Genomic DNA, 449,030 nt, shown 5'->3' with positions numbered 1-449,030 from the left:
CACCTTAAGTTATCGGGAAGGATTTTTTTCCTTGGTACGGATATTGAACTTTCGGTTATGAAAAATAAATTATGAAATTTATTAGTAATATCTAAGTATGGAAATGTACATAAATATTCTGATTTTGAATCATAAAAGCACATGACTGTTTTGTTACATTAAAATTTACAGTCATAATTTCTGAGTTATATATCACGCGACCTAAAACACGATCTGAAAAAACTGTGAGTGATATGTACATATATATTATATTCTCTTCCAACCATAACAGGAAACAAGGAAAATGAACAACATTCATAATTAATTAATAATATAGTATAAAACAAAGTGACTTACCTCTGCCTGTCTCTATGTATGCTTAGATCTTTTAAACTACGCAACTAATTTTGAAATGTTTTTTTTTTTTTGAGATTAGAGTGATTCAAGAGGAAGGTTTTTGTTTACGAGATCTTTAAAGATTTTGTTTACGAGATGTTTGAGAGAGTCTTTAAAAATTTCACGTTAGTAAAAGCCTACCTCTCATTTAACCCACAATAAAAAAAAAATTTGCCTTTAATTTTTACGACACCAATTCCCTCTTTCAAAATGGTTTTAATCAATAGATCATTCAGTTCAATTAAGCAACAGAATCCTTATTCAATAAAGTACCTTAAGCATATTGTGCACTTAATATTGATCAATATTGACCTTTACATCATGAAATTTAATTGAATATTTTCGCAAATATTACAAATTTAAAACACAGGGACATAGCGGTCTAATGATTGAAAAGTGAAGTGTTTTTTTTATTGGTTTTTTTCGAATGGATAGTTCCTGTTGGCCAGAGTGGCCTCTATAGCGTCCCTGGGAGGGTAACATTGTAAGACATTCTGTACTACATACAGGTAGTAACTAGTATGCCATTGCACCCGTACGAAGCCACGGCGGGTCGCTTGTTATTGGCATTCCGAAATGCAACATTAGTAAAATGGCTCCATTATTAAAATGCTATGACAAAGATAGGTGATTAATTAGCTTAATTACTAGGTACTTTTACAAAAAAAAATACTTCTCATTTATTACATCTTAAGAAAAAAGATTAATTTTCTTCGGGTTTAATTGGTATAGGTCGATCCCTTGAAAGTATCTTAACATATCTTGGAAGTTGGAAGGTGATTAGGATGACTACTACTCTTTGTACATGTTGATTTAGTTACATAAATAGAAAAATTGTTTGCGAAAGATTTTCTTTACCTTATTCTTATATCTTTTAGTTGCAATTAATTACGAACATCTTCAACTCAAAATCGGAAATCGTTTCCAATTTGGAATTGATAGAGATTATAAAATATAATTTTTATAATATAATGAATAAATATTATTGGAAAGAATAAACGGCAAATTCATAGAACGACTTTCTGAAAATATCGGTATAGGCAACACTGACTTTTGTCAAATTATTTATATTTTATTGATTTTGTATTCGCCGATAAATTCAGATAGATAAAAATATGTAAATTTTAATTACAGAATAAAGTCGAAATCGAAAACATGTCTATAGCTAGCGCTACTTTCTAAACAGGTAAATAACGAAAATTTTGTGTTAACGTTTACTAGAATTTCTTGTTAGACTAACTCATTATTTATAGAATTAATAGTTTTTATGTTTTTTAATAATTTTAAATCAAATTTTGAATTTAGTAATCTTTCTGTTATAATAATATTTCTGTAGTAGGGGCCAGTGACAGACCGTTTTTGGCCACGTGAGTAGTTTTTTCAAAAAAAAATTCTCAATTATTTTATTTACATTTTTGTTCACAGCTGATTTGTAATAAAATAGACATGGATACTGGTAAAGAAATAAATGTGTATGACCCTGTGTCAGACCATTTATATCCAGCATTATTTCAGTGTTTTACTATTATTATTTGTGGGTGAGTTGTATGAATTTAAATGTTCTGTGTTGTGTATTTATAAAGTATATTTAAAAAAAAGTGTTTTATGATTTCTTTTTTAATTTTAGGTATATAGCTGGACGTCTCAATGTTGTCTCTAAATCAGAGTCCAAAGGTATTGCAACATTTGTTGGTACTTTTGCATTACCATCTCTCATATTCTTATCATTAGCCCGCCTTGACTTTAGCATGGTAAACTGGACGTTTCTGGCTGCAATATTGTTAGCTAAAGGACTTGTATTTGTTGCTGTGGTCATAGTTACATTGTTAGTTTCAAGGCCCATACATTTAGGACAAGCTGGGATATTTGCTATATTTTGTACACAGAGTAATGATTTTGCATTAGGATTTCCTATAAGTAAGTATTCTATGTTACCTATAATTATTTTTTAAAATAATTAAAACTTTTCTTAATAAAAATGTTTATTTTCTAGTTGATGCCATATATGAAAAAACACATCCAGAGTATTCTCTATATTTATATTTAATGGCACCAATATCTCTTGCCATACTTAATCCTCTTGCGTTTATTCTGATGGAGATAGATAAGCAGAGACATAGCCCACAAACAGTTGTTGGTTCTCAATATTTACAAAAACTGAAGATGTTACTACAATTATGTAAAGGAGTCATCTTTAATCCTGTATTGGTCATGACCATTCTTGGTATCGCGGGGAATATTATTTTTCAACATCAACTATCTATTTATATTGAAGGCTTATTAGATGTAAGTTATTTAGATGGTGTTATTAAACTTGTGCCCATTTCAATTATTTTACTTGCTTAATTGATTATAGAATAAATATTTAGATGTATTTTGTGAACATATTATTAGACTGTTGCATGCATTATTTATTAACTATTTGTTTTATTCCATAGGCATAATTTATTTTTTATTTTACAGGTATTTGGACAATCTTTCTCTGCAGCAGCTTTGTTTCTATTGGGACTTCGAATGGTTGGACAAATAACAAGATTAAGGGGACCTGCACTTATACTGCCTTGTGTATTGATAATGGTCAAATTGTAAGTTAAAATAATTATATTTTAAATAGTATTAAATTAATTAAGTAGATTACTCAATGGGCAACTCAATGGTAAGTGGATCACACTGATCGTAATTGTCAATGTGCTATTAACTTTACGAATTAAAGTATAGAGTAACAAAGGCACACTCACACAATACAACCATTATAATTTACCAGCACAAATTAGATTTAACAACCAAAGCTAGATTGTAAAGGTAATGTGGCATGTAGAACATTGTTTTTAAGGCTCTATCATAATAATTACAAAGAAGTGTTTTTCTTTCAAATTGTTTAGGATTATCCTCCCCGTGGTAATGAGAGAATGTGTCAGTACATTAGACGCTGGATCAAACCAGTCTGAAACTCAGTCTTTATCAACATATGCATTCTTATATGGAACAATACCAACTGCACCGGCTGTGTTTGTGTTCTCCAATCTATATCATCTGGAGATTGACTTGGTAAGATTTATTTCTTTAAATGGCTCCATAGACAAGAAATTTTTGTTTCTTATTAATTTATTTTTGAACAAACATTTATTTTTAATATTCTTCTGTTTTAAATCTGATTATTAGTCAAACCATAGAAAATTTTTTTTTTGCATTGATGTGATGTGATGTGAAATTGTTTATGATGTAAATTAATTCTAGGTGTCTTATATTATTAAGTGGATGTGTTATTATTATTGAATTCAGTAATTTTATTAATGTTCCAGATGGCATCATCCATGGTAATCTGCACGTTTTTGTCGGCGCCTATAATCTTCCTTTCCGCAGAAGTTATATCAATTAACCAGGACTATGCAGATCAAATAAAAAAGTTTGGTTTTGAACTATCAATAGTAGCTTTAATAGCAGCCATTTGGGTATTCATGGTCTTTACACTAACCAAGAAATATAAAAGAATACCGCATAGATTGACTTTATGTCTCAACATTTCTCAGGTATACATTTTATCTTTTTAATTTAAACAAAAATGTAAGTGTCATGTTACATATTTAATAATATATTTCAGATATTACTTGCTCTAAGTATGCTCTGGGGTGGCCCTTCGAACAACTACTCACCAACGTGGGAGTCAACAATTCAACAGGCTTTGCAGCTCTTCAGCACATACTCTTGTTTGTTGTGGACATCTATGCTGACTATTGGATTACTAATGCTTGAGGTTAGTCTTGAATCGTTGTTATCGCTAATGATATCTAACATACATTATACGTTAACTTCAATCTTATATATTAATAGCGAAATCCGATTTTTTCCTAGTGATTGTGGGATGATGCTGTACATAGAACGTCGATTTTGGCCTCATTTTGAATAGTTTTAGTCATAGATGTTCAGAAAATTAAAAGGATTCTTGAATGCAATTTATTAAATTGTCGCGAAAAGATTTAATGTTAGGGAGCAGAAAAAAGTTACTTTAAGGCTTTAAGGAAATAATGAAATATGTAAATATAAATAAAGTAAACACAAAGTTCCCTACTAAAGAATAAATCAGGTAGGTATATCGACTAGTCGGCATAAATTATCATATTGACATGATGAAAATTTAATTATCTTAAGCCGTTTCATATAAGCAATAACACATATTTTTTTTAAAATTATGTATATGTAAAAATCAAGGGGCCGATTAGTCCAGTCAACTAATCGGTCTCTTTACAACCGACTAAACGGTTAGTCGACTTAGTCGGTTAGTTTAAATATTTAGTTTTAATATTTACTAAACAAACTAAGTATTTATTTTGTACAAATTATCAAAAATATTTTTGTAGTAAGATTAAATTTGAAATATAATTCAAAACAATGTAATAGAAAATTGTAGCTAGCTGGCTAAACATAACTTACAATAACAATGCAATATTAACCTTGTCAGTTAATATAATTATGGCCATAGACCAATTATATATCATTACTATTTCTCATTCACTACATACGTATTTTACATCGTTTATACATATGTCGTATTTTACCTACATCATTTAATGCAAAAATACCTTCTTATTATTTTCTCGCTGAGTCACTTTTTATTTATTTTTATTTTTTATTTGACATCGAGGTGGGTTAGTCCGAACTAAGATAATGTAACTGAAGACTTTGTCTATGTATGTTGGAACCTTTAAACCATAGGATACCAAGAAAAAATGATAAGTCATTTCTTTAGGAAGTTTATAGGCATAAGACATTACGGTGCGATACACGGACTGGACCAGTAACGTTCTACTCGGTTGAAACGACGAGCTGATTTAGCTAACTTGTTTACTTGTGTGTTATATAATTCTAAATAATAGTTACATATATCGTCTAAAAATCAACCTTAACTCCTTAGCTATTTTAATTTCTATCATTTCATAGTAGGACAAAATAATTACATTTAGCTATAAAAGGGACTCGACATAGTGATTAGTACAAATTATTATAATTTTATAAGAATAGGCTATTTGACTGGTTTTTAAAATTCATTTTATATTATTTAGTACAGGTTAAGGAACCCAATAAAAGTAGATTTTTTTTATTTCTAGTACATATTTGCCGAAAAATATCATATTCAAAATTCCATATTTAAATAACGCTACTTGGACAATATGGCGCTGCAATGGGGTCGGTGACGTCACTTAGCTGTATTTTAATCTGTGGTACATATAGTAGAAAAGCAAGGTTTACAACAAAAGACTTCATCATAAGCCCGGCCAATCAGGAGCGTTTTGTGTCACGTGACAAACGTTTGAAAAAAATCATTTTTATTTATTGATTTTTGAATAAATTACGTATTATTTTTAACTTTCGTTAGTAACCATTTTTAAATTTATAATATATACTGATTACAATAATTCACAATTTATTTTTCGCATTGTCAATTAGCCTTTTATAATTGAATTCCAAATTTTATTTTTTATTTTTTATTACGCTGGAAAAACGCTTTACGCGCTTCCCCCACGTGATGGAAAGTGGGGGGTGTGTGGGACTCCCCGGAGCCCTGAACGCCGAGTGCGCCCAAGCACACCGGGTTTACCCACTAAAAAACCAGCGGTACCCTCTCCCGTCTTTCAGCGGACGCCACGGGATCGCTTACGCATGCTACCGTGACATTTGAATTCCAACTTAAGATGACGCGATAAAAATCATAGTGAGAGGGCCTACCCTGTAGTACCCCCCCCCCCCCGTACCGAAGTGGCAGTGACATGTAGCGTGTGGCGCAGACTCGCGGGCCGTGCTTCGCCTACCCAGTAGTAACCCCCCCCCCCCCCCCCCGTACCGAAGTGGCAGTGACATGTGTGCGTGGCGCAGACTCGCGGGCCGTGCTTCGTGGTGACGCTGTGGCCGGTGCTTGTGTTCGTGGCGTGGGGCGCGCCCGCCGTCATGGTGGGCGTGCTGCTGCTCGCCACGCGCGCTGACGTCAGCTCCGACGCGGCCGACGCCATCCGGCTCTGCGTGCTTTTCTTCTGTATCACTCGTGAGTTATTTTTCTAGCACACACATATATATCTTCTATTAACTACAAATTTTACAGTGGTGATGGATAAATCGCAATGTAGACTTGTCCACTACGCAGGATATATTATTGTGTACAAGTGTATGCGCAAGTCGAGTCGAGATGGCCCAGTGGTTAGAACGCGTGCATCTCAACCGATAATTGCGGGTTCAAACCCAGGCAAGGCATTTATAATTCATCTCGTGCTCAGCGGTGAAGGAAAACATCGTGAGGAAACCTGCATGTGACAAATTTCATAGAAATTCTGCCACATGTGTATTCCACCAACCCGCATTGGAACAGCGTAGTGGAATATGTTCCAAGACTTCTCCTCAGAGGGAGAGGAGGCCTTTAACCCAGCAGTGGGAATTTACAGGCTGTTGTTGTTTGTTTTTGTTGTATGCGCAAACATAGGTTAACTCTAAACCCACAGTAAAGTGTGCTCGAACTAACGAACGAGCACACTTTACGTGTGCTTAACGTATTTTCTGTGACACGGGAGTGTACACACTTCCAACTTCGAGATTGTGGACTGTTGATGAAAAAAGACTGTTTAAAAGACTGTTTCAAGCATATTAATTAGTTTTTCTTTAATGTCGTTATTTAAAAGTAGGTTTAGTACCAAGCACGTCTCTTCTATTGGTAAACGTGGAAGCGGTGGCTATGGGTCAGAATGTTTCTACTACAGCTCCTGATTCCTCATAAATTGCTCTTAAATTTTGAGGAAGCGATAGCGGAAGAGAATTTTAAATTTTTATTTATGAGGATGCGGTATCGGTTGAGGAACCCAAAATATTGCGGAACTTTCGCATTATGAGGAAGCGGAAGAGGAATCCTCACCAACTCTATACTAATAGCATTTCAAATGTATAGTGACGACGGGCTGCCTCATCCTGTACGCGCGGTTCCGGCGGCGCGGTTCGCTCGAGTCGCCTTCCGTGCTCGACGAGTCGTCCAGCCTCGTGGAGAACCCAGAACCCACATCGCAGACACAATCGCTGTCTAACTTTGGTAACTACGATACTATCAATAGTTATTGTGACTTTCTTGATTGATTTCACAAGTACAAGTTATCTTGCTCGATACTGATAATAAAGGAAAATAATGTTTTTAGGTATAGTAAGACACAAATTAGATGTAGCATCGGAAAATGCAATGGAATGAAAATGGCCGATTAGTGCCGATTTACACGACCAATAGAAATAGCTCCCTATCGCGCCATTCGACGCTATTCGTCGCTATAGATTCACACGTCAGAGAAAGCAAGTGCATGTACATCGACGCGTCAAATTGACGAATATATTGGGTCATATGATATTACAAGTTATTACGTTTGTTCAAAGATCATATTCGCGTGAGAAATAAATATTGATAATTTGGGATAGCGTACTTAATTCGGATGTGATCGGTTTTACGAATTTTGCCGATGCGACATCTAAGTTGTGTCGTACTATAATTATGTAGATTTATTTTAGGCAGTATGACTGAAATATATAGATAATAATAAGTATGATATGAAAGTGAGCAGAATCGAACAGTAACTACTAATGATGATATATAAAATACATTAGTAAAAAAGGCGTATTACTTGATACAAGATTTTGTAGATGATAAAAAAGCGTGGAATTAATACCTGTTGACTTCCACGCAGGATATATTAATTTAAATAATTGTATTAACTAACATGACTTTGTATTTTTTTAAATGTTAAAAAAGAGTAACTACTGAGTTTCTTGCCGGTTTTTCTCGGTAGAATTTATTATCCGAACCGGTGGTAGCTTCACTTAATTGTTAATTGACGATTCAAAAGTGCTTGTAAAAGCCCACTTGAATAAAGTTTATTTTGATTTTAATTTTAATTTAACATTCAAAATTACTTCCGATCGTTTTACTTGTTAAACTAGCTTAAAAAAAAAGATCTATTATGAAATGAGAGTAAAAACTACAAATTGTGAAATTTAACGGTATAAAATTGCATTTCAATTTGATATCTATAATATATAAACAAAATATAATATTATAAATATCGCCTCAGTATTCTTTATATGTAAATATAGTATATGTTTTTGTTTCATTGCACCAGAAGGAATGGAGGATCCGGGTAAGTTCGTTTGATGTGGAGTTATATAAACGACACCATATAGTCGCATGCAAGTCACCTTTGTATGTAACATACCTGGCACAATTTCATTGACCATTTTAGACTCCATTTCACTTTTTTAATCAACTCGAGCATTATTTAATAATTCCTATAGAGGTAAACATTTATTCGTAGTAGTAACAATAACCTACACTAGCAATAGTATAGCAAAGATATCATTTCTCAGGAATTCTTCATAGTCTCATATAAAATATTCATTAAAATAATGTTAGTGTTCTTAATTTTGGTTTAGTTTACATATAAGGTAACACTCATACTTCACAGTGCCGGATTTAGGGGAGGGTAACTGGGGCAATTACCTTCGGTCTTGTGAAAACAAGAGAGGAGACTCTGCAATATTTATAATTGGGGAGATATCTAGCAGATAAAGTGAAATTGTATGTCAAATGACTGTTTTACTGATACTAAGAGTAAAAATATTATTATCGAAGTTTATTGACAGAAATGAAACTGATAAAATTAATTCGTGAGGCTTCTATTCTTTTGTGACCTCTTGAGGTCACAAAAGAATAGAAGCCTCACGAATTTAAATCCGGCTCTGATGCAATTCGAGGAAATCTAAACAGCGCGAAAGATCGCTAATAATTTATTTTCTATTAGTCACATGTAATGGATGGGTGTCCAATTGCTCACTGATGCTACAATTGTTCATTGATGGTGTAATAAAAAAAAATTAAAAAAAAATACCTTGCTATGCCCATTTTCATATTATTATAGATGGTTTAGATATGGTATTAGAAGACAGTGTCAAAAGGTATTAATTTGTACAGGTTGTTACGGAACCATAACGGCAACACCGTCGCCGAACAAGAATTGTTGCTCTGACGATCCTAACTGCAACAATGGTCTCTCTGCAAGCAACACCAATGACATTGAAGATATGGGCCACAACGAAAGGTCAGCAAACATAGCTTTTTTTTAATCCTTCCGATCACCTTCTTTACATAGTATAAAACAAAGTCACTTTTTCTGTCCCTATGTCCCTTTGTACGCTTTAATCTTTAAAATTACGCAACGGATTTTGATGCGGTTTTTTTTTAATGGATAGAGTGATTTAAAGAGAATGATTTTGTATATATAATACACGGAAAATATAGTTGAGATACGCTGATACTTTTAAAAGTTTCTAATGTGATGACGTGAATACGTGAACAATAAGATAAACACTGATCATTTAAGAAGTTTGCAATGTTATGTCGTTAATAAACAAATTCTGTAGTATATTTAGTATGAGTATTGCACCCGTGCGAAGCCGGGGCGGGTTGCTAGTAATAGTATAAGTTAGAAATTCAAATATTGAATATCCACAATTTGAATAAAACTAATTATAACGGATGAATCGCGTATATTAATTATTTTTAAACATCCCGACGTTTCGAGCACTTTGCAGTGTTCGTGGTCACGGGTAGACTAAGATGACATTTGTCTATTTGAAGAACAAAGGAAATATTATTAACAACTACCGCCAACGATTTCTCAACGGTATTAGAAATATTATTAACAACGGTAGTTGTATAATTAGTTTTATTTAAATGTGTAATAATCGCGAAAATTTAAGACAACATTATCCACAATTTGAGTTTGAGTTACTCAAATATATTATTTCAATCTCCAGAGATTGCGCTTGTCCCCCATCCCGGAAGCTCAAATGCAATACGAACGCTCCTTGTCCTTACTTGAACGAGCTTGACCAAGCCGCCAGTGAGTTGGGCCTCCTGCCACCGGAACAGACCCGAGGACGCGGAGGGCAACTCCTCAAACATACCGTGCTCATCATATCTTACAGTCTCATGATGTTTCTGGTAATTTTATTTTTATACAGTAAACGATTTACATTATCATCTTATATTAAAAAAGTAAAGTAAAGTAACAGCCTGTAAATTTCCCACTGCTGAGATAAAGGCCTCCTCTTCCATTAAGGAGAGTGATTGGAACATATTCCATCACGCTGTTCCAATGCGGGTTGGTGGAATGCACATGTGAATTTCGATGAAATTTGATACATGCAGGTTTCCTCACGATGTTCTCCTTCACCGCCGAGCACGAGATGAATTATAAACACAATTAAGCACATATATATAGTGGTGCTTGCCTGGGTTTGAACCTTCTAATATAAGAGAGCTGAGATGGCCCAGTGGTTAGAACGCGTGCATCTTAACCGATGATTGCGGGTTCTTATATTAGAAGTATCCAAATTATAATATGAATTGTTTGCAGGGATTGACCTTGACGGCCTGGAAGATGATGCGTAAAGATCAATCAGGAGTATTTATAGAGATCGAGTTCCTGGACACGGCCGCTAGCAATGGGCAGGCTTTAATCATGTTTATATTATTTGGACTTGACCCTGAAGAAATTTTCATACCTGTTATACGATACATTAAAGGAAAATGGTAAGTATAATAACGTTAACAAACGTCGATTTTCATATAAAAAAATTATAAACGTTATTAATTTATTTAATGCTTAATTTAACACGATTTTTTTTTTAATTAAAGGCATGGAGCAGATACATTGGTGTTGCCAGCAATTGATGACCTTAAGTTCGAAACTAAACACGTTTGTGACCAGTTCATCACGCATCACCTTGACCGTTGTAAAGAAGCAATTGCAAAAGACACTAGGTAATTACAAGCTTACAGCAGTCAGTTTTCACGCCCACATCTCTTTACAGATATAAAATTATGTATACAACAATAGCCTGTAAATTCCCACTGCTGGGCTAAAGGCCTCCTCTCCCTTTGAGGAGAAGGTTTTGGAACATATTCCACCACGCTGTTCCAATGCGGGTTGGTGGAATGCACATGTGACAGAATTTCGATGAAATTTGACACATGCAGGTTTCCTCACGATGTTTTCCTTCACCGCTGAGCACGAGATGAATTATAAAGACAAATTAAGCACATGAATCAGCGGTGCTTGCCTGGGTTTGATTTGTGCAGATGCACGCGTTCTAACCACTGGGCCATCTCGACTCAAAATCATATATATAAATAATATATGTTAATTTCAATGTATACACCATGTATAGTACGATACAACTTAGATGTCGCATCGGCAAAATTCGTAAATCCGATCACATCCGAATTGAGTACGCGATACCAAATTATCAATATTTATTTCTCATGCGAATATGATCTTTGCATAAACGTAATAACTTGTAATATCACATGACCTAATATATTCGTCAATTTGACGCGTCGATTTACATTCACTTGATTTCTCTGACGCATGAATCTATAGCGACGAGTAGCGTCGAATGGCGCGATAGGGAGCTATTTCTATTGGTCGTGTAAATCGGCGGTAATCGGTTTTATTTTCATTCCATTGCATTTTCCGATGCTACATCTAATTTGTGTCGTACTATACCACTCCAATATAAATACTGTTTTATGTGTAGATGGCGCATGCGCACGTATCGCAACGTGTTCCGCGGGTCGAGTTTGGTGCGCTGGCTGATCCAGTGCGGGCTGGCCAACGACGAGCACGAGGCCGTCACGTACGCACGACATTTACTCGACGGCCGACTCATCGCTCACGTCAACAACGCGCACCACTTCACCAACTCAACTCTCCTCTACACTTTCAAGTAGTGCCCGGACCGATATAGGTTGTATCAACTTTCTTCGCTATTTAAAAAAAAATATATATACAAAATAGCAATCAATATAAAAATTTTATACTTTTTATTTTATATCTGTTTAATTACGTTTGCTCCATATCACTCGTTAATTTATTATCACATCACAAGTATTTCTTTTTAATTAATTATTGTATTCAATAAATAATTGTAAAACAAAATACTGCTGCAATTACCTTTAATTTTATAGTTTCTATGCAAACACTCAATACATATTTCGTATCTAATAGGATACTATTTTATCTTTTATTATTAGAAGTATCTAAAAAAATGTATCTTTTTCCTCTTCAGTATTAATGCTGCCTCTAAGTATAGTTATATGATAATCGGGCAAAAAACTCGAAGTGAAAGTAAAAAAAAGTCGATTGCAAAGAGACGGATAATGAAAATCTAAGGAAGGATTTTTTTTTAAATCTCAACGATTTTTAAGATTGCTGTAGGTTCGACTCATGTTTGGGAAATCACAAATGGCAATTGACTAATGGACTCACATTAATGATACAGACAAAATTCCTACAAATAGAAGTTGATTAAAAAAAAAACCTTAGAATTAACATTTCTTATATTGCAAAGCTGTCCTAGAATTTTTGCAAAGATTTAATTTGTACGATTATCGTAAGACATACATGATATAGTTATGATCTGATAGCAAATAATTATTTAAATAGAGATAAGACTACTAAAAATAAATTAAAACAAGTCACAATTTCAGTTTTAATTATGTTATAGTGAAACTAATAGTTTGACAGCCTGTTATATATAGCGGGTTAGATACTCATAGTAATCTTAAAACATATTAAATAAGTTATAAGTAAACAAACATGCTACATTAAACATAACTTTTGTGTACTTATTATCTGTTGGCTCTATCGGTTCATTTCTATCATCCAGCAATCCAATATCTATTTTTACATACATTTTCATATACAAATTCTCATGTATTCCATTTTGAGTGTACTTTCAAAGCTATTTTTAATGGGTGTAGTATGGAGTGCAATCTTTATTAAAATTATATTGGCAAGATCAAATATTTTTTTTAATCAATTTATTAATCAATCTAAATACTACAATAAGTATATCATTTTAAAAAAAACAAAAGCAGGTACTATTATATAATAAAAAATATCTCATTAAAATATACCTTATCAAAATATTTAAGTATGTATACTGAGAGAATAATAAAAATTCCTTCTGCGGAAGAATACAATGTAACAGTTTTTATTTTACTTCATGATACTAACCATTATGTAATTGTAGTACCTTTAGCTAGTTTGATTCCATATTTTAAGTAAAAAGTAAAATCAATAAGTTTTCCAGTAGTTATATTATATATTAGTTTAGTATTTGAGTGATTTTTTTCTTTTCGATAGTAATATAGTTCATTTAATATTAGAAATTTGCTCTCTAATACATATAGTTATTAGAAATGCAAAAAATATAGTGTCATATTTTTCTAGATGTATATTAAAATAGCACAATCATCTAAATTTTGTATGATTTTTCAGTAACAAAATTTATAATTATTTTTTGTATTAAAATAATACAAATAAAAAATCTATCTTCGCAATGTATTAGTGAATTAGTTCATAAGCAATAAATGCTTAATTAAATTGACTTTGTTGTGTCTTAAATGTTTAAGATACATTTTTTTTAAATAATTTATGTTATAAATGTAATACATGTATAACCGTTTTAGGTGCTTTATGATAGTTTTTTAGGTTATTTACAATTATAAAAAAAACTTATAAAATATTTTTTCATGGTTATGTATTTTAATGATCAAAAAACTGATCTCAATGTTTTTAAAATACTCTATTATACTTCTTTTGTCTATTCTCATTATATATATGAACTTAAAGGATTATAATTTCTATTTTGCTAAATTACATGGTTTTGTTACTCAATGTGATATAAAGGCTGTTGCTTTGTATGAATATGTATACATTTGTTTCGTCTAAAATAAAGAAAAAATAATGTATTTGCTTTAGATGTAGTATATTATTGCATAAATATATGAAAGTATATTTTATCATTATTATATTATATTGTATTATGAAAGGAAAATATATTAATGTTGCAAATCTGATAAAATGTTTTATTAAAAATTCCTACAACATTTATTTATTGTGTATCCTTTTTTATAAGCATATATTCTGAAACAGAATAAAAGTTATTGTAATATAAATAAAATGTAAACATGTACATAAAACTTAAGAGGGGTATAATTTGTAAATACATATTAACACCTGCCTGCCACCATTGGTCAAGTTGTTTGCTTGTAAGGTCTGAAATTCGGAAGGGTTCAAACTTAGATTCCAGATAATGTTTTATGATAATACTTAGTAGCAGATCTAAAAATGTAAAACCAATGTATTCAGCTGAGTATTCTTTAGGGGCAACTGGCTAGCCTTTCCGGTCATGTCAGATTTGGCATTGCATCTGATTAAGAGGGGAGAGAGAATATTGAAGTCTAGATAATTTTAATAATGTGTTTACAGCTATCAGGTGCTCAATGGTGAATGTATTATTAAGGCTGATGGTTGCAACATAGGGCTATTTAATTAAATAAAAAGATTGATTATTTATAAATTTATCACAATCTATTCATCATTATCTATTTCATCATTTTCATCAACATCGGCATCTTGTTCAGGTGTTTCCCACCATGTTAATAAGCCTAGGCCAGGTTCATTAATTCCACCTAAAAGTCTATATGGAGCAATTGATTGTACTGGGCATTCACCCCCAGGTGGACCACTTGGCAAACTTTCTTCAAACATTTCACTTGTGACTCGAAATCTTATTGATTCACCTGTAAATGAAATATTTATATGTTTATAAATTTTATATCTGCATTATTTTAAATATCAATTAAATGAATTACCTGAATCCATAAATAAATCATGTTTTTCACCATCTTCTTTAGGATACTCCCACACCCAAGCTTGATCGGTTTCATCAAATCTAGATGGATGTTGAAGGGCATTTACTGGTATTAAAATATCATCAAAAAAACCCATAGTAACTGAAAACAAAATTTACGGTATGTTACAATTTATACATTATATAGGTGAACTACTTATAATTTTTTTTAGTCATAAAAACATTTTTTTTTAAATAGATTTATATTGACTTACCATGAACTCCTTCTCTACTGCAACTTCTAATTTTTCCTATAAGAATTTCTTCCACTAATGGCCTAAATACTATATATCTAAACTTAACTTCAGTATGTGATGAACCATCACCGGGAAAAATATATGAATGTCCAATATTTGTAATATCAAATAATGCTATGCATAAACCTACATTTAAAACTACCTAAAACATGAAAAATAATTTGTATTATTTTGATAAAAATATCCCTTTCTGCGCGTATTCCATCTTGATGTTCAGTGTAGGTTTTTGTATAATAAACATGTATCTTAATGAATTTAAAATCATGATTGATAATGAAGATACATGTTTGCAGGATTCTGCACGAAAAAAAGAGATTAAAAATATTTATGTATGTTCTATAGTTTAATTTTCATTACTACCTACGGGGCTACGACTATTTGAAATGTGTTTATAGTCCATAATTTTATTCAAGGCAATTGAAAAGTTTACAGCATGAACTTTATAATGTAAAAAATTAGGTTATTTCCGAATTAACTACCTTGTTCGCTAGTTTCCTATTCAATAACGTTGTAATTGATTCAGTTAGGCTTTGGTGAAAATTTTCAGGCGTAACTCGTATAACATCTTTCATTTCAGATAAAACAAACATTTTTAATTAATACATTTAAAATAAATACTTTCAAAATAAAAACATTGGCGCTTTTGCTATAATCTAGATAATAAATAAAATCTACTTACTCTGTGGTTACGGCACAGGATAAAAATAATAAAATACTATAGACTATTAAGATAACGACCTTCTCCATAACTTTTATTAATAAAAATAATGTCTTAAGTTATAGTAATAAGTAAAAATATTTATATAATAATAAGATTTATATGTATAATACATGCATAAAATTGTGGAGAAAGACTAATGATTTTGAGGATTGCATACACTGGCCGAACCCTGTGAGATAGATTAAAATAATGTATTAAAATACTAGCTGTAACCCGTGTACATTACGTGTTTGTACGTTTAGAATATGTAAACACTTCTTATCCGTATAATGAAAGGCTATTTTGTAAGTGTTGATCAACAGCATAAAATATAAGTTTTATACGTTTATTTCTAAAAATCTTCAAATTTCGATTGAATACTTTCATACAACCTTTCATCCCAAAAATAAAGTAACCTTTGTCATTTCTCAGGCTCTAGACAACTTGTCCAGTAGTTTGGGCGTGAAAGCGAGACAGGCAATCCGTATCCAATTATGTACTTTAGTCCTTAAATATTTTGTGCATTTAATATGTAGTCAATACAACACAATATGGTCCTAAACTAAATGAAAAAGCGTTAACGTGTGAAAGTTTTATTTAAACGGTTTGTAGTATATATTTAGTACCAACACTTCACTCGTGCAAAGCCGTGGCGGTTTGCTAGACATATATATAGACTACCTTAACTCGTTATGGCTTACTTTTCGAACTAGTCACTTGCCTAGTGTATATTCTTAATAATAATTTTAGTATAATTGAGATACAAAATCCTATACAATTGATAATTTTAGAATAATTTTGTTCATCAAATTCAGGATATTAATATCTTTCTGAGTACTCACTTATCATTTTTATGTTATCTATGGTCATTGTTTTCTTTATGGTCCTACTATCGAGTGTTTAAAATGTTATTATTTTATTTTGATTAAATAAAAAAATTATATTTCTTCTTGTCTCCTGATATTTGTTGTTGTGCTCTATGTTCCTATTACAAAGCTTTGGTATAATTATCATTACATGTTTATATTAATGTAAAGTAATCATAACAAGTTACTGTGAAATAATTTATTTTTCTGTTTTTTAAGGAAGTAATGTCAGGTAGTGTATATTGTTTTGATAAAAATCTATGAATATTTTTGGCAGATATTTGATTCTATGGGATGAAGGCGATAGGCCTGGCGAAGTTCTGCTTTTATTCATAGAAATCATAGTAGTACCAAAGATATTAAAGCCGTCATTTGCATGACTCCATTCAACTAAGTATACCTTTCTTAAAAGTGTTCTGAAAAGTCGAAATCATCAATATCTAGAGTTGTAATCTAAATCTACTATCATAGATTTATGCTAACTTACCACCACCCTTTAATTTAAATTATAAATTTGATAAATAAACACTCATATTGTAAAGTATTTATATTTTGGCAGAAAGTCCAAGATCCTACATCCTACATTCTGAACTAGTGGTAGCATCACTTAATATAGTTTTTAAATGAAGATTCAAAAGTGCTTGTATAAGCCCACTTGAATAATAAATATTTTGATTTTGAAATGATTTTTATTTACAAATATCAATGATAGATTAGTTATGAATACATTAATATGAAAATATCCTTTATTTCATATTTATAGATTTATATGTTAGAAATGGCACTGTTCTTTTATTGGTAATTTATTATATCCTAACAGGAAGAAGAGATAGATCAAGATCTCCTATTAGAGGAGATAATAGTGGACGTAGAAGAGATATTAAAAATGGTGATCAAAGTAAAAATTCTGAGAATATGCCTAATGTAATTAATCCAATGATGATGCCGAATATTTATCCTCAAGGTACAATATCAGTTATTTGACATTTTCTTTTAAACTCATTTTAATAATCATATATTATATCCCTAGTTTATTTTTATATAATTTAAGGAAATATGATGATGGGTGGAATGTTTAACATGATGATGCCTAATGCTATGATGGGTGGAGGTATGATGACATCTCCTGGAATGGATATGATGCAAGGACCTGGAATGGAGATGATGTCTCAAGCTACTATGGATATGTCAACAATTGGACCGCAGCCTTTACCACCGGCTCCCCCACCATTAGAGATGGGAATGATAGGAGGTGTTATGGTGGACCCTGCTATGATGGGAATGTTTCCTCCCAATATTGGGAGTGAAGTGGCACATGATAAAAAAGAAGTTATTTTAAAACATTGTAAATTGATTCCTCCTGATCCTGGCACTCAGCAACCACCTCGTAGAGCTAGACCTCCAGGTTGCCGAACAATCTTTGTAGGAGGCTTACCTGATAAAATAAGGGAAAGTACAGTAAGAGAGATATTTGAACGCTATGGAAGGATTCAAATACTGAGATTGTCAAAAAAAAACTTTTGTCACATACGTTTTGACAGAGAGAGTTGTGTGGATGCTGCAATGGTTATTTCAGGTTATAGAATAAAGCTTTTGAACAAAGATAAAGATGACATTGAAGAAGATGAAGACTCTCATGCTACAAATGGTTGGCTCCACGTTGACTATGCATTGGTAAGAATAATTTGTACATCTAGAAATTTATTGAGTAGTATGTTTTATTAAATATAAATACGAAAACTATTCAAATACAAAAAATCTTTCCTCTGCTATAGAATAGAAAATAATTTTTTACTTTAATTAATAGAGTAGAGATGATCAAAATGAATATGAAAGACGACAACGTCAAGCTCTTCGTGTTCAACAACAACAAATACAACAGCTAACAGCACAACATGAGGCTATAGCAAGTAGAAACATGAACTATCGTCGCTCACCATCACCTGTCAGAATACAACCATTCTCTAATGCCGCTGTTGTTCAATTAGCTGAAAAAATCAAGAATGAAGAACATTTTCCAAGCACATTGCCGGTAGGTCATATAGATTTTCAATTGAGAATTTAAATTTTAAATATAAATGATAACTTATTCATTGTTATTTTATTACAGACATTAATTTCCTGGCTTGAACGGGGAGAATGTTCGAAAAAAAATTCTAATCAGTTTTACTCAATGATTCAAGCTACTAATTCACACATTCGAAGGCTATTTAACGAAAAAATGCAATCTGAGGAAGAGTTACAGGAATGCAGGGAGAGGGTGAAAACACACATACAGGGCATTATAGAACAACGTAAGTACATCTTTGCATTACCTGTAAGGTTCTAGTCACGCATTCACCTTGTAGGTGAATGATCACTTGGTCACTCTCTTATCTCTCTCTAAAACGAAAGCATCCCTTAGAAATTTTCTCTGTATTAATATAATCTCTAAGGTAAGATGTTGACTGCGACACAGTAATACGTAAGTCTAATTTTTTTTAATACATTGCCCTTTTATTTTGACTTATAATAAATCATTCTATTGCTAAGCTTTTCTCATATATTCTACTCTATATCGTCACAATTATTTTTTTTTAACAATCTAATAACACTAGTTTGGAGACGTTATTGATAATTGTTAAATAGATATTAATGTGTATAACTTAAAATGAAATTGTTGCAATTTCTCCTAAATTTCTTTTGGTTAAGTCAAATAAACATGATTAAATTACACTACCTAAAAAAGAATGGATTCCTCATAGAGAAAAAGTAATTTTATTTTGGTCTACACTTGACTTCAACTATTCAATCGTCAATAAGCTGCGAGCGACAACAGGATATGGTCCAATATATTTTCTCTCGGTACTTAGAGGATTTGTGTGTAAGTTAAAATGCATTGACAAACTATGTTTTTCTTCTTCAATATAAAACCAAAGAAATAATTCTTAATGAGAATAAAAACATATTTGTCATAGCATTACAGTGTTTGGGTACCTCTGTGTGTTGCACACTACTCGGCTCGATGCGAGGCTCGACGCCCGGCGGTCCACCAGTAATACGTGCCATCCGTGACTAGGTAGATATGCGATGTTGAGGGTCACGAGGCTGGGCGGTCACGATAGTACTACGGTATGTTTCTCGAGCGGCCTGTCTCTATCCTCTAAACGTAATCTCTGTGAACCTCAGTCGAACAGGTGGCGAAAGTGTTTAGTGCGGCAACCCACCAGCGTGTGTGGGACCACTTTACTAAACCCCAGCGGAAGAACATCGAAACTTGGCAGAAAATGACACAGGTAATTGTGACCTGATTGATAACCACATTAATAATGCGCAATGTGTTCGATTAAAGGCATCGTCGCCTCCATTCGAATACTCGAATTATTATTAAATATACTGGTATATATATCTCTCTACGTTTACGTGTCTCGCCGAAGGAAGACGCTATCAAGTCACAAAAGTTATGCTTCTTTCTTCTGATATCAGCTAATTATTGTACTTGTATGTAACTAAGGTAAAGGTTTGAAAGTAACAAATTGTGGGGGTTGTGCTCGACGTCGAAAAATTATCGTTCACAATACTTTTTTGTATACAAAATTTGGAAGACAGCAGTTACAGGTAAATCTTTATAAAGGAGGTGTTATAAAACTTGAATATTAATATTTCTCTATTTATTTAACATAATATATTTATAATTAAATATATTGTATCAAGTAAGACACTTAATTTGTATTTACTAATAATTTCTTGCAATTTATCATTACTACGTAATATAACCCATTGACTTTCGACACTGAAGGAAATATTATAATAATTTATAAAGCAATTCTTTTTAGGAATTTAATACTCTGAAAGAAGAATTTAACGAGAAATTTGTGGGAGATGACTCGGATTTCAATGGATTTAATAACAGAGTTATGAACTTTGATAACAATAATGAAGAAATACAAGAACTGAAGGTAGGTAATATTTCACTCGTTGATGAGTCAAAGCCAACAAATAGTATTTTTCTTCAATCTGCTTAGGAGCAGCGCGGTGCTCCAAATCTTCTATAAAGGGGCTTTAGTCCAGCCATGGGAAATTTACAGACTATTCCTGTATTTTTTTAATTTTTTTATGATATAGGTTGGCGGACGAGCATATCGGCCACCTGATGGTAAGTGGTCACCATCGCCCATAGACAATGACGCTGTAAAAAATATTAACTATTCCTTACATCGTTAATGTGCCACCAACCTTGGGAACTAAGATGTTATGTCTCTTGTAAATTGTCCCTGTATTTTGTTTTTCTTTCACTTGCGACGAATTTATTCTTTGTAATCAAGTGAAAATATTGTGATAATGAACCATGTACGTAAATGTATAAATGTTTTAATGTAAATATCTCTTACCTATTTCATGAACGTTCAGCGTGAGAATGAAAGTCTTCGATTTCAACTTGAAGCGTACAAAAACGAAGTCGATGTAATAAAAGCTGATGCACAAAAGGAAATGGAGAAATTTAAAGCTCAATTTATAGCGCGGCAAGCTTTACAAGGAGCCATGGACAAAACTGTAAGTTTTTTGACGTAATTCGAAATAACCTTGTCATTCAAGTTATTGGAAATTAATAAAATAACATAGAAATAAAAATTATAAAATAAGGAATAAAGTTAAGAACCTAGATAGTTAAATATACATTACACATATATAAAGACCACATTGACTGAAAAATTAATAAATATGTGTACATATATATTTTCTTGCAATAATGGATATTGGTTAAATATGACTTTAAGAATGTTAAATTTATTAGAATGTTTATATAAACATTTATATAAAGAGGTTATTTAATAGAGTCGAGATGGCCCAGTGGTTAGAACGCGTGCATCTTAACCGCTGATTACGGGTTCAAACCCAGGCAAGCACCGCTGATTCATGTGCTTAATTTGTGTTTATAATTCATCTCGTGCTCAGCGGTGAAGGAAAACATCGTGAGGAAACCTGCACGTGACAAATTTCATAGAAATTCTGCCACATGTGAATTCCACCAACCCGCATTGGAACAGCGTGGTGGAATATGTTCCAAACCTTCTCCTCAAGGGGAGAGGAGGCTTTTAGCCCAGCAGTGGGAATTTACAGGCTGTTGTTATTTAATATAATTTTGTTTTTCTCAGCCGCCGTTACCTTCGCCCGTAAATAAACCACCGCCACCACCGCCCTTACCAGAAGAACTTGACTCCAAAGTTCATTTGAAAGAAGATGTCGAGGTCCAGTGCGGTGAAGCGAAGTTGATTGGTGTTATGTCCGCATTTTTGCAGGTATTATTTAGTCCTGTGGAGTATTTCTTACTTTGTACATATATTGTTATATATGCTTAATGACGGCAAGCATGACCCTTCGCTTACGATGTCCACAGATGGTGTTGTAAAAAGTAGAACTAATTTTAATATTTCGAATGTAAAGCTTTGATATATTTTTTATTATATTGTAAGGATCAGAAGTGGTTAAAGATAAAAAAAAATAAGATAAGAAATATGACAAACACTCTGTATTTCTATTTCTTACAATTTATTTAAGGAAACAAAATATCAATCAACACTCTAACAAAAACACACAGCAATTCGCAAAGGACTCACGTGACCATCCGACCTCTCGGACTGTCGACAAGAAAATGTTCCCACAAACATCTGTTATCGCTCTTTTATACGGTTTGGGTAGCAGCAAAAAATTGTTTGCCCGATTTTAAAGAAGCTTAGCTTATAATATATATTTCATATTGTGTTTCGTATGAGCTCCATCGCGACCTAAATAGAGAGCTGAGAGAGATGAGCTGAGGCAGCAGATGCACATGTGAAAGCGATGACCTTGGCTTCTAATACTAGTGTAGAAGACTATAAAAACTTCATCGTGTTATTTCTTCGAAACTTGTAAAAATATGTATCATCCATATATTATAGATTATATCTTAATTATAATAAAAATATAATTATAATTATATAATATATATAACTTCATATTATTTTAATTACGTAAGTATATTCGCATGCGCAACATCTCTCGCGTTGACGCGTAACTGCAAACTAGACAAGAAGTCGCGCAGAATGTAAGTTCCCGTTGCGGAGTGTGCCAAGATCCTATAGATAATAATTGCAGCGGGCGAAAATCAGAGACATCAGAGACAGATATATGGCGAAAAAAAAAAATAGTCCTTTGCAGTGGTATGGCGGCCATTAGGAACTCTCGGAAAAGTATGGCAAGGTGATTTTCGTGAATGGCTACTCGACGATGATTATCTGTGCAAAAATTAGCCTGGTACAAATGGTTGAATTGTTTTATTAAAATTAACGTATTCGCGTCGGTATGGCGGGCTGTAAGCCACACCCGAGAAGTATGGCATTACGCTACCGCCTACTTTTTTTTTTCGACACTCGTTATTTTTTAGACGCGGTCCATTAAATCCCATGCGATTGTGCCGCCGGTGCGAGCGCTATGACCATCATTTTCCTTTTTGCCTTAACGTAATTAGACCCCTGAAGAATCGCCATACTTGTACAAATGACCAAATGTTTTGTCATTATCATCTCCCGGTCTAATAGGCCCAACGTGTAGTGGAGCCATAAGTTTTATTAAAAGGGTATAGTACAAATTAGATGTAGCATCGGAAAATGCAATGGAATGAAAATAAAACCGATTAGTGCCGATTTACACAACCTAAAGAAATAGCTCCCTATCGCGCCATTCTACGCTATTCGTCGCTGTAGATTCACACGTCAGAGAAACCAAGTGCATGTACATCGACGCGTCAAATTGACGAATATATTGGGTCATATGATATTACAAGTTATTACGTTTGTGCAAAGATCATATTCGCGTGAGAAATAAATATTGATAATTTGGGATAGCGTACTTAATTCGGATGTGATCGGTTTTATGAATTTTGCCGTAGCGACATCTAAGTTGTGTCGTACTATACGTCGTGGGAAAGCCACAGTTAATAACTAAAAAGGTGAATTCAAATAAATAGTAGACATTCAGTGACGAGTAATTTGTTTCAGGTGCACCCACAAGGGGCCAGTCTCGACTACGTCGTGTCGTACGTCCGTGCGTTGTTCCCGAGCGTCTCGCAGACGACCATTCATCACGTCCTTCAAAAACACGACGAAGTGTTCGAGAGAACTACGAGTGGCGTCGGAGCTAATATCGAAAACAGATGGACGTTTGTTGCCTTCAATAAGACAATTTCAAAATAATCATAAAAGGAAAACACTATGTATCATTATGTTAGTGTTTATTATTATGAAGTGTAAAAATCAAATAAATGGTTTTGATCTTTAACATTAAGATGAGATTTATGTACCGTTTTGAAGCTACTCGGTGAGATGTTTTTTCAGGCACCTAAGTTACTAAGGTATAAGTTTGTGAAATTTATATTCTTTATTATGTAAAAACATTATAATAAAATTGGTAAAACGTTTCTTGAACTTTTGTTTTTGTCAAGTCATTTCTAAATCAGTTTTTTTCAGTTAACTACACAGTCCAGTCAAATTACGAAATAAATAAACAAGAGCGAACACAGTTTGGGGATTTTGAGGATCGATAGGTGTATTCTGAGCATGAATTCCAATTTGAGGGGTTTGTTTTGAGGTCAGCTCCAGGTCATTTCGATGGAAATGCGTTTAATTCGATATCTCGAGAATGATGATGATGATGAGACGAATGATGTTAGAAAAATAATTGTAGAGACCTTTCTTCTTTCAAATTAAATTTTACTAACTTTTTTATCTAAAACATTTTAATTTTGTAATAAGTTGAAAAATATTAATGTTTTATAAAAAAATATCAATGAGTATAAAATAGCTGTTTTTTTATGGCGGTGCTTTTGACATATTTGCAAACATAATTTATGTCAATAATGATAATTTTGCTTTCCTCAATTTCTTGGGCTTTTTTGTTGTTAGCCTTTATTAATGTTACCCCCTACGCAATCCCCCGGTCGTGTCGTTGCCCCACCGGGCGTCAGGCGGGCAGTGCGTGTTGGCGCGCGTGCAGGTCGGCGACGGCGAGGCGGTAGTCGGCCTCTGCGTCGCGCAGGTCGGCGTCGCGGCGCGCGGCGTCGTCGGGCGCGTGCGCGGCGCCGTCGCGCTCCTGACGCATCTTGAGACGCAATTCGCGCATCCGCGCCTCCAGGATTCGTTCGCGCTTGTTTTCGCGCTCCAAAATCTGACAGATTTTAATAATCGTGTTTTCATTTAAGAAGGGTTGCGTCGATTATATTATTTATTGTATTTTGACGTAATAAGACGGTAATATAAATTTTTAAACTCAAAAGTAAAACAGCAGATTTTCTTGATACATTGATCTTTTTGATACAATGATCTTTTAATTGGGGCCGTTTTTATTCGGAGGCTATCCACATAATTATGTATCTGATGAAACGTAAGATTATAATTCGTATCTTGAGGCGCAGCTCTCGCATCCGCGCCTCCAGGATTCGTTCGCGCTTGTTTTCGCGCTCCAAGATCTGACAGATTTTAGTAATCGTGTTTGCATTTCGGAAGGGTTGCGTTGATTATATTATTTATTGTATTTTGACGTAATAAGACGGTTGTAAATTTGTAAACTCAAAAGTAAAACAGCAGATTTTCCTGATACATTGATCTTTAAATTGCCGGGCCGTTTTTATTCGGTGGCTATCCACATAATTATGTATCTGATGAAATGTAAGTTGATAATTCAAATATTTATTTCGAAATAAACAGTTTCTTGAGTAAGCGTAAAGAAAATTATAAAAATCTCATTCGCTAAGTATTGCTTTAATAGTGACACAGTACTATGTTTGTAGTATGAAACTGGAATACTTGTCGCCATCGTTGTTTGGCAATCTATTTTTATTGGCATTTTTATGGGGTCATAAATTTGCTACAAATTCCATTCTAATAGAAGTTATTGAATTGCAGTTAATTTTAAATTAAAATAATTTAATGAATATAAACTCACATGGGTCAGAAGTTGTTTGTCGTTTTTATCCGCAGTGCCCAGGTTTTGTGACAGCTCTGCTAGGTAGATGGTCCCTTTGCTACTGCCGCAAGCTACCAAGAGTCCCTTACAAGCATTACGGAAATAAAAATAAAATCGAATTTTATAAACATTAGGGTTAATCTAAATGTGTAATTTTTTTATGGGTTAGGTTGGCGGACGAGCATATGGGCCACTGATGGTAAGTGGTCACCATCACCCATACACAACGACGCTGTAAGAAATATTAACTATTCCTTATCATCAATGCGCCACTAACCTTGGGAATTAAGATGTTATGTCCCTTGTGCCTGTAGTAAATAAAATAAAAGTATTTAAAAAAAATTAATGATAGGTAGGTACCCCTTCATGTGGTCGAAGGCGCAGTAGTGGTTCATCGCACAGCTGTGCAGTAACAATCGGCGCACTTCGCCTTCTCAGCAGATCCCAACAGGACAGGCACCCGTCCCATTGTGTCACGAGCAATAGTGAAAATCTGAAATAAAGCGTATCATTTTTTATTGAAGTTAAAACTGATCTCAAAGTGTACAGATGATGCTTAGTTAAACAATTGACGACCTCCGTGGTCGAGTGGTGTGTACACCGGTTTTCATGGGTACGCCACTCCGAAGTCCCGGGTTCGATTCCCGGCCGAGTCGATGTAGATTATCATTAGTTTTCTATGTTGTCTTGGGTCTGGGTGTTTGTGGTACCGTCGTTACTTCTGATTTTCCATAACACAAGTGCTTTAGCTACTTACATTGGGATCAGAGTAACGTATGTGATGTTGTCTCATATTTATTTAAAAAAAAATGCCATGTCTTCTTCCTTTAAAAAAAGTAATCAGTGTTTGACCAAACAGTTGCTAAATAAACTTCATAAGTTCGATAACGATTAAAAAGACAAGTTATATTGCCTTATAGGGTTCCAAGCCCCGTCCGTGAGCTTAGTTCGGTGTGGATAAGTCCAAAGTATTGAAGATTCTCTGCAATCCTCGCTCCACACACGAGCTGTCCAGTCGCCGACTGTTAAGAAGTTCTTCAAAAATGTTGGATTTCTTTGTAAAGAGTACACTGGTCCTAAATGTGCTTCGTACTAAAAATAGAACAATACTTATTTAAAAATTTACTAAAGGTTTTTTGATTTACACGAATAAAAAGTTATTTACTTTCGGCTATTGATACCTTAGAGGGCAGTTTTTCCAAGGGTGTTTTTCCTTTGCGGTTACCCCCTATCACTAGTCCAGTTTCCGTTCCAATCATGAATCTGAATAATATAAGATTATAAGCTTAAAATTTATGATTTTTTAACTTCAGCCTAATTTAAAGTCGTATTTTACCTCGTTGGAATAGTTGGTTCATACTCAAGTGCGGAAATGCCCAAAGCGTTTTCGACACATTGTGTATCGTTATTCGTTCTAACAGCATCTATGATCATTGAGTCAGTTGGTTCATTCATATTTCTTATGTCCCACCTGTAACATAACTGCACCGTCAGAAAACATGTAGTTTAGTTATCTTTCTCACTTATTGATTTTTTGACATCTTTATCTGTTTATTATAAAATAATAATATATACAACCATTTAACAACTCCGTCAGGTGAAGCTGAAAAAAATTCTGCACCAGTTTTCGAATTAATGAAAAGAACGTTTCGCGCAAGATCTCTATGAGCAACGTGTGGTGGGCAAAGGGCTATTGCTTCGCTGCCCTTTCTCATATCCCAGCAGCCAACCTGACAACATTAATTAATTATTCAATATATATATTGGGTTGTCTAAAATATATCTTTAGAATTAATTATCAAACACTGCTTAAACATACTTGACCGTTCATCAAACCTCCTACAAGAATATGTTGATCGCGAGGATTGTATTGTAAGTCCAACAGCGGTTGTGGCGGTGTTATAACTAACTCTGGTGCGTTGGCATTTTCTAGGAATTATTTAAATGAGATGTAATTAAGTTATTTAAAAATAGTTTAATTTAAAATACTTTGGTATAGTTTTATTTTACCTATGTCCCAAATGTATGAAAATTGAATACTTCTGGCACATCTCATGAAATTAACATCCGCATGTGCTGACGCTAACCGGGCACCGTCTGCCTGCCATGAGAGGGAACGAATTGGTCGTCTAGCAGAACCAGGCTCTCGGTACACGTTAACGGTGTGACAGCTGCTTCGCTCCACCGGCGGTATAGAAGACAGCTCGGAGTAATATATTTGATACATATCTACAGCGTTGTTTTGTAATATATTATGTTCCATACTCTAAAATATTTAGAAAAATATTCCTTTAATGGACCAATCTGTAAATATTCCAATTAGGTATTGTACGATATTTACGTGTCCTAGATGCATGACAGCGTGTATGTAGGCATCGTCTTTTTCAATTTTCCTTCGATATCTTTGGGCAGCTTCAGGGTCGTTGGTGTTTATATCCTTGGGCCAGCCGCCTTCTACGTGATTTACACCTGAACTTGTATATTCGGCTCTAAAGATACAAACACTGTTTTATAATATATAATATACTAGTTGTCACCCGCGGCTTCACACGAATTTTAGGGTGTTGGTTATCATGTGTTAGACAAAAAAAAAGCCTGTCTTTTCTTGGAGTTCAAGTTTGCTTCATATCAAATTTAATGATATTCATTTCAGTTATTTGGTCGTAAAAGAGCAACAATCAGACAGACAGACAGTTACATTCACATTTATAATATTAATATAGATAAATGCGATTATAATTTTAACTCTTTCGAGAATCGACTATTCGAGGTGAGAATTTTAGAAATATAAGACTTACCTCACAGAGTTAACCCAATGTTCCGACATAGTGCCAGTGTTCTGTATGCTTACATTAACAGGATTCCGAAGAATGTAGTTTTTATACATAGCTGGATTAGGAGGAATATTAACATTCAACTCTGTATCATGATCGCTAAAAAGAGTCTGTCTTCCAAAATGTTTTCTCCGTTTCGTGTATTCGTATGTGAAATCAGTCTTATCCGATTTTTCCATTGCTTACCGATGATTTGCTAACAATATTTCCTATAAGTACCATGAGCTAAGGACTCCCATGGAAAGGTTTGATCGATAAACGAAAACTATGACGATCATTTCAGAAGGCACAGTGTTACTAGGCGTTCGTTATTAAGGTTTTGAATGTTTAGAAACTATTCGATATTGCATAAGATAGATATATATTTAATAGGAATTTATTTGTTTATCGATTAGGTAAATAAAGGAATAAAAAAGTTATGTTATGAATTGTTTTATTAAAGAAAAAAATAATTAATCGAATCGATGAAAAATTCAGTACAAAGGTATTGGATCGGCCGGTGACGCTTTCCGAAGGGTCAATATGACGAGACGCGGCGGAGTCACCGCGACTTTGGCGCTGCATTGCTCCAAGAGGAACATCCAACGAATAGCCCCTCTCTCTTCTGTTGGCATTGCCTTTAACTGTTCTACCTACATTTTAACAAACGCATTTGAAAGATTAAACGAACCATTCGTTCATATAATCTAACAATTGAACACAAAAGATAAAAATCTTAAATAAGAACACCAATATACTTTTGAAAAAATTCAATATGGCAAATCTGAATAATATATATTTTTTATTAAATCTGTTTTCTTACAGAGTACCCGAATGTGTCTTCCAAAACTTTAACAGGCAATCGTGCATTAAGCTCGCCCGTGTGGTCTGCGAAGCGAACTCTCAATTCCTCTAAAATTCCCTCTCTGTTGAATTTTTTTATTATTTGTCATTTTATAAATATGTAACACATAATTCGATGAATTTTATTTTACTGATTTCACTGTAAAAGTTTTTCAATGAGACAAAGTTAATTACGTGTTTACAAGTTCATCCAAATCGACATGTGTCAGCAGTGCATGTAGTGCAGCGCAGAATGGAACTCCAGACTTAACGCGATCCTGTATTTGTGACACGGAGGCGGTACACGCACGTTCACCGCTCCAAGCTGCCCAGGTTGCGGCTTCTCCGCCATCTTGGATGATTGAATCGAATTATAGGATTTATTTTATAAATACATCAGTAATATCTGCGAAGATTAGTTCCTTAAAACGGTAGACCCTATATATGATGTCAATTATTTCAACGATCATAAATATAGATATCTATTTTCGATTAGATTTTACCGTTTTTTAAACGCGTAGGTAAAAAATGCTTTAATGCTATTAAGGATAAGGAATACAACACAGGTAGATCCAATGTTGCATGGTGTTATTTTGTATTATTTGTCAGTTTTTGGACAAAAAGCTTATATTTAAGAAGCTGAAATAGACAAGTGGCATGAATAAAAGAATATTACCTGAATATTCCAAATATATACGTCAAAACTGGTCGGTATTTTTTTCTAAGCAGAGCCATAGTGAGGTGGATTACCCATAAGACTACTATAAGTTATGGGAAATTTGTGTAAAATTGTGTAATCCTAGTATGTGTGTCAAGCAAGATTAGGGCCCTTAACATTGAAGTATTTAACCAGTTTTGATTATATCTGTGTTATTCCTAATTTTTCTAATATGAGAGGAAAACTTATGTACCTATTGGTTGGTGATATATTTTTTCACCTCTAACTTTGTGATCTAGTGTCACTCCTCAAAAGGGAACACAATACCAAGTGAAGCGGTACGCCGGAACAATATCTAATGAGTGGGTGGTACTTACTCAGACGGGCTTGCACGAAACCACCAATTAAAGTATCCAGTGGCGGATTTAGAGGGGCGGCAAATTTAGCCCAAATATGTCTAACAGAAATTAAAAAGAAACTTTTATAATCTTACTAATAACGGGAAAAAGCCGATGTAATGAGGACTATAGAACACTAATAATAAATGTATGCAAAAAAAAATAGGAGCGGCAGATTTGTCAATCCGGCACTGTGTGTATCGTAAGCCTTTAATGTAATTGGCTCTCTTAGAGAGTGGTCATTATCATATAGTACAACAACAATAACATTAACAGCCTGTAAATTCCCACTGCTGGGCTAAAGGCCTCCTCTCCCTTTGAGGAGAAGGTTTCGAACATATTCCACCACGCTGTTCCAATGCGGGTTGGTGGAATACACATGTGACAGAATTTCTATGAAATTTGACACATGCAGGTTTCCTCACGATGTTTTCCTTCACCGCTGAGCACGAGATGAATTATAAAGACAAATTAAGCACATGAATCAGCGGTGCTTGCCGGGGTTTGAACCCGCAATCATCGGTTAAGATGCGCGCGTTCTTACCACTGGGCCATCTCGACTCTGTAGTCGTACATCACATATAGTAATTTGAAACAATAGGTGTGATCTACAGTGGTTTAGCAGTAGTGGCGAGACTGACTGCGCACGTGCAGGCGCAGCGCCTCGGCCTCGGGCGCGTGCGGCTGGTGCGTGAGCACGCTGCGCGCGCCCGCCTGCACGCGCACGCCGCGCGCGCGCCACGACACGCGCGCGTCCGACACGAACAGCACGCTCTCCCCCGCGCGCCACGCCTCCGCCCTGCACAACCCCCCGTTACCGACCCGCCAAGTGTCACACGCGGCTTGATTTGTTATGTTTATTTCATGACTATTGTCGTACGACTTTATAAGATGATTGTATAGTACGACACAACTTAGATGTCGCATCGGCAAAATTCGTAAAAACCGATCACATCCGAATTGAGTACGCTATCCCAAATTATCAATATTTATTTCTCATGCGAATATGATCTTTGCACAAATGTAATAACTTGTAATATCATATGACCGAATATAATCGTCAATTGGACGCGTCGATTTACATGCACTTGTTTTCTCTGACGCATGAATCTATAGCGACGAATAGCGTCGAATGGCGCGATTGGGAGCTATTCCTATTGGTTGTGTAAATCGGCAGTAATCGGTTTTATTTTCATTCCATTGCATTTTCCGATGCTACATCTAATTTGTGTCGTACTATACAATTGTGTTACATTCTGAATTTAAGTCATTAAGTCAAACTATTAGTTAGTTTTAGGTATATTTGTGAGAATCAATTCGGTATCATCGACAATTCAAATGATAACTTGACAAACCGAGTTAATTTAGCTGTCAACAACCTCTTGGTCTAAGTAGTTGACAACGGCAAAAATGGTAGTAGATTCGATGTTAGCTCTTAGAAATATATTTACGACAGCCTATTGTTTGTTTAGTAGTTGCCAGTAGTAGCTGATACGGCATATTGTATTATTGTTATGTACATATATTATAGTATAATAATTTCTACCTTTGAATGGTATCAATATCAAAAACATCAAGAATAAGCGATGCGGGTGTCGTGTTGTCAATAATTTCAATAGATCGCACTGACATTTCTGCACCTACAACATTCAATTCCAATGTTGGCAATAAAGTTTTTGGAAATTAACGTTGCTTATGTAAAGCTAATTTAATTTACCTGTTTTAGTTTTAATCGCCTTAACAGGTTTTACAGATTTAACCACCACAAGTAAATCTACGTACACGTCACCTTTTTGTTCTGCAATAATAAAATTTGAAATTTAGCAGTCAAATAGAATGTACTTTTTAAAATTAAAAAGAAAAAGTAAAGAGTAAAATTTTACCCTGGAATTTAACAATTTCTGAAAGACCGCAATATCCAGCGCTCGGTTTTGTGGGAATATGCAAAAGCGGTAAGTACATTCCGATTGTGTCTCCATCAAATATGCTTACTTCAGATTGGCCTTCATTGAGGGAGAGATAAAAAGGAGAACTCACCTTAAAATATCAAGTGTATATGTAAGTTAGTTGAGCCTCGCTCGAGACTCGTAGTAGTAATCGTTAAATAACGATTTGAAATAATTATATATTTTTTTTTATGCAGGTACTCTACAAATACATTTTTTACCCTTGTTCGTCAATTTCATGAAACATTAACACATTAAAACATAAGCAATAAATATACGAACCTGAGGTCGATATGTTTCATTATTTCCATTTTTAACACAAATCTTGGGAGACGATATTTCAACTAAAATTAAGAATATCAAGTTAGATAAAAAAAATTGATAAAACTATACAAACAACGAATAAGATTAATTATATTATTACCGACGTCACCAACAAGAAATCTCTCGTAAAAAGTTCTAACAAAATATTCAGATCCCCATACGTCTACATTAATTGTATCGATATCAGAATCCCTTAGTGTAAAAGACATAACCCCTCGTGTTTCACCATTTTTTTTCTTAGAACCTATTGTGCGCGGACTATTTTTAGCTATTATAATACCAACTATTAAAGCATTTTTAATATTAATATTTAAATTATTAAGGCACACTTTTTGGACACCTGCCATGTTTTAAATTTCCCGCCAAATAAATAAAAAGTAGCGTAAAGCGTTTGGTTTGTTCTTTGTCACAGAGTATTATTAATAATATATAATCGATAATAATAAAACGATAAATCGTCTTTAATTGAAATTAACACTTAATTTTACGATATGTTTATCTTCATCGAACAGAAAAAATGCATGGCGCAATTTTTGGGACGGTCGATAGATTGTTCGACCTAATATGAAGAAGAAACAGAAAATTTCCCTTTTATATACTCCTGAATACATTTTAGTTTTACAAAACACATTGGATTTAAACATAATTATTTTACAGAATAATTAATATTACGTAAGAAAGATTATATCTTTTTATTATTTTTATCTTACTAGATTCTAATGAAATTGAAATTCTTTGAGTAATGAGATTAATTAAGCATTTTTATTGTTGATCGATTGGTACAGCGGGATCCTTTTTATTATTAACATAAACGTTGTGCAAGCCCGCCTGGGTAGGTACCACCCACTCATCAGATATTCTACCGCCAAACAACAGTACGCAGTATTGTTGTGTTCCGATTTGAAGGGTGAGTGAGCCCCAGTGTAACTATAGGCACAAGGGACATATCATCTTAGTTCCCAAGGTTGGTGGCACATTGTTTCCATCAGGTGGCCCATATACTCATCCGCCAACCGCTACCATAAAAAAAAATAATAATTTGGTGCGTAATGGTTTAGTAAAAAGGCCGCAGTAGCTGCAGTGGCCGTAATTATAGTGGTTCATCAATACGTTTATTATTTATTAACATAAGAATTAACAACATTAAATGCTTAAATATATATATACAAATATGAACTAAAACTAGTTACTGTATAAATCTTGACCGCGTGGAATGGTGGCAAGAATGCTAGCAGCATTTCCCCGTTGAATCGCAATTCCGATCCTTTGGGCAAAAAACGAACCAGCCCTCCTGTCACCAGTGGAGGCAATGAGGCGAGGTGTTATACTTTTGATGAAGCTTTTTGCACCACTACTCCAAGGGCCAAGCGTTTCGACAGCAAATGGAACAAAAAAGTAATTAGATATAATACACGAATATTTAGTTCTTTTTTTGGCTTCAGCTTTTTCCGCAGCGGCACCGGCTCTTAACATTGTTTCTCGAATATGAGATGGCGCCAGTGTGTCAACACATGTAGCGTCGCACACAATGGCCCGACCTCGTTCCCAGGGAACCGATGTTAATCCATCAGGTCTCTTACCATCATCACGACTAATTCCAAGAGGCTCAGTAAGAGCAGGATACAATACAATACGATTAAGTTTTATTCTATGCAGTGTTATGGCAACTGACAGTGCCTACTTGACATGACACTGACAATCGTTTGAGTTTAAATTCGGCGGCAATGACAAAGTAAAGTAATGCTAATGTGTTTTGATTTGGAAATTAAGTTAATTCTTTAAAGCATTAAACATATATTTGAGTTCCTTGTGTATTTTGAATTAAAATATATTTTAAATAATATTCAATATGTTGTTTAAAGTTGACTCTAAACCATCTGCAGATACAAAGAATGAAAATAATGAATTTGAAATACTCGATGCTGAAAGACGCACTGTAAATTATGCAGATTGTTCTAAACGATTTTATCAGGTATCTCGAGATTTTTCTCAACAATACGCCCACATATATTCAGCAAGATTAAATACCTTTAGAAATATATTGATTCCAATAGTAAAAAAGAGATGGTCTGACAAGTACAAAATATTAAAGTTGTGTGAATTACGCGATAAAGGCACAACATGCATCATAATGGGAACACTTTTCAAATTACAAGAATTAAAGCCGAGTATTTTGAGAGAGCTATCAGATCAGCTTGAAATATTACCTCAACCAGCAAAGTTTGTATTACATTATATCTAAATACTTTCAGCAATCTAATGTTGTGCTTATTTTATAACGTAATATTTTTTGTTTTACCAATGCAGAACTCACTTTGTCCACGATACAGATACTTTAGTATTAGAAGATGAACTCCAAAGAATAAAACTGTCTGGTGATTGTATTGATGTTAACAGAGTAGTAACAGGTGTTGTCACTGCACTACTGGGTAATAACAATCATTTTGCAAAAATAATAACATAAATATATGGCATTATACTTCATTCATCATTGCAATTTACAGGAAGTGAAGATGAAGATGGAATTTTTACAGTTAGAGATGTATGCTGGGCTGGCAGTTGCATACAAAAACCATTGCCAAAGTTAAATGATGATAGGTGGAGTATCTAATAATATTTACTCTAAGACTAAAATTTAGGGAGAGACTAAACTTAAGACTTAACTCTAGAAATTAAAGGATGATTTTGAAATAAGATATTTCATGAAAATATCATTATATTAAATAAACCATAACTGCACACAATACTATTAAATAATTCCTAATTTGTGCTTTAAGAAAGTTGTGTTTTTAATGCTTATAATCTGACAATGGGATTTTTCTTTTATTTGAGATATGTCAATCGTACTTTAATTAATGAATTGTAATAATAATATTATTATAATAATAATTTTGGTGTACATAAGTAATAAAGGAAAGAAGTGATACCTTTTTATTTTTAGGTACATAGTTTTTATGTCAGGTCTGAATCTTGCATCAAAAACTGGAAATCATTTGTTTTCATTAAACTTGTTATTGGAATGGCTATTTGGGTTTTGTGGCACATCAGAATATCAGGAGGAGATTTCTAAAGTCGTTAGAGTTGTAATAGCAGGTAATTATGCATAATATTTTTATTTCCAATAATTATATCCTTTATCAATTTTTGAGAGGTTCTCAAAAGAGGTTGCTTGGAGCTATTAACAAGCCTACTTCACATGCTTCATAGTTTACATATTCTATTTTTGTATCATTTCTATGGTAAGTGCAAACATGAATAATAATTATAATTGACCGTTTTATTTATGATTATCACCTATACTAGTGCAATAAATGTGAAACTAACTCTGCTTATAAGAAAATTCGTTTATTTTGTATACAGGTGGGATATATGCAAACCAATCAAATGAATCAACACTTAATGAATCGGATGTTATAGCTGCCTCTGAAGTGGTTGATTCTTTTGCTGCTGCTCTCAGTGCTGTTGTTCCTTTGGATCTAATGCCCGGTTGTAAGGATCCTGCTGGGATTATGTTACCTCAAAAACCATTTCACTATTGTAAGTTGTACATCCTGGACAAGTACAATAAAAATATTTATTTCAGATAAAAAAATATTTTAAAGGTGACATAAGCTATGCTTTGCCATGACTGACGTGGTCGAAGTGCAGATTTCCTCTTTTAGTTATATAAAATATAACAATAAATATATCTATTTTATTTCTTTTCTTAAAACATTTCTAATTTTTGAAAATTTAATCTTTCAGGTTTATTTCCAAAAGCAGTAGAATATAAATCATTTAATCGTGTTTCTAATCCTTATGAGTGTGATATTGGAGGTAAGTTTAACATTTTTTATAAAATAATTACAAATACATATATCTTAAATCATATTGCAAATAATCAATAACTATCCTGAATATAAATTGTATATTAAAAAATATATTATTAAGATTTTGTTTGTGTTGTTCTAATTTTCTACTAACATTTTTTTTTTCAGGGTTTGTATGCTTAGGAACATCTGGCGAGCCTGTAAGAGATGTGATGCGGTACAGCAAGCTTGACAAACCTTTGGATGTCATGAAGAAAACATTGGAGTGGCGTCATATAGCTCCAACATGTCCAGACACAGTTCCTTGCACCCCATGCTTGGACACTGACCCTTTTACTATTTACAATTGTCCTGCAATATATTTTAATGGAAATTGTGATGAATTCTCAACTGAACTCTTTACAGGTACTTATAGTAATATGTATGTATGGTAAATTATGCATATTATTTTATTTATGATTTCTATGTCAGCTTAATAATCCCAAAATTTTTGTTCAGCTTAACAATAAACAGTTTTTATAACAAAGTTCTAGTACCAAGCACAAGTGACACAATTAGCTGGGGATAAAAATAGGAATATTTGCCTTAAAAAAGTCAAATCTACACAAATAAAACCCATAAGTATTTATTTATGTGATATATTATATATTACATGTATGTAAAATTGCATATGAACATGTGTAATGTTTATCATAGGTTTATTTATTCTATCTTGGTAAATTAGATTGGTGACATTGAGTTACAGTTAAATAATAATTATTTTGTTTTAGGAGATGACCAACAATCAGTCAGATTGGTTTGTATTCCTAACTTTTGTGAAACGAAAACAGTAGCTTTAGTTAATTTAAAGAATTTGGAATGTTACAGTATGGTATTTGACTAAAAAATAATGAAGAAAAGGAGTTGGAATGTTATATAATATATGTAAAATAAATAAAACTATTTGGCATGTGATTATGGTAGTTTTTTTTGTATATATATATATTTCTTATTTTTTATTATTATTTTAGTATTCTGATTTAATTAGGTTTTTATCGCGTATTGTACATTCTAAACTATGTAATGTACCTAATATTCACTCGCTCGTAAGCAATGAGATTTTAAGTTGGAATTGGCGATAAAAAATATTCTCACAAGCACCTCAAGCGTAAAATTTGTGAAGTTGTCTAAGAACGACACTTTAACAGTTTTCGATGCAAGTTACGTCACGGAAAAATTATTTATTAAATGTAAATTAGATTTATCTGGTTTCTTTCTGAATGATGAAAATACTCTAATTCGAACAACATTGTGTACATTCCCAATGTAAGCAGCTATAGCACTCGTGTTATGGTACCACAAACACCCAGAACCAAGACAACATAGAAAACTAATAAACTTTTTCTACCACGACTCGGCCGGGAATCGAACTCAGGACCTCAGAGTGGCGTACCCTTGAAAACCGGTGTACACACTACTCGACCACGGAGGTCGTCAAAAGCAGTCTCCCATTTTTCCTCCATTCTTTTGTAAGCAAATGAAAATTTAATCTCCGAATCTTCTTGCTACATTGAGAAACGCAACATTTCGAATTTCTACATTTATTCTCAACAGGTCACTATGTGTAATCGTGATTCATCTGATTATGTCAAAATTTTCATCTCTTCTTTATACCAAAATGTGTCGATTTTAAACAACTTTTAAATTTCGCTACCGAGGACGCGCGGTTAATCTTTGCATAGCCAATATGCAAGCATGTCCACTTCACTTTATTTTAATTATAAAAGGTTATTAGAAGAGCCTGACATAGGCTCGGCTCAGTTCAGGTGTTTGTACTCAGCGAATTAAAGATAATTATTACATAATTATTAAATGAATTAATTATGAAAGTGTAAAATTTATCAAAGTGAAAGTGGGAATTTAAATCCTCATCCCACCTCTATATCTGAAGAAGCCTTTCCTATTTGTACCTTCGCCTACTTCTCTAATAAAATCAGCTGTCAATTGTGTTCGTAGATTGTCGTTGCTGTCATTTTTGTCTATTACTCATCATGATTCACAAGTAGAAAGACGTGTTATTTGTTTTCTTTTGTGCGATAAATTCCACCAAGATGGGTTTCTAGTTTCTTAAACGTTTTGCACACCTGCGTGTGCCTTCACAAGTTAATAAAAATGCTGTAAGTATTCAATAAGTCACATTATATAATTTTATACTGTCCTATCAGATACTTGTAAATGCTATAGCGTCGCTATTACGCCATGAATGTAGCTTTCACATGAAACTTGAGTCATGCATGTAATATGACTCGTCACGTTATTGTAGCTGCAGATAGGCATCTGAGTAGATTACAAATGATCTTTAACCGCAATAAATATGAAAATAAGAAAATAAAAAATCTGTCATTGAAATAGTGTTAAATTTAATCAACAAAAAGCTTAACAATAATTATTTACTTATGTATACAATCATTCAATAAGTATATAATGTTTTATTTTAAAATAAGAAATATCACCATATGGTGCATGCTATTTCACAATATCAATTTTACATTTTGTAATATAGTATTATTTTAAATATTTCGTTGCTCAACACTGGAGACTTATCATATTAAGAAATAGTTGATTGCGAAAGCTAAGTACAGCCTTGTAAGACTTGAAATACCTGAGCGGTGCCTGTTATATTGACAATTATAACCTTTCTAATTCAAAGATGCTGGTAGCTATATAATACTATTTCAGAATTATTGTTCTTTACATTGTCGGTTTAATGTTATGTGTTAATTTTCTTATATTAATATTTTATTATATTTTTAATCGTCTATAGATATTATTTTTAATATAAGTAAAAAATTAATAGCAATATATTAAAGGAATGATTTATATATTAAACTTAATTATTATACAAAACCATAAGAGTGATTTAACACACCTGAGAAGTTCATTTTTGTAGAAAAATAATATTTCTATGAGTATTTTAATTTAATTGTCAAGACATAGGAAAATAACTGGAGTAATCTTTAGTTATAGTAATTGTTATTGAACATCCTGTTCGTCAATTTGCTCATGGGTTTTGTACTCGGTTATTTGCGTTGATCAATCATAGTCATTCGTAGTTAATTGCATGTCATTGTTTCCTATATATGACTTTGCTACACTCACAGTGAAGCAAAGTAAAGAAATTTATAATAATTATTATGTTGTCTTTAATTCGGTACTATCTCCTCAAGAGTTGATTTAGAGCCTTCTATTGTTTTTTCATATTTTTAATAATTAATAATCTAGAGTTGTTACAGTATCTAAAGATAAAACATATCTTATTCGTTTATTTGTTCAATACAAACAACAAGTACATCAACAATTACAATTTAATGTTAAAGTAAACTATAAAAAATTAAAATTTCCACAGCTTATTAACACATAATTAAGCAATCACTTCAAGGAAATAAAATGTATAAAACATATTTAAAAAGAACTCAATGTAAAAGAAGTTAAAGCTTGCAAAGAATTGTCAGCGTAAAAAAGTTTAAACATTCCACTGTCTGTAATTTAAACTTTCTATTTAGAATCAGTTGCACCCTAGGTTTCTGTTCTTAATTGGTATATTAAATAGCAATTGACTCATGTCCAATGCAGGTGTTTGAAATATATTTTACTACCTCAATGCAATTTTATTTATAATTTTGATTATATTTACAGTATAACAAAGGTATGATGACATCATCATATTAAAAAATAATATTAAAATAAAATATTACCTTTATTTTTTGTAACAATTAATTTTCTATATTTACAAATTTTTGACCCCAAGAAAAAATAGCATATTGATAAAAATATATATGTATTTTTAATATTTAATCACATATTTTATTTATACTTAACTATAGTTATGATAATATGTATGTACCACCTACAAGGTTAACATTTAATATGAATTTGAAATTTTGACATAATACAAGTTTCTAGGTAAATGTAAAATGTTTGCTTTGAAATTACACTACACTTAAGATAAAATATTAATGTTTACATTAAATATTGAATTATACTTATGTAACTGCTAAGTCTACAAAATTATATCTAATTAACAGTTACATGAAAGATAGTAATTAATTAAGACTGCATATTGATTGTATGTGAGTATTTTTTTTTTGAAAGTCATTGTTTATTGTTGGAATTGATTAAGTGCTTTAATCTATCTTAATGTTATTTAAATAAATAGAAGCTGGACTTCAATTTACTTATTAAGTCTGAAGTATAATAATGAATAAAAAATTAAATATAATGTTGTCTTAAATTTTCGCGATTATTACACATTTAAATAAAACTAATTATAACGGATGAATCGCGTATATTAATTATTTTTAAACATCCCGACGTTTCGAGCACTTTTGCTACAATCGTAAAATATTAAATAAAGACTCCTGTTTGCTATTTTTTAAATCTATACTATTTTTATAAAATTGAATATATTATGAAATTTGATTTGTTAATTATTGTTTTCCTTATTTATTCAATTAAATAACGGTTAGATTAAATTTAATATTAACTATTTACAACAATAGACAAAAGTCCCATAGATCAGAATTTCAATTTGTACGTACAGACGGTCTAAGTTCTTACATTTGGCAAGTGTGAGATGAGCTTTCTAGCAGTAAAAAATGTTTTGTATTGATTATGTTTATTGCTAAATATTTTTTTATTTTGTTAATGTATGAAATGTATTAATTTTCAGTGCCAAAATGGCGTCTTCAACGGACATCTCTGTCCCTCGACCAATATCAATATCATCAAAGGACCTCGACCAAAACAACCGGTCTTTACTTAATTTTGTGGTAAGTGACTTATAATATTTTTGTTATTAAAAAAAATTAGAAGGAATATATTGATTAGGTCTGGGCAGGAAGACTAGTATTTATAAACACATGCACATAGGCAATTAGTCCATCGTAAAATATAAGATTTTTACTTAAATGTCTCAAAGATATAAGACATCCGTATAAATTTGAATATTGCTCTATAAATACCCTCGATGGTCTAATGAACAGTACACAAGGATGTTAAGTGAAGTTCACGGGTTTAAGTTTCTGGTAAGCACAACAGAATTTTTATTTTAGTATTTTTTCATCCCTTGATCTCGTAGGTGATAGGAAATGTCGTCAGGAAATTTGCATGTGGTGGAGAAACTGTCACATGTATCAGGCAATGTTAAGTATAGCCATGTGGTGCAATTATTGAAATGAGTTTCAAGATTTCTCCTCAAGAAATTTGCCTGTTGCTCCTCTGTTGCCATATTAAAAAAAATTACTAAGGAACGCTTGTGTGCAAAAGGTTACTATACAATTAATGAGTTTATGGTCGATACCACACCTTGGCAATGAAACGATCGCCTCCTGGCTATTTCATCTCATATTAAATTGTTTATATAATATATGAGACAAATAAAAAAAAAAAAACCCTCTAACTTCGCCGGTTCTTCTCAGGTCAGGGTATTTTCTTTTCCGAACCGGTGGTAGTGTTTCAATTGACCATCAATAAGAAAGTGTAATGCTTCTATATTGAATAAAGTTATTTGAGTTTGAGTTTAGAAAGAGGAAAAAAAGATAGGAGAAATCTTGAGGCCATAACTTAACAGTCCGTCAATAGTTAATAAATTGATTTATGTATGACCGAAGCGTAATGTTTTTATTGATGAATGTTACAGAACAACGTCGACTCGCCTGTCAACAATGAGTGCGAGCCAATGGAACTGGTCGCTGGCTTCGGCCGACGGCCTTTTAACTGAAAATGAATGCTCTATGCTGCTCGAAGTTGATCTTTTTGACACCGATGGAGGTAATTCATAGTTTGAAATGTTTTTATAATCCTATATAAAAATATTTAATTTTTTTCTTTACATCAAAGTACCGAAATTGTTTGCCATTGCCATAGCTGAACTTACAAAACTCGACTATACATATATTTACATATATTTTTTAATGGAAATTGGTCTAAAATAGCTTAGGTGAAGTACTGGATAAAAAATGTACATTTTACTGTATATTGAAATTACTAACTTTTACAAGCGGTAGGTACTATTACCACTGTCAAATTGTTAAGCTTGTGCTTAGTTTGCGTTAATATTACATAACGTGTTGGTGATTGGCGGTTACTGAGAATGCTTGCACGTTTCACTACTCGTTTGTTCAGCAAAACATACTTGGTGTAAAAAGTATCTCATGAAGGGGACAACATGGCACTTTCCGAGGCTCGAGAGTAGTACTCTACTTTTTAACACAAACAGTTACTGAGAAATTCTTAATATTATAAAAAAATATTTTTTTTATTGCGCGATCGCAATTGAAAGCAAGAATCACAGTGTACTGCCCTATAAAATTAGCCATTAAAACAAAATTGAAACGTTAGAACTCAAATTGAATTTTATGTAACGAAATACTTTGTTTAACAAGACTTTAACAACATAATATAATTGTGTCACGTGCCTACTTAACCTCAATGATGTGCAAATATCGCTACAATTTTTCCAATAGAATTTAATAAGTGCTTTATAGAGCAGTAATTGTCACAATTTAAATGCGCGTCTTTTATTACGATTGTTTTTACTATTGATCGTGAATCGTAAAAGTAATAAATACTTGATTCTAATAACCATACTCATTCGATAAAAACGTTGTAAATCGCTCTGCGCAAACAATAATTTTACAAAACTTTCCTGTTAATTAGTCACTTAGTCCTTGTTAATCAAACTAACTAATTTCATTGTCCCATCAATGTATTATATTGTTGGGTATTAATAATAAGCGATGCAGTTAAAGGCATTAAGCATTCATGGGTGCCTTACACCATGATGAAAGTAGATTAGTACAGTCAAATAAATGAAATAGAAATAAACTTTGTACAAGTAAACACTCACAAGCACAACTCAAAAATATACAACGCCTACATACGTACTATTCACTATATGCTTTGCATCAATACCTTATTATTTATGTTTTAGTTCGAAATGTAGACCGTGTAATTGCTACCAGTCAAAATATCTTATAATATATTGTTCTTGTTTAAATCTGCGGTGTAATTACCGGCAAAAGGAAAATAGTACCCTGTATTAATGTGTTTCGGTTCTCAATGCTACTGGCGAAAATAACATTATAGATATATAATATACGTACATATAAATCATAAATTTATATAAATGTAAAATAAGATATGTAAAAAAGGATTGTATATATATATTCATAGTATGTATAGATTCGTAATGAGGTCTTCGGTTATTGATATTATTTTTAATGCACTCGACATCATAAGTCATCAAACGTCGCACAAAAAGCGCATTCATGTAACTTTAAGAAATAGGTTATCTATTTTATGGTTCTTGATTATTACTGATGTTACAATACATGATGTTTATAAAAATATCAAGAATCATTTAATAAGAACTGATTCTGTTAGAATCTTTACATAGTATAAAACAAAGTCGCTTACCGCTGTCTGCCCCAATGTATGCTTATATCTTTAAAATTACGCAACTGATTTTGATGCGGCTTTTTTAATAGATAGAGTGATTGGAGAGGAAGGTTTTTTTTATATAATACAGTAAAGACACATTGATAATTTTAGAAGTGTCTGATGTGATGTAAATTAACACATCTTTTGTAGTATATTTAGTATTTTGTAATATATTCATTATTTTACCCGTGCGTAGCTGGGCCGGGTCGCTAATAACATTATAAAGTGTCGATATGAATTCTTATTAGATTTCTTTCTTACTGCCTTGCCGGTGTTGTGTAGCTAAAAGGCTGTAAATACTTGGGTCCTGGTGTAAAACCATTTGTCGGAAATTGAGAGCAGCTTGGACTCGAAATTGTCATTGGTATATTCTCTTGCCTCTATCTCCGAACTGTCTCCAGCCGTGTTGTATTGGCTATCCCGTTTGGTAAGGGGTTGTCCATTAATCACGTGAGGCTTGAAAGGGGGGGGAGGGGTTTGATAAAAATCACGAAAATAACACAAGGGCCTCCCCCTTGTGTTATTTTCGTGATTGTATTGTGATTGATTGGAGGTGTAGTAAGATATCTCGTGTATTTATTTTTTCGTCTAATGCGCGATTTTTAAAAAAATGTGGTCCTTAATTTCAGAACAAAATAAGATTATAGTTTATATCTGTATTTAAATTAAGATAATATTCAGAAAATTTTAAGATTCGTTGTAGGTACTAAAAATACACGTGGTGTTGAGAAGGGGGAGGGTGGGTGGTCTTAAACTTCACTACGTATCACCAATGGGGGAGGGGGGGTTAAAAATGCTAAAAAAAGATCACGTGATTAATGGACAACCCCTAACGATAATGAGGGGAATACAGAGGGCATACGATAAGTGCAAGCATTTGAATACATCTCTAATGTTCTAGAACACTGCTGAATGGCCGCTGTGGCGGTAATATTTTTTATATTTAAGCTGTTTCTCATTTAAAATGGCGAAAGGTCCATTTTTTCATCGAGTAACTTAATATACCTAATCATATGTTCAGTTAATTGAAAATAAAACTAATTATCAAAACCGACCAATTAATAAAATGTAGATATAGTTAACATCAACTTTCATGATGAAAATTTTGCATAAATAGAGGCGAACTTTTTTTATTTTGGTAAAAATTGGTATTATAATTGTATCCAGTTATAGATATAGGGTACACTTACTGCATATCCGTATCTAATGTATAAATATTATTATTAAAAACATCAAAAATTTTCGTTCTTTACGTTCTATAAAAAATGTTCCATAATTATATTCTCATAAAAAGTTTTTGACAAGTAATGTACACATAATAAAAGTTTAAAGATTAACAAACCAACGGTTTAATACTCATCGGAAGTTGGACGTGTACATAGTAAGTGGTTTGGTATCAATTTTATTTTCAAAATTCGTACTTCAAAATTCCATTTCTTGCCCGATCAAATTGGAGAAAAAAAGAAAGAAAAATAATTGTATAAATATTCCATGGGGTTTGATAATAGCTCTGATATTTATGCAATACTTTATTATACACGTGTTGTTTCCGTTTAACAGTATGTTTATCTCCTTCCGTCATATCTAAATATCATTTAATTAGTGATATCACTGATTTAAACTGATGATATAATAAGCTAAATAAATATATAAAGCTAGATAAATGTAAATAAACCACTCATTTTTATTTTTGTAGTATAATAACATCAGGCTATTGGATCAAAGCTACGTGATAAATTCTATAAATATATTTGTAGTTTTCGCTACTGTTATAATATATTAAAACTAGTAGTCAGCAGCGGCTTCGCTCGCGTTAAAAGATTGTTGGTTGTCATATTTGAGGCAAAAAAGTAGTCTATGTCCTTTCTTGAAGTATCTTATATATTTAGATAAATATATTTTGGTGGATAAAATAAGGGATCATAGTAGTTACAATCTTTAATTTGAGTTCATTCAGTCCAAAGTTTAGGAAGGCTTATAAGAGTTTACCAAAGAACTTTCTTAGTGGAAGCCTACGTCATAGCATCTAACTGCATGCCGAATTTCAGCCCGATTGGTCCAGTGGTTTGGGCTGTGCGTTGATAGATCACTATGTCAGTCAGTCAGTCAGTCAGCCAGTCAGGCAGTCAGCCAGTCAGGCAGTCAGCCAGTCAGGCAGTCAGCCAGTCAGGCAGTCAGCCAGTCAGCTACCTTAGAGTAATTAGGATTAATTATATATTGGAATAATTTCTACCTAATTAGTTAATCGAACATTCGCAAGGTATGTTTCGTTTCCTCACAAAGAAAACTGGTAATGTACAGTAATAATAAGACGACGAAATTATTGAAATATTAATGAATTTTTTTACAAACTTAGTAATCACCAACCGTTTCAGTGGAAACGTAACTTAACGCTAAAGTAGTTTGTATGTGAATAGTGAACATAATCTATTTATTTAAGGTTAAAGGTTGAAATCTTATGACGCACATCCATTGTACGATCGTTTTTGAACGAATTTTACATTTCTAAGGCTGACACATATGTTGTTCTGTGTTATCGACATAAGTGATTTATTGAGAAATATACTTTTTTATGTGTAGGTCGTTTTTTAATAAATTCACGATATAATCGACGCGACAGTGAAAGTTTATTCAATAACACGTAGATATTTTTATTTATTTATTTTTTGTCATGGGGTTTACATCTTATATATAAGTAGTCGAATATAAAACAATTCAGTAACTTTTATTACTTAGTTTTTCAAGCAATTATTTTAAAGTATTGAAGAGCTTTTTAGTGTTATCATTATAGTTAAAAATTGAAAATAAGAATATAAAAAAGAATATTTTAATATGCAAAGCTTACATTTATGTGTACCTCTAATTTTGAATACCTAACGTTTACTATCAAATATCAACTAGTGTGCAAACTCTAGTTATTATTAAATTAATTAACAATGTCAACTCCAGCACTTGACCTAATATTTGAGTTGCGTTAAATTTTATTGACCGAATTATTCATATATTTATTATTTATATGCGACAATTAAAGTATTTAAGTCGTTTTAAAATTAAACTATTATAAATTAACTAATTATGTTGACTTTTGCATTTATATCACTCAAAAATAAATCTAGAAGGCCGAATAGTAATGTGTGTAATAACTTGTTTATGTTCCGTCCGATACCATAACGAAATCCCTTTCTCATTAAGAATGTGAAATAAAGGTTAGATTAATAAGCAGGCCATGGTTCTATGATAATTATATTAATTTTGTTCAATGAATGAAAACAAAACTTATTGTTTTCACTATATTATCTCATAGTGCATTAGTATTTAATTTGTATTTGCTTATTTAATTAAAGAATACATATATTGGTAGGCATTAAAATAAATTTAGATAATATATCGTCACACATATTTCGTTAAAAAGTTTAAACAGTTGAATAGAACATTCATTAAAGTGAAATAATAGCCCGTTAATTCTTCATAGGATGGCTTCATCTTGCATGTGCGTTTTGGAGCTTAGTCCAAAATCGAAATACAAAGTATTTAAGTGTCCACTTGATCCTTCTTAATCGTATAATAAGCACACTTATTTCGGCACAACTAAAAGCCATTAAACCAAGAATTGAATTGAAGCACACTTATTATACGTTTAAGTATAGTCATGTTAAGTCAACTGTACTACGATGTCACAATTTGACTTTAAACTATTCTTTTGTAGCGTTTTGTGTTCTTTTATTGAGCAACTCATTTCGTGCGGGAACCATATCGATTTTTAAAGTATATTTAATAAATTTTTAATAAAAATATATGATAATTGTACGATATTTTTATAAATAATCACTGATCCTATAGCTTGTTGTGTGTATAAATAAATGATGTAATTTTATGCTGATTTGGGGTCATACTTAAAAGCCGATGTAAAAATATGATTTTATAAATAGCTTGTTTTTAAAATAACGTTAACATATCGTGAATGACCGCCACAAAATAATTTCATGCCTCTTTCTGAAACCCCAACAGTAGTTCTGTTATAATATAAATATAAAGGGCAAGCCTTTTCAATTTTATTTTTTAATCTAAGATAATAAAAATATCTCGAATATTTCTAAATTGAGAATCAATAAAGATTCCTTCTTTTTTTAGCGTTGCTTATTCGCATTTTAATCTTAATTTAGTATCGTCATCTGGTAAATAAATTATTTTTTATTTCACAATTATTCATGTGGAGAAAAGTGTGAAGTTATTTTGAGGCACATGTTAGGTCTTGTAAGAAAAAGCTTGAAAAGAAATAAAAATAAACATAAAATAATTTTTAATATAATAATAAATAAAATTAAACTAACTTTAGACCAAACATGACATCCAAAAAACACGTAACAATAAAATTTTCCAGGTAAAGCATTAATGTTTGTATATTTAATAATAAAGATTGTATTGTATGAAGCTGTACGACACTATCTTACATGTGACATAAATTAATGACACGGCTACTTTTAAAATTCTATAAATAGATTCAGCAAACCGAAATTTTCAGATACAATTTTACAGTCGTAAGGTATCGTTAAGTTATTATTAGGGAATTAATATTTAGTGAAAAAATTCGTTTAGCAGTTCGATTTTCTGAAACATTTCGAAAACATTTCTTTAATAAACATACTTTTTGTGAAAAAATAAATCCATAGTATATGTAGTTCTTTAAAGTGTCATGTACATAGCTCAGAATTTTATACTTTTTTATTTATATTAAAAACGAAAACGTTTATTCATTTTACATCTGAAGATATGTGTTCTACGTAACCGGCGTTCTATTTTAAACGAATATCATATCTTAATTGTTTTATTATTCCTCGTGTGACCGACGCTTAGCCCCCCACAGATTCACCTCATGTACAGATAGCTGCGGGTCAATAATTGACATGTTATCCTATTAATGTATCTGTATATTTATTAAACGCATTTTATATGCTGAAGTTATATAATAAACTAATTAACCGTGAGTGTGCCCCCCGCTGTGGTAATTATGATGTTATGTAACACGTGCATAAGAATAAGGTTAGAACGCGTGCATCTTAACCGATGATTGCGGGTTCGAACCCAGGCAAGCACCGCTGATTCATGTGCTTAATTTGTCTTTATAATTTATCTCGTGCTCAGCGGTGAAGGAAAACATCGTAAGGAAACCTGCATGTGACAAATTTCATAGAAATTCTGCCACATGTGTATTCCACCAACCCGCATTGGAACAGCGTGGTGGAATATGTTTCAAACCTTCTCCTCAAAGGGAGAGGAGCCCATTAACCCAGCAGTGGGAATTTACAGGCTGTTGTTGTTGTTGTTTATAACACGCGCAAGTGCATTCAATACTCCTTTGCGCAGCCCTTAAACCGAAATAGCAATACGAAGTGTTACAGTAGACTAATCGATTATTGGCTGCTAACATGCCAACTGCTTGTAAATATTCTAGTAGTTTTAGGAGAATGAGTAAAAGAAGATTTATTTTGAAGTAATAGTTAGAGATTGTAGTACTAATGTATACTTTGATTTAAATTTCTTTGCCGTTGGAATGAACTATTACTAGTAGTCGCCCGCGGCTTCACTTGCGTTTTATGGTATTGGTTGTAATGTGTTAGGCCAAAAAACTAGCCTATGTCTTTTCGAGTTCAAGTTTGCTTCATACCAAGTTTCATCAAATTCGGTTCAACAGTTTGGCCGTGAAAGAGCGACAGATAGACAGACAGACCAGAGTTACTTTTATATTTATAGTATTAATATAGATATTTGTATTATAATTATATTGGAAGAAATAAAAATATTGCTCTACATACTCTAAAATGGGCGTAAAATGCACAGTCAAGTCAGTAAATTAATATTTTGAAATTAATTATAATGATTAAGCATTTTATGATATCGTTTACCTTGCTATGACGGAGACTTAAATATTGTATATAATTTTTATAAAGAAAATAAAAATCTAATTATTTTTTTAAATGTATCTAAAAATGAATCATATTTGACAAAAATGTTCCATTAAAACGATAAATTTCCATTATCATTATCAGTCGAGTCTTTGTTTAATTTAAGTGTTCTTATGTAGTTGCCATGCTAGAAGCGTGGGTGTGTCTTGATAATCATTTACAGGTCGTGTGATTGGTCCAATATTGTTTATATTAAAGAAAGTGACGTCACGAACAGTTCAAAAACATATTTGTTTTTAGCAAGTTAACCCTGTGCATGTTTTTAATGGAATATCTCGGAGTTTACTGTTTTCCTTTATTTATCTTGTTTCCAATGAAAAGCGTCCCGATATACGTAGTCATGTTTGTTCAATCGCTTACATTCATGACATGAATCAAAAATAAATCTTAATGCTTTAAATAAAGTTTCGAAATTTTGTGAAATTATATACTTTATTTTTAGGACGGCATAAAATGACTAGAAAAAAAAATAAACAAATTAAAATATTCAACCACTCTTAAAATTTCGAAAATTACAAAAGCGTGTGTAGTTAATTTAAATCCATGGCGATTTTACAATTTTTTTGAAAATTGTTTTTCAGAAAACTATTTGTATGTTTAGATTCAACGAATTATTTAAATTGCGGACTTCAAATATTAAACACAAAAAAATATATATTTTCAAGAAATATATCGTATTAATATTTTAATGTATCTTATTTTTCATAAGAACAATGAAAACGGGCTGAACTGCGATCCAGTATAGATGTTTTTATAACAGAAGTTATTGTGACATTATCAAATAAGATTTAAAGCATCACGACATCTGGGCGTTTCTTTGACGTAATATCGTGTGACAGATACCGTTCATATATATATATTGACGTCTTCGGCCCCTCTTCGTATTTTGTACATTACTTATCTAAGCTCCTTACCTTGAAGCCTCTTCCATTTATTAACGCGAATTCTACATCATTCTCGTTACAATTCGTATCAGTATAACAAGACTTGTTCGTTCGTTTCGATTTAATTTCAAAATGTGTTGTTACAAATGTAACGGAATGTGTGAACTGTGTAGAGAATTTCAATTATCGCTTATTCAAAGTAAGAATCGTTCAAATTATGAATATTTGTGTATTAAACGAATTAATTGTGTATTTGAAAAAGTTTAACCAAAATAAAATAAATCTTCGCGATACAGATACAAGTTTAGCTGCTTCGATTTTTTTAATAACGAATACATAAGTTTCTATGCAAATTATTTAGCATATTATTTATTTATAATTTTTTTAATTCAACAGATCTACTAAAGAATTTTCCGGGCGCTGCACCGAAGATCGAATCTGGCAAATTGCTTCAAGATGACATATCAAACACAATGTACCCGCCATCCCCGCCAGAGATCAAGCCCAGCCGAGCTGAGCTTGCGACTGATCTTCTGCAGCAGCTGGAAAATCAATGCAAACAAGGTAATTTAATTTAAAAAAAAAATCAATTCGATACTGTAGATTTCTTATCTAGAAATTATGAATAATGTTTTGATACAAAATGGACCTTAACCTAAGGTGGATTAGTATTGAGTTATTATAAACATATTTGCTTGTTTAGATTGAAGATTGCCAATGTGTTTACATTTGTTTTATACCGGTACTTCTCTGTAAATATATATACATTGCAAATAAAGATTCATAAGTGCTTGTAAGAAGCCTTCTTAAAGAAAACAATATCATCAAATCAATATCACGGTTTTAAAATAAATAAAATAAATTATGCACTATCGCTCATCTCAAATAATTCCTTATTCTCATCTAGGTATTAGTACTGGCTTTTTGGTAGACTGTTATAACTTTTAAATATAAATTTATTTGAAGGTGAGGGTATAAAAATAGGAGATATTCCTACAAGTAATTCGAATACTGCTTCACCTAACTGTTTAAAGATTAAACACAGTAGCCATCTTCTTTTCTTGTTTAAATGACTTTATTCCGATATTAATGTATTCCATGTATCGCATATGATTAAATATGATGATTATTAAAATAACATAATATATAACACTTATAAAAAAAGAAAACTTGAATTTTATAAATAGGTATCGTCCTTAACCTAGAAGTTATAAATATCTTTTGTCTCTTATATTAACATTTCTTTTTTCTATTTATAACCGCGTCAATATTTATATTTTTTTTAAATATGAATAAAACTTCATATAATAACGTTATAATATAGTTATAACGTTATTATGTGTTTAAAATACTTAAATAATTCTTGTTCGAATGTTCATACGGTAACAATCTGTCTCATGTTATACATTTTTGGAAAATGCACGTTAATTTTTTATTATTACGAGGTCTTGCAATTTAATTTTATTGCCAGTCGGAAAAAAACTAACAAATGTAACAGAGCAGGAATGCGCTTTGGATATGAATACTTTGATTATGAATTTGCTTTCGACACAAATTATTATAAATGTAATTGGTATAAAATATCTATAGGATTTCTGCATGTACCCTAAATATTTATTGAAAAGGGAAATTCGTAACTTGCTCGTTTCCATAAATATAATTATTATTTTATTATTCTAAATAATTTCTGGCTGTCGTTTGCACACGTATAACGCGGAAACCTCTCGATAAAATTTAACGAATCTCGTTACGATGATAACCTATTTCCTGGGTCAACGTAAAGTATAATTTTTATCATGATATATGAGAGGGTATTTAAGGGATATTCAGAAACTGTACCTTTATAAATACTTGAATAGTTGGTTTCTGAATAAATAATATTTTTTTATTACTTAACTAACCAATCACTTTATTTTTTCGTGTATATCATTATTACGTATATAAAGATTCATTCATGTATTAATTATTAGATACTAGTTTTCGCCCTCGGCTTGGCTCGCGTTTCAGGGTGTTGGTTGTCATGTGTTAGGCAAAAAAGTAGCCCATGTACTTTCCCGGAGTTCAGGTTTGCTTCATATCGAATTTCATCAAATTCGGTTCAGCGGTTTGGTCGTCCGAAAGTGACAGATAGACAGACCGACAGATGGAGTAAGATTGGAATAAATTACCCTTTAGACTTATAAGTTTTCAATTCTTGCTTGGTAAATGATACGAAATTGAATACGTTTTTTTTATTGTAAATAATAAGTTAGGTAGCAGAAATCTTCTGAAACAAAATGTTTCTTTAAGTAGAGAAGTAAGTAAAGTCAAAAAGGTTTTTGGATTCGTTTATATCTGATTAATTTGGTCGAATTTTAACATATCGTCGTTTCTGTGCTCTAACACTTTCAAGTTGATCGGGTACGGAAAAATAATGTAACATATGTAATACATGTAAAATATTCATATATTTTTTTAACTTTTATGTTTAAATAATCCTATTAGTCTATATCAATATTAGAATTTATTTGGCACACTATATAAACTCCAATCGAAATTAATAACATATAAATATTAAGCTCTTTTTGTAAACTAAAATCGCAATAAAACAGTGTTTTGAAATACCGTTTAGAACTATTTTTTCGTGTGAAGCTATGTAGCTATGTAGCTTAATAGCTTTTGAAGTATCAAAAATAATCCATTGTACCTTTGTACCGGTTTTTAGCTCTGATTCATTTTTAAGCATTTTTACAAAAAATAATATATTTAAACACAATCATTTAAGATTGATCACTACATACAGTTAAATTATTAAATAATATCGATATAATGTACGTATTATATAATTATCTGCATAGATTAAAAGGACACACCCCTGATCTTCTTTGAGAGAGTCATGTGCGCTTAGCGTGATTCGTTTTCTTTATCTGTCGTCTGTGGCTGTTAATTAATAACTACAGATTGGAATATTGGTGTGATAATTTTGTTATAAGTTACTTAACGATTTAATAAAAATAACCTCTCTGGGTAAAATCTACTTACATTATTTAATATTCAATGTATTTTTACTTCAAATAATTACAACAGTAAAAAAAAATATTAGTAAACGAGTTATTTTAAAAAAGGCATTCCTAATTTTACACAATTTATTTACTTTTGTATTTGCAAATTAAGGGATGTCCGCACTTGTGTTATAATAAGATTAATAACTATTCTAAAGCCTCGACTCTCCATTAGTTATAATAAAGCTTCAGTTCGTGATATTTTTTGCGATATAAGATATAATAGAATAACGCCATGTATTCTATTCGTCCTTATTTAGTGTTCATTTATATTAATAAACATGTAACAAATATTTTCTAAATATTATTTTGGAAATTTTCAAATTCTCAGGACTTGTGTCAAGACGTTGAGACGTTCCGGAACTTCGAGACATTATGAATAATGATGATGAAGTTTTCGTTTTGGAAAATTTATCATCGTTACAACATGATAACATTAAATATAAAATAAAAACTGTCTCACCGAAATCTTAGTTTGAAAATAATAATTAAGAATGTATGTTTTGATAATAAGAATTCTAAATTATTGAAAAAAAAAAACAGTAAAGTACAATAACCGATATATGTAATAAATAGTCCTTGTTAATTATTCTCATTTTCACAAAATCTTGTGAAATATAAAAATTGGTACTGGGTTTGGTGCCCCTTACTTCAAATTACGTAGCAGAAGTAGTGTGAAGACTATTTTCAAAGAGTCAAAAGAAGGTGTGTTCATTTATTGTGTACATATATATTCTAAAATGACGTCGTGAACTGTAACTATTATATCTGGAAAAAGTCCGGGGACTTCAAAACCCACTTCATTTTTGATTATTCTTACCATCACTAAGACTATATTTAAAGAAGCGCAAGCCTTTTGAAAATTTAATTTGAAAACGTAAACTTTTTAAATGTAATTATTTATTATCTATTTATTAGATTTTAATCTTTTTTTTTCAATTAAAAAATGTAGTATTATGCTCTATATTTCTATTAAATAAAAATTGACGTAAAATCTATTTTTCGCATTGCCCATTTGACACTCAGATATAGACTTATTAGGGATCTTTGAGTTGAATAAAGCAATAACATAAAAAGCTTTCCCTTTGACGTTAATAATGTTTAAGGTTAATTAAAACTTTTTCGTGTGTTATGCAATCGAATGCTGTAATAAGATTCAGAAAACACCAATAGCTTTCTGTAAATTCTACCATGCATGGAATATATCACGGCCTCCGTGGTCGAGTGGTGTGTATATCGCTTTTTATGGCTACGCCACTCCGAGGTCCCGGGTTCGATTCCCGGTCGAGTCGGTGTAGATTATCATTAGTTTTTTATGTTTTCTTAGGTCTGGGTAGTACCGTCGTTACTTCTGATTTTTCATAACACAAGTGCTTCAGCTTCTTACATTGGGATCAGAATAATGTATGTGATGTTGTCCCATATTTATTATTTATTTATTGATATGTAAATCATTATTTTAATCCCTATCTGATTCTACTCTACGTATTGAATGTATTTTATGATTGAAGCTAATCCTTTTTAAATTATAGAAATGTTAAATGGTACTTAGATATATTTCAAATTGCCCTAATTAGGTCAATTTAATCATCGCGTAAAAATAAGACAATATTTTTAAAAAAATAAAAGAAATCATTATATCTACGATATAAAATGTGTCAGAAAGAATGCGATTGCAGTAAAGTTGTTGCATGTGCTGTAGTATGAGTTCAATTATGTATTCAGTGGTTATGGCCGAGACAAGGAGGGGAAAGGCGCGCCGTTTCGGCGTTGACATTGTATGCGCGCGCGCACTCAGTTTTAGCGTGTCTCGCGCCGCGTCTGCAGGTCTACTATACCCGTGACAATAAATTCAATTCGAGAAGAACATTACGGGCGCTCGCGCTCGGCTCGCGACCTATGCCTGCCAACGTCCATGCGCCTTCTGGACGCCGTTAGAATGAAGTACCACTATCGCTGCATTTGGAATAAGGAGATAGTGTTCAATTCACAAAAACTTGTTAAAAGACGTTAGGTTTACGTGCCCGATTATTGATTTTCAACGACGACTATAGCTCGCATCACGAGGATTCCAGTTTCTGCAATTCCACTGCCCATTTAATCGTATAGAAGTAACTAGCGTATTATAGCAGTAAGAAAAATTATAGAGGACAATTATTTGTTAATATTGGACTTCGTAATGGCACTTGCAGATCTGTATGCTGGTACGTGCTTTGAGCTATTTCAAATGTGTCAATATGAGATGGTTTGTTTTGATTATGTTGTGTTTTTGTAGGTTGGGATTGAGATCTGGTTTCAAGGTCTTTACGCTCTAATACCTGCCGTGTTTTTACTTGAGATACAGCTACTGCTTGTAAAATTATTAAATACTTATACTCATTTCGTCAATGTTTCTCGTTCTTTATATCTATTCATAGCATGGATTGACATTTCTGGCATTGAGCATAACAACTTAATAAAAGCGTGTCGTATTCGGAAGCATTGTTTATTTATATTATAAAGTTGTTCGATTGACTATGGGGTTTGTGTGAAAGATTGTATTCAAATGGCTATTCGAATGCAACAAAAAAAATATCGCTTATATTTATATATATATTCACAATCGATTAAGGAAAATTTTGATATTATTATGAATAATACATATTATAATTTGCAATATGTGTCGCAGATTGAATGCGCATAACTTGAAGTTATTTAGCATTGCATTAAGCAGGCTGTTGTTTATGACGCGTAATTTACCTCATTGAATTCACGTGGCGCTAGTGCTACAAGGCGCTGAGGTATGAGGTATAAGCATGGTCAATTGTTTAATTATTTCTTTTACGGAGGTTTGTTATGTGTGCGAACAATTAATACGTGGAACGAAACCTTTCCACGCTTGTGCCACGACCAACTGATAAACCAGTTCGCTCCCAAGGCGACCTCGTTCGTCGTTCGCCCAATAATTAAAGCGACTTATTGGCTACTTGTTTTCATTCCTACGCATTGATATAGATTATGACCTGTTAGCGAAGGCGTGTTGTTATTGCTATGATATGCTTAAGTAATTTATGATTTACTTTTGTGTTTATTCCGTGATAAATATGTAACGTTCGTGCATGTTTATCAAGCATATGCATATATTTTAATTTGTTGTTGGCCTTTATTAAATGATCATTTATCTTATTTACATATTTTATAGGAATTCCATTTATTAGGATGATAGTACAACAAATATATATATATCGATACCATACTTAAGTCATGAAAAAAGTTCCTATATTAAACAGTAGTTCCAAGACTAGGTTATATATTTTGATAACTTTAATTGGTATATAAAATAAAATTGTTTAAAGTACGTGGTAAAAGGAAATTATTTTTGGCGTCGCAGAATAAAATTTATCTAGCATTATAAAGCTAGGGGCACATCGGTGAACTTTGTTGATTGCGAGAGTTTATCAGAGGGTCAGCGGTTGACGCGCCTCTCGTTGCCTATCTGTGTCGCTAGCTGTACATGATCGTTGAAAATGTAATAAATCTACGAGAACAATACGACTTTCGTATTGTTTATTAAATACAAATTTTATTGTGCGTTAATTGTACATTCGTTTGTGATATAAAATGTATAGAACATTCGATCGATAGAATAAGGTTATTTCGATGACTCAAATTATTCTTTGAACTCTTACAATGCATCCATATCTATCGACCTCAAGTATCGCCGTAAAAAAGAATCAGATTCTTGCGCTCAGACATCTTCTCAATTACTTTCAATTGATCATAGTGTGTACGAGTCTGTCAACTGTATTAATAAAAATACCCTGTCGATCGTTAAACAAATAGTTGTACAGTTTATCAGATAAATTACGAATCTACTACGCTTGAAATGTCACAAGGAAAAATCATTACTCGGTACCGCATATTTTAATAGTGGACTTTACTTGTTATGAGATAACTAACTGAATTAAATAGTTAATATTATCTAAAACGGGTTCCTACATTAGAGTAATAGGAATATCGTTGTTCTCAGATATTATTGCTTGAAATTATTTGTGTTTTATAATTTTTTACGACCTCTAAATTATTGATAAAGAGAATGCAATTCAACTATTCGAGGAACAATGAACGTTTGACCTTAAAATAATTTAATACAGCATAGTTAAATAATGATTTTATTTTTATTTTATATAAAAATAAGTGCATAGTAACTTCTAACAAAGGAAAAGTTTAAACGTTAACATTGAATCACGAATCACGCTGTTTATGGGGTAACAAAATAATAAGGTTACGGTAATCTTGAAATTATCATAATTGAAGGATTGAATAATTATTGCCAATGAGAAATGTTTCGATTACAGTGAAGCAATTGATTATTTATGGTATTCGCGATAGCTGACTGCGTGCAACATGAGATCCTGTTTATTTAATTTCGAGAGCTTACTTGACACTCGCTAAATACGCAAGGTACTTAGTAGTCAGCCTTAGTAGTCAATGACTTAACATTATAATATTTACAAAGAGTTATGATAGTTTGTAATTGTTAAATTTACTAACAAAGATAATTTAATTAGAGATAATTAAAAATAATTTTGATACAAATAACTTCCAGTGTGTCAACATTCACTGTCTACATGTTTACACTCGAGCCTGTTGTAATATTTTGAAGTATGCAATCTGAATATAGAATGACGTTTAAGAATTAAGTTTATGTATTTAAGCATTATGATACTGTGAGTTGGCACTTGTGTGCTGATATTTCATTGTATGTTATATTGTATAGCAGATGTATTCGTAGATATTTTAATTATTCAGAGTCAACTAGACTTATAAAGGTTATGATCAGTTTTGTCGTTAATCATGTACTTATATTCGTAATAAGGAATTTTTTTTCTAAAAATGCAACACTATTCATAACACATGTTGTCAATGAAAATTTACATTCGATACAAAATATTGTTTATTATGTTTGTATTATAGACGTTTGTCGGTGGGCGTTATTAATTATTATTATCGTTTTAATTGCAGAAAACATATTTTCAAACTGGTTGGAAGAAAAAGTGGAGCTTCCCATCTTCGAGAACATCTCCCAAGTGCCCGAGCGTGTAGAGGTACCGCAAGTAGCGCTGCCCCTACCCACGTACGCGCCACAGACGGTACCGCAGCCGACCGAGGAGCTACTGCGAGAGTTCGAAACGGTATACGGCGCCGTCGAGTTGACCCATCTTACACCGCCGCAGAGCCCGCCCGGCCCCGCCACTCAACTCCTGCTTAGCTACGCGCAGCAAGCACAGTGCGCCTCCATCGCGCCCGCCCTGCACCCCGCTCCGGTGGTGCCGGAGCAGTGGCCCGTCTCCCCCGCGCCGGTTGTGCTGTCGGAATACGACTGCGACTCCCAGCTCGAGGAGCTAGTTCGCCACCGCGCCGCTCAGCTAGCGTCCCCGCAGCCGTCCGCTCGCAGCGCGTCTACCTCGCCCCGCTCCTCCCCGCGCTCGTCGCCGCCGTCGTCGCCGCGCTCGTCCTCCACCGACGAGGAGTGGTGCGCGTCTCGCCCCAAGCCGTACTCGCGTAACGTCGACGATCGCCGTTCGCGCAAGAAGGAGCAGAACAAGAACGCAGCCACACGCTACCGCCAGAAGAAGAAGGCGGAAGTCGAAGTGTTGCTCAACGAGGAACAGGCGCTGCGCAATCGCCACGTCGACCTCGGAGAGAAGTGTTCGGACCTGCAGCGAGAGATTCGGTATCTCAAGGGGCTCATGCGCGATCTGTTCAAGGCGAAGGGTCTCATAAAATAAAGTTTTGCTCTACGAATCAAGTGAAAAAAATACACGCACCGCGCGATTCAACCGTGGTGTATTGAATTATATTCAAACAGAAGTTAAGGAGTTTATAAAATTTCGATGATATATCTACATTTAATTTCTAGTTAAGCTAGATAAGTTGTATCGTTTGCATCTTACACCTAACGTCGAGCAGCATAAGTCACACATGTAATTTCGTCGAGGGCAACATCTCAGCAATGTAACATCTAATAACATCATAAGAGGCGCTGTCTTCTCATCATTCATTTTCTTAAATATAGAGGATAGGTTGCATTCATTGTTATGAAATATGAACGTTTAAATTGTTTGGAATAACAGCAGCACGTAATTACATTTGATTTTGTACAGTTTATATTTTATTCAAAAACATGAACATGAAGTATTGTACATAGAAATTTTAGAAACATCTCTGTTCTATTTTCATACAATATAAGGAATGCGACGGCGGAGCTTGTTGTTTTATTTAATCTTTTTTGTGTATTAATTTTACTAATATTTAAATGAGTCCAGCGATATTTATAACATTGTCCTTAAAGCGTTACGAGTGTGTTTATTGTGTAAGACATGAAACTTTGTTACAAACTCGTTTACTTTCTCTACATTACTGATATATTTACCAGATTTTATGAGCAAGGAGATTATTGCTACAATATTTGGATTTGATTGCATTTATTGTGTTAAAATAATAATTATTACAACTGGTGTTTTTAAGTATTGGCTAACTTTGCATACATTTTATTATATAGGTATAAGTAAATATTAATATTATCTAACTCGAATATTACACAAAAAATAAATAAACAAAATTAATTACTGATCGGCTCTGGATAAAGTTAAAACAAATAATACCCCATGGGGCTCTGCCATGAATAAGTGACGTAAACAATGTAACCATACTAATTTTAACAACGCATTAAAGACATTTTTATTACTACACTATTGAATATTTTGAATTTAACAGACAACAATCGATTAATTGTAGTCAATATATTATTAACATAAATTAAAACATAAGGAACATAATTTTTTTAAAATATTGAACGTTGAAATTAAAGCTATTGGAGCTAGGCTATTCTTTATACAAATAATAAATCAGATTTATACATAAATAAACAAGACCTTACGAGTACATATTACTTTATTTTTATACTTAACAGAACAACTCAGGGTGAACACTTCCATAATCATCTAGATTTCGCAAGGACTTGAAGGTAATTGAAAGAAAAGCGATTATTGTGCGTCACGGTTTTGGAATGACTGGATCGACAGCGTGTTTGTTGTCACTACTTCTGAACGACGCCATGCAAGCAAGGAATTGGCCTGCAACTCTCTTGCGTTTCATTTGAAAGTGAAATGCAATTCATTTTGGCGGAGTGTAATCAAGCTTTATTCTCTCATAAAACGCTTAGTAAAAATTATTAAATGGGTCTATGTTTAAATCACATTGTCTGTGATTAGTTACGGAATGCCAGGCCAATCTTTGTATTAATTAATATGATTAGTAGTTAAACAAGACTTCTAGTTAGACATTGACGATTCCAATAATCTTTAGCATGTGGATATACATTTGTTTTAAAAAATGCTTTAGACGCAATTAAGTCACACAAATGTTACTGTAGTGCTTATTATTTTACATCTTTATCATATTACATACTGTCTTCTCATGCTAAACGTGCTAGAGTACGTCAAGGCTCCATCCTGACCTACGCAACAGCGCCTTTACACGGACAGCATATCAAAATAGAGATCGAGTTGTAAATAGTGTTTGACAATAACGGCTTGTAAACAATATCATCACCAAGCTACTATAATTATCGAAGCAAAGTAAGTATCATAGACAAAACAAATCAGTTTTATATTAATCGTTTACATAACAGTTCCTTCTCAGAATTTTACATAAGCATAATTATAATAGGCTATTTGACAATGTTAAAAATAAATTGTGAATTATTGTAATCAGTGTATAGTATGAGTATAAAAATGGCTACTTACTAACGAAAGTTGAAAATAATACTTAATTTATTCAAAAATCCATAAATAAAATTGCATTTTTTCAAACGTTTATCACGTGACGCAAAACGCTCCTGATTGGCCACGCTTATGATAAAGTCACTTTCTTGTAAACTTTGCTTTTCTACTATATGTACCACAGTTTATAATACAGGAAAGTGACGTCACCGACCCCATTGCAGGGCAATATTATCCAAGTAGCGTTTTTGCGCGCTATTTAAATATGGAATTTTTAATATGATATTTTTCGGCAAATATGTACTAGAAATAAAAAAACACAACTTTTACTGGGTTCCTTAACTTCTACTAAATAATATAAAATGGATTTTGAAAACCAGTCCAATAGCCTATTACATTATTATAATAATACATTTACATTTCAAGAGGGGCCAGGATGTTACCGTGGGTTTTGTGCTGGAAAACTACGTTCTCATTGAATGAACCTATTTCTCAAGGCATTTATAATTTTCTACACGTTGATACGTTGAATATTGCAATGGTAACAATACCTTGAAATGTGGCCTTTAACAAGTGACGTCATCGTTCAATATAAAATAGGTGACGACGCCGGTTTCTAAGTTTATTGTTACAAGATATTGTTTACTAAAGAAAAAAACAAACTGTGTTAAATTTATGAAGCAGATAAGTCAAGATTGTCAGGACAAAATCTTAAGCGGGAAAATTCCAAATCGCCGTCACAGTATTATGTCATATGGCATAATCCTTTTTGGGTAACGCTGCAGATATTGAATTTGTCTTTATTTTATAAAAGAGAGCAATCCGATCTATTTAAAATCTTGGAGCTAGAGACTCTCTTCGGGATGTTTTTAACAAAGTAGGAATACACACTGTTGCGTCACAGTATATTTACAACAATATTATGTATATTCACAGTGGCATTGATCACTTTGATAAAAATCAGTGATAATCATTGTATGTGCACTAGAAGCAAGGATAAGTTTATAACGCCAATTTTACGACTTGGCAAAGCATTAAATCCTTCTTGGGGCAAGGTATCCGTTTCTATAATAAAATTCCACAGACATTTTTAACTATGCTGTTTCGTAAATTCAAATCGTTTAAAAAAATACATTAGTAAAACAGGCTTATTATTCGATACGAGATTTTATAGATGATAAAAATGCGTGGTGTTGGTACCTGTTAACTTCCAAGCAGGATATATTAATTTAAATAATTTTATTTAACTAACATGACTTTGTACTTTTTAAATGTTGAAAAAGTATTTTAAGTAACTACTGAGTATCTTGTCGGTATCTTCTCGGTAGAATCTACTTTCCGAACCGGTGGTAGCTTCACTTAATTGTAAAATGACGATTCAAAAGTGCTTGTAAAAGCCTACTTGAATAAAATTTATTTTGATTTTTGATATAATCTATTCCTTCGCATTCTCTTAAAACAAATGAAGTACAGTAGCGCGAGTCGCTTTGTTTCCGTCAGCGAAACATGATCTGCTGTAGGATATGTCTATAACCTCAAAATACACAAGAAGAGATTTTGTAGTCTGAGGCCAAAAGTATTTTTACTTTATTATAGTTAAACTTGAAGTATTATAGTTGTTATAGCTGAAATTTGCATCGATAAGTCACACTTAGATCCATTTTTCTTAATTTTATTAACTTTGTGAAATAAATATGCATATTATATATTTAACATCTTGCGAAGTGCATTTTCTTTAATAATAAATTGCACACGTGCGAAGTCGCAAGGACGCTCGCCTGTATACTAAAACCTACTATAATTTCTAAAGGGACGTTATTTCTGGGCATAATTTTGAAACACGCTGTAATATGAGATGAACTGTTACAATGAAGGTTGTCGTTAACTCTTCCACGGTGTTGTATGGCAGAGTAAGTGGGATTGGTTACCACACTGACTACTAAGGGCGGCATAATCTTCATTATCGTGGGACACCACGGGATCACTTACGAATACTGCCTTTAATATATTGACAAGTTGAGGTTCGACCCTCGAGTCCAAATTATATTTTTCTGTGAAGGGAAAAAAGATGCGCATATTGTGGTCTTCTTTCGAGTCTTTTTCGACTGAGCGGATGGTCCCTGGAGGTTGGCGCTGAGGCCTCAAACGGCACATTTCATCAGATAAATGTATACTGTTGCTTTATAGCGTCACTTTGGGAATTTTCCTTTAGCGAATATTGTAAAACACCAAGAAATACAATTATTTAATAATATGTTTATAATATATGAAAAATTATGTAACGCAACAACTTACGTATAACAATACTACTTACAATTTCATCCCAATAATACACAATAATATATAGGTTGGTATTATACACCTACTATTATGTATTATTAACTACCTAATTATATATACATACTTATAAACTATATTTAATTAAATAAAAACTGACACACCCGAGAAATTCAAGCCGTTTGTTTTAGGTAAGGTTGTGTATGTTCGAAATATAGTGTAGAGTAGAGATAAGGTGTGGAAATTTCTTCGAAGCCCGATTGATTACTTACCAACAAAACATAATTAAAATCTATTGAAATTAATATGTAAGTCATCATTACCATCATAAAATATTATGATTGGTTAGTATGCATCATTCTTTCTTAAGGCGTGAAGCCAGGGACAAAGTTCTCAGCGTCTTTGGAATCCGACGCCCGAATGTTATGAATGTATTAAGTTCCCTAAGTCGGCGCGAAGGAATTTTCATGGATACCACGAGTGCTTTCAAGGCCACGATGAGACAGTGCATAAATTCCGTTCCACATATAAAAATGAAAGAAGGAATGCGTACTATTTGTTTTCAAAATATTTGAGAATTCGATGAAAACTGCTAAGACTTTTGAAGAACTTTTATATAAACCAATTGTTTATGTAATTAAATTATAAAAATCTTGCATTATAGTATGCATTTCATTGCATATTTGAATAACTACATGTTTATAAAGCAATTAAAATAGAGTTTTGTCTTATTTTCAGTTATTGTTCGCAATAGTCGTTTATTAGGTTTAACGGTTTTAAGTGCTTGTCAAGGATAAAGATCCTGGTACTCAATCACTCGACAAATTATAATTATTGGATGGGTTTTTAGTTGATTGGTGCCTATTACGACCATTACTTTTAAATGAGATTGGTAAAAATAATTTTGGTTTACTTTTTCTATCGATAGTAAATATCATCCCTGAAATTACTTATATTAATTCAGATCGATAAAATACGTTTTAGTGTTTTATTTAAACAAATAATTAACAACTTTCATAACGATTGTTCCACTTACTACTTATGTACATATCACATTAGCTGAAAAGTCCCGGGCCTGATAAACAAAAAGGTTTTTTTTTTTTGTTTCAAATTAGTTATATTTATCAACGTAATTTTCACCAAGAAGAACACATTCATTCCAGCCGCTCTTACATTTCGATATCACTTTTGTAAAACGAATTATCTTTTGCCTCAAAATAGACCTCAGTTTTAGCGATAACCTCTTCTTTGGAGCGAATTTTCTTATCAGCAAGCATTTTTTTTAGGTCTAAGAATAGCCAGTAGTCCCTGGGATCTAAATCTGGCGAATATGGTGGATGTGAAAGCAATTCGATGTTTAATTGATGTAGTTTTGCCATTGTTTTGATTGACTTGTGACATTTTTTCTTCGCCATATGTGGACGATTCTTTGTAATTACGGCCCTCAGAGGCTCCAGTGATGCTATTTAATATTTAGTATTGATGTTTTTTCCATACTCAAGATAGTCGATAAATATTATACTGTGCACATCTTCCCAGTCGATTGTTGTGATTTCGGGTGTTTTGGACGAAGTTCACCAGTTGCTATCCACTCATATGACGATCGTTGTGATTCCAGACTGAAGTGATGGAATCGTGTTTTGTCTATTGTCATATTTAAAAAAAAAAGGTTTTTTACGTTTACACATGGCCAAGAACTGCTCAGAATCATCAGCACATTCTTGTTTTTGATCAACAGTGAGCAAACGCGGCACCCATTTTGAACATAGCTTTCTCATAACCAAATGCTCATGCAACATAAAGCCAACACGTTCGTGTGATATCTTTACGTTGTCAGCTAACTCATCCAACTTCATTTTTCGATCATTCAAAACGATTATATGGATTTTTTTTGACGTTTTCTGTGTTAACGCCTTATTTGGACGTCCACTAGGTTTTGCATAATTGGTGGCTCTGAAACCACGTTTGGAGTCAGCAAACCAACGTTTTATTACTGTTTCTGATGGAGCAAAGTCTCTATAACACTTTTCAAGCCCTTTATTTGCCTGAACAATAGGTTTTCCCATAAAGAAGCAGCATCAAATTAAAACATGAAATTATTTACAATCCATTGCTTTGAAATTAACAAAAGTAACGTTACTCTTCGAAAATAACTCACAAACTAATGAATAGAATGTCATGAAATTTTAACAGCTATCTTGTTAAGGTTCATACTACCTGAAAAAGATGTGAATACAAAAACAACTAGCGCTATATATGTGTTAGGTTACGCCCCGGACTTTTCAGCCCATGTAATATATCTCTTTGGTGTCGCACTATCTTGGCGCCTTAGTCCATACCCTTGACCCTTAGAATATCACGTCTCTATGAAGTTATCTAGAAATAAACTCTCATAAGATGTTTATAACTTTTTTTTATAATTTATAATTCTTTATTCGTTTAAAGTCATTGGCAATTTGGCGACACTCGCTTGATTGACGCCTACAGCGTCTGCTTCCCTAGGGTCAGTCTGACTGAAGTTATCAAAATAAGTTATAGAATAATAGTCATAACTTAATATATAAAATTCCTTAATATTTTTCGTTTACAAATAAATCTCTCTATATTAACATCAGAAGGCAAAAACTCCTTAATATTGTCCAGACGAAATAATGAATAATCTGTCGAAATTAAAATAATTAAGAAAACAATTATCTTTGCTAATGCTGTATATTACCCTCTTACGTTTTTGTTTTTTTTTTTAATTTTCTGATAAAACTCGCACGCTACCTGTTTTATGTGAACGTTGATAATAGGTATATTTGAAAACGGTTCACGCAAGTGTTAATAAAATCGATTAATCGATGCGTGGACGCACGGAATGATGATGAAGATTTATACGAAATAGATTTAGTCGGCACAGCGGTCTGTTTCAAAGGAAATTAGCGAAGTGCACAAGACGTGCATAATAGAGTGCATAAGTGATTGCGCAATCCATAATGTACTCTCTATTCTCTGACTCTCATAATCCGATGAGACGGAAAATCCGACACGACCGGAAAGAGCTCAGACGCAAAACAAACGGCTTTAGTACGATCTGACGTACGAGAATGTAACAGTGTTCCTCCCCTTGGGCTTCTGAGAACTTCGGTTCAGAACCTCAGATTCCTCTATAAGCTAGGTACTAGACCGATGTGGTATTAACAGGTAAGAATGCGAATGAAGGGTTTAAATTTTTCCGTAACTTTGTTGATTCTAAGAATTTCTTTAATAGTGTGCATTTTAAATGTTTTCGCCTTAAGGCGAGAAACCATGTTTAATTTTTTCAACCGACTTCCAAAAGGAGGGGGTTATCAATTCGTCTGTATTTTTTTTTTTTTTTTTTTTTATGTTTGTTACCTCATAACTTTTCACTGGGTGGACCGATTATGATAATTTTTTTTTTGTTTGAAAGGTAGTGCTTCCCGTGGGGTCCCATTTTTTTTATTTTTTTTTCCGATGATGGTATCCATGTGAAAACGACATAAGTCTTAAATTTGCATTATGTATATGCGCGACAAATAGGTGAATAACTGAAAATCACGTTAACCAATTTTGATAACTATTTTTTTATTATAAAATATATACTTCCAGGGTAATTTGGTGAAAGTTTGGTAAGGTTCTGAGCACAGGATCCATGACAAAGTAACGGAACGGAAGGGAACGGAACAATTCTGAGGAGCACGTTAGCGATACTCAGTCGAATCTTTTATTTATAGGTTATTTGGATATTTGAGTCACCTTCCGTAATGTGGTTATGTTTATGTAATTATCATTGTCAAATATTATAATCAACTAGCTACCCAACCCGGCTTCGCACGGGTGCAATACTGATACTAAATATACTACAGAATTTGTTTATTTACGACATCACATCGCAAACTTCTAAAATTATCAGTGTTTCTTTACTATATTGTTCATGTATTATATACACAAAACTTCCCCTTGAATCACACTATCTTTAAAAAAAACCGTATCAAAATCCGTAGCGTAGATTTAAAGATATAGGGACAGAGAAAGCGACTTTATTTTATACTATGTAGTGATGGAACTCCTATACGGCTCGCAGTTAGGGTGCGATATGGGGCAGAATTTCTTACTATCTTTAATCAAATTTTGTGTATGTGATGTGATGTCATATGATGTACGAAATATAGTTGGTCTTTTTCAAAGTTTTTTTGCTGAGTTCGATTACAGCTCTTTCGAGGGATCCTTGTAGTTTACGCCGCGTGACGTATTAAATCCGCATTTTCGAAAGTCTATTTTTGCTTTATTCGCAAGTTTCCTTTGAAATTGTCCTCGAAGTAGTTTCTGACTCATATAAATGGAACGCTTAATCTATCTATATTAAAAAAAAATAGTTAGTCAACATCAGCTTCACTTAAAATCAAAAAATAAATAAAAATTTTAACAGAAAGAAAAACCGACTTCAAACAAAACACTATTTTAAAACAAATGAATATGCACGAAAAAGTAATAGAAATAATTTTGTATTCAACATATTTTTTAGAGTCTTCCTAAGTTAAATGAAATGAAAAATATTAGACTACTTAAAAGTCGATTAACGATTATATCATGTAGTTATAATTATTGTTATATTTGGAGTCGGTGTCAGCCAATAAAACCCTACAGTATATCTATCAAAAAACAATACGAGAATACTTTAACAAATATGTTTTTTACAAATTACTTTTTACACAATAATATACTGAATCAATCAAGGGGCTCGTATCGCTTCTTTTTTTTGATTGTTGGGGCAAGGGCACCGCGGCTGACACCGGCTCCAAATATACCAATAACTATAACTACATTATATAATCGTTAATCGACTTTTAAGTAGTCTAATATTTTTCATTTCATTTAACTTAGGAAGACTCTAAAAAATATGTTGAATACACAATTATTTCTATTACTTTTTCGTGCATATTCATTTGTTTTAAAATAGTGTTTTGTTTGAAGTCGGTTTTTCTTTTTGTTAAAATTTTTATTTATGTACCTTTTCGTAAATGTGACTATTCGAAGAATGTTCTTACGTACAAGCTAATAACATACATTTAACGAATAAGCTATATTTAACTCAAAAATGATGAATTTTAAATTAGTCTACGTCATATTACTTTTTTTTTGCTCTAATTGTTTTACTTGCTTTTTATGCTTTCTGTTTTTGTTTTAAATTTTATTGTAAGTAATTTTAGTCATTTGTTTGCATTATTTAAAGTGGAAACTTTATTAATTTTTTTTTATATTTTGTACTTTGTATTGTATTTCTTTTTAAACTTATATTTGTGTTTTACTATTAAGTGTAATTGTAGTTATTTGTTTTACAAATAGATATATAAATAATTCAATTGCAAATTGACTAACTAACCCTTTATTTTAAAAATCCATCCCTATATCCAATTACTGTATTAATTTCCTTTTTTTACGATTTTATGTCAATTTTCCTAATATTTTTTGACACAATTGATGGATGGCATATATAAAATATCTACACCTTAATATTACGAAAAAGGTAATTTTATCAATGTTGAGATGAAAATAGACCGTGATTTATTTAACATTGTATTGAGTTATGTTACCTATTAGGCTCTGGTTCATTCTATATAGTATATGTGCCTTCTATTATAAGTATTCGTGTTCCTTTATTTGTGTTTAAAATATTTTCGAACTTCATCATGAAAAAGTGTAGTGTACTATTGAGAATATAAGGTCTCTTATAATATTGTTGCTATTGCTGTTTTGTAAGCCGATTATAACGTAACAACTTGAAGTATTACCATAATTTAGAAGTTATATTTAAAAATCCAATCTGCGATAGCTATCGGTAAGTAATTGGCGTGTGGCCACCTGCATGATCGATGCGATTTGCTTCAAGTGAAGACGTGTTCCTGGCTTAATTCTGCGGATTATCGCGATATGCCGAGTACGTACGCGGTTGACATCGCTCATCTATTGATTAGTGTGCTGTCAAACTAAGTATGACTGATATATTCATAATTCGCATATATAACAGGAACATTAATGCAATTATTTCTTGAATTTCACAACTTTGGATATTTTAATATAAGCTTATATTTATTATAAGACATATTAAATTTTATTAAATTGATATTTCATTTTCTAGATAAATGGTATAATAATAGATATAATAGTAGTTATATCAGATATTAAAAAAAAACTTTAATATTTGTAGATTATTATAATGGATACAGAAAAGTCTGTGAATGCATATCTATACTTAATAAATATATGGTAGCGTTTTTGTGTTTTCCGAAGTGGGAAAAATAAACGGTTTGGGTTACATTTGTTTGTTATTATTACTGTTCTGATTATACTAAACGAATTGAGAATTGTACGTTACAAAAAAATTAGAGAACAAAATATTAGGACAATTTTTTTATAGATATTACAAGAATAAAATCTGAACGAACCCTTAAAACAAAGCTGTGAGAAATTCGGTATTGCAATTTTGCTTCTAATATAGGTATGTGTAGGTATGACACAGATAACTAGCTTAATTAGCCATTCAATTAAGCGGATAGCTATTTTACTAAATGGCGCCATTCAACCAGCTTCCTGAATGGCATTCCCCAATACATCTTTCGTTCATAGAGTAAGGTAATTTGCTTTAGATCCTCCTAAAAATAGATATATACATACATAAAAGAAATCAGAAATGATAATTTTTTTTAAGCAATTAATTATGTTTTTAATTTATTATTAGTTTATTATTAAAGCAAAGCTGTTCATTCAACTAGTTGCAGACAACTAGTTGAATGAACATGGTACATATATGATAGTTTTTTATGTACTATTTTTTTAAGAAAATTTATATGTATTAAAACCTTTATGGTTTATTACATGTGCGTATCGGGTCTTAGATATTTAATAATATCAAATTACTTATTATACTTATTTATATATACATTTTAAATTTAATATACATTATTACTAACGCTAGATTTGATTTTTTTCTAGATTTAAAGGAGCGATGATGTGTAAGTGTTATTATTTATTTATTAACGTAACCGAAAATAGATATAAAAGATTACCACATCAAAGATAATAAGTACACAGAATATTAGATCGACTTTTCTAGAAGGGATACTAATCTTAGCAATTTCCTAATTGAAAGTAGGTTGCAAGAGCAAAGCTGGATTTATTTACGACTGTATCAAGAATACTGTGCTTGAGTGGTGTTAACATAAATTTATATATCGGATTAATAAACGAGTTAATTGTAATTGAGACTAATATGTTAATACAGTTGATTGTAAGTATTTTTACTTTATAATATTAATATATCGGGTTTTTTAACACTATTCATGATTTTGTTTCTATCAAAGTGACGACCTCCGCGGTCAAGTAGTGTCTACGCCGGTTTTCATAGGCACGCCATTCCGAGGTATCGGGTTCAATTTCCGGCCGAGCCGATGTATAAAAAAGTTCATTAGTTTTCAATGTTTTAGTAGGTCTACGTGATTTTGGTACCATCGTTAACTCGTTACTTCTGATTTTCCATAACACAAGTGCTTCAGCTACTGGTGTTATGGATCAGTGGTATCAGAGTAATGCATATATGATTTTGTCCAATATTTATTTATTTATTATTTAATGTAGTCTCATTGACATAATTACAGAATTTTATTAGAAACTTTTGTTTTGAAAATTTATATAGTTTTTGTTTTCAACTAACTGCGGGTACACATGAAGCCAAGTAATTAAGTTGGATAACTCAGTAATTCTGCCACATTAATCGAACATTCAAGTTTCCATCTAATAGCTTTAGAAGTTCTAAGTTAAGTGAAATTTGAGTATTCTAGATTTACATATTAAAAATCATTGCTTAATTTCTTTATGTGACAATATAAAACATAAAAGATTACGATTAGAAGTACGTAATATAGTAAATTAATAATATACTTCTATGTTACTTTTTAGATCCTCTGACAAGCCTCTTAATTATAGTGATATCCTTGCAACTTATGTCCTACTTATTTATAAGTCAAGGTTGTCGTCGCGCAAAATATCTTGTGAATGAGGCATTTTATCATAATTATTTCATATTCCGTTTTATTTAAGTTTGCGTGAGATTTAGTTTTACTTGTATTCTGTATACGTCTATATAAAAGTAATTATGATATTTATAAAGGTTAATTATTGATCTAAAAATGACTAGTTATAATATGTTTTACTTTAACTGATTGATGTTTATTTTAAACGACTCAGCTGCTTTCCAAGCCAGAGACTTGACTTATTAATTTAATGTAATATCCTAACTAACCTTTAACCTTTTCAGTTTATTTTAAAAATAAACATGATTTTGTGAATGAATCCTGTATTTGATTTGTATTCAACGAATACAATAATGAATTGTATATAAAAGAATCTAGCACAGTACGCTGACGGAAACGAGACAATGGTGTTAAGGATACAGTTTCTAGGATTCGTATTATTCTTTAAATTATCCTTGAATTACAATACCTCATTTATTAGGATTAAGTAGTTTTTTTTAAATCGGAAGGTAGTATTTGATATGTACCTTGTCTAGGTGAGTAAGGACGCTGCAAAGTGAAAGATCCGTGATATTGGTGAGCGGATGCGGGGTGAGGTTCCCGGGGCGGGTACGGTGGAAGGCGCGCGGTGGAGGCGGTGGAACGGGATGGGGAGGTAGGTAGTCCAGGGTAAGCGTGCAGGGGCGCAGGGCGGCGGGTAGCACGTAACAAGTGAAGCGGCCCTGGGAGCAACAGTCTGCCACAGCCCGGCCACGCGGGCTCACACGCTACTACAAGTGTTGCATCCCGATCTGGACCGTGCACCTCGCGTAAGTAATTCTTATTGTCTAACGGTATCTCGGTAAACGAGATATAAACGCGCGGTTAATGTCGCACGCCCACGCCTACGTCCAGCGTAGAACCCCGTAGCGCTCCGTAGCAAACCGTAGCTCACCGTTACGGTCGCCGTTAGCGTTGGCTTGAAGGATGTCTATCACTACAGCGATATACCTGTTGAATGTGTATTGCGTTGTGAGATAATGTATTTCTCATTCGTATACCTTTAATGTTAAATGTGTAAATATATCAATTGTGTATTCAACACTTATCTTCATTTATTAACAATGAATTCTCTTATTGTCTAGTAAGTATGAAATTATATTTTAAACTTTGTCTGTAATGAAATAAAAATATTTTTTTCTGTACCCTGTAATTGTGAAAGTGTACGATAATATATTCGATATTTATGACATACTATTAAATTGAGAGTAAATGGTAAATTTCAAGGAATATAATATAATATCTATCATCTACGTAGGTGAAAGATAAGGTCAAAGCTGTTACAGACTTAACACATTTCTATAATCCGTTCAATAGGTTAAGTTTTGGGAACTTGAATTACTAAACTGCGTGACCCATAAACCAACAAGAAGCGTATGTGATAAAGTACGTCTCGAAAGTAATATACCAAAATTTTAGGCATATAAACCTACAACATACATATATAATATGTATCTAAATCATAGGCACATATATATACATTAGACTTGCAGCTCAGATATTCGTCTTCGATGATCAAAGCTGATCTTAATCTTGTTCAATATTAAGAGAAAAAAGGTTAACACAATATTGAGATATTTTGTATAATTTATGATTTTATACAAATTTGAATATTAAATTTGAAAATATTATCATCCTCATCTCGACTGTTAAGCTGAAATTACAAATTGCGATCATTTTAATCCCGACAGCTTTGAAAGTCTGAAAAGTGATTGGATGGCGATGGCTTAGCGTAGTATTCCACCGAATATACAATACAGATACGTACTACGTAGAGTATTACAGCATTTGAGTATTACATATGTATCGAAAAAGTGCGATTCGAATATATTTTGCAAGCGACTGCTGTAAATACTTTCATGTTAATATCATATTTGATCGAAACGCTGTCATCACGAAGGAAAATATTTATTAATAAAAAAATGTCTAACGTGCTATATATTTAGTGGATGTACAAGTTTCGTTGTGTCCCAGATTAAAACCCGATGCTTGCTATTTCTTTTGTCTCTGATTTTGTACATTTATTCCTACGAGTCAATGAATAGATAACATTTATCAGATTTCACTGATTTATGAACCCATTTAAACCTTAAATTGCTCAACAAATGTTTGATGTGAAGATATTTTATTGTTTGATTATTATATTGTTCGTATCGTTGTTTAAAGTGTTTTTATAAAACGTTACGTCGCGCATTAAATTCGTTGGGTTAAAATATAATATTTTAATGACCTTTATAAACAGTTTTGATTAATTATAATATTTCTTTTTCTATAGTAACAACAATTAACTTTTTCAAGTTTTGTATCATACAATGAAGATGTTAAGACGAAACTTTTTAATTAGAAAGATAAACCGTCTCGAAGTAGCTTTGTTGATAGTTCGCGAAGAAATCCCGATGCACCTTTGCAAGTCTTAGCTTGCTGTAATGAAATTTTCGTGAGACAAATTCAACCAAAAATATGTTACGTAAATTTCTGAGCAATAAAAATCGTAATATTCAAATCAATATAACGTTTTAAAAGCCATTTTCACGTTCCTAATAACTAGCAATTTTTATAACAATAGCTTTTCATTACTAATAATTACGAAAGTTTGCACTGACTTTCATGATAATTATTGCTATAATGAACACAATAAAAAATTAAGTGCATGTTGGGCTGTCAATTACGTGTTAATTAAAATATATCGTAATATGTTAATTACATACTATCTTCTCACTTTTTGTAAATAACTTTAACGTAATAAACACATTACTAGTATATGCTATCCTATGGGATAGAGCACGAAGTTTTTTCATATTTTCATCGAAGATCACGAGTTCAGGCCTGGACAGGCACCGCTGATATTTTATATATCTATTATATTATATGTAATACGAAGGTGGATTGGCAAATGGACTATCAGTTACTTGTCACCACTGCTCCTACACTTGCCACTGTAAGAAATATTTTAGTATTTCTTCACCAATGCATTAAGCCCTTCAAACTCCAAAACAATAATACTAAGTGTCATTTAGTGGTAGCACTTATTCTTGTGTCGGATGTTATGTGATGGAATTCGCTCCTTTTCAAAGGAAGAGGGAGATTTTATAGAGCAAATTATAAATGTCGCATATATTTATTGGCTTTAACTGTCCTACTAATATGAAACTCAGGGTTTTCTCAACTTAATAAATTTATAAGAAGTGGGTTATTTGATTCAAAAGATTCGATTCTAGTTAGTGTACGATTCTGTATATATATTTTTTTATTTAAATGTGGTATATATATATATAATAGGTATATACACATACATTGAATTTTAGGATTAAATTTTATGTTTAAATGAAAACCGAAAAGTACACGTTTGAGAATTTTAAAAATATTATGAGTTTTTTATTTCATATTTTGTCAACGGCGTAGATGTTTTCATTAAAAAAAAAGCTTTCGTCGGTCGCACTTCTACAGTCCTAGACTTCTAAAAGATTTGCTAAAGCAGAAATAGTTGAAAAGAATTTTCTAAGAGTTTTATATTCGTCATATAAACATATTTAAGGAACCAAAGCAGCCAAAATTGCATGCTTAGAATTGCATTCGAAAAAACCATATATTTAATTTTAAGTTTCGTGTCTTTGAGAAAAGATTTATGTACATTAAAGTAGGCTAGCATAGTTTTCTCTTCACTCACGAAGGCGAGATCCCCTAGGTTAAATTATCATCGTGCATTAGTATGACAGATGCTCGTACTTAAAATATGTCTGAGCTTGTGTGTAATGATTAACATAAGAACAAATACATCAAAAAAACTTTGATGGTGTAGCTTTTTGCATGTACTTCTGGTTAGGTACCAGGTTGTCTTTGGGTGCGGGTGACCATTTACCATCAGGTTACCCATTTGTTTATCTGCCTACCTATTTGATAAAAGGAAGGGGGGGGGGTTGCACTATCGTGAGTCAATAGATCTATAGCGTTAAGGGAATCATTATCGTCCTATAAACTTACGTTAGACCTTAAAAAACGTAATCGTCTAATTTAAAACTTTACAATCTGCTTCCATATTGAAACTTTTGAAAGTCGAGGGCCATGCTGGTAATGTTCAAATGAAACTACTTTAAAGAGATAAGGTAAAGTGGTTTGTGATATTCCAGCCAATAAAGTGAGCTTATCGTTAAGGACTCAAAGCATAATTTTTTTTCTATTCTAATAGACTGAAATGGTCATCGCTTTCAACAATCTTTAACTTTTATTTAAGTTACCGAATAAGCAGAATTATGCCAGTTTTTTTTTCTTATCCTAATTTAGAACGTGGTGAAAAGTTATATGGACGTGTTATGAATTTTTGTCCAGAAATACTAATGTAGCTCACGTTTCACGTATGAGAAAGTTGGATTACAAAATAGATTTAGATGAAATTCGAGACGGTTCCATCGTTCAGTTCTTGTTCAGTTTAATCTGCTCATATCAAGCGAACGTGTTTCCGCTATCAAGAACATTGTTGCACTACTAACATTTTGTACAGATTTGTTACAATAACATGTGTTACATAATTGTGTACAAATGTATTGTATAAATTTAAAAATACTCAATAAAATACTGTATTATTTTTTATTTACCACTACTTTTGCATTAGTATATTAGTAAAGTAAGTAACAGCCTATACATTTCCCACTGCTGAGATAAGGCCTCCTCTTCCATTAAGAGAGAGAGGGTTTGGAACATATTCTACCACGCTGTTCCAATGCGGGTTGGTGGAATGCACATGTGGCAGAATTTCGATGAAATTGGACACATGCCGGTTTCCTCACGATGTTTTCGATGAATTACGAGATGAATTATAAACACAAATTAAGAACATATATATAGTGATGGTTGCCTGGGTTTGAACCCGCAATCGTCGGTTAACTGGGCCATCTCAGCTTTACTTTTGCATTGATGCCTTTAAATTATTGTTAAAGACACACACGCACATACAAGTTTTGAATAAAAACTTGAAATTGGAAATCATTAATTACAAAATTTTATCGTTTTAGAACTACCAAGGTTATGAAGTAGGATTATATTGCATATAATTTGAGATAGAGTTATAAGGGATCCTGTAAAAACTATAAACGACAAATAATTTAAAATGTTATAGACATGACGAACCCTATATGTACTTTACAAACAAAGTAAGTGGTGACCATTGATTACTTTATATAGAAATTGTCTTTGATAGAAAATATTAAGTATTACTTTCTCTGTCGATGTGGCCCTTCTACGAAAACCAAGCTTAAGCTCCTTGTGTCGAACCGAAACTCAGAGCCCTAAGGCATTATTGTTTTAATAACCTATCCACTAGATCCATCCCACCCGTGGAATTGAATCTTACTTATTTTTCAAATACAACTTTTATTTAAATAAATTATAATATAGAATATGATTCAAACTGTCACGCTTAGCATTACGAGTATGAATAAACGCTTATGACAATGATTAGATTTCCCACTCAAATGTCACAAAGGCTACCTCACATTTATCGCATTTATAGTTAAAAGCGAATCGTTAAAGTTTTGCAGCTTTCAACGATAATTTTTTATATACCTAATTATTTTATAAAAAATTACACTCTTGATTTTTTTCTTGGTTTAGGTATTTGAAATGTAGATTAAATGCAGATATCCCATTAAATCCTGCCATGTCATTTAAGCGTTTTTAAATGTTGAATATCTCAGTTAATCTTATGTTCTACGAAGAAGAATAGCGTATGAAAAATCGCTAATTTCGAAAGAATTTATAAGATTTATGCGTATTTGGTAACTCGCATTAGATAGCGATTAGGTAGGAAAGCATGTACTAATGCTTCCCCATTCGAATAGCATTCTTAAATACAAAACCTCTTTAATATATTTTTCATTTTGTTTTCATTACATTATTTTACTTTAATGATTAATACGAGATGTCGGCATATCAAAACACTTTTTACCATAGTATCTTTTTTCAATTAAGGTATATTGTTATTCCTGAATCTCATAAAATAATATAATCACTTCCAAGGTACTTACAAAGGGCAAGTTATCTGTATTTAGAATTTCAAACAGAATATCTTTATTCGAGTCTGTTCAATGGTCCGTCTCGCAGTGGAGACTTCGCCCGAGACTTTGTTACACGGAATCCTTATTTATTCCGATGAGATCTGTTAAGACACCTAATTGAGAAAATCAAATGCAAAACAGAATAGAAAGTTAACGGTTATGAATAATTTGATTTAAAATTGAAAATTCCGTTTAATACGTCAAATTTCTTCAGAAAACTTTGCTTTTTGCAACGATATTTTCCTTTTATATTTGAAGAACTTGTAAGTATATTACTAACTAGTGTTGCACTTAGACTTTGCTCTATTTATGAAAGTGTTTAAGACTATACTATTTTCATAATCGTTTCTATAATTGCTTGTTATTTTTTAACATTTATACAAAGCCCTTATCGAAAGTCTCGACAGTTTTTTCAAATGATTGCAAAAAAATATTCATATTGATATGATATTCATATCCTGAACATAAAATATATTATATAAACTAAATATGTAGATAAAGTTCTTGAATTTGAAAGTTATTGTGATGCGAAATGTATTAATCGGATTAGTAGATTCTCAGCGAATTTCGAAACAACGAAGAAACAAACAATTTCTGTTATAAGTATATAAGTGCGCTGCATACAGTTTATCATTTCATAGCGTTGATTTTCTATTTGTGGAACAAAGAAGTATTTTCTTCGAGTCTTATTCAATAGCAGAGGGTTTTTTCATTCTTTGTCTTTGACAATAATTTAAAACTTCTCCTGAGTTTTTATGAAAAGTATTTAAGATGTATTTTGGTGTGATTATTAAGTTATTACAATAGGCATAAGAATAAATCTAGGATTGCAGTCCATATTTATTTAAGGTTTTATGTGATTTTGGTCATTAATAATTCGGTTATTAAGGACAGCTTAAAAAACATTCGTAATTCAAAAATAAAAAAAGTGGATATTGACATCGTTTAATGTTTATTGGCTATCGTATAATGTCATTTTCTAATGTAAAAAAACGTTTGAGGAGGAGCAGCAAAAGAGCAATCACAATAATTGCTCTGATCGACACGCCTCACGCCGCCGTTCTGTCTACGCCCGAACCGGTCACGATGATCAGACGATTTTTATCGCTCCCGTTCAAGTGCCTTTCATTTATAATACCTGTACTTTTCTATATCGACGTGTATCAATCGATATCCAATAATATTTAGACTTTCGTTTCCTATTAAAATGAAGAATAATTTCTAATTTGTTTTTATAAATAATGCTTATAAGATTATAGCTTAAGAATTAATACAGACGGAATATATTTATAGGCAGCTTGATTATATCATTACGACTTTAATGGACGTTCGTTAATCCCGACTCGTTAGTAATTAAGACTGGCAAAAGAGATACACCAAATCTAAGCGGAATAACACCTTAATTGTACCCGTGCGAGCGACTGTTGGGGTGGCTCTATATTACGTTTATATAGATTACTTCCCAATCTCTTATACGGTTTGCTTTTGATAAGAAAATTAATAACGTTAAAAGATTATGATATAAAAATAGATTGTACATAACGATATAATTTCACTATCTAGTGTGAATGTATCACATAATTTTACCGTATAAAACATGTCACTTGTAAAATGTTAGTTCAAAGGTGTCAATAGCCTGTTTATTCTATATGAAACCTTTCTGGGTCAGTAAAACCTTTAGACGTCATAACAATTGTTTAGCTATTTTCTCTTGTCTGTCCCTGGAAGTGATAATTTCTATAAATGTAAACAATGTATGAGGATTATTTGTTAATAAAAATAACTTAAGTCCGGCATATTCGCAATGCCTCTATAAATCATTGCGATACGATTCGCGAGCCGTCTAACGTACTTTGATGTTATATTGCCAGAAACCTTAGTCTAATGACCACAACAGCTGTACACAAGTATTAAATTAATCAACTTAATTGTTAGGGAACACTAGCACAAAAAATATTAATTTATATGTAATATATTTTCTGAGCATAATTATTATCATAGTAATTAAAAATTGGGACGGTACATATATTCAAAATTGACGATAATGAATTCACAGCCACTGCTTTCTAATACGCGTGGTATTGCCTAATTTGAATTCTTATTTAGACCGAGGGACTTTGCATTATCTCTCGTGTTATGCAAAATTTCTTTTACAGAAGGTTTAAGAGCCTTTGGAAGTTTACGACGTTCATTTTTATATTATCGTCATCATCATTATTTCTATAATGATGTCCACGACCGGTACATATTTAATCTGTTATTCAGAGAGAGAGAATATTTAAGGTTTTTTTAAAAATCATTCACAAAAGCAATGTGTAACACTTCTCAGTAATTCTTTGTAAGCTTTGCTTTTGTTGATATAGAGATCGTATAAATATTTGAGATAAGATACTTTTTATACTTGTCATGTACTTTGAAATCCTTTTCCTTGCTATAAAAAGGGCTTTATCAGTGTAGGGTCAGCAAAGTGTATGCAAATGAGAAAGGGGTTCCACGATAGAAATAAAGAGATATAAGCATCTTGGGTAGGGCCATAACAGTTAGGCAATGCCTACCTTTGCCGTAAATCTTATGATACAATTACTATTGAATTTACGATTCACTCGGATACATGTATGCGAAAATTATACATAGTAGATACTTTTATCATACGTCTAAGTGTTATATTGTTTTAAATTGACAGAGCTTTTTATATAAAAATGAATTTACAACTTTTATTTGATAATTTTACAACGAATCTTATTAAATTGATCACTTTTTTTCTGATTTGAAATAATCGATCAAATAATATTACAATAACTATTTCACCAATTTTATGGCCGTATATTTAGATATTTAAAACATAACAATTATAACGTGACCCTGAATCGTCTTAGCATAGAGTACAGGGAGTGTAGTATCAAAACGTAGTATAAAATAACTAGGTATATAATATCAAATATTACGTACATGTAATGTCCAGAATGCGTTGTAATACAGTTTTGTTATAGTACGCTCTGCTACTGTATTAGAAACCTACAAACGATGCCAGCCACAATTTTACGAATATTTAAGTCTCAACGAACGTTGCGCAAACGCATGTATAATAATGAGCTAATTTAACGAAATGTTGTTTTATAAAATTATATCAAAAAATTTAAACGATTACACTGCGGCATTAAAAACCGTCAGTGCTGAACTCATTCGTTAGTTATCGATTAAAAAACAGAAAAATATCTACATAGAACTTTTTAGAGTACATACCCAAATATAGGCTTAGAAATATCTATTTAGCTGTGACTGTAAACCAACTTTTATTTTAATTAATTTGTTGTAATAATTTAATCCTTTCGCAAGTTTCAAAGTCATGTATTTTATTCATAAAAGAGCTTTTGTCGGTTTTAAATAAATATATTTTAATTCTAAAAGAGAACACACTTCGATGTATCGTTCACTCATTTGGTTATTACAGTTTCGCGAATAGACTGTACAGGCTACGGAGGCTGTATGAGAAGGTCGAAGAGTATTCAAACTCCTATTAAAGTACTTTGTGTTCCATTTTTGTAAATTTCATAGTATGTTAATTAACAAGCTAACGTCAAAGTCAAAGGGTCTCATTTGCTAATTAGTTGATTTTTGCGTTAGCACGTAACTTTCAATTCATTCGGGTCTATTCCAGTACAAAATAATTATTCAACATTATTCTTGTCCCATCCTCAGCATAATGAAATCTACTTTAAATGATAAGAAATAATGAGGTTAAATTCTCTTTAAAATTACGAAGATAACGTCATTATACTCCATTTTGTACAGAACTTTTTAGATCTAATCTTGGATTAAATAAAATAAAGATGTAATCTCTGATTCATGACTTTTTTAAAATGAAATTGCATTTTAAAAGAGAGTTTTTATTAGTCATTACATTATCGTCATCTATCATATACTGCCATTGTTTGGTAGCTTGTCTTTTTTCGTGTTATTTGTGTAACGTTACATTTAAAGTCGAATTAGTTTATACATAGTTCTGTTGCAGTCCGCATTTATTGATTGAATGTATGTGAAATTGCACTTAGTTAATTACTCATATAAATCACGATCGCATACGTTTTGTGTAGATTTTGATTGAAATCAAAAAAAAAAATTAGTATTTTTTCATTTTACGAACTTTTTGAAATATACTTTTTGGGGCTGTTATTCCTCTATAATTTATATATAAGGTGTGGTTAAATATATTCTCTTATTCTTTAAATTAGTTAATGAATATTGTACATTTTTGATACGAATTAATTAATTGATGGATTGGATTCGATTTAAAATAAATGTAAAATAAATTAAAATTTCATACAATATTCTATATCAATTGATATAAGAATTTAAAAAAAGTACTAGATAATCTCACTTGTACAGTGTACAAATAACTATGAAATGATATTTTGTGAAACCGGTAAAAAGTACCTGTAAAAAGCTCATTAAACTTTTCCGTTTGGACTCGTTACCGCTAAAACATATGCATGTATTTCACCAGCTATGTTTAAGAAACCAAATAACTCTCATTTCATTTTATTTTACCTTTGCCCATTACTTTACCTACTTGAATTTAATATTTCTTTCTTGTTCTGAGTTGGTGAAAATAAATTATTGAGTAATATAACGGAATATATTTTTTTATAAATAAAAGGAGGGTTTACGAAAAATAAACAATAGTTAAAACGTAACAGAACTAATAAACAAAAATAAAATATTTTTAAACTTGTGCTTAATTAAAAAATAAAAGGTTTTTTTAAATTAATGATTCCTTAAAAAATGTTTCAATTTGGTTGATTTTATAATCATCACTTTTTAGATTGTTAACTGAAAATAAAATAAAATATCATAGAAAATTACCATGTTTAAAAATTCATTTGGTAATATCGTCGGAGACCGAGAAATGAAGTCGTCATGCTCGACCGCAATACAATGTTAGTTTAGGGATATACGTCGTCGAAATACAAAAGCCAAATACGGATGAAAAAGAGGAAAATATATTTCGAAAAACAATTTACAAAATCAATTTGAGTTCGTATCGTGCAACTACGATTATTTGTTTACATTCTGGTTATAAAATACGAACGAGAATATTTGCCTGTGAGAATTGTATGCCCATTTGTTGCATATATGTAATATTGCCGCGGCGTCAGTACCGACTATCGATTTATGAAACATATATGTATATGTGAGCATTGGGCGTATCGCGAGCGGTGTGGCAATAACAGTGAAAGCTGGCGGCATGTAATTACCTAAATGTCGCTTTTGACTACGTGTATTGTGACCGGCGACCAAGATAACATCTTCGCCCATTGATTTGTGACAAGCGTTTGTTTTCAGTTTCATATGAAAATGAATGTTTGTAACATATATAGATACGGAGCCCGCAATTTGTTATATTCAAACTGAATGCAATGAACTCGTAATCATTTCGTTTTATGTAACTCTATGGATTTAACTTTGTGTTTGGAATAACAGAAAATAGATATAAAAAAGCAAGAGATTTTTTTATGTTATTATCATAGTCAGTTATAACAAAACATATTGTGAGAAAAACCTTGTGCATGGATGTGGACGGATACAGAGGAAGAGGACGACCAAGGAAACGATGGATGGATTGTGTGAAAGAGGATATGGTTAGAAAGAATGCTACTAGTGAGATGACGTCTGACAGAGAAGTATGGAAGGAGAAGACATGCTGCGCCGACCACAAATAATATTGGGATAAGGGCAGGAGGATCCTGATCATAGTCGATTATGTTAGGCACAAAACCGTTTGTCACTTTACAACCGACTTATTCAAAGGGAACTGAAAAACTTGTAGAAACGAGACAAATGTATTTTCCAGATATCCATTTCAGTTGTTTCTCCCGTTCGAGTTTTATATTTTTTTTATTTCAAGTAAAGTATTATAAAGAGGTACAATTTGTTTATTTTTAAATAGAGAGAACTCCGAAGCTGATGATCCAATTCTAAACTTTTTTTTCCGGTGTAACGCCGTATTATTCCTAAGTCCTTTTCAGAGTGAGAATCGTAGTTGTACTTATCTATATTCTTATATATATCTTAATTAATAAATTGCACACGTGCGAAGGCGGGTAGGGTCGCTAGTTGTGTATAATTTAGCACTTTGCTTGTGACTTTCTTTGTTATGACCGAGGGTCACCTTTATAAACACGTATTATTTATGTATATAATTTTGGAATAAGGTCAATAGATTGTTGGATTTCGGCTAAAAATAATGACGCTTCGGCTTATAACCTTATAATATTATAATAAAAATAATTAAATAATTAACCTTAATTCTATGGGTTGACTTGCTAATATAAGAGCGGCATCATTAGACGGAATACGTGAGGGGAATCCCGATAACAGTCTATATTAAAATACTGCTCTCATTTAATTTTAATTTCCTAATATGTAAAATAGCACCTATGAAATATTCTACAATACCTTTACTAATTATAATTATTTAATATATGTATTTTAAAAATATAACATATTAATTGGACTCATTTCGTGTGACGTTTATCTCCTTAAAACAGTAAAAATACGTCACCAAACAGATTAAATATCTTTGGCTTCACTATCATTTTTATCAGCTGTCAGACGAATCAGGGCGCTGAACAATGTAACGCCCACTGAATTTGGCTCAAGTTACTTTTCTTTGTAACATCTGCAAGTATTTTATGTCCCTAACGTTTTAACACCTGTTTTTTTACCGAATATAAGACTTTTTTTACATTGTACTTATATAAACAAAGATGTATAATTTTATATTTTTGTAAAGAAGATTTTAAAATAGTTTTTATATTTTCAGGAAATCTTCACTACAACAGCTTTCATAAAAGGTATGTTTTCAAGTTAAGTAACTTTTTTGTCATAGACGTAATATATTCCTATCAATTTCTTTTCTCGATATATTACCCGAGATTATGAGTACACGGGATGAAGTATCTCGTAAGCCATCCATCTTGCAGCTCATCAGACTTGGGGTGGCGTTCTAAGGGATAAAAGGGTCTCGGTATATACGTGAGGCATTATAATATTAACTTATCAGCAAGCTTTATTTCTTTCACCTGTGTCAATTTTGCCGAATTCTAACCAACCATTTATATTCATATTAGCGAAGTATACTTTCTGCTTCGTTATCTCTTTTGGACTTTATTTTTTAAATGTATATTTCAATTTATCTTCTTTTTTTGAACGAGAATTATATAACTATGATAATATGTTTTTGGGATTGCGTCAAATATTTCATGTGAGTTTTATCGAAAGCAAATCACTAGTTCCATTAGAAATTTCTTTTGGGTTTGCTGTAAAAGATTTTTCCCCGAATTGAGAGAATTTTTGATCGTTGCAAGTTTACCAATGGACGAGTATGTATAGAGTCGAGAGCTGGAAGCGTTTTAGGGAATTGTTTGAATGCTCTGCAAACATTAATATCTCCTGCGGTTCAGACCGGGCAAGATGAAATTATTAAAGAGCGGAATGAGGACGCATTGCATCGAGTGCATGCAATACAGATATTTCTATGTGAATAATGAAAGACAATAAAAGTATGTATATTCTTTAGTTTTCTACATAAACTCAATAGCTTTTTGTTATCTTTCAAAGTTATACTATTAATTACGAGCGTTAACTATTCTCTCATAGTTAAATAAGTTTCCCAGCTTTAAAGAGACACAAAGAATATGAATTCTTGCATTCGAGACGAGGCTGCACGTACCCATTCGCTTTAATATCAAAGTAGCGTGATTTTCACAGAATGAACAAAGAAAAACAGTTAAGCAAAGAGAGAAAACGGCTGAAATGTGACCCATTTCTTACCATCGATTGTCGCTACTTCTCTTAGACGGACATTTAATCTATACAATCTGGTCTTAAAGCCGAAACTTGAGCCATTCTTCCTTAATTTATGTCTGTGTGGTCTTACGAGGAAAGACATTAAGGGTGAACGTGTCAGGTACCGTTATATTTTATTGAATTTTGTTTTGTTTTCAGTAGATGTTTATATTTATACTTGAATAACCGAGATACTCTAATAAAGTAAATTAAATTAAGAAGTAAAGTTTAAAATGTGAATGTCAATACCGAAATATTTTTTTAATTATTAAGTTTCAAACATTTGTATGAAAACTCTTATATTATAATTGCTAATATCACGTGATAATCGGTAACAAAATTATCAGCATAATGTCAGGATATTGACCGATAGGCAATCAAAGTCGTCTTTTTATGGTTTTCTGTTGTCATTATGTGTTATCAAAAAAATAATAAGCTTTTCTTTAAGTTTCAAAATATATAAAAAAATTGTATTATATGTATTATTGTTAAAATAAAAAATGTGTATATGTTCGCATTACAGTAGTTTCGTATGTAATACAACAATTCAATTGAATATGACATTGGTAAACAATGTTTAATGTGTCTTTGACCTAAGGAGCAAGAAATACATGACTGTTTCTTTGTATTTACAATATAATTGCTACAAATACTGTTTTTAAATGTTTGTTTAATTTAGTATTAAATTTAATGACGTAAAGAGCAATTTTATTGAAATCAGTGTTTGTTTCGAAATTTGAGAAAAACATTATCGTGTCAAACTCATTCTACTGCTTAATCAATGAAATCCTTTTTTTAAATACAATTTTAAGCCGTTAGTAAGCTCAATAAATGAGGGAAAAAGGAGTTGAAATGTTATGCTTTTACCTTTTTGTTTATCTTAGACGATTCTATGTCATATGTATAAATTATTAGGAATTGTAGATGACACAAATTAAAAATAAAATAAAAGAAATCGGTTGAAAAATAAAGGAGACAAAGGAGTTGCAATCGTTTACCTTCACCTATTCATATATAAATCAATCATATTGATGGTGTCACTGACAATTAATTATTGTTTAGTATTAACAATAATTAATGTTTTATTTATTGTTTATTTTGTATAAATAAATCAGCCTGAAAATTAAATTATTTCCGAAACTTTAAAGGTAATTGTCTTATATGTTAGTCTTACATTCAATATTAAATATTTGTGTGTCTAAAGAACCAAATCCTTGCAAAGAGATGGAAAAGAAATGTGGTTCTGTGACTGGCAAAATTGCTTTTAAGAAATTTATATTAGAAGCGTTTCGTTCATCAAATCCCATTAAAACTTTTTCCATTAAATATCTTATTTTAGTAAAAATGCTTTCATCTATTAAACTTTGAACGGTATACGATTTTGGCCTAATTACTAAATAAATAGCTTGATACTTTTGATCGGTTTTCTAATCGTTTGACTTAATCGCTAAATTAATAATACAAACTATTTGTTGTGTTTGTTTCTTAATATAACTTAATGTTTATGGTAAATAAATCAACATTGTAACTGTCTGTAATATTTAACAATTATCAAATTTTATTAATTATTTTTAAAATACACGCGTTATAAATTGCAAAATCTTCAATAAATATGTTTTATAAAGTACACCGAAAATACAAAAACTTAAATTTCTTAAATTTGCTAAAAATAATTTCAAGTAATTTATATCAGTTTGTCAAACACCTTGATGGTTGTATTTTAAAAATAAAACCTTAAAACCTAAAAATAAGATGAGAACTACTTGTGACATTATAAGTTCAGTGACAGGCAGAATGAATCCCTTAATATAAAAGAGCATATTATATGTGAAGTTTTAGATTGCAACGAATCCGAAGAGCATTATTTAATATTTTTCGGTTACAATGATTAACAACGTAATTGTCGATTTGGCTCTTTATTTATCTGTCATCTTTAATTAATGTGTAGAATTTGTTACTTTTCTAGATCTATTGAAATAATGTAAATAAGTTAAAGTAATTTCATGATTTAATTCGAGTAACGAAATTGACCCCAACAACTGTAGATCCACCTCAATTTTTCAGTGTTTTGTAAAATATATGAAAAAAATCATGATTAGACAGCTGTTATTATATTTTTACTCGAACTTGCTATTACATTCTCAATAGTTCAGTTTTACTAAGGGTGAGACTTTTACTACTGATTACGAGCTACATATCTCACGAAGGGATGGAAAAACAACTAAATATTTTGTAGTTTTGTGACTTATCGAAGCTTTCGACAGTGTTAGGCGTGCTATACTTTTAGTAAAACTTAAATGTAAATAATATGGAATTAGAGGTCGCATTAAAAACATTTCCTCCTATCTTTATGAAAGAGTTTTGAAGGATTTTAGTAAAGGGGAAAATCAATTAGTACTATGGCACGAATGGGTGTACCGCAGGGTTCAATTTTAGGCCCTCTGCTGTTTTTAATACATGTAAAAGATTTACCTTATTTTATTAAGAAAATATTTAGCATTTGCAGGTGATAAAACTCACAAGTTTTAAACTTGCTAGAGGGATAAACAGCTATGATGCTGTATACAGTACTCTGTAACAGGTTTTTGGTTGGTTTTATATAAATAATGTTAATATATTAAAAAAAAATTAATTCCTGCTAAATTTCAAGCTAAATTCTTCTGCGGTTATTTTTAAAAATTGTAGACTTGAATTAGTAGAGCCCCCAGTCTTTATATAGATTATCTCTTGATTGTAAATTTCATTGGGCCACATATCATATTATTTAATGTTTTTATGGGTTAAGCCGCAGATACTGAATTTGCATTTATTTAACTTATTAATTATAGGGCATTATGTAAAGAATTAAAAGGAATAGATGCGTAAATGCCTGTTTTAAATATATTTATGGTCATATAATGTTTATACGAGAGTATAGTTCCATAAGAGGACTGATTGAACAATCATTGTAAATGCTAACATTATTGTAAATCTAGTTATTTGCAAAGTGCAACTATACAAGCCCTTTGTTTTTCGTTTGATGCTGCTTTCTGAAACTGTGGTAAAATTGAAATAATGATTCAAATATCCTTCATAAAGTTTACTTGAATTGAATATACATTTGGAAAATAATTAAGACATAATATAGTTATTTATAAAGTAATATGAAGTAGTAAAATTATTTTGCTATGCATTATGAATAAGTAAAATATAAATATTAACAGTGTATACAATGTCAAAATATAAAAATAAAGTTAAATATATGTATAGCTTTTATAAAATACGTATAGGAAAACCTTTTCCTTTATGTGTCAGAAGACATAAAGATTTATTCTATCTACACGAGAGTAAATCAGATAGAAGTAGAACACAACAAAAGCCTGACAAGCTCGATAAGCCAACTAACTTTGTTAAATGTGTGCTAGATATATATCATATATAATCACCATGTTTCTGAGTAAAACCATACACACGACATTATAGTACGGATACCTCCATTACTGTACATGGCGCAAATATTGTAGGTTTATGAATGAATTTTATAACACAAGTAAAATATTATAGTATATGATATAGTAATATACTATAAAATGTATAATTTGTTGAATTTTCGCATTGCATTTTTGCTGCGCTGCACTTAGACGTCCGAAGGGAACTACTTTATCGACCAAGATAAAATGTATACACGGTTTATAATAGAAAGTTGTTATTTAATATGTTCTTAAGAAATAAAATAATTTATTTAAATGCAAGTTTGGAGAAACAAGTTATAACAATTCGATCAGAAATCTAAATAGTTTAGTTTGCAAAGCGAATCAGCTTTTCTATAGCACAGTGAACTTTGTATTTGTGTGCGTGTACAGTAGTAGAGTACGGAACGAGTTGGGCTTGTGTTCATCGTGTTCGCTGACATGGCTAAACCAGATTTGCAATGCTTTTTGATAACTTAACTAAACAATTGTTCACTGAACCCTTTATGCTTTCATATGCTCCTAGTACAATTGAGTTTAATTCGTGATGATGAAAAAACATATATTTATATATTATATTGACCGACGGTTCGAGAGAGTTTGTTTTGGTCTCTAGCTGACGGCTCCTCGTGATGTATAACGAATCAAGGTATTAAGATAAGGTAAGGTAGGTTAAGATAATTATCTATACAACCTTGATCCCTGGGTTCATACTTTAAATACGATGGAACTTTTATGTCAACTATGATCTGGGAAATTTAATTGTCAACGATTTGGGACCGTTAATATTTTAATTTAAAATTGATTCTTCGAACAATATTCCTGCGGTCTAATTTAATTACTTGTAGTGTGTTCGCAGCTGTATGTTATATGAATATAATATGTAAAATTGTTAGCTAGAAAAGTATAATTACATTTATATCGAGCTCTACGGAACTACTAGCAATAGTGTAGAATTATAACTTCTGTAATTAATAATGCTCCACAGGAAATTACATACACCGTCTAAATACAATTATTATCAAATTGAAAGCTAAATTGGTGTGGTGGTATACAACGCGTCATACCACAATTCGTTGCTAAACCTCAATTCAAACACTCGTAAATATAACACTGATTGGCTCGTATATCGAAATGCCGTGCGCTCTACGGCAATGCTAAAACCACAATTTTGCTGAACACTGCTGAAAAATAGCAAGATATATTGAATCAAATATGATATGTTTTTTTATTGTAAACTCTATATTGGCTTTACAATAAATATCTATATAAACCGTTTTGATGTTTATGGAAAAAATAATGAAGATCTGGAAGGAAAAAGTAACGGTGCTGAGTGCGAAACAGGGAAAAAATGCGTTAAGAGCGTGTCAGAGTAAGCTATCGCAATCATACGTCCTACAAGTGGCGGCTCATGTTAAGTGGAGGGCCTAAAAGGGAAAAATTTCCTCAAACTACATCTAGAAATTATATATATGTTAGAAAACTTAATTTATCAATAGAATTTTATTATAAAATCGTAATACTTGCATAATTAAGAATATGCTTCATAAAATATTTTAGCAATATTTACCTACCGTATTTTTTTTAACCCTTATTCCAGCGAAATTTGTTTCCACGTGTTTCATATATCGGGCTAAGTGTATACGAACAATTAGAATTTTAATTGTTTTATTTACACCCATATCATTAATATTCTCAAGTTATATATTTTACCGTTTTTACTATTTATGTACAGAATAGGCGATCCTCTGCTATGGGTAAATGATGAAAAGATATAATATTATTAAAAAAAAGTAGAATAAACTTTTTCTTTTTACTTTTTTACACAGCTGCGATGTATATTGTATCGAGTAAAAGGCTTTCAGCTAATTTCGTGCGCTTACAAAACGTATAGGTATACTCTTTTCACTTTTATATTCGCAAATTTAATCTCACACAAGTATAAGAATATTTGCGATTTTTTTACATTATATACCTACTACCTATCCTATATATTCCTATCTTGCACATAATATTACCTTCTTTAGCTATTCACTTCCTTGGTATCTGATTTTTCTCATCCTATCTTAGTTTTAGCTTTTTATAAGCTTCACATACCAGGACCATCAAAAATTCTTCTATTCTAAAAATACATGCCGCTTTTCGATGAAACAGAAGCGCAAATCCTTCTAAATTCAAAAATAATTTTAAATGTCACTGAAAAAAAATTGTATTAGAAATATATATGTAACATCTTCACAAGTAGGAACCGCGGTTTTACCTGTGTTCTGCCTTTAGATTGAGCTTTTTGTCGTAGTCTTATACATTTATCAAGCAATGTTTTAAATTAGGCCAGGGAGATCCTTAGAATAACGCGATAAAAAATATACGAGTGTGGTAACAACTGTTCCGCTTTACTTTACTTTATAAACATAGATAAATAATATATTTATAATAGATATTTCGTATACTGACATATTATAATCCATAGACAATTTATATCTATATGTTTCTTTATTAAAACTGTTTGTTTATTTGTTTTCTACGTCTTTTTTTACAAAAACTTCAAAAGTTGTCTGCGAGAAATGGTTGAAAGCAATGAGACTGCCTTTGCACACTCATTGTATCTGCGCTAATTCTACTGTTTGTAATATACTCACATGAAAGTTGTGTACACATGAGGCTTTTTAATGCTAGTCTATTTGAATTGTGTTAAACGTTGAAAACATTTCGTCATTTTATATTTTTCGCGTTTGTTTTTACATAATTTGAATAATATTTATAAATGTGCGGCGACTGTGAACAGGTTTATTGTTTTAAGTTTCAACAAACCTTTGCACTAAAATGATACAAACAACAAGTAATATTAATACACAAGGCAAATTACTTTTTAATGATCACCGTGGAAGGTTTTAGCAATTATAGTAAAACTTTGTTTTATAAACTATTTTACTGTTTAACGACATAAGCGAGCATTTTTTATCGGGATATAAAAATTTAGCTTTATATTATTTCATTAGAATAACTTTATTACTAAAGCTTGTTTTTAAAAAAATAAATATATCTAGCTTTAAATAAACATTTCCAACGGTTTGAAGAATATTACCAAATCATACAAATAACAGAGTCTCTCCCTCTTGAATATACTGATTGGACCACTTACTATTATAACTCATATCATTATATACAGCAGAATATCATATGAAACATGTAGGTTTCCTCCCAATGTGTAACTGTGCCGACGAACATGAGATGCATTATAAGCACTTAAATCTTAGTGATGGCCGGCCCGTAATTGGATAATCCAAATTAATACGTCACATAACAACATTATGAATATGATAATTATAATATATACGCTGATTTCTGTGTCCATTAGGAACGTTTGATGAACTTATCACCCTGAAATTGAATGTGCTTGTTTTAGACTCATAAAATATTTATGCCATGGGTTATGAATCTAAATAGAAAATAGCTTCTAGAACATCTCAAGAATTTCGAATACTATAATAATTTATATGAAAGCGTATTAATAATATGAGGAGTTCGAAAAGTTCAACAAAATATTAAAATACGTATTCGAATTTGTGGAAAGAAAAGTGATAGAAATGACCTTTTTAATTTCGCATTATATGAATTAGAATTACAACGACAATGTATTTATAGTAACAGTAAGATTACGTAGACGAAGGGCCTCGACCATACATCTTAAAAATTCGAGTTGCATATTGTGACGATTCAAAAGACGACAACAAAATCAAGAAGGCGCTGTGTTAAGTGTTAACTATATTGTTGTAGGTCTACAAAGTTACGAGTGTTGGCCTATAGGTATATCAATCACCGAACTCATTCGGTAAACAACAATACATTGTTGTCACTAAGAAACAATATAAATGATTGTTCTCTGTCAGTCAAATAAGTGATAAGTGGAGTAAATAGTATTTGGACAAGTTCAGGGATATAGCATATTAGATCCCGAGGTTAAAAGAGCATAGACAGAATATAAATTTTTTGCACATATTACGTTACTAATTTCTGTGATCATCGTAGACAACGACTTATTATGCAAACGTTATCTATGTAACTATCGGGTTGTAGTCCGTCGTCTAGTATCAAATGTAAGTAACACCTGTTAATGTTCGATTCGAGTCGAATACTCCTCCAATGCGGAATGGTAGATACGAACGTTACTTCCACCGACCATGAAATGAATCATACAACACCACAAGCACATGGAAGTCAGTGGGTCATTTGTCCGGTTTTGAACCCACAATTTTCGTTCAAGATCCAGGTGCACTAACTAATGGTCTACATCTCTACTCGATTCTGTAGACAACAACATTTTATTTCAACTGTGATTATACAATATTTTCAGTATATTGCAATTACTAAATGCCATAAAAGTGCTTTAATTACTATTAAATGTCTCTGAAAAACTAACATGCTTCAACATTAATGAAAAAGAAATTTTAAGAAAATGTAATAATAGAAACTCTTTTTAGTCCCAATCCCAAGGGAGTATGATAAGATAATAAGACAACTAATTAACGGTTTAATTCTATTTAATGAGTTTTGTATAATTACTCAAATGTTGACTAAAAGTTTTGAAAAATAAATCCTTTAGTTCAGTAAATTAAAAGTAACACTCCGTTAATGTCGTACTTTGGACTGAGATCTACTATTAGAAAGAAGTATTCGAAGTTTAATCCGTCATTCTGCTCAATGAGCAACGAAGGAAATGCTGAGAAGTTGGAATATCTCAGACTTATATTAAAACTTTCCTTTTTTCTTTAAAATTGTTTGTACAACTTCTATGATCCGAACTTACGTTATAATAATAGATCTTAATATTAACCTTAATATTAAAATATACGTTTAACGTTATTTAGTCATATATATAAATTTGTTATAGTAAGAAATATTAGAATTATATCTTGTGTGTATGCGGTCCAACATCTTAATGGTATATCATTACTTTTTTAATTTATAGCTAGGAAACTGTCTAAAATGATCCAAATATGACTAAGCACGTGTCACCTTCATTAAAATATGATGCTTTACTGACCCCACCGTCTAATTTTTCATACGTATATAAAGCTCAAACGTGAACGGACCGTCTACAAAAATGTTAAAATAATTAAGTTATTTTTGCCCACTCCACATCTCCCTAGAATCCCTGAAAATTTATTGAGTTTTCGCTGCCTCGTGTTTATTTTGCTATGAAATCGTACAAAGAGAAAAAGTATAGAAATTCTACTCTGGCTCATTCGCTTTGTTTATAAATCTCTTCTTATTAAATTTTTTATGTTTCCTTTGTTGTAACAAAAAGAATCGTTCCCTGTTACGATCATTTGGTTTATTAGTTATGAATTATGATCATTCAGTACAAAAAAAGCTTAACATCCGTTAATTTGTGTTTGCTTTATCATTGTATAATTTGTAGACTTATAACTGGAGACAAAACCATTCGAACTAAATACCGTATTGGCGTGCTGGGGAAAACATATTTTTATACGTTATTTCAAAAGAGTAAATGAAAGACTCACAACATTAAGCTGCGAAAAAAGCTGAAGCCAAAAAAAGAACTAAATATTCGTGTATTATATCTAATTACTTTTTTATTCCATTTGCTGTCGAAACGCTTGGCCCTTGGAGTAGTGGTGCAAAAAGCTTCATCAAAAGTATAACACCTCGCCTCATTGCCTCCACTGGTGACAGGAGGGCTGGTTCGTTTTTTGCCCAGAGGATCGGAATTGCGATTCAACGGGGAAATGCTGCTAGCATTCTTGTCACCATTCCACGCGGTCAAGATTTATACAGTTTAATGTTGTCAATTCTTATGTTAATAAATAATTTATTAGTGTACATACCCCAAACTATTGGTGTTTTAAACCTGTTAATTAAATAACAACTGTGCAATAAAAAAAGATCGTATTCTGCAAAGAAACGTTTAAAGATATTTCGTACTTGAAATTGCTGTGTAACGAAGCACCAATAAAATAAGTCACGTTGTGTTTAAAAACTGTAAAACTCGGTGAGAGCGAGCATAATTGCACGTAGCACATACGTATGTAAAAAATACGGATGTGGTTAAAAGCTTTCAGGTAACATTTTGGTGGCTTACATTGAAGGTAACGAGCGAGCGGCAGCGCCGGCTGCGTCGTATTTCTGTTGTCGTCAAATTGCATGCGGTTTGAGGTAGACGCGCATATCGGTCATAAAACTCGGTCATGGTCGTATCTTTGAATATTATATGCACCCATTACTCGGTCACTGTCATCCTTGTTAATTTTTTAAAAATGTTTTTAAGTGATGGTGAACCACGCGCATTTACATCCGTTTTTTTTCGAGGAACTGTATAAGCATATATATGATGGAATATAATATATAATGTATAATTGTATAGAATGTGTATTATTATACAGGATATATGAGCTGAGATGGCCCAGTGGTTAGAACGTGTGCATCCTAACCGATGATTGCGGGTTCAAACCCAGGTTAGCACCACTTATATGTGCTGTGTAATTTGTGTTTATAATTCATCTCGTGCTCGGTGGTGAAGGAAAACATCGTGAGGAAACCAGCATGTGTCTAATTTCTTCGAAATTCTGCCACATGTGTATTCCACCAACCTGCATTGAAACAGCGTGGTGGAATATGTTCCAAACCCTCTCCATAATGGAAGAGGCCTTATCCCAGCAGTGGGAAATTTACAGGCTGTTTCTTTACTTTACTTTACTATACAGGATATATTATGTATTATTGATTTTGTATTTTTTTTATCTTCTAAATAGTCTTCTTATAATAATATGACAACATACTTTGATAAAGGTAAAAATGATAAAATCTGTACGTTTAAAAAAATTACGATCGATATGAGCAAACAAAGCAACCGAAATTAAATATTCAAAAGGAAGTTAGTCTAAATGTGGGGGTTGTGAGTGCCCGCCATTACTGTTTCGTTCTGCGGGAGACGAGATGCTCCTTACGAGAATCATCTTTTATTTAGAGGGAGTTTCATTTCATTGCTCTTTTACTAACAAGGCTTAAAAGTATTATATTGCGCACTAATTAGTTTCTCTATGTTACGAACATATTTTTATAATCACGTTTCCATTTTCACACTGAAAATGAAATTTATGTGTAATGGTGTTGCCGTATTATTTAGAGCCGCAGCATAGTTCGAGAAGTTCAGGCATTGTTTTTGACAAATTTAAAATAAACAAAGTTTTATTTGTTCGAATTGCTTGCACAAGGCAATTCTATTCAGAAGCCAACATTTAAATACCGTTTGAAACAAATGCGCTCCGAAATGCAATGCAAATTAAATTTTCTAGATATCTGTGCTAGTCGGGCATGTTGTTGAGACCGTGTTCCGGCTTACAAATAGATTATTAAGTCGTAGACTCGTATTTATAGGCATGCAGGATCAACAGTTTAAGTGCTATCGACCATATCCGAAGAATAAAGATTTACTTAGCTTGTGTGCTGCTTACAAACAAACCGCTTTACGAGAAAAAACCACTTACTAAACTAAGAAACAATATAATATTGTACGTGTATTTAGTGTAGCAGATAAAACTTGTGTTGGTAGTAGTTTCATACATGCGAGCTATCTTTCGCGTTAATTTATTATTAAATCATCTACTATTAAGTGATTTTAATCAGAAACATTTTATTTCCAATACCTATTTATTCATTGGAGACCACAAAATTAATGAACACATTTTTATGTAATGAAAATAAAGTACATCTCACTTCACACATGGATGAATCGTTTTAAGTATTCGCGCCGATGCGGCTTTTTACAGATTACGCAAATTGCCTCGTTTTATACGAGTACTTACGAAGAGGCAAAGGTTCATCACCCGCTGAGCACTCATTCGGGGCGATATAAAACACATGCCACATAGAGTTGTTAGCTTTGCGACATATGATGCTCAACAGCTTAAGCATAAGTTATGTGTTACTTCAAATAAGTTAAACGATTTTACTTCAACTAAGTAAAATCGTTACAAAAACTTCAAATAAGTTATGTGCTATAAAGATTAATGGAGAAAACAAAAAAAAATAGTAATGATTTGTTACTGCTTGACTTGTTACTGCCGACTTTAGATATTGTCACTGTAAGAAATCTTAAACATCCCTTATAGCTCGAATGTGCCACCAACTGTGGGAATAGATGTCCATGTAAAAGTAGTTGCTCTGACTCAGTCAAGCTTTAAACCAGAACACAACAGTGCAAATTTATAAAGTGAATACTTGGTACTACTACCCTATAAATATCACACATCTTGGATTCGCCGGTGATGTTGTAGTTATCGCTGAAACCTTAGATAGCCTCGGCACAATGCACGATGATTTCAACTGACTCTCAACAAATGGGTCTTAAATTTAACACGGACGGAATGAAAATTATGGCGAATGTTATATCCACTCGAGTAATGCTTGCAGACTCTGCATTTGAAGCTGCAGACGATTATATTTGCCTAGGACAGACAGTGTTTGGATAGGTGCAACTTTGAGATAGATAAACCACCCAATCTTACTCGGCTGCGCAGCGTTTGCGAAGTATAGTGTAGTGAGTATTATCATTGTTGGATATGGAGCAGAGGTGTTGCTGCATACTAAGCGCCTGAGAAGACGGCTCTAAAGTCTGACAAAGAGCAATCGAGAGGGCTACGCTCGTGGTTACTTTACGAGACAGAATCAGAAATGACAAAATCGACCATTGTAGAGTTCCTTGGGATAACTAGCCATCACTAACCCAGAGGGGCTTGTCACTGAGAAATAGCTTCGATAAAATAAATACAATTGTACAACTTAACTTTATACACATAAAGTGTATTTATTTGTGTTTATTTGATGTGCCGTTGAAATAAAAAAGAAGTTATTCGACCAATTTGAGTTTTAAACAATTCTAATATTTTATACCTAGAAAACAGAATTTTTAATTTGTTCACGTTTTACTCAAAGAAATAAGAATGCTTTATTATGTTTCACAACCTCTAAAGTTTTAAATAAACAGCTTCTTTAATAAATTATTTTAAAGAAACGAGATAATAAAAAGGCGACTGGTAAAATTTTTATGTATACTTTGGTTGTTTGTATTATGTTGTCAAAATGTTTTTAGAGCATTATAGTTTTGAATAAATATTATTAAAGCATCGTTTTTAAATTCAGTTTATCAGAACAAGTAGTAGTCAAGCAGGTGAAGAATTTTAAATGTTTGGCAAATTTTTATTTTTTAACCCATTTTTTATGAGATATTTTCAGTCATTTGATATACATTATACTATTGATCATATTCAAACATATCATCATAAAAATATCTTATGTACCATATTCTATACTACATGGTATTGCCTGCTTTGTTGATCAAGTAACTAGCTTATAATGACATATAAAAAGTTATATTGTATTTTTTTTGTTGAGCGTATCAAAAATAACCGAGTAGGGGTTTTGTAGCAAACGTAGTAATGATTTCCAATTAGCAATATTTCAATAAGCACGTAGAACCCGTAACATGTAATCATAGTAAGGCTCAATACTTTGAAAAAAGGCTAATCAATTTAAATAATTAATTGTTAGTAATAAATATTTCAAAGAGTTATTTTTTACGCAGACGTAAAAATACAGTAGATAAAAGTTAAGCTCACCTGAAAGAAAGTGATCACATATGCAACACCGGGGAGCATGTAGGTGCGTTGCCGGCCTTTAAGTATGAGTATTGTTTAATGCCTTAAAATAAAATGTATTTTCCAAATCAAATCAAAATAAACTTTATTCAAGTATGCTTTTACAAGCAATTTTGAATCGTCATTTAACAATTAAGTGAAGCTACCACCGGTTCGAAAAGTAGATAGAACCGGCAAGAAACACAGTAGTTACTCTTTTTCAACATTTAAAAAATACAAAGTCATGTTAGTTTAATATAATTATTTAAATTGTCTGGCAGAAATCGCTACTTAGCGATAAGACCGCCTTTTTGTACATTTTAATTTATTATTTTTGTTCCATGTAAAGTTTATTGTTTGTGGTGTACAATAAAGTATATTCTATCTATCTATTCGAAATTAATATATCCCGCTTGGAAGTCAACAGGTATGAACTCCACGCTTTTTTATCATCTATAAAATCTTGTTTCGAATAATATGCCTTTTTTACCAATGTATTTTGTACAAACGATTTCAATTTACGAAACGGCAAAGTTAAAAATGTCTGCGGAATTTTATTATAGAAACGGATACCTTGCCCCAAGAAGGATTTATTGACTTTGCGGAGTCGGAACCATGGCGTATATAAGCTTATCCTTACTCCTAGTGCTCATACAATGATTATCACTGATTTTATCAAAGTGATCAATGTTACTGAGAATATACATAATATTGTTGTAAATATACTGTGATGCAACAGTGAGTATTCTATTGTTAAAAACATCCCGCAGAGAGTCTCTAGCTCCTAGATTATAAATAGAACGGATTTATACTATACTACTATATAGTATAATATAGTAATAACTATTTTATATATTTAATTAGTTAAATGAATCTTCCGATTGGTTTGCAAAATAATTAGTACTCTGATACTTATTGCCTTTAATTAACCATGGAAAATGTAATGTCCATTGGAGAGCTCACAGTTTATTTTAAGCGAATTGAGGGCGTGATCTTTTTACGTAATTTTGCCATTAACCTTATACATTTATATTGAAAGTAAATACACGGTTTCAAATATTTTGACATAGTTTAGTCAGGAAATATATTTCAAATTCATCAGTAGTTTTAACTATATACAAAGTCAATTACAAAATAATTATATGGAACGTTTGCGTGAATGCCAATCTCTCGAGGGAGATAGTCAAAATAATTTCGTATTTTCATTTCATAAATTGCATTAAGCTGTATAAAAGTACGGTTTTGTGATGACATTTCGAATACAAAATATTATTCGGTTAAAATTAAATTTTACCACAGACAAGTGATATTTTTATAGATAAGTGTGTTACACAATAGCACAGTGTGCGTTATTTTTCGATGAGGGCACATTTACACTAAGTTAAACGACAGCAAAGATTCGAAGTCAACTGTATAAATAATATGTTCTGCTACACTTTCCCGATTTCAAATAGTATCCTGTATTATTCTTTTCTGATAATGTTTATTCGAACGTAGTTATATTGTGCCGTTTACAAAAGAGTGAACTGACAGAGATCATCGTGTATGGAAAAGCCTTATTTATCCATTTTTTTGTTTGTTTTTTGAAATATTATTTAATCTTTTAATACTTTTAAGATTTTGATAACAATTTTGGCATTTACTTATTCTCAAACATTGTTCATATATTTTATCGTGTTTTAAATAAATATATCATGTTTAGCTAAATTCGTTCCAACAAGATGTACTATATCTAGTTTTTTTTTAATAAACATATTTTCACTCATAATTTACACCGTTACAGGTTTGTATAGATAATGTTATAAATATATTGATTGAAGTATCTAATTACTAAAATAAACGTTCTTTTTATTTAAAATATTTATTGTAAAAAATACTTATTATTATTTATAATCAAAAATATATTTAAACCGCACCAAATGTATATGAGGAAGCAAGTTCAAATAAGTTTTATAAAAATACCAACCTACGACGAGGGTTAAAAAGGTAAGGGTGATATGTGAGTGGATCACGGTAGCATATGCAAGCGATCCCGTGATGTCCTCTGAAGAGATGAAGTAGTATTAGTGGGCATTCCGGTCTTCTAGGACGAACCAGATATTCTAGGCATCAGCGAATCCAACTTAATCGTCGCTTCATTTGGGAAAAACGCAGAACGCGGACGTCGAATAAAAAACAGGCTAATAAATTTGGTGATTTGTTGATTGTAACTATTTTGTGCTAATTTAAGTGCGAAATAAGTCACGTTGTCATAATACAACTGTGATCAAGTCAACAAAGTCAACAACAGCCTGTAAATTCCCACTGCTGGGCTAAAGGCCTCCTCTCCCTTTGAGGAGAAGGTTTGGAACATATTCCACCACGCTGTTCCAATGCGGGTTGGTGGAATACACATGTGGCAGAATTTCTATGAAATTTGTCACATGCAGGTTTCCTCACGATGTTTTCCTTCACCGCTGAGCACGAGATGAATTATAAAGACAAATCAAGCACATGAATCAGCGGTGCCTGCCTGGGTTTGAACCCGCAATCATCGATTAAGATGAACGCGTTCTAACCACTGGGCCATCTCGACAACTGTGATGCTCATATTATATTAATAAAATTAATTTAAATTAATTTTTTTTTTTCAAAATCTAAATATCCGTGTTTTATGTCAAATTACTTTCTTGTCATAATTGCTGTCGAAACACTAGGCCCTTGGAGTATTGGCGCGAAAAGCTTGATCAAACATCAAAAGTATAACACCTCGCCTTATTGCCTTCACTGATGATAGGAGGGCTGGTTCGTTTCTAGCCCAGAGGAACGTAATTGCGAATCCACTCGCATTTTTGTTACCATTCTACGCGGTCAAGATTTATATAGTAACTATATTTATTTAATATTAATAAATATTTAAGTACCTAAAATTATTAATTCTTATGTTTAATTAGTGTATTATATGAACTAAATAAAAAATAAAAAAACGATTCATCCACATGTTAATGTGTGTGTCACACAACAATTGACATTAAATTAAGTTTGATAAAGTGACACACAATTATAATATGGCGCTTTGATAATAACCCTGCGACGTATGTAATTAAAGTGATTGGTCTGTGATGTTAAAATTACCATTGGGTCGGTCTCATGACGCGCTCTGTTTCTGCTCATTACGTATTTATGAATTAAATTGCTTTAAATATTTTCGTTACCTTAAATTATTTAGTGATTATTTTTCTGTAATTTAGATGTTATCTTGACATTGTTTATTCATATGGATCGTATTAAATCAATATTTTAAGGTAATATGAATGCGATGCCTACAATTACTAAATACAGCTTTCAATAGGCATTAATTCATAACTAATATTTATGTATTCTATCGATCCATTTAGACAAAACAAGAATCTAGCTCACTTGTTATTGATCGAGAAAAAATGTCAAGCATTAGATATGCTAAATAAAAAAGACCGTATTCAGCTGTTTGATGTCGTGCTATTTATAAAGAGCTCCTGTGTTTCAAATTCGGCGAAGTTCCTAATTATTCATTGTTATATATTGTTATTTCATTTATGTTTCTACATGTTTTTGATTTAAATAATAGATGTTTGTTGTAAGTTCCACTGCGGTGTTAATAAATTATTCACACTTTCAAAAGCTAAAGTGAAATATTTCTGTAAGGCAAATTGCATAGAATATATACTCAAAATATAGTAAAGACTACAACAACATCTTACCAATTTTGTTAATCGAATTACAATATTTTGCATCATTTCATAACCCGTGGTAGTTTAAATATGGAATCAATATATTTACCAACTCTGTAGTGAGTATTTGACATATCCTACATTAAATTATTAAGACGAATCTGATATCCTACAAAATACATGTAGTCATGGAATTGCAAGTACGTTAAAAATATTTCGAACGTATTTATATTATATACTGTAAAAGCACTTTAAAAATATTTGTATCACATTTAAATATTTCCGAAGTACTTCATTTATATTAGGCTACGTTTTGAACCTTAACCTTAATTTTTAATAGAGTCGTCTCTCAATCGTGAAGTTAGAGCTATTGATCCGCTTAAAGCGTTATTTTGTCCAGCTCGTCAAGATAGATAAACACGTACAGTTATTGATTTATTCAGGATCACACAAAAGAAAAGGGACGTTGTAACCCTTTGATACAAAACTTTGTATGCCTTAGAAACTTGACACTTGTCATGCGACTGATGTCGGTGTATCTATACTTATATTATAAATGCGTACGTAAATCTGTCTGGTAGCTCTTCAAACTTAAGCTGCTCAACCGATTTAGTTGAAATTTGGTATGAAAATGGCACAAGACTCTATTTTTAAATACCAAGTTATTCTAAACCCTTCATAATTATGAAATATAACTTAAAATTATTTCTACTAACAGTCGGTATTAATGGCACGCATTCCGTTAATTCCACTTCATTATGCAACTCAGTTCAGAAGAATGCAAAGCCCGGTTTTGTGTAGGCCAGTCAGGGAGGTTACTACCCACTCATAAATTTCTACCACAAAACATGAACACTCTAATGTTGGAAAATTGGTCGGAGTGCAATTACGTCTATCCGAACTATTAACTTATCCTTTAAGGGACTTAAAAGGAATAATTGCATATGCTTATCCGTAGTCCTTATTTATAAACACACATACAGATTTGAGAACCTAAGGTGTAAAGATTTGTAAACATTAGAATGTAGTCTATTTTCAAATTTACTTGAGTGAAGTCGCGACCGGTTTTGGTAGTCAACTTATAAATATTAAGTTATTTATTTACATAAATCAACCTGTCTCAGGTATTTTTATTCCTCTTTACTTATTTATATTTAAACATGACCTTTACTGTTTCTTGTTAAAACGCCAACTTATAACAAGTGGTTTATTATCTGTGTTTATATAACATAACTTAACGATCGCTCCAAAAATGTATATTTCATTCGCTATACCACTATACTAACTAATTTTAGCGGAGAGTGGCCAAATGTGGATATTATGATGCATGCGATTATGGATCACGCTCGTTATTCGCTGGGATGGCAATCCGACACGACTGAAAAAACAATTCAGGTGCTGATTCTACGTCCTTACTTGCTTAACGGCACTATGAACACCAATTCCTCCGGGATGCCGCTGAGTTTTTTTTTTATGTTGGCTCGACCCGTGGCTTGTACCTATCTTCGTTAAACCCGTAGCCTTAATACAATAAAAAATATAACGTTATTACTCTTGTTCCGACTACTTAGGGTTAGTAATTATTTTGTGGGGCAATACGCTTTTACAAGATACTAGAAAACCCATTTATTTTTCTATTTTAAGTAACAAAAAAAGTCTAGGAGTATTGGTGTGCTAAAAGTTATTATAAAACGTCTTTACAGATGAGAGCACGCATTGAGAATTAAATGCTGTTTCAAAAAGAAATAATTTATCATTGTTATATTACTTAAAAAAAATCTGAGTTTCTTTCGCCGGTTCTTTTTAGATTTATGATGTTTTTTCGGAAACGGTAGTTGAATTTTGTCAATCAATAAGAAAGTGTAAGTGTTGAGCCGAGATGGCCCGGTGGTTAGAACGCGTGCATGGTTGCGACCGATGGTTGCGGGTACAAACCCAGGCAAGCACCACTATATGTGCTTAATTTGTGTTTATAATTCTTCTCGTGCTCGGCGGTGAAGGAAAACATCGTGTGTAACATGTGCATTCCACCAACCCGCATTGGAACAGCGTGATGGAATATGTTCCAAATCCACCCCTTAATGCAATAGAAATTTACAGACTGTTACTATACTTTACTTACTATAAGAAAGTGTAATGCATAACCTTTAAGATCTTTGATCTTCAGTCAAGATTGTCTATCTATTGTCACTTTATCCACCAGTGCACGTGTCGCGGGAAATCAGTGATTGAATTGAATTGATTGAATGAATAACATCGGCATTGCGAAGTTTTTGTTTCGGATCAACGGTTATTATGTATCCAACATTTATTACGGTAAACGTTGCGCATCCCAAGGGACAAACAAAATCTGTTATTCCGTATCGATTTATCCATTGTCCATTCAAACTAAGTCGCGTGCAATGAATAAAATATATACAAAAAAGATAGCGCTCGATTGATCAAGGTAATAAAAGTTATTTGTCGTTCTAATGCTTCAACGTATAAAGGTGAGGTTTATTTTTTTTATGTTCTAAATATAAAATATTATCGGTATTTATTTGTTAGTATTTAAGTAATATTTCAAACAATTCAGATTCAGATGATAATTCTCAAAGATTGTCTCAAATGTATTTGTTTATTAATTAATATGTTGTATTTTATAACAAACGTAAATGTATAAGTATATATTATATTAATCAAACGAGGCTTATTTTTGTGAAATCTTTCTTTACAGACAAGACAACGTATTATCAACGACATAGTCATTGAAATACTGGCCACGTACCAAGTTAGGTTTTCGGTTTAAAGAAACTCTCAGTAGGAAATACCGAATTTGAAGAGCGATGAAAGATCATAACAACTCGGTACTAAGCGATTACGTTCCCTTTGAGGGGATCACTCGATATTATTTTTATAGGGAGCGTTGTTACGACGGTTTATTGTTGCATATATATATTGTATTGTATTTATTACCATTTAAAAATTATGTGTTTTATGATATTTGTACATATTTTAATTAAAAAGGCCTTTTAATATATATATGTTTATTTTTACAACTAGGTGAACCTGACAAAATATATTTTGAATTAAAAATGTTAAGAATATATACATTTAAACCTTACTAAATACTTTACGAAAAGATGTGAAAGGTCTTATCATCACAGTCAATGTATAATTACACAATAGTATATAGTAGTAATACATGAAAAAAATGTGACTTAGGGTCTGGGTTAACTATAAGGTTGATTGAGATCGGTATGTCATTACTTTTACTGAAGAAGTTTTTATAGGAATTGTCTTCTCATCCCACGGGCGTGGTCAAATTACACACGCACGTGTGTTATATTTGCGAACCGTAAATTTATATATGTAGACGGAGCACTTTATTTTGTGTTTAAAACTGGATTTTGAGTTTATTATCAGATAAGTTAAAAATGTCTACTAAAATTGTATTGATTTATTTAAATATATTTGTTTAATACCAATAATTAATAAAAATAACAAATCATATTTCATAGCTGCAGGGAATTGACTATAAGTAGAAGCATAATAAGATTGTAAGCTGTTTATCTATACATATTAGTATAGACAATGGAGAATGTATCGTAAGAGAGTATTCAATGTAAAGACGTTATCTATTATTTTATATTGACGAGTACGATATTCATTGTTGAATTGATAGAAAATATGCTCGTGGGACTTCATAACATAATATTATCGAAGGTTGTTTGGTTATGGCGAGCAAAACATAAGGCATTTTTTATTGAAATAGTATACTTTCTTACATACATCTAATTTTAAAAATATTATATGATCGTGTACTTTCAAATTCAAAAGCACACATGAGCCATGTGCATATAAAAACCTTAAACAAATTTTATTTAACAAATATTAACTTCACTCCTAAGGCATAAAAATCTGATTATGAATTATGCAGGAAATAAAACAAAAGAAGTGCTATAGATTCTGGGAAATACAAATAGACCGGTACTGCTCGTGGAATTTTCGAGTAAATAATGTAACAGGCTGAACAGATTTGTATACGTGTGACACCTCGTAGTTACTCTATACCGCTGTCCCACTCTTTTAACCTCTGTTTGTCAAAGTTTTCTTTTTTCTGGTTGATATATCTAGACAAGCTTTAATATATGTTTTTTATAAAAAGGAGTAGAAATTATAAATTAAATTTTAAAAACGTGTTAATCCATGTTTTCTTAAGATTCTCAACATATGGCAGATTGTGATAACTTCCAAATAAAAATATAGGATGTACAATTTATATTAATATAGTAATATCCAGACAAACACTACGCTTAAATACACTACGCTATGTTTAAATTACAAAGTCACAGTTCTAATATTTGCTACATACCTAAAAATCAATGTCTTACAGAGGTGAAACGGGTTGATTCGAATTTCGTAGACGGCAGTATGAACGAGGAATTTTGTAGACTATTAAGATATTTTGCATCGTTGTCTTTGGGTAAGTCAGTTACTTTAAAAGTTAAATCGTACGAGTATTTTTATTGACTAAAAACTTTAGTATGTTTATTATTTGCAACGTATGATTAAGTTCATCCTTGTAATTAAAATAATATAATCAAAAGAAATGATAATAATATTAAAAGTTTTATTAAATGATAACATTTCTCAACAAATCCTGATTTATTCAATGAAGCGTTTGATCTCATTGAAAGGCAAATTAATTTTCAGCTCCCATTAATATATTTGCTAATTCTACTTAAAGAAGTAACTCTGAATATTTTAATTAAATTGTCACAACTAAATATAAACATTATTAAAATATATGTAAACGAAACTTAATATAAAAATGTACATTAAACGGTAATAAAGAATCTTTGGAAAGTTTACGAAAGTTTTAGGTGAAGTAAATAAAATGTAAATCAGTAACTCTTATGCTTGAATTGGTTGAGTTTAGAGAGTTGTTCAATTTTAACTACTCGGAGAGGCGGCTTTGTTCCGCCGTCGGATTCTTGCCTTTTTATAGCTCTGTAATTCCCCAGGCGGCTTTACGACAGCCAAATCGCAACATCCCTGTCATTTAAGCATAAAAATAAAGCAACGTAGCCTGTTGCGTTTCATATAAAAATGGTAAGAATATTTCGTTCTTCGAGTAAATTTTTATTTTATTCAACATTTATGGGCAGAAATTATAAGAAGCAATGGAATTGGAGCAATTTTCACACACACAGTATGAATCTTAAATATTTAATCGTTTATTATATAGTAATTTTGATAACTTGTCACCAGTGCGTGAGTAATCTGTATCAATAAGGTCAATAAGCTTTAAATGTTACTGCTTTATACTATATGCTAAAAAATATATAAAATAACCTCGCGTATTTAAGATTAACTTATAATCTAGAAAGTATCCATAAGTAAACTTAAAATTAAAGTTAAAATATTTCCTTAATATTACCACAGCGCTCGCGGCGGAGAACAAACGGATCCCTAAGCGAGGAGGCTTGGGCGTTGCCGACGGCGTCTCGAGCATACATTAATTAGTCGTCTCTTCAAACTACAATAATAATATTTTTTAAAGCTATACATGTTCTTCTAATGAACACTTATACACCAAACTTGATAACTTTTAACTTTGAGAATTTAACAAATAATTACAAGCAAGGATCTTATAAATTCATAATTACCCTAAAGCACTCCGAATAAGTTTTCCAATACTTTTAGAACTTCGTCTTATTTAACTCCGCGATAAAAATAATCTTCCCTGCAAGATACATCAATCTTTAAGACTAATGATGATAATAATTTATTGTCCTTCAATCCCTGTTCGTATTCATCATTGTCAGGTGAGCGTCCTGGCAACATTTATAATGATTTCACCTTCTAATTTTAAAATCAATTTGCCTAAGTTAATATTTTATCGAAAACATAATCTCTGAGTACCGCTAACGAAAAAGGTTGTATCAGAATATTATTTGTATTGTCCATGAGATTATTACAATGTAATTATATACATCTGCAGATGATAGGGACTTTCTTTCCCAGATCCCCTTCTGAGACGCCTATAGCAAAGACAAATGACTTCTATCTACCATAACAATTACAAATTTCTTTGTGAAAGAGGAACCATTGACACAATATTTATCAGACAGAAGTCATTAAGTTGTCAATGAAGATAAATTTGAGCGAACTTCTACTTGTAACTGTTTCAAGTTTTCTTGGTAACAAATATAAATAATAAAGTAGGTATCTACGAATATAATTCAACAACAACAACAGCCTGTAAATTCCCACTGCTGGGCTAAAGGCCTCCCTCTTCCTTTGAGGGGAAGGTTTGGAACATATTCCACCACGCTGTTCCATTGCGGGTTGGTGGAATACACATGTGGCAGAATTTCTATGAAATTTGTCACATGCAGGTTTCCTCACGATGTTTTCCTTCACCGCTGAGCACGAGATGAATTATAAAGACAAATTAAGCACATGAATTAGCGGTGCTTGCCTGGGTTTGAACCCGCAATCATCGGTTAAGATGCACGCGTTCTAACCATTGGGCCATCTCGACTCATAATATAATTCATTAGTAAAAAATAATTTCTCACTTTCATAAAGTAAAATCATTTACAGTCCTCGTAATAAGGGTAAGCTATCATTGCGCGTTTTGATTCTAACTTGTTGAGTTTTTATATTTTACGATTTAGATCTAATTCGTGTTTAACATTTGCTTTGTACGGTTTGTTTAATCTTAGTTACCCACACAGACGACCAGTTTTCGAAATAACAAGTTACTATTTATGTAACGTATAGTATGAACACTATTTAGATATATTTCAACTATGTAAATAACTGCTTCATTGGTTTCGTTTGCGTACGTATAAGACAAAGTCTTACGTTTAAATCTATCATTACTTTCATTATCATATTATCCTGATAAGAAATTGTCAGTAGCGAGAAGATAAGAAATTTACGGTGGTAAATTCCCGAGTCTTGGCAAGCACGTAAAGCCGTTAACTCCTTAGCCTGATCTATCTCAAATAGTGCCGTGTCATCCCATAATATATATGAAAATGAAAGGATAGTTACCGTCTTCTTGCACATTCTTGTACTAGTAAAAAAATCAGAAGCGTAAGTTAAGTTTTAAGATAGGCCTCTACGGCATTTTTTTAAATTAAGTGTCTTGTAAATAAGTAGGAAAATGAGCTTATATTACAAAATGCCTTATTCCTTCGGGTTTGCCCGCATGGCGGTAATTGTGGCTCCGATGCGGTTTGGTTTCAAACATCATTTATCATATCATATGATGATGATATCTTATCATGATGATATGATATTTATCATATCATATCATCATGATAAGATAATATTTGCCATCCGCATGCAAACAATCGGTTTGCTTAGCTCCTGCATGATCATTGATCACACCTGACGCAACCAGCCGGGTAATGGCAAGGGGACCGAGAGACTAAACCATATGACCGGAAAGAATATTTTGATTGCGTTGCCAGTAGAGAGAATCAAAATCTTGATTATTTTGCACGGAATTTGTGAATCGTCAAATGCCATTTTATTGCAGTTATTACTAGAAGTGAGAATACAACATCATATAATTATGTAGAGGTTATAGTACGACATAACTTATATGTAGCATCGGCAAAATTCGAAAAAAAACCAATCAAATCCGAATTTAGTACGTTATCTCAAATTATCAATATTTATTTCTTACGTGAATATGATCTTTACACAAACGTAATAACTTGTAATATCATATGACCTAATATATTCGTCAATTTGACACGTCGACATGGTTGAATTGACACGAGAATCTATAGCAACGAAAAGCGTGGAATAGCGCGATAGGGAGCTTTTGCGAGCGAGCTTTTTCTATTGGTTGTATAAATCGGCAGTAATCGGTTTCATTGCATTTTCCGATGCTACGTCTAAGTTGTGTCGTACTATACAATGTTATTGTGAGCTTATTTCATATACACAAACAATTTCTTTAATATAGGTACATATTTTTAATTTGTAATTAGATATGTAATGAACTAGTACTGATGTTCTAACTTAATATAAATTATATATTATCAGGCTACCAGGCGCACAGGCGGGATTTTAGACCTATTTTCACAATTTATTTTAGGGCTTCAAATAAATCTGTTAGTGATGGTTACGCCGACAAAGGGTCACACATAACTACAGAATATTGTCACGGAATGGTTATAAAATAGCGCAATTTGGCACATATTTCTATTTGTCCAATTTCCAAATATTACAAAAATGTAACGTAAATATACGGACTATTTATTGTTATAGTTTGAGTATAATATTAAGTAGTACTCGTAGTTCTATACGACTATTTTATGTATTATTTTGTTTGTTTTCTTGAGCTGTATAAACGAAAGTAAATGAGTTTTTTTTTAGTTTCGTATAGAAAAACGAGCAAATGGGTTATGTTATGGCTTCCTTGTCCAATAGTAACCATAGGTATATTAGAAATGTAAATACATCTTTTATCGTTCACAACCGCGTACTGCGGGATATTAGGTGATGTAAATCGTACGTATACTCGTATTCTTTGTGCTACAATTTAACTAACTCGCTCAAAATTCAAACCTGTAGTTGGCAGTAGAATAACTGATAAGGGGATGGAATCCATCTGTGCCCAAAAATATACTTTTATCATACCAAGACGTAAGATAAAAATATGAATTGAAATTTTGATTAGAAAGTGTTTATTATTACTAATTAATCAACATCTGTTTTATTTATTTATTTACATCAGCTTTACGAAGTAGAAGTAAATATATGTATAAAGAATTTAAAACTTAAGTATAGCTTTAATATGGTATATGCCTATTTGATATAAAGGATGCTTCGTAATTGATGCTCATCCCGTATTCAGGGGTCAAAAAGGCTCGCATAAGTGCCTGTGTTTGTAAACTTAGTGCGGCCCTCATCCCTTTCATAAATAAAATTGCTGACGTTCTAATTAATTGCTTAATTTTTTTTCTATTTATTCAATATACACGAGGTACTCATTGATTTTAAGAAAAAACGTTTACTTAACTAGTATTGATGTAAAATAATAATTATCATCATTAAAAATTATAAAAAAAATCGCTTACCGCTGTCTATCCCTATGTATGTATCTTAGATCTTTAAAATTACACAACATTGTGGGATTCGTCAAAATCTTTTTGTATATAATACGTAGAAAATATAGTAAACATACAATTTTAGAAGTTTTTAATGTGATGTCGTAAATAAACAAATTCTGTAGTATATTTAGTATCAGCATTGCATCCGTGCGAAGCCAGAGTGGGTTACTAGTTATTAAATATTTGAATAAAATATGTACATATGAATTACGTACGTACGTTTCGGTAAATTTTTCTACTTTTACTTCCAATTGAATTTTAAGTGATAACATATTAACCTCAGTATCAAAACAAAAAAAAAAAAGAATATCTGTAGACAAATCGAGATGGAAAATGACAAAAAGTGTGTGAAATTATACTATAAGATAGTCTCAGTATTTTTTTATGCTGAGAGGAAGCGACGCGTATAAAAAAAACGATCGGAAAGTAATTTAGGTTAATGATTTGACAGTTTTACGCGTTTTCCGGCTTGTAATTCGATACGTGTACCGGCGCTTTATTAACATGGTTAGTGCGGTTTTTATTACTAATAGCCCTTTACAATTAACGTTTCATACGCTTAAATATAAATAAAAAGAGACTCGCAACGAATAAAATAGCTTTAAAGACTTCAATACGAATGTTTGTTAATTAAAGTGACGTTGTATTTATGCGTTTATAAAATGTTTTCTTCGTTGCGAACGTGTTCGGAAGTACTTGACTAGATTAAATGTATGTTGTGCTACTGCTGGTGGTATAATTTAATTAACTGCTTTTTCAGGATATAATTTAAACAACAGCAAATGTATAAACCGACAGATTTACTATCGAGGAAGATAATGCGTCTAATCTGTTTATACGTATATTAAACACCCTTCCATGATTTCAAACGGTTAAGGCCCCAACCATGTGTACGTATGTAGTAGTATAGACGGATACATGTTCGTCAAGAATTACCGTTGGAGAATAATACAACCGCTGCTATGGGAGATCCGTACCGTGTGTGAAGTGCTTTTGTCAGAATACTTCTAGGGAGAGACTAATATCACGTCCACACTAGCATATCACCATGATGTTTGATTCGGGATTTGACACCTCTAGACCTGCCTAATAAGTTGGACACTAGATTAAAAACCCAGTATAAAAAAAGACATATGTATTACTATCAAAATAGTGGATGCAATTATAAGACAATTCGTCCGTGTTCTTATTCAAACTAATATAACTTTAAGTTTTAGCGTAATAAATGAACCCATTTTTTTAATATAAAACATTTATTTAAGTTGCAATTTGTCAATGATTAATTATGCAATTAATCATGATATGATATTAATTTTGTGTTTATTATCTCATAGTTAAATTCATATTAGACTAAATTAAACTTCATAGCGGTTATTTGCGTCTTCCTTCCTACCTACCTCCCTACTTTTGCTGCATTAATTTGTAATTTTCCTGCTACTACATAAATTTGCAATCGGATTTGGTTATGTTATACTGTCGCTAATATTTAAAACAAGCGTGCTGACTACAGCCATGTATCAAAACATATAATAATTATATCTTGAAACACAGATATATAAAACTAAAGAAATAATCTTACAAAGAAATCTAGGGCCTTTATATTAATTTTATGTGATAAGTTCGCCTTGTTATATGACGAATGAAGAGCCTTAACGCCTTAACTGATTCTACGAAGTGGTGTCGGCGTAGATGCGTTAGACGTGTCGTTGACAACTCTACAAATATGACGTAGAGAATTAAAATCAAAACTGACTTTGTTTTTAAATATAAAAAGTAGAAATTTTGAGATCTTTGTATAAGGATTCTATTGAGATTACCAAAAGATTACTCTTATGTATTTAAGCAAATATATCGTAATTTAGGTTGTATGACGTTTGTGTAAAACGGTGATTTATTCTTGTCTGTTTTCATTTTTCAAATGTCTAATTAAAAAAAAAAAAAACAAAAAATGACAGACCGCAGTTTATGTTTTATCAGATACATAAAGTTTATAAGTACGTACTTGGATTACATTACAGAAATATTATGTATTTCATTAGAGTACTTTATATTATACATTTAATAGTAACCCGGGATCTTTAAAGGGTCTCACTGGGCTTCCATGTAAACTCTGCACTGGCGTCCTTTTTGACGTTAGTGCCTTTATAATGTAGATATCAAATTACAGATAACTCCCTCCCGAGTTACACTGGTTATAAATTCATTATTTCTGTAAAACAACTTTATTTTATTGCCCAATCCCATATAAATGTACATATTTCTTACACTTTACAAATATAGTTTATTACATGAAAATTTTCTTAATTTCTCAATTAACTAAAAATCTAAATTTTCCATTCTTAACTTAAGTGTTAGTATGGTATATTTATGAAACCCATAATAACTTTAACTGCATTAGTAAGTTGCGTAGATTTTAAAGCAAATAAATAATTATAATTATTTTCCTTATTACGATCGATATAATAATATTGATAGTGTAAAGTGATAAATGGTTTACGATATGGTATATGTTATAATATTGTATACATGATAGGAACGGTGAAGTGAGACGGAAGTAACCGGCAAACAACTGCAGAGTAAAAGTACAATCTTTACTGTAATCAGCTGGGCAAATAGAAAGTTTTAAACGTCACTTCACTTCTTATATAGTTTTAGAATGTATTTTAAAACTTCACTTTAAAATAAAGAGATGTTAGATTTTGCTTCGATAATGTAACAATAAATACGACATAACAAATGATGTGTACAAATAATTATCATCAATATAAGTTAATATAGTAATGTTTGTAAAGTAACATATTTGAATGAAGCGTTAATATAACTACAAATTTTAGTTATAAAGATTTTTACTTTTGTTGCAACTATTAATATTTCCTATTCCTTCTGTTTTGCTTTTGTAGAATAGGCAAAATAGGAAATTCAAGAATGTATACCGTACGATTTGTTTCAACAGCCTGAAAGAACGGTTACAATGCAAAAACAAGTAAAACAATTCCGGCTCTAAAATTGAGCGCGGAATATTTCATAGGCAGTTTACCTGCCTGTCGGTGCTCGAGCTCGAGAACTCGGATGCGGACAGGCACAGAAGTGGCGACGTCAGACGTTACTGTTCATTTTGTAACGCGCTAAATTATGTTATTACTTGAGGCGTGACCGCTACGACTTGTGCTATTCAAAGCTCGCCACTCTCTAAACATTTGCCTTGTAATTTTAGCCTGTTTGATATTTGATTTTAATTAGTTTTCATCGCATGTTCTGTTTGCTAGCACACATTGTATTTTCAAATGATTAGTTAGTTTTACTGTTTACTACTTTATCTGTATTCTGTTGTTGCGCTATGAATAAGTAAATACCATTTTCGATTTACGTTTTGTGTAATTTAGATATCGAATTTTGTTGTAATTTTAAATAATTAGTATTGTATTATACGTTACCTAAAATCATAAAGCGTTAATTTGAATAGCAAGATTGAACGATAAAAAATTTAATAAATCAAAATATGCTGTTAAGCTTCAATTTCTATAAGCGGGCAAATTGAAATTAGCTAGCTGTGTAAATAGTATGTATTGATCTATTAACTGACGAAGGCGCGCCCCTAAATGCTAAATTATTATCGACGTTGAATAACATAAGTGATTCTCGCGCTGACAAGATTTATTTGAGATGGCTAATAATTAAATGGGGATATAAAAATTCAAATTAGTTTATACGCCAATAATTTAAGAAGGAACGGCTCTCCTTCGTGAGAGAAAAGACCTTTACACATGTATTGGTGGTATAGCTTCCTATATCAACTTCTAGATATGTACCACCTCTCATCAAATATTCTGCATACAAGCAAGCAATACTTACTAATTGTTGTTCTGGTTTTAACGATGAATAAGCCAGTGTAATTACAGGTGGAAGCAACTTTGTCTTTCCCAAGTTTGTTGGCACATTTGTTATGGAAGAAATGGTTAAAACTTAATGGCAGTGGTGAATACTTATCTTGCATTGACTCATTCGAACGTTCATCATATAAATATATCATGAGTAATGTACATTAAACAAGTTTAATTAATACTTTGCTTGCTTCGAGTTTTGTAATTAAGATTATGAGTACACGAGCATACACTTTGTAACAATTGTACATCAGAAAAGTAAATACCACAATGTGTAATTCTTTTTATAAGTTACAAACTCAGGCGTTTCATCTTCCAGTTTCGTTATTTTTTATATTTAGTTATTATTTTTGTGTGCTGTATTTATTAAGTAAATTTCTTGACAAGAGTGTATTTCATTTATATAGAGATAGACTTTCATTCTAGGTAAACTAGTAACATAGTGATGTCTAAATTGTAGGCTCGAACCCCGAGGAGTATTGCCGGGTACGAGTGGATTGAGGATTGGATCGCCCATTTTACATTGATTTTATTTCCATTGATTCATTTCAATTTAGAATACGTAGAAATGCACTGCAATGTCACGTATTCGCTTTGAATTCGATAATGAAAATGATGTGTAGGCAGCTATTCAAAAATTTACAAAGCCTAAACAGCCTTGCATATTGTGATTCATTATCGATGAATTTAAAATATAACTGATTTTACGTTTAACAAAGTTTTCGAGGTATGCTTCAAATCCTTCCCATTAATCTCTATTAATATAATAATTTCTACGAAAATACTCTGTATTCTTCTCAAGTCTTAACCACTCAACTGATTACAATGAAATTTATCATAAAGGTGATTCCATATAAACTATTTTTACTCACGGTCAAAAGTTTGATGTTGACGGACTTTTGGGGAATAGGTAGTATAAATTAAAGGTTCTACCAAACAACGGTACTTCAACAAAACTGTCACTATTCCACGAAGTATATTACTGAACGGTAAAACAAATTTAATTACGTAGCCATCATATTTCTAATTTTGTCGGAACTTATGGTAATATTCAAACAACGTCAAAACAATGGCAACTAAAAGTGTACGCAAACATTGTGGGTATCCTACTGAAATTTATAACGCGTATCAACCTGAAACTGACGCAATCCTGTCTTCAGGCGATAAGCATTCTCCAGTGTTCCTTTGAGTGAATGTCACTTCCAGGTCTTCTTGAGATTGTAGCCTAAAATTTGTTCTTGTGATTATTAATTTAAATTTATATAACATAAATATTAATATGAATATTATAGAATGTTACCCACAATATGTCCCATTTGGTTTTATGCGAGCTAGATCTGTCGCAATGTTCTAAAAAAATCTATTGTGTGAAAGGAAATTTCAATGGGCTTTTGAATGGCAGGAAATATAAAAATAATATATGTATCGCTATTATTTTTTTAATACCGCGTCACATTTTTTCTCAATTTCCCTGTAAAATTTAAAATATGGACAGTAAAAACATTTCTCATAGTCGTATCATAAAATATAATATTAAGGTTGCAGAAAGTTATATTTACGAGAGAGAACCTACAAGTGCATTAAAGCTGTCAACATTATATTGAAATTTTAAGCCAGTTACTTGTTCTAAAATAGTGCATTTTCATAGTAATTTAAAAGCAACGAACTAGCGCAAAAAATGCAATTTAAATGCACTAAAGTTTCAAATTAAATCACAGCACTTTTGACATGTTATACATTTTTATTAGCTGCTTTTTAGCGAGAGAATAAAAAAATGATCTTCATTCATTTTGTAATTCTATATTACTTACAATTTCTGCTTTATAATATCGTATAATACTTGTATTCTTATGATATGTACATTTTAATTATTTGGAATGTATATATATAAATAGCTACATATTCTCATTTTATTTCAATAAACGATCTGTCTGTTTACTGGCATTACTATTGTGTATTACAACTGGCTGACAGCGTTTATTTAGTGAGCCTGTCATTTTGGAGGCTTTATTTATAGGTCGCGTCACAAATTTCGGTCCAGACGCTTTTATGCACTGAATATAGCGATAGCGACCTGAAATAGGTTTCGTATCGATTCTCTGGGTTGAAAACACTACATAGTCATAGGATGTAAATAAAATTCGTTTTAGATATTTCTATTGAACTTAATCTTTTATGAAATACACGCGTATGAAAAATAGCCAGGAATGTAAATTACTTTTTTTAACATCAAGTTTTATCGATGTGACCTCAAATCAGCTTGGATTTTTTAATTCTAACAAAAAGAAACAAAACCAACCGTCATCTTGAGTTCAATTCAAAGTAACTAAAATGTACTAATAAATGTACACCTGATGATTAATATTACCAAGGTATATTTGATATGTTAGTTATGTTTCCCGTATTGATTAGAACACGTATGAGATTGCAGAAAATTATAACAAATGGAGAAGATATTTAACATATAAGAACTTTGTTAATTACATTTAATAAATGTTTTGATTTAGACCGCTTTAAAATGTGCTGGTTGTTTATATCACTTTAAGTATTTTTTTTTTAAATTATGGGCCACCTGATGGTAAGTGGTCACCATCACCCATAGACAATGTCGCTGTAAGAAATATTAACTATCCTTACATCGTCAATGTGCCACCAACCTTGGGAACTAAGATGTTATGTCCCTTGTGCCTGTAGGATATTGTAATATCACGAAAACTCTAATACAAAAATCGATGTCATCAAAATCGATACAGCATTTAATTTAACATGTGACATTGCGAAAGATAAAACGTAATTACAATATTTAAAAACAAAACATTCAATACGCCTAGTAATTAAATATTGATTCGATTATGCTTTCGACATTCGCTATTATGCATAGCATATTGATTATACCATAATATTATTACTTTCTGAGTGAGTATTCACTCGTATTAAAACTGTTTTCACGTTCATAATTTTATGTGAAGAACCTACTTTTTAACATTGCACTTTGCTTACAAGTATAATTAATTCAAGTAGTCATTTTATAAGTGTCATTATTTTTATTAGGTTATATGCACGCGTGTGACTCAGCTATTATTGCATTATTTAGTTTTGTTAAATACAATTTGTGTATTTGTATTTTATCACGTGTTCTATGGTGACGAAGAGGAGTGGTTGAGTTGGCTGTGAGTGTGTCTTCCCGGAGAGGTTTCGAGTGTCTGCCACTTATCTCTCTCTTTGTAGATAATTTGAACCACTAACTTCTGAAGGTTATTTGTTATTTCGTAAAATGTTACGATATTTTATTAAATAAAACTCACTTTTGATACGAAATACTCGCAATTACTGTTGTTAAATAGTTTTTATCATCATTATCATCAATCATAAACTTTAAAATGTGAAGTTTTAGTACCTACACAGTCAAAGTTTATATTCGTTATATTCGTAATGAAATTTATAAAAAAATGCAATTTATTTATATATATATATATATATATCACCCGTACCAATGTAGATAATGTAGTCATTATCAAAAATTATTAAAGGAAAAAAAGCTTTACGTTTTTAAATTTGTGAAATAATAACATATGTATGTCAAGCAACGAAGATTGATATGTGAATGATAAATTAAAATTTCAGTGAGTTTTATATTCCATTTGTTATTTCAAAATAATCCCGAGAATTACCTTTAAAAAATCAATAAAAATAAATATTTAGACGAACCGTAGAGCGCAAACAATCCATAATTTATATCAAAATATGCGGTGGTATACTGAATGTGTACATATTATTTTATACGTTACTTTGCAAAGCAAAATTTTACTGACTCAAACTAAAATATATTTTTTTTTTTAAAAAAAAAGATAAAAGCATGCAGAATACCATAAAACTCACGTCGATATGCCGTTTCTTACTAGGTTAAGAAGAAAATGGCGAAGATGCAAAATCAGAGTGTTGAACAAAGCCAAATGGTTTGAATGTGAAAATGGCAAATGATTTCAGCCATCTCAAAGGGTTCAGAGCCGTTCTCCTGAGACCCGTTACTTTCATTTAAACATTATACGAGATTCCATATTATACATAATCAATATTCGTCGCACCATTATAGCGCTCTAGAGTATTCGAGATGCTATTTCCTGTCGAGAGAGTAGAATTTTCCTCATACCTATTAAAGTGTTACCGTTCGTTTTATAATAATACGGCCTTAAAATGGAAATGTGTTTGCGATAACAATTAATTCCAATCTTTTAGAACGGCTATTATTTTCTATCTAATATGTCTTTATAATAGAATGGCGTATTATACATTTTTATTATTTGAAAGAAGGATGTGTCAGTTTTTAGTTATATAAAAATATTCAGCCACAAAAACCTCGAAGCCATTGTTTCGACCCACCGAAGACTAAAAAGCTATAATTACTGCGCTTTTGTATAGTGTTTTAAAACTGCGCTTTGTAAAGATCTTCCGTCCAGTTTTTAGAGAACCATACACACGGACTTACTCATGCGAGCAATGCTAGATACAAGTACTGCACGACGTAGGTGTTATATAAGAGTTGTTGCTGGGAAAGAGATTGATTTCTATTTTCACTATTTTCAGAAAACGTTTATCAATAGTACGAATCCTTGGAATGAAGCAAACCTACGCAGTCTAAATATTGCCTTCACACAACTAATAATGTCAGATGTCCTATTTAAAAAGTTAGATAAATATCTATCTGGAATTATTGGAATAAATTTTATTTGATTGTAGGATTTTGTGCTATTCAATCCATTTGCGTAACACCTTAATTCTACTGCCGAACTGTATCGTAAATTATTGGACTTTCAGATTGAAATGAGCCAGTGCAGTAACAGCAAGCGATATAATGTTTTAAATTCCATGGTTGGAACTATAACGGTGAAATTTAAATATTTCTTTCAGTGGAATTCTGTAGTTCAAGACGTAGACCTCTTACTATTAGGTTAATGTATAATTAGCACCACTAGCATATAATTATATCTAAATAACTTATTTCTATTTTCTTTTCTATAAAGAGTTTGCGTCAATATAACATCTTACACTATAATTATTTTCTATTAAAGCTGCTTTGTGCTACCTTTCGCGTGGATGGGGCGAATTCCTAGTATAATATTAAAAACCGTTTGTACCTAAATTATTATCAATACTTACAGTAATAGGACATTTATATTTGTGATAGATTACATAACATGTATCTTTCAATTATATTCGAGTTTATTGTGACGAAGTAGTGAGCGGCCCGGTTGCACGGGGTGAGTTTGACTATACAAAGATAAGATGTACGCTAGATTCTTTATCGTTTATTTAACGATTTGTTATTTGTCTATATAATATGTCATTATCGAAAGACGTGAATAAAACTTCATTCTATGCTAATTCCTTTATTGTTCAGGATGTTCGTATGTGGGATTATCTTCCTGTTGAAGTAAGACGTGTACAACCGCTTGTTTCATTTAAAATCATCTTAAAACGAAGTTGAATTTTGTTGTTGTACTTATATTTCGCGAGAATTTAATTTAATTTAATTTATAAATTATATAAAGTTATATACACACATACGTGTATGCATGTTAGATATCAAGTACTGTACGTTAAATATATTATTAGTTCACGGTAAAATATTTATATATCTTATCTCAGCAATGTACACCCCTACATTACTTTAGCTCTTTTTCTTTCCTCTATCTTAAGATTGCCTGGCGGAGATCGCTATTTTACCGATAAGGCCGCCTCTTGAGCATCTTTCTAGAACGTGACTAATGTATATGTTTATTGGTGTACAAAAAAGAGTGTTTTGATTGGATTGACTCATATATAGAGTGTGTGACTCACAGACTCCAATTTGAATAGTTTAACCGTTTAATTTTTGGAAACGGTGTTACTTCTAAAATGTTCTTCTAAATGTTATAGACACAAAAACTATTTTTATCTATATTCAATGCATAAGGCAACGTATTTTTCCTAATGTGGATATCTATACTAGGATTACTAATTTGTATGAATGTAACTGAAATTGTAGACACATGCTATTGTGGACTAATTTCTATAGACCAATTCAAGACTTACGATCTATAAGTACAGTACATTAATATATCTCCTAAAGTTTTGCTATCGTTTGCAATGACAGCGTACAAAAGAGTTTGGAATGAAACACTATGATACAAAATATTCACCATATATTATATATAAACCTTCTCAGTTCAGTCAAAATTGCATAAAATTTTTAGAAGAGATTATATAATTTCGAATGTTTGGTCTAAATGAATTAAAGCACGTCGTGGGTATGTGCGTATCGTGAAAATAACTGTATATAAATTTAAATAGTCACAAATTACAATATGTTAATTTTTATGGATAGGTGTCGCATAAAAAGTTACGAAATACAGATTTCCGATTAAGAGAAAAATTGTTTATCACGACGCTGATCATATTGTACTATCTCTTTATAAGATAAAAATATCCCGACTTTAAACCCGAATGTAGTCAAGCGAATGCCCAACGAAGTTAACTTTAAGTTAACTGTATCAGTAGAGTGCGGGCAGAGTGATTGGTTGACCATATCGATGGGCCTACATTCTAACGTTTTTTTAAAGGAAAGTGTGTAATGCAATCTTACTTTAAACATTCAATACCTAAAGCCTAGGCCTTTTTATAAAAAGTACCAACCATTATGGAAATAATCATTTTATAATAATTTTATTACTTCAAATATGTGAAAGGAGTTTTGATTTTATTATCAAATATCGTTTAATCGTAATTACTGAAGACGACAAATCTAGGGAGATAGAAATACAGCAATGACTAATTTCTGCATCGGTTTTAATATCTGGGAAATTTCTTAGAATGTAATAAGTTGTTGGTGAAAAGGATCATCCTTTTGATATGCATTCCACTTACAATTTTCTTACGACTGCTTCAGTTTTAATTAAAATTATTTTATTAAAGTAGCTTGAAATTTGAGTTTCCTCAGCATTAATTTTTATTCCTTATGCCAACTGGAGTAAATAAAGTGAAATATTATATGATTAATATTTACTTGTACGGCTTGAGGCTAATTTGAAAAGTTAATAATATATTTTTTAATTTAACAGATGTGTTTCCATTATCTATTCCAATTATTCGTGAAATTCAAATATGCTCTTAGGGGCGTAGTCATGCGTCTCATTGAGCTTTTAAAGATAATTATTTCTCTCTCTCATTAAACATTTTCATTTTTCTTTTAACATTCATTAAAATTATTATTGATTTCATAATCAATAATAATTTAATAAAACCTGATAAGATTATGAGGCCTGAATTTTAAATTATTCGTAATTTTAAGTAAAGTTTTAAAACATTACAATGTGATTGTCTTCATCATTGTGGCTTGACGGTACTGAAGCCTAAGTCAACATGCAATTAACGCGATAAAGATATTTCGAACCCTACAAAGGTTGATAAACAAACCCAGCCGTAAATAAAATTAATAACGGTACATTTATAACGTGAACCTCGGTGCGTTTTAACTTTCACTAAATCACTAAAAAGGGATGACATTTAAATCTTTAGATGGCAATACATCATTCCATCAAAATGGTTATCTCATAGCTGGTTCTATTAGAGGGAGGTTTAAATGTAAATGACTTCATTAAATAAAGGCCTTTACAACTCCTGTCTCTAAAATCGAGCAAGTCTGTCTGCTGAAATTGACTGTTTATCGTTCGGCGAAACGTTACACAAAGACTTCATTTAACAACAATTTTAAAGTGCCCTACGAGCAAGTATAATAAAATAAAGAGCAAAGCAAGAAAATAAAATCGTTGTTTTTACGCCATTACGTTCAACATCGATCGTTCGTACGACTGTAACGCTATTAACATATTAAAGCGGTGGCTTTCCACCTATAAAACGGCTTTTGAGAGGAGTATTTCGGAATAATATTACGGACGAGATAAAATATCTTGTTTGAAAATATTGTTTATCAAATTAATTGTAGAATAATTAAAAAAGTTATCTTCTCGCATTCAAACGGAGTTGGATCAGAGATGAACAACGGAAATGAAAGCAATGGTACTCTAACACTCTATCGGCAGGCAGAAAATTGCTAATCTCCACAGCCAATGAACATGTACACGTTCACTTAAGAGAGTCAAGTTATAAAGGAAATCGTATTAATATACCTACATAACGATTTCATCTAAATAAGCTTTAAAAATTAAAAGCATATCAATTTACAAATCTAATATAACAGGATAGGATTAAATTGGTACTGGTAGTACAGATGATGTATGAAACTGTGTGATTACACATAGCCTTAAACATAGTGACTTCAATGATGCATCGATTATTATAGTATTGTAGAATTTCATTCATATTTTAGGGAGTGATTCAACTACAAAATTTGTTACAAATTACATACGATAAAATAGCGAATCCACTCGAGCCAAATTCGATTCCTCACAAAAAATAAACCTCAACTGAATCGTAACTGGAAACCAATTCCATTAATATATAACCGTTACGATACGTTTCCAGTTATATTCCGATCTAGCTTCAACCGAACCGCAACTGAATCGTAGTGTTAGTAGAATAGGTAAGCGGCTAAATGGCTACGATTACCTTTCGATTCGATTGCGATTTAGTGACATATTGTTAGTAAAATTGGTTCTCCCCGTCTTTATTCATGTGGATTTTGTAGCTTTTTGATAAAATTTTTGCTGAGTGTAATAAACTATACATATTTGTTGTTACACGCGGCGTTACTCACGTAGATTGTGAATACATTTACAAATTAACTTAAAATGTGACGTTAAGATTTACCAATCAATAATAAAAATACAAGGAGGTCTTTCCTCTTTGTTTCGAAAAAGTAACATATATCCTTTCTCGTACTCTAGACTATTTGTATACCAAATTTCATATAAATCGGTCCAATAGTAACTTATTTTAACTTAAATAACTTATTTTCACATTCATTATATTAGTGTGGATTCAACTGTAGACGTTACGGTAACGTTCTCATCTTAACACCAGTCATCTCGTACACGAGTGCTATAGAAATTCATAGAATGAAGCTCGGAATTTTATTTATTAATAGAATGAGCCGTGACCTTTGCTCTCCAAAGGAATATTAATATATTGCACGTGTATATTTTAAGGCACGTAGGTAGTTGCGCTTGCAACTCACGTGATATTTTTCTACAATTTATTTCAACAACTAGTATATTTTCATCATTTATATGTTTACGATAGTTGTTGAGAACTAATTTAAAATTGTTATGCCCCCGAGAAGTATAAATCCGAACTGATCAAATAGTTCTGCATGACGAATGACTTACTTTGACAAGTTAAACTAATAAAAGTTATGGAAACTCGGAGCACAGATAAAATAGCAGGAGGATATGTTACTTGTTACCTTTTTATGTGTAGTTAGATTAGCAAATCTCTCCGCTTCGTAATATAACAAAGGTTTTTATGAATTAAGTTCTTGCGTACGGTAATGTCCACACAGGGGGCAGTCTTTGCTCTAAACCCTATCAAGCAATTTGCATTTTATTTTCTACTAATCCTAACAATGGGAAAACATTGTTGTTGGTTTGTTCTTCATTTAGGCCAAGTGGATGAAGTGAATGAATGCGTAATGAATTGAATACTTTTTAGTTGAGAAAGGAGATCACGGATAAAATCAAGTAGTTAGAAATTCATTTACAGGAATTGTTTTATTGAAAAATATCTAATAGTAATTTTATAGCGGAAATCCACTATTTGTACTTTTCTCTGGGTCATATTAATTATGATTTGAGGACAATAGAGCTATAAAATTAGTATTTTTTACTAATTCCCTGAAGAATTTAAAACAAAATTTTGCAATTGAAATTGCTCACCATTTTCAGCATGTTCATTAATCGCTAATTTAAAATAGACTTTATGTATTTATCGGTATCAGAGACTGAAAAAAGCAATCTTTTTTTTCTGTTACGCGAAGCTGATCCTTAATATGACCCAATTAGTCTACAAAATAGATATAAAACCCCTCCTACCGATCGAAATTCTTAGCAGGGTTCGCTTAAGCTGGCTAAATCTTAATCTGATTTGTATCCCCATTTGAATTATCCTTACATGAACTAAACAATTAACCCTAATGATTTCATATATATATAATGGTCATAATATAAAATCTTTCATAATTTTCACTTGTTATATTTTTTATCTGTAATTTTTCTTCCAAATGTTCTCTATTTATCTATCATCTATAACTATTATAATAAAATTGGTAATAAATCGTGCTTAGCGTTGTGTTTATATAAATATTATTTATAGTGTGTCAAATTGATAGCTAATAATCACACCCAAATCATGTTTTTCCTCAACGTTTGTTTGAAGAACACGAAAATAGCAAATTGTCTGTGAGATAAGAATTTAAATCAAAGCCAACATTTTCAGCTCCAGCTAATAACGATAAACGAGCAACCATTTGTTTGCATTATTATAATCATAGAAATAACAAGACAAAACGTTGTAGAAATACTAATCGTTTTATCATTTCCAAGATGACAAATGCACACTTAAAATCTCGCGCCATTATACGGAGTGCAAAAAACAAAAGGTGTGTGCAGACAAAGCGATGGGCGGTTCACTGGTGTAAAATAAAATGGCGAATAAATAGGATTTCTCTCGATATTAAAGTGAACTGAGCAACGCGAAAAGAATAATTTCCGGGCATCAATGACACCAACCCGGGGTCGTAAATTACAAGGGAAAGTCCGCAGTTCATGACGAGACAAAATCGAGACCGTAGCGTGATGTTACGATGTGTCTCACCAGTGACGCTCTGTTTTACTCAACATATAAATTAGCCCATTACGCAAGTGACTTCTTCCTTCCCCGGTGTTCTTTGTTAAGGGTGAAAGTACAACTTTTGCCCATTTTACCCACATCATAAATTTGAAGTTACCCTCTTTTATTTCTTTTTCAAAAACACATGTCAAATTCATCCATCCATCCTTTATTTGATAAATTGTATGGGAAATTAAGAACATCTTTAATACAAAAAATATTTTTGTTTAGTTGTGGTTTGTGTTGCTTTTAGTTTTGTTGTGGTCGTTTCACTGTAAATTGAGTAATTAATTGGGCGCGATAAAATATTTTGAGTTAATAATATTATATTTGTTGACACTCAAAAGTCATAATGATCAGTAAAAAACATGAAATTTTAATAAATATATAACGGAGCAGCATGTCCGAGCGCGTTTTTAAAAAACATGACGTCAGCATAGCTGACGTCACGAGTGTCAGAGTTTCGATCTTTAACCATCTTCGGTGGTATGAAATAAAACTCAGGAAATAATCATCTCTGATTTATTCCAATATGAGACGGTCCGATCGCTCCGACGGCTCGACCAAGTCTGTCGAAACCGGCAGTCGCTTGACCTTTTATAACAAAAATAGGTGGGTAGACTTATTCACTCAAAATAACAGTTGTTTACAAACATTAAATTTTTCAGAGTAATTTAACATTTCAAAATTCACTAAAAATTATTCATTTAACAATGAAACAGTTTTAAGTTATTAAAATAATCATTTCTGGACACGTGTTTTTCTTAAATTCGTGGTTCCGCGCCGACACGGCCATTCTGACAGGCGGTGCGCGCTCTGCACCTGCCTAAGTTGTGCGATTGGAAATCTGCGAATCAAAAAACATTTTTGAAGCAGGTATCTGTAAGCAACACATCATGTTGACCTTTGATAATTGTTTTGTAAAACAGTACACAAAGAAATCTCTCATGCACCTTTATTATAATAAATATGGGCAGATTTTACGCATACTATGCTCATAACTGTGTCATAATAACTGTTAAAGGTTCTCGTAGATCTGTAGTGTATACATGTCTATACCACGGTCCACAAGGTCTCCCTACGGTATCTCATGGTTCTCTGTGGATACATCAAGGATCCGTGGGTAGCTCGAGGGTAACACGTGGTTAGCTTAGAGGTATCACTCTCCAGACTATGGTATATACATGGCTACTAAAGGTTCTCGTAGATCTGTGGTGTATACATGTCTAACCACGGTCCACAAGGTCTCCCTACGGTATCTCATGGTTCTCTGTGGATACATCAAGGATCCGTGGGTAGCTCGAGGGTAACACGTGGTTAGCTCAGAGGTATCACTCTCCAGACTATGGTATATACATGGCTACTAAAGGTTCTCGTAGATCTGTGGTGTATACATGTCTAACCACGGTCCACAAGGTCTCCCTACGGTATCTCATGGTTCTCTGTGGATACATCAAGGATCCGCGGGTAGCTCGAGGGTAACACGTGGTTAGCTCAGAGGTATCACTCTCCAGACTATGGTATATACATGGCTACTAAAGGTTCTCGTAGATCTGTGGTGTATACATGTCTAACCACGGTCCACAAGGTCTCCCTACGGTATCTCATGGTTCTCTGTGGATACATCAAGGATCCGTGGGTAGCTCGAGGGTAACACGTGGTTAGCTTAGAGGTATCACTCTCCAGACTATGGTATATACATGGCTACTAAAGGTTCTCGTAGATCTGTGGTGTATACATGTCTAACCACGGTCCACAAGGTCTCCCTACGGTATCTCATGGTTCTCTGTGGATACATCAAGGATCCGTGGGTAGCTCGAGGGTAACACGTGGTTAGCTCAGAGGTATCACTCTCCAGACTATGGTATATACATGGCTACTAAAGGTTCTCGTAGATCTGTGGTGTATACATGTCTAACCACGGTCCACAAGGTCTCCCTACGGTATCTCATGGTTCTCTGTGGATACATCAAGGATCCGCGGGTAGCTCAAGGGTAACACGTGGTTAGCTCAGAGGTATCACTCTCCAGATTACGGTATATAAATGGCTACCACGGCTCCACAACGCCTCCCAACGGTATCTCATGGTTCACTTTTGGATACATCAAGGATCCGTGAGTAGTACGAGGGTAACACGTGGTTAGCTCAGAGGTATCACTCTCAAACCAGAGTGTACGTGTGTAGTTATGGTTGCATGAGGAATCTCAATGGTAATTAATATTCAAAATTTATTTTTTTTTCTTTTTTGTTATTGCTCTTTTTTATTTCTTTAGATTTTAAGAGGTAAGATAAGTAAATTTTGCCTCACAGTTTTATGCGATGATTAGTTCTCGTCGATGCTGACCACTCGCACTGACTGACCAGCTCGTGATATGGACGACAACTCCCACTGTCACGGCCATTCTGCGGGACGGTGCGCGCTCTGCACCAGTCGCATTTCTTGGTCGCCCGGCTGCGGTGCACGACGAAGCTGATCACGAGCGCCCTCTGCCGACCACCTTCTCCACTGTCGTTATTCTTATGAAACCTGCAAATCTCGAAAGACACAATTAATTAATCACATCAAGTAATGGTGGTTACGTGGACTCTTTATTAATGTCGATCAGTTTTAAGAGGTTCAGGTGGTATGCAATGTTTTCTTTGTGTAAAAAGTGGGTGGTGCAACTCCATATACTAGATGCACTGTTCGGTCTCGCAGTTCTTCCTTTTTATTAACTCGTTTTTGAGGGTAGTAATAATTCTTTCCACTTGGCCATTTGCTCGGCTGGTTCCTGACGTGTTGTTTATCTTAGTGTGTCTCATTTCCCCATGATATCCATGATCTCCGTGATCCACATGTTCACTTGTTGATTTTTCAATTAAGATGTTCCACACATATGAACAGCATGGCAAATGAGGATGCCCTTGAAGTGTATTGTTCTTAATTGTTGACGTCCTCAAGTGTTGACGAACTGGGTACTCCCGCACTAGTCGGCCTTGGAGCTGATGAATGATTTATTGGATTCGTGGTTTGCGGTCCTCCCACATAGATGGGCCTCATTACACCGGGCAGTAACTGTGCAGTGCTTAGAGATCTTCGTATCACTTCGCAATATGGTTATGTCTTGTAGCGATCCTTATGTGACAGGTGAAACCGAAGCTGATGAGGACGTAGCAGAGATCGGAGTTTGTTCCAATCCCACTTCTGATAACGGAGGAGGCATGTCCGAGCGCGTTTTTAAAAAACATGACATCAGCATAGCTGACGTCACGAGTGTCAGAGTTTCGATCTTTAACCATCTTCGGTGGTATGAAATAAAACTCAGGAAATAATCATCTCTGATTTATTCCAATATGAGACGGTCCGATCGCTCCGACGGCTCGACCAAGTCTGTCGAAACCGGCAGTCGCTTGACCTTTTATAACAAAAATAGGTGGGTAGACTTATTCACTCAAAATAACAGTTGTTTACAAACATTAAATTTTTCAGAGTAATTTAACATTTCAAAATTCACTAAAAATTATTCATTTAACAATGAAACAGTTTTAAATTATTAAAATAATCATTTCTGGACACGTGTTTTTCTTAAATTCGTGGTTCCGCGCCGACATATATTAATTTTTTTTTAATTTTTCAGTGGACACTAATGATCATTTTAGTAATAAAATAAAAAATTATAATCAAATATTCATATTTGATTATAATTTTTTAAATGCTCTATTTTATATCTTCATTTTTTATCTACTGTAACAAATAGCCTTCCCTTTAGAATTTATGAAATAAATCTAAACTAATATTTATCTTATACCTCGAATATCTACAAAATATACAATATGTATACTCAAAATATTATTTGTAATGTAAGTAGGCACTTCAACTCTGTATTTACTATTGCTACTGTTTCATGGTAAATTTTACCCTCAACTGAAACTTCCAACATAAATAGCGATCTAACTGTAGGATGAAAATCTTAATTTATCGTTGCATTATGTAAAAATTTATACTCTACTGCCGTATGTATGAGCGAGAGCTCGTACATTTTTAAAACTTTAAAGGCGTTTAACTATAAAGCAAATACTCATGTTAATAAATAGGATATTATGCAAATGTATACCGAAAGAAAAACATTATTAAAATATTTCTGATATTTTAATTAATAATTTTAAATTTTGTATTGAATTTTACGTCTATTTGAACGACTAGTCGTACAAGCAATACTAATAACTTCACTCGAATAGATTCCAACATGAAATTAAACATGGAATATCAACTCGACGCTTGTGTATCTGTTGCGCTTATGCATATAAAATATTGATTGGTAGCGCCCTCGCCCGCTATCAAAATAAAATACGCTCGCTTTAAAAATATTTGTTAACCGGTTACTGTTTCATACTGTATTGACATTATAAAGAGCATCCGTTGTAGAAATATTGTTGGAAGAAAATGCAGACAAGAACGAACTTACAGTAAATTATAAATACATTACAGATAAATAATCATAATTCCGTGTATACTATAAATAAATATTAGACAACAACACGCACATTATTCTGATCGCAATGTAAATAGATAAAGTACTTTTGTTATGGAAAATCAGAATTAACGACGGTACTACAAACACCCAGACCCAAGAAAACATAGAAAACTAATGAGCTTTTTTAGTATAAAATTTCTTTCGTTTATATAATATTTAGCCGTATAAACCATATATTATGCTGTTAATAAAGAATGGTTAAATTTGAAGTGTCTTATAATATAGGTAGCTATTTAAAGCAAAGCCAATTTAAATGACGTCATGTCGTGTATTAATTAATATGTTATTATTTGTCTCGAAGGCGCCTTATTACGCGTGTATCGAAAGGATTAGGGATGACAAGTGGGCTGTCGGAGGGTTACAAGTATGTTACAAGTTAATTAAACAGGATCTGTCAAGCAATAATCCCACCAGATGCGGCTCTCTCGCCTACCAATCTACGTGTTTCCTTTTATTAATCTGTTGACTATGTTATGATTTTTGAATCGGAAAATGACGAACCATTTTTATTTTATCAAGAAACGTTTCGTTTTGCTTGTAAATAGTAAAATGACTTATGATTCATAAGCTACCATTAGCTTGATACTCGCGGATCAAAAGGCTACGAATAACAAAAATGGTTTCAGCACAGATTATACATAAAACAAAAGGCCGAGCGCGCTGAACATTATAATGAAGCAACGAAACCAAATAAAAAATCAAAAGAAAATGCAATTTCCCGGTAGTACGAAATGACGCGTCTTTACACCAATAAGTAATTAAAATTACAACTATTTTAATAATTACATATTGATGTATTTACAAATAGTTAATTACTACACATATCTACTACTGGGAATTTCCATTCGCTATTGATTTCATATTAGCTTTTGTTGCTTTGCCATAATGTTATGAGCGCTCCATCTTCTATTACTTTTTATTTTACTTTACTCCATCTTGTTTACTTTTTATTTTATAAATATTCAAGGTTTCAAAAAAAAAATGATTATCGTCAATTTGACCAATTACTCCTTCTAAAAACGAATATATTTTATATAGTAAACAGAGTTAACGCTGGTTCTGAAAGTACACTTTAAATATAAAAAGTATTGTCAATATAAATAATTCAGAGATTCAGTTTGTACTAACGCTAACACTACTATTGTAGCGTACGCTACCTGCATTTTCGTAATGCTGAAATCAAGAAACAGTATTTTTATTAAAAAATCGTTATAATTAGAAGTATGTTATAAAATGTTATTATTTTTTTACTTTATCTTTTTACTAGTAGGCGGATGGACAAATGCCTCATTTGATGGTATGTGGTCACCTTCCCTTGTATTGTATTGGCAGTGTGCCGATAACCTTAAGGGCTAAAATGTTGTGCCTCTTGTTCCTGCAGCTACACTGGCTCGATCATCTTTCGAACCGGATCGCAACAACAACACAATTGCTGTTCAGCGGGTGGAATATGTGATACCGCCCTACTGCCAGTAATATTATTGTCTTTACACATAACCATATATGTATGTATATATCTTATACATAAAATTATACATTTATATATTCTAAATACAAAAGGATAGGTGCTTTGTTTCAAAAGTTTTCTCTTCGGGAGTCCACAAAATTAGCTCACACACTTTAAAATTATATAAGTAGATATTATTTCGTAATCTTCAAACCTCTTGTACAGAACTCTATTACTATATCTACTAACGAAATATTATAAATTACTTGTAAGGTAAAAAAAAGTATAACTAACGCCATTGTGAAAATAATCTTCCTTAGAATACTAAACAATTATTTATGATCGTTAACTTTCCTATTAATTCGGAGATTTTTTATATTGAACAAAAAATGTAAATCGGCATATTTACTCTCAGTAGTAGAATCAGCTCATTGAGGATAAAAGGTGTCTTAATCGTATTGTTTTTCAACGTAACAATATTAAAATACTAACAAATCACTACAAAAACAAAACCAATGGTAGATTTATTCTCTAACATATAAAATGAAATGAAGCGTGAGATTAAAAATTTATATACTAAAAAGTAAAATCATTTTTCTTTCCATAAATATTATACTAAAGATAAACAATTTCTGAATATCTTATAAGTAAAAGTATAAAGTGACATTCAAGTCAATAACTTAACTCACAAACTTTAAAATGATATAAATAAATTATTTAAGTCCTTTGCCTAGACTTTCAACAATTTAAGCATAAAGTTGTACAAACCCAGTGTCGCTTTATAAAGTTGGAAACTTATACATCCTTGCGTCATACAAACCGAATGGATGATAGAAGTTTCTGCTACATTTAGCCGCTATCTTGGGCTCATTGGAGTTTGTCATGTTGAGAGGTAATTTATTCGAACTGTGCTTTGGAATATATGTATACCCTATGTTACTATTACCATAAGATTGACTCAACATGTAATATTTACGCCAATACAAATTGAGAATTTTAACTATCAAAAGAACTTTGTATTATGTAGATCTAGAACTTTGATGATATAAAAAACTTTGTTCAAATATTTATTTTTTCTTAATATACTAATACATGTACGTATTTCTAAAATTCCACGACAAAAATAAAAGAATTTGATATTAGACCATATTTGTAATTGCCATCCAATTATAAAATAAAAATGAATATAGCATTTATCTTTTTTATATTTTAACATGAATTTCAAAATTTAAATAGACTACTGGTTTTATGTAAAAAGGTATTTTTTTATCTTGTCCCATGGTACCGTCATGTCGTATGTCTAAAGGCTCTACTGTTTATTATAATTGTTTAAGCATGCCATATTATAAAAAATTGTATGTTCTTTTACAACGAAATACACATTATCTCCTTATTGCTTACTAAAAAAGGGTATAATGTAAAAAATAATCATCCACATTTTCGTCATGTGATGCCTCCACCTACGCTCCTAATCAAAGCTGGGAGCTACGTTATTGTACGCTGTTATCGTATTCCAGGCACAGTTGGCAATAATAGCCAGTTTGCAAAAACCGATAACATTATCTTGTTATTTATCGCTTATTAGTACGTGTGGTCAAATTCGAATCAAGTCTATGAAACTATTGTTCTCTTATTTGTTACAAAAACGTAAATACAAATTTTAATGAAAAGTTATCACTACAACAGTCATTTTGCATTGTACAAATACGTATGCCATATAAGTATTAGTAATAGTGGCTAGTGTTATATATTAAATTCTACTAAGAATTCCAAAATAAAAATATTAAAAAAGTATAAAATGAACAAATTATGGTTTATTTTATTACTTGTTCTTTAATTTTGTTGTTTTAACGTTGAACCTCTTGGGCCCGCCTGAGTCGAAAGATAAACAAGATGAAGTAAAAATCACAGAAGCAGATTCATCTCTAATCAGGTCACGACACTGATTCGTTTATGTCAAAAGTGAATTTCTTTGGGGTAACGATACAAATATTGAATCTATTTTCATTATATAAAAGAGAGCTGTCCGGTATATTTATGGCGTTGGAGCTCGAAACTCCTTACAGATGCGTCGCAACATATTTTCAAAAATACTAGCTGAAATTTATAAAAGTTTATCTGTAGCAAACAGATCGTCACCCATAATTTTACTAGCTCGAGGGGAGAATGCAAAAAAGAAAAATCTTTTTTTAATTCACCGGGACTCACACTATCTCCATTCCAAATCATTACATTGTATAAAACAAACTTACTGCTGTCTGTCCCTATGTATATTTAAAATTACACAACGGACTATGATGCGTTTTTTAACAGGTTGAGTGATTCGAGACGACGGGTTTTTGTATGTAATGTTTATGTTTTTGTATGTATGTAAATTTAGTAAAGAAACAAGATTTTTTTATAATAATATCATAATATAGAATAAGGCAAAGTTGCTTTCGTATTTATAACATATATTTATACTCTTAGTGACTTTGATAGAACCCGTGATTATTATTATTGTGTAAACACAAGTAAAGTTAACTTATAAGGCCAAGCAGTTTCTATAATAAAACTTCGCAGATATGATTAATTTGCCAATTCTCAAATTCAAATCGTTTGTTAATAATATTAATAAATAAAGCATATACATACATGATAACACAAGATAATATACATGACAAAAAAGCATGAAATTAGCACTTCTTGTCTTTCAGTCAGGTTATATCTAATTTTTTTAGTTTTTGATGATGAGTGATTTATATAAATGATGAATGATTTATATAAATCCCATTGTCTTTTATTAGTGGTTGGATCTAGAAGATTCATTCCAATCTACTAGTGTCTACTGGAAATTAACGATTCGAAAATATTTGAAAAGCTTATTCGAATAATATTTATATTAGATGTCAATTGATTTTATTTGAACAAAAAGAATAATATAAAAATCGCTGGGAGCCACTCCTATGGCATTTTTGAAGCAGTCAAAACCCAACAGTCTTTAGGGCCAAACCGTTGGTCCTCTCGTTTAAAACCGAACACCAACAGAAGTGGTGAATTTTTTCATAGAACTCCCTTGATCCCGTTTTATATGATGCTATATGAAGGCTTATATCGCAGGTTTTGCCAACGACTATGTTCACCCCGGAATCGTGCAGACAACGTCAGCTAGGTATACATTTTATGCTTATGTACCACCGACGACCACCAACCAGTAAATCGCTCAGTACTCAGGAATACCGTCAGACCCTGTTCGAATGATTTTTATAAGGATTTAGATTAGTTTTCACGGGATAATAAATGAAATATTTGCTTTTTAAATGTACCTACAGGTACTATATTATTACAGTCAACACTTAATGTTATCGTAATTCTTAAGAAACAGTATCGATCATTTTATTGATTACTTTGTATACGACGCCCATTATTACGACGGAATTCTAATCTAAAATCTAAAGATATAAGACCTTTTTTACATAATCATAACTGTACCAAAAATTAACTTGGAAAACCGTACCTTATAAAAGCTTATATCCCATATCGATAAATGTACATTAAAAATATCACGCCTCCAAGAACAATATTGTAAAATTTTAAAGTTAACAACAAGTTTCGACCGGTTGCTCGATTTTATTTCGCGGGTTACCTATGGGAATAACGCATATGAACGATTTTTTTTCTTTCAGAGCAAGTTTAATGTGAATTAAAAACAGATTTATTTTAAAGTTGTGAAAATATTTGCTTTTTAATTTTTTATTAATAAATCTTATGTTTCAAAGTTATGTAGAGAGCTCTTGTAATAAATAATTTATTTAATTTTTTATTTATTTAAGGTTCGTCAAATTACAAATTAAATGGGTTGATACGTTACAATTATAATAAAGCTATGTAAATATTAATAATTTGTAACTTTGTGTAGACTAACACCACATGCATATACATTTAAGTGAGAAAGAAGCTAATATAAATTCAATCTAAAGAGTGATAAAATCTATACATTACATATTTGCAATAAGACCTTACTACGTTTTGTATTTTATACCATGTTAAACCGCGAATATAAAAATGTTTTGGCGCAACAGAAACAGACTCACGCTAAACGATCCTTTGTTATGGAAAACAACTGTGTACTCAACTCTACATTTAACATGACGTATTTCAGTTTGTAATGTTCGCTTTGATGCTTCCTAAAATGCTCATTAAATTGAACATGGCTGACGTGGTTAGTTGTTTTTTACATAACAAAATTCAAATGACTCATCGCGTTCAACATAACGCGTAAAGAATTTTAATTTTCAATTTCAAATAAAAAAATAGCAATAAAATTATACATCAATGTAATCGTATATATTGTAAAATTACAATACTTTTAATGTTATAAAGATAGTCGTGTCATACAGAGAAAATACGTTTGAAGAAGTATTCGGAGCCTAATATAATCAATCTGGACGTTCCACTAATGAGACCCTTTTTCTTTAAAAGCACAAATATATTTTTTATTACATGTAAATACGGTTCACAGGGTTTATTTGATTTTACCACAAGTTCTATGAAATAAATACCTCTAATTTATAAACTATATCCACTTCACGATCAATTGTTTTCAATAGGTTTTATATCAGGTAAATTCAATTACGTTAACCTTTACAGTAATATGCGCTTCATGGCACGTACGCAACGTACAGATTTGTGGGTAATGCGGCTAGAATAATCACATGAGTGATAGTTCAGGTGAGCAAGTAATGAAATGACATTCTTGGACGTATCGATCGCACACAAATAGCTCAAGCCCCTGGCTACTCGCTGTGTTTTACGAAGTTACCTTGCTTTTACATCAAAAAGTATATAGGGAGTTTAATACTTTCAAACTCAGTACAGTAAGGTGATGTTAGCGGTAGGAAGAGGTTATCTTAACTTCTTCGAACTACATGAAACATTGTCTACTTTTCTACTATGAACTGAAAAGAAAGCAAAAGTTAATTTTAGCGGAATCTACATAGATTTCAGTCTTTCTTATTTTGAATAGTCGGTTTAAAGCAAATGTAAAATAGTTATATTTTTAGAAAAGGATCTTAAAGTCCTGAAACTTATAGTAAGCAAACTGCTTTAATTAGTCGTGCTGGATTCATATGTTTCTTTTTTCGATACTTGTCGTTTTGCTTTTAATTATTTTTGCTGTCACTAGCAAGTAATTAATTATTAAGAAATGCTATTTTTCAGATAAAATTAAGTAAACAATTCGTTTTTTGAGTATGCCTTACATAATATACAATACATAACTGCTAATGTATGACAAGTTAGAATGATTTGTTTAGTGGAGTGAAGTCAACCAGACGATTTTCAAATTTATTTAAATAAAGCAATTAATCGTTTAACATTTAAATACACACAGATAGGTATTTCACTATATTGTATGAAAACGACTAAACTACAGGTACAATATATACCTCTGGCAATTATGTTAACCAATTTATTTTATTCGATTAAATTGTCGTTGAAATTATACGCAGACATACTTAAAAGTAATAAGCCGCAAAAGCTCAGTCATATTTGACTCGAAATATACATGACACGAAAAAGTGTTTCATATTATAACCGCTTGGAACGCTACTAGTAAGGATTAGTAAATTGTAGGAGACCATATTATTTTTATTTCAAATAAAAATAATGTGGTACATCTCATAACTAAGTTTTTCAATATTTTTTATTTCACAAATTGTATTTATGAGTTGAAGTGCTGAGTAATAATAATTATTTACAACAACCGCCACGAGTAATGCGTCAGTCAGATACTTACATTATAAATATATTATCATCAATTTATATATAATTTTTTGCCTATACTTGGTACCTACAACAGTGTCCACCAAATATTTATTTTTAAATTAGACATCAACCAGCGTCGATCATATAACCGGGCGGGGCCTCAGCGACGAGAGAAAGGGCGGCGCTGTTGTCGCGCATGCGCCGAACTTCAGATATTCCGATATTGAGATTCTAGCGCGTCCATAGACAATTTTTTGTAATCTGGCATTAATATTCTGCATTTTGTTTGTAGGTTATGTTTTAGTCGTCAATTGTCAAAATTAATTTCCAGTGTTTTTCGTGAAATTATTTGGATATGGTGAAGTTTTAATTAAATACCTTTGGTTTTCTTGGTATTAACCATTTGTGATTGTCGATTTTAATATACGCAAATACTGCTGTTTCACCATAATGACTATGTATATAATTTCGATTATTACGGGTTGACATTGAGATGAGATGTGAATACAAAAGTCGATGCGCACTTTTTACTTGAATTACCATTTTCAAGTACATACTTTACAATTATTTTCGATATAGTGATACATGTAACTTTAAAGAAATACAGTATACATAAAAAATATCAAAATGACGATGAGTCAATTATCCGTATTGAAACTTTACAACACAGTGGTGGACGATGTGATAGCTGGTGTGCGGGATTGCTTTCTCGATGACGGTGTAGATGAACAGGTTTTGCAAGAGTTAAAACAGTTATGGAAAACAAAGTTAACGGCCAGTGGTGCTATGGACCCTCCGCAACCCGAAGCACCCGTAATGCCGCCACCACCGGCACTACAAAACTTCCAGAAAGCCAATGGCAGTAATGTTATACCAAAAAGGGCTCCAGATATGGCATCTCAAAGTTCAAGCCAACATTCTGGAGTTGAACATGGTGGTGCACCATCGTCTAATATACCCGGTGCTCACCCTCACCATGTTCTTGATCCTAACAATAAAGTTCCAGTGCAATTAACATTACCAGCTCAACCAGGCGTACCTGGATCACAACCACGTTCTTTTACCATACAAATTCCAGCATCTGCTCTTAATGGAAATAAACTACATCAAGTCCTTACAGGTCCTATTATTAATGCAACAATAAGTTTGCCGCAGCCTCTAGCTGCCACTCTCTTACAACAACATATCAATTCAGCTTTAGCCGGCCAACAAAATGAATTTGATGGTGGTGGAGGCGGCAGGAGCGGTGCTGCTCCATTCTCATTAGATGGTGCGTTAGATTCATCCGATGATGACGGCTCAAATGTTGGAGATGGATCAGAAGATGGTGGTGGTGATGATGATGAAGATGAAGAGTCAGCAGAGGAGCGAGCTGAAGAGGAAGAAGAGGAAAGAGATGAAAGTGGAGGTGCAGAAGAGGAGCCGCTAAATTCTGGTGATGACGTTTCGGATGAAGAACCCGGTGATATGTTCGACACGGAGAATGTTGTTGTATGCCAATATGACAAGATAACTCGTAGTCGCAATAAATGGAAATTCTATCTCAAAGATGGAATAATGAATTTATCTGGTAAAGATTATGTTTTTCAAAAAGCTAATGGTGATGCGGAATGGTGAATGTATCCATGTATGTTTGACAAGTGCTTAAAATGTTTGTGTGATTCGTCCTGGTTGTTGTTAAAAGGAAACAAAAAGACATTGACAAAGTGGTATCTCAAATGTATGGTCAAATTTTAAATAATGTAACCTATTATTGTATATTCATATAATAAGTTACACCTAGAAAAATATCAATAAAAGTGATAGATTTATTTCAATTATAATTTACAGCATTTTGGTACATATTAAATAGAAAAAAAATTAGCTCATTGTATAGTATAAAATTTATAAAAAGCGATACTTTTATAACTACGAGAAGGTACAGTGACTGTGAGGAATATATGTATTGGGTGTGATTTTACTAGGTTAGCTTCACTATATCATATTATATGTATTATGGTAACGATTATAAAAATTAACATTAGTTAAACCAAAAATAATGATAAAATAAAAGCATGAAAGTGCCAAACAAATTCTTACTTTTATATAATTTTTCAGCCTCACTGTTTAAATGAAATAGAATGTGCTAGTGTGAGTGAAGCTAAAATGGTTATATAATGTCAACCCAGCTCCAACTACAATACATCAGATATTAACAGAACCTAAAATTCATTTGACTCATTTAAACAGATTGTGAAATCATATGTTGTTCAATATTCATCCTTCTATCTTTTACTTTTCCTGTTGTTTTTTTTTTGTTCTCATACGAATTAATTAATCTTATTATACCCTTAATCATTCAAAAATATATAATAATCTTAATTGTCTAATGAATGTTGATGTTAATTTTGGAAGTGAATTGTGTAATAGTATAAGTAAGAAAATAATTTCAGTTTATATTATCATCCGTAGACCTTTCTACCCTTAAGAGCACAAATTTTGTTTAATTTCTTGGTTATTTCCTTTTTACACTGTCACTAATTTAATATTGTGATATGAATATTAGTAATTCTTATGTAAATTTTAATTAGAACGCTGCCAATTTTTGTAAGCCAGTAATCGGATTTCTTACCTTGCCTGGTTTACAGCAATTATTAAGTTACTGTTCAAATAATGTAACATTCTTAGGATAATGGTCCCTTATGTGATGAAGTTTGATAAGAATGGTAATAATAATAAAATATGTTGCATTATTCTGTTTATTTATTTCCTTAACCTGCACTTAAACATGTGTGTGTGAGAAAGGTTATACGAATAAATTGTCTTAACTTTGCTCTTCATTTTAGTTTCATATAATACACTGATTTAAATTGATAGGTGAAAGATGATAAGTGTTTTAAAATAATTTAGTCTCATATTAAAAAATGAATACATTACAGTACTTTTGATGAAACAACAATGCTATTTTATATAATGAACTGTTACGCCTGTTTATGCTATGGGTGACCTTAAAACATTTTTTACACCATAGTTCATAGTACGAATTCGATACCAACATTTTACAGAAAATAATTAATGTTCCTTAAAGAATTGCTTACAACTTAACTAAGTTATTAATTCTATATTTATAGATATGCTGAAATTACAGATACCTAGGTTTTATAAATATTTTAATTCCTATAATTTATTTATGTTGTCCTTATTACCTACCAACGCCAGAGTTAGTCTGGGTAATCTAACCACCAATTACGGTAATAGAATACATTCATCATCATTATGGTTTTACTTTTGCTATATATATAAGGCCATCATAGACGAGCAGAAGGCTCACCTGATGGAAAGTGATCACCACTGCCCATGGACATCTGCAACACCGGGGAGCTTGCAGGTGCGTTGCCGGCCTTTAAGGAACGCTCTTTTTTTGAAGGGTCCCAAATCGTATCGGTTCGGAAAAACCGCCGGCGCAAGCTGGTTCCACAGCGTGGTTGTGCGAAGTAGAAAAGTCTTAAAAATCGCGCTGTTGTCTTTGTTGTTTAGTCGCACGTTGACGGTACTTATAATAAGTGCTTATCTACATTTTATTATAATGATTGAATGTAATGGATAGGACACTCATGTGTGCTACTCAAGTGAGACAGCACCACTTATAGATAACAGATGTCAAATCACCTAGATTTCCACCTATTGGTGTACTTTAATTTTAAATTTAAATGTAAATGTATTTACCGAATATAAGAAGAATTACTAAAATGAGTTCACAATCAGCCAGGATATAAATTAGCAAGTACACACAAAAAAGCTAAATTAATAATCTTTTCTTAAATATTATAACAAAAAGTAAAAGTAAGTATTATGAGATAATATTAGTATAAAATTTATTTATATTACTGCTATTATTGACATAAAATAATTTCCGAACCATATCCAATTGATCGTATTATTCTCATAAAAAGTATTTTCTTTCTCGGCTTAATACTTTTATCACATTCTTACTGCTAATTACATTATGAGCGGTTACGGAAACTCGATTTTAGTGCGACATTTTTTACCGACGTCGGTAAACTCTGGAAAACAGTGTACCCGCCAGGGACGGAAAACTGTCAAGTTCTGGAGTAAATTAGTGATTTTCATGCGATAAAAAATGCGATGGAAATTCTCCTAAGTTATTGCCTAAGAACATTGCCCAGTCTAATATACCCAGTAGTAATAGCATCTTTAAAACTTTTTTCTTAAATTTATGCCTTAGGGTTCCCTGAGATCTTATTTCACGGCTTTAAATAGAATTGGCGTTCGTTATATGTTTATTTAAGATAATCATTTGTTTGACACTAGTAATATATAAGTAAAGTAAATAGTTTGTATAAACCTTATTTGTAGGATGTTATTGTTTTATGTCATAAACAGGCGCTGACGTATAATAATAAGCAAACTACTACTTTTTTAGAATAAAAACTTTATTTAGCTGAATGATTAAATTAATATTAATATTATTTATCTTAAATATAAAACATTTTGACGACCTCCATGGTCGAGTGATGTGTACACCGGTTTTCATGGGTACGCCACTCTGAGGTTCCGGGTTCGATTCCCGGCCGAGTCGATATAGATTACCATTAGTTTTCTATGTTGTCTTGGGTCTGGGTGTTTGTGGTACCGTCGTTACTTCTGATTTCCATAACACAAGTGCTTCAGCTACTTACATTGGGATCAGAGTAATGTATGTGATGTTGTAAAATAAAATAAAAAAAACAGTCAGATAAAATAAATAACGTAGACCTATCTTAATAACACGAGCTGTAGTAAGTAATATAGAAGTTGTATGCCTACCGATTGGTACGTATACAACAGTAGTGTTTGGCTTTATTTAAAAAAAAAGAAAAAGACTATTATAATGCACAACGGAAATGCAATAATTTATTACTATATTATAATATTAAATTATTGAGTTGGCTATAATATCTACCTAAGTAATAATATTTTAAAATTACTGTCTGACATGCAAAGCACAGCATAAACTAGGTTTAATTGCTCTGAAATTGCTTTGAAAAAAAGTCGAGTGCCTACTAAGAATTTACCTAATCACCGATGATTTTTTTAAATTGGGGTGAAAGTTTGTGTGGAAGTTTGTTTCTGATATTATTATAAATATGGAAATCTGTGCTTCGGCTTCTGCTTATGAGTAGAATACCTACAGTTGTTACAGCGATTTTGGAAATTATCCGCAGAAGGTTTAAGAATTGGGAATGAAAGAAAGTTCGCTATTTCAAATAAAACATTGATTATTATAATTTTGGTTTTGTATAATTGTTATACCTTAAAGTTAAAATAAAATAATTTGGTCAATTTATCATCATTTATAGTATCATCCAAAAAATCGGAATTCCGAAAAAAAATGTTATCTGACACCGCTAAAGTGTTACTCATATAGCCATGTCCTTATCGAAATTCGAAATTACATAATATCCATAACACCCCTGGTAGATATCGTCCATATGAGATAATTTACCGCCTAACTTAGGATTGTTGTGTTCCGGTTTGAAGGATAAGAAAGCCAGTGTAATTACAGGCACGAGGGATAGTTAGGTTGATGGCGCATTAACCCTGTAAGGGATGGCTAATACTTCTTACAGCCAATGTCTATGGGCGGTTTAAGATGTCTTACAATTATTTACACGTTCAATTATTTTAAAATAAAACAAAATTTAGAAATTACAGAGGAAAATTAGAGGCGAATGTTCGTTTGTAAGATCGCCATTTCTCAATGTTATATAATAAACAAAACAGATATATATAAAATCAAGTTTTAGGCTTGTGTTGCGTAAGTCAAATGCCATATATACAGTTCTAAGTGTTTTTATTTTATTTCTGTTAAAGTAAAATAAATTAATGCAACATTTATAAAAATGATTACTTAAAAAGGTTGAACGTGAGAGATTCTCCTGTGTCATGGGATTGTCTAAGACTGTTGTGGCTTACTTCTTGACCGAAATGAACCGAATAATTATTAACGTCAATATAATCAATTGTTATCAAAAGGAACTTTTAAATATATGTAGGCTTTACAAGTTCTGGCGGGTATGTTTTCAATTTTCAGAAGAAACAGGCTAATTGAGAGGCCATTTTTTTTAATCAGTAGTCCATTTTTTTGCAGCGGCTGTAATACTGTTTTTACTGCCATGACCGAGGTAATACGGTCAATGGTGATTTCATATTAGTAAAAAACTTAAATACATAAAATAACCGCCACCATAATTAAAAAATATGTATTAAGCATTATTAATATTGATGACAATTATATAATTATCATTTATTTTTATCACTAAAATTTTATTGTATACAGGAAAGAATTGATGTGTCTCAGTTAAGTATACGAATGTTACTTCATATTAAAATAATAATATTATGCTATCAGTCTATAGGTGTACTAGTATTTCTTTTTAAGGATTTTGTGGATTTAGTAACTGGAGAAACTTAAATGTTTCCGAATTATTTTTGTTAAATTAAAGGGTTAAAAAAAACGTAAATAGGTAATAGAAATCGATAATATTCTCAAAAGTAAGATTGAAAACTAAAGTAGAAAGAAATTTTTTTGAATTTCACAATGGTGTTGAACTGTCTATCTGTCTGATGGTGTCTGCCCCAGAATTTCTCGCATTGAATAAATTATATCTAATTCCACTAATTTCTACGGTTATTCTACTCTTAGAACAACCTAGAGACATTTTTTATTTAATCTACTTAGTTCTTCTTTACACAACGCACAAACACACACACAAATCACTTACCTAAACAGTTTATAATAATGTTTGTGTGAATATGGCACCTAGTCCTTTGAATCACAGATAGTCATAAGTGGACACGACATTCTGCCTAATTGTATATAAGTAAACCACAATACAATATAACAAATTCATATACACAAGTCGACGACGCATCTCTCTTGGAGAATATTCAAACGTAATACTGTGTAGGTACGAAACCCTGGAACTTATTGTCGAAACGTACTAACTTACTCAATTATAAGTCACAAAACTTGGAAATGTTAGTTTGTGCTCTAACCTAGATCTTGGAAGACTTAATTAATAGGTTGTCTTCATTTGTGACTTAATTTTTTAGATCAAAGCTGATTTTAGTAAATAAATAATATAAAATAATGTATAATAGTTGTGCTTGCGACTGCGTTCGAATAAACATAAGGTTTTTTAATGTGCCCATCGCTTAGGTCTTTTGCTTAGTTCACTGGCTTATTCATCTTTAAAACCAACAATACTGTGTACACAACAATACTAGGTATTGCTGTTTGTAGATAGCATATATGACAAGTCAGTAGTACCTTCTCAGGTGGATTTGTACAGTGTTCTACCGGCTACCACCGAGTATGAACGGGATCGGTTACAGTTTCATCATACCAAAAATATGCTAATTTATATATTGTGACAGTTGGTAAATATTTCACAGCTAAATAAAGAAGTCTCATATTGAGAAGCTGGATCAAATAATAATAATAACGGGATTTAAAATTACGAAACCTGTAAACGCTACCAATTTACATATTATTTTTAACGTTTCGTAGTCAAGAGCGAAATCGTTATAGTTTCTCCCGAGTCAGCTTTAGCTTTGTATTTCTCTCTGTGTACTAGAAACGTCTATTTGTCGATATAGTCTTATAAACCCTTCTTGTTTTACTTTAAACTAAAAAATCAAACTTTGAAGGAGGCTTTGTAACTATTTACAATATTAAATGAACTATAAAGTATATATAAAATAAAACACTAATGTGGAATCATCATATTGAAAGAAACTGACTATAACAATGATATTCTAATAAACAGATATGTTATAACCATACTAAACAACAGAAAAAAGTGTGCCGCGCCGGGGACCGTTTATTTTACATTTACATAAAAACAATAAGTAAAAGTGATAACTTGATGTTTTAATTACGCAAAACGTATTACTACGTAATTATGATGTATTATAACGTATTGCTACGTAAAACGACTAAAGGCAAACGTCCCAATTGGCACGTTTTCTAGTCTTCACTTTTTGCGTGTTAATAACATATCTGTTTACTAGAACATCATTGGACTATAAATAACGTGGGTAGGTATTATTTTTAAACAAGTTAATGACATTCATTAATCTATACTAATATTATAAATGCAACTCTGTCAGTCTTTCTCGCTCACAAACCAAAACGACTGGATCGATTTAAATAAAATTTGGTACACAAATAGAACTTGAGAAAGGACATAGGCTAACTAAGAGGTAAAATACCTCTTTGCGTGTTAGTCATCAAAGTAATATTTTAAGTTAATTTGTAAATATATTCACATGCTACGCGAACAAAGCCGCAGGTAGTTATATATAGCAGCTAGTTATACATAAACAGATTTACAAGATTATCTTGCATCATTAATTAGGTATATATTTTTTCTATTAATTATATTTTTTTATTTTCTGTTACTGTATCACAATAAAATTATTATTAATGTAAATATATATTATATTGTAGGAGAAATATTAGCGCCAGGTACTTCTCTTTAAATACACATCTTTGTTCTAGAGGTAAGCTATTATTACAAGAACTTGGGAATAACTCATTTGTGTAGAATAAAGCTTCTATGTCTGTAACGTTGCCTTAAAGTAATGCAGCCAACATCAATAGTATGATAACGAAATTATTTGTGTAAGGTACCGTTGATGATTCTGTGATAACATTTAAAACACTGGTAGTATAATTATTATTTTCCAGACACTTAAAGTTATATATTAGTTGATATCGGCACAGGTGTCTTCTGAGATTCAATAAATATTCCTGACGAATTCCATCGGAGCCTACCTTCTTCTTCAGGTCATCAGCTTACTTGGATGGAAAGTTTCGACTTTAATTCTCTCAGGCATCATTGACTGCTACTTGAAAAGGTGTACATAGCGCATACTCTTTCAACACAGTTTTATTTGGCAAAGCTTATTAGTGGAAGCATCCTCCTTACAAAATGACCTCACCAACCAGCATACTTCAAACTGTAATATATAACACTTTTCCCACAACACAATGAGGGGTTGTTGTTAATTGCCCTTTCAGGGAAGTGAGCCGATGTCCTAACTTGGCACTAAAAAGTGGAACGCACTACGTGCACGAGCGCACAATACAAGTTTCGAGCGAAAGCAGCAACTAAAGGATCCTTTAGATATCCTTTAGCTGGCCTCTACAGTTACTGTACAGTTATTTAGTGAGTACCTGTGTTAGCCTAAATTAGAAAGTACTACCTATACATCCTGTGATCAAGGTAAGGACGATTCAGCTCCACTGTTGCCAGCCCACCGGTAAGAGATCCCAGTTAATCCTTAAATGAACCTTAGGTTCAGGGTTCATTTAACAAAAGCCCTTCTGAGCCTTGTTAGTAAAAAGGCAACTTTCTTTTTACGTAAATTAACTAAGTAGTAAAAATAAAAACATTAAATTCCTTTTATCTATACATATCATAAAATTGGAGTGTCTGTTTGTAATATTAAAATAGATCTTTTTACTCAATGCATATGTATGTATGTATACACGGTACATATACGAAAATAACATTTTTTACAATTTTGTCTGTCTTGTCTGCTAATCTCTGGAACGGCTAGACCGATTATAACTGATATAATAAGGAGTAACTTAGGCTACAATCATATTTTTTTTTTGTTAAACGCTCACAAGATCGCGCGCACAGTTACGTATATATTATTTTTAATTTTTCAAAATACTGTAATAAGATTTTAATCATAAAAAGTTTATAGTATATGATTATAAAACGTAGTATAAATTAGATATTGTAAAACATATTATGATCCTCATGTTTATAGAAAAATAACATATTGGTGAAAAACGTATAATTTTTCAATGTTACAATATTCCTTATTGCTGTTTAGAGACAACTAGGTACGACGAGCAAATATTCAATCAAGATCATACGCATTCATGTTCAGAACGTATTGCTCTGCATATTGAATATCATGGAGCTCGTATAATGAACAGATCATGTTGGCCAGATATTATCAACAAGTTTGCAGGAAACCTCAACACATATAACGATAATGCTGTACATTGTACGAACAAACACAGGCCCAGTTTATACATGCTGTTGCATCGCAATAAATGTTTTTATTATTATTTTATACGATAACATTTATTATAAAAAGACTTTTTGTATTGCGGGTGCAAGAGTGGGATACAAAAGGCCACTTGAAGGTATTAAAGTCTGTTTGCTGAACCTCGCCGGTCCAATTACCCGCACTAATCCCGCGCAGCCGAGCATCCGCGAGATAACCATTCGTAATCGACTTACCCGCGCTATTTAATATCGTGCTCAATGTCTCGGAAAAATGTTTTAATTTGCTTTCTGTTTGCGGCCCCTTATAAAATGCTAAATCAATAACAATTAGAGACGGAAAGATACTAACTATATTAACAAAACACTACCTTATATGTTTGTTCAAAACTCATGACTAAGGTTTAAGTGAAATCAGATAAGAATAAGTGTTTAATATGCGTAAAAGCCATACAATTTTTTAATTTGTTTTTATTTAATTTAATTCAAGCTATCAAGTCAATAGAAAGCTAAATTTCTATTAACATTTTTCGAAGCAATGAACGAAATTACTCGAGCCTCTCCACGCCGGAAATATCGAAATGAATATAAAATTTCTTAAATGGCTATGCATAGCAATTAGGCTGTTGCCATAGTAAGTAGCTCGTAGGCATCGACTGGTGAAATAGGCTATTGATTAAACGATGCCATCTCCCACCCCGGACAGGAACGCGAATCAATTCGGATGACACACTTTACCGAGATATTCGTCGAAGCGAATTTACCTGCGCAAGTTTAGCTGACATGTCTAAAGCTAGCGATTTATTCGGAGACTTTTCAATTCGCTATGTTTGTGGAAACGGCTTACGGCCTTCACGGTATAAGCGAGTAAATAGATGTCGGGAAACCTATTCCCAGCGCTCGCACTCATTCAATTCAAACGCTTTTATAAAGTGTGAGCAATTATAGCGTAACCTACATTTTTATGGTTATGTTTTTTTAAGCACAAATGATGTTCTCAATAGTACTAGAGTATCTATGGTGTATGGTTCCGACGACAATTCCTCAGTCTGATATGTTCGCATAAATTGAACCTACAAACATACTTTTTCCAAACTTACCTTTGGTTACATGTTTTACTTTATTTATTTTTAATAAGGATGTATTATTTTATGTATGTAGTTATATTCTGATTTATCTCATTTAATTATGTAATTATTTCTGAACATAATACATAAATAATAAGCCTCCCAGCCTCATCTCTTAAGTAGAACTTTTGAAGTCTATTCCACCAAGCCACCAATATGGTGTATTTAAAAATAAACCAAATTGCTTGTTGATGCTACTAAACCAGAAACCATACTAACAACAATAAAACTAAAAAGGTTCTACTCAATCTGATGAATTTGAATTCAAAGAATACAAACATACCTTTATTTCTAATATAATCATTATTTTTAAGTTATATTTTATTTTAAAAAGTTAAAAAAAACCTATCTGATTTACTGGCAAAGACAAGTAAAACTAAAATCTTATCAGGTATATACGACTCCAAAAGAGGGAAACAAGTAAATGTCATGCGACATATTACTTTCATATAGGTACGTGTATTATCATCACAAAAAATATGATTCTACACGAAACAAATGAAATACTATGATGAATTACCGTATAAAAATGAGATAAGCCGCGTGGTACGATGTTCTTATTTATTCCCATAGGTTTTAGTGTAATATATTTGATGATCTGTTTATTGAATTAGGAATCGTCCCAACACTACATTGTGTACAATTTAGATAACAATTGGAATATAACATGTTTTTAGAGCCCATATTCCGTTAGTAACTCGAATATGTACCTTAAAGACCAACAAGTACAAGAGGAATTTCATATTTGTAATTATAATACATCTCGTTCTAAGCAGTGAATGGAAACATTGTGAGGAAACCTACATGTGATGGATAACTTAATCCATCAAATGTAGGTTTCCTCACAATCTGCCACATGTGTATCCACGAACCTGCATTGAAATCGCAGTGGTGTAAGTAGGTTACAATCATTTTCTTCAAGAAATCGTAAGTTAAGCAGTAAGACATGTATACTCCTTACTTTATATAGTTTTTAAATATAGTTACTTCATTTTTATTAAAACAATATCGCAAAGTATTTAAAAATATGTATAATCCTTACTCGTTTTATTTTTTGTTACATTCAAATACACAGTATGAAGCTATAAAATCTTACATTAATATAAAGAGATCAAAGTACGGGCTACTTTTATCCAGAAAGCTTTTTGCGACATGCAATTTGATATTATCTTATCGTACAAAAGACCCAGTTATAAAAATGTACATTTAATCTATCTTTATTAAGCAGCCAACCCGTATCTGATCTCCCTATTTCACAATTTTTAAGCTTTGTATAGGTTAAAGGTGAGGTCTACGAGTTGAACGGAAGAACAGTAGATCAATATTAATTTACATTCCTACCACAGATTCTCTTGATTGACTTCGTTGAATGTCATCAATTGTTATATGACGGGTTAATTGTGATATTGTTTTACTCTAGCTTCAAATTTATTTCGATTCCCTAAAAAAACGTACAATAAAACGACAATTAAACCAAATAATTAAGCTGTCAAGTTTTTAAGAAGGATAACGGATATCATAAAATACAAAAATACATAGAGAGGTTCTGCAACTTTAACTACAGTAGGTATAAACAGCAAAAAAGAAGGAAACAATGTTTAGATTTTGGCAAAATTGTTCCGAATGTTTTCACGTTAAAATTAATTTTTAATCGACAGAACTTATCAAACCCGTGATTCTGGATAAGGGAGCGCACACCTCTAGGTCAAAGCTAGAACAAGCCACAATAAAAGCAACATGTATAATTTTACCTTTACAGCGCTTTCGTTAGTAAATTATATCGTGGACTGTACAAAGTAGGACCTGTTGAATGCGTAGGTTCTGTTCATTCGCGCTCCGCTCCCCAGCCCGAGCGGCCGGGACTCGCCTCACAAATTGATCGTTCGTTTCCACCGGCACATATCTGTCTTCTGAGACTATTGTAAGAGATTTAATTTCAGCAAATCAAGGCGTGTCTTTATGAGGCTTTATTTAATGATTCATAAGCTAATATTTTTAACATGTCTCTTTGTTTCAGGTTTTCGGAATGGTGAAGTGTCAAAAACAAGTGTACTAAAATGTCCTGTTTTAGTGGTAGCGTATTAATTCCCGATTAAGTGAAGTGATCAAGTTTTTTTTTTATATTTTGGGGTGATTATGTGACTGGAAGTGAACGATACACCGCCACCATGCTGCCCACAAACGTTATGTCCTTCATGAAGAAGGTAAGTTCTAATCATAGAACTACATATTTAGATTCTATCAAGATGGATATTAAAAATCTATTTGTTTTTCTTGTAGATCTATAATTATTTTATTTGCTTCAAAACTTCACTATTCGTAAACCATTTCCTACTTTTGACCTTTACGTATACATGAAAAGGTTTTTAAAGCAATCGTTTGTTTTAATAACTGTACATATTTTTTTATAAAAAAAATGTTATTTTACACTTGAAAAAATAGTTTTATATACATCATGTTTAGTTTTTGTTTGGAATTTAAGTTAATGTTAAAGTAGAGTTCATTATCAATATACCGATTATTGAATACATCTATGTATTGTGATATTATATAAAAAAACTATACTGTATTTTGTGAATCAAATTTGTATAATCTAAAAGATGATGTGACAGAAATAGGACAAAGACCTGGTGGAATTATGGCAACAATTTACAACCACACGCGATGCTAGACTAGTTATACTAATAAGTCACTTATAATATGAAAGATTTTACAAACGAAATGGCAAATATTCGGGATTTCTTGTTAAATTTTTACCTTTTCTTTTAGAAGTGTGTAGCGTAGATCCGGGTTTATTATTAAATATCATTTAGCCTTTTGTATAGTAAGCAACTGTTTTAAAATAAAACATATTCTGATTTTGATTCTTAAGGGTACTCTTGTCTATCCTGTATTTATGTACGATATATGGTCGTCGTTTAAATAACAACTATTTATTTGGACGATTGATAAAACGAAGTTCACGTTTACCTGTTTTATAAAAAATATGCTTGCAAAGTACAATGAAGTCAAAATCGATAACGATTTTAATTTTTTTTTTTATATAGGAACAAAATTTTATATTGCTGGTCAAGCAATCAATATAAAAATTAATCTCAACTTTATGAAATTGTAACAATGCTGAATATAGATTTCTCAGCTATAAGCCATGTTATACTTATTTTATATCAACTATTCGACCTTACGTTCTTAAACTTTTATTCACCTGGAAAATTGCTGTACGGTAATGATCTTAATGTAGCAAAAATTAGCGTAAAATCGAAGAGATGACGAGGTTCCCAGCTTTAACGTAGCCTTGGTAATGAGATAATAAGTAGATCACGGAGGTAAAAATAATTGCTTAAAACCGAACATGTTGCTCCGATATAATATTTCAATATTTACTCAATTTAAATTCAAATTGTCGATCTTTGTCATTTAAATGGTTACATAATTCTTGGGTGACTACTTCACTGGACTATTAGTTTCTTGGTTTACATTCGTAATAAATGAAGAGCCGAGATGGCCCAGTAGTTAGAACGCGTGCATCTTGACCGATGACTGCGAGTTCAAACCCAGGCAACTTAATATTCATGTGCTTGTGTTTATGATTCATCTCGTACTGAAGCATCACGTTGTGAGGAAACCTGCATGTGTCTGATTTCATCAAAATTCCGCCATATGTGTAGTCCACCAACCCGCATTGGAACAGCGTGATGGATATTTTCCAAAGCTTCTCAAAGGGAGAGGAGACCTTAGCCCCGCAGTGGGAAATTTACAGCCTTTTTTTTGTTGAAGATAAGAACAAACTAAAAACAGCAAGTTTCAAATTTGAATTAAATATTTAAAGGAAACGTAAAACGCGTCTCATTAGGACGTCGTTTCCTCGATTCTAAGGAGGGAAATTTCGAGCTAGTTTATGCATCGTTGATTTTTATAAAGATCAAGAAAAACAACAAGTACGTAATTCGATATCAAAGCGGGATTTTCGTAACTTTTTCTCTCTACTTCGTATTTTATCTTTTTCAAATAAGATGAAAAATAAAACGTTACTGAGTGGACTACATATTTTTTATTGCAGGGTTAACTGGAAACTTAATTTTCTAATTATAAATCCTATAGAGACACATGATTATAATTCGTAAAACTTTTAATAGTTTTAACAAACACTTCTTACATTTATTAACATCAACAAATAGATAATAAGTAAGGAATAATTTGTGTAATCATTAAAGCACCTTATAATTAACTTGCTAACATTTTAAAATACCTTTTAATATACGTATATGTCTATATATTTGGAAATACATCCGATAGCAGGACTGCCTTTAACGTAATGTTTTATCGTTTGCAAAGCACGTAATGCGGGGGCTGATAAAAACTTATATCGTTTTTGTCGACGCTTCATCCCCGAACGCGGCTGTTGTTTTATTTGTGGATTTTCCGCATTAACATAACGCCGTGTAAAGTAGGTATGCATGCATCATCATTGGGGATTATGATTCCACTTTTTGGCTTTTAAAATTTATCGAGCCTAAAGGATGTTTTCTCCGATATCAGTTTAATCGGGATCATTACATTTTAAATGAGACTTTTATAACATTTATATATCTGATAAGAAAGCGGTGAGATGTGCTCTTGTTTATTACGTCGTTGACTGTTGAAGAGTTTAATTTATCTGGACCCGATCCAGATACAGAAGAAATAGTCTTTAACACAAAAATACAATGTCATCGGAACTGAACTAATATGTAAAATCTCAACTCCATTTTGTTCAAATTCAACATTCAAGATTTCATCTTAACAAACAAACATTGCATGTTAAGCAAAAGCATTTAAGAAAGTGTAAAAAAATAAAATATAATTTATCATCATTTATTTAATCTTATAAAGAATGAGCTGTTTCCTGCGACTCCATCATTCAATGTTTTTTCCCGTCTCTTAATTCATACTCCATTTTTATCCAGGTTCCAGGATATTGCTGTGTCAATACAATCGGTTTATGGATTTAGTCGTAATATTAATATTTGTCCGATAAAACATACCACGTTCATAAATGATATTTATTATAAATTGTTTGTAACGTAAATACGACTTTATTAGGACCTCGCTATTATTTTATTATTTGTATAGAAGTTAAACGTTAGCGAATTCAGCGAAGACAATTTGTAGAACATAAATGGAAATGAAGATATTAAATTCTTCAGCGGAAAGACGGAAAGTCAAGAATTCAGACTCTTGTTTTAGTTATTTTCACCATATTTGCCTTTCGTGCTCTGAATGATGCACGCTTATTTTATTTTAATAAGAGCATTTAAGTACTAAAATCGTATCTTCAGTAGATTTGCAAAATATTATATTCGTATTACAAAATTTATAAAAAAAAAATAGTTTTTAATACTTGTCTGAGTAATAAAATGGAATGAAATGTAAAATGAATGTATTATAAGAGATTGATTGAAATCCTGGTTGACATTTGTCATTCCACTAGTTTTGTATTGGTAAAGAATATTAAAGCTTTCATTACTATTTAACTTTGCTTTTATTTTTCACAAAATACAAATATTTAAAACGTTACTATTAAATGTTACTTTATATTGATCTAAGGTTAAGGATATTCATTTTTTTATTTTGATGAATGACTCAATTAAGAAAAGCATTCACAAATTAATAGTCATAATTGATTTAACTGAAACAAACAAAAACTGAATCAGTTAAATTAAATACTTTTTGGCATACCAGAAGAACAGCTACGATTATATTACGAATAAACTGAATGCCTAGACAAAATATATACTTATGTGTATCAATTCATATATTTGATAAGATAAAATTTATTTTAAAGTATGAGATCGTAAATAATCTTAATGCCTCGAAGTCAGAGCGGAACACTAGTGGTTTTAAAAACATTTACAACGTTCGCTTATCGGGTTGCGAGGGAAACATGCTAGCTGCTAGCGCTTCCTGCGATCGTTAACGCTCCGCCGAGTGGAAACGTCGATCTCTTCTTCACGTTTTGTCTACATGTTCATATTATAGTATATGTACATTCAATTAAATATAAAATTATGTAACGTTCATCTAATCATGATAAATAACATTGACAACAATTTTGTATAATTTTTAGAATTTGTTTAAGTAGATATTTTTATTCCATTGTTAAAAAAGTTATTTCTTTATAAAAGACAAACGAACAAACATAGAGTATGTTTATAATTAAAGATTAATTGAACATATTTATGAGTGAATTCCTAGTACCTATAATTTTATGGTTGTTTTAAATAAGTAAAGTTAAACTCCAAAGTCATAAATATTTTTTTCACCTAATCGTCATTCACTGGAAAAATGTTAAAGAATATTAAAAATAAAGTATAGACAATAGTTGTTATTTAACGTTCTGCTTAGCGTGTATTGTTTTCATTATACTTTTTTGTGTTATAAGTCGAAAATATATATGACAAATAACAATCAACTAAAATAAATTTCAAGCTATGCTGCATCGATTATATTTTTCTGATTTTCGATGATTGCAATGATCTACCCCATGAACATTCGATCATATTGAACCCTTTTTTATGAAATTCAGAATACCACTAATTGAAAGCTAAGCTAAGCTAAGTACCACAGCAGCACGACTCTTAGTGTCTGTTATAGTACAATACAATTCTGTCTGATAATAATGTCTGCTTGCTAACTACTGATAAAGTTTATGATAGTTATCTACGCGTGACGAAAATATAAATTATGAATGGTTTCATTAGTTATCTTATGACCAATATATACGTCATTGTACGTAGTATAATTTAACAAGGCTATAAAATGTCATGCAAACATAGTTAAATATCTAAAACAGTTACACTCAACAAAGATTACCAAATTAATAAAGCTGTATTTCGCTCTTAACGTTTAACTTAATATTTGTTAACACTTGTGGGTTTTAATAAAATAAAACACAATCTATCACTTAACACACTCTCAATTTTATATACTAGTGCAGCGTTACGTTGTACAGGTATTTTATAAAAAGCAGAATGGCGTCCCTTTCTCACTATAAAATATTGTCGGAAGTCAGTTCACGAACTAGTAAGGTTAAATTACAGTTAATTTAATAACATGACGAATAACGAAATTATAAATATTACATTATACAAAAAATAAAGTATAGATAAATAAATCAGGATATAATATATTATTGAGAGTTGTTATTATATGTCACAATAGCTGGGCCTATGTTCCACTTGTTAACTAATGCATCTTTCGAAATATGTGTTGGACCGCAAAATAACCACAAACTGTGATCAGACACAGTTGTAGCACTCACGTAGGCATATTCGTAGACAGTGGATTGAATTAAATTAATAACTTTATCTAAGTAATTTACCAACTTAATTTATTTTACTGTGCTTGAAAAGAAACATTCTTTTGCTAAATATTTCATAATTCTGATGTTAGATTCATAAGTATGACACATTATTTAAGAAATAGTCTGCACTTTTAAAAGCTATCTGCTACGTGCAAAAAGGCGGGTGCGACAAACTTAGAAAAACTCTCACAATGGACGGAGCTTTGAAAAAACATTGTACTTTATTTAAAAAGATTGTCATGATATTCTGTAGCAGTCCGTACGGCAATACTGTTGTCATAATGTTCGAGATCTCAAGAGCTTATTCTCTTGAAATTATCAATTTCAGCCAGTCTTATCTAAATTTTGATAAATTTGATTTTACACAAAAAGGTTGATTAAAAAAAAACGCACTAAAATTTCTTTATTAAATAGACTAGATATAGAGTATGAACACTTCAGCAAATTAAAATTTTTATAGTTAGATTGCCCATTCTCTCCGGTTGAAAAAATATTCGATCATTTGTCTGGAACTTACCGTCGGCGCCGACGTTGCTTAAGTAGAACAACGTGTTTATGACTACATTGTTTAGATTACCAGTATGAATAGTTTTATAGACTTTTATATTCGTGCATTTTTATCTAGTAACGAAATTAATTACTTTTTACATTGAAAATATTAACATTAAGTCCTTTAATGTATGCAATATGAATTAAAAATAGTTACTGTATAAATCTTGAACACGTGGAACGGTGGCATGAATTCTAGCAGTATTTCCCCGGTGAATCGTAATTCCGTTCCTCTGCGCAAATAACGAACCGTAGCTCCTGTCACCAATAAGGCTTTTTCTACTATATTTTTACATTTCCTCAACCTAATTTAAATGTTTATTTCTTTATTATCAAAAACTGCACAACCTTTTATTTTTATCATTTGATGGTAGGACTTGCAAGCCCGTATGGACCACCCAGCCCAGTATGGCCCAGTGGTTAGAACGCGTGCATCTTAACCGATGATTGCGGGTTCAAACCCAGGCAAGTACAAATTTAATAGAAATTGTTCCACATGTGTATTCCACCAACCCGCATTGGAACAGCTTGGTGGAATATGTTCCAAACCTTCTCCTCAAAAGGAGAGGAGGCCTTTAGCCCAGCAGTGGGAATTTACAGGCTGTTGTTGTTGTTGTTGTTATGGACCACCACACGGCAGGTATTTTACCGTCTAAAATCATCAACGTATATTAGTAATGTTGTGTTTCGATTTTTATGGCGAGTGAGCCAGACTAAACTACAGGTTCAGGGGACACAACGTCTTAGTTTCTAAGGTTGGTGACTTTTTTGCGAGGACACTTACCACCAGGTCCTATTTGCCCATCAGCCTACCCATATCAAATAAAAAATCTCACCCATATACTGACATTATGTCAAAGGGAATACTAGGAAAAGATCGATATCAGCGATAATGCCGTTTATGCACGCTATTGTTAATCCTGTGCTTTGATGATTTATGTATTTGCGTGGACTGCAGCATATGAATAACTCAATAAATAAATGGCTACCATTTTCATTTTAAAAGCTAAACATCAATATTACTAAAATTCATGAAAATTAAATTTTATGTCTAAAAGAGTTATTAAACATTTTATTTTTATATTTACCACTCATTCCTCCAAAGCATCAAAGCAGTGTAACTTGCACAAAAATACTCTTTTTATAACAGAGAATTATAATAAATATCGTCAAAGCATTATCTGTAATAAAAATTCATCTTCGTTCTGCATTTTAGAGGAATATTTTCTTTAATTCAAACGGAACAATAAATGAGAAAAATGTCTTTTGCGTTTGTATTTTAATATCGCTGACACTTTGTAACAAATCTTGACTGAACTTAAAAGAAGTTTTACATGAATATATATACCCTAACTTCTTTTAAATTTTATATGAATGTCACCATGAATTTTACGTTACATTTTATGATACACCGTTAAAGAGAGTAAATTATTATTATTTAATGAAATGCGTTGAATCCATCGACATAAAATTATGCATATTGGTTTAATAGGCTTTAATTTGATCTTACAAAAAAAGTCTCTTAATTTATTACTATAGATGTTATATTCATGTTTTATTAATATTAAAAATAAAAAGGTTTTGCACTCGAAGACTTACTAATATTTACATCTAGAACCTATTTAGAACTCAATTAAGTGCAAAGCTTGTGCTTCTGAAGTAAATAGTTCAATACAACTATTTACGAGTACTTCTCCAGGTGCCCGTAACCAATGCTCTATAGAGGCTTATCATCTCGATTTTATTTGTTGTAAAGATACAAGTATAAATACATCAAGTACATTCTGTGTTATATTCTACCAATCGGCATCAGCAAAAGTTCAAGGTCTAAACGAGAAATGACAAATGAAGTTTTATCAGACCTAAGTTTTTTCTTTCAAAAATATATTTATTTCGGTCGAATTCTGTAAGAGAGAGTTATAACAAATGGAAATTTCACGAAGTATAATCATGAAAATTTAAATTTAATTTAACATTTCTTACGACAAACAAAGCAATTTATAATACAAACGCGAAGTTTGTTTGACGATTTCTAAGGCTGAAGTTTTTTTAACTTTAAATAAAATGGATTATACTTTTAAAACAAAGAAATGATAAGTTTTTAATTTTCAATCTAAAGTCTTTGCAAATTAAGACGAAAAAATATAATACTATCACCATACGAAATGCAAATGAATAATTAAATATAGTAATATAATTAGCACGCGTGGTTTTAATATGAAACCACCACCACGGTATGAAAAGATGATAGCAGAATTTTAAAAAAGGGCGTCTGTCGACCCCAATAAAACTTAGGACTGGTGCCGGAGAGACACTTAAGACACTTGATGGACTATGGCAGTTTGTACAGTAACAGGATGACACTTACGTTATTTTACAGATATGAATTATGGATTTTTTTTTCAATAAATCATTATTTTTAGATTAAATTAATCGCATCCATAAAAATGCATTCGTATAACTATTCTTCAAATAATTACAAGCCATTATGTTATAAGTCAAGACTAAGAAAGACATCGATTTTATGGTATAATAATTTTTGTTAACTTACAAAATTTATTTTGGATAGTAAAGTAAAGTAAAAAAATTCTTTACTTTACTTACTTTACAATTAAATTTCCATAATTTGGTCAAAATAGTATTTCCTATCATAGCAGTTATTTACCGAAATATTCCATAGTAATTGGTAAAAGATATAAGACCAGCACAAAGGACAAGGTAATAAGACTTACTCGGTGAAAGCAAGTAAATTAACTTCCAGTTTCCGTAATACGGATCAAAATCTAATTAATGATTTACAAATCTGCCTAAGTGCTAAACGCTCATTGGACGCCTATTGCGTCATCGACAGCCTCGACGAATGGCCATTCAAATCAATAAATCTGACTTTGATCACGTCCTCCCCAATGAGGTTACCTTAACACAAGGCATTAGACATTCTTCTTTGAAGAGCTGCAGCAGGACAAATCCTTTTATTTAGCAGTCCAACACGGCTCACGGCAGGGATGTCACTTCTAAAAATAGAATAATGCCAAAAGAAAACCAAAATTCGTGAAACTAAGTCTCTTGCCAACTTCCTATAGCAAAAATAAAAGAGTGACAGGAATATCCCACATCTCCATCATTGAATAGCACACCAGCTACCATTTCGCCTCATTTTATCTACCGCTCAGATGGGTTTTGTATACTGCTAAAGCAAGTGGAGACCAACGATGCACGCAAAAGGCCCGGTTTATCTTCCCTTTTTTGTATCAATGAAGGAAAGTGCGACATTAATGTCTATTCAGGAAAATAACTAATATTAACTCAGTATCAATGGTTGTTCCAATTTATTAAAATAGAAATCGTCGCTTATTTATGTACCTTATACCACTGAATACAAAATCCATTTACATACATACAACGTGTTATATGGTAATCGTACATCAGATAAGGCAAGGAAAAATTACATCAAAATTTTTAATCTGTTCCGGAAGGCAAATAGGTACTTTTACAAAAGGTAAAAAAGTCGTGTGAGACATTATATTATTTTCGAGATGGTAAAACATGAAAGAGAAGATTAAGTAAGATTCAAGCGGTTTGTGAAAAAATATAATGAAAGAAATTGTTTCTCAACGTGTCGCAATATTGAAAGCAATATATTTTACATTGAGATATAATTATTCTCTTTTGAATTTCTGTTAATAACTTTCCATAACGGTTTGGTCATTATATAAAATTTAATTAAACCTTGAGCTTCGGTCCTTTATTTTATTTGACTTCTTTCATAAAGAGAACCATATTGAAATGAAATAAATAATATTCATTTATAATTCATCATTTCATTTACCTTATCATCATTGATATAGCATTGAATGAAGTGCATATTATTTTTTAATTCGCAAATTTTGGCCATATTAACGAGTGTGCGCACAAAGGTGCACTTTTTATTCGACGACTTTTATATTTCCGATGGGACGGTAATCAGACACGACTGGAAATAGTTCCCAACATCAGAGGCTATTAACACTTCCCGTTAAAGGCTATTGGGGCTACTGCTGAGAAATTCTTGAATGAAAAACCGAAAAACTTTTAATCGATCCAAACCGCACTTTTAATGTAATATTTCGAATGTGTTTGAACTTAGCAGGTCATGGTCCAAAATATCGTAATTTATTATGAGTTCTATTGATATGCAAAGAAAAGTTTTACGGTTCCTGAGAGTTTTTGAAATTAGGTATAGCATATGATCTGCTGGCTCTAAAACACAAAAACGAGTCTCGATATCTATGTTACAGATCTGATACCAATCTGTGAGAAACAAGAGAGCTTTAGCGATAATTATAATTTTAACTCGTTTTTTAAAATTTTTCACATGTACATTGTTATATGAGTATTTATTATGTTAATTATAATTTGAAAATATAAATACAAAAACGGTTTCTAAAATAAGGTTTTGAATTTTTCTTTGAGTGTATGTAGCTGTAAATTTCTTCAAGACACAAAAGTATCCTATATATTAGCACGTTTATAGTTTTTTCGAGAGTCAATCAAAAGCGTCAATAATGAACTCTTTTTCTTTGACCTTTCAGAAATACTGAATAGCAATACTCAATGACGCATCTCGATGAGTTGGTTATAAAAGACAAAGTGACGGCTAGAAGTTCAACTCTTAAAATAGTTCAAGTGTACACATCTATACGATCAAAGTGTCCTAAGAGTGATGTCGTATAATAGCAACTTCAGCTATAACGAGCAATTGCAAAACGGGGTCATTAAATAAGGCTCAAGTACAAAGTACCAATATTGAACAAGTCATACATAAAATCTATTCAATGAATGGCATCACAACAAGAGAAAGCTGTAATACCATAAACTTGTACTACGGATCTTAAGTGTCTTAAGTTTCTAAGTTAAGTAAGAATGAGTTTTATTACAGGAACTTTGTAGATGACTTAGCTGGGCATATCGTGGACCATCAAGATAAACGTTCCGTTCCATTCGAGTGATGAAACATCGTAGATATTAAATAGACTTAGTTAGAAGAAGGCAAATATAAACTAATAAATAAATTAATAATAACAGTCTGTAAATTTCTCAGCGCTGACAAAGGACTCCTCTCCCTTTGAGGAGAATCTTAGGAGCATATTCCACCACGCTGCTCCAATTCTGGTTGGTGGATGAATGTGGCACATGTGGCAGAATTTCCTTGTAATTAGACACATACAGGTTTCCTAACATTGTTTTCATTCACCGCATGAAAGAGTTCATAATTTTATCTCATATGTTTGTCAACAGATTTTTCTGTTTTTTTTTTTTTGTTTTGTAGGAATATACATTCGCTTGGTGTTACGGCTTTATACAAGCCCGACTAAGTAGGTAACACCATTAATAATTTATTATATTGGTTCATTTACTCTTCAAATTGAAACACAACAATATTTAATACTGTTTACCATACTAACTAATTACTGGGTACTCAGGCTGATTGTTACAAAGTTTTACTGCCGAGAAAAAAATATACTGATTCATATTATAAAAGTTTCGCTAGAGAATCCATATGAAAACAAAATAAAATTTAATTTTCTTTACATTTGCAAATAAACATTAACAGTACATTCATGCACACGCCATTACCATAACAATGTTAAACGTATACATACGTAATACAGTCGAGCACGCGTATTGTATCCGAGCCGGGTTTTCTACAAACACTTGTTTTTCATTCAAAAATAACTAATTTAATGTATTTAAGACATTACTAAAATTGTAAAATGCTCATAAGTAGATCTGCAACAATATTACCTGCTTACAATCATAGTTTCAATTTTCTGATCCAAAAAAAAACCAGATTTTGGCTCAGAAAATGAAACTGGCTGAATAGCACTTGTAAAAAAGTAAAGTAAAAGCCTGTAAATTACCCACTAAGGCCTCCTCTTCCATTATGGAGACGATTTGGAAGATATTCCACCAATGCGGGTCTGCTCCAATGCGGGTTAGTGGAATGCACATGTGGCAGAATTTCGATGAATTTAGACACATGCAGGTTTCCTCACGAAGTTTTCCTTCGCCGCCGAGCCCGAGATGAATTATAAGCACAAATTAAGCACATCATTATTCTGTGGTGCCTCACTAATTTGTACATTAATAATAATAATACGATTATTTTTTTATGGTACATTTTTATTTTTGTCATATAATATTATTGTAAATGTGATAGCTTAGTATCTAACATAGATGACGGAAATTTTAATCGATAATTCCGAGTTCAAACCAAGGAGCGCTGACTTTTCATGTGCATTATTTGTTTTTATTATTCAACTCGTTGTACAGTATATATAACTGTGGGAAAACCTGCAAGCGGTGAATAATAGACTGGCACATTTACTCACCAAACCATAGGAATGACGTGGTGGAGTTATCTCCGAACCTTTCCTCAAAACGAAAAATAAGTTTTAAACCAGCAGTATACTTTACTTTTCATTGTTTATCAATTGACAAAATCCGAAAACACCGCATAAATACGCTCTCTTAACGAGAGCATAAATGTAAATTTATGCGGAGTTGTCTAATCAACGCCTGAATTTACTGAACAAATTCATCAATGTACGGTTAATCCAGACCTGTCAACTCCCCTAAGGCCGGCCATTTCGATGTTAAAGGGTAATTTAATCGTAAAAGAGTAAAATCGCAACGAATTAACCTCTCCTGTATTGAATAAATTTAGATTATTCGTGTTTAGATACCTGGCCCTAAAATCAATCATGGGTAAATATAATTTGAATTTATATGATATATAACATTTTTTTAATTATTTTTAAAATTTATTGTAGATACAATGTAAACATCATTCATAATATAACATTTGCTTATCTAAGTCTATTTCAAAATAATTGAATTTATATTTTGCAATTTATTTATTTTTTTGTCATTGGCTTTTGTGAAATGTATACTTCATATTTTCATTTAATAAATATTTACTATATAACATAATTGTATAAATGCATGAGGCAGTATCCCCTACGTTATTGCAATACATTGGCGTGTCGCTACAAGTGTAGGGACTTGTTTTCGATAAAATCAAACTATTCACATACTATTAACCCAGCTTCGCAAGACGTTTTTTTAATTTTTTAATAAAGACAATTTTATTACTTAAGTGTATTTAATACCCAAAGTACTCACTCAGCCATAGTAATTTTTTTATCAGTGAATAAAAACTTAAAATTAAATTCGTTCGTTCCAAAGAATTTTTTTGTACGTAGACTTTATAATATTTGGTTTTCTGGTTGGTTTGTTAGTTTGTTGCATAAAAAGTAACCTGTCTTCCCTTGAAGTTTAACTTTACTTCATAGCATTTTTTTCATACTTCTCATATCGGTATACTAGAACATTTTACATTACATCTTTACACTATGTCTTTTATTATTTTGATATATAAACTACATTATTGTAAAGTTACATTAAAATTCATTCAGTAATATTTGTGTGAAAGAGTAACAAACATCCATACAGTCTCACAGACTTTCAGATTTATGTATTATAAATAGCAGGATAAGAGGCGATAAAACTTCCGGTCATAGCGCGAACACTTTAAGATTTGTCATGATTTATTTTGTATCCATAAGTTAATAGGATTCTTTTTGCACATTTGTCGTAAGGACGTATTTACGCTTTTAACCTTCATTAAAACGTGCTAAGATGAGCTTACTTTGAGAATTTGAAGGTAGAATATAAATGTTTAATAGACCCTGAGTACTACAATATCGCAGAAACGTCTTTGTTAAGGATTCCGTGTAAGATAATATCATTTTTTATCTTGAAGTTTAAATGAATGCTTTATATTATACAAACTTCAAAGATTATGTTTAAATATTTGGATTCTTTTATAATATGAAGTCAAATTTGTTTGTTTGTATCTATCTCCAGAAAACAGTGACGCAATTTTTTTCCACTGGTTAAGAACGCTACATTATTTCTAATTGCTTTAGGGTTTTAAAAATATATTTACATCAAATTATTTTCTTTATTAATAAATTGCACCCGTTCCAAACCACCCAGTCGGGGCCACCCAAATCGGGGCGGGTCAGTAGTATAAAATTTTAATATAAAAATTTAATTTAAAACACCAACGGGTGTTTTTTTAAAAACTGAAATTATGTAATATGAAAAAAAAACAAGTGAACGTACTGTACCAATGATAGCTTAAGGTCACAGGCACCTACAATGAAAATCATTTACTTTTATATTTATCCTTATTTTTAGTCGAGTGACCCAAAAGAACGACCTATATCCACTTATTGTTATCATACTTAAAGATTTATGCAATTATGAATAAGTGCATTAATTATTATTTAATATATAAACGTTGCAACAACTTGTACGATAGCGTGAACCCACTGACGAGTAAAAGTATTCCCAAAGAGGATTTGTTTAGGCGAGGTTGTCGTTATTCTTTCCATACTGCTTTACACTGCGCAGACTCGGACTAAAATGAATAAGGTCTGGTGAATAATAGGTAGATAGGAATACTCGTCAGATTTTCTACCGCCAACAGCAATACTTAGTATTTTTATACTCCATTTCGGTGAGTGGCCAGTGTCACTACAGGCACAAGGGACATAGCATCTCAGCTGCCAAGCTTAGTTGCGTATTGGCGATATTTGGAATGGTTAATTACAGTGCCCATTTGCCCAGGCGGTGTTCACTCATCATCAGGTGTTATTAAAAATGTAGTTATATACATCATGTTTCTGAACCAACCGTGCAGCCATTTTATTATAGACGACAACTAAATATTAACAACAGCACTCGATTTCACGAACAGAAATATTTCATAACTTGTAACAGGTTTTCATACTGTTAACTCTTTATTACTGTTTTTTTAGCGGGAATGAACAAATTAATATAGGCAGAACTATCTACTATATTACTAAATCTGTAGGTTTCGAAAAAAAAAAATTTGACGCTGATATGACTGTAAAGAATATTACTTGAGAGATGACGTCAGATAGGGAAGTATAGAAGAAGAAGACATGCTGCGCCGACCCCAAGTAAATTGGGATAAGGGCAGGAGGATGATATATATTATGTAGGGCTTGATTTCTTCCCGATTGCCGAAAGTTATATACATTATATAAAAAGCGTTGTTGGTCATATTTAAATTATCGGGTTGAAATACAGACAAATATAGAAAAATATTATCATATTTATCTCGGTGTGCTTTTTTCTTTACTTGGGGTAAAATACTTTAAAATCACTTTTATTTTCAGACATTTATAATTCCAGGAAAATTTAAGTTACGTTTTGGAACGATCAAGCTTTATAAGATTGAGCATTTATGTGTATTGGAAAAAGAACCCAATAAACTGAGTTGGTACATGAAATGTTTTATAACTATTTGTTAAAACCACAATTTATTTTACGCCATCTACTGTGTACGCATCAAAGTAAAAACCCCTGAATAAATTTTAATGAAATTGCCACGGCTCAGTGAGAGATTATATCCTATGTGATTACATATAACAGCTTACATATCCCATAAAACGAAAATGTTCGTGAATACCAATCCAATAAAATTTAAATCAAATTAAATCTGTATATTACTTTTTGAATAGTTACAGCCCTAATTTATTAAAAAGCAACGAATAAATTTGTTCTCAATTAACATAAGCTTTTGTCGTTTTGTCACTAAAACGTTCGTGAAAGACACGTTCAAAGCCCGTAAGAAGGGAGAAAGAAACTTCTTCCATGCTTTCCACTATATTTGACTTTACATATTATATTAATTTAGGCCTTTTATAACTAACTGGAATTAAATGTAATCTAATCAATCGCAGTAAAAGAAAAACACAAAGGCACAGATAATACTTAAGGATAAAGAAAAATGCAAATTATTTAAAATATTTACAATATAATATTTAAAGTTCGTTTTAATTAATGTATTTTTATATATTTATTAATATTATAGGCAAGTTATCTAACTTGCTTAGCCCGCGCATTACACTGTCTTTATGATTAACTCTAAATATAAATAATTAATACTAAGTACATTAGGGACTACATTATCAATCTTATACTCAATTATTGTACTTATATATTATCAATTCAGAAGAATCTAAAAATGATATTTCATTTTTAATAAAAATATAAAACTTAGGCATTAATAACCAACGCGAATAATACTGATGGTTTTTAATTTTAAACTAATGAACGGTTGGCTTAATTCAGCTTTTCGGTATATTTCTGTGAAGTCAATTCTATCGTAGAACTACTGAGGTTTAAATTTTATAGTCTTCAGGACAATAAAGATAATCTTGCTCAGAATAATGGTTGGGTGGAGCTGCGAAACAGAAATATATAGCGTGTTTACTTACATTAAATAATTCTATCTTTTTTTTGAACAGCGTTGAGATTAAAATTCAAGGTTTTATTTCAATGAACAAATTTCGAGGCTGAACTCATTATGTAAGTTCCGCTTTTGGTAATTTTCACTACATATATAGATAATACAATAAAGTATATTTACATTCATATTACATGAATAATTCTTACCACAATGACAATAACAATACGATGACATACCAGAGAAACATAATTCTACTTGTCACTACAGCCTCGTTAGTCCAACGACTAGGCTATAAGGCTGATCCCGAGATTGTGGCAAATCAAGCCATTATCAACAGACCCATATCAGCCAGTATACCGAGGCAAGGAACTATCTAGATAAGCAAGTAAAATTACTTTAACTTCTCGATTTGTATTCGTCATACAATAGGCTATTTGACAATGCGAAAAATAAATTGTGTATTATTGTAATCGGTGTATATTATGAGTTTAAAAATGGTTATTTACTAACGAAACTTGAAAATAATACTTAATTTATTCAAAAATCAATAAACAATGCATTTTTTCAAACGTTCGTCACGTGACACAAAACGCTCCTGATTGGCCAGGCTTATGATGAAGTCATTTTCTTGTAAACCTTGCTTCTTCTACTATATGTACCACAGATTAAAATACAGCAAAGTGACGTCACCAACCCCATTGCAGCGCCATATTGTCCAAGTAGCGTTTTCGCGCGTTATTTAAATATGGAATTTTTAATATGATATTTTTCGGCAAATATGTACTAGAAATAAAAAAATCAACTTTTACTGGGTTCCTTAACCTCTACTAAATAATATAAAATGGATTTAAAATCAGTCAAATGGCCTATTGTAGAAGTAAAAGATGATATTGACATTATGAAGTACCAAGCGTATTATTTATATTATATCTAGTATATTTATATTATTACTAGTTACTTGTGTATAAATAATATATGAAAAAGAGCGGTATGTTTTAAGAGGGCATATTGTTTTATTAGTTATGACGAAAGAAAATTATATCATTTTAAAGGCTCCGTTTTAAAGAAACGAACCAAGTTCAGTTCCTCAACCATTTGGAAGGTATAGCCCAATTATTAGATCTGTCTAATATAAACGATGTCATAAGGTCTTACAAAATGACTTATGAATAAATAGGTCTTTAATAATGTTTTACTGGCTATATAGATTTTTGTTCCTTTTTCGTTTGTGTGTCAAACGAGTTTACTTGTAAACTAGAATGGTCTAGAATAAGTCAGTACGATAATAAAATCCTTTGACATCGTTACATTTTGTTTGCTTTTTTCTACATAAATCTATCACCAATTGGTATCTTAAAGACTTGACTCAGCAAGGCTAGACAGTACTTTACTAGCTCCGTGGAATTGCTTGGACTAATCTTGAGTGCAAAATTTCACCATCGGACACGCATATACATATATGTATACACGGTACATATACCAAAATATTATAAATAATTTTTGTAATAAATTTTGACTGTCTGTCTGTCTGTTTATTCCGGCTTATCTCTAGAACGGCTGGATAGATTTTAACGGGACTTTCACTGGCAGATAACTGATAAGTATAATAAGGAGTAACTTAGGTTACAATTATATTTGTTTGTTTAATTCAAACGCGTGCAATGTCGCAGGTGCAGCTAGTCTTAAATAAAGAACTAATTTAAAATAATACTTATATATTTTTTAATATTATAATAATATATTCTATTTAAAAAAATACTACTTTAAACTAAATAATTTTGTTTATAAATATAGTACCTAATATCATTCTATATTGCAATGAGTTTTTTAATATAAAAACATTATTAAATACATTTTTGGTTTAAAAAATAACAAACACCTTCGTGGTAGAATGTTTCATTTCGAAAGTGAACGGAGTGTTATAATATTATTCCTGAATGTAATATCGTGTCTGCTCTACTTTAAAGACAACCAACACATAATTATCGTCATCATAATGTTTCAGTGATTCATTTGATAAATATTAGATTTTTGCTAATAATCAAGACAAAAAACTATTATTTAAAAAAATATGAATACACAAAAGTGAATACAATCCTGAGAAAAAGAGATACAAATAAAAACATATTATATCATCATACATACGAGCGTAGACTATATTAAAACATTTTTGTAAAATGACAGATTTCAAGGAGATTTAGGAAAATGCGTTACTATTTTAATTGATTTCTTCGACCGTCAGATAATTCTTAAACATAGCTATGGGAAGAGGTCGCTATCAAAGTTTTGGAACACTGACGGTTGGAAAAAAGACAATAGGGAATACTCGCTACCGGTGGACTTGTTGATATTTAATAGTCTGCCTTAAACAAAGAACGGTTGAAATAAAAACGGATTTATTTATTGTTCAGAGACCGACGAAGCCCACTGTGATAATAAAAAAGGACAATGAACCTGTGAACAATAATTCACAGATGGTAGCATCGGCTATCTACGAAAAAAATAATATTTATATTATAACATATTTTTTGATAATATAAATACGAATAACTATTTTATAGACATATAACTGCAAACACTAATTAGACCGGCTTCTACGTCTATTTTAAGAGAAATATAAGGTTTTATTTTTGTCATCGTATACACGAGGATGTGGATTAAGATCTCGATCAATATATAGTATGTGCTCCGAATGCGATCAAATTATACGTTCGGCCCCGTAGCCACACAGATGAGAGGCTCAGCGGATATACTTTCCGCTCAGCCCCACTATAAACATTTTTACTTTATAACTCGAACGTGCCTGTCAATAAGGACTTTTATGTAATATTGTAATGTTATTTCTTATTCGTTTGAATTCAGTTCTAAGCTAAAAGTTATTTATTTGGTATAATTTCACAATATAATATGTTTAGCGCTTTTGTTATGTTCTACATTTTAGTTTTTACTATCGTGCCAATAGACTGTCTATCTACGTGTTATGCGTGTTTTACCCATACGTGATTACTAAAATTATTTGAAATTAAAAAGCCGAGATGGCCATTAGTTAGAACGTGCATCTTAACCGATGATTGCGGGTTCAAACCCAGATAAACTGATTATACAGCGAATATTTATGTTTCAGTCATTAATTTGTGTTTATAATCATCTCGTGCTCAGCGATGAAGGAAAACATCCTGAGGATGTATCGGGCATGTGTCTAATTTCATGGAAATTCTGCAACATGTGTATTCCACCAACCCGCGTTGAAACAGCCTGGTGGAATATGTTCCAAACCTTCTCTTCAAGGGGAGAGGAGACCTTACAGACTGTTGTTGTTGTTGCTTTGAATAAAATCAAATTAAAATTTTCAAAAGTTGCTGTTGATACTTGTTTCCTACTTATAACTCGTAACGCTGATAAATAATAATGTTGATATAATATAACAATAAAAATCAATCAATGCACTGTTTGAATTATCTGAACAACGAGGCGGAGCGATACATCAGTCTACATCACGATTTTAATGGTAGCTTGATATTTAGGGGCGGAGCTATGGCGGATCACGCGTGGGTGTGCTTACGTAACATTGATATGTTATTATTATTCAACATTTTAACTTTTTTCACATATATTTTTTATTTACACCTTCTTATCTATCTATTTATAAACTAGTTCTATTTATAAAGTTGTAAATGACATAATAACATCAAAAATAACTCACTGACATTTATTTAGTTTCTATAAAGAAAAGTGATCGCTGAAAATGGTTATCTATCACTTTAATTAGTGGAGCTATAGATAGCTCAATGATAAACAATAATTATGCATGTGTAATATATATAATTATGCACATAATTATAGTATAATGACACATAATTATGGTACGTTTGTTCAGGAACTCATCGTTAATATTTTATATGGAAATTAAACCACAGAGTCAATCCATGCAGTAAAATTATAACATTTTTATTTTAGTTTTTATTTTCTCCGGAACATTATATTATCAATTAAGCTTTAAAACCTACTAATACGTTAAGCAAAAAAATTTAATAAATATTAGAAAACTATTTTAACAATTACCTTTGCAATAACTGTTTTTTCGGTTTATTACAATTCAGTATATCATGTTTTTTTAACTGACGATGTTTTGCATATTCACAATAACATGGATATTTTATAAAGAAAAAGATACCGTGACAATCACGAAGAAGAAAAAACTAATAACAGCTAGTTTCCGACTTTGCAAAGTTAATAGGTTTATCCTACTTGGGGCACGATATTCGTTTCTATAGTAAGATTCCAAAGCTATTTTTAACTTGGCCTACTAAAAAAATTTGAAGATCGCATAAAAAATTATTTATACGCTATATGTATGATTCAAAACAAAATTATCGTAATTTAAAAAAAAATGTGGACTTGTATGGATTTCTAGACAGGATATCACTAAAAAAAAGTAACAGCCCTTAAAATTCCCACTGCTGGGTTAAAGCCTCCTGTCCTATTATATGTAAAAGGTTTGGAAAATATTCCACCACGCTGTTCCAATGCGGGTTGGTGGAGTGCACATGTGGCAGAATTTCTATGAAATTAGACACATGTGCATTCCAGGTTTCCTCATGATGTTTTCTTTCACAGCCGAGCACGAGATGAATTATAAGCACAAATTAAGCACATATATATGCTTAGCTGTGCTTGCCTGGTTTGAACCCGAAATCATCGATGAAGGTGCACGCGTTCCAACCACTGGGCCATCTCAGCTGTCAGGATAAATCTACTTCCCGAACAGTTGGCGGCTTTATATTTAATTGAACATTATAACACAATGAATTAAATGTGCTTTTATGAGCCTTATAAAGATTATTCTGTCTTTAATTTTTTTTATACCTGCATATGTCTAGTTAGTTTGTTTCGACAATAAATATCTGACAGATAATCCAAGTTACAAAGGTATCTTATTAATCTTAATCAAATAAGTGTTCATGCGTGTGTACCTACGTTGGATTATGGTTGTTTGATTACATTCCAACATAGGTTCGATATGATTAATTCGTGAAAAAAGCTTAACATATTTCATTTGTCACATACAAAGATAGCGGAATAGTAGGTATATATGGTCCTTTCGTACACTTTCTGTATGGAGATTATTTAAACATACAAACTTACATTTCCTTTAGTGCTCCCATAAATAAATATGAAATTTCGACAAAATATAGTTAACGATTGTCTTCGTATAGAGTATTTCAGTACATGACTTGTGTCGAAATGCTGAACATTCGAAACGAATAAAGTTCACATAAATAAAAATCTATTTGGTTCAGTAGAAATGTCACTGTCTTTTCGCGTTAAAGCGATTTAAACTTGTAAATAAAGCCAGGAGTACTTAATCATTTGCTCGTGTTCGATTCTTCCATCGAATCGGCAAAATCCATACGGCTCGGCATTGTCACGGAAAGCACTTGTAAAAACGTGAAATAAAACTGTAGTAAATCATTTGTTTTTGTTTCTATTTGTATGCACTTATTTACAACGAAATAGTGAAATTACAAATAATTTATAGGTATTCTACTTAGTATACTGTAACATTTACCAACAACTGCGGTGGTTTTTTTTTTTTCAATTAATAAATTAAGCAATCAATATTATGTATGCTTCGCACGTGAAAGTATTAAAATGATCTGTTTTAAAAAAATGAATGTCCTGGATATCAAACAATCCAAAAGACTGTCATCAACACATGATGTAAATGGCCATAACCAGTTTTTTTTTTAATTCTATCAAGACTTGTGTCTCATCAACAGAAGGACTCTAAGACATATTAGAAAGAACATAGCACGTATTTTGTAAGATTTAAAATACTCCCATTCAAACATAACAAAGCTGGTATTCAAATAACCTTATACAATAATTGATTTAAATAATTCTGCAACGTGAGCAAATGATATAGAAATTCATAAAATACTCAGATCGTTAGTTTCGAAGCGCTCAAAGTTTGTAACATTGATTCCATTGGCTCATTGTGTTCCAATTCACTCTTAAGTATTTGTCGATGCTTTCAGTTTAAACTATTTGAAATTGTTATTGATGAACCATCCCTTTTAGTTTCCAATAAAAATTTTAATTGCTCTATTATGTAAAATTTTATAATATTGTTACTTTCTTACGGTACCTATTTTTAGACAATTAAGTCATTATTCTATTTTATTCGAAATTCGACTATGCGAGATTCTTGCCGTTTCTTCGCGCTAGAAGTTGTTTTCCGAAACGGTGGTAATATTTAAGTATTGACGATTTAAAAACGCTTCATTGTGAAGTTTACTTGAATGAAATTGTTTTTTTTTTTTTTTTGACGTTTAGGAAAATTACATAAAATATTTTTAATCAATCAATTTTAAGCAATACCCATCCAGTTCTTGTTATTTGTCTATAATTTTTTCGTTATGTGCTTTAGTTACTTTTTTTCAGACAGATTTGTTACGTTTATAATTCAATTTTTAATAAAAACAAGTAAAGATAACATAAGACCTTTGATTACTGTTTACAAACATAACAGTTTATAATTATGTTTTACATGAAATACAAACATAATCTCCCTCTAAAAACATTTTTGGTTTATCTGTAGACAAATTGAATCTTATTATAGTTGTCAATGGAGGATGAGGGCGTGAAAAGAGGATTAAAGTGGATTTGAAGGGAAATGCGGTCCGCGCCAGATTTAGATTTATCCGTCTGTAGTTGCGACCGACCGCTCCAACTGCCTTAATGTGATTTCGGAAGGGTAACTTCGCGAGATGAAACGCCTCGCGAAACAGTAAATCACTAAAATTAGTTTTCCTCCGTTTTTCCGCTCGTTGTTCGTAAGCTCGCGACCGCAACGTTTTTTCTGCCGAACCTAGTGCATAAAATTCAACTTTGTTCGAGCATTATATAAAGATTTATGTAAATTGCGATATTTTACAGAGAATCCTTACGAAGTTTGTGCGATAAGTTTCTGGTTGTTGCCAAATATTTTTTGTTTCTTTAAATTACAGAGTTTTAGAAATTACGCAAACAAACAATGAACAAAATATATCTCAGCTTAAAACTTGAAACAAAGTTTTTATTTCTACATCAATTTATTTTTTAACTTCGTAAAACACAAATATAATCCCTTCCTCTAGTTGAAAATTTTATATAATGTCTTATTTGAAAATAAATATTATCAAAAAATTATAAACAATACCTACTTATAACGTTCGAGCATATTAAATCCCCATTGTCGACCAAGTAACTTAGTTAAGTGTAGTGAAGAATATTTCGAAAAATATTTTGAGATGATTACTCCATAACAATAGCAAACTATTTGACATTTCCAATAATGTATCGCTCATCGACTTTTCCTTACCTTCAGTTATATATATTATTGTGAATATACAATATATGCAATAAGAATGATATTTCGTCTATTCATTTAACGGTAAATATAAAACAATCTAGCTTCTATATCTGCCTTTCACACACTATATATTGAAATGATCCAACAGAAATAAAAACGAGCAGTGATGTGTGTCGGTGACGTGTAATTACATTCTTTTGTTGTCCTTCGTCCACTTCTATCGAACAAAAGGCATTTGAACTCATAGCGTAGTTAGCCTCTTTGTGAGTCATATACGTTAAGACGATTTATTTTATTTATATTGATATTTGATTTAATTATTAAAATATCAACACTTTAACCTGTTGCACACTATTTACTTGTAAATATTTTAAAATTTCAAATTTAAGGACGGTAACAAAGAGTCGAGATGGCCCAGTGGTTAGAATGCGTGCATCTTAACCGATGATTGCGGGTTCAAACCCAGGCAAGCGCCGCTGATTTATGTGCTTAATTTGTCTTTATAATTCATCTCGTGCTCGGCGGTAAAGGAAAACATCGTGAGGAAACCTGCATGTGACAAATGTCATAGAAGTTCTACTACATGTGTATACCACCAACCCGCATTGAAACAGCGTGGTGGAATATTTTCCAAAACTTCTCCTCAAAGGGAGAGGAGGCCTTTAGCCCAGTAGTGGGAATTTACAGGCTGTTGTTTTAGAATAACGTTTTTTAATTGGTTATTAATATTAAATTATATAAGGTAAAATATTGTGAATACCTAGTATTTTGTTTTGATACTTTGTCTGAGATAATTCTGTTTCAATGAATCGCACAAACACCAAAAATAAGATTTTTATTCTTATTAATAGAATTTCTAATGTTCTTTGCAAAAAAAAATCCACAGTAATATAACATACATTTTCCTTTTGGAATTAGCCGATGTCGCGTATAACATATCGTACAAAAACAGGGTCGAACCTAAATAGCCGAAACAGGGTCATTATTCTTAAGTATACTTAATGAGCTTTTGATTATTAATCTCATCATCAGTAAAACACAAATGTAGCCTTAACTTCACATAGTGGGATGTTACTTATAACATTTATTTTCGTCAATTGTCAAGTTAAGCACCGTTTGAGTTTTATATGCAAACGACACATTGCAATTTTAGTTAATAAATAAATCCATACAGTTCATTATAAGCGTAAAATTTGTTGGAGGGTGTGTGCGTCAATTTATTGATCGCTAGAACATGTCTACAATTTGTAAACTTGCATGTTTACACTTCGTAACAAGCTGAATATTTGTTTAAAAAATAATTAGGAGTTGTAATGTAAATAGAAGGTTTAGGGCAACAAGTGGGTCATCCAGGGACAGGCGTGCCCTCACCTTGCCCCGCGGCCCTTGCCTCACCCTTCGCACCGCGGGTCATGATCACCGATTGTTCGTGACCTACTTTATCTCAAAAATCTGTGATATATGCTAATACGCGAAAAAAACAATAGTAGTCAATCAGAAATGGAGATTTCTACCGTACATCAACAGATATCTATTGATTTCAGTATGAGATTAGATTTTGTGACAAGATTTTTTAATTTCTATTTGTAAATTTTCTATTATTTTTTCTTTTTTGGAGCTATATTATCGACGCGTGGTTTTTTTGTAATTGGTATTATACCAAAAAAAATTGCACAGGACTTACTTACTTACTTACTTTTAGTCCATCTTTTATCATTTTTGGTGAATTAATGTCCAATTATTCTTTTTATTTGTATTCTTTAATTAATTAATATCAACTTTATGTAGACACAATTGTACAATATCAAAAGGTTTATAGAAATTGATAAAAGAGCCGGTAAACGTTTTGTCTAACCTATACAACGTATTAAAAATATATATATCTGATAAGACTAGTCATTAGCCCTAGGGTTTACCTCAAACTCTTTTCTCTTTTTAGTGGTTATGTTCCCTAACTTATTTTCATGCCCACTTTAGTGTTACATATCATATATATATAAAAATATAAAAATCCATTTTTAAATAAAATATAAAAAATATGTCTGTTTAATTCCAATTTTAAAGTCAATCTTTCACTCGTTCAGTTCAATATTATAACGACTTTTTTTTAGAAATCAAGCGTGGCCTTATTCTACATCCAGGATCAACTCCACTCAAAGAAACTCCTCAACAATTAATAGCTGAGACAAAAAAAATCATGTACACATTTAATTGTGATCGCTCTTTGTAAATTACACCATTCCTACCTACTGTAACTAGGCTCTGCTTCCAACAATAGGAAAGACATGGAGTTTTGAACACGAGTTCAATTATTATAGCCCCTACATCAAATCTGGCATAACTTAGGTAGTGGACCTTAGCTTAACACTATGATTTGTGTAATTTGGCAATATGAGAATCAACATGTTTAGGATTGTTGCCAACTGAATTGCGCAAGCCTTGCCGAGCACATGTACTTTTACTGTTAAACAAACCTTTGTCTAATTAGCTTTAGCTGGTGGCAGAGCTCATATAATTAGGGCTAAGTTATTCGAAGGTTTATTTATTAAATAACTAGACTCTGGTAATATTCGAGTCTAAACTAGACTCTAGTAAATTAACGAGCCAACGAATTACAACAATAGTGCATTAATTAAAGTAAACAAACTTAGAAATGTAATAATAAATAATTCATCAATTATTTAATAGTATTTTTATTGTCGTATGTCTATTAATTAATTTTAATAGACTATTATTTATGCGACTATAAAATTGAAGGTATAATGTGACAAAGTTCTAGGTTAATTTAATATTTTAATTTGTTTATTTTTTTTTTAAATGAATTATATATCAAATATTGTTAAATTTACATAAATCAATATTTAACTACTGCAGCAACCTCAAACAATTTAGAATTAATTTTGATAAAACGTTTATATAATTAATTTAGATAAATAACCTTACAAATATACAAATGATAAACAACAGTAATTTTTGTTATATAACATATATTAAATGTAATTTAAACTAATTTGAACTTACCTAATAACTTATGTGCTGTCCAACTTAGGTTAGCTTTGAAATGTGATATTAAATCCGATTAGCGCGCCTGCGCGAGTGCTTCAGTCTCACGATGAATTTTGACGTGATTGTGGATGTTCTAAATGGGCGCCTAGTCGAGCACCTCGTGTAATGCTTGTAAGGAGAACATTAATCTGTTGCTAAGACGTACGAGAATTCTGTAACTCAGATGTTAAAGCAACGTAAACCAAGAATTTCAATCACAAAACAATTTATCTTCAGCATCAAATCTACCAGTTATCTATTAGTATAAACTATTGAAATTAAACAACTGTGTATGTTTTTATTATTCAAATGTAATTCCCATGAATACAGTTTTTATTTTAAAATATCGTTCTATTTAAGAATCTCCTCAACAAAAACAATAGCCGGTAAATTTCAAGGTGAAATACACATGTGATAGAATTTCTATGAAATTAGACACATGCAAGTTTCCTCACGATTCTTCCTTCATCGCCGAGCACGAGATGAATTATAAACACAAATTAAGCACATGAATATTCAGTGGTCTCCTGGGCTTGTAAATTTCCCAGTGCTGGGCAAAGGGCTCCTCTTTCTTCGAGGAGACGGTTACTAGCTCAATGCGGCTTGGTGGATAACAAATGAATTATAAACTCAAATTAAACAACTTAAAATTTAGTGGTGCTTACCTGGATTTTAACCCGCTATCATCCGTTATAATGCACGCGTTCTCACCACTGGGCCTCTCGGCTCCCTAGAATCTAGTACACAGCATAAATATTTTAATAAAATTAATGATTGTTCTCTCTTATTAAGGCAACTTCTAGAAAACTATTTTTAACAAGTTGCAAAGATCCTTTGCATCAGGGAACGGTAACATAATTGCAACTGTAAACTTCGTTATCAATTTAACCTCAGGCAAAGCGCCCGAGACACGGACGTGGCTGCTTTACTCGCAAAATTCAATAATAACAGAATGGAGAGCTCTCGAGGTCAGTCGCGTCCCAGCTATCCCACACATACTCTCCAGGGGAGCCTGCGGCATTTGGCATACAACTGATCCAATATTCATGAATATCTATTGTGTCGATATATCACCAAAGCTTATACAATTACTTTAAAACAATTATCCACCTTTACATTTTATCGATCGATACAGTCGCTGTATTTCAATCCACTCACAGCTCCAATTAAAACTTCCACGAAATGTGACCTGGGCGCTTGTTTTATGATGCTATCAAATGAGTCTCGTCTCTGACGTTGTAAAAGGTACCGAACGAACTTTTCAAGTTGGTCGGACCCTCGCCTGTTTTCCGTACTGTAACGATTGCCTTGATGTTAAAGCCTTCCTTCCTTTGGCTCTCTAGCCACGTGCCCGCTTTACAACGTCCGCCCTGGCGCTTTATACGAGCTTATATATTGTTCCTTTCATCGGCGTTTCGTTTGACAAAACACCCAAAAAAATTGTGTAAACCTAAAATGAATTTAAAATGTTTTAGTTTAATTAAGCAATGTTTGCTTAATGTTAATATAGGAGTAAAAACGAGCCTTAATTTGTTATTTGATAAACTAGATACTAATTAAGTAAAAACAACGTAATAGCCTCTATATATCCGATTATTTCCCTCATTTGAGCTAAGGTCTCCTCAGTGTAATACATTAGTAATTGCCCGAGATTTTAATAATCTTCGACAAGATCTCAATGTTTTGGTACATTTTGTGTATTTAAAAAAATACATTTATTTTTTATCGTTCATGATATCTAATTAAAGGCTCGACTTTGTATATTATTTGTATACGTCATATATTTAATTTAAGTCGTGAGTATTTTTTAAAACCACTGATGAACAGTTCAACCTATTGCTACCAATAACTGTCACAAACAATGGCCAATAATTGTATTTATTACTCTTGATACTAATTATTTTATTGCAAACTATATATAAGTGATAAAGTTTGGAAAACTGTTAAAAAACTGTCAATATATCTTTGGGAAAAGAAATGAATGAAAAGAAATTAAATCTTAAAAACATAAAGATATAATTTTCTTAGACGACGTCGAAAGCGTAAAATTTTCTTGTGATAAATAAGTCAAATAAGTAGACTTTATAACTTATAATTATCAAAAGGTATCATAACAATAGTCACTCTCTTATAATGAACTGATATGTTTTCGTATTAAAATGAATATTTAATAAATCGTTTTTATTTTTATTAACATGCAAGACAAATATTAAAATCCACAAAATACGCAAAATTAGAGGAAGATGAGTTGCTTTCCAGAGAAAACCAATAAAAACTCACGACAGAATTCGGAGACGACAATATTGATTTCTCCTCGCTTCATGTATTCCGTTCTCCATCTGTTGCTCTCCATGAAATTTACGACAGTATTACTGGCTCGTTATTTTTGTATGAGGAGTTTTATCGCTGTACACCGTCACTACCTCCGACATAAGTTTTAAATGTGTCCTTTATTATAATGGTTTTAATCATTTGATTTTTAATGGATTTGACTTCATTGTTGTCGTATATAAATTGAATTGAATTATTTATTGTTGATTAAATGACAAGGTAAACCAAACATAAATGTATCAAGAAAATGTACACATTTATTCAATTATAACCTCTATTGATAGTTATTATGGCACTATTGGATTTTTTTCATAGAAACTGAGTTTGCCAAAATTCGTATGTTTATTTGAAATCATTTTAGTTGTTCTATAGTAGTTCATACATTGTTCACTACGAGTATGAATAAATAATATCTGCATTGTTATATTTTCTTTTTCAGATGGTGGCAACGGAAGATACGGTGCCGGGTCAAATAGAGTCACCCGGTACTTTCGGCAAACTGCGACAGACATTATCGTCTTCACTCCTTACGGCACAAGATAAAGGTAGGTTATGTATGAACACTATCAAATATATACACTCTATAAACTAGCCTGCAGACTTTAATTTAAGTAAATATAGAAGCTATATAAACTAACAACTAAACTGAAAACTATTTTAACAAAACCACATATTTTGTTAAGAATTATCAAAATTTAGGAACTAAATAATGTAGTATAATATTAAAATATATAACATTATAAATAAACATAACTTTAATTAAATAATTAACAAAGTATTACGTGGTGTAATACTTTATTTTCGTTAATTAAAATAATAACTGTATACCTTGGGTGAACAGGCAGTGGATTAATTACAATTTATAAGTGTCGGAGTTATGATGTAGAGTCAGTTTTCAAGTTATCTAGAAGCGTTAATAGCAGCCAAGTTCATTAGTTAATAATTTAAACGGAGTTGACATGTACTCAGTTTATAGGAGGAGAGCTAGCATCCACTTTGACTGAAGTAAAAGTTATAAAGCTAATAAGTTTGTATAGATCTTTTTATTTATTCTTAGTCAGATGAGAATATTTTACGCAAGAATTATTAATTCGATTGATATGGACCTGAATATAGTCAGACAAGCGTCCTAAGACGAATCAACCGTTGAAGGCATGCCCAAACGTATGATTAAGGTCGATAGAATGATTTAATAGAATCAAAAATGAAAAAACCTTTTGTGAGCGTGCATTTAACCTGACCACTTTTAGGTGTGTGATGTAAAAAGATTGATCTTTTATTTCACTTAACTTTACTGAATAGCAGCACTGGTGTTGAAAATCAGTAATATTTGCACTGCACACATCTTAGACACCAGCCGCGCTAACATTTCTCGTGTCTGGAATCTAGTTTTCATCAACCATATTTTCAGGCTAGAAATATAGTCAATTTTTGGTCAAAGTCAATCCCAAAATTTACATTTACTGTGCTTTCACAGTAAATGTAAATTTACTGTGAAAGCACCTCTTTAGGTGCAATTTTTCATATAATTTGTCACTTCGATATTTCGAGCGTCGTTCAGTTCGCTCGCGATTTGGAAGGTAAAATAATATGTCTAAAAAGCCTGGTGTGCTCAGCAAGGCGAAATGTGGAGTACTGCTTTCATCTCTGAGCGAAACCCTTGTAAACTTTCAATAATAGAACCTATTCATATTCATTCGTAAAGGTACTTGCATTCTAATATTGCAGATATTCATGGGCGGTGGTAGTCACTTTTCATCAGGTGATCCCCTTGCCAATATTGTAGTCAATAAACGACATATATAAAGAAACGACACATATACGTTCACTATCACTTACCATCTGGTTGGCTACTCGCCAGACCGTATAGCTATTATTAATAAAATAGTGACTAGTAGTATTTTTAAAACAATTTCTCGATCTGTGTATTTTCTAAGCGAATGCCGCCAAAATTATAGCAGATACTTATAAACTTTGATAGGTTGTCTACATTTTTTGTCGATTTTAAAATATTTACAGAAAAGTTCACACATGACTTTTTCGACAAAGAAGACGTTATGGATAAATATTTTTTCTAATTAATAGATTGAAAACAAATCTTGAAAACTTTTCTATTTAATTGTCGTAAATTATCACTAATTATAAAAATATTTTTAACAGTACTTGATTTGAAATAAAATGACGTTAGTACTTAAAATTCTGGACCGTATAAAAGAGAAAAATTATGTTTTAGTCTCTTTTTTAAATAATATTTTATGTTGCAATAAAAAAGCAACGTAAAAGATAATTTACAATAAAAATGTAATTTGTCTAAATAACCATTTAGATCTAAATAAGAATAAAAACTAAGAAACTTAAATGGAACGCGGAAATACACGCCTGAATACATGTTTCAAGTGTCACAAGCTTTATAGTCCGAGAGGCGAGATACAAGGCATTGCAAGCACTTTCTCAAAGTAGGTAGATTTCTTGATTTTATATCACTTTCGTTTCCTGAAATAAGTTGCCGTCAGTGAGACAGTTTCGTTAGCGTTTAGTGCACCCGTATTAAAATGGTTTACAAGAAGTGAGTAGGAATACAGTAAAGTAAAAGTAAAAAGTAAAGTAACAGCCTGTAAATTTCCCACTGCTGAGATAAGGCCTCCTCTTCCATTAAGGAGAGGGTTTGGAACATATTCCACCACGCTGTTCCAATGCGGGTTGGTGGAATGCACATGTGGCAGAATTTCTATGAAATTAGACACATGCAGGTTTCCTCACGAGGTTTTCCTTAACCGCCGAGCACGAGATGAATTATAAACACAAATTAAGCACATATATATAGTGGTGCTTGCCTGGGTTTGAACCCGCAGTCATCGGTTAAGATGCACGCGTTCTAACTACAGGCAGAAACAAAAAACGACTTTATTTACAAATAGATTATTTATTATGATTATTGTTTTTTTACTATCATTATTTTGAACATCATTCAAATTATTCAATTGAGCTGAATAAATATTGTATGTTGTAACAAGCGACCCGCCCCGGCTTCGCACGGGTGCAAAGCTATGTCTAAGATTTTAAGAAAGAAATATACAAAAACCTTCCTCTTGAATCATTCTATCTATAAAAAAAACCGCATCAAAATTAATTGCGTAACTTTAAAGATATAACAAAGGGACAGACACCGCATGCCATTTTGTTTTATACTATGTAAAGAAGATGTCGTATGCGAAAAAATAATATTTGTTTACACTATGTATAATTTCAAATGTTCTATTATATATATTTTTTATATAGAAATCATAAATCTGATACTAAATTGAACACTTGTAGTTTAAATACATCTCGAGATCTTAACAACTTTACTGTTCCTGTCGAATTAACGAAACAAAAGTTATACAATGAAAGCTAATTAGAGAAATTGATGTTAAACGTTTAACGAACTGGTAAAATGGCGATTCAAGAGTTCTTGTAAGATGCCTACTTGCATAAAACATGTTTAATGTTGACCAAACTTAATATAAAATATTATTAATGTATAAGTTAATAAGTTCACTTTTGTAATAATAACTACTTAAGATTTACTAACTTACCATGCCTCCGCCTACTATTACTTATTTGTAATTCTAGGCTATAGCCTAGAATTACACTTTAATATTCTATACCCATATCATTTGCCTAATTTGAGTCAACAATTAATTCTGTAGTTTGACACAACAATTACTATACTATGATAACATATACTCTACTAATAAAATATATTACGTTAGCTGAATTTATAAAAGTGGTGGGCCGAACTTGGTTACGGTTAATGGGAAGAGTACCGCAGGGCTACCATGATTGACCCATGCACAAAAATAAGTCTGCAGGAGGAGAAGACCCAAAATTGGGTAAAATCTGGCTGCATATGATGCTAACGACACGAAATTTCTATATAATCAATATTTTTTTTGTATTTCTTCGATAAAGTTAGTTTATTCGTATTTTTATTTAACACAATATTTGCTTAATGCCTATCCCCTTCCTATCAATGGAATAATATAATAGACATAAAATTAACCGCACAGCAGTAATATTCGACAGCGAAACATAATTACGATTGCCGTAATAAAATGATATACGACTATATAAACAGGCACGTGTCATAAAAGTGATTAGGTTAGGGAATTCGTCAAATATTTTTTGTTGCTTAAGGATTTAAAGTTTTATTTACTTTCTCCTTTTCAAAACCGAGTCATTATGTGGCTCCGGTAAGTTACTCTAATATTTTTATCTTTATATATTGCTCAGTTTTGCTTATTTTTATTATGTTTGTATATTAGGTATGACAAATTGCCATCGATCTTTTTATTTATTAAGAGAGAAAGGTTGGAATAAAATATTAAATTTAATAAAATTAACTTCGATGTTCTTGTAACATTTTGAAATGGTACGACTGTTTAGTTCTATTTTCCTGTAGGCATCCGGTTGCTTGTGACCTTTAGCCTCAATTTGTGTAACTAGTGGTAAACGCGCCTCGCCTAATTCCATTTAAACTTAGATCGGAATTTTTTATTTCACGTTATTGAACTATTGTCTCCAAAATTTTTAACCAAAAGAAGGTGTGTTTGTTATTTAATTAATTTTTCACGTGGAGCTCTTAATTAAACCAGTACATATAAATTACACTTCTTTATTATTATCTTTAACTACTGTTAGAAAAAAAATTGTTTATGATTTGTTGTGCTGTCAATTTTTATTCTTCTTGACTTTCTTATAGCAGAGACTCTCGTCTTAACTAATATATTTGGTAATAAAGCAAAAAAAGTTACATTTAAGTAAGTACAAACGTAGTAATTGTAGAGAACAAAACGATTCAACGAGAACTAATAAATATCCATCCAAATCTACTTTTAGTATGCCCAAGAGCATTCTTAGCCGCTGCTCAGAAGAAAATCAATATTCCGACCTCAGTCCCACCGGGCCGAGTAATGCGTCTTAGCATTATCTCCTCAGCCTACAATAACTACTTCTGTCTGAGGTTCATGTTTGAATTTCGGTAATTCCTAAAGATCTACAATCTATCAATTTATATATAAGATTCTGTAATAGTTTGGTCTCGTTTGGTTTGGTTTTTAAGAATTTGCAGTAAAATACTTAATCTCTTACTTACTTCTCAATATTACATCTAATTGGACTTATCTATTTATCACATGTTTATCGTTTCCATATTCTAAGGAACTTTTTTTTAAAATAGATTTATAAATAAAATAATGGTTATTAGGTATATTCACCCCTTAATATAAACCTTTGCAAGAATTATTTGAAAGCAGACCACTTGAATAAAAATATATGAGTATCTTTCAAAACTTATTGTCAAATACGAGCTCCAAGAACTTCGCTCCGAAGACATCAAGCATTCGCGACCTCAGTACTGTTCACAAAACATGATTTAAACAATTGGCAGATATGTACTACTTTACTTTAATAACAATGTGCGGGTTTATTTAATCATAATTTCGAATTAAGTATCATTTATATAAATTTGTAATTTCTTTCTATATTATATTCTTCTAAATTAATATATATATATATATATATATATATATATATATATATATATATATATATATATAATACCCAGCTAGTAGTTAGCTTGAGGTATCAAGATGAAGTGTAACATATAATTATACATATATTGTTGATATCATAGCGTTCTAGCAAATAAAACTAATGTTAGGGCGCTATTGTGACCAATACTGGCAAAGATAAAAAATAATTGCTTCAAAAACTTAGAGGAAATTTGAATTACATTTATTTTTAATAAGTGATAGCAACAGATCTAAATCTAAGATTTTAAATTAATGTTGTATTAAAAATGTCAATTAAGGTTATTTGACGATATTTTTCCGCTAATGAATAGAAACACAATACTTTATTCATAATTATTACATCGGATACTCAATCACTGAATCGTTTATGTAAACTGTCTACCTTTACTGAGATGGCCCAGTGGTTAGAACGCGTGCATCTTAACTGATGATTGCGGGTTCAAACCCAGGCAAACCACTATATATATGTGCTTAATTTGTATTTATAATGAATAACGGTGAAAGAAAACATCGTGAGGAAACCGGCATGTGTCTAATTTCATCGAAATTCTGCCACATGTGCATTCCACTAACCGACATTGGAACAGCGTGGTGGAATATGTTCCAAACCCTCTCCTTAATGGAAGAGGAGGCCTTATCCCAGCAGTGGGAAAATTTACAGGCTGTTACTTTAGTTTGGTGTTTATTCCACAAAACTGGTCCATTGTGGGTTTGTGAACACAAATGCCTCAAAGTTATCTCACGATATTTCCTTCGTCATGGAGTACGAGACAAATTTTAAACATAAATATACCTACACATGCAAATTTAGTGATGCTTGTCTGGGTTTGAATCCAGAACCATCGGTTAATATATACGCTTTCTACTGGGCCATCTCGGCTCTTTGCCTTTTATAATCTAATATCTTATAATAATTTGTCTTGAACATTAGTGAAAATAACTTATTTAATAACTTATAGCTTATTTCATAGTAACAAAGCTCGGGCCTCGGACGGTCGTGACGGAGAGCCCAGCGGAGCCTGCGCCCGCGCCGCCGCCTGTCCAGCCGACACCGACCGTCACACCCCCGACCAAGACTGAACGGTATTTCCGTATCAAACTTATTTTACTTCGTGTCTTTGTTTATTATACACAATATTGTAAAACTCATATAAATATATATAAATATTCCCAAAAATAATTTCCTAATATTAGGGTTTTAACTTTTTTAGTGAGGCAGGAAAAGCGCCATCACGTGCAGGCGCTTGCCGCGTCTGCCTTAAAGCGCTAAAACCAGGTGAAGTATTTCATATATGCAATGGCTGTCAACATCGAGTGTGCGAAGACTGTTCGTCATATTCTAAACCAGCCAGCGATGAAGAGTCGGTAATAATAAATACATATATTTAAATAAAAATAATTTCTAAGTTAGCTAATATAATTTATTTATGTAATATAATATTTCCCCTGTAATATTGGCAGAGTTCATGGCGGTGTTCTGTTTGCCGTCGCAAAGCTGGTCCGAGACTACCACCTGCGGCACAGGATAGCACAGATTCGCTTCTCGACGTTCCCGTGCTCGAAGCTTTGCAACGACGTCATTCCGAAGCAAGACTCGGCAGCGGCGGATCGAGCACCGCACTGGCACCGCCTCGCTCGCCTGAATTACGTCGACATTCTGACGTGTCGCCCGCATCCTTAAAGGAACTAGAAAAGGTAATATTTGTTTATTCTCCATTCTCCATGAAAGCAAATTATTTACACATTAATACCCCCGTAAATTACCTTTGATAAGATAATGACGAGACAGTACACTTACCAATTTATAACCACGCTGCCATTGCGGCAGTTAAAGGGCGGCGGCAGCACGACCCCGAACGTGGAGTCACGGCGGCCGAGCACTGCCACTCCCGCGCGACGCCGCTCTGTGCGAGCGCCCACGCCACGCCAACGGTCAGTTGATGAGGACAAGAACGCACCCGCCTCCGCGCTTGTCGCACCACCACCCATGTCGAGGAGGTATTGTGACAATAATTGACACTTAGTTTCATCATCATCACCATTAGAACTATGTTGTTCTCGATAAAATCGAAGTCGTATTTTAAAAAGTGTACATTTTATTAAAAATAGTTCGATTATTTTACTTACAGTATAGAAATTTCATGTCTATACATTTTGCTTATTCAATTCTAACAATGTGTAACATGAATTAGTTAGAAGTCGAACTGATAACCTCTTTTTTTAGAAGTCTGTAAAAAATTTACTTTAACTCTCAGATGTCAAATTAAATACAGAAATACAAGAGAAAATAGACATGTCGTAAGTATTGTTCTAGTATTAGGTATATAATAAGTAATAACAATAGGAAAAAAATATATACTGACCTTAGGGCTCTTGATAGCATTCATAGTCATTAGTAAACTAAGTTGTAAAACATTTTTATAAATCTGCTATCAGGGCATCTGCAGTAGATGTGGTAGCTGGTGCAGGATCACGGCGAAGTTCTTATCGTCCTGAAGTAGATACAGCTGACTCACCGCCACAAATAAGCGGTTTAAGCGTTGATGAAGACCGACCAATCAGACGACGAGGCAGTCAACTGTACGTAAATTTGATCACACACATTGATGTTAATTATGTTTCAAAAACAATCAAAATTGGAGCAAATCGTAAGAGATCGATTTTAATAATTATGATAACCTTGATAAGGACATTTGTAAAGATCTAAATGACGAATTACACCGGGTCAATAATTTTCAGCCCGGACATTGCCGCATTGCAACAGAGAACCGGTGCGCTTAATGCTATGGCAGCTTTAACTTCTCGTGGTTCCGATGCGTCTGAAGCAGCCAGCGCCGCAACCATTGCAGCAGCGGCGGCAGCAGCTGCAGCAGCTGCAAGACAAATGTCAGTCGATGCAGAAGCTATTAAAATTGTTATTCACGACGTCGACGACCGATCACCGAGACGAGTCTCATTGCGACGAGATCCAAACGACAAAGGACATCGATGTAAGTTCCAGAAAAATGAAGTTAATGTATATAAATATATGATATGATTTCCATCACTTTTGTATTTCTTGTACATCTATTTATTTACAGCGAGGGGCTTTGGAATGCGAGTTGTCGGAGGAAAGCCTGACGCAAGCGGACGACGAGAAGCAGTCATCGTATGGACCGTACCGGGTGGCCCAGCCGATGCCGCAGGACTACAACAGGGCGATAAGGCAAATTATACAAAAAACTACGAAACCTCGTATTATGATCGAAGATATATTTAATTTTTGCTCTTAATAACATATTTGAAACTTTTCTTGATTAATTTGATCTTTTCCTACAATAATTTAGCCTATATTAATTGTAAGCTTAATTTGATGGTCTGCATAATACTCTGTATGCACCAACGGATTAGGTATTGGAGTGGGGTGGTGTTCCGTTAACGGAGCGCAGTTTTGAGGAAGTTTGTGCGGTGCTGGAGCGCAGTGGCGACAGTGTGGAATTGTTGGTGGAGCCCGCTCCGCAGCTCGATGAGCCTCCCGCTCCGCCCTCCCTCACGTCACACCATCATCACGCTCTATACGGTACAGTACAACTACTACTCGTCAGGAGTACTTAACAAAAAACTAAATTTTGTTTGTTATATTGAAAAAATAAAAAAAAAAATAAAAATTTCATATTTTTTTTGTTTCTTATATCTTGTTATCGTAAAAAACGTCAAACTTTTGAGGTTAATAGTCTTCACATTAAATAAGATTTAAATGTAAAGTCCCATATTCAATTAATAATTACGTTACAATCTGATGTGCATTACGAGTAAAACATTTGTTCTATAATACTAAATTTGGTTGGTTGCAGAACCAGATACGGACAAATCGCCGTCATCACCGACGCGAAGGAAATTGCCGAAAACCCCGGTATAATATCTATCTAGGCATATAGGCTTTAATTGTAACAGTTTGTGTTGTGAATCTATGAGACAATGGAAAACTCTCGTTCCTTCATAAATCTGGTAGAGACTGTCACTCGGTGCCTCAGCTTCTTGGATCGCTCACTGACTATCACACTTCTCTTTCTCAATGTATATTTGATTGTTGGATCATAATTTACACAAAAAATAACAAAAAATGTTAAGATGATATTCTTTATATATGAAGCCTACTTTTATAATCCAAAAATCAAAATGATTTTTCAATTCAGTTAGTTATTGGGATTGGATATATTTGTGTGTATAAGTAAATAATATATGATGTTGTTACTTTGGTCATTTAAGCCGTGACGAGAAAAGAGACCATATATAGTGTCTACCGAATTTCGTAACCGGGCAGGTCATTTTTGTACTATATATAACACTGTTCCGGTTATACACTGCAAATTTTGTAATTGCCCAAAATTCGGATAAAAGCGCGGGGGTTAGTCTCCTTTGATCTGCTGTGATACTGTAGAACTAATCACTCGAACATCTTCCAAGTTAGACTAGTTATAAGAGATTAGAATTTCTATATGGATATAGGAGTACTTTACCTTTGTTAATATTTTACTAAGTAGGAAAAAGATTACCCTGTATAATCAATCAATTGAATATATTTACCTAACTATATTTTAATTTATTTGTTGTCTATATTCGTTATACGTTATCGTTTATATGGTGTTACCCTAAGTGAAGTGTATGAAAAAATGCTACATACTTATTTTCAGATTTTTATTTTTTCTATCACCCGACCAATTTCATAATTTCATCAACGACGCTGACTGGAGTAGTAGGGAATAATCGGCCAATGACATTCCGAAATGTTCAGTAAGTTTAGATAAACGCTGAGTTTTAGTGCTCGATGATAGCATAGGAGTCATTCCGATATCGAACTTCTATATCTATAAGTATATAATATATGAATATCGTGGATGACTAGTTCTAACAACGAAAATATAACAAGTAGTGCAGCTAGAACCATGGACGCTTATAGCTTGAAATATAAAATAGACATTAACAATCAAAATTTTTTAACGCGATGACTAAAAATTTACAATGATTGCCACATATTTGAAGAAAAAGACAAAAAAAAATTGCAAGCATGTGTCGAGGATAAGACAAAAGTGCATCGGGAATAGAAGATGTTATAATAGAGTACAGCGTGAGGCACACAAGAAGGTGAGCGAAGTTGCGACGGGACAATGTTGACATCGAACCGCAGTCGACGCCGCAAATCCCGTTTGTACCGTGTCATGTCTTGCGAATCGAGTATCTGTTACCGAGTTTTGTTGTTGAATTAGTGTAGTGTAATGCCGCACAGTGTCACGAGACGTTTGCAACGACTAGTCTCGTAGGAGCTTCGAGTCGTGCCAGCGCGGTACAGCAACTGCCGGACCGCAAACACCTTGAGCGACAGGCGCGCACCGACGCTTTGATTCGTGATGATTACTGAACACACGATGTACATAGCTGCTGTGCCCTTTGTAGTTGAATGTTCAACATCGTACATATCTATTGAGAAATGCATGACACTGCAATGGGATATGTGCATTGATCCAGTTCAGAGCACTTACAAATTTGCAAATGCAGCGTTTACGTGTTACCAAATTTTTATAAAACTATTGTTTTAAGCATTTGAAAAGAAAAATGTTTATGATATGTTAATTAATACTCGTACATGAAATTTTATCATACTTAAAAAATAACATGAAGTTTTCTCTACCTTACTCCAAATTAAGTTTAAATTAAAAACACAATCACACTTTAGAACTTAGATGCGCTAAATTATGCGTAGGAGTAGTAAAAATAATTACTAACAATTTTAAGTTTTGCTCCGATACATTATTTAAATAATATAGAAGTATCTTTAGCTACATAATTTAAAAAAAACGTAAAGAATAACTCAACATACGGTCAAGATGTTATTTAAGTTAGTTCCAAAAACGAATATACCGCAGCTTGTCAATTCAAAACTAGCATGATAAAGCTTTCTGCATGGCGTATGAGAGCGTCAAAATTTATTAATTACTTCATTGTATGAATAGATATGCCTCAGCCCGACGCATGTTACTTTAATGAAATATTTTGCAAGTGAAATGAATATAATGCAAGGAAACCATCCACATTAATCGTTACGTGAATGCATAACTACTATTGCACAGATCGAATGGGTCTTTAAGGTTCATAACTTTATAATGAATATTGAAACAATAGCTAACGGTTGCTGCATGTTACCATGAAATATTACGCATTCCCTACAATATTCCAACTTAATTAGAATTTGGATACCAATTTTTAAATGGACCAAGGACTCAATCCCTTTTCCCCATTGATAAACTGTCCAAAAAAAACAGTTTGATAATAGCTTTATTTTTATTAGAAAACAAAATACAATGTGTCTGATTTAAAAAAATATATTGATTATACAATATTTATGTAAATTTGCAGTAAATCAGTCCATATTGTATTTTGTAGTAAAAGGAAACCAAAATACTATAGATATTTTTACGTAATTAGGAACAAGACCGCGCAGAACGCGCCCGCGAGCGTCCACCGGCACGTGCACAGTTACAAGTTTGGTTCGAGAATGAAATACGAAAACTCGTCGTAGTTCTCATCGCGGCCGATGATCTGCCCCCTCGAGACCACACCTTGGGTTATGGTGATGAACCTGAAGCGTTCGCAAGGATCCGCCTTTTGCCATCTCTGTAAGTATTGGTCCTTAATTACATTTACTTACAAGTATATAGGTATATGCCTCGAACATTTAAACATAAAATATGGCCCACTTATGTATGAACGCTTGAATAAAATTCAACATAATTCATCTATATATCGTAATGTCATGTAAAGTCAATAGATAATATGGAACAAATAGTTTAAAAATATATTCGGTTATCTTAGAAATGTCTCCTTTACTTTCAAGCAATGATTTAAAAAAATCAGTTTTTTAGTGTAGATGGAATTATGTCTCGTAACCTTCTAAATTTATTTATTTTGTTATATTTTAGCGAGAGTTGCCCACCGGTGGAGACAGACCCCGCATCCGCATCGTGCACTCCAGTCTGGAACGCAACGCTTGGCTTCGGCGGCCTCACTGCAGATCTATTAGCAGGCCGCGCACTTGAACTGACTCTTTGGGACGCTTGCCCGGGCATCGACCCTGTTCTAATTGGCGAATGTACAGTACGTACATATATCACTAATTACCATTTTCAAAAGAAATATAAAGATTTTGTTGATTCAAGATTTAATACCATATTAATATTTAATTTATTAAAGTATTGAATAAATTCTTGGAAATTAATCTCCATGTATAATAAAACGAAGATGCTTTTCGCCGTTTGTACGGTTTGACCTTTTAAGCTAAGCAACAGATTTTAATGCACTTTAATACATAGAATACAATCTATAGATTACAATATAATGTTTTTTTTCTTCGTCTATCAAATGAAAACTTCGTAACATATCGGTATGAAACTATTATCTATACTAACTAATCATCGCAAAATCATCCACAGTTGATTGTGTGTCAATTAATTTGAATTCCGTTATCTTTATGTACATAAATATACTAAATAATGTCTAATCATAGCAATTTATGTTTAGATGGAACTGGAAAAAGCATTTGCAGATGAACGTGCAGTATGGTGGACGCTCGAAGAACGCGGCACCCGGTCGGCTAACGCCTCGCCGCGTGGCTCACTCACAGGTGCACGTGCGTTACGCCGAGGAGATTTTGCTTCTCAACGTTCCGTTTCAGGTTTTTTTACTATTTTTGGTTGCATCGTCGGTTTATAATTATGTGAAAAATATAAAAATAGATAATAAATTACGAAAGCTGATTGTATATGTGTAAATCTCATTGTCTTAAGGTCTTAATATTTGATAGTTCACCGGAAAGCCAGACTATCTTGTATTACTAAAATTCGTATATTCTAGTGTAATTAGTAATTACTAGACTACGAGACAATAACTTAATAATAAAAACAATAAAAGCAATATTAAAACAGCTGTTTAAATATTGCTACTTTCTAAATAGGTTTATAAATATATTGACAATATTTATTTCCTTTTCTTTAACATATTACCAGATGATGTGGACTCAATCGGCGAGTGCGCGTCTCTACTTCATCCGGACCATGCCTGGGTGGCGGGTTCTCGTCGTGGATCTTCACAATCAGAGACATTGGAAGTGGAAGTTTATCAACTCGGAAAAGACTTTTCACGATCGCTACCCGGATCGAGGCGCTCCTCTTTTCAACAACAAGATAAAGGTTTACTTGAAACTAGATAACAGCTAGCTTTAGTTAACCGTATTTTAAACATTTTTGTGGATTTATTCCGAATAAAAGCAATATGATAAATTATCCTTACTTTATATATTAATAAAGTAATAGTATCGGTACTCACGTCAATTGACCACACAGACGGTGGCGGTGAGCCCCCGGTGTGCTCCCGACGCAGCGAACGGCGTCGCTCGTCGTGCGTGCGGCGCGACCCCGACGACATCCTGCGCTCCCTGCGCGCTGTCAAGGGCGAACTCGGGCGCACGCTCTCGTTGTCCGGCTCCACCGCCAGGCGTAAGTTTTGACATGTTCAGATGTCGCTCGTCTTTATTGTCTTAATGATATTACTATTTTGTGATCTTGTTGATAACTCATTTTATATTAACTTAATTACCATTAAAATAAGATTTTTTATCTTATTTGCTTAATATGAGGCTATTGAAACAAATACTCGCACTTCCTCTGCTAGGGCATAATCACAACTTGCAAACAGTTTAAGGGACATTATTATTTTTATTAGAATAATTTCAATTATCTGTCAAGAAAATTAATGATAATATCTCAGTCGTCTCGAGTTCCAGAAACGGCTCTCAGCTATATCGCGTTGTTATAAAACTATTGGGTGTATTCGCAAATATAACAACCATGTCCTCAAGCGTCAGCTTCAAAATTTACAATAATATTCCATTAAGACATATCAAATTTATGACTTGAAGTTATTTGATGTTGCTATATTAGCGCTATCTTAGCGCTTGCTTATTAGTTTCCAAGTGTGATAAAATATGTATATATCGTTGTTAATAGTTTACTTAATACGTAATTAAGTGTGAATTACTAATTATTTTAATTAATAAAAGTGTTCAAGGAGCTATAAAACAAAAAGAAATATTATTTTAGCTATGCTTCTTTAGAAACGAGAAACTGCGACTATTTATTCAATAAGCTTGCATACAGATATTATTAAGATTAATCAATAACTACAATTTCTTCTTTAAATTGCATAAAATGTGACAAATATAACTACTTTTAAATACTAAATAAGATTATTAAATATTTCTTAACATTGTATTTGCAGTATTTAGGTGTGCATCTGATTCCTCCTTAAACTTAATTTAATTTTATATACTTTACTTTTAAAGAATTTTACATCTATAATTTAATTTATTTTATTATAATTCAATTCCTAAATAAACAACCTAAATTTAATTTGAAAATCTATACTTTCGGATGGTATTCCCAATCAACGCCCCGATCCGCTTAAGGTTAACACTACCACTAACCGCTATCAGCTGTATACACTTGTCCCAACCGCCCCACTCCCTCCACCTATAGAATATACGAACATTGAGAGTACTGACATGTACCCTGTTATGCTTGTTTGGTCAGCAGCGACGGACCGTTAGCACCTCGGTAAGCGACTACCGTGCCCGCGACCGCGCGTGCTTCCCTGCAGGGTTTGTCCGCGCGGTGTCGGTGTACACGATCCCTTGTGACGTCCGACGGCCGACCGTGCCCCAATCTGTTTCTATCTGTTGTGCCACCACCGAACGCTCCCAAGGATTTTACCCCGTACATATGGTGACGCATATGCACGACACGATACTTGGTTCGATCGGTTTCGGCCTAGAACCAGAATGGGGTTCCGCGACCAAGTAGTAGCATGGGTCATACATAGCTTGCGCGACGGCCGCGCGCTCGCACCGTTGAATGTGGCTGCGCCCGACGCTTCTCATTACTTCACTGTGTCTGTACTGTTCTGTCCTGACGCATGCCCGGCCGCGGGCAATCACGCTAACTTCATCTGTTTCTGTGTACCGTCTATTCGGCTGCCCGTCTACGTTCATTTCGATGGCATTGTTTCGACTAGGAATTTTGGACTTCATTACCTTTGCGAATGTCATTCATTGTTACGAAGCGCATTCTATTAGACTTCTTGTATATATAATCTTAATCATAGGTCATAGATATAACAATGTTTGTTAAGTACGTACGTAATTTAACATCCCTACTAGGGAACTAGAGCACTCGCAAACGGGCGAATACGCTCCCGTACGTAGTCACCGCTGTAGGTCGCGGTTGCGCATGTCGTAGCGCACTCACCGGCGGTGGCATGCCAATAGTAATTTTACGGATACATTAATAACTTTATACCTTACAACTAATGGCTGTTCATGACACGGAATGCTTATATCATACAACGATTTCAAAATCGCTTCCAGCAACTATTAGAAACTCGAAACACTCTTGGCTGCACACGTTATAACGCTTCTTCTTTCATTTCTGTGTTTAGGATAGGAACCGTTTGAAAAGCTATGTACTTTGAAAAACCTGTAAACATCGGCACGATGCTGTTTGACGTGCTTAATCTGTGTATTGTTATTTTAATGTTTGATTGAATGGTTTATTCTGATTTCGTTATTGTTACCTTGACGTTCATGTGTCGAAAAGATAGATCGATACGACGATTTCGACACAGTCGCACGGACGCGCGATGTAGACGAGCTCGTAAACAGATGGTGGGTAGTACGTGTTGTGGGTGCGCAGGAACAGCGACGGGGCGCAAGGGCAGCATGTGGGCGGCGGTTCCAGCGGCAGCAGCCTGCGATGCCGTGGCGGACGACGACGAAGTTCCTCTGGGACCGGGACAACTGCCGCCACGCAACGCGCATTTGCCGCCGCTACATGCTGAGATTAACCTCAGCATTATCATGATCAAGGGACAGCTAGAGCTCGAGGTGAATCTCTTTGACTCTAGACGATATATTTATCTGAATATTAACTTTAGTTTTAAATGTTAAGCAAAAATGTTAATTTTCCATCAATAGGTGTCTCATGCGCGTCGGGTATACGGAGTTAACGGTGAGGTACCGGATTCGTATGTCAAATGCTACCTTCGCGACGGCGAGAAATGGCTGCATAAACGCAAAACACGAGTCATACGACGCACCACCGAGCCACACTTCAAGCAAACACTAAAATATCAGGTACATAGATTACTATTATTCTTGTAAAGGTCACTTATTAAGTCTATCTTTTTATATATTCGATCCAAAAATATTCCTTTACAGGCGAGCGAATCTCTTGGACGCACACTAGTAGTGATGCTTTGGCAACGCTGTGGAGGTTTCGAGCACAACCTTGCCCTCGGTGGCGCCGAGATCTGCCTCGATAAACTAACGTTGCCGCAACGCACATACGGCTGGTACCCGCTGTTCCCGGCCACGTCGCTAGCTGCCGACGAGTCGCCCGACTGATCCCGCGAGCCGTCGCCGGAGCGCCGCGATGATAACTAGCGCCTCCACGACGGCTCCACTCTACTTGTCCCTTGTAATGATATCGACACATGTACAGGCCAATGTTGCTGCCCTATGCTACCTAACGAGACGGCTACGATTTTAACTCAATTTGAGTTCGAATAAAGCACTAGGCCCGACTCGTACCGTGCTGTGACGAATGTCACTTATCCTAATTTAAATGTCAAATAAATTGGTAGGGAACACCTTCATGTTTGATTTTGTGTCATGGAGTTACAATTCAGTTCCATTTAGAGAGGATACCAAATTTAAAAGGATCATTATGATACTTTTAAGCATGTTTATCCATTCCATTTATTCATTAAAATATAATTGTAAAATTTTATAGATAAATGAAAAAGAGCTTATATAATGTAAACTCGCTTTCATTTCAAAAAAATATTTGTAGAAATTCAAAATTACTATTTAACTGGTATTTTAGATCTCATGTAACCTTTCAAATGACACCGAAATCACTACATGAATTTGTATTAGTAAGTCATTGCAGTGATTTTGATAATCACTACAACTTGTGTAGGTACGGTAGGTACCTCTCATTAGAATTTGTATAAATGTAAACAAAAACATTTGACTATAACTTTAGATTTTTTTCTTTTAATAAATGTAAAGTTTCCCAAAAAAATAGTATTTGATACAAAAATATATTTTTCTATACGTCTTACCTTTTCTGGATTTGTTTACTGTTTGTACACATTGTAATGATAATTGGTTTCATAATAATTGATCTATTAGTTATATTAAATATGTAGAATCTAATTATTTGAGTGTAAAATGTGTAGGTTTTTATTTCAAGTTTTATATATATCAACCCTAGTTTATATGTATATTTTTTCGAAAATTTTTGGTTGATATTTTAACAAATTTAGTGTAAGCATATACTAATAGTATTCATTCCTAATCATATTGTGTCGCTTTATCTAAATTAGTGTATCTACTGACTTTCCAGTGTTATGAAATCATTCTAAAAATATCTATGGTGATTAGAATATCTATCTATCGTAATATTGTGGTACTAACTACTTTGTATGTCATCTTAAACCCCAACTTTGACACTTTGCCTTATACAATTTATAGAATTCTTAAGTGATCTTAGTGTATAAGCGCGTCTAGGTACTATTCTTCCAAGGTTGTGCTTTAGTGAATTTCCCCTACATGACTTATCTATAGACATCGTCATTTCATCGTATCAAAATAACGATATCTTATAGTACTGTAAATATTGTTGTTTTTCAAAATTTTCTACGCACAACTATCTCGTGATAATATAAATCAATATTTTTAAAATCGATTGAAACGACTAAGTACGACTATCTAATAGTACTTATATTCCATTTCAATAGAATGAGTTCAAAATTTTAACAAAATGGAGTCTACGAAAGTTATAAATTTTATTGTAATGTCATGTATTTGAACTATTTTAAGTAATAAATAAGTTAATATTTATCGACGTATAAATAATAATGTTGGTTTTTATGTTTCGTTTAAATCTACACAACATATTAAAATTTCTGTAAGTTATTTACAATCTCTATTGAGATGGATTGTATGTTTCAGCGTCTTCTAAATAATATGTCTAGGCTATAAACAATTATGTCTAGGATATACTAATAAACAAATAATAATGTTTAAGGAAAATTAATCTTCTTATCTCGTTTCACAAGGTTTTATAATATTTACAGTTGCCTGAAGCAATCTCTGATTAAGTTAAAACAAGTACTAGTGACTACTCAAATCGGAATTATTAAAACGAATAACCTGCTTCTCGCATATGTCCATTTCATTAAAGTTCCTGGTTGAATTCGTTCGAAATAATATATTACTGAGTAGTAAATTTATATTTCGTGTTCTTTACAAAATACGGAAAATAATGAAACATATGCATTTCTTACCTAGGATGTAATTCCTCAATCAAAAGCTAACCCTGGACTGTCTACGAATACTGATAGCTTTATTATTTTAATACAAGTAAGGGTTTCAGGCATATGTATGTATATCGATTCTTTACGCTTAAAATCTCGTAATAACATGAAGCTATGAATGTAATATTATAAATTATGTGAGCATCTTAATATTTATAAATTTAATTATATTAGTAAATATTATATGTATAAAACATAGTAGGAGTAGCCGAGATATATGTAGGCATACTCCGCATCAATCTGCCACTGGCCTAGCTTATTTAATATTCATGAGGAGGAAAATATTTTTATTGGTGTTAGATACAATTTACATATCGTCGGAATTTACTATATCTCGTTAAAATCTGTGTTCTTCCAAACTGTTGTAGCTTAGTGGCTCACTTGACAATATAATATTTCTTGATTGATAGAGATACCTTTAAAATTGCATTTTCTTGCGTATAAACTTGCATATCCCTTACTAGAATGACAGAATATGCCTTAAGATACTCACAATAAACATATTATTATAACACATAATCACATACTACGTAAGACGTTTTTGAGTGCGCTCTTAGATACCTGCTTATATTTATGATAAATAAGTATTTATGTGAAATTAACGATATTTTTAAGCTCCATCGTGATCGTACAATTCCTAAGAGAGAGAGACATATTTAGTATCCTAATATCTATATATGTAAAATTTTATATTTCCTTATTCACTATAGACGAGACTATCACGCGGTAAATATATTTTTACAATATAATTTTATATTCAGTTAAATAAAACTGTGAAAATAAATTTATACATAATATGGATAAAATCTAAGTATTTAATATGAAATATTACATATATTCTGACAGAACGTTGATTACGATCAACTAATTTACGCTTACTATTTCAATATGTTAGTGTGTATGAAAGACGATATTCTTCGTAAGAAATAAATAAACATGTATTTACTAATGTTGTTATGTGCCTAAAGACCTATATCATCCGTTCCCATCACGAAGCATCTCCGCGTGACACACAACTGATCACGACGTATCGCGGCCCATCGAAGCCTCTATGAAAAATGAATGTGATATGGTATCGGATATCAACAAGAACTACGTTTTCAATCTTAATACTTGACTTCTATAAATCTACATTAGTGTTATATCGTTTCTTAATAGATACAAAGCGATTCTTCGAATATTCCGTTTTCGCAATGTTTTCGCAGTAGAGTATTCAAACTCGGTATAATCACCACATTTTTTTCGATTGGATAAAATATACTTTAAATTAACATAAACGAATATACATCCATAATATCAAGCACGTAGTGTTCATTGCGAAAACGGATTTAATACAAATATTATAGTATGTAACAAATATAAGTGTCAAAATATATTATTAAAATAAATGTGATAACAAAGAGTTTATTATAGCAGTATAAACACTACCACTTGTTTTTTTATTTTATATTTTATCCCACTCTATCTATTTATATAGCTTAATAATGCTCCGAAATAAAATGTACCAAATACGTCCTCATAATTTACCTTCTAGTTTAATAGCAAAATTAAAAGAAATAATAATTTAAGTTAAATATAAATAACAAAAATATGAACAAAATAGTAAGCCTTTCCTCAGTGCTTATTTGCGCTTTTTAAGACAAGTCAAAATAAACTAAAATTTTACTGAGTAAATCACTATACTTATGGTCTAATACATAATAAAACCCGTCTCGAAGTTGTAAATCTGTATTAGCTAAATAGCAAACGTCAGCTAGTCAAAATCGGCCGGTTTTTTATAATTTTTATCGAAAAACGAATTTTATCGAAAATCTAATTTAACGAGGTTTCACACCTCCGATTACTTATTATGGATAAGACCGTTATTCTTAATTATATCTGAAGTTTTTGGAAGAGTACTCCGATTGACATAATATGTTAAAAAAAGTAAAGTAAAGTAACAGCCTGTAAATTTCCCACTGCTGGGATAAGGCCTCCTCTTCTATTAAGGAGAGGGTTTGGAACACATTCCACCACGCTGTTCCAATGCAGGTTGGTGGAATGGACATGTGGCAAAATTTCGATGAAATTAGACACGTGCAGGTTTCACGATGTTTTCCTTCACCGCCAAGCACGAGATGAATTATAAACACAAATTAAGCACATATATATAGTGGTGCTTGCCTGGGTTTGAGCCCGTATTTTTTTCGAGTTCGAAATTTTTGAAAGAAATGCTTTTGCTTGTTTTAAAAATAATTCAAAGAAAAGCAAGTGTAACGCAGTGTAACCAAGACAAAATTTATCAGTTTTCGACATTGTGCTTTCTAAAGTAATGTAGTTTTTTAAATTTATTTACATAGGTATCTATTGTTTTTTACATTCAATGTAGAAGTAGAAATTCAGCTAATGCAAACTTCAGTATCCAAAAATACTTTTGTTTGATTTAAAGATTGGGTTAGTTTATCCTTTACCATAGCGGTCACACGCTAAATATAATATTTCATAAATGTCGATATTCATACTGGTTTTGTCTACGCACCATGTACTTACAGGGCACTATAAATTTCAAATTATTATCAATCTAAATCTTGTCATGGATCAAAACAACAGAAAAACCTCCGTTTACATAATATACATTTAGCATACAGAAGTGAAATAGAATAAAGAAAAACACGAGAATATAAATTACTTAAAACAATTTACTTACTAACAAAAATGGTTTCCTTCGAATTTATCTCAATATAAATAAAGCATCGATTCATACATATTTTATTAAAGTACTTACTCAGTTGAACTTACAATCCAAAAATATTCACAAATAACACTTAACAAATTACACGTCGCGCCAACATTGAGCCCAAAAAGAAAGAGTAATAACGGCTTGATACAGTTTCGCGCGCTTTTGTTTTTATTTTTTTTTATTTTATACTTTCTAGCCAGTTGTATAGTTAAAGGAAGCTCCTTAATATACATATTTAATTAATATGTATTTAATTTTTATTATATCTGACAAAAGAGCAACAAGTTTAAGACAAATAAAAAGAAAAAAAGACAAAACATACAAACTTGCATTTTTTATTAATATTGATGAGTAAAACGCATGTGTTGGAAAAAGAAAATATTTATTATGTTTAGTTTTAATAGCTAAAACTAAGAAATTAAAAATGGAGAAGATGGCGGTATGAACAAAAAATGTCATCAGAGCTTACGTGTAGAAATAACTGTTTTGTAAGTACATAACCCTACATTGTATTTTTGGTTCAACTACATTTTTTCATTTACAATCAAGAATAAACAATCTACGATCTGGTTTCAATTTTTTATATTTTGCAATTAAATAAAATACTTATATTTTTAAATAGTTTTCCTGGTCTTGACGTTATTTAGTTAACAACTAAAAATGTTCTACGACTTAATCGATTAAATTAAAACATGTATTGTTAATAAGAACTTTTGATATTTCTAAATTAAAATATTAAATATATGAACTACCTTACAATATTTATTAATCTTACTTCCTTTTTTTATGTGATTAATGGGCAAATGGGCCACCTGAAGGTAAATACATCACACCAATGAAGCATTAAACTTAGGCGTTGAGATGTGTCTCTCGTGCAGTTACAATGGCTCCCTTGCCTTTGAAATCAGAACACTACACCAAGTATTGCTGTATGGCGGTAGATATAAATGACGAATAAATAGTTCCAAATTATAAATATTATCTATTATATGAAAACAATTAGTTTTAGCTCGACATGTGCAAGATGTGAAAGAAATTAAATATGAAGATGCTATGATCCACACCATGTTTAATTACTAGAAACGTAAATCTCGCTAGTAAAAAGTGACAGCGTCCGCCACAGATAGTTCCTTTTTTGGCCATGACGCGCGCTGCGATCGTTTCGTGGTTCCCCCACCTTATACTTTGCACCCATAGTGTGAATTTATAACTTTGGTCGGATAGCAAGCTACACGTGCGCGGCATCGGGCGGCCCGCAGCACAGCGCCAGCGCGCGCAGCACGGCCGCGGCCGCGCCCGCGTCGCGCGCCGCCGCCCGCACGCGCGCCCAGCCCTCGCGGTTGGCGCAGCGACCTGCCGACACACCCCGCTCACTGTACACGCCCGGGATACGCTGCCCGCTGTGCTTGTGACCACTCAACATCGGCTTATATATTCAGTAATCGACATTTTGGTGGTAATATTAAAAATTCAAGAGTGGAGATGGCCCAGTGGTTAGAACGCGTGCATCTTAACCGATGATTGCGGGTTCAAACCCAGGCAAGCACCGCTGATTCATGTGCTTAATTTGTCTTTATAATTCATCTCGTGCTCAGCGGTGAAGGAAAACATCGTGAGGAAACCTGCATGTGACAAATTTCATAGAAATTCAGCCACATGTGAATTCCACCAACCCGCATTGGAACAGCGTGGTGGAATATGTTCCAAACCTTCTTCTCAAAGGGAGAGGAGGCCTTTAGCCCAGCAGTGGGAATTTACAGGCTGTTGTTGTTTTGTTGTTTGTTGTATTAAAAATTCTAATGACAACCATTGCGATACTTGCTAGGCCAAGCGCGCACCTCAGAACCACCGAGTGAAATTCAATTGAACGTACCATTAGTGAAGGTGACCAGTCGTGTCGACAGCGGGTATCCCGTGAGGACGCAGCACGGCTCGTCATCCGCCACGTACGAGCTGTACTTGCCGCGACCATCCGTGGGAAGCGTCTAAATATAACACCGATAACTTCGTATGAGGCTAGACGACAAGGTTGCTGAAGTGTGAATTGAGCAGTATAATAATACAAGACCATATATTTTGGAACATGTTCCAAGTAATTTAAATTAAACTTTAAGACAATAGAGGTAGTCTCTGGCACCAATAGTATAGTTACCATAGAAGCCAATAAAAAGAAAAGGAAAATAACTAATAATAAAATTGTAAACCTGGTGCACCAAAATATTCAAGGAATGTTAGGGAAGGACCTAGATATTGAATTATTTTTGACCTGTAATGATATTGATATTTTGTGCTTAACTGAACATTGGCTTCTGAATTATCAGGTCATGTTTAACTTTAGTGGGCACCAGATGGCTAGTTTGTTCAGTAGGAATAAAGCTATTCGCGGTGGCTCTTTAATACTAATGAGTAAACACTTTAAATTTAAGGAACGTAAAGATATTGTGAGCCTTTCTATTGAGCAAACTATAGAAATAGCCTGTGCAGAGCTTGAGCGTGTCATTGTTGTATGCGTATACAGGCCCCCTAGTGGATTATATGAATTGTTTGAAAATGTATTGGAAAATGTTTTATCAAAATTATCTGCATGTAATAAAGAAATTATTGTTTGTGGAGATTTTAATATAAATTTACTGCATAATACAACCACAAGTATTAGATTCAGATCATTGTTAAATTCATATAATCTGGTAAATCTGTTCTTAGAACCAACTAGAATAACAGATTCCACAGCAACTTGCATAGACAATATATTTGCAACCCATATTCCACAAAATAAAATGATTATTAATAAACTAAATTCAGATCACTGTGGACAACAGGCTTTATTTAATTTTCATATTAAAAAAATAAGCAATTGCGAAAAAATAATGTTTGTTCCTTTGACCAGAAGTCGTATTGAGAAGTTTAGAAGTAATATTATGGCCAATCTCCTTCACCTAACTCTTAGTGATAATGCCAACGTTTTGTATAATAACCTATTTAAATTAGAAACAATTTTAATGCAATATTCACTTCTAAAACAGTTAATACAAAAAACTTTTGAAATTCAATGATTGGGCTACTATTGGAATTCATAAAAGTAGGCAACGAATGTACGAGCTTTATAATGAAAGAACGTACAATCATAGTGCCACTTTTGCCAACTATGTAAGTAAAAGTGTGCTTTTTGGCTAAGTCTTTAACTATAAAAAATAGAATTAAGAATGCACATAACAAAATAAAAATGACTTGGAAAATTATTAATAGTGAAACTGGTAGAAGTGGTAATCGGAGCTCCGAATTAAACTTAAATTATAATAATAAAGTCATAAATAGTGAACGGGAAGTTGCTTCAGTTTTTGAACAATTTTTTGCTGACATACCAGTTTCTACAACTAAGTTACTTATTTCTTCTCCAGCTGTTGCCGAATCATTGATGAAAGAAAATGTACGAGAATGCAAATCAAAATTTAATTTTACCCCTGTAAACACCAATATCATAATTTGTGCATTTAAATCATTAGACATTAAGAAATCTGCTGACCTATGGGGTATTTCTGTAAAGGTGATAAACTCAATTATTGATGTGATTGCACCTTATCTTGCAATAATATTCAATGATTGTGTTCAACGTGGTATATTTCCTGACCTGATGAAACATAGTAAAGTCATTCCAATATTTAAATCTGGTAGCTCTTCAAATCCTAATAACTATAGGCCTATCTCAATATTACCTACCCTCAGCAAAATATTTGAAAAATTATTTTAAATCAATTATTAGCATATTTCAATAGACACAATCTGCTTCACAGAAAACAATTTGGATTCATGAAGGGTCGCTCGACTACCGACGCGGGTATCGAACTTATAAAAAATATCTATGAGGCCTGGGAGGGGTCGCAGGATGCCTTAAGGATTTTTGCGACTTATCCAAAGCCTTTGATTGTGTTCTGCATGAAACTCTGGTCAGGAAACTATATCACTATTGAATTAGAGAATGTGCACTCGACCTTCTGACTTCCTATCTTAACAATAGAATTCAGAGGGTTGACGTTAAAGGGACAAGGTCTCCTGGGGTCTCAGTTGGTATGGGGGTCCCACAAGGATCAATTCTTGGACCTTTTCTATTCCTCATATACATAAATGACTTGCCCTTTCTTGTTGGGAACAAACATGATATAGTATTGTTTGCTGATGATACCTCTTTGGTTTTTAAAATTAATAGGAAACAGGTTCAGTATGACGATGTAAACAATGCTATGTCCGATATAGTACATTGGTTTAGCGTAAATAATCTTAGACTGAATAATAAAAAAACTAAAATTGTAAAATTTAGCACACCAAATGTGCAAAATGTAAAACCCGATGTACTTATCAATGGGGGATCGATGGATCCAGTTGAAACAACTGAATTTCTTGGACTTACTCTTGATGCCAAGTTACAGTGGCTCCCATATAAACGGACTGGCGGGTAGACTGAGTTCAGCGACAATTGCGGTCAAAAAAATTAGATTATTTACTGATGTTGATACGGCTCGACTAGTATATTTTAGTTACTTTCACAGTATAATGTCCTACGGTATTATGCTTTGGGGTAACACAGCCGCTATCCAAACTATATTTGTACTGCAGAAGAGGGCTATTCGCGCAATCTATAACCTAGGAGCCAAGGAATCATTAAGGTATAGATTTAAAGAAATTAAGATATTGACTGTTGCTTCTCAATACATATTTTGTAATGTTTTGTATGTACGGAAAAATATTAATGTTTTTATGAGAAAATGTGATTCTCATAACATTGGCACAAGGAACAAACACAATCTTGTTACTCCTGTTACTCGACTGCATAGAGTCAGTAGCTCTTTTGTGGGGCAATGTATACGCTTCTACAACAGGATCCCAGAAAGCGTTCAAAATGCTTCTGTTGCCAAATTAAAAAAAATTGTTAAGGAACGCTTGTGTGCAAAAGGTTACTATACAATTAGCGAGTTTATGTTTGATAGCACACCTTGGGAATGAAACGATCGCCTCCTGGCTATTTCTAATCATATACTACTATGTATCTTATTAATTTGACAAAAAAAAATAACAAAAAAAAGATCCGCTGAGTTTCTTTCGCCGGTTCTTCTCAGGTCAGGGTGTTCCTTTTTCCGAACCGGTGGTAGTGTTTATTTGAAAATCAATAAGTAAGTGTAATGCTTTCTATATTGAATAAAGGAATTTGAGTTTGAGTTTGAGTTTGAGCCGAGAATGCATATAATAATGTAGCAGAAGACAGTGGAGTTGCCATATATAGGAATACAAGATGAACAAATTATACTTGAATACATAAGAACAAATGTGTATTACGTACATAAACATAAAGCTGTGAGCGTACAACAGCAGTCATTCTTCGTCATACCAGAGAGAAAGGCAAGAGTGGATGCGTTCCAACAGATATATTATCAGGGGCTTACCTGATCCACCTGCTGGTCCATGGACACGGCGAGAAGCCAGTCGCGCAACGCAGACAGCTCGGCGCCGCGCACGCACGCGCTCTCCAACAACAGCGGCGTGCGCGACCAGTCCGTGCACTCTGCGCACACGCACGCTGTTACTCGCACCACACCCGCATCCTCCCGACTGACCCTCATACTCAATAACCGTTTCGTTGCCTTATAACTCAGGGGTATATCAAGCTTTTAGCCAAGGTTCGAAATATTCTTCTGGCATTCAGTCTAATATTTTGAGGTATAGTACGACACATATTAGATGTAGCATCGGAAAATGCAATGGAATGAAAATAAAACCGATTACTGCCGATTTACACAACCAATAGAAATAGCTCCCTATCGTGCCATTCGACGCTATTCGTCGCTATAGATTCTTGCGTCAGAGAAAGCAAGTGCATGTAAATCGTCGCGTCAAATTGACTAATATATTAGGTCATATGATATTACAAGTTATTACGTTTGTGCAAAGATCATATTCGTGTGAGAAAATAAATATTGATAATTTGGGATAGCGTACTCAATTCGTGTGTGAGTGATGTGGTTTTACGAATTTTGCCGATGCGACATCTAAGTTGTGTCGTACTATACTTGTGTACTTTTCATAAAGCGTGATTGCTAACTTCAATAACAAAAACTTACTTTGATGTTTCCATGTTCAAAGTAAGTCAAATGCTACTCATTATGCTGTCTTACATATATTGTCGGACTCATACCTTAGGGAGTTTTAGTCAACGATCGATTATAGAATAATATTGAAAACAAATTTTATTAAAAGATGAAAGATAGCAAATTTTCATTACATATAGGTCAACTCGGGCAATTGAAATCGCTTTGACATTAGTAACTAATTAATTTAAATCGGCTAATAGAATCTAACACTCAATCTCGTATGGATCGATACTTTACCAAAATCCGCGTAGTCGATGAGATGCGCGGAGTCGTCATCAGCCGCCTCCACGAGATCGAGGCAGTGGTTAAGCATCACGAAAGCCTCTCGGGCGCCGTCCTCTTCCGAGCGGACCGTCGAGCCGCACAAGTAATAGGCTGGGTTGACAATTTAGAACCTCATTTTTTTACATTTCGTAACTAGCCATTAAACAACATTAAACGAGTATACTTACTTTAACTCTATGATAATAACAAAGCTATTAATTCAATCAACAACTAGCCTACTAACTAGTGACCTAATCACACGTAATTGATAATAAATCAAACCGTTTCCCTTGTATTCATGCGTGCTGTAGGCAAAAGTTTAATTAAGCAGTATAACTCACCAACATCAGCGACTATGATATCCGTATAGCGCGGTAATGCTCGAGCAACTTTGGATGCAATTTGAGGCACGTGTAAACCCATCAGCAGTATGAGAGCCTGTTGAAACGACATTATGACTGACTGACTGACTGAATCATCATTTTAATCGCGATCAAGACGAACTGTGTTCAGTAACATATAGAAGATACACTCCATCTCTTAGGGCGTAGAGTCTATTAATACGCTCGATTGAGTTAACAGTCTATATGGTTAAGCGTCTACTTCCTTAAATTTGTCATATTTCGTAAATGCAAGATTTGAAAGGACTTAATCGTCGTTCGTTTTAATAAAAAGAAAAGTATTACCGTCGTTTATAACTGTTATACCTTTGGAAACGTTTACTTAGATTGGTGTTTTTCGTTTCGTCAATTTGAACGCATTTGAATAAATTTCATCTATAAGAATGTTGTAATCTTCCCCAATCCATCGCCAATTACACAAAGTAAATAGCAAAGTACTGTTTGAATACATTTGTTGACCGATTTCAGCCACACAGGAAAAACATTACAGTTAGTTAAAAGCTGACCTGTAACGATCTATCATCAGCTCCAGCGGCAACCATCACCGCTACGGCGTCATTCATAGCAGCGAATGCCTTCGGAGCTGTTGACATCCTGACGAGGATCTCGCTACAGACAGCCTTAGCTAACGGAGCATCTGCACTGGACACGGTGACGTCATCAGTAAGATACTGACGCAGGGTATCGATTACTTGAGACAACACCTCCGGTACCTCTTCGCTTTCTATGTCGATACCTTCCGTACGCTGCAAAATATGAAAAGTTTAACTACTCAAGCACTAAACTTGATACGTGATCTTCGAAATACGGTTGCAGCATGAACAAGGGAGAAATATTTTAGCTAATCCAACATTAAAAAAATTAATACATACAACATAAAAATAATATAAAAATTTGCTTCTAAAACATATGGGCACACAGATAGACCGGGAGATGATAATGACAAAATATTTGGTCATTTGTACCAGTATGTCGGTTCTTCAGGGGTCTAATTACGTAAAGGCAAAAAGTTAAAATTAACGTATTCGCGTCGGTATGGCGGGCTGTAAGCCACACCCGAGAAGTATAGCATTACGCTGCCGCCTACTTCTTTTTTTCGACTATCTGAAAACACAAGCATTGTTGTGGAACAAATCGTTCGACACTCGTTATTTTTCTTACGCATTCGATTATTGCCCACGCGATTGGGCCGCGTGTGCGAGCGCTATGACCATCATTTTCCTTTTTGCCTTTACGTAATTAGACCCCTGAAAAACCGCCATACTGGTACAAATGACCAAATATTTTGTCATTATCATCTCCCGGTCTAAGAGTATAGCTTGTAATCTTTTCTTTTAACGATAGGTAACATACTGAATGTGTCTTAAACAGGTTGGCAGCGTATCGCAACGCATAGTGGGGAGCCTTCGACCCCGCGTGTGCTAGGCATCGCTGCCAATGGCCCGCACGCGCCAACTTTTCTAATGCTGAAGATTCGACATCAGCTTCTTCCATCACTGCCTCGTGTTTGAGTTCTTCTTCTTCATAATCTGCTGATGCACCTTTAGCGCAGAACATTATAATCAACACTTAGGTATTACAAATTTACATGATTCACTTGTAAGCAGATGACTGAAGTTACCCGCTGGTGTATCATCATCGACGCCTTCGAGCAAAGCCACTCGAAGTTGCTCGCCGACATCACTCTGTCCGATTGCAGCAAATCTGTAGTATATTCAATACGTAAATCTAATCCGAAAACTCTACCTATAGCCAAAGATACATGAAAAGTCAAAAATAATAAATTCTTCTTGGTGGTAGGGCTTTGTGCAAGCCCGTCTGGGTAGGTACCACCCACTCATCAGTTATTCTACCGCCAAATAACAGTACTCAGTATTGTTGTGTTCCGGTCTGAAGGGTGAGTGAGCCAGTGTAACTACAGGCACAAGGGACATAACATCTTGGTTCCCAAGGTTGGTGGCGCATTGATGATGTAAGGAATAGTTAATATTTCTTACAGCGTCATTGTCTATGGGTGATGGTGACCACTTACCATCAGGTGGCCCATATGCTCGTCCGCCAACCTATACCATAAAAAAAAAAAAAAATTTAAAGGGACATACGCGTCGGCCAACATGCGGGCCGCGTCCCGGCGCGGAGCACCACGCAGGCGGTCGCGCGCCAGCCGCGCCGCCCGCAACGCCGCGCGCTCTGCCAGCCGCAGCGCGCCGCCCGCCGCGCCCGCCGCGCTCGCGCTCAGCAGCAGCTCCACCGCCTCCCACCACTCACCCCTGGAAACATACCCGACTGCTAGCTTATCTACAGCTCTCAATGTGAGTATCTGCCGACGGCCTGCGCTCTCACCTGTCGGCGTGGTGGGCGGCGCGCTGCAGCAGCGGCGGCACAGCTGACGGCACGGGCTCGGCACTGTCCGGCAAATACTCGCGAGACACTCGTCCCGCTTCCTCCCACAGCTCTGTACACATCCGCTTTTAAATTAGCCACGCAAATTCAATAAGGTACCAGTGGAACTGATCTTCCATATGTAACGGTATAAAAACCACATTATGGCTGACCGAGATCTTTGTAGTGCTGGACAACTTCCCTCGGTCTGTTGGCGCGAATCATCAAAGCCTCGAACTGCACGAGGTCACCTCTCTCGGCAGCCGCTCGAGCCCCCTCCACTAAAACTTCTTCTACCTGTCATGTCAAATCACCTACTGTTTATAATCGACAATAAACGGAGATCTTGATATAATAATATTTAAGAGTCCATTCTACTCGTTTTCCTTTATTGCGACTTCTAACAAGACTTACCATCTGCGGCGCGTGTTGTTCGGCCAAAGCTAACGCCCGTTGGTGATGCGCTTTCGAAAGCCACATGCGTACTGCGTCTTCAGCGGCAGCAGCCCTAAGGAATGCCGCTTCAGCTTCTTCTGGCTTTTCTTCAGCTAGAGCTGCAGCCTCGTGTCTGGCTACTTCGCGTTTTGTGATTCCACCTCCTAGATCGCTCAATTCCATTGCAATATCCCATCTGTATAAATACAATTGAATTATTATTAAAACAAAATACATACAGATACTCGTATATATAAATATTCACATAGATGGTAACTTTTTAGTAGAGCAATCTAGAGCAATCGTATATGACTTTACAAAAACATACAGTATATATTCTAACTTCTACTAAATAGTAGAAAATATATAATAAAATTAAAAAAAAACATGGGGTTCTGTGTGTAATGGGTAAAGTAAATTTATAATACGTTTAGAAAATAAGCACACATAATAATTATTTAAGGTCGGCTATTGCTTGTAACTTTGTATCGATAATTGTGAACAACTTCTCTGGGACGCGTGTTTAGTTTTCCACGCCAGAGATCAATCTATCAAAAAATATGTAACTGTCACATATCTTCAAAACATTACTCAATAGGAAAATGTAATATCATAAAACATATTTTAGCCACAAAACTTCCATTGTCATACTGACTAACAAAGTCGACTACAAAAACCTAAAACGTATGTAATAAATGTAAGTGTTATTCTTGGTGGTAGGGCTTTGTGCAAGCCCATCTGGGTAGGTACCAACCACTCATCAGTTATTCTACCGCCAAATAACAGTACTCAGTATTGTTGTGTTCCGGTTTGAAGGGTGAGTGAGCCACTGTAACTGCAGGCACAAGGGACATAACAACTTAGTTCCCAAGGTTGATGGCACATTGACGATGTAAGGAATAGTTAATATTTCTTACAGTGTCATTATCTATGGGTGATGGTGACCACTTACCATCAGGTGGCCCATCTGCTCGTTCACCAACCAATACCATAAAAAAAAAAAAAAAAAAATGTGTGTGCTTGTAGCTCGCCTGTGCGCCTGCAGCGCCCAGCGCGCGCCCAGCGCCGCCAGCCCGCGCGCGGCCAGCAGGCGCGCGGCGGCGGCGGGCGCCAGCGTGGCGGCCCACTGCAGCGACACCTGCTGCTGCACGCCGCTCGGCGCGTGCGCGCGCGCCACCCGCTCCGCGCTCTCCCACTGCCCGCTCGAGCGGTACATCTGGATGGCGCTCTTCCAGTCGCCTGCGCCCACGGTTAATTATTCTCCGAAAAACGGGAGAAGGGTCGATATCATCATTTCTATTTGCGTTACAGAGTACAAGTTCAATGAATTACTTGTACACTTAGTTACTATAGTTTGTTCGCGTTAAGAATGCAGTGAGTTGTCATTGTTTACCGACTTTGCTCCGCCCCCTGACCAATCAAATCTTTTTTAACAGCAGGGTGAAGGTGTATGCATATTTGTGTTAAAATTCCAACAAATTATATTTGTTTTAAAGTCTAAGTATAATGAATTTAAAAATACACATTAAAATAAAAAATCGAATCGGGGTATTAATCAAAAAAATTCTTAACACTATATACAATCGTTTGCGAATCTTGCCATCGCGATGTAGAAATTTACATATTTTGACATAACGTCATCTTGTAGCTATAGGTTACATTAATTATTACGTGTACAGCTTGAATAAATTAAATATAAATTTATAAATAAACAAAACTTAAATTATAAAAATAAAAATATCAGTTAATAATTAATTAAATGTGAACTTTGTAATTTGAAAAGATTTGATTGGTCAAAGGGGGCGGAGTCAGGCCGGTAAAGAATGACAACTCACTGCATTCTTAACGCGAACAGACTATAGACTGCGACCGACCGGCCTGCACGTAGTAGTTCTCGGCGGCTCGCAGGTCGCCGGCGGCGTGCAGCGCCTGCGCCACGTGGCGGCGCGTGGCCTCCAGCAGCGCGGCGCGGTGGGCGCCCACCAAGCGCAGCATGGCCTCGTATTGCGATGCTTCCTATTTACATTATTTGGGGAAAATTTTCATATAGTAGTAAGTTTTCAAGTTATCATCTTTCGATTAATATATCTATAGTACGACACAAATTAGATGTAGCATCGGAAAACGCAATGGAATGAAAATAAAACCGATTACTGCCGAGTTACACAACCAATAGAAAAAGCGCCCTATCGCGCCATTCGATGCTATTCGTCGCTATAGATTCACGCGTCAGAGAAAGCAAGTGCGTGTAAATCGACGTGTCAAACTGACGAATATATTAGTTCATGTGATATTACAAGTTATTACGTTTGTGCAAAGATCATATTCGCATGAGAAATAAATATTGATAATTTGGCGTAGCTTACTAAATTCGGATGTGATCGGTTATACGAATTTTGCCGATGCGACATCTAAGTTGTGTCGTACTATACGTGTCTCTCACCTTATACATGGATATAGCTTCGTCCGGATCTCCGAGCCCGATGTAAATCTGCTCCGCTCTCCTCAGCTGTCCCTCTTGACGAGATTTATCCGCCAGTGGTATGAATATATCCTTAGTTTCCTCTTCGGTCAAATGTGCAGCTGCCAAGCGTAGTCCATCCGCTATTTTACCCGCTGCGTTGTACGCGCGCACGCAGCGTTCCGCCATGCCGCACGATGTTAGCACACGTTCGGCAGTTTCCCATTCCTGATAATAATAAATATAAAAATTACTCCATGTTTGTTAATATGATATTTTATGTTACTATGATTGGACTTCATAAGAGGCCATCTGATTAGGTGCCACCAAATCATCAGATTTTCCAGCACCAAACAGTAATAGTGAAATATTGCTGACCCAATGTCATGATCATGATTGATGATACGATGTAAGGGATTGTTAATATTTCTTATAAGGCAAGTCTAGGAGCAGTGATCACCACTTAACAGCAGCCCTCTTGCCCGCGTACCAATATTATTAAAAAAAAAATACATGATTTCAGTAATTACTTCATAGCACTTGCAGTGCTTTTTCAGAATTATTATCCAAAAAAAATCTTATAGCTTTAAATAAAAATAACTTACTTGTGTAGATATAAAGTGGTTTCCGAGTTGCTCGCATTGCTCTCGTATAGCGTCTTTATCATCAATAACCTTCAAAATGAAAAAAAATATATATATATATATATATATATATTTCGTAATATTTAGTAGATGATTTACAGTGGGACAGTTTAATTTACATTCACCTGCACGATCTGCAACGCCTTCCTGTAATGATGTGCTTTGATCGCTGCTGTTAGTGCGTCTACCGTGTGTCCAGCTTCAATTAGATGAGGGACAGCAGCACCCGCCTGTCTAGAGGCCACTAACCATGCACCCCATTCTCCTTCTAAGCGAGTCACTTCACCGGGGTACGCCTACAAATTTGACATCAGATTTATATGCAATGTCAACCAAATTCACCGAACGCTTACACTATCCTACAATAATTTATTTATTACTTCTGATTTCCATAACACAAGTGCTTCAGCTACTTACATTGGGATCAGAGTAATGTTTGTGATGTTGTCTCATATTGTCTCATATAAACCCTGACTTATCTATTTCGATTGCTAATTGCTCAGCTATAATATGCACTACTACCAATTACTTGACTAATATATCTTTATTTATAATGCTAATGATATCCACTGTAACACGGCTTCCAAAGTTTCGATAACACCAAAACGCCATTTTGTCGCAAATACATAATGAATATAATAGATTATGCAAATTCTCGATCAATGAAAATAAAATTTAATTTAATGTAAAAAAATGTTTATATGGTTTTTTCCTATTGTGGTTGGAATAGATGTAGGCCGAGCATAGTGTGGGCTTCATCAAAAAATTATACTTACCTCACGTGCAAGCTGAACCGCCCTGCCATAATTATTGCCCTTCGCGTAGTACTCGACGGCTGTCCCGGCATCGCCCATGCGCTCCGATATCTCGCCGGCCACTTCCCACCACTCCTCCTATAATAACATTATACAATCGGAGCTCAGCTAGACGAATCAGAAACCCATCGATCTCTAGAATCTAACCAAAATATAAATCTTTTAGATATCGGTGTTTTCCAAAGTATCCTAGCAGAACCAACGACATTATCGGCTAAATATATTTATGATATAGTTTTGGCACACATGCAGCCTCTCTAAAAGATAAATTAAGATTATTTTATCAACAGTCATGTAATTTTAACATAAGAATTAATCTTTATGAACATAAGAATTAACAACATTAAATGCTTAAATATATATATATACAAATATGAACTAAAACTAGTTACTGTATAAATCTTGACCGCGTGGAATGTATGAAGTTGTATTTACATTGTTGTGTTGATAAGACAAATTGTAAGAGAACAATGGGACTGACATATTTTTTATAAATAAAAGTCCCTTACTTAAATAAAGAATAAAAAAAAAAAAAAGCCATCGATCTCGCGTCCGACCTGCACGAGGCGGTCGAGAACAGCGTGCAGCAACTCGTCGTCGTGCAGCAGCGCGGGGTGCTGCAGCAGCGCGGCCGCGGCGCGCCGGGCGCGCCCGCCTCGCAGCCACAGCCGCACCGCGCCCGCCGTGTCGCCGCGGGCCGCCAGCGCCGCGCCCGCCTCGCCGTAGCGCCCTGTGTGTCCATCACATTTAAATCTCTCGAACTACGAAACTAGAGTCCAATAGGCCAATAATTTAAACTCTTACCGGTGGAAGTCAAGTAATCCATGTACTGTTGTTTCAGAGTTTTAGCGGTGTCTCTGTCGGTCTTCTCCGCGAGTGCGACGGCGTCGGTCCAGCGATTGAACTGCTTGTACATACTGATAGCCAGTTCGGGCCGGTTGGCTCTTTTTACGTAACATTCCTCTGCGGTCGCTAAATCACCGGCAAATATAGCGAGACGAGCCCTGACTATTGGACTATTAAAACCTGTAATTAATTTAATGATACAATTATTTCTATGTATACGACAACTTTGTATAATCAAATTAAACGAATATAACAAATACCTGTTGTTACGTCTCCTTCTCCTTCGGCGACTGCTAATTCTACGGTCTTGTCTAAATAGTAGGTTCGAGCTTCATCACCAACTTCTCTATAGCACTTAGCAGCCAACTGTGTATCCGATAATTTAATAACACAATAATTTAAGTGCAGAATTTCTAAATAATAATATTAAATCTAAAAACGAGGTTTCGTACTTGTACATTTTCATTCTTTAGAGCCTGCTCCGCGAGCTGACGCCACAACGGCGCTATATCCGCTGCCCCACCCACACTATCTAGATACTGCGCACAACCCTCGAGATCTCCATTTCGAAGTGCTGTGTCTAAGAAATTAAGTAAAAAAACCATAATTTTACTGTTATATCAACATAAAAAATGCCATACATGTATACTATTTAATTGCCAGATGTTCATTCAGAAATGTATTTAGCAACAAGAAGGGCATTAAGATACAAATATGGTATTTAAATAGACATTTTCTGAGTTACAAAGGTTCATAACACACGCAAAATTACAGTAAATCCTTACGAACATTACTTGGCAGAATTTAATATATTAAAGCGATACTTTTGACCTTGAATACTTTCTTTAGTTATTTAAAAATGGCAGGACTGCTATCAAATCGGCCAATTAATTTAAAAATGTTGTTCCAAGATTCTTGAAAAGCATAATAGTGATTGTAACGACAGAAATGCATTTACAAAATATTTATATGGAATTTGTACTTAAAAAGAGATCTCAAAATTTATTCGACCTGCGAACTAACCAAATGATTTAGAATAGTAACCAAACTGTAATACTTTAAAAGCCTCATTATTATTAGATCTGTCTAATATAAACGATGTCATAAGGTCTTACAAAATGACTTATGAATAAATAGGTCTTTAATAATGTTTTACTGGCTATATAGATTTTTGTTCCTTTTTCGTTTGTGTGTCAAACGAGTTTACTTGTAAACTAGAATGGTCTAGAATAAGTCAGTACGATAATAAAATCCTTTGACATCGTTACATTTTGTTTGCTTTTTTCTACATAAATCTATCAGGTTATGGGCCCAGGACGCAGAAATTAGAAGAAAAATTAATTATAACTTCTTCGTATGAATGCGGAAAAAATGTCTGGAAATAATTCACAAATGCAAAGCATCGAAAAACTCAAAGGAATTGAAAATTATTCAACATGGAAGTTTTGTATGAAGATGATACTAATCCATGAAGACCTCTGGGACACTATCGATGACGAGCATAAAGAAAAAGCACGTAGCGATGCAGATATTAAAAAATCGCAGAAGGCACTAGCGAGAATATGTTTGTCTGTTCACACGAGTGCATTTCCCCACGTCAGGAACGCAAAGGATGCACGTGAGGCGTGGAACAACCTGAGCAAAGCCTATGAAGATAAAGGGCTGTGCCGAAGACTAGGTCTATTAAGAACGTTGTTCAGTACTAAGTTGTCGGAGTACAATAGCATGGAAAGCTACCTTGGTCGACTGCAGGAACTATCTCAGCAATTGCATGACATCGATTCATCTCTGGATGATGAATTCTTGGCCGTCATCATGCTCAGTGGATTACCAAGTAATTATGATTCACTCATTATGGCACTTGAAAATTCAAATTTAAAGTTGTCGAGTGATATGGTCAAAGGTAAATTATTGCAAGAATATGACCGCAGGAATAATACTGAAGGTACCATTGCTTTCGCAACAACCAGAAAAGCACCAAAATGCTTTAAATGCAATAAGACGGGACATTTTATTAAGGACTGCCCTAAGAATTTTAATAAGAAGCCAAAAAAAAACAAGAAGTCTAATAAGGATCAACCATCAGTGGCTCTCTTGACGGCATTCTCCGTCGGCATCAAGCGTAATGTTTGGTATGTGGACAGCGGTGCATCACACCATATGTGTAATAACCGAAAACTTTTTTGTGATTTTAAAGAAGAAAATACATCACAAGTTAGTGTTGCAAATGGTGATAAATTATCGACAGCAGGACAAGGCAATGTTTGTGTCAAATTGCAAGACTGTACGAGAACCATTAGAGACGTTTATTATGTGCCTAATCTTTTAGGAAACTTACTTTCTGTTAGTTGTTTAGTAAATAAAGGTTATACTGTAACATTTAGTAATGATAAATGTATTGTATCTAATAAAGATAAAGTTTTAGCTACTGCCACTCTTAGGAATGGTGTATATTAACTTAATACCATTGATCAGCCTTTGTGTGGGGGGGTAGTTAATAACAATTTTATTTCTTACAGTACAGTTAACAAAGATTTACAGTCTAGTGAGGAGACTGTAACGATTTCTTCATCAAGCTCAAAAGGTAAAGTAGAAGAGGAGTCGCAGGAAATATGGCATCGTCGACTTGGCCACTTGAACTCCAGGAGTATGACACTGATGAAGAAAGGTATGGTCACAGGTATTAAATATAATTCAAATGTTTTTAATCCTTGTGTGGCATGTATCGAAGGGAAGCAAACCCGTGCTCCTTTTCCTAAAAAGTCATATACCCGAGCTACACAATTATTAGGACTGGTACACACAGACTTATGTGGACCAATGCCAACGAAGTCTATTGGTGGTGCAAAATATTTTCTAACATTTATAGATGATTTTAGTAGAAAAACATTTGTTTATTTTTTGAAAAATAAAGATGAAGTTTTTGAACACTTTAAGAATTTTAAAGTTTCTGTGGAAAATGAAACTAACCACAAAATTAAAATTCTTCGCAGTGACAATGGTGGTGAATTTGTTAATTCTAAATTACAGGCTTATCTGAAAGAATGGGGCATCAAGCATCACACAACGGTTCCATATTCTCCACAGCAAAATGTTGTGGCAGAAAGAGCGAACAGGACCATTGTTGAGAAAGTCAGATGTATGCCAAGGGATGCCGGCCTGGATAACAAATTCTGGGCGGAAGCTGTAAATACCGCCGTATATCTCAAAAATCGGACACCAACTAAGGCTTTAATTGGAAAAGTACCTGAAGAAAAATGGAAGAATAAAAAGGTAGATGTAAGTCATTTACGTATTTTTGGTTGTATTGCGTATGCTGTTACCCCGAATAGAAACAAACTTGATTCGAAATCAAAGCAGCATATTTTTGTTGGGTACTGTGAGGATACCAAAGGTTATCGACTGTTAGATCCAGATAGATCATATAAGTGTGTCAAAGCAAGAGATGTAATTTTCTTGGAAAATAAATTTCACAATAATAAATCACATGATGATAATTTTAACTCTGAGTTAATTGAGTTTCCTCAAAATGATGTGATTCCTGTTCGTATTTTGCATGATCCAGAATCAACCCTGGATGGTGACAAGTACTCATACCAAGGCGAACGGCCTGAGCCAAGCCAGTCTGAACCATCCACCATAAGACCACAGTTTTCTAATGACCGAAACGGCCGGTAGCAATTACAGTGAATGATTCAGATAGTGAGATAGACACCACTATAGAATGGAATAGTTCTGCGGATCCTACAAACGTTCCAGGAAGCTCAACACTGGATGAGATAACATCAAATTCATCAGAATATGAAGATCTCGATGAGGCTGAAATATCTGTTCTGTTAGTTAAAAATTTGTGCAATGATGATAATGAACCAGAAACAGTTCAGGAAGCTTTGGCAGGAAACGAAGCAGCTGAGTGGACTAAAGCTATGTCAGATGAGTATAAATCATTTAATCACAACAAATGTTGGACTTTAATTGAGAACCCAAAGAACCAGAAACCAATTAAGTGCAAATGGGTTTTTAAAAAGAAAAGAGGCCTGAATGGTGAACTTTTGAGTTACAAAGCACGGCTCGTAGCAAAAGGTTATTCACAGAAGTATGGAATCGACTATACGGAGACTTTTTCGCCGGTGGTAAGACACTCAACTATTAGGACTCTACTCGCTATTGCTGCTGAATTTTACCTGGACATTGATCATCTTGACGTTAAAACTGCATTTTTGAATGGAGATCTAAATGAAACTGTGTTTATGGAACAACCACAAGGTTTCATAGAAAAAGGTAAGGAAGATTTTGTGTATAAATTAAATAAAGCTATTTATGGATTAAAACAAGCTTCCAAAATGTGGTATGAGAAGATAAATGAAGTACTGTTACAGAAAATGTACTTCAAAAGGATATCTTCAGAACCATGTGTATTTTACAAGAAAACTAAAAGTGATAATAATTGCACTGTATGTCGATGACATTTTATTGTTTTCTAGCAATTCAACTTTAAAGGATAAAGTGAAACGTGAACTTATGGATACATTTGAAATGAAGGATCTTGGACCTGCGCACCATATCCTTGGGATGAGAGTAATTAAAAGTATGAATAAAATTACGCTCGATCAAGTGGGATACATAAAAAGAATATTAGATAAGTTCAAAATGACGGATTGCAAACCAGCTAAAACTCCACTACAAAAAGGAATCAAATTACCAAAATGTGATAATAAAAGTGAAAATTCTCATTACAGAAATTTGCTTGGCTGTCTCATGTACATAGCAGTGTGCACCCGACCAGATATCGCTCATGCAGTGAGTATGGTCAGTCAATTCAATGAGTGTCACGCTGAAACTCACTGGAAAGCTTTGAAGCGCGTTCTTCGCTATCTTAAAGGTACGATGAACTATAGGTTAGTCTTTCAGAAGAGTGGTTTAGATGTAATTGGTCATGTAGATGCTGATTGGGGTGGGAATGAACTTGATCGTAGATCTTTCACTGGTTTTATTTTTAAGCTTGGTAATTCATTGATTTCTTGGGAAAGTCGAAAACAAAAGACTGTTGCTCTTTCCAGCACTGAGGCTGAATACATGGCAATATCTGACAGTTGTAAAGAGGCACTTTTTATAATAGGTTTTCTTCGTGAGTTGTTGGATATTAAATGTAAAGTAATATTATACAATGATAATCAATCTGCGCAAAAATTAACTTCTAATTGTATGTATCATAGTAGAACTAAACACATTGATATAAGGCATCATTTTATTCGAGATAACATTAAGAAAAACCTTGTTAATGTTAAGTATTTGCCAACAGACTTGATGATTGCTGATTTGTTGACAAAACCTCTGACAAAAGAGAAACATGATCAGTTTGTGAAAGGTTTATGTTTACATAACTATGTTGAAGCTAGTTAATACATGTTTAGGTCTTTGTTTTATGTTTTTTTTTGTTGATATTGTATTTAAGTTTTATAATACATGTATGTTGATTATAACTGTAACTGATAGGTAACTATTTATAGTTAGTTCTTATGAAATCGGTTTAAGGAGTAGTATTAGATCTGTCTAATATAAACGATGTCATAAGGTCTTACAAAATGACTTATGAATAAATAGGTCTTTAATAATGTTTTACTGGCTATATAGATTTTTGTTCCTTTTTCGTTTGTGTGTCAAACGAGTTTACTTGTAAACTAGAATGGTCTAGAATAAGTCAGTACGATAATAAAATCCTTTGACATCGTTACATTTTGTTTGCTTTTTTCTACATAAATCTATCAATTATCAATACGAAATCTACCCGTACCTTAGATTACAGACGAGACAACATATTATACTGCAACTGTATAATGGGACATTCAAGGAAAACAAAATCATAGCGAAAGAGGGTCAGGATCCCAGAAAGCGTTCAAAATGCCTGTTGCCAAATTTAAGAAAATTATTAAGGAACGCTTGTGTGCAAAAGGTTACTATACAATTAATGAGTTTATGATCGATAGCACACCTTGGGAATGAAACGATCGCCTCCTGGCTATTTCATCTCATATTAAATTGTTTAAATAATATATGAGACAAGTAAAACAAAAAAAAAAAAAACCCGCTGAGTTTCTTTCGCCGGTTCTTCTCAGGTCAGGGTATTTTCTTTTCCGAACCGGTGGTAGTGTTTCAATTGACCATCAACAAGAAAGTGTAATGCTTCTATCTACACTAATATTATAAAGAGGAAACCTTTGTTTGTTTGGTTGTAATGAATAGGCTCAAAAACTACTGGACCGATTTTAAAAATTCTTTCACCATTCGAAAGCTAAATTAATCCCGCATAACATAGGCTAAATTTTATTTTGCAAAAAAAATAGGGTTCCGTAAGATATTTTGGGTTTTTCGGACAAAAAAGGAAAAAATCTACCAAAAAAGTAGATTTTTTGCGTATGATGCCTAAACTATAAAAGATACAACTATAAAATGTTCTAACTCCGGTCCTTAGAGGGCATAATGGCCTCCGACCCTAAGAACCTCATTAGATTCGTGGCTGATGTTGGTCTGGCTGAGGTGTTGTGATCACGAATTTGAGGTTTATCACAATAGATCCAAGCGCCGGTTGTAGTATTTCTTCAAATGTAACCGTGCCTCAGCAGTAGAAGTATATTAGAAGACTGATTATGAACCGTTATATACGCGGGCGAAGCCGCGGGCGACCGCTAGTATTGAAAAAAGTTATTTGAGTTTGAGTTTGAGTTTGGTCAATATAAAGCACCCCGCACGCGACACGTACTGAACTCGAGGCGGTGCGCGTCGAGCGCGAGGCGCGCGCCGCCCTGCAGCAGCACGGCGCGCGCCTGCACGCGCTCGGCGCCGGCGCCGCACTCCGCCATCTCCACGCTCTGAGGCTCCCACGCGCTGTACCTGCACGGCCCACACGTCAGCTGCGACCGACTCGCTCGCCCTCCCATCACCTTCACTACTACTGCCATACCAAATGAGTAGATGCGTCGGTGTTTGCGCCACGACGGCATCGCTGTTTTCTATCCACTGGACGAAACTCACGCCACTCGCAATGATTTCCTAAAAATCAAAATCAAAATCAAAGTATACTTTATTCAAGTGGGCTTTTACAAGCACTTTTGAATCGTCATTTAACAATTAAGTGAAGCTACCACCGGTTCGGAAAGTAGATTCTACCGAGAAGAACCGGCAAGAAACTCAGTAGTTACTCTTTTTCAACATTTAAAAAAATACAGTCATGTTAGTTAATTTTTAAGTTAATACAATTATTAAATTAATATATCCTGCCTGGAAGTCAACAGGTATTAATTCCACGCTTTTTTATCATCTACAAAATCTTGTATCGAATAATACGCCTTTTTCACCAATGTATTTTTTATAAACTATTTGAATTTACGAGACGGCAAAGTTAAAAATGTCTGTGGAATTTTATTATAGAAATGGATACCTTGCCCCAAGAAAGATTTATTGACTTTGCGGAGTCGGAAACTTGGCGTTATAAGCTTATCCTTACTTCTAGTGCATATACAATGATTATCACTGATTTTATCAAAGTTATCAATGTTACTGTAAATATATATGATATTGTTGTAAATATATTGCGACGCAACAGTGAGTATTCCTACTCTGTTAAAAACATCCCGAAGAGAGTCTCTCTTTTGTAAAATAAAGACAGATTCAATGTCTGCAGCGTTACCCCAAATAAATTGTACTTAGTTTAGTCACGAAGAGTTAAAAGCTACTACGGACTACGGTGCATGCTCTGACTTAAAATTCGTCAATGCTGGTGTTCCACAAGGCGTTCTATCACCCACTCTGTTTCTTCTGCATATCAATGATTTGTTGCAAATCGGGAACATTCATTGCTATGCAGACGACAATACAGTTGACACCTTATACACCGGCCGAGCTAATATTTCTCGGGAAAACGTCGAAGAGAACCGGAACAAACTTGTGTCTGAAATCGAGTCTTCGTTAAACGAAGTCTCGAATTGGGGCCGGCTAAATCTAGTCCATTTCAACCCCAAAAAGACGCAAGTTTACGCGTTAACCGCTAAAAAAACACCATTTGTCGTATCTCCACGATTTGAGGACATTCCGCTTATAGCCGCTACAGGTAGTATCGGAATATTTGGCGTTGATATTTCGACCCTCGTTCAGTTCCGCGGTCAATTGGAAAGCAAAGCCAAATTGGCTTCAAAAAAGCTGGGCGTGCTCAGCAAGGCGAGACAGTATTTCACGTCGGCCCATCGCCTAAAACTTTACAAGGCGCAAATCCGGCCTCACATGGAGTACTGCTCTCACCTCTGGGCGGGTGCTCCCCAGTACCAGCTCCTTCCATTTGACCGCATCCAACGTAGAGCGGCTCGAGTTATCGACGATCAAGCCCTTTCCGATCTCCTTGATCCTTTGGCTTTGCGTAGAGATGTCGGATCACTCTGCATCTTCTACCGAATTTTTCACGGGGAATGTTCCGAGGAATTGTTCGGATTAATCCCGGCTGCTGAATTTCACCTTCGGACATCTCGCCAAAATTCTAAGTTTCACCCGCACCACCTTGATGTCTGAAAATCCACAACAGCGCCACTTTTTGGAACCAGCTTTCGCCGGCGGTTTTTCCGAACCGATACGACATGGGAACCTTCAAGAAAAGAGCGTACTCCTTTTTGAAAGGCCGGCAACGCACCTGCAAGCCCCTTGGTGTTGCAGATGTCCATGGGCGGTGGTAGTCACTTTCCATCAGGTGAGCCTCCTGCTCGTTTGCCACCTATGCCATAAAAAAAAAAATACTAATATAAGAAATGATATCCATACCTTCTCGCCGGTGTCCAGCCGTAGCAGTGCAAGTCGTCTCCTCGTGTCTCGGAGGAGTAATAAATGGCCACTCTCATTCAGCTCGAGCCAGTCGACGCGAGCTTCGTGCCACCACTGACCTAGCTGTACTCCTAAAACAACAACAACAAAAACTAGTTTCTCATGAGATTGTCAAAAACAGACAAAAAGCTTGTATCGGTATACACATATTCTAATGCGAATATAAGTTAAAAGTGACCTGTAACAAGATCGACGACAGCTATCGTCTGTCGGTCGAGAAGATAAGCGAGATGTTTGCGATCGCGGCCTTCTTCTTTCTGTCCTTCGTTGATGCGAACACTCAAAACATGGGGATTCACCCGTTCGGTGCGCACCTGTCCAACCACTAATGTCAGTATATCAAATAACAAAACATTCAACTATATCATGCTACATTTTAACAAAATTACGATAAAGATAAAACTCATAAAGCCCGATTCTTACCAACTCAATAGTTAGTAAGATCAGAAAAAGTAAAGTAACAGCCTGTAAATTTCCCACTGCTGAGATAAGGCCTTCTCTTCCATTAAGGAGAGGGTTTGGAATATATTCCACCACGCTGTTCCAATGCGGGTTGGTGGAATGCACATGTGGCAGAATTTCGATGAAATTAGACACATGCAGGTTTCCTCACGATGTTTTCCTTCACCGCCGAGCACGAGATGAATTATAAACACAATTAAGCACATATATATAGTGGTGCTTGCCTGGGTTTGAACCCGCAATCATCGGTTAAGATGCACTAGTTCTAACCACTGGGCCATCTCAGCTCCTGTAAGATCAGAAGGGAATTTCGATTCTGATGAGATATGTTTTTTTTTTTTTTTTTAATATAAATTCAGAACTCTTCTGTAAGATCAGAAGAGTTCTGAATTTATATTAAAAAACATATCCCAAAATTCCTTACACGTCGATATAACATACGGATAAGGCATTATACGAGATGAATATTAAAAACCATACCCCGAAATTCCTTAAACGTCGATATAACATACGGATAAGGCATTATACGAGATGAATATTAAAAAACATATCCCGAAATTCCTTACACGTCGATATAACATACGAATAAGGCATTATACGAGATGAATATTAAAAACCATATCCCGAAATTCCTTAAACGTCGATATAACACACGGATAAGGCATTATACGAGATGAATATTAAAAACCATATCCCGAAATTCCTTACACGTCGATATAACATAGGGATAAGGCACTATACGAGTAAGTGTGGTCACCGTGTGCAACACGCGGTCGAGCCCGTACTCCAGCACGCTGAGCTCGCCGGCGCGCTGCAGCAGGCACGCGCCGCCCACCGCCGCGTACACGCGCTCGCCCGCGCCGCTCCACGGGACCTGACGCCGTGATAGTTTGCGTGCCACTCATCTGCCTTAAAACTCCCACTAATATTTGGAACTACATTCATAAGCTGTGGCGTAGTGATTTTATATCAAGTTTTCTTTAAGCTGGTCACATCCTAACGAGCATATGCATGTACCCACGATAAAACAAATTAGTCTTATGAGAAACAACACAACACACAGCAACAGGCTGTAAATTCCCACTGCTGGGATAAAGGCCTCCTCTCCCTACGAGGAGAAGGTTTGGAACATATTCCACCACGCTGTTCCAATGCGGGTTGGTGGAAGTGCGACTCATCAGCCTTAAAAGTCCCACTGATATTTGGAACTACATTTATAAGCTGTGGCGTAGTGATTTTATATCAAGTTTTCTATAATCTAACCTTTTTTAACCAATTTTTTTTTTTTCTTTAATTTAACCGTTTTCATGAGTACGCCACTCTGAGGTCCCGGGTTCGATTCCCGGCCGAGTTGATGTAGATTACCATTAATTTTCTATGTTGTCTTGGGTCTGGGTTTTTGTGGTACCGTCTTTACTTCTGATTTCCATAACACAAGTGCTTCAGCTACTTACATTGGGATCAGAGTAATGTATGTGATGTTGTCTCATATTTATAAAAAAAAAAATCTGGTCACATCCTAACGAGCATATGCACCCACGATAAGACAAATTAGACTTATGAGAAAACTCAACTGTATTTGACCTTATATTTTTTTCCACCCAAAAAGGAGATCCCTGTCAGTTTAAGCAATGGTAATAAAATTGTGACTCATGGAAATAAAAAATAAACTAACCTCACTGGTCAAACCCCGTGCTATATCGCAAAGTATCAAACTGCAGCTCGTCCGGCATACTGCGTACCAGTCATTACCTACACACATGAAACATTAAAAAAAGTATTATTATCATAAGCAGTTTTAATTAAAAACTGATAATAATACAACTATAAATTACCGATGAATCGCACGTTAAATATATCCGGAGCTAGCTTAGTGGTAACTGTGAGTGGTTGCGAGTCGTTGGCGAGTCGCGTGAGAAGCAGCTGTCGCGGGCTCACGTGCCGTACTTCCACCGTGTCGCGCCACACCCAGCGTCTGCGTGCAACAGACATAACAATCGACCCAAAATACTTTCAAATATTCTACAAGTTTTATAGAATATTTGCGGCAACACAACTGTATATCTCATTGGTGGTAAATACTTTCGATAAATACAGGGGTCCTAGAGAAGCACTGAGATACCACCAATTTATATTACAACATAAACAGATGAAATCCCATCAAAGCCTCATTGTCCGATTAATGTAAAACCAAAACTAAGTCTTATACGATGTCTATTTATTAATAAGCACATTTATTCGTTATTTTACTATGATCGTTTTAACGGTATACTGTGATCCATGACAAAATTGTTTTTTTTTTTTTTAATTATTTTTGCTAAAATAAGACATCAAAAGTTACTTGAGAACAGCTTCGAACTGCAGAACGGCGCCGGTCTGCGACGCCACGGCCAGCTTTGTGCCGTCGCCGCTCCACGCCAGCGCGCGCGCCGCGTACAGGTTGGGGATCGGCAGCGCGGACACCTCGAGCGCTCCGGACTCCTTCACCTCGCCTACGAGGCAGCCGTCGAACACGCCGAACGCTATCGTCTACGATCATAAGACAAGATACTTACAACTACTTCGGGTCTAATTCTGAGTAAAGTAAAAAAAAATATTATAACATTTTAATTAAATTTTTTTACGCAGTAATTAAAATATTTTAACTATAAAAAACTTTAAAATGACAATTCCTTTACTTTTTTCTCTGACGTACAGATATATTGTATCAGCCAAAGCACTATTACCGTTTGTTTATTACATACGACCATAATAATTCCTACTCACCTGACCCGAAGGACTGAGCGTAGCCGAAATGATGTCACGTCTGTCAGGCGGCAAGGAAGGCTCCAGATTACGTACAAGAGCCCCACGCTGAGCTTCGTACACCGATATACGACCGTCGCAAGAACCCACTATCATCTAAATATGACAGTCATATGAATTAGCAATAAAACTCAATGCTAAGTAACAGCATTTATGTAAATGTCCGACTGCTGATGGCTGCATTTGAAGGGAAGTTTACGAATACTAATATTTAAAGGTAACATTATCCACACATTTCTAATGCTTAGTACTATATACCTGCTACTTTACGTCTACGTAGCTTAATCAGATAGGAAAAACCGATATTAGATGCTTTTTCTCCAACCATACATCCATCCTCTTAACACCCATTAAAAACGATCTTATGTTTTTACTTTTTACAGTCAGCTAAAAAAATATGAATAACCTTGTGTATTTGGCGATATTTAAACCACATATAATATAAAACCGAATCTCGATAAAACAAATACCACAAAGGCCACGACAGTGTATAACCCCACAATGTCTGCAACCATATCTTATATGTATAGATAGTTATATTATAGATAATTTACGATATGATGATATGGACCTTCTTCGATACTTCTCGTTAGACATTTTTCCATCTGGGCAATATATTGTATATTGACCTATGTTTTATTATAATATTTGAAATTTCTCCAATATAATCTATGTCCCCACGATAGAGGTCTCCTAGTGTGGGGTCCAAGGATAATCAAAAATTTTAAAATTGCTAAAACCAAAATGCACTTAAACCAATGGAAAACATTGTAATCGTTTAAGCTAAGTTTAAGAAGATTAATATTGTGCCATATGTTCTAATCTATTATGTAAGCATTGTGTCTTTTTCAATAAAGTTTATTATTATTATGTCACTAACGTAAGGCGGCAGCAACACGAGTGCGGTGGGCGGGAGAGCGTATCGCAGCAGCAGACGGCCGTTGAGGTACAGCGTGCCGTCCACGTGGCCGGACGCCAGCGCCGCCTCGCCGCCGCCGCGCGCCAGCGACACGCAGCACGCGCCCGCCGACCACAAACTCGAGCTCTTGTTGCTCTTGCAATCTAACGATCTATTGCACACCTACACTATTAACTAGCTACCCTAATAAACCTAATGTTACAATAACGGTCTAGGTAGAAAGTTACTATTAAAGGACACATTAATATTCATAGCTAGAAACTTTCCTTTGGTTTCTTCCTTGCTTTCCTTTCCTTCATATTAGCTTGATACTAAATTTTATCAAATTCAGTTTCTTTTACGTTTTTCCCGTGAAATAACCACAGATCTAAGAGTAACTCTGTTACTTTCGAATTAATAGTATATTAATATATGTAATGGAATATGGTAATGACAGCTGTAACTACTGTTGATTTCACATTTAGTAAATAATTATTTATCACCTGATTTTTCCGTCGCTTGTTCCAGTATAGAAGCCATTTTCGGCGGGCAGCAGACGCAACGGCGCGCCTGTTAGAGGAAACTTGTTGCATATCACCTTCTTACCGCTCCAATCAGCGCCCACTCGGTACACAAATACCATGTTATCGCTTTGTGCTACGCCAAGCAATTCCGAATTTTCACTAAATGCCAAACCTTAAAACAAAATATATATCAGACTAAACACAAACTTTATTTGAATGTTTTTCTTTATTAAACATCTCTTTTAGCATTTTTCCAAGCTATTTTGCATCGAACGTATAAAAAATATAAAAGCCCGAAAACTTAGCCCGGCTCGGTGAAAGCCGTCCCTCCGCTTAAAAAGGATTAGAGTGTATACCACCATGATGTCTGAATGCGGATTGGTAGACACGTGGCACAATTTTATCGGACACATATAGGTTTCATCGCGATGTTTTACTTCACTGCCGAAAACTATATGAAATATACACGCAAATCAAACATATGAGCGCTTAATTAAATTTGACCCGTGGAAATTGAATACCCCGCTTAACATCCACGTGTCCATAAAAAATCCTGTATTTAAAAAATATACAGATTTATTCAAAAATATATTCTTCCCTACAAACAATTTTTCTGTAAATGTAAAAGAAAGGTGGATAATATCTAAATTCAAATTGACAAATAATAAAAAATGCTCTTATTATTTATTAAAACAAATATTAAGGTAAAATAACAAACTTGTTATAACGTAAGACTTCTTGCCCGCAGATGGATCAGACGGTTTGGTACTAAACTTATCGCGGCGCACACCATCACGATCAAATAGCAGCACAATTCTCTCAGCAGTCGCTACAGCTAACTTTACATTATTCGGTGACCAGCATATATCAGCTACAGGACTGTCGCTATCCTGTTCGTTTGACAAATATTGAAATATTTTAAGTAGATATAGACATTTAAATTACTAGAAATGAATACAACTTTATGCATGTTTTGCGTCTTAAAATAATGTGTAAGATAATAACTCATATTTCTTTCTTATACTCTCTACCTGGCCTTCCAGTATAGTCTTCAAATATTTTAGACGCATAATTAGTTATTGCAATTACTTAAAACTTTTATTGGAAGGATTTTTTTCTAGTATTATTTCGTAATTAAATTGAAAGAAAGGGTTACTAGGCAACGCGACTAACCAACAATCAAATTTAACCGCTTCCACTTTATTCTTTAATCTGTGGTAAATATAAATTTATGTGACGTGACGATTTGAAATGATATTTTATAGAGACACAGAACTTACTAACCGATATACTTAATAACCGATGGTGACAATTTTTTTTATACGTTATTATACTTTCAGACTTTGGGCAGAAGGGCAATTGTAAAAATATGTAGTTTCAATAAATAAATTATTTTAACATTTATATACATATCATAATATTACATGGACATCTTAAATATAATTATAATTATATTGAAAAGTAGTAGTATTATTTGAAATGTAAAAAGTATTTAATTCACATTAACAAGTAACATATAAAACGTAAATAATATTAGTTTTAATAATATAATTTGTCCTTTGCAGCTATACTCTATGGATTTGGATAATTTTGACATAGACTAAATATGTACTAGCACATTTGAACGCATGTTATAGTTTACATTCTGTAGAGTCTGTGGCATAAGTCTTTCTTTCAAGTGTTTCGTGTTTGTAAAGACGTTGTAAGGTTAGAAAAATTTGAAATCCATTAAAATCTATCCATATAAATAAAATTTATATAATATATTTTCACAAATACGTTTCTTATATAGTGTAGTGTTGGTGTTAACTTATATTTCAAATATTATATTACTTATAATCAATATAAATTTAACATAAAGTTTTATCGCGGCATCACAAACAACAAGTCACACTTCTAAAGAATTCCTCGTCTTTCAGGACGTCATGCCTTTCGAACGCTACGTAGAACCAGGGCGTGTTGCCCTGGTAGCCGACGGACCCCTTAAAGGAAAGTTGGTGAGTGTTGTGGATGTCATTGATCAAACACGAGCACTCGTCGATGGTCCCGGCAGCGGTGTTCCACGACAGCAAATTCGTCTCAATCAACTGCACCTTACAAAGTTCCGCCTTAGCTATCCATTCACAGCACCAACACGTGTTGTAAGGAAAGCTTGGACAGATGCTAAGCTTAATGAAAAATGGGCTGAAAGCCAATGGTCTAAGAATCTGGCGAATAAAGAGAAACGCGCTGAAATGACTGATTACGACAGGTTTAAGTTAACATCAGCCAGAGTCAAGAGAAACCGAGCCAGGACAGCAGTGTTCAAGAGCCTTAAAGTTAAAGCTGCGCGAGGAGGCAAATTTGGAAAGAAGAAAATTCCCAAAACACCAGCCAAGAAACAACGCACGAAGAAGGCGCCCGCAGCCAAACCAGCGAAGAAGTAATTCTTGTTTTGTGTCTGAAACAAAAGTGTAATTTATAGGACAAATCAAATAAAGGATTACTTTAAGCTAAATTTGATCTATTGTTAAATATTCCCATATATAATACCTTTACTTTGACCTAAGGTGAGTTCTGTAGCTATTTTAGAGCAAAGTAATTTTTCTTTATTTAATTTGTTTTATTTTTCAGGTAATTACATGAAGTCTAGACGCTGGCAATTTGAAGGTTAGTTTGTTATATTTTTAATTTTTTTTTATTTCATTTGTAAATGATGAACAATATTAATAGTCTCGTTCGTATGAACTTTTATGATTTCAAACATACCAAATAAACTGATAAATTATTTCATTTTTTAGAATTTCTCTGAAAGTTTCATTTTACTTAATAAAAATTTTTTTTTATTACAGGAACTTCATACACACATCTTAACTACATGTGATCATGTAAGTTTTCTTCATTTTATTAATAACAAAGCCATACGGTATTAGCCAAATGCATAAGTACAGTTCCAAGAATATGATGAATAATAATGTCTCGTTCGTATGATCTTAATGATTTCATTTTTACCGATAACCTGAACATTAATTATGAAATATAAAAGTCTTGTTTACTAGACCCGTCTATTAAATTATAATAATTATTTTTTAGATGCAATCCATGGAATCATCATGACTAAGCTGAAGATATTAATATGTAAGTTCAATTTTATTTAAACTATTTAAAGAGATAATTTTCAAATATTTTTTTCATTGAATGAAATCAATAGATATTAAATGACATTACCCTACCAAAGCCGATGTGTATTCAGACAAAAACTGATACGCTTGACTCTGGATAGGAACAGTAAAATGCTCTCCGAGTAAGATCTTCAGTTTCAATAGCTGTATATCCAAGGGTTGAGTGCAACATCCTAATTTGCTAAAAAAATCACTTAGACTTATTTACTTCAGTTCTATTTGTAACTTAACTTTATATTCTTATTGCAGATTTATATTGAAACATGAGGCATGTTGGATATATACCAAATAATAATGATACACTCAAAGAAGAAATATTGGTAAGTTTCTTGATTATAAAGTTTACCTTTATAAACAATAATCACTAAAATTTAAATGATGAGTATCTTAGTTATCCCTGTCTCACATAGCCATGGGGAAAATTTGGTATGGTAACAACTGAATTAAAAATATTTTAAAAAAACTACTATTCAATCAAAATACCTTGTTTTAATATAATTACTTTTGTTTCAGTTTTTTTTTTTCAAAAAGAAAAACTCAAAGAAACATTTCTTTCAACAGAAAATGTCCATCTTAGCTTATCATTGAGGCATTAAATCATTCGAAATAAGCATGAAACAAAACTTACATAGTAGTAATGAAATAATGTGTACTGAGCAGTCCAAAAGACTGCATCACTGTAAAAAAAGAACCCTTAAGAACTGGTAAGATTATTATAATTATACTTCTTGCTAATTCAATTATAAAGATGTTATCCTCTTACCCATATATCTATAGTACTAATATGTAGAAAACTTGGGTTAATTATATTTTTTTATTATAATTGATCTGGAAATAACATGACAAATTTCCTGTTATATGTAAGAAATATAACAAGACTAATAAAAATAATGATGAATAAATGTATCGCCCCTGTCTGAAGTCTGATGATTGATCAGAACTGAATTGATATATGATATGTAAATTTGTTAATTAGAATTAAAAAGCACTATTTAGAATCTATTACTTTGTTTTCAGATATGTCATCATATACTAAGCTGAATTTATACATGATAAAATATAATTGTATAAACAAAATATAACAACAACAAATTTAAAGGTAAGATTAATTATTTATTAAAATGTTATGTATCAATTAGTGTGCAATAAAATTGTGCCAATTTAAATATAAATTCTTTAACAATAAATTAATCTTGTAGGTATAACATAGAAGTGAAAGTACTATTGTTTTTTATTAAATGAATTGAACTCTTATTACCCTACCAAAGCCGATGTGTGTACAGATTAAAACTGACATGCTTGACTCTGGATAGGAACATTATAACACTCTGAGTAGGATTTTTGGTTTAACCTAAACTAAACATCCAAGGGATTGACTGTGACAAATAAAAAAAATAGTTGTAATTGTGAATAATTTTTTTCGTAATACATTATAAAAGCAACATTGTTTTTACCTTTTCAGATAATCATGGATGGATTATACAAATATTTAGAAAAATAAAACTATGCAAGGTAAAATACTTTTTTTCTACTTTGCCTAAAATAAAAATTCAATGAATAGAATAACAAATTATTTTTCACAGCAGTAATATGTAATTTTATGAGTTGCTTATAGAATGTCTGGTATTATAAAGTACCCTTATTTCATGATGACTTTTGTATCGCCCCTATCTGATCAACTGATGATTGATTTTTTCTGATTCTTTTAAATCTACTCATATACCTACTACAAATACAAAATTCTGGATTTACAATATTAAAATTTGTTTACAGAAAACAGGAGTTATTGGCTGATAATACATATATGGAAAATCTTGGACTGAATATAATAAAAAAACTAGAGAATAGAATTAATATCATCAAATGATACATGTAAGTATTTTTGAATACTGTCTTCAGTAAAAAATACATTTGTACAAAATTTTGTAAATCATAATTTTTTTTTATTATAAGTATGTAAGATAATATGATGATTATTATATCGCCCCAGTCTGAATGAATGTGTTGATCGATTTCTCTGATTATATTTAATCAAAAAATTTCGATCATATTGTATGCTGTTTATACTTTATATCCATTCCTTTATTGTTTCAGAATTATGACAATTCAGAGTAATAACAACCCTCTTCCTCTGCCATGTAAGTATATTTAATGTCATTTATCAGTCTTACAATTATATTTAATATTAATTATTAGTATAAAGTAACATAGAATTTATGCTATAAATAATCCTAAATGATGGTAATACAAGCATATATCAGAATATTTTTGATGATAGAATATCTTACTGATTCACTATTCAGTAATAGAAAAAGATATATTTATTTAGAACATCTTGTTATTATTCTGTCTCTTTTTTAGGTTTGAAGGAAAATTATTTTGACAAGAAAATCAAAATTGTTGTTGTTATGCGTTATTAATGAGGTAAATTGTTCTTTTATTTACTATATCATATATAATCTTTTTTACAATTTCACTAAATGTAAATCATTTAAATTACCATAACTTACTGTATGTGTATTAATTTATAACTCTCTGGTATTCTGTTTGCTTACTAACCTAACTGGTACAAAACAAACAATCTTTGAAATTTTATGATGAATTATCGTTATCCCTGTCTCACTTAATCATGGGGAAAATATGGTATGGTAACAACTGAAAAAAATTTAATACTGGAAAATAATAATTATCTTTATTGCCAGAGACATTCATGTATCATTGCTTTATTACAGATTCTTAGAGTACGCTATTATCAAGATAAAAATGAGTATAGGTGAGTTACCTTTAACTGAATAGCTTTTTTGTGTTTTATATTTGCAACATATATGATATGTTTGTCTTGTCATATATAACTTAAAATTTTCTCTTTGTACATTCTATGTTAGTAATGGCTTACTTCTGGAATTTAATATAATAATATTCATTAAAAATAAAATATATTGCATGATGACTTTTGTATCGCCCCTATCTGATCAACTGATGATTGATTTGTTCTGAACTCTAAAATAATGTTTCATATTATTTGACATATTGTTACCAAACATAGTGGACATTAGTTTTGTTTTTTTCAGGTTACGAGTTTATTTTTCCACATATCAATGTAAGTATTATGTATATTTATTTGTTTTTTTTTTACTTTAAAATAAATTTGACTTCTTTTTTTTTTAATAAAAATAATATTTAAATAAATATGATGATTTTTATATCGCCCCAGTCTGAATTAATATGTTGAGCGATTATTCTGATATTGAAAATAACAAACGCATGAAAATTATAAGTTATTTTTTGCTTATGAAATATTTCTCTTGTTTCAGAAATGTTTCACAAATATTGATTGATGAAAAACCTTCCATTTCATGTAAGTATTACGGGCTTATTTAAATTACTTTTAAATTTACATTAGTACCTAAATTTATACTTAATAATTATTGTTACAGCCATATTAAGTATATTATAAATTAAGTTACTAATTTAAGTATTAACTTGATGGTCCCTGTTATTTTTTTCACCTATTATAAAGGCCCTTTACATTTACTATAAAGTTCTCTTTTATATTGTATTTTATAAAACATTTTTTATTTATACCATATGTGGCGGTCATTCTTTTTATTTAAATAATCATTTTAAATATATTTTATGATGAAATACTAAGTTATCCCTGTCTCACTCAATCATGGGGAAAATATGGTATGGTAACTTCTGAACAACTTATAAATGAAAAGTAAAGCTTCTACAGTTAGTGGATAATCTAACAAAGATTTCTTTTTTCATCAGATGTCATCACTGATTGCAGACTATGTAATACAGACAATTAAAAATATGTAAGTAAATTTAAAAATATTTAGATGTTGCCATATGTATATAAACACAACTGGAAAAAAATATTTTTTAATATCTACCATATGTAGCACCCAATTCTTGAATTTCCCAGATAAATTGCCACTTAAAATTAAACAAAAGATAAACAGCTTTTTAATATACCGTTACATTGATTTTATCAAGAAGCAAAATCATTAACTGATTGTCATTTTATAAAATTTAGATTAGAAAAAAATAAGTTAATTCGGAAAAAAAATGTCTGAAGTGACATAATCGTTCATCCATTTAAATAAATTAAAGAAAGTAAAAAATGATATAAATGTTTCCAGTATTGTAGTATTTCAATATGATGATTTTATTTTGACAAGCATATATCTAGATTTTTTTGAAGATTTTTTTATTCTGATTATATTTAAAAATAAATTAAAATATTTATCATTTTACTCTGGATAACTGTGATGTATTTTATTTGCAGAAAAGTAAAGTGGTCCATTATAAAAATTTGAAATTCAGAAAAATCTTACTGGAGATGAAGGAAAAGAAGATCAAACAAAACTTTTCGAATAATTGCATTTGTTATTTGTTGAAAGCCTTCAATTTTTTTTGTTAATTTAATTAACATTATCATATATTTTATTAAATAAAAATGAAACATTATATTTTGTATTATTTACCTTCAATGTTTCTTAGTTTATAGAATATAAATACTACTAAGAGGACCCAGGAAAAATATTTCGTAATTAAATTTCATATTAAACATTTTGTTTATGTAGGTATGTAGTAGAAATAAATTTTCAAAAATATAAAATCTTTTGCTATCATTACCAAACTGATAAAATATAATTCTGGATTCTCAATTCTGCTTACTTTTAAATTCAACGAAAGCCAATACAGGAAAAAGGAAATTATTGTTGTGTACCTCTCAGGAATAATTATAACAATAATAGTAAACCAATATCTCCATAAGAGAGATACTGTAATTATCACTCCACCGCATCCGGAATTTTGATAAGTCGTATCGCATTCGACTATTACAAGCGCACCATTTCATATTTAGAGAAGTGGCGACAAATTAAACCTCTTAGCCTAGTATAATGCATTATATCATTGTTACGGAGTTTGAAACCCCTAGTGAAACTTCGTGTAGAATAAAGGTAAATTAGCACTAAGTATTCCAAAATTTTAAAATATGTTATTGATAATTAAAATTGTATTCCTGAACTTATCGAAATATGTATTTATAGGGATTACTTTCACCAGATGCTAAGAATTTAGAAACTTACTTGTTGGGTTGTCATATAAATTGCAGTAATATGGAAGGCTTCTTTGAAGCGGACATTTCAGGTGACAAAGTCTTACAGATTTTAGGCGGATCCAGTTTCAAGTACGTATATTAATGCTGTATACTAAAATAAGAGGACAGATCGTGTGCACGAAAAATTATAGTGAAGCAATAAAAGTGAATACCTGTTTTTGTAAAAATATCAAGTGTTGTTACTTATTATTGTCGTTTATATTGTTTTATTATGTACGCCCTACGGAGAATATAAATTTGCTTTTGTTGCTTTACTATAATTATGATCTTCCGAGCACTCTATTTTCCTTTGTTATAATCGAGAGGCAACATTATACCAATCTATACCAAAAATCATTTAAAAATAAAATGATCTATATATTTCTAATAAAAAGAGATATTATGAGCATTATAAGTAAATTAGCGCAACTAAAAACCATTAAATTCAGAATTAGGTTTAACTAAAATAAATAAATCGAAGATCTGTGTGGTTTGTCTGACATTTTAAAACGCTGAATCCAAAATGTACCTTTTTAGTTTTTAAAGTTGATAAGGCTATTTTTAAAACATAACAAGTAACAACTACTATCTATGTCTATTTGTTATTTCGAGGATCAGCATCAAATCGGAAAAATAACAAATCTATTTATTTGGAACAGTAGATTAGACGAGTACTTCAAGGTAACGTTAAATCACTAAAATAAAGTTAAAACAAGAAATAAATGCAACCATACATGTGTAAATTATAAATTTATATCGTGTAATTTGTATTGTACTTATAATACAAACTAACCCAATAAAACTGGGGGCATAGATTTTATCAAATATCTAAAATGCGTTATATTCAGAAAATTATAGTAAATGGAAGCTGCAAATTAAAAATCCAAAATGAAATGACAAATCTGTTTATTTTTTAGTGATCAGAGATGATTTCTGAAAACTTAGAATTAAATAGAGAAAAATTTATGTATGTATGTCTTTTATATCGGTGTTTTAAAATAATATTATTACTAGTTACAGGGTCATCAGTCAATCAATGGCTATTGAAAATACTGCAATTGGAGGGAGAACCGTAAAAATTCAAAGATTGGTTTGGACGATGGGTAAATGAAGGTTAACAAACATGTTCTGTTAAATCATATTTATTCAATAAAATAATATCTATAAAAAATATTTAATTTCCGTTTTCGAGTGTCAATTCGCTTTGACAGTCACTTGGTACCCTATCTGTAAATAGTTCTGGAATCTAAACAAAATTTTACAATTATATTTATCATTTCTATTAATTCTGAAAAAAAAGTAATTATTTTCTTTGTTTCAAATACCTGGGGAGTATAAGCCTCTACTCTGTCTAGCAGAGAATCGGAATAGCCTGGAGTATAATATCTGAAAATATTTATAATTTTTATTACATAAACTTCTTAACACATCGGTTCGTTACAATAAAATATAATTTTAAATATGCTTAATTCAAAGTGTAATACCGAACGATTTCTTCAGGAAAACAGCTGTTAATTATATTTATATACTCTTTAAGAGAGGTACCAGGAACAGTATCAATTTCTTGAACTCTTTTCAAGGCTCCCGTTGTAACGAATAGTCTTCGGGCTCGTGCATCATTAGGGAGTATCTAGATTAAAAAACAGAGTAGGTTAAATACAAAACGAAAACTAGGCTGTATAACTTAAGACTGTCGTCCATTTTGTTGGGAAAAAAAAGTAAAGTCAAATGTCAAAAATATTATTTATTAATTTTTATTTTGAAAGCATGTTAAAGATAAATACAGATTTTTAAATAAAATGGCAGGAAGAGGCAGAGGTAATGGGAAATCATTAACACATGAACAGTTACAAGCTCTTGGTATCACTCGGGCAGATAATGCACCACAAATTCTAGCACCACCGCCTTTATTTCCAAAGTTAGAAGTAAAACCGCTTCCTTTAAACTGTGATGCGGCGACGGATTACATGGTTATTGTAAAGGATCAATTCATTGAATATTTGCATGAATCACCTGCGTATGTTAAAGCAAATACACGAACTGATGGTATAGAACGATATTCCGACAAATACAAACTTCTCGCTTTAGATGCAAAAAAAGGTAGAGTTTTAGATTGTGTTTGGGCTAACATGCCGCCCGAGTTAAGGCCACACGGTGGACGAGCTCGCACTATTACCCGAAAACGAAAACTAGACGATCCTATTGAAATAGCAAAAAGATTACAAACATTGGAGAAAAAAGAATCTCAGGAAGACACTGGCATGGAAACAAATGAAAATGAAGATGAAGTAAAAAAAGAAGATGAAGATAATGAAGAGCTGCTGGATGAACAAGAACAGGAAGAGGAAATAGATGATGGAACAGACTATGCAAATAACTATTTTGATAATGGAGAAGATTATGAAGATGAAGATGATGCTCTTGATGATGGACCAGTGTACTAACTTAAAGTAGTTATTTTTTTATTCATCTGTGATAATAAAGGAAATATATTATTAAAATCTTTCTAAGCATTTATAACCTAAAGTATTTTATAATTTAAAAAAAGTGATTACTACCTTAGCATATTGAGCCAACACATATTTTAGTACACAGGCAGGTGCTGCATGAAGTAGTGGTTCTAAGGCTGGCCGATGTAAACAACATTGAAGAGATTGTTTGAGAGCACATAAAGTACGTGCTTTTACCTCCCCTGATGACTTTGGATTTGTATATAACTACAAATAAACTTATTATAAATTTACTTAATTCTTTTAATGGGTATCTCAGAACTTACTTTAGTCTAGTATTAGAATGATTATATGTAATGCATTTTAAAAATTAACTCACTTGTAACAATCTTGGTAGGGCATTAGCTACAGCAATGGCAAGGCTGTGTTGCGGGGAATGTTTTGCAATGTGACCAAGAGTCCATGCAGCAGCACACAAATCAGCGTCTTCTCCATTGTTTTGCAAAATTTCCACTAATATAACCACTGCCTTAAAAAAGTTACAATTCAACTCAATAAAACAAATGACTTCAGCAATAATAGGAAATTATAAAAATTCCTAATAAAATTATTTAGTATGAAATGAAATATTATACAATTTAATGTCTTATACCTTGGCTTCAATAACAGCCATTGCTAATTGATCAGATTGACCAGCTATATAACCGAGGGCCATGCAGGCGGGTACTCGTGTACCTCCTGTGCTTTCTGATAATAACTCCACCAGGGGACCACAACCGCCAGTGTTAACCACCAATTGTGCTAACTACATGAAAAATATAAGAATTAATATTTATAAGATTTTTTTTTGGTTGATGATTTATTCTCTCTTTGAAACTGAGGGGTAATATTCATTATTGTTATGCATGAATTTTGACGACCTCCGTCGTCGAGTAGTGCGTACAGCGGTTTACATGGGTACGCTACTCCGAGATCCCGGGTTCGATTCTTGGCCGAGTCGATGTAGAGAAAGTTCATTAGTTTTCTATGTTATCTTGGGTCTAGGTGTTTGTGGTACCATCGATACTTCTGATTTCCATAACACAAGTGCATTAGGTACTCACATTGGGACCAGAGTAAGGTATGTAATGTTGTCTAATATTTATTTATTTATACATATGTAATTATTTTATTTATGAATTTAATTACTTATCCTATTTGAATTTACGTGCGAGGACATCAAAAAGTTAGGTCGTGCAATCTCACGTCAACGGAATGTTTGACTATGTCGCGCAGCAAGCAAGCAGCAGCGCGACGCACGGGCGCTGTGTCGTGTCCAGCGTGCAGCAGCGCGGGCGGCAGCGCTCCACCCGCCACCACTGCCTCCCCCAGGGCCGCCCGCGCACCCGCAACTGCACCCAATGCGCAAAGTGTGCTGCGCTGTATGGGAAAATAATTAATTATTACACTTATCATTTCTTTATTCTAGTATAGTATATAAGTATAAAAATATCATCATGTAAATACAAAAGTACGAAGACCGTGATGCTACGATAAATCAGGAGTAATAGGAGTATGCAGTGGCGGATTTACCAATAGGCTAAGTAGGCTGGAGCCTAGGGCGGCAAATTTAGAATATTTTTTTATCTTATAGAAATAAAAAAAAAATTATATGTATACACATTACGTCCGTAATTCATATATTTGTCACTACATAGCGGGTTGCAAAAACAATCTAGTAAGTGACAGAAATATCACCTAGATCACATTCAACGGCAAAAGCCGATGTAATAAGAACGAAAGAATCCAAATCATAAAGTTGCAATTTCAGAAAAATAATTATTAATCAGACTACGACGTAGGTAGGGGTGGCAAAAACTGAATGCCTATTAGCGGCTTTGTATATCCGCCACTGGGAGTATGATTTATAAAACATGAATGTAACAAACACATGGTTATAAATATCACATATTGCAAATATCGATTCTAACATTGTAACTCAATCAACCTATTTTTTACTCAGTCAGACCACGTCAAACTTCAGTGCTTACGGTCTATACATTTTTTTTACTTTTTTTAGATTGATTATACATAGGTGTTGTATACCTTCGCGATGACTTTAATAAAGATGACTTTCATGTAGGTATAGTGCGTTGCAGTGAGATGGGCAAATGGATAAGATTGTACTGATCTTGTCACAATATTCAAAACGCCGTGACGTTCTGGGTCTGGATTATGATAATCGCGCTTCAGGTATTTCAAGGAAATTCGTGGAAGGTAATCCTTCCATATGTCGCATCCCTAATCGATCTGGAGTTTATTTTGGGGGAAAAAAGACGATCGGGCTTGCTCGGAAGACTCGATCTCGATGCCCTCGTGGAACCCATTCTCTAAAATAGAAGCTGAAGTACGTTTACCTTTGATTTTGCTTAAATCATGATGTGGTAACAACACAGACAAACAGTTACTTCCTTATCATATAAGTAATAATTTAAAGAAAGTACCCAGCTTTAAGAGATCAGGTGATCAGATTTTTGAATTGATAAAAATATGTATCGATATAAAAATATTTACGACCAATTGAACACTAAGTACCTACTCCTAATCATTAATTACGAATTTATGAGTCTCTAATTTGTTTTTACTCGTGACTTGATAGTCATTTCATTAATTATCGTATGAGTATGATTACAAATTTTATGTGTTCTATTAATGGTTAAAAAATGTACAGCTTCGTAACCTTTAATTTAGAATCTTGATTTTCTAATCCACGTACTAAGTGACAAATTGCACCTGCATCTACAACGGCTTCTGGTTTATGTTGTGCCAAATCTACTAAAGCACCAGCGACAATCTAAAAAGGAGAAGTAGTTTTAATTTTATCTTTGACGGGTATAGACTCTAGAACAATTTTCACAGTTTAGAGAAAGTTGATATAAAAATAAAAACATTTATGCTTTACAATATGTAACGAATTGCAACAATATTATAATTTTTAAACCTGTTTTAAACTCATTTCGGGTTCTTGAAATGCTAACACTAATAATGGCAACGTTCCAGCATCTACAACCAATCCTGCCAGATGTTCGTTGTGCTTTCCTATGTATCCCAAAGCCCAAGCCGCATTTTCTTTAACCTACATCAAAATATAGTAAGTAAAACGTTCTCCATCTTACAAAGTACCTACGGAAATAATCAATTACAACATACTTATAAAATTGGTAAGTAGTAATAGAAGAAGAAAACAAACGGTTTAATCTTTAAAAGTATAAAGTAAATATATCTGAAAAGTGTAATAGAAGACAACATTGTCGGGGAGATGTGTTGCTCCAAAAATCTATCCATAATTTTTGTAACGGAATAATAAGGTGAAAGTAAAAAGTAAAATTATGTAAATGTCCCATTACTGGGCTAAAGGCTCATCTCCCTTTGAGGTGAAGGTTTGGAGCTTATTCCTCCACTTTGGTCTTGTGTGGGTTGGTGAATATGCGTGCGGCAGAATTTTGTTGGAATTAGATATTTTCCTCATTTTTTTTCCTACACCACCAAGAACAAGATGAATTATAAATTTGAATTCAAAAATGGTTTATATATTTTACATTATATTATACCTACATGAGTTTCAATCCACAGTCATTGGTTAAGATATGAGATCTAACCACGTAGCCATCTAAAAATAAAATTACCTGCGTATCGAAATCTTCTAAGCACGAGACTATGTGCTCTAAGGCACCTAGTCTTACAACAGTTGAAGCTAAGTCCTCATTATGCCTGTAATATAAAATTAAAAGTTATCTAATTATATGAAATGCAAAAGAAAGAATTACGCTTTTCTTTAATGTCTTACTTAGCAATGGCCCTTATTAAGTACAGCGCTGATCGTTTGTAATAAACCTGTTCATGAAAAATAACATACTGTTACATGAATTTAAGTACATAAAACTAAATGAAATTAATAGTTCAATTTTATTTGTGTGTGATTTTGTATTTTTTTTAATCATAACAGTTTAAAGAAATGAAGATATAACTAATTTTTTTATAACTTTTGATTTTTTCGAGTAATGCTTCCATAATTTCTTTTATTTACTTAAATAATTAAAAACACTAAATACATTAGCTCTTAAAAGCTAAAAGATTAAAAGTAATATCGAAAAAGTGTAGGTACGTTAAATTTGTTTAAGTTTTCTATTGTTATAGTGAGCATGCCACTACTAAGTAATTGTTGCGCTACGCTCTCGTCGTGTTCAGCGAGTCGCGCCGCTGCCATTACCGCACATTGCCGCACTGTGCTGCAGCCGTCAGAGAGCAAAGGACGTAGCAAATCTAAAATTTTATCGTTTTTATTTCAATATATATCAACAAAGTTTAAAATAATTCGACCTAATTCAGGACTTAAAAATCTTTTTTTTAATCATTAGCATTAAAATTCTAGACAATTACCTACTCTATAGATTTCTCTAGAGGATCAATATACTTGACAGTCGAATTATGTAGGTAATTTTTTAAAGGAGTTAATGGATGAGTTCTAGGAGAGGTGGTAGTAATATATAATCGTAATACCTATATAATACACGAAGTAAATTTATGCATATACTATTTTAAACCTCTCCTACAGTTTTGAGAAATGTTTTATTTAGTTTTTGTATATATTAAGTCCATATATTTGCATAAGGCTATTGAGTTGATTGATTAATTTTATTTGAATTTACCTAATACTCCCGCGCTTTCCAGACACTTTACATTTGTTGCTCTAGTCGCCAAATCAGCCATTGTCTGCACAAAGACTAGCCGAGCTTTCTGATATGTTTCAAACACTGAATTAAAAAAAAATCGTTTTATTTTAAAATAGTTCCAATCCAGACAAGCAGCAGTTTACTGATAATTGACTAATGTTTTTAAAAGGTATTTTGTTATGTGGAAAATAACCATCATAAGGAAACCTGCATAATATGCAAGTTACATACTGATACTCGTATACACAAACCCGCATTGTAGTATAGTGGTAGATTACACGGTAAACCTAACTACGAGAACACAGCTGTAATGATGATCTAGGTACTTTTTTTTAAATTCTAATATTAATACTAAATTAATCTATTCGGAATTTCTACGATTTTTACCTAATTGAATATTCCGAGGGCTGCTCATAGAGTGACTCATGATTGCCAAACCTGTTTTTTTGATATAATTAAAACTATTATTTACTATTTGCAATGTTTTTAAGATGCGGATTTAGCTTTTGCTATTTATATTATGATTTATGACGTTTGAGTCTGTCATTTTTTTCAACATAAACAAGGAGGATAATATATTGATTCGTATGCTTGAACCTACATTCGTACCACTTGGAGCCTAAATGTAAATCATCTCATTTCAATATAACTGTACAAGTTAGATCTATTTATAGATTTAAATGAAATATTTGTTAATATTAATCCCTCCATCTTTCCCAGCCTTTTTATTGTTTACCTATTGTGTTTGTTCAAACAAGCAATTGGTAAAGACTATTGAAAAATATGTGAGTAATATATAATTTTATTTTTTTATTATATATCTAAGTCAATAATGGAAATGGAACTTACATCAATACATTTTTATGCAAAATTTATGAATCTATATATTTTATGCACAATTGCATAACGTAGGTAATCCCCGCATAAATAATGCAATTAGTTTGGCTCAGACAGTAGGTATGCCATGAACGCAATGTAATATTTTTATTTCAGTAGTCTATCGGTAACTTGTAAGTCGTAACTCGGTAGTGCGCACTGCGCGGGCGCAAGTCGAGCAAGCAGTCAAGCACCCGTGAAGGCCATGTGACGTTCGACATCACGTCGCCCTCCACACACGCAGGCTGAGATACCTGGACCGCACACATTGAAACCCATTGTGAACCACGTCGCGCGTCGCCGCTGCTTACCTGGCAAAGTTCACTCACACACGAGTACACAACTTGTCGCGACCACGGTCGCCGTTCTCGACCGCTCACATACTTATTCATTTTAATAAAATAATTAAATCTTAACTGTAGTTACAATGCACTTTGATCCTCGTCATTAAAGATTTTATTGAAATTCAAAAAATTTATATCAAGCTGGATGCAGCCGATGTGTAGTGTGACTATAAAATCTATCTAATAAATAAAATATGCCGTATATCATGGTAATGGGGAGCCTGAGCGCGCCGCATCTATCGAAAGATGAAGGAGCAACTGTGTACGGCCTGAAAAGCGAAGAAAGAGCTGCGCTTGTGAGGGTGGGTTCTTTTCATTTTTCGGATTATTTTTTTGGCTAATCAGAAACGTAAGTTTTTTCAAGAAAAAATGTTATTAATTTTTAATACTAAATTAAACAAAATATGATATGTAATTGTTTTTAATACTATTGTAGATGTTAAAAAATATTGTTTTTATTTTAAATTATGTGAAAATGGTTATAGTAGGTAAATAACATAATAATATAATCAAAGAAAGATTTTTTTTATTTGGTAGGTATTAAGTATGAAAATAACGAAACTGAAAATGAATAATTATTATTGAACACGATTCATATAGATAGTATTTTTAGTTTATATTTTATAGCACTTTGCCCACATACTCAAGAGCTTGTAAAACAGAATTAAACAATAACAATGTAATTCCTTTGGAAATTAAAAGCATTCAATGTTTAAAGAAATTCTCATACAATGAGATGCCTAACAGCTGAAATCTGAACGACTGCTTCATTGTTATCGCTACCAACAACTTACAACATGAAGTTTTATAAATTAAATTAAGATATTTGAGTAGGTACCTATTAAACGTGACGTAATTTTTGAATGGTGTTGTTAATCTTAAAATGATTTTGTTTTATAACATTCAATTAGTTAAGTCGTCACATATTAACTGTTAATCTAAGATAATTTATTGTTATTTAAAAAAAAATCGTGATTTTATTAAATTAATATGACATTCAAATAACATTCACTGTAATTGTTTTTTTAGCAATCGAAGTGAGCAGTTTTTATATGAGGTGTTTGAAAACCTGTACATGTATGTGTACTTAAATGTATTTTTTGTCACGTAGTTATAATTAGATGTATCGATTACTTATAAAATGTTATAATGTAGTCTTGAACGATTTCTTATTTTTATTTTTGATATCTAATGATGGTTTGCGGAAATGTACCAACCAACACAACTTCTGTAGTATAATATAGGTACACTATGTTATACATATTATTTTAAAGTATTTTCCTAATACTTTCTTTATTTCCTTACTTTGTCTCGTTTAAATGCTAAAAAACTTTTATTCGTGTCTTAAGGAGTCATTTCTGCACAACACGGCCCGATTTTCCGATGACGGGTAAACAGGATAGTTTATTGATTATTTTGTTTCAGGAAATGAACTCATCTTTCGGTATGGTAGTTTCAACGTCATCCGATCAAGAAAGAACCGTTCGCGTAACCCAGAAGGGTCTAACACTCGTGCTCGTCAACCGAATCCATGGTCTACTGGGTTACGATGTAGTATCACATGCCATGGCGATGACCAATGCGAACCGAGAACTTATATCATTCACCATGTACAAGAAATCAAGTGGAAACTCTCACAGTCAATCTCATGGCCAGACTCATAGCCACGGCCATACTAGCTCTCATAAAAGTCATTCACACAGCAGCGTGGTCACGCTTTGATTTTATTTACTCCACATGATGACGTGCCTACTTCACCTGATGATGCTGACTCTATCACGTGGCGTAGGATCAACGAATAGAGTCAGCCTTACTTTATCTCGTTGAGAGTCGAAAAAAATACTACGATGTAAATAAATAATTGTGATATAACGGTTATTTATATAACATGTATGTACGTGTATAAATGTTATAAATAGGTATATTAAAATAAAAAAGTTGTCATGAACGTAAACATTTTATTTGAAATTCACATATAAAAATGCATAAACAATACAAAACATACTTATATCAGTCTTAACATACAGTTTGGAATTTATCGATTATACATGATTCGCCATCGCATCACGTTTTATATTGTTATTATTGTAGCGAACTAAATATTATGGAAAACGATTTTCTTTCTATATATAAGATCATTCTCATGAAACAATAACTAAAATTGTTTAATCTCTGCCTATAGTTATCTCGTACATAATATATTACTCTTTATAAATTGCATTTGCCTCGCACTATATAAAGCAGCATAATCTATAAAATTTAATTAATATATTAGCTATATTACTATATGACTACAAGATAAATGTGACTTTATTTCTTGTTTATATTTTTAAAGCAAATATGCAACTGTGTTTTTTTTTTTGCAAAAGCGGATATAATCTGGATATATCATATACATCACTACTTGTGTCCTTAGATCCACTTTGCTTATTAATAATTTATTGGTCTTTGAAGCTACATTTGTTTAATTAATCCACAACAGCTCCCACACTGAGAGACATTAACGGTTATTGAAGGCGCTCAAATACGATCGCATAAGTAAAGACACAAAAAACTTAGCCTTACTTTTTTGAGACTATTTTTTATTGCACTGCTATAATAAAGTAACTATTAAGAAGAATTAATTGTAGTTATTGTTAATATAACTTTATGTATAACCACTATTGCACTTATTCACTCATTTAATTTGATTTCAAAAATACCGACGAAAATTTCGCCGAAATTCAAAACGAAAAATTAAATTAGTATTAGACTCTATACTATGGAACGCTTTAAGTAACTGGTAAATGTCTCCGAGTCGAGATGGCCCAGTGGTCAGAACGCGTGCATCTTAACCGATGATTGCGGGTTTAAACCCAGGCAAGCACCGCTGATTCATGTGCTTAATTCGTCTTTATAATTCATCTCGTGCTCAGCGGTGAAGGAAAACATCGTGAGGAAACCTGCATGTGACAAATTTCATAGAAATTCTGGCACATGTGTATTCCACCAACGCATTGGAACAGCGCGGTGGAATATGTTCCAAACCTTCTCCTCATAGGGAGAGGAAACCTTTAGCCCAGCAGTGGGAATTTACAGGCTGTTGTTGTTAAATGTCTCCGATTGTGGCACTCGGTACTACCACATCGCAACCAATATTTTTAATGACATGGGTGTGACATGGTTGTAAACCTATCATTTATATATTACAAATCGTTCAATTTTGATCTCTTTCAAATTTATGCCGCTGTTCCGCTAATTTCTTCAGAGCAGCTGCATACTGCCTCTGCACATCCATCAGTCTGGAATACTCGGCATGTAAAGCCATCTTCTGTTCTTTTTCCGATTTAAATTTCAGCTCAACTTTCCTAACCGTCTGATTTACCCAATCAACGATAGACTCGAATTGCGTCATAAACTCTTCACGTTTTCTCGCTGATGACATAACACTAAAAAATATTTAAACCATTTAAACCATATTTACACCATTTAAAATTACTTAAATTTTTTACCTTTTTTTACCATTTAAACATATTTTGCTACACACATACATTACATAGATTATACAGGAAAAAAAATTAAATTTAAAGAACACAGTGTAGGTTGCAAGGAGTTCATCTCAGTATAAGCTGTGCTAATGCACAGCACTGATTTACAGATGGCCCCTGACTATTGGGTAAACATAAACACATGCGCGCACACGAAAATAAATAAATGAAATTTTATTATTTAACGTTATTAAAATTATATAGTAGTGCCTTGTTACATATACTAATATTTATTAGGTCAATGCAATATAAAAAATAGGTTTCATGTACAACATAACTATAAATAGGTAAATAATTCTTGTGTTTTTCAAGCTAGAATAATAAGCCAGTCTTGAAAATCCGTTTGCAATGATTTGAAAGGAATATTCACAGTATCAATCAATTTAAATTACATCTTAGATTAAAAAACAGTAATTAAACATAAATTATCAATTGTTTAAAAAAAAACACAACACAAAAATGCGGAAAGTTAGTTTTTGTTAGCACGATATGCTAAGGTGTAACTTACATACGGAATATAAAATACAAAAAAAAAACAAACAAGACAACTGAACAGCGTGGGTGAATAGCGTCAATAACAAAAGAAAACACGCGAGGTTACCGCAAAATCTTAATGCAACATCTGAATATTGCTGCAAATGTTATAATTACGACTATAAACAATGAATATTAGCAAATTCCGGCCGCTGAGAGAATACGTCGAAATACGAATGACTAGTGATGCACTACAAAAATAAACAGCTAACTATCGACGTAAATATAAAACAGCATATTTATATTTAAAAAAAATGTTTTCCTTTATATAATCACATGAAAAACTGCGCAAGTAAACTTAAATGTCGAGAACCAATCTAAAGCCCGGGTAAATAATTATATATGTATATATAGGATGCTGGGGAAATAATTTTAATTGAACGTTAAATAAGTTCCATAATTATTCAAGACCTAGACCAATTATATCACGTTAAACCAATGTCAAGTTATTTATTTTTGTTTATTCTTTCTATTGTTGGAATAGGCAAGTTACAAATCATAAGTAGTTTTTAATTTTCGATCATTATCGGAGGCACATTAAATACTATTGATAAATATTTTTGTCATCGTTATATGGAACTAAAAACAAGTATATTTTTAGTTTTGTTAGTTCATAAATTTAACAAATAAATATTTACTTACTCATCATAATTGTCTAAAATAGAATTAAGCAAACTCAATTCTTTGGATGTGTAAAGTTTAACTTCGTACAGTGTATTATAAAATACGTAATACTGTTTGGTTTCCTTGTGTTTTGATGAAACTGAAACAGAAATAACAGTGGTGAATTTATTTAAAATGTTTAGGTAGGCTGGCAAACGACCTAACTGCTGGCAAGTAATCATACCACCGATAAACATTGCTTACAAAATATTTAAGGATTTCTTTCATTAGCAAGGCGCCATCGACCTCGAGAACTAAGATATTATGTCGCTCATGCCTGTAGTAACATTAGCTCATAGACCAATTAAATTACAACAAAATATTACTAACTATTGTATTGTTGGTGGTAGAAGTGATATATTATTCACCATACTTAGTTTGTTACAACAAAAAAATATTGCTACAAGAATTAAAACAAAATATTTCATCATTCTCTTGTTGGTTTGGTCTGTAAATAAAGCTAGGTTTATAATTGAACCACCAATTGGAAAAAGGGAATAAATCCAAAAAATAGGAATGGAGATAATAAAAAAAAACTTTATAACTTTTTGCTTTCAACTTATAAGACATCAATGATTATTAAGAAAATATCAATCCTGATTTATTCACCGACAGACCTGCCTTAAATGTATAATAATATTTAGCCCTACGTCTAACGAATGTAAGAGTGTATAATAGTGAATATGTCGAAAAGTGACGTTTATTCCCTTCTTCCAATTGGTAGTTCAATTGAAACAAATTGCTTTTTGCTGTATCAGTAGACAATTAAAAATTTCTGATGTTTTACTTCTAGTATACAGTAAGTACAAGTTTTTACTTTTAGTCTTGTATTACTCGAAAAGTAGATGAAATTGTAATATATTACCCTGATTATATAGTTCAACAAATCTCTTCTCATACTGCAGCAATTCTGCAGTTCCAGGTACTTCATCGATAGCTGTAGAATACCTCAATACTTGTCTATTCAGGTGACCAAGTTCTACTCTTACACTACTAATGTAATCTTTTAATTTCTTCTCACGTTCTTGAAACTCTTTCAACTCAGTTGGAGATAGCGGCTTTTCTTCTATTTCTTTATTTGGTTCTTGTGCTAGTCTAAAACAGATATATATCATTTAATATTTATAGATAAGAGAGTCTTATTTGGGTACAAATATAAAATATATTTTATATTTCATAAAAACTTTTAGCTAGTGGTGTGGCATTATGCAAGGCCACAAGTGACAAAAGGTGGCTACTTGAATACCACATAGCACTCTTTACACATGGTATCTACCATCAAAAAGCAATACTTAGTATTAATTATTGTGTTCCTCTTCCAATAGAAATTAGAATTCCACACAGTTGCAAAAATAAATTATCATATAGCACTCTATGAGAGGTTATACCTCAAAGCATCTTCAAGTTTCTTATGCTCCTTTTCCCTATGTTGAATTAATTGAATCAACTCATTTCTCTCCTTTGCCAGATCTTTTAATGATTTGTAAAATTCCTTAACAGCTTTGTCACTAAAAATAATAAAATATACCATAATTTGTATGACATAACAATAAACAATTTCCATATTTTCAAGTTATAATTTCAACTAACATTATTTACTTAAGAAAACAATTTTATTTTCTTAAGTAATTAATGTTAGTTGAAATAATTGTTAACAAATGTGCATTAATGATAATATTTTAGGTTGCAAAATTAATTAATTAAACCTGGCATGAAGTTGGTGTATACAATTACTTTAAGATAACATGTCAAATACATTGAATAGTTGTTAAAGTTACTATATTTCGAATAATGAGTATAAAAGTTGCCTTTATTTACCTATAGTCATCAGTTTTCATCAGTTTTTTGGTTATTACATTCAATTTGTTTATTAAATCAGCATGTTTATTTTTTGCTTCTTCCATTCTTGTTTCATGATCTTTCCTCACCACTTCTATATCTTTTTCCATAGTATCTATTATTTTAGTCAACTTATCTATATCTTCAGAATATTTAGTTTTTTCTCTCGCCTCCAATTCTTTTGGAACATCACCTGAGAGCTCAGAATGCAGTACAGCATAATGAACTTTTGTATTAGTGGTATCCTCATTATTTTCCCCATCATTTAAATATCTTTCCATCTATAAAATATATATGTGGAATACAATATCAATTACATCAATTAATATTACATAGAATGCATAAATATTTATATGAATACTTACTTCTGTGGTTACTTCTGATGGATCAGCAAGTGTTTTTTCATAGTCATACTAAAAGAAAAAAATCATACACATAATTTTATGATTATACTTTATTAATTTACATTGTTTGTAAATTTGTTGCGAGATGAAATTATATCCAAAAAAATATTACCAGGAAATCAAGTCCCTCATCTCGTTTAGGCTCATCTTGATTGTTGGAGACAAGCATCAACATGCGCTGATCATATTCAGAGAGAACAGAATTTACTTGCTCTATTTCATTTGCAGGTAGTGCTCCTTTTCTTTTCCTTACTCTACATGGTTTGTATAGATTCTAAAAAAATATATATATAAAGAAAAAAATTATCTTCTGTCAAGTAAAATATTAAAATAAGGCAATTGAAGTTTTTAATTTTATATACCTGAATAGCTATAAGGTTTCGTAACAGCTTCTCATTTTGAAGAAAGTGAGCACGATCTGCTTCAAATATATGATCTTTTTCATACTGAGATACTGCAAATTTACGCAATTCATCCTCTTTGGCTTCTCTAAATTCGCTTGAGTATTTAATTAGCCACTGTACCAATGGGTAAATATTAATAAAATCAAGACCTTGTATTTGATGAGGTTCAATAATATAAGGGCACTTCAAACTTGGCAGCACCTTTACAATTTTTTCTGTTAAAGCTCTAAAAAGAATTTTATAACAATAACATGAACTATAGAAATAAAAAATTGACAATTTCTTTTTTTTTAAGATTAATTAATAATTTTATCTATCCTTAAACAAAGAAACAAATGAAAGAGTAGTAAAATAGACCTGATTACTAATTCAGATCAAAATTCATTTTCTTTTGTGCAAATTATCAGAAGTATTAAAAAGTAGAATAAGCAACATACATTTTCTTTCCTATAGTGAGATTCTCTTCAAATAATAAACTGATATCCACATCAATGTCACAAAGTTCAATACACCAAGTTAAGCCTCCAACAATTTTATCAAATGCTGATAAACCTTGAAGCTGGGCTCTATAATATCCTGCAGCAACAAGAGCATCTGATATTTCATGCCATTTTACAAGTTGCTCTGCATCTTCACGTACTTCTACCTAAATAGTTACAAATTATAAAAAATTGTACAAACTAGCCTATGAGCAATAAATGTGATGACAATAGTTACCTCTTTGCCTTCTTGATCTACTCCACTGTAAATGTTCATCAAAGGCTTACTCCGAGTAAATATGTTTTTCTGTTTATGAGCCATATTTGGAGATAATAAATATACTTAAGTAATATTAGGGCTAATAAGTGTTTATGGAAAATTAGTCTCTTCCGAATAAGTCGGCGTATAGGCGAAGTACGTTCTTATAGAACAACAATTTCAAATGCTATAAGTTGTGTAAAAGGAGTTTAAAAAGAGAACAGGATTTACTTAGCTTACAATACTGAATTCTCATAGCTATAAATTTATGAGCAACATATTTAATAATAAATTATCTATTTCATTCAAAATTCAAACTGACAATGTCATTTGTCATTTGTCAATTTCTGTGCCATCTTGGTTTGGTTATGGTTAAAGGTTAGGAGAAGTATCTCATAATTATAGTCATTCCAGGTGGGTGTTTATCGAAAACTAAAATTTATTAATCAACATGTAGACATAACTTTTAGTATTACATAAATTGTTTGAATGGTGCAACTACAGCTTGTCAGAATTACCTAAAGGCTGAAAATTATTGTTAATTAAAATTTATAAATACTTTGACTGACTAATAATTTGAATAGCTTATTTTGATGATGACTAACTTCCGTTTTACTTTAACAAATATTAGCGCATAAATTAAAATGAATCCCTAACTCCAGCTAAAATACATTTTAAGGAACAGTTTACGGACATAGACACTTTCCCTTAGCTCTTCACTCAAACTCTTGTATACAGGCCCTTTTTATTGTTGAATAATTTTTATCATTGATGGCAAGCACTAAGCGTTAGATAGATATTTGGATTTTTTGTAAATACTTCTAGAGGGCCTGGCCTGGCCGGTTTTAGCAATGACTAGTGGTCAAAACCGTATTACATGTTCACTATGGCCAAATCTCGTAAACAGTTGATTTAGTTAAATTTATTACTTTCATTGATTTCCCTCTGCTAAATTGTTTAACATATTTTTGTAAAACATATCTTTGATCGCAAAATAAAACACAGGAAAGGATTAGCTATATAGTCGATTTTATGGGGAACAATTAATTTTAAAATTATAAGATTTGATAGAAATAAAAAATTCTTGAAATTGCATTTTTAATATCTCCGTTTATGTTATCAAAGTCCATTTCATTTATATTGGTTAATAAGAAAGAACATTTGTATATCGTTAAGCTGAACATTTGTATAACATTGACCAAACAAACACTAGAAGTATATATATTAAAAATATATAAAATGATCTCAATTACTACGAGACTATCTGACACATACAACAAACCTTAAATTTCAAAAATCGATATTTTTTTTATAAATTGACATCACTAACATACAAGTCAAAAACATAGAGGATAGAGTATTATATTAATATCTTTGGATTAGAAGGAAAAACCAAAAGACGAGAACGATAAATATATTTATTTAATATTTTCGTTGAAATTTGAATATTAAAATAATAAGAAAAAAGAACTGAGCAACAATAACGAGAGAGAAAAATAAATTCCACGTTAAAACTCAAAGAAATATTCACAAAGTGACCATGAATAAGTTACCAAGAGTTTTTTGCTGTAAGTTTCACCATTATTTTAATATTATCACATTTTTATATTTGTAATGCTGCTAATACAATCTATTAACAGTTTTATAAATATAATTCATGCCGATTTATACAGTCACATTTTCACATCTTATCGATTCAAAAAATATTTTAATGTTTGTGTGTTTGTCTGTCTTCTTTTATGCGCCTCATGTAAATTATAGAATCTATAGATTTTAAGGTTGATTTACAGTACCAGAATCAAACATTAAAAATTACACTTTAAGTGTTGGGCAAGAGCATTTTATATTATTAATAATAAACTTTGTTTAATAACCACACACATGTTGACGTTATTATTTGTTTCCATGTAAGAATTAGAATGATGAAACTTTATGCTTCAATAACTGCTCAGTTTGACTCTACTGAAAACATGGAAATATATAGTATATTCCTGTGGATAAGTTAAGATTGTACATCCAAACAAGTATTAATATTAAATGAATATTTTTCCAAAAAAAAATAGTATTACAATTTAGAAAATTAATTTCAGAGATCATAAAGTTCGGACATACAAGCTTACTTTCCACATCTTTCATCATGGAACAAAGTGTTGTGGATTTAATATCTTCATGCCTGGATTCTGGCAATTATAAGGAGGCTCTTAGTGCATCCACGGATGAGAAATATGCTAAAGATTTGAACGACAATTGCTGGGATTTAATAACAGCAGTAATAGGGAAGATTGAGGATGACACATTGATTTTAAAACCATCACTGTATGGCACTTGTGAAACATTGCTAGCCAATATAGTTAAACAATGCTCTCCTGAAGAAGCCTTGTTTGAATTTATTGAACAAATACAAGTGGCAAAAAATGATGCTCAGTTTGCTATTGTATTAGATCCTGTTCAACAACTTCTGATAAAATTATCCACCAAAAGATTCAGAAGTTTGGAATTTACATTGGATTCAATGAGCACATATATATCATCTATCCCTTTACCAGAGCACCAACTCGAAGGAAAGGAACGACTTTTAATGGATTCTGATGTGAATGTCAGGAGAATCATAAAGATTTATTCCCTCTTACCACCTTTTTATAATCCATTAATAAAAGAAATAACTTTAGCTAATGCAAATAATATGACTAAAGACATCTTAGCTGCATTTCTAATAAGTCTGCTTGGAAAACCTTTAATATATGTAGATTTGGATCCTGATTGTAATGCTAACAGTGAAGCTAGGACATGCAGTAGTTCTATTATTCAAGATATTTGTATTTTAGTTAAAAATGTAAATAAGTTTTTAGACTATGTAGAATTCCACCATAAACAAAGTCTTAAGCCTAAATCGAGAAATATTCTTACTGACAATGAAGAAAAATTATCACCCTATGATTATAAGGAGAAAATTAACATGACCACACTATCTGGACTATTTTATGGAATTTATTCTGGTCATTTTGAAGTGCCTGGGTATGCAGTTCCTGCTGTGTATAGTATTAGTTACGTTGTACATACAAATTTGTTTTGTGTTGTTCATCTTCTAAGTTTTGCTGAATATGGTCCCGTAGCCAAAGGTATGAGTTTGTGTACAAAACTACTTAATCAATATCCAATTAATACCTCACACTCTGTACTTAAAAATGCAATTCACTACAGCTTATGCCAAAGCTTAGTGAATATTGCTATATATTCAAGTTATGAGATGCTACGCAAGGAAGCTGTCAAACTCATAAGTAACCATATAAATAAATTTGAATACAAAGGACGATGTATGCTTATTAAATACATATTAAATAATGCTAATCATTCAGGAATGATAGGCTATGCAATAACATTATATAAAAATTCTATTGAAGATGCTTTTAAAGAGTCTGAATTACCAGATTGCTTTACTGGACCACAACTTTTGGGTATGATAAAAAAGATGTGTTATTTACCTCATGGTGCTGAATCTGATTTGGTAGAGTTAGCGGATCAGATCATAACAGCATTAAACTTTTTAAGATATCTAGCATTAAAAGATAATTTGAACAAAACTGGAATAAGAGAATGCTTCACAATCATTGAAGATGACTATTTAAAAAATCTCAGAACTGCATTGAATATGTCTAGAGCTCATTATGAAGTGAAATTAATGGATATTAATAATTCAAAAGGCTTGCCAGAGGAACAAGTTGATATCTCAATCAATGTTGGTGGGAACATGTTGGATAAAATACCCACAGAAAGTAAAAAACAAATAATACATTCTGCATTGAATGCTTTCCATTTAATAGAAGGATTGGTAGCAAGATTATCAGAGTGTATTATAATTAATAAAAGTCAATAATTAACCACTGTGTGTAAAATACTTGTAACCTAATAAAACTTTTTGAATACTAAAAAAAGTGTTTACTTAATTTTTTTACCTTAAGTTTAACTATGTATTATATTATACTATTTATTTATTAAATGAATATGTGGTAGTATTGTAAAAAAATATATTTTGTTAACAGCTCTAAGGATAAATCATAGACTTTTCACGCCTCTTACAACTATTTCATTTAGTAATGCACAAAAAACATTAAGACACTATTGCCAGGGGCAAACCAATAAAGAAATGATTTTGACACCAAAATCAACTGAGCAAGATGACCATCAATATGAGGAGGACATAAAAAAAAGCATTTTGGTAAAAGCTTTAGATTTTGTGCTGAAAACAGGATGGTCCATTGAATCTTTAGCCCATGGAGCTGAAGCTGTAGGGTATCCTGGAGTAGCCCATGGATTATTTCCTAATGGAGGAGGAGATCTGGTTCATTATTTTAATATTACATGTAATGAAAAACTTGTTGAGCAAATGAAAAGTGTGAGTATGTTAAATATCAATAAGTACTGAAATTAATTTCTAGAAATCATTTCTCAATCTTCTCAAATAATGTCAATTTTATAGTGGCCTAAAGAAGAGTTACAAGAATCAAAAGTTCCAGCACAATTAATAGAAAATGCTATAATGACAAGGCTACTAATGATTGAACCTTACAAGTAAGTGACAAGTTTCTAAATAGCTCAAGAAATTGTCAGATAATCTAAGTTATTTGGAATTATACTTTAATTCTCGCTTAAATTTCAGGAGTACCTGGCCAAAAGCAATGGCTATCCAAACCCTACCAAATAATGTACCCAATTGTTTAGCTACTCTTCTTTCACTTGTTGATGATATTTGTTATCATACAGGTGACCGGAGTGTTGATGTAAGTTCCATAGAATATTTTAAAAATATATTAAAGATTTGTATAAAATAATCAGTGTGGGAAAATTTTCAGTTCAATTGGTACATTCGTCGAGTTGGTTTGGCTGGTATTTACAAGGCTTCTGAACTGTTTTATTTAACTGACAACAGCCAAAGTAACAGTGGCACAAGAAGTTTTGTTAAATCAAGAATAAGGGATGCTGAATTAATTCAAATAGCTCTTAATGTGAATCCAGTTGCTGTTGCACCACAAACTTTAACAGCAGCTTTTGTAACGGTAACAAAATAATGAAAAATTAATTTTATTTATATTATATAGCAAAGATTTTAGTTTTTACAAAAAATAAACAATTAATGAAAATAGAGAAATAAGTAAAAGATATTAATATAAAGATATATGTATATTTTAATTTTTGAGTTTTTATGAAGTGTGGTCTAATAATGCATTTATTTTATTTTCAGGCAAAAAATATGTTAGGTATGAATACATTGAAATAGTTGTACAGCTTGAAGATATATCTCAAAAAATTGTAGTATTATTTTTTTAAATAAATTACTAGTTTTATTCCATTTTTATCTTTTCTTTTATTCAATTATTTTCACATAATTTCAAATAGATGAATTAAAAAATACAAACCAATGATTTACAGTAATTATTGATTTTAATTATTGATTTTATTAAAATAAACTTTTTGTATAAAATTTATTAACATTTTACATTGTCATAAAAGATATGTATTGTGTAAATATATGATTAAAATATGTTTAGTGCATTGAAAGATTAAGGCACTATTTATATATTTAATATATGCTATCTATAAAGGAGCTATGTAGTCACTGCCAAGGGAAACATAAGATATTAAATTCGAAGGAAGTGGTAATTTGTTCCATAAGTCTTCTGATACAGTTTGCCTTATAACAAATCTGCAGATCTTTTGTAATGAGTCTAACTTTGCAAACCTGTAATAAAATTGCATTGAGTATATTATCTTTTAGTTATATAATTTTTTTAAATAAAATATGATACATACCTATTTAATGGTCTTGCTAACTTAACTGGCATTGCAAATAAATTTGACTTAACATCTACGGTTGCACAATGTTCTGATATCCTGTTTGCTGGCACAAATGTTTCATTATTCAATGAAAAAAGTCCATCTGCATGTCTAAGCCTAGCATGGAGAGTACGTCCAACACAACGGAATGAAACACACAGTATGTGTCTTGAGTCATAGGAATCTCGTACTAAGAAAACATTATCATGTTGGCCAGCGAGAAGCTCCTCTGCCTCACTAGATGTTATGCCACCCCAATACCAACCATGCCTGAGAAGAAAAATATGTATGAGCTGTTTGAATTGTACATTTACAATAAAAATGAATAATTTAAAGAACTAATAAACAGAAGAAATATGTATTGATATACATGTTTTACAGTGTCAATAGCTTTTGTATTACTTCTGGATCTAAATTTTTGTTTTGACCTAAATTAATTTGTTAGAATGGGACTCTGAAGCTTACTTGGAAAGTTGACAGTATATGGCGCAACTTTCGACTGATAAATGTTGATGATGCCCCCTCAAAACAGAATGACCATCTGAATGTTGACATTTCATGTGAATACTTTCTAATTCTTCGTTTCTAATTTCATTTTTAGTAGTCACTATCTGCTTTTCTGTAGAGTAACTATCCGCTCCTTTGCTAAAATTACACATATATTCACCACCACTATTTTTATTCCCAAAGTATCGTTGTAACGATCGGACGCTTCCAGTAATGAAGAGTTTATTTTTCCAGAATTTTACAAACTTATTAGTATTAACAGGAGGTTTTCGTTCAGGTAAAAACACCGTGTTTACCATGTCTGTGTTATTGTAGTCCCTTTTGCTATCAATAGTTCTTTGTAAATGTTTACATTCCAGTGGTTTCAACCATTTTCGTAAACAACCAGTAGCTAGCCATTTACGTCGATTGCAGTGTGTACACCTTTCATAGTTTTTATTCATTTCTAGCAAATTTTCTTAAACAAAACGATGTGTTTGTTTTATTATATAAAAACAATATTTAGAACTTACTACATTTAACAAGTCAAAAGCAAGAACTTTTTTTATAATACACAGTCACAGAGTATGTTATGAATAAAGAAATAACAGAAGGAAAAGGAATACAAAATTAATACAGATAAAAAGAGATTTACAATTATACATAAAATATTCACAAAAATAAAAATTAAATTTAAAAGCACTTTTTGCTATAAAAATATAGAAAGGTATAATATTTATATTATTTAATCAATATAAGGCGTGTATTTATTTAATAGCTAGGTCCTTTTGCAATATTCCAAATATTGTCCTTATAAAACGAAAAAGTTACTTTACAATACGATAATAACCCAATGAGAAATTTTCATGTTATTATTATTTGGTCTTAGGTTTCTGTTAGGAAAAGTAATTAGTGGTATTATATTTAAGCATCTAATTAATTTTCTGTTCTACATTATATGTCTAATTAATACATAACTCGATTTCAGAAAGTATAATAATTTCTTTGTTGTAATTTAGAATTAACTTACCTTTATACAGAAGTACATTATATAAAAAACTATTGTTTTTATATATAAGTTGGTTCTTAGATTACATTTAGTGTTTTGAATTTTTATGCTTCATCTGTGGTTAGAAGTTTAGCTGAAGTGTATGCTGATTGGTGTTGTGAATTTAAGTCGATAATAAATTCTTCAATTTATTCGATTGAAATGTATTTTTCTTATATAATTTTTTTAAATAATTTTTACTAACATTTACTTTTAACTATTGTAAGTTATGAATCAAGTATGGGTGTAGTGAGTTATAATAAAAATAAATCTAGTTAAAGTGATGACATTAAAAAAAATTGTAAAAATGTCAACAAAATCTCAAATATCTACAGAATTAAGCGGTATGTGAAATTTAAAGTTCTAAAATTGTGATTTTTATCACTTAAAGTACTGCTTAGCCACACACAATAAATATCTACATATTAAATAATTGATTTTTTTTCTAGAGAGTATCAGCAATGTATTAGGGAAAAATGCCAAAATTCTCTATAAATCACTTATTCGGATGGAATCAAGAGGTGATAAAGTAGATAACCGTGTTTTGGTGAGTCATTTGACCTATATGATAATTTTTTAAATATTTGACCCATATAATTAAAACTTATATTCAAAAATCACGAATTAAATTAAATGAAAAATTAGGCTAAGAAAATAGACTATTCACCATTTTTTTTTTTTAATTAGAGTTATTTATTACAATCGTATCAATTAACATAAAATCTTAGAATAAAATATACCCAAATTATCATTAATCAAAGATGATAAAAGTTGATAATCTAAACCACTGTAACTGATCAATTTTCTGGACAATAGCATGAGTCACTTAGGTGTGTCTTGCAGTCTATGTATAGGCTGTTTATATGTGTGGTCCCTATGGAGCTTACACCCACAGTGAACAATCAGTGGTTAAATTGAGATAACAATAGTAATCTGTAATACTGCACTGACTACTAATCTATGAATGCTATGTATGTGTTTATGTAATAATATCACCATCACATAGACACCAATTGTTAGACATTCATGGTGAAAAAATAATCTTAATTAAATCTATTAAAACATTATTGTACCATGGTCCTATATTTTTTTTTCTATTATTGGAAATGATCCATAATTTAGTACACGATAAAATATATGTAGTAGAGATAAACCGGATCTTTTTGCCTTAAATTTGTTTTGTACTTATTGTTTTAATATGTTTTAGGTTGTTACTGCATTCAGGGTTTTTATAACAACAACAAAAGTGCCAACAAGGGTGAGTGTATCATAAAACTTTAATGGTAATATTTCTCAATAAATAATATTTATTTTTAAAATAATAACATTATCAATTATTATGCTTTTTTGGCTTTCAAATATTAACAGGAAGATTATAATAATAAATAATTTATTAATGCACTGATTCAATCAATTTATACCAGTGTTACTCGGGCTCAATTTTAAGCTATTGCTTAATACAAAAATTCACATACATTCATAAACCATGATAGTATCACACTTTTTGCAGGCAATTGTGTAAAACCAAATAACTCTGTAGACATATTTTATACATATCTACATTCTCATGTAATTGGTACGTTTGCTCTAGTAGATGTTCATTTATGTAGACATTCATTTGTGAAAAAATACAAAATCAGACACAAACACAATGATGTTCCTATTAATATAGTTCCTATAAATACAAAATCAGACACAAACACAATGATGTTCCTATTAATATAAAAAAATCTACCATATTTTTATATACATTTAAGCAAACAATATTCTTGAAACTGAATAAAAATAAAAAACTACCTATATGAAAAAGTCTCGGAGATTTATAAAGAATTATGATTATTGAATTTACTTTTATAAAATAGTTATCTGTAATATGTCATATGCATCATTGTTTATTTACTAAACATAATACAAAGACATATTATATAACAAAACATTTTTCTAATCTCCTTATTGTATCTTGTGTGGTATAAACATAATAATGCCGTCATGAATAAACAAAACTTGTTTATATTTTGATAATTTTACTTCTTCCAGATTGACAATGGATTTCACTTGATGGAAATAGAAGCTTTAGAGAGTAAGAAGGCGAATCATTTGTCGATAACGCTAATCCACGAGCACAAACCAGTGTCGATCCTAATAGGTAAGCCACAGATTGACCATTGTTTGCTAATTTCGACCTTGACACGGAATAATGAATCATTATTTAATTTTTTATTTCTAACTTGTAATTATAGGGAAAAGCCAAACAGTCAACATACAATGATGATTTTTATAACAGAAATAAATGTCTCTGTTAAATTCTAAAATATTATTTAATAATTATTAAATGGTTAGTGTTTGTGTCAAAATAATATTTCATTAGATTTTTATTTTTGAGATTTTTAAGATTCTTGATTAAATGTACGTACTTTATGCTAATACGATATTATAAAAGTAGGTTATCGTATGTACGATATAAGAAATGAAAACTAATGAACGTAATGAAATACTTGAGTAATAACAACGTGTCTTGACTTTCAGGCGAGGAGGGGACTTCCGAAGGCGTTATTAATGCTATTCACGCGCTGATTGCGGCATTCGATGACTTATTTCCTAATGTAGCTATGGAGGACATTGTTACAAAGGTTTGCCTAACACCTTATTATATATTCAATTTGTGTTTATTTTTAATTGTAAGCCGTAAATAACTGGAGTGTTTTTTTTTATTAGCTTAATTAGTTCGTTAACGTCGCTTCCAGTGTGGATATTTTAATTAACCAGTGTTCGTGTCTGGTCATAATTTTTTTTATTAGTGCATATATTAATTTGTATGCTTCGAACATTTGTATTTCTACTCGTATATCCTGATGCTAACTTGGGATAATTATGTACATATATATAAACCCTATGTTCATGGGTTTTGTCAATTTTATTAAAATATAAGTGCAAACATTATACACTATTACACACGGTCTATGACGTAACGTAATTGTTAACTTCAACAAAAAACTATAGTGACATAAAAATCTTAAGTAGTAACGACAGTCTTATTGTAGAATATTCAAAAATTTTCTCGTGAAAAACACATTCGTAGTAAATATCGAAATATCGAGCTCCACTAAATAAAAATAAAAAACATAGTAAATGTCCCGTACTGAATACCTGTAATGATAAAATAACCATTTTAATTTAAACTCTGTAATATCCAAATTCGACAAAGTTGCTTACGAAGATATGAAAATTCCATTCCAGTCAATGTATTTACTCTATAATAAGCTTATTCCGTTACTGAAACAGTTATTCATCTACGTCATGACTTGGAACGTTGTTCAAATAATTATATCAAAATCAAAAACAAAATAAACTTTATTCAAGTGGGCTTTTACAAGCACGTTTGTATTGTCATTTAATAATTAAGTGAAGCTACCACCGGTTCGGAAAGTAGATTCTACCGAGATTTATAGAGATAGAGAGTTTAAAAAATACAATCATATTAGCTAAATACAATTATATATGTATGCCTGCCTGGATGTCAACAGGTATTAATTCCAAGCTTTTTTATCATCTACAAAATCTTGTATCGAATAATATGCCTTTTTACCTTTTTTATAAACGAATTGAATTTACGAAACGACAGAGTTTTATAGAAATGCATATGCATTTATTGTACGTATAAACTTTCCTCTTGAATCACTCTATCTATCAATGAAAACCGCATTAAAATCCATTGCGTAGTTCGAAAGATTCAAGGATACAGACGGCGGGGAGCGACTTTGTTTTGTATAGATGCAAAAGAAGGTTCAATTTAACTTATTGCTCGTTTATCAAATAAATTCATATTTGTAAAATAAACAATTTGTTTAATTCCACTTACAAAATATTTTATAGTGTAGTGGAATTGAATAAGGATAATTAACATTGCTTTTGCTTTTAAGTAATAATATAATTTGTTTCGCTAATCAGTACGTGTTGCAACAGCTTTTGTAATGTGCTACCCGCAAATTTGTAACGTGGATTGATTATGAATTTCGTCAGAAAAATTGTATTAAAAAAAAAATTATTGTGTCGCACGACGCTAGCCTTTATCAAGCATTCTAACATTCTTGTGATTTTCCTCAACTCGGATTCATTTTTAATAACGATAAACAATGTATATATTTTTATCTATTAATGAAATAGTATATATGTATATTTTTATGTTACTGTAAGAGTTATAAACCTTAAGATGAAATCGTTTCTATGTATTTACACACAGTGAACCTTCTACCCAATAGCCTCCAACTTTCGAATATGAACAGATATCACTCATCTCAAACCCAAAATAATTTATAAATAATAATTCTGACTTTACGATATATCCAGAACCTTCAAAAATGTTAATAAATCAGTAACTATATATAGTATTTCAATAGAGCATTATTCATTCGCAAATTGAAGAATAATGTAAGTTTCTTTGTATATTCTAACAAAGTAGTGTTCTGTCAAAGTCATAGACATAGAGGTCCCATTATATTAATATGCCACTTGCCTCGACTAGGTTAAAGACGGCTCTTGTTATGAAGGATATGGAATTCATACTCCAATATTTTCCATAGTCCATTCCACACAACAAAACTAGTCAAATTAGCAATTATATCCGACGGTATACTAATTATAAATCGTAAATGCGAAAGTTATTCTTTTACGATCGAAATTGAAGCTTGGTATGAAACAAGCTTAGAGAAAGAACACTGCGGATTAACCCCTAAAACGAGATCGAACATGAGGATCTATGATATAAAACTAAATATGTAATCACTAGCTATACCCACGACTTCGCGCGTTGAATTTAACAAAATAATTAATGTAGCCCAAGTTACTCCATATTACATTACTTATCTGTCAGTGAAAGTCCCTTCAAAATCGGTCCAGATGTTCTAGAGATTAGCCGAAACAAACAGAGAGACGATGCATTTACCAAAAAGTGTTTATTATAATTTAACAAACAGGCACTCCAATTAAATTACATGTATAGGGTATATGGATTTCATAGCTACGTTGACTCATGTGATCAAAGATATGGAAAGAATGTTGTCCGTTTATCTTCTATCTAAAAATTGTGCTGTATTGTTTTAATAATAATTAATTAGATGTTCAAGTAAATTTATAATTTCAGGTAAATTTACTATTTCCACTGCAACCAGTAAGCGGTACTAGAAAACATTCCACGTGTGGTGATTTTTCGAATCAATATGCTGCCATGTGCGATCTCTGTCAGACCCCTTTCAGGTAAATCCATCGAAAATTCTAGAAATTTTTATATATTCATAATTCATGCAATGATAATTTTTTTTTGTGTTATTACAGAGCCGAGGTTGCTTGGGACATCGATACGATATACTTAGCGCATGATATTAGAATGCTTCATTTAAAAGATTTTGACCATTTGGATCAAAGGTAAATTATCATTTAATTTGAATTGTTTCTTTCTATATCATTTTTAAATTAACTAACCTAACTTACAAAAAAAAGTGTTTTTTATAATTTATTTGTATATAGTTATGTAATGAAGTAGCGATATAATACATTAATGTTGTAAACGATTTTAAAGGTGTTTACTGTTTATGGCAGAAATATATATATATATTTTTTAAACTACTTTGTATATCTTCGTAGTTGTTTATCCCAGTAGCTTTATTAAGTACATAAAAAAAAATGTCATATATGTATAAATCATTACTTTCTCACTACACAAGAGTAGATAAGATAAATAATATAATTATTTCTAAATCGGTAAGAGATAAAGTTAACTAATCAATAGTTGCTGCTTGGAATATATCATATACAATTTAGTATTATATATATTATTATAACATGGATAGATGTATTAAATTTGTTTTTTTTTAAAGTGCTGTAATATCGAATTGGGGCACAATCCTGTAATGATATGATATAAACTGTTTTAGGAAGCAATTCACCTGTATCTCGCTTGTGTAAAATTTTAAATGAGCACAGTGCTGTTTTAGACCCTTTTGGAGACTCATCAAACAAGTTTCACAAAAAAATATTGTCAAAATTGTCTGCTAACTAACTTATTCTGGTTATATTTGTATGTTATTATTTTGCTATTATTTTAATTATTGTCATTTTTAATTAACCTTGATTTACTAACAATTAATTATTTGTAAGTCTGTCATCTCCAACTGTATCTCTGCAAGTGGTATTCACCTTAATAGGTAATGCATTTAGTTTTAAGTTGTATTAAAATTGTATACCTTTGTATGTGTTGATGTACTTACCACTGGTGAATCTTAAATAAATAAATAAATATACAGTGTGGCAATAAATAAATAAATAAATAAACTTTGATGTCGAACGTAACAGGGACCTGATCCCGCTGGTGATGGCGCTGCAGCACAACACGTGGTTCGAGGGCGTGTGCGGCGACGGCGTGCGCGTGGGCGGCGAGGCGTGGGAGGCGGTCGCGCGGCTGCTGCGCGCCGCCGCGCCGCCGCCGCGGCAGCTCAGCTGGCGCGCCGCCGCGCTGCGCCACGACCACGCCGCGCGCCTCGGACACGCGCTGGCGCGCGCGCGCCACCCGCCCGCCATGCACACCGTCGACCTCTCGCAGAACCACATCGAGGACAAGGGTGAGCGCGCCGCCGGACCCGACCTCTTGCTCTTTTAACCTTTCAAAATCAAAATCAAAATAAACTTTATTCAAGTAGGCTTTTATAAGCACTTTTGAATCGTCATTTTACAATTAAGTGAAGCTACCATCGGTTCGGAAACTTTACTATACGGGGATGTTTAGTAAAACGAACATGTTTATCATACCTTAAACCGGAATATTTATTTAGTAGTAACATTAACATTTTCTGTTCCACCAACATATAGCCACGGGTAATGTCACGCTTTGTAGACCGCACTAGCAGTGTTGTAAGCTTTATCTCAAACGATTTCATTTAAAAAATCTTTGCTGAATAAAATTACAAATCATAAAAGGGAACGAACTCAAAACACCACTATTACAAAGAATACAAGAATATTGTAATGTTGTCTTAAATTTTCGCGATTATTACACATTTAAATAAAACTAATTATAACGGATGAATCGCGTATATTAATTATTTTATCATTATTTATAATTATTTTATCATTAATTATTAGTCACGGGTAGACAGTCTACCCGTGACCACGAACACTGCAAACGTCGGGATGTTTAAAAATAATTAATATACGCGATTCATCCGTTATAATTAGTTTTATTTAAACAAGTATTTTGTTTTGTTCGCAGGAGCCATCAGCATGCTCACGGGACTAGGGAACAACCCGGACGGACTGCGTTACATCGCGCTGTCGCAGTGCGGCCTGACCGGCAAGACGGTGTCGCACCTGGCGGCAATGCTCAACGACAGCCCTTGCCACCTCTCGACGCTGTCGCACTTGGACCTCTCACACAACAACCTCAAGGACGACGTTCACGTGAGTGTTTACTGAGGAAATCCGTCTCGTTGTGGACGCAAACTGTGATAATGATCTTGATGAATGAATGAATGAATGATCTTTGAATTTTTTTTTTTTTTTTATGGTATAGGTTAGCGGACGAGCATATGGGCCACTTGATGGTAAGTGGTCACCATCGCCCATAGACATTAACGCTGTAAGAATTATTAACTATTCCTTACATCGTCAATGTGCCACCAACCTTGGGAACTAAGATGTTATATCCCTTGTGCCTGTAGTTACACTGGCTCACTCACCCTTCAGACCGGAACACAACAATACTGAGTACTGTTGTTTGGCGGTAGAATAACTGATGAGTGGGTGGTACCTACCCAGACGGGCTTGCACAAAGCCCTACCACCAAGATAATATCGCAATAATTATTGAAAATCTTCAATAATTCTCTTTCTTTGTTTCAGAATTTATATAATTTTTTAGCTCAACCTAACGTATTAAAACATTTAAATCTGATAAACACGGAAACGACTTTGGAAAATGTAAGTAATCTTTATGAAATTAGTATTTTTAAATTTTCACTTACCAAGCGCTACATACAGTATTAAACTATAGTCTGCATTATATAATTTGTATATAAATATAGAGAGCTATAGTTTGTTCGCGTTAAGAATGCAGTGAGTTGTCATTGTTTACCGGCTTTACTCCGCCCCCTGACCAATCAAATCTTTTTTAACAGCAGGGTGAAGGTGTATGCATATTTGTGTTAAAATTCCAACAAATTATATTTGTTATAAAGACTAATATAATGAATTTAAAAAATACACATTAAAATAAAAAGTCGAATCGGGGTGTGTAATCAACCAAAATCCTAAACACTATATACAATCGTTTGCGAATCTTGCCATCGCGATGTAGAAATTTACATATTTTGACATAACGTCATCTAGTAGCTATAGGTTACATTAATTATTACGTGTACAGCTTGAATAAAGTAAATATAAATATATCAATAAACAAATTTTAAATTATAAAAATCAGTTAATAATTAATTAAATGTGAACTTGACTTTGTAATTTGAAAAGATTTGATTGGTCAAAGGGGGCGGAGTCAGTCCGGTAAACAATGACAACTCACTGCATTCTTAACGCGAACAGACTATAGTCATATTTGAGCGAAGGATATTGCTGATTGACAAAATGGTCCTTATATAGTTTATGAACATTTAAAACTAATTTGAATTGTTGATATGGCGGCACAACAATCATCCAAATTGTTACAGTGATCGGATGAGACCGATTATTTTCGAGTTAAATTATATTTTGAACATGTTACAAATTATTTTTATATGGAGGAGCCGGAAAGATTGTTTGGTTTGGGGTCATCCAGCTAGGATTATCGTTTATTTATTTTTCCATTATTTTATACTATTTTATTACATCATCTTCTTGACAGCTGCATTCTTTGTTTTTCAAACACGACAAACAGCGATTAATCTCACTAGCCATCTAGAATCAAATATCAAAACGAACCATAATATATGTTATATGTTGCCACAGAAAATGTCTAAGAAATGTATGAGTTTTATGGTTTTTGCGGTGGGACAGTTTTGGTAGGTTTTAAATCTAGGGTAGACGAATATGGAAACTGTCAATTACTTTTTATGAAAGCTGATGAATTTATCCGTCACTCAACAGTGACTTCACATCTAAGCAGTTAATGATATACGAGTAACGAAAAATCTATGTAAATAAAACAAGATTATAAAGTCTGCATATATGTGTGAGACGTCTAACGGTAGATAAATAAATAATAAATAAATATGAGACAACATCACATACATTACTCTGATCCCAATGTGAGTAGCTAAAGCACTTGTGTTATGGAAAAATTGTGAATGTGGTGTGAGTGGCCGCCCGCCGAGCCTGTGCGGGGCCAATCTGGGTTCTTCCACCTTGGCCTAGGCCAGGGTTGGGTACGGGCCTCGAGGCGAACCTCCTTACCCGGGCGTATCCTCTACGGTAGTGTGTGGCTACCGTGTCCTTGATTTTTGACCCAAAGGGTCAGGGTCCATTATTCGCGGGGCGGCGGTGCGCATCCGCAGTACAGTCGTGTCCGATCAGATGTGGGGCGCGCTGCTGCGCGGCTGCGCGGCGCGGCTGGCGACGCTGCTGCTGGCCCGCAACCCGTGGTCGGCGGCGCGGCGCCCGCGCGACCCGCCGCCCTCCTTCCGCCAGTTCTTCACGGCCTGCCTCGCGCTCACGGACCTCGACTTCTCGTATTGCAAGATGCCCCCGGACGCGCTCAAGTACGTGCCGATACACACTTTCGTATGTATAGTTTGTACACTTCATATGTCTTCAATTGATGGAGACATCCCGTTTGCATACTTATCTCCAGAACGAGGGAAAAATATAACTACTGTGGGTAGTTACGATTAATTCTACGTCGTATCAATATTCTATATCAGATTAGTGGCGAGTGTTTCAACAACAACAACGACAGCCTGTAAATTCCCACTGCTGGGCTAAAGGCCTCCTCTCCATTTGAGGAGAAGGTTTGGAACAAATTCCACCACGCTGTTCCAATGCGGGTTGGTGGAATACACATGTGGCAGAATTTCTATGAAATTTGTCACATGCAGGTTTCCTCACGATGTTTTCCTTCACCGCTGAGCACGAGATGAATTATAAAGACAAATTAAGCACACGAATCCGCGGTGCTTGCCTGGGTTTGAACCCGCAATCATCGGTTAAGATGCACGCGTTCTAACCACTGGGCGAGTGTTTAGCTCGTATTCATTAAAAAAAAAAAAAAAAGGAGGAATTAATCTGTGCAAACATTGCTTTGGTGGTCGCCGTGGGAGCGCTAACTCAGTACTCGCGTGGCAGGAGCCTGCTGCTGGGACTGGCGTGCAACGAGAGCGCGGCGGGCGTGAAGCTAAACCTGGCGGGCGTGCTGTCGTCATCGCAGGCGGCGCACGTGCTCGAGTCGTGCGTGCACGGCGTGCGCTGCCTGCAGGCGCTCGACCTGTCCGACAACAGTGAGCGCAATCAATATTAATGCCAAATGACTATTGTCCACGTCGCGCGTCGTCGTATACTTATAGTACGCGCGTCGTCGTATACTTATAGTACGCGCGTCGTCGTATACTTATAGTACGCGCGTCGTCGTATACTTATAGTACGCGCGTCGTCGTATACTTATAGTACGCGCGTCGTCGTATACTTATAGTACGCGCGTCGTCGTATACTTATAGTACGCGCGTCGTCGTATACTTATAGTACGCGCGTCGTCGTATACTTATAGTACGCGCGTCGTCGTATACTTATAGTACGCGCGTCGTCGTATACTTATAGTACGCGCGTCGTCGTATACTTATAGTACGCGCGTCGTCGTATACTTATAGTACGCGCGTCGTCGTATACTTATAGTACGCGCGTCGTCGTATACTTATAGTACGCGCGTCGTCGTATACTTATAGTACGCGCGTCGTCGTATACTTATAGTACGCGCGTCGTCGTATACTTATAGTACGCGCGTCGTCGTATACTTATAGTACGCGCGTCGTCGTATACTTATAGTACGCGCGTCGTCGTATACTTATAGTACGCGCGTCGTCGTATACTTATAGTACGCGCGTCGTCGTATACTTATAGTACGCGCGTCGTCGTATACTTATAGTACGCGCGTCGTCGTATACTTATAGTACGCGCGTCGTCGTATACTTATAGTACGCGCGTCGTCGTATACTTATAGTACGACACAAATTAGATGCAGCATCGGAAAATGCAATGAAAATAAAACCGATTACTGCCGATTTACACAACCAATAGAAATAGCTCCCAATCGCGCCATTCGACGCTATTCGTCGCTATAGATTCACTCGTCAGAAAAAACAAGTGCATGTTAATCGACGCGTCAAATTGAAGAATATATTCGGTCATATGATATTACAAGTTATTACATTTGTGCAAAGATCATATTCGCATAAGAAATAAATATTGATAATTTGGGATAGCGTATAGTACGACACAAATTAGATGTAGCATCGGAAAATGCAATGGAATGAAAATAAAACCGATTACTGCCGATTTACACAAACAATAGAAATAGCTCCCAATCGCGCCATTCGACGCTATTCGTCGCTATAGATTCACGCGTCAGAGAAAACAAGTGCATGTAAATCGACGCGTCAAATTGACGAATATATTAGGTCATATGATATTACAAGTTATTGCATTTGTGCAAAGATCATATTCGCATAAGAAATAAATATTGATAGTTTGGGATAGCGTACTAAATTCGGATGTGATCGGTTTTTACGAATTTTGCCGATGCGACATCTAAGTTGTGTCGTACAAGCTTTTTATTCATCGGATCTAATTTTCTTGTTATATTCATATGTTTCTATTGATATAAAATATTTTATTATGCATACATTTGAATATGAACAGATGCCACCCGCGTTTGTTCATATTAAAATGCATATTATTGTAGCCTCGTAAATATATTAAATAAATGTGAAACTTGCGTTATTTTACATCTGCTAATACTCTTGATTTATGAACAGGCATGGAATTCGAATTATCTGGAATAGTGAGGGCGATCGGAAAGAATCATTCAATCACACAATTATCTTTAAGCAAATTGACTGGAAAAAGGTCGTATGCGCCACCGTTAATTCAGGTAAAGTAATGTTATCAATTAAAAACAATATATTAATTAAGGAAATAGTGATTTAACTTATTCTGCTTCCAGGGTTTAGTTCACGTGCTACAAGAACCTGATACAGCTTTGACGACATTAGATCTTAGCGATTGTAAGCTTAAGGTAAAATTTATTGTTTTTTTTTTTACTTTTAACTTTAGCTGAGTAATTTATTAGACATATATTTTTTTAATTTATTTTAGTTTAATAATGTATTGCTTTTCTTTACCACAGAGTGATTTGTACGGTCTCCTGAACGCGTTGGGCGGCGCGCGGCGCCTGCGCACGTTAGACGTGGGCGGCAACCTCGCGGGCGACGCCGGCGCGCGCCTATTGGCCAAGGCGCTGCAGTGCAACTGCACGCTGCACACCCTGTACATAGACAGGAACGCGTTCAGCTTGCAAGGTCGGACCTCACGTACTGCTGTTTAAGTCAAAGAATAAATATAAAGTATAAGAATAAATCTTATGACCTCTTGTCATAGAATGAAACAGAGAATCGCCTTAGACGACGGATTATTTCATTTTTGTAGTATCATTAGTATCGTAGTATATTCCAATCGGGATTCCTTGCAATAATAACAATAATGAACGAGCGCTGCGCGCAGGTCTGACGGACATCGCGACGGCGCTGCGGCGCTCGGTGAGCGTGCGGCGCGTGGAGTTCCCCGGCTGCGACGCGGCGGCGGGCGGCCGCGGCGCCTCCGAGCGCGTGGCCACGCTGTGGCGCGACCTGCACGAGAGGTGCGCCCCCCCGCGCCCCCCGCGCACCCCGCGCCCCGCGCAGCCGCCCCCCCTAACGCACGCGCGCTTGCAGGCTGGCGAGCAACGGCGCGGCGGGGCAGAGCGGGCGCGTGCGCGCGCTGGCGCTGGAGCGCGCGTGGGCGGGCGGCGAGGCGGCGGCGGCGCTGGCTGCGCAGGCGGCGGCCGCGCTGCCGCCCCCCCCGCTGCCCGCCGCCACCGAGCGCGCCGCCGCCGCCGCGCACCATCTGCTGCACCAGTACCTGCAGGTCGGCGACGATACGGACGCTTGTTTGTTTAAACCCCGTGCTGTCCTCAGTACAGAGATATAGTATGACACAAATTAGATGTAGCATCGGAAAATGCAATGGAATGAAAATAAAACCGATTGCTGCCGATTTTCACAACCAATAGAAATAGCTCCCTATCGCACCATTCGACGCTATTCGTCGCTATAGATTCACGCGTCAGAGGAAGCAAGTGCATGTAAATCGACGCGTCAAATTGACGAATATATTAGGTCATATGATATTATACGTTATTACGTTTGTGTAAAGATCATATTCGCATGACAAATAAATATTGATAATTTAGGATAGCGTACTCAATTCGGATGTGATCGGTTTTACGAATTTTGCCGATGCGACATCTAAGTTGTGTCGTACTATACGTTATTCTATATATCTATTTATTATTGACATAAAAGTACAATCGGTGTGGTTTTAAGACAGTTTACTTTTCTTAAATTTAATTTTCTTGAATATAAACTTTTCCAGAGATGTAGCGAAGTTTTTGCCGCCATGGGTGGCAACGGTGGCGGCAGTGAGCTCGTGACCTTGCAAGCCGTGCGCGATGCCATGGCGCCCTGCAATAACACTCTACAGGACTTGCTCAAGTAATGTGTTATTAAATATTTATGATTTATTAAGTAGATATAATCACAAAATTGAATACTTTCAGTCAAACCTAAAGGAATTGTTGAATATATCAAATATTTCATTACTTTCTCATAATCAGGATTGCCTCAACTTGTTTACTAAGGAGTTTACATGTAAGGGCGCGTTCTAATAACATACAATCAACGTTTACTAACACTCAATGCGTCTACCGTGCAGCGAAGCGGTCGAGAGGCTGGCGTTGTCAGCGTGCGAGAGTGTGGAGGGCGCGGAGAGCGACCGCGGCCCGGTCATCGACCCCGAGATGCCCGACCTGCTGTCGCCCATCTCGCACTCCGGGGTGAGACTCGTCATAATAAACCTGATCCATTACATTCACTTTTCATTGCTTACATAATACATGGAAAACCTTACTTCATCATTGACCACACTATACTTGACTTACCTTCATAATATTCAACTTTTCTAACGCTTTCTTTAATTTTCATGCCATCACAGAAGTTGGATTATTTAAATTTGGTAAGACTGATGTAATCATCTATGTAACAAAATATTTTTTAAAGTTTAAGACCTTACTATTTATTGACGTCAATAATAAATAAATAAATAAATAAATAAATATGAGACAACATCACATACATTACTCTGATCCCAATGTAAGTAGCTGAAGCACTTGTGTTATGGAAATTAGAAGTAACGACGGTACCACAAACACCCAGACCCAAGACAACATAGAAAATTAATGGTAATCTACATCGACTCGGCCGGGAATCGAACCCGGGACCTCAGAGTGGCGTACCGATGAAAACCGGTGTACACACCACTCGACCATGGAGGTCGTCTCCATGGTCATAATAATAGTCAAATGACTAACGTTGAAGCGTCATTGAATCCGTGAGCACTGAGCGTGCGCCCCGCAGGCGACGCCGCTGGGCTGCCGGCGCCGCGAGCGCGGACGCCGCGTGCGTCCCAAGTCCGTGGCCGAGCAGCAGCAGTGCAGCAGCAACGAGATGCTGTCGCTGCCGCCGCTGCACGCCGAGGCAGCCGACGCGCTCGCCGACCTGCCGGCGCACACGCTGCGACACCTCGTCAAAGGTCTCACCATAGTGTTGCCAGTTGTGTATAGTAAGACACAAATTAGATGTAGCATCGGAAAATGCAATGGAATGAAATTAAAACCGATTACTGCCGATTTACACAACCAATAGAAATATCTCCCTATCGCGCCATTTGACGCTATTCGTCGCTATAGATTGAAGCGTCAGAGAAAGCAAGTGCATGTAAAACGACGCGTCAAATTGACGAATATATTAGGCCATATGAAATTACAAGTTATTACGTTTGTGCAAAGATCATATTCGCGTGAGAAATAAATATTAATAATTTGGGATAGCGTACTTAATTCGGATGTGATCGGTTTTACGAATTTTGCCGATGCGACATCTAAGTTGTGTCGTACTATACATGACGAGAAATGATCAAACTCCCAGTTCATACTCGCTCCTTTTAAAATATTTTATTAACATTTTTACAGGTCGACCAAGAAGAGCAAAAACTAGAGCGCCGACGCGACCCGTCACCGATCAATCGCAAGATATAGATGAGGGTACTATATCTTACTAATTAAACTCTAGTAGGCGTTACAATGACATTGAATACAGCGTAAATGCTATGATATGATATCCACCCAAGCTTAGTTACATTTCGTTCCGCCAATTCATTTTGTAACATTAGTGTACAACAACAACAACAGCCTAAAAATTCCCACTGCTGGGCTAAAAGCCTCCTCTCCCTTTGAGGAGAAGGTTTGGAACATATTCCACCACCTGTTCCAATGCGGGTTGGTGGAATACACATGTGACAGAATTTCTATGAAATTTGTCACATGCAGGTTTCCTCACGATGTTTTCCCTCACCGCTGAGCACGAGATGAATTATAAAGACAAATTAAGCACACGAATCAGCGGTGCTTGCCTGGGTTTGAACCCGCAATCATCGGTTAAGATGCACGCGTTCGAACCACTGGGCCATCTCGAGTCTATTAGTGTACACGTTAACAATATACGGAGACGGGAGACGTGTGAGTGTAGCGCGGTGCGGTCGCAGGGCTGGACGAGTTCTGGCGCGCGTGCCGCACGCCGCCGGGCAGCGAGGAGGCGTCGTCGCTGTCGGCGCGCACGCCGCTCACGTCGCGCTCGCTGCACTCGCTGTCGTCGCTGGCGTCCGCGTCGCCCGCCTCGCCCGCCTCGCCCTCGCCGCTGCGCCACTCGCCCACGCTGCGCCGCGACGACACCATGTACGTGTACCCTACCCCCTACTGAAATGGCTTGGGAGATTGTCTACTATTCATCGTTTCAATGAATTAAGTTACAAAAAATATTTACAGGTATAGCGTAACATCTGGCGAAAGTACACCGGTTCTCTTGGAATGTGGTAAGTTTTATATTTAGTCATGACCGAACACATTTTTAAATTAGCTATTAATAGTTACTGATTAATTAATTACTATGTTTTTTTAATTTAATAGAGGTGTCTCGATGCAAATCTTCGGACAACGTGGGCGTTAAGGCGGCACCCACCACGCCACCGCCATCGCGTTCGTCCGATAATGTCAACACAATGGGTAAAATTTTAAAAGAAATAAACGATATTGTCTGTCTTGTGTGGAATTATGGCAAGTGTTCGTCCAACACAACCCGAAGTGTGCTGTTGACACGGCTTATGTAATATTGTTTGACGCCTACGAGTGTACTGAACCTGATGTAGTTCATACTAGCACATGGGCTTTGACGCTTTGTTTTTAATAGGCCTTGTTATGTATATATGGCCTTATTATATTATTTAACATACATATATTTCATAAACAGCTTTAAATTTCAGTACATTTAAAATGAAACCACTGTAGATAGACAAAAAACTGATGCACTATGGATTTGATCCACACAAGTACTTGCTCTAGATTAGTCTATGAAGCAATATATATTTATTAAAAGTTAGTTTATATATATCAAAAAAGGGTGCATCATGAAGATTATCAATTTTGAAAAACTTTGTTATGAGTATATTATTCAATACAATAATACATTTTTTTCTTATTTTACACCATTTTCTCACATTAAATACACCGGTAAGAAACAACGAAGGAGCAAGGCTTGGTCTACGTACAATTTTTACGTTACTATCAATTTAGAATAACACCTGGCACTGCAATATGTATTATTTTCAAGAGGAATAAAAACAAATCTGCGTATCGGTGATAACGGGAGGGTTGATGTGAGCATAATCGAATCCGCTTGGCTAAACGTGTGTGTGACGCAGCCACGGACGTACCCGTGTATAGTACGACACAACTTAGATGTCGCATCGGCAAAATTCGTAAAATCGATCACATCCGAATTGAGTACGCTATCCCAAATTATCAATATTTATTTCTCATGCGAATATGATCTTTGCACAAACGTAATAACTTCTAATATCATATGACCTAATATATTCGTCAATTAAACACGTAGATTCACATGCACTTGCTTTCTCTGACGGGAGAATCTATAGCGACGAATAGCGTCGAATGGCGCGATAGGGAGGCTATTTCTATTGGTTGTGTAAATCGGCAGTAATCGGTTTTATTTAAATTCTATTTCATTTTCCGATGCTACATCTAATTTGTGTCGTACTTTACGGGCTATCGGGCGGCAGACGCCGGCGGCCGCACCATCGCATGTGCGCATGCGCCATATCTCCTCGCTCCGATGCGAGGTTAGAGCGTAGAGCGGCCGGCGTCTGCTCCCGGCGTGGTTAACGTGTGCGTTGGTGTCAGGCAACGGCTGCGCGCGCGGCGGCGGCAAGGCGCGGCCGTGGTCGGTGGCGGGCGGCAACGCCGACAGCGCCGCGCTCTGCACCACAGGTACCGCACCCGCACCGCACCCGCACCGCACACGCACCGCACCCGCACTGACCCGTTCACTTCATGAACTGTACCAAATCGCACTCACTTGTGTGGAGATGACGTCGAATTTCTGATTCGTTTTTGTGAGTGAATAACCATAAACTCGGCCGCGTCTGGCGCGATGGTTAAATTTAATAATAATATTGTGTTAAAAGGCTCAACAAAATGTTCGCATGGCAGTTCCTTGTCGCTTGGAATATTGATTGTTCGATTGACATGTTGTTTGTAGTTCGTTATGAAAATAATAATTGATACCGGATGTAATATGTACAATGTATTGAGAGTAATTAAAGTTTTCTCCGAGACTAAAATTTGAGAATTCGTTTTGTTGAGCTAACGTTGTGGTGGTGGTCGACAGAGGGCGTGGAGGCGTGCGTGGGCGGCAGCATCGTGGGCATCACCCCCGGCGCCGCACTAACCAGTAACATTACACACGCTATCCCTTACTAGCTAGCGCAGCCGCAGGCAGTGTCGTCCGCTTGTAGGTACGCTTGCCGCTTTCCATGTTCACTGTCTTATGTGTTTATCGTATACGATATACCGCTCCTGAAGTAAACCTGGACGGGTAAGGATCTTAGGGTTTTAAAAACTATTTTTTTTTTTATCATATGTCACTTATTTTTTGCCTTTCTGAATAAAAGCAATTCTAAGTTCGATTTTCTTTCGCGCTTACAAATAAATGCTGTGTAGTTAACATTATGCCTCTATGTGAAACAAGGACAAGGAGACATGATAAAAAAAAAACTTTGCTGAAGCATTTAACTCGCGATGCTCGGGCTGGATTGTGTTAACAAAATAACAGGTTATTATAGCTAAGCAAAGCACAACTGTAACCATTTACTTTAAAACTAACATATTAACTTAATTATACCTAATGAATGCATGATCTGTCTCATTTGATAATGTCTGTTACACCTGAGAACAGTGGCGTTACATGAGTACCATCCCTGAATAAAACACGAAGTAGATTGCTGTTATTTGCATATAATAAGGACAATCTTAGCTTATGCAACAAACTATGAATATAAATACACACATACAAGTTACAACTACAAATAGACAATTTTAATTATCAATGAGGCACTAGCACGTCGTTCAAGGGATGCAATACAAAAACCAATGTACGCCACTGTACAAAGCATGCTACAAAAATTGTGTAGTGAATATTTTAGTGAATTTATTATCTTTAGGAATTTTTACCGTACTCACGAGGGTTTCCTCAAGTAAATATGAATTTTGCAAAAGCAAGATATAAAACTTGCAAACTAAAACAAAACTATTATAATTCTAAACGAATTCTGTCAAATACCCAGTTGTCTTGTCTTGTCACGACATCGTATCGACTAAGGGAGTAGGTACTATTTATTTATTTTATCCTAGAAATGGGTACAATTTATTTTATATAGGTGTAAATAATTAATTCTCATTATGGCATGGTAATTTATAAGATTGGATTTTTTTTTCATTATTACTTTTTATTTTTTTAGAGAAACTGAATTAAACATTTTACTGACATTTTTTAAAGTGTATACTTAACAATTTTCAGGTTCAATGATGCGTGATCATCCTTTAACTCCTGGTAATTTTTCATAATATATTTAATAATATAAAAGTTAAAATAAATTAAGTAGTAAAGTTCAAATATGCATATGCAGCAGAAGATCTGTGAGTCTGAATGTTTTAGGTTTGAATTGAAAAGAGGGACCAAACATTTTTTCAACGAACCAATCGATCAACGTGTTTTTGTATTGAGATAGTTTATGGGCTGTAGTTACATAGTTTAATTAACTAAAATTTTTCTTTAAAGTCTCAGTAAAATTTATGTTAAAATGTTAAAAACTTACTAAACTGACTTTTCAGAATTAGCTTGGATAAAAAAAATGATTTCATTTGTGAATGCTCATAAGCCAATTATTATACATATAATATACATATAATAAAATTGGAGTGTCTGTTTGTAATATTAAAATAGCTCTTTTTTTACTCAATTCATATACGCGGTACATATACCAAGATATATTTTTTTACAATTTTTGCCTGTCTGTCCGTCTATCTGTTTGTTCCGGCTAATCTCTGGAATGGCTGGACCGATTTGACGGGACTTTCACTGGCAGATAACTAAAATAATAAGGAGTAACTTAAATTCGAAAGCGTGCAAGGTCGCGGGCACAGCTAGTCGGAAATAAACTAATCAAAATATATAACATTTGGTTACAGAGGGCACAGAGGCCTGAACGAAGCACAAGTAAGTGTGATGAAGCTATCGTGATAAGCTGAGCAGGGTTAACAATGAATCGGACTTTATCTCTCATGCTCACTATTGTGCCAGTTAGAAGTTAGGCTCTAGTTACTCATTCTTAGTCAAGATGACAACATACGCTGTGTACGAAGACACCGTTTCGTTCTTTCAATACTGAATGTTTTATAGTATTTAATTCTGCTAATAATTAATAGTTGATACGGCATAATAATTCCAAGTAAACGCTAGGTAAGGTATTCGAACCCTATAATCGTTTTTTATTAACTGTGATGAGTTAGTATTATTTAGTAGCATATTATATATAATATTTTATCGCCTATGTTATATTCTCACTGCTTGTATTGAGCACACCATGTGATTATTTTAGTCTCGCAATCTTCGAGGGAAGTTATTATGGCCATTTTCCTTCGAATTATCTAGAACATTTATTTTAAGGCAGATTATTATTGTTGTCATATCTTTTAAGTTATTCTTATGCATTTACACGCATGATTAAGTCCTTATTTATCCTTATATTATAAATCCTACACATCTAATAAATACATGGATTATAAAGTATAAGTAATTGATACAAAATTTGCATATATTCGAGAGGCTTGTTTTCAGCGTTTTTTCACGTTACTCGTGCCGGTTCGAGTGCCATATACCGTTGTTTGATTGTATTTTCATTGGCTGCGTGATGAGGAAAAACTTCGTTGCCGATAAATAACTAATTGGTCTTACTAGTCATATAAATAAAAGGCCTAAAGATTACGCACAACATGTTTTACAAATATTATATTGTAAGAATTACGAATATTTCTGTTAAAAAATTTAATGATGATATCTTCCAATTTTTACATTCCTTTTTGTGTACAGATTAAGGCTCGACTATCTCTAAAATTGATCAAGTGTGATTTTTTAAATAAAGTTCAAATGCGAGATAAATTTTAGACTACTGCAATTGCATTGTAAGGTTCAATTTTACGATACATTAGTAAGTGTAGAGAACTCGCCCCATAACTTTTAAGTGTTCACTAGAGTAATTATAAAATCAATTATTATTCATTTATCTTTTGAAAATAAGGCTGTATTTTATTGAATTTTCATGTACGTAAATTACTGATCGAAATTAGATGTATGATATTATACTATTATTAAATTATTTCATAGTATTTTTATATTCATTCCAATTATTCAGTTTTGTGTAGTTTTTTGGTACCAGACTGATTTTAGGTACTTTTATTTTATGGTGCAATTTATGTCTAGAGCGTTGTGATAATCTGTTTTAAATTACAATATAATATTATACAACATGACTTTGTTTTATTTCATCCTTCCTTTACATATAGAAGGAAAACAACCCCATAGTGGAATATGCCTGATTTAAAATTATAAGAAAAAAATGTGGTAAAACCACCATTTCATTAGTATATTGTAAGTTTTATACTCTCTCTGATAGGCGACAGCAACTCATTGTCTGGTTGAATTGTTGTGTATAAATCGACTGTACGGCATGTAGCAGTTCTCAGACTTAATTCTTTAATAAGGTATTTGCCAATGCGAATCATGAAGTGTTAATTATTGTATTTAGTAGGTATATATTATGAGTTTAAAAATGAATATGCACTAAAAAGTAATAAAAATAATTGCGTATTAAACATATTTTTTGGAGTCCTCTTAAGTAAAATGAAATGAAAAATATATGACTGCTTAAAAGTCGATTTACGATTATATATTGTAGATATAAAATGGATTATAAAAAACAGTCAAATAGCGAGTTTAATAATGGATCCTTCTTGGGGCAAGGTATCCGTTTCTATAATAAAATTCCGCAGAAATTTTTAACTTTGCCGTTTAGTAAATTCAAATCGTTTGTTAAAAATAAATTGGTAGAAAAAGCATACTATTCGATACAAGATTTTGTAGATGATAAAAAAGCGTGGAGTTAATACCTGTTGACTTCCAAGCAGGATACATTAATTGAAATAATTGTATTTAATTAACATGACGTTGTATTTTTTAAATGTTAAAAAAGAGTAACTACTGAGTTTCTTGCCGGTTTTTCTCGGTAGAATCTACTTTCCAAACCGGTGGTAGTTTCACTTAATTGTAAAATGACGATTCAAAAGTGCTTATAAAAGCCTACTTGATTAAAGTTTATTTTGATTTTGAATAAGTTAAACATCTTAGCTCCGAGGCCATAGTTAAATGTTCGTATGTACGACACGTACAAAAATATTTTATGGCTAACTACAAAATTAAGACTCTTTATATTAGGAACTGTATGTATGGTTTGTTTAAAATTCAAATTGTTGATTCAAAGTTGCCTATTTTGTACAAGAAGATACATATAATTTCATAATAGTCTTGTTTAAAATTGTAACTCTTAAATAATTATTTCTGATCTCGATAATTATTTAAGACAAACCCGTGAAACCTGTTTAAATAAAAGTCAATATTCGACACATTCATGTATTTAACAAAAAATATTTACAGTAATTGTGTTCTATATGAACAATCAAAAATTCGTTTTTAACTAGAAAACGAAAATCACATTTCCATAGTAGATAAAAATATATAATTCAAACATTTTATCCGCATAGTGTATCATAAAATAAATCCTGCAAAATTGTTTCACTTTGACAAACTACTTGGTACTTTTAATTACTATGAAACTTTTAAGGTTTCAAAACGTACCGCTTTTTTATTTCATGATTACAATTGCATAGCAATTTGAAGCATCAAAAAATTAACATGGATTTAATTATAACAAAATGCATTGTCGTATAAAATCAAAGTTGGTGGCATACGCAACATTCAAATTTCAAGGAATAAAATATTTAACATATATATATAAATAAAGTTAAAATTATTTTTATAATTAAATTACCAAAATCTGAATGATTCTCTGAATTAATAGGAAACTATTTTTATAACTATTTTAATATAAAAATAAAACTTATTTATTACTTTCCTATATTCTATTTCGAAGATTACGACTAAACATAATTTATGAAAATGTGTGAAGAATCTGAAATTTTTTTTAAAGGATAATGTTACCTAACTATCAGAGTATCTAGCTTAATATATGTAGGTATGTGTATTCAATGGTATGGCTGACACAAGTGTGAATTGTGAAATGCTTATCTTGATTTACAAGTTATGCCGTGTTAATATAAAATCGTATGGCAATCGTATTTGTAAAATATTGTATTTGAACATGATTTTAAATAATAATTTAGGAGATTAAATTAACACATCGTAGTTTGCAGAAAAAAACCAATACAAATATATCTTTGGTGATTATATAAGGATATTCATTTTTGAAAATTAAATTATTTAATTCCATATTCAATGCTGTTTATGGTACAAATGTCATGTCACTATAAATAGTGTATTATTTGAAAGTGTTAAAATAAATAAAGGTTACAAATAATGTATATTTTCTATGATAAACACACATTCGGACTAAAAATTTCAAACGAAAATTTCAATTTGTCAGCCATGCCATAAAACAGAAATCATGTTTAGTTTTAGATGAACCGTGATACATAATTATTAAATACTATTAACATATACCTAGGTATTGATTCAAAAGTATATAACAACTCAGTTCCCAGTCAACTAAGGACATATTTAATATACATGTGTACAAGTGAGCAATTTTTTTGACGCTTATCAAATGTTCAATATTCTGATGCAGTTTAAATACTTTATTTTATAAGGGCTTAAAATATATTCAGACCAACATTGAAGTAACATGTGCATACACTATATCATTAGTTGTCACAAGGACACAAATTGAAATACAATTTTAAAAGTAACTAAGATATCACACAATACTATTTAGGTTTAAAATTTAAATAAACAATTAGAAAAATGCTTTTAGAACACAGTATGAATTTAATTATTGAAAGTTTTATTACATATATACATATAACAGAATTGTAAATAATAAAATATTTTTGGGACATTTGCATCACAACAGTGATAAAAATCTATCGGTCTGTGTCTGAATCATACTGAAACAATTGAATGAGCTTTTTGGTCTTCTGGATAAATGTATACTTCTTAAATTAGTAATTGATGAACTTCTTTTTTATTGCCTAAATTTGCATTTCATGTAAAGTACATAAAGTCCCAATTAAAAATCTTTTAATGTGTCTTTTTATTAAAGAACTTGAATAAAGAATATTTTCAAATTCAAACATTTATGTGGAGATTATCAATATCCTTCAGTCATATTTTATGACACATCCAATTCTGTAAAATAATTATTTTGAAATGTGAAACAGACCCAATGATTTGTTTAGATAATTTGGGAACCTCTTTAGTTGTGTGTTTATTAAAATATGACAATTTCTTACAAATAACAAAAGCCTAATAATAAAAGATTTAAACCAAAGTCATGGTCTGTTAATTTGTAAAATGTGTATCTTTACACAAATTCACATTTTACAAATAAATTTCTTGATCTGTTAAGGAACATTTAGTTTTGCCATTAAATAATATTTCAGACTTAAATGCGACCTGTCTTTCTTAAACTAGCTAAATATATAAAAAAATCTTAGAAAGTATCTTAAAATTAGAGATCACATTATCCACAAGTTATTTTTTAATATTGAATAAAAGAGTAGTTTAATTATGTATATTGTGTTGACGCATTATTTACAATGAATTTTATGATTAGGTAGGGCCTCAAATGTATTTTTTTAAATGTAGTCCCATCTAGATATGATCGTTTATTTTGGTGCCTCACATTCGCCTTGACAATCAAGACACTACTGTCGGTATTCTGTTGCATGTCTGTGGTTTTTGTGATATCCTTATTCAGTTTTGTAGTTAAAAAGTCACTTATCATTTAATTGTAGCCTAACTAGTGATGACACTCACTCTTATTTGCTATGCACTTTCCGAGTCAATAAAGAAATATTTTCACAAGAAATACGCTTAACATTTAACACATTAGCGCACACACCTGTGTTCAAAAACCATTAGTGGAGTTCAGCTGTATGCTGATTAATGAACTTCCTGGAGTCATTTATCGCACGCATCAGGCATTCGGCGGCACCTCTTTCTTTGGTTCTTCCATATTGCTTATATTCTTTACATCGTCTTTTGTGTCTTCAGCTAAAAATAAGAAACCAAATGAATAAACTTTTCATAGTACTAAGTAAATATGTTAATCTAAATACACAACCGATTTTAAAGACTTAATATATTTTGTAGGTTTGTTTACTTCTTAATAGTGATGTGCCGGATATCCGTATCCGTATCCGTATCCGCGGATATTCGAGGCAGAAGAAAGATCCGTATCCGTATCCGAATCCGTTACTTTTTGGCGGATCTATCTGGCGGATCTATTTACCTTATTAATTTTAAATTTATAGATAATATATTCTTTGAGGCGAAGGGTAAGGCGTACTAGCGACGCCAGTTGCTGAGATTGTGACGGTCCACAATTACTAAAAAAAGATTCGGTTTAGTAGCTAACAATTTCCAGCAAGTGGCGTCGATAGTGCGCCTTACCCTTCGCCTTTAAAAGGCCATTAGGTAGAAATAAAAAACTATTAAATTCAATACGGATATTTTTTTATTTCTTAAAATCAAATATTTGGCTCCTTTATGTTGCAATCTTTGGCGTAGTTATCATATTTATCATTTATCATTAGTTATCATACCAATAGTATATAACTTCAAGGTTCTAAATAAACTAGCTTTTTAATGAGATCAGTAGTATAAAAAGTTATGAGATCACTTTTAACTAACAATAAAAAAAACTTAGATCTTCGTAATATTTTAAATTCGAATTAAATAATTATAATCAACAAAACTAGTACTGCGTGACACATACAGTGTTAATGTTAGATTAAAATCACAATGACAATTAATGAAACTTAAAAAAAATTATCAGTCATAATTGAAATTAAGTAATGGTATATTATATATCAGTAATTTGGCAGCTTTGTCCCCCAAAAGTCTGTTACGATGAGGATTATAAACAATTCCTGCTGCACTGAAAAATTGCTCACTTGGAATACTTGTTGCAGGTGATGATAAATATGTACGAGCAATGTGACTAAGACCTCCAAACTTTTTAGTGTTAATTTCCCAATACTTTAGTTGGTCTTGATCTCTTGGTAATCTCTTTTCTGACATATATTCGATGAGCAAATTAGCTTTCGTATCTGATATATGATTTTCAGATTGCTCGTCGTCATCATCACTATCTAACATATTAGCAAAAGACTCTTCGAGGCTCGTGCAATGTTCTTTTCTAACAGTAATTGATTTATCACTGATTGCGTAAAAAAGTTAAGATCCGTATCCGTATCCGTATCCGCGGATCTTGACAACAAATATCCGTATTCAGATCCGTATCCGCGGATCTACATTTTATACGATCCGGCACATCACTACTTCTTAATAACACACAGTGCATTAGTAAGATAATCTTAAGTCATGTTTAACCCAATTTTTAGTTTAGTTTATGAGTTGAGGCACAATCATAAATGGCATAATATAGTATGACAGTAAAGTCATGTAGTGTCCAGCAAAGTAGATTAGATAGTAGCAACAGCAGATTAGATAGGAGTAGAGAGGCGATTGACAGGACCGAGGCTAGAGTAGACTAGAGCTAGACTAGGTAGTGCAGTGAAGGAGAGGTCTTACCTTTGGCGTCGTCCTTGGCGGGCGTGGCGTCCTTGTCGAGGCGCGGGCGCTTCCGCTGCGGCGCGCGGTACGAGCGGTTGTCGCGCCGGCCTTCGCCCTCGTCCTCGGAGTCCGACAGCTCGCCGTCGCCGGTTATACGTTTGTCCTGAACACAACGACACATTCGTTGTATTTAGTGGGCGTTGATAATGTTTTTACCATATTAAGATAAAAACTATAATAATTTACAAATCATAAAAATATATAAAATCTCAATCAAACAAATCAAAAGTATCTATATGTAAGATTTTTGGATCAAATTAGAGATATTTGGTTTTAAATCTAAAATAATGTGAAGCATAAAATTCTCAAAAGTTAAAACTTAAACCCTCCTAAAAATTGTGAAGAGAATTATTATCTAGTTTTTATTTATTAAATTGGATATAACTTCTTCTTAAAAAAAAAGAAAGCGTAAACTACATTTGTAGATGATATAGTTTGGTTTCTGTTAATTCCTAATAAATACTTGCTATGTCAACAAATTACTGTATCTTAATAACTTTTGTAAAAATAATATGATGGATACCTTTTCACTTTGGGGAAGTCTTTCATCTTTGTCAACCTTATCTTCATCTTCAGACTCATCATTTACAGCATCTTCTGGAATGGCTTGTACCTACAAATATACATTTCTCATAATCATTCTTTGACTAAAGAACTTTGCTAAGTAATTACAACATACACTGTTGTAATTATTAGAAATCATTAAAAAAATACATATTTGTAGTAAGCAAAATATTTATGTACCTGTACTCCTGGTGCATGTGGTAACATCCGTAAATTTTCAAACAGTCTATTCTTAATTTTTTCTAAATATTCAGGCGTGTTTTGATTAGACATGTTACTTGGAGATATGTGTAGTTTGAAATCAGGTCCGAAATATTCGAAATAGTCATTGTAAGGCAATTCATTTGCTATTTCTACTCCAAGTGCAACTGAAGTCTCATACGTCCAACAGCGGGAAACATTGCGGATTGTATATCTAAAATAATGTTATTATATGCCTTAGTTACAGAATTGAACACATCATCAATTTATCATTACATAAAAAATATATATACATACCCTCCGCCACCAACAAGTAAGAATGGAAGTCCAAATCTCTTCACCAACTCTACACATCGTCCATGTCCACGAACAGTCAGATTGAAGCAACCCAATCGGTCACCTAATTCAAACATAAAGTATATTAAGAAATATTCTAAATTAAAACGATTTTTCACTTATACATAATTATCACTGTTATACATAATTAGTCTTTAGTATATTAATATATGAAACAAAATCACATACATTATTCTGATCCCAATGTAAGTAGCTAAAGCACTTGTGTTTTGGAAAATCAGAAGTAACAAAGGTACCACAAACACCCAAACCCAAGATAACATAGAAAACTAATGATAATCTACATTAACTCGGCCGGGAATCGAACCCGAGACCTCAGAGTGGCGTACCCATGAAAACCGGTGTACACACCACTCGACCACGGAGGTTGTCACTTGGAGTGGAAATAGCTGTTGGGCTATGTTCAATGTGCTATCTTTTTTTTAAATTGAAAGTACTTGAAATTAAGCAGAAAAATTACCTGTTAGTGAATCTGCTCCACACTGCAACACTACTGCACTGGGCTGGAAAGTTTCCATGACCTTAGATATTATGGGCACGAAGATAGACTCATATGAATCATCGTCCATTCCATCCCGTAATGGTATGTTCACTGCATAGTATTTTCCTTTGCCAGCCCCAATATCTCGTAGATCACCTTAAAACATTCATAGTTTAGGAAACATATTAATATAAACACGCCTTATTTTATAGTATTTTTACCCAAAATAAAATAAAATAGTAAGTTCTATCTTTTATGTATATAGAAAATTTACTATTAAATGTTTTTCTTATACATATGATACAATTTTTTGTAAATTTTTTCCATACAAAATTTGACTCAAATAATTATTTATCCTAACTGGATTTTTGTAAATAAGAGTACAATTATTATTTCTTCAAATATTAATGTATTTAAATGTTTACAATGAAAATTTAGTTAAATAAAAAAAATCTGTATTATAATTACCTGTCCCTGGGAAATATTCTCCATACTTGTGAAAAGATACTGTCATAACTCTGTCTGTAGTGTAGAATGCCTCCTCCACACCATCACCATGGTGCACATCAATATCAATATATAAAACTCTTTGGTGGTATTTCAGTAGTTCCAAAATTCCAAGAACAATGTCATTTACATAACAGAATCCTGATGCTTCTGATTTCTTAGCATGATGCAGTCCACCACCCCAATTGATGCATATTTCTGAAGCCTGCAATGTATTTTATGTAAAATAAACAATATAATCACTTGATTTATAAAGCTCGCCATAAATATTTATTATAGTCTTACCTGTTTATTTAATTTAACTGCAGCTGCTACCGAACCACCAGCTGAGAGCTGACAGAATTCATATAACCCATCAAACACTGGACAGTCTTCACCGACATTAACTAAAAAAGTTAAAATTGGCTATTATTTGAAACATAAACTTTTTCCTAACTTATAACTATTAAAAGAATGTCTTTTAAAGGTTCCTAAAAGAGTTATGCATTGAAGAATTTTATTAACAGATTAGTTTGTTTTTATATTATTGGTGAAGTTTATATGAAAAATATACTTACATCTTTGCATTTGTTTATTATATTCAGACATGTTGTCTGGTCTGATCGATCTAAGAAACCGAATATAATCATCTGAGTGGAACTTGGTCATTTCGTCAGCTGTGGCCTTATGTGGTCTCTAAAAATTAAAAAATATTTAATATAAAAAGTTTTAATATTTGTCTTGTGATATTAAAAGTTTATTTGATTCATAATTGATATTTGATTAAATATTACTATATTTAATAATATTTTAAAACAGTAATTCTGGTTTGTTTATATATTTCTTCAAAGTGAATTCTATTAGTGTTTCGTCAATATTTAACACAAATCAGGTGAAGATATGAGATTAATGGAAGTAAATTATTTTAGCGTTATAATAACTATTATTTGTTCGATAGTAAAATATATTTATAATCATTTATCATTACACTTACATATATTTCCATCTTCCTGTAAAGTCCATAATTTAAAAGTAAATTGTGAGTCATACGTATACGATGAGGTTTCATGGGATGGCCTTGTCCATAATAATAGTTTCCGATGTCACCTAAAATTACAATTCATTCATAATTTCAAAAACTTATTCACTTACCAATTTCAACTTCTTAAGAAAGTATTACTCAGTTCTTTTTAAAGCTTGACATATTGTAGTCTGTACTATATACAGTAAAATGAGAATAAATTAATATCCACCAATAGCGTTGCAGATTGAAGTACAGACGCTTCGAAATGATGCAAAGCACACCCTCATAAAATTGTTAAGACGAACATGTCACAAAATGGCATACAAATTTATGGAGATATTCATCGAATATAGTTATTAATGTAAGATAACCAAGCTATACGTCAGAAAACTACTTATTAAGGCAAAAGTATATCGTAAATCGATATATTGGCGCGTAACAAACTTTGTAATACTTACTATCATAGTAATAGCACACTCTTTTTTTACTATGTGGTTGCATAGCCATTGCGTTAATTTTAACAAATTATTTATAAAATATTCACTAAATTATGTTATTCTTTAATTTACACTATAAAATAAAACATGAAATAAGAACTTGAGATGCAAGCATTTACTTTCTTTGACTTGATCCACTAACTTCAGCAATCAAACAGTTCATTCAAGTTCATTCGTATCTCTCTCGTTCAAAGCGGGTGAGCGATATAAGTGTTGTGGGGGTAAAACAGATTATAAAAGTACAGACATTGATGTGAGGCAATTGACGTGTCAAGAAATTAAACAGTGTGATAAAAAATGTAATGACATAGTTAAGTTCTAAATCATTCCGACTGCGTCTTACTCGAAACTTTTTAAATGTAGAAGTATAAATCTTATCCCTCTCTCTCTCTATTTCCAATCATATATTTCTGTTTAGATTTTTCATTTTTCTGTCAACTATCACTGTCTATGAGTGAGAATTTGGAGTAAACCAATTGAAATGTAGGCTCGAAGACGTAATTTAGTGATGCCGGTGAAAAACTGTTTAGACCGTCGACATAAGACAGACAGACAGCACTGTGGTTTTCCGTTGCAACACTTTATTTTTAATTTCTATAAGTTGAAAGCCAAAGCGTAATATTGTACTAGTAATAACACAATTTTTGAAAGTCATTTTCTTAGATTATTGTTTAGGGTATATTTTTTAACATGGGTATTTAATTGAACTGAAATAAATCAAAAAACCCTTCTCCTAGCGTTTGAGCTCCTCCGGTTTCCTGTTACACACTTCTGTCCTATTTCACAAAGTAAATCCAACAGATTGTAAGAAAGCGAGAGAAAATGTTACATATAACAACAAAATCTTTGCTTATATTATTTAAGCAAACATTTATTCCAGATATTAGTTGTACTTGATTGCATTAATATTGATTTAAATTATGTATAGTGATAATTTATTCGGAATGTACATATTTATAGAATATTTAATATAATTTTATGTTTTGTTATATTTAAAACAAGTATCTAATTGTAATTTTTTCTGTGATTATATCTTATCTAATATAGTACATAATCTAAATAATGAGCGACAAATAAAATAAAATTAATAATTTGTATTTATTAAATTGAAATTTGTTTATGTATGTAAAGATGATAAATAAAAAGGAACTTAGTACTTATTTTTTAAAATACATACTTTACACTGTGATAATGAATCATTATTCAAACCATAAATTTACAAAGAATGAACTAAAGTTTCGTTCACTCGTTTCAACTTTCAATCATTCACTCCTCATATTTCAGACATTTCAGTGTTAACGCCATTTTATCTCTCTTGCTTAAGCAGTGGTCAAGGTGAGACGTGCGCTCTAGTGACTGTGTTATTAATAAGTCTTCTTTTACTTAATTCAAATACATGTGTTTTTTTGTTTAAAATTAAATAATTATATCAAACAGTTTGTAAAAATAATTAAATTCTATCTCATTTATAAAACGTCATCACCATCTTTACAGAGACCCTGCTAAAAATCTACCAATATCGAGATCATCCTGCAGACATCAATAAAAAAACAAAATGTAAGTATTAAAATATGTATTATACTCCCGCTTAAGACACGTATTTTTTATATTAATCAAATGTTCTTTAAAATTTAACATATCAGATTCGCCGCTACGGTATTGATTTTTAATCAATACCACGTTACCTGCCCTTTCCTTTTGAAACGTTTCACAATTATCCTTTTTTTTGGCGTAATTTTAGTTCGTTTATGGAGCAAATTATGCCAACATCTTTATTTTAATAATTCAACAGTCAAAAATTTAGTTTCACCTTTCCTGTTTCCTATTCACCGCCATTTTGTAATAGCATGAGGTGTGTCGTGACATCTCTCTTTGAGTAACTTATACCTGGACAAGGAATAGTAATGATTAATTTGTCTTAATGTTCAGTCCCCCTTCGATGAGGTGGACAGAACACATGTTTTGCGTATGATGAAATAATTTTTTATCTTAAATTTGGTAACTAATGAAGCAATTGAAAGAAACTCAACGCGCATGTCAGAACTGTAAATTAATCAATACTACCGCGTGCTCTACTTTAGGTCGGACAGCGGTTTCAATTACAAGACGAGATCCGCCATTACGATTTGATAATTTAAAATTTTCTATGAATGATGTTCTGTAGGTACATGCTTTATTGTTGTTTATTTTTCTAATGTAAAAGTATGTATGTAAAGTGCCTACAAATGTTCTAATGCCTAGGCTAGGGCGTACTCCCCATTAAGGAGGAGCTTATTTTACCACTGCTCTATTGTGAGATGCGAGGTTAAAAATAAAGTAGTATTTAATTAAAGTTAGCTACGTGGCTTTCCTTACTAGGATTTTGTTTACCGCCGTTTGATAAATTTTCAACACTAATTATGCACATGAAAATTCAGTGGTGATAGGCTTTGATTCCCCTAGGAGCGGTTAAGATGTTGTACACGTTCTAACCACGATGCCATATGGCCTCGTTGTTTCTCATTAAGAGATAAATTATACTTAGCTTTTTCTATTCTTTCAGGTCTAGCAACTGGAACAATAGCCGTGGTGAAAACGGTGGTTCCAAATTTGGAGGAAACAAATTTGGTAGCAACAACACATCGAGATTTGGGAATGGTGGCTCCAAATTTGGAGGTGGTGGAGGGAAATTTGGCGGTGGTGGAGGTGGCTACGGTGGTGGCAAGAAAGAATTTTCGGGCGGTCAGAACATGAGGCGTCCAAATTGGGATTCTTTGTCTCTGCAACCATTCAACAAAGATTTTTACAATCCACCTCCATCAGTTCTTAATAGATCACCATATGAAGTAGAAGAATACAGAAATGAACATGAGGTTACTGTTAGTGGAGCTGAGGTTCCAAACCCTATTCAGCATTTTGAAGAGGGAAATTTCCCCGATTATGTCATGTCATCTATCAAAGGGATGGGTTACAAAGATCCAACACCAATCCAAGCACAGGGCTGGCCAATTGCTATGTCGGGAAAAAATTTGGTTGGTATTGCACAAACTGGATCGGGTAAAACGTTAGCCTATATTTTACCTGCCATTGTGCACATAAATAACCAGCCTCCTGTCAGACGAGGTGATGGTCCCATTGCTCTTGTGCTAGCACCCACTAGAGAACTTGCACAACAGATTCAGCAAGTAGCCACTGACTTTGGCAATGCAGCCTATGTTCGTAATACTTGCATATTTGGAGGTGCTCCTAAACGTGAACAAGCGCGTGATTTGGAAAGGGGAGTGGAAATTGTTATTGCCACTCCTGGACGGTTAATTGACTTCTTGGAAAAAGGCACAACTAATTTACAGCGGTGCACATATTTAGTTCTGGATGAAGCTGACCGTATGTTGGACATGGGTTTTGAACCCCAAATAAGAAAAATAATTGAACAAATTCGCCCAGACAGACAAACTTTAATGTGGTCTGCAACATGGCCCAAAGAAGTTAGAAAATTGGCAGAGGATTACCTTGGTGACTATGTACAAATCAATGTTGGTTCAATGCAGCTGTCTGCTAACCATAACATCCTACAAATTGTAGATGTTTGCCAAGAACATGAGAAAGAAAACAAGTATGTATTATTGAATTATAAATTGTTGTATTTATTTTTATATGTGATGAATTTGAATTTAAAATGAAACAAACTTTGATTAAAATAAAGTATTATCCTCTAAGAAGATCTGAATACTCGGATCTTAATGTCATAACATGTTTTATGATTTCTATCTCTAAACTTTCATTTTGATTGCAGATTAAATGTGTTGCTTCAAGAAATAGGACAAAACCAAGATCCTGGAGCAAAAACTATAATTTTTGTTGAAACCAAAAGGAAAGTAGAAAATATAACAAGAAATATTAGACGATATGGATGGCCTGCTGTTTGCATGCACGGGGACAAAACACAACAAGAAAGAGATGACGTCTTATATCAATTCAAGCAAGGACGTGCTAGTATACTAGTTGCAACTGATGTTGCAGCCAGAGGATTAGGTATGTTTGAATATAAAAGATTAAAAAATTTAAGTTATATTGGATTTTCATATTGACTTATGAGACATTATGTTAAACAACGTAACTTAAATAAAATGTAATTTGTTTTATACTTTCAGAGGCACTGGCGGAAAGTTATTGTGTTCTGTTTGACTATTACAAAATATTGAACAAGTTACTGCACTGGATTCGTTGATATGATCTAGTCTGATGCAGTGGTATTTTTTTTTTGGAGAATGCAATAACTCGTCATAAATGGTGCCTCAATGTGCCTTTCACTACAACTGGACCCGCGGCCGGAAAGCTGGAAAGTATGTCCGTGATTTCGGATACACTTGAAAGTTGTTGAAAACCTGGTGATGCACTACGAAATGTTGAACAATTGCTAATAGAAAGATAGAATTAGAAGTGCATTGTTGAAAAACTTGACCACAAGTTGAACTGATCGGCAAAAGGTCAAGGGTTTTCTGTTTCGGCCAAATTGGAGTTTTCAAGAGGGCAATGAAAATTATATCATACTACTTAAAATGTCAACGCCCTTAACGAGACTCCTGGGTTCTGAGTGAGAGGCAAAATTAGATTTGATACAAATGTGTAACTCATTCATGTAAGTAATACGGCTGTGAGTTACCTAACATATTTGTTTTCAAGAATTCAAATAACTGATTTATTGAAGATTCTTGTAAATAATTATTCTAAAACTTCTATGATCTATAAATAATTTCTAACAAGAATATTCTTAAAAATTTATTTATCCTTTATCTAGATGTGGATGGAATTAAATTTGTTATAAACTTCGACTACCCTAATTCATCGGAGGACTACATTCACCGAATTGGCAGAACGGGACGATCAAAATCAAAAGGAACATCATATGCCTTTTTCACACCTTCAAATTCTCGTCAAGCTAAGGACCTAGTTTCTGTACTCCAAGAGGCAAATCAGGTTTGTAGTAATGATTCATTGTTTTAACCTATTTATTTTCCTCATACCTTTGGCATGGGTACGCCTATCAATGACGTGACATGAATGCAAGTATGAGGTACATAAAAACAGCTACATGCCTTCGGTGTTCACATACAATTTTATCTGAATCCCATCCTCAGATGCTGTAACATTGTTATTTTAAATAATAAACTAATCTTTTACAACACTATTTTTATCGTAATTTATACAATATACATTTTGTTATTATAGATCATTAGCCCTCAACTGCAAACTATGGCTGACCGCTGTGGAGGTGGAGGCGGAGGATGGAATAGAAATAGATTTGGAGGTGGCCGTGGAGGCGGTGGCTCATTTAAAAGAGGATCAAACTTCGGCAGGGGCAATGGACATGGCAGCAGTGGTCATAAAAGATTTAATGAATATTAATTTAATAACTAGCTATTATTTAAAGTAGTGATTTTAAGCAAATCCTCATAGGAATAAAACTTAAGTGTGTGAATGTTGTATCTAGAATAAAGTCTAGACTGGTGTAAAAGCAAAATGACTACAATAATTTTACTTCTTGAATTTAAATTTTATTTATTTAGTTTTCCGAAATTAACAGGTCAAAATCATATGAATGAACTTAATTATTTAATTTAATTTTTACTGTGATATTTAGTGAGGATTAGCTGAAGTGTTATTAAGTTATTTGTCTCATCACCTGTCAAAAATATCTATAAGCAATTCTACAGCTGTTGCAGATGTCTGCCCCAAATAAGATTCATTCCAATTCAGTTATCTGGTAATAAAAAAATTAATAAATTAAAATGACTTTCATTTATAACTGTTTATTGTTTGAAATTATACTATTTTACGCCTATCTATTTTATTGAAGAAATTAGTCAAATTAGAAAAATAACTGGCCGTGTTGCAGAGCTATCGACAGTTTACATCGAAAACTAATTTTGAGAGCTATCGATAACTCCGTGAGCAATACTGTTGTCAGCGACAATAGTATTGATACTTACTTTCGTTAATGTTTCATGAATAACACTGATTTACGATTGAATATTGTTATTTCTTTGAAACCTGTCTTTAGACATCAACTGTCTTGTGTAATATAAATTTTATTCTACAAGAAGATACACAACTTTTAAAAATACTTTTTTCATAAATTAAAGAAATACTAAATTCATTATTTCTCTTATTATTCTTTACTGGCGCAAATTTATTATGGGGGCACGTCAGTGCCCCAGCCAAGTCTCGAGCAAAACTGGCACGGCCGTACCATCTTGGAGCGATTCGCGGCTGTTTCGCCTCCCCTATATCTTTGAAGTGGACGAAGCTAGGCGTTTAGGTATTCGGTGAATAATAGTAGGCATTAGAACAAGCTTAAGTTCAAAATTACATGCCTAGTTTAGGAGTGACGGTCGATCAAAGTTACACCATTTTTTCACTCACTGTCTCGGACCGACTGACCGATCATCCAAAATCTAAGGTACTTCTAGCAGAATTAGAAACTTCAAATTTTGCACCAAGATAGGTTTAGCCACATATAAAGGAAAAATTATAAAAACATTAAAAAATAATATACCAAAGAAAACAATTTTATATTTGCGGTTTGGCAAGAACATTGTGTATGGATTCTGACTGCATTATTAACTTTGTTCGTTGTTTAAGTATTCAATTGGATGAATACATACATAGAATAGAAAAGAATAATATAAATGTGATAAAAAGACTAAAATTAATACATAAATTTTATAATTCATTAAATTAATAAAGCTAAACCTCCATGCATCGTCAAGCATACGTGGCCCTTTTAAGAGTGACTTGTTTGGGTGGATTACATTTAATAAACGTGAAGTTTAGTAGTATCAAAGCTCAGGAGACAGCAGTAGCTAAATATAATCGACTTCGAAATATGTATCGCCCAAACTTGTCTTCCTTAGAAGTAACAAAGCCTCAGAGAAGAAACAAAAGAGAAAGAGATAGAATATGGGTTCTAAGCGAAGCAGAAGCCGAAGTCCAAGAAATTATGAGGTCATCTAAAAAAAAAGAAATACACTTACAAACAATAAATGAGATCCCACCAGAAACATTAAATGTAAAAAAATGCCAAGTCTCTCGATGCAGTCTTTCCATCGTAAAAAGTTTTGCGATCTCGTAGAAAGAAAATTGATTTTGTGATACTAATGTTTACGCATGCGGTGTGTGTAACTTTCAACTCCCAACTATTGATAATATAATTATAATTACTAACTATGAAATAATATACATTCTGATTCTAATAATATCAATATTACACGCGCGTTGGTCCTAGCGATGAGTTTAACAAATACTATCGAAAAATTACTGGCTATCGATAGCACACAACATCAATGGTATCGATGGTTTTGGTTTAAACTAAATAATCGTTTTTGCAATAACTAGAATCAGTTGTATAGCTCATGATAGTTATATAGTTAGTTGAAATTTTCAAACATCAAAGGTTGTATTTTAACATGTTTTTGCTTGAAATTGATATTTTTAACTGGTAGAGGCTTGAAATGTACAATGAATATTTAGTTATATACTAATTTTAAGGCTCCTGTATAATACACGTGATTTTTCGTTTTAATTTTTTTTATTATATAACTTAATCAGCTTATTTTTATACAAATATCTTTTTTGTTGCATAAAAATAAGGTTTTAGCTAAAGTTATTTTTCACGCAAGCATCGTAAAATTATTTGGTCAATTTTACAATATTACATATTTAATTAAAGATATAAAAATGAATTGTTTAAAAATAAATATTGTCTTTAAAAATAATAAAGAAATCATAGATTTAAGTTATAATTTCATCTTTTGTATAACTTTACTAGTCGTCTGATACTTGACATTTGACAATTGATAGCGGAAAAAGTGGTAGTGTCAAACTGTCAAGATCTTGTAAGAAAATAAAGAAATGCGGTCACTAACTTGAATTCAGAGGGATAAATTGTTTTCATGGTATAATACTAATGTAATTTATGTCCAATATTATTAATCTATCATGGCTCTTAATGTTTTAAAAAGTTTTTTAATACGCAATGATTTCGTCAAAGTGTAAGTATTATAATTATTATGTCATGTATCTACTTATATAGAAAAAAATACATTTGAGGTTATATTTAAACATGGTTTGTATTTTTTTTGTAGATTCCTCAAAGATGGTAAAAAGGTTTTGCAAAGCAGAGCATATTCAATTGGAATAAGCACTAACTGTAAAGATAAACCAAATTATATAGTTTTACGAAACAATGTAGCAAGAGACTGGCAGTTAACTAGGTTTTCAGTAAGAAATCAATTGTATTCTACACAAACAGCACAACAAAGTGATAGTGAATATTGTAGTGAAAATAATATTACTGTTATCGGAGACGACATACCTAGCCCAATAAGAGACATAGACACAAGCAATCTTCCAGATTATATAAAAAATTTTTTGAAAGAGCAGGACTTTACAAAGCCAACAGTAATTCAATCTCAGGGATGGCCTATTGCAATATCTGGTAAAAATTTTGTTGGTATTGCTCAGACAGGTACTGGGAAAACATTGGCATATTTATTGCCTGCAGTAATTCAGTTAAAAGAAAATAAAGGGCGAAAAGGAAGAGGACCAAGGGTGCTAGTTTTAGCGCCTACAAGAGAATTAGCAAGGCAGATTGAAGAAGTTGCTAAGGATTTTCAAAAATTGTTAAATATACGGTGCTTATGTATATATGGTGGTGTCAGTAGAACAGGTCAAGCTGAACAGTTAAAGGCAGGAGTTGATATATTGATAGCCACACCTGGTAGATTAAATGATTTTATTAATAGTAAAGTCACAAACTTGAGTCGCTGTACCTATGTTGTGTTGGATGAAGCTGACAGAATGTTGGATATGGGCTTTGAACCTCAGATCCGTGAGGCTTTGGAAGAAGTACCATATGACAGACAAATTTTAATGTTTTCCGCTACATGGCCAAAGGAAGTACAGTATTTGGCAAAGGATTATTTAGGAGAGTTTGTTCAGGTCAATGTTGGTTCCACAGAATTGTCAGCAAATCACAACATTCAACAACATATCCATGTATGTGAGCAAGAAGAAAAGATGAGCAAGTAAGTACAGTTAATCAATAAATAAAAACAAATAAACCACCATTTAACAATTTTAATAATATGTGTATAAATCTAAGTAAGTTTTGTTGTTATTTTATTGTATAATATATATATTTTTTAAATATGTATAGTAAAAATGTAAAATTTTAAACACTTCATAATAACCTGACTCAAATTAATTGTTGTGGTAATATTCATAACACAACTTAAAATTTTTGTTTACATCATTTACAGGTTTAAATCAATTATGCATGATATATCCGGACAAGGCTTTGGGAAACTGCTAGTGTTTACCAATACAAAGAAATTTGTTGACAGTTTGTCTCTTATGTTAAGAAGGAATGGTTGGCCAGCTGCAGGTATACATGGTGATAAGACACAGTTGCAAAGGGATAGTGTTATTAACAAATTTAGAAGTGGTAAAACGAATATACTTGTTGCTACTGATGTGGCAGCTAGAGGATTAGGTAAGCCTTTGAATGTTTTAAGCTTGATTGATTAACAATGAATTGTGCCTTGTGTTGTTAAGAAAGTCTGCCTTCAATCATTAAATATTTACAAACTCTTATCAGTAATATATTTTGTGTAAATTTATTTTATATCCATGGTATCTCTGTTTTTAAAACATTATTAAGATTTTTTGTTATTTTTAGATGTGGAGGGGGTAACACATGTGATCAATTATGATTACCCGAATACTTCAGAAGATTATATACATAGGATTGGACGAACTGGTCGCTTACAGAATACTGGTATTGCTCACACAATCCTTACCAGTGAAAATGCAAGACAGGCTAAAAGTTTAATTGCGGTTTTGAAAGAAGCAAATCAGGTTAGTAGATACATATGTATCAAATTGAATATATATTCATGTAGGCTACATTTTCATTAACATTAATCATTTATTATCCACAAGAATGAATTAAAAATAGTTACTGCAGAAATCTTCACCACATAGAATGGTGGCAAGAATGCTAGCAGTATTTCCATGTTGAATTGAATTCTGATCCTCTGGTCGAAAAACTAAACAGTTTATAATTTTTATGTTAATAAATATACTGTTAAACAGTTGATAATTTTAATTAAGTTTGAAATTAATTGTATCATAACATGAAATTGCTTGAAGGCTAAATATATTGTCACTAGTGTTCATACTATGTTAGCTCAGGTGAGTGATGGATAGTTGAAACATGAATTTATATTACTAAAACTTTCATTTCTAATGCTTTTTTATTATATTTCACAGGAAGTTCCAGAGGTCTTACATCAGTTAGCCAAAGAAAATGTGAAAACCAAATATCAGCACTCCAGATACACTCCAAACAAGTACAACTCAAATACCAATAGAAAATGGAATAAATTTCGTAGCAATAAAATGTATTAGATACTTTGGTATCAGTTATTTGTTAAGTGTGTTCGATTATGTATCAAAAACGGAAAAAATAAAGTGTAATTTTTGAATAGTTATGCATTGTGTTAGAAGTAAAGAACGTAGACCACAGAATAACTGTTTTTTTTTCTACTTTAATACTTCTCCTTTTCAACCGACTTCAAAAAGGAGGAGGTTATCAATTCGTCTGTATTTTTTTCTTCTTCCTAGTTCCTTCCTACAAATCCTATAAATTCCCATTAGTCTACCACTAGAAAAATAATAAGATGTTGAATAGGCAATGTAAACTATTTCTTATTTTTTAATAATTTCAAACTTACCTTTGATACTATAATGGTTATGTATAGTTAATATTTATTATAGGCATTTGAAAGTAAATTTTATTTATTAAATAGTAATGTTTATATCGTTTAATTAATATTGATTAATTTATGTCACTATCTGAATAGCTTAGCTTAATTGTAAAATGACTATTCAAAAGTGCTTATAAAAGCCTACTTGAATAAAGTTCATTTTGATTTTGATTGATTTTATAGAAACACTAAGGTGTTTTAAAAAATCACATTGTAACAACTTTTGGAAAAGACAATACATTAAATGAATAATGAAACGTTAATAAGTTTTTAATCAATAATTTTCATTAAGATAGGTTTTGGATTCAAAGCATAAGTATAATTCCAAATTGTTTATTAGACAAATTTATTTTTACATAATTTACCTGCCATTATCTATCTACCTTATTGTGTCTATTGTTATGCTACGTTATATTTATTATGCTTTGACAACTATAGTTTATGCTTTAAACATACATAAAATAATTTTAATAATTGTTTTACAAGAGTGAAATTGTTTTTACTATATAAGACCTAAGTATAATTTTGTTTTGTACATCGAAGAAATTTTGTATACTCTTTGGGTATTTCCATGGTAACATAATGACATGAAGCGTTTATTATTGCTGCTTGGTACATACCAAACAGATATTAATAATTTTAGTGAAATAACTTTAAATGTAATGAGTTCGTATAAAAGCTAAGAAATGGCGTTATTGCCTGATTTAGATATTAAATCTTTGCTTAATGTTGTAGAGGAAAATTTCGAGCGAATTGGCTTGGTTTGTACACGTAATTTACTTATTCACAGTAGAGCTATATTAATTGAATTAGAAGACGATACTTGTTAAATTATTATGTACATTAATTAAATTTGCATAGAAGTTAGTTTATTTATTTTATGTACTGATTTTATCTTGCTCTGAAATATTAATAATTTCCTATTTACTATTCATATATTAATCAATGAAGAGACGCTTTTTGTGCTCTTTAATTAAAAATATAGCTAAAGCATGTACCTACATAAAATTCATACCATAAGATTAAGTTTTCGTATAAAATACATGACAGAAAACATCTGTTGAAGGGTATGCTTGTATAAATGTATGTAAATAAATCACACTAAAAGTGAAAAAAATTTTAAATCACTATTCTTAAGTTCTTTCTCCATGAATATGAAATTAATGAATTCAAGTAAATTAATTAACTTAATAAATATAGAACTTGGGATTAAATAAAAGCTAAGGTATTTAAATGAATTAAATCTTTCAGAAAACCTTTGCTATTCGTATGATTTATATCGGAGAGCATGGTCTGCCAAAAGATCAGTTAATAAAAAATTTCGAAGCAACAATAAACGACGTCAATGCGGGTTATTGGGATATTAAATTGTGTGGTTTGCTTATGGTTTATGACAGTTATTTTATACATATAATTGAGGTATTTATATTTGTTTTTTTTTCATCGTAGTAACAAAATCTTTTTATTCGTGAAGTGTTTATTTTAAGGGATCTGAGGATACTGTTCATAGACATCTAAGATTTTTATTTGAACGAGAAGTGAAATTGGCACAGCTGAGCACTCAAGACGATGACGCTTCATCTTCAGCGGTAGAAGAAGGGAAGGAAGGTCTTACTGTTATTCTAGGAGAAGAAAAGGTCGCACATGAAATTAAAATGTTCAAGCGTCTGAAAATGCTGACTGTATATCATTGCATACAAACAGTTTAGTATTTTTTTGTGATTATTTACTATTATTTATTGTGATGCGACTTGACCAGTTCATACTATATAAAGCATTTTAAATCTATATTAATATTATAAAAACCTGTCGGTCTGTCTGTCGTCTCTTTAACGAAAAAAAACCGCTGAATTGAATTTGATGAAATTTGGTATGAAGCAAACTTGAAGTCCAAGAAAGGATAGGATACTTTTTTCCCTGACATAAGACAACCAACACTCTAAAACACGAGCGACTACTAATATAAAATATAGGCGCTATTGCCTTAAGAACGCGGTCATTACAATAGCCTTTAACGTTGACCATCGACTATTAGATCGTTATAGTCGATTTCGGCTACAACCCGAATCATTTTTAAGTTTAGTGACATACAGAATTGCATTTTTAGCTTATGTTTGAAGACTGGCGAGCCTTGACCGCGCGGCCACCGTCTCTCATTGGCACGCTGGATATTCATGGTTCCATGTCTGAGCACATGGAACAATTGCGAATTTGTCTCGATAAAATTAAAAGAATTTGTGCATATGCGAAAGCTGATGAAGATGTGAGTATGGTACCCTAGTGTTGACATTTTTGTAATCTTTGAATGATAAACTATCAAAACATCTACATAAGCTTATAAGACTTAATAATATTTTGTGTATGCATTTTATGAATACGATTTGAAATGATAACAAATATTGTGGTTCTAATCCGCAGTTGTCATTCGAGGGGTTAAGCGCAGTGGACCCTAAAATGGAAGCGTTACCTGAAGTGGCTTTATTGGACTATCTCCTACAATCACGATTCATTTTAGATCTTCGACATGTTGTACATTTGCATCGACGTGTTGACGACTACGCTTTCTACTTCGGTAATTATATTTAATGAACTTGGTAATCGCAGTAATTAAATCAAATTCCTAACATTCTTACTTAAATTACAACGACATTGTATCGTTGCATTTTTTTATTAAAGAGGTAATTTAACAAAGGTTAATGCTAATTTTAAATGGTTTTTGTTATAGAGAACGTATGGCCTCTTCCTACTCACTTCACACCTCGTCTTCTTTACAAATTGAAGGTAGACGATTCATTTGTGGAGCCTCTTCCAGTAATGCCTTGGGAGATGGTAAAAAAAGAGGTCGATGAAGAAGAAAAAGAAGAACGGCAAAGTGGCAGTTCTTCAAGCGATTAATACTAAGTTTACAAATACCCTAATGTGTATTGTTAAACATAATTTTTTTTTCATTACGTATCATATCTAGTCATTTTTGTAATAAACATAATTGATCTATAAATACATGTGTTTTTATTAAGGTTTTTAAAACATAACAAAATTTAAAAGTTATCAAGTACACGGAGTGTTTGACAGTATCAGGGAATCACGTTGCTAAGAATTATGCATATTATTTCGATGTCGCTATAGTAACCATGATATGCTGTGAGATCAATTGAAGAAGTAACTAGGTTGTTCTAGCTATATCATGGAAAAAAAAGTAGCAAAAAAAGTTCTCAAAAACGCCTTTAGCGGAATAAAATTACCTCCAATCACTAAATGTTATAAAAGTGATGTAAAAACAATTTTAGATGTGGATCCTCAATATTTTTCACTAGTGGAAGGAAGACCAATCAGGACCAACAAATCTCTTAATAAATATAAACAAGATATTAGAAACATAGCTTTGAAACGAACCCTTCACGGATTCCTTACGGACGAAATTTTGAGAATCAACAGAGAAATTGAAACAGAAAGAAAAATATACAACACAGCGTCACAGCATTTTGAAGAATATCAGCACAGTTTCGATAAATTTTTAGCAGATGATAATAATAAAACGATCGTAATCATGAAAACATCAGATAATTTATCTAAAGAGTTATCTAATGAAACGGAGGAGCACAAAAAAGCAAATTTCGAATTGGCAACCATTAAGTCGAAACTACAATATATCAATGAAACTTTACAGATATTGTTGTCTTTTCAATGTTTTCTACACAAAGCTGCGCCGATTTTGTGGCAAGAAAAATATAATATTAATTTAAATTTGGAACAATTGGAAATTCTTAGTATGGATTCAGATATTTTTGTTGAAATTAACATCAATTTAATAAGGGAACGTTTAAATAAATTACCACCTTCAAGACTGTATTTTAATACCCCTGATCAGTTGTTAGTCGTTTTTGATTTACTTGAAAAACAAAATTTAAATTATCTATTAGTAACCGAGGAGTTAAATATAGAGAAAAACAAGTTTTTGAAATCTCTGGCATTTTTGAAGAACTTACTTGGAAATGAGTTGGAATACATTAAAGCAAAGGTACATTATATACTATATTACGTAAAGTTTAAATTTACAAATCCAATGTCAAAACTAAATATTTATTTTATTTTTTAGATGAGAAAAATCGAAGAATTAATTGTTTGGAACAAACATAGGGAAATCGAATTGAAAGAGATATTTTTTCAAATACTAGAGGATAAAATGCAGTATTTGGTATCATCAGAGACAGTTTTACAAATTTTTAATTACGTAGAATTTGCATATGAGCAAGTAATAGCATCAAATGATGCAAATCTAAGTTCTTTAGATATGACAGTAGCACTTGAAGAAGAATATAATAATTTGATGCTAGATTTGTCAGCCTTTGATTTAGATGTTATTAAAGCTATAGAAAAAGAAACGTATCAAAACGAAGCGAAAGAAACAAAACAAGCAAAAATTGCAAGTAAATTACTAAAAGATGTCGATAAGTTAAACAAGCGGCTGAAATCCTCCTACGAACCATCAAGGAAAAAAGTTTACGAGTAAAATTAATCATTTTTTTGTATAATGTGTTTGTTTACTTGATTTCTTAATATAAGCCACAGAAAAAAGGTTTGCAGAATAATTTCTTCTTATTTTCTTTTTGTGACATATGACAGTGACAAAAAAAGCTATTGTAGACATTTTGTTTATTCTGAAGTTTGTGAAGAATTTTAATAATTTATATAATTTTAGATTGTAATTATTCATACCTAAAATGTCGTGCTTAAAAGAAAAGCCTAAGCCAATGGTTCCACTTAAAACTTTGGACATAATATTCCGACGACGTTACGTGCCAAATACTCAGCACTATTTTGCAAATAGAAAACATGCTGTAAAAGAAGAAAAGGTAGTCATGAAATCTAGACCATTTCGAATACCAAGATCTGAAAAATTACTATCATATATTAAATACAGTGATCGTAAAGAAAAATTAATTAGCAAGAACAGATTGTCCCAACCGTTACATTTAAAAGATAATCTTAGAATAGCCGCTACAAGAGATATTTCAGAAAGACTTTTTGTGGAAGAGCCCCTTGATGATGTAAGAGCAGTTGTTGAAATTCACCCGGAGTTTTATACAGTTATTGAAGGACGACCATTACGAAGTTTTGATGATATAAAAGTTTATGTGAATAATATAAGAAATTATGCCATGAATCGTCAGCAAATCGGGTACAGGCGTGATCTTATTATGAAAATAGAACAAAATATAGTTGATGAATCGAAAGAATATGATGATATCGTAATAAAACTGAAACAGCATATAAAAGATTTTCAAAGATTCTTAACAGAAGATTATAAAATATCCTGTGCTAAAGTTTCACGAGCAGAGAAAGTCTATGCTGAATTGGTGGCGAAAAATTCTGAATTTTTAGGTTATGTATCAAAATTAACAATTTTGAACAATATTTTATTCAAACTTGATGCAATACGCAGTATTTTAAAAATTTATAGAAGTTATTTAATATTCGTAGCGCCGTTATCATGGCGACAAATCTATGACGAGAATTTAAAACATAAATTACAATCAATACAGTTTGATACTGGAGAGTTTGTAACTGATAACGATTTAGTTGAAACTATGGATATCGACAGAATGGTGGAGTTAGCAAAACAAGAATTAAAAAATCCATATCCTCCACACATATATTTTAAACGTCCACAGCAAATGATTTATTTATTTCGGACAATGGAATTGCAAAGTAGAGAATATTTAATACATCTTTCAAAAACTGATATACCTCATAGGCAGCTACAAGATCGTATACGGCAATTGAAAAAAACAACCAAACAAGAGCTTGATTATTTTCAATACTACATTGATAGTATAAAAAATGAAATAACTCGAGAAACTTACAATGAAAGTCATTTACAAGAAAAGTTTTTTAGAATTTTAAACACAAATTTTTACGATAGCATAGCCAGTCCCAGCACACTTAAATTGAAAATTTGTATTGAGTATGTATACGAACAAATTTTCGGCAAGTGTGAGGAAGGTCATCAAAATCTGCAAGACCCTATGAAAATTCTAGAAGTCATGTATGAAGATTACAATTTGCGTCTTGATTCTTTAGACTTTAAAATAGTTAATCAAGCTCAACAGGATTTCTTCACACAGGATCTAAAAACAATGAAAAATGCATATGCAGCTCAACGCGAACTCAGAGCGTTCCGTGAAATGACAACTGCGATGAATAAAGCTTTTTTGCCTCCTTCAAAATATAAAAGACCGACCTTTTCTAAGTTTTTAGATAAAAAAAGTCGGATGGCTTTGGTAATTGCCGAAAAACGAAAGTCACAGCTCATGAGTGGTGAACGTGTACGGCCTAAACAAATGAAAATTACTCCGGAAGAGCAAGATGGGTTGATAATGTTCACAGAATGGTGCGAAGGTACGAATCCATCACCATATTTAGCAGAATATTATAAATATGTTAAGCCTGCTTTTGAGTGGGTACCACGAAAATCCGTCCTGCCTTGATTGCCTTATTTGCAATCGTTTTCAATGTTAAATACAATAGATTTATGTTTTGCTTTTTACCAACAAAATAATTTAAATTTAATTAAATGTATCTTGAGCTGAATCGATAAATTGTCTTCATTAAAAAAATCAGTCGCTGAAATGTTTTTTTTTGTTAATCTAGTTGGTTTTGCAATTTGATCAATTTCAAAACACTAATATTGATTTAAATATTTCAAATATTTAGACATACAAAAATGCTTAACGGTACTAAATCAAAGACGATGTCTTCAAATAAATATTCAGAAAAATGTAAAAAGGAGTTGCTGTTGAAAAAAGTAAATAAAAAAAATAAAAGAGAATTATCAGACGTTTCATTGCAAAACTCCGCCGTGCCCCACGACAAAACCACACGACTAACTAATTTAAGGAAGGTTGAAAATATTTTACCTTTGAAATTATATTCGAAGAAGCAAGACAGAGATCGATTTAAACAACAATTAAAAATAAATATTGATAAAAAATATAAAATTATCAGCTTAGATTTAAAAAAACGTCTGTACGTAGAAAATCCCCTTAATGATATATTTGCCGTTACTGACATTGATGAAGATTTTTACAGGCGTGTGGATGGTCGTCCATTACGGCTACATATTCCAATCTTTAAGTCGCTTAAAGAGTCCATAAATAAACTACTACATATTAAAGAAGAAATAGGGGTGAAATCGGATAATATTTTAAACATTGACACAAATTACCGCAATGAAATGTATATATTTGATTCTGCCGTAAGAAGTCTAAAAATACAAATCAAATATTTTGATACGTTTATATCTGAAGATTATCAAAAGTCTATGACTTTCTTGACCAAGTGGGATAAATTAAGAAGTCAAGTCGATTTACAGGTAAAAGAATTACAAAATGTAGCTTTGGAAAAATTTACTATAATATCGAAACTTATTGGTTTGGAATATAGATATGGTCTCCAACAAAAATATGGTAGGTTTTTGTATTATTTGTCACCATCGAGTTGGCGTTTAAGTAATAGAGATTTTGCAAGATCATGTGAGATTGAAGCCAAAGGTTTCGACTTTGATAATTCCAATGAGGAAGATACTTTTATAGTGATATTTGAAAGAATGCGTAAAATTTGTTACGGTAAACCCATTAAACCAGCAATTTATTTTACTCAACCGAAGGATCTAATGGATGTTTTCGATACAATGGAAAAACAACAGCTTCACTATTATACGCATGTTCATCATCTAGCACCATATACGAAAATATTGAGGAATGGAATAAAATCATTAAAAGAAGTTATTTTTCAAGAGTCTGCGTTAGTTAAAGGTTCCATAAACCGATTTGATAAATTTCTACTATTTTCCGAGCAGCGATGTGCTCAACTAGAAGCAAAGTTTTTCAAAATTTTATATGGTTTATTTTACGAATCTGTTGCTTCTCTTGATGTTATAAAATTAACATTACATTTGCAATTCTGTTATGAGAGAGTGCTTCAAGAAAAACCTTTAAACGTGAACCTAAAAACACTGGCAAAGAATTTAGAATATGTTTATATGGACTATTCTAAAAAATTGGATTCCATAAGTAATGACGCTGTTAGGCGTGCTATGAAAAACTGTATGCATACGGAGCAGTTGAAAGTTAAGAGGTCTAATAATGCTGCTATAGAACTACGCTTATTTTACAGATTAGAAAAACAGTTACTTCGCTCACATGGAATCGTTACTGATAACACATACACACCGGTACACAAACACGAACCGAAGGATAAAAAAAAATTGAATAATAAAAACGTAAAAGAACTCAAAAAGAAATCTTTATCGGAGGCTGAGGTAGAATACTTAAAACTTTTTACAGATTGGACCGAAAATGAAGATCCTGCAATTTATTTGCTAAACTTAAACGACAATACTAATGACGGTGATATTGATGATAATATTGATAATAAATAATAATAATACGTTCTTACATATTACTCAATAAAAAACAAAGATATTGAAAACAGACTTTATTACGGGGATTCAATAAAAATAACATTTATGTATCACCATAAAACACAATACAATTACAATAGCATTAATGTTTTTTATAAAACAAATATAATAACAAAAAGTAGTCTATCTACTCATATAAATGTTTGGTTTCTTGGTATTGACGAATAACTACTTGGAATTTACATATTTACAGGGTGAGTAACATAAATTCTGGTAAAAGCTTATTTAATTCAATACATTGGTTATATTATACTAGTTATACAATTACGAGTAAGTAAATAAATAAATACCTAATTAATTTATCGCTATCAGTAAACATTCAATTGATAGCATTTAGTGTACTTTATTCCGTGATGTCTTGTCTGAATTTCTTTCGTTCGTTTTGTTTAAAGTATCAAGAAGTGTTTTGCTGCTTAATCTAATAGGTCTTGATTTATAATGTGATGTTTAAGGTACAGAAATGTCGATAGCCGTAAATGCAATCCTAAAATATATTTACAAGGTATTTATGTACAAGAATGCAATAGTAAGAATGAAAATGGTGACGAGAGTAAGGAGACACGTTACCTAAGTCTACAGTGGGCCAGTCATCAAGAAGATTATAAATTATGTGGCTGTAATTCAGACGGTTAAAATGTTTTTATGGACAAAGTACATTCAGATTCTTAAAGACGAAAATTACCTTTGGTATTTAGTATTAAATAGTTTAGTAAACATATAGTATTATAGTGGCCTTGAAAGAAAATTTTAATATTGGTTAATGAAATATGCCAATAAAAGGAAAAAGAGTTCGTTTTTCTTAATTAGTTGTGATTTTAACTATTTTTATAGCAAAAACAATCGACGTTTATTATTTAATGTATATAAGCTACAAAACTTGGTGCTACTACGGCAAAAAAATCCTTTTAAAATTGAGTTCGCGTTTTTATTATTAATCGTCTAGTTATTCTCAAAAGAAAATATCTAGCGGTTAAACAAATTTTATCAAAATATTCTTTCACCTCAAAATTATCAATAAAATTTGAGCAACACTGATGGAATATCTTCATAAGACGTTATAATCTATAGTAAAACAATATTTGGTGTTCATTGAGGATATTATTAGAATATCCATAGCATGAGCATTATTTAACACTTCTACTCCTATTGACTATTTTATAAGTCAAACAAAGATAACCATTTATCTGACTCTTTTTTTCTGTAACTTGGCCAGTTTTCTTCTTTTGAGTATCATCTCGTATAATGCTTCAAGACCCTCATGAAGACCCTCGCCAGTAATAGCGCAAGCCGGTTGGACGTGCCAAGAGTGCGCATCGCGTGAGCCGTGTGGTGATGATACAAGCTCGTGTAATCCTAGTAGCTTTTCTAATTCACGAGGTTCCTTCGCTCCTGGCAAATCCTGTTTGTTTGCTAGAACGAGTATGGGAACTCCTGCATTGTCTGGTGATTTGGCTGTACGTATGAGTTCCATTTTAGCTTCTTCCATTCTCTCAATGTCAACGGAGTCTAAAACAAATATAATGCCATCCGTGCAGCGTGTGTATGATTTCCATAGCGGCCGGAGCTTTTCCTGTCCACCCACATCCCATACGAGGAAATTAACACCTTTAGATTTTCCGATTGTGCCTTTAACCTTCTCACAGTTGAAACCTATAGTCGGGACGGTGTTAAGATACTGGTCGAATTTGAGCCTGTAGAGCGCTGTAGTTTTGCCGGCAGAGTCGAGGCCCAGCATAACAACATGGAGCGTGCCCTGCGTGGAAGGCAGCGCGTCGAGCAGGCTCGAGTTCTTGCCCATATTTGCACCCATAATGTTTGCGACGCGACGACTATCTGACAATCTCGTCTGGCCGCAGCATCGTGAATATAGGTGACACCTGAAAAGGAGATGGAAAAAAGATATAAATTCATTGCTACACAACAGTTCAGTTACTCAATAGGTACCTAATATGCATTTGAATAACTTTATGATTTTTTTTTAAATTTTATTTCGTTATATATACTTAGACGTGTTTAGTGTAAATATTATTAAAATACAATAGTTAATTTTCATTCAATGACGACGTATGCTATTATACTTTAAAGAGTGAAAGTAAATCAACCAACCATATATATTATTTGTTAAAGTAAAAGTACATAAATTAAACACGATTTGCACAAACATAAATAAAACTAATTACGTTTGACCTTGAGCGTTCCGTATAATACATTTATGTACTCACTATATTTGGCAATATATAAAACCAAATTATTTTTCCAATTCGACATTTTCTAATTATTATCAAAGCTATTCTAAGATCAAAACAGTTGCATTGTAAATTCGTGGTTGAGAGAAATTTGGTAACTAAGTTACGTCGTTCCCTGGTGTTGCTTAACGAGTTTTAAATTATTCGAGTTGTGGTGTATTGTTCCATGGGTTTTAACTTATGTGGATTACTTTAAAATAAATTACACTTGTTTCATTTAAATGGTGTTTAAAGATAAACGATACGAGTCGTTAACATTAACTCTAACGTAAAGGCCGAATTACTACTCTTCTCTTAACTTCAATGCTTTAGAGGGTAGAGATGTGGCAAAATTTGATCTGATACATACAATCAAAAGTTTCCATTTCCTGTTGTGCTATGAAATAAACACGAATTAAGCCCATGACCAGTCGTGATTACGCATATTTAAAATCGTGATCTTTAGTCAAGATTCACGAGTTTGAAAAACTTATTCTTTTGTAATTTATTGGTCACTTTGTTAAACCAATGTGAAAAAAGATTGTCTATAGAACAATGGAATTGAATGATTCCTTCGACGCAGACAGGTGAATGATATGAGAATTCAATAACGGTAAGAAATGGTAACGGATCGAGAGTGTAGACGAGACAAGATGTCGCCCCGACGCCCTTTAGTGCTTCGTACTACTTTCTCTAGCGATTGATAAAAGCCACAGACGGAGGTTCGATTGAGATTGAAATCCAATTCATGCGTTGACATTTCGAAGACGAAAGCGGCCACACCGCTGCTAATTTTTAGACAAAATGTTAAAAGTTGCACTGATGATATTGTATGAAATCGTATCTTATTGGTTCTTCATGATCGAAGAACGTAATTCGATGTTTTTTGCACAAATTGTGCCGGAGGTCTGATGTAATAACTGAACATGTTATTTTTGACAATACCGGTCAACGACCGGCGGGATTGCACGGTAATTTATTTTATACCTGACGCGTGGTTTAATGAGTCTAATGATATCATTTTGTCGAGGGTTCACATCTATCTATATTGCATATTATGTAAATGAAATATCTGATTTTTGGGTTGAGTATGATTTATAGTGTCCCTGTTGACTGGGTAATAATTTGTCATAGAATTTTACGGATTATCGTTTGAACATCGAATCGGTGAGAGTACATTAATACGAGAAAAAATAGAAACATTGGAAATACACGAGATGATATTTTTTTACTACATTTGTGCGAGTTATTTGTATAGCATTATGCTGTCACAAAAAAGTACTATCATGAAATAAAACTAGTTTAACGGATTTAAATCGCGTATATTAGGGTAGTAGGTACGCGATTTAAATCCGTTGAAACTAGTTTTATTTCAATGTGTAATAATCGCGAAAATCTAAGACAATATTACTATCATGAACTTATAGTTTGAATTAAAGAAAGTTGACGGACTTGATAAATTGTCTTTGCTAAATGTCATAACTTATACCTATAGGTACTAATCTGTTACGTACACTGTACAGTACTGCTTGCGCAATAAATGGTTCGATTCAAGCGATATAATACAACGTATATAAAAATAAACTGGCTTTATCTGCCCCTGATGGAGTTAATGTTTTTTTCTAAGAAAAGAAAAAACTTTACATTACAAAAGAAACAGTGTATTGCTTTTTACGATGTACCCCTAAAAACATCCTTGCGAACTGATCTTTTCGTAACGATCTTAGGTTGAGGATAAAGAAAATGTCACTTAATACATATTTTCGAAGTCAAATGCCATGTTTTTAGGTTAAGGAAACGTTTCTGTTTATAATTAGATTAGTTAAGCGTAAGATTTAGTTGCAATACAATATTGCATTAAATATTCAAATTGCATGAAATGTTTTTTTAATGTATAACTCTCCAATAAAAGATAATATACTGAATATATATTCTTACAATTATGCTACGTAAGTTGAGTGACCTATTAAGAAAAAATAATAATTTAAAAACGGTTTTAAAAAACCATAGAAAGTAAACAAATAAATGAACATAACAGTTTAAAATCAATTTAAAATGTATGAAGGCACAAAGAATAAGCACTTTTGATTAACATTTATCACGTAAGATTCACTAGTAAAAATTCAAATTAAAGTATATAAGCACCAGCTTGTAACATATATTTTATCGAAATGGGATTCCATATAAAATAATATCTTTACATTTGATAATTATTACACCGTTAGTCATGTACATCTATTTAATGTACTGACATGAGATTTCAAATGATTTTACCGTTTAACGATTTACGGTAAAATATTGAGTTCTTTTAAATAATATGATTCGTATCACTGATAAACTAAAGCAGTTTTCATATCACAATTTCTATTAATTCGAGGTCATAATGAATCGCAAATGGGATCACTCTTGGGGCCTTCGACCTGTCTATCTTGAAAAACTTGTATCGCAACTTTTGTTTTTATTTGACCGACATAATATATTTCTTTTCTCGGCCATTTGTTATTGTTGTACGAGTATATTGACAGGAAATCTGATTAATGTTTAGTACGTTGATATGCATTATCGTAGCTTGCTCCTTAGCTCAATTACCTCCTTAATTGAGTCACTAAGTGAACTTATTATTATATTATACAGTTATTTATAACACTGTTCGAATGTAATGATAAACATAAACTGAAATTGAAAATAAAAGCACTGGAATATCAAAATAAACTTAGTTAAAATAATAGAAATATTGATTATCTTTTTAATCTAAATGGTATGTGATAACCGACCATAGAAATCGACGTTGTAAGAACTATTAACTATTTCTGACATTGCGAATACGCCACCAAGTTGGCGACTAAGATGTTATGTCAATGTGCCTGTAGTAACTAGTAACTAGTCAGCCACCTTTTAAGCTGGATCAGTACAATATGTCTTGCTGTTTAGCGGTAGAATATGTATGGTATAGTGCCTACCCAGACTGTCATGCACAATAATAGCTTTTTATTAAACGTGCTTATAGTCAAGGCTTAATATTTGTTTAACTGTTGTTCTTTGTAATACATATGTAGATACAATCAGTAATGTATCTACGATGCAAAATCAAACAATACCGCTTTTCAAATTAACTTTTTTCTTTATCTTTGCCAGTTTACTGGTTTCATATTAATTTATCTAACGTTTATGAGTAAAGATCGAGTTGCTATATCATCGCCGGGGTCATGGGGTCGGGAGAAAGCCCGGTATGCTGAGACGGTGGCCCTTTACTTTCACTGTTTTCCTTTGGGCTTGCACAAGTGGAGTTATGATTATCGTCACATTTAATTACCACGATTAACTGATATTTTGTTTGATAGTGTTGCTATATGTATTTACTCACATAAAATAATTCAAATTCAATTTTTTTTATCTAAGACATTATTATACATCTTTGTAAGTTCCATTACAAAAAACGGGAGTTTTTAATGGCTCTGTGTTAAAATCTGTGTTGTTAGCACGTAAATACGGACATTAACATATACTTAATTATATATGTTAATTTTTTTTTAAATGTATTTACGATAATCGCTTTTAAATATCGTGAACACAAAACCTTCGATATTTTTTAAAATTACACGTATGGTAACAAAATTTACAGTATTTTTTATATAATAACATATTATTAATGTTGACCAAAATCTTTACGGTAGTTTTATATACTTAACCTTATTTAATTATTGCTATAAGATTCGCTTCGTTTTTTAATATACCGATGCTGTTAAGGACGATACAGTAGCGCGAATTAAGCAAGCTCGTATCTCGGTTAATTTAAGCGATTATTCAGCCGCATTCTTGACCCAGGTTCAGTATATTTGCATGTTAATATTTCACATAAATATATTTATCGAACGGGAGAAAGTTAACCTGATCAAAATAAAAAGAAAGTAATTTAGTGTCATTTATTGTTTTTAGCAAGAAAGCGGTTGTACCGTTAGGTTTTATTGGTTGCTTGATTTAAAATTAAAAATAATTTGAACTTATAGTTCGAATGTTACTTTCATCTGATTAGGAATGTTTGGATGCATATTTTATTCCATAAAGTGTTTGTTCGATGTTTAGAAAGATATCTAGACGCACTCTGTCCCATCACACGTTGATTTCAAAATATTTGAATGCGAAAATACTATACGGTCTCACAGACCTGTAATAGGTGGTTATGGGTTATTAATTATTCAAGAGAAATTCATTTTTGTTACGTCTATTTTAGTTCGATATTGATAATGTAAACAATTTTATTCGTCTTAAATAAAATTGATTGCAATATCGTAATTCGTTGGCAAATGGCTCCAATAAATCAGATGAAACAACAAATCTTAGAGTAAACAATTTATCTGAGCATCAGAGTTGAGTAAGAGAATCAGTAAAAACAAATGAATTAAGATATTGGAGTCAACATTTCTGCTAGTGCCGGTTTATTTACAGTATAACTGCAATTTCATCTGTGACGAATCGCGTGTCTTACACTTGATAATGCATCGTTTGTAACGTTTGTCTACGGATCATTAATAGTTTGTGCAGTTATGTTCCGCTAGTCCGGCTCGGAATGCGAATCGTCGTTCATATGCGACGCGTGGACGACCCGCGAATGACCCAGCCCCACTTAGACAGCCGGTAACCCACTAATCAACCGTACCCACTTCCGCTTGCATTTGTACGTTTCCCATTGAATACTCCTCTAAGGAGGATCTTCTCGTGTATTTATTAAGTGCTTTATCGTTTTTATGAACATAAAATTCTAGGTTCTTTTTTCAATTTTTTTCTAAAATTAATTTATGACAATGATTCAGTAACATCAACTAAGTAAAATATATTACCATAAAGCATAATTATTGTATGTGTCACTTTACTGTCGTAATCCAATCGAATGGACATACAACAACAACAACAGCCTGTAAATTCCCACTGCTGGGCTAAAGGCCTCCTCTCCCTTTGAGGAGAAGGTTTGGAACATATTCCACCACGCTGTCCCAATGCGGGTTGGTGGAATACACATGTGGCAGAATTTCTATGAAATTTGTCACATGCAGGTTTCCTCACGATGTTTTCCTTCACCGCTGAGCACGAGATGAATTATAAAGACAAATTAAGCACATGAATCAGCGGTGCTTGCCTGGGTTCAAACCCGCAATCATCCGTTAAGATGCACGCGTTCTAACCACTGGGTCATCTCGACTCTGAATGGACATAACACGTGCTATTCGAGGCACGGGTCATTAAACAGAACCAACTTTCTAACTCTAAGCTGAGAATTTCTTCACAGATAAACCTACGAAGAAGCTATCCACTAGCCTAATGAGTTTCATAAAAAACGAGAAGTATAGGTCGATGTCCTTAAATTTTAATTAAAATGCTCGTTGAATCAGTTCCAAATAGAACGTCTGCCTTTTACCGAGTTTAAAATAATCAGCGTATTACAAATGTAATTAAATTCAATTACGAGGAAGCACTCGAATCGGATCATCGAGCGAAGAGTAAATTCGGTCAATGCATATCAAATCGAGACCACCGTTAAATGCATGCAGACCGTCGGCCGGCGCATGCATAACGGAGCGGTCTAAAATTGTTTTAAGTGGAGATTTGTGTGTGCTATACACGTATATCGCGAGTGAGATATGCTATTACCCTGCTATTAAAGCGTCTATAATAGGAGCAGCTCGATATCATATTTTATATTCATACAGTATTGTATACTATTACACTCCTAAGTTAAATTTTGAAAACTATTTTGTGATATCGGAAAATAACTTTGTTTTGAATATTAAAACGCGATTAACTATTTGATCTGTGTCTGTGCTATGTATACGCGTGTTTTTGAATGGACTACCATTAGATATTTTCGAGCCGAGATGGCCCAGTGGTTAGAGCGTGTGTATCTTAACCGATGATTTCAGGTTCAAACCCAGACAAGCACGACTTATATGTGCTTATAATTCATATCGTGCTCGGCGGTGAAGGAACACATCGTGAGGAAAGCTGCATGTGTCTAATTTCATCGAAATTCTGCCACATATGCATTCCACCAACCCGCATTGGAATAGCGTGGTGGAATATGGTCCAAACCCTCTCCTTAATGGGAGAGGAGGCCTTAGCCCAGCTGTGGGTAATTTACGGGTTGTTACTTTGTTTTTTTTTTACTTTAGATATTTTTTGTTACTTAAATATGTTATATTTTTTTATGATAAATCACTTTCATAAATTTTAGTATCTACACTTTAGAATTAACTTAAAAAAAATTAACTAAAAAATAACTTCAACTTACGTGATATAAATTAATTAAATCTGCAGATCAAGGAACAACGCGTAAATCTGGAACAAAAAATACATGAATTAATATACTTACATATTTTTATCTATTAATAAATAAGATGTAAATATAAGTTTATATTACGAGGTGAAGAGATTTTGTTTGAAAAAATTTAATCAACTCAAGGAAAATCTTGAATGATTGCGGATGTCCTCATCCGGTTTTATGCATATCTAACGAAGATGAGGATTTCCATTTTCCTGTTCTTCAAACACTACAAGTAAGCACCGAGTGGCATAAATAATGTACGGATGTATTTCAGAGATACGTAACATTATACATAAGGTTCTCATGATACCTTTTTTTTTAAATTACTCGTAAATTTTAGTAACGATGTAACGTTATAACGCCAAATAATTTTATATGCGAGATAAAGATAATATTAGGTAGTTTTCGTGTAACGTAATGCATGTACTCTCCCCTAACCCTTTTTCAAAAAATATATAAGTATATAAGGCGGTAAAGGGTAATTACGCACTTGTAATACCTTAGGCACTTGTGCATGTTAAAGAACATCTTTTTAGTCAAGAGCTTCAAATAATAAAAAACTGCCAATTAGTCGCTTTGGTTAGATATGAATGTAAAGCATTTCGTCTTTTAAGAGTAATTTACCTTTATATTGAGTTAATAATGACTTTGAGACAAATTTATTACGATGGATGGGTTGAATTGAACTCACTTTATTCAAATCAAGAGCCCGCATTATTTCTGTGCCTTGTTCAATCAAGAGAAGGGTTCGAAAGCTCTTTATATTTTACAGATAAATTGATATCAAAATTATAAAAAAAAAATCCTAATAATTTCTTTACTAAACTCTAATCAAGAGTATTGATGTACCAGAGAGTTCTAATGTACATACGTTTTAAACTGATTTTTACGACAGCAGAGAAACGCGTAAAGTATTACATCATTTTTGTTAAAACATGAAAATACTCTTTGTAATACACGGAAAAGAAAGTTTATCGAATAAACGCGAATGAAGTCGTAGTGGAAATGCCATTTTGAGTTAACATAAAGATGTGATATACGCTCAGTTATCACAATACGCGATGAAATCGTGAAGTGATGCAAACATCGTTATAAAGTGCTCTGTGTCTCGCGTGAGAAACATTTAAATATTGTTAAGATAAATGGAGACATTGTACCTCGTGAGATTATTTTTATACGTGCAGTAACTTACTTACGTAATTAAAGTAATACGGCTGTTGTAAAATACATGTACACAATTTTCCGTCAAAACAAACAATCAAGTAATCGATTACTTTATGGAATCTTACTAAGATTCTATAGAGTATTCTAATATTATCTTAGACTTAAATTTTAAATTAGGTAAATATTCTATAGTGTTTGTTGTCTGCTCGTCAAATGTGTAGTAGTAGCCTATATCCTTCCATGGGGTTCAAGCTTGCTTCATACATTTTTTTTTATAAATTCTTTCAGTGGTTTGGCCGTGAAAGAGACAATCAGATAGACTTTTTATGCTTTATTACACCAGCAATTAATACTACGTTATACATAAGGATTAACACTTAAATGCAACAAGCAGCCTTATGGCTAAAACAGCTAAGTCTTCCTGGCAACCTTTCGGCAGAGGGCTGATTGTAAAACAAATTTGGGAAGTAGTATTTGTATAGTTAAATAATAGATAATATTAATCTAATTAAGACAATATTCAACATTATGTGATGTAATTTTTGCAATATACATCTGTAATAGTAAAAAAAATCTGAAAATGTAAATTTAATTGTATACAATATATAGCGTACGTTACGTTAAAGACGTCAGCTTACTAAAATTCAGATGGTTAATGCATATGTAAATCTGTGAATAAAAAAACCGAGGTCCATATTACATTATGCTACAATAAGCGTTATTTATGAGGCAGTTATGAAGCTCTGCTAAGTCGAACGAGCCTTTTAGTGTGTTAACTATTGCGTAAGTAATTTCGTACACGTGTGAGACGCTCTGTGATGCTGAGGCCGTGGGGTCCTATCTTGTTCTTTCTCGACGTTTATTTACATGGCGTAACACTTGGTCACGGATACAGGGTTAGATATTACATTGCCTTCACGTGGCATTTCCAATGTAACAGTGTTTATGTAAACAATCGTGTACTTCAAACGGTTACGGTCTTGCAAAGGTTAATATTATTCAATTAATTATGACAACTGTAAATGTTTCGTAATAATTTCCGACAGAGGCATTTGAATACGAAATAAATTTTCTACTAATTAACTCAAAAGTTGATTATATTTTTGCTTGAGTTTACAAAATGTTATGACTTAATCTGTATAATTATATATAAAGTGTTTATTATCCAACTATAACGAGTCTGTTGCGTTATTGTTAAGCGAAATAAAATAATACTTCATACTAATGATATATCATGATATATATCACCGCGATTTTTTAGTCCAATACGTTGATTTCATAATAACTGGTAATAAATTATTGTTGTTACTATGTATGAGCGTATTATTTTTTTGAGCATTTTTTAAATTAATTGCTATTGTAATAAAGTTTTATGTAGATTTTTTTAAGTTATTTATTACTTTATGTGTTTAATATATATTTTGCTCTGAATGAACTTTTCCTATTCTTAAAAGTTAAACAATTAGTTTTAAGTTGTACACGACATTACTTTATACAATTCTTGAAAGCATCGCCCGATTCGCTTTGAGAGACCTCTGTATGGGAAGTAACCGTTTTGTATCATTTGTCGGAGGTGTTTAAGTATTGTATGCTAATTTATGTCTTTATGGTTATAATGGACGTGGGAGACACAATGAGCCGTTGTCATATCTTATTATCAGCATCTTCAATATTACTTAAGGCTTCTTATTTGTATAAGATCAGATTAAAATTATCCTATCCCTCGTGGGATAACACGCTGGTACGACGGCAGTTGATCGCCTAACAGTGATGCCTCGTTATAATATATTTCCATGGTAAGTGATGTAATTACAGATGTTTTTATTTTTCTTTCACTGTAGTTCTCAGCTCAATATAAGGGTTGGTTTATATCACTGGCACGACTATATCATGGCCAAAATTACCGGTTGTTGAGAAAATCTGATTCGTAATCGAAAATTGTTGGTCTAAGCACAGACAATCACAGAGCACCGTTTAATTTTCATGTTCTTTATTTTGTCGACTTGTAATAGAAAACATTGTGAGGAAATCTGCACAGTAAGGATGAAAATCTGCCAAATGTGCTTCCACCAACTCGGATTAGCGCAGTGGAACTACCTATCCTCTACAGAAAAAGAAGTCCACCAGTGTGATATATACGAGTTACTACTTTACAGTATCTATAGATTAAGTTTATTCGTGATAATCGTATGTTAAATGAGCGTATTCGTTTGTTTTTCTAAAACAAAATAACAAAAAATAGACGTTCCCAACTTAATTTCTAAGTAAAGACACTTTATCTTGAAAGAGTTCTCATGATTGGCTAATAAACGTAACTTAAGTTCACATCGCCCAGCAATTTGGTCTCAAATTGTTATTATGACACTTATGATTCGGTTCTCATATTTATGTTCATTGAACTCGGATCGTGGTTAATCTAAGGCGTGACTTCTAGCGTCGTGATGATACATGTTCCGTTTTTCTTTACACTACAGAACACTTTAATGGAATATAACTGTTTTTTAAGCAAATATTTTTAGACACATTGCAGTGGCAACCACAAAGAATATAAAGAGTTTATTTAATAAACCGTTGGAAATTATAAGTTTAAAATAATGCCTAGAAAAAACAGTTTTCAAAGAGCTAACTGTAACTGTTAAAGTTTTCCCCTCTTATTAAAATATGGACGGTAAAATTTATTCTAGTAATAATTACATAATATAAAACGAATATGTTCCAAAACCCTCTCCTTAATGGAAGAGGAGGCCTTATCTCAGCAGTGGGAAATTTACAGGCTGTTACTTTACTTTACTTTACTTTAATATAAAACGAAGTCGCAGGAGTCTGATGCGATTTTTTTAATAGACAGAATATTTCGAAAGAAAGGTTTTTGTATATAACACATGGATAATATAGTAAAGTAACAATAAAATCAGTGGTATATTTAGTATCAGCATTGCGCCCTTACGAAGCAGGGACCAGTTTAAAATGAAATAAATCGCTCTTAAATTAAAAAAAAAAAAATCGTTAAAGCCATCAACGTCGAATCATACTATTCCATAGTTCCATAGTGTGATTCGACGTTGATGGCTCCTTTACTTTCTGACTCTAACTCTCGTTAAATTCCTATGAGAACATCCTTAACTATATACTATTCAATAAAAAAAAACATTAAAATCGGTTCTTAATCGGCAAAGCTATTAAGAACACTCAGTTCACAGACACACGCGGAATTGGTGACCTCTTTCTCTTTGAAGTTGGTCTAAAGATAGTTATATAAAGTGCGTGTTTATTTCAAAAGTAGGTAATATAGGGTATACATTAATAAGCATCCATCAGTGACAGCCTATTTGTAACAAGATGAAATTGCTAGGAAAATATACAAGGAGATCGTTACCTACTTTCACTGAAAGTAAGTCAGTTTTATGAAGTATTAAATAAGCTATAATCATGCTAAAGAGAATTTTGTTTATGTAAGTTTGGATTGTGAACTGTTATCAAAATATATATAAACTTGTATAAAGTTGATAAAGAATATTTGGCTTTGTGTGTGTCGGTTTTGGCGTTGAATTTGGACATGTTTGGATGACTTATTATTTATTATATATACATTATATTACAGCCGATCCCAAGGTTCCGAAGCGAAGCACCATGCCTAGAGAGCCAGTAGTTAGCAAGCTACACTCTTGTGCCTTGGAAAGTACTTGAAATCGACTGTAGTTTGTTTCCTTCTCTGGCTATTATTGCACAAAATCACACAATAATATATCCTATCTAGCGGCAATAGGGCTGGAGGAACAGCCGTGGAGTATGAAGAGGACGATTAGGAAATCTTAATTATATGCGTATTTAAAAATGACATAGAAACAAGATAGTATTTATGATGAGCAATGTTTCACGACACGTTTAGGTTGGCACGGACGAGCATATGGGCCAACGGATGGAAAGTGGTCACCATCACCCATAGACAATGACGCAGTAAGAAATATTAACTATTCCTTCCATCGTCAATGTACCACCAACCTTGGGAACTAAGATGATATGTCCCTTGTGCCTGTAGTTACACTGGCTCACTCACCCTTCAAACCGGAACACAACAATACTGCGTACTGTTGTTTGGCGGTAGAGTGTCTGATGAGTGGGTGGTAACTACCCAGGCGGGCTTGCACAAAGCTCTACCACCAAGTGAAAAACTTTATGTGTATTAATTCTCATGGATTAGACAAAAAATAGAATATTTATATAATGTAACAATTGACGCATATTCCCTGAACATACTCGTAGCGTTTTGTCATTTCTCTGAAACTAAATGCGTTTTATCCATGACCTACATAGAATGTTGATAAGTGTAAGCGACCGTGATGTTCCCAAACAAGTTAGACAGCGATGTCACAGTTCGGTACTGGAGACCGGATTGGGGCCGACGAAACCGTGGTGCGTCAATTTCATTAATTTAATTTCTAACTCGCTTTCCTTTTTGTCAGCATCCGTTTGATCGCTGGAATGAATGTTGGAAACGAATTGTGGTGACAGATGATTCGTTACAAGGTCAAAAGAAAATAACAAATTAATTACAAATCTATTCGTTAAATACGCTGGTAATTGAGTAGTTATAGTCTACTTAGATTCCGAATAACTGAGATCACGTTCTTGTCCATATGGCAATATACATATTTGATATGTTTATAGCTGGGACCATCTCAAAATTTTGACTATAAACAATACGTGAATTTGCAATAATATAATATAAATATGAGTATGTATAAGCGAGTGTGTAATGTGTATGTGTGAGTGTAGATGAATGTTTGTATAATTAATTATTATAAGTGTGTGTAATTTTGTGGTTGTTTGTTTAAATAGATTAATTTTGGTTCTGTATTTGAGTTCACTTTAGTCTTTGTCACAAAGTAACAGAGATGTTTCTATTCCTAGCAAGGCTGAGTTGTCGCCGAGTCCTTCGTGTACTAAATTTATTACAATTATTCAATTATCTGTGTGACTGTATATATTGGTTGAATTTGACTACTAGCTTGTCCTTTAAAGTCTTTCAGTTCCAATCATTGAAATATTAGTAAAAAAAGTAAAGTACCACCCCGTACATATCCCAATGTCGGGCTAAGGCCTCCTATTAAGGAGAGGGTTTGGAACATATTCCACCACGCTCTTCCAATACGGGTTTGGTGGCAGAATTTCTATAATAAGTAGTGTAAGTAAATAAGTAATTTATAAACAGCTAAATACATAAGTTTGTGCTGGATATCACACTCAATATGGGTTATTTGTCTAGACTAATGTTAACGACTTAATTTTACCAAGTCCCCAAACATTTTACAACCTACTGACCTATACGTTTTAATTAAATGTAATTAGTAATGTCTATTCACAGGACACTGGCCTCTAATGAGATTATTGAACTGCCCATGCAATAAGACTGCGTTTTACGTTACTAAGTATCAAAGTTTATTTTTATTATAAGCGTTCAGATAAAAAATAAATATAATAAACAGAAAAAATACTAAATCATATGTTATACATTATTTTCCATATATTTAGATATTGCACATTAAACTGTTATATTTGTAGGGTATAGGTATATCATATTTTTGAAATCACTGTAACTAAAAACTTGAGATAAAATTATAATACTTTAGTTGTAGAAAAGAAAATGAAGGGATGTCTTGTCATTGATTTAAAATATGGTTTTATTATTTTACAATAATCATTATTTTTGAAATGTTTTACTAAAATAATCAGGTCAATTGAAAACGTGTTGATATGTTTACTGTTACAACATCAATATCAAAGTCGCAACTCCCTGGCGAATTTAATACTGATGTTGTATTCGCTTTAATAATTCTAGCCTACACTGTATTTATTTATTTACAAACAAGAAGCCGAGTGGATTGTGATTCCTGAATCTGAACCCATGATCTCTAGTTCCAATTCGGGTAAGCATAAGATTTATGTGTTTGATGAGTCGGGTGAAATTTTACAACATATGTTACCTACCATCATCCATGCTTTGAGCATTATCCTAAATATGAAAGGAGGTTTTGTATTGGAAACCGAAAGCTCAAAAGCATCATCGCCTGTTTTTGCCCAATTAAATGCATTTTCTTTTATTGAAGCAAATTTATCAAGTTTTACCGATTATATATCCACATTATATTTAGAATCCATCAATATCTAACTCGTATTACTGGTTATAAATATTTAAGTATAAAAAGAAACTTATGGGTTTACTTACGGTCGTAGGTATTAAAGCTCGGTCTCACACAGCCGTGAATGTAACAAATTGTATTGTTTTCACGTCGAATGATGTCAGTGTTAATTACTAAATTATAGCTACATGTATAGCAATCGAGTATTTCAAAGACCTTGGCTACGCATTGCATTGAGATAAAAGTATAAGGTCTTATGTTATTTCAATACAGGTTTTATATCAGTTAAAATCGTTAGAAAAAATGATTGTGTTTATAATCAGTCAAAGTAAAATTCTTATTGAATAACAAGTGTCTAACATTGAAACTTAGTAGGAACTTAGAAAACGTTTAAGCTATTAGAAAATGTTATAGCTATTAGAAAATGCTTTAGCTATTAGGAAATGTTTTAGCTATTAGAAATTGTTTAAGCTATGAGAAAAGGTCATAAAAATGTTTTATGAGTCGTTACAGACACACTGCAATTACCTACAAGTTAAAATGGGATGTCAACAAATACAGTTTAAGTCGTCATAATTTTATTGTATTTATTATTGAGTTTCTATAAAGAAAATATTTGTCGATCGCGGCTTCATACGGGTTCTAGGGATCGCTAGGCATAAAAATGCTTGGAGATGCATTTGTCAGGCCCTAGGTGTATACAAACTTACGCTAGTTCAAATAAATATTTATATAGTAATGGATAAGGGTATATTTGTTTGAGACTAATATACTTCGACGCATTTTGTCCGATAATATGTCTTTTTTAGTAGGGAATATGATTTATTATCCATGTTGTCGTAACTCATCATTTTCCAGAAAGTATTGGACCACATCAATTTATATACTATTCAACAGATAATCATGTCAATATATATACACAGATAGGACATCTGTCATACTTATACATATTACTAATATGTTAATATACTTACGTTACTAACTACTCTACTCCACGAAATCTACTAGGATTAAAAAATGGTTTGATGTGCAACGGGCGGACTTATGGTTAATTAGCCATCTCTTCCAGGCAACCCAATCTGAGAGATTTTTAAAAACGCAATCTACTTAGGTGGTACGGGTATAAACTTACATACCTAAATATTTTCACAGCAATACTGTTACTAATAAATACGTTAAGATACTAATTGTTATAGCAGAAGGCTATTAGTTCAGGTCATCTAAATTATTGTTTTAGTAATAAGGTGTAACCGATACTTTTAAATACAGACTTTGAATTAGAATTGCTTGTTCTTTTGAAGGACGTTTATATATTATTTAATTTTAATAATATAACTTTTTTTTTCTTTAATTATACGTTTAAATAATACATACTCGTGTAAACCAAAGATTGATAGAAGTTGAGATCTGTCTGACGGCTGTCAGAATAAGGATAAAAATGTAAATAAATTAGTTAGTTGTTTAGTAATAAAAAATACAACATGCAAATTAAATCTTGTTCTCAAGTTTTACTTAATCAAAGACGTAGTTTCAACAAGTTTCAACAAGTTTAAATGTAACTTTGATAAATATTCAAGGGCCATTAAATTATTGACCTTAGTGTTGAAATATAAATAAATTTTGTAAATTTAACTGTGAGGTAACATCATTTTCATTATCATAAATTAAGCTGTATTGTAAATGTTAATCACTAATTCAAAGTAATGAGTCTCCCGTAAGGCTGGTTCGGCTTTTAAGAATATCAATGTAATTGTTGAATATAAAACAGCGAACTTTCCGCTTCGTTTCTCTTATTTGATTTTTGGTAACTTATTCAATTACAAATTTGTAACAACTTCTAATTAGTTCATATTGTGCTTCGTTGGTTTTGTCAGCGTTACCTATTAATTTTGTTTTGAAATTGGAATTTTTATTATCTATGTTGGCTATATTTTTATTGTGTAGTTTTTGTAATACGTAACTCGTTAAAAGTTTTTTTGACTATTGAGGTGACTTATCATATCTCTCCGTACTGAGTAATTTTATGCTGACATATATATGTAGTTACAATAATGTTAACTTATCTAATAAGTTTTGTCTACTTACTATTACGTGATATGCCTAAACCACCGGATTAAATCAGAAAGAAAAGTAGAACAAAAAGCTAACAATCTTATCTGCGAATCAGATTCGTGTTTAAACTTGGAACAGTAATTAGAATAAATGAGAAATACAGATACAAGTAACTTTGTTGATTAAGATAAAACCAGTGTGAAATCGAGGTAAAACTTGATATATTTTCTCGAGACGATTCAGCAGGCGGCAGCTCGAGTGTGGTTTTAAGGGCCGGAACCGACATGCTACGTCCATTTGCATTTTTCGGCCGTTAATATTAACTTTACATGCGGACAAAGCCTCGTGAAATGCTGAAACAATTTCTTACAATTTTGCATTTGCATTTAAATTACATTTAAATTTTTCGAATGTTTAACTTAGATTTGAATAATTTGGAAATATGACTATTATATGCATTATAAGAATTGTATTTGTTTTTATTAAGAGCATTAAAATTCGCCGGAAAGATAGATGTTAGACGTCTCAGAGTCGTTAAGTGAATGTCTTTACATAAAACTTTTATATTTTAGCAAGACACTTTGCACAAACCTGCTATCATTGCTGAGACAAACTGGTCCCTTATAGCGTGTAGCGGTAATCTAACTTCACTGCATCTGCCTTCAGCTAAAACCATTCAGAAGACGTTGACCGCATATCATTTTCAAGTCAGCTTAGATACACCACCCATACAAGTTAAGGCGCTATATTGTAGACATTTGATTATTATAAAGAGCAAACGACATAGTAATTATCCAGTTATTCGTCTTTTTTTAATTTAACTTTATTTGTAATTATAATTAAAAATATATCTTTTCAAGACCAATATTTTTCTCATTACAAGAACGACTAACGTTGGCCGTCAAAATTGCCAAGTATGCGATAGAGTTATTAACGTCACGTCACGGTTCAACTGTTTTGTATGAGAGTATCATTCGTACAACAGATTAATTCAAATGCTATTGAAAGCTGAACATTCACTGGATAGAGGCCCTTTTATTGCGTTTATGCTGCTTTTATGAATAGATTTAGCATCCAATTACGAAAAAAACGTTTTTCTTTTATTTTGCGACGTGCTTATAGCGATATCAAGTATTTTTAACAGGTATAAAAAACGGAAACAGTTTATTTAAAAAGAAAAGGTTACACTGAATCACAAAATTATCTGGTAATGAAATTTAATCAGGATGTATCATTTCCTCCATTATTTTTTGTTACGGTAAAGGTTGATACAAGGTCGATGCTGAAGAACGTTTGCAAATTGGATAATGCTTAATTGATTTTGTATTCAATTAAAAAAGGTGTTTATTTAATTACGAGCTGGTTCCAAGTATTTTTTAATGATTTTTTCATTAAGTATTTTTTAAGTGTAAACGGTTATTTCATTGGAGTAATTAAATAACAAGATAAACGAGTAGCTGGTCTACTTAACATTATTGGTAGAATTTGGGAATACTATGTAATTAAAAAAAAAAGTTCTAATTTCAATAACTTTAAATGAATATTATTTGGCGTTTAAGGTTATGGATGTTTGACTTTAATTACAACATTGTGTGTCAATTTTACGGTAAAAATACATGGCTCAATTCAACAATATGTTTGTAAGACTATACACTTAAAATACAAAAAAACGTTGTAAAGTTCAATAACCTACTGAATAACCATGTATTAAAAGGTGAAAACGAACAATTCTTCAATGATAATATACGTTTGGAATAAAACCACCCCAACCTCATATATACAAAAGAGATATTTTTTAAAAAATATAATATAATAACCTTACATAACTGATAAGAGGATGAATCATATAAAATAAATAAGTGCAAAAGAAATTATAAGAGGAGAAACTTTAATGAAGATTAATTTGAGGTGTGAGATTTTTTTCCAAACCGGACACAGTTTTGACCATAACTGTAACATACCTACATGAAAGTTTTTGATTATGATAAAACAGTAACATTAGATGAGCAGTGTCTCACAGATTTTTTATAAATACATCGTTATGGTATGTACAACTACATATTATATATACGTATGTTGGTCTTGTAACAGGATTACATTACTGATATTAGTTGCACATATTCAATTACAGTTCAACCTGAGTAATCTAGTACTCAGAAGGTTGGTGTAGGGTTTGCGTTCTCGAATTCATATGAAAATCTCGAATTCAGCTATCGAATAACCGTATAAGGGATCGTAAATTTATACTTTATCTTATACTAGCTAAACCTTTGGCTTTACTCGTGAAATTTAAAAAAAAATTACCTATAGCACACATATCCCTATTTTAAGAAGGGCGAATTAAATAAAGTAGCCAATTGTTTCGTACTCATACAATCACAAAATCACATTTCATCTTAATCGGTTAAACATAGTTAAAACAGACAGAGTTACTTTCGTTTATATAACATTTGTAATAAGAATTACAAAAATATAAATACTTATTCTGCACTTAAAATTTGAACAAATAATAAATAATCCGTTAATAGTTCAATGTAAATAATGAATTATTTAAAAATACAATATTGAGAAGGTTAACAGCTATTAGAAAATGTTTAAGCACTAAAAAAACTTAATAAAATGTTTTACGGGTCACTTACTGCAATTACCTACAAGTTAAAATGGAAATGTCATCAAATATAGTTTACGTCATCATATGTTTATTAGAGTTTCTGTAGAGAAAATATTTGTAATGTATTTGGAAAGTATACTATTAATAACTAACGGTTGCCGCTAGAGTTTTAGGTATCATTAGGGTAAAAAATAGGAGTTCAGTGATTTGGCCCTGAAAGACACACACACTCACACACACACACACACACTCACACACACACACACACACACACACACACACACATACATACACACACGCACGCACGCACGCACGAACGCAGCACGCACACACGCACGCACGCACGCACTATGTATTGTATGATATCATTTCTATTGCACTCCTTGTTCTAAGGAGAAAACAGGTGTTCCGATTTCGATTAGAAAATATCACTATCTATGAACGTGTAATCTTGTTTGGAAATGACCCTTAGTTAACGAACAGGTTACAGTTTGCGGCCAGCGACTCGAGAAATTGCATTCAGATTTCAGCTAATCTAATATTTACATATAATACTACTTTTCATTGAATAAGTAGGTTTTTTTGTTTTTTTTTTTTCTAACGAACATTTTGTACGATCATTATTTGAACAATCAAGTTAACGTATTTATTAAAAACATATATTTTCCAATACTACCACACTGTTAGGAAGTTAAAGAACTATAACAACCTACAGATTTCAATTTAAATTTTTAAAAACATTCATAATCCCTTTAAATTTTTATTTTAGACGCATTCAAAGTTGATGCCGAATATGAGTTCGTTAGTGTATATTCTTATTATTTCACAAGTCTAAACCACCCGCTAAATGGCTGCCAAAATGATTATCCAACGATTGTCAGGGCTTTGCGAAACGAATTCACCTTCAAATCAATTGCTCTCGGGATTGTACAAAAAGTATTACAGAGTCAAGGTCCGATATAACGGCTGTGCGGTAATACTGTTTGATCTGGCTGTACAGGTGTGCTCAATGTACCTTGAAGACGGCTCCAGTCATTAAAATACTCATTACGGATATTACTACTACGGTAAGATCGAATTTAGTACAAAAGCAATATCTATTTCTTTCCATTGTGTGGAATCGCGTGTCCCGTTTAAATGTTTATTTTTAGCTTTAAAATCGATACTTAAATATTCTACGTCACTATTTATTTGTTTCATTATTTTCATATTAATTTAATGGTGACGAAATAATACAATTCAAGAATGCATTTCGTATATTGATATGATATGTTTAGTCGATAGTGTTTTTCTAGTTAGAAATCACGTATTGTTGGCATATGGTTCTCAAATAAGCAATGAATAATAAAAACGTATTGGTAGTTGATTGATAGCCTCGTTTGCATATAAGCGCGTTATCAGTAACACTTAAAACTACACGTTTATTCCTCCACTCATAATAACTAAGATAACCTTGCATCATGACTTATTCTATCATTTCCGACATTATGCACGTTCAAAACACATCGTATTATTTACCTATGTATTGCTATTTATAGCGTGATAAATAATAAACTAAATGTACATTATGTTCATTATAACGAAGTAATTATAAACAACTAATTTACGATTATAGACGTAGGTTATATAAAAATGTGGTTTGACGTTACGATATATTTAACGAATAAAATAAAAAAATTAAAGACGAAAAGCGCAATGATTTATGTAATATAAAATAAAGCAGATTCGAATTTGTACGCTTGCGGTATTTGTTCTCTCCATGTCTAACTAGATCTACGCTGACAAATCAGTGTGACAATCAGTTGAAGCGTTTGCCATACCTGTATTATTGTGAAACAAAAAATACTTTGTTATTATTATATTTATATAATATTTTTTTTATTATTATTAACTATCATTACGGCGTATGTAATAGTATCTGAGCGCTCGTCTGAAAATCGTTTAAAGGTTAAATTTAATTAACACCTATGTCAAAATAATAGAATATTATAATATTTCAAAATATCAGTTATAATATACATATGTAGATATCTAAAGATTAAAAGCTATGATGATTAATGTCCTAAAATCATTGCCATTCAAGTAGTCGAAATCTCTTCTTTATTATGAAAATCAAATGATTGATACAATTATTAGTTTATAACTAATTCTTTGTAATACAGTTTTATACGTAACAGTTTGCTGATAATCTCAGGGTCTGGCTTTTGATTCGATTTTCGTGATTGAATTGGATGTTTTCCAAAGAGGGTTTCGAAGTAAAACATTTGATATCTACGAAAGCCTTTCTTCAAAAAAATCTTTGAATGTCTATAAGAAGGATTTTGAAAGAGAAAATAAATAAGTACAAGAAAAAATAACGTAGGTATGTATGAATACGTTTGTAACAATGTAAATGAAACGATTCAGAGATAAACTAAGACATTTATGCTTTCTACCGTTCTACGTAAATAGAAAGTTTACGAGCGTGTTATCGACATTGGGTTATCAAAACATATTATTGAACGTCGTTGGTTATTTTCCTTTCTATGTTATTGCGATCAGTTCCGGATTAGGGACAAGTGATAGAGGAATATAAGCTAGCAATTTTCCTATTGCGCGGCAAAGGTCTTGGGGCGATGGTTCAAGGTTTATTTAAAGAGTGAGGAGGAACACGTGAGGAGAACTTCATCCAAGATATGCACAGTTCCTCACGATATTGTCTGTCATTGCCGAGAATGAGTTTAGCTTACTCGGTACGAAACTGTGTTTCTTTGGATGTTCTAGGTGCTAGTATAAATACATATATAAATTTCCCACTGCAGGGCTAAGGCCTCCTCTCCCTTTGAGGAGAAGGTTTTGGAACATATTCCACCATGCTGTTCCAATGTGAAATGGTGGACTACACATGTGGTAGAATTTCGATGAAATTAGACACATCCTCACGAACATCGTGAGGACATCGTGAGAACAATTCTTCACCGGGCAGCACGAGATGAATTATAAATACAAATTAAACACATTAATATTTGCACTTTCTTGGGTTTGAACCCACAATCGTCGTTAAGCTGCACGCGTTCTAACCACTGGACCATCTCGGCTCATGACAATAAACAATTCCTCGAACACTTGTATTTTCTTTAAGTAAAATGAAATTTCTCGATAGAACGTACAGAAATCAATCAAGAGATGGTCTGAAATCCAGGTCACGCGTCGCAGATATTTCCATGTAATAAACTGGGATTAACAAATGTCTCTCGCTGACTTCGGTAAAGTAAATTATTATTTGTAAGAAACCTAAATTACTCTGTTCTCATATAGTAGCTTTAGATCAGAGCAGTCGAATAAAATACAAATGATTTGCCTTCAACGGAAGGTTTTTAGCAGCATTGGTAAATAAAGTGTATTATTTTGTATAATCTGTAATACGAACTTAAATGAAAATAAAAGAATAAATGTTGACTCTTCTTTCGCTTCTGACGGCATGTATATCTTTGTTTGTTGAAAAATGTCGATTCAAAAGCACTTATAACAAGCCTCCTTATATAAAGTATCTTTGTTTTGATAATGAACAAAGTCTACTTCCTCCATTTTCTCATACTGTTAAATTCTATGAAAACATCTACAATTTTTCGAAGTCCTTGTACATGTCAAGAAAGAAAAATGTAAAAAGGAACCTTTCCATTCCATTATACTCTATAACTTGGTTATTTTTTTAGTAGGAAAGAAAATTCTAATTCTGTTTCAAAAACAACACTCAATAACAGCCTTTAATCCTGTTACTTAAGTGCTATTACTGTATATCTCTTGGTTTCGGTTGGGGAGGTCGTTTTGTCTTGTTGAATAATTAAAAATTAATGCTGTGACGTACTACCGTTTTACCGTGACAATGATTACAGCTAGGCCGACCCGGGTTCAATAAAACGAGTTTCCTTAAAGATTGTTTCTTTACAAGGGTAGACATAGACTACTTATAATAATTCAATTATAATTCACGTTTTATTATTATTGATGTGATTGGAATAGAGGTCGTTGAACTTTATTAACAGGAAAGGCTTATCTCTCCGTATTAAAAGATTAATATAAATATGTTGTGTACGAATTTGGAGATTAAACGTAGCTTTATACTAATTAAATGTATGCATATATTTATTCAGTTACTGCAGAAATCAAGTCAGTTATGTCTAGTTAAATATTATCTTAGCCTAAATCCTCCGTAATGATATAATTCTATCAAGATGTACTCTGAAATGTTATCGGCCACTTCATAGTCGTTTTCCTACTAATAAATTAATTAGTAAAATGTAATAAGAAATACGAAAAAGTGTCTGCGTTATTGCAATAAGAATAAAAGCGTTCTCTTTATTAAAATAGGACCTTATTCCATTGAGTCGGATGTCTAACCTACCAATCCGAGAAGTTAAGAAGAGTATTTTTTTTGTTAAGAGTATTTTGCGCTACCAGCACGTAGTGTATCACCCCATTGGTGATAAAGAATTAGACTACCATGTCAGGCATTTCCAAGCATAGTTGAAGTCAGGCTGTAAACTCTGCCGTACTGTCGATTTTATCATTTCTATCATAGGCAGAAAATTCGACGAAGAGTTCGATCAACAGTTTAAAAAAAAAAACTTGACGCAAGAACAGAGTAATTTGTTATTGACTCAACGCGATATTTGAAACCAGGTCACAGGGCACTTGATCATCGAGACTGTAATAAGCCAAGCCTGCAATATAAGAAACATGTTATATAGATTACTAACGACGCACCCGGCTTTGCACGGGTGCAATACTGATACTAAATACACTACATAATGTGTTTATTTAAGAAACCACATAAGAAACTTCTATACAAAACCTTCCTTTCGAATCACTCTATCTATTAAAAAAACCGCATCATAATCCGTTGCGTAATTTTAAAGATATAAGCATACATAGGGTCATACAGCGGTAACTTGTTTGACTTTGTTGTTGTGCGACTTTGTTTTGTATTATTTAATGAAGCAGATTGATCGTGGTAAAGTTTATATTAGTTAATTCTATTTTCGTTACGTTCCATCAATCACAAAGATGGCACTGTGAGTGTCCCTCTAGGTCGTTCTCATTTCTGTCCCCTAATATCCGACCTATTTATTTGCCCAACACTAAGCGAGCAACAAGCTAATGAGGGATATAATGTACTACTAAGCCAACTTTATTGCGCAAATGACGCAGTCAAGCATCCCCCTTTTGTTTTATAGTGAGATATTATAGATAGGTAATATTGTATTAATAAAAAGGTAGGATAATATTAATTTAATGTTTCATAATATGAGAGCCAGGCAATCACCACTAAATATTCATGTAATTAATTTATATTTATAATCGTGTTCGGCGGTGAAGGAAAACATCGTGAGGAAACCTGCATGTGACTAATTTCAACGAAATTCTGCTACACGTGTATCCAACGAGCCGCATTGGGGCAACGTGGTGAAAATGCTCCAAACCTTCTCTTAAAAGCAAGAGAAGGTTTTAGCCCTGCAGTGGGAAATTTATAGGCTGTTAATGTTTGTATGTATCATGATACTTTTTAAAAGTAAAGGACGTACATCTTTTGTCTTGTTATATCGTTTCTAGAAGTCTTCATTGTATTGACTAAGGGAAATATGTTAACTAAAGTCATAACTACTATATTAAAGGTTATGGATTACCTTTTGTCACGCTAATCAACACTCAATGTCATATATGGTCAAACCAAACTCGAGAACATGTTACAACAGAGTTTGGTATGTTGAGACTTATTATTTTTATACGAACAAAACATTTATCAAGTAGTATGATAATGCGGGCTTTAAATAACGTCGGAAGAATTATTGTTATAGCTTGGATGACTTCATGTTTTTCTTAGTTATTTCAGTCTCTTACCAGGCGTTTTGATTGCTGTTTGTCTGATGAATGTTTTCAAAGTAATTCTTTTATATAAAAAAAAACATTGATTTTTCAAATAAAACATTAAGAAATTATAACTAAATATCTATTATTTTTCATGAATATATATATCAAATAAAACGCCCTTGTGAATAACTTTTTAATTAAAGATCCTAACTCATATTGTTCTCAATCTAAAAACAAATAACGATAAAATACTTAACGGCCATAATAAACTTCCTACCGTCTGCTTCTCGGAACAATAAAATTTGTTTAAACCCATTATATTCACGGCATGGAACTTATACTTCGATATTAACTTTTGTTAAAGATACAAATTTACATTTCCTTATTTTCGTGGACATTAATTAAATTTAATTATCATTTGATTGATTTGTGGAACATCAATCGCTTATATCTGAGTGTTTTTAAATATGTGTTTTAAATATTACATATTAAAGCAAATTCATATTATTTATCATTTATATGTAATTATTAATAATTATCATAAACATCTATAACAAAGGAACATAAAAGTGTTGTTTTTAAAATAACAAAGATTTTAATTTTCAATGTAAGATTATCTACAAATGTTATGGTTCTTAAGCCGCGTAATATCAGCTTTTGTTAAATTATGTGCCGTCTCTAAGAGTGACTAAATATCAAAATAATGACTCAGATCCTTTTAGATGTTTAGTAAAAGCCGAAGTCAACAGTTTTTTACGTTGATGTTTGTAATGGCTTTCTTACTTTTTTTGTCTTTAAAATCGTGGGTGTTATGGCCGTTTATAATGTTATACAATCGATTTACGATTGTTTAAAAACGTCCGTGATATACAGCATTGAAATATAAAAATAAGGTATTGAATATTCATTAAGAACACTAAATAAAATACTACATTTTGGTAGCACATACAGTTCAATTTAATTATTAGCCTTTAAGTATTGTGTTTTTAATGGCAATTCGAATCCCACATACATTTTGCCAACGTTTGACTGCAACTGAATTTATTGACAGCACTAACTAATCTTGAAATTGAACATTGGACCTTGGGATTAGATTTAAGTAAATTAAAAAATACTTGTTACACAAATAAAGAGCATGTGGAATGGTGAGTGTGTGAGAAAGCAGGTATTATAATAATTAAATTGATATTTTTATATTTCTTTGAAAATACATCATATTAGAATAGTACAAGGCGAGTATGGTAAAAGTTCCACACTTCATAAAGAGACTCGAATGTCTCGAGATCGTCGCTGGCCCACTTCCCCATTGTTTACATACAGTCTGCGGTATTTCAAGCGTGTATCTAGTCCTTTTGTCTCAGGATTCCATTGTCTATTCTGCATATTATGAAACTATGCCCACGTTGACGGATGAATGGAGAATGACGAATACTTCAAAACAGCGCGGATTGTTATAGACTTTGAAGTGTATCCGACTGTCTTTTTAAACTACATCTGGTTTAGACGTCAGTTATGTTATCAAACACAAAAATTTGGGAATAATTTTACACTTATATACTTAATATTATATTAATAATTTTACACTATTATCATTAACATAGCATACTTTTAATGGTATGTTAACGATAATAGAATATATGAATCATTATAATTATCTTTATTAATATTCGACCTAATTAGTTTTAATTATCAATTCTGTGCTACTTATCAGATAAATGTTATGAATGCGAAAGCGGTTCTGGTTATTCGTTTGTTATCTCATCACGACTAAACCACTGAACTCCTTATAATTAATTTTAATACATATATCCTATATTAATTAGTTTGGAGGTTGTGTGAAGAGGACAAGGGCATATAAATTACGGAATCTAAAGATGAAGTCGCGGGAATCAGCTAGTATATAATAAAATTTAATGTAGATTTTATATCCATGTGACAGGACTTAACGGTTTTGAAACGGAACGTCTTCTTGGACGTGACAGGAAGAGCGACTGTTTAAGGCCAGCACACCATCGGTTATATCACATAATTATGTCGGCAGGATGACAACATGCCCAAATTGTAACTATATAATAAGGCTTTATATGCCATCTCATTAACGAAGACAACGATAAAATAATTTATACCTACATATACGGAACGCCTGTACGTCTGTAGCCAAAATTGGCATGGAAGATTACTGATTATTCAGTACAATAAGATACTAGATGTTTACTTATAAGTCAAAGCATCAAAAATTTATGAAAAAGTTTATTAAGGTTTTTTTATCGTACATGCTGGCGACGTCAGTATGACGTAGAAGAACACGTGACATCCGAAGTGTCATAGTTGATGGAATATCGAAAAGAGATATTGAGATATATATAATGGGTAAAGTAAAGTAAAGTAACAGCCTGTAAATTTCCCACTCCTGGGATAAGGCTTCCTCTTCCATTAAGTAGAGGGTTTGGAACATACTCCACCACGCTGTTCCAATGCGGGTTGGTGGAATGCACATTTGGCAGAATTTCGATGAAATTAGACACATGCAGGTTTCCTCACGATGTTTTCACCGCTTCACCGCCGAGCACAAGGTTAATTATAAACACAAATTAAGCATATATATGAAGTGGTGCTTGTCTGGGTTTGAACCCGCAATCATCGGTTAAGATACACGTGTTCTAACCACTGGGCCATCTCAGTCTAATAGGTACGACTACTTATATTTCGAATATCATCATGTGTAATAACGAGTTGACGCCTTAATCCTCGTTATATAAAAGCATCAATTGATTATAAATAATATAGATGATTCATATTAAGTTCAACAAATATTGCATCTATTTATTGATCTATCTCCGCATATTCCCACAGTCACAGCTGCACCCTGCGAGGGGGTGTATGTTCCCACACATGTGCTTCAAATCTGTGCATTGGACCATTTTGTATCCGGATGCGCAAACAGCTTATGGGAGGAAGCACCTTGCACTACTGATGTTTCCTGGTATATTTGATTCACTTTGCAAATATCGAATATGTTTTTTACATTTTTTTTTTTCGTATAGACATTTAAATATTACTAAAATGTTATCGGATTATCGTTCCACTATACATATGTATGTATACAAGGAGATCGAATTCATGATAAGATTTGTTGGATTGAATATATTAATATACTTAAATTTAAAAAAAAATAGTGATATTAAATGGATTTGTTCATCTAATATGAACATTGTATATCCAGTACTTTATATTGAAATTTTAGTATAATTATTACCTTTGACTATGTTGGGTATATAATAAATGGCAAATATTCTTACCATTTAAGGAAAGTGCAGGTGATGTTTTTATTCCTAACAAAACTGTTTCCTCTTACTTCACAGTCGATTGAAATCTTTAATAGGGCAACGGAGTAATTTCTCACATAGATTTGTTTAATTATAATAGAATTATTTATTGGAATATTATACTTTCACACGCTTTTCAGCATTAAATGGGTTATGTAATTTTGTTCACAATTCTAGAAAATTAAATAAGGAATCATTGTAATTAAAATTATTAAAAACCAATTGGTAATATCGTAATTGTTGGCAACCATTCAAATGCTTACCTAGATATTCCTCCAGCCGTTAAAGTCTGAAAAATAAAAATAATTATTATTAATATTTGCTATAAAAAATTTTACCTATAAGTCGAAAAATATTATAAAAAACGTGGGAACAGTGATTGTTTTGTTCAATATACTTCATTTAAGTCAATAACAAAGGGGCGTATGAGACCGCAAGATGTTCAGTCACATACATACAGATTGTACGGAAACCAATTCGATTAATCTCAATTTATCCCTTTGTTAAGGCATTTCAAAGCCGTGGGTGGAATAATAATGTAGCCATCGAATGAAATAATCTCTTGAATAATGAATGTTAGAACGAAATGCGATTGTGTCACTACAATGGAGTCGTCTTCAGATTCGAAAATGTTTCCTCCACTAGCTAATAAATCAATATCCCTAATATTTGCAATTACTATAAACGCTTTAATAAAAGTTCATTGTTAACGAAATATTTCAAATAATTTGTTCACACCTTCTCTTAATAAAAATGCAAAGCGTAAGGTAATTCCAATTTGATTTATATTTACAAAACGAAAACAATATCGAATTCATACAATATATATTTTATGTCAGATATTTGAATGCATTGTTGAATTATTATTTCTGCTCACCTATAAAAAAGATAAGTCATATCATATTATATCTATGTTCTGTTGACGTTTTTTGATTTTATTTAAATAAATTTAGTGCCAAAAATATATATAATTTGTAAGATATTTTTTTATGATTTTCCTGTTGGTTAAGTATTAAAATTGCCATTGGGAATCATGAAATAACCCAAAATTTTCTGTGTCAATGAGCATATACGATTCGTTTTTGATACATAGTTTCATCATTTAAATGGAACACGCCCGTACATTTGTTAGTAGAGGTATTTTACACGTCAATACAACAAATACATACATAAATACTTTTCATTTTATCCAGGTTAATGTGATGTGTGGTTTTTAATAAATTAATATTAAAATATGTATGGTACGATTAAAATATTATAACTCGTTCATTTATAAATGTAATTATCAAATAAACATGCGTTTTGAAATATGAACTACAATGTTATCTGATAATTTAATAACGTCGTAATAATAGAATTGATTATATTGTACATTGATAACTGTGTTGCATTGCAGCATGTTTAGATAATATTATGATATTTAGTAACAAATATGACATGATAGTAAGCCCAAAGGTCGTCAACCAAGACGTAATTATCTAATAGACACTTTCTTCCTGAACATATGTTTATATTCTCAGAATTACATGAACACAATAATTACTTCAATATTATTTGAACATTTTTTTGTATGTTTTTTTTCATTTCTAATTATAAATATTTAGTAGATACACTAATATAAGATTTATAAGAAACTATTTTTAGTTGTGGCTTATTTCTGGATGTTCGTATATTATATTTTAGAACTTTAAGACAGAAGAGGAATCATATATATTTATAATTGATTATTTTCAATCAAATATATTGGCTTACCCTAATAATTTATTGTTATTGGAAATACGTAAAAGTTTTCCTTTCGCATCACAAAAACTCCGATGACGTAAGTTAGCGAGAGTTCCATGGAAGATATTGAAGTTTATTAGTTAATAAAACTGTTTTGAGCCTTAATACGTAGGCTGTAAAGATAAAAGTGCATTAGAGCCAGCTAATAGATACTATTCAGTGACGTCGCTTCGATCGAAACTGCGTCCCGAGATTACTAAAGCGGTAGAGGAACTTTGAGATTCAGTTTTGAATTTCCAATGAAATACTATTTTTAGTAAAAAGATCAATACTTCGAAGCAATAAAGCCGTGCATTCTTCAGCTTGGATTTCGGCAATGAATAAACCATCATTACGAAGTGAAATTTCGATCAAAGGTGTCATACAACAATAGCCTGTAAATTCCCACGGCTGGGCTAAAGGCCTCCTCTCCCTTTGAGGAGAAGGTTTGGTACATATTCCACCACGCTGTTCCAATGCGGGTTGGTGGAATACACATGTGGCAGAATTTTTATGAAATTTGTCACATGCAGGTTTCCTCACGATGTTTTTGACAAATTAAGCACATGAATCAGCGGTGCTTGCTTGGGTTTGAACCCGCAATCATCGGTTAAGATGCACGCGTTCTAACCACTGGGCCATCTCAGCTCAAAGGTGTCATATTTCATGTGAATGTGTTTTTAATTTTGTTGCTAATTTGTTGGATGTTTCATTTGGTTCCGAGCAGATCTAATTGAAATTATTTTCAAATAACTATTACATTATTTTCAGTTTGTTGGTAACGTTATGATTTTTTCACGCGTTAAATGGATTCTCATAATGTTTTCTCACGTGAAATGTAACCGAAAATACGATGATATGCTTGATTAAATATGGGTTCAATGTCAGAGACCGGGTCAAACGTCATTAGTGCTGTATGTTGATTTTGTAGTGGATTTACATAAACATATAGTTTTCCGATGACGTAATATAATTGTATTTCGTTTGTACAACTACGAAAACGCGGGTAATCTTTTTTTGTGATGCAGATTTTTGAAAACCCCTTGGGAACTGACTGTCCTCGCATAAATTGTTCTTAGTCGCGTGGATCGCTATATGAGTCGTTCCAATAAAAGGTAAGATTTTTTTTTGAATGATGAAAGCGTTCAAGTTTTATACGTAGTTGACAGTGTTACATTGGGAATGTATCTCGAGTCATGGAACTGTAAAGAAATTTGTAGTGCGTCTGGTTAGTTAATTTATGCTTCGATTGTCGATTATCGATAGTCCTTGAGAATAGCTGACGTGGCTTAAATTCGACCAGCAAATATCTCTGGAAGAGATAAGGTACCTTCGTTTAAACACCATAGCCGAAGTTCTTAGCGTTTACAGTGAAGCTTTTGAAGTAAAACGTCTTATGTTACATTAAAAAAAAAGTAAAGTAACAGCCTGTACATTTCCCACTGCTGAGATAATATAAGATAATTTCTCCTCTTCCGTTAAAGAGCGGGTTTGAAACATATTCCACCACGCTTTTCCAATGCGGGTTGGTGGAATGCATATGTGGCAAAATTTCGATGAAATTCGACACATGCAGGTTTCCTCACAATTTTTCTTTCACCGCTGAGCACAAGATGAGATAAACACAAATTAAGCACATATATATAGTGGTGCTTGCCTGGGTTTGAACCCACAATCATCGGTTAAGATGCACGCTTTCTAACCACTGGGCCATCTCAGCTCTTTGTTGTTACATTACATGTAAAAAATTGCACGGATATTAAACGCTAGTACGCAATCACATTTCTATATGTTATGTTTAAAAAGTTTGTGATGCAACATATAGTTTCACTTATATCACATATAGTCAGTTGCACGCGAACTTTACATGTAGAATTAAATACTTTATTATATGTACTAGTTAACAATAAAAAAAAATCTTTACAAATGGCATTTACGACTACAATGTATTTATCTATGATAAATGTGAATATAGAAAGTTTTATAAATATGAATGAGATTTATAATAATTATAATACAAATCGATAATAAACAATACATTGTGTCATAGTTTCCAATTACAAATTATATATTGGAAAACAATCAATATATTTGCAGCAGACGGCTATCACAGTCGTCGTTTCACTTACATGTTATATAGTATGTGCTATTTTGTTTCTACATCGGCATCGTTACTGATCGAATTTCTGCCTCGGTTGAAGAGAAAATAGATCTTTGTAGAGGGTCGTTTCGTATCAAAGGATGTTTGTACATTGTAGGCCCTTATATCAATATGCAAAGCGTTTAAAATTACACTCAAAAATATTACTTGTTTTATATTATGTGCCTAACAATGTAACACTTGACCAATTGCAAAATTATTGGGGTTGATTATTGGATCTCAGTTTGAGGTGATAACAAATATACGTAATTAACATCTATCGTATACATGAAATTATTTTAGTATATATCAGTTTGAGACTAATTATTTATTATTATTATTACTATTTCATGAAAGTTTTTACACTCTGCATGTATTGTAACTCACATTAGATGCTTTTACACGTCAAGTTCTATTAACAATATTCTTATATATAAACATAAACAAAACAATGCTTGGTAGGTTCTGTTAGTACAGTGTAATATGCAAAACTATTCAACTAAAGGTATTTTTGTTTGTCAGAATTTATTAGTACAGCTGTAGACTTTTTTGCGTTATGTAGCCCATTTATTGAGAAACGTATAACGACGAAGACTATATAATACAACCCTAAGACCCACGGGGGTGAAGTAACACTTAACGCGGGTGAAACCGTGGCGAGTTGCATATTATAGAATAATAAAAAAACGCTTATATATATGACCAATAAAGATGGTAATATAGAAACATAAACATATTAAAAAATAAAAGCTATTAACTTTGTATAATTATAGAATCAAAAGAAACTACCAGTGGGTTTAACTTTAGATTTATGACCGTAACTGGCTGCGCTATAAATGTAGTAACCCTTTGAGGATCGAGGCAGACATTTAAGATAAAACGAGATCAGTCAGACACCAATGTCACGGTAACAGCTTGCAAATGGGAGATTTGGAGCTTATTTGATCACGTTGCGTCGAAACACATCGGAAAGATTTTCATCGCACACATATAGATTCCATTTCAGATCATTCACGTTACACATGAGATAATATTATTAAAAAAAATTAAGTATATTAAACATCACTTATTCAGGGAATCATGTTTCAATACTTGGGGGTTAAGGTAATAATAAAGTTAATGTTAGTAAATCAGTGCTTTGTAACTTAAAATCTTTTAAATTTATTTGTATCTTGAAATATTAAAAAGTTATTCATAACAGAAGCAGAATCTGATTTACATTGTTTATGCTAAATTTTTCGTAAATAATGATTTTTGAATACTTTATATAACTTGAGCAGACATTAAGGAGTAGTTATTTAAATAATATTTTACTTAGTTTATTGTACTTAGTCGCTTATTAGTAGGTACAATAGAAACACATTATACAAATAAGATAATATGTTATATTTTAATAAACATACAGGTATAATAAATCACTTTGTTAAACAAAGCAAGGATGATGAAACTGAATCAACATTAATTTTATTTAATGAATAATAATCGAAAGATGAAGTTTTTTAAAATACATATGTATAATTTGATTATATTTACTAAATATATCCATAAATAAAAAACTACAGTAATATAACTTTCAATAATACAATTAAGGGCTACATATTTATGATCAAGTTAAATTGACGTAAGTACAATCGCAAGCGTCTATCTTCATTCTACTATTTATTATGTCATTGCCCTTTACAGTCAAGAATAATAACATCTGTGCCCTATCGGGACAAATAAGAGCCAGAAAAAATAGAATAATAACCCTAAACATTATCAACGATATTATTATTAAACTATTAAAAGCTATGTCTGTAGATTAAAGGCACATAGTACTATATTTATCAAAACCCTTTATAAAAACAGAAGGTTATTATTCTTTCCTTTTATGGACTAGTCTAGCCCCTCCTAGCTAGACTAGGTCTATCTCGGTTCGTGTACGAATATTTTGTTAAAGCTTCGTATGGGAAGTCGTTTTATGTAGAAGTGATAGCAGTTGACTTCGCGCCAAACAGCCACAGTCATGGAAGAATACGCGGATAAAGAAAAGCTTGATAAGAAAAATGGCGGCTCATTGTGCTTGTACCGTTTATACTACGGTTTAATGATAACGTTTTATTTCTATATTATAGTCTTAGAGGCGAGCTTTGCGCAAGCTCGTGTGAATGAATAATAATCAATAAATGATTTATAATACCGCGAAAAAGGAATAATAATATGTATTCATAATATATATATGCGTTAATGAAACTTGTTATGAAGATAGTTGGGCAGAGGCTACTTTTTTAAGGTTGCTTACGCTTCGAGGGGGTAAATTTGGGGCGTCGGTTTGTGAGTTGCGGCTAAAGGCTTAGATCAGAGCGAGTGAGCAAAGAAAGTTTGGTTTGATGGATGGATGTCACTCAATACCGGAACGGGTAAACGAATTTTAATGAGATTTGTAACAGAGATAGATTGTAGCCTAAAATAGCACATATATTGCTTATCATCCCGGTAATATATACCTACTTAAAATCTGGTCTTGCCACCGACCCCCATCCCGCTCATATCTCATGCGCGGGTGTCCATGGCCAGATTAGAGATCACGAGTATTGTGGAGTTATTCTTTATTAGTCTATTTCCCAATTATTTCCTTTTTCAAATAGAATACGCTGAAACTAAGACTGTGAAATACATGCGTCTTCCGTGAACCCGACTCTATGGCTTAGGCTAAGTGTAATGAAAATTGTCACGATACCTATTTTGAGCGTTGTTTCGAGTGTGTTTATCTATAAATCTAAATACCTAATAGTAATAATTTCTGAACATAAAAAGGGATACTTTTTCTATATTGAGGGGGGACGAAGACATTAACTTTATATAAATGTTGTCATATCTCGTAGGGTCAATAAAGCAATTTATCACTTATGTAAGGTTAGTTAGTATAGAGCTGTATTTATTACATAACATAAATTGTATGGTAGTACATCTCAAATAAATTAACTGTTCCAAACAATTTCACTTTTTTTAATTGATGTTTTTGATCTTATGGCTCGACCTTATACAGTGCTGATAAGCAGCTTAATAACGTAGGCATTTATCATTAGTAGGTTATTCATACTTTCAACATGTAACAGTAAATAATAATAATAATGAGCAGATACTCCTAAAGATTATTACTATTTGTTATTTCTTCATTCAGTTGACAAGGCAATAAGATCGAAGAAAGATCAAGCGAAAGAAGTAAATACTTAACATGTTTATAGCTAAATTAACAACTTACTGACACTAAACTCTAGTAAGAATTAAATGATAGAAACTCTTTTACTTGACTAGGGATTTGAAACACCGAGGTTTGCAGCCGTATAAGCTAGCCAATATACAACAACACAAAATAGTGTTTTATATATTAGTATGAAATACATTGGTTAATCCAGCTCGATAAAATTCTAGATTTGTAATCCAATTAGTATCATAATATAGTAATACAAAAACAGAACACAGTAAAAACAGTTCTTCCATAAATCCTTCCACATAATTGCGTTAGTCAATGGCGGTTTAACAATGAAACATTCATAAGGGTGCAGTCAATGGAACACGTTGGACAAAGAGAACTCTCATCGCTGATTTAAAAGGGTGGATGACAAAAAGTGCCAACAAACTGTGGTACCGCTGCAATTTACACCATTGACTCAAACATAGTACAGAAACTAGGGCCTCAATAGAACTCGTTTTAATTTATTTTTATATAGCAACACTGCATTTATTTTTTCTAAATTAAATGTATTTTAAATTTTAATTAAACTTTTAATTACAATAATTTTTGAATTGGTAACATTTCAACTCTACTACTGATTCAAAGCACTGGCAACTTGCTACAAAATCTTGTCAAATAATGAGGTTTCGTATTACTTTTTTTATCTAACTGATCTAACCTTGCTAAATGTTTGGTTTGACGAATGATACATCAAACATTAATTCAATAAAAACAATAGAAATCTACATACAAGACTAGGGTAACAAAATTGTGAATAATAACAATTATTCACAATATTACTACAAAAAATTAATGACAAAGTACCTATGTATTTATTTATAATATAATCGAAAAGTAAGATAAAAATATGTATGGCCTTACATGATTAGCATATGAAGTTTTGCGTAACACAACTACGTATAGTTTTATCTCGATATCAAATGTCTGCAATAAATCATGATAAGATAAGCTCCACTTTTTATCTCCGTAAAATGTAATATGAAACACAGCATCAACTAACATCAGAAGCAAGAAATCAATTTTCCACAAAAATATGTTTTTGTAATGAATTCTGACATTTATGAATATTTTAAACATACAAAAGAAAAGTAGAATAATAAAATGAATTAGAACTTTGTGAAAATGTGTTTACATTAATAAAGAAAGGAAAGATAGGGTTATTAATAGTATACTTTTTCATTTCAATGATATTGTATTAATTTATAATGAACGACGAAACTTTTCAAAAATCATATCAATGTAATCTAGCTACACAATGCTTTGTCTCATTTTTTCCAATGTTGTGTTTCAGATGTCAGAAAGAGAGATATGAGCGTTAAAATATTGGCTTCAATCAGTACACGCGCATTTATAGGTAGCCGCATCATTATCTGTGATGGTGTCTGACGGCCTGGTTCTTGCATGACAGTCGCACGTGCCGAGCTTCCGGTCGACCGATCATTGTGAAGAGTCCGGAAGCGATACAATCTACTTATACGCTCATATACATACAGGAAAAAAGGGGATCTATATGGAGTACGTTTACATTACATCGTGACGATATCATTTTTAAAACGATATTAAAAAATAAAGTTTCTTAATTAAACAAAGTTTTTTCAGGTTATGTGTGTTTTAAGTATTTTGAGGATTTTATTAAAATAATAAATATTTTTAAAACTTCAAATGAAATGAAAACAGGCTCCAACATTCATTTAAATATTTATCTGTTTGCAATTTAGCAAAAATATGTCGTAATGTTAGTGCAGTTGGGGTGATTTTACTGTAAAATTATAAAAGTCATCTGAGGGATTCGTTAGTAGTGTAGTGCTCGCTCATGTAACTAATGAGATCGGTATTGCGTAGATGTGCGAATTGCTAGCAGGTTGTACTCTTTGAAATTGCATTAAGTTTTTATGTTTTTTTAGGTAAAGTTAATTTAAAAAAAAACTTTCTCTCTTTGGCATACGATGTTAGAGCTGCCATATTGAGATTGTCGAAACGAATCACATTTCATTTAAAGTTACTTAAAAATCAGTATATTAATTAAAATGAATAGATTACATACACACATGAAATTTTGAATTTACAATTATACAATATAGCGATATACTCGCAGGTACGAAGCTGTGCATAATATAGTACAAATTGAAACTTTATATATATTGTGTTAAGGTACATATTGTTGCTGACAATGAGCCTTAATAAGTCAAGTATAAAATATTTAAGCTAAACGTATATCAAATATATAACACAAAGGGGCTAATTTAATATCGTTTACAATATTTAACGGAATAATTCTTAAAAACTGGAAATATATTTAAAATATTTTTGAATTATGTACGAGTAGTACGACACAACTTAGATGTAGCATCGGCAAATTCAATGAAACCGATTACTGCCGATTTATACAACCAATAGAAATAGCTCCCTATTTCGCCATTCGACGCTATTCATCGCTATCGATTCTCGCGTCAGTTCAATTCGAAAAAGCAAGCGCATGTAAATCGACGCGTTAAATTGACGAATATATTAAGTCATATGATATTACAAGTCATTACGTTTGTGTAAAGATCATATTCATATAAGAAATAAATATTGATAATTTGGGATAGCGTACTTAATTCGGATGTGACGAATTTTGCCGATGCTACAACTATATTGTGTCATATATATTACCCCTTTGCATATATATTCAATTATTTGTAAGTAAAGTCAATAGTCGTAGGAAATTCTCCTAAAATGGGTTAATAAATTATAGGCTTATAGTCTAATGCTAATCTTGATTTTCGCCACTGTATTCATTACTTGATTTGCAATAACATATCAGTAAATGAAAATCGTATGAGATTAGCGAATACACGTTACTTCACAGCTATTGTTTAAACACAATACTAATATATATACGTATGTAATGTTTATGTACGGCTGTATCACAGTTTTATAAGCATTGTATCATTTTCGTAGTTTTTGCTTTTGTTTGTATTCACAAAAGGGATATTAGATATCGTTTTAACAATCAGAGCGTTGCAATTCAAACTGTTTTACGTTTATTTTTAAGCGAGTATCATTTATCTTTATCTTGATTTATGTGAAATGTTACAGATTTGAATGGCAAGATTAAAGATTTGTTATCAATCAAGGCCTATTTGATGTGGACCACACGTTCGTCAATAATAATTTTACCAGTAACTTAAATACTATTGCTGTATTGTTTCAATATGTGAGTAACCCAGTGTCGTTACACAAGGGATACGAGTTCTTAGATTCAGCTCTTAACAGTGTTTGTCTATGGAGCACAATCTAAAACTCATAAGACGATCTGATCCATTTGCCTTCAAAACACTATAAATAAATGAATTATTAAATTCTCATAAGAATTATTAGCCCTAGTTTTAGGGCTCCTGTTGGTCTGTCTGGGTTATTCCTTCTTCCGAGATGTAAGAATAGAGCGTAAAGAGCGTAAAAGACATATCTTAGACATCACGCCTGACATTACTTTGCCAAACGATAGGCAGTATTTTTTTGTTTTGGTATGTAAAATAAAAAAGCTCATCTGTGTGGCTTGTCATATAAAATATAAAAGGGTTTTTATTTTACTACCTTTCGCTTCTGTAAAGGTAATGATACTTCGCTGAAACAAGATTCTGAATTACGAATAAAAAAAATACGTAGAACAATACGCTGAAAAACACATTGATATTTGTTATTAAGACAACTAACGCAATATTCGAAAAATCTCATTTCGTGGAACCTCAAGTACTTAAGTTTATATTGAGCATTAAAGATCCTTTCCTTCGCCTACAGTAATTGCTTTTAAACCAGATTAGCAGCCAGCGAGATTTTAGTACATATAACCTGTCTACAGGGGAAAGAAAATATATACTCGTATATTTACCGAGCCTAAAACTTTATACTCATTAAGGTTTTAAGAGGTTAAACTTTTGCAGTATATTCAAACATAAGTGTTCAAAAAAAACATGACGAATCGATTTTTATCGAATGATTGCAATCGTGACCATTATACATAGTCGAAAGTGCATAAGTTTTTACAATAGTTATTGTAATATCACATATCATATGAATTTCATGTTCTCTGTAAAGAAATATGATGTTACGAAGACGTACTGAATACGTACGGATGATCATAAAATATTTAAGACAAAAATGCTTTTGTGAATAGCTGCTTAGGATACATTACACTGACGAAATGTAAGCAATATTAATGTAATGTAAAAATTATGTAAACAAAATTGCGGTGCGGTAGCGATGCGGTTTTTATTCATAAGCATAAGCCTGCGGTCCGGCGCCGGTATGGCTGCGGTGCCGCGTACAAGAAGCCTAAATAAACATTATACAAATACATCATTCATTCATTGTATGCATGAGTCAATAAACTATTACAAAATTATACACAAAGATTTATCTTAACTTGTATGAATGAAATCACACTAAGATTTATGTCTCAAGTTTTTCTTATCGTTATATATTATAAATCTTTGTAACAACTTAAGTAACTATTATTAAAATTTTTCATTAGATTAAATTTGTAAGACTTTAAAACACTAAAAATAATTATCAGTTTACTATAACATGTACGTTCGGTAATGAATAAAGTTTTTTTATACACAATATAACGCAAAAAGTATGTGTATTTAATATAAGAACGGAAACGGTATAAACCTAGAAAATCAATAAACATTGACATCAGAGGGTTGAATTCGAAAGTAGGTCATGGCGGGATGAAACTGTACGCCTGTTGCCTGCTACGTAGGATTAAAGGAAATGTTTGGATTAGCGGTAGGTGAGTGCGGTTGTTTGTGATGTGTATCCGATTGGTTGTTTCAGCGAGCTATTTTATCTATCTTTTAGCTATTTTATTACAACGTTATTGTTCTTATTCTACTAAAACAACAATAAAACCGCCCTTTTCTCATTATCGTAGTTATATAAATAATTGTATATGACTAGCAAGCTTACAAAGAATGTATCTTATTGATGATTGCAAAACCATACAATTGTACACCTACTTATTTTTCCTTGTATTGAAAACAACAATTAAACCACGAATACGACACAAATAATAAACATTGAATCAACATTCAGGGTTGCTTAGGTAACAAACGCAGTATATACATTTTTATAAGCATTGTTATAATATACTGTGTACAATGAAACATGTATATAAACCAATTCTCATACAAATATGTAATATGTATCTAATTTAACTTTAAAAAAGCGTTATCCTTTTACGAAGTTCCTTGACTTGGTTTTTCTGTGGACTTTATATATATTACTTATCAATATTTAAAAAAAATCGTTAACAAGCCAGCAACAACGTGTATAGCCTGTTGATTTCCTAATGATGGGCTAAAGCCTCCTCTACTTTTGAGGAAAAGGTTTGGAGCATATGTCACCACGCTGCTCCAAAGCGGGTTTGTGGATTTACATGTAGCAGGTTACCTCCCGATGTTTTTCCTTCTCCGTCGAGCAGGAGATGAATTATAAACACAGATTAAACACGTGAAAATTCAATGGTGCTCGCCTTGGTTAACATATCGTAAATGCTTACAAAAGAAAAGATACATCGCACTAACAATGTTTGTGGAAACTTGAGAAAGAATTAAGTAACACAAATATTTGCACTGCCTTTCGAATTTTCTCAAACTGGTTTCGAAGTCAAATGCGGTCAAAGCAATAAATTGTATGTCGTCTTCATACGAAAATAACTTTTATTTCTGTTTATGGTGATTACCTTCTGGTAAAAGAATTCCTTGTTTCCGCGCGAGTCGATTCTTTTATTATTTTATACATTTATCTCAAAGCAATGTTAAGGTTCTAAACAAATACGGTGTTATATCAGACATACTTCAGGAAATAATAAGAGACGTCACTTATGACGTCTGATGGATTTGTAATTACGCTCAGATTTATGACAGAAGTATAGGTTCATAAACGATCTATATTAATATTATAAACGTGAAGATACTCTGTCTGTTTTTCGCTCTTTCACGACAAAACCAATAAACCGAATTTGATGAAATTTGGTGTAAAGCAAACTTGAACTCTAAGAAAGGATATACATAGGTTACTTCATTTGCCTGAACAACCAATACCCTAAAACGCGAGTAACGGGCGACTACTGGTATATACATAAATATTCTTGAAAGTAACTTTTTTTTAGTTGTATTTATAACGATGCTGACCAATGACTTAAGCCAATTGTATCACCGTAAATAACAAATATTTGTATACAATAATCATATAAACTTTTTATAAGATAAGTGTGACTAGAAGTGTGTAATCACAGCAAAAGAGTTACGATGATTGAAGCCGACTTATCCATGACTAATTACACTTCACACGTGCCAACTATCTGATACGAACGTAACGATTATGCTGAGAGTCTATCTTCAAGGAACGCAGCGTAATCTCACGCTATTACGCGATTCCATGGCAAAATAAGAGTGCCGTTTCGAAGTCAAAAGTAATAAATCTTTTATATTAACATCGCAATTTAACATCTATGCACGTTTAATTTAAGTTACTTTTAAAGTAACACGAAGCTATGAGGAAGCGCAATAACTGTTAAGCCCTTTTATTACTAGAGTATATAATTGAATGCATTGGTACGTACAAACAACCTTCCGTAATATTTGTTTATGTACGTATATAGTGTTTTTAATTTTAATTTGTAATTCTGTAATTTCGTGACTTAAATAATGATATTTTTACTTTCCGTCGTTAGTATATGTAATGCTCTTACGGTTTTAATAATGAGACGTCATATCTTCATAAAACGTTAGAATTCTTGGCGGGTTGCCGTAAGCAATGTTGTCAGATCCGCCCATATACCGCTGTCGTCAAACGTCTTATGATCTTGGCGATATAATGTAAATTCCTCAAAGGCCAGTCATTCATGTTTCTGTCTTAAAATTCTTACTGGCGATAGGCTAAGGACGTCTGCGGTCGCGTCTTAGTGGGTTTGACGCTATAAATATCTACCCTCGTCGATCCCGATTTGAACAAGCTCAATGTCAATATTTTAATTCCCTAAAATATTTCCACAGAACGTACGCACATAAAGGTTCTTTTCAATGTGGCGTGTATTTATATGCTCGGGCATACTCGTTTCATGTTCGACTTTTCATCTTTTTATTTTTGACGTACTTGAATTATTTTTGCAATAATTTGTAAACCTCTCACTAATCTCTATAAAATCAATGATGTTTATACTCGTAGCACAATACATTATTAGAAACTACAACAGGCGTTTTATGTTAAATCAAAATAATCTTTGAAAGTCTTACAATGTCTTACCTACAATTGGTGTTGCAAGTGTAAAGTTCTTGTATTTTATATGTATATATCAGGGAGTAAGTGTATATATTTACAATAGAAATAACGTAAAATGTCGCACAATTAAAGTACAGGCTTAAAAAAAGTACTTTAGCATAAAGAAATGACGTAACACACAATGGTAAGGACGGTAGTACGAAATCCGTTGCTGCTACTCGAACACGTTCAACGCACTTCAACCTCCTAACTCGGTCGTTTAAGACAATGCCAGGAGGAAAGCTTTCATATTTTTAGATCGATAACCTCTTGTTTCTAAGCGAGCCGTTGACACATGAATGAGTGGAGCGTGGCGTCGGTTTCCCTCATGAATTCCATTATCGGCTTTTCACTAAGCTATTGTGTTGTAGATAAAAAAATCGTATTAAATGAAAAATATGTTATCCTGTTTTTACTTCGAAAAAAATATGCTAAAAGGAACCTAAGTGGGTTCGCAAACAAGCTTATGTAAAATAAATTGGAACGATGTAAAATGTTTTAAATTTAAATTAATAAGCAAGCGCAAATAAGGCGTCGACATTTACATAGCAGGAGATTTCAGCAACGGGTTGGATTTAATTTTGGAAGATGAAATTTATATGAAAATGTAACTATTCTCAGGTATTTCCACCCACTTGAGAAAGTAACGTAAGCGGCTACAATTGGAATGTTAATGGTCTAAGCAATTATATTGGGTATGTCTCCTTCAAGATAGAGTACAACTATGGAATTTTTCTTGGTCACGACACATATGACGCATAAGAAATTTTTTGTGTGCCCTTTTTACATAAGACAAATAATTTTGACAATTGTATTAGGTTAGTTTGAAAGTGATCGCATGTGTTAACCGCATTGCGTGCAATTTAATCCTTTGCAATACTCGTAAATACGTTATTTAACGAGCATTCGTGAATGGAAGTACATAATAGAGTCTGGTCTCGTCGACCACATGAGTGTGGACGTGACTCTAAGAGTATGCAACTGAATGTTAATTAATTTTACGATTACCAGCGAACGTTACATCGACCTTTTGAGTTTTCGTGCAAAATAAACATAATAATAGACGTCGTGTTGCATGGCATCGTTGTAAATATAAATAAAATTTTAACAAAAAGAAAAACCGACTTCAAACAAAACACTATTTTAAAACAAATGAATATGCACGAAAAAGTAATAAAAATAATTGCGTATTCAACATATTTTTTAGAGTCTTCCTAAGTTAAATGAAATAAAAAATATTAGACTACTTAAAAGTCGATTAACGATTATATAATGTAGTTATAGTTATTGGTATATTTGGAGCCGGTGTCAGCCACGGTGCCCTTGCCCCAACAATCAAAAGAAAGAAGCGATACGAGCCCCTTGATTGATTCAGTATATTATTGTGTAAAAGGTAATTTGTAAAAAACATATTTGTTAAAGTATTCTCGTATTGTTTTTTGATAGATATACTGTAGGGTTTTATTGGCTGACACCGACTCCAAATATAACAATAATTATAACTACATTATATAATCGTTAATCGACTTTTAAGTAGTCTAATATTTTTTATTTCATTTAACTTAGGAAGACTCTAAAAAATATGTTGAATACGCAATTATTTTTATTACTTTTTCGTGCATATTCATTTGTTTTAAAATAGTGTTTTGTTTGAAGTCGGTTTTTCTTTTTGTTAAAATTTTATTTATTTTTTGATTTTAAGTGAAGCTGATGTTGACTAATTTTTTTTAATATGAATAGATTAAGCGTTCCGTTTATATGAGTCAGAAACTACTTCGAGGACAATTTCAAAGGAAACTTGCGAATAAAGCAAAAATAGACTTTCGAAAATGCGGATTTAATACGTCACGCGGCGTGAACTACAAGGATCCCTCGAAAGAGCTGTAATCGAACTAAGAAAAAAACTTTGAAAAAGACCAACTATATTTCATACATCATATGACATCACATCACATACACAAAATTTGATTAAAGATAGTAAGAAATTCTGCCCCATATCGCACCCTAACTGCGAGCCGTATAGGAGTTCCATCACTACATAGTATAAAACAAAGTCGCTTTCTCTGTCCCTATATCTTTAAATCTACGCAACGGATTTTGATGCGGTTTTTTTTAAAAGATAGTGTGATTCAAGGGGAAGGTTTGTGTATATAATACATGAACAATATAGTAAAGAAACACTGATAATTTTAGAAGTTTGCGATATGATGTCGTATATAAACAAATTCTGTAGTTTATTTAGTATCAGTATTGCACCCGTGCGAAGCCGGGGTGGGTAGCTAGTTGATTATAATATTCCACTATGATAATTACATAAACATAACCACATTACGGAAGGTGACTCAAATATCCAAATAACCTATAAATAAAAGATTCGACCGAGTATCGCTAACGTGCTCCTCAGAATTGTTCCGTTCCCTTCCGTTCCGTCACTTTGTCATGGATCCTGTGCTCAGAACCTTACCAAACATTCACCAAATTACCCTTGAAGTATATATTTTATAATAAAAAAAGAATTATCAAAATTGGTTAACGTGATTTTCAGTTATTCACCTATTTGTCGCGCATATACATAACGCAAATTTAAGACTTATGTCGTTTTCACATGGATACCATCATCGGAAAAAAAAATAAAAAAAATGGGACCCCACGGGAAGCACTACCTTTCAAACAAAAAAAAAAATATCAAAATCGGTCCAACATAAAAAAAAAACAAACATACATAAAAAAAAAAAATAAAAAAAAATACAGACGAATTGATAACCTCCTCCTTTTGGAAGTCGGTTGAAAAGAGGAGGCTATTATATTTTAATATGTTTCAATAACAAATAATTGGTGTATTGTAGCATGAATAAAACATTGGTTTCCAAATTCAAATTGTATACGAATTAATATTAAGTTATTTTTGGTATTTCTTACTTTACTTTTAATCACACGGTATTATTTATATTTCTTCTCAAACCCACGTCTATGCGAGTGAACTCTCCAACGACAGTTAACTTTTATTAATTACACGTCTTTCCCATAGCAACGTGACTGACACTCTAATTAGTCAGGAAAGGCGACTTAATATGGACATCTGTTCATTTATTTCGTCCTGTCCATTAGTTTGATCAATGTCTGCATACATAAGATATCACAAAAGTAACACCATCGAACCAGTTGACATTTAGATTAGCTGCTACTAGACTTAGTTAGTAGCTCCTGTAAATCAATGTTTTATACATCATCTTGCAACACTTTACATACAATTACGGTACATATTTATACTTTACGATATACCGAAGTGAATATAGATTATTGATACTGGCAAACTGAGTAAATGGTACATCAAATCGAGCAATCAAGTTGTTGCGAACTTTACGTTCTGTTTCTTGTCCTCTTTAGATTCGAGACAGCTAAGCTATTATTAATTTTAATTTAATTGTATTTGATGAAATGGCAATTTTTAAGAGACTTGTTAACTGGGTTACCTGGTACTTTTTTTCTTAGAAACGATCAAATGAATGTGACCGACAACGTTAAAGTAAGTGCTTTCGTAGGATAATAAATAATGATTATGTGAGGAAACGTAGGTTTAAGACCCTTCCTTGATAAATTTTATTAGTTTCCAATAGCATAAATGGTTCAATATACTTGGTCGTCCTACAATCTGTCTATCGAGATGGTTATATAATACAGATTATAAATGTAATAGAACTCCGAGAAAAGAAAAATAAGAACGGATGTGTATGAAGTAAAGGCAGTGAATAGAAAGTTGTAAATTGAAAAAAATTATCGTCTTATTTTTTGAAATGTTTCACAAGATAATATAGACAACTTACATAAGTCGTTTTGTTAAAAGGTATTATCTGATAAGTCGAAGCGAATACAGATATATTTGCAGTAGAAATTGTCATACCGCTCGCGGGAAATCATTTAACGTTCCTAAAGGCATACTTTACGACTGAAATAAAGATGATTTTATATCCTTTTTCCTTCCCAATTGTTACGTTCTACATAAAATCGAACTGAGAATGGATGAAGAAATATATCGACACACACAAATACATTATCAACATAATATTAAAACCTTCGTAAAAACCTGATGCTGTAGTTTCTTGTAGAATTACATCGCATGCTCAATTATTTTAAAAATTTTCTTATAAATAGGCAAATACAAAACAATACTCTAACTAACCTGACTGACATTTGTTTTCTGAGTATATCTTTCTAAGAAATGAAAGAACATCAATTGACGATATTCTTTTTTTATTTGGAAAATAATGTTCGAAATATGGTTATATATGTTTCTCTTAAAATGTCAATAATGATTATGGTTGAATTTCGAACATCTCGAATAAAGCACAGACGATATATAAAGCAAGAGACTTCGTAATTGAATTATGTACTAAATAAGTAAAATGGGATTGTAACAACAAATAAAATCTTAGGCTTAAGAGGATATCAAATATTTATAAGCATGCATTGTAATGGGTATCCTGTCTGTCCCCTTTGTTTGTCCTTTGTTCTGCGCTTTCACGTTGACTCGTCGATTCATACGTATATATTATTCGCTTTTTAAATTGCTGAAAATATTCATTGATTCAAATAGTTTAAAAAAGGAAGCTTTTTAATGTGACCTTTTGACAAAATTTGGCGCCGTTCAGTCGAATTTATTACGAAGGCCAAATTGACAAGGGCTCTCGAATATCAAAGGCTACTATCGAATTTAATTTTAGGCGAAATTTCAATTTTCATGAAAATTCAATTAACACGATGATTGGTAGTGAAATGAATAATATTAGCATAAGATATTGTCAACAAGTGTGATTTTTCTAAACTATAATGTTTACAATTATTTCAAATAATTATTTTTTCATTAGTAATCTAATCTTTCTATCTGCTATATTAAATCTATAATATAATAAATGTGGAAATCTGCCTGTCTTGTCCTGTCCCTTTTTAAGACCAAACCGCTGAACCGAATTTGATGAGATTTGGTATGAAGCAAACTTGAACTTCATGAAATGACAGGTTACTTTTATTGCCTAACATACGACAAAAACGCCCTAAAATGCGAGCGAAGCCGAGAGCGACTACGAGCATGTAATAAATATACAGCTAACATAAGATTGTAGGTTAAGCGGTTTGGCCCGACCGTCGACATTGATCGGTCAGTTAGGACCTTTTAGTATTGCGATTAGTTAAACCAAAGTATGTTTACGCGCATAGGAGGTAAGTTATAACCTACTGACACCAAAAGTACTCTTAGTCGGCTTAAGCTAGCGGGGCTCTTGTATTTAGTAGGTTTATACAAAAGATTATTTCGGTCACCTGTACATATAAAAACATGTGCCGGCTTCTTACGTATAAAATTAATGTTGGTAAATCAATAGATCGATTATTATTATTCGGACGATTAATATGACAGATTTTTAAATTATATATATTATATTGCTGTAAGTCATCAAACTTTCTGCTTCTCAAACTCTTGCGTCTTCTGGGTTTTACTGTGTGTAGATATTTAGATGAAAACGGAGTCATGGTAATATTTAATAAACCCGCCATTTGATGGATGGATGGAATACAACTTTACATTTGTCATCTCGAATAAGAGAACGATTTCTGGAGTTCGCTATATATAGGGAACTGGTTGTTGTCTGCGGCTTTGCTTGCGTTTTAGCGATTGGTTATCAGATGTTTGGTATAAAATGTAACCTATACGAGCTTGCTAAACAAATTTCACTATTTCAGCAAATTAGGTTTAATTGATTCGCTTTAAAAGCGTGAACATATTAGCATAGACAAATTGAGGATAACCTATTATTATTTTGTGATTAAGATGAATGAATGTGTCTTTGAAATATATTTTTAAATAAATTTTAAATTCCGCCTACCGCTGTGCCCGATACGTGACCAATTGAACTAATACTGGTAACTGCTTTATTGTATTGCGGCAAATTTACAGTTGCCTGATAACTGTGTCAAACTAAATTAACTTTGCTTCTTTTAAATTATGTAAATCCATATGGTATAACGTTGTGCACAAATTCAGTATTGCATGATTATTTGATGATAATTGTATTAAGGATTTTACTTAATACAAAATTTTCAGTTGCGTAATAACTATGTCAAACTAAACGAACAAGAGTACTTGCTTTGATATGAACTCGTCTTCCGATACGATTCACGCCATTCCATTGGACATATTGTCTATTTTAATTATAACAGTAATATTTTTTTGTATATTTGAAAACTAAAACGTAACATGTCCACTGCAAACTTTTGTAACTAATGTCTTTATTAAAGCGATAGTATATGAACTTATAGTGTAGATTTTTCTGCAATATTGCGTTTCTAAACACAACCCTAAATATAATATAAAACATTAATAACTGTGTAAGAAATCTTCATAGAATAATGCTGATGTCACTCGCAAAAGTAGCTTATATCAAGACGACGCAATTTGCTAGTACATATATCCAAAAATAAACTTTTGACATTGGTGGCAAGCAAATTTTGTAAAACTAATTGATTTTGTCATGAAATATAATATAACAGATTTTTCAAATAAAATATTCGAAATATAATATAACAATACAAAAATAAAATTATTTAGTATAGAAAAATGAGGATCCAAAGTGTTCTCACAAGTGCGCAAGAAATGTATGTACTGTGACATTGTTTTCTCTCTAATTCCAATGTGTCGTAGAAGCCATCAAATATTTTAGTTGTTTACGTCTTAAAATATAACATTTTGTGCTATGAGATAATCCTAGAACGTACAATACGTACAAATTTTATTTACGTACCTTGATTACATTTATCGAATACATAGTAAATAATATTAAATTTAATAATATTCTTTCTTATATCATGATGAATAGTTTTAATAAAACGTGTATTATTATTTACTTCAGTTATTATGTAACAGTTGTGTTGTGAATACGTATGCAAGTTCGTTCGTTCGTAAATATTCGCTCATCATGTATTAAGTTTCCGTTTCGTTGCTGTTTGTTGATTAGTGAATTTTAATTTAATAAGTAACTCAATCGCCCACACAGGGTTGCTGGTGTACATTAAATATTTTATACGAGTATATATATATAAATTCAGTGACTACAAACGTATATAAATTTTATATGATTCAGGGACTGGCTATGAATACAAATTAGCTTTGTTAAATTGGTATTTGGTTTATTTATTTAGGATTACATCAATTCATTTAAACATCATGATTTTTGTTTTTTTTTTTTTTAATATTGATTGAATGCCACAATATAACGAAAGTATCCTCTATCGATTAGATTAAATTAAAAATGTTATTAAATATTGCATTATACTGCTTAATGCAACAAATGCCCTTCGGCCAGTTACGAAAGAGTTTTTTTTTACTTTATTGGCTACTGGTTGAGATGGAAGAATATTTTTTATCAGTTCTAAATCCGTTAGAAGCAAATATTTAAAATATTTTATATAGCCAGTAACAATATTTGAACCAAAAATAAATTGGCTATCACTATGCTAGATGTAAACTATAATAGTACAGAGGTTGGAGGTTTGACTCACCATCATGTAAAAATATATATAATCTATTGAAGCGACATTACAAGTAGCTCTTATTATTGCTGGCATAAGAAAGAAGCGTGGGTTACTGCGTAGGAACACGGCCTAATTATATAAGTAATTTTTCATCCGGTTACTCTTTAGAGGGTCACTTTACGTGTTATCATTTAATTGACGTTCCATTTATAAATATATCATTTACTATTATTTCTTGAAAATAGAAAAAGCTTTTTAAAATATTATATCGTATGAATATTGAATACATATGCTCGTATTAAATATAAATATTGATAAAATTGAATTGAAACTCAGTTCACGTAAATGAGTCAAACCTAATCCTAACATTTAGATGGTGATGCTGTCTGGAAAAAAAAAACATGCAGGTACATAAAAAGCAACGTGGACAAAAACCTCTGTGGATTTGATTATTTAGCGAAAAAACCAAAGTCAGAAAGTCAAATGTCAGAATGGATGTGTTTCATTCACAAACAACGTATAGAAATCATGAACTCGATCTCTTGAATCTTCACTTCAATGAAATAGATAGTTCTCTTTCAATGTTTTCTCATGAAAGGTTGTCTGTGAGGGATAGCTTAAAGCGATAAGAGCTTATTCCTTGGCGTACAATTTTTGTACACTTTTTTCTGTTATTTGAAGATTACATCTGATGTTGTTTACGTATTAGAAATAAATGTATGAATAAAATATGTCACTCATGTATATTTTAATATTGCCGTATTCTTATTGTACTCTCCCAAAATTGTAGTATTTTCATCGTCGTTGTAAATTGCGTACTGATTGACGACGATCATCAGAATGTACGAGATAAACATACAAATGAACGTACATATGTTACCTCATTTTAAATACCTCAATTGAGGATTATAGGTTACACGAATTACTTCTTTGACAGTCAAATTCGAAAGTCATAGAAATCAAATGCTTGGTAAGTCCTATATTGTGTATCATCAAATAGTTAAACCAAAATGATTTAAATCCTCACTTAATTTAACCCCAAAATAAGACATTAATAAAATATGTTAAGTTTTTACAGTGTTATTGTGTTTACTTAAGATAAAAAATGTTAGATTTCAAATCCGTTATAGTAACAGTTAAACAAAACTACTTGACTTACATAAACATATAATCGAGTATGAAAATAACACAGAACAAAGACATAATACTGTTAAACTGGAGTTTATATATATAAGTTACGTAAAAATATATACTAAAAATATAAATAATTATAACAGCGTCATCGTTTTAAATGGTGTGACATACGCTTAGTGATAATACAGAATTATTAGAATTCCGGAAAGCTCTATAATATATGAACAAAAAAAAAGATTAATTATTTCAATGACCTTGATTTAAGTAAGTGTTTATCATCAGGTAAACCTTGAAGATCGAACCAGAAGTGTGAAGAGCGCTTTAAATGTTTGCATCATATAATTTTATAAATAACGAATTCAGAGTAAATTAGACTAAGGTCACAGATATCATTATTCAACATCGTAAACGAGCACCGCCATGCGGTTATGTTATTTTGAGTAACTAAGAATTATACGGCCTTTATGAACTTGCTGGGATATAGTTAGAAACAGATTTTTCTCTTTCTATCGTTTGACATTCGTAACAAGAAGACACATATATATTCACTAGAAGATAGAAAATATTTATAATACCGATTAATTAAAAAGAAATACCTTTGGTTGGCCATTTAAAATGTGTAATTTTCGTTTCTTTTTTTAAATTAATTTTGTTGTAATGCTCGCGAGCGCGACCACAGTGAAGATTGTTAGCCGGAACATAGGTAATTAAAAATGTCAATAATAATAAAAAAAAACGTTAATGATACATTAAGGTTTGTTTAAATTTATTACCGCTTAGGTTATAATAATAATTAAGGTAAGGGATAATGGACATCGTTGATGAATCATGGGTTTATTTGGAATTTCCGACCACAATGCATTCCTTGGGACCAAACTCAAAATTGGGATGATTCAAGAATAACATACCTTTTGTTAGCACGAAAGGTCGTATGTTAAAGGTTATTAATAAAAAAAGATAATTAAGATTAATTCGTTGTGTCTTATTTATAAGTATAATATTTACACATATTTCCTTTTGTTTCCATGATAATGAACGTATTTTAACGTGACTAATGTAGAATTAAATTTTAATATTGACTGTACATTTTTAAATACATGTGCATACAGATTTAAGACGATATTTTTAACAATTATTATGTATAGATGATAATGTTAAATAATACATACATTAATCTTTCAAAATGTCAAATCATTAAAATACTAAAAAGTCAAAGAATCGTACAGCTGTTCGTTAACAACAAGTAATAAAATATGTATTTATACGGAATAGATGACACATCGTTTTTATTATTACTCAAACAAGATACATTTAGTCGACATAAAGGAAATCTTTAAACGAAGCACGAAACTTCAAATATAATTAAGCTCGTTCAATACATTGTATAATATTAATGTGTTTATATAATACAGTTTCACTACAATGTGTTTGTTAAATCAGACAATCATCTGATGTTTCTTGTAAACAAATCATCCGTATGCATACTTCTTATAACGATGTCTATAAAGACTTATATAAAATTAGCTGTGCGGATTGTTCAGCGGTGTTTAGTTGATATGCTTTATCACTTTCTACCATGGTAGAATTGACATTGAAAAGAAGAAGAAACAGTATAGTTTAACTAAACCCCAATTTAACAAAATTTATAGGTAAAACCGTGACTGTAAAATTTCCAATCACATAATCTCCAAGCTAGAACTATTCTGAAACAATAAATTCAAAACTTAGGTAATATCCTATAGAAATGGCTGATATTGTTAATATTTATTGTAGTCCCAACAAGGGATGTCGAAACTCTTTATCTGAAGCAAATACTATGAAGTAGTTTAAATTAAACAATGACGCAACATTTAATGGAATATTAAGAAAATCGATGACTTAATAGAAATAAAATTTGTAAGTCATTCTAAACTTTCACACAAGTCGGAAGAGGATATTGATACGTTACCGTTTCTTCAAGTTTCCAGTCATTGTAGAAAGCAAGCATCGACTATAAAGACAATAGAATAACGTCGAGGTTACTGTTGTGACTGACTTGTATGAAAGTGTAGCGAGTGAATTAACAGGCTGCTTCATGAGAGCTATAATTGTACATCGCATAATCAATTGCTTATTCGATCGCACTTTCCTTTCACATAACTACCATTAAAATGTACAGATACATACATTGTACAGATAATAATAAGATACTTTGTAATACTGGTAAGACGACATTACATTTTTGAAGTTGTCCTGTGTGTTCCCGTCTTAGAATTGAGGCTCCTTATTATTTAAATCAACATCACAAAATCAACCTATAAAAACAGTGACACAGTCTCTCAGAGTCTAAAAAACCCAAGTAAATTTAATTTTGGGAATCGACAAATATCAGCGTTACTAAAACATTTCGCCTCTTTAGGTCCAGGCCTAAGCCTAAACGTTGGCAGTATTCTGTGATCGATATAGTTAGGGTCAAGGATAAACTTTTGAATAAAAGACTGGGATATATTCGTTCTTTTTTTGCGTGATTTTTAAATCTTGAATCTGCAGTGAATGCGTACGGCCAGGTGATGAAACTGGTTGTTCCCTCCTCTTTGCGGTCAGGTGTGTTTAGCAACTGCGCTTCCAGATTTCTTACACAAAGCATTGTGGAGTAAGGACATTTCAATAGACGAGAAATAAATCTCACAACATTTAGGGTGGGTATTCATAAAAATAAATTTTAGCACAATTCACACTGGGTCTATATTTAACGGATTATTATTGCACACAAATAACTGATCGTTTCTGAGTAACGAGAAAAGTCAATATTATTTTTAAAGCAGCTTATTATAAGTAGTACATTTGAATAGCCATGTTATAGTATAAAAATATATTTAAACCTACCATATAATTAACTCGATAGTCCATTCCGTAAATTTACATAGGTAGGTAAATATGTCAATTTAATACAATTATTTACATCAATAATTATTTCACATGAAGAAATATTATACACGAACAAACAAACTTTACGCTTTTATTATCGATTGATTAATGCGACTAATTAATTTAATTAACTTTTATTAAACGTAGCTCACTTTATTAGACAGTTATGCCACAACCTTAACCTTTTAGATTTCTACCTGCAATACGTTCGGACAACAATGCATTGTTCGAGTTATATATTCAAGAGCTTTCCTTCCATGCTTTGATAAAACTACATTGAATATACACAATTTTAATAAGTGCAGAATTCGTTTTTTATTAATAATAGTAGGTTTTGTGCCAGACCGTTTGGTTAGATATTATCGACTATATTTAGCATTGTTGTGTTCCGGTTTAAATGGTAAGCCAGTGTAAAAACAAGCAGGGATACAAACATCAGTCCCTAAGATTGGAGTATTGACGATGTTATAGATGGTTATTAGGTATTTCTTATATGGAGGTGGTATTTTACCATAATTGACGCCTTTGATATATTCTATTTTGAATAAAATACATTAAATCAAAACGAGTTTATTTTAATCTTTACAAATGTATAAAATAAATCAATAACAATCTTTTAGTTAAACATAAAAATACTTTAATTAATTACGCCGTTTATAAATAATACTCAAAATCTTATGAATTTTAACGTTAACTCATGATGATGTAGACTTTAATTAGTGTTTGAAATGCGCCATATTTAATTAATTATATAAAATCTTACAATCGACTGTGAGTTGATACGTTAAAAAATGTAATAATATAAATTATTTAAAGAGTAGGTGATTAATTTAAATATTATTAAAGTCGGTATACTTGACTTGTATATTTTAATATACAAAGTAAAATTTATCGCAATAAACTAAGCATCGGAATTACGATTAACATTGATGTTTAGTTAAATTAATAAATATTGTAAACAAATTATCAAACAGTAATAATCATGTCAGTCAAGGAATCTAATGTAGCATAGAACCTTTGGGTTTCGATTATTATTACTATTCGACATAATATTACGTAAACATACAAGTTTCGTCGTATTGAAATATTCAAGTTAAATCCGGTTTGGATTGTGGTTGAAGGGATTATCAGCTATTGATTACTCGCAAGTTCCCATTATACGATGTTCAACTATTTGTCATAGGGGTCGTTACGACCGTCAGACAGTTTTGAGGGCAATTAATTTTACTTGTACGTCTCTCAGTGGTTTTAAGAACTTAAATTGTATCGTTCATTTTATATTCGTTAATGATTAGTAATCCATGTACACGTGCTACTTTGTTTCGTAATAATATGTTTATCTCTCTCACACACAGTTTGAATAAAACAATTGTTGTTCTAAAATGATGTAATTTTTTTTTTCTAGTAAAATTGACTGATACGATACACCTTTTTTACATATTTTTTCTCATAACGCGTTAGAGCTATATCATTAGCATTTGGTCATTCGAATAAACATATTTTTTGTACAATATGATGATGTATTCTTGATTTTTTTATCTGTATATACAAGGTCATTGTAAAAGAGGTCACGTAAAGTTGACCTGGAAAAGAAAATTGAGGAAAACATCATGGAAGTGGAGGGAAATGTCGGGCTTGCAGTTTGTAGTGGGCGGATGATGTTATTTTTGTATCTTCTTGTTGAAAAGCTAGTACTTTAAAACTGTCGCATTAAATGAAACCTCATTATGAAAGCAATTTTTTTTTTCGTAATGGAAGGATAGTAATTAATTTTAAAATACGCCACTATTATTCTTCTTGTATTAAGGCAAAAACTTCTTTGTGAAATCAGCAGTAGCGGACATAATTAAAATCTGTTTGAAATGATATATTTATTACATTGCTTCTAAGTATATTTTCTGCGGTGACTTATATACTCATGTTTATTTTTAGGCAGTATTGCATTATGTTTATAACAAGTATATTGTTGATTTAAAAACATTAGCTGTCACTATATGATTCGAATCCTTTTGTTTACTTACCGTAACGGGACGACAGTTTCCAGTGATCCCGGTTGGACCAATCAATATTCAACCGTGTTATAAACCGCACGGCAAGAGCTCTTCGCAGCTCGGAGTTGGGCATCCACTTGGTTATTGATTTGCATGCTATTATTAACAGCAAAGATCACTGCACATTTACGGTTCAACAACAAAACACAAACTGTCCTATATGAATGGGACGATCAGAGTTTCACTTGTCAATAAGCCACCGTGTACTTATCCGTGTAGATAAGGACCTTTATTGTCGTTGCACAAATCAGCACTATCAAACAAATAATGCAGGCTTCGTATTAAACTCAAATATCGTATTGATTACATTCGGATGGAATAAAACAATGGTGTACACAGCCAAAACAATACAATGTAGCGAGGCGTGCACCGCACGTGCCGCCTCGCCCGCGGACACCTCCGTACTGAACGCTCGCGGGCGGGAGACGGGAGACGAGCGGCGAGTGCGGCGGACCGAGTTGAGTAAAGATTGCCGTTCGGGTGCATTCGCAAGCAACCCGATGATTTTGGCCGTCCGAGCAAGGTAACCACTATGGTTTTATTTTTAAGTCGTTGCATGTCAATGCACTGAATATATACCTGGAATGGACTTCATATGAAACCATGCATAAATATTGCAACACAATTTATAAATGTACGAGATTAGTAAGCATAATAATACGATGTCAGTAAGAAGTATCGTTTTTTAAAGTTAAGGCCAATATTTAACGACATGAATTTACAAGAAACAAAAAACTTTTACAAACTACAAAAAAAATCATCTCAAAATAATTGTAGCCATTATAGTACTATTTATTAATAAAATTGTATATTGTATAGACACAAAAATCCCCTTTGTTATTTGGTCAAAACAAATCAGTAGCAGTAAGTTGTGGTATTTCTGACTTTATCTTTGCTGTCTCGCCTTGCTGACGTCTTTCCTATCTATAATGGCGACGGATGTTACAATCGGTTTCTTTGTAGAAATGTTTAAATGGACCTAAAAAAACATTGAATTGTTTTAATGTCATGTGTTATGTGAGTTTTCTTGGTATTTGCTATTTTTATTGTACATAGTTTACGTTTGATGTGTAAAGCGTCTATATTGATAATTTCCTATCATTTTTTAATATTTAACGTGGTATTAGAGACAAATATAAGCGCTCCTTTGTATATTTTCTCTCGCAATTTCTGCTCACAAATTTGTTTTCCTGACGTCAGTTGAGGTCAATGTGTCTACACATGATGTCTACCCCATGATCCGTTCGTCCCAGGTTCTCAGGAAACCAAATTAAATGAATCAAAAGTATCTCTTGCCAAGGTCATGACTTCCAGAGAGCTCAATAAGAACAGAAATTCCGGTGCTTGCTAGAGTACCATTAAGATAACCGTGGTGGAATAGTGCCAGGGTTTTTAGATTTATTGTAATGAGAAAACTGTGACAGCTAAAGGTGACCCACCATTGGAGAGCGTGCAAGTGACGAGGCTCAGTAGTTGGTAGAGCTAAAAAACAGCACGTTTCTTTTTCTTGTATAAATTTTTGTATTTACGAAACGTTAGAAAGACTTTCTGCTAATGTTATTATTGGTAAAAACCACATTCTAAATCATTTGTAGGTGCACGATTGTTAAACTTGGAAAAAAAAAAATTTCAAAAATTCGTACAGCCGAATTTTAAAGTATATTTAGTTCGTAGATAGAAAAGTGAAATAAAACCAAGTCAAATGATTTATCCATTGGTTTCACTAATTAAAATATTTTACATGGGTTATTATTTCTGACATATCAGACATAAACGAGCTGCTACTTTTATGAAAAATCAAATAACGAGTTAATTATAACGCGGCCTTATAATTATAAAATATGTTATAACAAACTTTACTGTATAAATTATTTCTCTTGACGCCATTAAAAATATTTATGACTCCATCCAGAAGACGAAACGAGGCTCATTCAATGTTTGCCCAAGGCCAAAATAGATGTAAAGTTTATTCATTTGGTTAAACCAAGAAAACATTCCTAAGTGCCAATGACGTTGATGTATTATTCTTTAAAAGCAACGCACACACTTGCAGAGACAATCTCAAGACAAACTTGATCATCAATCTTACAAGAAAACCAGGAAGTAAAATGGATACTTTCGAAGTGGTAGGTATTAGTAGTTTTAGCATGCACGAGACAAGGACATAGGACACAGATCCTTCTTTGTGACAATGAGATATCCTTATCTTCAATGGGATAATTCGTAATCTAATAGATGTAAGTATTGTGTAATAGTGATTACGAAGTAATATGTATTAAGAACTACATGGATTATCTGCTGACAATCTTTTGTAATATTTTGTCTTATGATTGTTAAACTAATTGTCGATTCCATGAGGATGAGAACTGGTGTTTTTCTTAAATATGAAGAGCGTTTCACAATAAATAACGTCAGTAGAAGTGGAATAATTATCAGTAATAATCATATTATCATCATAATAACTCATTAACTAGTAAAACTTATATCAACTACAGGTATAGATATATTATAGACATTCTCAGATATGACATCCTCGTGTGACGATAGTCTGCCTTCAGTTGTACAAGAATCTATGTTACGAACAATACTATACTTAGGACATTTTTTAAAAATAAGACTGTAGTTTCTCTACCAATAACACATTTTTGACGCAAGTGAGTAAGTTTCCTTATAGGATTCAATGTAAGAGTAATGTTTACATTATGGGGTAATGCTCATCATCATATTGTTTACAGGAATTATCTTTATTAACATAAGAATTAACAACATTAAATGCTTAAATATATATATATATATACAAATATGAACTAAAACTACTTACTGTATAAATCCTGACCGCGTGGAATGGTGGCAAGAATGCTAGCAGCATTTCCCCGTTGAATCGCAATTCCGATCCTCTGGGCAAAAAACGAACCAGCCCTCCTGTCACCAGTGGAGGCAATGAGGCGAGGTGTTATACTTTTGATGAAGCTTTTTGCACCACTACTCCAAGGGCCAAGCGTTTCGACAGCAAATGGAACAAAAAAAGTATTTAGATATAATACACGAATATTTAGTTATTTTTTTGGCTTCAGCTTTCTCCGCAGCGGCACCGGCTCTTAACATTGTTTCTCGGATATGAGATGGGGCCAACGTGTCAACACATGTAGCGTCCCACACAAGGGCCCGACCTCGTTCCCAGGGAACCAATGTTAATCCATCGGGTCTCTTACCATCATCACGACTAATTCCACGACGCTCAGTAAGAGCAGGAACGTCGATGGTGGCAAGAGCCCTTTTTATTATGTCATTAAGAGAACCGTGGCGGAAAAGCCTACCTGAACTCCTTGGGCAAGAGAGACCATGTAAACCGAAAGAGTCTACCTCCTTTCCACACGGGCATCTGTGTTCAGAACACAGAGGTGTTCTCAGCCGGAGACCAATCGATATGCGAAAACATTCATTATCTAAAAGTGTCACAAGATTTTTAGAGGGTAATGAATTCAACCAGTGGCTAGACTCTTTAGATGATAAAGCTAGAAGCCTGGCACGGTCTTGAGCACTTGTTAAATTTTGTGTCAAACTGTGTAGTGTAGCGTGAACCAATGAAGAATCCCAAAGTTTTTGTTTTGTAACTTCCTTAGGGATATCATCATTAGGGTACTTTACCTTCCAGGTCTCTATCGCCTCAGTAACATTCATGATTTTTACAGATTTTGATTTTAAAATTTCTGAACAAAGGTCTGAAATGCTATGTACAGAAGAGAGAAAGGCCGGGAGGGCAATACTTGATATTTTTCTCACGCCGATGCCACCAAAACGAATGGGAAGTGTAGCTTGAGTCCAAGAATATTCATCAAGAGATAAATTTAGAATTTTTTCTAAAGCTTTTTTAAGGGTGGCATCGATTTGATTGGTAAGACTAGGATATTTCCAGATTGGGCTCGCACGTAGAATATACATTAATTTTGAAACAAAAAGGCAATGTTTTAAGATTGTATAAGCTATATGAGAATTTAAAATGCCCAGTCTGTCAAAATTGTCCGAAAATATTTAAATTTTTTCGTTAAGAATAGGCTCTATGCCCTCATCAAATAGTGGTGCACTAAGGAGGCAAAGTGTATCTTTATGAAGAATTTTTATGTTAGGTGCAATTTTATTAAATTTATCTATTGCCAAACTAATATTTTTGTGAGTTAAATTGTCAGTGGAAAAAATTGCACATTTTGAAAAATTCAATTTAAGACCAATTTTATCAAATTGTTCTTTAATTTTAATTAAATCTTCAATAACGTCATCTACTTTACCTCCTATAGTTCCATCATCAACCGACTTCCAAAAGGAGGAGGTTTTCAATTTCTCTTTATTTTTTTTTTTTTTTTTTTTTTTTTTTTTATGTTTGTTACCTCATAACTTTTCACTGGGTGGACCGATTTTGATAATTTTTTTTTTGTTTGAAAGGTAGTGCTTCCCGTGGGGTCCCATTTTTTTTTATTTTTTTATCCGATGATGGTATCCATGTGAAAACGACATAAGTCTTAAATTTGCATTATGTATATGCGCGACAAATAGGTGAATAACTGAAAATCAAGTTAACCAATTTTGATAATTCTTTTTTTATTATAAAATATATACTTCAAGGGTAATTTGGTGAAAGTTTGGTAAGGTTCTGAGCACAGGATCCATGACAAAGTAACGGAACGGAAGGGAACGGAACAATTCTGAGGAGCACGTTAGCGATACTCGGTCGAATCTTTTATTTATAGGTTATTTGGATATTTGAGTCACCTTCCGTAATGTGGTTACGTTTATGTAATTATCATAGTCGAATATTATAATCAGTTGATTATAATATTCGACTATCGAGCCGGGGTGGGTAGCTAGTTAGCTACCCACCCCGGCTTCGCACGGGTGCAATACTGATACAAAATATACTACAGAATTTGTTTATATACGACATCACATCGCAAACTTCTAAAATTATCAGTGTTTCTTTACTATATTGTTTATGTATTATATACACAAACCTTCCCCTTGAATCACACTATCTTTTAAAAAAACCGCATCAAAATCCGTTGCGTAGATTTAAAGATATAGGGACAGAGAAAGCGACTTTGTTTTATACTATGTAGTGATGGAACTCTTATACGGCTCGCAGTTAGGGTGCGATATGGGGCAGAATTTCTTACTATCTTTAATCAAATTTTGTGTATGTGATGTGATGTCATATGATGTACGAAATATAGTTGGCCTTTTTCAAAGTTTTTTTGCTGAGTTCGATTACAGCTCTTTCGAGGGATCCTTGTAGTTTACGCCGCGTGACGTATTAAATCCGCATTTTCGAAAGTCTATTTTTGCTTTATTCGCAAGTTTCCTTTGAAATTGTCCTCGAAGTAGTTTCTGACTCATATAAATGGAACGCTTAATCTATCCATATTAAAAAAAAATTGTTAGTCAACATCAGCTTCACTTAATATCAAAAAATAAATAAAATTTTAACAAAAAGAAAAACCGACTTCAAACAAAACACTAATTTAAAACAAATGAATATGCACAAAAAAGTAATAAATATAATTGCGTATTCAACATATTTTTTAGAGTCTTCCTAAGTTAAATGAAATGAAAAATATTAGACTACTTAAAAGTCGATTAACGATTATATCATGTAGTTATAATTATTGTTATATTTGGAGTCGGTGTCAGCCAATAAAACCCTACAGTATATCTATCAAAAAACAATACGAGAATACTTTAACAAATATGTTTTTTACAAATTACCTTTTACACAATTATATACTGGATGAATCAAGGGGCTCGTATCGCTTCTTTCTTTTGATTGTTGGGGCAAGGGCACCGTGGCTGACACCGGCTCCAAATATACCAATAACTATAACTACATGATATAATCGTTAATCGACTTTTAAGTAGTCTAATATTTTTCATTTCATTTAACTTAGGAAGACTCTAAAAAATATGTTGAATACGCAATTATTTTTATTACTTTTTTGTGCATATTCATTTGTTTTAAATTAGTGTTTTGTTTGAAGTCGGTTTTTCTTTTTGTTAAAATTTTATTTATCTAGATACCAAACGTTTAATTCAGATTTTAAATTCGAACTGCAACTATGAATACCTAAGCTAAAAAGAGCAGGACCCAATGGATCTCCTTGCTGAACGCCTACATTAGAATGAATTCTATCTTCACCAAAAAATAATTTGGAAGGTAAACTATAACATTGCCAAACGTATGTGTAAATTTCAGGCAGATTAGAGAAGACTTCGTTAAGCAAGGTTCCTTTATCTAAGGAGTTAAAAGCATTCTTTACATCAACTTTCAGAAGTACCTCGGCCTCGTTTCCTTTTAGAAAGGTACGAGTAGAGTATATTGCTGCTTCACAACCACCTCTGCTTCCAAAACCGAGTTGAATTGGTTGAAATTTGGTTTTTAGGGTGGAGACTATGTGCCTACATGCTAATTTAGATGCCAAACGGCGAAAAGTGGACCCGATTGCTATTGGACGGATACTTCCGTCTTTTTTATTAAAGGCACAAAGTCTTGCACCATAAAGATGTGGTAAAAAGGATGATGATGCAAAGATTAGTTATGTCACTTAATAGGGCCCTGCCAGCGTCACCGGCCGAGGCACTCACAAGATCTTTAAGATGTTGTGGAGTGATACCATCAATGCCACTAGCAGACCCGCTAGATAATGACATAATGGCGGCATAGGTATCTTCATCCTTAACCTGTAAAAAATTATTCTGTGTAGGCGGGGGCGGAAGCATAATTGTAAAGGATGCTTTTCTTGCAAGGATTCTAACGTTATATCATTAAAAGGTGCGATGGTATCGCTAGAAAAAAGAATGCGAGCTGCATTCTTAAAATCTCCATCCATTGCTTTATTCTCAACATTTTTCTTTAAATCAAATTTTTGAGGTCGTGATAAGTATTTTGGAATTGAAATTTGGTTATCAAATGAACTATTTTGTTTTAATTTGGTCGATAAGGATCATTTTTGGCTTTATCGACAGAAAAAATTTAAAAGAAAACGTAAAAAGATTTTGCCATGCCGAATTACTATTAGAAAGACAATTTTGAAGTACAATGGATAAAGATCTAGCTAGAGATATTCTCGCTCCCCTAGGGATTCTTTTTATTAAAGGTATATTTTTGTGATATTTTGTTAATAGATTTTATAATAATTTTATAATTGTTTACGTATTTTTTTATTATAACTTAATTTAAATTTGGAATGGGTAATTATATTTTTATGCTTTGGAGAATTGTAGCATATGAAGTATTTAGTGTTATATTTCCACGTCCACGGGGCTCAATTTTAGGTCCTTTTCTATTTTTTGTATCTATCAATGAGCTACCTTTCTACGTTAAAAGTATTTGTGATGCATTTTGCTAAGGATGCTTCTCTAAGTTTTAAAGTGCTAGAAATGCGAAGGTTATTTTGCAAATGTCATGTGCGATTATACAGATAAGAGATCTTAACGTAACCGATGCTATAGTGTTTTTAGGACATGTGTGGACAGATCTAAAACCCACAGGTATTGAAACTACAAAATAGGAATATTTACAATTTTCCGCTTAGTCAATAAATTCGTCCATGGGCATATAGTATTTTCTTTAAAAAAAATCCGCTCATGCTAATATTGTCAATTCAATTGAATCTTTTGTATAAAAACATAGTGATCAGGGCGTATTATTTACAACAAGATTATAAAGATGTTAAAAAGGAGTTTGTGTTTATTGACTTGCAGCCAGAATATTTTTTTAAGTAATTGATTGAAATTGAATCGGTTGATAAGAGTAACTAAGACTCTTGATGGTTCTACTCAGTCATGTCATAATGTATAAAACCTTCGGTGTACATTTAATATTGTAAAATAATGAACAACAAGTCCTTTTTTTTCAAAATCCTACTTTCTTGAGGTATATTTGAGAGTAATAAATCTTATAAATATAGTTGAAATTAATTTTCTTAAAAGTTATTGCAGAGCAAATGTTTTATTAATAACTTTCACGATTTCTGATAGAAAAAATAACTTTCACGTTCCCGTTAGGGATGGAACAATATCGTAGTTACAAAACTCCCCTTAAAAGTTATTTTTGTTATATCGATATCTTTTTCAAGTTACAGACGAGGGTGTAACTAAATCGCTAAATCATTGGGTTTCTTTATCGATGAAACCAAGGGCGAAGCCCCATTACATTTGCCTTATATATATATTATATTATGACAGTACGTGTGTTCTCTGAGTACAAAAAGTCAAAAGTATAAAAAAAAAAGTTAAATAATCAAATCTAGGTCTCCACCACATGATATTTTTTAGGGTTTATACTGATTATATAACCTCCTATATTAATCTCTATTAAGAGGTGCTAGGGATCTTTACATATAAATAAATAATAAATATAATACTAGTGCTCGAATACCAGAGTTAGAAAACTTTAGTAAGTTCTTCTCTAATAGGAAGGTATAACTTTTAACGATGTCACACTTAATACTTCAGAAGGTTTTTTCTTTTTCATGATTTTTATAAATGTACATTTTGATTAATCGTAATAATTATATATAAATTAATTTAACTATTTGGTTGCATTAAGCCTTGCTAGCCGAAATACAGGCCAAAGCCTATTGATTTTGGAACAATGAAAAATGGTAACAAATTTTTTCACTGTCAATGTTCATCATCATTATTAACCTTGGGATAGAACATTTCGTGTGTCCCTTATGCCCGTAATTCCCCTAGCTCCATCAAATTTCATCGTTTATTTATTGATATTCTTTCTTTCTTTGTTCCTATATAAAGTCTTTCTAGTTTTCTTTTAAAGCAATAATATTTTTATGACCTGTATGAACAAATCTAGCGACACCAGTACTATTTCAGATGTTATATAAGATTTCATTATTATATTTGCTAGAACTTTGATACTAAAAGTCCAAGTAGCATATAGTTTTTTATCTTTACATTGTATAAATCAAAGTCGCTTACCACAGTCTGTCCCTATGAATGCTTATTTATTAAATTAAATTACACAGCGGATTTTAATGCGTTTTTTTATTAGGTAGATTGATTCAAGAGGTAGGCACATGCACCATATAGTAAAAAATGACTGAAAAAATGTAAATATTGTAATATATATATTCTGTAGTATATTTAGTATCAGCATTGTAACCGTGCGAAGCCGGGGTAGTTCGCTAGTTTTTATATAAGACCTAAGAATCGGCGTCGGCTATCACAAACGACGCGAGCTCGGATTTACAATAAATTCACGTCCTTACTCTTCTAGTCGCAAGCGATTGTTCTATCTGTTTCGTAATAAGTATCGGTCGAGATAAACGACTCGGGATCTGCCTGTGTGGTCCTTTTTTGTAATTAAGCCTCACAAATCTTGGGTTTATTAGATCTAATGTGAGCCCTACCCAAGCGACGTTTCGCCTTAAAATATAGGGATTATTAAAGGGATTATTAAAATAAATGTCTGTTGTCGTGATTATAATGTGTAGTTTTATATTCCTTGATTTGGTATTTACTTGGTTTATTGGGTGAGATAAATTTGTTGATAAGGCACGTTACTTTTTTTCAAGAGCTCAATTTATGTAAACAATATAAATAGTAAATATTAATATATAATATTTCAAAACAGGGATCGAGTGTTAAATAAAATTTTCCAATATACTGTAATTTTGCTAGATGAAGTGGAAGATAGGAAAAGAAAGGAGCTGTCAAATAAATTGTACATTTTTCAAAATATACTAAATTTTGAAATTTTTCATAATATTAAACGGTTATGGAAATTAAAGTGAGAAAAATAATACATTTCAACATTTCAAATTTGTTGTTTTTTTTAAATAGATTGCTATGGTAACATTGTTTCTGTCATTGAGTCATTACGTTCCCTACAACGCTTGGTATTCTTTGTGTATCATGTGTACGTACGTATTGTTCCTAATTAGATACAGACACGCATGGTAGTAGGGACTCGAAGGGATACAATCGTAGTTGTTTATTAATCATACAGGAAGTGAGAGAACAGTAAACCAACGACTTCCCTTTTGTAAAATAGATGTGTAAACTGTAGACGTGTCGTACATATTTCAGGCCCCTTTTTTGGATTTATATTTATTAGCGGTATTATATATACATTACGTAATGCACCGATTTAAGACAAATATAATAAAATAGTTTTCAGACGCGTGTAAGGGCGTTAGTGGGTGGGGGGTGTCATGTTAGGTTTTAGCTACCCTATGTTCTTTTCTGTGACAACGTAAACGAAAAAAATCTACAATGATCGGTTTAGTATTAAGACGTAATAAACAAACTAACTTTAATTTAAAGTTTACTAGTTGTCGTCCGCGGCTTTGCTTGCGTTTTAAGGGTTGACCATGAGGTGTTGAGCGTTAAACTTCAGTACACAATTGGTATAAAATTTTATATTGAGATCATTTGGGACTACATACGGATACACGCATACACTTACATAATAGGATTAATAAATTTGGTGCGGACTGCTTTATGGGTATCCTAGATATTGACAGACGAGTAAGTCGTAAAAAGGAACTTTGTCCGTAGACACGGTGCCACCGTAATATATAAAAAAAAACTTCTTTCAGATCCTATTTCTACCAACTAAGGGATATGTCATGTTGTAGAATTTGTCTGTAATTTTACTGGCTTAATCAGCATACAAACCGGAAGACAACAATACTATTTACTGTTGTTTTGTAGAAGAATAACTGGTCTGTGGGTTGTACACACCCAGACGGCCCTGCACAATACCTACCACCGGTAAGTATATATAAATTGTAACTCCATTACACGCGATCGTCATTATTCATGATACATTGTCTACATAATATCTCATTAATTTTGTTGTGTAAAACCTATAAATAACAAAATATTGTAACCGAATAGTTAACATGTTGCAACTAAAACTAACTGGCACTCATTTAAAATTTATATGAAGAGGTTACTTATAACCATTAAATAATTTGAGATAAAAACCTCTTTGGATGCGTAACAATCGTCCCGTTTTTAATTACTAAATGGTATCTCGGAATATTTAATTGTAATCTGTCCTAAAGATTATCACGGACGAAGAGCTTGATTTGACAGTAGGCCTATTACATAAAATAAGGCAGTTATTTTAAAAACACTGACAGACATATCAATTTTAATTCTTTGTATGTATTGAAACATAGTTATAATCTGCAATACCGTCACGATAAATTAACTCCGTATAACAATCGCACATTTGAAATTTACTTTTTCAATTGCATACATTTCATACTAACTGTCAAATATTTTGTAAACTATGTGTTACGTAAATAGCGTTGCGTAAATGGATTAATAAAAACAACGATTTCACATAAACTCAGCATTGCCCAGATTTTGAATAAGATACTCGATTTAATTGCGATACTGCCTTTTTTGTGTTAATATTTTATTCTTTGTAACAGTGCTTTTATCGCGAGCCTGTAAAACTCTACAGTAGTACTTTGGAACCTGGAAAACGTTTCAGATACATAATGAACTTTATATTCAAGGCTATAAGTTTGCTTAGAAAGCCGCTTTCTGACCCTTTGTTTTGATAATAGTAGCTATAGTAACACGAATCGAATCTCAAATGCGATGTAACACGGCCTTTAATTATTATTAAAGTGTTTGGCTTCTTGCCTTATAGGTGGAGGTTTTAGGTGTATTTTTAGGATTGTATTTAATAGCCACGTGTAACACTTGGCTCGGGAATCATTAATGACACATATTCAAATTTAATGTTGAAATAGTTTTCGTTGCTCAAGATTGTTTACTGCTATAACTGAAATGTGTGTAATATGTAAATTATTACCACAGTTTGTGTATGTATTTTGGTAGTTGTGTGCATTAAATGTACGTTTTGTTTTGTAAAAGTTAATTTTAATGAACTGTGAAAAAGTTTTGTTATATTTCACTTTTAATTTAATATCTACAATACTTTCTGGCAAAAAGTAACTTTAATATTTCATCGTATTTATGAATTATAATCACGTAATTATGTGGATATAATTTATTTATTACGCATACAAGTGTCACGAAAGCGTGGACATTAACAAACAATTCAGACAAAAAGGGAGGAGGATAGAAGACACGTAAGATAGTTTACTGAAAAAAAAACAACAACAAATTAATTTATTTTGTAAAAAATGTACGTTTATAAACATTCACTTATTTATTAATTTCTTAACTATAATATTAATAACTATATTACAGATGTTGTTTTTAATTATTTTTATTTCATTCAGTCAAAAACAATCCCATGGGCAGATATGTATATTTTAATTTAAAATATTTTGATTATTGACATGTCTCTATAGACCATTAAAACTGACGCTTCGAAAAACATTTAACAACAATAGTTGGTCGCTAAATACACGCACACTAGTAAGTCTGAAGTTTGGCGAGTCAAGTGTAGTTATCACGCACACACAGATAATAAAATTGTCTAATTTTTTAGTTTTATGTATTGACTCTAATAAGGTATGCATGTAAATTATCGAAGATAATTTTATGATTTAAAATATTTTTAAAATGTCAGTTGTCTTCTATTCTAAATTTGAAATATATAGCGCAATATATTTATACATCAATAAGATACTTTGTATTAAATTTCATTTGTAGTCAAAGGTATTGTATATGTGTAATATCAAGGATGGGTAATTTTAAGACATTAAGGGCATAAACTTACATCCCGTTGTAGCGTGAGTTCAGTTAATTAGAGTGACATGAATAAATCTCAATAACGTAGTGTGACTACAGCGTCACGAATAAAAAACATAAACATGTCACAGTTTTGAAAGATTATTAATGATATATGAATTAATATTAAAATAATAGAAAGTTTCCATTCTTTGAGGATGCATTGAGATTAACTTTTTACGGCTGCAGGTTACAAGTAAAAAGACGCTATATTTTAACAAATATATAATTCTACTGTACTACTGTACTAATTCTATGTGTGTTTGTTACAGAATACCTATTAAACTTCTAGACCGATTTTGATGATTTATTGTAAGATGATGATGATTTTTTTTCATGTCTTTAAGTGACTCTGGATGGCTTAGATTAAATACGACTGGGGTCCTTAACAACAAGAATAAACATTCTTTTTTCACCGGTACGATTCGGAAGGGCAGCTAGTTATTGTATAAAAAATTAGGTATTAGGTGCTTATAAATTGTATTTAAATTATTTGTTTAAAAAAAGTGTGTAAATTGTATTTAATGATCATATGGCATTATAAAACAACTATTCGTGGTATCATCGCTGTATCCTATTTGAACAATATATTTACAGAAAAATATCAACGAAAAATATCCCACCGTATAACCGAGTAATAACCATGTTCGTAATAGGGTTTCATTTATATTTATTTGTGAATTCAATAATTAAAAGAGTGACAATAAAAACAAATCTTTTTATAAAAATCTGTATTATTAATAATAAAATGATCTAGGCAAGATTTGTGAGTAAAGATGGCATCCCTGATTTTTAACTAGGTTAAATTAATTATTCCGGTATTTCCGCTACGTCATGGTCACTCTACGACAGCGATCGCGGCGGGTGGCCCTCGCTCTCGCTGTCCTCCATGATACCTCTCAGTAGTACCAACCTTATAATTGGAATATAGATACTGGGTTCGATATTTGAAAATATTTCTTAGTTTTCTCATTACAAACAACACGAAACTCTGATTTATTGTAAGCCTTGGATTTGATTATAAGTCCTGATTAATGTAAGCCGTCCTATTCCGATTAAACACACTTATTAGAGGAATTAACGACTTATAAGAGGGTTTATTTGTTTTGTTTGTTAGTATTTTTCGGCTTCACGCAAAAACATCACGATCGCGATGTATTTTAATTTAGGCAATATTAAGGGTTCGGGCAAGTGATTATTGTTTCGTTCTAGAAGTGGTAGCAAAATAATAATTTCAGTTAAAATACATCTATTTTAATGTATTCGATATAAAAACTTTTTTAAACATTATTTGAGTTTCGAAGCTTTAATGGAAATCTTTTATTTATTATCTTCAACTGTTGCTGTATTATATATTTCAGTTATTATTATAACTTTGTGTATTAGAGATAATTCTTTAGATATTGTCAGAATATTGTTGAGTCACAAGATATTTACAAGAATAGTATGTATAGGGACAAGATGGCCCAGTGGTTAGAACGCGTGCATCTTAACCGATGATTTCGGGTTGAACCCAGGCAAGCACCGCTGATTCATGTGCTTAATTTGTCTTTATAATTCATCTCGTGCTCAGCGGTGAAGGAAAACATCGCGAGGAAACCTGCATGTGACAATTTTTCATAGAAATTCTGCCACATGTGTATTCCACCAACCCGCATTGGAACAGCGTGGTGGAATATGTTCCAAACCTTCTCCTCAAAGGGAGAGGAGGCCTTTAGCCCAGCAGTGGGAATTTACAGGCTGTTGTTGTTGTTGTTTGTTGTTGTTGTATGTATATTATCAACTGTACTACTTATTTTCATAGAAATTGTGTCAATATTACAGCTAGACAAATAAAGGTTGGCTAGCCATCTTAATTTGAAATAAAAAATCAGTCATTGAACAAAATAAACTCAACATGCTTAGGTTAGGTTTTATAATAAATACTAATTAATTCTTGAGTAATAGGAATTCAATATTAGTAAATTCTGAGTAAACAATAAACAAGTCTGAAAAACAAATAATTTATATAAAAAATTATAAACCGAAAAATTAAATATGTCGATATTATTTTTTTAATAATAATAAATTTATAACTACAATTACTACGATAGATTATTTTTAATAGACAATTACTAATCGTCTAAATTGTTATACTAAGTTATAGTGGATTTTGCTAGACACCAAACCATCATGAGGCAAGCTATTCCGTAACAAAATTTCCAAGAAAAGGTAGACAAAAAGCACTGTACTCGATGTTGGCATGTAGAATATACAAGATATCATTCTAAACAGCTTTTTTGCACATAAGAGTAACATAATACCTTGCCGGTACTTCCCAGCAATCGGTATTAGCAATCTTCAATTATTTTATCTGTTAATTTAATCTACATTCAGTAGTACTTGTATAAAGTCACTAAAACGAAAGTAAATTTGGATTTTAATTTGTAATTTCGATTCTTTCGTGGACGTCACTATATATTTTTTTATATACAACTTCGGTTTATTCAAATTAGAATGTTGTTTCTAAAATCAATCAATTATTTTTAATTGCAGGTCAGTTTCGATCATGTTCAAAGTTATGTTTAATCGATATCAATATCATACCATAACCGTAAACTTATAATTATAAATTTGATATTAAGTATAATGTATTATGATTGAGCACTATTTCTCGGTACCGAAAACTTTATCAATTAAAAGGATTTTGTTGAACAAAATCCCATCTGTAATAATTATTACAACTATCAATCATTCAGTAAAAGGGTGTTATTGCGCGAACGTATATTATATTTTATATATATAGTCGCAGATAATAAAGTTTTGGGATTATCCTATTTTCTTTTCATGGAGCTATTATTTGGTTATATTTACTTGGTGGTAGGGCTTTGTGCAAGCCCGTCTGGGTAGGTACCACCCACTCATCAGTTATTCTACCGCCAAATAACAGCGCTCAGTATTGGTGTGTTCGGGTTTGAAGGGTGAGTGAGGAGAAAGGACATAACATCTTAGTTCCCAAGGTGGCACATTGACGATGTAAGGAATATTTCTTACAGCGTCATTGTCTATGGGTGATGGTGACCACTTACCATCAGGTGTCCCATATTCTCGTCCGCCAACTTATATCATACAAAAAACCCTAGATATTTGATTATTTTAGTGTTTTTGCTAGTGTATGGAATGTAATGGGTTGGGATTTTATTTATAAAAATTCTAGACGCGCGTAACGCGCTAAAGCGCGTTCTGTCTTAGACTGTGATAGTCAGTACTTGCGTTAAGTCAGTCAAACGTAAGGCTTTCCTTCATCTGTTATAAATTAAAATATATCTCTTGAATATTATTTGGTTAAATAATCTTTATAAATCGTTAAGAGTTCTTGAGAATAGAAAAAAATTATAGGCATCAAATAATTTTAAAAATAAAAAACTAGTGAAATGTTTATAATTTACTTATATCATGTGGCATGGTTTTGTATAAGACCGCCTGGGTTGTTACCGTCCACTCCATATTCAACACTCCAACAGAAATACTTATTTGTTGTGTTCCAGTCAAAAGACTGTGAACCAGTGTAACTACTTATAGGCACAAAAGACAACATCTTACTTTCTGAGTTTGGCGGCTCATTGTCGATATGATATATATTATTTATTAGAGCGCTATCTGAAGTCCAATAACTGGCTGGTGACGCACTTGTTCGCCAAATAAAAAAAATTATTATATCAAGTTAAATGTAATTCCCTTCCCAATTCGTCTACACAAGATTTTAAAAATAATTAATACAGATAAATGTTGATTAAATAGATTTGTTAAATAATTATTAAAAAAAGAGTTCCCAACGCCTATTAAAGAGAGAACTATTTGTATTCGGATTAAATATTTGTCTTTATAATTCTAATAATATCTGTGTTCAGTACCTAACGTTAAGCCAGACAAGGTCACAGACAGTCAATACCCTCTAATGTAATAAATAAACTATTTAAAAATGGTTCATTGAACAAATAAATTAAAAGTTTTTCAGTAGCACATACTCAATACATTTTCTCATTTAGAGCACTTAAGTAATGTTTATAGTGAATTTCATCAACAAGAGTTCAACGCTTTCGATTGCAAAAAAAAAACAAAATGTACAAAAATAACGCAGGCGTATTCTATTTAGCACGTGATCAACATAACCGTAGTTATAATTACTAATTAAAGGGGAAAACGCGACACTTCGTGTTTATGCAACAGATTTTTATAAATTTGGATATGTAGGACTGGTTTTGTTTGCATTTAATTTCATTCTAGATGGACCACGTCTGTTCGCACGTTTTGCATTTGTTTTTGTTTTTTTATTTATACAGACAGCGCCGCTCTCTACCCTGCCAGTAACTTTTTTCTGCTCTCTAATATTAAATCTTTGTAATCACAACTATTTAGTGAATTCCAATCAATAAACCTCTTCTTTTTTCTGCACATCTATGCTAGAGCTCTTCAAAATAAGACCATAAGCAATTTTCTATATGCAGCTATCGTCTCAAAATGACGGGGACAATAACCAGCTTATGCTATTAATATATAAGATTTACACTAATGCTAATTTCTTATATAGGGAGATTGCTCCAAAGTTGTTTTCAGAACTTTATTACCTAACAAAACTTCCTTAACAATGTTGAACTTAGGATTTTAGCATAAAATGTTATCGCTCCACTTAATGTAGGTCACATTTGGTATTCAAATCCATGGAAACGCGATGTTCGGCAACAAACTAATTTCATACATAAGAACAATAATATGTCATACCTTATGTAAGCATATATCACATTATGTGAGTTTTATACTATTAAAAATTTCGTTTTCAAACCAAAATAAGATTTTATTAAAATAATACGTATTTGTACATTTAGTCAATCATCATCTTAATTATCCAATCGTAGAATTCATTGCGATATCTACGAGTTACTAAAAGGTCTTTAAAACTCTATATTGCAAGAATAATATGCACGAATAAAGAAATACGTACCTACATAAATTCTTCATAGTATTTCTAAAACTTTTTATTAATATTAAAAGTAGTATTAATAGTAAAATAAATCGATTTAATTAAATGTAGATAATACAATAGGAATTGAAATAGTTTGTTCCAATTAGGAGGTAGCATACAGCTGGAAAATTCCTGTCTAACGAATCTTGTCTCCGTAAGTGGATATGTAAACTATATAAGTGGAAATTATTCCATTACGAGAATAACGTGCAATTATTTTAATCATCACACCGATTGCGATGTAAAATATCTGTTTGTTATTATTAGTATTTAACTCTTTGTGTTAAATATATAAATTTAGTAAACACTTAATAATTTGTATCGTATAAAAAGGAAATAAAAGATTTTTTTCAATCAAATAAAATAGTTGATTCATTAAAACTTTATTGTCATAATATACTAGACAATTGCATTTTCGTTTATTGATAAGCTATGGAATAAATGTCGTTTGCTCTTTTAATGACACTTTGAATGTTACCTATATCAGTTGTTAGTTTGAAGTGTTCAGTGATAAGTTATTGGTGTAACTATTTGATTACATTAATAAATATTGTTTATAAACAGATATAAAAACATGTTTGGATGATTCTCGAACTTTAAAATTGGCTATCTTCATACGTTTTATCAGCCCCACTTCAACTTCTTAGAACTTTCCATTTCCTTGATTTAAAATTTTCATCCTTAATTTCACATCTTTAGGTGATACCTACTCATATTTCTAACATCGGATGTGTAACATTAGGAATTTCCATCCAACATTATTCTCTATTTAAGGAGACGTATTTTAAAAGTCTTCTATAAGTGATCACCTAAGTTCTATAAGGAATTCATGTGCAAAGTTTCATCCTGTTTACACACACACTCCGGTTTAGATTAGGCATTTTAGAATTTTATGAAGTGGACTATAATTCTACGAATATATTTTCTATATACATGTGTACATAGAAAATATATTATATTTCGTCTATTTATTCTTAGTATTGTTTAATTTACTTCCTACGATTTGGTTTTTGCTCAGATATGAGCTGAGAAATGATTTGAGAAATGACCGATTAAATTCAAATAGTCGAGTGATAAAATATTTTAAATAAATCGGCATATGCGACAGAGGTCTTTTTTGATTCAATAAGCTATGTAAGTTATAGTTATAGTTCCTTCCAATATCATCATCATGATTCAAAAATTAATATTATTTTCGTTCGTTAAAAATAGTTGATTAATCACGTGTATATGGAGCAGGATATCAAAAAATATTGAAGTCCATAAACACGTAGTAGGCGTTTCACAAGAAATCAAAACAAGAAAAGCAATTAATCACTTTTGGTGACGTTTTACATACTTGATATTCCAAACTTGGTACTCGAAAGCTGTATGGTAGACTCGTTTAACTTGCCTTAACCGAAAACCATATATAAATACTTAGAACAGACAAACGTAAAAATGATATGTGAGCGATGACTCAATGGTATATAATTTTTAGACCATCTGTATGGGTACAATCTTCTCACGATTTATTCTATTGTCAAATAGATATATTTGTCTTGTGTATACTTTGAATACCCTTAACGGAAGAGGAGGCCTTATCCCAGCAGTGGGGAATTTACAGACTGTTACTCAACTTTACTATACTTTGAAGATTGAGTAAGCAAAGATTGGGTAATTTCGTGCATAAGAGGCATAATGCATAACTAAGACTGTGATAGCAAGGTGGTGTCGCGTAGGTGTTGTAAGAAATTATTAATATTTTCTATTTATGCGTGATAAAAATGTTTATGTCTTTAATACGTGTCCAATATTCTAACGTGCAAAACAAGTCGATGACAAAACAGCTTATACCACTTCTGATATAATATTTGTTCAATGTTGGAGTTAAGCTATACTTGGTACTATGTTTTTTTTTTAATTCGCCGACTCATAAATAGAGCACTCTCCATATTGAGTAAAACGTAACGATAAACGACACCTACATACGAGCATATGTTATGACGAATAACTATTGTGTAGTCGATTTATGATATATATTAAATAGGAGTATTATTATTAGTAGCACTACTAGTTAATTAGTCTTAGTGCAGGTCCGTATGTGTAGGTAGCCACTCATTTCTCATCACTCATCAAATATTTCAGCGTAAGGCAGCGATATTTGGTATTGTTATGTTTCGGTTTGAAGGGTGAGTGAGCCACTTCACTAAAGCAATAACATTTCAATTTCTGGCTTAGTAGGTTATTGGTGCTTTGTTTATGTAAGAAATTGTAAATAATTCATACGGTGAGTCACCACTAACCATTAGATAGACTATTTGTCCGTCCGCCTAGTTATTCTTAGAATGGTCACAAGTTTAACAACGATATTCTTCCAAATTCATTTAATAACACTATTTTAACATTTATTTTATCCACTAATCCGTGTATATCCAAATCTGCCTTATAATTCTAAATATTTTAAAAATAATTCGATTTATAACAAAACGCTGCAGCCGCGTTGGATTTCTTGACATTCTTTTTCTTACCGACCAGTATCAGATATTCGGCCAGTATTAAAAAAAACTTAGTGAAAAATAAAAACATTACATTACAAATTTACAACATATTCTAGAAATAGTCGGTTGACATATTACTAATTAAATTATTGTAATAAATTATAGTTATACAATGACTCTAACACTATGCAAATAAACACTTTTTTTTCAGAAAATTTTAAGAATTAGACCTTAATTAGGACGAATATATAATAATATACCCCTATATTGAAAAAGGTTGCATAGAGCTTTTAAACTCACAATTGGATTCTCGAAGTCGGACACTAGTGTACCCGTCTTTAAAAAATAAAAAAATAAATCGTCTCAATGTTGTTTTTATAATAATCCGATATCAGTGTATACATTTATTCAGGTTATAAAAAGTTTTCCAGGCTTAATAAACTGTATCTCCATATTAAAACGAAGAACGAAGAGCGGGTAGTTACAGCCGGCTTGTACAAAATAAAAACAGAATAATTAACAATTAATGCCAACTACTACCATATGTTGTAGCCCGTATGTGTATTTTTCCAAGAGATTGTATAAAATCTTTTTGTTTAAACTTTTTTTAAAAATCTTATTAATTAACTTTATTTATTGTAAATTTGCCTTTACATATATTTTCGATCTGCAATTTTTGGGTATAAAATTTGGTGCAATATTTAAAAAAAAATTGTCAACAGAATATAAAATATTATCACTTCTGTCGAGTCGAGTCTATCGAGTCTGCTTAATTAACGAATATTGATCCTTTGTGAATATTTAATAAATAAATCAACATTTTGTTTTATGCAAAATAAATACTACAATTTATTACTGAAAATTATTACCTTTATAAGTTTATTTGCAGTTTTAAAAACATGTATTTCTTGTGATGAATTACGATAAAAAGTTACTTATCCTTCGAAACGTTAAAGTCTTATCCATGAATTCCAAAAAGTATTTACACCAAAGTATTAAACAATAGTAATTAAAAAGTGTTTAAATAAAACTAATTATAACGGATGAATCGCGTATATTAATTATTTTTAAACATCCCGACGTTTCGAGCACTTTGCACTTTACTTTGTGAACATGCTCTGGATAAATCTAACCATTTTATCCGATTTGATAAACCACAGATCCTCGCTAGAGAACACAGATTAATTCCTAGAATGATACGCGAGGCTATTGAAATTCAAAAACATCCGAACTTCAATAGAGAAGATGGTTGGAGACTTTCTAACACCTGGGATCCACTTATTAAAAATTTAAAATCCCAAATCCAACAGACTGCAAGACCTAAAGATACAGTTAGTGCCTTCTGCGTGCAACCGGAACGTTACTCAAGATATCAATTGAGAAATCGTTGGCGGTAGTTGTTAATAATATTTCCTTTGTTCTTCAAATAGACAAATGTCATCTTAGTCTACCCGTGACCACGAACACTGCAAAGTGCTCGAAACGTCGGGATGTTTAAAAATAATTAATATACGCGATTCATCCGTTATAATTAGTTTTATTTAAATGTGTAATAATCGCGAAAATTTAAGACAACAATTAAAAAGTGTCCATTGTCTTTATAAAAGTATTTATGTTATTTTATCTACAGAATATACGCATTAACGTGATTAGAAAGCAATAAATGGGAAGTGTATCGTTAAAAGTCAATCGTCGTTTAACAGATAAAGCTGTAATTAGTTCTCTTAATTGCTCCTCTCAGATAGAGTTCAATGTGATCGTTTCGAATTTGTCTCGCTTTAACATCGATTGCACTCATTTACAAAACAACGATATGGTCAGTACTATTTTATATTATTTACTAGCTGGTACCCGCGGTTTTGCTCGCGTAGAATTTAAAAACATGCCTTAGTGGGTAGTAGAGTCATGACATGATATGATATTTTATAAGTGTCATCAACAGCCTAAAATATAAGTTTTATGCTTCTTGTTCTAAAATTTCTTCTTTACAATAATTTTTCTTTCGAATTTTTTAGCCTATGTCCTTTCTCAGGCTCTACACTATTTGAGTGCATTTCATTTAAATCGATCCAGTAGTTTAAGGCGTGAAAGCGAGCCAGACAGACAGACAGACAGAGTTACTTTCCTATTTATAATATTAGTATGGATTTATCGTTAATGTGATTGAAATTAGCGACATATTTTTGAACAATAAATGGAATGTGAAAAATAACAATATTTATATTGATAACAAAATACTACTTTATTTCATGTTTTTTATAATGTTCTCTTATTCAATTTTGCAAACGTTTATGATCTTGTTTTACATAATACTAGTGAACGCCCGCGGCTTCGCTCCCGTTTTGAGGGTTGGTTATTAGGCTTCAGATATAAAATGTGCTTGTCTTTCCCTGGAGGTTATGAAACTCGGTTAAGTGGTTTGGCTTTGAATGAGTTTATACAGATATACAGATAGACCAACGGAGAGCCAAGTTACTATTGTATTAATGATGTAAGTAGATGTACAATTGTATCATAACTGATGAATTACTCTATATTTGTATAAAATAAAATCTTTTACAACATTACATTATTAAAAGTTTATTTAATTTACATACGAATGCTCGTTTACTGAGCAGACGATATAAAAAAAAAACAATGTAAAAAAATATTTCAAAAAACCATTCTTATAAATCGAAGTACGATACTTTGGTCCATATTTAAATGAGGTGTTAATTTTTTAAATTGAAATAAGCATCAATCGGTGTTAATTGTTTTTGTAGTAATTAAACATTGTATGTTTACACTGTAAGCATTTGAGATATTTGACTAAAAGTAGGGTAAATTAATAATTCAGACGGCCAGCGCCGCTTCAACTTGTTTGAACTTCATTCGTTAAATCAAATTTGATGACGAGAAACTTTACGAAATTCTGGAATTAACAAATAAATGAGTTGTCTGTATAAAACTTAAGTTCCGGAGGAAATTCTACTAACAAATCGTAATTCGTAACCGTTATATATTAGTAGAATGGTCCGCTAGTTGCGCTTTAGATGAGGCTTATTTTCAACCGACTTCAAAAAAGGTTATCAATTCGTAAAATAGTCTCGTATTGTTTTTTGATAGATATACTGTAGGTTTTTCGTGGCTGACACCGACTCCAAATATAGCAATAATTATAACTATATTATACTTATAATCGTAAATCGACTTTTAAGTAGTCTAATATTTTTCATTTCATTTTACTAAGGAGGACTCTAAAAAATATGTTGAATACGCAATTATTTTTATTACTTTTTAGTGCATATTCATTTGTTTTAAAATAGTGTTTTGTTTGAAGTCGCTTTTTCTTATTGTTAAAATTTTTTTATGAGGTATGGTTGAATTTCCATCTGAATTAAAGTGTATAGTTACTATTAAATATTAGTAGAATTTAATTATGTTAAGGCGACCACTTGTAATCGTTCCTTTAGTTTTTTTCTTTTAAAATTAATAACATATCAATAATACCACGTTTTTATTGAATAAGATAGCAATGTTAGTTTCCATATGCAGAGCCCTATCGAAGAATAAGTAGCGACAAACAAACACTTTGATTTACCTATTCATCTCATTTGCTTTAACACTCTTCATGCTGTACACTGCAAATAGTTATTGATGAATACAAATATCTTTATGTATATATTTTATTCAATGAAACCTATCTAAATTATACTTTCAAAGTTCCGATAAAGAGTCGTTGTCATAAAAAAACGGCATTTTTTCATTAATCAATAATGAAGTAATCATTTAATGTTCATACCATGGTGATGTAATCTTCTTTACTCCTCTTATGTTTAGGGTTTAATTATTATACCACGACTAGAAAAATGTATTGAAATCATTTTCTAGTCACGTTGACTTCTGCCTATTAATTTAAAGAGTATTTCACATATGGAAATAGCATTCAATAATAAACAAAATTGCGTGTTACATCCTGACTCATTCAACCATTGAAGTCCATTCGCGTAGTTGGACAGGAAACAGGAACGAATGTCTGATCGGTAGCCTTTATTAAAATATTTAAAAATATAAATATCGGTTCAGCTAAAATACCAAACCTCGAACGTTCATACAATATTTTGAATACTAAATTGCTTATAAATTATCCAAATTGAATATTTTATGTAAAGGCTTTTCATTTTGGCTAATTTTCTTTTTAATAGCATCAGTTTTATGTGTGTGGTTGGTTCACAGATGGTGCAACGCTTCTTTAATAGAAGCAGTGTGTATTTATGTTACTAGCTCCTTGGTTAAATTGATGAAGTCCTACTACTAAACATACCTAATAATATAAATATCATGGTGCAGATTATTGACTTATTTATAGCCGGTTAGCTTAATTACATACATAACTGTTTATATACAGCTTATTTTAACTAAAGGAATAATTAAGCCAATTGAAATACTTTGTCATTGAATTGACGCACCATTAGTGCTACCGATTTTGAATAATTAATCTCTGATATTGAAGAATGTTAATTTAATATCGGAACATGGGACATACAATTAAAAGGGATATGAGTTTAGTCGAATACTATTGCACTATATGTAGAGATCAACAGAGCAAGGAAAATGTAAATCCAAGATTTGTTTATCTTTATTTTTCCTTCAATTGGAATAGGCTTAAGATGCTTATCTTTGTAAAATAGATAGTACACTTATCTTTGGTGATATCGATGTCATAAAATGGTTAATGTATATTACATTGGTGCTCTAACTTGATATACGTTATATTTACCCGACTATGCGCAATAAAAATGCCATAGATATTTCAAAGCGAGGCACGCCTGTGTTTTATTGTGTGTACCTTCATATTGGTTCGAGTTATTGCCTATACAGACATAGCATATTTCAATTATTTCGATCTAAGAATGATTGAATATTAAGTTAATTTATTTGCATACATTTAGTAAAAAAATAAACAAGACGTTGGTCGAATGCGTTCGTGTGTTAATAGCTATATTAACTATTCAAATGATGTTAAAATATTTTCTAATTCAATACGTTTTTACTCAATAATAGGCTATTTGACAATGAAATGTTTGGCAATTGAAAAATAAATTGTGAATTATTTTAATCAGTGTATATTATGAGTTTAAAAATGGTTATTTACTTACGAAACTTGAAAATAATACTTAATTTATTCAAAAATCCATAAAAAAATGCATTTTTTCAAACGTTTGTCACGTGACACAAAACGCTCCTGATTGGCCGGGCTTATGATGACGTCACTTTCTTGTAAACTTTGCTTTTCATATATATGTATATATATGAAAACATACAAACATATATGTACAACAGATTAAAATACAGGAAAGTGACGTCACCGACCACATTGCACCGCCATATTGTCCGAGTAGCGTTTTTGCGCGTTATTTAAATATGGAATTTTTAATATGATATTTTTCGGCAAATATGTACTAGAAATAAAAAACACAACTTTTACTAGGTTCTTTAACTTCTACTAAATAATATAAAATGGATTTTAAAAACTAGTCAAATAGCCTATTGTTTTTAAATTCTGTTAAATAATGCAAACATTTTCTAAATCGGCAATTATTTAACACTAGTTGTCGCCCACGGCTTTGATGACTTTTTAAAACGGAGTACGTTTGCCTTTAAGTGTATATTGAATTTGTAAAACGTTTGTGAGTGAATATTTTAATCAACATGAATATAACGAGGCTTTTCTGTAAATAAATAAAATTTCGAATCGTGTTCAGAGGGCAATATTAGAAAACCGAGCTGTCAGTAGTCATTTAGAGATTCACTTGATCCAATATAAACGTTATGAGAATTGAGTTTCTTCTGAGAATAACTAATTGATCACGCTTAATTATAATGAACTTATAATATACTTGCTGAGCCCGCGACTTCGTACGCATTTGAATTTAACAATGAAGTTATTGTTGTAGTCTAAGTTACTCCTTATTACATCAGCTACCTGCCAATAAAAGTCCCGAAAAAATCGGTCTACCCGTTCAAGAGACTAGGCGGAACAAACAGACAGATAGACAAAAATATAACCAGCCGTTCCAGACATTAGCCAGAACAAACAAATCCGACAGAAAGACAAAAATTGTAAGTAATTAATTTTCATTTATGCATTTAGTAAAAAGCGGTTATTATAATTTAACACATAGACATTCCAATTTCATTGTATGTTTGGAAGTCAATTAGAGAAAATAAAAATAGATTCTGAAGATTGTAAAAAAAATGTCTAAAAAACGTAAATTCAATTAGAATTTTTTTTTCGTATAATCTATTTTGTGTCTTTAATGACATTACCCCTAACTACTTTTATATAAGCGTGGTGGTCCATACAATGCGTGAATCTTTACAGATTCTTGCGGGTTAAAGTTTGAGCAATGAAAACCACTGCATTTCCACGTGCTTAATTTGTGTTAATAACCCGTTTCGTGGTAGGCGATGAAGGAAAACACCGTCAGGACACCTGCATGTGTCTAAAGATATTCTTTGTTCTCGCTCGCAGCTGCACTCGCGTTTCAGAGTTTGATCATCAGGTGTTCGATACAAATCTTGTTTCGTACCAAATTCCAAAGTCAGTTCAGTGGTTTGGCCGTAGAGGATCAGCAGACAGACATTAGAGTTACTTTTGCTATAATGTTGGTAATTGTGCCTGATGCTAAACGGCACCATTCACCACCGCCATAATCATTTCTTAAATCACAATTGCTAGTTGATAAAGAAAAAAATTGCGGGATAGCATTATTTATTTATTTATTTATTAACACCAACAAGACATACATTAACAAAAGCGAGTAAAACATAATTAAACAACTAATATTAAAATCTAAATGTTGTATTAATTATAGGTGTTACACACATTTCAAAGCAAAATAGACACAACATGCAGGTAAAATTACAAATGAAAAGAAACAAAATTTGGAAAGAAAATCATCAACATAAACATTTAAATAATAAATAAATAATATATCGTAACAAATTAGATAAAATTGAACATATTTATAAATTTGTACTTTAATATCATTAAGAAATATTAAAATAAAGAATTACAATGTCCAATTAAATAATTTTTTTATTGTATATGTATTATGTTAATAATTTGTAATTGGATTTTATTAACGTATATATATAATATAATAAAACAAACACCATAGTATTTTCCCTAGTTACCTGTATACAAATAATTTAACAATCTATTATTGGGCGAGTGTTAGTTAATGTAGCGTGTATTTCACGGTGAACACACACGGTATGTTTAAAGTATTTAAGTCTAAAAATACTTGGGCAATTGTTATCCTGTGGCTTTGAACTTATTTAAGTGGCAACGACGTCGAATTACTGGTCCGTCTAGACATATTGTGATTTAAATTAATATCTCCTCCGAGATACGACTTTGTTGTGAAAATTGTAATCATTAACTTGAGAATCGTAAAGAATTTCGTAATAAAGTTAGTAAGGTCACTTACAGTTTGTTATTTACATTACGTAACAAATATTCTTTTTTGTAACATTTTCTGTTGCAAATTGTAATCATTATTTTTTTTGTGCTCAAGTCAAGAAAGCTTCCCTTTCTAAAACAGCTTAAGTGATACAATTTATACATACATTTTTAGACATTTGTTCTTTAAACATACGGAACAGGTAAATGAATTCAAACGGTTCTTTGATTTTCTTATGGTATGCTATCCTTGTATATTCTTCCTGCGAGTTTGATTCTTATGACCCTTAGTGACTTGTAAGCGTGCCTTGCATACTGAAATGCAATCAAGATCAACGAAATTGTGTCTTAATTCAAAGACTATAAAGACTACTTTTCCTGTAAAAAAACGCCATACAAAGTGTTTTATGTAAAACAGGTGAAAAGGAGGATGCCATGTAAACGTTGCGTTGAAAATCACCTCGCTTGTGTTTGAGCTTTATTACAGGCCGTATCAAGGACCACGCTGAAAGCATTCATACTTTTACAAATTGTATGACGGTACACATGTACGTTCGTTGTTTGTTATGTAAGAGTTCAAATAGTGAACTGTATGCGAGTATACAACCAAAGCCTTATTCATTTTAATTATATCATAGTATTTGGTACGATGTGGTCACTGCAAATATGGGTACGTCGAATGTAATACGGATCATAACCTAGAATATATCTAAATAATAAGAACAGTTATATAATTAGAATTGTTCATTTATTTAGTAGTAGTGGGTCTGCTGCGAAACATTTTTTTTTATGTTGTAGGTTGGCGGGCGAGCGTATGGGCCACCTGATGGTAAGTGGTCACTATCACCCATAGACAATGACGCTGTCAGAAATATTACATTAAATATACTATTCCTTACATTGTCAATGTGCCACCAACCTTGGGAACTAAGATGTTACGTCCCTTGTGCCTGTAGTTATTGCGTTTATTCAAAAGTTTTATTTTGTATGACAGGTTTTGTTTTGGTTCCATTTCATTGTAAACTGCAACTTGCAAGTCACTTAAATATATTTGGCCGCAAAATGATGAAATCTAAACAATTGGAATTTTTAATGTCAAATAGATATACCTACATATACATTTGAGTTAGAATTGGAGTTTGTTGATTACAATTCACTTAAATTTTTTGAACCTTTCTCATTTTTATATACAGCTGTAATACCGCTCTTTAACCGGTCTGTAACTGTTTAACGTACTCTAAAATTAATTATTTGTTAAATTGTAACAATCTAGTAAATTGCAATCAAGAATACTCTTTTATTTTCAGCACGTTTACGACTGGAGTTCTTCGAAATGAGACCATAACAGACTTTCTATGAGCAACTATCGTCCCATAACCACTGGGACAAAAGTTATCTTATCTAAGCTTTATATCATATAGGTATAAACATTTAAGACGAACGTTTTTTTTAATTTTATAACTGTGGCAGTTAAACTATCAATGAATTCTGCGATTGGAACATGTATATATCAATATTATTAAAGAATTGAAACGCTTAGCGAATCCATAAGCATACATAATGTATTTCAATTGCTTACCTTGCCTTTGGATTCAATCGTTACAACTTCACTTATGCTAATAAAAAGAAACGGTCAATTGTTTTGGACTCGTTCTGATTATAATATTACGAAAGAAAATATACGTTGAATATAATGAAAATATTACACTAAAACATTGTATCCTTTTTTGTCGCCTAATCTGTTATAAGTAGAAGGTCCGGAGAAAATAGGCTGAGATATAAAGACTAGCAAACGTGAGAGTGATCGGATAAGGGTATCTTTTTTACCAAACAATAGAAAATAATCACTACATATTATAAAAGAAAGTCCTCCGGCCGCGTCTGTCTGTCTGTATGTTCGCGATGAAACTACTGAACGGAATTCCATGCGGTTTTCACTAATAGATACAGGGATTCATGAGGAAGGTTCAGCTTTATAATTTTTCAAGGTTTTTCTGGAAAAGTACAAGCCGCCAGTGAGTTTTCATTTCAATACTAAATATATTTCAATATGTTTAATAAAACGACAGAAATATATAAATAAAAATAAAAAAATATTCTGTCCGAAGCCGGGACGGGCCGCGCGATTATAAATACGAGTACGTTTCTCTTCTAGTCTTTGATATTAACAACAAGTTTTTGAGATTGACTAAGTCTTCTTGTAAAGATTTCTAAAGTAGTCGACTGCGTAGTAGTGAAGCACTATTACGTATGCAATCTGAACACAATTACTGTATTATCGAAGTATTGCGCAGTGCTGTCTATTGTCATCTAAGCGTTGCCATCTCGTTGTAGTGGTCGTCTGTCTGGTTTCTATGGGAACGAGTACATTTTCTATGAATAGCTTGTGCGAAAGTAAACGAAACCTAAGTTGGCCAAGGGCAGATTATGTAAGACATAAGGTTTGATGTTGATATATTAAAAATACTATTTATATAAACGGGTGTTTTTTTCATTCATAATTTACGTTATTACTTACAAACGATACATTTTTAATGAGGACATTTAATATGAATAAATAGCAGTCTCATCTTAAATTGTATGTATGATACACGAATAAAATGATATTGTTACTAAGGTTTTTTAATATATAATAAGTATACAATTCAAAAACGTTCATAATCTCGTCGAATAAAAATATGACTTGAGTCATACATATTGTTGTGTTTTTAATTTTGAGTCTAGCGCCATCTTTGAATACATTACCAAGTACTCGTGGTTCTTGGGAAGATCTCTACCATTACTAAGTTCTGAGAGATTCAATAAGATGGTGTATTTGTAAACAACGTTTGCAAATGAAGTACAGCGCCATCTAGTGTTTGATATATGAACTACTAGCAACTGAAGTGACAGCTACAAGAGTTAAGTGACTTTTCACACAAGTTACATTTTAATTTTGAGAATTGTAATATAGATGTCACTTGTAATGATTTAAACATTCTTATATAGTTGGCAGTTATGCTTGAAAATTAAATATTTTTTATATTTATCAAAAATAATCCAATTCTATACCAATATTATAAGTGCGAAATTAACCGCGCAACTTAAATCATAATTAAATAAAGTCGATTCATATGAAATTTGGTATGAGGATAGATTAAGTCCAAAGACAGGACATGGCTACTTTTTAAACAAAGTGGGGGTTGACGGCTTGAGTCCTATAGGTATAGTTTGGTAAATGACGCGTAAAACCGCAGATTCAGTCACTATAGAACTAAGCAAGTTTATTTTCATATCTTTTATTAAACTTAACGTTCCATATGGAAATTCTTTATAGTTAAATGAAAGGATTTTATTAAGTCTTCATCGTCATGAATAGGAAATCATTCCTACAATCTTCGCACAATTTGACTAGATCTGGATCCAGTCAACCATTCCATCGGTCCAACCAACCATCGGTCTTTGAGTATTGGCTAGCCTCATACCCAGGTATGAGGCTAGCCAATACACAAAGACCGATGCAATAATATATTTTATTTAACACACACAAACTGTCACAAGAATGAGTATCTACGTAGTTGGTCCCAAAGTTCTGTCACTGGCACATTATTTTCCAATTTCGAAGACGATTTAGAAAAAGTTTAATTGCATTCCATTTTTGAATGTTTGTCAATTATTAAAAAACAAAAAGTTATCATTTGCCGCGATTTTTCACGATGGAGTGGACCGTGAAAGAAAACCGAATAGCAGTTTTAGCGTTGCACCGCTGTGGGCACTCGCCGAATACCATTTTCAAGTTGCTCAAAAATTTAAAAATATCGCTTAGGTTTGTGTACCGTACTATAAATAGGTACAATGAAGTTTCAAGTGTTGAGGATAAGAAAAGAACTGGCCGGCCACGCTCCGCAAGGACACCAGCAGTGATCAAAGCAATCAAGGCACGCATACGAAGGAATCCTGTCCGAAAACAGAAGCTGATGGCATTGCAGATGGGGGTCAGTAGAAAAACTATCAAAAAGGTGTTAAACGAAGACCTTAAGTTGCGAGCTTACAAAAAAAGAGTGGACACCTACTTAATGCTCGTCTAAAAGCAATAAGACTCAAAAGATCCCGGGTGTTGTTGAAACGGTACGCGAAAAATCGACATCGTGATATACTCTTTACGGACGAAAAAATTTTCGATATAGAAGAAAAGTACAATAAACAGAATGATAGAGTGTATGCTGGGAGCTCTGAAGAAGCAGCAAAAAGAGTTCCGCGGGTGCAACATGGGCATCATCCATCTTCAGTGATGGTCTGGTTAGGAGTCTCCTACTACGGACCAACTGAGGTTCATTTTTGCGAAAAGGGGTCAAAACCAGTGCAAAAGCGTACCAAGAGACGGTTTTGGATCAGCATGTCAAAGACCTGCCCAACACGTTATTTTCAGGACATCACTTTGTGTTCCGGCAAGATTCTGCACCTGCACATAAAGCCAAGACCACTCAAGCCTGGTTCGAGCGTCAAAACATCGACTTCATAAGACATGAAGATTGGCCTTCCTCCAGTCCGGACCTTAATCCCCTGGACTATAAAATTTGGCAAGTCTTAGAGAGGAAGGTGTGTGCTAAGCCCCATAAAAATTTGGACAATCTAAAGTCAGCTATAATAAAAGTAGTCGCTGAAATAGACATGAATATGGTGCGTGCTGCGATAGACGACTGGCCGCGGCGACTAAAGGCCTGTATTAAAAATAAGGGCGATCATTTTGAATAATTTTAAGATAATATAATTCCTTATTAAATGTTCTTTCATATAATATATAATTTATAAAAAACGGATTGGTACTTTTCTTTTTATCACTATTTTCATATATGACAGAACTTTGGGACCGACTACGTATACTGACTGAATAAAACATTATAATAAAATGAAATAAGTTTTTTTATAATCTCGTCATCATCCCGTACGACGTAAAAATCGATGTGACGGCACAGGTAGCTTGATCGTAAGTCAATGTTCTACAAAATATTATACATATATGTATGTGTAGGCGGACTGACGAACGGGGCGCCTGATTGTAATTGTCACCACCGACTATAGACATTGGTTCTTTGAATTTATTATCATTCTTTATATCACTTATCCCCGTGTCCTTTGTGTCTGACGTTACCTTTTCAAATCAGAACTCAACAATACTATATATTGCTGTTTTGCTGTAGAATTTTATAGATGATAAAAAAGCGTGGAGTTAATACCTGTTGACTTCCAAGCAGGATATTTTAATTTAAATATTTGTATTAACTAATATGACTTTATATTTATTACTGAGTTTTTTGCCGGTTCTTCTCGGTAGAATCTACTTTTCGAACCGGTGGTAGCTTCACTTAATTGTAAAATGACGATTCAAAAGTGCTCGTAAAAGCCTACTTGAATTAAGTTAATTTTGATTTTGAATGTATGTGAGACACGGGCTTGCACAAAGTTCTACTGCAATATAAGTTATATACCTACAAACTGTCAAATTTTAATTCTTCACGTAACAATCATTAAATAGAATTCTCATTGGTGTCATTATAAACATGTATCAGCTTGAATCATTACGTTTGTGTATAAAATGATTTGTTTTTTGTAAATTGTCATTCGTCGAAAACGGAACACTATCATTAATTATCCGTCCTCATTAATCGTATTCGTTATAATCTCTTAGTAAATGAAAGGAAAATAAGGCCTGTGCCATTTAATTCCATGTAATGGCATTTTAAAATGCTAATTAAAATAAAGCTAAGAAAAAACTTCAAGGTAGCGAAAAACTGGCGCACGGAAAAAGACTCAGATAGAATAAAGATATAACGAAGATAGATAGATAAAAATGAGGATGTATTTTTTTCGAAATTATGCAGACGGTTCTTTTTGTGTGAAGTATAAATCAGTTCTTAATTTATACGAAAAACTATCGTGATTATAATGTTATAATATTCCGGTGTTATTTTTTTACGTAACAATTTTTAATAAAATATGCTCAGAGTGAAATGGTCGTGTAAATTTGCCCAGCTTTTAAAGTGTTGACTGAGTCTGTAACAATATTATTACATCATCGCCGCTCAGTATTTTGTTATCCAAAGTGTGGAGAAGGCTAAGTATAACGTAATATTATAAATCTAAAGTATGGAGTTGAAATGGCTCGATGAGAGAAAACGTTAACTAAAGATCGCTGATTTAAATCTCGGCATACGGAGGAAATAAGTGTTCTCAATTCTGTATCACGAATTCGACGAACACATCGTGACGAAAAGTACATGTATTGAATGAAATCCTGCTACGTCATCTCAACCCGCACTGGAGCAAGGTAGTCAGATACAATCGTCACCCATCGTTATTTACACAGCTGAGGCACACATTGGGGCGTTACTTTATTTGTGACGTAAGAAATTGCGAGCGATATCATCATTACATACTATAAAACAAAGTCGCTCACCGCTGTATGACCCTTTATGTTTAGATCTATTAAATTACACAACGGATTTTGATGCGGTTTTTAATAGATATATTGATTCAAGAGGAACGTTTATATGTATAATTCATGCACAACATAGTACAGAAACACTGACAGTTTTATGTGTGAAGCCGGGGCGGGTCGCCAGTTTATTTTATTACTATAAATTTGAAGTACGAAATAATTTACAACGTGTAAAATTGTACAGCTGTCAACGACTTGATGTTTATAACAATAATACTGAGGTATAACGAAAAAAAAACTTTTAAGATTTAAAACAAACATCTTAAGTAATAAGAGCAATATTATTTCCTTGAATTTTAATATTATAAGAAATAATTGCAGAGTGCTTTAAGCCGATATTATAAATATCCTGACAGATATGTGCTACAAATACAATTTCAAAGATTCCAGCAAGCTGTCTGCAATTTTCCAGCGCATGGGCTGAGATAAAAGCTTTCCCGTGTCATAACTCCTGCGTAGTGCAAACGTATATTATGAAATATTGAATTGAAAATAAGTTTTCTTCTTGGTTATGAGGCCGCTATCATATGTTACACGATTCTAAGTGGGACACATTGGTGTTTTTTGTAAACTTTTTAAACTTATGTTAACGTACTTCATTTTTAGTACAAGAAGATGACGAAATAATCGAATATTTCAGCATTTTTATTTATTTAAAGGGCAGGCTGAATCTTTGATTGGTCGATTGGATCTAATGATAAGTAGTCACAGGCTCTTAAACAGTTTACCAATGTAAAAGAAAGAGATAACAATACTTTTAATCTTCTATAATCTTAAAGGTTGTGTACAATACACATACAACAACAACAATGTCAGCCTGTAACTTTCCCACTGCTGGTTTAAGGCCTCCTGTCACTTTAAGGAGAAAGTTCGGAACATATTACACTACACTGTTCTAATGCGTGTTGGTGAAATACACACGTGGTAGGAATTCTTTGAAATTAAACACAAGCATGTTTCCTCACGATGTTTTCCTTCACCACCGAGCACGAGATGAATTATAAAGACAAATTAAGCACACGAATATTCAGTGGTGTCTGCCTGGGTTTGAACCAGCGATCATCGGTTAAGATGCACTCGTTCTAACCACTGGACTATCTCTGCCAATACAAAATTTAATTATTCATTATCTCCTGCTGGTGGAATGCGCATAATAATCTTGAACGAATCTAATTTTTCATTAGTAGAAGATTATATTTTCTTCGTTTAAAATGTCCTGAACTAGTTACCTCAATTTAAAATGTCGAACGGCAGATAAAAAACGCAAATCCTCACTGTGTCACTGCTAACCGTAACGAAGGTAATCTATTTTACGTTTTAACGAGCACGTTTATTTAGAATTTCCAATGATTTTTTTTTAAGAATTGAAAATCTCTCATTAAGTTACAGTGTATTTTAGATTTTTATTTTGGATTCTATAAAGAAATCTCTTTCCTATTGATTGATCCGGTAAATTTTTAACCACTTTTATGTACACATATAGGTGTACACATATATTTATATTCTTGTCTGAAGGGTGATTGAGCCAGTGTGTTGGCACAAGAAAGATTACATCTTAATTCCCTAGGACCTAGGTAATTAAGATGAGAGTGCATATTAACCGATGATCTCAGGTTAAAAATCAGGCAGACACCACTAAATATTCATATGCTTAATTTGTGTTTATAATTCAACTCGTGCTCGCTGATGAAGGGAAACATCGTGAGGAAACCAGCATGTGTCTAATTTCAAAGAATTCCTACCAAGTGTGTATGTAACATGTAACATCTTAATTCCCTAGGACCTAGAAAATTAAGATGTTATAGGGAAGAACAACAAAGCACTATTGACCTAGGGCCTAGGTCAATAGTGCATTGTTGTTGTGAGGAATAAGGTTAATATTTATTACAACGCCGATATCTATAGGCAGCGTATTTGCCCATCCTTGCTGCGTATGCTTTTTGCCAGGGATTTATTTATTGGTGCACTCCTTCACCTCATAAACGGATTGAATGTGAATTGAATTTATGCTCTTTCCGAGAAGTAGGTGCTTACAGGAATATAGCAATGTAACCCCAGTAGTTCGTAGCCTTTGAGCAATAAATACGCTCTTTTTTTGAGGATTTCTAAGTAACGTCCATTCTGAAACCCGCTGATAAAATCACTGCGTTTCTACGAGGCAGAAACATATAGAATATGTTTTTGTTACGTGCATGTAAAAATTATAACAAACATTGTAAAGAATTAGATATATTTAACTTAAAAAATAGCCAATTTAAATTTAGTCGTCATGTTATTAAACTATGACTACTTCACTTGCATTTTGTGCTTTGAAACTTGATAGATTTATGTTTATTTTATATTTGGTTTTTTATTATTAGGTTTAATTATATTTGTTTGTTTTCCAAATAAATAAATAGAAAAGACTGTAGCTGTTTAGTACTGGGGAACTTCCGTGCGGCGATTCGGGTAGTCAACTCCATCAATCCAGACGGGTTTTTGGGAACTTTGTAAAGTTTTAGGCGATGACCCTATATGGTGGTAGGGCTTTGTGCAAGCCCGTCTGGGTAGGTACCACCCACTCATTAGTTATTCTACCGCCAAACAACAGTACTCAGTATTGTTGTGTTCTGGTTTGAAGGGTGAGTGAGCCAGTGTAAATACAGGCACAAGGGACATAGCATCATAGTTCCCAAGGTTGGTGGCACATTGACGATGTAAGGAACAGTTAATATTTCTTACAGCGTCATTGGTCACCATCACCCTGTGGGTGATGGTTACCACTTACCATCAGGTGGCCCATATGCTCGTCCACCAACCTATACCATAAAAAAAATATGGAAATTGAATCGAAAATTTAATGTCGACATATCGACGAAACGTCTACTGATCCAATACTGGCTGTGATAATCAGGGGAGTGTTCTTTAACCGATTGGGTATTAAACATGGTAAATTTTAGCGTTAAACTTGTAAACCGGATATTAAAAATTAGAATAATATACAACAGTTATAATTCATGAGCTGAGTGTCTATCTACTTATCTGAAGCGAAGCCAGGGCACGTCACAAGCTTCTAATATATACCAGTCCGAACTGAAAATTCTATTGGCTGAAATAATTATTAAAGCAAACCAATGTTTAGCAAATTAAATTATTTGGTTGTAACTGTAGAAGCGTACATTAACTTTCTGTTTTCCGCGCGTAATCGTATGAATACGCCATTAATCTGCTTTTGGGTTGATGATGTGGATAGTAATCCATTTTAAATCGCATTTCATCGAGTGGGAAGCCGGCGGGTTTAATACGAGTGATCGAGCTTTTTGTGTACATGCATTTGATGTACTTAATTATATAAGCCGATTGTGTTGTAAATTATATCTAAAGCCAGACAAAAATTTTCAATATAAAAAATATAAAACAGTTTTAACGAATTTAAATGTTGAAATAATAACTCCAAATATAGATATGTAAAATGATATTGACGAATGTATTAGGTTATATATAAATTAATAAAAGTAAACGCTTGTGTATATTTGTTATATCTTTATTCAAAACGTTTCCACTACTGGATAAATGTCATTCTCCTTTTGACGAGAACGTGGGGAGCTTATTCAAGCACAGTGCTCTGATGCGGGCTGGTGGATACACACGTGACGCCTCATACGATATGTGAAAGTTATCTTACTTTATTTTCCTTCAGTAGCACGAGATAAATACAAATGAACATTCAGTGTTGCCAGGGCTAGAACCCGTAATATCGGCCATCAGGCTAGTAGACATATTTTTACTACAATTGTTTACACGAGAAAAATAATCTTGATTCGATGAACGAGAACTCGCAGGCTATACATAGGTACAATTATATATATTCTCTGTATAATTAATTATATTTAATACTGTTATCCCAAAGCTGAACCGAAGGCTTTGTATAGTCCATTGTTCTATCTTATGGCAGTTAGTTTGATATGTATGTATAAGAATAATTAATATAATATTAAGTTATTTAAACAACGCATGATTCAAAAAAATACTTCACGAATAGATAGTGATTCATTGTGATATCGGGATCTTAATTATAAAATGATTGTAATTAGCCTGCAAAATCTTAAAACCTTCAGATACTTATATAAATGTTATAATTAAATGCAGTCAATTTTAATAATCAAATCAATTACAATTAACTGTCCCTTATCAATTTTGAATTTTGCATCTAATTCCATAATTATATTTCAAAATAATATAAACGATTTGCATCGGGATCATAAATATGACCTTACAATTTTAAAAGTCGGTTCATCTCAGAACTGATTAATTGAAATTTTCAGCACCGTTTTAATAAAGATACTTATGAAAGTAAAAAGTAATTAAAGTTTTGGAACAAAAAAAAATGGGTCAGTGCAATTCGTTACTTGGTATTCGGACATAAATCTTCGGACAGTTAACGTCAATTATTCAACGAGCATAGTGTTGTTTTTTGAATTTACGAGATGTTATTCTCTCGCTTCGGGCAAAGAGTATGTAAATGTATCGAACAAAATGTAAATGACCTGCGGGCTGCGGCCATCCGGCGGAGTCTGAAACTGGAACGCCACCGCTGTGAAATTATTGTATTCTTTCATCTCTCGTGTGACCGCTTCAGGGTAAGGATATGATTGGGGTCACGCTAGTAGATATTACTTTGATCGTATTGTAATTTAGGAAAGTTCTTTTAAATTCCTTTAAAGTGATGTGTATTGCTTGGTAGAGAATATAAAAATAAATTATGTCAAATATCCTAAGAAAAGTTTATTAATCCGTAATTAAGGGAAGGTGTCATTTTTTGTTTTAAGTAGGTAGGATTTTCTATATTTAAAAATTAGCATTGAATCAGAGTGCCTGCATTTCCATACCTGTGTTGCATATGTCGTATTACACTACAATAAGGCTTAATATTCATATTTACTTTACTTAACTTCTATTTTTGGTAAAAAAAGCTGTAAGCATAACATACCATAACGTGGCCTCCGAATTTTTTCAAATGTAATATGTTAATTATATATATTTATTACTTTAACTATCTTATTAATAACTAAGCAGAATTTGAAAGGAAAAAATACTAATTGATATTTGTTTTGTAAGATATGAAATTCTAAGGGTTGACTTTGAGGAAATAATATATAATACTAATAGAAACACAAGTAACCTACTCAATTTATCCTGGAATATGATTATAGCTTAAGCTATATTAATATGTTAATCTGATATACTCGTATTTAAAGTATTACAAATGTGCCGTTTCAGTGAATATAATTTAATTGTAAAATACAGTCAAAAATCAAAATACAATTATAATACACATACAAAATGGAAAGGATTAAGAAATTAAACCAGTTAACAGTTAATTGGAAACAAAGAGACTAAAATTCAGTAGATTTAATACGTTTCAAGCCATTGTACGTACTCATAAAATTCATAGGAGAGATTAGACTAAAGAATTATCGCGCACACATGGAGATACATAATAAATTTCGTATGAGATTAGAACGAATTATGTTAAGATAGTAATGGAATAAATATGATAATTATAGAATTACTTCGTAGTAGGGCTTCGTGCATGCAAAGCTGGGTAGGCAGCGCCCACTCAACAATTATTCCTATCCTATATAGCAATACTAAGAATTGTTTTGTGCTCGTTTGAAAGGGAAGTGAGCTAGTGTAACTACAGGCACGAATAACACACTATTAGTTCCAAAGAGTATTATGGCACATTTTCGATGAACATCTATGGTAATAAACATTTTCCAAAAAAAATTAAACAGTTAAAAAAATAATAACTTAAAGTTATTTTTTTTTGTGAAAGTTGTGAAACGCGCTACTAAAGTTAAAAGCCAATTTTTGCTTCTTAGATTGGTCTTTTGTTAGCTCTTACCCCTTTATTTATTTCAAAAAAACATTTCATTTCGGAGTTTATTTATATATTTATTAATATATTATAGTTTACAAACTAAAATATATTAATTTTAATTGAACGTTTATAAGCTTAATCGTGAACTAAACTAGTTTATGGTCACTACAGCTTAGCTCTAATTTCAAATTCAAATAACTGTTTAGTTTAGTGCTGTAATTTAATAAGTTATCATTTCACGACGAGTTAAATTTGAATTTAGGACCATTTCAAGTTTACACCTAACAAAAGACACAAGGACAAATTTACACGACTATTGCTTGCATTGGAGAATACGTTACGCTTAATATAACAAATTACTTATGTTGACATCTGTAAAATGTAAGTATAGTAATAAAGTTTATTAAAAAAAAAGTAAAGTAACAGTCTGTAAATTTCCCACTGCTGGGATAAGGCCTCCTCTTCCATTAAGGAACATATTCCACCACGATGTTCCAATGCGGGTTGGTAGAATGCACATGTGGCAGAATTTCGATGAAATTAGCCACATGCAGGTTTCCTCACGATGTTTTGGATTTGAACCCTCGATTTAAACCCGCAATCATCGGTTAAGATGCGAGCGTTCTAACCACTGGGCCATCTCAGCGAGCTGAGCTGAGAAAGTTTTTTATAATATTGAGATGTTATGTTTTAGATATAAACGAAAACAGATTAAAAATTGTCATCGTAATAATTAGGTTTAAATAAAATTTAAAAGTTCAATTAGGTAGAAGTATTCGTTATTTTAAAATAAAATTTTAACAAAAAGAAAAACCGACTTCAAACAAAACACTATTTTAAAACAAATGAATATGCACGATAAAGTAATAAAAATAATTGCGTATTCAACATATTTTTTAGAGTCTTCCTAAGTTAAATGAAATGAAAAATATTAGACTACTTAAAAGTCGATTAACGATTATATCATGTAGTTATAGTTATTGGTATATTTGGAGCCGGTGTCAGCCACGGTGCCCTTGCCCCAACAATCAAAAGAAAGAAGCGATACGAGCCCCTTGATTGATCCAGTATATTATTGTGTAAAAGGTAATTTGTAAAAAACATATTTGTTAAAGTATTCTCGTATTGTTTTTTGATAGATATACTGTAGGGTTTTATTGGCTGACACCGACTCCAAATATAACAATAATTATAACTACATGATATAATCGTTAATCGACTTTTAAGTAGTCTAATATTTTTCATTTCATTTAACTTAGGAAGACTCTAAAAAATATGTTGAATACGCAATTATTTTTATTACTTTATCGTGCATATTCATTTGTTTTAAAATAGTGTTTTGTTTGAAGTCGGTTTTTCTTTTTGTTAAAATTTTATTTATTTTTTTATTTTAAGTGAAGCTGATGTTGATTAACTAATTTTTTTTAATATGGATAGATTAAGCGTTCCGTTTATATGAGTCAGAAACTACTTCGAGGACAATTTCAAAGGAAACTTGCGAATAAAGCAAAAATAGACTTTCGAAAATGCGGATTTAATACGTCACGCGGCGTAAACTACAAGGATCCCTCGAAAGAGCTGTAATCGAACTCAGCAAAAAAACTTTGAAAAAGACCAACTATATTTCGTACATCATATGACATCACATCACATACACAAAATTTGATTAAAGATAGTAAGAAATTCTACCCCATATCGCACCCTAACTGCGAGCCGTATAGGAGTTCCATCACTACATAGTATAAAACAAAGTCGCTTTCTCTGTCCCTATATCTTTAAATCTACGCAACGGATTTTGATGCGTTTTTTTTTAAAAGATAGTGTGATTTAAGGGGAAGGTTTGTGTATATAATACATGAACAATATAGTAAAGAAACACTGATAATTTTAGAAGTTTGCGATGTGATGTCATATATAAACAAATTCTGTAGTATCAGTATTGCACCCGTGCGAAGCCGGGGTGGGTAGCTAGTTGATTATAATATTCGACTATGATAATTACATAAACATAACCACATTACGGAAGGTGACTCAAATATCCAAATAACCTATAAATAAAAGATTCGACTGAGTATCGCTAACGTGCTCCTCAGAATTGTTCCGTTCCCTTCCGTTCCGTTACTTTGTCATGGATCCTGTGCTCATAACCTTACCAAACTTTCACCAAATTACCCTTGTAGTATATATTTTATAATAAAAAAAGAATTATCAAAATTGGTTAACGTGATTTTCAGTTATTCACCTATTTGTCGCGCATATACATAATGCAAATTTAAGACTTATGTCGTTTTCACATGGATACCATCATCGGAAAAAAAAATAAAAAAATGGGACCCCACGGGAAGCACTACCTTTCAAACAAAAAAAAAATTATCAAAATCTGTCCACCCAGTGAAAAGTTATGAGGTAACAAACATAAAAAAAAAAAAAAAAATACAGACGAATTGATAACCTCCTCCTTTTGGAAGTCGGTTGAAAATTAAGATTCAATAAACATTTACGGACTTTTTAAAGATTGAAAGAATTATCGAACTCACTGTTCTTGTTTTTTAATCAAGTTCTATTCTTATTTACAGTTAACAGATATATCGTATTTGCTATTATTGGTTCGAGTTTTTACGGCCGAAAATTATGTTTTTGCTAACCCTTTGAATCCGCGATACACGAGAGACTTCGCTTGTAGGTATTTCACCAATCCACACGCCAATTTTAGTTTTTTAAATTACATAGGTCCCTATCATTTATCTATAAGATGTATTAAGAATATGATATTCATTAGACGATTCATAAATTTTAGACTTACAAGTCTGTAGTACATTAATTTAATGCTCTTATCGTCAGTTACACTTTTTCAATTTCTCATAAGCTTAACGCTTTTTTGAGTACTCCATATATAACTATGAAAAAATATTTTTAGTTACATCAACAAAAATAGCAGAAAGGATTACCTACTTTTAATGATGAGAACTTTATCAAAGTCGGTGTCTTAATTACACATGAAGCGCAAATATAGACAAAAGAGCGAAATCCGTAAACTAATAGTATAATTGTGTAATAATATAACTAGGCTTACAATTTTAATATTTCATATTCATATTTATTTAACTTCTACTTTTGGTGTAAAAAAGCTATAACATAACATAACGTGACCTCCGATCTTTTTCAAATGTAATATGTCTCTTAATTACACATTAAGCGAAAATATAGACGGAAGTCTATCTTACGTTACGTATTCTGTTTATTAAGTAATAAACGTCATAAACATGTTCGCAAATACGCCAATGGGGTCGTGTATTTGTGTCGCACTGCTTGCTAGTTTTGTAACCATGTTTGATTCCGTCATGTTCATTAGTCCTAGCGGAATAGCCGAGAGCAGAAACATCCACAATAGGTCCATAGTGTGGACGTTTCGTATTCTGAAAATATATCAGTTATATTTTTGCTTCTATCAATGTTATCGATTTTGTTGGATTTTGCTCAATAAAAATCGGTTAGAACCATTACGTAAGAATTTCCGAAAAATTCTACATATTGTATTGAGTATGACTGCTTCCTGTAAAGGAAAGTAATATAAACCTGGCGAATAGTGAGTAAGGAAGGACTCCAGTTTATATGAGATTGACAAATTAGTATACATAGCAATTTATTCCATAAAAGTTAAGGATGTGTAGTAATGAGTATGAGCTAATGCCTAATGGCAAAATGTTATCTATAAGGCATATTATCTAATTTTTACTATCATGTAATACAATGTCCGGTATGTTAAAATGCACAGTCTTATCAGTAATTGCAGTTCTATCCCAATACAACTTAAATTCACGTGATTCGTGGACGATGTTTGATTTGTATTTATAAGTAGCTGTGCCCGCGACCTTGTACGCGTTTGTATGTAACAAAAAAAAAATATTGTGGCCTAAATTACTCCTTATTATATCAGCTTTCTAAGTTAAGTTAAGTTCAGCAGCCAGTTAAGTCCCGTCAAAATCAGTCCAGCCATTCTAGATTAGCTGGAACAAACAGACATACAGACAGACAAAAACTGTAAATAATGTTATTTCGGTACATGTACCATGTATATATATACATATATACATACATATGCATTGAGTAAAAAGGGACTATTTTAATATTAAAATCAGACACTCCAATTTTATTATATGTATAGATAAGCAGTTTTGTCAGTAACATGTATGCGAACAATGGCAGTTATTTGATCGTGTCTATGCTTACAATCTATATGCGTTATTGAACTAGTTATTATAATTAGTAAGTTCGTTTGTCAAATGTCGAGAGTCGAGATGGCCCAGTGGTTAGAACGCGTGCATCTTAATCGATGATTGCGGGTTCAAACCCAGGCAAGCACCGCTGATTCATGTGCTTAATTTGTCTTTAAAATTTATCTCGTGCTCAGCGGTGAAGGAAAACATCGTGAGGAAACCTGCATGTGACAAATTTCATAGAAATTCTGCCACATGTATATTGCACCAACCCGCATTGGAACAGCGTGGTGGAATATGTTCCAATCCTTCTCCTCGAAGGGAGAGGAGGCCTTTAGTCCAGCAGTGGGAATTTACAGGCTGTTGTTGTTGTTGTTTGTCAAATGCTTGTAAATCAATTCCTAGATTATATGGGTATCGTGTAGTTCATTGAGACAATGAATAGTGTATACAATAGTCCACGTGTATGTGTCCTAATGTTTCATTGCGTTTAAATTAATAATGTCAATGAGACGAGATGGCCCAGTGGTTAGAACACGTGCATTTTAGCTGATGATTGCGAGTTCATTAGTTAATTTGTGTTTGCTATTCATCTCGTGCTCAGCTGTGAAGGAAAACTTCGTAAGGAAACCTGTCTTATTTCATTGAAATTCTGCCACATGTGCATTCTGCCAACCTGCATTGGAACAGCTGCATTGGAATATGTTCCAAACCCTATCCTTAATGGAAGAGGAGGCCTTAGCCCAGCAGTGGGAAACAGGCTGTTACTTTGCTTTATTTTACTTCACAATGTATTCAATTATAGTTCCGTTTAAACAAAAAAAATAACGTAGAGATGAATAAGATATTAAGGTTAAGATTTTTAAAGGAAATTGATTGAAGTCTGCTTATTTATTACAATATATTTTTTTAACAAAAATTAACACATGAAAATACAACAACAATGATAGTTGATTTCCATTTCGAACGATACACTTTTAATATCTATACAGGATTTTTTCAATTAATTCATGTTGAACATAATATATTTTATTATTTGTAGTACTAAACCCTTTGATGTGTTCGAAATACTTTTGCTTAAACTATTTTCCAGTTCAATATCGATATATTGCGGCCTGTTTTAAATAGAGATATATCTACAGTTATGCTATATCTATTCACCCAAAGTAATTCCGCAAATGCGGATACGTTTAATCGGACTCCTTCCACAGGCATCCCGAGCATTTAATCTCCGTCTCCCTATCGACTTCACAGCCTCAGTCTGCATTGAAACTTCATGCGGCCGACTGCGGCAAAATCGAAATAAAACTACGAAGCAAACCAACCGTTAGAAAATCCCGCGTAGAACTTTTCACTAACTGCTGTTGGGGAATTTTTATTCTGACCCGAATACGTATGAATCGGTACATGTACCCTTTATTAGTAAAATGTAAAATTTAATAGCTGCACGAACGATTTCTGTAACGCCTTGAGGTTGAATGTGCTTTCGGAAAAAATATATTTTTTAAAAATAAATTTACCCTATAGTTTAAACGATTTATTTGCATAGGAATATTTTTTATACAATAATAACTGGGTTCATCGTAATTGCTTTATATACCAGCCAACCATAAGAGGTAGATAGGTAGATAGATGATACAGTAGTAGTAGTATTAGGAGGTGAGGACAGTGAAAAAAATTATATATGTCACAAACATAAATATTTCTTGGGAATTTAATGGGTATAGGTAAAGTAAAGACAATTAACGTAACTAACGACCTTCTTATATCTATGTATCGTTGTGAAAGGTAAAAAAGAAGAATATGTTATGATAAATTATTATTTCTATCTTAAAGCATTTTAGTCTTAAAGTGTTTATCCAAAACATATTGAATATAATTTGTAAAGGTTTTATAGAATAAGTTTTAGAGCTGTAGTTAGTGAAGATGAGTTAATAGTGTTAATAATACATAGGATTTTTGTAGTTTTTTATAAACTTACTTGTTACATAAATCAGGTAAGCTAGAGTTTATTATATTATACATAATTGTATGTATAAACCACTACGAAAACGAATGTACGTCGGTAAACAAACAAAGAAAAAAAAACACAAACGTTTTACTCAAAGGGTCAAATAAATTTAATTGATGTCTAGACCAATGGTAAATCACTCAAAAGTTCAATTATTTAAAACGCTTTATTGGATCGGTATATTAGCTCATAATACATATGTCTAGTATTTTACAAAATACATAATGAAATGCGGAGTCTGTATAATACGTTTAATGTTATCATTTGTGATTCAATACTCGAAATAATGTTAATACAAACAAATTATGCATTAATGAATTCCAATGGAATATTTCGGGTTCAAGCACTCTACATACTGATATTATAACTGAGATAAACTGCTTCTCTGTTGCTCTTTCATGGTTACACCGAATTTAATGAAATTTGATAATTGTCTACACTAAATCCTTAGTAACTGTCTGAAGAGTTATGAGGAAAGTCGAAGACGACAGCAAGTATCAAAATGAATAAAAATGTCACTTAATTTAAATTAAATAATATAATAATTAAATAATATAATGAGTCGAGATGGCCCAATGGTTAGAACGCGTGCATCTTAACCGATGATTGCGGGTTCAAACCCAGGCAAGCACCGCTGATTCATGTGCTTAATTTGTCTTTATAATTCATGTCGTGCTCAGCGGTGAAGGAAAACATCGTGAGGAAACCTGCATGTGACAAATTTCATAGAAATTCTGCCACATGTGTATTCCACCAACCCGCATTGGAACAGCGTGGTGGAATATGTTCCAAACCTTCTCCTCAAAGGGAGAGGAGGCCTTTAGCCCAGCAGTGGGAATTTACAGGCTGTTGTTGTAGTTGTTGTTGTTGTAATAAGGAAACCTTCCATGAATTTTTTGGTTCACTATTTTTGTCTATGTAGATAATTTGGACGTAGTAAATTAACTATAAGAGTTAATTGTATATCAGTTTGTTCATCGTTTAACAGAAACAATTATACTTAAATTTGCTGTATTCTGGCAGAACTGGATTGTCCAGTTGAATAATAGGCAATAGGAAACTAACATTTATGACAGCATGGTTGATTGATCAGTGTCATAAATTAATGAATACTTGAAATAGACAAAATTAGAATTGAGAAAAGTAGATTTCATTAAATTGAACTAATATAATCCTTATAGGTTCATACTAAGTTCCATTAAATAAAGGTTAATTTAGAAAAAAAAAATCTTTAAGGAAAGTTGCTGCACTATTTTAGTGTGTGGTTTCAGTAGGATAATAAATTCAACTCGAACAGACTAGCTTTTACAATTTGTTATAGCAAAAAACGGTTAATAATAAAAAAGAAAATTTACTTGTAATGTATCGCTACTACTATAAAATGGTATTTTAACGCTTTCCTAATTAGAATAAACGTAAATAACAACAGGTAACAAAGGTCGCTTGATTGCACGTCTCATTTGCATATTTCATTGACCGAAAATTGAATTTTCATCGTATTCCATCACCTCGTCCGGGAGATTATTTTATAGTTATTTCGATTTTTTTGAGAAATTTTTCAATAATGTGAAGTAAAAACTGAATATTTGTTAGCAACATAAATTAAAACTAATAAGATGGTTTTACTTTCCTCTAGTATTATCACATACGAATTCAGTTCGAAATTCATTCTAATTGTTTCCTTAAATAAAGTTTATTTTCATTTAACCTCATGAGATATTCTTTATGCTATTGTTTTATCATCGGATTAGATGGAATTGGCTTGAAGTCAGGATTATCTTTTATTTTCAACATATGATATGGACTCAAATACTGACAATTTATAAATTTTATAATTATATATATTGTGCATAGATTGTGTAATGTGTTCGATTTTACGTTTGATTTTCACATATTTATTAAAAAATATATTGCTAAGACATAAATAGGAATTCAGTTAAGCTTGGATAATATCATATATATTTATTTTTTATTTTTATGGTATAGGTTGGCGGACGAGCATATGGGCCACCTGAGGTCACCAACCTTGGGAACTAAGATGTTATGACCCTTGTGTATGTAGTTACACTGGTTCACTCACCCTTCAAACCGTAACACAACAATACTGAGTACTGTTATTTGGCGGTAGACTAACTGATGAGTGGGTGGTACCTACCCAGACGGGCTCGCATAAAGCCCTACCACCAAGTTGATATTCAATGATATTAAATAGTTTTCAATATTATGTTTTGTTGTTTCCAAATTAACAAAAGATAACTTTGTAATTAAATCGAAAATATGTTTATTATATGCTGAAACTATAAAACGTTAAGATAACACTAGTATCTAATCATTTCTTACATTTGTTTTATTAAGACAAGGGTTTTTATTTTCGTTTTCTCGCCCTTAAAATGCCCATACAGTATTTCTTATAATAATAATACTATAAGGCACTGTTAAGATTACTAAAATAATATTTATCTATGTACAAAAAAAATCGAAAGAAAGTACAGTTATTATAAGTTGTCATCCTAAAATATCTATCTTTACTAGGGAAATATATTTAGTACAGAATGTTTTCGTATACAACCTTCACAGCTTTTTTTGTCATTGGACAATACAAACGGCTATGTTCCTGCATTTTAAATCTTAGATAATCTAATATTTCTCCTAAAATACTCTTATCTTTAACAAAAAATGTATCAAAATTTTTATCGTAATCGTAGTTTTAAAGCACTAGCTAATATATGTACAGCGATAAACAGCCAACGGTAAGTGACTTTGTTTTATACTATGTAGTAATTTATATTTCAGGATAATACATAAATAGAAATTGATATAATATTTATATCACTTTCTATTTATTCAAGCAAGTCTACAGGGTAGCTACTACCCTCATCATATATTTTAACGCCAAATACCATATTTGGCCTCATTAGCCAGATCAACATAAAGCACATGGGACATAACATCTTAGTTTTCAAGGTCGCTTTGAAGTAAGGGGTGGTTTAAACAACCCAACCTTATACATACTATGGAGTATGGAGATTAAAATGTTGCTTTGTATAAAGATAGCAACTATTATAAAAAGTAAAAAGTTATGAAAGCTAGTTAGGTATGCATTTTTTTAGTTGATATAAAATTGATATTATTAGCTATCGCTAATTGTTACGGGTCGTTGCTCTCATTATATTTATCGCGTGGTATAATCACTGGGAAATACAACTGGAATCAACAGATAACGAGTGAAATATATTTATCACGGAAAATTAATTTTATTTGTACTTCTTTTCTGAATTGTATTCATGATGCATGAGTACAAACATTTAATATTATAAACCTAAATCAATTTAAAACACTTAGTTCTCCGTAATTACTTTTATTCCTTTTTTATATATTTTTTAAGTTGTAGAGGATACCGCCATTCCATAAAATTTCTGGTAAACGCTTGTTAAAATATGGATTATTAATTAAAATTAGTTAATTGGCGGATATGTCGATGAGCACGATACTGATTGAACTGAAGTCTAGGGTTATATGACGTTATAAAAAAAATACTGGTTTCAAGTGAAGTCGGTGCCGGAGGCTAGTGTTATTGGGAAAACGTCTTAACGCGTCTTCATTTATATCAGGACTTCGATATCAAAATGAAATATCGATTACAGCTCATGATATATTGAATTGTTTCAAAAATAATTTAATGAACAAAATTACTCAAAGCATCGTAAAACTTTCCCAATAAATATTTCAGAAAACTTTTTCAATTTAGTTCTGATCAATATTACTCTGTTGTGATGTTATTTGCAAAAGAATACAGATTTGTATGATGGAATATCTTCAGCTGTTAGATAAAATAATGATATTCTTAAAGTTATTTATAAGACATGGTAAGGATAACCTCAATGATACAATACAGCAACATACCTTTCTTCTCCAATTAAATTAAAGCACTGCGAAGGTAGTTTTAGTAGTAGATTATTCCATCCATCCATACGCCTTGGCTCAAAATCTCATAAAACTTGAATCTAATATGAGAAATCTTTGTGCTTGTCTAATTACAGGTAAAAGAAACATATCATCTTAGCTTGTTTGCTGATGGCACATTGTATTGTAGGTTCAGTAACGAACAAGAAATATTTTCTATTGAGACTAGTTTTTATATCGAAAAATGATTCAGAAGTTGTGATAAAAAAGTATCTGTAACAACATTTAGAGAATACGGGCATTCTTTTATTTAATTTGCCAACCCGGTAGTACATAAATTTCATAAAATTATAGTGCCTCAACACAAGTTTGGCGCGGTCGGATTGTGTTAGTAATACTCGTAGAACAGTACATTCGCAGGATTCCGGACGTGACATTAATAAAGACAATAAAAGTGTGATCGAGGTAACACACATAGATAAAGATAATTCATCTATCTATTTATAGATTGGAGTGTCTGTTTGTCATATTAAAATAACCGATTTTTACTAAATGCATTTGTACGTTGACGACCTTCATGGTCGAGTGGTGTGTACACCGGTTTTCATGGGTACGCCACTCCGAGATCGCGGGTTCGATTCCCGGCCGAGTCGATGTATATTACCATTATTTTTCTATGTTGTCTTGGGTCTGGGTGTTTGTGGTACCGTCGTTACTTCTGATTTCCATAACACAAGTGCTTCAGCTACTTACATTGGGATCAGAGTAATGTATGTGATGTTGTCTTATATTTATTATTTATTTATTATTATTTATAGTATACATGGTACATATACCAAAATAACATTTTGTACAATTTTTGTCTGCCTGTCCCTCTGTTTGTTGCGGCTAATCTCTAGAATGATGGAACCAATTTTGACGGGACTATCACTGGTAGATAGCTTATATAAACAGAAGTAACTTAGGCTACTTTTATTTTAGATTTATAAAGAAAACTTTCATTTCGAATCAATGCGTACGAAGTCGCGGACTCAGCTAATTTTATATATATATTCATAGGTCGAGGCAGTCAGCTCGTGACTACGACTGAAATGGTCATTAAACGCCAAAGTTTGAAGTGAACAGTTATAATCAACTATTATAATGAAAGCATAGAACGAAGTAATAAAACATGTATCCGCTGATGTTTATCAAAAGTAGATTTTACCGCAAAACGTCCCAGTTTCAACTTGTCTTTTGTTGTGTGACAAACGGTCAAATAAGTTTCTATGATACGGGTTTCATTTGAACGAACGAGTTGGATATAACGAGTTTCATATTAGTTTTTATGTTTTATTTATTGAAAATGTTATCTTGTGATTCATTATCCGACCCACGGCAAAATACAATTTGATAATATATAAACTAATCCTTTAATAGAGACCTTTACCCATCGGGGGATCTAGGAACTCTTTATTTTATACTTAATATTAAATAAACGGGTTACTTCCACTTTTGTTATAATAATTAAAATATACCAGCTAAAATGGTCCAGTGGCATCTTAATAGATGATTGCAATGGATTTTTTATATACAGTAAAGGTTATTATGCTTGGTAATAACATGAGGTATTCTACGTTGCATGAATATCTGCTACATATATATCTCATTCTCTCTCTCTCTCTCTCTCTTAAACATTTACTCACTCTATTAGAAAGAAAACATAAAGACAATAAGTCAAGTATTTAGTGATTACGACCTGGCCTTAGATATTTTAGATAATATTAGTCATCGGAAACCACTCAATAAGAAACGTAGATATACAAGGCATCTTTTAAATAAAAAAATGGGCGTCTCTCTACGCTCGAGCTTACGAGATATCTTAGTGTGTGTGAGGGTAAGGACAGCAAAAAAATACAAATTAGATATGTTTATTTTATTACAACGGCTATAATTTAAAATAACGTCAAGTAAGGGAATATACCTATATTGTTGTTCATCGTTACAATACGCAAATACTCTTTCCTTGCAATAGAACAAGCAGATAACTCAGTATGAAAAGTGATTACTTAAATAATATAGATTTTTCAGTACAAGCAATAATAAATGCACCTCCAAGTCCGATTGGCTTGAAAGCCTTCAAACTTTCTAAAGATGTTTCCTTATAAATTTAGTTGGAGCTTATCAGGGACGCTGAAATTTTCGTTAAAATTCTCTTCGGAAATCCGACTCGATACCAACCTTCGCTCCGAATCGAGTTAATGGTTTTGAGTGGAAGGTATTATGTGGCTTTATAGAGATAAATTAAAAACATTAATTTACTTTAGACTGCAGGTTTTCGCTTTATTTTCTATTAATTCTTAGCCAACTTGTAAGGAGATTATACAGAAAACTATTTTCAGATCAATGTTCATGTTTGTAGGTCTAGAATATTCATTACATCTTAGTTTTTTTCTTATAATTGTATTTTGTGTGACATAGCTGTTTTTTTTTGAAAAAAAAATTTAAGATATTTTCCATATATTCTGTCCCGAACGAACTTACGAACGCGTCTGTACTTACTTGCGTACTTTTTTGTTCTTACAAGAAGGTGTTATTTTGTTGGAAATATTATCATATATTTTATATTATAATATAATATGCTTAAAATGCCTGTACATTAAACTAAATTTCTAAACAAATCGTTTACTGTACAGGCCATAAGGTTATGGAATGCCCTTCCAGTAAACATTAAAAAGGCTCCATCTATCTCAGTTTTTAAAAGAGCCGTTAAAAAGTATTACCTAAATAATACCTACATATATATAGGAAGTATAAGTATTAGTGTGTAACTATTTGTATGTAAGTTTATGACTGCACCGCCTACGCCGATGGTTTTGAAATCTCCCTTTGATTGGGTTGTCTGGAAGAGATGGCTAAAAAGCCATAAGTCCGCCCGTTGTACAACACTTTGAATGTACTTCTTTTGTTTTGTTTCTTATAAAATTCTTTTTTTTGCATTTTATTAATTTTATATTACTTTCTTTTTTTTTTGTTAGGAATAATTCATTCATTCATAATACACGTAACAAAAATTATCGTTTATCACATTGATACAACATTTGAATTAAATGTATAATATTTGCAAATCAAATAGAGACTTTAAGTGAACAGAATTAAGCAGAAGGAAGGCTAAAAATAGTAAATACACAGCGACGGGTTCAGGTTCCGGTTTCTAAGACGATTAAGTCTGTATCGCCTTAACTATCACTAAGTAAGTGTTATCTCTCTGCCTTATACGCGATGCAAAGCATTAATTAATTCAGTAAGCTTTCGGGGCCCAACGCTTCTTTGAATAAAATTTGAGTAGGTATTTTCTTGCAGACAGAGTCCAATCAATTAGTTTAATTTTGATATTATCGTATTCGATTTTTAAATAAAATTGTCTAATTAAAAGAGCCCGAATATTTTTAGACCTTCATATGCATAAAATACTAAAAACAACATATTCGTATGGATCTGCATGCGCTGTAAAGTTGAAAACATATGTATGTGCGTAGTAATAAAGTCCATATAAAAGCTAAAATCAATGTTTACAAAAGATAAAAACAAACAAAATGCATCGATTTCTAATTACGATTCCTGATTGTACGTTTCATTTCCGACTAAGTTACTTGATTATATTCACCAATTGATATTATGATGAAACTGATTTGATATTATGTTTATCACATTAGGATAACATATCAACATAATCATATTCTTTAGTGTATGTATTTTTTTATGGTATAGGTTGGCGGACGAGCATATGGGCCACCTGATGGTAAGTGGTCACCATCATCCATAGACAATGACGCTGTAAGACATATAAACTATTCCTTACATCGTCAATTTGTCACCAACCTTGGAAGCTAAGATGTTATGTCCCTTGAGCCTGTTGTTATACTGGCTCACTCACACTTCAAACCGGAACACAACAATACTGAGTACTGTTATTTGGCGGTAGACTAACTGATGAGCGGGTGGTACCTACCCAGACGGGCTTGCACAAAGCTCTACCACCAAGTAATTTTGTTTTGTAATCATTTACAAGGCGAATACGAGTTAGGATTTTGCGTAACAAATATTATTAGGTCTTCATTTTACTTTACTCACGCTAACTATCCGATGACGAACATACGTATAGTACACGACACAAATTAGATGTAGCATCGGAAAATGTAATGGAATGAAAATAAAACCGGTTACAGCCGATTTACACAACCAATAGAAATAGCTCCCTATTGCGCCATTCGACGCTATTCGTCGCTATAAATTCACGCGTCGGAGAAAGCAAGTGCATGTAAATCGACGTGTCAAATTGACGAATATATTAGGTCATATGATATGATAAGTTATTACGTTTGTGCATAGATCATATTCGCATGACAAAAAAATATTGATGATTTGGGATAGCGTAATCAATTCGGATGTGATCGGTTTTACGAATTTTGCCGATGCGACATCTAAGTTGTGTCGTACTATACGTCATTCTATGTTTCACTCTCTAAAAGAGAAGTTTTGAGAACAGACTTTGAATACTTTTTCAAGCTCATTAGCATAAAGAAAAATACCACTTTTCATATTTCTAAAATAAGAATGAAGAATCCAATATAATCATCCTCATTTGAAGCGCTAGGTTATATAAAATTATTTTCTTTGGTATCAATTCATTTTATTGTGAGATAAATAAAACAAGGATATAAATAACTATCTATTAAAATTAATGCCCCACCATTTCGTTAAATTTAGCCAAAGTTGCATTTCATTCTACTTATCTATTTTAATATTTTTATAATAATTAAATATATATCTCCAACATTCTATTTAATTGCGCTATTAAAAACAACTCGACGATAGTTAGAGTCCACTTTAGATAACAATATGTTACAGCATTTTTAAATTTTGCAGAGTTAGCTTCGGTGGTAGTTTATTTTTTTGATAGCTATCTCTTTTATCTCGTTATTTACATAAACGCTAAAACACCGCTTTGCTCGTTAGGAACTAGTTGCTGGGAATCGTTCTTCATTTACATGACATATAGTTATTGATAAATGCAAAAACACCTTCATTCTATTAAAAAAATGTAATTGGAATATGTTTTCAATCATTGTTCTGAAACTAACATAAATGTTGGGCAGGAAAATGCAAAGAAAAAGTACTCCAATGCATAACAAGAAGTAATCAATCATTACAGAGAAAAGATGGCGCAAGTGGATTTGCAAGTACTAAATTTTGACATATTGCCTACAATTTATCACGCTTCGAATCTAAAAATCTTGTGATAAAATCTGTACGCGTCTCAAGTAAAGACTATATGTCTTATATCTGTCAGCCTTCAGCGAAGCACTGTGGATTAACCTAAAGCCTTTAGTATAAAAGGTAGAAAGCCTACCATAGCCTAAACATTAAAAAAATGTATGTCGATAAAACCTACTCATTACGTAACGATGATAATACGCCTTGAACAATTTACATAAATTTACAGCTTATACATATATTAAAATTCAACACACGGTTATTTTCAAAACACTGCTGTACTTTATTATTACGTGGTATTGCCGAAATCATAATCAATGTACTCGGGTAAAGGTAAACAACAACACAATATGTATACTTATTTGCTTGATTAAAAGATCACTTTGCTGATGAACATTAGAAGAAGCAACATTAGAGCACTATAAAGAAAAATTATAATTCACAACACGATCAGCCCTCTTTATTAACTGTGTTGGGCAACTCAAACTCAATTTGGCGCTGAAGGGATTACGAGGGTGCTACGTGTTTCAGCTATTGTTGTAGCGAAGAAAATATCGTCGTATTAAGATTGCCGCTAAAATGGAGCACGTAACCGAGTGTATCTATTAATTCTGTGAGAAAATGAAGAGAGCTATGAGAAATGTGGAATGATCTGTGTGCCGAAAATATATTTGTGGTTTCGATGTATATTTGAGCCAAATGGGGACTGCGAAGTGGTTATAAATCGTGAAAAGATTAAAATTTATTAAAAGAAAAATTGTTTTTATTTTTTGTTACAATTCAAAATCAGTCAAAGGACATTTAGAAATAATGTGATGGACTTTTTTTATAACACTGCTTTTTGTGGTACACTTTAGTTTGGTTCGTTTGCTACAATATATGCTTCATAATATTGAAGTATTTTTGACATACCAAAATTCGTCACCAAACAATTTCGTTATCAACCACCTAAATCAAGAAAAAGATGAAGACTATCTGAAAGCTGGACACACGAAAATATATTCAGAATTGTTTACCACTATTTTACTAATTAAAAATACATCTTATACATTAATAAGGATTTTTTCCCAGAGTTTGTGGGACGATCGCTCCACATACATAATCAATAATATAATAAGACGTAACCGTAGATGTGTAGAAAAATAAGAACGAAATTGTTGAGAGTGGAAAAAGATACTGGCCGGTAAGAGAGCGGTATTACTTGTATAAAAAAGTGAACACGTAAACAATATTAAAGTATTGTGGTATACATATGATATAAAAAAAACATTTAAAAGAGGTTTCATTATTTTGGCGCCAAATATAGATAAGTGACTTGCAGTTTACAATATGAACTCAAAACAAAATCTGTCATAAGTTTCGGAATTCCCGAAAAACTTTTGAATTAGCGAGAAATCTACGAGTATTCTATTTACTGTAGAGTTACTAAACTAGTTTTCTCAATAATTAATCTATCTCGAAAATATTTGATCAAACCTGACTTTTAAGTTCTGAGATTACCGCATTTACTAAATAGATCACCTTCCCAATATAAGTTAGATAAAGTTAGGTAACATACACCTTACTCGTTAACCATATTTATAATTATATTGCTGAAATAAAACATTACTGAAATAAAAATATATATTGTGATTTAATGATAAGATTATCACGATAGGTATTTAATATCACGTGAATTAATATCAATTTTATAAAATGTTCGATAAATATTATTTTAACTATTCGATATTTATATTTGATTTTGGACTATAAAAATATTTGCTCAGTAATTTTTTATTTGCGGAAAATTCTTTCGCCAATATTTCAATAAATAAACGCGAATATTAAATTATTCATGGGATTTATAGCTTGCCATTATTTTAAGTTTTACGACGTACGTTAAAATAAGTCGTCTACCAACTTTAGAAATAAACTAAATAAATAAGGAAACTAAAAATAAACACGACACTACAACTGAGTTGACAAAATATTAATGTATTAATTCAGTTTGTTTTTGGTGTTGGAAAAATTAGATGTGTTATAGGAGGTATCTGAATCTCAACACGAACAGATCCTTTTGCCGGCCACCAAGATTATCTTAGTACTGTCTTGGCTATCTTGAAATAGGATTTAATTGTTTATTTTTTGCGTTTTTAGTTGGCTGTCCTTTTTGATACGAAAATTATGTTTATAAAAAGTTTTGTTGCTTGTTTTACGTTCTTAAATTAAAATAGAATATATTTTTTACTAACCATTGATTGTTATCGCTAATTTACTTGAATCCAAATCGAGTAATAAAGTTATTTTAATTCTATAAATTGGAGTATATTCTCTTAGATATTTTTTTCGGAAAAAACGGCTGTTATAACGAATTGATAATAACATAATATTTTATTTAGTAATTTCAATAATTTATAAAATTCCTCAAATTCCGTTCGAAGTCTATGATTGTAGTGAAATAATACTTTTATTTTTTTGGAAGCGTGCCATTGCTGGATTTATTTAATATTTTTAAAGTTATTAATTTCGATATATTTACCATATTTTTTATTTTTGTTCGAGACAAGTCTCGTGAACAAGGCATTTAGATAATGTCGAAATATCGAGCTCCAACACTAATAAAAATCATGCTAATAAATATCCCGAAATTAATAAATTTAATAATAAAAATAAACATGTTAATTTAAAATATTTCATATTTAATATTTATTTTTAAATTAGTTACTGGTATCACTTCGTGTCGTTAGTTTTTGGAAGAGGTAATGAAAACAAAGATTTTAAAAAGATTACAATATAAATATCGAAATAATATAGAGCATAACAGATATTATTTTGATTGTATTGGCTGCACTGCATATTCTTTGAAATGTATGATGTAGGTATACATGTTTTGATTCATGTTTATTTTATTTTATTTTGATTTGATTTTGATTTGATTATTGATCATTACTTGGTGGTAGGGCTTTGTGCAAGCCCGTCTGGGTAGGTACCACCCACTCATCAGTTATTCTACCGCCAAATAACAGTACTCAATATTGTTGTGTTCCGGTTTGAAGGGTGAGTGAGCCAGTGTAACTACAGGCACAAGGGACATAACATCTTAGTTCCCAAGGTTGGTGGCCCATTGACGATGTAAGGTAATATATCTTACAGTGTCATTGTCTATGGGTGATGGTGACCACTTTCCATCAGGTGGCCCATATGCTCGTCCGCCAACCTATAACATAAAAAAAAAATACAGCGACAATAATTACACTGTAAAGCAAGCACGAGTAGTAAAGGTTAACTTATAACACCGAGTTTCCGACTTTGTAAAGTTAATTTATCTTTCTTGCAAACGAATAGTTTCTTGTAAAAAGATTTCGTAAATATATTTAACTTTAATAAATAAAACAAAAAGAAAATGACATTAACTAATACTAACATTATGATGTTGAAGAATTTCTTTTTTTTGGTTCGTTGATCGCGCTAATTTAGGGACTACTGTTGCAACTTGAAAAATGATTTCAGTGCAAGATAGCCCATTGTGGAGTACAAATTTGTTGATTTCCATACAGGACGTTTTATATAGGTATATAGAGGTGGTCACATCCATATAGACATTGGCGTTGTAAGAAATAATAGCCATTCCTTACATCACACCAATGTGCTACCAATCTTGGACCGAGTCGTTATGTCCCTTGTGCCTGTAGTTACATTGGCTCACCCTTCAAACCAGACCACAAATAGGTACTTAGTATTGTTGGTTGGCGATAGAAATCTAGTGAGTGATACTTACCCAGACGGGTTAAACAAAGCATTACCCCCAAATGATAATTCTTCTTAATTATGTTTCTTCTCTGTAATTTACTTACAACTACTACTACTTACTATGATTGTACTGTTTATATTATTAATATTTTTGGAAATGAAACAAAACTGAGTGAATCGCAATATATGTGTTGTAATTATATGAAAGCACTTCACCGACTCCATGCGTCCGAAGTGTGAAATAATAATTAAAATGAATAGAAATTTCAAAGTATGTTATCTATAACAGAATACGACTGGAAAGTTGTGGTAGACGCAATAAGACCGGTTGAAAGTTGAATTGCTAACAACTAAAACTTTACGGAAAAACTTAACTGAAATGAAGTTTCTTTGCGAATTTCGCTACGTAAGACTTCATTAGGTTTATTATTCATTGGCTGTTGCTGTGGATTAACTTGTGTTACGTTTGGATTACGTATGCGTGTTTGCCACATTGGTTTTTGTTGCTCTTTGGTATCGCTGCGTAAATTTAAATAAAACTAATTATAACGGATGAATCGCGTATATTAATTATTTTTAAACATCCCGACGTTTCGAACACTTTGCAGTGTTCGTGGTCACGGGTAGACTGTTAGTTTTATTTAAATGTGTAATAATCGCGAAAATTTAAGACAACATTATCGCTGCGTAAAGTTAAATAAACCATAGGCTTCCTCAATGAAGTGTCAAACGAATAAACTTTCCAGTTACATACAATATGGTAGTTGCTTGGAGTTTCACGGAAGTTAAATGTTGCTGGCTCAGCTTGAGTGAATTATATTGATGTTATATACTTTTTTTAAGGAATGGTCCATGACATTTTTTAAATCATACTTATACCATCAACTTATCCAATAATATAGATTGCTAGTAGTCGCCCGCGTATTCGTGCGCCTTTTAGGGTGTAGGTTGTTATGTGTTAGGCAAAAAAAGTAGCCCGTCCTTTCTTAGAGTTCAAGTCCACTTCATATCAAATGTCATCAAATTTGGATCAGCGGTTTGGTCGTGAAACAGCGACAGACAGACAGACAGATTTACTTTCACATTTATAATATTAATATAGATTATTTAACTTATTTTCCAAGCAGTGGAACTCCTTGAACGTACATTTAGCCCCTGTGGGAACCATATTATTATGGGTCCGTACTCACTAAATAAATTGATAGAATTCTTGGCCACGGGTCGTTACGATATAACGCATCCTTGACCCCCTGCTGTGATCAACTTGTAGCTCGGCGAAACTCTACTTAGGGGTTGAAAAAGTTAACTTCGCCGTCCCCGCACCTCGTTAGGCAACAGGAAGCTATTCTCTCTGCCGTTCTCCTCAGCTTATACAACCTGCATCGACGCATCTTAAACAAAGCGGTAATGCTTTTTATATCATACCTTATTATATTTTATAAAATATAATAATGTTTAAGAGTTCATTAAGTTGACTTAACTGCAAGATCGGTAAAGGCGTGGCGATTTTAACAATATGTATCGCGTTTCTTGATAGAAAAGAGATATTTGTTCTTAGAAATATACTATTTCTTAAGATGATATTTATCTCCACAACTCTTCACATCCATACATATTTTTTTATAAAATAAAGGTACTCCTCCTATTATATCATTATTTTTTATTACATTGAGTAGATTCCCTATAAGCGATTTATTCGGAGTAGGTGGATGGATACTTACGAGATTTTACGTCACATTTTATATATCATATAAAATTAACAATTCTAAATTGCTTGTAATATAACATAAGCAAGGGACATAGTACCATAAATTCCTCTGTCAGCAACGAATGGACGATGTATGAAGATGTATGTATGATGTGATTTTTATTTCTTGCGTACATATAGGTAGTCCATACTGATGGGGTGATATTTATTCGACTGCTTTTCTTAAAGAAAATAGGAACAAATAGTTGCTTCAGTGAGCCTTTGTTTTTAAGTTACATAACAGTATTTCTTTAAGATTCATATTCTAAGCCTGGCTTAAAACTGTAATTGTTTAATGTAACAGTTTAAGTTACTTGTTATGCGGTAATTGTTTGTAGAGATTGTTGTAGACGAACGTTTTTATTTGTAGAATTCTCTTATAAAGTAGGTCATTTGCAAAAACACTCTCCTTGAACCAACAAGAGATATTTCCCGTGATAAATAAAGTAAAGTGAAGTAATAACTTGAAATTGTCCCACTCCTCTTGTTTCTGAGGAGAAGTTTACGAACTTTTTACACAATGCTGGTAAATTGGGTTTGGGATACACTTGTGCTAGTTGTGCAGCTTACTGTTATACTTCAGCAAGCGGACACTTGAATTACAATCAAAATAAGTATATAAAAATTATGTGGTGTTTGCCCAGGTTTGAACTCGGACAGGTTTGCTATTTTCTAAAATACTAGATATATCGCATTTTCTCACTACACATTTTCGTCTTATTTTTGTTTATATTAACTAATTTCATCGATTAATTTCATATTTTTTTCACTTTTTTACTTTTAAATTTTTCTATAATAATTTCGCTAAAGTCCTATCCGTAGTAGTATTAAATATTTTCATATAAAAATTTTGTTCCATTTTGACCGCTCTTTTTTCGTGAATCCTACTCGGAACCACCCCCAGATCATCGCCCCGTACTAGCTTGACGTGTCTCCCTTTCGAGACGATTCGGGAGGCACTCCGATACCATGGGGTGCCGACCTATCTGAGGAGGCTGCTGGAGGCGTACCTCCAGGACAGGAAGGTCCTGTGGGCGGGGGTCGATGGGAGGTTGGTCCGGCTTCGGGTAGGTTGCGGCGTTCCACAGGGGTCGGTCCTCGGCCCAATTCTGTGGAACGTCGGTTTCGACTGGCTCCGGCGAGCTCCTATCCTACCCGGGATGGGGGTGTTGTGGCGATCCGCCCTGGGAGCTCCAGGCAGAAGTGCTTGCGGAGGTGTACCGGTTCCGGGTTGAGGCGAGGAACCGCGGTGACCGTCCAGGGTCGGCGGGGGGACTTACCGGGCACGGATGCTTCCGTAAGTACCTGCACGGAATAGCGCGGCGGGAGGTGACACCCTGAGTGAGTGTGCCGCGTGGGGGCCCCAGAGGCACTCCTTGGCGGCGTCTATGGGATAGGAGACCTCTTGCTATCGAGCATCGTCATCGAAATGCTCGGCAGCGAGACGTGTTGGTCGGAAATGCGCTCCTTCTGCGTAAGCGTGATGTCGCAGAAGGAAGAAAGACGGAACTCGCAACCTTCAGTTTCTCTTGTTCTAGCCATCTTATCTCTTTCTTCTTCTCCAAACTTCTCCGATTGTATAAACTTAATTTGATAATATTTAGATATATCTCTTAGAACAACAAAAATTAGATATCTCTTTTCAATTTTTCATATAAATCTTTTGTTTTAGTTTTTTATAAGCATGGAAATATTTTGGTGCTCACGTCGCATTCCACTCATACACGCACGTATTATCTTAGTTCTTAAATTAATTATCGTTATATTTACAATTATTTTATTCCACTAATGAGAAGAGTACTACGGGATAAATAAAAATTTTAACAAAAAGAAAAACCGACTTCAAACAAAACACTATTTTAAAACAAAGGAATATGTACGAAAAAGTAATAAAAACAATTGCGTATTCAACATATTTTTTAGAGTCTTCCTAAGTTAAATGAAATGAAAAATATTAGACTACTTAAAAGTCGATTTACGATTATATAATGTAGTTATTGGTTATAGGATAGTTATTGGTATATTTGGAGCCGGTGTCAGCCACGGTGCCCTTGCACCAACAATCAAAAGATAGAAGCGATACGAGCCCCTTGATTGATCCAGTATATTATTGTATAAAAGGTAATTTGTAAAAAACATATTGTTAAAGTATTCTCGTATTGTTTTTTGATAGATACTGTAGGGTTTTATTGGCTGACACCGACTCCAAATATAACAATAATTATAACTACATGATATAATCGTTAATCCACTTTTAAGTAGTCTAATATTTTTCATTTCATTTAACTTATCAAAATCGGTCCACCCAGTGAAAAGTTATGAAGTAACATAAAAAAAAAGAAAAAAAAAATACAGACGAATTGATAACCTGCTCCTTTTGGAAGTCGGTTGAAAAAGGTTTACAACATTTTATATTCACTTTCATATTATAATTGAAAGAAGTATATGCATAAAAATGTAAACATGAAAAAAAAAATATATAATTAGCCGATAAAGATGTGAACGACCACCGGGACTAAGAAAGTCGTGGTTGAAATTTGAAATTTTGCTGGCTGGGACAATTCAACCGCTTAAATAACGAGAGGAACCATCTGTGAAAACGGGTAATCCCAATATTATAGCAACATAATTATGCGCAAAACATTATATTATTAATGATAGAGCTGCTACACCATAGTAGGCTGGGACTTATACCTGGCTGGTTATTTTTTTCGCGCAGATCTAATTTGCGATTCGAAGAAAAATTGCAGCGAGCATTTATGATATTTTTTCAAGTAGTTCTAATTTTAAATTAGTATTACATTTAAAAAGATTCTGTTTCTAGTGTATTATTAAATAAGTTTTCTTCATTTATTATAAATAAATATTACAAAGCATTATATTTCTGTTTGGTAATAGAATAACTGACAAGTGAGTGGCAGATGTCTTAAAACGAAAATGTTCTTTAAATTTTATAAAAGCATTATTATTAAGTCCGTGAAAACAAGATATGGCGTTATACTAAATACTATTATTTTAAATACCTATATATATTTAAATTTATAGTAATGTTTATTTCGTGTTGATTGATTATTTTATTTTACTAGTAGTCGCCCGTAACTTTGCTCGTAATCGCGTTTTAGGGCGTCAAATTCGGATCAGCGGTTTGATCGTGAAAGAGTGACAGACAATTACTATATATACATTTATAATATTAATATAATCAACTGTAATACAATGAATTCGATTTTCTATTGCTACTGTTACTATATTAACTCTCTATTTAGATAAAGTAATACAAAAGTTCGTAAGGTTATCGTGAAATAATTATTTTCTTGTATACAAATAAGTTAAAATGTTTTCACTTGATTTTATCATATTAATAAAACTGTGCCTTTTACCTTAAGTCCATAAATACAATCTGAATGCGACACACGCTGGATCCGTGCCATGTTGATTTAAAAATTAGGTAGCAGGGAAGCAGAACGCGACAGGCGTTTGGTCCAGCTCCAAGAGTTGCCTCGCTTTGTGACAGTTCGCTGATAAAGCCAGCCTAGCTGACAATGACGTTTATGAAGCAAAACGGAAATAGTGTATATGTCAGTAGTGATTGTTGTTAAAGTCGGAGTTATGAGTGTGTTAGTTATATAATAATTTAGTTAGTGAATTTTGTTTATTCACCATTGAGTTTAAGACAAAGAAGGTTTTACTAAGTTATGGACTAGTAAATTATATAATACGAGACAGGGTATATTATGTTCTATTTCATAAACAGTACCCAGGAGATGCTTATGAAGTTAAGGCTAGTGTAGATAATAGGTCTCACGGCGCAGACCCGCAATGATTCACGAGGCCTTGCCGTTTATTAGAATTGCCGAAGGATTATATTAGACATAATTCATGGTTTTGTCTGAGCTATATTTATTCGTAACAAAACTCTAATATCATTTTGTAAGTTTAGGTCGAATAAAAATAATGTCTTCATTTAACGTTCTTGTTAAACTGTGTAATAGGTGTTGTGTTAGACGTTCGATACTCCACAATCTAAAAATTGACTTACAAGTTCACGGAAATAAAAACATTGTATTAATACAGATGTATTAATACAAGGACATTTTCACACAATGGTACAATGGGTCAAATTAATCCAGCGTAGGAAAACAAGCAAGCCCGTTAATTACATGCTAACGAAGTTTATTCGGTGCCCAGTGCATAATTGGATTTATGCACTGAATAAATTAGTGGTCCACTGTCTACATGTGCGAGTTTTGTCAATAGCTTTGCAATTTTGTACTGATCTATCTGTCTGTTGAATGTTGATGTCATTTGTGTGATAAAGCTGTGACGTAGGTCCTTTTTAATTGTTCAATAAACAATGCTTTGGTGACGTATTGACTGTACATTTAAAGTCGTACAAAATTATACAATGTGCGAATAAAAACATCAGATTTATTTTAGTACGGACAACAAACTAATTATTCAATTTATATTGAATGAGTAAGTTACATTAATTATCTAATGAGATTAATTTGAGCTTCTGTTGACGTTGTTCAATTTATGTATGTGAATAAAGTATTAATTAAAACACGATGTTATGTTTATATCGAATAAATATTCGAATGAAAACTGATTGTTATTCGTATTTTTTTTCTAACTATATACATTGGTACGCATTTTGGTTAGAACGAGTTATACAATTGTATGATTATTTGTACATTTTATCCTTATATATAGCTCAATGATTAAGGTTTGTTTTGGACGAAGATATAGTTATCATAAAATAAATTATTAAAATTTGTAAAATATACATTTCATAAGCTTAGATTACTTCTTACATATGCCATATAGATGATCCATCAGTTAAGTTACAGTTAAAACTTTTTAAATTCAAACATTTAATAGGACATAAGTCTCTATGTTCTGAGCTCGGCCTAATTGATTTTGTATATATATATGTACATATATTAACATTGCACAAGATACGAAATGAATTCTTACAGAACAGCAGTGCCGGAAAATCTGGTAACTAATTGACACCTTATCGCAATCGGATCCAAATGTAATCTTTGCCATTTAGCCGTTCTTTTCGGAATTCTTGAATTATAGATCGTTACCTTTGTAAATAAGTAGAATTGACCCTCCTTTAACACCTAAAGACTTCAGGCTGCTATTGTTCTTTTCTGCGGTTTAAACCAAATAACTGAAGTTATTAATTTCGGGATATTTACCATGATTTTTATTTTTATTCGGCGAAGCTAGATCAACATCTACCCGCAAACTTCAGTCTCGTGAACAAGACATTCGTAGATAATGTCGAAATATCGAGCTCCACCGAATAAAAATAAAAAACATGGTAAATATGCCGAAATTAATAACTTTAGTAATAAAAATAACCATGTTAATTTAAAATCCTAAACCAAATCACCTGTTTTTTGGGGCTTCGACTTTGGGCCTTCAGGTCAGCAGACTTATAAGCTAGCTAGAGGACGAGACAGCTAAAGTTATAATCAGTAGTGTAATGGATATCGATCATTCTAACATGCGTTTCAGTTGAACAATCAAAATCGGCACAGAACACATGCAATCGTAAATCGCGTTACTCACCGAACAGATAGGTCACAGTGATATAGGATCGTCCGTCAATAGTTAGCTGTTCCACATCTCGATCATCAATCAAACCGCCTTATCCCGTCCAGTTCGATTCCATACATTTATCTAGGAATGAGAGATATTGATGTGAAATCTGCATTTTGCTCTTACGTTGCATTTTATGGATTGATATGCACAGTCATTCTGCTATTACAAATGATAATAATTTAAATTTAAGTTCGCAACAATGTTTTAATAAAAACTAGAGCACGGATGCAGTACTGATACTAAATATACGTACTACATAAAGATCTATACAGGATAAAAATGGTTATTAAAGTGTACAATACTGAAGTTCATATCCCGTATCGATTACAGTAATTAATTACGGGATATTTACTATGTTTTTTATTTTATCCGTTGGAGCTCGATATTTCGAAATTATCTACGAATGTCTTGTTCACGAGAATATTATATATCTCGTATGGTTTGCAATATAAGCACAAAAATGTGTTTATTTACGACATCACTTCAGAAGTCTCTAAAATTATCAGTGTTTACTATATTGTACATATATGGACCTTCTTGTCAAATCAATCATCTATTAAAACAAACTGCATCAAAATCTGTTTCGTAATTTTAATAATCTAAGCATACATAGTGACAGACTGCGGTAAGCGATTTGTTTTATACTATGTAATGATTATCTCAAGTCGCTTTCATTTTAAGAAGCACTCATGACGTTATAGCATATAATGGTGGACTTTTGGTAACATAAAGATTATTTGCAAATAATTGTTTAGATTTTCGTCAACTTGTTGAAAAACAGGGCCAGTAATTAAATCGGGGCTCAATTTTCAATCCAGAATTAAGGGCTTTCAACAACCGTTAAGTAATCCCCAATAAATTTCACATAATTTTAATTGATCCAAATTACTTCGGGCTTACAATATTAGTAGACCCGTGATTATGATCACTAATGAGATTTCGAAAGGTAACAATGTAAAATGTTCACAAAATAATAAACTACTTAACTGTATACATATATAATCTCTCATTTTAAATTAAATTTACTCTTGGATCTTCAACATTGAACCGTAAAATGAATTTATATTGCACTCATGATGCGATCAATTTTGTACTGCAAAAATTGTTTATATTTCGTAGAAATGTGAGAAATCATCAAAATGGTCCAATAAATTTTACCGTTAATCAAGTGTGTAATTTGAAAATAATGTAACTGCGAAAAATTATTTCATTGAGTATTTTTTTTTAATAAATTCAGATTAGTAATAGTTTCTTACTCGATGCCGTTTAATTATAATACCTTAATTAAGACCAAATATTTTTGTTCTATTCCATAAATTATGATCCATGGACTATTGAACAGTGAAAACTTAAGTTATCCTTAAGTTTTAGTAGAATTTTACATTTTTTCTCGTATTAACGCTTTATTTATGGTTTTAACGCGTGACATACCCGCTGTTACCTTACATAAGTCATAACAGTATATACATATACGTATGTGTAGACACTAAGTCTATTTAGCTATAATATTCAATTTGTTATTGGTACTTAAACACACATACCCGTTCGAACATTCAATTGAATTGCTCTAGCCATTACAGGAATTTTAATTAATCTGTTCAGTAATTTTACTCGGAAGAGTTAGATTTACATGAAATCATATTTTTAATTGCATATAATATATTTTACAATTCGAACTGATTTTGTTTATTTTAAATTATATTTTCTATTATTGTATGTTTCTGAGCTGAGATGGCTAATTGGTTAGAATGAACGTGAATCTTAACCGATGATTGCGAGTTAAAACCGAAGCAAGCACAACTATATATATAATTATATATATATGTGCTTAATTTGTGTTCATAATTCATCTCGTGCTCGGCGGTGAAGGAAAACATCGCGAGGAAACCTGCATGGGTCTAATTTTATCGAAATTCTGCTACATGTAAATTCCAGCAACCCGCATTGGAACAGCGTGGTGAGATATATTCCAAACCCTGTCCTTAAAGGAAGAGGAGGCCTTATCCCAGCAGTGGAAAATTCACAGACTGTTATTTTACTACTTACTGTATGTTTCTACCTCTTAGATGATTGATTTATGTTCAAATTATTTTGCCCTTTTTAGCTAAGTTGGACGAAAACTTTTCAAGGGCTAATTTTACCTTTTATTTAGAGTTACATACTCGTTAACTATACACAAGAGGCACACGGAGTCGTAGGTACGAAGCCGAGATCAGTTGCTGCATGAAAGAACGACAAAATTAACTCACGGTTAAAATATTACTAAAAATAAGATTGAGTCTTATTTAAAGTGATTTTATTTAAATGAATAGTTTAACAATAAAAACAAGGTCTTAGAAAATTGCATGTTGCTCTTAAAGCTATTACTATCATTCGTTCTTTACATTCATATTCAGTCAATGGTTCTCATACATTCGCATGTCTTACTGTTAATGGAACAGTTATATTGTTAGCAGAATTCAAAGTGGCAACAATCGAGAAATGCTTAACTAAATTAATTAACGTTTCACATCAAACGAGATATTACAGCTACTTTGTGGTTTAACAATTATAAATTATCTTTGCAAGTGATACAATGATTATATAAATAATTAAATATTATGTGATATGATGTTCAATCCTATGCACAATACGTATCCTGACAGTATAGGTTGGCGGACACGCATATGGACCACCTGATGGAAAGTGGTAACCATCACCCATAGACAATGAAGCTGTAAGAAATATTAACTACTCCTTACATCGTCAATGTGCCATCAACTTTGGGAACTAAGTAATATGTCCCTTGTGCCTGTTGTTACACTGGCTCACTCACCCTTCAAACCGGAACACAACAATACTGAGTACTGTTATTTGGCGGTAGAATAACTGATGAGTGGGTGGTACCAGATGGGCTTGCACAAAGCCCTACCACCAAGAAAAATGATGGTTTCGGAAGAATGGTTTATTATTATTGAAAAGAAGTATTTAACAAATTTAATTTATTTTTATTTTTGAAGCTCAATAAAAACTTTTTGTTGAAAAAAAAAAAAACGTTTATGGAGAAAATACACATGGAACGTAAAATGGTCCATATTATAGTTTAAAAATATATATATTCACAGAATAGTGAGGGCTGTGCGCCAGGCGTTAACATTTTTAATGTGATTTATTTCAGGAGCGTCATGGATCCGTACTCATTAGAGTCGCACATGCATTCCCATGGAAAATAAAATATTAAACGGTCTTGTCGCAGTTATTTTTATTCCAGAGCGAAATAAATTCCTAAACCGTGAAACTTTAACGTTTGAGGCGGCAACATTTATTTTTTAATAAATACAATTTTACCCATAATATTACTAAGTATGAATACGTTAATAATTATGTCTATTTATTTGATACCCAACAATGACTATACCACTTAGTCGATTGTAGGATCTTGAAAAGAGAAATTAATATAAATGCACGTTTAAAAGGATACGTAAAATGACATAGGGTCCCCCCTCAAAACATCCCCTTCTCCACTAAACTAGGAGGTGTATTAATTAGATGACAATAATTGTATTTAAATTCAATACAAATGTGTTGAAAAAGTCCTAAAATAAGTAATCATCAATATTATTATCATTACATAGTATAAAACAAAGTTGCTTACCATTGTCTGTCCGTATGTATGCTTAGATCGATTAAAATTACGCAACGGATTTTAATGCTTTCTTTTTAATGATAGAGTTATTCGAGAGGAAGGTTTCTGTATATAATACACGGACCATAGATAATACATATATGACATGGACAATATAGTAAAAAAAAAAACAAGAAAAAAATTGCAGTATATTCAGAATCAGCATTGCACCCGTGCAAAGCCGGGGCGGGTCGCTAGTTTAATATAATTTCAAGCTGATAAAAATAAATTTTCTTAAAACTTCACAAATGACACATCTAACCCTACTGGATTCACACGGAAAGCGGTTAATGCAGCTCTTTTTGAAAGGGTCGAACAAAAATGCTTGAATGTTTTTAACCTTCGCCCGCGATGCGTTAATGATGTTTACTCTCCCTAAAAGCCTCCCATACACTTTGAATGACGCTCCATCGAGCGTATATTGCGCAAGATGAAAAAAGGATTCTGTTATAAAAATCGGATAAGATCTAAAATCATGAGATGAATACGAGTATGTACTTATTGAGTATCGTGTCACGAGTACAAATATATCGTTGAATGTCCTTAAAATTTGTTTATACTGGAATATTTGATCCCGGGATTTATAAAAACATTTTTGCTTAATATTAGAACATTACACTATTTGAATCTGAATTTTTATGTTCGATTCTCTTCAATTCTATTTTTAAATATTACATGACGATGAAGAAGCTTTATTTTATTTTTTTCGCTGTGTTTTAGTTTGACAGTAAGTTTAACGTATTCGAGTATAAAATGAATAGTTTCAGTATTTAATCATACTCTTTGATATTTAGACTTCGATTGGAAATTAGCTTATTTATTTAGCCTTTTATTTAAAAGACCATTTCTAGATTATATTTTGTTATATAAAGTAAATTATATTTATTTTATAGTAAAGTATTTTTTGTCTCAGTTAAATGCTTAAAATAGATTGTAGCTTTCTTTTCAACTTCAAATTCAATAGCTGATTTAATTAAAACATATAATAGTTACCATCTTCCTTGGATGCTCTATCAATGATATTTAATTACTTTAGTGTATACACATCTTTTGTTTTGAAAGCCAAAATGATTTAATTAATAAAATAAAAATTAAGATAACTTAATAATCATTCATCCGTTTATAATTAACATTTATATTTGTAAAATCGATGTCGACTTTAATGTATTTTAATTAATAATTATTATTTTGTATTATTTATTACCTATAATAATATTGTAGTTGTGAAAGTAAGTGTGTCTGTCTCTTCACGCTTAAAGCGCTGAATCGACTTTGATGATATGATGTGTGGATATAGTTTGTGGTATAGAGGGAAGGGCTACTTTTTTAATCTATCCCTTGAGGGCGTAAAGTAGGGGCGACGGTTGGTGTGCTATAGGTAAAGTTTTATAAATAGAGCTCGGTTAAAACCGCAGGTTCTGCATGTTATTAATAAATTAATAATTTCATATTAATAATTTAATTATAATATTATGAAGTTGTTGAATCTGTTTGAACTTAACAGACATTGAAATACATATCAGAAAAGACTGGCATATAATAAGTGTTGTCCTTTTTTATTGCAATAGTATTAATACTCACTACTTTGTTGTGTTTCGTCACTAGCTGGCGCTGTAGCACATGAATTTCAATACCGTTCAACCGATCGATTGTAGGTACATACATACATATATCGATTGGCTATGACGATGTGTATACAACTATACAATAGATGACGTCTCTCGGGTTTTGTTAATGTAACAAATGCTTTTAATTGTAATAGTAGAATTATAATGATAATCCCTATTTCGTTTAGAAAGTCATTATAGTACTATTCTTTTTCACCATTAAATATATGTGGTTATAATCACCATTGTTACACTAGTGAATGAAACTACGAAGTAAAATTATATATTAAAACATTTTCTTTTGTAACGAATTCTTCCAGGATAGTTCAGATACGAGAGGTACCTACAATGTGAACAATAGTAGCAATAATGGCACTGCTCATTTTCCAGTGCGCTGCTGCTGAATAGTGGCGACTTGCTAACTAGCAGTGATTACAACCGCCTTGACGCTGTCTGAGAACATGTTTCTACACTATGTAAATTAAAACAGTGTAATTAACAAAATAGACAAAATTGTACATGGTTCTATCTCCATTTTTTAATGTATAATTGTAGTACTGTGTCATTATAATACAGAAAGAACTTATGTATGTTAGATAAGAGTAGGGATATAATTCAAACCTTTATTATATTGATCGACTAATGTATTTTATAATCATTTCATTAAAAATAAGTTTATATACTTATGATAAATTATATATAATGTAATATATTCATGCCAAATTAATATATTTTTTAGTATATTCTAGTTTATATAACATTTCTAGAAATTATCATTATGTAGACAAGACTAGTCTTATTTAGTCATCAAACATATCAATGTTGACATATCTATGGCTAATTATATAAATGTGTTCAAATTAACAAATAAATACTTTTTAGTTAAAATCTTAATTTTTTAAATTTAGTTATTTAAGTATATGAAATGTCACAAGATGTATAAGTATTAGTATTTTCATTGCAGTTACGGAAACCTTAATAACAATTACCCAAGGGGTCAGGATAGATACTGTGATTTTACATCGCTAGGTAGCCCGTAATATACATTATATTGAAATGATTGCTTGTTGTTGGAGTTACATACATAAAGATGTACACTTTTTTTTTTTTTTTTATTACGCTGGAAAAACGCTTTACGCGCTTCCCCCACGTGATGGAAAGTGGGGGGGTGTGTGGGACTCCACGGAGCCCTGAACGCCGAGTGCGCCCAAGCACACCGGGTTTACCCACTAAAAAACCAGCGGTACCCTCTCCGTCTTTCGGCGGACGCCACGGGATCGCTTACGCATGCTACCGTGACTAAAGATGTACACATAATGTATACATGTCTTGGGTCAATTTGTAGAATTACTTTTATATCTGGAAATAAAATCACAAGACACTTAAAAATTGCGTGGATTAAAGGGCTTATCACTTTTATTTTTCTTATTATTTTTTCCATTAATACTTAATATATCCTATTTTATGTAAAGTAATTAGTGTATATCGATCTTTTTCTTTAAAGATAACTATTTATTAATTTATTATGTTAAAAAAACATAGTTGATTAAATTTTTGTAGCCGTTCCAAATATCTTACATTTTGTCTTTTCGTAGCGAAATATCTGAATATGATGATGGTTGTAACCTATCCAAAATGGCCTGTACCAAGTATGTATAAATAGAGTTATAAAACAACATGTGAAATTGAGAAATGGCAATGACATATATAGATGAATTTACAATTAACAAATACATATGTATACACATTATTAATAACATAATGTATAAATATATTAGAAGGAAATCGTTAAAACATACGACCTTTCCTTTCGTTTTATCGTTTCTTTGATCATAAGGCAACGTTTGATTACATAGGCAAACATACAAAGTACACAATATAGAGGTAAACAGAATATATTAAATTCAACATTAGAATCGTGTCGTGTTTGTTTTAGGGACACATCAAATCTCCGCGACCTTTTATTATTAAGTTAGTTCGGTCATGCAACTCCGCTTTTGATCTGGACGGCTTTAGGAATTAACATAAGTTACGTTTTGATTTATTATTTATGTACTATGTGTTATTTAAATTTTATGTAAATGACTTTTAACATTGGAATAGTATTAAAAATATTTTTTTTTTATAAATATTATTTTCTGGACTTATATATAAGAACTCATTGATTAATCACGAAATCTTAAAAAATACAAACTTCAAGTTTGGCATGTAGGTTTCTTATGAAGTGTAAACATCCGCTAAGAAAGAATTTTTCAAAAATCCAAACCTAAAGGGTTAAATACGGGGGTAAGCGGGGGTTAAAGTTTATGTTTTATAAATTTTACGCTGTAATAGCCGCAGTTTCAGTATGGTATAAATATATATATTAGTATAAATATAATTATTACTAATGCAATTGTTATACTTTGTATGCATAAAAACTGATCGAAAGGAATAGGAGTTTATAGAGAAGAATTACGGAGGTTAATTTATAATAGGTTTTAACTAAATTAATACACGAATAAAAATAACGACGAAATAAGCACTCACAGTTGCATAAAACACTGACCTATTTTAGCCAAATTTTTCGAGTGCTATACAGCCAGCTAAAAATAAAAGAAAAAAATACCAAACCATTTTAAGTTAACCAGCTGAACTAACTTTAACATTTAGACTTTGATTATTTATATACCTAAATAGACTGACAAAATTGGAAATGTCGCGAAAAATTTGTTGCCAGTATGTACACGCACACTCTTGCGTTTCGCCGTGTTGAGCGCAGCTGTCACGCACACCAAGGTAAAAAACGTTAAAAGTTAACGTTACAATAACAGCCCCGAAATTTCTCACTGCTAAGGCCTCCTCTACCTTTGAGGAGAAGGTTTGGAACATATTCCACCACGCCGTTCCAGGGCGAGTCGGTGGAATACACATGTGGCTAAATTTCGATGAAATTACGAGTAGACATATACAGGTTTGCTTACGATGTTTTCCTTCACCGCCGAGCACGAGATGAATTATAAACACAAATTAAGCACATATAAGTGGTGCTTGCCTGGGATTGATCCCGCAATCATCAGTTAAGATGCACGCGTTTTAACTGATGATATTATACATATATCTATCTATTACTTACTTATATTTATCTACTTATTTATTTTAGTGTTGTTTTAAAGTTACAGTTTTACAAATAATTTATTTATCTAAAAAATTAAATTGAGACTGAATCTCCACTGTCGATCCTTCAGTCCCCATCGTGTCTTCTCCATCGCGCGTGATATCGGCGAAATAATTTGTGCCCTCCGGGCATAAAAAAAGCCTCACAGAAGAAAAAAAGGTTGGCGTTCCTTTTAGTTATTTCGTAGAACTCTTTCAAAATATAAATATAAGTAATATAAGCATTAAGATTTATTTTTTATCAGTAACTTTTACAGTTACTTTGTTTTCATCCCCTTGATTCCTATCTACTGTTTCAAGCACATTAACGTTTAGCTTAACTGGTATTGTCTTTTCTCTTGATTGCGAGTACATTCAGTTTGCAAGTCATACTTTAATTATATCAACGACGCAAGGATGTATTTTTTATTTCACTTTATTATAGCACTCATATGCGTAACTATAACATTTCAATTCAATCAGAAAAAAAGCTATTAGTAAAATAGTATCCGAATAAAAATTGTACGCATTTGTAAAATGAAAATATTTTGTTACGAGTTAGTTGTGTAGCCAATTAACAATGGCTGACTTTTACTTTAGTATCCTCAATTATTTATTCGTTTGTAGATTTATTACACGTTATCGTGATTAACTGATTGGATGATCTAGTGGTTTGGTTATAAATTTGCCAATCGAAAAGTCCTGCTGTCAATTCTAGACCAGGTAATTTTTAACGTAGTTAGGTTATAAATATCTGGTAAGTAATTTTCAGGATCTATCCTACTTCTGTATTTTACGGGGCTTACGGGACTTACGTCCCGTTGAAAATACAGTATAGTTATATGTAGCTAGTAAAACCACCTAGTCGTGATTTAATCAACCAAATGCATACAAACAAAACTTTTATACATTTTCATCGTAATCCGGCTAACAGAGTTTATTCACCTCAATCAAATATATAAAAGTAACAACCTGTTAATGAAAAGCTGGGCTAAGACTTCCTTTTTCTTTGAGGAGCTTGGAACTGTGGCCGTGGATCCCTAAAATGGTTCCACTTAAAGCATCCTTATATATTAAAACTCATGTCTTTGATGTATTGCGAAGAGAATAATGAGAATTAACTTTTCTGGTAACATATTACTACGATTATAAGGTAGGTTTAATCGAATGTAACTAATAATTTTCAATTTGTAGTTCCTATTGTACTACACTAATAGTATCGCTAGTAAGAGGTAATAGGGATGGATTTATTCATTTACACTTTTAATAATAATATGTTCATAGTTATCATATTAATAGTTGTTATAAAGTTGCTAATTTTATTATAATTTAAGTCAGTAAAAGTAGGCATGTCAGATAAAATTCGTATCTGAATACGAAATGATATCATAATTTCGCATGTGAATTTATCGTGACGTTATTATGGTGCAGAAAAACGCCCTCATTTTATATCTGTAACGCGAAAACCGCATAATTTTATCTCGTTTATTTCGTTTAAAATGGAAATGTTCTTGTTTTGTTATTAATTAAGAGAATATTTTCCATATTTAAAATTTTTCAACCTATTTTACGTTTTGTCCATTGACAAAAGTTTATCATTTGTATTCCATGTTCTTAATTATGTTGGGTTTATGTCATTTGCATTTATTAAATATTAGTGTAAATTCACAGGCTATAAATAAGGAACAAGAGAGGATAAACTTGTGTAAGAAGGTTTTATATGCAAAACATAAAGATAATTCAAAGTTTATGTCTTACTATAAAATTAGACGTACTTAATATTAATGTAAAGTAAGGAACTGTTCTGCTTATGAAGATGTGTGAACCAGACTCGTTTGAAATGAATAGGTAATGTTTTACTGTAGTATAAAATTACCAACAATGTGATAAAATACCAAATGTTAAATACAAACAATATCAAGTTGGACGCAAATGAATAAAAAGCATTCAATCGATCAGATTCACGTTAAAATTCAATTTAATGTTTTATACGAATTTTATGCTGATTTTTTTTCTTATGTTCATTTCGCTTAGATTGTTTTAACCATTGCACATCACAACAGCCCACTTTATCCAATTAAATACTTTTTAAAAAGAATAATAGTAATGTCCCATTGAAAGGAATCACAAATCTTCCTACTAATAATACCATTCTATTAACCTTAAAGCTTTTGCTTTTACTTGAGACGACAATAGTACAAGGGAATTGGATCGAACCTGCTATTTTAAGTCGCTAGACGATCCTTAAACTTTGGCGCCATTGTCGTTAGATTTTTCAATTAAATGGAGTTTATCCAAACAGTAAATTTTACATAACTATATCAAAAATTATGCCGGGTCTAGTCTGAAAGTGATTTTTAAGTCACGCTAGTATTATCCGAAAGATTAACGTGTTGATTTCTTTCTTTGAGATAAATATAAATCTTGGCAAGTTTTCCAGGCAGGTATAAAGGAATGAAAATAGTATCGAGGTATAACATAAAGTCAAGGAATATAATGCGATTTATTCTCTGGTTAATGTTAGGACTTATTAGTACTTAGACCGTATTGATTGCTAACGATTTAGCTGTGACGTACAATGTAGCTTATCAATCTAGCATTAAGCAAATTCTAAATCCTTACCTTAGGGTCTATAGAAATGTGATGGGCTATTAATTCAAAATAGACAGGTTACCTCTACTCTTAAGATTAAAAGGCATTGTTAGTTTGTTTAGTTGACCTTCATTTCTATTTGTTCGTCTCATCATCTATGATGATTGTGCTTAATCTGTGTTTATAACGCATCGCGTGCTCGGCGGTGAAGGAAAACATCGTGAGGAAATCTGAATGTGTTTAATTTCATCCAAATTCTGCCACGTGTGTATTCCACCAACCCGCATTGGAACAGATGGGTACAATATGTTCCAAACACTCTCCTTAATGGGCGTGGCCTAAGCCAAGCAGTGGGAAATTTACAGGCTGTTACTTTATCATCTATGAATTCCGCTAATGAACGTGTGAGTATAAAACATAGAGAAGCAATTCTTTAGATCAGTTTTATATCCAATTGGTTGGAAGCCAAATTAAGTCACGACACATTATTTTAAAATATCCTAGGGTGCTTTTGTCTATCGATAAAAAAATCTTTGTTCTTTAAGTTTATTTTGATGTTGTGGTTTCTTATCACATTGCTTGCATCCCTGCCTTCCACAAAACCATTGTGCAATAAAGACAACTTTTCTTTAACGCGATATTACAAACAACTGCATCGAACACTGGCTGTAGTTCTAGATATTTTATTTACTCAGTACAATGTTACATTACGTGTAACTTTCCTTTGTCTCAAAGTTTTCCCAACGTCCGCTTATATCTATGTATACACTGTTTTATATTATACAAGACACATTTTTGCATGTGACAACTTCAAGACTGTCAGCGCATCTGATCTAAATAAATAAATAGAACAGTATCGGAAGTAGTATTCCGGATAATAATAAAAAAATTATTATTATGTTTATTATCAAAGACCAATTATAAAGTCATGAGTCAATTCAAACGCAAAGCGCACTAAATCGCGCACTATTTGTTTAATATGCTCCTTGTTTCAGTGCTGAATAAAATATATAAGATAAGTCATAAGAAAGCCAAGTTGAGTAATGTTATTATATGTTATTCATCTATATATATTGATTAATAATTATGCCTAATAACATACATATTGTTACTAAAGATACATATTATGCAATAAATAAAATCATAAAAATTTCCACATAATATTCATTAAAATTCATATAATAACATTGTATCTCTACTTTGCGATTTGACCAAATCTGTTCTGTAGAGAATATCCGTAATAAATTATGATAAGTATATGAACTCTGGAAAATAAAAAAAATTGCTCTTAATTTTATAATTATTTATCGATTTTACTTAGTAGATTGTTTTAGAACTTCATAGCAGTATGTTGAAAACGCATCTGTGTTATGATCGTCGATAAGTCTATACATATCTACGGACTGTTTCCATGAGCTATATTATTGTCACGTGCTTGTCTAATTTTGTTATATATCTAATGAGAGATGGGATTCCAGAACTAAACGATGTTCTTCTAGGTAATCAAATGAAATATGTAGATTAGGGCTATTTCAAAAAGAACCACTGTAATCACTAATAACGATTTTTGAACAGTGCTAGTTTGCTTGTTCTGATAACTATCGGTGAGTCGAAATGGTTTAGTGGCAGTGAAAAATGAATTTGAAGTTTACGGGGACAAATACATATGTACAAACAGTGCAAAATTTGGATATAATTAATAAAAAAATAAATATTTAAGCAGGAATTGAAAGCGTTTAATAATAATTCGTAATATAATTTTGAAAGTTAACACATTCTACACGCGACACAGGATTTGAG

The 449,030-nt window shown here is 32.4% G+C and overlaps 25 protein-coding genes, 1 long non-coding RNA gene and 3 other non-coding genes across 38 annotated transcripts; 20 read left to right on the top strand and 9 right to left on the bottom strand.

Annotated features, from left to right (window-relative positions):
- Positions 1-1,411: 1,411 nt before the first annotated feature.
- Positions 1,412-12,818, top strand: LOC124536207 (integral membrane protein GPR155). Of its 3 annotated transcripts, none has more exons than XM_047112694.1 (16): positions 1,412-1,561; positions 1,801-1,913; positions 2,003-2,292; positions 2,369-2,661; positions 2,839-2,960; positions 3,258-3,423; positions 3,678-3,905; positions 3,977-4,129; positions 6,247-6,412; positions 7,304-7,441; positions 8,517-8,531; positions 9,362-9,488; positions 10,207-10,393; positions 10,809-10,984; positions 11,090-11,215; positions 11,992-12,818. In XM_047112694.1, the coding sequence occupies exons 2-16, from the start codon at positions 1,822-1,824 to the stop codon at positions 12,182-12,184; spliced, it is 2,472 nt and encodes an 823-aa protein (XP_046968650.1). In that variant the 5' UTR covers positions 1,412-1,561; positions 1,801-1,821; the 3' UTR covers positions 12,185-12,818. The 3 variants fall into 3 exon arrangements, with proteins under 3 accessions (XP_046968650.1, XP_046968648.1, XP_046968651.1); XM_047112692.1 differs by having other exon boundaries at positions 8,514-8,531; XM_047112695.1 differs by lacking the exon at positions 8,517-8,531.
- A 1,987-nt stretch (positions 12,819-14,805) lies between these two features.
- LOC124536485 (DNA-directed RNA polymerase III subunit RPC8) lies at positions 14,806-16,061 on the bottom strand. The gene is made up of 4 exons (XM_047113038.1): positions 15,890-16,061; positions 15,369-15,552; positions 15,116-15,256; positions 14,806-15,043 (listed from the first exon to the last, which is right to left on the bottom strand). Exons 1-4 carry the CDS (start codon positions 15,998-16,000, stop codon positions 14,832-14,834), a joined length of 648 nt encoding a protein of 215 aa, XP_046968994.1. The 5' UTR covers positions 16,001-16,061; the 3' UTR covers positions 14,806-14,831.
- A 926-nt stretch (positions 16,062-16,987) lies between these two features.
- Positions 16,988-24,418, top strand: LOC124536281 (ecto-NOX disulfide-thiol exchanger 2-like). The gene is made up of 10 exons (XM_047112794.1): positions 16,988-17,208; positions 17,797-17,940; positions 18,028-18,650; positions 18,784-19,008; positions 19,087-19,270; positions 20,145-20,251; positions 20,792-20,914; positions 21,366-21,509; positions 22,112-22,255; positions 23,993-24,418. The coding sequence occupies exons 1-10, from the start codon at positions 17,202-17,204 to the stop codon at positions 24,185-24,187; spliced, it is 1,896 nt and encodes a 631-aa protein (XP_046968750.1). The 5' UTR covers positions 16,988-17,201; the 3' UTR covers positions 24,188-24,418.
- Positions 24,419-24,953: 535 nt separating this feature from the next.
- On the bottom strand, positions 24,954-28,968 carry LOC124536378 (dynein intermediate chain 3, ciliary). Its single transcript, XM_047112909.1, has 11 exons — positions 28,754-28,968; positions 28,297-28,444; positions 27,966-28,221; positions 27,775-27,884; positions 27,534-27,685; positions 27,292-27,426; positions 27,137-27,218; positions 26,869-27,047; positions 26,316-26,448; positions 25,935-26,039; positions 24,954-25,157 (listed from the first exon to the last, which is right to left on the bottom strand). The coding sequence occupies exons 1-11, from the start codon at positions 28,966-28,968 to the stop codon at positions 24,954-24,956; spliced, it is 1,719 nt and encodes a 572-aa protein (XP_046968865.1).
- Positions 28,969-29,262: 294 nt separating this feature from the next.
- LOC124536377 (meiosis-specific with OB domain-containing protein-like) lies at positions 29,263-33,284 on the bottom strand. The gene is made up of 9 exons (XM_047112908.1): positions 33,038-33,284; positions 32,896-32,957; positions 32,551-32,704; positions 32,385-32,465; positions 32,214-32,307; positions 31,309-31,466; positions 29,807-29,963; positions 29,592-29,694; positions 29,263-29,421 (listed from the first exon to the last, which is right to left on the bottom strand). The coding sequence occupies exons 1-9, from the start codon at positions 33,282-33,284 to the stop codon at positions 29,263-29,265; spliced, it is 1,215 nt and encodes a 404-aa protein (XP_046968864.1).
- A 1,353-nt stretch (positions 33,285-34,637) lies between these two features.
- LOC124536162 (DNA polymerase delta subunit 2) lies at positions 34,638-37,700 on the top strand. The gene is made up of 8 exons (XM_047112625.1): positions 34,638-35,157; positions 35,245-35,366; positions 35,442-35,535; positions 35,879-36,030; positions 36,298-36,474; positions 36,682-36,753; positions 36,915-37,151; positions 37,517-37,700. Exons 1-8 carry the CDS (start codon positions 34,787-34,789, stop codon positions 37,627-37,629), a joined length of 1,338 nt encoding a protein of 445 aa, XP_046968581.1. The 5' UTR covers positions 34,638-34,786; the 3' UTR covers positions 37,630-37,700.
- Positions 37,701-38,738: 1,038 nt separating this feature from the next.
- Positions 38,739-60,360, top strand: LOC124536541 (activating transcription factor of chaperone). 2 transcript variants are annotated; one of them, XM_047113108.1, is made up of 5 exons: positions 38,739-38,902; positions 41,455-41,554; positions 42,424-42,554; positions 51,469-51,636; positions 59,118-60,360. In XM_047113108.1, exons 3-5 carry the CDS (start codon positions 42,449-42,451, stop codon positions 59,882-59,884), a joined length of 1,041 nt encoding a protein of 346 aa, XP_046969064.1. In that variant the 5' UTR covers positions 38,739-38,902; positions 41,455-41,554; positions 42,424-42,448; the 3' UTR covers positions 59,885-60,360. The 2 variants fall into 2 exon arrangements, with proteins under 2 accessions (XP_046969064.1, XP_046969065.1); XM_047113109.1 differs by lacking the exons at positions 38,739-38,902; positions 41,455-41,554; positions 42,424-42,554 and adding an exon at positions 51,120-51,271.
- Positions 60,361-72,929: 12,569 nt separating this feature from the next.
- Positions 72,930-198,446, top strand: LOC124536161 (regulating synaptic membrane exocytosis protein 2). The gene is made up of 21 exons (XM_047112624.1): positions 72,930-72,998; positions 85,102-85,132; positions 151,668-151,854; positions 181,038-181,143; positions 187,143-187,254; positions 187,383-187,536; positions 187,633-187,866; positions 188,000-188,169; positions 188,608-188,751; positions 188,911-189,161; positions 189,252-189,376; positions 189,562-189,730; positions 190,005-190,063; positions 192,634-192,824; positions 193,128-193,302; positions 193,726-193,879; positions 194,211-194,393; positions 194,547-194,699; positions 196,950-197,140; positions 197,231-197,389; positions 197,474-198,446. The coding sequence occupies exons 3-21, from the start codon at positions 151,819-151,821 to the stop codon at positions 197,657-197,659; spliced, it is 2,952 nt and encodes a 983-aa protein (XP_046968580.1). The 5' UTR covers positions 72,930-72,998; positions 85,102-85,132; positions 151,668-151,818; the 3' UTR covers positions 197,660-198,446.
- Positions 138,682-141,182, top strand: LOC124536159 (transcription initiation factor IIA subunit 1). The gene has a single exon (XM_047112623.1). The coding sequence runs from the start codon at positions 139,078-139,080 to the stop codon at positions 140,065-140,067; it is 990 nt and encodes a 329-aa protein (XP_046968579.1). The 5' UTR covers positions 138,682-139,077; the 3' UTR covers positions 140,068-141,182.
- Positions 198,447-203,546: 5,100 nt separating the features above from the next.
- On the bottom strand, positions 203,547-231,470 carry LOC124536527 (intraflagellar transport protein 172 homolog). Its single transcript, XM_047113086.1, has 35 exons — positions 231,331-231,470; positions 231,018-231,189; positions 230,279-230,471; positions 229,758-229,947; positions 228,839-228,973; positions 228,414-228,601; positions 227,908-228,047; positions 227,748-227,824; positions 226,830-226,946; positions 225,789-225,924; positions 225,551-225,681; positions 223,707-223,795; positions 223,506-223,636; positions 217,198-217,325; positions 217,006-217,111; positions 216,704-216,925; positions 216,457-216,629; positions 215,861-215,977; positions 215,210-215,380; positions 215,046-215,114; positions 214,423-214,668; positions 213,854-213,995; positions 213,011-213,218; positions 211,959-212,175; positions 211,718-211,841; positions 211,506-211,617; positions 211,265-211,432; positions 210,784-210,866; positions 210,516-210,694; positions 209,669-209,908; positions 209,103-209,199; positions 208,735-208,872; positions 207,793-207,911; positions 204,231-204,342; positions 203,547-203,710 (listed from the first exon to the last, which is right to left on the bottom strand). Exons 1-35 carry the CDS (start codon positions 231,367-231,369, stop codon positions 203,586-203,588), a joined length of 5,034 nt encoding a protein of 1,677 aa, XP_046969042.1. The 5' UTR covers positions 231,370-231,470; the 3' UTR covers positions 203,547-203,585.
- A 389-nt stretch (positions 231,471-231,859) lies between these two features.
- Positions 231,860-232,796, top strand: LOC124536071 (60S ribosomal protein L14). Its single transcript, XM_047112502.1, has 2 exons — positions 231,860-232,006; positions 232,219-232,796. The coding sequence occupies exon 2, from the start codon at positions 232,225-232,227 to the stop codon at positions 232,723-232,725; it is 501 nt and encodes a 166-aa protein (XP_046968458.1). The 5' UTR covers positions 231,860-232,006; positions 232,219-232,224; the 3' UTR covers positions 232,726-232,796.
- A 2,623-nt stretch (positions 232,797-235,419) lies between these two features.
- Positions 235,420-235,487, top strand: LOC124536554. The gene has a single exon (XR_006966891.1). It is a non-coding gene; the product is annotated as a small nucleolar RNA SNORD31 (small nucleolar RNA).
- A 117-nt stretch (positions 235,488-235,604) lies between these two features.
- LOC124536072 lies at positions 235,605-237,936 on the top strand. Its single transcript, XR_006966861.1, has 6 exons — positions 235,605-235,884; positions 236,193-236,233; positions 236,532-236,560; positions 236,775-236,818; positions 237,235-237,281; positions 237,755-237,936. It is a non-coding gene; the product is annotated as an uncharacterized LOC124536072 (long non-coding RNA).
- On the top strand, positions 236,645-236,711 carry LOC124536553. The gene has a single exon (XR_006966890.1). It is a non-coding gene; the product is annotated as a small nucleolar RNA SNORD31 (small nucleolar RNA).
- A 362-nt stretch (positions 237,937-238,298) lies between the features above and the next one.
- LOC124536376 lies at positions 238,299-239,738 on the top strand. Its single transcript, XM_047112906.1, has 3 exons — positions 238,299-238,433; positions 238,524-238,663; positions 239,588-239,738. The coding sequence occupies exons 1-3, from the start codon at positions 238,374-238,376 to the stop codon at positions 239,682-239,684; spliced, it is 297 nt and encodes a 98-aa protein (XP_046968862.1). The 5' UTR covers positions 238,299-238,373; the 3' UTR covers positions 239,685-239,738.
- LOC124536048 (sperm-associated antigen 6-like) lies at positions 239,706-246,710 on the bottom strand. 2 transcript variants are annotated; one of them, XM_047112460.1, is made up of 14 exons: positions 246,123-246,554; positions 245,712-245,816; positions 245,168-245,325; positions 244,850-244,896; positions 244,689-244,773; positions 244,004-244,138; positions 243,743-243,856; positions 242,269-242,442; positions 241,676-241,828; positions 241,403-241,552; positions 241,132-241,290; positions 240,058-240,203; positions 239,899-239,959; positions 239,706-239,819 (listed from the first exon to the last, which is right to left on the bottom strand). In XM_047112460.1, exons 1-14 carry the CDS (start codon positions 246,160-246,162, stop codon positions 239,748-239,750), a joined length of 1,599 nt encoding a protein of 532 aa, XP_046968416.1. In that variant the 5' UTR covers positions 246,163-246,554; the 3' UTR covers positions 239,706-239,747. The 2 variants fall into 2 exon arrangements, with proteins under 2 accessions (XP_046968416.1, XP_046968417.1); XM_047112461.1 differs by lacking the exon at positions 246,123-246,554 and adding an exon at positions 246,585-246,710 and having other exon boundaries at positions 239,708-239,819.
- Positions 240,299-241,316, top strand: LOC124536049 (DNA-directed RNA polymerase III subunit RPC7-like). The gene has a single exon (XM_047112462.1). It carries the CDS (start codon positions 240,373-240,375, stop codon positions 241,015-241,017), a length of 645 nt encoding a protein of 214 aa, XP_046968418.1. The 5' UTR covers positions 240,299-240,372; the 3' UTR covers positions 241,018-241,316.
- Positions 246,711-246,870: 160 nt separating the features above from the next.
- On the top strand, positions 246,871-248,890 carry LOC124536050. The gene is made up of 2 exons (XM_047112465.1): positions 246,871-247,257; positions 248,381-248,890. The coding sequence occupies exons 1-2, from the start codon at positions 247,150-247,152 to the stop codon at positions 248,675-248,677; spliced, it is 405 nt and encodes a 134-aa protein (XP_046968421.1). The 5' UTR covers positions 246,871-247,149; the 3' UTR covers positions 248,678-248,890.
- A 9-nt stretch (positions 248,891-248,899) lies between these two features.
- On the bottom strand, positions 248,900-255,170 carry LOC124536047 (coiled-coil domain-containing protein 93). The gene is made up of 10 exons (XM_047112459.1): positions 255,044-255,170; positions 254,764-254,972; positions 254,285-254,552; positions 254,035-254,196; positions 253,884-253,931; positions 253,498-253,799; positions 253,068-253,187; positions 252,545-252,774; positions 251,659-251,779; positions 248,900-250,383 (listed from the first exon to the last, which is right to left on the bottom strand). The coding sequence occupies exons 1-10, from the start codon at positions 255,125-255,127 to the stop codon at positions 250,152-250,154; spliced, it is 1,776 nt and encodes a 591-aa protein (XP_046968415.1). The 5' UTR covers positions 255,128-255,170; the 3' UTR covers positions 248,900-250,151.
- Positions 255,171-256,381: 1,211 nt separating this feature from the next.
- Positions 256,382-260,411, top strand: LOC124536074 (ubiquinone biosynthesis protein COQ9, mitochondrial-like). 2 transcript variants are annotated; one of them, XM_047112509.1, is made up of 6 exons: positions 256,382-256,632; positions 259,105-259,457; positions 259,542-259,633; positions 259,722-259,842; positions 259,915-260,118; positions 260,304-260,411. In XM_047112509.1, the coding sequence occupies exons 1-6, from the start codon at positions 256,605-256,607 to the stop codon at positions 260,337-260,339; spliced, it is 834 nt and encodes a 277-aa protein (XP_046968465.1). In that variant the 5' UTR covers positions 256,382-256,604; the 3' UTR covers positions 260,340-260,411. The 2 variants fall into 2 exon arrangements, with proteins under 2 accessions (XP_046968465.1, XP_046968464.1); XM_047112508.1 differs by lacking the exons at positions 259,105-259,457; positions 259,542-259,633; positions 259,722-259,842; positions 259,915-260,118; positions 260,304-260,411 and adding an exon at positions 257,155-258,996 and having other exon boundaries at positions 256,392-256,632.
- Positions 260,412-260,498: 87 nt separating this feature from the next.
- Positions 260,499-261,978, bottom strand: LOC124536075 (suppressor of cytokine signaling 5-like). The gene is made up of 3 exons (XM_047112510.1): positions 261,362-261,978; positions 260,873-261,166; positions 260,499-260,801 (listed from the first exon to the last, which is right to left on the bottom strand). Exons 1-3 carry the CDS (start codon positions 261,844-261,846, stop codon positions 260,657-260,659), a joined length of 924 nt encoding a protein of 307 aa, XP_046968466.1. The 5' UTR covers positions 261,847-261,978; the 3' UTR covers positions 260,499-260,656.
- Positions 261,979-262,492: 514 nt separating this feature from the next.
- LOC124536073 (F-actin-uncapping protein LRRC16A) lies at positions 262,493-283,703 on the top strand. 5 transcript variants are annotated; one of them, XR_006966862.1, is made up of 28 exons: positions 262,493-262,774; positions 262,880-262,977; positions 263,638-263,688; positions 264,468-264,576; positions 264,957-265,060; positions 267,571-267,683; positions 267,762-267,851; positions 268,779-269,044; positions 269,692-269,879; positions 270,320-270,397; positions 271,979-272,163; positions 272,747-272,898; positions 274,429-274,544; positions 274,617-274,688; positions 274,800-274,971; positions 275,174-275,309; positions 275,383-275,575; positions 276,083-276,201; positions 276,422-276,542; positions 277,123-277,297; positions 277,737-277,808; positions 278,309-278,498; positions 278,589-278,635; positions 278,730-278,825; positions 280,020-280,106; positions 280,507-280,633; positions 281,695-281,727; positions 282,366-283,703. XR_006966862.1 is itself a non-coding variant. In XM_047112503.1 (28 exons), the coding sequence occupies exons 1-28, from the start codon at positions 262,714-262,716 to the stop codon at positions 282,380-282,382; spliced, it is 3,204 nt and encodes a 1,067-aa protein (XP_046968459.1). In that variant the 5' UTR covers positions 262,493-262,713; the 3' UTR covers positions 282,383-283,703. The 5 variants fall into 5 exon arrangements, 4 of the variants coding, with proteins under 4 accessions (XP_046968459.1, XP_046968461.1, XP_046968460.1 ...); XM_047112503.1 differs by having other exon boundaries at positions 280,507-280,569; XM_047112505.1 differs by lacking the exon at positions 280,020-280,106 and having other exon boundaries at positions 280,507-280,569.
- Positions 283,704-286,898: 3,195 nt separating this feature from the next.
- Positions 286,899-292,895, bottom strand: LOC124536103 (histone deacetylase HDAC1). The gene is made up of 11 exons (XM_047112547.1): positions 292,676-292,895; positions 292,188-292,300; positions 291,772-291,889; positions 291,500-291,600; positions 291,176-291,419; positions 290,687-290,863; positions 290,167-290,269; positions 289,849-290,083; positions 289,628-289,717; positions 289,063-289,207; positions 286,899-287,520 (listed from the first exon to the last, which is right to left on the bottom strand). Exons 1-11 carry the CDS (start codon positions 292,722-292,724, stop codon positions 287,444-287,446), a joined length of 1,452 nt encoding a protein of 483 aa, XP_046968503.1. The 5' UTR covers positions 292,725-292,895; the 3' UTR covers positions 286,899-287,443.
- A 1,051-nt stretch (positions 292,896-293,946) lies between these two features.
- Positions 293,947-303,268, top strand: LOC124536375 (probable ATP-dependent RNA helicase ddx42). The gene is made up of 11 exons (XM_047112905.1): positions 293,947-294,049; positions 294,209-294,271; positions 295,257-296,306; positions 296,487-296,725; positions 297,492-297,670; positions 297,923-298,096; positions 300,689-300,744; positions 300,838-301,779; positions 302,014-302,246; positions 302,433-302,611; positions 303,026-303,268. Coding segments are annotated over exons 2-11 (3,192 nt in total). The 5' UTR covers positions 293,947-294,049; positions 294,209-294,269; the 3' UTR covers positions 303,164-303,268.
- Positions 297,710-297,845, top strand: LOC124536555. The gene has a single exon (XR_006966892.1). It is a non-coding gene; the product is annotated as a small nucleolar RNA SNORA57 (small nucleolar RNA).
- An 855-nt stretch (positions 303,269-304,123) lies between the features above and the next one.
- LOC124536457 lies at positions 304,124-306,498 on the top strand. Its single transcript, XM_047113003.1, has 6 exons — positions 304,124-304,283; positions 304,774-304,941; positions 305,010-305,225; positions 305,630-305,785; positions 305,941-306,094; positions 306,248-306,498. Exons 1-6 carry the CDS (start codon positions 304,209-304,211, stop codon positions 306,415-306,417), a joined length of 939 nt encoding a protein of 312 aa, XP_046968959.1. The 5' UTR covers positions 304,124-304,208; the 3' UTR covers positions 306,418-306,498.
- Positions 306,499-308,171: 1,673 nt separating this feature from the next.
- On the top strand, positions 308,172-310,066 carry LOC124536338. The gene has a single exon (XM_047112867.1). The coding sequence runs from the start codon at positions 308,244-308,246 to the stop codon at positions 310,008-310,010; it is 1,767 nt and encodes a 588-aa protein (XP_046968823.1). The 5' UTR covers positions 308,172-308,243; the 3' UTR covers positions 310,011-310,066.
- Positions 310,067-310,243: 177 nt separating this feature from the next.
- On the top strand, positions 310,244-312,759 carry LOC124536152. Its single transcript, XM_047112613.1, has one exon. It carries the CDS (start codon positions 310,247-310,249, stop codon positions 311,960-311,962), a length of 1,716 nt encoding a protein of 571 aa, XP_046968569.1. The 5' UTR covers positions 310,244-310,246; the 3' UTR covers positions 311,963-312,759.
- On the bottom strand, positions 312,004-341,984 carry LOC124536153 (ADP-ribosylation factor-like protein 4C). Its single transcript, XM_047112614.1, has 3 exons — positions 341,952-341,984; positions 320,513-320,559; positions 312,004-313,881 (listed from the first exon to the last, which is right to left on the bottom strand). The coding sequence occupies exon 3, from the start codon at positions 313,812-313,814 to the stop codon at positions 313,185-313,187; it is 630 nt and encodes a 209-aa protein (XP_046968570.1). The 5' UTR covers positions 313,815-313,881; positions 320,513-320,559; positions 341,952-341,984; the 3' UTR covers positions 312,004-313,184.
- Between the last annotated feature and the right edge of the window lie 107,046 nt (positions 341,985-449,030).

This window comes from Vanessa cardui, chromosome 16 (genome assembly GCF_905220365.1).
Source record: "Vanessa cardui chromosome 16, ilVanCard2.1, whole genome shotgun sequence".
NCBI lineage: Eukaryota > Metazoa > Arthropoda > Insecta > Lepidoptera > Nymphalidae > Vanessa > Vanessa cardui.
Note: the sequence above shows the minus strand (reverse complement) of the source record. Positions and strands in the feature narration are given on the sequence as shown.

Bases quoted from the DNA above. Each gene is read 5' to 3' on its own strand.
- LOC124536049 (XM_047112462.1), top strand. From the start codon at position 240,373: ATGGCAGGAAGAGGCAGAGGTAATGGGAAATCATTAACACATGAACAG.
- LOC124536071 (XM_047112502.1), top strand. From the start codon at position 232,225: ATGCCTTTCGAACGCTACGTAGAACCAGGGCGTGTTGCCCTGGTAGCC.
- LOC124536159 (XM_047112623.1), top strand. From the start codon at position 139,078: ATGACGATGAGTCAATTATCCGTATTGAAACTTTACAACACAGTGGTG.
- LOC124536378 (XM_047112909.1), bottom strand. From the start codon at position 28,968: ATGGAAAAATCGGATAAGACTGATTTCACATACGAATACACGAAACGG. The intron at 28,222-28,296 runs GTAAATATCGTA...TAAATATTTTAG, and splicing joins CTGTCATGCATCTAGGACAC to AGTATGGAACATAATATATT. The intron at 27,219-27,291 runs GTAAAATACGAC...TATATTATTCAG, and splicing joins GAACCAACTATTCCAACGAG to ATTCATGATTGGAACGGAAA.
- LOC124536377 (XM_047112908.1), bottom strand. From the start codon at position 33,284: ATGGCAGGTGTCCAAAAAGTGTGCCTTAATAATTTAAATATTAATATT. The intron at 29,964-31,308 runs GTCAGTCTCGCC...CAATCATCCAAG, and splicing joins GCTGCGCCTGCACGTGCGCA to ATGGCGGAGAAGCCGCAACC. The intron at 29,695-29,806 runs GTAATTAACTTT...AAAATTCAACAG, and splicing joins TTGGATGAACTTGTAAACAC to AGAGGGAATTTTAGAGGAAT.
- LOC124536207 (XM_047112692.1), top strand. From the start codon at position 1,822: ATGGATACTGGTAAAGAAATAAATGTGTATGACCCTGTGTCAGACCAT. The intron at 1,914-2,002 runs GTGAGTTGTATG...TTTTAATTTTAG, and splicing joins TTTACTATTATTATTTGTGG to GTATATAGCTGGACGTCTCA. The intron at 10,394-10,808 runs GTAATTTTATTT...AATTGTTTGCAG, and splicing joins ACAGTCTCATGATGTTTCTG to GGATTGACCTTGACGGCCTG.
- LOC124536152 (XM_047112613.1), top strand. From the start codon at position 310,247: ATGCTTAACGGTACTAAATCAAAGACGATGTCTTCAAATAAATATTCA.
- LOC124536047 (XM_047112459.1), bottom strand. From the start codon at position 255,127: ATGGCTCATAAACAGAAAAACATATTTACTCGGAGTAAGCCTTTGATG. The intron at 253,932-254,034 runs GTAATATTTTTT...TTTTTCTTTTAG, and splicing joins ATGAGGGACTTGATTTCCTG to TATGACTATGAAAAAACACT. The intron at 253,800-253,883 runs GTAAGTATTCAT...TATATTTTATAG, and splicing joins CATCAGAAGTAACCACAGAA to ATGGAAAGATATTTAAATGA.
- LOC124536527 (XM_047113086.1), bottom strand. From the start codon at position 231,369: ATGCGTCTAAAATATTTGAAGACTATACTGGAAGGCCAG. The intron at 216,630-216,703 runs GTAAGAGTTTAA...ATGGACACACAG, and splicing joins GGATTACTTGACTTCCACCG to GGCGCTACGGCGAGGCGGGC. The intron at 209,909-210,515 runs GTATGTTACCTA...CATATTTTGCAG, and splicing joins ACCTGTTTAAGACACATTCA to CGTACGGAAGGTATCGACAT.
- LOC124536048 (XM_047112460.1), bottom strand. From the start codon at position 246,162: ATGAGTCACTCTATGAGCAGCCCTCGGAATATTCAATTAG. The intron at 244,139-244,688 runs GTAATTTTATTT...ATTTTGATGTAG, and splicing joins TAGAAGATTTCGATACGCAG to GTTAAAGAAAATGCGGCTTG. The intron at 243,857-244,003 runs GTTTAAAAATTA...TCTCCTTTTTAG, and splicing joins CCGAAATGAGTTTAAAACAG to ATTGTCGCTGGTGCTTTAGT.
- LOC124536457 (XM_047113003.1), top strand. From the start codon at position 304,209: ATGGCGTTATTGCCTGATTTAGATATTAAATCTTTGCTTAATGTTGTA. The intron at 304,284-304,773 runs GTTTGTACACGT...TAAATCTTTCAG, and splicing joins ATTTCGAGCGAATTGGCTTG to AAAACCTTTGCTATTCGTAT. The intron at 305,226-305,629 runs GTTTAGTATTTT...TTGCATTTTTAG, and splicing joins TATATCATTGCATACAAACA to CTTATGTTTGAAGACTGGCG.
- LOC124536153 (XM_047112614.1), bottom strand. From the start codon at position 313,814: ATGGGTGCAAATATGGGCAAGAACTCGAGCCTGCTCGACGCGCTGCCT.
- LOC124536103 (XM_047112547.1), bottom strand. From the start codon at position 292,724: ATGGCTATGCAACCACATAGTAAAAAAAGAGTGTGCTATTACTATGAT. The intron at 290,864-291,175 runs GTAATTATAATA...GAATGTTTTAAG, and splicing joins AGAATATTTCCCAGGGACAG to GTGATCTACGAGATATTGGG. The intron at 290,084-290,166 runs GTATGTATATAT...ACATTATTTTAG, and splicing joins TTACTTGTTGGTGGCGGAGG to ATATACAATCCGCAATGTTT.
- LOC124536281 (XM_047112794.1), top strand. The intron at 17,941-18,027 runs GTACAATATCAG...ATATAATTTAAG, and splicing joins GCCGAATATTTATCCTCAAG to GAAATATGATGATGGGTGGA. The intron at 20,252-20,791 runs GTAATTGTGACC...AATTCTTTTTAG, and splicing joins CTTGGCAGAAAATGACACAG to GAATTTAATACTCTGAAAGA.
- LOC124536050 (XM_047112465.1), top strand. From the start codon at position 247,150: ATGCCGTATATCATGGTAATGGGGAGCCTGAGCGCGCCGCATCTATCG. The intron at 247,258-248,380 runs GTGGGTTCTTTT...ATTTTGTTTCAG, and splicing joins AAAGAGCTGCGCTTGTGAGG to GAAATGAACTCATCTTTCGG.
- LOC124536073 (XM_047112503.1), top strand. From the start codon at position 262,714: ATGACATTAAAAAAAATTGTAAAAATGTCAACAAAATCTCAAATATCT. The intron at 276,202-276,421 runs GTAATGTGTTAT...TCTACCGTGCAG, and splicing joins ACTCTACAGGACTTGCTCAA to CGAAGCGGTCGAGAGGCTGG. The intron at 277,298-277,736 runs GTCTCACCATAG...ACATTTTTACAG, and splicing joins GCTGCGACACCTCGTCAAAG to GTCGACCAAGAAGAGCAAAA.
- LOC124536375 (XM_047112905.1), top strand. The intron at 296,726-297,491 runs GTATGTTTGAAT...TCCTTTATCTAG, and splicing joins TGTTGCAGCCAGAGGATTAG to ATGTGGATGGAATTAAATTT. The intron at 302,612-303,025 runs GTTAGTAGATAC...TATATTTCACAG, and splicing joins TTTTGAAAGAAGCAAATCAG to GAAGTTCCAGAGGTCTTACA.
- LOC124536161 (XM_047112624.1), top strand. From the start codon at position 151,819: ATGCTGCCCACAAACGTTATGTCCTTCATGAAGAAG. The intron at 181,144-187,142 runs GTAGGTTATGTA...CTTATTTCATAG, and splicing joins CCTTACGGCACAAGATAAAG to TAACAAAGCTCGGGCCTCGG. The intron at 193,303-193,725 runs GTACGTACATAT...ATTTATGTTTAG, and splicing joins TTCTAATTGGCGAATGTACA to ATGGAACTGGAAAAAGCATT.
- LOC124536074 (XM_047112508.1), top strand. From the start codon at position 257,202: ATGGAACAAAGTGTTGTGGATTTAATATCTTCATGCCTGGATTCTGGC.
- LOC124536541 (XM_047113108.1), top strand. From the start codon at position 42,449: ATGAGTGCGAGCCAATGGAACTGGTCGCTGGCTTCGGCCGACGGCCTT. The intron at 42,555-51,468 runs GTAATTCATAGT...TTAATTCAACAG, and splicing joins TCTTTTTGACACCGATGGAG to ATCTACTAAAGAATTTTCCG. The intron at 51,637-59,117 runs GTAATTTAATTT...TTTTAATTGCAG, and splicing joins GGAAAATCAATGCAAACAAG to AAAACATATTTTCAAACTGG.
- LOC124536162 (XM_047112625.1), top strand. From the start codon at position 34,787: ATGTTGTTTAAAGTTGACTCTAAACCATCTGCAGATACAAAGAATGAA. The intron at 35,158-35,244 runs GTTTGTATTACA...TTACCAATGCAG, and splicing joins ATATTACCTCAACCAGCAAA to AACTCACTTTGTCCACGATA. The intron at 36,031-36,297 runs GTAATTATGCAT...TTTTGTATACAG, and splicing joins CGTTAGAGTTGTAATAGCAG to GTGGGATATATGCAAACCAA.
- LOC124536376 (XM_047112906.1), top strand. From the start codon at position 238,374: ATGCATTATATCATTGTTACGGAGTTTGAAACCCCTAGTGAAACTTCG. The intron at 238,434-238,523 runs GTAAATTAGCAC...ATGTATTTATAG, and splicing joins AAACTTCGTGTAGAATAAAG to GGATTACTTTCACCAGATGC. The intron at 238,664-239,587 runs GTACGTATATTA...TATTATTACTAG, and splicing joins TTAGGCGGATCCAGTTTCAA to TTACAGGGTCATCAGTCAAT.
- LOC124536485 (XM_047113038.1), bottom strand. From the start codon at position 16,000: ATGTTTGTTTTATCTGAAATGAAAGATGTTATACGAGTTACGCCTGAA. The intron at 15,553-15,889 runs GTAGTTAATTCG...TTCATGTTTTAG, and splicing joins ATAGGAAACTAGCGAACAAG to GTAGTTTTAAATGTAGGTTT. The intron at 15,257-15,368 runs GTAAGTCAATAT...TTTTGTTTTCAG, and splicing joins CAGTAGAGAAGGAGTTCATG to TTACTATGGGTTTTTTTGAT.
- LOC124536075 (XM_047112510.1), bottom strand. From the start codon at position 261,846: ATGAATAAAAACTATGAAAGGTGTACACACTGCAATCGACGTAAATGG. The intron at 261,167-261,361 runs GTAAGCTTCAGA...TTTTCTTCTCAG, and splicing joins ATATACTGTCAACTTTCCAA to GCATGGTTGGTATTGGGGTG. The intron at 260,802-260,872 runs GTATGTATCATA...ATTTTATTACAG, and splicing joins TTAGCAAGACCATTAAATAG to GTTTGCAAAGTTAGACTCAT.
- LOC124536338 (XM_047112867.1), top strand. From the start codon at position 308,244: ATGTCGTGCTTAAAAGAAAAGCCTAAGCCAATGGTTCCACTTAAAACT.